We start from the raw sequence: 576,716 nt of genomic DNA on the forward strand, positions 1-576,716 counted from the left end.
TCATGATGACACCATGCATTCCTCTTCTCAGGGATACCTGTATTTAAGGCATAAACCAAAGATACCATTCCTTACCATCTCCTCTACCACCACCCTGGTGCGAGCTCCTCCCACCTTTTCCCCTGGATCACCGCAGTATTCTTAACTAGTCTTCCTGCTTCAACCCTCCAACTTACAGTCTGTTCTCAACAAAGACCTGACCTAAATGAGAGCCCATCATTTCTTAGCCCCAAACTCTCTGACAGCTCCCTCGTTCACTCAGAATAAAAGCCGAAGTACCTCCAGTGCCCTGCAAGGTCACGCATGATCTGAAATAAGGAAAGCTGGAGGGCAGTAAATCGGGAGAAAGAACAAGAGTCCACTTTGGTTCTGTTAAATTTGTTACGAGACAGTCAGATGGAGCTGCCAAAAGGCGTTATCCTTAGACCCTCAGAAGGGAGCTTCAGGCTTGATAAGTGGGTCTTCACTGGGGGTGATTTTGCCCCCCAGGAGATACTCGGCAATGAGTGGTGACACTTCCGGTTGTCACACCGGGGACAGAGGGGGTTCTACTGGCATCTAGTGGGTAGAGGCCAGAGATGCTGCTGAACATCCTGCAATGCACAAGACAGCCCTGCAACAAACTGTCATCCAGCCCCAAATGTCACTAGTGCCGAGGCTGAGAGAGCGTGGGCGAGAGACATAAACACGGGAGACTTACTCAAATAGATCATGTTTAAAATCAAAAGGGTGAGGGGAGAAAAAGAGGACTAAACCTTGAGGAGCTCCTCACTGAGAAGTCAGGCAGAAGTGGAGGAACCAACACAGAAGACTGAAAAGGACCAGCCAGAATGGGAAAAGGAGAGCCAGGAAAGGGTGGTGTGACAAAGGCCAAGAGCAGAGGGTTCCCGAAAGGAAGCAATGGGCAACTGTGGTCAATTGCGTGGAGAACTGCTGAGATGCCAGGTAACACAGGAGGGGTGAGAGGTCTGAAAGCCCGGAGGTGGGATGCTGTGGGGAGTGAGATAAAAGGCACCTGGGGAGGCTACTGGCAATTCTGAGGCTGCAGAGTGTATGTACCATTGACGTGAAACCAACACGCAGGTAGTTGGGCTCACCCAGTCCTGAGTGTTCGCCAGGCAGGAGATCAAAGGGGTGCCAAGGGATGGGGGCAATCTGCAGGAGAGTAACTGGAACTGGGCCAGAAGCCTGGATAAGGAAGGAACTGATGACCACAGGGAACTCATGAATAGAGAGAAATGGGGCGGGGGGTAATGAATTGAAAGTCTCAAGGAGTCATAAACACTTTCCCACATCAATAAACGTAATTCTCTACCATGCTTTTAATTGCTTCATAGTAATATAGCCTATTTCTTGATATTATTAAAGTAAATGTGATTTTACTTTAAGAAGAAATAGCTATTTACCACCTGAATACTGCCAACCATCCTACTTACTCTTCCAGACAAGAATCAAATGGCATTTGTGGAAAAGATCGCGTCACTGTGAAAGATATGCTAAATAACAGACCTGGGTTAAACTATGAGCTCTTTCATTTACTAACGTTGGGACCCTGGACAACTTAGCTAACCTCTCTGGACCTCAATCTCTCTAATTAACAGATTGTAGGAGGCAAAATAATGACACCTCCCCCAAGGATATCCACGTTCTAATCCCTGAAATCTGTGAATATGGTAGGTTACATGACAAGGGGGAATTAAGATTGCAAGTGCCAATCAACTGACCTTAAAATGAGAGTATCCTGGATTACTGAGATGGGTCCTTAACGGGAGAAGAGGGATGAAGAAGAGTCAGAACCAGAGAAACAGCATCCAAAAGACTCACCCTGCCACTGCCGACACTGGAAGGAGGCCACGAGCAAAGGAAGTGTGGGCAGCCTATAGAAGACGGAACAGACAAGAAAACGCATCTCTACTGAAGCTTCCAGAAAGGAATGCAGCCCTACCAGCTCTCAGTAAGACCCATTTTGGGCTTCTGACCTCCAGAACTGTACGATAATAAATTTGTGCTATTTCAAGGCATGCAGTTTTTGTTAATTTGTAACAGCAGCAACAGGAAACTCATACACAGGTAAAACAAATCATCCATAGACTGCTGTGCAGATTAGCCAAGATAACACACATAAAGTACCTAACAGAATGCCAAGTACATAGGAAGCATTTAAATAGCTGCTATTGATACTGTCAGTGCTAATACTACTAGTAGCACTAAAACCAACAGTAATCAACCCAAAGAACACTGACTCAGTTCTAGAGTTTACTCAACTCTGTGACCTAAGATATCATATTTAACCTCTGCAGGACTCCATTTTCTCACTTACAAAACAATATGAGGGAGCCTCAAAGAGATGACTTCTAAAGTTTCTTCCAGCTCTAAAATTTTATGATTCTAAAATCTAACTCCTTAATGACACATTCTACTTATTGCTAATTAACTGATTCAGAAAATCGTATTAAGTAAAAATAGTAAGCCAAGCAGTTTTCATTTTATGTTTCAACATTTTCAATATTTTATACTGCTGAGTTACAGCCTTATAAAGTTGAGTCATGGCATAAAATCACAGGCCTGCAAGCAAGGAAAAATATCTAAGTCATCCTGCTACTATTTAAAAGCCTTACAGTCAAATGATAATATTACTAGGGGGCTTCCCTGGTGGCGCAGTGGTTGAGAATCTGCCTGCCAATGCAGGGGACACAGGTTCGAGCCCTGGTCTGGGAGGATCCCACATGCCGCGGAGCAACTAGGCCCGTGAGCCACAACTACTGAGCCTGCGTGACTGGAGCCTGTGCTCCGCAACAAGAGAGGCCGCGACAGTGAGAGGCCCGCGCACCGCGATGAACAGTGGCCCCCGCTTGCCGCAACTAGAAAAGCCCTCGCACAGAAACGAAGACCCAACACAGCCAAAAATAAATTAATTAATTAATTAAAAAAAAAAATTACTAGGATCTTCTCAAATAGCTCAAAGTATATCCCTACATATCACCTCATATATTCTTTTTTTAACAGCTTTACTGAGATATAACTCACCTACTATACAATTCACCCTTTTAAAGTACACTAGTCATTGATTTTAGTATATTCACAGAGTTGTGCAACCATCACCGCTAGCCATTTTAGACTGTTTGCATCATCCTGAGAAGAAGCTCCCTGCCCATCAGAAGTCACTCCCCATGCCCCCGCCTCCAATGCCCCCAGCCTACTCATCTACTTCTGTCCCTATGGAATGGCCCATTCTGGACATTTCATATAAATGGAATCATACAATATATGATAACGTTTTGAGATTCATCCATGTTGCAGCATATGTCAGCACTGCGTTCCTTTTTTCTTGCTGAATAATATTCCATTGTGTGGATATACTACATTTTGTTTATCTATTCATCACTTGATGGACATCTGGGCTGTCTCTACTTTTTAACTATTAGGAATAATGCTGCGATAAACGTTCATGTACAAGTGTTTGTGTGAATGTATGTTTTAATTTCTTTGGGGTATATACCTAAGAATGGAATTGCTGGGTAACCCATGGTAACTTGATGTTTTTAACCTTTTAAAGAACTGCCAAGCTGTTTTCCAAAGTGGCTGTCCCCTTATACATTCCCAGCAGCAATGTATAAAGGTTCCAACTTCTCCAAATCCTGACTAACACTTGTCATTACCTATTTTTGATTATAGCCAAGCAGTGGCTATGGGTGCCACCTTCTGTGGTTTTGATTTGCACACCCCTATGACGAACGCTGTTGAGCATCGTTTCATGTGCTTACTAGCCATTTGTAAGTCTTCTTTGGAGAAATGTCTATTCAGATCCTTTGCCCATTTTTTAATTGGGTCATTTGTCCTTTTTACTACTGAGCTGTAAGAGTTCTGTATAAATTCTGGATACAAGTACATTATCAGATATATAATTTTTATGTATTTTCTCCCACTCTGTGTATCTCATCTCATCTTAGTGCAGCTACTTGCACTAAATAAACAGATGCTGTGTTGCTATCCCCATTTTACAGATAGAATTGGCATGTCATTAAACAGACTTGACAACTGGCTGACTCAAAAGTAAGCTTACAGCTGTGCTCCTGGTTTTATTCATTTAAAGATGAATGAATATTGATATTCATTCATTGTTATGAATATACACTGTTATCAATGTATGTTGATAACACTGCGGCAGAACGTCCACGAAGTCTCCCCCAGTTCAACCCTGATGCTATTTTGTATCTATAACCAGACAATGTTATTTCCAAGTTATATCAAAGATGGTTCCTTCATTCACTGGAAAAAATAGTTATGAAGTGTTACGTAGCAGGCACTGTTTGACTCCTAGCTCAGGATGCATTCCTGAACATGACCAAATCCTTACCCTCATTAGTCTGATAACTTGGCAGTATTATGCAAAGTCCCTAGCCCTAAAAAAATTTCCTAATAGCAAACAATCCAAAGAAAGAAATTTTTCATCTTAATGCTTAAAGATCCACCCTCAACTCAGAAGAAACACTACAGATTTTAATGTAAGCGATATCCTGTTTTTCAAAAAAATCCAAAGTGCCAAACTTATTTTGTGGCCTAGGACGACCTTGTTTTTGAGTATTGGCCTTAATAGGCCATCCCTTGCTTCTTATAAATCCTTTTTATAATGCAGCAGTGCTTAGTTTAATGACATTTGTCAAAATGAAACTTGACTAGAAGAGGAAAATACTCACAGTTTTACCTTTAATCAGAAAAACCTGAAGGTCCCGACTCTCTATCCTGGCCGGTTCCTACTCCATGCTGAGCAAAAAAAAGTTATACTAGCTCCATTAAACATAAAAACAAAAATACAGAACAAAACTCCACTAACTTACAAAGGCAGCTCTAACCTCGTCTATCAGAGCATCCCTCGTCCAGAGCAGAGGGGCCACATAACCCTCGGAAGACTGAAGGCCCAGCCCTAAGGGGCCCAGGCAAACGTTAAATTCCTTAGACTGCTGTTTTTTCTCTTAAAGAGTCCCACCAATGTTATATTCCAAACTATAATACATCTATGTTCTTTTGTTATAAAAAAACCATTTACCACTCTTAATGAGGGTCAATATACGAATGTGTTGAGAAGGAAAGACAGAACTCACGGCTTATCAGTAACTCATTGCTCATCCATCTTTACCGTGCAAATTTAGTAAATTAAGTAACAGCCAGCAAGTAAAGCTAACGCTAGGGAAGACATGCCTGCCTCCTAGTTTTGAGTGCCCTCAGCACGCCACTTTGTAACTGGAGGCTCCCACACTCCCTTCGGCTAGAGGTGCCTGAGGATTAACGAGGCACAGCTCAGCTGGGGGAGCGTGACCCGAGGTGACCCCAGGCCCGGCCGGCTGCAAGCAGCAGCAGCCCGGTTCAAGGCAGGCCTTTTCCACACTGTGACCTGGGAGGCATCTCGGGGTTGCTCCGCGGGGATCAGAGAAGAGCTGTAAGTGGGCAGAGCTCTGCACTTCACCTGTCTTACGTACTGGGCCTCCACGGACATTTTCTGAAGACTGAAATCAGACTGCAACGAAAAGGTCTGAAAACCTTAAGTCTAGAGGAAGTCTTGGCCAGGCAGACAACAATGTGCATCAGATCTGAAAGACGAGGTGAGGAAGAAAGGGGAGAATGAATAATGAAGCCGGTGGGGAGCAGAGTCAAAAACAGGAAAGGGTGTGGAATAAGCCAGGGGTCAGGGTCAGGCCTTTATCCACTGAAAAGAATGCCTATTGTGGAGTGGGTGCGTCTGCTTAAAGGAGCAGCCTGGGCTCCTTCACCCAGCAGCACTCAACTGCTCAAACCTGCAACTCCAAAGTGCCGCTTGTGGGCCCCAGTCTCGCCTTCTCCTTGCTCCCCAGATCCCCGGCCTCCGCTGCCCATCAGCTCCCCGCAGAGCGGCCAACGTGAACCATCAGAAAGTGGACCAGCGATCCTCTGATTGGTGGGTGTCTTTCCCACGACACCTGACCCAAACCCTAATTCCTCAGGGCAGCCTGGACATACCACGCCTCTCTCCTCTCACTCGTGCGCCGCGCCCTGGCCGGGGCTCTGCCCGGGCTGCGTCCGGACCCACGTGCACTGCTGTGTCCTGATGACGCTCGAGTCTGCTCCGAGGTCGCCTCTTCCTGTTCACGCTACCACTCTCTGACCCTTGACCCTTCTTCATTTCTCTCTTTAACATTTTCTCACTGTCCGAAATTATCCCTGTTTGCCGTCTGCCTCCCCGTAGGAGGAAGCTCTACCAGGGCGGGGACCTTGTTTTGCTCACTGTTTTGGTCTTGGGAGCCAGACCACTGAGAACAGTGCCTGGAAGACAGATGCTCACGGCTTATGGAATGAGTGAATGAGTAAGTCCTGGTGATCTGAAACGCGTTCAGCCTCCAGCTTTCCCCCAACCCCTCTCTTTTCGTACCTGGCCCCTCAGCCCGGCGCCCAGCTTTACCTCCCGTCCGCTGTGCCCTAGGACCTGACCGCCCAGGTCTGCAGTCACGCCTTTGCCTGAACGCTCAGCTCTCTCGCCAGCCTGTCCTTCCCCTCAACCAGCCTAAGGATCGACTTCACTCGCACACCGCAGCCACCCAGAGGTCACTGCTATGAAAAGCCCCAGCCGTGCCCACGGGGGATTCTGCAAATACACGGTCCCCCACCAGGAGCCCATCCATCTTTTTTAGGGCTCTCGCTCCAGTCCCTCTCTCACAGCCGACAGAAACAATTCCAGGCTTCCATCACTTTCTTCACGCTTCCTCCCCTCCCCTCCACTCAGTAAGTGACATCACCTCCACAGGAACAAGAGAGGTCATGAGGTCAGACTCCCTCAGTTTCCTCCGTCCCTCCGATCACCGACCACACGCCCGCTCTCGCCTCCTTCCTGGCAGCGTGGAGGGCGGATGTCCTTCTTCCTGCCCGAAGCTAAGCCCAGCCAGAGCTCTGGAAGGCACGCGAGCCAGCCCACCTCCTCAGGGATCGACCCCGTCACTGGTCCACCCGCCCCCTCCCCATCTTCACCTTCCCCTTCTCATCAGGCTTCTGCCCCACTGCACGCAAAGGCTCAAATCTCTCCCATCACAAAACAAATGAACAAACAAAACTAATATACTGCCCCAGACGTTAGGTCTCTCTCTTGCCTTTGTCCTCTTTTCCCTTTTCTCTTCGCAGCCAAGTGTCTTGTAAGACAGCGTGAACTCACTATTTTTACGGCTCCTCTTCCCCACTCCCAACTCACTGCTCGACCCCCTGAGATCTGGATTTTGCCTGCAAACACAAAAACTGCTCTCTCCAAAATACATGTGACTTCTTAGCTGAAAATCCACTACGAATTTATTAAACCTGTCAATTTAACATCGACATCTTGTCTTGTCTCCTGGCTTCAGTGACATTATTAAAGTGCTTGTCTCCTGGCTTCAGTGACATTATTCTTTCTTGGTGCTTGACTTTTTTGGACCCTTCTTGGCAGTCTGCTTTGCTATCTACTGTGTGATCTGAGAAAAGCCTCTCTATGTGGTGTAGCAGTTACAAGCCCGGGCTTGGGCTTAGTCAGCTTGGGCTGCTGTAACAAAGTACCATGACTAGGTGGCTTCAAGAGCGTAACTTCATTTCCTCACCATTCTGGAGGCTGGCAGCCCAGCACGGTTGGGTCCTGGTGAGAATGCTCTTCCTGGGATCCAGAAAGCCTGCTTCTCACCACGTTCTCATGTGGCAGAGAAAGCTCTCTGGTGTCTCTTCCCTTTCTCGTGGGGACACCAGTTCTGTAGGATCAGGATCCACCCCCAACAATCGCATTTAACCTTAATCGCCTCCTTAAAAGCCCGATCTCCAACACAGTGACACGGCGGGTTAAGGCTTCGACGTGAACCTGGGGGGACACAATTCAGTCCATAGCAGCCAACAATAATTGCACTTTAATTAAAGCATGGTAAAGCTGAATGTTACGTAACAATAACTGTACAAGTACAAGAACTCTAAAGCAACAGAGAAAATGGGTATCACATGAAAATATCAGGCTACAAAATTTTATATCAACATGTAAAACATACGCATATGAAATAAAACGGAATATATCATAATCGTCATCAGAGTGAGGTTCCAGTAAAAGAGCTTATTTCTAAACTCTTGGCCAAGCAGTTTGAAAAATAAATTTTCATAGAAAGACTATATAAATGAAAAACTTCAACTGAACAAAAAAATCACTAAGAACCATTTCAAATCTAACTTTCCCTGTTTGTTTCCTGCTAACCTCACTGCCATCTGTATTAACTAGGATATAGGCCAATCTGCTGTGACAAAACCAAGAATATAGTGGCTCAAATGAAGAGGAGTTTGCTTCTCTCCCATGTAACAGTTCAGGGGCAGACAGGTGGTCCCGGGAAGGTACAGGGACCGAGGTTCCTTCTGCAATGAGCAACTGTGGTCAATTGCGTGGACATTTCTCCTTGTCCCACCACCCCCTGTGGACACTGCCCTGGTCTGCAGGACAGAAGCTGGCTCACAACACCTTGCTCTTGTGGGTGGGGGAGAAGAACAGGACTAACAGCAGATTTGAATACAAATGTGGTTTAGAAGTTGCACACATCATTTCCACTCCCACCCACTGGCCAAAACTTAGACATGTGGCCTCATCTGCCTACAAGGAACCTAAGAAATACAATTTCTCTGTAGGCCGAGCTAAATATCAGAGGTGAGAGGGTATCCTTCTCCCGACTCTGGAAAAGTCTTCTCCTTCCTGAAGGGATACCCATCCAGTCACTGGATTCCACTCACAGTCTACGATCTCTGGGCAACGCACAATCTCTGCAACAGATATCGACGTGGCTCCATCCCAGCCCAGTGACCTACAAACTAACAGACCAGGAACCTTTTGCTCTCCACCACCACCATAGCACCCAAAATACAACGGAACGAAAATAAGATGAATGCAGTTAAGTCTCCCATTCTGAAAAGAAAAGAATGGCAAATACACATTCTTACCAACGACGAGATACGGCTGGACAAGAAAGGAGAAGAATCCCCCCTCCACCAGGGAAGCCAGACCCTTGGTTAAACTGAGTCCTGTTCTCTGGGGGGAAGAGGAGGGATCTCCTTTGTCAGTTTGTCTGCTGGAGCCTGGCTTTGCCTCTGGAAAATTCTTTTTTTTTTTTTTTTTTATTCCCATCGTCCTTTCTAGCCATATGTGAAGTGGATATGGAAAACTATGCGCTCCAAAGACGTGGCAAAGAGCTGGTGCCAATTTGGGGGTCAAGGGTTGCTTTAGGTGTCAATGTCAAACCCACCACAGGCTTTTACAAGCCAAACTTGTGGCATCTTTGCCAATGTAATCCTCTCAAAAATTCAACAGGTCTGTTTGCCTTCAGTCAGTACCACATGAAAGCAACCACAACTAAAGACAGTCCCGTCACAGATACCAAGCTTGTCTTTTCTCCTCCCTCACTTGCTGGCTTCTGTGGCAGATCCATCTTTCCCTCAATTCAAGGTGAGCTACCTTGAGGTCATCTGACTCATGACAGGAGGATTAAACCACCACACCCCAGTGATGTCAGGGCAGGCCACGTGACTTGAGACGGTTCTTCCCCTCTGACTGATTTCAGGCTCAACCATTTAATTTGCTTTGGCCAATAAAATATGAACAAAAGTAACACATGCCACATCCAAGCACCTGATTCTGCCACATCCTTTTCCTTCTGCCACAGAACAGGCAGAAGGAAATAGGCTTCTCCAAAAAGCCTATTCCTTTGGCTTAGTGGAACAGATGATGTGGAACAGAGCCACGGACATGTCATGAGTAAGAAATAAACCTTTGTTGTTGTAGGGAGCTGAGACTTTGTATTTTTAAGTGCAGCTTTACCTGGCCAGGGGGAAATTTTGATGGAATTTAACAAGTAATAACAACAAGTCCCTCAAAATTAAGGACTTGTTATTCAACAAAGGACGTTCTAGACAAAGTTAACAGACAGGCAAAAGACTGGGAGTATGTATTCGCAACATCTAAAAAAAACCCAAGGGATTTAATATCCAGTGTATGCCAAGAACTCTTGAAAAATAACAATAAAAAGACAGGAAGTGCAACTGAAAATTGGATAAGAGACAAGCAGACAATTCACCAAAAATAAAATCAAAGTGGTCAGATAAAATACAGCATGCCCCATTAAGTCTGAATTAAAGATAAATAATGAAAAAAATTCAGTATAAGCATGGCCCAACTACTACATAGTATACACTTATACTAAAAAATTATTTGTTGTTTATTTGAAATTCAAATTTTATAGTGTCCTGTATTTTTACTTTCTAAATCTGGCAAGCGTAGGCGAAATCCATGTGGCTAACAAGTGAATGAAGAGAAGCTGAGCCTCACTAGTAATCAAAGAAATGCGAATTAAACCTACGTGATGCCATTTTATATCCATTATATTAGCAAAGTCCAGAAAACAAGGCTTTTATTGAAGTGCATATAACCCTGTTTTTTTCCATTTTATTACAAAAGAGCACCTAGCCTAAAATTCTTTTTTCATCATACCACTAGGCAATAAAAGCCCGACTATTCACTGCATGTGCACAGAGAAAAACCACACTTCAAATCATAATTTCATACAGTAGGTAGTAAAGGAATAATCCCAGTAACCATGGTCAGGCATCATAGACTTTTTCCTAGAAAACTTAAGTACCTATTTAGAATAAATTTGTAAAAATGAAATGTTGAGGATTGAATATGCTTGAGTATCATTTCGTAATCAACAGCTCTTTCATAAGGAACATCATAACATTAATTTTGCTACTAGATGAAGATTAACCTCTTAAGGTTAACTCTCATAGCAGGTCAGAAACTTGGACTGTAAATAAAAACAAGAATCAGGCTTCACGTTTTCAGAGAGCTTCCACGTAAAAATGCTTTATCTAAATCACAGCTATAGCTTTAGCACTGGATGATATCCATCTGGAAGGCAGAGGTAAGACACAAAAGCTGTAGGTTAAGAAAGGGAATAGGGGGACTTCCCTGGTGGCGCAGTGGTTAAGAATCCTCCTGCCAACGCAGGGGACACGGGTTCAAGCGCTGGTCCAGGAAGATTCCACATGCCGTGGAGCAACGAAGCCCGCACGTCACAACTACAGAGCCCGTGAGCCACAACTACTGAGCCCACGTGCCTAGAGCCCAGGCACCGCAACAAAGAGCAGCCCCCGCTCCGCTCGCCACAACTAGAGAAAGCACGCGCACAGCAACGAAGACCCAACGCAGCCAAACAATAAATAAATTAAATAAATAAATTTATTTTTTTTTTAAAAAGGAAGGGAATAGGAGAAGCCTATAAAAACAACGTATACAGCACCCATTCTTTTGTAAATATTATGAGCTTATTTCGTGTAAATACAGCATGTATGCTATTTTAAATAAAATTTCGATACAAAGTACACCACCAACTCATTTTGCCTTCCTGAACTTCTAGGATAAATAATGCCCTCTGAGTTGATTTTAACATCTCCAGAGGAAAACATTTTTAAAACTAAACTCTTACTGTGAGAGATCAATTTAGAAAAAGACCAACATTTTGGCACAGTTCCGAGAAATAGTCATAAATAGCTCTTTATTTCATTCCGAAGCATAAAAATATTTCAAAATAAATATTAAACCAAAATACTTTATATGAATGGTACTCTGATATAATAGTTGTGGTAAAATGATTTACAGATACTAACGTGACTCAGCCTCCCTTAAATAAAAGACATGCAATATAATCGTGAACCCTTCTAAAATGTTGGCAAGGATAATTGCTAGTTTGCTTTCAAAAGGTGATCACTTCTGGAGGTACCTCTAACAACAGCAAACACAGCAAGCTTTTAGATCTATAATTCAGCCTCCATCAGGACGAATTGTGGCAGGCATCTGACACAACACATCCCCACAAGAGAGAAAGGTAAACATAAAAGTCACACAGCTTTCACCGTAATGTCTAAGGCATTAAAGTATTTCTATAAATCACATATTACCTTTTTAACTACATATAAAAATAATCCTTGAAACAGCCTGGGTCCCAAATATCATAGAATCCTGAGGCTACTAGGTAGGAAACAAATGATATTCACTGCACTCTTTTTTTTTTTCTTTTAAGTTTCAGAAGAAAAGCAAAATTAGAAGTGTTATATTAGCACCACAGCTAACAAAGGTTTGACATAAACGTGGAAAATTTAAAGTACCTATTCTTCAACTTCAAGAAAGGAAAAGATTATTCCTTGGCTCTTGTCCCAAGCTGGGAACAAGTAAACACAGAACCGGTTTTAAATAAGCCCCAATCAATCAATCCTTAAACTCTACTCAATATTTCCACTTAAGTACACAGCTGAGAAAGTAAGCCAATCAGGAACTGCCCCCCCTTCAGTACCCTCACTCCTCATAGCTGGCCAGTCCCTAAACTCTAAGTTTAAAGTCAACCAATCCTTAAATTGTCTCACTTTTGAAAAAACAAAAATCCTAAAACTCCATGCTTCCTCAAAATCCTACCTAAGTACATCTCTGCCTGTTTTGAGGACTATATTCTGCAAGCACAATTCTCCCTTGCTCAGCAAGTATGAAATTCAGCTTTGATTTAGCTACACTTGAGTGGTGGTCTCTTCCTTCAATAATACGATAAATATTATGGTTACTTGGTTATTAGCATTTTTCTTCATGAAGGTAAGAAAAATATTTCTGTTATAATAATTCAATTTTATGGAAAGTTGAGAGTCTTTGCCTTTTAAGTCTAAGTATAATCCTTCTAGCCCAATACATAACTGCACTAACAAAGGGGTCCCTTTCCTTCTCCTCTCAATCCCAGACCCACACCTCACACTATCAGTGGTCCAAACCCAGCCGATGGATGTATCATATGAAACACTAAAATTTCCAATTACTGAAACTTGTATCAAAAATTGAGTATCATCAAATAGTCTTCAAAGAATATGGTAACTGAGCAAATATTTAAGTAGATACTCTTTCTGATCTAATAGAAATGACAGTGTGGCTTGGTTTTTTAAGATCTGAAAACCTAAATTCTAAATCCTATCTTTGAAATTGGTTTACTTGGGTAAACTGATCATCTCTTCTTAAATTTTTCAGTCTAGAAAATAAAGTGACCATCACCAGCTCCTACCACCTCACAAAAATGATGTATGTACTCATTTAGAGTAAGATGAACTCTAAATGTTTCAGAAAGGCAAATAAAACCCAACCATTATGTTATTTTGTTTGTTGCTAAAGTCAAGTCAGTTTGAGGTTTAGGTCAGCATGGAGAAAAAGTAAGAAAAACTGTCTCAATTTGACATAAAAGATGGCTGAAGAGAGTAATATAGGTTCTAATTAGAAAATTAGAATGAATGGGAGTCCTATCCCAAATATAAATCCCTCTATCAGACTGGAAAAGTGAATCATGCGAGAGGGTTGCCTGACCCAAGTACACTCAGATACGACTGAGGGCCATGTTTTGGACAGCTTTTGGACTTAGTGTTCTCAAAAAATAAATTCTAAATGGCAAGTAGTGCTACCTTACAGTTTATCAAAGCTCCGTGAAGTTTCCACTCAAGTCCAGTCAGAGTAGGATTACAAACACTGAATTACAAATTGATTCAAGTTAACATGAACATTTGACTAGGTGTTAAAGGAAACCAGAATGTCACCGCAAGATCTGCCATTTTGGCATATTGGTTATTTTGAATTAAAGGCACTTAAATAGCAGGTGAAAGAAAGACACTCTGAGTCTCCTTTGTCCCTCCTGAAAGCAAGAGATAAAACTCCCATGTGAAAGGTACTTTCCCTGTACCAGGAGGAAGACATTCTTATCAGCAGAGGCGGGGAACTGGGGGCTGAGAAATCTGTACAAACAAACCTTATTTCAGTAACCCTTATCTTGCTGTTGCCTCCTCACCACTCACCACCCCTGGCCCACACCCCTTTGTCTTGTCAACTCTTCACAAAGTTATCGTTTGTCTAAAATGTGCAAAAGCTTCCTGCTCTGGTCACTTCTTCAGGCCTTCATTCTCTTGTGAAGGCTCCCATGCATATGTAAAAGTTTAATAAAATGTGTATGTTTTTCTCCTGTTAATCTGTTTTATGTCAGATTAATTCTCAGGCCCAGCTAGAGACCCAAAGAGGGTAGACGAGAATTTTCCCTCACCTACAGTGCCAAGAGGCCTACTTAGTTAGGTTAGGCATAGATTTGGTGAATTTATCCAGAAACTGTCTAATTTATTTCTAGAGAAGAATCCATGGAGAGGCAGCATAGCTCAGGGGAAACAGTCAAAACTACATTATGAGTTTGGTGACCTTGAATAAGTTACTTAATATCTCTGAACCTGTTTCCTCGTCTATAAAATAGGAATTATTTCACAGGACTGTCAGAAAGATTAAAAGAGATAACGATAACTAGTAACTTTAAAAGTGTCCTCAGCATTCGGACCTTTGAGTTCTAGATTTACTTTTGTCACTAACTTGCTATAATACACATGACAAGCCATTTGATCTAAGTCTGTTTCCTCATCTGTCAAACAGTGGGGTAATGCATACCCTACACATTTCATGGAGTATTTATGACAATCACATATGAAAATTAATGTGAAAAGGATTTTTCAAATATACAGAAACCCATGTAACTGGGAGATAATTAATTCCACACCTACAAAAATGAAGAGGATTCATACTAACAAACTTGTTACAACCCAGGATTATATAATGCCCCAATTAAATTAACTTTACTAAGAAAAAAATTTCACGCCTAAGAACATACCCAACACACTAGACACGTTGGCAACCACTAGGCCATTAGCTACAAGAATTCTTTTCCACGCAATAAACGCACCAAATTGGCTCAGCTCTCCAATGAACTAAAAGCAGTTCAACACAATCTTTTGTTCGAGTCAGGTGTCTGCCACTTAAAACTACCCCTTCAATTTCTAAAGCATCAGGAAAAAAAAGGAAAAGAAGAAAGCTATACATTGCAGGGTTTCTCAACAGCAGCAGTGTTGACACTTGAACCAGATCATGTTTCAATGTCGGGGTTGCTCTGTGCACTGTAGGGTATTTAGGCGCATCCTTGGCCGCCACCAACTGGATGCATGGAGCAGCACCCCTCCCACACAGCTGTGACACCCAAAGATGTCTCCAGGCATTGCCAGATGTCCCCAGGGTGAGTTGGGGAGGGGACAAGATCATCCCCAGTTGAGATCCACTGAGCTACAGCCATAGTACTACCTTCCAGTCGTATTTATCTCACATCTCTCTCTCTCTCCCTATAGACTGGTGGCTTACAATGCAGTCTGAAAAACTAACAGTTTTGCAATATAAGAACTCAAGAAAAGAATGCTGTCTGTAGGACAGTAACATCGTAAAAAGAATTACAGGTACGGTAGGGAGTTACGGTTCAATTATCTCTTCCATCAACATGCTGTTTTTGCTTCATCCTAAGAATTCTCTTCTTGGGAGTTCTTTTGGGTTGACAATTTGGTTAACCTGTCACTAAAGCTTAGTCTCCACCCAGACTTACTAATTCTTATTCGTTAGTGTTTACGTGAAAAAAAAAAAAAAAAAAAATCAAGCCTCGACGTTTTAATTTCTAAGCAACCAAATATGAAATTAATCAAAATTAAGTGTTACATATCTATTTAAATTATTAAAATTAAACATATTCAAACATTTAAAATATTAAGTAAAAGTACATAAATTAGTATTCAGCTATTACTGTAAATATATAATATATATGTTGAAGGTAATGTGCAAAAATAAAAGAAACCATACGAAGTAGAATTTTAAGAATTACATTTAATGCCTACTACATTCCATCACTGGGCTAGGCACATGGTTTTCTACAAGAAACAATTTCCATAATATCAGTACTTACATTGGTACTCTTAACATGGTAGTTTTTAAATTTGCCTAGGTAAATATAAATTTTAAATGCAATTTGGATAAGTTATCTAGGATGCTATATTTCACCTGGTCAGTGTTAGAAAGAGTGGCTTCTGTTGTCTTCAAATAGGACGGCTGACCATCACTCCCCCTCTGCTGGGAGCTACCTGACACAATTAAATAATCATCAACCTGCTCTCCCAGAGCCTGAACTTAAAAAATGACAAAGCCTGAGCCATCAATAGGCCACTTAAGACGCAATTCTACTTTATACCGTATCTAATGTTCTTAAGGAAGCTAACTGCAATTGTGGTTAAAAAAATAATGATAATCACTTCAACTCCATTAAATTTAGGGACGCTACAACAGCAGATTTAAGATTTTGTGAACTGCAAAATGAGACAGCACATCTCCACTTTTATACTTGTGGAGGGTTCCTGTTTTAGAGTTCTGGTGGACTTGGTTATTCAGATTAACTCTCCCACTGAAAGCTACAAAAGCTAAACAAAATATAATTGTATCTGTTGTAGGGGAAAAGCTCTGAAAGTAATCATGAAATCTACAAATGGTATAAATTTATCAATATATAACCTGTAATGGTTCAGATGTGAAATACTCACATTAAGAAGTAATAAAATTGTGATAAATGTATGGAGGTTATAGTATGCCCTGAAAGAGATCCACAGAAATAACATACCTATTTTTGTGTGTATGGTTCAAGTTCCTGTGTTTCCACATTGTTCCACATAATTCCACTCATGACAAATATCACCAGATCCTCCTTCTCTGGCAAGAAATACAGCTCAGTGTTAAAGGGATGATCAGCAGAGAAACTCAAACTCATTCCGATGTGTGGAACTTCGGCCTGATTCACTTAACCGGGCAGAAACCTGCCTAAACACTTCACACAACCCCTCCATCGCCCTCTATTATGCAAGCTGCAACATTTTAAGGCAACTCCCTTATTTCACCAGCTGGCCCTGTCAACACTGATGTAACAGAACTGGAAAAACTCATCACTCCACCATGATATTCAAATATCAAACTGTATTTCACTTGGGAAAAATTATACGGTTGCCAAATAAAACTAATGTAAATATAGTAAACGAGGCAAGGCTCTGAGTCATTCTTTTCTTGAAAAGGACTCTTGGGGAACCTCAAATCCATCCTGCGACCGCTCAGGCCTTCTTTTGCTCCTCTGACCCCTCCCCGCCCCACCCTCAAGCGTGCGGGGCAGAGCAGGGGCGGCAAGGAGGCCAGGATGAACTCATCAGCCTGCGTTTCGTCCACTCTAGTGTTATCCCCACGGGTCCTTCCTCACTCCCTGCTCCTCCAGAAAGAGAGCTATGTTTTATTCCTCTCTGAAACCCCCAAACCTCAGCCAGCATCCTGCATGTAAAGTCATCCCTAACATCTACTGCATGGCAAGCACCAGATTCGGGACTCGAGACAAAGAAGAAGAGATACGGACCTCACCCTCTGAACCTCACGGAGGGGGAATATTGGATGCCGGCTGCCTGAACGCAATCAAGTAATGAAAGGCCAAACGTGTGTCTTCAGCCCTGACCATTCCCCTGAGTTCCACATCCATACATCCAAGGGCCCACTCAACGTGTCGACTTGCAGGGCGTTACAGGGATAAACTGCATGGGCTTGGAAGGCAGACGGCTTGGGGTTTGAATCCCAGCTCCATCACTGCCCAGCTGGGTGCCAGCAGGCGGGTCACTTTGAACCTCTCTGTGCCTCTGTCTTCTCCCGCGTAAAGTGGGGACTCTGATGGCTCCCGGCACACACAGCTGTGATATAAGGATTAAATGAATTAACATGTGTAAACACGCTTAAAACCCCATCGCGCACACACTTCACGCTTACACGGTGCTTACTGTTATTCCTAGCGCCGGTACTGCTGTTACTACGTCTGTCGGGCATCTAAAGCTTGTCCAAAACAGAATGCACGGTTTTCTTCCCACACCCCTTTCTCTCGTCTCGGGAAACACACCACTATCCATCCAGCTGTTCCAGCCTAAAACCTGAGAAGTCATCACTTCTTCCTTTCCCCACCCTCCAACTAGCAAGTCCACACCAGCACTTCTGGCTGCAGAAGCTTTCCACGACTTTGACCCCGTACCATCACCTCGCCAATACCTCCCTAGTGCAGGTGCCCACCGCCTCTCCCCAGGGTGCAGCAAGACTCTCCCACCTCCCCACTCTCAATACTCCCCGCTCCACGACCCTCCGGCTCTCTCTCCGTCCAAGAGCACTGAAGTCAGACGCTATTCCCGTGATGCAAACCTCCCAGTGGTTTTCCGTCACACTTGGAGGAGCATCTTCACTGCCCCATACCGACAAGGGCCCTCCGACGCCACCGGCCACCACCTTCCCCCTCCTCGCTCTGCTCTGAACACTCTCTCCCTGCCACGCCCTGGCCACCCCAGCCTCGCTTCCCCTCAACGCACTGCGCCGGGGTCACTCCCACCGCAAGGCAGTAGCGGTACTGTCCTTCGAAGTCCGGACTCTGAAGTCGCGCTGCCCAAACTCAGATGCTGTCCCTGTCACGTTTCAGCTGCGCCACCCTGAGCAAATTCTTAACCCCTCCGTGTGTCAGGGTCCCCATCGATAAAAATGGAGGTAGTAACACAGACCTGAGAAGGCCGTAAAAACTTCATTGAGCGTTGAGACGAGGGCCTCACACGCAGTAAGCTGCAGGCAAGGTTTACTGCTATGATTATTTCTGCCTGGCAGGCTCTTAGCTCAGGCTCTTCCTCTCACGTCGATCCATTCAACTACCACCCCCTTTGAGAGGTGTCCCCAGACAGACCCCCTGAAACGACCTGCCTGCTCTCCCACTCTTGTCCTTGTCTTTCGTTGCCTCACCGCACTCACCGCCGTCTGAAATGACATCACGTACTTGCTCTGTGCTGCCCGAGGCCCCGCCGGAACGTGAGCTGCACGAGGTTGGAGACGTCGTCTCATTTGCTGCTCTAGTTCCGCTTCCGACTCAGGACCTGACTCGGAAAGCACAACGCACCTCTTCCCCAGGTTAGGGAACCGGCGTGGATTTCTTAATCACGACACCGTACTGGGCCAGCCTCTCGTTTTCAGCTTCATGACCACAGCTGACCCTCAGCAGAGCAACGGTACGCATACCATCATCTCCCATTTTAGGGAGAAAGCGCAAGTTCCAAGTTTGGGTGACACATCTTTGGACGCAAAGGCTAGTAACAAGCAGAACAAAGGTTCGAATCCCTGCGTTCCGAGTCTAAGGCCCTTCAAACTAGGATGGAAGAGTATTAGGCCCTGGAGCTGATCTCTCAGTCTCCTGAATAAATGCACCGGGGGTGCCCGGTCCTCTGCCCTTCGAAGTTCCTGACAAGCACTTGCCCTGAATCTGAGAACGAGTTCGGCACAGCACTAACGCGTGGGCGGCGCACCAAGCCCGGGCGGGCAGGCAGCTACGACGGCGGGGCGTTCCAAAGGGACACGGCAGCACCCCGCGACTCCTCCGGGGCGCTCAGAGTTCTCTCTGCAAACCCGCACGGCGGGGCCTCATAACCGCCCAGAGCGCTGCGGTGACGCTTCCAGCGACTTCTTGGCCCCCGTCCACCACGTTCAGATCGGCCGTCGGGCTCGAGGACGGTCCAGGATCAGAGCGGGCGGAGGAAGGCGGGAGGCAGACCCGCGGCAAGGACCCCGGCCCACGAGACCTCTGTCAGAGGGCTGCGGCTCCCCACGTTCGCAGAGTAGCCCACTGCCTTTGTACGCTTTCTCCTGGCGCGGTCACATGCTAGTGTCACCTCGCGTGCTCTCACGACGCGCCCGGCCCTGGGGCTGCCTCGGAGGGAGGCCGGAGGCCGCTTCGCCTCCAGTGTACGCGGAAAGGACACTGAGGCAGCAAGTGGTCATCCCTGCAAGCGGCTCCGCCTCAGCCACCTGGTCGCTCGCGGGACCCCAGAGGAAGCCCGGGCGGGGGGGGCGGTCTACGCAGGAACCCTGCACCCCTGACTCAGTATGTGCAGAGGGGAACCCAGTCCCCCCATCGGGGAAGAAAGAAAGGGGCCTCTCCCCCCCGGACTCCCCCTTCCCCGGCCTCAATCACGGCCCCAGGGGAGACGCTGCGGTGCTGCCGGGGCGCGGCCTCGCCTGCTCGCACGCCCGTCCCTCCCGCCGCGGAGGGCGCGCTCCCGGCCCGGGCGGGCACCTGTCCCGTCACCGCGTTCAGCGGCTCCCCGGACCGCCCCAGGAGCAGAAGCCACGGCCACCACCGACTCCGGGGGTGCGAGCAGCCGGGCGAGCCCCGCAGGCCCGGGGAACGGCAGGAATCCTCAGAAACTTACAGTTTTCCTACCGCGTGCGCGTCACGGCGAGGTGACGTCACGGGACCAGGCGCCCCGGCAGGTCATGCCGCGGGTCGCCGCCGCCTGCCCCCCCGCGGCCCCGCCCCCAGCGCGCCGGCGGGAGACACGCCCTTCCTCAGCGGCCCCGCCCCGCCGCGGAGCTCCGGGCGCGGGCGCGGGCGCAGGCGCAGACGGCCCGCGTGGCTGCAAAGACCCCGGGAACATAGCAAGCGGGCTGTCGCCCGGGGGCTGGAGCAGGACGCCAGGGTTGTGAGGTAGATTTTCCATAGACATTGCCTTCCCTCCCTCACGTGTTCCTTAAAAGTCCTCCACGTGAGGAAACAGCCATTTGTTCTTCACCAGGTGCCACGGGCCCCTCGGCCGGGAGGGGTCAGCTCTCCCACCGGCCCTCGCTCCTGCCCCGGCCCCTCAAGACTCCGCCCCAACTGGATAGGCCCTGACTCGGCCCCGCCCACTCCGGTTATGCCCCGCCCCAGGCTCCGCCCCAACCGGACCTGCTCCTGCTCGGCCCCGCCCCCTGGGCCCCGCCCTTCCGGCTCCCGCTCGAGGCTAGGCGGGCGCCCGGCGACCCCACCCTGTCCCGGCGGCTCCTCTAGCTTTTTACTTGAGTTTTTAGCTTCTCCCCTTCCTACTGGGTTTCCCGCTTTGGCTCAGTGAGGCGACTTGCAGACTACCGTTCTCCTCTATTAAGCTTAGCAGGCGATGATCTGTACAAACAAGGATGTTCGCTTCTCCGCTCTTGTAAACTTTCCGCCACCTCCTCCTCCTCGCGTGACGACACCTTCCTGCGCCCATCCCACGGGTCTGTGCCCGTTTTTAGGCTCTTTCCTGTGTTCTTACGAATGACGAGTGCTGGTTCAAAGATGGCTCAGTGGAAGCAAAAAGGAAGGCTCGAAGAGCCGACGGCAGTATACTAAACATTTATTTCTGACTTGTAGGATTCTTATATTATTACTCTTATAGGCAGAAAAAAGAAACTTGATGCTTAAAAGTGGCTCAGACAAATATGTCTTGGGGAAAAATAAAGAATGGGAAAAACAGGCCTTGGAAATAGATGCTAAGGAGGAAGTACTGAAGAGAGAAAGGATCACTTTTAAAAACTTACTTGGAATCACGACAAATAGCTAGATGAGGCAGGGAATTTTGCCCGGCAGCTCCAGTGTAAATAAAACCTGAAACAATTGTTTGTTTACACTCTCACTGAAAATACTATTATTTTTATAGGAAAGAGTGATGCGGGGGAATGTTAGCCTTTAACGCCTGATATCTGGGCTGCTTAAAAATAAACGTATTATTCAGGAAAAATCCATGTAGTTAAAGTTTAGATAAGTTTCTGATTTGGATATTATTCGTACATTTTATCTTAATATATCATAAGGTTTTAACGATCATTATCAAATGATGTAAGAAATTTTTAAAGTTTGTAGATAACAATTTTAACAAAAATAAGTTTTTTGTTCTGTGGAGCAGAGTTATAGAAAAATTAGCAATTTTTAAAAGTTCTGCCTATTGAACAAATGACAATATATTTTCCTTGCAAAACAACAATTTTAAGAAACCTTTAAATTGATAATTTCATTATTTACATGCTTATAAAATCCCCAAAATTGGAATTCTTTTTTAAGAAGATTCTAGATACTCCTATGGGAGCGTCCCACACATCGTATATGTCATCGGTCCTTTTATGGAATGGAGATGGTTAAGAAGTATACACCAAATGCATTAAAAGTTCTTCAATACAAAATACTTTTGCCTCTGTAAGATGGTATGACAGAAGACATTCCTTTCTTCTCATCTTATTATTTAGCAATTTTTTTCTCTTGATACCCCAAGATTTTCAAACAAAACAAAACAAAAACAAAAACCTCCTGTCTTGCTAGATGCAGGAAAGAAGGAATGCGGCCAACAGAAGATTGACAGGCAGAAAGCATACCCAAACAAGGAGAGGAACCTCAGGGAATATCAAGTAGAAATTTGGGGGATATACATGATCAGATACTGTCAAGTTTCTGTAACAGACTGGAATCTGATCTAGATAAGTAGCCAGGAGCTGGGGTCAAACGTATGTTGATATTAGAGAGAGGAACTGTTAGGGGAACTGCTTTCTTTAAGAAAAAACAAAAACAAAACAAAACCCTGGACATTCAAGGGTTAGCCCTGGAAGGACTAAGGACCTTCCTTCACTCTGGCCCTTGGGGTTTCAGTCTCCCCTGGTGGTTGTTTCACTTTGGTATCTGCTGCCCCTAGCAAGCTGGGTTCCAGGGCCCTCTACTTCATAACTCTTCCTTTTCTCCTATTGGCAAACTGCGAAAAGCTGAACCTTAACACTAGGGGAAAATAAAAGGTTGAAATATAATGGCTAATATTTGTTGAGTGTTTATATGCACCAGACACTGCATTAATTCATTTAATCCTTGCAACTGGATGAGGAAAGTGCCATTTACACACAGGGCAAGCAGAGTGCGGGAGACCAAGTGTCACACGTCTCACAGCCTCTGAGTAACAGAGTCAAGATACTCTAGAATCTGCAGCCATAACCACTGATCTGCATTGAGTTTCAAGTAACAAGGCAAGAAACAGGGACTTGGAAAGTGCAAGATCTGTAAATTCTAGCTCCTAAAGACTGACCACAGTGTAGGGGTATCTTCTTCCCTATTTCCTGGCCTGTCTCCGCATGGATACTTCTATTTCAATTTTTGAGGTGCTCATCATGACCTACTAAATTGATTTTGTGACCCATTAATGGATTACCACCCTGAAAAACACTAATCAGAATCCAAAATATCAAATATCAAATTGTATCCCATGCAATAAGGGTAATTTTTCCCAAAACACAAGCTTCAGTAAACTACTGTTTCAGTAATGTGTGTGTTTTCTGAGTTGCTATGTTAATGTATTTCTTACCATGGATCTCAATTCAAAAAGTTTCAAAAACACTATTATAACAACCACTTGCCTGACTTCTATGCATATTTCATCATTTAGAATCAAGATCAAGACAAACCAAATCCCATTCCAACCCCCTTGCATCCCTCCCAGCTCCAGGATCTGGTCGAGGTAATCAACACAATAACCAGGTCACTTCTCCATCCAGAAGAGCTCTTGTCTCCAGGACAAAAACCAAGACTGTAATAATGACAACATGATAAACATCCACAAAACAAGAGTTACACCCAAAAAAAGAGAGGTTGTCATGAGAAAGGAGCAGAGATGGGTAGCTTGGTGGAAGGAAGACTGGGGACAGAGATCGGGGGGCTGCAGAGGGATGTACGTTCATAAGCCCACAATCTTACAGCTGCTGTGACACGGTTTGCAAAGTTCTATTTCGTATCTCATTTTATCACCTCTCTTCTCCCATCCCTTTACTTAGCTTATTCTCCCCATCCTTGTGGTCTCTCCTTTGCAGAAGCTTCCTCCGAGAAGCTTTCCCTAAACTGCCTTTGCTCTGGGCCTTGGAAATGATTTTCACCTCCTCCCCTGCTGGACTGTATGCTCTGTGAGAGTAGGGGTAATATTGGTCTTGTTCAACCTCAAAGTTTTACTGGTACCTGAGGACCCTACCCTGAGCAGGTGCTCACTAAAGATGTGTGGAGGAGTGAATGGATGGATACATGACCTCAAATCCACACACTGGCTGGTTTCTTACTCAAGATACTAGTTGCTTTCTAAAAAGGGGGCACTGTGTTAATAGAAATAATACCGAGAAGAAAAATCCTTTAGGAGGAAAAACTGTTTGAAGGATGGTGCAGCATAATATTGCAAAACCCTGAACAGGGTCAGCTTGCCTGGGTACTTCTGTGCCCAGTTATTTGGAGAAATCCAGTAACTCCTCCAAGCTTCAGAGGGGATTAGGATCACTGAATGTTGTTCAGAGTGAATGTCCTAATAGGGTGTTAGCCCTCAGGGAACTTTGGGAAATCAGGGCAGGCCACCTGCACCCTTATTTGCATGAAGTCCCTGGAAAGAAATTGACAGGCACTAGGGAACAGCAGTGAATCCTTTCAGACAAAGGATGTTGGACAAAGGCTTCTCCCAACGGCAAGAGTGGGGTGGGGGAGTGAGGAGGGAAAAGGAAAGCAAGTCACTAGTGGTGTGGCTCTGAGAGGCCAAGTCCATGACTGAGTAAAGGGCCAGGTGCATGCTTTTGAGTGAAAAGCTGGAAGAACCAAGCTACCTTGTGGGTGTGTTGGGATTCGAGGGCAGGGGAAGAAGGCGCAGGAGAAAGAAGAAGGTGTCAGAGAGATCCAGAATTCCTCAAGGAAGAAACCTCACCTACCACAGCACCGCAGTCAAGCAGAATGTTCCAGAAACAGGCTTGAAGTCTTCGTGTATTCTGTTCTTCCTCCGTGGGATCTATTTTCTCCCTTATCTCTTAGAAAACACCTAGTCTTTCTTCAAGTCCTATCATTAACTGCCTCTGCTAAAAATAGCCAACTTTTTTGAGCACTTAAATCTAAATCATTGATCAGCACTCTATGTGACATCTTTAATCTTCAAAACAACTCTTCAGAGTAGCTACTATTTTTACATCTTTTACAGATGAGAGGAAAAGTGATGTTAAGTGACTTGCCCTAGGTCAGGTAGCTTAAAGTTATCTGACTCCCAATTTCGGCCTTAAATTCTTCCCTGGAGCTCATTGCTTTGCCCAGGTGGTCAAACCATCTCTTCCCTCTGCTGCTTGATGAAACTTCTATAGCACATGACATTTAAATGTCTCTCAAATCAGAATGCATCTTAAAATGGAAAGGATAACATAATTTTTTTCTTAGTTTTACAAAAAAATAATGATGTATCTTATCATTGATAGCATCTTTGGTTTAATAGCACACAGTATATTGCTTTATAAATGTGTATACGTCTTTCTCCCTACTAAGCTATGAATTCTTTGAAGACGGAGATTGATTCACTCAACTTTGTGTCCTTAGCACCTAGCACAGTTCCTGGAATGTAAAAGGCATTGGGCAAATTTCTTGAATTCAGTTGAGGAGGGTATGTCATCTCCCTGACAGGTGACAGGTGGGTGCAACCTAGGAGGCAAAAGTCATCACTGTCATCACCCAAACTCTTGATTATCCTCAAAGCCCTGTTGTTCTGGGAAAACAAAGTCACAACTTCTCCGAGTTTTATCCCAGTTAAGTTCTGTTTGGCTCTAAAGGTATGTGATGGTTCCCCTTGGTAATTAATTCGGCATGTCTCTTCTCTACTTGACAAAGTGTCATTTATTGTTTACCCTTTATGTTGGGTTCAGGCAGCTTGTAATCAATTAAAGCAATATAATGAGGCCAAATTAAAGTTAAATTTTAAAATCTGATTTTGCAAGGTCAGATCCAGTTGCACCTGGACTTTAAGCTAGAGATAGTGCTCAGCTCACTGAGGTGTTCTATTTGGTCCACGTTGTGTTTTTAAATTCTTGAATTGAATATCAGAAGATAACATTTAAAAAGCAAGTATTTTGGCTTCTTCCAAAAAATCAGAGGCTCTGATGATGTCAGCCCCCCTCTTCACCCAGGGCATTCATCGTTGGAGTGAAGCTGCCCAGTTCAGAGACACAGATGTTCCCGGTTTTCCCATAACCCCAACTGGGGGCCATTTAACCTACCCACGTGGCACTTGAGTTTATGATGGATCTTGAAACTGAAGGGCTGGATCATTTAAGACTCTAGCTTAAGAAGGATCATAAAACCTGCAAAATAAACATCTTTGCTCAGAAATCCACTAATGCTCTAAGTGAATTAATGATTTTCAATAGTTACATTTTGCCCTATAGATAGATTTTTCACTGTTTTTATGTCTGTCTTCTAGAGAATAAACTTTTTGTGCATTAGAGATTTTTCCAATAAGATATTGCTTTTTGGTATTTAAACAAAAAAGAAAACTACTTAAGAAAACTTGAAGTGCAAAATAGAAGGTTGGCTGCACAGTATGGCCGGGCCTATGTGCGTGTTGTACAGATTGCATTCACAGAACACACAGGCTTACCCAGCAGAAAGTTTCTCTCCTTCCCTTGGCCTCTGTGCTCAGGTAACAACGTGGGAGAAGGAAAGTTAATTATCTTGTTAATTATCACGTTCCCGTTTTGTTCTATACCACAAATGGTAGACTCAGTCACCTTTAAATTATACTTTAAAGTGCGCTCTGAGGCTGTATAGAATGTGGGTATTTAATAAGTCTGTTATTTGGGGGAGATTCTCTTGTCTAGTCATACTTTAGGTACTGCTGTTGACGTTAGTCAAGATAAGGTTTGGGTGCAAGTGACAGAAAACCCCCGAGATAACAGGCTTAAACAAATTTGAAGTTTATTTCTCGATGTGTAAAAATGTCTGGATATACGTGGTCCAGGACAAGTTCGCCCACAGTGGTGCCAGGGATTCAGGCTCTTTCCATCTTGTTGCTCAGTCAGTGCTCGATCTACATTCTCAAAGTCACCTCTCCATCCAAGATGGCAGCCGAACTCCAAGAACCCCCCAGTTTGCAAGAAGAAGAAGATCCAGAATATTCTGTAGCTTGTACTCCTTAAACCCCACTTTTCTCAAGAAGCTTTTCTCAGCTAATTAAGAGACTAGACTGGTAATGTCTCAGTTCACTTAAAACTTCCTTGTAAAAAACTTCATTCATTTAAATACTTTAAAATGTGTTCATGATGGCCATCATCAAAAAATCTACAAACAATAAATGCTGGAGAGGGTGTGGTGAAAAGGGAACCCTCTTGCACTGTTGGTGGGAATGTAAATTGATACAGCCACTATGGAGAACAGTATGGAGGTTCCTTAAAAAACTAAAAATAGAACTACCATACGACCCAGCAATCCCACTACTGGGCATATACCCTGAGAAAACCATAATTCAAAAAGAGTCATGTACCACAATATTCATTGCAGCACTATTTACGATAGCCAGGACATGGAAGCAACCTAAGTGTCCATGAACAGATGAATGGATAAAGAAGCTGTGGCACATTTATACAATGGAATATTACTCAGCCATGAAAAGAAACGAAATTGAGTTATTTGTAGTGAGGTGGATGGACTTAGAGTCTGTCATACAGAGTGAAGTAAGTCAGAAGGAGAAAAACAAATATTGTATGCTAACACATATATATGGAATCTAAAAAAAAAAAAAGGTTCTGATGAACCTAGGGGCAGGACAGGAATAAAGAGAATGGACTTGAGGACACGGGGAGGGGGAAGGGTAAGCTGGGATGAAGTGAGAGAGTGGCATGGACATATACACACTACCAAATGTAAAATAGATAGTTAGTGGGAAGCAGCCACATAGCACAGGGAGATCAGCTCGGTGCTTTGTGACCACCTAGAGGGGTGGGATAGGGAGGGTGGGAGGGAGATGCAAGAGGGAGGGGATATGGGGATATATGTATATGTATAGCTGGTTCACTTTGTTATACATCAGAAACTAACACAACATTGTAAAGCAATTATACTCCAATAAAGATGTTAAAAAAATAAATAAAATAAAATGCATTCACGTTATGTACGTTCTCAACCTTTCTGTTATCGTCATTGATCTAGAATAGTGATTCTCCATCCTGACTACACAGTGAGAGCTGTGTAAACTGTAAAATGTAAAGCAATACTCATATGATGCTGCTGGTCCAAGGATCCATACTTGGAGAACAGTTGCAAAGGTGAAAGAGGGACTGACAGTTGGGGGGTGGGAGGGGAGGGGAGGAGGAGGGGATCCACACCAGTTGTAGGTTCCGTCAGTGGCTCACCTGTACACAGGGCCCCAAGGAGTAAGTGTGCTCAGGGAAGCTAGACGTTAGCATTCTGGACAGATAGTCCTGGGGTCAAACTTGATCCAGAGGCATGAGGCTTTTTATCTGTGAATGGACTACACAGACCCACGGGCAGGGATGACCAGGAGTGGCAGCCACAGTCACTGAGAGGCTCTTCCTCCATTGTTTTGCAGTTTGTGTACAACCCAAGGGAGGGAATAGGAACCAGGAAAGTAGATAGATAGATAGATAGATACATAGATAGATAGATAGATATAGATAGATAGATAGTTGATAGATCGATAGATAGATACATAGACAGATAGATGATTGATAGATGATAGATAGATACACAGATACAAAAGATAGATAGATAGATAGATGATAGATAGATAGATACATAGATAGATGATAGAGAGATGATAGATAGACATAGAGAGATGATAGATAGGTAGATAGACATAGAGAGATAGATAGATAGATAATAGATGATTGATAGATACATAGATACATAGATAGATAGATGATAGATACATAGGTGATAGATGATAGATAGATAGATGATCGATAGATACACAGATGATAGATAATAGATGATTGATAGATACATAGACAGATACATACATAGATAGATAGATGATAGATACATAGATGATAGAGAGATAGATGATAGAGAGATAGATAGAGAGACAGATAGATAGAAGCATTTTCTGCCTCTCTAGGGTGGAAGCTAAATCACACTGGATTTAATTTAGAAAAATTAAAGAAATGTGATAGTTCTTGTGACTTGGGTATCATGGCACTAAGTTATGGATATGACAAAAGCTGATATATGTACAGGAAAATACCTTATATTTGAATAATGCTTTATTGTCATATACAAGTTCTCACACTCTACTTACGATCTGATTGTAACTACAAAACGACCCTTTAGATTGGGTACAAAGCAGAGACAGAGTAATGCCAGCAGAAACTTAGGAAGATACCTAAAGAGCCCCAGACATAGTGACACCCTCACACAGAGAAATGTTTGTGTTTTCTGACTCTTACAGTTGAGAAAAACATTTTCTTATCTAGACATCTGCCTTGTTATCAGTATCTTCTTATTTATAAAAGCAAAAATTGTTTTTGTCACTTTAAAATTTTCATTCCTGTCATATCGATCCAATTAAGTGAGCACATTACATTTTTACTTATACACACACACACACACATACACACAAATCCAGGAAAAGAGATGCCCACTTTATACTAAGTTGCTTTGAATTTTTCTTTAATATATTACTTTTAAGGCTCTTTTCAAATTTAAAATATTATGTTATTCTTGTCAAGTAAAGTTGACCAGTTTCTTAATATTGGCTTGGTAATCAATTCACTAGTAGCTAAAGCATTAAAACTACAGTTGTCTCATTCCTAGATGTCCCTCTCTTTAAATAAATTTGGGCCATTTATTTAAAAGCACAGAGCCTGTTACATGGTCAGTCCTCATTTAATGAATGTATACTGATGGTTATACAAAAGAACTTTTCTAAGAAACAAGAACTGAAGAAAATGAGGGCTCGTGGCCATTTAAGTGTGGCTCATTTATTTTCATGCTGATTTTTTAGAGGTTACATACTCAGAATAAAATTGAGAAATAATAAGTGTACAACTCAATGAGTTTTAACCTATATATATATAGCCATATGCCCACCACACAACAATGATGTATATTATAGAATATCTCTATCACCCAGAAGGCTCCCTTGTACCACATTGTGGTCAGTCCCCCCACTCCCTCCCCAGCTTGGCCCCTGGTACCAGTGGTTCCTTTGCCTTTATAGAAATAGATTCATGTAAATAGAATAACATATTCTTTTGTGTCTGGCGTTTTTATTTAACACAATGTCTTTGAGATTCATCCATATTGTTGGACCAGTAGTTCAAACATTTTTTATTCCTCCGCAGTTTACGTTTTTATGGATAGATCACAATTTATTTGTCTGTTCACCTGTTGACAGACATTTCAGTTGTTTCCAGTTTCTGTTCATTATCAATTAGACAGCTATAAACTTTGGAGCACAACTCTTACGTTTTCATTTATCTTGGATAAATACCTTGTAATGGGGCTGGATTTCATGGTGAGTATATCCTAAACTTTATAAGAAACTGCCAAATTGATTTGCAAAGTGGCTGTACAATTTTACATTCTCATCAGTAATGTACAAGAGTTCTGGTTCCTTTCCATTCTCATCCCCAAATGGTATTGTCCAAATTTCAGCCCTTCTATTGTTTATGTTCTAGTGTCTGATCTAAGGAAGCTTGGACTCACCCAAGGTCACAGAGATTTTTCTCTTTTGATTTCTTCTGGAAGTTTTATAGTTTTAGCTTTCGCATGTAGAACTATGATCCATTTTGAGTGAAATTTTTGTATAGGGTGAGGCAAGAGTTGAAGTTCTTCTTTTTCCATGTAGACAGCCAACTGTTCCAGCACTGTTTGTGCAAAGACTATCTTTCCCCTACTGAGTTACCGTGGTATCTTTGGCATCATCACAACATCATCTTTTTCACGAAGTCCAATCTGATCTCCTTCTAGCCAATCTTTCTCACTGATGACTATCCTTCCCCTACAGTCAGGGTTGGGCTAAAAAAATAACAACAACAACAACAACAAAAGTTAGGAGTTTGGGATTAACATATACACACTACTATATATAAAACAGATAACCAACAAGGACCTACTGTATTGCACAGGGAACTCTACTCAGTATCTTGTAATAACATATAATGGAAAAGAATCTTTAAAAGTTTTATTATATATATTATATATCTGAATATATAATATATGTGTGTATATATATATATGTATATCTGAATCACTTTGTTGTACAACTGAAACTAACACATCTTATATCAACTATATTTCAATAAAACTAAAAAAAAAAAAAAAACCCATAAAACTTCTGTAGTGGATTCCATGACCCATCACTCAGCTCCCTCTTTAGGATGGAGTCTCTTACTCCAGCTGCAGGATGTGTGGTTTGGGGATGGCTCCCAGTTGTGTCCCTCACCAGGAATTGCTCTCACCTATGGGAATCAGTCTGGCCCAAGCCTCGTCTCCTCCCTGGGGACAGCTCCCATCCAATGACTTCTCAGGGCAAGTAAGAAGGTCTGGCCACCTGGTGGGACAACTCAAGATGGGGCAACTCTGAACGGCCGTTTCAGCTCCCAATCCCCCCATGGGATCAGCTGCAGCCTCTGATGCATCTGCATGGCCACCCATATTCCCTCTTCCCATCCCTCCTTCCCTTCACTCTCTTACAGGTACTGTTCCCCAAATTATTCCTCATCTGAATGCTGCATGCAAATCTCAGGGTTTCAGTGACTATATCTTAGGGGAGTCTACTTTTGATCATCTTAAAGCTGATTATGTTATTTCTCTGCTTAAAATCCTTTGCCTACAGACTAAAGTATTCACTCCTGAATTTGGCCTACAAAGGCTTTCATAGGCTGGCTCCAATCCCTCTCTCTGTCCTTGGCTTCCTCTGTCGCCATTGACTCTGTCCTTCAGATAACATATATCTGTATCCCCAAACTCCCCAGACCCACTTCTTTTTTATGTGGTCTTCTCTCTGCCAGGGATAAATTTCCCACCTTCTGCTTATCCTTCTGTTCTGCCTTGGATGGACTGTCAGCTCCTCCGGGAAGTCTTCTCATTGTGTCGCCACAGTACCATGCAACCCTTGATCTGAGAATTTACCATCTAACCTTGAAACTTATTTGTTTACCTATCTAACCCTCCTACTAAATTGTGAGTTCCTCTAGGCAGAGACTGAATTCTGGGTCCATGTGCCGTCTTCAGTGGGTTATAGATTTTCAATACATTTTTGGTGAATGGATGAATAATAAATACAAAGATAAGCCGGGCACTATAAAAAAAAGTACTAAACATTTGGTAATTTTTGCTATACTTCGTTCCTGATATCTTATACCTAGAATATCGTGTATTTTCTTTAGCAGAGTCTATAATTTGTTTAAAATCTTTTCTGCATTCTGGACTACCATGCTGACCAGTAAAACAAATCTAGGCAAACACTTCAAGGTGAAATGAAATCCAAACCTCCGATCTGTACAGTTAGTTATGTCTGTAAACCAGAACTGGGGGAGGAATGGGAGTGAAAATGCCAATAATGTCGAGAGAGAGAGAGAGAAAGTGCTGATTAAAAACTGGATTGGCTGCTGAGAGACTGGAAATTTTCTTCCCATTCCCAAGAGGCTTATTTTTTATCTTTCTTTTTCACATGGTAAAGCGGCAAATTAAATTGCAAAGTTAATTCTCATCACTAAGGAAGGGATTCCAAATGTATTAATTAAGGATTGCTGCACATTTAAATTTTATTCATGAGAATGAAAACTTTTAAATAATTAAACAATTATTTGTTCTCTTTTACAGATTTATGTTATTATAAAATACTACAATTTAACATCGAGTGTTTAGGCTGTAGGTTCCAGAGACTTGGATGACTATTTTAAAATTAGAGCTGTGTTTATTGATATATTTGATTTTATGAATTATGATACTGGAGTTCCCTTGAGAGATGTTCTCTTTTCTTCCAAGATGAAGTCCTTAACAGGATGAGATCTTATCTTGCAGGAAACCATGAATTCACTGTGGAGAAGAATGATTTGGATTTTGCTCTGGTAGAACATAAAGTACATTTTGAATGCTTTACTGTCTCTTTCAGTGATTTATCTTATGCATGAAAATAATCTTTAGCCTCGTTCAAAACAGATGAATCTATCTTTATAGAAATTGAACAGTCGTTCTTCAAGAAAACCTAAGAAAAACAAAATGATTTCTTTTTGGTAAGGTGAACAGCATTGTATCTTTGACTGAAAATCCCGGTATTTAAAGCTTATGTCGAAATTCTTATTTTAAACAGTGAGGCAGTCATTGGAAAAGTTGAAATTATTGTCTTCTTTACAAGGAAATGTTGAGATTATAAATTCTACATTGTGAAAGTGGAATCTGAAAATAAAATTCTAAACAATTGAAAACTAAAGAATATGTTTCTTTTCCCAAATTTGCCTCACCTTTTAAAGTTGAGTTTGGATCCCTCTGCTACTTCCAGTAAATAAGCTACTCTAACTCCCAAATAATATTAAAAATATAACTGCCTAGAAAGGAAACAACTTTGGAAGTTAGGGGGCTTCAAGCAAAACTAAATTATAGTGCTTCATCAAATGACACCAATAATCAGAGGGGTTATTTAATGAAATCATGGGGTTTTTGTTAACAAAATGAAAGCTTTAGCTTTTTACATATGGACAGAGAAAACGTGTATAGCCCCACGTTGTCCTGTCGTCACCTTGACGGACAGAGATCATTATTAACAAGAGTGTAATACAGGCATCCAGAGAGTCTGGAATTCTGTCTCTGTTAAGATTTAGATCCTGCCAGTGGCTAGCAGCTGTTTTAAATTTAAGAGGACAGGAGTGAGTTAGCGACATTTTGTAAGAAATAAATGAGCCCTCAGTGCACACCAATTGCTGGTAAATTCAGAAAATGATAAACATTCTTCCTTGAGCAAGAAAGTTAGATCGGAAACACACCTGCAAAGATTTATTTTCAAAACAGCAAAGATGTTGCTGTGCAACTGAAATATTCTATTTTCACCTTTTCCCCCCAATTTTTCCTTCAGGATGGTCTCCTGACTTCAGTTGCTCTCATAAAATCTGAGAATTTTTGATGAAAATAAAACAAAACTCAGAACTTCACAGCTCAAAAGTGTCCATTTCAGTTTTAAAACCTGTCAATTTCCATTAACATTTGCTCAACATAATTTTCTTATTTTGGTCTATGCTTTTTTTTTCCTGTGAAAATAGTATCAACATTTTAAAAAGAATGAAATAAACAAAAAAAACATTAAAAAGCAATCAAAAACTGTACAGAAAACTGAACAGTTCTTAAGCCACCCAATAAAGGGGCTGCTAACACCAGAAAAAAATAGATAGTATGTCTTATGCTTTATCCTATGACTGGCATTCCAGAGAGTTGGTGAAAAACTTTGAACAAACCTCTTCTTTCAGTCAATTGTGTGAAGTTTTAAACTACCAACTTTCTAGTGTTTCTAAATATCATGTAATTGATGTGAATGAGAAAATTTGTATTTCTTAATAAACCTAATTTATAGAAAAACAAATTCCCCCAGGTTGCCATTTTAATTTCCTGAAATAGATCCTCGTGTCTGTCACTTAACACGCTATAAACTATGTGCATTTCTTATTTCCTTGTCTTTAAATCATAATTCAGGAAAACCTATGAAAAGAAGAATCTATGTTCAGAGGCAAAGTGAAAACTGAGATAAAAATATAGGATAGTAATGGAGACTATACTTAATATAATTAAACTGTAGTTCTATGCCATAATTTGCTTCTAAAATTAGATGATCATCAAAATAGCTCTTTATATTTGTAGTTTTCAAAACTGTGTAGCATTTTTGCCACCATCAGGTGGATGATACACATACACACACACACACACACACACACACACACACACAGAAACCACATAGGCTGAGATAAGTGAATTGAACTGATAAAATGAATTTTAGGTCACTTTAATAAAGTTAGACTTTATTAAAAAGGCTACATAAGGAATTAAAATAGAGTATTTTTTCAAATAAATCCAGCCCAAGCTTTATAAAACTACTGTGTTTCAGTAAAAAGGATATATATGTATATATATATATATATATACACACACACACACACATATATGTCATTCCTACTCATGAAAAGTAGAGTTATAAACTTTAGGGTATTAGGGAAGGTGAAAAAATAAATAATAGTAAAATAATTTCTATTACCATGGTTTATATTACTGCTTCCAAACATGACGAAAGGGTGTGAGAAAAAGATCCTTTGTAATCGTGATCATAAATGGCCAGTCATTACCCCCCAAACTACATAAAATCAGAACCTAGAATTAAAACAACAATAGCAAAAACAAATAAGGAAAAAATCCTCAGGGTACCAATTCAGCGCTGTGCTCCTCTCCTTATGATAGGTTGTTTTTTTTTTTCCTATTGCTTTGGGATTGCAAAAGAAAGTTTGTCCCACAGTGTTATTTCTATATAAAATGTGGGTCTGCATGTGGGTCCTTATGTTGCACAATCCTTGGTGGTAGAAGATAACATCTTTACTTACCCATCTGCCAGTATTTTCCTGTGCACACAGAAGGTCCTTAAAATACAATTGAAAAAAACATACAAATAAATAATAACACACCTTGTCCTTAAACTTAATCTCAATGACATAGCAACAGCTGCTTTGAAGGGAAGGATTCAAGCAAAACGAAACCACAGAAAACAGTTACCAAAACTTTAGCTAGTGCCTTGAAGGGGCCGCACGATAACCTTTGATGTCTAGTTTAAGTCTTAAATCTGTGGGAGCAATGGCTTAGAAGCCCTGAAGCCCTAAACCATGGAAATCCAATTTTGACTTAAATAAAAAACATTTTGTTGAAAATGGTTTCATACATTAAGAATCCTTGATGCATATCTTTTACTAATTTGCCTTTAATCTTCTGGAAAAAGGAATAATTTTGATATAATCTACATCACAAAACATAATGCAGTAACTCAAAAATATACAAAAGTAATTATTGCTATTAACAAAATGTTGGAGAATTTTAAAACTCTATGAAGAGACATTTAAGGAGACAGGATAAGCAACAATTCTTAAAATGTTAGAGTTCTGAGATGCATACATATGCCCAGAAAAGTCTAGTTTAATATTAAATGTATCCATTTTTATGTATTTTGATTACTTACAAATATTTTTAAATGTGTGAAATCAGAATTTATATTACAGAATAAATGCTAATTTTCATAAAGTAGACTTACTTTAGATCTATTAAGTGTGTTTAATCATTCAACAAACATCAATCATATGCTCTTGCATGATACTGATATACTGACTGCATAGTAAGACATTGATTTTCAAGGATCTTTCAGTTCGATAGAGGTGATAAGTTAGCAGGAACAAGTAATAACAAGACAAGAGATAAAACTCTAAATATTGTTCAATTTCAGTTATAAATATAAGTTCTAAATAAACATTTGGCAATGTAATTATGAGCCATGACCAAGTAGGTTTGCTAAGTGAATTTATATATATAAAATGCCTGGAACATATGTAGTAAGTGCTACAAATGTGTTAACTATTAGCTATTTATTCCAGAAATATAAGGATGATTCAACATTATGAAAAATGTCTAGTTTCTTACATTAACAAGAAAGAAAAAATGCATTTGTCAATATATACAAGAAATACACTTGATAAACTTCAATAACAATCAACCAAAAACCAAAACCCAGCAGTTATAGTGCTAAAAGGCAAATGGATAAAGCATCAACATTAAAATCAGAAAATAAATAGGGATAGCTACTTTATCAATCAGGGGTCAGTCAAGAGGCAGACACCACACCAGTTATTTTAGCAGAGAGAATTTAATATAAAGAATTATTACCTAGGTGTCAACTTCACAAGGTAGCTTAAAAACAAAAAGAGAACTTGGGATCACAGAGGTAGCAATTGCAGGAAGCAGCTACCACTATATGATGGAGTGGGATCAAGAAGAGAAGTTGGAGTTATTAAAACTTAGAAGCTTAGAGAAAGGCCTTGTGGAAATGAAACGCAGACGTCATGTATCTGTGAGTTGGGGGTGCAATGAGGTGGTTCCTACACATGTTAGAAAACTGTTCATGGGATTGTCCTGCTGCTATGGGAAGGAACTGCTCTGTCAAGATGAAGCAGTGTTGGTAGGATGACGCTCATAGAACAGGGAGCAAATAAGAAGTGACCAGAAAACAAACAGTAAGGAACAATCCCTGCTTCCTTCTCCTTCCAGGGAGCTCTCTGCCAATGAACTCTTTATCAGCACAGTTTAACAGGGAGCCAACTTGCAAAGCAAAAACACGGTTGGCTAAATTCCAGCCCCAGCATCATAAGCAAAGCATCAAAGGTTAGGTTTGGAATGAAGAGTGGCATGTTTGCTATCACCATTATTATTCAAAAATTAGAAACTTAGGCTAATGCTGAAGGTAAGAAAACAAAATAATAACAATCAACACAAATACTGGGGGAGGGCAGAGAGAATTCACTTTATTTGCAGAAGATGTTGTTATACTTAGAGAACTCAAGAAACTATACTAAATTATTTTTTTAAATAAGAGACTAAGGTATGGTGGCAAGATGTAAGATAAATATACAGATATCAATGGATTTTTCTCTGTACTTGTTGCATCAGTTAACTTTGTTCTGTAGCAAAACAACCCTGATACAATAGCAAACATTTATTTCTCACTGACATTCCATGAGGCCCGAGGGTTGGTGGTGGGAGATACTCTTCCATGAGCCTCTTGTGTCCCTATGTGTCCTGCTGGCTATGCTAAGCCTTTAAAACCCTGATCATTTTTTTACTCAGCCATTCCTCAGCGTTGAGTTTGCAGTGAGCAACCTTGAGGGAGAAGGTAACACCTACCTCTGGGGCAAAGAGCAGGCTTGCTTACTGCTTGCTATGACATGATGGAATTTCAAGTTCACTGTCCCTCTCCTGTGATGCAACCGACTTTGTGTTCAGGCATGTATCCGGGCCCCACCATGGGAATGAAGACTCGGGGAACCAACACAAACGTGCTGACACTCACTCTGGCTGCTGTCTTTTGTCTCTGGTCCAGGAGTTGTGTCTTCTGTCAGCATCCATGCAATGGGCAAATGAACGTCTTAACTTGAAAGTAAAGTAAAATATGACACCCTTCACAGATCTTGATGGTTGGCAGCTACTCTGCTCCAAGCTACGGGTTGGCTGCAGGTCTGCTTCACGAGCATTCTTGTTCCAGGATCTAGGCTGAAGAAGTAGCCCCAACCTGGCCATGTTCATACCAGACAGCAGGAGCTCAAGAGGACAAGTATTATCACACACTTGAATTTCAAGCTTCGGTTTGCTGTGTTTATGTCATATATTCATTGGCCAAAGCAAGTCACATGGCCAACACAAATGGGGATAGGATGGATGTATGTTTCATCTCTAAAAAGGTACTGCAAATGATATCCAACAAGCATACCTCTCTTACCGTGGAGGAAGAAGATAATGACCAATAATGCAATCTACCGTACTAGTGATAACCACTTAAACATAAATGGAAAAGAAAAGCTTTTTCATGACAGTAAGAAAATCTAAAAAAAAAAAAAAAAATTAAACGAAGAATTACAATAGCTACATGAAAACCTTTTTTTCCTCTTGAAAGATGTAAAATAAAACCTCAATAACAGAGTTCCCTGGTGGTCTAGTGGTTAGGATTCTGGGCTTTCACTGCCATGGCCCAGGTTCAATCCCTGGTCAGAGAACTGAGATCCCACAAGCCGTGTAGCCAAAAAACAAACAAACAAAACAAACAAAAAACACCCTAAAAACACCTCCATAAATGAAAACTTATGTTATTAGATGGAAATACAGTATGATTAAAAAAATTCCTTCCCCATTTTAATAAATTTTAATGCAAAGTGAATCAGAATCTTAAGTTTTTGGTGTTCTTTAAAATGAAAATGAATAATTTGTCTGCATGGTCCAGGGGGATTCCCCCATGAGAAGCTGGTAAGTGATAAAGCAAGTTGCACAAAAATGTGCAATATAACCCTATTTTTATAAGGTAAAAACACTATGTATTTGTGTGTTAATATAAATATGTATTTGCAGGAGCATGAAGAAGAGGATGGGTACATAACTTGATTTACCTCAGAAGGATGAATTGGTAAGAGAAGGGGAATCATTCTTTTTTCTTTTTATATCTCTGTATTGTTTGACAATGGAGTTAGCCCAACAGCAAATAAATTCAGAGAATCATAAAACTGTTTTAAATCTTGTCTAAGAAGTCTCCATTAAACAGTGGCATGTTTTAGGCCGACATGGGTAAACACACAAAACGAGCAAATATTTTGCTTCCTGGGCTCAGGTATGAGGGAAACTAGGGGGTCGTCTTCTGCCATCAGTATCACTTTATTCTTCAAAACCAGCTTGGCACTCTTGGAAACACTCCTCATTAAAAAAGAATAATTTTTTCTATAAGGCAACTGAAGATGCCAGCCAAAACACAAATCTGATGAGGCTCACTTGTATATCAAGGTTGGAAGCAGGTTATTACAGGCAACAAGCGTTCAACTTTTTTGTGCCTAAGTACACTGATCAAAGGAACCATGTCGTCCCCACCACGGGTATCATGGCATTTATTTATTTTTTTAATTTAATTTTTATTTTATATTGGAGTATAGTTGATTTACGTTGTGTTAGTTTCAGGTGTGCAGCAAAGTGATTCAGTTATACATATACATATATTCATTCTTCTTCAGATTCTTTTCCCATATAATTTATTACAGAATATTGAGTAGAGTTCCCTGTGCTATACAGTAGGTCCTTGTTGATTATCTATTTCATATATAGTAGTGGGTATATGTTAATCCCAAACTCCTCATTTATCATGGCATTTAAATTGGATTCACACAAACCTTATTTTTATACGGGTAGATCTTATTACTAGAGTGCAATTCTCTGTGGTATATAATATTAAACAATATTAGAACATATTAAGAAAAACTGTAATGGCTGTAAAGATTTTGTATAAAGTATCCCTTTTAATCACTGGAAGACCAAACTTCACAACGCTGGAGAAATTCTCAGGGAACAATGCATTCTGAGTGCTCCCAAAAGTTTCTTTGAGAGGATATTTCAAAGCTATTCCAGAATTTTTTTCTCGAATTCTATAGTCGGGCATTAGAAAGTCTTACCTGCTGATGCCACATTTTTAAGTTTTGCAAAAGATCAAATCCTGGCTTTTTCCTCCCCTTAGTCTGATGCATCTTATGATTGTCCTCAAGAACATTGTGTTACACCATATCTTTAATGCGTGACTTGTGGTTAAAGATGGTGTGGAAGTAAAGAAGCTGTTTCTCAAGCCTTTGGGGCTACAACCAAACCAATAATATCTTTGACGCCCTTTCAAAATTCTTCTGAACAAATGAGCTTAAAAAAATTGATTGGAATGTGCAGGGATGATGCTCCAGTAACATTGGATTCACAGTGAAGAATTCAGCAGGGAAAAAAAATCAGATTTATTCACTGGTGAGCATCTAAAACCCTGCCCAGCAGTCTATGAGAACTACTCATGTCATGATCAAGGTAGTCAACGCCATGAAAAGTGAGAGTACACGCCTTCCTTTGTGAATATTTGAATGTTCACGACAAAGTTCTTATGTTCCATCCTGAAGTTTATTAGCTATCAAAGAGAAGATATTTGGCTAAAGAATGCAGGGGTCCTTATCTTTAGAACATCAAGGAAACTACCATTTCAAACTTTCAAAATGAATAACTTTCATGGGGGTTCGCCATATTTGGCAGATATATTTGGAACTTTGTATGTGGAATCTGAAATTTTAAGCACTAAACGCTAATGTTAATGTGTGTTAAGTATGCTTCAGGCAGTGATAACTAAAATCCAGCTATTGAGAGAACACATTATTGGTACAAAATAATCTCTCTCTTTCTTCTTTTTTTTTAAAAATAAATTTATTTATTTATTTTTATTTGTTTATTTTTGGCTGTGTTGGGTCTTCATTGCTGTGTGCGGGCTTTCTCTAGTTGCGGTGAGCGGGGGCTACTCTTCGTTGCGGTGTGCGGGCTTCTCATTGCAGTGGCTTCTCTTGTTGCGGAGCATGGGCTCTAGGCACGTGGGCTCAGCAGTTGTGGCTCATGGGCTCAGTAGTTGTGGCTCCCGGGCTCTAGAGCGCAGGCTCAGTAGTTGTGGCTCACGGGCTTAGTTGCTCCACGGCATGTGGGATCTTCCCAGACCAGGGCTCGAACGCATGTTCCCCTGCATTGGCAGGCGGATTCTTAACCACTGTGCCACCAGGGAAGCCCTTCTCTTTCTGACTTAATCCTTGAAAGTAATTTCAGGGGGAAAAAAAAAAGGTAAAATAACATCTAGTCTGCCTGCGAGATAAATTCAGGTAATATTTTCCTGATATTATGGCAGAAAACTCCATTTGGAAGGTTGGGAGGAAATTTTTCCTCACTCACATTTCATATTTGCCAAACAATCCCCAGGAGAAGATTTGGGGAATCAAATTTGATTGTGTTGTAACTTCCAAAAATAATTTGGAAAAATTTGGGATAAAACAAGTTTTTATTTTACCCCAAATACGTGAGTTGTCCTTGTACACTCCTATCCAATTTTCATGACTGTATCTGTGAAACTTTTCTCTTTAATTTTTCTATTTGTGCTTGTAAAAACAAAGCAGCATGATAGGCTTGGTGTTAAAAATGGCCTGTATTGTGTTCCTGCTTCCAAAATCCCTTCCAAACTCTTGCTTCCAAAGAAAGCTTGAGAGCGGGCTCCATAGTCACATAAAATCACAGAACTAAGATGAAAAATGTAGGTCTCTTAAGTTAAAAATTAAGTCTTTCTTCTAAAATACAATCACATTTATGTATTTTAACTGTGATCTTTAATCAATTCTACCATTTAAAATGGAGTCAAAGGAAACCATGGATTTGAACAAAGAGTAGGTTAAAATGATTCTTGCCTCATTTTTTGCTGCTTCAGGAAATGTACCCTTATCTGTACCAATATAGAGCTGATTGCAATTCCCTTTATGCTTCTGTGCCTTCTCAGATTATGATTTCCTAAAATTCACTTTCCCTCAATTTATTAGTTAAGCAATTAATTCCTTGTCCTTCAAATCTCTGATCAAGGAAGTCCCTTGCTCTGGAGAACCTGGTCCAGATGGAGGGCCCTTTCCTCACTTCTCCACAACACTCTGTGGACCTTTTATCCTGACACTTTCCACACACCGTGCACCCCATGCTGCCCAGGACCATATTGTGTTTGATTTTATACGTGCAGCCCCTCACTGAGTGCCTATTGCATGCTAGTCTCTCAACAGACGTTTTGGTTGTCCAACATGTGTAGATAAATACATGCAGATGTACATGTCAGAGAGAGTAGCTAGAGAAGAGTCAATGATTAACTAGGTAGTGGGGATAGTGGGCAGTCAGGAAAACCTTTACAGAAGAGGTGACAGCAAATAGGATTCTACAACTGAATAGGCTGTGCCACATAGAGGGGTAAGTTGAAGGAAGCATGAGAGGAGAGACTCTTAGACAGGGAAAGGGTTAGTATAGGAAGGAAGGGAAGGAGGAAGGAAGGAAAGGAAAAAGGAAAGATAGAAGGAAGGATTGATACATGGATGGATGGATGGAAGGAAGGAAGGATGGATGGATGGAAGGATAGAATGAGGGAGGATGGATATTAAGCAAAGAGGCAAAGAAGTATGAGAAGGTCTAAGGCAATGGGGAAGGGTGGGGACCGTGTTAACCTGGAGGGTACATGCTTCATTCAACAGGGGAGCCATTACCAGGCTTTTGTAGATTCTACACACGCAGGAATTTGGAGCCTAATATTAGCATATCTTTTTCTTTAAGAGAAGCTAGAAATCAGATATGAAATCTCCCAATTTTTAGATCTTGGTAAGAAACTTAAAGTCTTAACACAGGCTAGAAACACGCATCCTTGGGCTCAGTTTGTCAACAACTTGTTTTGTGCCCATAACAAGAAGCACGTAGAGTGTGGTGAGCAAGTCGTCTTTCACCCCAGGTCAGTGGCCAGCTGGTGGTATGAGAATTACATAGAAACACCCATGTTGTCTCTGTGGCATTCCCTAGCGAACCAAGTGTCCCCATCGTGAAGGTCCCCATCGCTGGGAGAGCACTGCTGGGTGTGTGGGGCACCCTGAGGAATTCCACACTCCTGAGTGGAATGGAAAGGTCAGGAAAAACCACTCCAGATGGATTCATTTCATGTTACAAATTCACGACCAAAAGAAAAGGTGAAGGGGGAACCACAAAAGGCCCACGGACAGAAATTTGGGGGGAACACCTACATTCAGGGCACTTGAGGAGAAGAAAGGGAAGAAGGTCGTGAGGAAAACAAGGGGTTTGCCAGGAGAGCTGAGGGAGGAAAGCCAACGAGGTCGCTTATCACAGGGAAGCTCAGGTTATTCAGTGCCCTTGTTTTTATTAATAAAATGACATGAAAAGTCATTTTAACGACCATTAAGTGATTTCTTCAGCCTTCTTTTGCGTGCAGGTTCAAGAGTTAACACTCCCTGACAAACAATGCAGCTTAAGAAAGGAGGTGGGAGGCCGTTGCACATCTGCTTTGCTTTAACCTTTCTCCACAGGAAAAACAGTCCTGACGACTTGGACTGGTTTTTAAACTTGGAATTGTCTTACATGGAGCTGAAAAGCCCTCACACGCAACGAGACTAATCTCGTGGCGTTGAAACCTTTGGAAACCTGGCATGGAATTTTCTTCTCAGACTGGAAATGCACCTAAGAAAGGGCTACAAAGAGTAAACAGATATGGGGAAATGTGTAACCTCGTTAGCAACCCAGGAGACACAGATAAAAGCCGCAACGATAACCTTTGGAGCCTGGAATGATGCTGGTTCCGAGAGCTGGCTGCTGTGTTAGTACCTCTGCTCTGAAACATTGTTGGAGGTTAGTACAGTTGGGACAATTTCTCCAAAAAATAATCTGGCAATGCATTTCAAGAGCCACAAAATATTCTGGTTCTGTAGTTTTGGGAGTTGAATTTGGAATCTCTACAATTAGAAAGCAACTACAGTTATAAATGTTTTTGTGTCACCTTTATTTACATGATATTCAGTGTGCTTTATTTACATGATTATTCATTAGTTCAGGAGATTTTCTGAGGTTGGTATCCCTAGAAGCAGAGCCTGAGACGGGGATTGTTTTGCAGTGATTCAGTGAGAGCGTTTGCAGGTAAAACCTGCAAGGGAGCGAGGGGTCCAGGATGGGACTGAGGAAGAAGCCAGGTGAACACGTGGATTCAGCTTGAAGTCCAACCTCAACCTGAGCCCACGGGGAGCTCTGGAGTGTGAACAGTCCCATTGGTTGTCCCACCTTGAACAAGGGGCTGCCCTTTTGCACAGTGCGGGTCGTTGGCTGAGTGTAATGACCTGAGGGGAGGGTGGGATCGTCCCTGCCTTTCCAGGTGAGGCAGCTCCTATCAACTCTGGAGAAGGGTTCAGCTCATAGCACCAGGAAGATGGATACCCCAGCCTGGGGATGGGGGTCTGGACACTGGCAAGCACGTCTCTCCTCTCCAGGTTGGAGATTATAATTGGTGTGTAGAACCCAGCTCAGCTCATCAAGTCTAGTATTCCTTGAGGGCAGATCTCCTGGACCCCACTCAGGTTTCATCACCGAACCCTATTTTGTTTTCTTCTGGGAACAACATACCCCTTTATCTGCAAGTGGTTCTTCCACTGGGAGCTCCTAAACTGTTTCTCCAAAACCCCACCCCCTTCCCTCCACCCCACCTTCTACCCCTGTTCCAGCCATAGGTGAGTAGCTGAAGAAACTGACAAAAACAGGAAGAAGACGTTGGTAGATGTGAGGCAGAAGTGTGGCTCTCACAGGTTCAAAAGTTGGGGACTATGTCTGTTTTTCTTGTTGGTGCCAACCCGATGTATCACAGTAACAGAACGCATGAGTCAGAAGGTTGTCCGGTCCCCTCGGGGAGCATCTGTCCTGTTCTGGTTCAGCCTTTGGAGTGTGTGCCTTTTCATCCAAAAGTGTGCTCCCTTATAAAACCCTCTGAGTGATACCAGGCATGGCGAATCCGGCTGGTCTTTTGTATACAGTCTTCTCAGCTTTAGTTTCCACTGCCAATCTTTTTGTTTATCTTCCACGGAATTTTAAAGAGAAATTGGGAGGATTCTCAAAGCTATCAGGAATGGCCAGTCTTCCGCCAAGTTAATTCAGAAGAGTTTTTAAAAGGAAAAAAAAAAAGTATTTGCACATTTGAGAACTTTTTTGAGAATGCCTTCGAAGTGATGTCTTTTTGCTAAAGACTTCCTGTTTAAACCAGATAGTCTTATTTCTACATACACTTGAGAAATAAATGATAAATATGCAAATTTTAAAGGAATAAATGAAAAGCACTGAGGCTTTTCCACATGAAGTCTTAAAAATATTGAAAAGACAAAGGGATCTAATGGAGGAATAGGAGCCAAAGATTACAGAGAAGCAGAAAAATTCAGGAAGAACTGAAGTGGTCAAGGGCTTAAGTTTTTAGTTCAAATCGCTGTTCTACTCCTGAACATCTGCAACTTTGGACAAGGTTATCTTTCCAAGCCTCAGTTTCTTCAACTGTATAATGGAAATGACATTTCTTTCCTCTCTGGGCCAGCATGGTGACGGCCGGGGATATTTGCCCTGCAGGCTCTGCAGTCAGAATGCCTGGCTTTCAGTTTTGGCTTCACCGCGCCCCAGTTGTTTGACCTTAGGCTCAATAACCATTTTCAGTTTCCTTTCCTGAAAAAGTGAATATAATGAGAGTACTTATCTTCTAGGCGATGATTGGAGAATTAAATGAGTTAAAACCACTGAAATGCTTAGAAGAATACTTGGCATGTAACAAGTCTTAAAACAACATTGGCTGCTTCAATATCCTGTGATAAACCATAATGGGAAAGAATAGGAAAAAGAATATATATGTATAACTGAATCACTCTGCTGTACAGCAGAAATTAATGCAACATTGTAAATCAACTATACTCCAATAAAATAAATTAAGAAAACAACATTGGTTGCAATGCGTTAGATATTATTATGATTTTTAAATTAACTAATGTATATAAAGAAAATGATAAGTGGTCAATAAATGTTAAAACAAGGATTTGATCTGTATGTATTTCATAGCAAGGGGTGTATTATATATGAACACCAACTAAATGTTTCTGATTTGATGTCATCATCACTAAGGACAAATAACTCACACATCACATGACAAGGTAACTGAGGCCTTCTGTGCGAAATATTGACAAATCTAAGTTCAATATTAATATGGTGTATCTTCTTTCTTCATTTCTTTTTCCAAGAATATAAAATATCCCTTATCTTAGCATGATGGATCCTACTGACAAAACCGAAAACGAACCAGTCACTAAGAAACAGGCTTTAATAAAATTAGCCCTCCTCTCCAAGAGTGACAAGGAAAGAAAGAGGGAAAGAGAGAGAGGGAGAGGGAGAGGGAGAGGGAGAGGGAGAGGGAGAGGGAGAGGGAGAGGGAGAGGGAGAGACCGAGAGAGAGAAAGAGAAAGTCAGAGACAGAGGGAGAGAAACTATGAGAGTGAATGAATAGGACACAAAAATAAAATGGTTTCATAAAGATGTCAACATGTAACTTAGAAACTGAAGGCTACATGGTGTCTACACCTGATCTTAGAAACTAGTCAACACTGAATCCAGGCTACCTTGGATGAAAGGGCATTAGAACAGCATCTCATTTCCAGGCAAATGAACCTCTACGTTATCTTTTTGGTAACTTCAAGACTTAAAGTAAGGACTTGCAATCCGTTTACAGAGATCATAGAGACACATCGAAATTAAGTGTTGAAATGTGTCTTCCAGGTAAAGATAAGACAGGTGTTTCGGCTCTAAGGTGATGTGTTTCCTTACAAAGCTTTGTGCTCTGCAAAATGATTTACTGAAGGAACTGAGTTTATGAAGAAATAAGATTACAGCAGGCCATTCTAAACTATGCAACCTTGTAACCAGAGCAGTATCAAAACAAAAATTGGTTCCTGGAATAATAATCTCCAGAGCCCAGTTAGGCAGCTCTCAGGGAGTCTAGAAAATGCCACAGCAAACAAGTGAGTGGCATCCCTGGCGACGTTTACATCAGAACAGAGTTGGCAGGGCTGCGGCAGCACAGATCGGGGAGGCTGTGGGCTGCTGTGAAGGTGGGCGACCCAGGACCTGCTACTGCCCCAAGGCGAGGGCCACAGAGGCTGCGCCTCGCTTCTAGGGGAGGGTCTCCCAGAGGCCCACGATGTCTATTTCCTTAAAGGTACAGGTTATAGGTTCCTAGTGCTAGGGTGGTAATCAGGCTGTTTAATTTTTCCTTCTCTGCTGAAGGTTATCATTCTGTTGCTGTGGTAACAGTGCCCCTTGCCCAGGAAGAGATCATGAACCCATGCCGTTTCCGGGTCCTGCTAACCTCCTTTCCTAGTGATCAATTGCATGGGAGTTAACTTGCACTGTGGGTCATCTAATGTGATCAAGATGGTATTAAATTGGATATGTTTTTAGAAAAATTACAAAGCAACTTGCTAAGAAACAGGTTGCTTCTGGCTATGGGAAAGAGAGCTACAGTTTGAATTAAAGTGCTGGGGATCTTGGAGGGAAACTGAGACATAAGCACAGTGAGTGAGGTAGATGAAGGCCAAATCATCATACTAAGGCTTAATGCTTAGACGATGTCTAATCTTGTCAGCCCTCAGTATCTGTGGGTTCCCCATACACAGAATCAACCAACCACAGATCAAAATTATTCAGAAAAAGAAATTCCAGAAGGTTCCAAAAAGCAAACCTGGAATTTGCTGTGTCAGTAACTATTGACAGAGCACTTACATGGTGATTTAAAATGTACAGGAGGATGTGCGTAGGTTATAGGCAAATACTACCTCATTTTATATAAGGGACTTGAGCATCCATGGATTTTGGTATTGGCGGGGCTCGTGAAACCAATCCCGCAGGGATGATGAGGGATGCCTGTATGAAGGGATCTTTCTGGGGACCTTTGGGAGTCCTAAAATCCATCATTAGCATTTTCCCAATTTCCTTCTCTCCTGGGGAGGTTGGGACTGGGGGGAGCGTGAAATAAGTAAATAACAAACTGAAATAGGAAGGACTGTTGAAGAGAGAGACAGGGAGGACCAGCCCCCGCAATGTGAACATCAAGGGAGGGGCCTCTGAAGAGCCAGGAGCTTTCGGACCATCATCCCGGCCTCGGCTCCGGTTACAAGCCGCGGAGTCTGAGGAACAAAGCGGCTTGGGGGCCTTTGCACTGAACATCTGTGGGTCTCCGTTAGCTCTTTTTACCCTCGGTCTGTTTCCAGCTGTTTCCAACTTCAAAAGGATGAACGGATTGTGGTGGACTTCAGGAGTTGGAAAGCAGGAGGGTATTTATGGCTGATCCCAAGGCTTAGAAGCCAGAGAAGGATGAAAACCTTGACCCCAAGAAACAGGTGGGTGCAGTGAAATCAAAGCAATGGGACAAACCCACGAATTCTTGGAAAACAAAGAATCAGTTGACCTCAGGCAAAGAAGCAGCCCAGGGGACTGCCGTCCGGAGGCCGAGCGCCTACAGAGACCCCACCCCACCTCCAGGGGCAGCCCCTTCCCTTGGAACCGCTCACTGCGTCCTGGGAGTGAGGGGACCCTGTTTCCATTGTCCAGGATGCGAGGGGCGACTGAGGAGCCCCTAGAGTCTTTGCTCTGGGAAAAGAGACTCTGGAATCCCACGTTAGAACTGGCAGGCATTCTTCCAAAGGAAACTTTAGGGTGTATAAGCACAAATAATGTAACAGTAGAAACATGCTGGGTACCACTTTTAGCTCAAGACAGTAAGTGATGAGGCCGAAGGGAAAGATAAAGGATGTAACAGAAAAGACTGGAACTCTTGTTTATGGGAGGTGATTCTCGAGCCACCAGGCATGATGTTTGGCTCTGCGGCCAGAGTGGTGCTCAGGAAGCTCGTGTTCACTAAGCTTGGAGCCTGGAGGAAGGAAGAACCAGCCAAGGTCTAGCGCGGGAGACGGGCCTTCAGGTAACGGGAGCCGGCACAGGGGTGGGCTTTGGGTCGGTATCTCCCCGGGTGAATCTCCTCCGACCACAAGCATTGGGCTCACCTGGTGTACTAGTTGACAAGGCAGAGCCCCAGCCTCTTCCCCAGACCTACTAAGCCAGCACCCCTGGCCGCGAGGCCCAGGAATCAGCATAGTAACAGCCACTCCAAAACTTTCACATTCTTCTGCGTGTTAATAACGGAGAAGCCCTGGTTTAGGTTTTGTTCTCTAGAAATCTGGGTGCCTGGATGATAAATGGGAACAACTCTCCAATTATTTCCCAGAACTCTGAAGACTGAACATCCACGAACAGGCCATGCATAGGGTTATAACTGAATAGATCTCATTCCAGTTACAACGCCCCTAACGCACACAATCGCTATTGTGCTGCTTGGTAATTAGGCGTCATTGTGAATGTTTCCCTAAATGATTGCGATTCACGTGGTTTTAAAACATTTCAAGCCGGCATTTCTGCCATCAGCAGGGGAGAGAAGCAGGAGCTGGAGGGTGCTGTAAGGAGAATATCAACTCTTACGAGCATAGGATCCAGGTTGGGTGTGCCGTTCCTGCAGCTGGGACGCCCACGACAGGAGAGGTCATCGCTTCCTTTCCTGTATGGAAGGTGGAGCCAGCCCCCAGTCTCGGCTTCCTGTGCCGTGTGGGTGTTCTCTGAAGCCCTAGCTCCCTGGGCCCTTCTCAGAAGCCCAGCACACTGACCACTGAACTTCCCAGGGCCTGCTAGCCTCTTCCCTGGGCTACCTGGGCTGGGAAGGAGAGTTGGGTCAGCCATCGTGAGCAGTACAGCGTAAAGACAGATGCGGAAGATTCACCTCCCAGGACAGAAGAGCCACAGGCTGTCCAGTCCAGGCCTCTCATCTTGCTGGAGAGAACGGAGCCTCTGAGGATTAGAGTGACTCACCTGAGGGCACAGGACTCATTCAGGGCAGCTCTGCACCTTGACTTTGGGTCCTAAGTCCTAACGCAGTGCTCCTTCTTTTCCATCTACCCCTGAGCTGGTTTGGCTCTCGCTGGGCAGAAGGCAAGCATCTGACTCACAAGAATTGTATACCGGGCACAGCTGGGCCTGTGAATAGCTTCCTGCTCTTTCACACATCACCAGATGGCTCCTCTTAGGCATCACTCCATTTTATTGGCATATTAAAATCACAACTCAGAATCAGCGTTGGTGGCAGGATCTTAAGCCCTTGGGAAAGCAACATGGCAGATCTCTTACTTTCCGTTGACGGATTATTGAACATCATTTTTTGGACTCCTATTTGTTATTTTCTAGCAAATGTTCTTAGTGCGGCCAAGGGGACCAAAAATAAATTCCAGCATTACTTGTGGTAACTTTGAGAAGCTGAGGTCATGCAGCTTGGAAATACAGTGAGGTCCTGGGGACAGACGTGGCTACACTCAGCCTGGTTACATTTCTCTGTGCTGAGGTCATCAACAGGACTGGGGACTTCCTAAGAGACGAGACAAAGTCCCTGCCCAGAAGGACTGTTCCCAGAGAAGTTTATGTGTTGCACAGAAGCGTCCTCAAGTCTATCAGAACTTTCCACATAAGAATAGCCATGCCCCATAACAGTCTAAAGTTTGGGGAAAAAATAATCAAAGCCCTTCTTATTTCTCCACCTAGTTACCAAATAGCATTGAAAACCAAGCAAGGCTTGTGTTTTAAAAAGGCACTTCTGTTCTTCTTCACAAGTGATCTTCTTTTCAGCCTAAGTGGATGTGAAGATGTCGACCTGGCAGGTGATGCAGGTCCTTTACAAGAGTTTATCCTCAGCCCGAAAAAGCTCCCAGAGGCATCACACAAGTGTGCTTACCTTCCGGCAAGTGATGCTCTATTGTTCTACGGGGAAAAACCTTTCAAGCGCCTGTGGTTTTTAGCCAAGGACGAGCAATTTGGCAAGTTTACCAGGATAGGCTGCTAGATAATTCTTCTGAAAGAGTGGTGGAAATCTTTGACTCTGCAGGTCTTGTCCAAGAAATCCCCAAGGGTCCCACATCACTATGAACTCCCCATTTTTCTTTTTGGAACAAGTAAATGATTCTGTCAAGAATAGATTCCCGTGGTTGCAAGGAGGAGAGAACAAATTTTTTAGTAGAAATTCAGTCATCACTTCACTTCTCTGCAAGAACGAATGGGGGAAAGGTGTTAGTGGCATATAACCAACTATAATAGCTTCAGCTATGTGAACCTCTTTATATGTCTTGGAATTTTTGAAGCTGAGGTTGTCTGTGCCAAGATACACTTGGGCAATACAACCTGAGAAAACAAAGTTTTAAATAAAGCACTCTGACATCTTTTTCTAATGACACATGCAATTTTGTAATACACCGAGCTTACGTGTTTCCTTCCAGCTCGGGAGAAGGCAACATCATCTGAGTCTGGCCCCAAATCAGGAAGAAAGCTGGGTTTGGCTTCACCCCTGGGTTCTCTGTGGCAGCTGGTCCAAGAGGCAGACGGAGAAACCATACATCACCCCCTTAAGCTGAGAGTTTTGGGGAATCTGTTCCCGTTCCCTTGGTTTCTAAATATAAATATGTACGAAGATTTGGGCTGGGAATGGGCAATGCTCTTAGGTCATTCTGGACCCCAAGGAAGGTGGGATGAGTTCTCCTTCATCTGGAGAAGTTACCTGGGAAACTCCAAGTCATCTTTCTGTAGGCTGATCACAGTAAGAGCTCCATTTTCTCCACGAGAGCCAAACTCAAAGTTAATATGATTTTCTACCAGTTTCAACATTCTAATTAAATACCCAGCTTTATTTTTTTGGAAGAAAGAAAGCAGAACCTTCATCTGAGTCATAGAAGTAACCGTATCTTTGGCTTGTATTAAAGGCTGTTGGTCTCCCAAGCTCTGTTTGAAATTCACAACATAGGAATTTTCATAAAAGCAATTGAAGTTACAGTGTCTCCATGAACTCCCAGGGTGTACTTCTATTAACAAAAGATGTTTTGCTTTACTCACACCTGCTCGGTTCTCCATGCGGGCTCAAGCGATACACATTCCAATCGAGCAGCGTCAATAAAATCAAATAAAAATTAAGTTCCAGGGGATGGAATGGAGATACACAACATTACCACACAAAGTCCATTTGAAAAGGAGCTGAATTATTGGAACTGGTTTTCTAAGCAGAAAATGGTTACAGAAAAATAGATTTTTCAACTGTAAATCATATAGTTTTGACTTGGTGGAATTCTCTTTCTGCAATTCTAACACGTCTTCTTTCTGTTTCTCCCTCTGTGTGTGTGTGGGGGGGGGGAATGAGGGAAGGGAAGAGAAGGGAACAGGGATGGAGAACATTTGAAAGAGGTAGAAGAGGGATTTCCCTGGTGGCACAGGGGTTAAGAATCCACCTGCCAACGCAGGGGACACGGGTTCGATCCCTGGTCTGGGAAGATCCCACATGCCCGTATGCCAAAACTACTGAGCCTGTGCTCTAGAGCCCGCGAGCCACAACTACTGAGCCCGTGAGCCACAACTACCGAAGCCCATGCACCTAGAGCCCAGGCTCCGCAACAAGAGAAGCCACCGCAATGAGAAGCCCGCGCACCGCAACGAAGAGTAGCCCCTGCTCGTCACAACTAGAGAAAGCTCGCGCGCAGCAACGAAGACCCAACGCAGCCAAAAATAAATTAATTAATTAAAGAAAAAGAAAAAGAAAGAACGAGGTAGGAGAAAACAGCTAGCAAAATAGGAATTTCTTTTTTCTCTTTGAATGTTACTGGAAAGAATTACAGAGCTGTCACAAAGTCTGCCTAAATGAATGTGTTTATACTCATTAGATTATGGTCTTAAGAAAAGAAAACTTGTGTTTCCTTACTCAAAGTCCATGAAATCCCACTTGTCTTAAGAGGCCTTCTCTCTGCTGGGAAACAAGGTAAGAACTTAATTCCCCTAACTGCCAACACGTTCATTTTCGAACACAGTATTAACATGGCTAAGGTTTGTTCTGAGAATCACAGAACATCCGCAGAGTTTGGCATTAATAGTGCCTCTTCCACACACACACACACACACACTCACTCACGCGGAACACATAGAATTCTAGGTGAAAGGCAAGGGCCCTGCCTTTAAAGAGCTTTCTCCTTTAGGGGAGCAGGAATGTGACAGATATGTGCGTGATGGGAACAGTGTTTTTGTGAGAGGGAAGAGTTCCTTGTTATTCACAATTTTCTGGCTGTTTTTGAAGGAAGGGGGGATCCCGAAGGGACTGTTTAGGGGGAGGTGATGGGTGTGAGGATGCCGGGCTGGGGAAAGAGCTGTAGCTCTGCCTGGGAAGGGGACATATGGGAGTGGGGGAGGGTGCGGGGAGATCCCGGAAGCAGGAGATGCTGGCCCAGAGCTGTGAAGGGCAAGTAAGGAGAGCAAGGTGAGGCCGCCTGTGGCTGAAGAGAAGCTCTGGAAGGGGACCAGAGATGTACGATGGGGACTTTTCTTGATTTTTTTTTAAACTGAAGTATAGTTTATTTGTATCATTTCTTTTAAAGATTCCATATATAAGCGATATTATATGATATCTGTCTTTGTCTGACTTACTTCACTCAGTATGATAATCTCTAGGTCCATCCATGTTGCTGCAACGGCATTATTTCATTCTTTTTTATGGCTGAGACACATTCAGACTGAAAGTGAGGGGATGGAAAAAGTTATTCCATGCAAATGGAAATCAAAAGAAAGCTGGAGTAGCAGTACTCATATCAGACAAAATAGACTTTAAAATAAAGACTGTTACAAGAGACAAAGAAGGACACTACATAATGATCAGGGGACCAATCCAAGAAGAAGATATAACAATTGTAAATGTATATGCACCCAACATAGGAGCACCTCAATATAAGGCAAATGCTACTGATTTTTCATTCTTTCATTCATTCATTCAAACGTCTTTCCTAAGCACTGCTGCGCACCAGGCTCTGTTAGATGCTGGAGACAAGGCAGACACCGGCCCTCAAGAACCTTCCGTGAAGGGTCTCACTGCCTTGTGGAGGGCATTTTCTCCTGAAGAGGGTAGGGAAGGACTCTGAGACGTTGTCAAGGCTGGCACGGGGTCGGGGCACGGAGGTGCCAGGGAGCACGGCCATGCCTGCCCTCCTCACATTTCAGAGGGGTGTCTGCAAAGGATAAACCCAGCGTACTGGCTCTGACTTGTTGTAATTGACTTGATGACCAAGAGTTGAAAGCATCGAAGTGTAGGAAGACCATGCACATCTGTCAGGAATGTGGAGGGAAGGGAAAGTTTGTTTTGGACGGGGTTAGTGACTTCTCAACGTGTTAAGGTGACTTTACCTAATTAGCTTGTTCTTTCACCTTGGTCTGGAACAGTCTTGGGAGTTTAATCCTCCAGAGCAGCTGTTCTCACAGAGGTGTCCCCAATAAATTGGAATGAGTTTGGAGGGGCGCTATAATTTCTTACTAAAATTACCAAAAGTGGGCAAATGAAGCCACCAAAATGTTTAAAGTGAATATAATAAAAACTTGGATACTTAAAAACAGCAAACCCCCCCCCCAAAAAAAAACAACTCAGTCTTCTCTACCACTGTAACATGTGACAGTTTAATGTTTGTGTTTGCATGCATAACCCAATGAGTGTTCCCAGCTTGGTAGCTATAATTCCACTCCTTTCTGTCCCTTTCAAGAAGGAAATGCAAGTGAATACGAGAGAGATTATTGTAGGTATGATTTTCCTTAAGGCTACTTCTGGGCTCAGTGGAAAGAGTGTGTGATTGATTGATAATGTCCGTCTTGGATACAGGAAGGGGGTGTGGCAGTGCATTGCCAGGTATTTGCCTTTTTGAGTTAGATCATTTCTATGAGTTCCATGGTGTTGCAGCTCTTTAGTTTGCTTTGTGTTCTAGTCACCTATATTGTAGTCATCTGGAAAACTCTATCTTACACAGTTTTGATTAACTCATCTCACCTAGCCCAGCCACATCCTGCACCAAAGGGGCTCAGTAGATGTTGTTAGAATTCAGCTGACTTTATATACCATTTAGCTGAGTGCTTCTAACCTGGGTGCTCTCTTAAAATTATGGAACGATTTTACAAAGGCAATGCCCATGGCAACCCCTGTGCATATAACACTCAATATAGACAAGGTACACAAAATATTTTTCTCAGTAACTGTCCTAATAGAAAAGAATACATTTTGATCAATAGTAAAGCTGTATTCAACCAGAAATTTGGGGGAATTGATTTTTTTTCAGAGCCAGTGCTTTTAGGAACCCATCAAGCACACATGGCCACTTTCCTGACTTGGTAAACACGGTCCAAAGGGCCCAATGGAAGCTGTGCAAGCATCTCATAGTCCTCACACTAAAGATTATTTGGATGGGGGAGATTGGGTCAAAATTGTATGAACTCAGGTGGCCACCAAAAGTTGCTCTTAAATAAATAAATAGATACATAAATACACAAATACATAAATAACCAACCAATCTGGGCTCTCAGAGAATTTTGCTGATAGCGACCTCTTTATGAAAAGACCAGGTAAAGAAAAATAAATTCAATAATTAAGCATTCTGGTAAGCCAGGAGCAGATAATTCTAGGTTTTTCTATATCTAGTTGCCCAAACATGGATAAGAAGTTAGAACCCTGAACTACTGAACATCTGATGTAACATTTAGTCTTTCATGGCTTGCAGGTCCCATGCCTGGATTAATTGATTTAAAAATCTCACTTCCTGGTATTTATGGTTCCTTAAAGCTTCATTCTTTCAGCATTTGGAAACAACCAGTAACCACCTTGAAGAAGGCAGCTCCACTTGTTCTATAAACTTACCCCCAGCTTGAAGAATCGTATAAAGCAAGCAACTAAATAAAAATAACTACTACTGCAAGATGTTTGAAGGAAATTCTTCTTTTGAGAGGTAGCCTAATGTCAGGGTTGAGAGCATGGAATCTGGAGCCCAATTACCTAGGTTCAAATCCAGCCCTGACATTTACAAGCTGTGACCTTGGGCATGTCTTTAGCCTCTGTGCTTCCCTTTTCTCACTTGTAAATGAGAATAATCTCAGAAAATATTGCATATTCTGGTATGTGGACAGTATGCCTGGAAAGTCACTATAAGGCATGGCTGGGGCACTGCATCACCTGATGTGAAGTCATTAAAATCATCTTTAAGTTGTCCTTTTCTAATCAACCAATTAAAAGTTCTCCCTGAATACTGGATTGACTGCTGTACATGCAAAGATCTACCATGTGTTACTGTTCTTTAATTATAGATGAATGACATCATCACTAATTATCAGAGAAATGCAAATCAAAACTACAGTGAGGTACCACCTCACACTGGCCAGAATGGCCATCATGAAAAAATCTACAAACAATAAATGCTGGAGAGGGTGTAGAGAAAAGGGAACCCTCTTGCACCATTGGTGGGAATGTAAAGTGGTGCAGTCACTATGGAGAACAGTATGGAGTATCCTCAAAAAACTAAAAATAGAACTACCCTACGACCCAGCAATCCTACTCCTGGCCATATATCTGGACAAAACTATAATTAGAAAAGATACATGCACTCCAATATTCATAGCAGCACTATTCACAATAGCCATGTAAACACATGGAAGCAACCTAAGTGTCCATCAACAGATGAATGGATAAAGAAGATGTGGTATATATATATATATATATATATATATATATATAATGGAATACTACTCAGCCATAAAAAAGAATGAAATAATACCATTTGCATGGATGGACCTAGAGATTATCATACTAAGCAGAGTAAGTCAGAGAAAAACAAATACCATATGGTACCACTTTTATGTGGAATCTAAAATATGACACAAATGGACTTATCTATGAAACAGAAACAGACTCACAGACATAGAGATCAGACTTGTGGTTGCCAAGGGGGAGGGGTGGGGGAGGGATGGATTAGGAGTTTGGGATTAGCAGAGGCAACCTATTATATAGAGAATGGATAAACAACAAGGTCCTACTGTATAGCACAGGGAACTATATTCAATATCCTGTGATAAACCATCATGGAAAAGAATATGAAAAAAGAATGTATATATGTGTATAACCGAATCACTTTTCTGTACAGCAGAAATTAACACACTGTAAATCAACTAGACGTCAAAAAATTTTTTAAAAATTATAGATGAGTGAGGTCTGGTGCTCACCACATCCACACCTAGAGAGTCAATTCTCATATACACATGGCCTTTCCAGGTACACAATCCACAGTTATGTTTCATCGATGACCAAATTCTAAAGTCTGAATGTCAGCCAGTTCTTTAAAGTGACTCCAAAATTCTTTCATACAAAGGTGATGTGGGTCTAGTGTCCATTCCCAGAAGCAGAGTGGACCTGGACGGCGGGCACTCTGGCTTGAGAACTGGCACCAGGGAGAGGCTGGACCCCGGGCCAGAGCAGCCATGAAGCACCGTGACAAAGGGACCAGTGAACAGTGCAGCTAAGGAAGGAAGCCAGAGGTCAGCCTGACGGCAGCAGTATCAGACCACAGGTCAGAGGAGCAGGAAACAGGTCTAGGGCTGTGACCTGGACAATCAGGGCCAGGTGGGGAAGGGAAGTGGCCAGCAAGATGGACCGAGGCAAATATTTCAGGATGCAGCCTGGGAGCACAGGGAGGATGCCGGGCGCCTTTTGGATCAGAGCCAACAGTATGAGGTGGGGATGGGCCTTCCAGTTTAAAGGCTTTTGCAAATGACTTTGCTTAAGGTATTCTGAGGTGCAGTATTTATACTATTTGATAATCTGGGTTGGGAGGGAATTCTCATTTCTTCTGAAACTTCACACAGACCTTTTGAAGTTTGAGATTGAAGTAAACAGGCTCAAAACTTAATCTCCAACCCCTTCCCTGCTCCAGGCTTCCATACATCAATGAAGGATGCCTCTGGGGACAAAACTCCCTTAAAATGAAATTACGTGAACAACAGTCGTGGGCATCACGTAGCTGAATGACCAAAGTTTGCTACGTTCACAAGGGTGCTGTTGTACAAGGTGGAAGTTGCCCATGCTAACCTCCTGCCCATCCAGGATCTTTATTCTCGTCTCCCCCCACCCCGATCCGCTTTGTGGTCAGCAGCGTCCTGCTTTCTAAACCACTCACCTTATGAATAGTAGCAGCAACAGCTATGCCCACGTATTGAGTCGTAGGTTGTGCTAACTCCTTTACTTGTAATAGATGATAGGATCCTTGCAACAATCCCAAGGGTAAATGGTATCATTATCCCCATTTTATGGATGAGGAAACTGAGGCTCATAAAGGTGAAGCAACTTGCACAAGGTCACCGGCAATGGGCAGATCTGTAATTAAATCCAAGTCTGTTTGACGCCAAAGCCCAGGCTTTTGACCTCTCTGCTGAGGTTCTAATGAGAATGGGTTACAGCTGCTGATGGATTAATTACACCCAGGGAATGTAAGTTTTAGGCCCTGCTCTCAGGATTTATATTTCAATACAGATGTAATTTATATTTTTAATTTATAAAACATATATATGTAAAATATTTATATTTAATATATTTTATATTCATATGTTTTATCTTCAGTTGTAGAACAAAAGTTTAGGTCCCAAGTTATTTTTTTAATTTATTTTTTCATTGAAAGTACAGTTGATGTACAACACTGTGTTAATTGCTGTTGTACAGCAAAGTGACTCAGTTATACATACATATATTCTTTTTCATATTCGTTTCCATTATGCTTTATTTCAGGATACTGAACGTAGTTCCCTGTGCTCTACAGTAGGACCTTGTTGTTGATCCATTCTCTATATGATAGTTTGCCTCTGCTAATCCCACACTCCCAGTCTGTCCCTCCCCCCTCCCCCCTCCCCCTTGGCAACCACAAGTCTGTTCTCTGTGTCTGTGAGTCTGTTTCTGTTTTGGGTCCCAAATTAAAAGGATGGGAGGCAGGAGGGAGAGGGCTGGGTGACAGAGGGGGTGAGGCTGCCTAAGACCAGGGGTGCTGCAGGAGGGTTGCTTATCTTTTTAGGGCCACCGGAGTGAGTGCTCTGAAAAGGTTGGGAGGCTCTGATCCACTTCTTCCAGAGTCTGGGAGGAGAAGCAGCTCAGGGCTGCCCGGGCCCCTGCCAAACCTGTTTTCAGAGCCTGCACATATTTGGCCAACGTTCTTATCGACGTGCCCTGTGGCCTGGAGCACCCCCGTCCTCACCACCCCCGAAACCTCAGACAGACTCGTGCCCCACGCTTTGCCTCCTGCTCTCCATCCGCTGTCCTCCCTCTGAACCTTCCCCTTCCTCATCTCGCCCACGCGATGCTGCTGAGAATAAAAACGGCAAACACATTGTATTTACTATCCAAACACGCTACACATCTTAACTCGTTCGATTATATTTCCTGAGCATTCTAGAATTTTTTTCTAAACAATCCTCTTTGCTCTCCTCCCAAAGGACGTTCTTAAGTTCCTTATATCTTTTCTTACTTCTGATCACCATGTTTTTGACAACCTAGCGTGTCACTAGAACGCGTCCTTTCTGTCAACAGAGGTGCAGAGCTGGGCTCCCTCCTAAATCTGCGTCACCCCTGCTTTGCCCCTCTGCCCTCCCACCCACCTCCAAGAGCCCTGCTCTAGGGCATTTGCCGCTCTTTCCAGGCCTCTGAGGTGCTTGCCTGTGAATTTACTTCTATTTTCTTCCACGACCCTTCTTTCCTATCGACCACATATTTGCAGAATTGTGACTGTCCCTCAGAATTGGCTTTAAACGTTGCTTCTCCTACTTATTTATCTTTAAGGCATAAAGTCATCAGCTCTGTAACCCGATGCCGGCCACAAACTCGGCCTCCTCTCCCTTCTCCCTGGCTCAGCTGTGGACCAGCATGTAAATTGGGAAGGACCATAAAATAGCGAGTGACAGCTGCACACCCCACACGCTGTCACTCCTCTCATGCTGAGGAAGGTCTGTGGCTGGTCTTCTCTGCTTCCTTCCATCCCCTTCGAGAAAAAAGAAAAGCACTCGGCAGACTTCCATCGACCTTGCCGGGCCCGAGGACAAAACAAAGAAAATCTCTTTACAACACACCGTTAAGTCACCGTGAAATCTGGGCCCTCATTCTCGTGGTTTTGATAAATATGAGGTGCGCTGAAATTAGAGATCATAAATTTGGGAACCGAGAAGAGATTGCCTGGATTTAATATAACAAGCTGCTACAAGAAATCTGTCTTCTTAAAGTTAATTAAAGGAAGTAGAAATAGTCATGTGTTAGCAGAATCTAGCCCTCCAAGGAATAGTTTGTGAATATAAATGTAGAAATGCATGTACAATTTGTAGGTATTATGTGTATGGATATACAGTGTGTCTGCATTTATATACAACAGCTTCTGGTTCAGAAGACCTAAGTAGACATTTCTCCAAAGAAGGTATACAGATGGTCAACAGGCACATGAAAAGATGCTCAACATCACTAATTTTTAGAGAAATCCAAATCAAAACCGCAATGAGGTACCACCTCACACTGGTCAGAATGACCATCATTACAAAGTCTACAAATAACAAATGCTGGAGAGGGTGTGGAGAAAAAGGAACCCTCCTACATTGTTGGTGGAAATGTAAACTGGTACAGCGACTATGGAGAACACTATGGAGATTCCTCAAAAAAGTAAAAATAGAGTTGCCATATGATCCAGCAATCCCACTCCTGGGCATAAATCTGGACAAAACTCTAATTCAAAAAGTTACATGCACCCCAATATTCATAGCAGCACTATTCAGAATAGCCAAGACATGGAAACAACCTAAATGTCCAACAACAGATGAATGGATAAAGAAGATGTGATACATATATACAATGGAGTATTACTCATCCATAAAAAAGAATGAAATAATGCCATTTGCAGCCACATGGATGGACCTAGATATTATCGTACTAAGTGAAGTAAGTCAGAAAGAGAAAGGCAAATACCATACACTATCATGTATATGTGGAATCTAACATATGACACAAATGAACTTATCTATGAAAGAGAAACAGACTCATAGACATAGAGAACAGACTTGTGGTTGCCAAGGGGGAGGGGGGGGTGGGGGAGGGATGGACTGGGAGTTTGGGATGAGCAGATGCAAACGATTATATATAGAGAATGGATCAACAACAAGGTCCTACTGTAGAGCACAGGGAACTATACTCAGTGTCCTGTGATAAACCACAATGGAAATGCATATGGAAAAGAACATACATGGGACTTCCCTGGTGGTGCAGTGGTTAAGACTCCATACTCCCTATGCAGGGTTCCTGGGTTCGATCCCTGGTCAGGGAACAAAATCCCATGTGCATGCCACAACTAAGAGTTCACATGCCACAACTAAGGAGCCCGCCTGCCGCAACTAAGGAACCCGCCTGCCGCAACTAAGGAACCCGCGAGCCACAACTAAGACCCAGCACAACCAAATAAATAAATAAATATATTTTTTTTTAAAAGGAGAAGAATGAACATATATGTATAACTGGATCACTTTGCTGTACAGCAGAAATTAACACAACATTGTAAGTCAACTATGTTTCAATTAAAACAAAACCAAAAATACCGCAAAAAACAACAACAACAAAAAAATGCAGGCAGCGTAGTAACACCCCAAGCAAAGCTTAAGGCACTTGGTTGTTAAGCCGTTGGCCCCCATCTTGGAACCCCCACTGCTTTGTGCTGCTGGAGCTGGGACTCAGCACACTCAGTTTCTGCTCCGCTGGATGCCTCCCGATTAGACTCCACCCACAGGGGGCACAGAGGGAGATCGGAGGCAGGGGTGGGGAGAAGGAGCAGGCCCCTTCCTGCGTGCTTCCTGGCTTGCCAGTTATGCACCGGGGCCCCTCCCTCTGGACCTGGACGCTGGCAGTTGCGTCCATCAGCAGCTGGTCCCAGTCTCTGGCCCTTTCCCCACACCCAGCAGCAGCCCCAGCAGCCGTCCCCTCAGAGCTTTCAGCCCTGGCCCTGCTGCTGTCCCCTCCAGGAGGTCCCAGTTCTGCAGCCCCTCCCCCAAGCCTCTAGGTCTGATGACACCCACTTCTTCCCTTTGTTCCTCCAGCCCCTGGGGACGGAAGCTGCTTCCTGCACTTATTATTCCTCTCTTATTTCAGGGTCTGCCTTATGCATTTGGAGTTCTCCAATACCTGTTTAACCAATTTCTTATATTAAATTCTCTCTGCTAAATAGTGTTGTTTCTAGTTTCCTGACTAGTTCAGAAAATTAGGAAATCAAATTATATGTATACAGAAACAACCGTATGAAGCTATGTAAAAGCAGATGGGGAACAGGGGAAAGTAGCAGAAGGAAATTTACCGAAATCCTGATAAGTGGCTGTATTAGAGAGTTAGTCTCACGGTGATTTTTTTTTTCTCCCTTCATTCCTACTTTTGAGACTTCTTTTGGTAATGTGGCTACATGACTTTCGTAGTAAAAATATATATCTTTATATATTTTAAAAGAGAGGATTTGATGCCCGATAAAAGACTATGTAGCCTGAAGAGAGATGGGTCTATAAAACCAGGTGAATAATAATCTGGGTAATGAAAAGTGATTGCCAATGTGATCACAATTCCACCGCGGGTATCTTTTGAAAAAGAGAAGTGGTGTCACAGCTCTCCAAGGGGGGGAAAATGGTACAGTTCAGAGATAACAAAATGAGAAGATTGATGTGAGTCTCCAACAAATTCTACAACAGCCTATTGCATAGATGAGAACGCTGGGAGAAAGCTTGGGTTTACAGACACCATATTATGCCAGATTCACCTCATTTCCTTCTTTGTTGGGTTATTATATGGGTTGATCATGTATTCACTTATTTATTTATTCGCTCATTCATCCAACAGACATTAATTACATAAACGTTCCGCGAACTATGCTCCAGGAACTGTCTTGGCAATGAAGACAGAAATACAAGCTTCCCGTAGGAGAGAAAGGTACATGACATTCAGATGCTGTCAACATATGTCCTAGAAAATAAATTGTTCCACTTTAAGCTTTTTATTTTACCTAATAATATGCAAAAGAGATATCTGTATTTTATACCTGGGCCTCACACATCAGTGCCCCCCGGCCCCTACTTCTGGTGGGGGATGGATTTCGGGGCCTGGGCAGGATGCGGGAGAGGGTTTGGGGTAAGGCCGGACTGGCATGGGTGGGGTGAGGGACGGTTCAGGGGTGGGGGGTGTTAAGCGCCATCTGGCCGCCAAAACACATAAAACCAGGCAACATATGTTCTACACACTTGCCCATCACAGCAGGGCCATCAATCATTCTCAATAATGAGAATAATCACTCTCTTGATTTCACATGAAAACTGAATGGTCCATGTATCAAATTCTCTGATTCCCCCTTAAAGCTGCAGTGGTCAAATGCATTTACTTCCTAGTAATAAACAGATTTAGCTGATTAGTAATGGAAGCCATTCCATTCTCGATATAGACACTCCTGCTTTTTTTGGTATTCTTTCTGATCTGATTCTCCTTATTAAGTACACATAGGACATCAGAGGGAGGCAATGACTTGTCCACAGTAGGATCTTCTATTCTCAAATCTAAACTTAAATAAATTTCTAACTGTCCTTTTGGTACTCCCTGCTGTGTACACATGTCTTGGTTAAAATTCTAAAACTCCACTATGATGAGGGTTGGGAAGACAAGACTAAAACATTTTAGGGGTTAACCCAGATATAGATGTTCATATATCTTTATTCTTTTTTCCCTCTGATGATAAAGAGAGTGTACCCATACAAATTACAAGCCGATGGGAATGAATCAAGTAGAAAGTGAAAGTTTCCCACAATTAGCAATGGGGGGTGTTGGAGAAGAAATAAGAGAGGGGATTTGGTTGACCATGATCCTTGGTAATTAACAGTGATTTTACTTTCAGGCTACAGTAATAGGGATGAATCAAAATGCTCTGCTTCAGGGCAGGCAAGGCCCCCAAGCAAATCTTTGTAATAAAATGTGGTAAAGACTCCAGTGGAACAATAGCTAAGACATGGAAGCAACCTAAATGTCCATCAGCAGATAGAATGGATAAAGAAGATGTGGTAGATGCATACCATGGAAGACTACTCAGCCATAAAAAAGAAGGAAATAATCCCATTTGCAGCAACATGGATGCAACTAGAGATTATCTTACTAAGTGAAGTAAGCCAGACAGGGAAAGACAAAAATCATATGATATCGCTTATATGTGGAATCTAAAATATGACACAAAGGAACTTTTCTACGAAACAAAAACAGACTCATAGACATAGAGAACATACTTGTGGTTGCCAAAGGGGAGGGAAGGGCTGGGAGTTTGAGGCTAGCAGATGCAAACTATTATATATAGAATGGATAAACAACAAGGTCCTACTGTAGAGCACAGGGAATTATATTCCATGTCCTGTGATAAACCATCATGGAAAAGAATATGAAAAAGAATATATATACATGTGTATAAATGAATCACTTTGCTGTACAGCCGAAATTAACACAACATTGTAAATCAACTATACTTCAATTTAAAAAAACCAAAAGACTCTCATGGAAGATCAAGAAGAAAACAGTAAGCATCAGGGCAGAGGTGAAGAGGAATGTTTTGGGGATGTGAGGCTAAAGGTTGGTGTTAACTCATAGCTCCAGGCTACCATCCTTAGCCTTAAACAACAACCAATTTATTTATACTCCACCATATTTCAAAACTATAAAGTGATCTATTAAAATGTATATAATATTAGAAGAGAAAATGAAAATAAGTTGTGAGCAAGGGGCAAGAGAATTAGGGTATGAAAAATAAGATTAACCCATGAGTAAGTTTTGGTCCAAAATCAATATTTGTTGAAATAATACACAAAAACCATTTGTAGGCATTCCTATACATTTGCCAAAGATGGACCACAATTTGGTTCCAAGCTTTCAGGTACGCATGCAAAAAAAGAGAACTCTGATCACATTGTCAATCACTTAATTATTGTACTTAATTAATTACTTAAATATACCAATGAATTAGCCATGTAAAACACAACTCTTCATGGTACTGAGAAAGAATTTTTTCCCGTGGATCTTCATAAAGAAGGCACTGAGTAATGCATGATGTGTCCCAGTGGCCTTTAAAAGTTCAAAAGGCTTACTTCACTCTGTATGACAGGCTCTAGGTCTATCTACCTCGCTGTAAATAACTCAATTTTGTTTCTTTTTATGGCTAATATTCCATTGTATATATATGCCACATCTTCTTTATCCATTCATCTGTTGATGGACACTTAGGTTGCTTCCATGTCCTGGCTATTGTAAATAGAGCTGCAGTGAACATTGTGGTACATGTCTCTTTCTGAATTATGGTTCTCTCAATGAGTTTTGTGAAGATGTTTCTTATATCAACTGTCAAGGAGATGAAGTCAAAATACCATCACCCAATTCAGGAAGAGAAACTTTATGGGAAAATAAAAATTATGTGGTTTGAGTATATAACTTATCCTGGGGAAAATTATAGAGCAGTAGTTTTTAACCTCTTCTGAGTTGTGGACGACTTTGGAAAATGTTCTATTCATTTATTTTTTTAGAACAAATATGTGTAGAGACTCTGCCATGTTCCCGGCAATGGCAGCCATGGAAAAGTACTGCTTGGATCATCTGGTGTGCGGGGACCCAGCTGCTTCTCTTCCAGACTCACCACCCCATTTGCACCAAGGCCACTGTCCCCCGAGCTGCTCCCGATCTAATGACAGAGCACAGTAGAGAGGACCAGAGAGAAAGAGTCCCTGCCCTATGGGAGATGACTCTACCGTGTAAGCCATGCTAAGAATTTGGAACTTTATCCCTCAAAATGTTTTTATGTTTCATTTTGTTTTTAAATGCCCACAGCCTTAAAATAGGAGACTTTAAGCAGAGGAGTGTCACCATCAGGTTCATGGAGTTTGTCTGAGTCAAAAGGCTTGACAACTGATAAAGTTGAACAGGTGGCGGGAACGGAGCCAGCCTCGGGGCCCCATCTGTCTGAAGGCAGGGGATCTTCCCTGAGTGTTACGTTTAGTCTAAGCTTTTGAATCACCCACACTGTAGGGGACAAATGCTGCTGAAACAGAGTCAGAAAACAGAGGTGGGAGGGGAGGAGTTCTTCCCTTTTGTTTTTCTGGAATCCATTAAGTTTGGGTGCAGCTGATCTGGATTTGTAAAGGTAGAGCAAGAAGGCTTCCAGACAGCCAGCAGGACGAAGCAGCCGCGGTGTCCCTCCTGTTCATTCCTCGGGCAGCTCAGCCTCACAACCCCTGTCCTCGGTCTTCGGACATTCTGCTCCCTCACCCCGGCAGCTCATCTTCCTTCCGGTCTGGCTAACTGGGCTGATCTTTAAGTCGCAACAGTAATGTCCTTTACCCCAAGAACCCACTTCCTAGGCTGGGTCAGGGGCACAGAATGTCCCCTATCACCGTTCACTTAGCTCACTTTATTTTTTATTCATTTTATTTTTCTTTTCCATGATGGTTTATCACAGGATGTTGAATATAGTTCCCTGTGCTCTACAGTAGGACCTTGTTGTTTATCCATTCTATGTATACTAGTTTGCATCTGCTAACACCAAACTCCCACTCCATCCCTCCTCCACCCCGCCCTCCCTCTTGGCAACCACAGGTCTGTTTTCTATGTCTGTGAGTCTGTTTCTGTTTCATAGATAAGTTCATTTGTGTCATAGTTTAGATTCCACATATAAGTGATATCATATGGTATTTGTCTTTCTCTTTCTGACTTACTTCATTTACTATGATCATCTCTAGGTCCATCCATGTTGCTGCAAATGGCATTATTTCATTCTTTTTTTGTGGCTGAGTAGTATTCCATTGTATATATGTACCACATCTTCTGTATCAATTCATCTGTTGATGGACTTTTAGGTTGTTTCCACGTCTTGACTATTGTCAATAGTGCTGCTATGAACACGGGGTGCATGTATGTTTTTGAATTCTAGTTTTGTCTGGATGTATGCTCAGGAGTGGGATTACTTAGCTCACTTTAGAAAGCTTGCTTGAAGGGTCACCATCTACGGTTGGACAGGTCACACCTTACAGTGGGGGGCCATTTATACCATCGTCCGTGGGAATAATGTCCCCTGAAGTTGGCCAGGGCACACCCTGTGCAGCTGTACATCTTCACCCTGATTGCTTATTTTGTATGCCTTCCCCCATTAGATTGACAACTCCAGAAAGTCCCAGACCACATCTCTTGGCACTATCGCTGGTAACTATTAAGCTAACAGATCTATCCTTGTTAATGCAGATAATGGTGAAATGGAATCTCCCCACTTGGATTTATTATACCTAAATTTTCCCTACGCAATGTGTTTTGTAGTCAGATTTAAATTAGTAAGATCCTCAGTGACATCTTTGCATTTTTGTTTCATGGGCTGTGGCATTAACGCGACCAGATTTCCCACCCCTTCTATTTCCTAACAGCCTTCATCAGATGGCTCCCTGGAAGGGCAAGCCTCACAGTTGCAGGGGTGGATGCGAGCTGAGACGAATTCTAAGGGTTCAGCAATCTGCTGACCGAGGATGAAAGGAGGGAGTTGAGGTCCAGTCAGAAGAAGTTCCACCCCCAACGTCGGCATCCATCTCCGTGCCCCCCCTGCCCTCCCCACCTGCAGGGAGGCTAGCAAATGGAGTTCTGTCATCGGGCGCATTGCTGGTAAGAAGGGAGGGTGGATCTGAAGAGGCACCAGCAGCCCTGACACAGACTCGAAAGGAAGACTCTGCTCAGATGCTGGACTGAAAGCAAATGACCACTTTCTACTCACCCAGCTTGGAATATCTCCATATAAGACGAAGGCTGTTTGCCAGGGGGACCTTCTGTGCTGGTCTCTGGGGTTGAATAAAGGTCAAGTATTCCCGACATCTATTCTGCCAGAGGTTCTGCATACAGTTCGGAGAAATTTTCCCTTTTGGTGAATACAACCATCTCTGAAAACATGACCACAAAGGCATTCGGTCCCCAGAGACCCCCAAAGACCAATGATATATGGAAACAGAAAAGGTAATGTAAGAATTCAGAAAAATCATGTCCTGCTTCCTCCTGTAACTCAAGCAAACTACTTTCATAATTTAAAGCAAAAAACAAAAACAAAAAACAAACCCCACAAAACCCTGTATGAAGAATGCCTTCAGTGAAAAGGAGAGCGTGAGTCAAGAGACCTCAGGTTGGGCTCTCGTTGGTTTGGAGAACGTGGCAAGATGATCGAAGGTCCCGTTTAAATGGCGGTTGGAAATATGGAACTACGATTTGGGGATCGGGGTCCCAGAAAATGGATTTGATGGCTCATAGGGAAGAGGAGGAAGAGTAGTATAGAAAGAAATGACAAATTCCCAGAGGCTTCTGTTCACCTGCCAGGCTGCCTAAAATACCAGCACCAACCCCTTCCAAGTCAACCCATGTCTTCAAGGACCAATCAGTAGATAATATAAAGTGCGCATCCATTTGAAAACAGGGATAATCTGCAACTAAGAAACACACAATGAAGGCGATCTAAAATGATAACTCTTTGGTAGACAATATGCTTAAAGATGTGTGTCTAAATATGTCAGTATTTACCATATAATTTAGGAGTGCTTTCTTCCCTCTGAAATTAAATTTTGCAATTTAAGACAACTCACTCTGATGAAAGGACCATTTATTCACTAAGGAAGTTATTTCTGTGCAACATTCATCATCTTAAGCTCAGGGTTTCTCCAGAGGGATAACCACCACTTTGTTACATGAAAGAAACAACATTACTAGGCTAGTATCCTCACTAACACTGTAAGATGGAATTTAGAAATCTGATGGGCTTTATGACTTCCCTGTGGGCACCATAATCACCCATGGGCACCATTATCACCAGTGGAAAAGATGGCAACAGCTTTGGGTGCAACGAAAACGACATTAATGAAAATGACCAGGCTGATGTGTTCTTGAGTGCTGATGGAATTCAAGGAAAAAGCCTTATTTGTGAGCAGCTTAAACAGTTGAAAGATCCTGACTGACATTCACTGCCTTCATGATGACGGACTTAATTCCAGAATTTCACATAACGGTGTAGCATGTTGAGAAAAGTGAATAATCCTTACTCTTTTAGACACCCAGATATTCATTAAGCATTTTAAATAATGCTCTTACATCTAAAACTGTTTGAGACTATCGATTGAGGCTCGGCTCTGGCAAAAACTGTGCCATCAGAAGAATTCTTTACATATCTCAACAGTCTCTGTTCCCAGGGAAATAGGCATTCATTACGTATTTCAGTATTTTTCCCTTTCTCCCCCCAGCAGAGATGGCAAACATGGTACCAGGATCTCGCTTCTTCCCCGGCAGGCGTCACTAGTCAGTCTCGGCATACTTGCTTGCTAAGCCCAGACCAGCTTTCCAGAGATAACACCTCAGTGATAGGCCACTGGGTTGGTGCTTGGGTGAAACATAGCTGCCCTCCCTGTTCCCCAAGATAGCTCTACAGACCTGGTTTAAAAAGTTAGCTATGTTCCGTATATTCAGCTCTATATGAAATTCCTTTTCATGACTGTCAAAAGTGTTTCTCAATAGGTTATCGGGAAACCAGATGTGATTATACATAATTAAAACACCACCAATCTTTTAAACTCACACATGTAGAAGATAAAATATGATAAAATGAATGGTCCGCCAACTCATGTATAGAAACCTGAGTGATACTTTTTATAAATATATTTTTGTATAATGGAGTAAACCCGTAAGCACAGTTAAGTTTTATTGATCTGTGAAATATTAGTATCTGAGAGGAGATCGATTCATCATACTTTTTAAAATTCAAGCATAGTTGACTTACAATATTATATTATTTTCATGTGTACAGCATAGCGATATGGTATTTTTACAGATTGTACTCCATTAAAAGTTATTACAAGATAATGGTTATAATTCCCTGTGCTGTACAATATATCCCTGTTGCTTATCTATCACACTTTAACACTGCACTTTTTGCCATGGCAGTAGCTATCATAACATCACACAAAAATAATCGTCTTCAAAAAATAATCTTATCTAGGAAGGTTTTTTTTTTATGTTACCATAAACTGCAAAGTAACTTGATTATTAGGTAAATTGTATCAGCAAAAGCTTAGCTCCTAGTGTCACGCTTTGTAGCAGCTTTATCCTCAAGTCCATTCCCAGAAAAGCCTTCCCCAGACGAGGGTAACTTCCCGCTCTAAATGTCAACAGCCTCAAACGTTGTGATCATTATTTCTTTCCATTGGAAGAGTTGAACCATAAGCCCAAGGCTACCAAAAGCTTACACAGGTGGCAGGGAAATAACCCCAACAGGACGGGAAGACTTCTTAGCTTCTTTTCCATCCTTAACCTGGGGACCATCTCCTTCTCGGGATGTGGAAGAAGCTGGCAGGCAAGCAGCCACCAAGAGGCCTCCTGGGGGGCATGTGTGGGGCAGGCTACCTACTGTCTCTCCTGTGTCACTGTCTCCTGTCTCTTCTCTACTGGACCCCAGGAAGCAACGGAAGAGACCTGGGAGGCATGAAGTGTTCACTTAAGGAAAGGATTTGTGTAAAAGGGAAAGCCAAAAATCTATCACACACACTGGATGTAAGCCAACTCTTTTTTTTTTTTTTTTTAATAATTTTATTTATTTATTTTTGGCGGCGTTGGGTCTTCGTTGCTGCACGTGGGCTCTTCTCTAGTTGCGGCGAGCGGGGGCTACTCTTCATTGCGGTGCACAGGCTTGTGCTTGCGGTGGCTTCTCTTGTTGAGGAGCACGGGCTCTAGGCCCGCGGGCTTCAGGAGTTGTGGCACGTGGGCTCTAGAGCGCAGGCTCAGTAGTCGTGGCGCACGGGCTTAGTTGCTCCACAACATGTGGGATCTTCCTGGACCAGGGCTCGAACCCATGTCCCCTGCAATGGCAGGCGGATTCTTAACCACTGCGCCACCAGGGAAGTCCAGCCAACTCTTTAAGGTAAAAGCAAGGCACAGAGCACTTCTCCATTTGCAGTGAACGTGGGAGCTGAGTGTTTGCTGAATTCTCTTTCCTGCTACACGAGCGTTAAGCCACCTGAGGGCAGAGGACTCAGCCCACTCATTAGCACTGTTGGGGGATTCGGCTGATGTGGCCTGTTTTCTTATCTGTAAGATGGGGTGATGATTCTTGCACTGCCTGCTTTGCAGCATCCAGGGAGGGGAGGAGGGGAGAGAAATGACATCATGCATGTGTAAGTGCTCTGTCAGTTAGGGCAAGAGTCCCCAGAGAGCCAGTGCTAGGTATTATTTTATTGTCATCCTTATCATCTTATGTCTATCTGATAAACTTCAGGACATACCGCTCTTTCTTGGATTCAAACAAGATGAAAAAGAGATTTAGATAAAGTGCAATACTGTCAAACTCACCTTCTGGTTTATTTCCAGCCTCCACCTACCCATGGTTTTCAACCCTGACTCAGCAATCAGAATTAATCGTAGGTTTTAGTTTATTAAAAACATACATTTTTGAAGATCCCACTTAAAAGTGATATCATATGGAATTTTTTTAAAAAAAGATACAAATGAACTTACTTACAGAACAGAATAGAGCCACAGACATAGAAAACAAACATGATTGCCAAAGGGGAAAGGCGGGGAGCAGGGGGATAAATTAGCAGGTTGACATTAACATATACACACTACCATATATAAAATAGATAACCAACACGCACCTACTGTATAGCACAGGGAACTATACTCAGTATTTTGCAATAACCTATAAGGGAAAAGAATCTGATAAAGAATATACCTTCTTTATTTACATTTTTTTATTGAAGTATAGTTGATTTACAATGTTGTGTTAATTTCTGCTGTACAGCAAAGTGACTCAGTTATACACATATATGCATTCTTGAAAAAGAATATATATTCTTTTTAGACATATATGTATATATGTATAACTGAATCATCGAAACTAACACAGGAAACTAACATCTGCAACTAACATAACATTGTAAATCAACTATACTTTAAATTTTAAAAAAACTGGAAAAATAAAATGAAATTTTCATTATGTACTGAAAAAACAACAACAAAACCCCAAACATTTTTTAAACAGAGAAGTCATGCACAAGCTTTAGCCCAGGACTGGACAGGACCCAGTGGGTTCTATTTTTAAAAGTTCCACTAGCGATCCTGACACTCAGCCAGGGTTGGGAACCACACACCAGGTGATCCAGGGCCGCTGTATTAACCCTACACGCCATTCAGACCCCAGATCTCTTTTCTTCTGAGCACACGTCTGGGTGCAATGGGCAGTGATGTTGTAACATTCCACTGGCAGTGACTTTGCTTGGCCCTGGCCTCTCCTTCTTTTCCTTACCTTCCCAGGAGAAGCTACCTTCCCAGCATCAATTCTGCTCCCATCCTACCTCCTCTTTCTCTAATTAATTGTTGTTATGATGACTTGGAATAGGAGCCACCTGAAGTAAATGTCGGCTCCATCTCTCAGCAGCTAACATCTAACACAATCACCATGAGTAGTATAATGGCTAATGAAACACAGAATGAAATTTATTATACAAAAAGCTATAAGCGTGCATTTCAAGTAAGTGCCTGGGATGACATTTTGCTGAATTCCAATTTTAAACTCAGCATTGAAATTATGTGTTTCTTTTTCTTTCTTCTTTTTTTGGTTCCAGGTAACAACTTCATTAGCAAGACATGACTATGTTGATTCGTACTAATCTTTTTCTCTTGGGTGAAAATATTTTATTATCTTAAATGGTTTCTCTCCAACTCACCCCATCACTGGCATGCATCATTTTAGCAGGGTTCATTGTAATCAGCTCAATGCTAGAGAAAGATTTTTGTGGCTTTGTAAATCCTTTTTTTTTTTTTCCTGAGCTCATTTCTAGTTAAATTAATCTTTCTGTATGTTTGCTGTTAAAATCTTCTCTGGTGGGTACAGGTAAGACCATCAAACTGCTGACATCTAGAACGCTCCCCTTCTCATTTCCCCTAAGTTTTTCAGCACATTCGTACAGTAATACTTCCCAGCTGGTAATGGACCCCGCTTCTGGAGGAGGAAAAAGCAAGAAACCCAGCCTAGCTCCCCAGCTGCATGTTATTACGTGATTTCCAATTCACAGGAAATGAACAATCATTTAGTCTTGACAGGTACATCCAGAAACTCACTGTCTTCCTTTTCAACCTGAAAAAAAAAAAATCAGGGCCTGCAGAAGTTAAGCATTGAAGTATGCTTCCTATTTTTTTTTCTTTTTGCCAATGTTATGAGGATATCTTGTGAAAGCTTTTGAAAACACTCTGGGAATATGCTGCCAATAGGCTTAGAAACCGAGGAGGAAAAAAATAATCATCCGAAAAAATACTTTGTGTCCATGAAGATATGTAAGTGAGTGGTCCCTTGTGAGCTGGGCAAGTCTAGAAATATGTGATGGTAATTGGGGCATTAACCCAAATGGCCTCGTTAGTAGAGTCTTAGACTGCACAGGAAAGCAAGGTCATCAGCAGCAGACGCAGCCCCAGATCAGCCCCAGGATGAACAAAAAGCAATTACAAATATGCCAGGGAGAGGTTTCCTCTCCTTTACCCTGATGGATTGCTCCCTCGATTGAAAACATTTCTATTTTCTGAATGTAGTTTTCCAAAGTAGGAATAAAGCAACACAAAGTAACACTCCCCCTTCGCCTTGCAGCTTTTCAGAGCCCTACCAGGGACCTGCCTTACTCTCTGCACTGTCCCGATGGCTGGGTGGATGCGGGCCCCCATTGTACAGATGACAAAGGGGGACCCGGGGGGCTTCGCAGGCTGCCTGTCTCCTCGCTGGGGGCGCCTGGCCGGCAGCTGTCCCTGTTGGCTCCTCGGCCAGGGCTGTTTAGTCTATTTAGCTGAGGATTTGAAAACATTGACTTCGGCTTAACTCGCTTTGCCCCCTATTATGGGCCATTTGTGTGTGTCAGTCTTTATCTCTGGACCTGAGTCAAACTTCACTCCTTTCTCCCACCTCCTGTTTCAGAAGAAGAAAAAAAAAAAAAACCAAAGCCTAAATATGGAACACATGTGCTTCTCAGCTGGGCTGTGGGGCGGGACTGGGGAAACGGGAACTGTCACCGGCCCTCTGTCCCCGGGTCTCGGGCTGCCCTCACACCTGGGTCCCCCTGGCACTGCTACTGGCCCCAGCCTGAGCCCGAATCACTCAACATCCACCTTCTGGGGCCTGCCTTTTCTCCAACTTTCATCCTTTTGGGCTTCTCTGCGTGTTTGGAGGTTGGCCTTACTGGCCTATGAACAATCCGATGTGTCTCGATGTAGGATAGCTTTGGAAGTGAGTCGCAGGAGGATGGTAGGCACCTTTGACGTAAAGATCTGGAATCTTCTGCCACCTCTCCGACTGGACCGCCACGCGCAGCGGTGACTCACGGTGAGGTCATGCATTCCCAGGCGAGGTTTATAGTAACTGGGAGACTGAGCTATTTGCAGGTGCCTTCCAAACTGAGCGTCCTCGTTCTAACTCACCTCCACGCTGCCCTGGCATCTTTTGAAGCCGAGCTTTGTGGGGTGAACAGGAAGACTACAACATTTTTATTATCGTTGGCTTCCTTTGCTGAATTAGCGTTTATATTTTCCCAGTAGAAATCCCCAAATTGAAAATAGAGAGGTGTCAGCTAGCACCACTTTAGTTAAGGTTGTGTCAACATTTCCTATAAACCTTGTTTTTCTAGGGTTTATAACTAGACCATAAAAATGTGCTCAGCTCTGAAACTTGGCTTAGAAAGGAAACCTGGGAGTGAATTTGGCAGAATTTGAAGAGGGGGAAAAATAAGTCCAGCTGTTTTTAACATGTGCCTGTCCTAAAACGGAAATGATTGGAAGGTGCATATTCTCTTTGTGTGATTCAAACGGAGTTTCAGATTTAAAAAAAAAAAACTCCTGGAGAGATTATTCCATTAATACGGGCTAATTGCACTTGTCAGTCTTTAGAGGAGATGTTAGTGGCTGAGGTATGGAACTCAACCCACTGACTTCACATCTGCGGGTACCAGTTTTGGCAAAGCCGTTAGCTGCACATCATAACGTGATCTGGCAAATCATCCTCACACCTTTTAGTGCAGGAAACCACCAACGTTTCGAAGGAAGGAATCCTTCCTGATAAGAGGTTAATGGGCCGTTTCAAAATGCACGCTCGCTCAGAATAGCATCCCTTTACTCATCTTTACTTAATCTGCCGTTCACATGTATTGGATGACCCCGGAAAGCAGCTCCCGTAATATCTGTAGGAGGGAAACATCCGATCCTTCTGAAAGTCTACCTTTTCCTGTGGGCGGGGTTAGTCTTCTGCGTCGCCAGCAGATCCCTTTGGCTGTGCTGGCAGGTCATTGGTACTTGGGAGGCAATCAGTCGACGTGCTGCCATGTGCCTGTGATGCCCTGGCCTGCATCTGTCTGTCTGTCTCTGGCCTTGGACTCTGGGAAGATGGCAGCCACCAGGGGCTGGAGCATCGTGGAGGAAAGGAAGAAGGTGCTGGACTCAACACCAGGAGAACCGAGTTCCAGCATCCTCGCTGGCCCTTCCCGACACTTGGCTAAGCTACAGGCTTATGGAGAGGGTCCACTGAAATCACATAAGGCACTGTAAAGCGTCCTCCAAACGGAAGCAGGTAGCGCCTGCCTCAGCATCAGTATCCACGGATGCCCGCTGAGCGCTGTCAGGAGCGTAAGGACACGCCCCCCGTCAGCGGATGCGGGGAAAGGCCTGGGCTCCCCAGCGAAACAAGCCACCTCCGCACGACCCAGCCCGCTTTATTTCTTCTGATTGCATCTTCTGCTTCCACCCCTCCCCCCCATTACTGAACACGGACCTTTCACGTTGTGAAAGGAGGATGATCCGGGGGCTCGGCTGTTCATGGACATCAGCCCTGTCTGGCCCCGGGTGCCACTTTGATGTCACCTGCTCTGCCACCCTCACCCCACCCCCGCCTGCAACGTGACCTCAGGGCCTTTTGCGAGCTGCAGGCATACCGTTTTCTGGTACCTTCAGGTTTTCTCTGAGACTGTCCCCCACTGTCCCCCACTGAACCCTTGGGCTCCCTTCCTCAAGGAGAAGGAGGCTGCACACCTTGGCGCCAGTGACCTACGTTTGCCGAGGGGAGTTTTCCCAGGGAGATCTGTGAAAGGCTGTGAGCGTGGTCAGTCCTCGGAAGGGCCCTGAGCCCAGTTTAATGCTGGGCTGTCGGCATCTTGAAATTCTGAACACATTCTTAACAAGAGGCCAGCCCGTATTTTTATTTTGGACTGATCCCTACGAATTATGTGTAATAACAGGTTCTGGTCCTGATCTCTTCCCAGCTGGCCCTGACGACTGGGAACAATCCGCTGAGCACTCCAGCCACCCGTGGCGAGGGCTGCGACGTCTGCAGTCTCCTCTCCCAAGCAGCGGGGGGGTTAAGAGTGGGTCTGCCGGCCCCACCCTGGGCCGGTATTTGCCTCGCGCCCTGGAGCCCTCTCCCACCCCCGCGCCTGCAGCCTTGGGTCCTTGTGAAACGATAGCCAGACTCTCTGTGTAGCATTTCTGGCCCTTCCTCCAGAAGCCTGGAGGCTGATGTGGCCCCTTGTAGTGTCCAGCAGAGTCCCCTTCCAACATGAGGGGGACACTGGGCACCGAGGGGCAGCCGCATCGGGAACCGAGGACCATCCCTCTGCAGGCAGCCTGCTGGATGCTGTCCGTTTACCCAACCAAGGCTAACTGAATGGCAACCGTGTGGCAGACATGACATGGGCCCCGGGGACACCTCCAAAGGCCAGCAGAGATGCCCCTGCCCCAGGGAGTTCACGTTCCAGAGGGGAGAAGACAGACAACAGCCATCATAAATGGGTGACCCCGTGGGTTGGAAAATGAATGATGCTGTGGAAACACAGACCACAGGTAAGGGATGGGGAGGGCTGCATTAGGAGTTGTGAATTTCAGGGGGGAGGAGCATTCTAGGCAGAGGCTACAGGTAGAGCAAAAGCCCCTCAAAAGGAGAGAGAGGGCTGACGAGGAGGCCACGTGGCTGGAACGGATGAGCGGAGGGGAGGGGTAGGAGACGGGGCCAGAACGGGGCCGGGGCCTGGGGCGGGGGGCGGGCTTGTCACACCAGCTGGAGCAGTGGGGTGCCAGGGCCCGCCTCAAAGGATGCCCCTGGCTGCTGTGTGAGAACAGACTGAGGAAGAGCAAGCACAGGGAGGGGGAAGACCAGCCAGAAACCTGCCCAATCATCCAGAGGGAAGATGTGCGCTCCCAGGGAATTGTTTTTGTTTGAAGAAGATGCAGCGCGTTTCTTTAGTGTCCGTCTGCTAAAATCTACTCGGATTCTGATGTGTGCGCTGAAGCACCAAGTCGTGCTAGTCTGTGTCCCAAAACGTATAGCAAGAAAGAAGCTGTCAGTGATCGTGGACGTGGTCCGAACCAGCCGGCAGGGGAGGATGGAGAGAGCCTCCCCTTTACCTGGGTGACCACGGCCAGAACCCTGCCCGGGGATGAACGGTGGGGCCGCCACCTTCAAGCCAAGCTCGGCTGTGAGAGGTTTAGACAGTGACACGCAGAAGGCAGATGGAGTCACTTCCCCGTCTCACACTCAGGCCCTCAGAGCCCTTCTGCCCGGGCTGGGGCCCCAGCAGTCGCCCCATCTCTTCCCACTTCTTTCTCAGAGCCTCCTGGTGTGAAGGCTTCAGCAGCGTTTGCAGCTAAATCCATCCAACCAAGGCCTGGGAGGGTATCCCCTTAGCTAAAGAGTCTTTTAAAAAAGAGCTAGCTTTAGACCTGGGGGTCCTTTAAATCCACAGTTGGGGGAGGGTTCTTACCTCGGGCCTCCTTAAGGCCCCTCCAGGCCTGGAACGCGTTCTGCAGACCCTCTCTCCTAGCAGCTGCATCTGCACTATTTGACCCACCCATAAGCTTGTTTCAAACAAGCCCCTGTAGATAATAACTCAAGTCAGTAAGTCACCTTTGCAGAGACAGTAACGCACGGCTCCCTCCGAGGTCAGGAAGCCTGCTCAGCAAGAAAGGCAAGCGGGTGGTGCCTATAAGCAGGAAGAACAGCTCTGGGCTCCATGCCCGGCCCATCGGCACACCTGGCCTGCAGGTGCAGGTAAGCAGGGAGGGAGGTGATGTAAAAAGGCCTGCCTCTCTCCCTTTTGTTCACCCCCATCATCTTTTTTCTTTCCAACACGTTGTCAGATCTGTTAATGAAAATGAAACCTTTCGCGCCAATCCCAGATTGCATCTGGAATCGAATAAGAAAATTGCAAAAGTGCTTTGTAAACACGAAAGCACTCTCCGAAATGAAGGCAGCATCATTATCTGGGAAAACGGTCTCCAGCATTCTCCTTTTGCGTTTGGAAATAGCGTGTTGAATACCTTCCAAACAATTAAATCCCATCAAGCTGTTCAAATTGTGTTCTAATAATCTGCCCAGGCTCTCACTGCATCTCTCTCTGGGGGGCTACTGGGGTGCAGGACTGGCTACGTTTTCTGCTGTGCTGGGATGCCGGGTGATGGACCAAAAGTCAGAGCACCCGCTGAGCTCTGTACCTGGGAAGTCACCTGTCCTCTCGGAGGTTCCATTTCTTTATCTGTAGCATCTCCTACCAACTCCACAGGGTTTTGGTACAATCACATGCAATAATGCTCACGAAAATCCTCTCTAAATTGAACAGTACGATGCCAGTCGGCACTTCAAAGGCGGATTCATCAACAAATGGAACCATAACGCTCTGCTCATCAGCATTTTTCTCCTAATAATTCCAAGATCCAAGTGCAGGTTAAGGATAGGTTTTAGGGACCTCCCTGCCTTCTGTTCCTTTTGGTTTGTTTGTTTAGAAAAACAAGAAAGCCAGGTGGCAGGATCCTGTCATCATTAAGGTCTTTGAGTTTCTTAAGTGAGAAACACCACATCACCGGTCACTGCGGTCATTTGCAATAACGAACAGGAATTAATGAATTCCATGTATGAGCAGCAGGTGAGAGAAAGGAGAAGAAAACTCCATCAGGACTTCCCTGGTGGCACAGTGGTTAAGAATCCGCCTGCCAATGCAGGGGACATGGTTCAAGCCCTAGTCCAGGAAGATCCCACAGGCCGCAGAGCAACTAAGCCCGTGCGCCACAACTACTGAGCCTGCGCTCTAGAGCCCGCGAGCCACAACTACTGAGCCCACGAGCCACAACTACTGAGCCCACGTGCCTAGAGCCCGTGCTCAGCAACAAGAGAAGCCACCGCAATGAGAAGCCCGCACACTGCAATGAAGAGTAGCCCCCGCTTGCCGCAACTAGAGAAAGCCCACGCGCAGCAATGAAGACCCAATGCAGCCAAAAATAAATAAGTAAAATATAAATAGAAAGAAAGAAAGAAAAGAAATGAAAACTCCATCATTAAAAGCTGAATAAACAGTGTGACAAAAGGACAACTACGTGAGGTGGGATGGGGTCTTGTTGTATGATATCGGCTGGACGGCTAATTTCGTGTGTTTAGAAACATTGTAGAGAGTAGTTGATGGTTACGCAAACAGCGGTCATGAGATGCTTTCAGGGGCTGGGCGTTTGGAGGGCCCACGCACTGTAGGATCTTGGGGCAGCTCTTCTTTGTCGGTGATCCGTTTATGGGCAAGCCCCCCAGCACGGCATCCCTGAGTCCCCAGAGGCAGGAGTTACTCGGGTAGGTTCCGGCCACCTTGCTGGCTGAGGAGGCCACACAGTAAAAATCCTGCCCCATAAGGGAGTCACGTCTTGTGACTGGGTCAGAAGGCCCTCACTCTCTCAGAATACCACGGGAAGAACAGAGAGGCCTATTGTGGGACCCGCTGGCCATGGAGCCCGCAGCCCTGGGGCCCGCGCTGACTCCAGCGTCTGCTGTAAACACTCCCTTCTTGGCCGCGGGCCCCTGATCCCTCGCCTGTGAAGACGCACTCTGCGGTGGACCGGGGTAAGTCTGACTCAGGACACCGCACAGCCGATGTGTACAGAGAGCTTTGCTGCACCAGGCCCTGGGCTAATCGCCTTTACATGGGCCGCTGTATTTAGTTTTCGATAACTCTATGAGTGCGGTGCTAATCTAGAACCTGCATTTAGAATTATGATGGAAAAGAATGTAAAAAAGAATGTATATATATATATATATGTGTATAACTGTATCACTTTGCTGTACATCAGAAATTAACACAACATTGTAAATCAACTCTACTCAATTAAAAAAAAGAACCTGCATTTAGGACAGTCTAAACAGTCCCTACTTGATATTCTACAACCCTAATCCACCAGAATCCTGTTCCCTGATTAATAATATATGTCCTTTTGGTTCAGAATGCCAAAATATTCTTGGAAATGTCTGTATCTTCCTCAGTGGCTACAACAGATTTCCTCTGCACATGCAGTTTAGGGGGGGCCCCTCTCTCAGCTGTGGGGTATTACGTACTGACTCTGGCAATGAAGGGAGGCCCACTTCACTAATAAGTAGCTGGTTACAAGGTCAGTGCTTTACAGGTGTTATACATTGACCCTTCAAACAACTTTGTGAGATAGACTGTTCTCTTCATTCTCCAGATGAGGAGTCCAGGGCACAGAAAGGTTAAGTGATGGCCCAAAGTCACACAGCCGATTCAGGGCAGGACTGGGTCTCAGTCCTCACCGCTTCCCTAGAAGGCGCTCGCCAGCGAGGGCGTTGCTATTCCCTGCATCCCACCCATCCTCCAAATGGTCCAGGCCTCTGGCTCCACTCCTACCAAAAGACCTCGGGAAACGTGTCGTGCGCACACGTGAAGAGTGCAGGCCAGGCCCAGAATGCACTGGCTCTGGTTGATGGGGAAGAGGGCAGAGGGATCTGAAACAGGCCATCTGCTTGCTTGTGACTCGTTTTGTTTGCTTTGTTTTGTGTTACTGTGGTAAGAATATTCAATATGAGACCTACCCTCTTAACAAGTTTTTAACTGTGCAAAACATTCTTATTGACTACAGACACCGTTCCTTGTGACTTTTTACATAGGAGCAAAAACTGAATTGAAACATTTAATTCTCATCATCCTTTGCCAGAAGCAGCCTGTTTAGGGAAGGTTTCTTTGGGATTTTATTTTGGATTATAATAAGGACTATCTTGACCACAGATTTGGTGTTGAGATATCATTTTATAGGAAGGTCTGTTCAGATAGCCAGAGTCAAGATTTTAGCATCTGGTAGGAAACTGGACCCTCAGCTTCCCCCTACTAAATTGACATCCTTTGTGCCACCCTTTTAACAGTCTCTGAGGGTACCTTCCAGTAGCCTAATAAAATCTTCACTGTGATAATGTGCTACATACTTACGAAATTAGGGTGATCTGATTAAGAGACATTTGGCTTTGTCTAGGGAGTTAGATGGCACAAGTAGTTTCAGATAACAAAGGTCCTCATTTTGTTCCAGGATGAGTTCAGACTGCTGATTCACTTTGGAACCAGTACACGTTGACCAAGGAAAGGAGCAGAGGGCATCTTAACATCACCTGGTGGCTGGGTCCCTCTCCAGTCAACGGGAGTCCTGAGGACAGAGGTGACGCCGCACCATTACGGCGTTAATGGTGTTATTTTCTTGGGCCATTAGCGTGCGTGACCCAAATCACTGCCAAATGCTCATCGCCCCAGCTCTCTGGGGGTCTCCTGCGTGATGGGCCTGTGAAAATTCACCTCCAGCTTCCAAATCAAGTTGTTCCAGGACCCCTGGGGTAAGTGTGTTTCCTCTAATGCTGTCCTGTATGTCAAGAGGTTCTCAGAAAAAGAATGGATACCTAGGAACAGAAGCAAAGAGTGGGGTCGCTTTCTGGAAAGACCCTGCTTGGCTATGCAAAAATCGTACTCAGGGTGTGACCAAGCCAGGGCCGGGGGCCGGGCCAAAGCCGAGGTGGTCCCAGGCCTGGGAGAGGCAGGCAGGAGAGGGTGGCTATTTGAGGGCCGAACCAGGAGGGGTCAGTGGGGTCTGGGTGGAGAGGTCAGGCCGGCAGTAGGTCAGGGACTGACGCTTGGCCCAGGGACTCCACAGAGAGAGGCTCTCAGTGAACTTGAGTTCATACTCTCGTGGGGCACCCTGCTCAGGGGAGGCTCCTAACAAGATCTATCCCAGGCCTGGTGACTGCCCCCCCCAACAATCCCACGGGGTCAGGTCCTTGCACTGAGCAGTACAGCTTTTAGGAAACCATCTGTGAAGCTCTGAAGGCCCTGGCGAGGCTCTCCTCTGCCGGAGGGAGGACCACAGGCCTGGTAAGGAGACCAGAGGAAGCTGGATGTCTCCCTCATCCTTTCCAGAGAGGAGCTAATCTCAGGACAGGAAGACCGTGGGTGGACGGGTGATGCCAGGTGCGTCAGGCCCGACAGGAAGACGCCCCCTTTCCCCGAGCTTTGCTCACCGGGAGCTCCCCAGACCTTCGGGCTCAGGCCCCCCTCCCTCCTGAAGCAATTCTGACCGGTTCAGCAGAACCCCTAGCCCTGGGGTGGTAGGGAGGAAGCTACTGGATGGGTCTGGAGTTGGTCCTGCTGTCATAGCCCAGCTGCCCTGGGCTTCTGTGGACTTACTCACATCAGATTTCCACGCCTCTGACTTTCTGCGGGGTATTCGGAGAGATTCCCTCAGGTCTGCCTTCTGCCTCAGCCAGATAGAAACTCTTGTGTTACCGGTCCATAGAGCTTTTCACTGTAATGATTATGATTCTCATTTTTATCATTTCTATTTGGTTCTTTTTCAAACCTTTGTTGTTGTTATTCATTTCTTCTTTCCTAATGGTTTCAACATCTTATTTTATATTTTTAAAATGCTCACTTTATAGTCTCTTCCAGATTGTTCAGTTGTCTTCAGGTTTTGTTTCTCCCATGGTGGTTCAGTTGTGTGTGTGTGTGTGTGTGTGTGTGTGTGTAATCTTCTTGTACAAGCTCATCCTCAGTGGAGAGCATCGTCCTCTGGGAGGCTGTGTGCCATGGGCTGTGACGTCCGTGTCCTGGTTCTGTGCAGGTATCCACTGGGCATCCAGCATTCTCCAGTCTGGACAATTTTTTCCTCAGCCAGAGATTCCCAATCCATGTGTGTCATGTAAATTCAGATTCCATCCCTGAATATGAAGTGCAAGATTGGCTGTTAATTTTATTCACAGTAGACATTTTTTCCTACTCAGAGCTCTGAACAGGGCACAACGCTTTCTTAATACCTGTCTGGGCCATTGGATGGAGTTTTCTGGACCCCTTCTCATAAACCAGCAGCCCTTCAAGAGTTCTGGCTTTCAGCTGAAACCTCTCTTCCTTCTACTTTTGAGTAGACTCAGGGCCACGTTTCTTATCCATGCACGGGAATTAAATTCTAGCCATGTGGCTTCAGCTCCAGTGGACCATTCTGATTTGAATTCACTTTGCCTCTGGCATATGAGAGTTTCCATTTCTTTTTTTAAAAATTCAACTTGCATTAAACAACAATTTTTTAAAAATTCTATTCCATCCAGGATCTTACTATATCTGCGCCTGAAGGAGTGGATGAGTCAACACACCCCACCATGTTGCCAGAAGTCGAGCCCACGTACCAACCTCGGGGGGTTGAATTTTGCCTTCCGCATGTCAGTCATTGGTGGAGGTCTTGCTCTGAGAGAGCTGCTAACCTGTCTACAGCACCGCCGTCTGCTAACTTTGAGCATCACCGCTCCTGGGACCTCTGATGCTGAATTCACCCCACTGATTATATCGTGCATCCACGTGTGTCGACCGAATCGTGACTACTTTTCCTTTCCCCTCTGGAACACTTTTGGTGGCCAGCTAACTTCCCTCCGGAGAGCCAGCCACTGAGGGCACATGTGAAGAAAGGAACTTGGTTGATTAGAGCTTCTTTATTCTTTCTTCAGGCAGGCTGGCTGGACAAGAATCTTTCACTATCTAGAATCCTGTAACTTGGCGGGGGGGGGGGTCACAAATCCCTTTGGGGACCTGAAGAAAACAGTGCATCCTGTCCTGAGAAAAAAATGTACACGCACAGAAACTAGTGCATGAATATCCGAGCTTCATTAACCCCCTGAATTCCACGTTAAGAACTTCTGCTTTGGAGGCTGATTGTTCTTTGCTGAACGGGAACCTCGAGTTTTCTAGCCTTATTCAAATCAACTCTAGTGAAAAACCTTCTTAAAATGAGACCCTATGACATAATAACAATCTTTCAGTTTTTCACTCCTTTGATGCCATCTTTTTTAAATTACTTAATTAATTTATTTATTTATTTTTATTTTCGGCTGCGTTGGGTCTTCGTTGCTGCCCGCGGGCTTTCTCTAGTTGCGTCGAGCTGGGGCTACTCTTCATGGCGGTGTGCAGGCTTCTCACTGTGGCAGCTTCTCTTGTTGCGGAGCACGGGCTCTAGGCGCGCGGGCTTCAGTAGTTGTGGCACATGGGCTCAGTAGTTGTGGCTCGCGGGCTCTAGAGCGCAGGCTCAGTAGTTGTGGCACATGGGCTCAGTAGTTGTGGCACATGGGCTCAGTAGTTGTGGCTCGCGGGCTCTAGAGTGCAGGCTCAGTAGTTGTGGCGCACGGGCTTAGTTGCTCCGCGGCAGGTGGGATCTTCCCGGACCAGGGCTCGAACCCGTGTCCCCAGCCTTGGCAGGCGGATTCTCAACCCCTGCGCCACCAGGGAAGCCTGATGCTATCTTGAAACATAACAATGGCACACGAGAGTAGTATCAATAATTAGTGACAATCTCCCATAAAAATCTCTCCTTCAAAGTACTTTTTATTAAATAATTGATGTCACCAGAGCATCATTTCCTCAAATACCACTTTCTGATTCAAACCTATGCCATCTACAGGGCAGAAGCAGCTTTATGAAATAAGACAGACTGATACAGCATGGTAGAAATAAAGCTGGATTCTAGATTCAATGTCTAGATTTGGGATCTGGCTTTGCTTTGAACCATCTAGTGACGCTAGGAAATTCCCAATCTTCCCAGGTTTCTTTTTCCTTATCTGTAAAGTGAGGAATCTGGACTAGATCAGAGGTTAACAAACTAGAACCCACCAGCAAATTCTGCCTATTGCCTGTTTTTAGAAATAAAGTTTTGCTGGAACACAGCCATGCTCATTTGTTTCTGTATTATCCGTGGCCGCTTTCCTGCCACAAGGGAAGAGCTGAGTAGTTGTGACAGAGACCAAACGGCCCGCAAAGGTGGAAACAGTTACTCTCTGTCCCTTTACAGAAAAGTTTGCTGGCCCCTGACCAAATGGTCCCCTCCCCCTTTCCACCTCTTGATGATCCTCAGAGGCAGAGAATGCAACCCAGGCACATTCAAGGGCACAGGTGGGACAGAAGCAAAAGATGGACGAGTCAAGACACATCACATTATTTTGCTGACGCAGCTTCCTCAGTCACTGTTGCTTACGGAGGTCTAACACATAGTCAAGTGGAACTACTTAAAACAATCAGACTTCATGCGGGCTCTAAATGGTTTCATCATCCAGACACTGGTGATTCAGAAAGACCTTCTTCCAGCCTATCCAAATCAGTGAGCATTTAAAACATTACTCTGATAATATACATTAATAAACACAATTAGGTTTAGGAATAAGGGACAGGATAGCATATACAATCCCTTTTGCCCGACGCAAATCCTGTTTTGAAATGAGCTAGAGCATAGAACAACCCCTTCTGATGAAGCCCTTCTGATGCGGATGACAAGGGCGGGGTTCCCCTGACCGTGAACTTTCTGGGTGGAATATTCAGGAGACTAATAATATATTTTGATGATCCGTGTGTCCAAACTGTGCTTTCCAAATATCGTGAAGCTGAGAAGTTGCTGTGCCATAGGGCACGGCTGCAGTGGCCCACGGCCCGGAGGCTAGGGTCTCCCACCAAGTCAGACTTCCAACTATCTCATTAGCTTGGGACGCATCAATTTTTTTTTTTAAGATCTTTATTGGAGTATAATTGCTTTACAATGGCGTGTTAGTTTCTGCTACATAACAAAGTGAATCAGCTATATGCACATACATATATCCCCATATCCCCTCCCTCTTGCATCTCCCTCCCACCCTCCCTATCCCACCCCTCTAGGTGGTCACAAAGCACCAAGCTGATCTCCCTGTGCTATGCAGCTGCTTCCCACTAGCTATCTATTTTACATTTGGTGGTGTATATATGTCCATGCCACTCTCTCACTTTGTCCCAGCTTACCCTTCCCCCTCCCCGTGTCCTCAAGTCCATTCTCTACATCTGCGTCTTTATTCCTGTCCTGCCCCTAGGTTCATCAGAACCAATTTTTTTTTTTAGATTCCATATATATGCGTTAGCATACGGTATTTGTTTTTCTCTTTCTAACTTACTTCACTCTGTATGACAGTCTCTAGGTCCATCCACCTCACTACAAATAACTCAATTTCGTTTCTTTTTAAGGTTGAGTAATATTCCATTGTACATATGTGCCACATCTTCTTTATCCATTCATCTGTCGATGGACACTTAGGTTGCTTCCATGTCCTGGATTTTTTAAATTGACTCTCCTGTTCCTTTTCTCTTCGTTCATCTGAGGAGGGATTATTTGAACTAAGTAGCAAGAAGCGTGTTTCTGAAATTAATGTATTTGAAAGCGCTAAACTGAAAAATGAGACAGGGACCAGTCCCACAGATGCTTAAAATTTCAGGTCCAAAGGAGCAGAAAAATCTCCTATCATTGATGCAATTTTACCTTATGCTTTCAATCTACGTGAACCATCAGACTGCTATTTCCCTTTCTCTTCCAACAGCATCTTTGCATACAGCCACTTTTGTGTCTTGGTGCAGTGGAAATAGCATATTATGTGGGCCTTTTCTTAACTGACCCTGAGAAGTGATTTCCAAACAGCTTTGAGTTCAACATTGCTAATTATTAGAGAAATGCAAATCAAAACTACAATGAGGTGCCACCTCACACTAGTCAGAATGGCCATCATTAAAAAGTCTACTGGGCTTCCCTGGTGGCGCAGTGGTTGAGAATCTGCCTGCCAATGCAGGGGACACGGGTTCGAGCCCTGGTCTGGGAAGATCCCACATGCCGCGGAGCAACTAGGCCTGTGAGCCACAACTACTGAGCCTGCGCATCTGGAGCCTGTGCTCCACAACAAGAGAGGCCGCGATAGTGAGAGGCCCGCGATAGTGAGAGGCCCGCGCACCGCGATGAAGAGTGGTCCCCGCTCGCCGCAACTAGAGAAAGCCCTCGCACAGAAACGAAGACCCAACACAGCCATAAATAAATAAATAAATTTATTAAAAAAAAAAAAAGTCTACAAATAACAAATGTTGGAGAGGGTGTGGAGAAAAGGGAACCCTCCTACACTGTTGGTGGGAATGTAAGTTGGTGCAGCCACTATGGGGAACAGTATGGAGGTTCCTCAGAAAATGAAAAATAGAGTTGCCATATGATCCAGCAATCCCACTCCTGGGCATAAATCAGGACAAACCTATAATTCAAAAAGATACATGTACCCCAATGTTCATAGCAGCACTATTTACAATAGCCAAGACATGGAAACAACCTAAATGTCCAACAATAGATGAATGGATAAAGAAGATGTGATACATGTAAAGAAGATGTGATACACCATTGGAATACTACTCAACCATAACAAAAGAATGAAATAATGCCATTTTCAGCAAAATGGATGCAACTAGAGATTATAATACTAAGTGAAGTAGGTCAGAAAGAGAAAGACAAATACCATATGATATCACTTATACGTGGAATCTAAACTGTGACACAAATGAACCTATCTGTGAAACAGAAACAGAATCACAGACATAGAGAACAGACTGGTGGTTGCCAAAGGAGAGGGGGTTGTGGGAGGGATGGAGTGGGAGTGTGGGATTAGCAGATGCAAACTAGTACACATAGGATGGATAAACAACAAGGTCCTACTGTACAGCACAGGGAACTATGTTCAATATCCTGTGATAAACCATAGTGGAAAAGAATATAAAAAAGAATGTGTGTGTGTATAACTGAGTCACTTTGCTGTAAGCAGTAATTAAGACAACATTGTAAATCAACTATACTTCAATTAAAAAAAAAAAACAGCGTTGAAAAAAAATCTCTCTCATCCGCCATTTTGTTCTCTTGGTGGCAGCTGGAATAAATTGCCCCAAATGATAGGACACAGGTGATGTCAAAGGATATAGTGTTTGAATCCCCCTCCACTTCCTCAAAATCATAGAGGATTTGGACCCCAACCCAGCTGGGGTGGTTCCTCGGGGTCATGGCTAGAGCTGGGAGCATAAACTCAAGATCCCAGAGCTGCCCAGACTGGAGGGTGAGTAAGACAGAAGCCAAGTTATTCCCCAGGAGCATGAAGAGACTGCTGTGCACCTTGGTTATGAGGTTAACTGGGCACAAACTCCCAATGATGGCCGTCTGCAGAGTCCTTGGTGAGCCTCACAACGGCTGTCCTGGCTCAGGAATTTACATTCTGCTCCCTCGTAGCTACCACAAGAAATTTGACCTCATCACATATATTTCTCATTTTTGGTGTTCTTTTTCTGGAAGATTCCAAGCATCATTTCATGCACCTCACACAGCTTTCCTCTGCCTTCCCCCTTCCGCTCTGCTTTAACTCCTTTCCCCAGGCTTACGCTCTCTGTCTTCCAAAAGGACTCCTGCCCCTGACAGTCTCTTAACTGACCTTTCTCATGGGTTGTGGCTCCACCTTTTGCTCCCCTCCCCCCAGCCTACCTCACCACTCATTCTCGCTGAAAAAACAATTCTCTATCATGCTTGCCAGGTGGAAGCAAAACCAACTGGGGAATTGTCTAGAAGGAGAGCTTCAGCTGCTCACAGCTTTTTTGGGGTGGGGCAAGTAGCTGGGAAGTGGATCACAGATGGCGACTGGGGTGGTCACGAGACTTCATGACAGCTCAGCCTGCTCAGAACTTATTAACTTCTAGAGTCAACACAGACAGAGACAAAAGAAGAACAGAGTTGGTGTTATCCACATCACAATCCGTCACTTTGCTACCCTTGAATTTCTCTTTTTCCTAGTAAAGAAATGCATGCATTGCCTTGTTGGCCCAGGAACACTGGTCTTGCTTATAGCCCTGCTCTGAAGTTCTTCGTTCCAGGGTCTACCTCTGTTCAAATCTTGGGTCTATATTTTGCTTTACTGTTTATGTTTTCTTATTCAACTTCCTGGTCTAAACTCTGTGAAGTTCAACTCCAGCCAATTACAGTTGTAATACTTTCTAAATTAAGTGCTGGCAATTCCCAAAGTACAAACACCAAATTTATGAATGTCCCTTACACCAAAAGGGCTGCCCCTTCTTGCTTGTGGGTGGCGTTATCAGAACCGCTGGAGAGAATTCCTGTTCTCTGCGAAGTTTTGGCAGCGGGAGGAGAGTTCCTCTCGTCCAGCTTTTTGAGTTGGAATAATTTCCCATAGAAACCATTGCACATGGTGGTCTAGCTCCCAGACCAGCCCACAAAAATGGCCTGCTTAATCCATAACGCAGCTGGAAAAGAGTGAAAAAAAAACACAGCTGATAAAAGATGCTTTTGCTAATGTGTACTTGTTCATTTCCATTAGGGTGACATTTACACAGCCACATTTATGGGAAAATGTTTGCATTCCAAAGACTGATTTACAAACAAACTCTTGGAAGAAAAAATCTCATCTAAATTTAGAACTTCCTAGATTAGCTCTAGTTTTCAGCACGTATTTTTCCTTTTGTTTGCACAAGTCATCTGGGTACGGGTTTACTGAGGCCGTCTCTGCAGGCAAACCAAAGCCATGAGGGGGCACCTGTCTGGAGTCAGACACCCAGGTGTCCAGGGGCCAAGGAAAAAGGAGTCTCTGTAATCAAGAAAGGAGTTTGGTTTCAACTTGGACTGGATTTTTCTGGATTAGTTTAAAATACTGTCATCACTCTGCCTGTGTAGAACTCACGTCAGATAGATTTTGCTAAGTAAATTCTGCCTTTATACCTTCTCAATTATCTGATTTGTTGTGAATATGAGTTTTCCTTTAAAAAAAAAAGCTAAATAGTACAAAACACAACTTCCTAATTGGCCTATCAGAGAGTAGTTCTTCGTAGTCAGGTGGAATTAATGTACACTGGTTGGATTTGCCCAGAATGCTTTGCTCCTGCAGTCAGTGACCATATGAGAATGTGGGCTTGGGACCTTTCTTCTGGTGGGTTCACCTGAAGGACGGAGCTGTTTCTTGAGTCCAGTTAACCGTAACCGAAAAGGTTTCCTAGTGAATGTTGCTCTCAGGACACAGCCGGGCTCCTGGGCCAGGTGCTCTGAGGGTCCTTGCTTTGTACACCAACTCGCTAAACAGTCAAGGTGTGCCTGCCACTGACACTGTAGCTCTTTTGTTCAGGGGGCTTGTAAGTGGCACTTTATTTAAGCCACAATGACTGGTAGAGAGGGCATTTCCTGATACTTAATGACCAACTGGAGGAACTGTGGGCCTGAGGCAATGCATATAATATGTTATTAAACTCTGAAATTTAAGAATGTAAAGAAAAAATAATTACCTTCTTATGCATGTTACCATGGATACTAAGAATTGTTTATAGTTTTAGTCTTTTCCTAGAGGTTAAACTCTAGTTGGGCAACCAATAGGGAAGAAGAACTTCAGGCTCAATTTCCACTCACCTTATAATGTCTGACATTACCTAGTTAGTGTACGTTTCTTCAAGAAGGCGCACATCACCCCCAAAATAGGATATGTAACGAGTGATATGGATTGCCATAATAAGTATTCATATTTTATTGAACAGTTTGGCAATCAGTATATAAAATCAGCTAACCTTGTAGAGAATCACGTTCTGTTTCCCCAGAGTGGCAGTAACTTTCATACCATTCTTCTTCCTCCCAAGAATGAACCATTTTTCAGTCTTCAGACTGCATGCACATATTTTATGCATTAGTTCCAGAATCACTTTTTCAGTCGGATCTATTATTATAGTGCATAACTCAGAGATTAACATCTAAGCATGAAGGAGAAAATAGGCAGAGAAGCACCTGATACTCTATCATTTACACGGCAGCTATTTGTTCTATACTTTTTTGAATCTTGGAACACTTTCTCTTTTCTAAGTCTTAGGGAAAGATAGGACGGAATTAAATCAGTTTCACAACACTGCAGAAGTGCTGGCCCAAATTAATACCACTAACTCCTCGTCTATTCTAGGGATAAAGGAACTCAGGAAAATTTAGAGACTGAGTTTTATCTACAACTCCAAACCTTCTCCCACAAATATTTTCCCCACAGTTCTTAGCACGATTTATCTGCTTTTATTTTTCTTTTTTCTATCATAATCAAATATTTATCAAATATTTAATCCGGGAATATCATTCATTCATTCATTCATTTATTTATCTTATTTATTTATCATGAGCCAGATCACAAAAGCCTGCAAATGAAAAAGCCAAGTTCCCCTTTGGAGAAGTCTGTCTGCTAAGGAGTCAGGCATGTAACGTAAATTACAGTTGACCCTAAAGCAACACAGGTTTGAACTGTGCAGGTTCACTTACCCGAGGATTTTTTTCAATGAATATTAGAGTACTGGAGATTCAGGACAGTTTCTCAGAAGAGGTGACATTTACTTTAGATGTGAACTGTAAAGCCCTATACATAATTATAAAGTTGTTATTATTAGTTTCCTTAACTATTCTCCTATAGGAATGCAAAGATGGATAAGTTCTTAAAGAGACTATAAGTCAGTTGGGAGTCAAATATAAAAATCTGATAGTGGTTACAAAGCCTATTTTAATACACTTCCCCTCCAGACTTCCCCCCAAATATTCGTATCTATAAACAGTGCTAAATTTACATACAGAACTATGTCTTGATGGGAGGGAGGGTGGGAGTCTCTGGAAAAGGAGGTGTTCATTTCCGCATTGAAATGCAATGCACAAGCTCTACATTTCCTGTCTTTATAAAAATACCTGAGGAGAATCCTGACACCTTTCTTTGAACGATTTTTATCTGTAGACATCCAGCTCACACTCAGTGCCGGCGTGATTTATCTGGGTCCCGAGAATCAGACTGTACAAGCCAGAAGCATAAGCTCTGCGTAGGAGGGAAATAAAGGAATCAGAAGAGAGTTCATTAGGGAAGGCTGTCCCCTTGGGTTTGAACAAAACCTTTGGGGATGTAACGAACATAAATGCACAGTGAAAGGCTCGCATGGACGCAAGTGGCCAGACAGTATCCAGGCAGTCCTTGGGGGTCACAGAAAGCAGATCAGCTTCCCTGGCACAGAAGGGCTGGCTGGCTGGAAGTAAGGAGAACTTAGATTAAAAAGATAAGTGCAGGGAGACTTCGCTGGTGGCGCAGTGGTTAAGAATCCGCCTGCCAATGCAGGGGACACGGGTTCGATCCCGGGAAGATCGCACATGCCACGGAGCAACTAAGCCCGTGCACCACAACTACTGAAACCTGAGCACCTAGAGCCCGTGCTCTGCAACAAGAGAAGCCACCGCAATGAGAAGCCCGCGCACCGCAACGAAGAGTAGCCCCCGCTCGCCACAACGAGAGAAAGCCCACGCGCAGCAACGAAGACCCAACGCAGCCAAAAATAAATTAAAGAAAGAAAGAAAGAAATTTATTAAAAAAAAAAAAAAAAAGATAAGTGCAGGAAGGGGAACAGATGTCAAATGGCCCCTGTCGCTAGCTTGAGGAGTGTGGATGGACTGATCAATTCCTACTGTCCTCGGGACTCTGGGTCACTTTCCCTGATCTCCACCCCTAGCCTCATAGCACTTAAAAATGCTGTACTGAAGTGATCTGTTTAAACGTTAGTCTCTCCACTTTCCCCGCATCCCCAACTCTGATCTCTTGCCATCCACGCGGTCACTCCGCCCTATAGTGTGCTCAGAGCCCAGCCTGGAGCCTGCCAGGGTTGCTGCTTGAACCTGAAGCAGACTTCATTTACTCAGCCAAGAGTAGCCGAGGGTCACCTGTGCCAGCACTGTCCTAGCAGCCAAGGCAACAGCGGTGAAAAAGATAAACCATGTCCCTGATCGTCTGGAACATACAGGCCGCAGGGAACCATTCTAGACACGTATGCACAGCAAACCTGGAGAAAGTAAGGAAGACTGTTTTGGATCTGAGTCAAGTCAGAGACTTCAGCTGGAGGCTGCTGCCTTATTCCACCTGTGACTATGTGAGGAGCTAAATCTGCCTTGACAAGAGGGCATAGATGGTCCATCCAATGGCCAATCAGAGCTGGCAATGACAAAGGTGCCAATACTGGAGAAGCCTACTATCATTTTCAACAGCGGCCTTTTCAATGGAAAAGTCCAAGGGAAAGGACAAACACAAGTACAACTGCAAGTATGCTGGCAACCAAATGTACACTGATGAGGCCAACGGGAGGGCTGGGTTCACTATTCCCATAGCCCATCTCCCTGGGAGACGGCCTAACCTCGCTGAGAAAGCACAGGGCCCAGCGGAAGCAAGCTCTGACTCAGGCTCTGACAGCACCTGGGCTAATCACTCCCCTGACCTGCTCTGTTTTCCTGGCCTCTCCTGCCCAGTCCCCCCGCCGCTCCCAGCCTCTGCTGCCCCCGTGACGGCGGGAGTGCAGCGCACACGGCAACCCTCAAAGCTGGGGAGCGTGAGGGGGTCGTTCTTACAGTCCTCGTAACCAGAGACGTTTAGAGCTGACAGCATCGTGCAAACCATGAAGAGCAGAGCTGTGGATGGAGGAAGGTGGGGAGGGAAGATGGGAGGTGGGGCTCACCGGGACCACGTATAAGGTCAGCATCCCTCGATGAATTAGCCCTCATGCCCCTTCCAGTAAAAGATCTGAGAAGCTTGATATCAAGTGGAAAAGCCAGTTCGCTTGCCTCGGAAGGATCGTATGAAAAGGGGAGAAGTTCTCAGTTCTTTATTCAAGTCCAAAGAAGAGGTGAGGACTTCCCTGGTGACACAGTGGCTAAGAATCCGCCTGCCAATGCAGGGGACACGGGTTCGAGCCCTGGTCCGGGCAGATCCCACATGCCACGGAGCAACAAAGCCCGTTTGCCACAACTACTGAGCCTGCGCTCTAGAGCCCGTGAGCCACAACTACTGAGCCCACGTGCCACAACTACTGAAGCCCACACGCCTAGAGCCCGTGCTCCGCAACAAGAGAAGCCCCTGCTCGCCACAACTAGAGAAAGCCCGCGTGGTGGCTTTCTAATGGGTCTTTCTAATGAAGACCCAACGCAGCCAAAAATTAATTAATTAATTAATTTAAGGAAAAAAAAAAAAAAAAAAAGAAGAAGAGGTGAGCCCAGCTTATTCCACGGCATCCTTGTCAGAACCGGCCCGTGAACATGGCCATTCAGGCTCATCACATGTATCAGCAGTGATCGTGTGTGCATTTTCTTTATACTGGTCCCCTCTGTGATGCTGAGGCTGTACAGAAGAATAGGCAGTGGAGTGTGGAATTAGTATAATCAGTGCTGAGTTGTACAAACTTGTCGGAGAAGGTTTCTAAACTACTTCCTCAGATCAATAACTTTCGGTCATGAAAGAACTCAGAGGAACCACCTTGTTCTTCTCCCAAAGGATCCCAAGATGGGATGAGACATTTCTTGCGGATGAGACGAGAGCTGAACTTGAAGGGTCGAGGAAGAAAAACGTGCCTTGCTGATTTGTCCAGGCACTCAGACCTAAGTGGACACGTGTGCAAACAGATGGCAGGTTGGGACAACGATTCTACCTTTCTGATCAACCCTGAGTCCCCCAAAACCTCCACAGAGTTCATAGAGCTGCTATTGGGTGAATACGGAGTCATAACTCAAGAAAATATTCAGAGAGGTTTATAAAAATTAATGTTTTTAAGTTTCCGCAGTTGCCCACTGAATGCGAACCTTGGCATATATCTGAATTATTACACATCTGCCTTATCGGTATGGTTCAGTTTCAAGCACTGATTGAACAAGCCATACATGCAAAGGAGGCACAGAACCTTAGGATTCCGGACATGAATATATGAATCCACGAAGGTCCTAAAGTTTCTGACCATGTATCAAAACTCTAGGGAATGTTTGCATCTACTTAGCTCTGTGAAAATGCATTCTCTTTTATGAAATGGCTAAAATCCAAACTGAGAATTGCAAGCAGAGTTGGAAATCTGGCATCTGAAGTGAGGTGTGTCCAGACTGCAAGTATTTAGGAACTCTCAAAAAGAGTCCCCTTTGCTCCCTATATGTATAGTTTAATCAAAATCAATTGACAGCTAAAAAAAAAAAAAAATCAATTGACAACTAGCAAGATGCCCACAATTACAGTTTGGTATTAATAAGATGGAATACTTTTCATAACCCAAGTTTTGTCGTTCATTGACCTCACCAGCCTATAAATACAAATTATCTCATCTGGTCACGACCCAAGTTTCACGGGCTGTTGTAGGTCGTGTTCCCAGGGAAGTAGCTGATTAAGGGCTGCTCTCAGGATCAATACTTGTGAAGGGAAAGGGGGAAGCAGGATTAGACAAAGGGAGAAGTGGAGATGCGATACAGTCATCAGCCAACCCATGTGGAGCTCTGGACCTGGGGCAGCCTTTTAGCGTTGTCCCAAATTAGGGCAAGAGGGCCTTTCAAAGCAGGTTGTCACTAGAAGGAGGTGTGATCTTCAGATCACCAGGCAGATTCCTTTAGCAGCGGCAAACCCCAGAGGCTAAGAGCTGAGGGCCGTCATCTGACAGCGCTCCCAGCACCTGCAGGACGAAAGGAAAGCACTTACCCATTAGTGCTTATGCTCTATCAGTCAGAGGTTTGCCCCCAAAACTTACTCCCCAGAACTTCTGGCTTAGTCAATGCATGGGCCCCATGTGGCTCAGAGAAGCTCCACGGCAGACACTGGAAGCTTCGGCAGAGATGTGAGGTGTGGGCAAGAGGCAGGGCCCTGTCAGGTGGCCCCTATAGGAAGCTGCTCAGAGCCTGCATCAGTGGCTGTAATAAAGGACAAGAGATGCCCAAAGGCACTGCGGTGGTACCCAAGAGGTACTCCAGGTCTAAAACTGGATGCTGCTTTAAGAGCATCTTCTTAGTAGGAAGACAAGTACCATATTTTATATGTGGAATCTAAAATCTGACACACATGAACCTATTTACGAAGCAGAAACAGACTCAAGGACATAGAGAACAGACATGTAGTTGCCAAGGGGGAGGGGGGTGGGGGAGGGATGGAGTGGGAGTGTGGGATTAGCAGATGCAAACTAGTACATATAGGATGGATCAACAACAAGGTCCTACTGTACAGCACAGGGAACTATATTCAATATCCTGTGATAAACCATAACAGAAAAGAATATGAAAAAGAATATGTGTGTGTGTGTGTGTGTGTATAACTGAGTCACTTTGCTGTACAGCAGAAATTAACACAACATTGTAAATCAGCTAGACTTCAATAACATTTTTTTAAAAAGAGCATCTTAGAGAAAATCTTTTGATCTTTAGCAATCCCTAAGTAGTGACACCCCCGCCCCCCTGCCAGTAAGAGTTATGTGATGTGAGGATATTTGAGCCACGCACCGTTCTGGGCACTGAGATTCTATTTATGTATAGAGCCAACATTTGAAAAGTATGTCCTTTGTTTCCTGTTTCAAAGTATGACGCTTCATGAATGCATCGGAGATTATATCTGAAAACAGATTTACGCCAAACATCTTGTCTAGCAAACTCCGCACAAGTTAATGTCCTTTGCAGAAAATAAACAGTTGAAGGAGTGAAACTGTTCATATTACGCACGTGGGTAAGAAGCCATTTCTACACTCATTTTCAGAGTACCTCTGAATTTCCAGAAGCAGCTTTCTTTTAGGCTGGCTGGTTTAAGTGCAATTTTAAAACAATGTGAATTTTCCCACTGTCCTCTTACCTACAACCCCTGAAAATGTTTCTTCTCTGAGAATCCAGTCCTGATATTTTTCATGGTCAAATTAAGCTGCAACAAACAAGGCAAGATCCTATTTACTTTTCGTTGTAAGTAGGTCTCTGCTGTTTAAAATAGTGTGGTCCTCTGGATCACAACCCTGACGCCGAGGAACTTAGCACTTGGCTACTAATCGGTCCTGGAAAATGGACTGCGGGCAAAATTTTTGAATCTTGATATACAGCTGCTCTGCCCCTCTCTTTGAGAATAACGGGTAATGGAATCACAACTAAATTTACTTAGAGGGAGAGCTCAGCAAACGCTGGTAAAAAATTGGAATTCTACTCTATAGCACAGGGAACTATATTAGTATTTTGCAATAACCTATAAGGGAAAAGAATCTGAAAAAGAATATATATACATATATACATATATGTACATATATAACTGAATCACTTTGCTGTACACCTGAAACTAACAACCTTGTAAATCAACTATACTTCAATTAAAAAATTAAAAATCTCAAAACAATTAAAAAATTAAAAAAAAAAAAAAGAATTAGAATCCTTCTGGCTGGAAGAGCAATGACGAAGGTGCAGAAGGCATCATTTGAGTTCCAAAGGCAATGGTGGAGAAAATCTCATCTCTCAGACCATAGCCCTCTGTGACCTGTCCTACTGACACTTGACTTAAGTAGTTATGTTAACCTACTGGAGGTTGGCTATTCAAAGTTTAATTAATCAGCTACTAGCATTTAAGTCAAATGTATGCTTATCATGAGCATTCTTAATATAGTTGACTCCTGGACTACCCAGGGGGTTAGAGGCCCCGACCTTCCATGAAAATCCGAGTGCAATTTACAGCTGACCTTCCGTATCTGAGGTTCCTCCGTATCCGCAACTCAGCATCCGTGGGTCAAACGACCCGCTGATCGTGCAGTACTGTACTTATTGGGGAAAAAAATCTGCATATAAGTGGACCCTCGCAGTTCAAACTCATGTCGTTCAAGGGACAGCTATACATACAAGAGTTTTAAAACTTATAATAGCACATAAATTCGATACTATTATCTCTCATCGCAAAGTGCCTGAGGCACAGAGAGGCTAAGGAAGGCCTCCAAAGTCACACAGCTAAACAGTGGTAGAGCTGGAGTTTAAGTCAGGCAGCACCAGCCACTGAGGCCTGCCTCTTTACTCCATATCCTCGATTCTCCCCTTATCGTCAAAAAACAAGGGAGGGATTTGTCCCAGGATGTGACAAAGAGGCCAAGATGAGGGAGCCAACCTTGATGGGGGCAAATTAATCCTGTCTGCCTCTCCCATGGCCGGTCCTTCCACCCCCCGGGGCCCAGGAGGAGATGGGGGAACCAGGGTAGCGAAGTTACCATTTCGCTCCATCCACACCCCCAGCTGCAAAGTGTTATTTAGATGCTCCTGGTTGGGACACAGTGCAGCAGGCCAGTCAAGGCTCTAAATTCCTTGCAGTTCAGAAACCTGTTTGTCCCGCCTCAAGCCCTCTCCTCAGACTCACTTCATGATGGCACCCCGACCTCACGATGGTTCTGCAGAAAACAGTTCCGAAATCGCCGAGCTGCCGAAGACCACGAAAATAATACATTCTACACCACGGCTACTCTGTTCCAGGTGGTTCCCCCTGGAGGTACCGGCGTGGAACAGTCACCGCCTGCCCTCACACCCAAAACGGAAACTCTAGCAACGAGTTTCTCATTAACGTAAGGAAAGCCTGATTATTCATCAGCCCAACAAATTATTTAGGGAACACTGGTCTGGGTATGGAGAATCTGTCCATGAACAGAAAGGCCAGTTTCTGCCTCCAGAGCTTACAGTTGAATAGGGGTGATGAACGTTGCCCAACTGGACTGGTCAGGAGTATTAAAAAAAAAAAAAAAGTGCCAGGTGCTACAGGATCACTTAATAGGAAGACCTTCTCTTATGGAGGCACCAGGGAAGTCACATTTCACCCGAGGCCTAGAGAATGAACAGGAGATAAACCGATCTGGGGGGGGGAATCCATGCAGAGGGACCCACGTCAGCAACAGGCCTTCTCCTGGTAAGCTTCCACCCCGGCTTCCCGCCTCTGCTTAGACCCCTTCCCTCCCTAGAAGCTGGCTTTAGGGACCCCCCCCCATTTCCTGTCAATAGCACTCATCACGCAGAGTCCTGGTTAGCTGTTTACTTTTGCACAGCATCCCTGGCAGACGGGCCACACCTTGAGGCCTGTGTGTCCTGTTTCTTTATTTTCCTCGTTCACAGGGACACTCCATAAAATGTCTGTGGAAGGAGGAAAAGCAGGGAAGAAGGAAAGAGGGCGCAAAGCGAAGAAATAACACCTCCCTGCAGCCACAAGTTCATTCTCCACAATGCCCTGGTTTCAGTCAAATGGAAAACGACAGCAGTTGGACCCAGTGGTCACAAGGACCACACCTCGAGCCCTTCACAGGTTAGCCTAGCGTCCAAACATTTGTGTGAGGCGGGGAGACAACGATGAATAAGACGCAGCGTCTGTGTTCAGGGAGGTTATGATCTAGGGGTGGAAACTCAACAGAAACGCAATCCTCTCCTCCTTCCATCGTTTCGCCAAAATATGGAGCAGAAAAGGCAGGACGGGTTTGGGTGCCAGCCGTCCAGGCAGGATTCCGGCCTTGCCCGCTGACAGCTGGCTTTACAACCGCCTGCCGGGGCCCTGCACGAGGAATCCCTGATGGATGCCTCTCTCTGCTCGCTACGAACTTTCCCGCGCCCTCGCCGGTTCTTCCCAGCCGCGGTGGACGAGCCCCGAACCCTTCAGTCCGCGGGGCTGCCCGTCCCCTCCTCCTCGCAGGGCGGGATCCGGGTCCGTCCCGTCTGCAGACGCGGGACGCCTCCGCGCGCCGCGGGCTCGGGGACCCGCGCGCCCACTCGCCCGGCCGCCCCTCCCCCGCACGACGTCACCTGGGTCACGTGGGCGACCCCCCTCCCCCGCCCCGCCGGACTCAGCCGCTCGGCCGCAGATCCGGGGGGGCGGGCGGCGCGTCTGCTCGGCCCCTCGGGGGTCCCCGTCCCCCCCTCCGCGGAGCCCGGGTCGGCGGGGGTGGGGCCCTCTGGTGAAATCGGAACCGGGGCTCCGAATGAAGGGGAGCAGATGTCCCTGTGTTGCTGGGAGGCCCGGGTGGCCTGCTGTTCAGACGGCGGTCGTCGGGGCGCTGACCTTCCGGGGCCGCCGTCAGTCTCTGTGCAGATGGCCCGCCCGCCGCCCTCCCCGCTCCTCCGCGCGGGGACCGCGGCAGCCGGCGGGTCGGCGGCCAGAGGGAGCCGTCTGCGTCGGGGGGGGGCCGGCGGGGGCGCCGGGCGGGAGGGCAGGGCCGGGCCCGCGCACAAAGGAGCCCCGGCGGCGGCCCCTCGGAGGACAATGCAGCCCCGGGGCGCGGGGGGCTGCGCCGCGCTCCAGCTGCCTCTTCACAGCGAGGCCTGCAAACGTGCCCACTTGATTCTAAATCCTCTTAGGCGCTCGCCGTGTGAACCGGGAAGGGGGTGGCCCTCCGAGCCTTTGCAGCCCCAGGCCTGGAGCCCAGGCGCTCGGCGAGCGGTCTGCAGCGCGCATGCAAATAGAGCCGGCGTTTTGGAGACGTGGGCAGAGTCTGCAGGCTAACCAGCAAACGCCCCGATCTGGCCCTTCAGTGCCATGCGGGGTCCTGAAAAATGTGAAGGGTGTTTCCCCTGGAAGGACTTCCTGCTAAGTGTTCAGAAAAGCCAGCTGAGCTGCGCTAAGTCATTAGTCACCCAGGTATTTACACTGTTTTTCCTATTTCCTTTCTCTCTTGGCCTCTGTGGTCAGTGGTATAAAATTCCTAGGAACTCCCACCTAAACACCAGCTTCCTGTTTATGCTCTCAGTGGCTTTAATGTTAAGCTGTTGAAAGCAGTTGACCAAGTCTCTATGAAACGACCAGCAAAGGTTTGCAGGTGAACAGAGAAAAAAAAAGGAGGGGGAACCCTAAACCCAAATGGGTAGGTCATAGGTTCGGGTTCGTTTTTAATCACGTATGTCAGAATCACAGGGGGAAAAGGTAAAAGTGAAGTGTAATTTGATGCCTAAGATTGTGGCTCAGTTTCATTTGGCCCCTGTGTCTACAGGAACCTGTAAAATATGATCTGCTAAACTATGAACGTTTTCGTTTCTAGCAGTTAAAGGCCTTTTTTTCTAATGTGGCATGACATTCTTTTGTCATAGAAGGCTAAAGTTCGCGCGTCAGCACAATCTGTGTGCCCCTGTGTGTGCCTTACACCTCCCGGGGCTGTTCTTCCGTAAGTTCCTGCAGCAAAATGTTGCATTTATGTAGCTACCTGAATTGCAGCCTCCCTGACCTGGAAAGAACCTTAAAGGGCAGCCCTTTTCTGATGCAGAATTCCCTGTAGGACTCCCACGAAGTGAAGGATAGGATCCCTCTGGAATTCCCTACATCAAAAGATAGCATGTTTCCTTGGCAATCTGATTTTTTTTTTAAGGTTTTCGATCCATAAAACTAGAATCTGTCTCCACTTATGGAGCCAGGCAGAATTAATCTAATTTCTCTTCCACATGATATTACCCTTCAGGTATTTGGAGGCAACTCCCATGTCCCCTCAGAGTTTTCTCCCAGTTAAATACCTGCAGATCCTTCACCAGTTTCTGCCGTGGGTCTGAGTCTCCTGCACCATCCGAGTATCTGGAGATGCTCCAGTGCATCTGAGTCCCTTTGAAACTGAAGATGGTGTTTCAATCATGCGGAAACTCAGCCTAGGAGGCAGCACGGGAGGAATATGGCTTAAAACCAACAGGGAAAAGCAAACCATGGCCAAGTTATTCAGACAAAAATAAATTTTGATTTTCCATTTTAGTCTTTTTCTACTCTGTGGCAATCATGCCCGACTCAGTTTTGAAGCCCAGGAAAGAAGGAAAAAGCTGTATTGCTAGCTAGCAGTGAGTCTTTCATGTTCTTGCATTCTATCCTCACAAAACCCCTCTGAGTGGGTACTATTGTTATTCCTCTTCTACAGGCTCCAAGGTCAAAGAATCCACCCAAGATCACACGGCTAATAGGTAGCAGAGTGAGGTCTCTAACCTGTGACTTGCGCTTTCCATTTCCTGAAGCTGCTTGCCCTGGAGCCCATAGTGAAAACGGAGGTCCTGGATTGGATTTGTTTTTCAGCATGTTCTATGACATGCAGCTTTAATTCAAGGCCAGTTCGTATACATCCTATTTATACAGCTACAAAATCTTTTGAAATGCAAGTTAAGAACTTTAGGGGGGAAAGTTCTTTCTGGAAGCAAATGAAACAGAAATTCCAAGTGAAAGCCAAAAGTCATGCCAAACATGGTTTTATTCCAATGGCATTACTTAGCGGTGAAGTGTTATATTACCCTTGACTGTCCTGCCTGGGCTCCGGATAGGCCGGGCCCTTGATGCTATTTCGATTGTCCATGTATCACAGCAACGCCATCGCCCCTAACTCACGCCGGCCCTCCAACATGTCAGTTACTCAAGAAAAAGGGTAGAATGTTTCCCATGCACGCACTGTAATTTTTTTCGTGTTGCTCAGCCTGCCAGAACAAACGTAAAACCACAGAAAGAAGATTTAGATCAGCCTCTTCATTGCCTGGCTGTTATTTTACAGTTTTAGGAGGGGTTGGACATCAAACATTTGAAACTGTCATCCACACGTTCCTTCTCGGAATAAAGCAGCATTGGCGTGGGCCCCTGCTAAATTATTTTCTACCCCCAAATGTTGGAAACTTTTGCCCTCCAGGAAAATACTCTACAGAAGACACACTGAATTAAGGGAGTTAGTTCTGAGAAAGTCTCTTGCGGTCTATAATAAACTGGCACATGTTGACATCTGGCCAGATGGATTCTTCGCCTTAGCAGGGACGTTGCTTGGATGTTTAGTTTTTCTGATTTGTTAGCTATTATAAATAGTGCTTGAGAGAATTTCTTCTTACTGCCCTATCTAAAGCACCCACCCCCCCAAAATCACTGTCACATAAATCTGTTTATTTTCTTCAAAGTATTTATGGCAACTTAATGCTCTATTCCTTACACGTTTGCTCGTGGTCTGCCTTCTCTTGATCATGACTTGTGCGTAAATCAGGTAACCTGGTCTATCTTGTTTATTACCTAGCATACGGTAGGTCCTCAGGAAATGTTTTTTGAATGAATACATCTTTCGTGGATGTATACGTTGCTCTTACACAATTTTCTCCTTAAGATTAATTCTTTGAGTCGTCAAATTCCTAGAGACGGAAAGTAGGACACAGTTGCCAGGGGCTGGGGGGCAGGGGGAATGGGGAGTTCGTGTTTAATGGGTGCAGAGTTTCAACTGAGGAAGAGAAAAAAGTTCTGCAGATGGATGGTGGCGATGGTGGCACAACAATGTGAATACACTTAATGCCACTGAACTGTACATTTTTAAATGGTTAAAATGGTAAATTTTATAGTACCTGTCTTTTACCACAAGAAAAATAAATGAATTCTTTGAATTGAAATTCTTGGGCTAAGGGTAAGTGTGTATATTTTAAATTTGGGTATATGTTACTAAACTTTCCTCCAGATGTTATGTCAATTTACATGCCAACTACCAGTTCATGAGAATAAGCATTTCCCAGCACGCTGGCAACATTCTTTTCTCAGTCTCTTTATTCTTTGTATTTGGTAGGTAAACACACGCACACACGACAGTATAGTTATTTGTGTCACTATACTTATTATGAAGAGTTGAGTATATTTTTATATGTTTGGTATTTCTTCTTTGGTAAGAAGCTTATGTGTTTCCTTTCCCATTTTTATTGGGCTATTTGTTTCCTTTTATTGATTTGTAGAAGATCTGTGATCAGTAAAGATATTAACTCTTAGTCTGTTATATAGTTTGCAAATATTTTTCCCAGTTTATTATTTCTCTTTAAATGTTATTTGTAATTTTCTGCTGTACGAAATTTAAAATTATGTGCTGTATCAATATAATGTTGGGATGAAAAAGTCCCTTCCTCATTCCAAGATTATAAAAATAGTCATCTATGCTTTTATCCAGTACATTTGTGGCTTTGTATTTTTATATTTGATGCATCTATATGTTGATGGTAAGGAGTAAGGTAAAGATCCAACTGAATTTTCTTTTAACAGATAAGTTATTCTGTCATCGTTTATTATAAAGTCCATATTTTCTCTCAGTAATTTGAAATGACATCTTTTTGTTGTAATAAATAGCCATATTCTGAGGCCCATTTCATTGCTCTATCTATCCCAGCACCTAGACGTGCTGTTTTATGGACAGCGAGTTACCAGTATATTTAGATGGTGCTTATTGCCGTAAATCTTATACTAGTGACTAACCTTTAAGAACTGATCCATTATTGGAAAGATTTTAAATTACGTATAATTGTAAATTGGAAAGGTATAGCCAGACAGAGAATTTCCTCTACTGGGAGTCAGCAAGGAAGATGCTTGCAAGGACCAGTGGTAGGAAGGAGAGGGCTTGGCTGGGATGCTGGGCACAGTGTCAGGTCTGCCCTTATAGCCAAATCACATTCCCCAGCGAGATTAACTCAGTTACCATGTGGTGGACAGAAAGCTGGTGGGCTTTGCCCTCTTGGCACTGAGTTCTCTCTCTGCTACTTACTAGCTTTGTGGTCTTGGATAAGTCACTAAAGCAATCTGCTTATCTCAAGGCAAAGAACAGCTCCCAACAGGATCGTTGTATAGGCTAAACTGTACATTTAAATGCACTCTGCAGATAGCATCTAAATATTGATTAGCATCATTACTATTTCTACGACCGCTGTAGGGGAAGATGGTCTCCCTCCCGTGTCTTCCTGCTTCTGCCCGTTCGCCTGCATCCCGGCCCGGCCCCTTCCTGGGAGACACCCTTGTCCTCCAAGGAAGAGCCACCAACGGAATGGCGAGGCTCAGAGGCCGCCATCGTTCGAGGGCGTGTTCCCAGGCAGTGGCCGCACTTCATCCAGGGCACTGCTGGCTGCATGTGTTCCTTCTCTCCCTAAGACAGTCTTAATTCGCTGATCCTATCATTTACATTTCCTGGCGGGGCAGGAGGTCTTGGTGTCTGTGTGGCCTTCGGTCTAGACCACAGGCTCCGATCCAGCTCAACCACCGAGTGCTGTGTTGGGGAGCCTGGGAGATAACAATGCCGTGTGTTTGGGTTGCCATTCTGCCGTTGTTCCTTGCGCGCTATCACAGGTGTTCCGCTGTGACGCACAAACCTCATGGGAGGGGGACTGACTGACAGACTTGGGACACTGCTAGTTCCCTAACGATAATTCCGTCCCGGATGTCAAACCCTCACCTCTCTGACCTCTGAGCCCTGACAATTACCTGTCCCCAGCCTGGGTCGCTCCCTCCCACGGGGCGACTCTGTGGGGCACACAGAGTGATAGTTCAATGGACGTCAGTTACCGTTACTGCTCTCACCACGGGCTCTGCAGGCAGGGAAGTGGGGTCCTGTGACACGGGGAGCTGCCGCGCCCGGGTCTCCACCCCCACGTGCTCAGTCTCTGCTGATTCTTTGCCCTCCACTTGGCCTTGCCCTCCACCTCCAGCGCCTCTGGGCCCCCGGCCTGGCACCTGGCTCTCTCTCGACCTTCTACTCTCTGGATCCAGCCCACCCTTCGCCCCAGCCCCTGCCTTTCCTTCTCCAGTTTGCCAGGGCTCCTTACATTCTGTCTCTGTTTCTCTGGGTGGTGTTTCACCAGGCATCTCGCCAGGGTGGCTAAAAGAAAACCTAATGAGTGTTCAAGGCATCCCACGCCCAAGCAGGACGTGAGGGCTGCCAGCCAGCAGGGGGGGTTCTGTGAAGGACAGGCCCACAGCGAACCGTGGGCACGGCCCACCCTGGAGCCTGCTCTTGTTAGAGGGAGGCTGGGTAGCATCTCTGGCATCTCCGTGCGTTCCTGCAATGCCTGTGCCACTTACTGGGAGTCAGAGGTGGGCAAGACAGACGTGATTCTCAGCCTCCTGGGAACTCAGTCCAACGGGGGAGACAGACAAACACCACCAAACACGTGAATAAACAACCCAGCATGGCGAGTGCTGTCCAGGCACGGCCGGGTGCTGAGGTCAAGGCGAGGGGGCCCGGCCTGTAGGCCCACTCAGACCTGACGCCAGGGAAGCCCTCTCTGAATGCCTTAATTCCACTTTCAACATGAACTCTTTTCTCATCCCATACAGATTTGGAAAGACTTCCATCAGCTCCTCTTACATTCTGTGACTTTTCTAGTGACAAAAACAAAAACAAAAAACGATCACCAGGTGGTAAGTAGCAAAACCTGTAAAAGAGAGCATCCCTGGCCCCAGTCACACTTTCCTCTTTGTTTGCCCTTTGACACCTTTTACTTGATTGCATTGAGGCCTGGATTAATTTTTCCGGGCCCAAGGCCCATGCTAATTTACATGGCTATTCTATATAGGGGTCAGATCCAGGAAGACAGCAGGCCAGCCTGGATTCACAAACAGAGTCACATCCATCAAATAGCTATGAGCTCAATATACTCAGGGAGAAGAATGGAGGGTAATGAGGAATCCTACCGCGGCCTGAAAGCGTGACTCACCAGGGTTGCCCTGTGGTCAGGCTGATGGGTAAAGCACTCCATCATCCTTATGTTCTTGTCAAACACTTGTGGGATTCCATTTTGGGCTTTAGACATGTAATTATGGTTCCCATTGTTTCCAAAGCCAGAATGAAACCTCAGATGATACGATTAATTGTGAGCTAAGTGGAGCGCCCTCTTTCATTGTATGCCCTCTTCTACGATGCTCATACAAATCCTCGTTTCCTGCAGCGATGCTATACACTGCCGAACCACACTCGTCCCTAAAATCCATGTTAATGTTGTCATATTTAGCTGTTGTTCCGAGTGGGGAACTGGTAGACTTACTTACAGCTGGGGCTAAAATCCACTATGGGAAACTCCATTCTTTCGCTGTATTTGTTGGCATCATCAACAATTCTTTTGGTCACTGGCAGTGTTTGTTCACTTATTCACATATTCATTCATTCGTTCGATCAATCAACAAAGACTATTTTAGGTCTGTTACGTGAGAGGAACTGTACTAAGTGCAAGGTGAAAAGGCATGGTCTCTGAACTAAAAATAGAGCTGCCATATGATCCAGCAATCCCACTCCTGGGCATTTACCCAGACAAAACTCTAATTCGGAAAGATACGTGCACCCCTATGTTCGTAGCAGCGCTATTCACAATAGCCAAGACATGGAAACAACCCAAATGTCCATCGACAGACGAATGGATAAAGAAGAGGTGGTACATATATACAATGGAATATTACTCAGACATAAAAAAAGAACGAAATAGTGCCATTTGCAGCAACATGGATGGACCTAGAGATTATCATACTAAGTGAAGTAAGTCAGAGAAAGACAAATATCATATGATATCACTTATATGTGGAATCTAAAATATGACACAAATGAACTTATCTATGAAAAAGAAACAACCTCATAGACATAGAGAACAGACTTGTGGTTGTCAAGGGGGAGGGAAGGTGGGAGAGGGAAGGAGTGGGAGTTTGGGATTAGCAGCTGCAAACTATTATATATAAGATAGATAAACAGCAAGGTCCTACTGTATAGCACAGGGAACTATATTCAATATCCTGTGATAAAGCATAATGGAAAAAAATATGAAAAAGAATATATACATGTGTATAACTGAATCACTTTGCTGTACAGCAGAAATGAACACAACATTGTAAACCAACTATACTTCAATAAATTTTAAAAACCTCGGAAAGGCATGGTCTCTGGCCTCAAAACTGCCCAGCTGGGAAGGTGTCCACCTTGGGGCAGGTGTTGTATCCGAGTCACCTGGGCATCTTCTAAAGTCACATATGTCTGCTCTTCTCACCCCAGACTCGTCCGAGATTCTGATTTGCCAGGTCCAGAGAGAGGCCCTGGCGTGTGGATTTTGAAAAAACAAGACTCCTACAATAGTTCTGATTACACCCTTGGGTGATGAACCACTGGTCTAGTGATCTTTCCAGAACTCTGTACAAATCAGCTCCTTTTCGTGGGGCAGTAGGGCCACAAGCCCCTCTTGGCCCAAGATGTCAGGAGCTGCCCTGGGCCAGGGGTAACACGGGCTCCCGAGGGCCTGTTCTCAGGCACGGGGTCGGGCCTGCACTGGCCACCTGCTCTCATGCCGACTCTGGCTGGGGCATCTCTGCTGTAGTCTGTCCCTGGCCGGGGGCGCCCCTTTGTACTGAGCTTACCTGGTCCCCTGACCTCTCCCCTGGCTCCGAAAGCCCGCCTTCTGGGATTGGCTCTGAGGTTACACCTCATGACTGTCTGAGCCCCCTTCTCAGTGCCGTGGGGACCCAGGGCACCTGGCTCTGTGGGCTGAGGAGCGTGGAGACGCCGAAGCGGTCAGAAAAGTGGCATTTAGGGAAGTGTCAAAGCTCAGAGGAGGAGATGGGCAGACGGGCAGGGAGGCCCCGCCACCGAGGAAGCTAAACAGAGAGGATGAACCGGGCTCTGACAGCAGCTTCCGAGTGCGGGGTGGGAGAGGGAGGCAAGTTCTTTATCAAGTGCCCGCAGGTGGGGAGGGCGGGGCGGGGCAGTTAAAGGCCTGGGAGGAAAGCAGGCCTCGGAAGGGACGCAGCCCCGCCGGGCCCTGCCTCTCGCCGCCGGCTCTGCGACCTGCTCTGCATCAGCTGCTCGCCGGCGCTCCCTGGCCCGGCCCGGGCACCGCCCTCCCGCTCTGCCCCGTGCAGCAGTCAGTGTGACCAAGCTCGGTCCGAACACCGCACGGTCACCGCTGGACTGTCACTTTTGAGTGAACGGCAACGGTTTGTCTCACGCAAGGCCCTTGCCAGCTCGTGAACTGTTTTGCTTTGTTTTTCATTGCTAGTGTCACGCCTGATTATTTTGGACATGACGTTCTGGCCTGAATACGGCTGAGACTGGGGACAAGTCAGAGATGGTGTATTCACCGTTTTACAGTGTAAGGCTGCGTATGTAAAGACTGGGCCAGCCAGCCAGGGTTTAGGGTCCGTAAGTCTCCTGAATGGATGAACGCAGTCAATCCAGAAAGTCTTACTTAAACTAAAATAAGCTGGAAAAGTACAAGTAAAACCAGAATTAGCTGGTGTAGGTTTGCTAACTGTGGCGATTTGCTGGTTTTTGACCTTCAATCATCACATCCTCTCGCAGCGCGTCATCCGTCGGTTCATTTGCTCGGCTTTCCCTACTGGGGGGCGGGGGGTGTCACCGGCGGTGCCTCGGAAGCTCACCCCAAACCACGCCTCCTTCCGCATGGCCACACCCCCTCCCCTCATACATGGACCGCCGCGCACACGTGCAGATAAAGTGAACAGACGCGGTCCCTGTCCCTCAAGTCGCCCCGTCGGGTGAGGGCGACAGCCACAGAGCAACCGTTCCAAGGTGATGGAGCCTGTGGTGGCATCTGAGCGGGGGCTGCGGCCGGCGTGGCTCGGGGGGTCTGGGCGGAGGGCAGGCCGAAGCCAGACCCGTTGCTCCGTGAGTGGCTGTCCTGCGCGTGCCATTCCGGCCCCTCTGCCTCTTCGGCGTGACCACGGTCCACCCGCGGCCGCCCTCCAGGGCCTCAGCTCAGCCGGAAGAGAAAACTCGGCCCCTTGTTCTCGGGAGACAGGCGGGGGCCGGTGGAGGGCGTTTATTTCTCTTCCTTTGCACGTTGAAACAAACCACATCGAACTGCTGCCGGGATCCCCGTGCAGGTGTCCCGCAGACCTGGCGGCACACGGGTCTCCTCCCGGGTGCGGCCCCGATGGAAACATGTCCTGAGCCCTCACGGAGGTCTGTGGCGCGAGGCTAAGAATAGGCGAGCAAAGCAGCCCAGGCTCAGGGATCCATGTGCTTTGCAGGCCCCGGGAAAGGCAGCTGTAGCAAGCTCAGGCCAAGCCTCAGGGTCGTGAGAGACTTCCCAGCTTGGCTCCTGGAGCTGGGAAAGAGGGGGAGGAAGCGGCACGGCAGGATGTGGTGCAGTGGCCGTGTGCGGTCTGCAGGGCCAGCGCTCCCAGCAAAAACCCTCCTACAGACGCTTTGAACAGTGCTAGCCAGTCTAAAAAAACAAAAGAGCGCGCGTGCGTGCACACACACACACACACACACACACAGCCCCTGAACAGCTCTTTGCTTTAATCTCCTTCAGTGGAAACTGGGATTTGGGGCAGTTCTCATAGCTGGCGGTCTTCTGAGTATGTATAGCCATCAGCAAGGCCGTGAAAAACACAACGTGCACCCTGATAAAGCCACACGTGTCCCAGGTTGACGGACGTGAGTGATGGCCAAAACCTGGAGCAACAACTTCTCGGTGCTGATCTGCAAAGGACCTGGCCAAGCCCGGTGTGTGACGGGGCAGGAGTCCCTTTTCTAACCCCTCCCCGCCAACATCTCTCCCCTCCGCCCTTCCAGCCGTGGAGCCCGTCCGCTGATCGTTGGCATAGTTTCATTCAGGGGACATGGGTCTGAGGCACTGGAATGATAATAGGTTTCAGTCCTGATTCAGTGTGTTCCAAGGCAGAAGAGACACTTCCTCTTTGCTTCTGAACTCCTTCCTGAAGAGAAAAGCAAAAAGCCACTCCCAGGAAGGCAGAGCAGCGCAGTCACCCCTGCATCCCCAGGGAACCACTTCGGGGGGCTTCTGTTAGCAGGTGGGTGAGCTCTTTGCCAACCAAGTGTATCAAACCTGAGAAGCTCTGAGCACATTGCTGGTGAGTCACACTGAGGGGGATGACTCAGTTTTTTAGAGTCTGATAAGGATCGTTACCGAAATACCTAAGGCAGCTACCATCAACATTTTGGAACGCAAACATTTTAAAAACATGGAAAGGCTCTACCTTTTTACTTTTCATTTCTTTATTTTTTTGATTTACCTTAAGCCAGGCACTTCATCTTCTCCCCAGCTTTGTGGAGATGTAATTGACAAGGCTCTACTCTTTAAATCGTCACTTAGAGGAAAAGATCTTCTTAAACAGATTGTTCTCTTACTCTTTCCCGACCCGGAGAAGAGTCTTTCTTCCAAATACGTCCTCCTTGACGGCTGTAAGAGAGCATTGACGGGGAAGGACGGGAGAGGGAATTAGTATTTCCTGAGCGACCGCTGGATTCCGGGGCGATGAATAGCCAGTGAGCAGAATTCTAACGTGGGCAGGTCTCCTCCGTCAGACTAGCTGAAGAAGCCTGGAGACAGGTAGCGTGTGTGAAGGCTGGAGCCTGAGGTCACACGGTCCAGGTTCGTGGAGACGCCGAGTTACCTGCTCCGCGGGTTGGTGTGGATTTCATGAGCTGACCCTCGAGCAATCAGCACGGTATCCAGCACAGAGGACGTGCTCGGGAAAAGCGAGCTCCTTCTCCAGTTATATCATTCCCAACCCATAGCTCTGAAACCACCTTATGTTCACTGAACACCGATTCACTTGGAAAGACAGACCTGGCATTAACCACAACTGCGGTACAAGAACGATGACTTGTGTTGATGCATATTTCGGGGGGAAAAGGCACAAAGTGACGAGCCAATAGTTTGCCTTCTGATGGCCTAGAAACGTGTCACTAGTCTGTGCTCTCCAGTGCTCTGCACCAGCAGAGTTAAAGCTTGCCAAGTAGGAAAAGACGGCACTCCCGGGGGGTCATTAACTCACTGCGTGGATCAAGCGCTCACTTGATCCTTCTCCCTTTTATTCCAAAGAGATTTTTTGCAGTTATTCCATTTAGTTCTAAAGACCTGAAGTGTTATGGGTTAAATTTGCTTATGGTGATGGATGGGCATTTGGACAACCCAGGGCTTTGCTTCGAGGGCACTTTTATGAGCGCTGAATATCACCCAACAGGGAAAGAGCCCAGCACCCCCACCGAGAAGTGTGCGTTCCTCTCACGCTGCAGAGAGACCAGGTGACTTGTTTAAAAGTGCCCAACAGATTGGTGACAGGCAAAGTGGGCTGCCATCGGCCACACTCTCACACGGAGGGAAAATGAAGGAGAGGTCATCCGCTGCCCATCTGCCTTTAATTAGAAACAAAGGAAGTCAGGGCTTTTTATCCACTGGAGAAAAACACTGAAACTTGACTAGCTAAACACTGAAAATCCCTGTCATCAAAAGTCTATGGGATTGAGCTTCTGGAAGGCCAGCCCAGCGGTGAACGTTGGTGACGTGGCTGTCCAGCTGGAGTGGCTGCAGAGAGAGAGAGTCATGGGATGGCGCGTCACAAGCAGCTGGTACCGGAGTGGGGGGCGGGCCCTGGAGCCCTCAGGTCCAGTCATGGGCCCTTTTGCTCTGACCTCCTGAGGAGAGAATGGCACCAGATATTTTTCCCGTTCCAGATGCAAAACCAAAACCTTGAGTCCAAATGTTCTCAGTCCAGGGAAAACGTTCCGAGACCTCAGAAAACTCATTCCCCCGGAGACCATTTTCCTGACTTGTAATTGGGTCGGTGATCACCCGTTTTAGAAAGGTTTGGGGTGGTCCAGTGTCCTCTGGGAACCCTGGAGGTTTCATGGTTTCAGTTTCCGGCGTTTTCTGCTGGCCTCGGAGTCCCAGGGAAAACTGAACTTGCTGAGGAAGCGAGAGCCAGCTGTTTGGCCGTCCTCTAATTTGAAGTATGCAAACTAGGTTTTCTCCCTTCGGAAAGATGATCCCATACAATTTGGTTGAGGAGCTATGCACATTTCACAGTGAGGGGATAGGGGCCATCCAAAAGGATGGAAATTGCTCAAATGAACAATTCGCATTTCCTCTCCTTCCCGGGGGGAAAATAAATGCAAAAACATCTGTTGTGAAAGTTAAAGTCTACTCTTCAACTCCTCCGACTTTCTCAGTCCTTGTTTTGTACAGCAGAACACTAACAGAAGGCAAGGTGGCTTTTTTTTTTTTTTTTTTTTAATGCACGCACAGAGAATCTGAGCTACAACAAATGGTCCAGGGCACCAGTGTGGAGACTGAGAATATCAAGTCAGGACAGTCAGCTTCCAGAACAAGTTGGTGGAGGGTCCCTGTGACAACAGAACTAGTTGAGGAGTGTCAGCAAGCATCCCTGGGCAGCCTGGGTGGTCCTCCAGCCCGAGGGGTCATTACCCTGCTCTCTGTAACAATAAATGTCAGAAAGCACAGCCCATCTCCCTAAATGAGCAGAAACCTTTCCCCACTTTTCCAGCCCCATCAAATATTTCTCCTTCCAAAGGCAGGACGGTCATGTGTTTCTTGAAGCTAATCAAGTAGAGACAGTTTGAGGTGCAGGTGGAGAGTCACCTCTCTGAGGTCACTAGATTCAAGCCTTCACCATCTGTTCTGGGGGAGCCCAAGGAGCCCCCGTGGGCATCAGATGGGAATTTCCACCTCCCAGCTACAGAGCCATTGTGGGAAGATCCGGCAACACCAGGTCCGGAGCTCCGTATCCAATTAGGGCAGGTGTTTCATCAAATGCCAAACACAAGTTGGTTTTCCTCTTTCCCTTCAGAGTTGCTTTGGCTAATTTCATTAGGTCCCTGAGCTTGGCATCAAGACCAATTAGAAGAGAATAACGATAAAGTCCGGGAGTGTGCAGGGCTAAATAGATAAAAAAGCTGTCGCTCACTGTCGATCCCAGTGGAGCTTTCTGGCAGGAGCCACTTTCCAGCATCAAAGCCATTTGGAGCTTATCTATAAGATGTTTGACCTTTTAGCTGATATAGCTGCTTTGGCCTGATTTGCAAAATACCCGAAGTTTTTCAGCCATGACCTTGGCTTCCCTCTTCTTTTTATTTCTTCTTTTGTCTCTTGAACCAGACTATTCTCTGAGTATAGTTTGGTTCCATTGGCCAAAGATGTTAGAAGCAAGGGCTGGGTTCAGATATGTCACTCAGTCTAGCCTCTCTGCCCCTCACGATGAAGGAATTCTGTGCAAAGACCTTATCATTGCTGATCTTGGCACATTCCGACAGCCCGCCTGTGTGGGCCCCAGACAAGCCCCCACTGTGGCCAGCTGGATGGATGTCACCGGGGAACCCTCTCATCTCAGAGGGTCACTTCCTTTCTCAGGCTACAGCCACAAGAGCGGTGTCAACTGGGGCTGGGAAAGTAGGCCAAGCCAGAACTGGAGGAAAACCAGGCAGAGTGTGTTTGGAGGCGTCTGTGACCCACAGAGACAGATACCTTCTCTCTGTTGAGAGTGACTTTGGGATTATCTCCATTTGCCTTCAATTCCTAAAGGTCATGCACTCTGGTCCAAACCATGTAATTCACCGAAATCTGCACAGATGAACTAGATTTTTGCATCCAAATTTCTTTGCTAAGAATCAGCGTATTTCTATCTTGTGATCTTGTGTCTCCAAATATTGCCAAGCGTGTGCGTGCAGGGTGTGGATACACTGGGGCCAAACCTGGGTTGCCATCTGTGTGAAGACGTGTTCCTCATATGTCCTCCTCTGCCAGTTTGCTGCCTGAAACCTCAAACAGGAAACGAAATCTTTAATTCTACCATCTGAGCCAAGGACTCTGCCAAGAGGAAAAGATGCTTGTGGAAAATGTCCCACGAGATTTTCAATGATGTGCGGATTCTTGCCTGAGGTTAAGCTCTGAAGGAAGTTGGTGGCGGGGATGGGGAAGGGGTGGTCAAGAACAGGCGGTCCGTGGGTCCCGGAAAAAAGAAAAGTGTGTCTGGAAGGGCATCAGAAGGGACACGCAGGGAAAGGAAGACAACTTCACCTACGCCACACCTTGCCTGGTCATCGGTGGGTTCTTCTCTTGGCATCAGCAGAGCAGGCCTGCTGGTGAGGGCTCTCAGTGGATGGGAAGCTACTTTTCTCCACACCAAGGTCAACAGCAAACAAAGCTGCCTTTGTGTCCGGTTCAGCCTGAACTTTGCTGACCACTCTGCCCCCAGCAGAGCCAGAGGAGCTGACTCGATCGTGAGATCCAGCTCCCATTCACCTGGTTATAGACACGGGGACGCAGCCATGGGTTTCCAAACCTTTGCTCCTGATGTGCCTTCAAGGGCAGGTATCCACAGGCCCATGGGTCTCCATATTGGAAGAATTAATATTAAAGCAGCATCTGCTCTAGATCCAATCTCCAACCACCTGGCCCTTTCCATCAGGTCCTCCAAAAGGCTGAAATAACCTTTAACACGGTCCAGGAAGAGGATCTTATCAGAAAGAGGGCTGCAAGAAGACCAAACTAACTCCCCCCCTTCCCTTCCCTGACTTAGCCAGGCAAGCTCCTCCACTAGTCTGTTCTCCTCCTTGATGGCCCTGGTGGGAAGGAAACATAAAGGACCCACATGTAACTTTTTCTCATAATCACTTCTTAACTCTTTTGCCAACAAGTACAGGCAGAGCCCATGGTGTGTAAGTACAATGGAAACTCAACTGTTGAAATGACTGGGGATGTACTTGGTCTAGACCACCTGGGACCAAGTTGAAGAGACTGGATCCCAGCTGGTTGACTCTCCACCTTGAAAAAACTGCAAGAGTTGCCCAAAGGCCTGGAATCACCAGTTGTATTTTACAGTATTGTGTCTATTCTATTTACAGTAGCCTATTTATAATATTCTATTTACAGTTTATTTACACAGAAGCAACCTAAATGTCCATCAACAGATGAATGGATAAAGAAGAGGTGGTACATATATACAATGGAATACTACTCAGCCATCAAAAAGAATGAAATAACGCCGTTTGCAGCAACATGGATGCACCTAGAGATGATCATACTAAGCAAAGTATTGATAAGTCAGAAAGGGAAAGAGAAATACCATATGATATCACTTATATGTGGAACCTAAAATATGACACAAATGAACTTACCTACAAAACAGAAACGGACTCACAGACATAGAGAACAGACTGGTGGTTGCCAAAGGGGAGGGGGTGTGGGGGAGGGATGGAGTGGGAGGTTGGGGTCAGCAGATGCAAACTAGTGTATATAGGATGGATAAACAACAAGGTCCTACTGTACAGCATAGGGAACTATATTCAATATCCTGGGATAAACCATAATGGAAAAGAATATAAAAAAGAATGCATATATATATATATATATATACACATATAGATATATATATAAAATCACTTTGCCATACAGCAGAAATTAACACATTGTAAATCAACTATACTTCAATAAAATAAATTTTAAAAATAACATAAATATTGTGCCTATGAATACAATGAACAGTATTTGGTTTCACTGTCAACATTTGTTTCAGCATAATTAAAGCCATTTCATTCCTTGAAAAAATGTACACTCTTATCTTCATATTTAGGGTCTGAGTTCCAGAGTGCCTTTTAGTTCTTTACCATTTCATCTTTTTAAGAAATCGTATAACATATGGAAAGAAAATGGAAAGATTACTCACTTGACTGGAATCAGATTTGAAATCACTCTGAATATATTTCCTAACACTTCCTCATTGATTACCTCGGAAATAAATAACCCCAAGCGGTAGCATCATAAGATTTCTCTTATTACTCTGCTTCTAAAATAAATTCCCAAGAAAGTGCACAAAGTATCAAAATAGCATTTTCAATATCTGCCAATCTCACGCTCGCATCTCAGCAAGAAAGCATGCAACGAGTAAACTGCCTCTTTGTCAAACATAAATGTGGCAAATTCTAAGGCGGCTCCTTTTCAACTAAATTGTCTCAGCACGCAGAGCAGCGGGGAGAGGATTCGCTATAGGACCCAGGCAAAAACCCAACCTTCAGATGATTTTTCCAGAAGGGTATTATATTACGTTCCTGGGAGAAATGACGAGATATTCGCGGTGAAAGGGCACATTTTCTTTCAGAATCCCCTGCTCTCTTTAAATGCGTTCGAGTCTCCAGAATGTGTGCCTGATGGGCCACTGGGTCGCACACAGAGTCCCCGGGATGCTAAGGAATTCTGTAACCTGACTGGCTGCTGCGATTTCCACGAGGCCTGACCTCCTCTGGACTCACCCTGACCCCGCATCCATGCTTTCCGAGAGACACAGCCTTGTCTAGTCTGGAGCGCCGTGTGATTGGAAAGCAGCCGGGCCCACCCACCCAGCAGCCACGGTCACTCGGCACGGCCTCCGCCCGCCTCGGGCGGGGCGGCAATGGCTCTGCCTTGGCTGTCCTCAGAGGTGTCCAGTGGCCCAGCGATCCAGGGCGTGGCTCACCCGGAGCCCAGGCTTGGCCAGACCCATGGAGCGCCAGGCGCTGTCTGCTCGGAGCCTTGGGGGTGACACGGGGGTCCGTGGCAGCCGTGTCCCACGTGGCCTTGGGCGGCAGGAAGGAGCCTCGTCACCTGGCACCAGCTGCCCAACCACTCCACCCAGAGTGCAGAGCCCATCCAGGGGCCTATCCAACCCCAAAGCCCCTCATCGCTCACAAGCTTCCCCTGCAGACCCCCTAAATCCCAGTCCCCCAGGCCCCGTTTTTAATCCAGCTCTCTCTCCATTTCTCTCTACACCCAAAAAGATCCCCTGCCCTACCAAACTGGCCTTCTAGCTCCTGTTTTCAATGCCCCAATCCCAGCCTCTGACCCCAGACACTCTAAAAGCCTCTCAGCAATTATTTCCACACTCAATTCCACATCCTCCAACTCAAGGATTACCCTATAACCAAATTTCTTTTCCAAATACACACCTTTGGTCGTGTTACAATGTCATCCTCCTGCTCACAGACTTCCAGTGGCTTCTCACGGCCTGGAGTTTCCTTAGCTGGGTGCCCTGGCCCGCTGCCTGTTTGTGTAAATAAAGTTTTATTGGCACGCAGCCACACCCATCATTTACATATTGTTTATAGCTGCGTCCATGCTCTGACGGCAGAGCTGAGTCATTGTGACGGAGATCACGTGGCTTGAAACGCCTAAAATACAATTTATCCCTTCATAGAGAACATTGGCTGACCCCTGCTCTAAAACGTGATCCCAAATTTCTTTTGCAGTTTCATGTCTTTAGAGCCTGGGCGTTCCTGCCTTTAGGGCCTTGATTTCCACTAGTCCACTCTCTGCTGGGGGAAAGGTACCCTCCAGGTCCATCCCAAGTGGACCCACTCACAAACGCTTTCAATGCCATCTCTCCCTGCGTTGGACCCATCGCACGCTGTTATGGCATTTTGCAAGTTCTGACTTTTATTGTAAATGTTAATGTGTGTTTCCCATCCCCGCTGAGTCTGGAAGCTCCCGGAGGGCAGGAGCCAGGTCTCAACCATCTTAAGCTCTTAACCCAGCTCCCTGCAGTGTCATTCAATAGCTATTTGGAGACTTACTTGACTCAAAAACTGGGAGTCTTTTCTTCCAGTGGCTTCCAGAATAAATCATCAACATTCCCAATACAAGGGGGAGTTAGAGTGAAAAGAGACAGTGGTCTTAACGGATTTTGCTTCAAATCTCTTACTTCTGCAAATTAAAAAAAAAAAATTACCATATGGTAAGGGCCCTTCCCAGGGCTTTGGAAGGAGTCAGGGCAAGTGAGGGGCTCTGAAGCTCAGCTTTATCAGCTTCTCGGCAATTTACCTCTGTATAGAGGAGTCACTCAGGTGTGAAGGCTTTAATGCGATTGCCTAGAGAGAGCTGGGCCGAGAGGTACGTGCTCTGTGCTAATGAGGACTCCAGACGCAGCTGGCACTCATCACGCAGGCATCCCCATGGCATAACAAGAGCCTTCTTCTACATTTTTTCTTTAATCTGGGTTTTTTAAATCTTGCAGGTTTGCTATGCAAAACAGTTTGGTAGTTTCTCAAAAAGCTAAGTGTAGAATTACTGTATGACCCAGCAATTCCGCTCCTAGGTATATACCCTAAAGAATTGAAAGTAGGAACTGGAAAAGATACTTATACACCCATCTTCATAGCAGCATTACTCACAATAGCCAAAAGGTGGAAGCAACCCAATGTGCATCAACAAATGAATGGATAAGTAAGGTGTATGTATACGATGGAAAATTATGCAGCTGTAAAAAGGAATGATGTTCTGATGCATGATACAACATGGATAGACCTTGAAAATATTATGCTAAGTAACATAAGACACAAGAGGACACATATTTTGTGATTCCACTTACATGAAATATCTAGAACAGGAAAATTTAGAGACAGAAAATAGATCAGAGTTTACTAGGGGCTGGAGAAAGGGGGGAAGGGGAAATTATTACTTAATTGTTTTGAGAGGTTCTATTTGGGATGATGAGAAAGTTTGAGAAATATACAGTGATAATGGCTGTACAACACTGTGAATGTAATGAATGCCACTGAATTGTACACTTAAGAATTGGTAAAATGGTAAATTTATGCTATGTATATTTTGCCACAATAAAAATACCAAAATAAGTGAGGTAATATCTGAGGATCAGAAATAAATTTGTTCAGATCAGGTTATTCATGCATAAAAAATATCTGGCAGAATCTTTTGCATGAAAATATTTATCTAAAATGATTGCCATCTCTGGAATAAGGACACTGTAGAGCTCATATAGAAAAAAATCTCACAGGTTAATTACCAAGCCAATGAAAATTGATATTAACCTGCTGTACATTCACCAACCGTCCCTACACTTGTCAACCATCCACCATGGATGCATTCAAGGGCAGTGAACACACAGGTTTCGAGAGATGGTGTGGCTTGTGTTTGCCAATGTTGTCTTCTAAAAAAGAAAAATTTACTCGGTGGCGATTTGCCTGGGCTAATTTCTTTCAGATACTGAACTCCCTGAGGTCTGTTTAATATGCCTCCTTGGCTGTCTGTATAGATCCTGACAGCCAGCCGGAGGGGAGGGGCACCCAGGCAGCCTCACAGAGGTTCATCCAGAGCATAAAAGCATTGATAAGGGAGGATCATTGAGTGAGCGGCAGACCACATGCCACCTGGACATTGTGAGCCATCTCTCTAAATGTATTTGCTACCCCTGGCTCCCCACCCCTGCCCCAGGTTCCAGTCACCCTCTCAGCTGCTTTCTCTGGGACACATTCCGAGCCTGCATTAAGCAGGGTAAACAACGCTTGATAGGACAACAAACTCTGAGATGGTTTAGCACAATCAGAGCTTTATTTTGCATTCCAGCACAATCTGAGACCGCTAGGCAGGTGGCCTCCTGTGAAGCTGATCAGGGATCTGAGCTCCTGCCATCGAGTGGGCCCCCATCCCCTTCAGCTGGGGGTTTGTCTGCTGTATCCTATGCACGTGACCAGAAGCCCGTGGAGTGGGATTGTGAGATGGCCCAGGTGTGTTTTCTGGGCCAGGCTCAGAAGTGATGCACGTCACTTCCACCTACATCCCATTGGCCAAGACTCGGTCACATGACCCTAGCTAGCTGCCAAGGAGTCTGAGAAATAGGTTTGGGTGAGTTCACAACAGTGTTTTCTGCCACGGGGATTTTATAAGCCACACAATCAGTGCTCTTCCCACCCCCTGTCCCATTTTATCCTCACTCCACCAGGCAACAGGAATTGCCTTGCCTTCCAAGGGTAGGAAATGGGAGAAACCTTGAACTCAAGGCTCCAGCCTGGATAAAGACGTGACCAGGAGCTGCACTTCCACTTCCCTGGCCGGGGCAAGACTACTTTCTCTCGTGACCTGCTCTGAGCTCCAGGGCAGACTAGGCCAGCCTCTGCCCAGAGGGAGATCTGCTCGGAACATCTGGGCTCCAGATGCTGCTGGCTTCCTTAATGGCTCCGAGGGCAGGGGAAGGTATTGGTCTTAAGCCGTAAAGTCCTGCGAGGTCTGCTTTTTGTCTCTGAGAGCTCTTCTCTCCCCTTTGCACTCCTCGAGGGCTGAATTCAACGGAGCCAGCCTTCTTTGACAGCTGACAGGGAATTCTCCGAGGAGGACAGTTGATTTTGGAACAATTCCTGCTGTCAGTCCTGTAAAGCCCAATCTTCCTGACCTATAGGGCATGATGACAATCCCACCTGTGTTTGCAGTTAGTCACATGAGGGGCTTCACTGTTAAAAAGTTTGTCAGAGGTTACGCTGGATGGCACAGAAAAGGATGCATTCACCGGGCTGATTCTCGCACTCTCTGCCCTCTTCCTCGTGACTTTGCTCACAGGCCCACGAACGTGTGTTGCCAAGCTGTGAAGACGCAGTCGGCGGGAGATACCTTTTGCCTCCTCTAAGTGTAGGTTTCCACCCATACAGCTGTCTTGGCATTTTATTTCCCATGAAAGCGGTCCTTGGGATGGGGTGTGCGTCCACTGCGTGACCTCTTAATTCATAGTAGGACTTACAACATGGAGAGCTGAGAAGATTCATAAATGGTCATTCGTAACGGGATGTGGGGGAAATGAAAGTGCACTGTGTGCAACTTTAACTTTCCAAGGTTGCGATCAAGAACGATCACACCTTCAAACTTTCCTCCCAGTGTATCTTTCAGTCACACAGCCCTGAACTGGATGGATGGTGTGCTGACCCCAGGAGGGATTTTTTATGTTTGCACATAGCTCTGTTACTAAAGACGCTTTACAGATAACTATGAGAAAAGTAAATATTTGTTATACTAATACAGTATATAAGAGCAGAGAGGCTCAAAAATACACCTGCTTTAAGGTTAGGGAATGTAGCTCTCTCGTGTTCAGGTGAGAGGGCTGAGATCTGGGTTGTTTTGGTTTTTTTTCACTATTTCTGAACATTTACCTCTTCAGGTTTGCTTCCTCTGTACCACAGTGGAGAAGAAAGGGATGTGCTTTTGGGGGGATGCTTTCAGATGCAAGGAATAGCATATCTGACCAAAAGTGAGGTTTGTTTTCTCACATAGCCAGACATCCTGGATGTCGAGTCATGGGAAGGTTGGCTAATTCAGTGGCACAAAAACATGATCTTTTTGCTCTGTGGTCCTCAGCCATGCCTCCTCGTAGCCACAAGATGGATGCTGAAGCTCCAGACATCACATCTTCACAGAACTAAGGCCAAAGGCTGCAATGTCTTTCCTCTTTTCATCCGAGAGAAATACCTTTCTTAAAATCCTCCAGCAGACTTTCACTTGTATCTCAATGACCTGAAGGCAGTTCATTCTTATCCTTAATGTAATCATTGGCAAAGGGGAATGGGATTATCACAACTGGTTTAGACCAGTGGTTCTCAAACTTCAGCATGAATCAGAATCTCCTGGGGGGCTTATAAAAATCCAGATTGCTGTGTTCCTCCACCAAAATTTCTGATTTAGTGTATTGGGGATGGGGCCTAATAAATGTGCATTTCTAATAAGTTGCCAGGTCATCCCACCACTGCCAGTCTGGGGATCATACTTCGGGGACTATTGCTTTAGACAGATGTTGATTCATTTTCTGGGGCTGAGGGTAACAGGAGGAACACATCAGGACCAAGTCAGCAGAAGAGAGCTTGTTAGGTCGGCACCCAGTCCCAACCACCTCATGTTTTCCTGTATTTTCCCCTGCATTTTCTGAGTACATACCTAGACTCTTTCGGCCTTTTTTTCAGGACCACTGCAGATTAGATAGCTTTACTGAAATGTTTTTATTAATGTGATTCCTACAGCAAGTCTTTTCCTTTTGAAACTAACATAAATTCCAAGTCCATCGGTGTGTACTGCTTAAATTCTGTAGAGCTTAAATTATTTCTTTCAATATCTATTACCTTTTGGCCTTCTCCGTAAAACGTTACCAGTCTTCATGTTTGTTCCGTCATCCGGTTTATTAGAGCCATCTTAAGGTCCTCACAACCCTCCTAGCTCGTACCAACCTAAATGCTTTTGCGTCATCATCAAATTCTTTCACACTGCCATTCACTTCATCCTCTAGATCACTGACAAGTATATCGAGCTAAATTACTGGAACTACCAACTTGAACTTCAGCCACTAGCAGCATCTGAAACACTGTGACAGCAGCCTTCAATCAGTGTATCAGTTTCTTACATTAAAAAAAATCCATATTTGATTCCATTATTTCCTGTGCAGAGTTTGTAGCAGATATATAGAAATAGATATAAACATGATTATACAGAAAGAAACTCATCTTGTTGAAAAGTCAGCGTAAATGGCTTAACATTTTGGAGATCGTTTTGGAGATTTGGCGGCACTAAATGTGGAGATTTGTTTCGAGAGACACCCCTTCAATCCCATGCCCAAAGAGCTAGCTACTTGATATCAAATTCCACCATTAGAAAGTCATTCTTTGGAGTAAATGAGCATCTCATTTAAAATAAGTGTCTGTTGAAAGGTTAAGGTTAAGAGAGCTAGCCCTAGTCGTATATACCAACCTGAGCGTGAATCCATTTAGTAAGCCTCATTCCTCCCAACTGTGACCTACACACTGAAAGGATGGAAAGATGGAAGCAAGGAATGGATTGACTTGGGAATTCAGGGTAGCAAACCTCTCTGGGAAGGAATTCCCAGTGGGCCCTGGGCCGCTGAGGGGGTGACAGGGGGAACTGGGTGTGATGCTTGTATGGAAAAAGGCCCCAGAAGGTAGCAGTGGGGACAGAAGTGGGAACACGTCTCTCACAGTTTGATCCAAGACAGCCCTGTTTAGTAGCTTAATGCGCATCTTAATAAAGATTAATAAAGAGCCCGGGGATGTTCCTATCATTAGGGGAATGTTAATACCTGAACTCCAGACCAGCCTTTCTCCCCTCACCTCTGGTCAGAACAGGTTGATGGGGCCCATGCCTGTTTTTAAAGCCTAACCATAGTCCTTATCTCAACCAAGCCCCACAGGGCCAGAATCCAAGATGAAGAAGCTAAGGTATGAGGACTTTTAGGTGATTCACCAAAGGCCATACGGTTAATGGCAGAGCCAAGATTTGGTGGTCAGTGCTGTTTCTATCACACCACGTGGTCTATAGGATCAGGGCTGCTGTGGATGGCTGTGCGGCCTGTGCACTGCACAAAGGCACCCAGGTGACGGGTGACAGGGCAGCAGGAACCAGGGGTCCTTCTGTAAGGAGCACCAAAGCCCCAAATGTACTGGCTTAGGCTTTGCTTACTCATTACTAGCTCTTATTTTCCTACAAATGAATTCACCCCTAACAGACCAGAATTCTTATGTTTATATTAGAGTTATTTATGTAAAATTGGTTCCTGTAAGGCGGGTTCTAGGTGTAAGGACGATGTGGATTTCTCAGCGTCTTCCTGAGCGGTCTTCCTGCCTCAGTCTTGCCTCTTCCGATCACAGGGCCAACGCCACGTTGCTTCAGGTACAATGAACAAACAGTATACCGTGTGTTTTAAAAGTGTACAATTTGAAATGCTGACATATGTGTGCATCCACGAAACCGCCCCACAAAGTGATCAACATGCCCAACCCCCCAAACTTTCCACCTGACCCTTTGCAATCACTCTCCCACCCCCTCCTCCCAATCCAGGGAACCATCCATCTGCTTTCTGTCCCCAGAGGTCAGTTTACATTTTCTAGTACGGTATGAATGGAATCATACAGTCTGTGCTGATTTTTGTTTGGCTTCTTCACCAGCATGATTATTTTGAGCTTTATCCATGTCCTTCCATGTATCAACAGTTCGTTCCTTTTTTATTGCTAAGTACTATTCCATTGTATGGATGTGCCACAATTTGTTTATCCATTCACCTGACGATAACCATTTGGATTGTTCTTGGTTTTGTTTTAATTATTTAGTTAATTAATTAATTAATTAAGGCTATTACAAACAAGTCTGCTATAAATATTTGTATACAAATCTTTGTATGGACAAAGGCATTTATTTCACCTGGACAAATATCCAGAAGGAGAAAGCCTGGATCTTATGGAAAGTGTATGTTTATAACTATTTAAGAAAGTGTCAAACTGTTTTCCAGGTATTTGTGCCATTTTACATTGTGTGTCAGAGGTCTAGTTCATTCGCATCCTAACCAGCAATTCACAGGGTCAGTCTTTTTAACTATAGACGTACAAATAGGCACACAACAGTATCTCACTATGGTTTTAATGTACATTTCCATAGTGCATAATGATGTTGAGTATCTTTTCATGTGTTTATTTGCAGTCTGTATATCTTCTCTGATGAATTGTATGTTCAAATCTTTTGCTCATTTAAAAAATACAGTTGTTTGTTTTCTTATTGCTGAGTTTTGGGAGTTATTAATATATTGTGGATACCAGTTCTTTATCAGATATGTGATTTATAAGCATTTTCTTCTACTCTCTGGCTTATCTTTTCATTTTTTAACAGTGCCCTTTGAACAACATTTCTTCATTTTGATGCAGTCCAATTTATCAATTTTGTATGTGTGTGTATTATTCTTTTGCTGTTGAATGTAAAAAAATCTTTGCCTAACCTGAGGCCACAAAGATTTTCTCCTGTGTTTTCTTCTAGAAATTTTGTAATTTTAGTTTTTACAGCTAGGTCTCCAATCCATTTTGACTTACTTTTCGTATAAGTGCCAGGATTGGACTGGAATTATTTTTTGCATAAGAATATCCAACTGTTTCATCTGCGTTAGTTGAAAACATTATATTTTCTTCTGAATTATCTTTACACCTGTGTAAAGAGACATACTAGAGAAGTTGACCATTGAGAACTGCTGACACCTGTCTCTGGTGTATCCCACAGGACACCTACCAAAAGAAAGAAAACCAGAAAGAGAGAGCCAGGATAGCAAGACATAGGCATTGCAACACCCCGGCACGGGTTCCTGCCAATGCCAGCTGCGTTCCTTGCCACTGTTACCATTTGTACCGGCCTCGCCACTCTGCCCCTTACCTGCAGCCCTGAACTTTAAACCCAAGGATTAGGCCAAAAAAAAAAAAAAAAAAATTGACCTTATCAATGTGAGTCTATTTCTGGACTCTCCATTTTTTTCTATTGATCTTATTGTCTGTCTTGACACCAATATCATGCTATTTTAATTACTCTATTCTGTTCCATTCTGTTCCATTGATCTATTTATCTATCTTGATGCCAATACCACAGTATCTTAATTACTGTAGTTTTATAATAAATATCAAAGTAAAGTAGTATGAAAGCTTTCCTCCTATTTTTCAAAGTCGTTTTGATTTCCCTAGGTTCTTTATATTTCCAAATGAATTTCAGAATCAGCTTGTCCCTTTATACAAAAAGGATTCTGATTGGGAATGCATTTTTTTCTACAGATTAATTTGGGGGAAATTTGACATATTCGGTATATTGAGTTATCTGACCCATGAAACTGGTAAATCACTCCATTTATTTAGGTATTTCATTTCTCTCAGCAATGTTTTATAGTTTTAAATGTGCAGACCTTAATCATGTTTTGCCAGATTTATCCCTAGGAATATAACACTTTTTAATGCTATTGTAAATGGAATTTTTAAAAGTGTCAATAGTGGACTGTTCATTAGTAGTATTTGGAAATAACAGATCTTTGTATATTGATTTTACATCCTGCAACCTTCCTAAAGCCACTTATTGGTTCTTTTGGCTTTTTTTGCAGATTCTATAAGATTTTCTATAAAGATGATAATGTAATCAATGCATAAAAATGGTTTTACTTCTTTTCCAATTAAGATGGCTTTTCTTTCTTTTTCTTGCCTTATCGATGGATCTGGTTAGAACCTCCAGTACGATATTGAATACAGGTGGTGAGTGAACATCCTTGTCTTGTTTCTAATCTTCAGGGGAAGGTGTTCGGTCCTTCACCATACATAGGAGGCTAGCTATACATTTTCCTTTGATAACCTTTATCGAGTAGAATTCCCTTCAATGCCTAGTTTGCCGAGACTAGGACCTCCAAGTACACATACATTAGACCACTTGAAGCTGTCCCAGAGTGCACAGATAGTTTACTGTTTCCAGTCTTTCTCTCCATGTTTCATTGTATTTACTTTCTATTGCTAAGTCTTCCAATTCACTAATCTTTTTCTCTGCCATGTCTAATCTATTTTGATCCCATTCAGTGTGTTTCTAGTCTCAGATACTGTAGTTTTCATAGAATTTCAGTTTGTATCTTATATTTTCCATGTCTCTGCTAATCATGCATGATCTTTCCTCCAATTTCTTGAACACACTGAATACAGATATAATAACTATTAAATATCTTTGTCCACTAATTCCATCACCTATGTCATCTGTGTATCAGTTTCCATGAGCTTATATCTTCCTCTGATTATGGGTCAAAATTTTCTGTTGCTCTGCATGCCTAGTAATCTAGATTGGATGCCAGACACTGTGAATTTTACCTTGTTGGGTACTACCTATTTTTGTATTCCTCGAACTATTCTTGAACTCTACTCCAGAGCACAGTTAAATTACTTGGAAATGGTTCAATCCTTTCAAGTTTGCTTTTAAGGTGTGTTGGGCAGAACCAGAGAGAATGTAGTCCAGGTCTAATTTTGCCTCACCACCAAGGCAAATGCTTGGATCTCCATGAATTATGCCTCTTTTGCTCTGGCCCTGTGTTATCTCCGGAGAGTATTTACTTTTATCTCTTGGGTGGTTCTTTCCCCAGCCTCGGGAGTTTCCTCACACACGCTTGCTGATAGGTTGTCAGCTGAAGCCTCAGGGGAGACCCTCTGGATATTTCTGGAGGCTTTCTCCACATGGCCCCCTCTTCTCCCACTAACTCTAGTCACCTTGGCCTCCCCAGACTCTCGGCTGTCTCCTCAACACAGGGAGATCACAGGGCTCTGCCTGGGTGTCCCCCTCTGCCCCACTGCTTGGAAACCCTCCTTTAGGGCTGGGGCAACTGGATGCCCCCCACCCCAACCCCGGTTTGCTTCTCGTCTCTCAAGGATCGCTATCCTTTACTACCCGATACCCAGGGTCTTTCAAACTCTTGTTTCATATACATTATCTCTGTTTCCAGTTATTTCAGGCAAGAGGGTAAATCTGGTCCTTGTTACTCTATCTTGTCTGCCCTGTGTTTCAAACCCTTGCCTTAAATCAAAACCTACCAGGTTCAAGTGCCTCTCTTTTAGAGCTTCTTCCGTAATTTAGCAATTAATCTAAGCAGGCAGCCAGGGTTTGTGGTTAAGAGCACAAGCATTGAGGTTGCACAGGACAAAGTTTGATATTACTTCATTCTCATGGTTTGACCTCGAGCGAGTTACTTACCTTCTTCAAGCCCCAGTCTCCTCCTTTATAATTGGGGGAAATACTGCGAGGGTTAATTTTATGTGTCAGCCTGGCTATGGGGCTCAGTTGTTTGGTCAAACATTAGTATAGATGTTGCTGTGAAGATATTTTGTCAATATGATCAACACTTACAATCAGCTGACTTTGGAGGGAGATTACCCTTGATGATGCGGGTGAGCTTCATCCGATCAGTTGAAGCAGACACTGAGGGTTCTGGAAGAAGAAGGAATTTGCCTCAAGACTCCACACACAAGTCCTGCCAGCCTGCCCCGTGGGTTCTGGACTCAAGATCGCAACTTAACTCTTGCCTGAGTCCCAGCCTAACCTACCCGCTGCTGCCCTGTAAATGCTGTACTTGCCCATCTCCACAATCACATGGGCCAATTCCTTAAATGAACCTCTCTAAGCAGGACACCTGTTACTGATCAGTTCTTTTGTTCTCTGTCTCTTTCCCACATTCCCCCTACCATGTATTTGTTTTAAAAATACACGTTGGGCTTCCCTGGTGGCGCAGTGGTTGAGAATTTGCCTGCCAATGCAGGGGACACGGGTTCGAGCCCTGGTCTGGGAAGATCCCACATGCCGCGGAGCAACTAGGCCCGTGAGCCACAACTACTGAGCCTGCGCGTCTGGAGCCTGTGCTCCGCAACAAGAGAGGCCGCGATAGTGAGAGGCCCGCGCACCGCGATGAAGAGTGGCCCCCGCTCGCCGCAACTAGAGAAAGCCCTCGCACATAAACGAAGACCCAACACAGCCAAAAAAAAAAAAAAAAATACACGTTGCCAACAGCTCAGGTGTGTGTGTGCTTTCACTTTACCATTACAGAGGGCTATCGTCCATGAGCTGCTATGTACAAGGCAGTATTTCAGAAGAGAATACATCTTCTCTTAAAGTATGTCAATTCATCTATGAAACAAATACACGAATGCAGGTTCAGCTGTGGAGGTCTATGGGGCAAGTGCCTGACCCTACTTTCCCGCAAACTTCACGTTTTCCCCCTGACTTCCTGTCCGGGGCTGCCCTGAAATTCTCTTCCACTTCACGTCCTCCCTTCACAGAGGCAGCCACTGGGGCCAGTGTAAAACCTGGGGGTCAGAGCCAGGAAACTGAAGTTGGGGGAACCCAAGCAGTGGCAGAGTGAAGTTGGACTGATAACTTGAAGGAAAGCTCAAACTCCAAGTTTTTATACTGAAAAATCCAGGGCAATCGATATACATCAGCCTGATCTATACTCAGCAAAGCAGAATGTAACAGCTGTGACATCCTGCTCTGTGCCCTGGAGAATTAAGAGAGTAAGAGAGGCATCTTTTAAACTAGGAGAACATCCTTTTAAATGTTGAAAATATTTGAGGGTTTCTTCCTCTTACAGTATCATTTACGCCATCATCATAGCACTAAAACCTGGTATTTCTGGCAACGTGCTTTCACTATTACGTATCCATACAGAGATCAAGTGGGACTTCAAGCGGAACCTCTGTGCGGACCTTCACTCTGTCAACCTCTTTGCTCGGGTAGATGTATGTATTAATTCAGTTATAGAAATAGTAACTTAAATAATGGATGAGCTCTTTCTACTTTTCGTAGACAAAGAGATTTAAGCAACCGAAGAAAAGGCAATTGTATTTATCCGAGTAAACACGTATAATGTACGCAAAGAGGAATAAATGGCGACTAATGATAGGAAAACATCAGCTATTTTAATTTATCCAGTGTTCTTTTTCTTTTTGCAGTGGAGTTAGGAAATTGAAATGTGTAAGCCAAAACATTTGGAGTTTTAAGCCCTCTGGTATTCTGACATGTGACGATTTTAGTCACATAAAAATTGAAATGTCTTGCTTTGGAAAGAGATAAGACAATGGAATAAGAGAAGAGACACGCCTATGCTCCAAGGATGAATTTTAAAATGGCGTTTGATTTGCTCATTGAACCTTCGTGATCTGATTCCTGCTATGAAACTGGCAAAAATAAACACTAAATGAGGCATTTTCGAATAAATTTAACATTGAAAGCTCTGGTCGAGGGACCTATACTGTATATCATTTGGTAAATCTCATTTCTCTGAAACTCTGGACTTTATGCTTTTATTGGCTTTTTCTTGCCAAGTTTTAGTTTCCATCTTTGAGTCATTATGACTGTTCAAAAGAAAGCCAGAATTCATGCAAAAGCACATAAAAGAAGACTTGATTAATTTTGAAATTATAGACACTCCAGGAAACAGTAAAGTTAACACACCTGGTATAAAATGTACTTGGAGCACTTTCATATTTAATGGAAAATATATTCCACTGAGTGTTAACCCTGAACAACATGACCTAGAAATCCATTAATAGTTTTGCAGCTTATTGGAAGATTGAGATTTTACTATCCCCACTCTAGCCGAGCATTATATGAAAATGATTATAAATTTCAACAACTCACCCTGAAGTCCTGCCAATCAGGACTTTTGCCCCCAATCAGTGGAATGTACATGAAAATATAAAAATTTCAGCAATGTCTACAGAGACGCTCCAAATTACTAAGGTATTAAATCATCTAATATGAGATGGATCTATGACCACAATGGGAAGAGTCCCCGAAGAGGACGAAATATTTATCTAAAGGGCCAATGGATCATGGGACACAGAGTGGGTTTGTAATATGTTCAGTTATGTTCTCACTTCAGGGAGAGAGAATGCTGTGATTCCCTCTAAACTGAATTTTGGTTGTTCAACAAAACCAGATTATTACCCTGTACGAAAAAATAAGCCCATAAATAGCGATACAGACCTTGGGTTTTCCCCTCCTCCCTGTGAAACTTCTCTGGAATTTCCTGCTTCTCTTTTATGCAAGAGATTTCTTTTTTCCATCGTTCTTCTAAGGCTGATTGGTTTGTATCATTTTGGAACATGGATTTTTCTTTCAAAATATCAGATTAAAAAATTCTCAGCCTTGCGTTGTCTCATAAAGATTATGCTCTGATTAAAACCAGACCTGGCTTGTGGATCTGCTTTCATTTTTTTTCTGAAACGCAAACAAGAGAAATTTTAATAAAAACATTCCACTTCCCACCAGGGATGCTGGCGATGGTAATCCAGGTATTACCCTATCTGCAAATATGCATCCAACACGCAGGGCCTGCATGGAAGTATTTCAAAGGCTTAACCCAAGATTTTCATATTAAGAATGGAACGTAGTATTTTTTGATTCCTTAAATCCCTAATTTTGGAGAAAGGCACCTTTTAAAATGACCTGGGTAATGATCTGGGACTGCTAACAGATATCCGGTAAGATAATGAGCTCACCTGTTTCCCTTTCTCAGTGCTTTTTAAAAGTGGGGAAATGGCACCCAAAGACACATGAGAAAAGATGTTCACTGCAGCATTGTTTATAGCAGCTGCCAGCTGCCTGTAGTCTGACTGCCCATCAAGAGGGGGCTTGGGGAGGGGGCTAGTGGAGGGGTTAAAAGCAGAAGCACTGGAGACCAGCTGCCTGGTTATGGATTCTGGTGCCACTACTTACTAATCCTGTGATCTTGGGCAAGTTACTTAAACTTTAGTTTTCTCCTCTGTAAAATCGGGATAATCACAGTAGCTAATTTTTAAGGCTGAAGTGAAGCCTGAGATAATAGTTGCTAGTATCCATAGCACCTAGAACAGTGCCTGGTACATAATAGGCTCTCCATAAATATGTGTTGAATAAATACAAAGAGGGTGCAAGAGTGTCCAGCAAACAGTCGGCACTCAAATGGTGGCTATCACATGGTGTGTCCATACAATGGCATAGTAGGCAGTAATTTTAAAACTTTATGTATCACTATGCAAAAATAAATTTTAAGATTTTAAAATATGATATAAATAAAAAAGCATAAGATGCTACAATTTTTCTAAGAAAATGGCCAACACATATATACATACACACATTTTTAAAAAATATTTATTTGGTTGCACTGGGTCTTGGTTGCGGCAGGCGGGCTCGTTAGTTGTGGCACGTGGGCTCCTTAGTTGCAGCACGTGGGCTCCTTAGTTGTGGCATGCAAACTCTCAGTTGCGGCATGCCTGTGGGATCTAGTTCCCTGACCAGGGATCAAACCTGGGCCTCCTGTATTGGGAGTGCGGAGTCTTAACCACTGCGCCACCAGGGAAGTCCCAAAACACGTATTTTTTTTTTATACGTACACATTCACACACTCAGGACCATCTCTGGATGCATCCGCAAGCACAGGTGTGCTTATTTTCCTTTGCACACTGTTTTGGCTTGTTTGACTTCCCTATGTGGCAGGTGGGTTTTCTGGGAAGCAGATTCTGAGCTGAGACTCGTGGGCAGAACATCTGTTAGGGGGTGCTCCTGTGGAGGGGAGGGGGGAAGCAGGATTGGATGGAGGGAGAAGTTGGTCTGCGATGGATTCCCAGCAAAGCCAACACCTGGGGAGTCAGAAGCTGGATGGCCCCTCAGAGGTGCTCCAAGATGGGAGGAGGGGCCAGGCCTTCATGCCCCATGGATCGAGCACTGGATGCTGGCTGGTCCTGGGAGGAGGTGGGCCTGGGGTGAGGCAGTTTTCTTCAGCTGAGGCAATCCCCAAAGGGGGGTCGATGGTAAGGGCCTTCTAGCACATCCCCAGCAGCTGGGGGAGAAGTCGCTCCTTCTTGAAGGGGGATCAGGCAGCACAGAATAGTATCCACAACATTATCTGTTCCTTCAATAAGTGAATGACATAGCTATCGAGGATTCAATTTCCAGCCACACGAGTTTGTGGTGTGACTGACACGGTGCCCCAGAGCTATCGGCCCTCACCCCCGAAGGTTTTCCCTACACCACCCTGCCAAAAGTACCAGAAGTTTTAACAATTTGTTGAGGGATGGTCTAAGAGGTGCTTCCTGGAGAAATTTATTTGGGTGTACTCACTGCCTTAATAGGTTACTCAATAATTGTTTATTATAGACCATAATTCAGGCACATGTCAGAACAAGACACTGAAATTGTCCAGTTTTCCTAGTTTAGCCCTTGTTAATATGAGCAGGGGTTTAGGGCTGATTCTCTGGACCACCAAAGGAGCACGAATATAATATAGGGCAGTGTTCCCCGAAATGGGATGTGGGTGCCCCAGGGGGTACAAAAGACCCTGGCCCTCTCTTTATAGCAGGGTCATTTGCTATAGAAAGGAAATTTGAGAATTTTTACAGACACAAATTTTTGTCTTTAAAAAGGAAAGGCAAGGAAGAAGTAAAGTTTCCCCAACATTTAATAAACATATTAAGACTGGCCCCTTATTTGGCCCACAAGCTAGACCAACCTTATTTCCGGTCCAGTGGAAAACAGAGTCCTAATTCCACAGCAGGAAAGAAAGGGACAAAGCCACCCCTGCTTTCAGCATCTTGTAACACTTGCAGTGAGCTCTTCTTGGTGACCTGGAATGCCAAATAATATCATCTAGTTTTAACTAAACAAATCTTCACAAAATTATTATGCGGCATTGGCTGCTGACTCTTTTGGTGACATGGTATCCTGGAACAGAAAAAAAGGGCAATAATGGAAGAACTGGAGAAATTCAAATAAAGTCTATAGTTAATAATACTTTATTAATGCTAATTTTTTAGCTTTGATGGATTTACTATGGTTATATCAGACGTCCACATTAAAGGAAGCTGCAATGAAGGGTATATGGGAATTCTTCGTTCTATCTTAGCAATTCTTCTGTAAATCTAAAATTCTCTCAAATTAAAAAGTTCTTACAAAAAGTCTATTTGAAATATAGCTTTTTACGTCTATTATTGTTAACAAGGAACACTGACCTAAGTGTATAGCGTTCCTTTGCTATGTTAGAAGACGACAGAACAAAATTATCATGGTTAGCAAGCAATTTAAAAATAAAATTCCAAAACAAAAATTAAAATTAAAATTCCAGAATATAAAAAACTAAGCCTCTTGTTTTGTTTGAAGTGTATGGTTGTGTGATTCTCCATCCAGGATTTTAAAATAATTTACTAAATTTTTGTAATATTTAGAAGCTACTTTTGAGATTTCTTATCTAATAGCAAATACACCGTTAGAGAAACTGCAGCAGAGAAATAATTTACATAAAGCCATAATGAAAAACGAAAACGCTCTCTTTAGTTAGAGACCCTTTAGAAGACACAAGCAAAGTGTTAGAAAAAATTACAAACTATGGGCTGATTGCCGGAAGAATGAAAGTTGAGAGCCTTCTAACACGACTCCATAACTGAGCGGCTGGATTGTTTCAATAATAAAGTACCTGCAGGAATGCTTGCATATGGGCTGCCAAAGAATAGACGTGCCAGACAAAGATATATGCTCATCAAAGTATGGCTTCTTTAATTAGATGAAGGTGGTCAAAAAGTACAAACGCCCAGTTATAAGATAAATAAGTTCTAGGGATGCAACGTACAACATGATAAGTAGAATCAACACTGCTGTGTGTTATATATGAAATTTGTTTAGAGACTCAATCCTCACACAAGTTCTCATCACCAGGAAAAGAAAATATTTTTTCTATTTCTTTGATTTTTTATCTATAGGATATGACGGATGTTTACTAAACTTATTGCGATTATCCTTTCATGATGTATTTAAGTCACATGATGATGCCGTACACCTTAAACTTACACAGTGATGTATGTCAAGTATATCTCAATAAAATTGGAAGGAGAAGATAAAGATAGAAAGAAAAAAAAAAGAAGTGGGAGTGGGGTGGTATCCATGTAAGTATAACCACCCATGGAGTGGCAGCTTTGGCAGAATTAAAAAAAAGAAAGGGACTTCCCTGGCGGCGCAGTGGTTGAGAATCTGCCTGCCAATGCAGGGGACACGGGTTCCAGCCCTGGTCTGGGAAGATCCCACATGCCGCGGAGCAACTGGGCCCGTGAGCCACAACTACTGAGCCTGTGCGTCTGGAGCCTGTGCTCCGCAACAAGAGAGGCCGCGACAGTGAGAGGCCCGCGCACCGCGATGAAGAGTGGCCCCTGCTCGCCACAACTGGAGAAAGCCCTGGCACAGAAATGAAGACCCAACACAGCCATAAATAAATAAATAAATTTAAAAAAAAAAAAAAAAAGAAAGGACACCGAGGAAAACGCCCAGACCTGGTCCCTCCCATGACGTTCGTTGACAGTACCAGTCACAAGGATGTCACTACAGCAAAAACACTGAACCAGAGATCCCCCAAATGCTACTGGATGTCATAAAAAAAAGAAATAGGGGAATGACCATGAAAATCTCTTGTGCCCTCGGATGGTTATAAGTTATCTGATGGCAAAGCACTTAAAAACGTGATTAAATTTGAAATGGTCATTATTCTTTTACAAATACAAATGTTCCAAATATGCTGGCTTTTTTGGGGCGTGGTTATAAGGGGCTGACACACAGTCTGGCAGACATTTCCAAAAAGTAAATATGCTTAATCTGTCCATTTGCGAGAATGATGTTAAAATGAGTGAGGAAGGAGTAACTTTTGAAAGAAATTCATGCTACGGAAAGAGCATTTTGAAACTGGATGTTTGAGAATGTTTCTGATTTACGTGGCTTTTACTGTCACAAACAATGTAAAAACTCATATCTGCAAACATAAAAATTCTGGAAACAGAATTTTTGAACCTGCCCCCAGTTTTTCCAAACGAAGAATTTTATCACATTTTAAATATGTTTGTTAGAAATGTAAAAAAGTGCCACACTTTCTAATTTTCAACAACATCAATTTGACATTCAGAAAAAATGGAAATTTACTAGCCCATAAGGAACCTTGGGATAATTAGTGGAGGGAATTAAAAAATCAGTATCATAATTTAGTAAGTACAGAAAAAAAGGGCACTTCTTCCACTTAAATCTATGTATCTTTGTGAAGCACGTTTTCATTATAACTAAGTAATAAAAGATAGCGAATTCAAAACCAACATCAGAAATTTGTTTCTTGTTTGTTTTATTGAAGTTGATTTACAATATTGTGTTAGTTTCAGGTGTACAGCCAAGTGATTCGGTTATACATACATATATATACATATATGTATCTATATTCTTCTTTTTCTATTCTTTTCCATTATAATTTATTACAAGATATTGAATATAGTTCCCTGTGCTATATAGTAAATCTTTGCTGTTTACAAATTGGTTTTGATCTCGCTATATCACAAAGTACTAAACCAAAATTTTCACTAATCAAAATCTTAAATCTTATTTCAACCTTTTTCCTTTAAAAACATTTTTTTAATATTAGGAACATATTCATAATATGTTCCTACTAAAGCACAATATAGTATATAAATAGATATTAATATTCAATATTTTTAAAGTGCCAATATTGGAAACACATGCTCGAAAGTGTTTTCCTGATAGGGGTGCATGATTTACAGTCTGTTATAGAGGACAGTTAATCAGAAACAGCAAAGAAAATGGGTTGGTTTAGTCCTTTCTAAAATCTATTAGAGAAAAACGTGCTCCCCACCATATACACAACATGCCAATTCTAAGTGTGCGCTGGCCCTCTTTATGCCAAGTAAACACATTAGAAAGCTAGTTACCTAAGCACTTTTACAATTGTTCAGCAATGTCATCTATTTGCCTTTGGTTGAAAGTCACGTTTGTGGAGCACAGCCCCAGAGATTCTGATGCAGCAGGAGAACGGGTGTCAGCCCAGGAATCTGGACGGTTAGCGAGTACCCGGCGCTGTCAAGAAGTAACTGTCCACGCGTGGAGATGAGGGCAGTGAGATCTAGAGAGTTAAGTGACTTGCCGGTGGTACACAGGTGGTTCCCGAACCAGAGCCAGGACTGGGCCGGTCCGGACTCACCTCTTTGGGTACGTCCTGCTCTTGAAGCAACAATCTGGTGCTGGTCCAGTTTGGTATTTGCAGATTGGAGGAAAGCAACCGATTCAAAGCTTCAGCTGGAAATCGCTCTTCTCTTGCAAAATATCCTTTGAATTTCCTGGTGAGACTCATGCCACAGGCTTTATAGAGCTAACGACAAAAGGTCATTGTTGGGTTTGCTGGCATCGCCATGTTGCTAGGAGAGCCTCTGCGATGGAATGTCTCAGGCCACACGAGCTTAGAGCCTCCACTCAGCCCCGCCGTGTGCAAAGGACGCCGCCTCTGTGCACAGGGAGTGAGACCGCGCATCCCAAGGCCAAGGCCAGGGCACCCAGTCCTCCCGGACTCCGTGGGAGAAGGATCGAAGACTAACACAAAAGTTCCCAAATCACAATAGGGTGCTTACAATATTAAGAAATAAGCATAGGTTAAAATCTCAAATATTATTTTGCCTTGTGGTACCCAAACCTGCTCGTTTCTCCTTGGCAATAGTTATAACAAAGAGCAGTAAGATGGGCCTAAATGGATAGGAACTCATTTTGCTGGAAACAGGCGATGACCTGGCCGCAACATTTGACTTGCCGGCCTTGGGAACTCTCCAAGCACGTGGTGCGAGCGCGGGACGTCAGCCCAGCCGCCTCGGGTCAGGTCAGCGAGCGCAGCGGAAGACGGGGGTGCACGTGAAGGGAACAGAGGCTCCGTACGTAACAATGCGCTAAACGCTGTGCTGGGATGCAGAGCACAGACCCATCTCTTCCAAGCAGCAGGATTCCAACCGCCACACTCTCCTTTGTTATTTACATCCTAGAAGATACGCCTCCAAGTGTGACGTGTGCTTATGTATACATATGTATGTATTTTCAGAGCGAGAGAAAACAGAAAGAGTAAAAGGAGATTTTTGACTCACCAGCTAAAGTTTTTGAAATGTCTGAAAACTGCTTTTGGGAAAGCAATGTAGCTCTTGCTTAGAAAATATAACCCATTTGAATTTTAAAATATCCCTGCAATTTTGGGGGGCAGGATGTGTTTTGTAAACCCCCCAAAGCCGAGCGTGGTTGTCAGTTCTGGGGTCTTCCTGCGGCGTGCTAACGGAGGCCGTGTCCCCCGCGACCTGCGGCTAAGGGCACAGCCACGGGCTCCCACACCTGCTTCTGAGTTCCCAGCACAGGGCCAGAGAAGGGGGAGGGCATGATGCTGGCTGGGGCCAACTCTACCCTTGGGTGAAACAGGAGAAAAAGAAAAGCGGCCAGGGAGGATTCTGGGGTGGTTAGAATAATGGGGGAACCTTCCACTTCAAAAGCTCGGTGGGGCCCACAGGGCTCAGGTCCACCCGGCGCCCCGGGGATGGAGCAGAGCCCCCAGCCCTGCACCCGGCCGCCCCTCTGGTGGGTAGTGATGCTCTGGCTAAAAAGCTGAGGGGCGGAGATGCCTCTGGCAGAACTCGGGCCCATCCTCACCAGGATCTCCTCACTAGGACGATCTGCTGTCATTTAGACTGTCTGCATGTCATGGCTGTCACAGGGAATGGTACTATTTGTACCATCACAGGGACCATGGAGAGGGATGAGGAGGGAGGCTCCAGGCCCTGCCGAGGTGCCCGACACCCGAGGAGACCAGTTTGTCAACACACTGACAACTGGCACAGAGGTTGGGAAGCTCTGGTTCGCACTGCAGCCCCATCTCTGCTGGAGGAATGAAAGCCTTTGTCCCCCATTGAAGGATCTGGAAGGGCAGGCATCTTCTGCGTGGCCCTGAGGTCATGGTGCCGAGGTCTTCTCCTGTTGGGGGAAAGCAGAGACCATGCGAGGCCTGAAGAAGGAGAAGACTGTAGTCCTGTGGGGAATTGGGAATCCCTGGCGGGTACCCCAAGTGGAAGAGGGCACCCCGGTGCCTGCCCTGTGCCAGGGCAGAAGCTAAGGGGAGCGCCCGTAGCCCTCGGTTTCTCAATTCCGCACCTGTCCTCCCTCTGAGAGGGGAGAGGGCCACAGGCAGAGCCCCTGTGCTGCCTGGCCTGGATCCCGGAACTGGGATGCGGAGAAAGTGGGCTGGAGGTTCCTGCCTCTCCTGTGGTCCTGCCTTCGGCTGGACCATCCTCTGCCCGCCTCCGAGGAACGATGCCACAGGTGAGGAGTGGTTGGCAAGGTGTGTGACAGGGTTTGTATTCGATAGAGGAAGTGAAGGGATAGCGGTGGGCCCATCCACAGAGGGGGACACAGCAAATACTCCATAAGGGGGGTAATCTCCTTTCCTCGTGTATTCTCTGGCCAAGAGGAAATCATTCCGTTCACATACTGCAAGTAATCACCCGGTTACCAAACCCTATGGACTTAAGAGCGTTTCGTGTACATAGCTCAAAGAATCAGGCGGCACTGTTTTCATTTATGACTGTTTTAGTAATTTCTGCCAGACTAAACAATAAAATTCTATTCTTGCTTCCAGAGCCTTATCAACGTGAAGCACACTTTATTAGACATTTTTAGTCTTGCCTGAGTCTCCAAATAATGGTGCAGGCGGTCACGACCATGTGTCACAGCTGCAGACAGACAACCCAAGCCCGAAGACTGCCTGCCACGTTTTCTGACCAAGTTCCTCAGAAACACCTTCTTTCCAGTTCAGCTCAGGTGCTTTTTGGCATCAGACAATTTTTCTCACTTCCTAACTCTGTCCCCATCATTTATTTTAACTGGCTTTTATTGAAATAGAGTTGATTTACAATGTTGCGTTAGTTTCAGGTACTCAGCAAAATGATTTAGCTGTTGCCCCGTGGCGAAATCGAGTCCCACCTTGGAGGCTGACTGGCCCTGGAGCTCGGCCGTCCCCAGCGTCTGGAGCGACATGGGGACGACGCACGTGGCAGTGGTTCAGAGGAAGCCAGGTGGCAGTTCTTGCATCCTCATTCCGCGTGATGCCTGTAACACAGGCGTAGTGACGTAGACAAAGTGACGCCTGTCTCACAGACGTAGTGACGTAGCTGTAGGGACACCTGTATCACCACGTGTGTGGAATTCTAAGTGAACGAAGATGGAGAAGAAGGGATGTCAAATGCAACTCACGCAGGTAAGAAAGAGGTGACGCTCCTTAAGGTGACAGGGGGGTGTCCGCTGGGGGTGAGGCTGGAAAAAACTATTTCGAGCAGGGAGGTGGGAGGGATGGCGCTGGGATGAAGGGGTGCTCGCAGGTGAAGGGAACTGGTGTTGGCTGTCAGCCCCGCCGGACTCACCTGGGGGCCCCCCGAGCTGCGCCGGGGCCATGTGGGTGACCACTCTCTCCCCACACACACCTGCAACTCCTTCCAGGCACAGAGGCGAGGAGCTCCAACTGAGAAAACTGGGGAGAAAGAAACAGAAATGAAGCGCGACGGGATGGCATTTGGGTCCGTCCCCCAAACTCCACGGTGCCCCCTGTGCGCCCAGCGCTGCCCCAAATCCTAGGAGCCGACAGGCGTGAGTGTGGCTCCTGCCCTCAAGGAGCGGATGCAGAGGGGGGAGAGGATGCGGTCAGAGGCGCACCTGTGAGGACGGACAAGCCAGGACCGCAGCGGGCAGCGAGTAGGGAAGTCCATTCTACCTGCAGCCTCTCCTTAGAGCTTTCGGGGGGGGGCGCGAAAATCAGGGGCCCGTGACTTTCCTGATCACATTTAGACATGAGAAACGTCCCAGTCATTTAAATCTCAGAACACCAGCTCGTTTCAGTGATTTATATGGCCAGGCAAGTGTGATAATCAAAAGCTTCACACTTCATTGCACAGGAAAACTTGGCCCGCCCCTCCCCCTGGCACGGACCGCGGGCTGAGGGCAGCAGGGGCAAGGTGCCCCCAGCCAGCCCACCCCCAGCTGTGGTTCGGATTCCTGCCTACCGCGGAGAGGGGGGAGGCAGGGGAGGTGAGGGGGAAAGTCAGGGAGCCGGGAGCCGCTCCTGGACCACCAGCAGCAGTGCATCGGCCTCTCTCTCTCGGCCCCACTCATGTTCCAGCAGCTTCCTTCTCGTGCGACGCCTTCAGTGGTTCTCCCAGACCCTCCAGCTCCCCGTCCCCAGCTCGGCCACAGTCCCGCCAGCGTCTCACCGCAGCCCCTTCTGCTGAGCGCATCCCCTCTGGCTGTCCACTCTCCACTCTTTCCTCGGCTCCTGGACTCTAAGGTCGCGTCCTACTAGGGTCGCCTCACTCTCTACCTGGGCCCCCTGCTCCCTCTTTCTGCTGAATGGGCCTCATCCCGCCATCTGCAAACGCTGTGAGCCCGCTGCCCACCAACTCTGAGTGCAGGCTGGTCCCCAGGCGGCCGCCTCTCCTTGCTCGGCCGTCAGGGTGGCTGACCCAGCAGGCTCTCCCTCCAGACCCAGCCAGACTCCAGCCCACTGTGTTCCGCCAGCTTCAGGGACATAGGTTAAGCCTCCAAATACTTCCTCAAAGCCCCTGTGTACTGTTTTGAGGGAGTCACCCCATTCTTTTGGGTGGGACCCACCGCTTAGCTTTCTCCCCAGAAATTCTCGCCTGTGAACTGCAGTTCTTTCCTCGGCCTCTGTGTCACCCTGTATAGTCTGGAGGTGGGTGGTGGGCTGAAAATAGAAAACTGGTCTTCATAAGCATTCCTTGCAAATCTTGCAGCTCATTTTGGAATATTTTATCTATTGCTTGTGGCCTCAGTTGAAACGGAGACTAAAGTTTCCAATTTAGCACGCTTAGCGCATCCATCTTCCCCCCAGAGCGTCGCATGTACAGAAACTGGTAACATTTGTGTGGTCCTCTAGGGTCAATGGATGTGCTGTTGGCAGCTGGAGGTGACTGGCCAGGAGCTCCAGCTACTCTAGGCCCAACTGGACACCTCAAGGCCCAAGGGCACGCCTGTGATCTATTTGCATACCCGATGTGCTACTTCACATTGGTTGGGAAGCTGTGCACTAGACTGTGCACGAGGCCCAGAGTGATGCAGAAGAGCAAACGATTCATTTGAGCTGTAGCATTAAGCCACCCAGAGGTGGTGATGCCTGAGCTGGGTTTTGAAGGATGAAGAGGAGTTCCTAGGCAGCCAAGTAGGGCAAAGGCATTTTGGATAACTCAGTAACTTGGTGCAGCTGGAGAATTCAAGTGTGTGTTAGGTAGAAGGGGATCTGGTTGGGCAAGAGGCTGGAGACTCTGATTGCGCAAGGGCTCCTGAGAGCCCTTTCCCTCAAGACTTACTCACAGCTGTTATTTTCAGCAGTCTCAGTGTCACCTCAGCCTCACTCTTGGCTTTTTTTTTGTTTTAGTTCTCCTTCATAATTCACATCTAATGAATTACCAGGTTCTGCTGCTTTCACCTTTCAACTCTTTTTCACGTGACCCCCTCCACTCCTTCCCCGCACTCACTGCCATGGTCATACCCAGGGTCTTCCTTCTCCCACCTGTAAAGGAGGACCTCCTCCCATCTCCCTTGCCCACCTGGCCCTCTCCCCGTCCACTGTCTGAACAGCAACCACAGTGATGTTAAGACATCCAGGCCGCTTAACCAGCCCCGCCCCCTGCAATCACATCACATCTCACTCGGCGAACCCCCTGCCTTGCCGTGAGCCTGCCCACACCCACACGCTCCAGAGCCTGCTGCCTGTGGGACCGGCCCCCCCTCCCCTGTCCCCTCTGCTCCAGCCACGTCAGCCTCCTGGCTCTTCCTCAAACTGGCCAAGCACACCTACCTCAGGGCCTTTGCACTCACTCTTCCCTATTTTCGAAGAGCTGATACCTCAAATATTCTCCTCTTCTTCAAAGTTTCAAACACCACTTTATAAGGGACCATCTGTAAACAACAGCAACCCTGCCCACGACTCTCCCCTCCCCCCCCACCCCCCCACCCCCCGCTTCATCTTCCTCCAGAGCATTGATACCTCGTGGCCTGTTGCACATTTATTTGATTGTTGCCTGCCTGGCAGAATGTGAGTTCACGAGGGTGGGACTTGGTCCTCTTCCCTAAATAATCCCCCACGCCTGGCTGGTAGGAGGCTCGCAAATGATGGACCAGTCAACAGGTGTGGGAGGACATGAAGAACGTCTGACTCACTTTACACCCAAGGGCTCTTCAGGCTGGAAAAGCCATCTCTTTTGATACCAATTATTTATTGAAGATTGACTGCATGTGGTTCTCTGTGCTAGACATTTTACATGTATCACCTCAGCTAGTCTCTGCAGTAATCTATGAAACATACATGATTTCTAGCCCCCCTTTCAATACAATGTGGGTTTTACAGTAAATTAAAGCATATAATAAGACATTCAAACATACAACAACATATACTTTAAATTGCATTTACTCCTGGGACTTGTTTATCTTTCCTGATCTTTTTCTGTGTACACATAAGTGCACATATATTGGACTGGGAGTTTGTGTGTGTTTTCACCTGCTTGTTTTGTTTTTTCCTTTACAAAAATGACACCCTGCTATGGACATCGTTATACAGTGTAACGTGTCTCAGAGATTTTTGTCATGAAAGCTAACAAGATACACCTTACCCTTTCTCTTGGCTTCTTACATAGGATACACCACGATGTGTTCGATTCATCACCTACTGGTTCACATTCACGTTGGATTTTTTGCTTTGGTTCCACTGTATTAAAAACAATTCTGTCTACAAATAACAAGTGCTGGAGGGGGTGTGGAGAAAAGGGAACCCTCCTGCACTGTTGGTGGGAATGTAAGTTGGTGCAGCCACTATGGAGAACAGTATGGAGGCTCCTCAGAAAACTAAAAATAGAATTACCACATGACCCAGCAATCCCACTCTGGGGCATATATCTAGACAAAACTCTAATTCAGAAAAATACATGCACCCCCATGTTCACAGCAGCACTATTCACAACAGCCAAGACATGGAAACAACCTAAATGTCCATCGACAGATGGATGGATAAAGAAGATGTGGTACACATATATGATGGAATACTACTCAGCCATGAAAAAGAATGAAATAATGCCATTTGTAGCAACATGGATGGGCCCAGAGATTATTATCACTAAGCAAAGTAAGTCAGAAAGAGAAAGACAAATACCACATGATATCACTTATATGTGGAATCTGAAATATGACACAAATGGACCTATCTACAGAACAGAAACAGACTCACAGACACAGAGAACAGACTTGTGGTCTCCAAGGTGGGGTGGGGGAGGGATGGAGTGGGAGGTTGGGGTGAGCAGATGCAAACTAGTACACATAGGATGGATAAACAACAAGGTCCTACTGTATAGCACAGGGAACTATAGTCAATAACCTGTGATAAACCGTCATGGAAAAGAAGATGAAAAAGAATGTGTGTGTGTATATATATATATTACTGAATCGCTTTGCTGTACAGCAGAAATTAACACAACACTGTAAATCAATTATATTTCAATTAAAAAAATCAAAAACAATTCTGTAATAAAACCTGTCTTCCTACATATATTGTTGATCAGGGCCCAGGTAGGTTAGTATATATCAGGAGGGAGATTCCTAGACTTGATTCCTAAGTCAGCAAATACGCACATATCATTGGTTTATTAGAATCTGGTACGACGGCTGTGGTCTCTGTAGCAGATGTGGCCAGTGCCTCACCTACATCCCTCCACCCACCATCGCCAGGCAGGTTGTCCTGACTCTTTGCCTGAGGCTTCCCAGGGCCACCAGAGCTTGCTCTGTCTGTGTGTGAGCCATGGAATGAACGCCCCAGAGCAGACTTCAATCAGTGACCCACAGGAGCTAATGGACACGCACCCGTTGGAGGGTTAACTGTGTTTTGAGTCTTTCACTGGATCTCAGCGTTCCTTTGCTCTCAGTGGTAACCTGATTGACAGACACTCTTGATGGACAGCCTTCCCTTTCCTACTAGCTCTCCTCCTCCATTCCCTACTCATGTTTCTCAAGTTCACCCCCAAAATGAACCCTCACACTCAAATCTCTGTCCTGGTGTCTGCTTCTGGGGAGCCAAAACTAAGACACCCTGATTTATTTCTGGGGAAAAAAAAGAGTTTCTTCTCTAAATAAAGGTGATGCACGAACCTGGTATTTTTTAAGTATAAAAAGATAGAAAATGAAAGGTAAACATCTTTCACCTCCCAACCTCTAGTCTCTCTACCCAACAGTAATGCCTATTCACAGTGTCCTTTATTTCTTTCCAGAAAAAGACATGACTACACAAATATATACACATATCCTTTTAAATTTACATAAGTGGAATAATTCTAAACACTGTGCCTGGAACCTTTTTTCCACGTAATGATATAGTCTTGGAGACCATTTTTATTTGCACATACAAGATCTTTAAGTAACAGTTTAACTGCCTTATATTTTGTGGCTACCCCATAGGTTTCCAACCAGTCTCCTATAAGAGAACATTTATTGTATCTAATATTACACAGGTACAACCATGCTGTGACAAACGTTTTTTTACACAGACGTTAGCTCATTTTTTAAAAAATTTTATTTATTTATTCATTTTTGGCTGCATTGGGTATTCACTGCTGCGTGCGGACTTTCTCTAGTCGGGGCGAGCGGGGGCTACTCTTTGCTGCAGTGTGTGGGCTTCTCACTGCGGTGGCTTCTCTTGTTGCGGAGCACGGGTTCTAGGTGCGCAGGCTTCAGTAGTTGTGGCTCGCGGGCTCTAGAGCGCAGGCTCAGTAGTTGTGGCGCACGGGCTTAGTTGCTCCATCGCATGTGGGATCTTCCCGGACCAGGGATCAAACCCATGTCCCCTGCATTGGCAGGTGGATTCTTACCCACTGCGCCACCAGGGAAGTCCCTCAGTTTAAAAATTTTAAATAAATTCATAACAGAACTGCTGGGTCAAGGGGTATATGCGTTTTAACTTATTTTTCTATTTTAGATATTACTGTTTTTCTCTCTTCAAGTTGATTGCTTTGATTTATACTCTTATCAACAGTGTGTGAATGCCTGTTTCCCATGGCTTCCCCGACACTGGGGTTATCAAACATTTTAACGTTTACTAATCTGTTAGGTGAAAAGGTATCATATCATTTTGCTGTGGTTTCTACTTGTTCATATCCTTGACCCATTTTTCAATTGGATTTTTTGTCTTCTTTTTGATTTCTAAGAGCTTTTAATTAAATATTTTTTTTGAGGTAACACTGGTTTCTAATGTTATGTAAGTTTCACGTGTACAACATTATATTTCTACTTCTGTGTACCCTACAGCGAGCTCACCACCAAAATTTTAGTTTCCAGCCATGACTATACGGTTGACCCCCTTTATCTATTTTGCCATCCACCCCCTCCCCCGACCCCTTCCTCTCTGGTAACCACTACTCTGTTCTCTGTATCGACCTGTTTGTTTTTGTTTGGTTTGATTTGTTCACTTATTTTGTTTGTTTGTCTTCCACATTCCACCTATGAGTGAAATCATATGGTATTTATCTTACTTTGTCTGACTTATTTCACTTAGCATAATAGCATCAAGGTTCATCCAGGTTTTTTACAAATGCCAAGATTTTATCTTTTTTATGGCGGAGTAGTATTCTGTTGTATATATACACCACATCTTCTTTATCCATTCATCCACTGATGAGCACTTAGGTTGTTTCCATATCTTGGCTATTGTAAATAATGATGTGATTTAACACAGGGGTGAATATACCTTTTCTAATTAGTTTCTAAGAGCTTTTTTATTGAGTATGGCTACTAACTTGATAGATACAGCACTTATATTTTCTCCCATTCTATGAATTCCCTTGAACTTTTTTCTAATGAAATATTTTCTTATACGAAGGTCTTAAATTATTAAATCAAGTCTGCTCATGCTTCTTTTTTTTCTTCCCATAGTTTCTGGATTCTATATCATGCTTAAGTCTCTCCTGCCCCAAGTTTATAAAAATATCCATCTATGTATCTCCTAGTTCTTTAAGATTTTACTTTTGTATTTAGGTCACTAATCCAGCTGGAGTTTATTTTTGTGGATGGTGTTTGTTGTTGGAAGAAACTACAGAGAAGTGGGAGTGGGGCAGAGAGAACAGGCCAAGAAGACAGTGCTTGGGTGGTGTCTCCACTGATCAGAACCAGCTGACGGCCTTCCTAGGGAGGGTGAACTCAGTCCTTTTCTAGGGCTCTCGTCAGTGGTGTGATGGAGCCAGCCTGGCCAAATTATTACATACAGCCATTATTATAAGTTGAATCCTACAACATCATTATATTAAATTATACTTCTATAAAAAGGTAAAAAATATTCCAAATTCATCACTTTCTAATTATTTTACTGTGTTTTACTATTACCTATGCTCCTAAGGTTATTTACTTGTATCGGATGTAACACGGTGGAAATACAACATAAGGAGATGTCTTGTTGGAAGCTCGAATAGGCCATGGAGGGAGTATTTACGCCATGGAAATGGGCAAATGCTACCAGTCAGAGTCTTTCTTTTTTCTTTGGGGGTCCAGTTGTTAAGCATTTACCAGCACACCGCTGAGTTCGCCCGTCTCCAGATACGTCTATTCAGAGAGGAGCTGCCGTGCTGGAGAGGAACCCCAAGCATCAATTATGGAGTCAGACCCGAGGACACTGAGATCCCTTCCAGTCCTAACATTCTATGATTCTGCGATGCTCATAATTACTCTCGATGGCTATGCTGCCAGGGGGAATTTAGCTCAGAAAAATCTGCTTTTAGGGAATTTCTCCACGGTCTCCACATAGCTAACGTGGATCGCATTGTGGTGTAATTCAGTCCCTTGATGAGTCCTGCACAGGATTTTTCCCTGTGATACCTCAGATCTGGATTCCAGTGCAGCAACTCAGAGCTCCAGATAGAATTATTAATCATCATCCCTCTGTTTTTCATTTGATATTGTGTTCTTCAAAGATTTGACTCCTCTTTAAATGCTATTAAAGTAGCCACAGTGTACCAACCACTTTACTTCCTCCCTGCCACATGGCGGCTCATATTCTGTAGAAAGTAAAAGAAAGTTGGAGGAAAGAGAAGCAGAGGATGAGCTTGGGACCTTACACCAACTCTTGGAGCAATGGAAGCCTTATTTTTCCCAGTTATAAACAAGGGCTTTTGTTTGGTCATCATAAATCACTTTTTCAGAAGAAGCTAAGAACACTTAAAAGGTACATAAAAGTCACAGGAAAAAATGTAATATTCAAGGAGCTCTTATATGATCTTATGAGAACCTTCTCACTTGGAATAGGAGAAAGTTACTTTTTTCTGCTTCAATATTTTCTTTTAAAGATAGAGAGACCTTTTAAAAGTGTTTACCACACATTTAGAAATCCCTACGGAATCAATTACAATAATAACTTTATGCGCTGTTCATCCTGAATCAAATCCATCTACCGTATTAATAATGTTTGGGGGGGGTGGAGGATGCTTTCACCAAGAGTTTTCTCTTTCACAAATATTCCTTAGAAGTCATTTTGCCCACATTTCACAGATGGTCAGACTGGTCTATTGACTGTCTCCCGAACATTCCAAGCTAATTTCCAATTTCTCTTCTCTCCCTCTTCCTGCCTGAAATTCTGTCTCTTTTCATGCAACCATCTCAATTCTTTGAGATCCTATGCAGTCTTTCCGTAATTATCCCCCAGTTCAGTGATGCTTTATTCTTCAGGACTCAGAACTCCTATTTTCTGTACCACTCATTGGTGCCTAATCATACCTTCCCTTGTGACCTAATGTTGTTAAGTCCATTTCTACTGCGTATGGTTTTACCCCAGCATTTAGACAAGAGGTTTCTATCCTGGGATACGCGGACCCCTTGAGACTTCAGGGAAACTGGGGATGTCATGAACTTATAAGTAAAATTTTGTGTGTATGTGCCTTTTTAGGGGCAAAATTTCTTATCTTTCATCAGATTCTCCAGGGGATTTTTGACCCAACAGTTTCATCTCCTGGAGAACAGAAACTAGATGCTATTCTTTGTTGTATTTTCCACAGTATCTTCAATAACTCAGCTCAGTAACTGAATGGGCACACGGTCGATCTAACGTTTCCACTTATTTGCTACCAGTGGATCCCTTATTTTCCAAACTAAGAAAGAGGGACAACATGGCTTGTCTGTTTCCATCTCACAGTTGAGCATATATGGAGATAATAGATGTTTAAATGTTTGGAAAAATATAAAACAATACCGTACAAGTATGAGAGCTCACCTTGAGACATGGAATAAAGGAATTCTGCACTGATGAAATTCTCTGTCATTTGATTACCTTTTAAGAATCTTCTAGAGAAGCAGAGCTTGGAAAATGTCTTCTCCCTTGACACCAACTTCAGCTGCATCTGTTTTATCAATACCTCCTCTCACCCAACAGCTTGTCAATGAAAATTGCTTCATCCCCTGGTCATTACTCTCCATTCATTGGTGATTTTTATTTCCTGATTGACTCTCATTCTCTCCAATACTATTCCCGCTCTAATGCTTGGTGATTTCAGTACTCTCTCAGATACCCCTTGCAATACCGAGCCTCTCATCCCCCAAACCTTCTCTCCTCCAGTGATTTGTCCTCTACCCCACTTAAGCCATTCACTCCCGCGGTCATACCTAGACCTTGTCTTTACCAGTAACTACACTCCTTCTGTGTAGGTAATGATCCTGCCACCCAAAGAGGTCTACACTCTAATCCCTAGAACCTGTGAATATGTTGCATTACATGGCAAAGGGGAATAAAGGTTGCAGACAGAATTAAGGTTGTTAATCAGCTGACCTTAAACAGAGAGAGTATACTGCAGTACCCAGGTGGACCTAATGTAACCACAAGCGTTCTCAAATGTGGAAGAGGGAAGAGAAGAGAACGGCGGAACGATGCTATGTGAGAACATGGCTTTGAAGACGGAGGAAGACAACCATGAGCCAAGGAATGTGGGTGACCTCTGTGGGCTGGAAAGAGCCGGGAAGTGGCTTCTTCCCGGGAGCCTCCAGAAAGGAACACAGTTGGGCCCCACCGTGATTTCAGCCCAGTGAGACCCATTTCAGAATGCTGACCTCTCATAATGACAAAATAATACATCTGTATTGTTTTAAGCCAATAAATTTTGATAACCTGTTACAGCAGCAAGAGGAAGCCAATACACCTTCCTTCCATTAGCAAATGAGGTCATGCTGCCTCCGAGCAACCCACTCTCCTAACTTTACAGTTTACTCTCTCTACTACCCAGTTCCAGCAATGCTTTGACCCCACTAAGACCTACAATCCACTGACCCTATAGCCCGTGACCTCACTCCCTGTGTCCTGCTCCCCTGAGCAAAATCCTAACTCTAGTTGAATCCAGCCCTCCACCGATTTTGTACTTGAACCTGCAGGCTGAATGTAGTTGGAAAAAAATGCACAACCAACCTGACTGGTTTCACTTCAAACTCGAGAAGGACCTTTGTGTCCCTACGAGGATTCTGTGGTCCCTGCACCCTCTCGCTCTCCTAGGAGACTATGTCACCATTTCTCTTCTCTCTGGAAATCTCCAAATCCTCTTTCTCCAAATCACCAAATTCACCCTCTACTGATCTTGTGTGAACGTGACCTTACTTCCTATCCCACTGAGAGAGAAGACGGTCAGAGGAGTGCTTCCTCACACCCCGCCATCTCGTCTGCCCCCGCCTGTCTACACTGCCTTCTCTTCCATAACTGCGAACCATCTCTGATGGCGTCTAAGCTCTGCCCCTCCAGTGGGACAGAGGACCCCGTCCCCTTACACCTCTCCAGCATCTGTCTCCTTTTGTGCCCGTGAAGTCACCTTTCCGTTCTCCACTAGATCCTCTCCTGAATAGCATCCAAACACCATGCTGTTCCCCATTCTAAAAGCAAACTCTTTTGTCCCTGTGTCCCCACTGCTGTTATTTCCTCCTCTTCTCCATCTTCTCCTGGACTACTCCAGTCAGCCTTGCATCCTCACCTCGCCCCTGAAACTGCCCTTGACCACGTCACCAGGGCTTCCCCACAGCTAAACCCAGGGGTCAGTTCTCGGTCACATCGTACTTGGCCCATTGGCAGCATCTGGTATCATCTCTGGCCTGAACGATCGCCAAACATTCCTAAACGGCCTCCCAGCTCCCCTTGCTGCCCTGGGTCTATTTTCTACTCGGAAGTCCGAGCACTCCTGTGTTGTTCTGTCTTCAGTAGATCGGGTCCTGTCTCGCCTCGGGTAATAACCCTCCAAAGCATCTCAGCTCATTCAGGGTAAAAGCCAGGATTCTGACACTGGTCCACGACGTGCCTACGGTGGCCCCGTCACCTCCCTGCCCTCACCTGCTGACACCTCTCTCCCGCGCCCTCTGCCCCAGCCTTGGGGCCTCCTCCTGGCCCCTCAGACACACACGTCGTCTGTTCCTGCCTCAGGGATTCTGCCCCTGGAGCCTCTGCCTGGAGAGTTCTTCCCCCAGATCAGCACTGCCCTCTCCTCCTTCCTTCAGGTCTCTGCTCAAATGTCACCTTATCCCAGTGGCTTCCTGGACACCGTCCATCCTGAAACAGTAATACCGCTGTTTGCCCCGCTGCTTTATTCTGTGGTAAAATACAGGAGGCATTTATAGTGGGGCTATTACACTTGCCACTTACACTGACCAGCATTTATCACTATCTGAGATTTCATATATATGAAACATAGATATAATTTAATATTTGCATTAAATTTAGATTCGATATTTCATATTTAATAAACATATTCAATACTATTAAATTATATAGAATAATGTATACTATGATACATTAATGTCACATATACTAATCATATTGTATGTTATATAGTATATATGTAGGTAAGTGTATTATATATATGTATCTTTTTTTTCTCACCCACTAAAATATAAATGCCATCAGGGCAGGGACTTTGTTTTGCCCCTCGCTACACCTCCAGCACTTAAAAAGTGCCTCATGTGTAGCTGAATAAGCCTCCTGAAGGAGGGTAGGAATGGATGGGCGGATTTAAGGAAAGCTGAGCCCCTGTCTGGGCGTATCCAGCTTGGCCGTGGCCCTCTGTGCTGTTTCAGTAGCGGGTGGGCGAGGTGAGCTTTTCCTCGCTTCACACGCCTCAGCTTTAGCTCTTACCAAATACTGATCGTGTGATCCTGGAGCTGGTCTACGTGACTAATGTCTTTTCGGCCTCCAGGGGCACCTCCTCCAGGGAGGTCCCGGACTCCTGTAATGTCACCACCACCCAGCTCTCTTTGTTGTCTTTTGACGATCTTCCCTTAAAAGCACCCTCCTTGGGGGATGACAGTAAGGAACAGAAGTTAATTATTGATGCTGTTGGTGAACGTTTTCTTTGATTTCTGTGGAAACCACCGCCTTTTTTCAGGAGGAGCTTTGTACCAAGGTAGAGCAGCACTGCCTTTCCCGCTGTGGGAGGGAGCAGCTCAGGTCCAAAGCCCCACCTGAGAACGGCACTCACCCGACAGTCAGCGCATAACGACTGCACTGACCCAGTGCCATTCTGTTCGTTAACTAGCACGTAGAAATGTACGCCCCTAGAAAAATGGAGGCAGGTACATTTCCTCTCTCATCTTCACCTTTTCTTTAAAGGTGGTAACAGATGCCCCCATGGAGCCCCCTGCCAGCGGGGCTGTGAGCAGAGCATTTGTCTACACCGCCCTCCAGCCCAGTTCCAGAAGCAGAGAGCTTCTCAGCAGCTCCGGAGGCTGGACAAGCAGAGGCTCTTTCAAGTTCCTGCCACGGCAAACCCTCTGCTTTAAACCACCACCATCAACAATCCAAACAGGACCTGGTTTCTGAACACGGCATCGAGAGAACCGGATCCGCCTTCACCCTTGACCTCGAGGCGTGACCTGCCACGTCCACAGCGGACCAACAAGTGTGAGTGGTTAGACCACGACGCCGGGGCCCCAGCTCGCCCCGGCGGCTTGCACGCTTGGGCGAGTTACTTAGACTCTGTGCCTCAGGCTGCCTGCCTGTAAAATGGGGAGAAACGGTGCGGAGTGCACTGAGCGGCTGGAGCTGAGTGAGTGTGTGAACGTACGAGGACCGGGCCCAGCACCTCCCTGTACCTCCCGAGCGTTAACTCAGGGGTAGCAGGACCTGGAGGCTTGCATCCCGTGGTACCACTTTGGGACCCAGGGCCACGGTATTTAAGCACGCCTCGGCTTCTTCACTGTAAATGGGGATGATTATATTACTGAAACCACAGGGTTGTTCAAAGGACTAATCTGAAGAAGGTGCTTATACCTCGCTGAGCTTTGTGACGGGGAGCTTGGTCAGTGATGCTGCCCTTACCATTGCCTTCATCATCTTTCTACCTGGGAACCAACCCCCGCCCCTGCCGCGTGGGAATCGTCCTCGGGTACCACGACCCGTACAGGGACGCGTGAGGGGAACACCCATCCCTTTCCTGTTAATACGTGACAGCAGTTTTAAGCGGCTGTTTCTCTGGGAGACTTTGGCGGGGGCCCTGGAGTAAAACAGGAAGAGCCCTGGGATTGGAGACAAAAGCCCCGACTCTGAATCTCATCTCTTCCACTTGCCAGCTGCGTGTCCCTCGCCGACTTGCAACCTCTCTGTGCCTCACTGCCTTCCCTGATGGAACCAGCCCCAGGGCTTCCGTGAGGACCAGTGAGAGGATGCCTGTCTGAATACGAATGTGAAGGCGGAAGCAAGGCAGGAGAGGTTCGGAGATGGACAATACCAAGGCCACAGAGGCCAGCAGAGGCGGGGAGAGTCCAGCCCAGGCCCCGGGGCGTCGGGCGGCTGCCTGGAGGGGAGGCGCCTCCTGAGGCCCCGAGCCACGGCCCACGTCTGATGCACACCGGCGGGCATCGCTGGGCCAGCCCCATCGGGGAACCCATTCTGTGCCCAGAGTTGCGGGGAAGGAGTAGAGTGTTTCCTTCCGGGCCCCCTGGACACAGAGCTCCAAAGGCAGGCGGGAGATCCCTGGGCAGAGCTTCCCAGAGCATCCCTGAAGAGAAGGACAAAACTGCGGCTCTGCCCTCCTCCTCGATTAAGTAAATGGTCCCAATTACTGACTCATTCACAGGATTCCCAACCAGGATTATAAAGGGTCCCTTTAAAGGTTAGAGGGGGAACTAAACTCTATGGCAACTGCCCCGAGACAACTGAAACGTGCCGGTGCCCCCGCCCCGGAGCAGCTGTTGAAATGCCTCAGCCTCACACACCTCAGGCCTGGCTGGCCGCCCCCAAAGCCGCATTCCTGGCAGGTCCAGGAATCAAGAAAAATCCGCCAGAACAAGAAGTGCCTCCGCGTTCTCCAGTTACCAGCAGGTGGAAGGGGGGCTGCTCCGGATGGAAACGGTTTTGACGGACCTCCAGAGTTCAAGGGCGTTTCCCACTCAGCACGCAGGGCTGAGTGCTGGCCTGTCTTCCTTTGGAGACACGGTCCCCGCTCTCATGAAGTCCGAGCTTCTGCCTCCAGGGTCTGCCGGCCAGGACACTGAGAGCCGCGTGCAGACCCCTTTCCTCGCCTCTGTGCTGAGATTCCCACAGGACGCGAGGGGCCGCGGCTGCTTCCCTTCAGGCACTGAGCTGCCCGGGGCCTTGTGATCTTGCTTGCCATCTTCTCGAAAACGGACAGTCAGCCAGGAGACATGTGGGTTTTCCTTTACCTTTGTATCTGGAAATTATGGAATTGAATTTGAATACTAATTACAAGTGCCACTGCCCTTGTGAATGAATTGGGGGGTGACTGGTGCTTCCTTTCTTCGCTCCACGCTCAGTCACCACGGGGGAGAATGCCTGTTCAAGGCTCCATGATGCTGGTCCTGATTTACAGAGTCTTTAGCTGGAAGGATGGTCGAGTCCCCTCTGTCTGCCTTACTGGATGGGCCAGCTCTTTCCGTGTCTTTATAAAGTACCAGGGACCAGGTTTCACAGGAGTTCTAAACTGGGCAAGGCACTGCGGTGATGCAAGGAGAATTCTCACTCCCCTCTATGGGATCCACAGCGTACACACCTCCTTACTGTGAAACGCGTGGGCTGCACGAGCGCCGATGCTCCGGTGCCGCGTCCGGCCTCTAGGTCCCTGCTGCTCCTCTGGGCCCCCCGTCACCTGCAGCTCTCTGAGCTGCGGCCGTCTCTCGGGCCGGGGGTGCCGGGGGAGATGATGCTCCCACGTCCCAGCAGAGAACCCTCGGAGCCTCGTCTCCTGCAGGCTGGGCCCCCGGCCGCAGTGGTGCCCCGTGGTACCCTGCTCGGGTGGCACTAGCACCAGCTTCCTCCTCCCGCCTGGCTCACTTCTCCTGGGGTGGCTCCCAGGAACGCGGCACCAGCCTCACTTCGGTCGCAGGTGTGCTCCCAGGAGAGGCACACTAAGGAGGACCCCGGCCCAGGACAGCAGGCTGGGCCGAGCTGGGGGGAGCGTGAAGGGCCCTGGGAGCCGCAATCCCTCCGCAGCCTGGCCTGACCCACACTCTGCCACCCGGCGCCTGTGTTCCCGTGGCCTCCCTCACCACGGGCTCCGGAAGAAGCACCTCAGCATCTCTCCTTGGGTCTGGGGTGTCACTCTCCCTGCCTCTCCCCCAAAGCAGCCAGCTTACCCAGTCTAGAACGCCGGCCCTGGGACGCTCCCTTCCTGGAGCCCGGCTTACACGGGCACAGGGACCAAGCACTTAACACCCGATGCCTCGCTGACGCTAGTCTGTACCCGCTTCACTTCTCCAACGGAAATGCCAGGTTCTGGAGAGCTGGAGACCGCGGCAAATGGGTTTTGTTTAGTTCCGTTCAGGCGTTCTTCTTGTGTACCCCATGCTACGCCGAGCACAGTGCTGGTGACGCACGGTAGGTACGCCACCGCTCAACGTTTCAGCAAGTGTGGGTTAAGTGTCCACTGTGTCCTGGGTTCCGGGGAGGTATTTCTCCCAGCTCAAATGCTAGTGTAGGAAACCGTTGGCAAAAGTACATAACCAATCACACGGTGTGTCAGAAAGCGTTAGCAGATGCACAGCAGGGGGGACTGCCCAGGGTGGGCAGCGGGGAAGCTGCCATTTTAAACAGTGTCCACGGAAAGCGGTGTCGACAGAGGTTTGGGCTGAGCCACGCCTTGGAGGAGCGAGGGAGCAGGCTCGACAGGTACCTGGGGGAAGACCATCGCAGGAGCAGCAGCCCCAGGGCCGCAACCCGGAGATACGGACGCACCTGATGCACCCAAGGCAGCGGCAGTGGGAGGCTGGAAACACAGCGCCCGACCCTCATCCACTGTGAGGACCTGGGCTTCGGCTGCGAGTGAGATGAGGGCGAGCAGGTTTGTTCAGACGAGTGAGGCCATCTGACTCCCATTTTCACAGGACCCCTCGGGCTGCCGTGCTGACAGTGGCCTCTGGGTGCACGGGGGGATGGGGCAGGGCAGGGGGCAGGGACACAAGTGATGAGGGGATTGGCGATCCCTCAGCGGGGGATGACGGTGGTTTGCCGGGATACGGTTTGAAGGATTTTCTACTGGGTTGGAGGCAGAGTGTGTTAACTCCGGTGCCTTGGTTAAAGTGCAGCCCATCAGGTTTTCCCCTGGGAAGATGTTACTTTTCCGTTTTGTAATTAATAAGGAATCTGGGGGGAGATACATTTAGATGCTGTAAGTATCCTCTGCCTCATCAAGCTTTCATAGATGATCCTTGCTTGAATCAATCATTACTAGGATCCTTGGCAAATGGTGATTTTCCTAAACCCATCATTCATTCTGCATGTATGAATCAGCACTTTCTTCTAAGGAGGGCTTTCCCCTGTGCCTTGATTATTTACTCATGTGAGTGGACTCACACATTCTTGTTTTACTCACTGAGTTATAATCTGTTAATATCATCATATATTTTGATGATCAAAATATCCCAGATTTGGCCAGTGGGAGCCACTGCAGGTTGGCCCCTGGGTCATTTTGACATTTCTCCATCATTCTTTGAGCGCCTCTCACTTCCAGGCTCTGGGGACCTCACCTGGGTCCGTGTGCTGGGGGCCTCATCAGGGCTCCACTCTTTCTCAGACGGTGCCCAGAGGATTGTTTACTTTGCTGGGGGGGTGGGGGACTGGGGAGCCCATTGCTCCTGTGACTGGTGTTCTTTCCTCTGTGACGATTTGCCTGATCTCCTGCCCCTACCGCTGCCAGTTTCAACAGCCGAAGCTCCCAGTCAAAGCCCCTGCAACCGCGGCTGGGAGAAGCTCAGGCAGCAGCTCGACGTAGCACAAGCCCCTACCCCGAGCCAGACTGGCCCCTCCGCGTCCTGGAGAGGAAGTGTGCTCACTGCTCCTCCTGGGCCCCTTTCTCGATGTACTCACTCCTCGGGCATCCCGCATCAAATCGTCCTCCCCCGGCGATGCCCATTCCCCAGCCCAAGTTTCCCTCGTGCCTGCATCTCTGTCCTGGAACCCGTCCAAGTGTCCCTGCTCATCCGGGATTGCGGCCCTGCCCCACCCCCCCCACTCCAGTCCTCAGGATCTGGATGGAGCCTGGCTCACGGGGCGGCCCCCCTAACGATCCAGGCTTCTTTCTCCTCGTGACATGCTCCCTGCGGCCCAGGCTGCTCTGCTGCTTCCCCCTGCAGCCTTTCTTCCCCTGGGAGCCCTGGATACCTGCCCTCCTCCAATGGTCAGCCCAGGCTCTGACTCTGGCCCCGTTTCCTGGAATGGCTTACATACCACATCCTGTTCTTGGCGCTTATAAAATCTACCATGATTGATCGCTTTTCTCCAAACTTCCCCAAATGTCTCCCTCATCAAATAATTATTCCTTGCTGGTCACCCTTAAGCTCTGCGCAATCACTCACTTCGCTGCCAGCCCACTCCGCAGTTCCCCTCGTGTGCCAAGAAAGCTGCTTTTTACAAGCTCCTCAAATGTTTCCTGATTTCATCAACGAATGGGTGCGTGATCTCTGGCACACTTTTGCTATGTCTGGAACTCCAATTCTTTGAAAATTGGTTCGGAGGGTTATATGCCTAATTTATTTTCCAGCGCACTCAATTAGTTCAACAATTTCTATCAGCCATACCTTAGCCATTGCTTGTTGGCATACTCCTGTGTTATTATCTTCAGCAAAGAGTTTACAGATTAGAGGATCCCAGAGGAGAAACTCTGGCACCTCTTCCAAGGTGGAAGGTAGAGGTAACACCTGGAGCGGCGTCACGTACAGACAGACCTAATAAACCTCGGATGATGACGCCAGTAAACCAAAAGGGAAAGCCCTACAGAACTCCTGGCTTCTGCACTTACCGGCTGCAGGGTCTTGCTCAGCTGTAAAAGCACCTTCCTATGGCCGCAACGTCAAGTGTACGTTTCCGAGGGAACTAGCGCTCGGTGCCAGAAGCAGTAAAACTGACAGAGTCAGAATGTTGCATCCTGTAAGGTAAACCAGTTAGAAACTGGAGACCCCGGCCTCCCGGCCGCCGGTTGCTATAGGAAATCTTATTCGCAGTGGAAAATGACAATACCTAAAAGACGAATAGAAAGAAGGAAAGCGGGGGAGTTTCTCCGTGCCTTTCATCCAGGAAAGGTTCATTTTCTCCCTTGCGATTACGGCCTTGCGGTAAATCTGCTTAGTGCTAAGTAAGCCCTCAAGATGACACAGCATGTTTGAGAGCAAGTGGCTGACAGCGAATCGAACGTCAGGATGACGGCAGCTCCTGGGCAGGTGCTTACGTGGCCGTTATTCAGCCTCCGTGCAGGGCCCCTGGATTTACGCCTTTGCGGGGAGGCTCAGCCAGGAGCGGCGGGGCGCAGGGTGGCCGGGCACCGCTCCTCAGGCCGCCAGGCTGATGAGGCTGGGAGTGGGCGGGGGAAAGGCCCGGGCAGCGAGGGCTTCAGAAACTGTTACAGCCAATCAGCGCCGGTACCAAGCTGATTCGTGTTACCGTTTCCTCCCAGCCCAGTCATTACCTGCTCTCCTGGGATACGCTTGCAAGGCCCTGAGTTCTTTAGGGCCTGGTTGAAAAAAGGTTTAAAAAAATTTTTTTAATTAAAAAAACACTTGGTCACTGACCCTCTTTTCACCTTCCAGAGGGTGCAGAAGGGTGAGGCTGGGGAGTCTGGAGTCCGTCCCACGACGAGCGGTCCACTGGCATCGGATAACCGGCCCGCGGCAGCATCCCGCCGCTATGCCATCCCTCGGCCACCCCCCTGAGATGCTGCCAAAGCTCCTGGCCCTGCTGTTCCGCTCGCAGGCTGAGTCCAACTGCGATTAACTGTTGGGGGAGTGTCAATGGTTTCCCTCAGGGGACATAAGGTGGGAGTAGGGGGTCCTTCCTGCCTTAAGACGACAAAGTGCTTGACCTTGACCTTGACCTCTCCCTTTGTAGGATGAGGATAAATACAGCTGCCTCATATGGTTGCTGTGAAGACAGAAAGACTGAATACTCATGAATACAGGTAAACGCTCAATAAATGTTTACTATTGGCAGAGGCTGTAGCAGGGGGTGATTCTTGCTCAGGAGGAAGTCAGTCATCTCTGCGTACCTCTGACCATTGGTGAATTAAGTCAAATATGGAAAGTTCACTGATGCCCAAGCTAGTCGAGGAGCATCACCTTTTATCCTCAAGGTAAGTGCCAAGAAGACATTTCCTACAGAATAACGCAGTGATCTTTCCAAAGAGAGAACTCTAAGGCTCCTGCTTGCCAGCCCCAGTCTCAGGCAGCATCTTACCTCACTGGAGTGCACACATGCCCGTATATGATGGGGGGACGCCGGAGCCTGGAGTTGTCACATTTGTCACCTGTGGATGTGCCACCATCAGGATGTTAAATGAGACTTTTTCAACGAGAGAATTTTCAGCAAACATTGAAACAGTACTCAGAGTATTGGGTTGAATTTATCTAAGGGTATTTGTTTTCTTTGAACACTGCCCGTGATGCATGGCAAAGAATCGGACCTCATTGTAAGATAGCTCATGATTTTCCTGGGGGAGCTAGAAGGCAGAATAAGGTCCTTGACATGAGAACACCACGCCAAGGAAAGGCCTGTGATGGCACCATGAGACAATGTGGGCCATGGAAGCCACTTAAATGTCCATCAACAGAGGAATGGATAAAGAAGATGTGGTACATATATACAATGGAATACTACTCAGCCATAAAAAAGAATGAAATAATGCCATTTGCAGCAACATGGATGGACCTAGAGATTATCATACTAAGTGAAGTAAGTCAGAAAGAGAAAGACAGATACCATATGATATTGCTTATGATACAAACAAACTTATTTACAAAACAGAAACAGACTCACAGACTTAGAGAACAAACTTACGGTTACCTGGGGGAAGGGTGGGAGGTGAGGGATAGACTGGGAGTTTGGGATTGACATGTACACACGGCTACGTTTAAAATAGATAACTAATAAGAACCTGCTGTATAGCACAGGGAACTCTGCTCAATACTCTGTAATAACCTAAATGGGAAAAGAATTTGAAAAACAATAGATAACAAGTATATGTGTAACTGAATCACTCTGCTGTACACCTGAAACTAACACAACATTGTTAATCAACTATACTCTAAAATAAAATAAAATGGGGGCTTCCCTGGGGGCGCAGTGGTTGAGAATCTGCCTGCCAATGCAGGGGACACGGGTTCGAGCCCTGGTCTGGGAAGATCCCACATGCCGCGGAGCAACTAGGCCCGTGAGCCACAACTACTGAGCCTGCGCGTCTGGAGCCTGTGCTCCGCAACAAGAGAGGCCGCGATGGTGAGAGGCCCGCGCACTGTGATGAGGGGTGGCCCCCGCTTGCTGCAATTGGAGAAAGCCCTCGCACGGAAACGAAGACCCAACACAGCCATACATAAATAAATAAATAAATAAATAAATAAATAAATAATTCCAATTTAAAATAAAATAAAATAAAAAATAAAATAAGGGGCTTCCCTGGTGGTGCAGTGGTTGGGAGTCTGCCTGCCAATGCAGGGGACACGGGTTCGAGCCCTGGTCTGGGAGGATCCCACGTGCCGCGGAGCGGCTAGGCCCGTGAGCCACAATTGCTGAGCCTGCACGTCTGTAGCCTGTGCTCCGCAACAAGAGAGGCCGCGATAGTGAGAGGCCCGCGCACTGTGATGAAGAGTGGCCCCCGCTTGCCGCAACTAGAGAAAGCCCTTGCACAGAAACGAAGATCCAACACAGCCATAAATAAATAAATAAATAATTCCAATTTAAAATAAAATAAAATAAAAAATAAAATAAAACACACACACATACACACACACACACACACACACACACAGAGACAATGAGGGCTAGTCCTGCCCCCTTCACCAAAGTCAGCAAAAGCCTCTGGTTTGTCCATCAGGAAGGCAGGGCTGAGAGTCCCAAACTCCATTTATAGAGACAAAAACTGAAATAGTTTTGCAAGTTCCCACAGATTGTTGGATGGTGAAGTCAAAAGTGGACCTCCCCAAAGTCAGCTCCACACAAGGGAGGTCCTGGTCTGCTGTGCTCCCAGCAACATCCCTGGGACCCGGAGCAGCAGTTGGCACAAAATGAATGTTTGCTGTTTGTTGAATGGATGTTTCACATTTTGGGGGGCGAGGGACTTGTTTTTTGCTCACTGAAGATTATTACTTAAAAGAAACGAAAAGACAAACTACAATCTAAGAGACTGTATTTGCCACACATAACAGATAAAGGTTTCTTATGAAGACTGTATTAAAAGTCTTCTACAAAGCAATAAAAAATAATACTGAAAAGACAAACAAATCAATAGAAAACTGAGCAAAAGATGTGAACAGGCACAGCACAAAATGCATAAGGCCAATAAGCATATGAAGTGATGCTCAACTTTCAAGAGTCAGAGAAACACAAATCAAGACCATAAAGGATATATTGCTTTTACCCATTCCGCTGGCAAAAATAATTAAGTGTAACACCACCAAATACTGAAGAGTATGCAGATGAATTGGATCGCTTACACACCAAGGATTAGGACAGAAACTGGCGCAATCATTTTGAAACACAATTTGGCATTATTTTGTAAAGTTGAATATTTACACATTTTACGATTCAACAATTCCGCTTCTAGATAAGAACTCCCCAAAATCTTTCGACATGCGTCCAGAGACAGATATAAGAATGTACTTAGCAGCACTGTTCAAAATAGCAAAAAATAATTAGAAGCAACACCAATGACCATTGGCAAGGGAATAGTATTTTCAAACAGCAGGATATTCTACAGCAGTGACAACGAATGATACACACAACATGATTGATCTTTGCAACCACTGGAGAGCACGTCTCAGAATGTTACATACCCTTTTTATAAAGTTCAAGGACGGATGAAACGAAACACTACATTGTTCAAACATACAAAGGTACTTGATAAAACTACAAACTAAAAACGTCAAGAGAAGAATAAACACAAAATCCAGGATAGTGGTGATTTGGGCGAGTGGGGAAGTACGGGGACGAGATGGGAGAGTAGAACACAGGTAAGTTATAAATAATGGGTTGGCAGTGAATTCACAGGTGTCCCAAAGAATTAAAAAGAAAACATATCGTAACAGAATGCTATTAACATTAACTATGTCTTACGCATTTCCCATTTAAAGAGAATTATTATGAAACACTTATTTTTCCTTTTTCTTAATCTGAATGCCTTCCAGGCTTACAATCATAGAATAATTGTTTAGAAACAGATTCCTTATAAAAGAGAAGATTCTAATTCTGGAAAATAGCTAAGTGGGATGTACTGTTTCATCTTGCTTGACTTATGAATGCTGTTATTGATCTCTAAATGGAATTTCGAAACCAGTGACTTTTATAAAAATATGATGTACTGTGGGAAGAAGGAGGAAATGAAGAGCAGGAGGGAGAGAAAGAAAAGACAATGTACAGAACAAACTCAAACAACAACTTTCATGGACTTTATCCTTCCCTGTAAACCAACCAATCATTTTCCCGCCAGCCAGACAGTTGCAGTAGAATCTGGATTCATTCTGTTCATTCTGGAGACGGTTACAAGTGCTCGGACTGGTGCCATGTTATGCATTTGGAAGAATGATTGCATTATAAACCCCATTCCAAGCTTCCCACTGTTCCAACAATGGAAACAGTGAAGAATGTTTGGGCTGACTTAAGATGTGAAGATGTAGCTCCCGTATTACTGAGGCTTCCTGCCACTCAAACATTCCCCCCAAATAAGTCTCGACCACCTGCCTAATTAAGGTCTGAGGTTAGGTAAGAAAGAATCATTTTTTCTAGTGGTAACTTGTATGCTGCTTGTAGGACGATGCACGCATGAAATTGGAGCCCTGTTGAAACCCCAGGCTTAGCACCTAGCAGGAAATAATCAACCTCGATAGAACAGGCTTTGGGGCTTCTGTTTCCAGAGGTGTGATTGATAAGATACCCCGAAGGACCTTCCTCACTAAAAACTGAAATACTAGATTAAACGTTGAAAGACACACCCCATTCATTTAGGTGCACTGCTGATCTGGCACTGAATTAAGGAACGCACAGAATCCCACAGAAAGTGAGAACGGGCATCCTGGGAGGTAGGCCAACACCAAATTCCACTTATGCCCTGACGGGGTGTGGCCAAACCCTAGAGATGCCGAGTCGCTGCTCTGATGGTCTCTGCTATCAGAGGACAGAAGGTAAAGCAGAGGGCTGCCCGAGGGGGATCTAATAGGAGACCCCTAGTTATCTGGAAGCCTCTAGGCCACAGTCCTAAGGTAAGGACGAGTGAGAAGGAAACTCTGATATTCAGAAGGGAACAGAAGGGAAACTTGGCTCCACTTTGAATTGAAGGTAGGGAAAAATAAATGCCCCTCCTCCCCCCTGAGAATTCATACCCACAAGCCAGCAGTCTAAATTCACCCTACCCGGGAGGTACAGAAAACTCAGGTTGAAATTTTAATTTAAAATGGGCCAGGACTGGTGACTCTGAGGAGTGAGGGCTAATCTGCTCCAGAGGAACTCAGCTTCCAATCCAGCCTGGGAAAGTTTCTGCACAGATCACTTTCCCAAACCATCAGGCGGCATTCACGAAACACTCAAGGAAAGAAGCCATCACAGGTGAAATTCACCAGAAACAACACAACACAGAAACAAGTCCCCAAATTCTTCAGATGTTGAAAATAACTGGCCCAGAATAACTCATTTAATAGGCTTAAAGTGAATATAATAAACTCAATGAACTGCCTTTGTAGCAGATTAGATGCAGTTGATTCGGAGAGGAAAAAGTGAATGGCAGATAAACCCAAAGAAATGAAAAAAATCTGGAGAGGAGAGGGATGGGAAATGGGAAAGAGAGTTTAAGGGGGAAAGGGAGAGAGTTGGAAGCTTTAACATATGTCTAATTTGAGGTCCAGAGGGAGAAAACAGGGTGTGGAAGAGGCACTGTCCAAACAGAGAAAGTTTCAGAGTTGTTGAAAGACGTCCATCCTTAGATGCAGTAAGCCCTGTGAATTCCAACCGGGATGAATTTCTGAAAAATCACAGGAAAACCTAAGAAAAACAGAAGATCCTAAAAGCAGCCAGAGAAAAAAAGGTCACTTACAAAAGAACTACAATTAGGCTTGTGCTGATTTCTAAACAGAGATGACTGAAAAGCCAGGGGGAGCCCACCTGACCATCATCAGTAGAGAGAGCTTTCGCCTGAACTTGAACTTCATAAACGGGATCACACTTCCTCTCTCTTTCCTGCCCTCTTCTTGGCTTTCTGTATGAGGCCAGGGCTTGATGTGCTCGCAGTGGTAGCGTTTCACCAGCCTTCAGTCCTTCTCTGCACACGTACCAACTCCCGACCTAGTGTGTAAATGTCTAGATTGATCCCCTCAGGTACCCTCCCAGTGTACCTGTCAGTTCTCACTTAAAATGACCAGGTAATCAACATTGTAATGAGGTAAGAATTAAAGGAAAGTTGATACGAGTCAGACATTTCCAGGCTGCAGCATAATCCATATGATTAAGTGAAAATCTCAAGAAACTGGTAAACGTCCAGAAGAAAGAGGTTCTACTTCATATGCTGTAGATAGTAGAAATCTAAAGGTCATAGTCTAAATGATCACCTATACTTAGAAAAGATGCCCATGGATGGCACGTTTTAGGGGAAGTTCCTGCCAAGCATGCAGTTTTATATTAGCTGTTTGAGAAACTCTTGAAAATTACAGTTTATGTGTTAAGTCCGACAGTATTGGCCGCACTACACAAAGAATAGCGCCATAAGTAAAAGTAGCCTGGAAACTGTCAATGATATATTCATGCTATTAAAGATCGGCACATCTCCTTACTTTTATTTAGGAGGCTAAAACTGGAGATTTTTAGCATTAATAAAAGAAGAAGAGTAACCATAGAAACAGAGCATTTATCTTATTTCCATGGGAAGGAAAGCAACTCCTTCCATGGAATACTTTGAGGTGCTCTGGCAGCGCTTCTACCTGAGAAGATTCCTCTCCTAAAGCTCTCGCTGAACTATTTAAAGTAATGGGAATTCTCTAAAAATAATAGGCAAGCCATTTAATAATAAAGGCAATTTTCATTGAAAGTTAAAATATTCTTACTATACAGAACTGCAAAAATGTGATGGCAACAGACCAAACCATCCAATAGGAAAGAGGGAGAACAGCAAAGGACCAAATCAATGTTCAGACTGCAATGAAAAGGAAAAACTGACATGCACTGAAAGCCGGCTCTTTGCCAAGCACTTGTTATATACGTCATTGCACTGAAGACTCATGACCATCCTATAAGTATATATACATATATATTTAGTCGTATCTTTTTCTCAACTGCTAAAGCCGTCCAGTCCTCCCTCGGTATCTGTAGGGGATTGGTTCTAGGACCGCTGTGGGTACCAAAATTCGAGGATGCTCAAATCCCTTATAGAAAATGATGCAGTATTTGCATAACCTACGCACAGCCTGCCAGTATACTTTAAATCATCTCTAGATTACTTATAAGATCTAATACAATGTAAATGCTATGTAAATATTTGTGAATGCTACGTAAATAGTTGCCAGAGGGCAGCAAATTCAAGTGCATTTTTACTATTTTATCTCCTTTCCCTCCTCTCTCAGTATTTGACAGTTTTACCATTAATTTTCCCCTCTCTTTTGGTCACCTTTGTAAATTAAAATGCTACATCTAAACTTCCCTTTCCTGTTCCATCAACCTGCAATAGTGTATCTTGATTCCTTACTTTGCAATATGAGGATATTACTGTCTCTATCCTTTCCTACAAATTTTAAACTTTTTTTTTTTTTTTTTTTTTTTTTGGCCCGCGCAGCGCGGCATGCGGGATCTTAGTTCCCCGACCGGTGATCGAACCCACGCCCCCTGCAGTGGAAGCGTGGAGTCTCAACCACTGGACCGCCAGGGAAGTCCCTGAAACTTCCACTTTTGATAGATCCTATTTTACACGGTCAAGGCTGATGTTATGTACATTTTGCCTCTACTGATAGAATAGTTAAATATTTCGAGGTTTGCCTATAGATTGATTCTAATACTGGAAATCAATAAACAGTGTTTATTTATCATGGTTGTATAGTTTTTTTCTTCTAGGGCCAAATTCCTTCTCCTTTGTTCCAAGATCACAGTGCCATTCGCCTTAAAAGACAATACGCTAGCATCATGTAAGATCAAATGGATTTTTTCTTAATTCTATCTGTTGCTCAAAATAATAATAAATGTTTGGTAGAATTCACTTGGGATGCCATATGGACATCGTGTGGCATAGAGTTTTGTTTGTGGGAAAGTTTTAAATTACAGATTTAATATCTTTAGTAATTACAGGACTACTCTGATTTTTTATTTCTTCTTAATACGAGTTTTGAAAAGCTGTGTTTTTATAGAAAATTGTCCATTTTACCTCAATTTTCATTTTTTTGGCATAAATTTTTTTCACAATATCCTGAAGTACTAATTTCAATTTCTGAAATATCGTTAGTGATGTCTCCTTTTTTTAAAATAAATTTATTTATTTTACTTATTTTTCTTTTAAATTTATTTTTGCCTGCGTTGAGTCCCCGTTGCTGCGCGCGGGCTTTCTCTATTTGCGGTGAGCAGGGGCCACTCTGTTGCGGTGCTCAGGTTTCTCACTGCGGTGGCTTCTCTTGTTGCAGAGCACGGGCTCTAGGCACGCGGGCTTCAGTAGCTGTGGCACGCGGGCTCAGTAGTTGTGGCCCACGGGCTCTAGAGCACAGGCTCAGTAGTTGTGGCACACGGGCTTAGTTGCTCTGTGGACTGCGGGAATCTTCCCGGACCAGGGTTCGAACCTGTGTCCCCTGCATGGGCAGGCGGATTCTTAACCATTGCGCCACCAGGGAAGCCTGATGTCTCCTTTTTGATTGTAATAATGGTTAGTGTCTACTTCCTTAATCAGCCTTGCTAGGTATTTATCAATTTGATTAATACTTTAAGAAGCGACATTGCTGGCCCCTAGGGTATAAGTCTAGTCTACTTTTATTGATATGCTAAACAGTTTTCCAAAGTGGTTTTTACCAAGTTACACACCTACCAGCAGTATATGAGAGTTCCGGTTGGTCCACATCCTTGCCAAAACCTGGTATTGTCTGTCCTTTTTATTTTAGCCCTGCAGGTGGGTGTGCAGTGGTATCTTATGATTTGAATTTGCATTTATCTGATAACTAATGATTTTGTGCACCTCTTCATATGTTTGTTTGCCATTTGGATATCTTCTTCTGTGAAGTACCTGTCTATATATTTTGTCCATTTCTCTATCATCTTTCTTTCTAAGAGGTTTTATACTTATATATTTTTTCATATATTTTTTCCACATTTATATATGTGTCCTTTCCAGGTTGCATGTATTACAAAAATCATATCCCAACTTCTTAGCTTGCCTTTTCACTCTCCTAATGTTGTTAGATCAACAGTTTCTTAACTTTATGTAGCCCTATTTATCAATTATTATGTATTATTTACTTGTTTATTATGTCCAATTTATCCATTATGTTTAGTGCCTTTTAAAAGTCTTTCCCTACCTCAAAAGCATGAAGATATTCTCCTGTGATTTATTCCAGAAGTTTATTGGTTTTGCCTTCCTTATTTACATATATAATCCATCTAGAAATGATTTTGAGTATGATTTCTTTTCTTCAGTATGGATATTCAATTGGTCTAGCACCACTAAATGAAAAGACCATGTTTTTCTCATTGCACGTCAGTATCGTCTTTGTCATTTAATCAAATGACTATATATTTGGGTCTGTTTCTGTACTTTCTGTTATGTTTCATTTCTCAATTTGTCTCTCCTTGTGTGAATGGCACACTGACTTTATTATGATAACCTCAAAATTAGTTTTAATGTATCAGAGTATAAGTTCAAATTAGCTTTTCTTCGAAATTACTTTGGTTATTTCTAGACTTTCATATTTTCACACCAATTTTAGAATTAGCTTGTTGATTTCCACATGAAAAAATATCTGCTGAAATTCTGATTGAGTTTGCAGTTACTCTATAAATCAACTTGTGGAGACTTGTTATCTTAACAATTTTAGTCTTCCAATCCACGACCATGGTGTAAATCTCCATTTATTTAGGTATTTTTAATTTATTTCCACGATGTTTTATAATTTTCTACATAGAACTCTTGAATATTTTCATGAGTTACATCCTAGATATTTGATATTTTTGATGTTATTACAAACAGTAGGTTTAATTTTTTCACCTTTAATTCTTTATTGCTAATATACAGAAATAAAGATTTTTGTATTGTTCTCTTGTGTCTTTACTAAATAAACTTATAAATAGCTTGTAGATTACTTTGAATATTCTATGTATAATGACTGCTTCATTTCTTCCTTTCTAATCATTCTACTTTTTTATTGCCTTATTGTACTGTCTAGGATCTCTATTACAACATTAAATTAAAATGGTGATATTAGGACTTCCCTGGTGGCGCGGTGGTTAAGACTCTGCCTGCCAATGCAGGGGACACGGGTTCGAGCCCTGGTCCGGGAAGATCCCACATGCCGCGGAGCAGCTAAGTCCGTGCGCCACAACTACTGAGCCTGTGCTCTAGAGCCCGCGAGCCACAAGTACTGAGCCTGCGCGCCTAGAGCCTGTGCTCCGCAACAAAGAGAAGCCACCGCCGTGAGAAGCCTGTGCGCAGCAACGAAGACCCAACGCAGCCCCATAAATAAATAAATAAATAAATAACACTGTATAAAGAATAATTATTATTTTAAAAAATGGTGATATTAGGCATCTTTGTCTTATTCCTGATTTAAGGAGGAAAACTTCTGACATACCAAAATTAAGTATGAAGCTTACTCTAAGTTTTTTGTATATACTTGTTCATCCCATTAAGGAACTTCCCTTCTATATCCACTTTGGTAAATTCTTTCCTTTTTAATCATTATTGGAATTTGAATTTTATCAGATGCTTTTTCTGCATCTGACATGATAATTAATTTTTCTCCTTTATTCAGTTAATCTGGTGAATTGCATTTCATTGATTTTTATAGTGTTAATAAATCAACCTTGCATTCCTGGAATAAATCCAACTTCTCATGACGTGTTTTTGGTTTTGTTTTTAAACACTGCAGGATTCAATTTGCTAATATTTTGTTTAGGATCATGCCTCGATTGTTCATGAGAAGAACCAGCTTATAATTCTCTTTCCTTGTACTATTCTTGCCAGGCTTTGATATCAATATTATGCTGGCCTCATAAAAATAAATTGGGATTTATTTCCTCTTTTTCTATTCTTGGGAAGTGTTTTTTTAAGAGTGGTGTTATATATTCCTTGAGGTTTGGAAATGTTCACAAATGAAGTTTATCTGTGCCTTGAGATTTCTTAGTGGCAAGGTATTTAATTACAAATTTAAGTTTTAATTACACATTTAAGTTTTAAATGGATATTCAGATTTTCCATTTTTCTTTTTGTAACTGTTGTGGTAAATTGTACTTTCTTAGGAATTTGTCCATTTCATCAAAAGTTGTAAATTTCTTGCCTAAATTTAGTTCCAGTATCTCTTCTTATCTTTTAAATGTCCCTATGATCTGTAGTGATGTCTTTTTTTTTTTTTTTTTTTATTCCTGATATTGATTATAAGGGCTCTCTTTTTTCCTTCTTCAGTCTTCAAAAAACTAACTTAGTCTTTCAGAGAACCAAATTTCAGCTTTGTTGATATTTCTCTATTGTACTTAGGGTTTCTATTTCATTAATTTCTGCTCTTATCTTTATTATTTCCTTCCACCTACATTCTTGGGTTTAATTGGCTGGGAGTTTGTTTTTTTTTTTTTTTCCCTTAGGTTTTTTAGCTGGATAGTGAGATCATTGTTTTTTAAACTTTCTTCTTTAACATATGGATTTGATGGTTGTACAGTTTTCCATAAGCACAACATTTGTGGCATTCAACATATTTTGATATGCCATATTTTCATTTTCATTCAGTGCAAAATATCATTTGCCTCCACTGGGGTTTCTTTTTTGACCCAAGGTTTATTTTTAAATGAATTGCTTAACTTCCATGTATTTGAGAATTTTCTAGTGATTATTTCTGTTTGCTTATTTTTAGTTTAATTTCGCTGTGTAAGAGAATGTGATTTCAATCCTTTGAAATTTGTTGAGACTTACGACCTAGCAAATTATCAATTTTGATAAAATTTGGCATGTATAACTTGAGAAAAAGTATATTCTGGGGCTTCCCTGGTGGCGCAGTGGTAAAGAATCTGCCTGCCAATGCAGGGGACACGGGTTCAAGCCCTGGTCTGGGAAGATCCCGCATGCCGCGGAGCAACTAAGCCCGTGCACCACAACTACTGAGCCTGTGCTCTAGAGCCCGCGAGCCACAACTACTGAGTCCGTGCACCACAACTACTAAAGCCCGTGCGCCTAGAGCCCATGCTCTGCCACAAGAGAAGCCACTGCAATGAGAAGCCCGTGCAACTGCAACGAAGAGTAGCCCCCGGAGCAGCTGCAACTAGAGAAAGCCTGCGCGCAGCAACAAAGACCTAACCCAGACGAAAATAAATAAATAAAATAAATAAATTTTTAAAAAATTGACTTTTCTAAAAAAAAAGTATATTCCATCAGTTAGGTGCATTGTTAAGTAGGTTAGTTTTGTTTATCACATCATTCACATTTCCTAGTCCTCTCTTTGATTGTATATAATTAATTATAAAATACATCTATTTACAGTTTAATTTACATTATTATATTTTTCAGTTTTTGAATTTCCATTTGATATTTTTTAAAGATCTAGTACTCTGGAAAATTCTCTATCTTGATTTAAATGTTTTTTCACATAATAACATTCATTATTTTTAAGTATGTGTCTGACCAATAGCTGAGTCACAAATGAGTCCACCTGGTATTTTATTTAATGTTAGACATTGTGATTTTAAAAATTTATGGCCTTGGATGCTATTATTTTTCTTCAAAGAGGCTTTCCCCTACCCTCTGTGAGGCATCCAGAATGGAATCAGATGAGTTCAATCCAACCAGGACTGAGGTGACGTGAGGTGGAGTTGTGGTCTTTATAAGGCTTGGTTTACCCACAGGCTTAGTGTAAATCCCAGGGATTCCAGGGGAAGATCACTAGGGCCCCCTTCCCTTCTGGCAGATTCTGAAATCCAACTTTTGTTTCCCAAGGACCATGAGCCTGTTGAAAATTCCACACTGTGTTTCAGTGTTTTCTGCTTAGCTTCCTAGACTTTGCCCTGTACAGCTTAAGCTTCAATAGGGTCAGAGAAAAATGATGCCAAATGTGGAGCTTTCCTCAATATCCCTTTTCTCTGGGATATTGGTCCTTCAAGTCCCAGACACTTTGGTAGGATCATTGGTCAGTGACAGAAGCCAAATTTACTCCGTGGTTTGAAAAGAAAATCCAATACTTTTAGGATTATTTTCCATTTACTAATGCTGTTCCACCATTACAAAGATCAGCAAACTCAAGCTCTTTTTATTTAACATCGCATTTTCTAGAATATAGTTGGTTTAGTGTTTCTTTCAGAACGCTTATTTAGTGGAGATTTATATCTTTGCCACTGTGAATCTCCCTGGACTATCCCTTGTCAGGCAAACTGTGAACTTGGATTTAAAATCATTGTACTAAGTTGCTTTCTTTTAATTGATTATTTATGGTCGACTCACTCCCTATTAATCCCCACCAAGTTATATGGCCTTAGGGGCTTGATCATAAGTTTTGTTTCCATAAGTCTTTTGGAAACAAAAGACTTGGAGCGGCCATAGATTCTCCTATAGTCAATTATTTCATGAGTCTCATTCCATCCAAATTTATTTTGGAAAAAAGTGCCTTTTTAAAGTAAGCTTTAAAATAATCACAGGGAAAAAAATAGTTCATTTTTCAGCAATCCGTTCTGGTGAATTAAAAACTCAAACCTTGGAGATCAATCAGAGACTGTGATTTTCCACCTGAAGATTTGATAATATCTAAAAATCAGAATATATACAAGATTCAGGATTTTTCAAAAATCAACACATTCTGAAAAGTTGCTCTGCACGGAAAGAACACACAAGAATCTAAGATTTTTTAGACCTTTCACCATATGAATTGTCAAGTTTATCATGAAGCTCCTTTTTTAAAATACAAAGATTTCATCAACACTCTTTTAGTGAATTTCAGTGTATTATTTGTCGACTGATAAGTTGTGGACTGTTTTTTTCTTCTGTGTCCTAGCCTATAGAATTGTTTTGGAGAGAAATTTGATAGAAATCACATGTGGCTGGGTAACAAACGAATTCATTGCACTGAAGGTGAACACATGCTTTTATTTTAGAATAGATAATTTAAACCAAACATGACACTATGAAAATTAACATTTGGTTTTCCTCAATCCTGCAACACAGAGCAGTATTCTCCCATCTTACTTCCCAGTTACAATAACATGAGAAGATATTGATATTGAGCCTATTATCTCAGCAATAATGCATATTACTACAAGTGATTACTTATTAGCAGTAAAATTTTCCTCCAGGGCTTAATTTAGAATGCCTGCAATGAGATAAAAAAATCTCAGTCTTGGAAGTGATCCTCTGTACGGTTAATGTTTAGGGAAATTTGTATTGCTTCATGGCAGTTTAAGATCCTTAATTGGCTGGTTCTTTGAAATGAAGGCACAAGGTAAGGACCCAAACCTTGGAAGGCTGACGTGAATGACATATGCAGAATTAGAAGCCAGGCTTCCTGGAACGGTTGGTAGGATTTAGTTCAGAAGTGTTCATTTTTTTTCATGCTCCGTGATATCCTCGGGACTCCTGGATGTCCTGCTGCTTTAGCAGCTTCCACCCACGCCCCAGGATTCTACGTGCAGATAGAGAAGTTGGGCGTGGATGGGTTAATCCACCCAACTGTACTCTTTCATGATCAGAGTGCAGTCAAACATCAGGTTTGGTCACATGGAGTTGTGATGGGGTCGTGATGCAAAACTTGGCTGATCCAATGGGTTAGAGCGGGTTGTCCTGGAAGATTTGAGCTCCGAGTGAGCTAAATCTACTTTAGGCTTGACAAGCCAACAGAGGAGTCTAATTCCTGCAAATTCTTGAGATAGCAAGGCAACTTCCAGTCCTGAAAATGCCGAGGCAGGTAGGAGCTCAGGTATGCAAGGGTAAGATAAGGGTGCAGGGCTGGAACTTCTGACTCACAGGTGTGCCTGATCAAAAAGCATAAGGTGAGAATCCACTTCCCAGACTCAGGACTGCAAGTCAGGGCAGGCAAGAGAGCAAGGCTGACCTGATGCTGAACCCCCAAACTGATACCTAAATGGTTCCTCCATTCTCCCTGACCTGATCACAGAGCCTGAGGCAGAGTGGAGTCTCCAGGTAATCACTAAGAGGTCCCAGCTGTGGGATATGAGGGCTTCAAGAGCAGGGAATTCCTTGGTCACCGCATCCTTCTTTAGCGACTATTTTTGTGGATTTCTTTATTCCTTTCCGAATTCTTGGAGAATTGGAGATTAATGAATGTTGGAGATTAATCAAGTTCCAGAGGCAGTTTTTGCCTTGACCAGGTATCAATCTTGCGACCCCGAACAGATGCTCAACAGAGGACCAGGTATCCCCTCCCTGGCGTGGCTGCAGGTGTGCCTGGGTCCTACAGATGGCCCAGGGCCCTGGGTTTTCCCCTCTGAGCCGCCTTTGAATCTGCTGACTGAGGACAGTGGTGACTGGACGTCTCCATGACTGAACTAAAATCTTCAGGTTTCCAAAACACTGATAAATTTCCTTAATGGAACTGTTGGCTAGAGAAGGAAGCATCTACAGAAGCCTTGCTTGTACTTCTATCCAAAGCTCTTCCCTCTGATTCTAAGCGCCAGGCTCTCGGCAGATTGCTTAATTATTTGGAAAGGTGCTGAGCTAGCAGGTGGTCTGGCTCAGCCCAGTCGAAGCATCGAGTGCCGCCTGCATCCACACCAGTCTGCGTCTTAGGAGACCTGCCCCTGCGGGACCACTCGCTCAGCTAAACACATCCTCTCTGGTCCAGCCTCCTTAGTCCAGAATATCAGGATGGCCACTTGGAAAGAAAAGGTACAGGCAAGCTAGAAGAGCCTCCGACCCGGCAATGAGGCACGTGCAAAACAGCGAAGCATGTTCTCGTGAACTGGTGAGGATGCGCAAGGAGGTTCAGCTGCAAGTGAAGAGAAATCCAGCAAGAGAGCAGATCTGACGTTCCGATCATAGGCCCAAGAGGAGCCCAGTGCAGGCGGAAAAGGATGGTCTTCAGGCTCTTGCAAACCCTAAATGCTTCCACTGACTATCCATTAATTCATCCATCCAACATTTATTACAACCTACTACATACTCTGACGCTGGACGAGGCGTGTGCCAAGCCCAGATTCTGTCAGCAGAGCTCGTTTTCCAGGCAGAAGTCAGGTTAGGGTGAAGGAAGGAAATTGTTATTTTAGTATTTACCACGTGGCAGGCACTTTCATAGTGAGGATTTCATTTAATCCTCAAAACAATCCTGTAGATATTATTCTCCCCAGTTCTGACGAATGGCAAAGAAAGCACATTTCATGAAAGTAGGATAAAGAGGAATAAAGCCAGAGTGAAAATGATCATCCATGGGACCCACGCAAGGTACCACCTCTGAGTCTCTGCTCACTTACCGGTAAAATGGATAGTTGTACCCGTCTTGCAGGACAGTTGCAAAGAAGGAAATTGCATTACGTGGCAAATACAAAAGTCCCAACTCTAAGGTTTCACGCCCGGCCAGTGGTTGCTAAGTGTGAGTCTTCTGCATTCCCATCGGAGGACGATGCCCTAGAGGCTGGCGGAGTACTAGGATGACGCCTGGCCCGGGTGACACACACAACAACCCTGATCTGGCCAGAGCTGGCGTGGGACAGCCAGAGCCCAGTCCCCAGTCCCGGGGGGGCCTGGGAAAGCAAGGCAGTCACTAGCATTAGCACAGCACGACCAGGTTTCCTCTGGCTGGATGACAAGAGCGCTGCTGCATTTCAGCAGGACCCACGGCCTCAGCCCCTGAAGCAAGGAAGTCCCGGCCCCAAGTCATTGCTCCCAGAGCCCCATCTCCAGGCGTCGCAGCTCTCAGCTCTTCCTCCTGTGACTCAACAACTACTCAGCGGTTTCCACCTGCCTCTAGCCTCGTTTCCCAGATCCCAGGGGCTGACCCTCTGTGTCTCTGATGCTGTCTTTCCCCGCTGATGTCAGCTAGGTTCACGGTGAGCTCGCTCGGGGCTGAGTCACGCAAAGTCCAGGGCCCCTGGAGGTGCTCGGCGAGTCACCGGACCTGTGAAGGCTGAGCTGCCGGCGGGAGAAGTGGCCCTTCCTTCAGGGTCCCCGAGCCTGCGCAGGACACAGTTGGTCTCAGGCTCTGTCTCTCTGTGTCTCTTCCTTTCTCACACACACATGCACAAGCACGACCGTAACAAGTCAAGGATGTGGTGTCACGGTATCCAGGCCACACTGCCCCATGCGAAAACGCTTCTTCCCCTTGGCTTCTGAATATCACTATTGCTTCCTTCTCATGAAGGAAGGTGACTCCGGCCTAGAGCCTAAAAAAAGGACTTTTCTGTTTCTGACTCCTGTTCACGAATTGTACCACAGTTGAAAAGCAGGGAGAAAGTCTGCTTTGTTTCCGCATCATTCATGTCATAGGGCCTGGGTGGCACTGCAGAACTGTCACCAACTTCTCGGTTTGAACTCCTACCCAGAATCCATCCTGGGAAAGTCTCTTCCTTCACACCCACCAAGTTCACACTAGTTTGTTACTTGAAGCCATGAGCACAAAACATCAGCGGAAAGGTTTTGGGATGTGGAATCGGAAAGGATGTGAAGGTAGAGAAGATATGTCAATAACAAACTGAGAATATCCGAGTGGGTAGTTCTGGGGATAGACATTATCTAAAAGCTATGAAGAATTCCCTTCTTCATTTAGAACCCCATTCGCCATGTTTCTGAATTCAAAGTTTTCCACTCAATCATAGCTTAGCTGAAACTCTTCCTCGATCATCTGTCATTAATAACTTCTTCCTTTTCAATACCCCGCCCCCCCAGCCCCTCTTATCTTTTTCTCTTATCACACTCATTAATTTGTCCTGGGGTAGATCCAGGTTCTGTAGGGCCTAAAGTTTAAACAATTGCGGGGTGCACCTCTTTGGGGAAAATAATTATAAGTGATTAGTTAAAAATCACTAAATCACAGTAATTAGTAAAACTTAGATGTGAAAATGATTATTTGTTTAAAATAAAGAAATCATAACAAAATCAAGTTTTAACAAGTCAATGAATATAACAAACATTACAAAATCTAGAAAAAAATAACATTTTCATGAAGTAAGTACCTGTCGGAGTTAATTAACTACATTTTATAGAGAAAATGGAAAGATAATTCAGAGTTTCTTCTATAAGGTTGGTCACAATTTTATTATTGTTGATAACTGGAATAGATAAAACATACAACTTCACATACAGGCGTAGTACCCACTCTTTGTCCTACGGCCACCAGGTTGTACCTAGATACCTACACATGCTCTTATTTTGTGCATTATCAACAACAAAAAAATGTATGATGCGTGTATAATTGTATAACTATTTATGCTGTGTTATCGAGAGCATTCCTGACTTCAGAAAGTTCTGTTTTGATCAGGCACTGCTGTGAACTGAATCTTCTGTTTACAGTTTTACATGTCTGATTAGAAGAATTTCCCACCAACTAGCTTTGGGCTCCATTTACTTTACAGCTGGTGTCTCCTCCATGCCCACCCACTTCCTTTGCTGAGTGCCATGGGGCCTGCTCCTGTCGCGATAAAGCCACTGCTCGGCACCTGCATCAACGCCCGGTGAGTCAGCACCGGGGGTGGTGAGACGTTTCTAGAAATCACTCCTGCACCGGTGCAAGTGGGAAGCGGTTCATTCCACAATGCAGTGTCCGGGAGCCCCACTCATACATTTCAAAAAACCCAACTAGATGTGTCCTCAGCACAACTTCTCCTTTGCTGGATCTCAAAAATATCCTTGACCTTTTCAGCAATGGGGAAAAGCAAGAAGGGAGACACAGGTGGGGAAAAAAAAAAAAACAACTCAACTTTTTCAAATTTTACCAAAATGTATGGCCACGTAAGTGAATTGACAGGGTCTCTCCCTGGGGTTGGAAAGGAGTGAGGGGCACTGACACATGGGTGTCATACACTTCATGCTAAATCTGCCGCTGCTTGAACTTGGTCTTACAGTAATTTACATCCTCATCTAATTATGCCTTCTATCTTTGAGAGCACTTTCACATTTCCAGTTCCTGATACAGTTCTTTTCACACAGAAGCGACTCAGTAAATTTTGTTGAATTAATTAATTCATATATATCAATGGGCAAGTTAGAGTAACCTGATCTCTGCTCTGACGTGATTAAGTGTGCAGAGAATCTGGGCTGTCCACCTCAAGGCTGTGCCTTCTTCGTGGAGAGGACACCTATCGGTAGCTTTGGTCCTGAGTTTCTCTGGAGCGCCAGGGTTTCTTCCACTGGTCAAGTCAAGAAGGTCAGAGACTGCTTGGTGAGGATTTCTGTAAGGACTGTAATTTATTAGTTTAAATAATCAACTTGTTACTATGATTTACAGTAAGAGATTGGTTAAGTAAATTATGACACATCTATACAATGAAATGCTCTGTTAAAATGCACATGATAGAACTATGACTTCTGAAACGGAAAAACATCCATGGTGTATGCAGGGGGGCAGGTAATGCTCCCCTCCAATATCATCGCCAGTTCAAACCTCTCCAAGCAGTATTTTGTCCTTCCTGCTGGCCTGCGCAAGAAACCCTACAAACACCCGATCCCCTGTAGCCTCAGTGAGACTTCCATCCACTGACCTCTCCACTTTCTCCTTTTCATGACATCCCTCCCATCCAGCTTGGAGTCCATGGCCCATTATTTCAACTACTCTCCTGCAGGTACACTAAATTCCCTTGGCCCTTGTACTTTTGCTTGTTTTTCACCATTAAAAAAAAATTTATTTATTTTTGGCTGCATTGGGTCTTCGTTGCTGCACACGGGCTTTCTCTAGTTGCGGCGAGGGGGGGCTGCTCTTCGTTGCGGTGCGTGGGCTTCTCATTGCAGTGGCTTCTCTTGTTGCAGAGCATGGGCTCTAGACACGCGGGCTTCAGTAGTTGCGGCACATGGGCTTCAGTACTTGTGGCTCGTGGGCTCTAGAGCGCAGGCTCAGTACTTGTGGCGCACGGGCTTAGTTGCTCCGTGGCATGTGGGATCTTCCCAGACCAGGGCTTGAACCCGTGTCCCCTCCATTGGCAGGCGGATTCTTAACCACTGCGCCACCAGGGAAGCCCTCGCCATTTATTTTATTGTGGTAACATACACAAAACATAAAACTCACCATCTTATTTATTTTTAAGTGTACAATTCAGTGGCATTAAGTACATTCACAATGATGCAACCATCACCACCATCCAGCGCCAGAACTCTTTTCATCTTGCAAAACTGAAACTCTGTACCCATTAAACACATACACACACACACACACACACACACCCATTCCCCTTTCCTGACAGTCCCTGGAAATGACTGTTCTCCTTCGTCTCTATGATTTTGAGTACTCTAGGTATTTCACATAAGCGGAATCGTACAGCATTGTCTTTTTGTGACTGGCGTATTTCATTATAATAATTATTTTCCAGTTATCTTGAAGTTTATTTAAACTAAGGGGAAAAAAATCACACGTTTTCATGCAACACATACTTGGTTCTTTAAATAACAGTTGTGACAAATAACATAAAGAATTTCAGGAATGCTGTACAATGTCTCAAACACGTTTTGAAATACCATAGTAGCCAATACATACATAGAGGCATGCCTTAGGTGGGAATAGGAATGCAGCTTAGAAAAGAAAGAAAAAAAATCACACTGGAACTACTCAATTTCTTTAAAATCACTGAGCAAGAGAGGCAACATTGGACTTCCAGACTGACATAACATCGTTTAGCAAGGTTCATCCATGTTGTAGCATCTGTCAGAACTTCCTTTCTTTTTAAGGCTAAATAACACTCCATGGTATCATTTACACCACACACATATATACACCACACTTTGCTTATCTGGACACTTGTTTTGCTTCCACATGTTAGCTAGATTTCTCTCTCTCCCTCTTTTTACATTTTATATATTTTTATTGATATCTCCATTTTGTTCATACATCATTTTCTTGACTTTCTCATCTTCCTTTAGTTCTTTCAGCATCTTTAAGGCAGCTACTTTAAATTTTTGCCCAGTAAGTCTACCATCTGGTGTTTCTCTGGGCCAGTTTCTGTTGGTTTATTTATTTTTTTCCTTTGAATGGGCCATACTTTGCTGTTCCTTAGTATTGCTTGTGATTTTTTGTTTAAAGCTGGGCATTGCATCTAATGATGTGCTAACTCTGGAAATCAGATTCTCCGCCTTCCCCAAGGTTTGCTGATTTCTCTCTCTCTCTCTCTCTCTCTCTCTCTCTCTCTGTTGTTATAGGCTGTTTCCATGCTAAGGATCAGCTTGAGGTGTAAACTCAGGGTCTTCTCAGGTCCTTTCTGAGTCTGTACCTTTCCCGTTCCCTGGATACGTGTGGTAACTTTCTAATTGTCCCATATGTGCAGGTGCTTTTGAACATTCTAGTCTTCAGTGTCCAGCTCCCAAAAGGGTACAAAGGGAAAAATGAAGGCAGGAGGGACCAGCCCTTTGAATGCCCTGGAAGTCACTACAGCCAGAGGAGGAGGGCTTGCGACAGTGCCTGCTCACCTCTTCATCTGCACATTTATGATCAGAAGCAGTAACCAGCAGTCAGAGCACAGACCCTCTGGCTCCCGAAAGCTACACAAGCTGCTGCAGGAACACATGCAAGGCTGCTTGCCGGGGGTGGGGGCGGGATGGGGGAGGGATGGAGGGATGGAGGATGGATAGCTGCTACCATGCTGGGCGCTGAAATTGATTTGAATTGAACCACAATTTACCAGGAAGCCTTCCGCTAGAAGGTGCTGGACTCCAGAGTTCCAAAATAGTTTCACTGGACGGATTCTGCCAGTGCAATTGCTGTCTAGGTGCAGAGACAGATTCCTGATGCTCCCTCCTCTGTCACCTTCCCAGAACCCTCTCTGAACCTCGGCCCATTAATTACACTTCCCTACCTGGCAAAACCTTTGAACTAACCCAACTGCTCTTCTTCTACCTGCCTGCAATCAGGCAGTGGAATCCCACTGGAGAAAATCACGTTACTGAACAGATTGCTAACCACCGTAGACTACAGACTGATGATCACCAAGCACAACTGAATCTATACAATTCCAACCAATCTTTCTCAAAAAACTTGTCTTCCCTTCTTCATTTTTCTCTTGCTCTGTTTTTCCCTTTAAAAAATAGGAAATATCTTAAACACTCCTGAATATAAGGTCTACGAGGCTGATGGGTTCTGCTCTATCCCTAGCTCTTAAAACAGTGTTTGGCACGTGCGAGATACTCACTTTGAATGAATGGGCACCAAGAAGTACACAAATCAAAATAGAAAGCACAGTGGTACCCCCATGCTTTATCAAATGTTGACATACTGCCATATTTGCTCCACATTTTTTCTTTTATGAAATTAAATACTGCAGATAAAGCAGAAACCCCTATGTATCCTTTCTGGATCCTGTTCCCCTCTCTCCATCCCTAATGACAGTTGCTGTCAGTCACTTGGCGTTTATCTTTCTCATGTAAGTTTTTGCACTTTACTACTACCTATTTAGGGAGTTCCATAATACTATATAGCATTGTTGTGAAGGATTATAGCTTTACATAAGTGGCACCATACTCTACGTATCATTCTACAACTTTTTTTCCTTCTACATTATGTTTTTCAGATGTTGATACCCGTGGTTCCAGTTCTTTCATTTAAAGTTGTGTAGGGTTCCTTTTCGCTTGCTTGTATCACAGTTTGTTTATTCATGCTCCTATTGATGGACATTCAAACGATTTCCAGATTGTTACCATTACTGGCACCGCTACAATGAACATTCCTGTACAAGTGCCTCTGTGCAACAATCTGCAAGAATTCCTCCAGGAATTGTCTGGAATGCTGGGACACAGGGAATGCCGAGTTTCATCTCTGAGAGACATGGTCAAATTATTCTCCAAATATTTTGTACTAACATTTCCAACAGAAATATTTGAAAGTTCTCCTTGCTCCACATTCAAGTCACCATGTGGTATTGTCAGGCTTGAAATATTTTTCTAACCTCATGATGTGAAACAGCAACTTACTTTTTTATTTTACATGTCTCTGATTACCAGTAAAAATGAAACAATTTTTCATGTTTATTGGTCATTAGGCAATCCTCTTTTATAAACTGCAACCTCATATAACTTTGCCTATTTTTTTTTTTTAAGTAAGACTTTTTTTTTTTTTTTGGAGCAGTTTAAGGTTCACGGCAAAATGATAGGGGAAGGTACAGAGATTTCCTACATGTCCCCTGCCCTCAAGCATTCATTATCAACATCCCCACCAAAGAGGTACATTTGTTACAATTGATGAACCTACACTGACACATCATTATCACCCAAAGTTCATAGTTTACAGTAGGGTTCTCTCTTGGTGTTGTACGTTCTATGGGTTCGGACAAATGTATGACAACATGTATCCGTCATGATGGTGTCAGACAGTATTTTCACTGTCCTAAAAGTCCTCTGTGCTCTGTTTATTCATCTCTCCCCACTCCAAAAAAAGAAACCTTGCCTATTTTTTTTATCAAGTCAGTTCTTTCTCTCTTTAATTTGCAGGCAATCATTATATACTCTGACAACTAATCCTTTGTCAACTACGTGCATTGTAAATGTCTTCTTTTGGTCTGTGTTTTATGTTAACTTTATTTATAGCATTAAAAAAAATATATTTTAAAGGAGTTTAACATTTTAAAGGAGTCAAATTTATCAATTCTTTCCTTGACTGCTATTGTATATTGTTTAAGAACGCTCTCTCTCCATCCTCAGGTCTTAAGGATATTGTTTTATGCTATCTTCTAAATTTTTAAAATACTGCTCCACACACTGAGTTTTTAATCCAGCCAGGGGAATGAGGTAAGAATTAAATTTTATCTTTTTCCATACAGATAACTAATGTTCCCACCACCATTTTATTAACCCACTGATCAGTAATGCCACTCCTGACAAATATTCTATTTGTGTATTCTATTCCACTGGGCACCTTTGCTATATCTGTGCCAAAATCACATTGTATTAATCACTATAATTTTACAAAAAGTATTGATCTCTTCTCTACCTTGCTCTTCTTTAAAGATTTTTTTGGGCTATTCTTGTCCTTTTCTCTACATATAAATGTTAAGGACGCTTATCAAGTTCTATATAAAACTCTGATGATATGTTAAATGGAATTACATTTTAAACTGATTTTATAAATTAATTTGGAGCAAACTGCTCTTTACTATAGTAAAACTTCCAATCCAAAAACACGGTTTTTATTTAGGACTTCTCTATTTATTTGAGACTTCCGTTACTTCAATAATGCTGTATTTTCTTTTTGATTATCAAATACATCTTTATTGGATTTAGCTTTAGGTAAATTATAGTTTTTGTTGTCATTGCAAAAAGTATGTTTTGTGTATTGCTTTTCTAATGGATTATTAGGAATGTTGTTAGGCTCAGCTTGTATCCAAAAATATGCACCAGCTTTCAAATTAGTTTTAGAATTTTATATTGGTTCATTACTAGGAAAAATACTAATTCTTAGGTTTTGTAGTATATAAACATGCCTCATGTCTTTCTTTCCAATGCTTGTATCTCTTATGTTTTTATTCATCTGTTGGGTTGTCTAGAACTTTCAGTACATTACTGAATGGAGCGGTGACATGAAATATCCTTTTTGTTTTTGGGGGGGGTCCCTGACTTTAATGAGAATGCTTCTAAAGTTTCATCAATACACGATTACTGTAGGTTTTGGATATTAGGTATAGAAAGTTGTCTTCTATTTCTAGTTTGCTAAGATTTATTTATTTTTTTTTAGTTTGCTAAGATTTTTAAAAATCATGATGAATGTTGATTTTTTAAATCAAATGCTTATCATGGAATTACTGAGATGATCAGAGAGATTTTTTTGGGCTATTTTTTAAATCTCTTAATGCAGCATATTACATCAAAAGATTTTGGAATCCCTTCTGAAATCACCCCTCTGCTCCTGAAATGAACCCAACCTGAACATAAACACTGCTGAATTTAATTTGCTACTATTTTATTTAGAATAAATAAAATGGTTTCCTTTTCCTATGTTTTCCCTGATCTCAAGAGTACACTAATGCGTCTCTTTGTCTCTAAGTATACATTTTGCAAAAGTTGACATAGCTTGTGTGGTAGACAGAATGGTGACCCTCCCAAAGAAGTCCACGTGCTAATCCTGGAATCTGTGAATATGGCACCTTACATGGCCAAAGGGACTTGTCCGATAGGATAAAGTAATCACAAGGGTCCTTAAAAGTGAAAAAGAAAGGCAAGGGAGTCAGCACCTTTTGGAAGGTGTTAGCAGCTGGCTTTGACGATGGAGGAAGGGGCTCGCACGTGACCTCTGGACGCTGGAAAAGGCAAAGCAGTGGGTATCCCCCACCGAGCCTCCTGAAGGAATGCAGCCCTACCCACACCTGGGTGTTAGCCCAGTGGAACCCATTTGACTCAGAATTTGTTCCCCCATTTTCATTCTTAGTATGAGTTATCACAATTTACTATTTCCCACAATATCTTCTGCTTTCTTTACTCATTTTGGTTTGCTTGGTCTATTAATTTTTAATAGAGTTTGTTTAAAATCTGCAGCTCTGACTGTGCACTTATCAATTTATCCGTGTAATTCTGTCAATTTTTGCATTGCATACTTTGATGCTAGGTCCTGAGCTAACTCATGACTGGTTTGGCTTTTTGGTGGATTATTCCTCTATTCTCAGGTCATTTCCCGTTTTATCCCTAGTAGTGCCCTTTGCCCTAAATTCAGTCTTGACTCATACTGACGCTGTTGTACTGGTGTAGCTGAAGGCGCTCCCTGCCCCACTCAGAGTCCCTCAGCTGCACCTCTGTGTGCAAAGGCTGCTTCACTTCTGGCCACGGGAGGACACTCTACTTACCCACAGGGCAAGCCAGGAGAGTCGGAGAACCAGTGTCCCCAGAGCCAGCGCTCGTGCTCCTTTGCGCCTCAGGTGGAAGCTCGGAGCCACACCCTGCGCTGACTCTCAGAGCCCTCGGGGGGCGGAGCTCCAGTGGTCATGGTGCTAAGTGGCCGATAACATCTCGGGATTGGCTTCCTTCTCTTCCCTTCTCCCTACCTGTGTTTCCCGGAATCACCTCCCAAACAACCTGCACTTGGAACCTTGCTTCCAGGTCTGTCAACGAGCTTTCTTTTGCTTAATACAGTTGACTCTTGAGTGATGCCAGGGTGAACCTGATTGTGCAGAGGGTCGGTGCACAATCACGGCATTTAACTTATAGTTGGGTTCTCCTATTCCCTATTCCTCCTTATCTGTGGTTCCACATCCTCAGTTCAACCAACCAGGGATCGTGCGGTGCTGTACTATTTACCGTTGAAGAAAATTCACATATAAGTGGACCTGCACAGTCCAAACCCGTGTTGTTCAAGGGTCAGCTGTATATGCATAAGAGTATCTTCACCACCCTTTATTATAAATCTTTTATGTGTTTTTAAAGGCTCTTATCTTGTGAGAAACATACAGCCAGCTTTAAAAAATCCCATCTGAAAACTTCTGTCTGTGCAGGATACAAAATTAATACATAGAAATACACTGCATTTCTGTATACTAATGATGAAAGATCAGAAAGGGAAATTAAGGAAACAATCCCATTTACCATCACATCAAAAAGAATAAAATACCTAGGAATAAACCTACCTAAGGAGACAAAAGACCTATACTCTGAAATCTATAAGATGCTGATGAAAGAAATCGAAGATGACATAAACAGATGGAGAGATATACCATGTTCTTGGATTGGAAGAATCAATATTGTCAAAATGACTACACTACCCAAGGTAATCTTGGGTAGTGCAGTCATTGCAATCCCTATCAATGCAATCCCTATCAAATTACCAATGGCATTTTTCATAGAACTAGAACAAAGAATTTTAAAATTTGAATGGAAACACACAAGATCCCGAATAGCCAAAGCAATCTTGAGAAAGAAAAACAGAGCTGAAGGAATCAGCTGCCCTGATTTCAGACTATACTACAAAGCTATAGTCATCAAAAGAGTATGGTAATGGCACAAAAACAGACATATACATCAATGGAACAGGACAGAAAGCCCAGAAATAAATCCATGCACCTATGGTTAATTAATCTATAACAAAGGAGGCAAGAATATACAATGAAGGAAAGACAGTCTCTTCAATGAGCGGGGCTGGGAAAACTGGACAGCTACATGTAAAAGAATGAAACTAGAACATTCTCTAACATCATACACAAAAATAAACTCAAAATGGATTAAAGACCTAGATGTAAGACTAGATACTATAAAACTCCTAGAGGAAAACATAGGGAGGACATTCTTTGACATAAACTGCAGCAAGGTCTTTTTGGACCCATTTCCCAGAGTAATGAAAATAAAAACAAAAATAAGTAAATGGGACCTAATTAAACTCAAAAGCTTTTGCACAGCAAAGGAAACCATAAACAAAATGAAGACAACCTATAGAATGGGAGAAAACATTTGCAAATGATGCAACCAAGAAGGGATTAATCTCCAAAATATACAAACAGCTCATACAGCTCAATATCACAAAAACAGACAATCCAAATCAAAAAATGGGCAGAAGATCTAAATAGACATTTCTCCAAAGACATACAGATGGCCAAAAGGCACAGGAAAAGATGCCTAAACACTGCTAATTATTAGAGAAATGCAAATCAAAACTAAAGTGAGGTACCACCTTACACCAGTCAGAATGGCCATCATCAAAGAGTCTATAAATAATAAATGCTGGAGAGGGTGTGGAGAAAAGGGACCCCTCCTACACTACTGGTGCAGCCACTATGGAGAACAGTACAAAGGTTACTTTAAAAACTAAAAACAGAGCTACCATATGATCCTGCAATCCATCTCCTGGGCCTATATCCAGAGAAAACCATAATTTGAAGAGACACATGCACCCCAATGTTCACTGCAGCACTATTTACAATAGTCAAGATATGGAAGCAACCTAAATGTCCACTGACAAATGAATGTATAAAGAAGATGTGGTACATATAAACAATGGAATACTACTCAGCCATAAGAACAAAATAATGCCATTTGTAGCAACATGGATGCAACTAGAGATTATCATACTAAGTGAAGCAATTCAGACAGAGCAAGACAGATATCATATGATATCACTTATATGAGGAATCTAAAAAAATGATACAAATGAACTTATTCACAAAACAGAAACAGACTCAAAGACACAGAAAACAAACTTATGATTACCAAAGGGGAAAGGTGGGGGGGAGAGATAAATTAGGAATTTGGGAGTAACATATACACACTGCTATATATAAAGTAGATAACCAACAAGGACCTACTGTATAGCACAGGGAACTATACTCAATATTTTGTAATAATCTATATGGGAAAAGAATCTGGAAAATAATATATATATATATGTCTGAATCACTTTGCTATACACCTGAAACTAACATAATATTGTAAATCAACTATACTTCAATATTAAATAAATAAATAAATATAAATGGAAAAACTTTTATTGTCCGATAAAAATTTAATCCACAAGTTGACCAACTACTCCCAAGGGGCAAATCTGGCCTGAAATATGTTTTTGTATGGCTTGCAAGCCATACACAAGCTACGAATGGTTTTAAGGTTTTTAAAGAATTGCAGAAATTGTATGTGACCCACAGCACCTAAATATTATCTGGTCCTTTACAGAAAAGAAGTTTGCCAACTCCTGGCTTAATCCACTCATATTTATTGTGATTGCTGTTTCATTGCATATATTCATAACATTTGTACTTTTAATTTACTATCATGTTCCTTTGCAATTTTCTCCTTTTCTTTCTTCTGCTGGATTGATAAAAGTTTTCGGTCTTCCTGTTTCTCCCTGCTACTTTTTTGGAAGCTATAGAGTCTATTCTTTTGGTGACTACTGTTAAAATTTTTAAATATATTCTTCCCTATTTTTTAAAAAAATTATTTTTATTTATTTATTTTTGGCAGCGTTGGGTCTTTATTGTTGCACGCGGGCTTACTCTAGTTGTGGCGGGAGGGGGCTACTCTTCGTTGCAGTGCGCGGGCTTCTCATTGCGGTGGCTTCTCTTGTTGCCAAGCACGGGCTCTAGGCACACAGGCCTCAGCAGTTGTGGCACGTGGGCTCAGCAGTTGTGGCTTGCGGGCTCTAGAGTGCAGGCTCAGCAGTTGTGGCACACGAGCTTAGTTGCTTCGTGGCATGTGGGATCTTCCCAGACCAAGGCTCAAATCCGTGTCCCCTGCACCGGAAGGCGGACTCCCAACCACTGCGCCCCCAGGGAAGTCTCTTCCCTATGTTTTTAATGCCAAGTCTAAAGTTGGTCAGCATTTAACCTTCTCCCACTAAATACTTCATACTGTTATTTAGAACTTCAGATTTATCTAATACAACACCAATAACTTTTCTAATAATCATATTATACTATTAAAGACTAAAAGATAGTTAAACTTTAGACTAAAAATAGTTGATATACTATCTTTTATTTCTATCAACATCTGTGTTTCCTGTTATCTTGTGGTCCATACTTCCTGGGTTCTTTTTTTTTTAAGTATATCCTATAATGAGGGTCTATGATTTGTTAACTTTCTAAATCTTTCTAATTATGTAAATGTCTATTTTTGCATTTTTAATAGTTTTGTAGAGTCTAAAATGCTAGATGGAGGGTTAATTTCTCTCAGGTGATGAGGACATTACTGTCTCCCCACATCTGTTGTAATAATGACACGTCTACTGTCAGTCTGTTGAGTGCTCCTTTGCGTGGAATCTGCTTTTTATCTCTGGTAGTTTTAAAGTTTTTGTTACTGAACCCAAGTTTGTGTGCCCGACGCACAGTGAGGCCAAACCAAGCAAAACGTCACAGTTGGAGCAGAGAAAGGTTTATCGCAGGGCCGTGCAAGAAGACAGGTGGCTTGTGCCCCCCAAACCCCGAGCTCTCGGAAGGGTTTCAGCTAAGCATATTAAAGGCCAGGTGAGGGAGGGGCGTGGTTAGCGGCTGCAAACTTCCTGGTGCCGGAATCCCTTGTTCTTGCTGCCGTCCACGTAGGTCAGTTCACGATGTTCCTGTAAACCTCCAGCAACACACATGTGATTCTCTGTTCTACAACTTTTTCTCTCTCTATGAACGGAAAGGTGTTACACCTTTAAAGGTCAGAGCCTTGAGAATGGAATGTATTTCAGGCTACAGGCAACGTTCTTTTTAAAATGGCACAGAGCCAGCAGGACTAAGCACAGGCAATAGAGCACGGAGATTAAAGTAAAAGAAACAGATCTAATATGGAGTCAGATTTGTTCTTCTCTGTTACAGTTTTTCTCTCTATTTTTGGTGTTCTTCAACCTCACTAGGTTGTACTTATTTTTCTTCCTTCTGCTTGCTACTGGTTGTCCCTTTAATCTGAGGATTCATGCTGGAAAATTTCAGCTCTTCTTTCTTCAAATCTTGCTTCTCCAGTCCTCTTTCCTGTCACCCCTACTGGGCATATATTGGAGGACTTGTGTCCCTCCCTATCAAAGTCCCTACTATCGCCCACAAGGTTGTACCACTAATGTTTCTCCATCGTTCCAAGTGGACAATTAAGATACAAGATAAACAGTGAAGTGCATAACTATTATTTGCTTAAAGCAAAATCCTAATTCAGAAATGCATTGAGTCACAGTATTTAAACCAGGGACATTTAGACCATAAGATTATGGCAAAATCCTGTTTATGCCACTACAAGGCTAAAATTATAATCATACATTGAATTTAATAAACTTAAAATCAGAAAGATTCTTAAACACTGAAATTGATAAGCGACAATAACACTACTATCCAAATCTATGATTTGTAACTAGTTACGTGAACTCTCTGATTTTTGAATCCTGAGGTCATTAAAAAACTTATTGATACAGGCTTACAGTAATGGTAGCCTGTGTCTTTTCTATTGTGTGTATATGTTACAATCCTACAGTAAAATAGCATCGTCCAGCAACCCTTGCTGCTTAAGTTTTCTACAGAACAAGCATTATCTCGTAACGATTTTCTCCGTAATATCTGTCACTCTCTGCTATCTTGTTTGTCTGTCTTCAGCCCCGTGAAGCTGGAGGCTGAGTCTTTTTCAGTCATTACTGTATCTCCTAGAACATTCTCTTGCACATAGTAGTTACTCTAATATTTGTGGAATGAATGGTAAGCTCCTATATTTTTACAAGTTTCAGATTTAAACTGGAGCTAAAATTAAGCAAGAGAGACATTTTGATGAAAGTGCATAAAATAGGAGCACTGTAGGTGTGTTGTGGGCCCAGATGGAGCACAGAGTGTGTGACCATAGGAGGTACAACAAAGTGGGCGAGGCCACCAGTCAGGGGACGCAAACAGTGGGCGAGCTGCGGTCACAGCCTTGGTTAACTGTGGAAAGACAGGCGGGCATGAAAGCCAGCCAGATGGCTAGAGTCCACTAACCTGTTCAGGATAAAGCCTGGATGCTTAGATACGAGCTTACGACAAATCTGGAAACGGCTGCTCTGATGGAAACACGGTCCATGGGGTTCATCCCCTGACTGATCCCAATTACATCCAACACCTTAACGTGGCAGACGCGGCCCTTCACGTCTGGTTCCCCCGGACCGTCGTCTCCTCTGTCATCTCTCTGCTAATTGTTCTACTTTCTGCTCCCCACCCCCCACCCCCCCCGCACTGTGAACTCTTCACACTTCTCTGACATGGATCTGCCTGGCCCTCACAGGCTCTGGCTTGTCCCTTTCCTTCCCCGTAGAATACTGTACCTTCTCTCCTTATCTTCGCTACCCCTTAGGTCTGCTGCCCGTCTTCTACTCTTCCTTCACAGCTTGGCTTAAACGTGGGCTCTCATGGGAAGTGCTTTCGGCTCCCCAAGATCAGGTAGAACACCTTTCTGATGTGTCCCCATAGCACCCACTCACCCCTACGTAGCAGTTATCATACAGTTTTGAAGTTGCCACTTTTCATGGCTATCTCCCCAGCCAGGCAGTACGATCCTCAAAGACAGGGGCTGGGTTTTGCTCACAGGTACATTCCAGGACCCAGCACGACTGACACACAGAGGGGAGACAGTAAATCATTATTGAATGAATGATGAGTAAACGAGTGAAGAATGAGTGGATGAATGAATGAATGAATGAATGTGAACAGGTCCAAGAAGGCAGCTGAGCCATAGGCAGCCCGAGGAGGCTGGTTATAGAGCTGGTTGAGTCTCAAACCCACCAAAGAAGTGTGTCTGGCTCAGGAGTCAGGGGAGCTTTAGGGGAGACTGGGAGGCCTTGGTATCACAGCTGAGGTGTGCTAAGCAAGGTTAAGTCAAACGCAGGTGAAGCTAGGGCAGAGTAAAACCACGACGTGGCCAGAGCTGGCCTTTGTCCGTTGTATAATAAGTTGACTTCAGACACCAAATCCCCTCCTACTCTTTCTCCTTCGTACAATACCAGCTCTGGCTGGTGAGGTCTTCCTCCTAAGTCATGGGTATTCGAACTGCAGGATGTTCTCAGAAACTCTAGCATTGTGGCCACAAGAAGCTTCCCATTCTGCTGGGGGTCAGATGGGCGTGGGCTTCATCAGTCTCTCAGTGGAGAGTCAGAGAGCCTCCCAGGAGGACACAGACTCAGCCAGCACGAGGCACTGAGGTGTTAAGGAGGGAAGTGCCTGCCATAATGACAGTGGGTTGGAGCTGATCTTTAATGATGCACGAATCATACGTATACACTTTCCACCAACTGGAATCTATTATTTCTCTTTTGAGCCAGCTGTTTCCTCGGCTTTGTTCCCTATAATGGAAGGGAGACCTTGAGATATTACATCTTTCCAATCCTACATCCTCAGAAATCTATACTGATACTTTAATAAAGGGACTCGCTTCTCCTCCAAGAACCCCTCTGTGACAAAAGTCTGTTTGGGTACAGCCTAATGCACGCATAATAAAGATATACGGCCATAAAACCGAGCAAAATTCCTGGCAGCCTGTTATTTACAGTGATTGTAGATTGTGAATGGACATTTTAAAGAGAAGCTTACAAGTTAGCTGTACCTTCTGGTACAATTACCTCGTACAAACATGACTCACTTCGGCAGTTTAAATGCAAGAGTTGGGTGTCCCCAAATCAACAGTCCTATAAATAAATCTCTGAATCACGAACTGAACGCGTAAATGTTACAAATATTTCTCTTGATCTCAAACACAGTTTTAGATTTAAGATCTGATGCGTTAAAATACCTTCGGGAAAACGCGAGAAACAGAAGCAGAGATCATGGCCATCCCTGTGCACTGGGGCGAAGCTTTCTGCACTCGAGAAGCCACCATCCTTTCGGGAAGACAGAAACTCCAGCAGTCAGAGTGTGGAGGGTACGTTTCCTTCAGTCCAGGAGGGGAGGCTGCTTTTATGTGCTGATGCAGCCCATTTGCTTTGTTTCTTACATAGCACTCACAGGGCGGACTTTTATGGTAATAGAGCAACGCTAATGCTTTTGGGTGGGACGGGCCAGGAGTCTCGAGGGTAACAGAACATGTAACTGGAGGAATGCGGTTGTGTCAGCTGGGAACGCCGAGGAGAGGACCATCCAGGCCAGAAGGATGTATACATTTTTTTGGAACGCTCGCTCAAAGGCACATGTATCTCAATAAGCGCTGGCTTTCCAATCAGTGGAACATTTTTTGTTGTTGTTAAACATTAAAAAAAAGCCCACTTTGAAAGCATTGAGAGAAATTTAGGTGCTGACATCATCCACCCACTAGATTCATTTTTTTGTGTGAAATCCTAAAGTTTTATTTGTGTCTGATTAAAAATATATTAGAAGTTTCTCAGACTCACAGACATAGAGAACAGACTGGTGGTTGCCAAGGGGGAGAAGGGGTGGGGGAGGGATGGAGTGGGAGTTTGGGGTTAGCAGCTGCCAACTATTATATATAGGATGGATAAACAACAAGGTCCTACTGTATAGCACGGGGAACCATATTCAATATCCTGTGATAAACCATCATGGAAAAGAATATGAAAAAGAATACATATATATGTATAGCTGAGTCACTTTGCTGTACAGCAGAAATGAACACAACATTTATATCAACTATACTTCAATAGAATTAAAAATATATATATATTAGAAGTTTCTGTTAGATTCTCATTATTTCATGGATTTCAGCATATAATGGTAGTCACCCACATGGGCCTAAGAGTCAAATCTATAGTCAGAACTCTATCATCTGTGTTTAAAATATGAAATCACATGTCAGGACACAGGCAGTTGTTTTTCTCCTGTTTAAAACTGCTGTGTGACAGCCAACCTACCAATGAATCCTACAGAATGTTTGGCATCAAAAGAGAACTACTTCAGCTGACCGTTCTTCCCCAGTACTTTTCTGAATTTGTGTCTATGTTGTTCCTAGTCATTTTCATATCTTTAGCTGCTGCTGTTGCATTCCCATCTCTTGGAAGGATGCAGGGAAATACAGGGTTCCTCTGTGGCCAAGGGGAAAGATGCCTGCCAAGAACTCTGAACTTCTGGTGAAGGTCACCAAATACTACAAAATGGACTCAGCACAGTAAAATCATCTTGTTGCTGTGCACAAATGAATAGCCAATGGCAACGGCATTTTGTGGAGAAATGTGATATCATATAATAACACTAGTACAGCTAGGCTCGGGGGAGCATAGTAAAATACCTCTGAAGGGTATGCAGCAATTCTGTGGTCACACAAGGGCCAACCCAAAGCTCAGAACACCCCAGAATAATCATCACGACAAAGAACGGGTATGGGCTGCACATATTAGACCCCCGTGTACAGCTCAGCATCACAGGCCAGAAACTTTCCACCTGGCTCTCATTAAGTCCTTTGAAGAAGAAGGAAAACCAGACCTGTACAGTCTATTCTCTTGAACGTGAAATGATCACCCCAGATGCTCAGGCTCACGGTGTGACAAAAGACGGGGAGATTCCCTCTACAGATCCACTGGAGATGCTTGCAGTGCCCAGGGTATTAATTCTGGTCCAACAAGAGCTTAAGTTTTGGGGGTTGGCAGGACAGAGTGGGAGCGGGGTAGTTTGGAGGACATCCATTGCCCACTCTCAAACCACTTTTTCAACAAGAGTAACTTACTGCTAAGGATGGGGCCCTGAGGGACCTTCACAAGCATCTGGGGAGAAGGGAAGTTGCCCGGAGGCAGCTCAGAAGGGACTGGGGTGAAGGCAGAGGATGCTAACCGACCCTCCAGTCCGAGGCCCCTTTGCAGGGCACAAGTGAGGTCTCTTCCCCAAAGGCAGCAGCAAACCCTTTTGACTTTAAAAACAGTACCAGATAACAAGCTTTTTCACAGCGAAGGAAACCATAAACAAAACAAAAAGACAACCTACGAAATGGGAGAAAATATTTGCAAACAATGGGACTGACAGGGCTTAATTTCCAAAATATACAAATAGCTCATACAACTCCACAACAAAACAACAAACAACCCAATTGAAAAAATGGGCAGAAGACCTAAATAGACACTTCTCCAAAGAAGATGTACAGATGGCCAAGAGGCACATGAAAAGATGCTCAACATCGCTAATTATTAGAGAAATGCAAATCAAAACTACAATGAGGTATCACCTGATGCTGGTCAGAATAGCCATCATTAAAAAGTCTACAAATAACAAATGCTGGAGGGGATGTGGAGAAAAGGAAACCCTCCTACACTGTTGGTGGGAATGTAAGTTGGTGCAGCCACTATGGAAAACAGTATGGAGGTTCCTCAAAAAACTGAAAATAGAATTACCATATGATCCAGCAATCCCACTCCTGGGCATATATCCAGACAAAACTATACTTCAAAAAGATACATACACCCCTATGTTTATAGCAGCACTATTCACAATAGCCAAGACATGGAAACAACCTAAATGTCCATCAATAGATGAATGGATAAAGAAGATGTGGTAAATATATACAATGGAATACTACTCAGCCATAACAAAGAATGAAATAATGCCATTTGCAGTAACGTGGATGGACCTAGAGATTATCATACGAAGTGAAGTAAGTCAGAAAGAGAAAGACAAATACCACCATATGATATCACTTATATGTAGAATCTAAAATACGACACAAATGAACATATCTATGAAATGGAAACAGACTCACAGACATAGAGAACAGACTTGTGGTTACCAAGGGGGAGGGGGGGCGGGGGAGGGATGGAGTGGGAGTGTGGGATTAGCAGATGCAAACTATTATCTATAGGATGGATAAACAACAAGGTCCTACTGTAGAGCACAGGGAACTATAGTCAGTATCCCGAGATAAACCATAATGGAAAGGAATATAAAAAAAGAATGTGTGTATATATATATATATATATATATACACATACACATATATAAAAAGGGAATCATTTTGCTGTACAACAGAAATTAACACAACATTGTAAATCAACTCGACTTCAATTAACAAAGATATTTTGACCCCTTAATTACTGAATCCCCTTCAGTGACGGAGTTCCCTAAGTTCTAGCTGGGTTCCCACTGCCAAGTAGAGACTACATTCCTCAGGTGTGGCCGCAAAACTAAATTCACTCCAGTGACAGAAGTGGGAAGAAGTAATATATGTGATTTCCAGGCCACCCCCTTAATGGCAAGTTGCTTGTCCTGAATGTCTCCTTCCTGCTGGCTGGAAGATTTGGTGGCTGGATGCACCCTGGAGGCCACACGTTCAGGGCGGCAGAACACCTCCATCGCCCTGGACACACTCACCTATGGGTTGCTACGGGGGAATAAATACAGCTCTATCCTATTTAAGCCACTGTATTTTGGATCTCTTTGCTACAGCAGCTACGTAATAAGCCTAACGGACACTCCCCATGCAGCAGGGGCTATATTTTATTCCTCTTTGTAACCTCATCATGACTCAGCTCAGTGGTTTATATTGAATAAGCTTTCAGTAGCTTATTGCTCATTGGGATGAATGTTGAATAAATGAAATCCATATATGTGTAATGTTAGCCCCAAGAGAAGTATTTAAAAGCTTAAAATCCTACATACTTTTAATTTTTAAATGACATCAGACAAAATTATGTTCTGCCAGGTTTGTCCTTCACACGTCATAATAGGCCTACAATTAAAGTTGGTAAAATGTAGAAAGTACAGAAAATGAAATGACTCTTAAAGATGGTACCTATATAATAATGTTTTGGGTTTTTTTTTTTCCCCGGTTTTTAAAGTATCATAGAATTGTAAAATAATACACTCAAGGATAAATTATGGATGAATGATTTAAACTAATTTTACATTCAAAATTATCCTTTCTTCTTCCCAAGAAAAGTTATCAACTTCCAAATCAGCTAAAATATTGCTATAACAATTAACTGCAAATATGTGTTCCCTAAAAGGTAATCAACATGCATCGAAGAGCTTGATCCTCCATTGAAACAAACCTGATTCTTTGCTGACAAAACCTGGTCAAAACAATTTGTACATCTATCCTGCATTCCTTGGAAAAATTAGCTGTGTGAAAAAACAGATTTACTTTAAAAATGTTATTTAATTCATCTCTAGTCACTGCAGGTAACTTAAAGACTTCAGCCAAATTTTTTTTTACGGGAGAAGAGTCAACAGAATTTCATGTTGTTTCACAAATAATGATTTTTCAAAGGTTGCACTGCTGCTTGCTGAAGGCTAAACTACTTCTGCTTTGATGTCACTACTTCTAATAGTAAAGCTTTGTGAAGAGCCTTTTTTAAAAATGCAAAACCAAAGAAATATAGTGTAGAGCCTAGATGTCAATATACAAACACTGATTTTCAGGGCTGATGCTTTCATGAGTGTCTTATTTATGCCAGAGGAGAGAAGAAATTGCCAGTCCGTCTGCTAGGAAATCCTACAAAGACTTCCCCCCCCAGATCTCACTCCACTCAGCTCTAAGGGTACAGTAATTTCTTAAGGTGAAACTAATAATCCTTAGCAAATATAATTGTGTATTCTCGTTGCCAATTTACTTATTAAAGTTAAGTCCTTGTTAGAGTTCATTCTAACTCTAAAAAATAATTTTTTATCCTAGCAAATCAATCTCCTTCCCCAATGGGTGTTGTTTTAAATATACAGACTGATTAGCATCCTTTTAGTTTAATCAACTATAAATGGTTTGCCTGCATCATACTCACATTGGTATCTCGAGCTACTTACCATCCTTTCATTTAGGATGATGAAAAATCACTTACGGCCATTTACATCGCTGGCATGTAAATTTAAAGTAGCTATCCATCACTAAAACATATTATGAAATTATTAAAATGGCATTTCATTGTACGTAAAACAGTTGCTCTGATGTGAATTTTAAGTAGAAAGTGAGTTAAACACATTTCCCAAATAATTTCTCCTCAAAAGCCTTAACGAACTGTTACTCGCAGAAGAATTTCGACAAATAATGATTATTTGTCCTATTATTAAGACTAGGATGGCTGTGTGGCATTTAGAATTTGAAATGGAAAGCTCTTTTCATCCCCCTGCCTACCTTCAGGATTGCATTTTTCTTCATCTGATATTTTCCCATGACAGACTCAGCTAGTATTCTGACTTTGGGTTGCAGATCCTTGGAAAACTACACACGAGACTAATCCCAGCTCTTCCTCTAGATGCTTTGGGCAAGTTCTAAGTGACTCAGTTTCCTCACGTATAATATGAGAACAGAAATGACCACCTCACCGAGCTGAGGAATTAAGGAGGAAGTGTGGGGAAAGGGTCCAGGCGGGCATGACCCCCGCTGGTGCCCCTTCTCTTCCCTCTGGTTACTCAGGCTGATTGGCCCGTCCGTTTTCACCAATGTAAACCTTGAGGCCAGAAATGATGTCCTTCCTCTCAGCCTGATTCTTTGGCTTCCAGACTCTTGGGTGTTTCATTAGTGTCAAAACCATGAAAGCAGTCCTGAGGAACTGGATTTGCAATGAGAAAAGGATGGGGTAGGATAAGGAAATGGATTGACCAGTATTTTGAATGTTGTTGTGTGTTCTTGTTTCTTGTATTTCCAGCATCTTTAATTTTTTGTCCTGGGAATTTTCCTTTCTAGGACACATGCTCAGGATCACAACAATAACACAGCCCATCACCTCCTTCGATGCTGGTTCTTTTTTCCATTTGTTAAAACTTTTAAGAGGTTTTGAATGGGGAGAGAGGCAAGGGTACTTTTCATCTCATACTAATTTACATTATTTCTAGTTCAAAAATTGCCTAGTGCAATGGGCCTGTCCAAAAGTGGGTCCACGTTTATCAAAAAGAACATTGTCCAGTTCCAAAATTAGAAGGAAACCCACAGCAGCCAGCCGTGCTGAGCACACAGGATGCCCCTGGGCCCGGGGCGGAGCTGGCTCTCCAGGGCGAGGTCTGAGGACGAGCAGGCGGTTCAGCCCCCAGAGCTCTTGGCCACAACGTGGGGATATTTCAGGTGAGGTTCGAGGGACTGACTCTGTGTGCCTGACAGGGAAAATGTGGTCACTGCCTGTATAGTCACACATGGAACCTTTTCTTTTGGTAAAGTGTCATAAAGAACATGGATGGCCAGTCCGTTTATTCTCCTGGAGAGGATGCCGTGTTTTGCTTGTTTAACACGTGCTGCAGGTATCCGTTATCAGTACTCCCTGTGCACCAACCGGAAAATCCTCACAGTCTTAACTGAGACACACCCTAGGCTTTCCGTGATGTCACGGAACAGCACGTGTGGAGAACGTGTGTTCCAGGCCTTGCCTCCACACAGCGGGTATTGGACGTATTTGGGGCAAAGTTCTCTATGTGCTTCTTGAGTGTCTTCAAGAAAGTCTACTGGCTCTAGCGTTTGGTGATCCAATGCTGACCTTGCACACTGTTGGGTTTTAGGATGGGCAGGAGTAGGAAAAAGGACATGGATGCAAAGACAAGAAGGCCTCCCCACTGGTAACACAGCAAAATGGGAAGAGCCCTTGCTAGCTGTGTCACCTTGTACGAGTGATTTAACCTCTCTGAGCCTCAGCTTCCTCCTCTGTAAAATGGGGATAACACCAGCCTTACAGAAACTGGATCATAAATAGTGATAAAAATAGGTTAACTACTACTTATTGAGCACTTACTGTGTTCAGTATTTGGCCCAAGCACTTTATATGTGAAACTCCCTTCATATTCACAACAGTATTAAGGGACAGCAGATTCTGTTGTGATCCTGATTTTACAGCGAGGAACCTGAGTCATAATGATAGCCATAACTGGAGCCGGTACCATTAATCATCACAATGTCATTATTACTGTTAGAAGTATTAACGTCTAACGAGGAAAGGAAGTAAAACAATAGGAATTTCTTCACTTTAAAAAATTATAAAAGCAAGATTTATATAGGAAAAAACTGAGTAAGGGAAATAAGAAATATAAGAAAAACTGAGTAAGAAAAAAATTGAATAAACTAAACATTCTTTAGATTTATGCTTGATTTCTTCCCCCTATGCCTCATTCTCCAAAGTAATAGGTAGTCATGAAAACTATTTGCCATAAATGAGCCTTATGGTCTGAACAGTTCCATAAAGATGTGATTAGAAACTGAAATTATTTGCTAGTCCCAGAGAGAACAGAGAAAATGGACAGGGGAAAGTATAAACAAATAATTCCCCCCAAATTAAAAGATAAGAGTTTCCACATTTGGGGCTTCCCTGGTGGCGCAGTGGTTAAGAATCAGCCTGCTAGTGCAGGGGACACGGGTTCGAGCCCTGGTCCGGGAAGATCCCACATGCCGCGGAGCAACTAAGCCCGTGCGTCACAACTACTGAGCTTGCGCTCTAGAGCCCACGAGCCACAACTACTGAGCCCTCCTGCCACAACTGCTGAAGCCCGTGCACCCTAGAGCCTGTGCTCTGCAACAAGAGAAGCCACCGCAATGAGAAGCCCGTGCACTGCAACGAAGACCCAATGCAGCCATAAATAAATGAATTAAAAAAAAAAAAGTTTCCACATTTGAAGGGGCCAGCCCAACAAACAAGAAAAGACCCACACCAAGTCACAGCATCAGTGAAATTTAGGAAAATCAGAAAGAAGAGAAGATCCTAAAATCTAACCCCAAAGGACAAGCAAGCAAACACCATTTGCAAAGAGTCAGGTGTCAAATAGCATCCAACTCCCAACACAGGACAAACTAGAGGACAATGGAGGAGATTCTTCAAAGGTTTGAGGCAAAATTCTTTCCCACCTAAAACATTACTCCCAGACAAACTGTCAATTATTTCCAATATTTTATGATGTTTAGAGGCTCAAAAATTTTACCTCCTATATATACTCTTTCTCAGGAAACTACTAGAGCATCTGCTCCACAAAAAAAAGAGGAAGTAAATGAAGAAAAAGGAAGACGTGCGATACAGGAAACGGAGGATTTAGGAGACTATGGAAATTCCCAGGGGGCAGTGAAACAATGTTCCGGAATGACAGCTGTGCGGCAGCCCTGGACAGCAGGTCCATGTTCGAGCAAGATGGAAAGCCATGGGAGAGAAATCTCCAGAGAGGGGAAAAGGGAAATGATTGATTTGCTATGTTTGGCATTTGGAAAAGTTAGTTTTTAGTTGTTTGACAGGTATGTTACAGCATTAGAAAAAAAAATATACAGCGACAGATACACAGAAACTAAGCAAATAAAAATATAAACAGGGCAATCATGAACTCTAGGAAGAATAAAAACTTGTACAAAGAAGGAAACAATCAAAGTACACTACCTGTATGGGCAACAGACAAGATTTCTGTAGTCCTGTAAACGTAAACCATGACTGCTGATTTAGCCACAAATTGAAATTTCACTCTATTGGGAAGATGGCGGCGGTGGGGGGGGGGTGATGGAGGGAGGGTGAGACTGTAACTATAGCCTCACCTACAAAATAGCAGGTTGACGCTGCCTAGAATTCACAAACCAAGGAACTGTATTCTAAGTATATGACTTACAAGGTGGAGAAGCAGGTAAAAGGACTGAACTTGGCTGCCCTGGGATCCTCAGTCTGGGAGGTGAAGAGGGACAGTGAGGGCGATTGTTTTCAACAAGACTTTCAGGGCTTGTTTTTTGTTTTGTTTTTTTAATTGTGGTATAACTGACATATAAAGATATATTATTTCCAGGTGCTTGAATTTTGAGGCTTTTTAATTTCAAAAGATGTAAATATGTTCATGTATAAAGATAAACACATAAAATAATACATTTAAAAAGGGCTCATCCTGAGTAGGCAACTTCATCAGAGATGCTACAAACTTTAAGAAGCTGCTTTCAGAGCCATACTAGGTGATTCCGATCTGATGGTTAAAGATTACAGTTTTCTGCTCTTTAAAAAAAAAATCTGAATTTAGGAAGTTGATTCGAATGCCCCAGACTGATAGAAAAGGAGCAGAAACTTTAAGGATGAGAGATAATTCAATAAGAGAAAGAGAAGTAAAGAGTGAAAAGCAAAAGAATAGCAAGTAAGTTAGAAAAAAGAACTTGAGAAAGAAGTAAACGTTGAAGGCTGAGGGACTGTGGACAGGCTCATTGCTCAGCAGGAGCTGGGAAAGGAGAGAGACTCACGGACACATGTGCTGGTCGTCCCCTCCTGGGTGGTGCACAGACGGGAAGTAATGGGAAGGAAAAGATGTAATGCAGGCAAATAAAGCATTTTTAAGACTACTGGTAATTGATTTGAAACTAGTTGCTGATTTTTTTTTTTTCTTCTGAGCCTTAAAAAGGAGGCTCATGAAAACATATACCTAAAAGAGCGAAGAAAACTAACACATTTTGAGAGGGAAAAAGAGCATTTCCAAAGAGGCTGAAAGCTCTCCCCCGTGTGTGTGTGAGTAGCAGGATTCCAAGGCAGGAGACGGGTCTTCTTTGGGGCACAGGAGGATGCAGGGCATATGAAGATCTGGGACAAAGGCTACTCGGAAACGTAGGGTTCTTCTTTTTTTCCCCTAATTGGCAACAGGTTTTGACTCTGAATTAAATTTCCTTTCCTTCTTCTATACTTTAATAAATATCTGTGCTACATCAATTTCCCAATGTTCTGAGTTTCTGGGTAAAATGGTATTTCAAGCCTCGTTTCCATTCATCCAATGCATTGTGAAGTTTGAAAGCTTGTGCAACACTGTGGAAATTCTAAGTCACAGGTAGGTAGTTCTAAAGCAAAGGTTGCCATTTTGACGCCACCATTATTTATAGTTCCAGAAGTCTGAAGCCCTTTCAACTGTGTTAAAAGAAGAAGAAAAATGCATTACCTTTTCTATAAGGCAAGCATATACACAGACTGCTTATTCCACAATTTACACAGTCATTTTTTAATCATTTCTAATTATATTCACGAGAATTCTAGAAGTATAAGTAGCCCTGGTTACCAAAGGGGAAAGGTGGGGGGGGGAGGGATTAATTAGGAGTTTGGGATGAACAGACACACATGACCGCATATAAAATAGATAACAACAAGGACCTGCTGTACAGCACAGGGAACTCTACTCAGTGTTCTGTAATAACCTATATGGGAAAAGAATCTGAAAAAGAATATATATATATATATATATATATATATATATATATATATATATATATATACACACACACACACACACACACACATATATATGAGTATATATAACTGAATCTCTTTGCTGTACACCTGAGACTAACACAACATTGTAAATCAACTATACTTCAATAAAAAATAAATACATAAATTAAAAAAAAAGATGCAGAAAAGGGAGGGGCATATGGTTGGCAGAATTCTAAAATGGCCCCCATTATCTTTGTGCCCCTCCCCTTGAGTACAGATGGAACCTGGAAATATGATGAGATATCACTGCCATGGTTAAGTAATAATAAGTTGACTCTGACAGAGGAATGGATAAGGAAGATGTGGTACATATATACAATGGAATATGACTAAGCCATAAAAAAAAGAATGAAATAATGCCACTTGCAGCAACGTGGATGGACCTAGAGATTTTCATACTGAGTGAAGTGAGTCAGATAGAGAAAGAGAAATATCGTATGATATCACTTATATGCGGAATATAAAAAGAAATGATACAAATGAACGTATTTACAAAACAGGCACAGACTCACGGACTTAGAGAATGAACTTATGGTTACCAGGCGGGAAGGGTGGAGGGAAGGGATATATATATTTAAAACGGATAACCAACAGGGACCTACTGCATAGCACAGGGAACTCTGCTCAATGCTATGTGGCAGCCTGGATGAGAGCGGAGTCTGGGGGAGAATGGATACATGGATACGGATGGCTGAGTCGCTCTGCTGTGCACCTGAAACTATCACAACATTGTTAATCGGCTATACTCCAATATAAAATAAAAGGTTTAAAAAAAAAAAGTCGACTCTGAGTAATCAGAAGAGAGATTATCCTGGGTGGGTCTTACCTAATCAGGTGAGTCTTTAAAGGCCTGTGAGGAGTTAGAGAAGCGTGCTTCAGCTGGCCTGGAAGAAGGCAATATCCTACTGTGTGAGCTGGCTGTGGGGACCACATGTCACCTATATTTAATTGGACAAATATTTGTCAATGACTAGTATTTGTAACAATCTAGTGGGCCCTTCTATGGATTGAAAAAAAAAAAATCACAGTTCTGTTCTTCAAAGGGCTGACTGGCTAATAAGAAGGAAAACACAAGAACACAAAGTTTTTCTTCAAGGCAGATAGTAAAAAAAAAAGTCCCAAGAGACACATGAGCAAAGTGTTACAGCAGTTTAAAGGTAGAACAGGTCACATCTGGCTGGGAATAGAAATATTTAATAGAGAAAGAGTCATGGGAGAGGGTACTAAAAAATAAGTCGGATTACCACAAACAGAGAGATTGGAAAAAGGAAAGCAAAGGGGCTGGACGAAACGAGAGGCTATTTTCGAAGAAGACAGACCAAATAAACAAAGGCTTAGAGGTGTAACGAATCCAGGGCGTATTTGCAGAACGCAAGCGGTCCAATGTGGCTGGAGTATACGGACCAGCAGTGCAGCAGGGGAAGGTAAGGCCGGAAACGTAGGTTGGAAAGGCTTCTAAACGTCAAAGAAGGATCAGTAACAGGGAGAAGCAGGCGGGAGTCCGGATATCACTGCAGAATTGACTGACTGGACGTTATTAAGTTGATGATTTAACAACCTCAGATCCCTTCCTTTCTGCTAACAGGTCCAGGGTGGTTCCAGAAATGTATATTACCTTGACTTTAAATATAAATGTGTGTTTGGGGATATTAAGAATAGGGGTAACGTGAGGGACAGGATTCCTTTAGACTCAGAAAGATAACCTTCACGGCAAATTGGAAACCTCTACTATATTTATCTCTCTAGCTGCTCACATATACTAGCAACAGCTTGTCCTAACCTTTATTACTGACCCTTAACTCTAGATCGGTATTGTAGCCCAGTAGCGTATCCTTCATTGCCAATTTGGTCTTTGGAGGAATTCTTTCTTCTTGGCTCTTTCTTTCTAATGACAGAAAATTCTCAGTGTGCTTTTCTGATACTGGTCATTAGACCAATTCCTGTGAGTCAGCAGAATTCCTGTCTTTCTGATATGGGTCAGATGTTTCCCTGTCCCTAATCCTAGGGGGTATCACAGGGAAGAAAAGAGATAACGCAGTTTCTGTATGTTGTTGACTAGCACCTCCTTCCCAAAACGTACAGAGATTTCTCTTAAATTATTTGTAATTTCGAAAACATTTTTTGAAATGCCCTGTTTGGATTACAAACACTAAAAATATTGTAATATTTCCTTTAAGTAAGAACTACTTCCAGACTCCTTCTAAAGTACGTGTAACTCATCTGAAATAAAGTGCTTAGTACTTAAGTAATGGTGTTAGTTGACCTCACTCAGCAACACAAAGAAAGCTTGGATCCCTTAAAACACGGTTCAGTTATAAAGATTAATGTGAAAAAAAAAATCAACTTCCATTTTAGGATGTGATGGGGTACCTTAGAGTATATCAATGTTCCCACTAAGAAAAAACAGAAAAATAGAGAAAAATGAGATGCACAAAACATGCATCTATTTAAATGCATCAGTGACCAATGGAAGGAACCAGGAAGAAGGGAGGCCGAGACTCTGAAGCTTTTGGAAAAGGGACAACCAGGGAAAGAGCAGCTGAGAGTCTGTAGCTGCTTCTTCCCCGGGAAAGTTTGCCGATGCTGGAGCCTAGAGTCTGAGGGCTGCCTGGACAGAGGGCTACTGGGGAGAGACACCAGCAGAGCTCTGGGCAGACGTGCAGCACTGGGACACAAGATTAGAGACTTGAAGGGCCAGTACTCGCTTGAAAAGGGGCCGCTGAGAGTGTAGCTTAGCTGCTCCACGGTATCACTGCCCCCGTGGACATTTGGTTTGACCAAGGGGCCTGCAGGGGCCTTACACTGACACTAGCCCCTCGTGCAAGTGCATACCCTAGATAACAGCCCCAGAGTCACAAGCAACCTAAGTTCCTGATATGACTTCCCCACCAGCAGTCTCCCTGCCTCTCAAGGCCTTCTTTGTGTGCCCCTTGGAGTTTAACCAAACCTTACTCTTTTTGGTTTAAATTGACCAATCTGATCTCAGCCCAGGAACCCCAAAGCACTCCGCCCACAGACCCTAATAAAGGCATGTGCCCAGGTCCTGCCTCTTTCTCTGCCTGCCCCCTGCCTTGACCTCCCCGTGTAACCCCCCGAAGCGTACCATGAACTTCCTCCAGGACCTGTCAGTGATAAACTTCCCTATTTCGATTTCTTGTGGCTTTTTGTTGAACCATGCTAGCACCCTGTGGGCAGCTTAACAAAAGTTAACTTAACAAGTCAGAGCAGGGGCACATGAAGCACTAGGGTTGGCACATGGTCGGTTTTCCCCAGGACATCTGCTGAATTCTGAAGCTGCAAGAGGTGGGAAACTAAGAACCTAAGAACAAAAAAGACCGCAAAAATCAGATCTGAGTTTCTGATTGAGGAGAAAAAAAGAAAAGAAAGTTAGGGACTAGATGGAAGGAGAGGCTCTGGTGAACACAGAAGGCCTCCATCTGGAAGCTGTGGAGATGTGACCTCCTGTGAACACCGCACAGTCCTTGATTGGATTTAGATGGTCAGTCTTCACTCTCTCTGCCCAGCAGAGGAAAAGGTAGAACTGCTCTGGAGAAAGATTACATAATCTGGAGCCTCTATGATTTCTTACCACACAATGTCCAGAATTAATACAAAATTACTTAGCATGCCAAGAAAAAGATCATACAACCCAAACTCAAGAGATAAAAAAGACCTCTGAGATTTGGTGACTAGACTTAGCAGACAAGAGCTCTGAAATTATTATAATTAACATGTTCAATGAAATATAAGAAAAAAGACAAAAATATACTAAAATACTGAAAAAGACAAGAATTGAAATTAAGAACTCAACATGTGGGTTTAACAACAGATTACAGAGATTAAAAGGAAAAGTAAACTCAAAGACAAGTCAGTGTAGAACATCAGTACTAAAGAACAGAGGAAAAAATGAGTAGGACAACAAGAATAAGAAACAAGAATATGAAAGGCACGTGAAGCGTAGTGAAAAGGTTCAACAGTCATGTAAGTGGAGTCTCATTAGGAGCTGGAAGAGAGAATGAAACAAAACAGGAAGAGATAAAGAAGAAGATCCCAAAGGATGAAAGATATCAAAATGCAGATCAATAGGCCTTTAAACCTCAAAAAGGAAAAATACAAAGGATAAATATTACTGGCACACCAGAATAAAACTGCCTTTAAAAAGACAAAAAGAAAATATTTAAAGCAGCCAGAGAAAAATTTTACCTTAAAAGGATCCACAGATTGTTTGGTAACTTCTCAACAGAAATAATGGAAACCAAAAAACAATAGTGTAGTATGACATAAATAAGACTGGTGAAAAATCATAACTGCCAATCTAGAATTGTACTCTGCAAAGTCCTTCAAAAATGATGGTGATATAAAGACTTTTCAGAAAACAAAAACTGACATTGAGATAATTTGTTGTCAGTAGCCCAAGAGAAGGAAAATTATCACGGATGAAAACACCAAATATCATGAAGTCATGAAGAGTTAGAGAAAGGGTAAACATTTTGGATAAATACAACTGAATATTGACTGTACAAAACGATGATGGTGATAATGTCTTACAGAGTTTAAACTATATAGAGAACTAAAATGCATGTAAGAATAATACGAAAGGCAGGAGGGGGATAAATGGATTACCTGGAAAGTATTAAAAGTAATACTTTATATTATCTTGTAATAAAACAAGGATATAAATTGTAGTCTCTAGGGTAGTTACAAAAGAAGAGTTAAAGGATAACTACCTAACAAATGAACACATAGAAACAAAATAATAAAAAACTGATTAGTACAATAATAGGCAAGAAAGGAGAGAAAAAAGAATATGAAACAAGTGAGTCAAAGAGAGAAAATAGGAAGCAGATAGATTTAAAGCCAACAGTGTCAGCAATTACAGTAAACGTAAGCGGGCTAAACATTCCAAGTAAAAGACTAACGGGGCAAAAACAAAGACAATTCAATTACATTCTGATTACAAAAGATACATTTTAAATATAAAGACATAGGTTGAAAGTAAAAGTATGGAAAAAGCTGCTTTAGTAATACTAGTATCAGATGAATAGACTTTAAGACAAGAAGCATTATCAGAGATTAAGAGGGACTTTTCATAATGATAAAGGGATCAATCCACCAGGAAATATAAAGTTCTAAGTCTGTATGCACACAAAGACAAAGATTCAAAATATATACAGCAGAAATTAACAGCACTAAAAGACAAAAATGGTCAAATTATAATAAAAGGGGTAGATTTTAATACCCTCATCTAAGTAGCTGACAGGGCAAGCAAATCTTAGGAAGACTACAGAAAAATCTGAACAACATAATTAACAAAGTTGGTTTAGTTAATATACCAAGAAGGAGAGAATTCACATTCTTTTTAAATGTACATGAAATATTTACCAAATTCAACCATATTCTGGGTCACACAAAATGTCTCAATAAATTTTACAAGACAGAAATCACTTAGATGTGTTTTGACCTCAATGGAATTCAGCTGGAAATTGATCCTAACCCAAACTCTCTGCAAACAAATAAACAACAACAAAGATACGTTATGAAATAGTTCATGGAAAAAAAGAAAATTAAAATAAATATAAAATATTTTGCACTGAATTATAATGAAGAAATAATATATCAAAAGTCATGGGATGCAGCTAAAGCTTTACTTTGGAAACTATGTCCTTAAACGCACTTATCAGCAAAGAAAAAAGGCTGAAAAACAATGTTTTAAGTTTCAATATCAAGAAGGTAGAAAAAGAAAAGTATTTAAAGCCTAAGAAAAATAAAAGAATGGAAATAATAAACACAAGGTTAGAAATCCCCTAAATAAAACTGATGAAAACCTATCAAGACCAATCATTAAAAAATAAGCACACAATTACAACACCAGGAATAAAAAAATGAACATCACTACAGATCTTACAGACATAAAGAATGTATTAAGGTATTAATCTGTACAACTTTATGCCATGAAATTTGGCAGTTTGGATGAAATAACAAATTCTTTAAAAATAGAATTTACTACAGCTGATAAGGGAATAAATATAAAATCTGAATAGTCATACACACACACACACACATGTATATATGTTATATAATTAACTATGTTATTAAAAACCTTCCCATGAAGAAAACTCCAAGGCCAGAAGGCTTGACTGGTAAAGTTTTCCAAAAACTGTAAGGAAGAAATGTCGCAAATAAACAAATTCTAGAGAACAGAAAAAGACAGAATGAATCACAACTTTTCTATGAGGCCAGAATAATCTTGATATCAAAATTTGCAAGGATATTACATGAAAATCACAAACCAATCTCTCTCTTGAACACAGATGCAAAATTCCTAAACCACATAACAGCAAGTCAAATCCAGCTATGTATAAAAACAGCATTAGATTATGACTAAGTGGAGTTTATTACAGAAATGTAAGGGTAGTATAACGTTTGAAAATCAGTTCATGTAATTTACCTCACTAACAGAGAAAAAAGGAGAAAAAAATATGATATGGTCATTTCGGTAGATGCAGAAAAAGCATCTGATAATGTTGAGCAGGAAGATGCAGCTTCCAATCCCCAGAGAGGATTCCCACCAAGTGGAGGACAGCAAAGATCATAACAACGCCGACCACCAGAAGTAGGAGCCCACAAACCTCAGCCTACTCCACCTTCGATGGGTTGGAAGCCGCCAAGAAGGACTCAGCATATAAGGCAGTGGTTGGAACAATGTTTTACTCACAGAAAGGAGAATATACGCAGCAAAATCAGTATCTGCAGAGTGTGCTGGTCTCCCATGGCCAGGATGTCCCTCTTGAGAGCCAGTGTGGGGCTATGGACTTCAGGCACCTCTCTCATGCTGCAGGTGGAGACCTCATTCCCTTCCCAAGGAGAAGGGGCAGATACACTGGTGGGGTTGTCCACGTGCCATGTGACACACATTTAAGAAATAAAAGGAAGTTCACTGTGTACCCAGAACAGGGGAATGGTTTCTTTAATAAGGAAGAAGAATTGAGGGCCAAGTGACAACTTGGAACCCTGCCTCCAGATAAGAGAATGTTCTAGGCCCAGAGCACTGTTGGGCAATCCAGGAGAGGGGCAGCAGGTCCAGCAATGACTGCTGCTTCAACAGATAAAATTCAACATTCATTCATGATATAAACTCTTAGCAGCAAGAAATAAAAGGGAATTTTGTTAATCTGATGAGTATTTACAAAAACAAAACAAGATGTACAGCAAGTATAATACTTAGTGAATTATTGAAAGCTCTCTCCCTGAGACTGAGAATGAGACAATGATGTCCAATACTACCATTTATACTCAACATTGTACCAGAGATCCTAGTTAGTGCAATAAGGCAAGAAAAATTAAATGAAAAGAACTAGCAGGCTTCACGCAGGGCTTGATCCAGGGGCTCAAGAATGTTACCAAGGACCCAGTTTCTTTCAGTTTCTCCACTCTATCTTATGCAGTGTCAACTTCATTCAAACTTGGCTCTCACTGCAGTCTGAAGATGGTTGTCAATAGCTCCAACGGCTACATGCTTTCTCAGCCAAAGACAGAGTGAGAGAGAGAGAGAGAGAGAGAGAGAGAGAGAGAGAGAGAGAGACAGGGAGATTGAGATGGAGATTGTACGAGACTTGAGATTTACTGTGACTGGGCTGATTTGGGACACATATTCACCTCTTCAGAAGGCCTAGAAGGTAGACTGCACTGATTAATTTAGCTTGATCATGCCGTCCATCCCTCAAATCTGGTGGTGCATCCAATGTCTCAGATTCACATGGATCCCCAAAGAGTTGTTGAGAAGAAGGTAATGCCGAGGTGCTAAACTTCCTCTGTTCACAGTGCCCTTAGTGCCTCAGTAATTTTCTCATGGTGCCTCTAGGTTCAAAAGAAATAATCTACAGATCCTTTTTTATTGCTTTTATTATTAAGTAGTCAGGTCCAAACAACTTAATAATTGTAGTTCATGCAGCATTCAACAAATGTTACAGTGCTTCCCTTGAAAGTGTCAAATATCTCACGGTGCTCCTGTGAGTTCTCTGTGGTGCCCCAGAGCACATCAGTGCAATTTGGGAACTATGGTAATAATGGCTGATGGGGAGGCAACCACACATAGCCACTGACTTCCTAAGTCAACAATCATGAAAAACAAAACAAAACACACAATTATTTCAGAACAAACGACAGAAACTTTCCTAAAGGGAAAATTAAGGAAGCATAGTTGCAAACATCATTTACTGACATCACATTTTCAACATCCATTACCTTTAACAAGGCCACAGAATATTGAGCCTGGATGGAGTTTAGGGAAGGGGCAGAAAAAAAGATAAATAAAAATTCAGCCTGTCCTGCTCCCCACTGAGCCAAGAGCTTTGAAAGAGGATGAGACTTCCTGTGCTTGCATTTGAAGCTCCAAGTCCTGGAGGCATGTCCTTGGCTGCCTTCTGCATGGGCTTCTAGTGCAGATCTAAGCTCTGAACCAAGACAATTAAACTATCTACTCTGCAGGTTTGCAGTCACATCAAAGAACTGGATTAATGGCAAATAAGGATTTTCAGAGAGCAAAAACAGACAAAAATAAGAGAATGTTTAAGAGTTCTTGTTTTATGGTTTTTAATACTAACGTTAAAAATTTACCTATAGCTAACCAGGGCAATCCTGCTTTCGGTGGATCTTTCTGTCACTTGCTAATACAACATCCTAGGTCTCTGCAAATCTGCCTGAAGGGGTTCTGGAAGTTCACAAGGGCTGTCTCACACGAGCTCCTTAACAAGTCTGGTCAGTTTTCACCATGAGGTTAGAGTCGATGAAGAGAGTTAGTCATCGTGTATGGCTTTAGCCCCTTCTTGCTCCCTATGGCCCCCTGACTAGTTGGCACCTCACCTCCTGGGCACTGCCGGGTCCACTGGGCACAGCCAGGCATGCCAGGCCTACCAGGTACCACCACAGCTTATGTGTGTGACTGGACATTGCCGTCACCTCCTTCAGATACCATCAGGTCTACAGTATACAGCTATGCAATTTTCCATGAGAAGTGGCAGAGACTTAATCGTTAAGATTATAGCACACTTCCCCTCCCCCATAGCTAACCACCATGTCAACAAGGCTCCAGTGTAATATCAGTGGATTACAATCAAGGGAGCTGCAAGACACAGACTCTATTTAAGAAGGAGCCCTTAGGGAAACCTAAAGACATCAGGGGAGGGAAAAATAACATCAGAAACAAAACAAACAAAACAAAACACTGTACACAAAACCAAAAAACCCTAGAGGAGATAGAAGCCCCTGGCCCAGCTCCTGGCCAGATTGACACCTCACACTAAAAACCTGATTAACCCAGTTCCTATTACCAGTTGGATCATATCTGGCTTTCCGCAAAAAATAACAAGGCACGCTAAAAGGCAAGGCAAGGTGAAGACACCCATCTTACAAACGACACACACACACACACACACACACACACACACACACACACACACACAGAGAAACCTCTGCCCTTGTCCAGCTCCTCTTCCCAATGGCAGGGGGAAATCTCATGACCACTCAGGCTGTGTGCTGTGAAGGCAGAAAAGATGTGGAGCCTTGGGCTTCACAAGTTTGGGACCAGATGGGACTCCACCTCTGGTGAAACGGTTAGGGGGAGGGGCTCTGAGTCTGAACACCGGCTCGGCTACTCAGCAGTTTTCTGCCCGGCTTAGCATTTCTACACTTCCTATTCCCAACCTGCAAAACGGTGCTTATCGTTAACACCCAACTCACAGGGCTGTCACGACAGGTACATGGAATGATACAAATGGGCACTTATAAGTGCACCAAGCACCAAGCACAGCATAAGCACTCAAATATTAGCTGTGATTGTCCACAAAGGCTAACACCACCCAGGTATATAGGTGTCCTCCTTGTCCCCTGTTCTCTTACAATTAACAATCTTTTACTTCATTTTGATGCATAGTGTAGGTAAATAACACAGAGCCGGGGAACTAACTTTCTAGCTGTGAAGAAGAAATGTTATTTATTCTTTTCTAAATCCAACAATTTTCAGAGCACATTAATACATATAGTGTCTGCTGCTTCATTTCTAACAGGTTCTGATGCCTTCATTTCCTGGTGTTAAACTAAGAACCACTATCAGCAGTAGGTACAGACTTAAATGATCAACAGTTCTCCATTAGAAGAAAAACTCAATTCTTAGAACAGCATGACTCAAAACTGATGGCTTTTTAGAGCAAATGTAGCCTGATCCTGAGAAGACAATATCTAAATTTAAGGAATCTAAGTGAAATATCCTACTTGACTATTAGGTACTATAAATTGATGATTTAATTATGTTGTATTATAATTTCCATTTGTGAGTACTGGCTGTAGATTTGTGTTAAATTGTTTGACATTCTACAGTTGACATTCAAATGGGGCCTGTGGCTGTGACTTTGGGGCAGGGAACACTACCTGCCATATGTCTTCCTTTCCGCTAAAACTTCGTACCACTAACATTTAACATGTCTTACCTGCCTTAAATGACTCTCATTGGTTCCCATTTTGGTGCCTTTAATTCTTGATGAAATTAATTTCTTGCTATGCTGCTGTATCCAATTCTCAAAGACTACTCACAAAAGTGTGGTTCTGGTTATTTTGAATGTCAAAAAATATTTATACTCTTGACCTAGGAATTCCTATACATATATTCTCTCAGACACATAAAGACACACATACACACAAACACATTTGTTGTAACACTTCTGTAATAACAAAAAACTAGAAGTGATATCAATACCTATTAGTAGGAGAAAAGCTAAATACATTATGAAATTTCCCAATGTTGGAATATTATGCAACCATTAAAAATATGATATAGACATTATCTACACTTAAAACAAGATATATTTAAAAGCAGATTTTTTATGCACTGATATGCAAACATAAATATGCTAAAACTATACTGATGAAAAAATTAAGTTGCAGAAGAGCATGGTCTCAAACTCTGTTAAAAGAAAAAACAAAACCAAAAAAAACTGCACTGGCATACACATAGAGAATTTACGGAAAGATGCAAAAAACAAAGGTGTTAACAAGATTAATTCTGGGAAGCAGGGAAGGGTGAGGGGAGGGGTAAAGAGGGATTTACTTTTCATTCTTATAGCTTTTTGAGTTTGAATAACAACATTTACTTTATAAAAATAAATAAATGAACAGAATGATTTCACATGTATATTTCAGGTACACAGATAAACCACAAAATGGTATGTAAGTTATGATCACATTTCGTTTTTTAAAAACCGTATGTATTTTACATGTATTGATAAACACAGGCATGGCCTAATTGTGGAGCCATAGAACAATGTATTACTTTGGAATTAAAATATTATTTGAAAAAGTGTTAACTTAATAAGTGCCTCTTAAAATTTTATTTGTAACCATGCTTGCTAACACAAAATATCCAGTAAAATAACCCAGTCATTTCTCGGGCCAAGGGTATAATTTCCTGAGGTGCTATTATATTTATTAGTTCACATAATGCCATTCCTGAGAACTGTAGGACATCATTAACAGAAATAAATCAATTGACGAAATAGGTAAAAATGGTACCTAATAAGTAATAGTTGCTATATTGCAGTGGGAATTTTAAAAAATCTTTTAAAAATTACTGAAGTTTAACAGACATATATTAAAGTGAAAACTCACTTTAATATATGTCAATGAATTATCCCAAAGTGAACACCTTTATGACTGCCACCTACGTCAAGAAATAGAACATTACCACCACCCTAAAATCCCCCTCTTGGTCCCTCTCCATTTCTAAATCCTCCCTCCTCCTGAAAGATAATCAATATTCTGATTTTTATCACCATAGATTAGTTTTACCTATTTTTAACATTATATGGATGGAATAACAATGGTTAGTTCATTTGCATTGCTTGAATGGACATCTTACAATGTTACTTACGTATATGCTGCTATGAACATTCTTATACATGTCTTTTGGTGCATGTGCACATGTATATGCATTTCCACCAAGGAGTGGAATTAACTGGGTCATAAGGTATGACTCTGCTCAGTTTTAGTAGATAATACAAAATAGTTTTCTAATTTACCGGTATCAATTTACGCTCCTACCAGCAATATAGGGGTACCTATCGCTTCACATCCTCCCCACACCGTACTGCCAGGCTTTTCTATTTTAGCCATTCTGGTAGATTTGAAGTAACATTTCTTCATGGTTTTAATGTCCATTCTCCTGAAGGGTAGTGGTGTCAGCTTTTCATATCTTTATTGGCCATTTGGATATCCTCTTTTGTGAAGTTCAAGTCTCTTGCCCACTTTTATTTTGGTTATCTATCTTTTTCTTATTGATCTGTAAGAGTTCTTCACATATTCTGGATATGAGCTCTTTGTTGGTTATACAGGTTGCAAATATTGCCTTTTACTCTGTGGCTTTCATTTTTACTCTCTATTTCTCTGAGTGTTAGTAAGTTCTTAATTTGAATGTAGTCTATTTAATGTGATGCATCAATCACTCTCTTTTTAGATAGTGCTTTTTGTGTTCTGTTTAAGGAAACTTTGCCTATCCTAATACCCTAACGATAATCCTCTGTTTCATTTCCTGCAGGATTTAATGTTTAACACTCCGTATTTATATCTACGATCTACTTGTAATGGATTTTTGTGTATGGTATGAAGCAAGGGTGTGGTTTCATCTTTTACCATATGGGTAGCCAACTGACTCAATACCATTTATCAAAGATGCCACCTGTCATAACACAAGAGTCTATATATGTATATGTATTAGTTGTGAAATATCTTCTCTGGTCTATAGGTCTTTTTACAATCCTTTTGCCAGGTCACACGCTTAATTACTTTGTTTTAAAATAAATCATGGTTCCTCCATACTTCTTTTTCTTCTTTAAGATTCTTTGCTATTCTCGGCCCTTTGCATTTCCATATAAAGTTTACAATCAGCTTGTCAGTTTCATAAAAACCTGCTGGAATTTTTATTGGGTTTGTTTGAATATGTTCATTACATGAAACTCATTGAATTTAGGGAGAACTAACATCTTTACAACACTGAGTTTTCCAATGCACACACATTTATTAGGGTCTTCTATGCTTTTAAGAATGTTTTATGGTTTTTCTATGTAGAGGTGTACATCTTTTATTAACCTTACTCCTAGGCATTCGATGCTTTTAAAACTATGTTATATGGTATCTTTAATTTTTTTCCTTTTTTCTAGGCCCTACTTACTGCTGGGTATGGAGAAATACAACTGATTTTTGTATACTGATTGTATACTCAGCCTTCTTGCTAATACTCTAATTAATTCTAAAAATTTACCTGAAGATCTTTTTGGATTTTCTTTGACCCAATCATATCACCTGTGCACAATGTCCTTTACTTTTTACTTTCCTATCCTTCTGTGTTTCATGTCTTTTTCTTGCCTTACTGGCAAGAACCTTCATCAAAATATTGATTGGACATTGACACTGGGCATGGTTATCTCACCCCGATCTTAGTGAGAAGGTTTTCATCAATAAATACAACGTTCGATATAAGTGTTTTTTATAGGTCCTCTTTGTCAGATTAAGTAAATTTCCTTCTATTTCTAGTTTCCTGAGTTTGTTTTTTTTTTTGAAATCACAAATGAATGCTGAATTTTATCAAATGCTTTTTTTTGCATTTACTGAGTATCTTACAATTTTTATCTTTCAACCTGTTAATATGATGAATTCATTAACTGATAATATAATATTGAATAAGACTTGCATTCCCAGATTCTTTTAACAGTCATATGTCCTATTCCCTTTTGGACAAAGGCACCTGACAGTCCCTTTTGCAAAATCACCTGGGCCTCTCCAGTTCCTCTCCCTCCTTCTCTGTCTCTGTCTGTTTCTCTCATTCACCATTGCATCCCCCCCAAGATGGGGCTTAATACCCATGGTGGCATCGTAGGTGCTAGCACTTAATAGATACTAAACATTTGTTGATAGCATTTAGATGCTTTTATATTAATTAGACTGTATATATCATACATCACAGAACTCTGTTAGATCTTTTTCTTTTCAGTCCCATAACTGTTTATATCACATGTTAGGAAACAGCCCGGCACAATGAAGCGTATGTTTAGAATTCCTTTTAACAAAAGCATTTAAAATTAGTATATAAGTTAGGTACTATGTCTCTATGAGAACATTCTGCTTAGGATTTCTGGAGATTCTCTATTAAATTTTTTAGATTTAGGAATAGGCTTTGGAATCTGAGAGACCTTGGTTCTACCCCTGCTCTAGGGCAGGAACACGCCTGGCACATACAAGGGACACTGAGGAGGCCGGTGTGGTGGAAAGGAGTGAAGATGGGGCTGCAGGGGTAAGGCTGGAGAGCTGGGTGTAGGCGGAACTTGCAGACCTTGAAGCCCACTGTACGGAATTTGGATTGAATTTACTGAGAGGGGCAGCCATTGGAGGGCTTGAGCAAAGACCGTGAGCTGACTTGTCTTAACAGGGTAACTCTGACTGCTCCTACTGAAACAGGCCAGAGGGCGACAAAGGCAGAAGCAGGGGAAACCCCATGAGGGACAATGGTGACTTCAATGGTCCAGGCGAGTGATAATGGTAGCTCGGCCCAGATGGCAGCGGGGGAACTGATGCAAAGTGGTCAAATTCTGGATGTACTTTGAAAGGAGAACATGTGAATTTTCTGAAAAATTGAACAAGGGGTTTAAGAATGAGGGGAGTCCAGATGAACTCCAAGGTTAACTCAAGCTTAACTCAGGCCTGAGCCTTTTAGAAGGATGGGATTATTGTTGTGTGAAATAAGAGATTAAGACCGCAGAAGGAGCAGGCTGGGGGAGGGGGATTGATACCAGAGGCTCAGTTTGGGGCAGTTTAAGGGTGCAGCAGTGTCTACTGGCCATCCAGAGGGAGAGGCCAAGTAAGCCCAGAGTTCACGGATTAGGGCCAGGCTGGAAATATTTATTTGGGAGCCACTGGCCAAGAGATCAGAACTAAAGCCAAGGACACAGAGGAGATCACTTCGGGAAGGCATGCAGACTGAGAAGGAAAGATGTCCGTGGACTGACCCCTGGCACTTTAATATTCAGACACTGGAGAGAGGAAGATGAACAAGTCGGAGAGACTGAGAAGGAGTCGCTTGAAAAGTAGGAGGGAAACCAGCCCAGTGTGCCATCGTAAAGGCCAAGTGCAGGAGGTCTTCCAGGGAGGACAGAGGATCAGCCGTGAGCTCTGCTGTCACAAGGACTGAGAACTAACCTCCGGCTCTCGCGATGCTGCAGCAGCTGTGTTGCTGAAGGGGATACTGATGCAGAGGAGAGGGGGTAATTTCCGTCCCTGGGTGAAGGAGAGGCTGCGAGGTTCAGTATACACGTAGTGGGGCCGGTTAAGGAGAAAACCAGAAGAAAAGGCAAAAACACAAAGCAGTAAGCAATACGGAAGAATATCCTAATAAACCTGTAGAAGTCTGGAATGAGGGCCTAAGTCTCCTTCCCCGGGGAGTTACTTCAATCTTTAGAGACGCTCCATAAATAATAGAATGCTTTGCACCTGGGAGTGGGGTAGGGCACTCCTGCTGGATAATGTTAAATTTCATCCCGTTATCCAATGTGCAATTAAACTTGTTTACCAATCCCTCAGCAGAGTACACACACACACACACACACACACACACACACACACACACACACACCTCTGAGAACATTTTTGAACAGCACGGGAAAAAAACTTTAGATTTCAAGGAGAGTTTTTTTTCACTGTTTCATAAACAAAATGGGATAGGATATTCTCTTGCAAGCTTCATGACCAAGTTGGAAATAGAGACCTGAGGCAAAGCCTATGGCAGTGAATGTTCCAGACGTGTATTAATACACAGTAAAGGACTAAAATGACCCAGGGTTTAGCAGGTCTGCTTCTGTACTAACACGAGTATTGAGACTGGAACATTCCACAAATTTAAATTCTAAAATTTTAGCTTGATCCATAAATTACATACAAAGCAGCAAAACACTGACTTGCAAAGATTAATTTTTTACAATATCCAGTTTGAAATTTTTTTTCAATCTTAAAAAAATCATGAATTGTTAAGAATGACTGTACAAGAGATGTTGTTTCATTCTTTAAAAAATTCTAGGGGAATTCCCCGGCGGTCCAGTGGTTAAGGACTCCGTGCTCTCCCTGCTGAGGGCATGGGTTCAATCCCTGGTCGGGGAACTAAGATCCCGCAAGCCCCACAGTGCGGCCAAGTTAAAAAAAAAAAAAAATTCTAGAGTTTGTATCCTAGGTGAGCATAACATTGAAAGAAGCCAACTAAAGTTCTCGTGCATACTTGGTTGCTTCCTTTATTAGAGATCATAACAGTCCTGGTCCTACCCGTACCCTGCTCCCCGGGGATGAAAAGGAGGGGTGGGGTGAGGTAAGCTGAGCTGCTGAGAAACAGGAACCAACTATGGACAAAGGGGGAAAGGTGCTTAGTCATTCAAGGACGAGGCTCACCTAGGCGTCGCAGCACCCAGATTTGGTAAGCTCTGTTAAATACTGCTCCAGTTTTCACAACAAAACCAAATCTCTTAACCCTAAATAACTTAACGGGTTTCTTTTTCTTAAGATCAGTGTAGTATTCATCTGGGCCTCACACACCGTGCTCTCCACGTCCACCCCGCTAGGTGAGGGATCTTGGTAAAACAACATCTCTGAGCCTCAGTTTCCCAAAGAATGTTCCTGACATCATGATGTTATTATGAGGATCAAGTGAGATTTTCAGTGGTCAAGAGCCTAAAGCTCTTTGAACTATGAGGACTGTAGTTTAAGAATAATCCATCAGCTTCCTAATTCTAATGATCTTTCAAGGGCTGAGAAAGGAGGCAGAAGTCCCCACATCGATGTGGTTTGGACTTCAGTGTCACGGATAACGTACTTGGATAACATTAGAAGAGCCACGCAAAGGTACATGAAGCCTACGGCCCCTGGCCTAAGCCAGCAAACCCCTCCATATTCTTCAGGGCCCTGTGCAAACGGATGAGGCTCTACATGTTCCCTCTGGGTAATTAAAGACATTAGCCCTATTTTCTTCAACATACAAACACAGGCAACTATATCATCATTAACACTGATGGAAAGAATGTAAATGTTTTACGATGAAAACTGCACATATGTTCACTTACTTTGTTTTAAAACAGTAGTGAAATGGTATCTAACATAATGAAAAACAAAAGTAAAGTAAACAAAGAGAACAGGTGTTAGGGAGTCAATTAATGGGAGACACCACAGGTTTCATTATAGCATTTGTAACAAACGATATATTCTTATGAGAATTCCGCACCTTACACGTTCTGCTCTGACACCTGCTTTGAACCAAACGAGACTTACCGAGCAGTTAAAATCAAACAATCACGGACTGAACACACCCTACCTGCCTGGCTCTCCCGACACCCTCCTGGCCATACCAGCCCGCACCTTTCTGAGAACGTGTTACCAGCGCACTGGAATTCTGTTCAGTAATTTACCAGAGGGAATCATGACCCCTCTGCGTCTCCAATTGCTCTTACCCCGTTCTCCTTTTCCATACCATTTCATCCTCTTCTAACACGTTATACAATTTGCTTATTGTATTCGTTGCTTATTATTTGTCTCATTCCACTAGCGCTTAAGTTCTGCTGGGCAAGGATTTTTGTCTGTCTGGTTCCTTGGTGTCTCCAGCAACTTAGAACAGTGCCTGGCACGCAGAAGCAGATCAATAAATATTTGTCGAATGAATGAAAAAAAAATGAATTCTTCGTAAGTGTCCCTCTTTAAAAAGATTAGACGCTCTCCCTTGGTTCCAAGGTAGGTATATAAGGTTAAATGGCATGTTTTGACATCTTTGGCTTAATATTTGATCTGTTTTATCTTACTTGGCGCACGGCACTGTCCAGTTTTCTAAAAACAATCCAGCAATATTTCCTGTACTGACCTTACCACACTGACCTTCTTGATACTGAAAGAACAATAATTCTTACGCCTTAAACCAATAGTTGGCTCCACCCAGAAATCTTTCTATTTCACTATGATTTCTTTTGTTCTAAGACCTTTGTTAATGACTTGGATGACTTTTAAAAGGCATTCTTTCTCTGCTGACATTTCTTTGCGGAAAATTATTAGCACCTGTATCTATATTCTTTCCAAATTTTTTTTCTTGGATAGTGTGACTAGACCCTTATCTTTCTATCATTATTCTTAGACATCCAGTTAATACATTGTTTATCTCATTTTACTCTTTCAAATTCTTAATCATTACATCTTACGTGTATGTGCATCTATATAAAACTATCTTTATTCTTGTAGTAACGTCTTAGTTGAGACACAATTACTTCAAAACATTTTTACTTTTACCTTTAAAGCCATTTTTGGGTAGGCTTTTGAGATTTCTTCCTACTCTGCAGTCATTTGTTTTTGCCTACAGATAGCCCTGGTTTGAAAAAGTAGGTTACAGGATGCTGCGAGTGGTGCATGTTTTTGAGATCTGGCCCTGCTGCTGGAGTTGCCTTCCATGACAACTGAAGCATCTTGTGCTACCTGAAAAAACGTTTCCTCCCCGACATCTGTATTTCTGCCAGTTCTTAATTTTTCTATTGGCTACTTTAAAATGTACACATTGAAGGCACAGTACCTTGACAGTCCCACCAATTAATTCTGTATCGGGTTGGCAATTTCTTTTGGTCCAAAAGGAGCTACCATAGTTATGAACTCTTGGCTCCATGTATTATATTAACATAAAAACTTTAAAATTATGTTTCAAAAGAATCTTTGTATTATGTTTGTGGGTTATGTTAGCAACAATAGGATGTTAGATTTTTTTCCCCCAACTCTTAGTTTTGCCCGTTAGAAGTATTCACTCTAGAAGATATATTCTTGACTTTTTCTGTCTCCGTAACTCCCAAGCTGTATTGTCATGTGTCCCCACTTTCATGGACAATCTAGATCCCTTTCTATTCCAGGGCTCCTAAATTCTAATTCAGAATTTAAGTTGTTTTCGGTGATGGACATCTTTCAGCTTTTGACTGCTGTTTTCCTCCTTTTGGTCTAGTCATGTCAAAGACGTCTGCTCCCCAAATTAATCTTTTCCTCCTTGGCTCTCAGAATTCAGATGTACTAATACCACATGTAATGGTATAAAATGTGATAGCTCATCCCTGGTAGCTCATTTTAAAAGGGCTGCCCCTTTTCCAGATTTTTGCTTCCTATCGGGTTAAGTTCAGGTCAATTACTCTGAGACAAATTGTGCTCTCCTTCCATATCAGCTTCCAATCAGGACCCTCTTCTTATACCAGCCATCAATGGTAGTTATCTATCACAGAAGATATTTAAAAATATATATACGTTCCAGACATAGTCATCAACTATAACAGGAGTTATCAGCCATGGTCTCTATCATAAAAGAGTTTATAATGGAGCATGAGAGAGAAGACAGGGAACAATTGATTATGAAATAAAGATGATTATAAACTTCGTTGTTGGAGACTAGAGAAATCAATGAAGCAGATTAGGAGGGACGGGGATGGGGAGAAAAAGGATCTTCTGAAACATGAGAGAAGGAGAGAATGTCTCATGTTCATGGAACTGCTCAAGTAGAGAAGAAGGGATAGAGAAAGAATTACAAGTCATTCAAAATTTTGTACATCATGAGAAAACTTACAGAAATGCTGAATGTATAACAAAATGTTCACTAAAATATTTCTGCTCATAATTATTTTTCTGAATGTTAACATTTCCTTTATGCTTTAGAACTTTGTCTTGGCAAAGCCCTGGATATGCTTTTATGTTTATCGAGTACAAGAGAATTTGAACGTGGGATTTGTAGTTACAATCTGGGTTGGAATCCCAGTCTAGACTATCATCAACTAGGTGACGGTAGCCTCTCTGATTCTGTTTCCACACATATGAGATGGAAATAATATCTATTAGTGCTGTAACAAAACTCAAATAAAACCATCGTGATAGGTTACAAAGGCTCTACAAATTGTACATTCTCTATTATGTTGGTAAGTGTGCATCAGCATACGTAGGATATTTCCCTCCTTCCTTTTCCTTCCTTTTTGCTCTCGAATCTAGACACAGTGGATACATGATTCGCCATTTTATTGTGGAAAGAAGCTTTCATTCTTCATCTGGAACGCGACAGCAATCATTCTCCAGTTAGATCTAAATGACTGAATTGCAAGGTGAACTGTGTTGGTGACTAACTCATTTTCCCTCACCTCCAGCACCCTCTTTTCCCAAGATCAAGCAATTTTCCTGCGTAATGAACTGTATCTGCTACCAAGTGGCCTGGAAATTAAGAGGTTAAGCTCGTTCCCTATTTGGTATCACGATGTCTTTTGCTGCTACACCACTGATCTATGTTTTCCAAGGCTGTGCAAAGGAAAACTGCAACAATGAATGGAACTACAGCACAAGTTTGTATGTGGGGAAGAGCTTCAATAGATTTTGAATTATCCAGGGGATGGTTTTCTAGCTAATGGGTTGTCCAACTCTTTGCATCTAGCGCTTTTGTCTGGTTGATAACATTTTGGTCAGTTTGATGCTGACCAGCAATGGAAGGGGAGTGGATGCAAACGAGGACAGGCTTTACAACCAACACTAACCCCCAAAGTGGATTGTAGTGGTTTGATTTACGTCCATAACATACCCAAAGTCTGGAGAAAATAAGTTCGAGGGAGGACAAAAATGTAAGTAAACTAGGGAATAAGGAAAACAAAAATTCAGGCCATATGTTCTCTTGATTCACTATGACTTCTATAGGTACAGAAAATAAAATAAAACAGGGAAGAACTAATCAGTTTATTCGATCATCCCATGAGACTAATTATATTTTTCTCACATAGTCCATGTTTTTTTATCTTTTTCTGTTAGCAAACAATTTCTGAGTGATTTCTTCTATTCACCATTTCTGCTATTTATAAGGTTTCTGCTGAGCACTGGATGTTTTATATTCATATATTATTTTTTGGCATTTACTAAATATGTCACTGGTTAGCTAATAAAAATATCTGCCAGAAAATCTTTCATATCATTATAACAGTATTTGAAAGACCATAACAGATACGTCAGTGACTTTACCAATCAAAAGCACATATCAGAAGGGCAGAATCAGGAAATTAGTTGAGCCACTAAAGAGAAAAGACACTTATTTAATGACTAATTAATTCAATGTATATAAAATGACTAAATTCCACAACTGCTTACATTAAAATGGTATTAATTGTTAGTTGTAAGTAACAGCAAAACGTGTTGAATAACGTTGATTCCAAATGTGCATGCGTTCCATACTATTTTAAATAGGAATGACTTTACCTATAACTAAAAATTGCTACTGAAGGTAAAACAACATAATTCTCTGAAGTTATACAGCAAAAATGTAAAACAATATCAAAGTTAGGAGTAAATAATAATTTTGTCATTTGTGGGCATTTTTAAAATGGTCTGTAGGAACACTTTATAAAGTAACCTAGAAGGAAAAATGTGACTAAATTCAATTGCATTTGACAGTTGGCTGAAATCCTGGCAGATAATTTCAGAGACAAAACTGGTCGTAAAACCAAAGCCAGCCCTTTGCGAAAACCTTCAGAAATAAAAAGCAAATATTTTTCAAAAGTTTATCAGGGTGGTTTTGACATAATAGTCAAGTATTTGATATACCTTTTTAGTTCAGACCTCTTTTTACTTTGTCTTCTGCATCTATTTTGTTTTTGACATTTTCGTTGTTTAAAGGCACTTCCATCAGAGGGTGAGCAAGAGAAAGGAAAGGAATTAAAAATAATCAACTCAGTATATGTTACTGAAATGAGTTAATACTACAGAGGTTCAAATAAAATACAAAGGAGCTAATTATTCAAAACTCATTAATACTTGGCTTTAGGAAGAATTTTTTATAATGATATAGGTTTGTACAGTAAAACTTCAAAATTCGATGTCTTAACAGTTTTCAAAATAACGTCCACACACATGATCTCACGTCATACTCACCAAGACCCTGTGAATATGTAGGGAATTTTGGTTTACGTAGGGAAATTAGGCTTAATCCTACAGAGAAGGAACCCGGGCTCGAGGAAGTGAGGTGACTTGCCCAAGGTTATGCTTACAGTAAACTACTGAGTGTGGACTCTCAAATCTCATTCATTTATTCATTCACTCGTTCATCCATCTTTTGCTAACTGTTCTTCCTTCCCTAAGTTCCCTTTGCCGGATGAAGGCAATCTTGACAGAGAAAGAAAAACCACCTGAGTTAAGAATTCGCCATAGAAATTCAGCAAAATGGGAAACTGGCCAGAGTTGTACAGTCTGGATGTGGATCAAAAGTAAAAATATTGGCTAAGAGTGATTTGCAGTTCTGTCAGACCATGCTATGCCTATGGCTAAGAGCTGGCTGTATCTCTACCCTACAGCTTTTAATGGAATCACTTTATCATGATTTTGAGTATCGTCATCTTTCTAGCTTACACACAGCCGTGCGTGTGTATAATTGTGTGTATAAAATAAATGGTAGCTAACTACTCACGCTGTCCTTTATCATGCCATTTTATCTGACTTTAATTTTACTTTTTATCTTTGAGAGTTTTTCAGATCGGCTGCTTCATTCTTTTTAAGTGATGGCATAGTATTCCTAGGAATTCCTTTGGACTACGCTCTAATTTATTTGATAGCCAAGTATACTTTTTCAAGTATTCCAAAATTGCTAACCTTTGCTAGCACAGAAAAGGGATACTTGCAGTTAACTGATTATTTCATAAGAGCAAGTGAGAATGTGAAACTCACAAAAATTCTAAATACTGTTATTTTACATTTATTTAAAAATCCAGTGATAAGCTTAATTAGAATCTAAAATACAAACTGTTCTTTCACTAATAAGTGAATTTTAAATAAACAAATGAATAAACATACACATATTTTAAAAACACTAGGTATGAAAGGGCTTGAATAGGTCTCAAGGTCCAGGGCTGGAATTATTAATGGTTTAATCCAGTATGGAATTTACTATATAGTCAAATATGTTCTTCCTTAGTCCATTTAAGTGTCTTCCTATATACATATTCTAAAACACAGAGTGATTCGTATGTTTCCAATCAGTGTGAATAAGCTACCAATTTTCAAAAATTTTTAGTCTTGGTGAGACAAATTCTTATATATTTCTAGTGGCATCATATGTTCGTACAACCCTTTTCAAAAGCATGCTGTCAACAGGTTTAAAAAGATACAACCGTGTTCATTCCCATTGACTAAATAATTCCAGTTTTGAGAATATTTCCCTAGGAAATGATCAAAAAACATACAATAGTGTCCATTCTTCACAAAACAAAAAAACTGGAAATAATGTAAATGTTCAACAATATATAACTGGTTTAGTAAGTTATAGTGTATCAATTTGAGGAATGTTATGGTTAAGTAAAAAAAAAAAAAAAAATTCAAGCATAAAGGTTCTGTGCCTACCTGGGAAAATGCGTTTGTTAAGTGAAAACAGTATAATACTACTAAATTATACACGGTTCTTATATATGAATATGGCAAAAACTAGGCATTATTATAACTGTATAAACTACATGCGAAAAGTGAATAATCCCAACATTGGGGCAGGAGTAGGGATGACTGCTTTCACCCTAAGCCTTGCGTAACAGACCTCCCCTGTGTCCATCCCACCCTTGTGCACAGCAGGAGGTCTGCAAAGAAAATGAATCAGATGCGAGAGAGATGCAGAGGTGAGAAAGGGAGGGACACTGCCTGCAGATCTACAGGTGCTCCAGCTCCTCCCTCCTGAGACCTGGCTGCTCCCCTACTCTCGGACTCCATGGCAAAAACCCCACACACTTACAGCCTTATTAAAAATCCCTCTCTTTTTTGCTTGGGCCACTTTGAATTGGTGCCTGCCACAGACAAACCAGAAAACGAAACAAAGAGAGTTTTTATATTCCTTTCGTAATTTTTAACCTGTATTTTTAAAAAGCGCCACACGTCATCTAACTGCATTGCAAACAGTGTTACTCATACTAGGGAAGTAAGTTCACTTACTGTGTGGATAGATTTTTCCATAGATAATACAGCTAATGTGAGCCAACAGTATCTCTAGACAATATAACAAATATTCCAGCTAACGTTAAACAAACAACATGTTAATATCATCTCCTCTTTCTGCCTTTTAATTAGAATCATTCCACCTACACCTGAAGTGACATTTTCAGGGATAAAAATCATCTTATCTTTTAGCCTGAACAGAAAGGCACCCTGTAGGAATGCTAGTGGATTATGCTCTTAATATCTGACTCTGATCTTTGCCCAAGAATTTGCTTTTGTTGTATTATCATTTACTGTTTGCCATGTGCCAGGCACCATGTAAAACTTCACATACAGTATCTCATTTGCTCTTCACAAAACCCCTCCACCAGAATGATTCACAAATGGCAGGAACTTTCACTCTTTTCCATAATTAACTGAGTGGACTTCCCTTTAGACAGGCATTGCTTTAGGTATCAGAAATACAAAGATGAAAAGCTCAGGCTAGGAGGAGAGAGATGTCAATCACCCCGTAAAGGTAGTAAATGCTACAACAGTGGTAGGTAGGAAGTGCTCTGAAGGGTGTGAGGGAATTACTAGCTATGTGGGGCTGGTTGCCCAATTCCCACAAATTCTGATACAACTGGAAAATTGCTGAGAGAATGTGCAATCTAGGGAAAGAAAACTATCCTGCCTCCCTGGAAACATGTAAGGTAATCCGGAAGACAGCAGAATCTGAACGGGGAGGATGTTAGCTTTTGTGCATTAGGCTGTAGTAAACATAATACTGGGGAAAAAAAGCAAGTGTTAAAAGACACATTGCAGACCCTTTTTTAAAATATTCATTCATTTAGTATACAATTTTGAGGGCCTGCCATATACTAATGCAGTACTAGGAGCTAGTAAGAGCACTGTAAGAATGTATAAACTGAAACAACTCTATTAATAATGTAAATACTCAATACTAATTATGCTTTACATTGCTTTTCACAGCAGTATTACACTACCTGCTAATAAAGTCTGGAATGTTATCTTTCACCTGCGCTTCACTTGGATCGTCACAGCTCGTATTCGTATTGCTTTTACTTGCTGAGTTATTCCTTAGTGAACGATCATTCCAGAGGAAAACACCTTTAAAGCTCCCTTGACGCTTGCTGTTCTGCTCACCGGCTCCCCATCCCTCACCCCCAGAACACTAATCAACACATATAACGTGGACACTCTTGATTTTACAAAAACCTTTCCATGGCTTACAATTCGTCAGTATAAGGTCCCCAAACCTTAGCATCTTCGCGGGACCTGGTTCCTGCCTACCCACCTCTGCAGCCTCTTCTGGAATATGTGGGTTTTTATTTGCTGCAGTTCTTCTATCGGATTTGCCACCTCCTCACACCCCGTACCGCCCCCCCCCCATCCCCTGCCCCAAAGCACAAGACCTTCATCTGGAGACTTCTGTTGTGACTTCTGCCTTTAACACTCTTCCCTCCTCCTCCCGACACATTCCATCACTTCTTCAAGAAAGACTTCCTTGACTCCAGGTTACTTCAGATGTCTCTCCTATGTGTACTATACCAACCTGACACTTGTGTAACAGGCTCTTTGTCAGTTTGTTTCTTCCACAGACCTGTGAGCTGCTTGAGGTTAGGGACCGTATTAGGCATTTCTAGCCCCACACAGTGCCTGTCACATTAGAATGCTAGAATATTAGGTGAATAAATGAACCAATGAATTATTATTAGAACTTCTATGTGGCACAAGGTTAAATGTTATATAAAAAGTAATGACCACTTAGCAAAAGGCTTTAAAGCTGCTTATCAATTAAAGATGAACAAATTAATCGATACAAACATGTTTCTCAATCACGAAACTTAGAGCTTGCATACTCTGGTAGGCAGAATAGTGGCCCCCAAAGATGTCTATGCCCTAATCCCTGAGGCATAGACTGTGTGTTATGTTAGGTCATATGGCAAAGGGAAATTAAGGCTGCCGATGGGATTAAGCTCACTAATCATTATCAGCTGACATTGAAATGGAAGATACCTTGAATGATCCAGGTGGACCTAATTTAACCACAAAAGCCCTCAGACGTGGAAGAGCCAGGCAGAAATACAGCTAGCAAGCTGGCAGCATGGGATGGGCTCTGCCCGGTGCTGCTGGCCTAGAAGATGGAGGAGGCCCAGGAGTCAAGGATGTGGGCGGCCTCAGAAGCTGGAAAAGGCCGGGAAACGGATTCTCCCCTCGAGCCTTCTGAAGAAACCCAATCCTGCCAAAACCTTCATTCCAGCTCAGCGAGACCCACTTTGGACTTCTGACATCCAGAACTGTAAGATAATACATCTGTGTTGGTTTAAGCCACCAAGTTGGTGGTAATTTTTTTATAGCAGCAACAGGAAACTAACACAATACCTACAACACATCGGACAAGGTTAACCTTGGCTCCATATGACAGAAAACCTAAGACAATGACGGCTGAAAGAAGATCGAAGTTTACTTGTCTCTCTGTAACAGAGCTCTGGAGGCAGAAGCCGAGGGCTGGTTATGCTCTGCCACACCGTCAAGGACTCGGGCTCCTTCAGTCTTGCTGCTGTGCCTTCCTTAACCTGAAGGCGCTCTCGTCAGCTGGTCTGATCCCAGCCAGCAGGAAGAGGAGTTCTAAGGAACGGTGAACCGCTCCCTCCGGAGGGACCTCATCAGCCAGGGCACCACTCACATCTCACGGGCCAGGACTGAGAGCACAGCAGCAGCGAGGTGCGCGCAACGGCCGTTCCAGGGGCCACGTGACAAGTGTGGCGGGTTCCATTACTAAAAGGGGAAGAAACCTATGGGGACAACCAGCCACCTCCACCTTAACACTGTAGTGCTGTGATGCCCTCCCACTCACGGTTTTAAGTATATAAAAGTAGTCTCTCCTACTTTTAGATCAACCAAGGCAGGGGCCCTCATTACAAAAACAGTAACAATAATTACGACGTCATAGACTCTGGCACATTCCTAAGCTTTGCCAGATTTTGCATGTACACTATTAGAACATGAGTATATGCCTGTCAGTGATGACATGACATTCAAACTCTAGTGTTGTAATCGATGGAAACAGACTTCTTGACTAATAAGAAATAAGGCACAGGGGTTAAGAATCCGCCTGCTAACGCAGGGGACACAGGTTCGATCCCTGGTCCTGGAAGATCCCACATGCCATGGAGCAACTAAGCCCATGTGCCACAACTACTGAGCCTGCGCTCTAGAGCCCGTGCGCCACAACTACTGAGCCCATGTGCCACAACTACTGAGCCCTGTGCCACAACTACTGAGCCCACGCGCCTAGAGCCCGTGCTCCGCAACAGGAGAAGCCACCGCAGTGAGAAGCCCGCGCACCGCAACAAAGAGTAGCCCCCCGTCTCGACTAGAGAAAGCCCGCGTGCAGCAACGAAGACCCAATGCAGCCAAAAATAAATAAAAATTTGAAAAATGCTTAATCATAAAAAAAAAGAAGGCTAAAAACGTATTTTATTTCTAGATGTGTGCTACTCAGGGGCCTGACAGGAAGCAGATGGCATGCCCCGAGGGTAAATCGCAGAGAGTTTGATGAAGAGACTACTTACATGGACGTGGGCAGGCTTCAGGGGAACCAATAAGGGATAAAGTACCCAAGGACCCACAGCAGGAGGAAACCATTACCCTCTCTAGGCCTGAAAGGACAAAGGGAAGGCGCAGTTTCTGGAACTTGCCAAGACCTGTAGCCATGGGACAGGACTGTCTGACCCGAGCCACGGCCTTAGGTAGAGGAGCCAGGCGCCTGCCAAAAGCCACAGACAGGCAGGAGGGAGTGTGGGGGAAGGTGAAATTAATATCCTGACCTCTCTCTCTTTCTTTCCTCTGATCATCTGCCAATGCCTCCAAATGGGCTGAAATCAAATAGAAACCAAAGGGCAAAGGAGCCTGGGTGATGTGGTCCACAGGAATCAGCCTTTCAGAGCACAGAAAGGCAGAGACTGGACTTTGAGGGACAAAGGATAACCAGCATAATACGGAAAAGTACTGATACTTCACAGGGTGGGGATGATTCAAAAGGCCTTGAGCAAAAAGAAAAAGGGAATCGATCCAAACCGATCTGGGCAAGACCTGGGACAAAGAAAGATGGAGGAAGAGAACGATTAAAACATGAGAGAGCAGAGAGGGGCCCGGGTGTGATCTACTTATGTAAGTGGGATAAAGAGAGGGAGCGAAGAAAAACTGAGGCGTAAGACGAAAGCACTTCTGAAGGGCCCGACCAGGCGCCTTAAAGTTGTGGCTGTGTCTGAACACAGTGTGTTTCTCATCGCCAACTTTTCCACGTGAGTTTAACACCGTGGTGGGACATCTAAAACCTGTTATTGACTGCAAATATTTTTAACACGAACACTCAAAGGATTGAATAGTGGCAGTGATTATAACTGAAGGTCTGTGGAATACAGAAGGCTAGGACTGTAGGTCAAAGAAATAGCAATACTCTGCAGCAGAACCAGTCAGCTGCTAAAAATAAGCCAAGATGCCAGAGAAAAGAAATGCATCGAGACAAAGGGGAAAAAACAGCAAAACAGAATATCAGAAACCTGATATCAGACCCCGATACCACGGCAGAGTCTTAAAATTCCCTCAAATCCAAAATACGCATGTTGCTTTCCTTCTCTCTAGTACAAATCACCTACCTATAGTTGTTAAGTATAAGAAAAAAAAAAATGCTACTAATGTTCACAAGTGATTTCAATAACAGAAACTGTAATCTATCTTCTGTAGAGGCAGCCTTTGAATGCAATCGTTTTAATCACTGTGATTTTAAGGAAAAGATCAGCTTTACTTTTTGGAGGTTCATTAACAGCCTTCACACATCTCTCTCTCTACGTTTATTTATATTTAACATCTCTCTATGTTAGACAGGTTCCTGAAAAACTGTTCCCCAGATTAGAAGCTCCATGGGTTAACATTTCACAGACTTATATTAAAAATAGGGGCCTTATTCCCCAGAGAGGGAAAAACAGTTTTGTGGTGCAATATATAATAAAATCACAGGGAGGTTTGGGGAAAACACCTGTCCCTATTATTACCTCCTGGGAGGCATCATTGAAAAGCGTGTGTGGGTCCTCAGGACAACTGTTGGTTCTGTGCCACCCCGTAGCCTTGTTTCCTTCCTGATCTGGTGACACAGAATTTGGTGAACTGCCCTCTTGCAATGCATGGCGACCCATGTACACCCAGAGTCACTACGGAGCACGGACTGCGGGGCCGCTCTCCAGGGGCTTCTCCATGCTGTCCTTTGATGGACAACATGTCTCAAGACTTTAAGATTAAAGCCTGACACGTTAGCGAAGTCAACTTATTTCATGAAATACATATATTAACTTGCCGTGAAAATAACTGATTTCTTATTTTAACAAAGATTATAGAATCACATTATGCTCTACTTCTCAAGTGTGTTCAGGAAGTGAGGTACGTGGAAATCATACGCTCCATGTGGAACACTGTGCAGTACGTACAGGTTAAACTTAAAATAATTTTATGTCAAATTTTATCCTAGCTTGTACATGAATCTTACATGAAACGCAAACAGCAGGTGCAAGGGGTTTATGAAAAAGCTATAGGAAAAAACTCAGTATTGAAAATACTCTACCCATTTACATTTTCCCTGTAAATTTAGAAAAGATGACAGTAATTCATTTTTAGCCGTCTACCTCTCCTTCAGCACGTGCAATCTCAGTGCTCCCTAGAAGCAGTGTTACCATTTCAGTGACATGAGAGCTAGGAGCACATACTGGATACATATTGTACAATGACACTACGATTACTAAAAACCAGCAACAATACAGGACACATGCTAAACTCTAACTAGTATCCCCACCATGTTTGAATAAAGTAAGCCTAATTTTTAAAAAATTGAGGTATAATTGACTAAATAAACCTAAAGTTTAACACATTTATTTAGAAATCCCTTTTCTAAAGTTATTCTAAAGATTTTTTCCAATTCTTTAGTTACATGTAAGAGATAAGCAACCATCACATACGCATCAGGTTTAAAGCAGCAATCTATTTTGAGATTTACTTTTGCCTGCTTTCTTTCCAGTCTAGCGTTCAATAATTTTGGGAACACTACAGTAAATAAAGCGCATTAACCACATATTAAATTTGTAATCTATGTCTAATTACTGTAGGATTTTACAAAATTGAAATTCTGTATTAGAAAATTTGGAACATCAATACTTCCTGTGCATATTTAAAAACCAGAAGTGATCGGGATTAATCATTTGGGAAAAATGACTATGGAGAATCTAAAATCAAGAGCAATTAGTCTCAAAATAAGGCAGAATATAAACGACAGAAAACGGCTTTCACATTCATGATTTCAACTGCTCCTAAGAACTAATGTGATGAAGGCAGATAAACAACCCTTACTTTATAGCCGAGAAGAGATTCAGAAAAAGTCAATGATACTAACTTTTAAAAGAAATATTTACCTATCAAGCATCTGCTATGTGACTAGGTACTCTGCTAGGTGCTGAAGGCACAGAAATGAACAAGCAAAAACAAAACACAAAAAAGGTACCTGTCCTCAAGAAGTTGAATAGTCTGGCCCAAACTAACTAAACCAGTAACCACTAAAGTAAGGAAGATGACTTCCACTTGGCTTATGCCTTGACTTTGTCTCTCTGATTTCAAGGTAAGGATGAACACTGAAGAAACCTAGTCGGGGGATCAGGACAGGCACCTCAGAATGACGTGTGACACTTCCTAAGTTTAGGAAGAGAAATGTGCACTAGAGTTAGAAAGTTTTGTTTTGTTTTTTCCTTTCTGACTGGAAATTAGGGTAGCTGTAAAAAAGCTGTGCGTGTGTGTGTGTGTGCCTGTGTGCTGGGGCGGGGGGAGCGGGGAGATGCCAGCAAAGGATAAAGTCTATAAGCTGATCCAGAAGGAAACTGAAGAACATCACATAGCTCTTAAGAGGGCAGGGAAAAAGCACCACTTGAACCAAGCAAAGCACGACCATGGCTCTGGTTCTCACATGTACAAGGTCAATTAACATGGTACTGAGGAAAAGGCAGGGCTGCCTGTACTTAAGATGATCATTAAGACGGATGATTCTAGTTGTGGCCTTGAGGAAGGGAGCAGACATATAGACATAATGTATAGCAAAGGATATTTACAGTCACATTTCATGCACCAATAAATAATGCATTCACTTCTCAAAATGCCAAAGCAAACGTGGGAGAGAAAATTTTCATCTATATTCAGGATTAAACTTTCTAATTTTAAATTACCAGACTTCAGCCGTAAATTTATTTCAGTTGAAAGGTTTGAAGAGATTATTAACGAATCGTCTAAAAGTCTGGAGAGTGTTTAGAAGATTAACATAATAAAAAAGTCCTGCCATAGGCACGGCAGAAATTATAGGCATGAATTTATTGAGCACCTACTGTGACAGCACTGTGCTAGGTGACTGGGTTATTTCTCATACTTCGTCACGCTCCGGTCTCCTCAATTTCTCTGTCATCTCTTACCGTGTTCACTTGGAACTGCACGATTCGAAGTGCAGCCCGGCTCATTTATTCCGTAAGGTTGGTCCCAAAGACATTTCCTCATTTGAAGGCGGGGAGGAGGGGAAAGCTAAGTCCCTACCGAGCACTTAAGACCTGACTTTCTTGGTATTTGTGGTGTTATCTACGTGGCCCTTCGTAAGTCCCCGAACTTGTACAAAGACCTCAGAGAAGACCGCCCCCGCCGGCCCTCGTTTCTTGCCGGAAGGTCATTCGCAGCCACAGCTGCCCGTCTAGGTACTAAATCGCGGCCTGTTGATAACCTCAGCTCTAAGTCTGGAGGCCTCGGATCTGGCCGGCCGGGGCCGGGGGCGGGGGCGGCCGAGGTGACAGCAGGTGAGCGCCCGGCGCGGAGGAGGAAGTGAGACAGGCCGGCGTGGGCATTACTCAGGCCGCGTTACCGCCGAGGTGGCTCGCAAGCGGAACTCCTCGCCCCTCCGTCGCTCCAGCTGGACTTCTATCTCGTTGAAGTCACTTCCCATCCCAGGTCGCGCGGGGGAAAACCGTGCGTCCGAGGAGGGGCAGAGAGTCAGACGTGCGGGGTCAGGTGGCCTCTCCCCGGGCACCGCGTGTCCCGAAGCAGCCCCTCGCCGCTCCCCGGACCTGCCTGCCCCCGATCCCGGGGCGTCCCCGGGCGGCCCGGGGTGCGTGAGCCCCCCGTGAGGAGGAGGGAGGACAGGTCGCTCCGGCCACTCCGGGGGCAGCTCCGAGGACACCGGATCCCGGGGAGAATCAGCCAGACCCGATCGTGCCCCTGGCGGCCGCGGCGGGTGTGGCCGGTTCAGAGCCTCCTACTTTACCTTTCTCACTCCGACGGCCAGTCGCCCTTCGGACCACGTCCGCATCGCTCCCCAGCGCCCCCGCCCCCAGCCCGCGACACCTGGGGGAAACTTCTCCCTCGCCCCTCAATGCAAACTCGGCCGCTCCCCCAGCGGCCGCAAACCGTCCTCTCCCTAGCAACAAGGTTCCGGCCGTAGAGCGAGCGGCTCTAGGTGTAAGGAAGGTGATGTCGTAAAGCCGCGAGTGTCGTAAACCAGGTGCGGTGGGGAGGGGGAGGGGTGGAGGCGGAGGGGCGGGGGGGAAGGGGGAGGGAGGGAGGGGGAGGAGGTGACTCGAGCATTTAGACACAAGCGAGAGGATCATGGCGGATGGCCCCAGGTGTAAGCGCAGAAAGCAGGCGAACCCGCGGCGCAATAACGGTGAGTGGCGGAGGGGACCGGGGAGCGGCGGAGTCAGGGGGAGCCGGGCGGCCGGGGCGCCCCCGGGGGCGAGGGGGGCGAGCCGGGCTGGGGGCGGCCGGGCAGGGACGGGCCAAGTGGAGTGGGAAAGTAGAAAGTAGTGCTCTCTGCCCCCCTCCGGGCCGCCGCCTCGGGAGCCGCGCCGCGGCCGCCCGCTCTCCCTGAACCGTTATGTCTCTTACCTGGTCTCTCCGCCTAGCGGCTCCCGCCGCCCCTGCCGCCTCGCTGGACCGTTAGCCGCCGCCGCCGCCGCATCCCCGGCGCAGGCGGGCGGCCGGGACGCGGCGTCCACTTTTCTGGGCTCCGGGGGAGCGGCTGTTGCTTCTTTTCGCACTTTTCCCCACTCTTGTGCCCCTCGGCGCCCCCCTCCCCTCCTCCTCGGCGCCCTCGGCGTTTCGTCCCCGCGGCGCCGAGGCCCTGGAGCCGAGGAACTAACTTGTGCCCGGCGCTGCCTGTGTAGAGTGGCTTCCGCGCGCCGCAGCCCCGCCGGCGCCGGTGCTCGGGCCCCGCGGCTCGGGCGGGCGGGCGGGCCGGGCTGCAGGCGGGACGCGGCGGCCGCGGGCTGCGTGTCGTCCGTGCGCGCGTGTGCGCGGGCGGCGCGGAGCGCGCGGCGGGCGGACGGGCCGGGCCGGCGGCGGTAAAGTTGGGACCGGCCGGCCAGGCGCGCTCGGCGCGGGACGGGGCTTCGCGGCGCGGGGCGCGGATGCCTAAGCGCCCTTCCTCTCCCGCGGCCGCGGCCGCTGCCGCGCCCCGAGCGCGGTCCGCGTCCCGCGGGGAGCCGGCGGGGGCGCGGGCGGGCGGGCTGGGCGGGCGCAGAGCTGCGGCCGCGGGAGCCGCGGGGGGCGGCGGGTTTGCGGAGTTGTTACCTGGTCTCGGGACCGGGAAGCACCGCAGACAGGTCCCCGCCCGGGAGGACGCCTCCTCCGCGCCGGGATGGGGTGCCGAGCGTGCGCCTCCCTTGTGCTCTTTCGGTTTGGGGAAGTTGTTACCTGGGCCGGACGCGCGGGGCGTGAAGCCGGCGAACGGAGCTTGGACGGCGCTCCGGATCGCGGGTGGAAGGAGGGTGGGGGAGGGGCGGCCGGACCGACGGACGCGGGGCGCCGCTGCCTGCGCTGCGGGCCGCGGTGTTTACTGATGAGTGCCGTTGCGCTGGGGACGCACACACGCCCTGCCTGGCGTGAGAGTTTAGAAAAATAACAATAATGACGAGAGAGCGAACGCGAGCTCCGAACATGTGGTGGTGGTTTGCACAGTCGCCTTTTGCAGTTGGGAGAAACGGTGTAAGTTGACTGCATGTCTTTTTATCTCGGGCGCCGCTGTGCCCGCCCGCTCGCCCACCGGTCGGCAGCGAACGTCTGCTGGTGGGTATTGTCTGGACAGTTCCTGCGGCGACAGGGCCGAGGCTGGAGCGCGGCCCCCGCCCGCCCGGTACCTGTTTGGAGAATAATGGGCGGCAACGGCCCTGCCGCCGGCTGCGGCCGAGTCTATATAAGGAATTGCACGGACCTAGCGGACCGAGGGGCTCGTGTGGGTTCCTGCGTTATTTTTAAAACGAGTTTCTGAGAGTCGGGAAATAAAGGCGCCTGAAATGGGATCGCCGTGTCCGCCAGAAAATGAGGAAATGCGGGTTTAAGTCAGAACTCCCCGGCGCTCGCCCCACCCCCACGCCCGGGCCCCCTTTCTCCCTCCCCTCTGGGATGCGAAACGCGAGGTTTTGTAACCTTTCCTGGCAATTTCAGATTTTGTGTGGGATTTCCTGTCTCGAAGCAGATACGAAGGTTTTAGGCGGTTTCAAGATGTTTCCTTCCAATCGTAAACGTAATTTCAATATATATTCGAGTCGACATTAGAATCACCGCTTTCATGAACGGTGTTAGTTATCCAAATACACATTTGCATTTTAAAGACCTCCGTTAGCTATGATCGATAACTAATATTGGGCGTCCTCACTGGGGAGAGATGACTTGTTACGGCCGCAGCGGAGCACAGGCTATTGCAATTTTAATTTCCTGTTTTAGCGTCAAATTGTGTGTGCTATATCGAGCTGTTGCTGCTGTGGCTTTATGAAAGGTAAGTTGGTTTGGAAAGGGCTGTTCGCGTTTTACCTTATTTAAAATGTTCGTCGCCAGAGAAAGGGGCTTTTCTTGTTGCTGACGACATGTGTGTGACATGTGAGTCTGAACCACCCAGCGTCTGTGCAGCTGCTGTAAACATGTTTACCTGAGCAGGAAAGGATGGATTTTCCTCCTAAAGATCCTGTGATACGAATATTACACCCATAAGGCATATCAACAGCTGACTTAGGGGGAAAAAGCGATCCCGAAAGGTACTTGAAATCAGCAGGAAAGAGAGCTGCTGGACGGCTGCAGCAAATGGCAACTTGCGCAGGTAGAAAAAGATGGTGTTTAGTTTTCCCCTGCGCGTGTCAGCCCCTCCAGTCTGCTGCTTTCATTCTCAAGGGAGCGATTTATTTACCGCGCTTGCTGTCAGTGTTTTTCCTTTGTGTTTACTATTAGAGAAACAGATTTGGGGCTGTTTAGCACAAAATGTCTCGTCTGCAGTGTGCATCACTCTCAGAAAACAAAAGGTGTTTCAGATAGCGCTGTGCTACTACAGGTATCTTCCATTTTCATCAGTGTTGGCTCTGTCCTTGTATTTCTTTTTGTTCTCAGATGCATTTCATCCATTGCTGATTATTACAGCCACGCTATTTGATTAAGCCTCATGATTTGCAAATTAAAAATGAAGTTGTATGCCATTGTGTTGTGAAACCTCAGGATAGGTGCTGGTTAAGATTTCTTAGCAACGCAGTCATATTTAAGTTGCAGTTGTTTATTGGAGAGAATCGCTTGGAAAATGTTAACTCTTAAATCTTTTTAATGAAGGAATAAGTGATGTATACAGTGGGAGATGGTCATAGAGATACTTTATGCTGTAATTTATATGTAAATAATTTTTCATTTTAAAATAAGGCATGCAGATTTTCTGCTAAGCCTTCAGTAAAACGTTTAAATTTCCTTTCCGGAATATATCTGCAGAGTAGGATGTTAATGGGAGCACCAGGTAATGTAACTTGACAGGGGTAAAACAGTTGAGCAAGGTTTGGCCAAAGCCTGAAACCTTATGTAGTAACTCTATGGTGATGATGTTAGTGGCTTAAATTGATTTTTTTTTTCTTACCGTTTATAATGTAATGCTTTGTTTGCTGTATTTTAAAAATCTGCCTTCTCATTTTCCACTTCTACTCTTTGTGGTTACTTATTTATTTGTCTGTTTGAGAAATGTACTGTAGCTGCTGATGACCACATACTGATTAATTCACTCTAGATGGACTAACAGGTACATATCTTCTGTCATTTGCATTTCTACTTGCTGTCTTTGGAAACCACCAGTAGAGGATGCTAACAAAAATGATTATTGGTGTAGGATACCATGAATCTGTCTATCTCCTGTTGATTTGGGACCTCTGCTTTGATAGGGACCTTCAGTATAATTCCGGGTCTTACCCTTATTTAAAACTAGCCCTGGGTAAGTTAGGCATAAGCATTTTCTAGTCTGCTAGGACTGGAAAGAAGTAGGATTGTTTTAGCTTGAACAGTTGTATAAATTTGGTCTTTTTAAATCTTGCAACTGAGATTGCTGTCAATTTAGTCTTGCTTTAGACCAGTTGTATTACTGCTTTTTTAAAGAAAGTTTTGTTTTATGTTGTTAGGTTTGGAGAAGAATATGTAATGATTGGTCCATATTTATTTTGCATTCTTACTATATTTTTTAATCTCCTTTTTCATTCACGGTAAGATCCCTGGAAATATATATTTTTAGACATTAAAAAATGTAAATGGTTGAATATGGTAAGAAAATTGGAAATTAACTGATCGGTGATATTGTGTAATTATTTTTTCATAACTTACATAGACTTAAAACTATACATGGGTTGGCAGACAACTACTGAAGAAGGTATTTACCAGCGGTCACTCAGATGTTAGCGATTTTTATCTTTTCCTTCCCCTTCTAATTAAGATTTAGAATCAGGTAGTATATAAATTTTAAATTTACCAATTGTAAATTAAGGAATGTAAATTTGTTTTGAAGTTTTAAATGCATTTAAGAGTCTCTGTAGTTTACTAATTATTGTATGCTTGTATTCAAAGAATTCTTACTTTCCAACAAATATAAATTGGTATTGTAACTTATATTGCATGAGATTTAATGTATTTAGTTATGTCTTTTTGGCCTGTGTCTATATAATTATGTTAATGTTACTGTAAACTTTTAGAAGCCTTTCATTAGGTCAAATGTTAGAAGTATTTACTTCCCTAATTTTTTTTAATGGTATTTCTGTAAATGCACCAACACCAGTACCATAATGCAACAGTAATACTCTTTATCTTGAAATAAGTAGGAATTATGTGAATTATCAGGTAAGCCTGTGTGAATTTCTCATTTTAGGGTGTCATAGTTCTTCGAGAGAGAGAGAGAGTGTGTGTGTGTGTGTGTGTGTGTGTGTGTAAATATAGTTTTACATTTCCTGACACAGTTCTTGAGAGTGGTTTTCTAATTCCTAGAGCTCAGTAGTGAATAGGTTTGGTTACTATCAACTTATTTTTTTATGAACTGAGGAACTTTACCACAAAGCCATGACATATACAGTTGTACCATGGAGCAAAACTCAAACTATCTTATAAATTGAAAGCACCAATCACTTGTTAAAATGACTCTAGTATAAAAGCATATGAAATATTTGGTTAGTACTTTTTTTTCTTTCTTATATCCAGTGTTTTTGAAATGCCATACCCTATGTTTGCAATTTCAGTGACTTTGAAGTGTGTGGTGAGAAAGTTATATCAAGTTGGGAATGATACATTTAAAATAACTTAATTGTTTCTCATAGTTGTGTTTTTTTTTTCCTCCTTTTTTGGTTTCCCCTGTATAAATCACTTCTAAGCATGTGATTAGAGCCAGATGTAAACACAGATGCAATATCATGTGGAATTATATTGTTAGCTACTCTTAACTACCTGTAGTGAATTGCAATGGAGGAGAAGAAAAGTCATGCAGATGTTGGAAGAAGATACGCATTGGTGTGCAGAAGTGCAATGAGAGGTTAGAAGACTTGGTGAAATGGTAGAAATAGTATTTAGGACTGAAAAAGGTTTCTTAATCCTTGCAGTATGATCACTAATTTATGGGGAAATGTATGTTCATCTCTAATAGAGCTATAAGCTAAATAAAACAAAAGTTCATTGTTGAAAGAAAAGTAAAAATTTTTAAATTAGAAAGATACTCTGATTAGGAAATATAATAAAATGTATTTTTAAAAATACTTTTAAAAAGGCTGTATGTTGTGCTTATAACTAGCTAAATGATCATTAAACTAGTTATATTAAGAGTAGAAAATAAATGGATATACACATAGTAGGAAAAGTTCTGTAGCAACCCTGGTTAAAATTAAATGTGATCTGTTATACAAGCATTGCTATAGGAAATAATCTTTCCTTTGGATGGGACAGTGGCTTTTTTTCTAAGTTTTTCCAGCTTTATTGAGATGTAATAGGCGTACAACATTGTGTAAGTTTAAGGTGTACAGTGTGATGATTTGATACATGTATATATTGCACATGTTTGCTATGATAAGGTTAGTCAACACACCCTTCACCTCACATAATTACACTCTGTTGTCGCCATGGTGAGAACATTAAAACTACTCTCATAGCAGCTTTCACGTACAGCATACAGTTCTGTTAACTAGTGTCCTCATGCTGTGCATCAGTTCCCCGGAGTTTATTCGTGTTATAATTGGAAGTTTGTACCCTTTGACAGACATCTCTTTGGGACAGCGTTTGAAGAATTGTGTCTGCAAAGGAAACATTCTTAGGACATCGATTTTACCAAATACAGTTTTTCAGTATGCTGTGCACGTGATGGGGTGGGTTATGCTGCTTGTTAACCTGAAACGGAGTTTCTTGGAAGTATGGCAACATACTTAAATAGCACGGTGCTCTCTAATGAGTAAAGTTTGCCTGTGGATTGTGTTCAGAGAAAAAAATTTAATGTTTTCAACTCACTTCATTAATTTTATTAAAACGTATTTTGGAGTATATCATTTAGGTGTAGATAAATCCAAAGATTCCAGAAGGAACAGCCAAAAAAGCGGAATTCAAGTCCATGCTTGTGTTACAGCTATGAAACGTTTTATTAGATTCTTATTTTTCATTCTCTAAGAGGTTGTTTTCCTCTCGTTTATTTCGTCAAACGTTTCCTTGTTATTTAATACAGGTGCTCGGTAGACATAGGGAATGCAGTTAATTGTCCATGTACACATTTTTTCTCCTACAGTCAACTCTATTCCTGGGACTTGATGTGCAGGGTTTGGGGTCTGCACTGTAGCTGTTGGTGGAAGACCTCATAGCAGGGCAGCCTGGAGGACCTTCATCCTCGCTTTTGCTGAAACAACTGCATCTGTGCTGGAATTATTAGGAACAGATGTTTCGTGACCTCTTAATTCCCACTCCCCTTCCCCCGCCCCTTCCCCATCCATATTTAAACTTCAGTGTGAATGAAGATAAATATGGGAATGATGTCAGTTTCTCATGTTTATTATTGTATTCTAAAAATATTGCAAGACATTTCTTTTCTCTTTTAAAATGTTCCAGTTTCAAAATTTTAGGTACATTCTAATTCCAGCTTTTAAGATATTTTAAATATTGTGATATCAATTTTCTTTTTATAAAATGTGACACCACTATTCTTTAGATACCTCAGTTACTCTTCATGGTCACCAAGCCACAATATAGTCTAATTTCCCTTATTTTTAATGTTTTTATATCCATTTAATCTACAGATCTAATTGAATGCTTGGTTTTTTATTAAATGCTCAGGGTGACCAGTTTGTTGATTAAAAAATTCGTCATTCTCTTGGAATCTTACATTTTTAATATGGAAGGGACTTTTAGGGAATCATCATTTTTAATCTGAAAATTGATACAGATAAGCTGCAATTTAGGGCCTTCAAGTAGAAACTCTATACGAGACTATAATGTGTGTTTTGAGAAGGGGCAGTGGTGACGCGTGGAATAGTGGGTAGTAAAATCCTTAACGGAATACAGTGTCTGAACCTGGGCTCAAGTTAATGTCACTCTGACTTAGATACTTGCAAAGGCTCTCTGGACATCACTGTATCTCTAATGTTTTCTCCTTTCTACCCTAAAAAGCTAAGTTGCTATTCATTCCTATTGCTACATCACTTTTCTAAATCTCTTTTGATACTCTTGTTTTTTATTTATTTTTTTTTGGTTGCGGGGGAGGGAATAGTTGGAGCAGAGAGAAAATAATTTCATATGAATAAAAATTAAGAAAATAGAAATTGTGGAGCTGGAGGGATTCTGGACAATCATCCAAATCCAGTTTTTTCAGATAAGCAAACAGATTCAAAGAGGTAAAAGGACTTTGCCAAGTTCCTATTACTAGTTTGCTTGGACCAGGTTACAGCTTCCCAGGCTAGTAGCTTGGTATTCCGTTATTAGACCGTTTTATCTATGATGATAACAAGGAAGAACTAGAAGCTGCGAATTTTCAAATTTGTCATAGTAAAAACCAAATGTATTGTGTAGAATACTCAATCATCTCATAAGAATGGATTTCTAATCTATTCCCATAAATCTATCAAATTTAACAGTTGATGTGCCGATATCACTTAAAACATTTCGGGTGCAGAGAGTTGGTTTGGTCTGCTTAGAGGCATACTCCCATTATTTGGATTGTAATTTTCCCTCTTCATTCCCTACCTCAACTCCCATTCACCCTGTCCTTCCCAACCCTCACTGCCACCCAATGTAATGTGTCTTATAAATGTCCTTGGCTATGTCTCTGTCCTTGTAAAATTATCTAGTTCTTTGTGTGTTTTGCATCTGTATACCTGATATTTTGCTGTATATTTTACTTTTGCCACCCCGTGTTGTCCGAGATCTGTTCATGTTCCTGTAAGTACATCTAGTTCATTGCTTCCAGCTGTGCAGTATTTCATGGTTTGTGTCAACACTTATCAATTACTCATCAGTTCCCCTAATGATGGATGCCTAGGTTGACTCCAACTCTTGGGTACAAATAACTCTGTAAAAATCATCTTTTTACATGTTGCCAATGGCTGTGGAAGAGTTTCTCTGGGAACATACATCCAGGCATAGTATTGCTGAGTTATAGGTTAGTCACATATTTAATATCACTAAATTCTGCCAGATTATTTCTAAAACGGCTACACCAAATTTTACCTTCACCAGTGTTACATAAAAATTCCTATTTTCTCACATTTTTGTCAGCTTTTGGTATTGTACAACATCTGCATTTGGCTAGTTTGACAGTTGTGAAATAGAATATTGTAGTTGCTTTAATATGTATTTTCTTGTTTACTAGTGAGGTTGATTATTCATATCCTTGCTAGCCATTTGAGTTTCCCTTTCCATGTCTGGCTTATTCATACTCTTTGCCCTTCTTTTTGGTTCGGTTTCTACTTGTTGATTTCCTAGAATTCCTTGTGTGTTTGAGATAGTAATCCCAGTCACCTGTTGACTTTGACTACGGTATGGAAATCCCTAATTTTAATATATTTACATCTGTCAAATTTTTGACTTTGTGGGTAGTAAGAAGTCCTTCCTAATCCATGAATTGCAAAGATATTTTCTTAGATTTTCTTCTGATTGTTTTGTAGTTCTACCTTTCATATTTAGGTCTCTGGTGAATCTGGAGTTCAATTTTTGAATATAGTGTTTCTTTCTGAAGGGGAGCAAACATAGTGGTTAAGGGTTTGAGTTGATCCTGTAATTTACTAGATGAGTCACCTTGGCCAAGTTACTTAGTCTCCGTATGCTTGAATTCTCCCATATGTAAAATGGGGATGGTAACCTTAGAGTTTATGAAGCACTGCGCTTAGCCCAGTTTTAAGCATTCAATAAATGTTTGTTTAAAGTTTTATTTATATTATTAGATTATGTTTGTTTTAAATGCATCTTGCATCAACTGACGCTTAATTCCTTATTCTCTTGTCCACAATTAACTTTAACTGACATAACTGCCATCTAAAAGGATGTTGTTATAAAATTTGTCCATTGCTTCTATAGCTTTGACCTTAAACATTGTTTAGTTGTTCTGGCCTTAAGAACAAGGCTGTCTGTTAAATCAGTAATAGAATAGTAATATACACTGAAACTTCATCTTATAGCTATTAGTATATGTTTTTTAGCTTGAGGAAGGCTGCCTTGAACTCTTTTTTAAAGAGCATTATATTGAGAGAGACCTCACCATATTACTGTATGTATAATATTGACCTGAACTTCAAGGGTAATGTCCCAGCGTTATTCTATTGCATAAAACAAAGAACCTTGACCTGGGGAGGGTAGCTAGGGAGGGTTAGAGGGAGGCTCAAGAGGGAGGGGATAAGGGGATATATGTATACGTATAGCTGATTCACTTTGTTTACAGCAGAAACTAACACAACATTGTAAAGCAATTATACTCCAAAAAAAGATGAAAAAAAAAATTGAGTAGCTTAATGAATGTGGCATCCACAACTTTTCATGGTTTCATTCATTTAGTTTGGAATATATCGAAGAAGACAGTTGTATGTCTTCCTAAGACATAGTATGTTCTTGTGCTCATGGATCAAGGCAATCCTAAGACAAAAGTTAAAACGCTACCCTGTTTTGTGTGTGTGTTAATAAACTTTATTGAGGTATAATTTGCATTATACACTGAAGCTTCATTTTATAGCTATTTGTATATGTTTTTTAGCTTGAGGAAGGCTGTATGTACACACTAGTATGCATGTAACATTTTGGTGAGTGTTGACATGCCTGTGGCTACCAGTGTAACCACCACCACAGTCAAGATACAGAACGTTTCCTGCTTGTACCTCATCTCAGTCAGTCCTCCCTGCCTCTGCCCAAGCAACCACTGATCTGGTTTTGATCCCTAAAGGTGAGATTTACCGTTTTAGGGTTTCATATAAGCAGAACCATACAGTATGTGCTGTCTGTGCTCTTCTGCTCAGCGTAACGTTTCCATCGTGTTGCTGCGTGTGTCAGTAGTGCATTCCTTCTACGTTGCTCAGTAGTCGTCCGTTGTGTGATGGGATGGGTTTCTCTCTTCATCTACAATGGGCTTACTACAGGCAGACCTTGGACTTTGGTGCCAGACCCCCACAATAAAATGAATATCACAGTAAAGTGTGTCACATGAATTTTTTGGTTTCCCAGTGCATATAAAATGTTTACACTGTCCTGTACTCTGTTAAGTGTGCAATAGCATTGTCTTAAAAAACAGTGTGCATACCTTAATTAAAATACTTAGTTGCTGAAACATGCTAACCATCATCTGATAACAGAAGGTTGCTCCAAACCTTCAATTTGTTAAAAAAACAAACAAACAAAAAACAACAAAAAAAACCGCAGTGTCTGCGAAGTGCTGTAAAGTGAAGTGCCATAAAACGAGGTATGCCTGCATTTGAGTTGTTTCTGGTTCTTTGCTGTAGAATAAAGCAGATATGAGTGTTCACATCCAATTTTTCTTGCGAATATATGCTTACATTTCTTTTGGGTAGAATTGCTGGATCATGTAGTAAGTGTTCGTTTAACTTTGCAAGAAACTGCAAACTAGTTTCTAAAGTGCTTGTTAACATTTCACCTTTTACAGTGTATGAAAGTTCTAGTTGCTCCAATCCTTGCAAACGTTTGTCCACGTTTTAAATTAGGCTATTCCATGGATGAAGAAGATGTGACACATAGATACAATGGAATATTACTCAGCCATAAAAAGAAACGAAATTGAGTTATCTGTAGTGAGGGGGATGGACCTAGAGTCTGTCCTACAGAGTGAAGTAAGCCAGAAAGAGAAAAACAAATACTGTATGCTAACGCATATATATGGAATCTAAAAGAAAAACGGTACTGATGAACCTAGGGGCAGGACAGGAATAACTACGCAGGTGTTAGAGAGTGGACTTAAGGACATGGGGAGGGGGAGGGGTAAGCTGGGATGAAGTGAGAGAGTGGCATGGACTTATATACACTACCAAACATAAAATAGATAGCTGGTGGGAAGCAGCCGCATAGCACAGGGAGATCTGCTCGGTGCTTTGTGACCACCTAGAGGGGTGGGATAAGGGAGGGTGGGAGGGAGGCTCAAGAGGGAGGGGATATGGGGATATACGTATGCATATAGCTGATTCACTTTGTTATACAGCAAAAACTAACATACCATTGTAAAACAATTATACTCCAATAAAGATGTTAAAAAAAATAAATAGGCAATTCCAGTAGGTGTGTAGTAGTATCCTTTTGGTTTTCATTTGGATTTCACTGATAACTAATAATGTTGGAGTATCTTTTGATGTACTTAACGGCCATTTCTGTATTTTCTTTTGTGAAATATCTGTTCTAACCATTTATCTACTTTTAATTGGGTTGCTTGTGTTTTTATTATTGAGTTGCAAGAGTTCTTTTTATATTCTGGATCCAAGTTCTTTGTTGTATATAGATATTGAAAATATTTTCTCCCTTTCTGTGGCTTGTACCACATTTGATGAAGTCCAGTTTATAATTTTATTCTTTTAGGCTTTGTGCTTTTTGTATTCTAGGAAATTTTTGCCCAGTTGAGGAAGATTTGCTGCTATGTTTTGTTTTGTTTTAAGTTTATAGCTTTAACATTCAGGTCTGTGATCCATTTCAGGTTAATTTTTGTCTCTACCTTGTTTTGATCTTCATCTGCAATCCTGCCTGAGATAGCCTTGAATAGTTTGCAAGAGACAAAAACTTGATCTTACTCATCAAAATTCAGCATGAGAATTTCTATTTGAGGTTTTTAAGAATATTTTTCAGAACCTGACTAAGAACCAAAGCTCTTGATTGTAGAGGAACACAAATCCTGCTTTCCTGGTTTTATACATTTTTAAACTGAGCGCAGTTTCATTGTGTCTAGTCAACGTTTTCAAGTTTTCTATGTCCTCAACACACTTTGACTTCATGGAGACATTCAAGGCTAAAGTTTCCGGGAAAGATGCTTGAGAGAGAGTAGCCAGAGTTGAGCTGAGTGTGGATGTTCTCTTGGTGGTCTCTTACTCCTGTGTGGTGTCAGTGAGCTTAGCAGTTCACTCTTACACTAGCCAGTTAACTTCTCCTTACTCTGGTCTGTCATGCAGGCTGCTGCCAAAATTATCTCTGTGGAAAAAGTCTGATTCAGTCACTACCCCAATTAAACCCCTTCCTTGGATCTTTATTAACTTACAGGACAAAACCAAGATCCTTCGCATGAGATCCCAGGCCCTGGTTTATGGTCCTGCCCTGCTGTTTCTTTCCTCTCTCTGGTGGCCCCTCTGACCTACAGATTTCTGGGTTTTTCTCCGTGTCTTTGGAGGTACTTCTGTTCCCTCTACCTGGTACACACTTTTTTCCCACTACCCCATACGTTTTGGTATGTTTTGAAAGGTGGACAGGAGTTCATCTCAGGTATTTCTTTGTCTAAAATGCTTTCCGTGATCCCTTTCCCATTTGTCAGAGAAAGTTAATTCTCTTCTGTTACACCTGTGGATCCATCTTTTATACTTGTATTATTGTGCTTTTTCTGCTGTGTTATGGTGTGTTTCTGTGTCATCCTCCCTACCTGACCCTGGTTTCCTTTAGGATGGAGACTGTCTTCCTCACCCTGGCATGCCAGGGGGTGGTCGAGTGGTAGTAATGACGTGGCAGGTACAGCACCTACTGCTCTCCGCCTGCCAGGTGCTGTTCTGAGTGCTTTACATTTGACTAGCTCATTTGATTCTCACAGTGATCCTGTTACGGTTTTTAGACCCTTTTTGTAGGTGAGCAAACAGGCAAAGAGATTAAGTGATTTACCCAAGTTCACACAGCTGATAGGCAGTAGAAGCGGGATTTGAATCCATTTAGAGTCTATACTCCTAGCCACTGCCCTTTCTTGCCTCTCAGTGAGCTGGCACATGGTGGGCATTCAGTGCTTGTTGAATGAAGGTGAACCCTGGGAGAAGAATTTTATTGCCCTGCTCCCCTCTGCCCCAAGGGTAACTTGAAAGACTATTTAAAATTTTTATATATTTTATAATATTTAAAAGTGTATATGCATCTGAGTTGGTTAATATTATTTTTACTCAATTGAGAGCTTTTTTCAGTTCATTCTTCTTGGACTGGTGTTTTTTGTTTTTTTTAAAAATTATTTATTTTTGGCTGTGTTGGGTCTTCGTTTCTGTGTGAGGGCTTTCTCTAGTTGCGGCAAGCGGGGACCACTCTCCAGGCAGTGCGCGGGCCTTTCACTGTCATGGCCTCTCTTGTTGCGGCGTGCAGGCTCCAGACGCGCAGGCTCAGTAGTTGTGGCTCACGGGCCCAGTTGCTCCGCGGCATGTGGGATCTTCCCAGACCAGGGCTCGAACCCATGTCCCCTGCATTGGCAGGCAGACTCTCAACCACTGCGCCACCAGGGAAGCCCTTAATTTTTTATTTAAGTTAAAATCTTGCTTCCTATAAGTTTTTTCCCATAAAAGGTAACTTATACACCAAATAAGGCTACTTTCCTTTTACCGTGGCATAAATGCTTGATCTTGTTGATTTTTAGCTACATACTTTACCCCTTATATTGTTTAAGGAAAAAAATGTTTAGTTACTTTGAAGTTGATTACAGATATATTTATTTACTTATTATTTATCTTTTTCATGTCCTAAAAAGTTTATATGTCACTGGACTAACTCCTATGTGATTCTTATTTTTAAGATAGTATTTTTCTATCTAACTTTTCTATTTATTTTTATCACCTATTCTTATTCCTTGAAAATTCTTTATAACTAACTTGTATCTTATTTTTGTTTGTAAAGCTCTCATTTTTTATACTCCATTTAGCTCTGTGTCTGGCTTGAACATTATAGATATTAATGCATAATTCCTTCTGATCTGGTATCCTTAGGTGCACTTATAGAAAGAGCATTGAACTGGAAGATAGAAGTCTTAGATTCTAATATTAAATCTGCCATTAATTGGCCTATGAAATTGGGAAAATAATTCAATTTATTTGGGCCCAAGTGTGTTCATCTGTAGAATGAACATGATGGATTACTGCGTGCAAGGCAGTGAGACTCTTAGGATGAAAGATACGGTATGTTGCCCTGAAGAGCTTCCAGTGTACTAGGGAAAAAACATAGGAAAACAAACCTTAAGAATTTAGTTTGGTAACTGATGTGATATTCTGTCCCACACGCATGGAGGGGATGGCCACGTCTTAAAAGATGTGTGTCGGTTGTCTTAGTAAAGATGTGGAAAATAATATTCCAGACAGGGTATTGTATGTGCAAAAGCATCTCTCTCTCTCTCTCTCTCTCTCTCTCTCTCTCTCTCTCTCTCTCTCTCTCTCTCTCTCTCTCTCTCTCTCTCTCACACACACACACACACACACACACACACACACACACTGTGGGACCTGCAAGTCATGTTTGGGCAAACTCTGTAGGGTGAGTGGAGGAATGGCTAGAGATGAGGCTAGAGAATTAGATGGGAAGCAAATGAAAAGAAAGCTTTGTATTGCCATGATCATTTTTTATCTTGGAAGTGATGGGGAATTGCCAAAGGTCTTGAAGCAGAGAGTGACAACGATGATATAATTCATCATCTTCTTTATGTATTAAATGTTAAATGATTAAAAATTCAAGAAGATGTATGCTTGCTTTACTAGAAGTGGGAAAAGTATAAAAGTAAACACTGATTTTTCCTGTGTTCCCGAGTTTTTGCTTGTATGCTATAACGCTAAGAGAGTCACATAGTAATTGCTCTGATGGTGTGGCCACCATCATGACTGTCACCACTACCGCTTCGTCATCTATGAATAAAATGCTTACTTCACTAGAAGCAGAAGTGGCCTTGGTTGGAGGTGATTGCTAAAATCTGTGCACCAAGTTGGCTACTTTTGAGCTCTGCACTATTTTGAGGAATTTTGTATTTTTATTTTTTTCCTCTTTTCAAATCAGTAAATCACAACCCATGCAAATGTGTTGTGGACTTACGGTCCTATGGAATAAGTTGGTTTTACTGCCGTTAATTATGGTTCTCCAAAGATGTAAAATCCTCTGCGTTTATTATTATGAGACAGTTTTCTAGATTATTTCTGGCACTTCTTAATGGTCTGGGTAGAGCTCTATCTCGTGAACCTGTTATATGTACTTTGTCATCAGTTCTCTACCATAGATATTTAATAAAATAAGGTAGATGATGCTTGCCATTCTTTTGGCTGGCATGATCCAGTACCTGCTTGCCTATGGTAGACGAGGGTGATAAGTGAGCTGGCTTTTTTACTGTCTACATGGAAATAACTAGGCATCTACAAAACTTTCATATTCCAAATAAAATGACACTTTGTTTACCTGAATGTTTCTGATTCAAAATAGCTGTAGGACTGGTGTGTGTTTTTCTTATTAAACAAACAGAAAAAAAATTCAAGCTTCTTTGGGAAATTACACTGTATGCTACAGGATAGATGAAAACTAGTGCCTTTCTCTAGACCTAGTGCTGAGAAAGCACACTTTTATCATGTTTCAACCGCTAAGGTAATAATTCTTATGTAAAAAATACCATCTTATTTATATATGTTCTCTAAGTATTTCACATTGGATCTAATTTTATGTTAATTAAGGGGCTTTTGTGCTCTGTATGTTATAAACTGTATTTTTAAATCAAAACTTAAAAACTTAACTAATCTCATCTTACTAGTATTCATTTGTACCTTTTGTACCTTATTTATATGTTTAACTTACCATGTGTGACATAATAAAACTTAATGCCACGTGTGACACTAGTAAACCTGAAATGTTATAAGATGCTTTGTAACTTTAGCTCTTACCGTGTCAAGCTGGTTTCTTGAGTGAGGAGCATCCTCCTTTGCATCCATAGTAGACGAGTGTGGAGTTTTACTGTACTAACTTCAAAAATGGTTTATGGCAGGAAGGCAGACTTTGACAGTCTGTTCTTCGGAAGTACCTTAGGCATGTGGGGAGGGAAGCAAGGTGTTAGCTATTTTCAGGGTTCAGGGCCACACTAACCCCCACCTGTTCATGGTCACCTGCATTGTGCAGAGCCTGGGGTTACCACCTGTCCTTAGTGTATTGGGTTGAGGCAGCAGTCAGTTATCAGTCGTGGTCATACTTCCACCGCTATGTTCTCTGAGTTCTGATCACTGTAGTCTCACAGGTAAGGAAGGTGGTTGCAGATGGAAGGTCTGAGATGTAAGGATAGAAAACCCAGGAAATAATAAATAAGGGTAGGTTTAGACAAACACTGTAAAACTTGGGAGGAGGGTAAAATTATTGATAAGCTGTAGACCCTGGTAAGTTATGTATTCATGTTAAAATTTCTGAGATAGGAATAAAAATCTAGAAATAGTATGTGTATCTTCCAAACTAGTAGAGGAGGGAAATAGAATGAGAAAAAATACTCAATTTTTTAAAAAAAGACAAGGAAGAAGAAACATAGAAAAGGGGATACAAGTAGAAAGCACAAAATAAGGTAGTAGTAATAAATGCAAATATATCAAAAATTAAATGCATATAAATTGGAAAAATGCTCCTGTTAACAGAAACTGATTGTCAGATTGGCTAAAATAACAAAATCTAGTTATATGCTCTTTATAAGAAACATACCTTTAAAAAGGATATAAAAACTTGAAAATAAAAAGGATAAACATAAGACATGCCTGATAATACTTACTAAAGAAAGGTTGTGTTATGTGGCTATGTTAATATTGTGTAAAGTTGACTTTGGGAGAAAAAAACTATCCTAGAGAGTGAGGGTCACCAAATAATGATAAAAAGATAAAAGGAACGGTAATTTAAAATTGCTGTGTACCTGATAATATGCTTTCAAAATATATTAAGCAAACAATAGATAGGACCACAGAAAAAACAGGCAAATCCATCAGCATTGTAAGTTATTAAAAACAGTCTCCCTTACTAAAGAGAGATTTAAATTGATTTTTAATAAATTTAAAATAATTTCTCTGCTTATTAGTGTTGGAATAAGCAGAGAAAAATCAACAAAAATATAGAAGATTTTAATAATAGTATTTACAAGCACATGGGGAACATTTTAAAAAACTGGTAATATTCTGGTCAAATACAGCCAGTTTTAACAAATTTCAGTATATTGGCATCACTGCATTCTCTGTTTACAATGCCATTAACTATAAGTACATAACAATATATATAACAATAACTATAACATAATTTCCCTGTATGTTTGGGAATTCAGGTGTATTATTTACAGAATAACTCTTGGGCCAAAGAAAAACTCAAAAAGAACATTAGAAAATATTTATAATTTAATAGTATAAAATACTATATATCAGAAGTTGTGTGATATAGCTAAAGTGGTACTTTATGGAAACTTGTAGACTTTAATGCTTATTTACAGGACTAAAGGCTGAAAAATAATAACTGAATTCTTAAGAATTAGAAGAAGAATAAAAGAGTACTCCTTCAAGTAACATAAAAAGGAAATAAATGCAAGTTAATGAAATAGAAAACAAAAGTAAATCAGAGAGGAAAACAGTGCAACTAAAAACAGATTATTTGAAAAGACTAACAGAATTGAAAACTGCCGGCAACATTAGTCAAGGGAAGGGAGAAGTCACAAAGCAGTATGCTTCCGGAATGAAGAAGGGAGTGTGCTCTCATAGCTGTCTTGGGAGTGGTCAGCTTTATGCTCCTGTAGTTGAAAGTTTAGATCAAATGGACAAATCCCTAGACAAACATAGCTCATATTGATTGGCTCAAGAAGGGATAGAAAATTGAATGGTCTTCAAACATAAAGGAAAAATACTCTCTCAAAAATACCAGCTCCACACAGGCTACTAGAAAATTCTACAAAATATCCAAGGGATAATAGTAAGATACTCATTAAGGAAACGTGATCATCAGTAACAGCATTGGTATTGCCAGTCAGTGGAGACAGGATGGCTCTTTGAGAAATTGGGGTAGTTGGTTGATTAAGTGGAAGAAAGTTGAGTTGGAGCAGCACCTCATAATATTTAGAGAAACCAACTGGGCTGGATTATAGATCTAAATCTGTAGGTAAGATAAAGGCATAGTTAAAGTAGAACCATACCACTTTCTAAAGATAACAAAGTAGAGTGTTTTAATGACTTTGAATAAATAAGGTAAAAATGCATACGTAGAGCAAAACATGAGCAAACGTGACTACATCAAAATTAACAATTTCTTTTCACTAATAGATATCTAAAGACAATAGGGATTAGTATTCACAAATAAAGATCTGCCACACAGTGGAATAAAGACAACAGAAAACTGGGCAAGGGATTTAAATGTGTACTTCATAAAAGAATGAAGTCATTTGGCCAGTAAGCATATTATAAGATATTCAACCTCATGAGTAATCAGGGAAGTGCATATTAAAACCATATTATTAACCAAATGCCGCAATGAGAAGGCATTTCATTTCTCCTAGATTCTCAAAGATTAAAAGCCAAATGATATTTCTGTTCATGTAAATATGGAGCGACTGGAACACTTGCTAGAAAAAATACCCACTAGAAAAAATTTGGTGATATTAAATAAAGGTGCAGACGCACATACATTATGATCCAGTGTCTCCATTCCTAAGTATGTCTTAGGGAAACCTCTCTACAGACATGTCAGGTGATGTGTCTAGTCCATACAGCACTGTTCATAACAACAAAACAAAACAAAAACCCCTCAAATCCACAGTAGGATGCAAAGTGGTATATTCATACAATGGAATGCTGTTCATGACTGAAAATGGATGAGTTATAGCTGTGCTCAACAACTCAGATCATCTGAGGAATGTACTGTTGGTACAAAACAAATCATAGAAAAATATGCAGCATGGTTGCATTCATATAAAATTCAAGAACATGCAAAGTGAAGTAATATACTGTTTAAGGATACCAGTATACTACAACTCTAAAGGGAATGATAAATACAAAATTTTGGGATAAGTGAATAACATTACTTTGGGGAAGGACACAGAGTAAATATAAGAGGTAAGGGTAATTTTTTTTTTTCCCCAAACTGGATGGTGAATACTCATATGTATTGTATTATTCTTTATACCTTAAACTTATTTTATGGAAATGTTTTTTAGTATTTCCCATTAATAATTACTTATAAAATTAATCACTGATAATCAATATTTAATTGAAAATAGTAACTGGAAACAGAAAAGTGAATCCTTTTGGATATCTTGAGTTTTTAATATGATCTTTGTATCTAATAGAGCATGATAGTTTCTAATGCTGGTTGTGAGGTACTCCAACATGTAGTCATTTATTTCAAGGGGTACAGATAACTTTAATTCTTTTACACTTTTCTAAGCACTGAATTTACATAGTTTTCTACTTTCATATGTTTTCCACTTATTGACTGCATTTTAAGAAGTTTGAGAAAGGCCTTGCCTTACCTTATATTTTTCTAACTTAAAACATGTATGATGTCTTTTATTCCTGCGGTGGCATTTGTGGGTGCAAATTGCATTTGCATTCAGAATATTACCGTTTTGTTTTATTTATTTATAAAACACTTAATAGTTTTATGTGTCAGGCACTATTCTAAGCACTTAGAAAATATTAACTCATTTAATCTGTATTAAAATCCTGTGAGGAGGAGATTGTTATCCTCATTTTATAGCCAAGGACACAGAGACACAGAGAGGCTGTTGCCTACGGTCACACAGCTAGTAAGTGGAGCCTGAAAGCCGGGCAGCTTGGCTCCAGACCACTGAGCTGCGAAAGATCATGTGAAGTAGATCTCCAAGGGGAACAGGCCATCATTTTCAACATTGTTTAATAAATAGGGTATTGTTGCTGAAGGTTGCCACCATGTTATCAGACTATGAGACTATGTAATTCCCTTTCTTTTATCTAGAATGTGAAAAGTAACATGAGTAAATGATATATTTCCAGCCATTGCTTAAATTTACTCCTAAATGAAACTCGTGTCCATGTATTCATGAGATGAGAAGAGTGGATGGGTCAAAGTACCCGGTAGTCTAACTGCAGGTCTGACCACATGCACAAATGGTGGTAGTGACCTTTCTTTCTTTTTCTGAAGATGAGTGGATGGAGTCATAATCTAAAATAAGAAAGTTTAATGGTAGCATGTATAAATTTGGGACAGCAATATTTGATTCAGGGATGTTGACATGATACTTTTGGGAAATTCTTATAATCAGATAGAGTTAGGCTGTGAATAGAGAGAATTGGGCAATTGTAAGTAATTTGTGAAGAAGCTAGTAGTAATATTTGGAAATAAGGCACCAGAGGTAAAGAGAGAAGAATCAGACAGATCCTTTAGAGCGATAGTTCTTTACCCACTGAGGGTCACACCCTTTTGAGAATCTGATATTAGCTTATAGAAATTCAAGGGTTTTATAACTCCATGTTCTTACTCTCTTCCCCTACCAAGCACATCCTGCTTTGGGCACAAGATCTCTTTCTTTCAGACGTCAAAACACTTAGGGATACATTTTATGAATTGTAAACTTTTTCCTTTGGTACAGACTTGAAACCATTTGGAGGATAAACTATAGCAAAAGTCTGATTTTTTTTTAATTAGAGTAAAAAGTCTGATTTTTTGTTGAATGGAGCTGCAGCTAATCTTTAAGCCTTGTTCATAACATTTTAGTAATAGCACTTAACATTCAGAAAGGAAAAATCACCTAACTTCTCGTTTTCAGTTTTATATAATTTTACAGTCTGGCACTGGATGACTTACTTACTGTTCTTGATATGAGACTAGACAGTATAACGTAACCAACGTTTAATGATTGCCATCTGTGTTGTAGGCACTGTGCTAATTGCTAGGGATACAATGATGGATAGAGCTGTGGTCCTGCAGTTAAGAGAACTCACAGTCGACAATGGATAGAGTCACAAAAACAGATATTTGTGATACAGTACAGTCACTGTAATAAAGAGAAATGGAAAGAATGGCCAAAGAAAGCATTACTGGAAGAGATAATGTCTGAACTGAATATTAAAGGATCAGAGAGAGAGAATTAGCATTTGTGCATGTGTCTGTGTGTGTATGAGAACGGAGGTGGGGGGGAGGGGAATGGGAGAAAAGGAGTGAAGGCATGTTGGTGAGAAGTAGCAGCTGTGTTCTGGAAGTGCACGCAGGTGTGTGTGTTGGTAGGAGTATAAGTAAGGGACCGAGAAGGTGGAGAGCTATGGAACCAGATCACGGAAAGCTTTTTTATGCCATTTTTAGGAGCTTGAACTTCATCTCTCATTCTGTGCTTTGGGAAGCCGTCAAAGAGTTTTAAGCAGGGGCTGATTTGATTGCAGCCAAGCTGAATGGGTTACTCTGGTAGCTGTTACGGATGGTAAATTTGAAGAGAAAAAGCTTGGAGGCGGGGAGGCCAGGTAGTTGGCTTACTCAGAGCTGATGAGGACTTTAGGGCTGTGTTAACAGAAATGGGGAAGAGGGAACAGATTTCAGACTCTGTACGTTTGTTGTTGGTTAATAGTAAATTCAGTAGGACTTGATGCTTGGAAATGGCGGGGCAGGTGGTGGGCAGGAGTAGATAAGATTGACTCCAAAGTTTCTCGCCGGGTGCTTGCGTGGATGGTGATGACACCGAACAGAGAGCGAACACGTGATGAGTAAGGACCAGTTTAGAAGCTAAGGGAGCCGGTTTGGGGCATTCTGAGTTTGGGGTCTGACAAGGCAGTCGGCGTTTTGAATCTGACGCTGTGGGACGTGGCTGAGGACCCTGGGCTGGAAGAACCAGCGTGTCAGAGGCCGTTGAAATCACGAGCCCCTGCGCGGAGCGCCTGTGCGCAGAGAACGTAGAAGAGGGCAGGAGACGGGCTCTTGGGGAATCTCAGTGTTTCAGAGTCAAGCAGGGAAAGAGGAGCCCCCCAAAGGAGAGAAGGAATCAACCGAGAACAAATGAAGTAATCAGTGAGCCCGCCTGAGGGTCCAACTGAGACTGCAAATGTGAGCCACATTTTCAATAGAACAGATCGATATAGCTGTGATGCCCTCTCTAGCCTAAACCAGTGATGGCGATCAGAATGTAGCATGAATCCAGGACTGAGCTTTCACCAGGCTGGCACAGTGGAAAGCTGTGAGTTTGGGGAAACAATTGTGCTGGAGTTAGAGCAGTTGAGATGATCAGCTGTGGCAAATATCGCATGTTATGTGCTGTGCGTTGTTCTTTATGTGTATCAACTCATTTAACCCTCACAACAACCATCGTTGTCCCAGGAGAGTCTATAACGTCAGTTCCATGAGGACAGGAGTTGTATTCTCGGTGCCTGACCTGCAGAACGTGCTCAGATACTCGTGGAATAAATGAGTGAACATGAAGTACATATCATCTTTCCCGTTTTACGGAGGTGGGAGCTGGGCGAGGAGAGGTTCAGAAGCTCATGCTCCTTAGGGACAGAGCTGGGAGGGAAGGAAGTGAGCCGGGACACGGAGCTGGTAGAGAGTGGAGGCGTTCTGGGACTGTCCAGGACGTGTGGTGGGGACCAAGTCCTGAGAGGCAGAGAGGAGGGATGGTCGGGGAGTTAGGTGTTGCAGGTGAAGGTGGGTGGTTCTGGGTGGTGACCAAGGGGCAGGTCTCTGGGGCGGAGTGGGGTGGAGTGGAGGATGTTCTCTGCAGGCGTGTGGCTGGCGAGGAAGAGAGTGACCCCGTCCTCAGTGGGTGAGGCGCCCTTCTGTGCAGATGAGGGGCCGCAGGGGCTGGGGAGGTGAGTGCCGTTTTCTTTCTTTGACTCCCAGCTTTTGGACATAGGGGTGCGAGCTGGTTTGCTGAAGAGAGAGGGAGAGATTGGCTTCACTCCCTCCTGCATGTGGACAGTCCTGTTGGAAAGCTGCAAAAGTACTCAGAATAAAAATACAAAAGTTGTCAATTTTGCCTCATATTCCAGCCATACTTAAGGTATGAATTCTAAATGTTGCGTTTCTCCCCTGCAAAAAAAACCCTACCTCGCTTTTTATAGTCGTAGGGCAAGTTTTTTGTGTTTGTAGCATCAGGGATTTTTGTTCGGTAGCTGTTGAGTCCACATCCCAAGAATGGCAGGAACAAAACACACTTGCTCTTCGAATCCTCAGTCACTGCCCAGTGGATGGCCATTTGTTCCCAGTTCCCTGCTGGCCCTTTACCCTGCCCCTCCCCCAAGGCCCTTTTGAATGCTTCTGTTTCAAAAAGCTCTTGAGAGCTTTCTACATTACATGGTGGCACAGAAGAAAGTAAAATTTATTTTAGCACTGAATTATAGTTAACATTTTCAGTTGAATGTTTTCAGCATGTTTCAATAAACCTAAGCAATCAATTCTGGTTCATTTTTAAAAGATTATTCAACCTGATATTTCATCTGCTTTAAAAGGCTTTAAATTTATTTTCATAGCATTGTTATTTCTGTCCTGAATATTTCCCTTTAGAAAAATACAAAAACCCAGTAATTTATTATAGGATTGTGTTAAACCTAAATTTTTGTTATTTATTACATAATTTAAATCATAGCTTTTGATTTATAGGCTTTTTTTCATTTTGTGGTTGGACAGTTATGCCCGCCTATCCTTTTGTTTATTTATGTATGTGTGTGTCTTTCGACAGATGAGTAATAGCTCTTAGGAAATTCAGAGTTAATCAAATATGCTATACAATATGTTTGTATAACGAAAAGGTTGGAACGCATGATTTCCAAAGGTGCCTTTTGGAGCAGATGTACCATGATTTTGTGGTTCTCTATGCTCGACCTACTTTGGGTCTTAGTAAGCAGCAGCTGAAATACTGCTAAGCGACCTTTGACACAGAAGCCATGAGTGCCCCACGTATGATTTCACTTTCACCTCCTCTGTAAGCTTAAGTGCTTGTCAGACCAGATGTGTGCTCCGGTCTTTTACTGAACGTGTCTTGAGGAGGAGAACAGAGCTTGGAGCCAACTTGCCATAATTCCACCCCATTTATCTTCTTCTGTTAGGGAGGCTTGCTGGGGGATGGGGTGATGGTCCTTTCGGAGGAGGAAGTGCAAGCCAAGTGTAGGTGGGCTTGCTGTCCTCTCCTCTATACTTTCCATACACTAATGGAGAGCAGACCAGGGCTGCTGGTTGGTATTTGTGGTTCCCATTTGACCTAGGTACTTCTGTTTTATCATAAACACATTAAGGATACTGTATCAAGGCACTGTATTTGGGGGCATCTCCCTTTTCCCTTATCAGTAAACTAGATTAGATTGCCTCACAGTAGTTAATAGCATAAGAGGTTTTTCATGTGTTCAAGTATGTGTATAGTATATATAATAAAAGATTATATGTGTGTTTTTCTGTGAGGATTTTTGTAAGCTTGGTAATTATGCCAGTTTGTCAAGTCTTAAGTGTCAAATGCTTAAATATAAGTATTTAATTAGTATTTTAATTTTACAATAATGAAATTGAAAATTCTTGAATCTTATTCTTTTAAACTTTCTGATTTAGGTTCTGATAATCTGTTTGAAAATTAAGAATATGCTTAGGCTCACAAGACTTTCAGTAGCAGAAGCTATTACATCGTTATTGGTGATAGTTGATTAGAAGCTACGAACAGTCACTAATCCTTAAAATATAAGAAGGTTGTAGGGGGACCATATGACAAAAGAACTAGTTACCTTTACAGTTTGTTCGCTGTACCTTGTACACTTTGTTTCAGAAGAAAAGCTCTATTCAGTGCCTTGGGTGAAAAGACTCTTCCTCCTTTTAGACAAGAATTGTGGGAGATTTCTTGCTAACTTGGACATTTCAGCTTGTTCAGGGCTATTTTGAACATATTGAACCGTAGTCTCAGAATGGTTCAGAACTTAACTCATTTTTTCTTGTTTTGCTGAATCAGTTGTTTAGTGATTAAAGCTCTTTTAACAGAATTAATAAATATCGATTTGAAACTTAATGAAAACTATTAACATAAAAGATCTCTAATAATTTTGATATGAGAGAACATAGAAAATCAAAATATTTAATGATTTGTCTAGATAATAAGATTGGATTAGAAGAAAGCGTTTTCTACCAGAAGAGGTTTTTTTTGATTTTAACATTTTGGAGTAGGGGAAGGAAGCTGAAGAGGTGGTTAAGCCCAGATTAACCACTGACGTGCTCAATATCCAAGTCTGTAGCATCTCACTAAGCCATTTGTGTTTGCAGCATCTTTGTTGACGAGTCTCTTCATTCACAGGGCTCTGAAGTCGCTTCATTTAGTTAAGTCCGTTTAGCTGAAGATTAAAGCATACATTACGATAGATGAAAACAGCTGTGGGGGGAATTGTGTTATTATTAAAGCTGCTTAAAACAGGAGCACTAATTTCCCTCGTCAGAATTGTGTGGTGGCAGGAAGGTAGACTAGCAACCTAGAATTAATTCTTTTTCTCTAAGTTCATCCAGTTCTTTGGCCAGTATGGTGAATATAGACCCTACATGCTCTAAGTTGTCCAGCTGCACAAAACTACTTTCCAGAAGCCTTGATGTTTCCCATAAAGCTGTAAAGACAAAAAACCCCAAATCCTAACACCTATTATGGGAGAGAAACCCTGATGGGGGTTATGTGACTCGTCTTGACTAAGCAGAACACCGAGAGGACCAGTAGTCTAAAGGGAGGGAGATCAAAAAAGGAGGCTGTTAGCAGAGAAGCCTCATTCGTTTATGAGAATCATTATCTTGTAAGGAAATCAGCTTCTCTAGATCTTAAGGAGGGTTTTGAAGATGCTGGGAGATCCTAGAAAACTTTTCTGTGCAGACTCACAGAAAAAGGTGAGAACATTTTCTTTTACTATCACTTTTGAAAAGGATTTGAAAAAGAGTGAGAGAAATGAAATACAGATTTTTAAATTGGAAAGGTCCTTAAAGAAATCCAGCTGATTTGGTCATTTTATAGATAGGAATTTGTCTACCTATCTTTTTGAGAACCTCAGAAAGCTAGGTGGTTTGGTGTGTAGATCATAGAGCTAGTTTGAAGCCAAAACTACAATTTCCTCATTGGGTTTGGTTGGTAAAAAAGTGTGAACAGTCATTGTTAAAATGTGAGGAGGTTATAGGGGATCATATGACAAAAGGACTACTAGTTATCTTTACAGCTTGTTCACTGTTCCTTATACACTGTTTCAGAAGTAAAACTCTGTTCATTGACTTGTGTGAAAGACTGACCTTTGTACAAACATGAATTATGGGAAATGTCTTGCTAACTTGAGTACTTCAACTCCATTAGGGTTATTTCTAGGAACTGGATAGTTGTTTTTAGGGAGACAAAAGCATATAAGAGTTGTTGGTATATGGAAACCCTAGACCCAAAATAAAGGCAGAATTATTTGAGTTTAGTACTTAAAATTTGAATGAAACAGCAACTTTTTGAGATGTTTTAACAGTTGCCCTTAACAATTTATCTTGAATTAGATGGATTTGGGACTAATAATATTTCTTTTAACAAAAAGTAAATATATAAACAGAACTTTCATGTATCCCTTTTCTTTTCTCTTTTGGAGGTGGATAAAGCATTTTAATGTTACTATTATGTCTTGATTAGTCAAGGACAGACCACTTGTTGAAGAGAGGCATGAAATAGTAACTAACATAGAAAAAATCCTGTCAGATAAAAGATAAATTTTTTCACTGTCTGTTACTCTGGTTATTCTTTATTGTGTAAAAGGAACTTAATAAATCTTGTCAACTTACACATAAGTCCTATTTTCTGTCTTTCAGGTATAACCATACATGTTTAATGATGTCAATTATCAGGTCTGTCTTTCAGTATAGGTTACAGAATAAATAAATGTGTTATTAGACCTTTGAGTCTTAAATAATGTGAATATTCTTTGCACATTTTTCTGCACTGCCCATTTAATAGATGAGCAAAATATTTTTCTACCCTAACACTGTACTTTTGCTCATTCAGCCCTTTCCTTGGAGTTAAGATCAGACAATATTTACAGAATTTTAAGAGTGTGATTTTTGAAAGGCCTCTAACTACTGAGGATTGTTTGAAGCTTTGATAAGTGAGATTTGGTGCTTTAAAAGAGAACTTTAAAAATTCTCAAAACACTTGGAGGGTATTTATTCCAGTCCTAAGTAAAATGCAGTTCAGCTTTAGATAAGGAAGTTTTTGAGGTTTTAGTCGGGGTTTAGGAAACTCATTTTATTTCTACTCTAAAGTGATTATGAGGGCAGGTTTTTATTCCTTATAAAGTGCTAGAGAAAGAAAATGAATTGTGAAATGCCGATTTTAAAAAGGCAGATGTACTTCTTAGAGGAAGATCTCTCGCTCCCTCCCTCCCCTCCCCCCCATAACCTCCTCTTATTAAAATAAGATTCTTCTCTCATTTCTGTCAGTCTTAATGTAATAGAATCTCACTCATGAAGAGCGGAGGGTTCATTTGATTGAAAACATTCATGAGTTTTTTAACTTGTCCCGTCCACAGGCATACACCACTTAACATAGGAAAGCGCCTTTTATAAAGTTTATAAAACTTTCATAAACAATTCAGATTACTCCATGATAGGTCTTTTAGTGGATATACCGGCTCCTCTTATTGGACATACGTTATGAAAATTGTTTTCCTTATTATAAGTACCTGACATGAATGTTTGTATATAAAGTTGGTTTGACAGTGTATCCTGGGATAGAGTCCCAGGAGTGAAATTATTGGGCAAACCCTTTTAAGCCTCCTCATACATACTGCTAATGCTCTCTGCAAAAGGCTTCATCAGTTCATCCTGTCCAGTGTGAGTTCCGGGATCCGCTTGAGAGGCTGGTGAGGACGCGTAGCACAGGGCACCAGGTGGTGTCTGGAAGCGTGGTTCCTAGTCTCTGTCCCGCCACGTGCTTATGTAGGTGTCTGGGTTAGTTACCTGAGCTGTGTGGGCCTCAGTTTCCTCACCGTAAACTTCGATGAATTCTAAGTGCTCTCCCAGCTCTAATTCTCATTCTATCACAAAACGGGTTTGAACACAGAGGACGAGTGCTGGCATCTGACCAGGTGATCTGTCTGGAAGGAAGGCAGGAGGAGTAGGGAGAATCAGATGTACCTGGAGGAGGGAGGGCACCGGGCCGAAGGAACAAGACGTGTGGTTCACTCTTCAGGTGGTTTAGCGGGAGAAGAAAAATAGGATCCAGTCTAATTACATCATGTAGACAACTTCTCTTGAGACAGAAGGATTTTCAAATAATTTTAAGTAGAGAATGAAAGTATAAGGAGACATGTACATAACTTTTCAAAGGAAGTTGTGTCCTGTGTAGGTTGTAGGTTACAAAATGACTCAGTCGAAGCCAAAGAAAAAAGAGAGAATTTGTGAAAGATTCAGATACTCACCCAAAGGCCAACTATTTTCATATTTTTAGAGTAAATTATTCATTCTGTGATGAGAAAGGGGGCAAAAGTTGTGTGTGATCTCAAATATGTAGGAAAAGGGGACCTGGGCATAGAATAAGCCCGGTTATTTCTCTTTTCAAGAAGCAACTACCTTAACTCTGCCTATATTCAAAGAAGACTTAAGCTCTATTAATAATTTAGGCAACCAGACATCATTAATGGTGGTGAGAGAAACCCGACCCGTAGTCTGGCTGTGCTCATCCAGAGCCAGGACTCCCTAGCAGAGACTTCTGTAAACTGAATCTCGATGGCGCCGTCACCAGTGGAGAAGGGTTTTCTTGAACCAGTTTAAGACATTTAATTATTAAATGGGCACAAATAATGATAAAAATTAAAAGATTGATGAATGAGCATTTTGTAATTAGCTTCCTCAATTAAGAATAACAAAAAATAGTTTGGTTTCTAATATCCCGTGATGAAAATTATTAGCTGATTTACTGGTCTGTTTTTAAATTGACACTTTTGGTCTGATTTATAAAATTTATAAATTAGAAAAATATAATTTACAGTGTTAAAAGTGTTTTCAAGTAGAAAAAAAAGCAGAAGTTCACTGAATAGTGATAGTTTTTAAACTTTGTTAGTCTTTGAGTTCACTATTTAGAGTTCCCTGATGGATTGTTAGCGGTAGAAATAGTGAGTTCATTGCTTGACTGAATAAATAATTCATATGGCACAAAAGCGGCTTTTTCTTTCTCCCCAGTTCCTTTCTCCCCCATTATTCACTTTCTCTCTTTTAAAAGGATCCTTTACAGCCAAAGAGTAACTTTGTGTGAATGTGCAAGGGCTCGGGCACGGCTGCGGCCCCAGTGTTAGCCGCATAGCCGGGGTCACCAGAGAAAGGGAAGAATCTGTCTTAAATGTATACTCTCTAGTAGCGGCTAGAAAGGTGCAGAGTAGTTACGCCTTGTCGGAGCTACACATTGTCAGACCAGACCCGAGGTGGAGCTGCCTGGGGAATTTTCTTTAGCAAAACACGTTCTTCTTTCTGGCTTTAGTATCTTTCATAGTGTCTGCCTCAGGACAAAGTTGAATTTTAAAATTGAGTAAATCATTGCATTTCTTCTAGTTTTTCCGAAACCTTTTCGTTATGACTGTGACATTGTCAGAGTGAGTCTGGTAGAGCATGAGCAGTTTTAATTCTTGACATGCCGTTTGAGAATTTTTTATTTTCTAAGAATTATGAAGATAATATTAAATATTTATGTGAAGTTCCATTTTTCTACCTTTTATTACAGTGCCAAAGTAGGAATTATGCCAGATTATTTTCTCTGCTATTTAAGTCATAAGGGACTCAATGTTTTATTGGATCAAAGCAGTTTCTCCCAGCCCGATAATCTCTTGGTCGGTGACACCACTGGAGATGGTGGTTATCTTTCATAAATCAACTGCATACTTATTTTTTGTAATAAATTAGTATCTGGATATCTTAAGAGATTATCTAAAAATATTTCTTCAAACTTGTGTGTATTCAGCACATTTCATGATGTAATAATACTTTTTTTACATTTATGTGACAAATTTAAAGTAAGATATTAGACTGTAATCCAAACTTCCATCAACTGGAAATGTTTATCAGTTGATATTTTGCTGCTTCTGTAGCGTACTGATACTTCACCAATGTTTATCCTTGAATAAGTTTTTAAGTAAGATAAAATACGTTTAGCGTAATTCAGTGTTATATATTTTATTGTGTGCTCTTCTTCATATGACAATAATCCATAATGTGTAGGCTAATAAATCTGATTTAGATGCTGTATTTTGATATAACCAAACTTTGCCGTGTTACCTATTTGCCTTTTCAAACTTCAAGCGATACCTTCTTATTTGCTTATTTTAGGACTTGGAGATTCGGTCAGTATTAACTTCACTCGTAAATAGTCATTGTGATAGTCACACATTGTGATTTGAAGTGCTGAACCATGTTGGGTTCTTTTGATCTAAATCAGGTGTGATCCTTAGTAACTCTTAAAGCTTAGGCCTTCCTGGGGTGTTTCACAATTCTGCTGCCCTGGTCCCAGAGGCCAAACGCTTTGGGGTTTCGCTGGCCTGCTGCGTGCTGACGCTGGGTCGCTGAAGCGCGCTTCGGAGGAGGACGGAGCGCATCTCCCTGATCCGCTGCTGCGCACGTAGCAAACCCCCCTGAGGCTGCGGCTTAACGCGCAGTGACCGCTCGTCCCTCGTGCCCTTGAGGGCTGCCTGGCCGAGGCTTCTGCCTCTCGGGGTCGTGGCCGGGTGCTCGCAGGACGGCCGGGACGCAGGCTGCGGCGGGGGCGGCTTCTCTGGGGGGCTGCTCGGGCTTCTCCCGGGTCGTTAGCTGGCTGTCAGGGAGGAGGCCCCGGAAGCTGAAGGCCCAGATTCCGGAGCGACCCGGAGCCACTCCTGCGCGTCCCGTCGGCCAGAAGAGGTCGCGAGGCCAGCTCAGGTCAGGGGGGGCGGGGTGGTCGCACTGCCGGACGGGGCGACGATGCTGTGGAGGCGCGGCGGGGCAGCCCGTGCTCTCGCGGCCGTCTTCGGGAGCCTGAACTACCGCAGGGGCGTTGAGCGTTTCGCGGGACGCAGGCGGTCGTTGTTACCACGTGCCCCAAGCTGGCGTCCCCGGCCCGTGAGGAGCGTGTGCTGGCCGCGCACGGGCACCACGTAGGAGCTGGTGGCGGCCATTTTCTCGGCGGGGCGGTCGTGGTGTCAGCCCTGCAGGGTGACCCGACGGTGAAGTGAGGTGACCGTGTGGCAGCGCGCGGCGTCGTGCTGGGGCGTCGCCGCGCCCGCCCCGTCCCTTTCCCCTGTCCTGCGTGTCTGATAAATATGCGTACTTGTGATGAGAGTACTTGGAAGTATGTTCTTTAAATGACAAGCGATAATTCATCTAAAGTCTTATCCGTCTTATCGAGGTGCTTTGCTAGTTCTAATCTGAATAACGTTTACAGTAGTCATCTAATTGATAGCGCTAATTTAAGCATCTGCCTCGTGCAGAAGTTCTTCATAACTGCTTTGTACAGACTGTTCACAGTGCTGGTTGGTCGGAGTGTTTACACAAATCGGCTGTTTCCGTTTGCCGCCGTTCTGCATTCCATCCGCCTTCCGGTTTGCAGAGAAGTCGTGTGACTTTCCCACGACGTCTTTTCGGGTCACCAGAATTTGTTTATGATCTGATTGACAAGTCCCTTGCTGTAGGGCTTACCAGACCGAATCAGAGGAAGAAGTCTGAAGAGATACGTCATTTTCCACTGGCCATTTATATGTAGGCTGTGAATACCGGCTACTGTGGTTGATTAACAGCCATGGTGCTGACAATCAAAGGTTGATTCAGTTTGAGTCGGCTGTTTGTTCTAGTCTTGGGAGTCACCAGTGCCACCAACCTGTCATGTTGTCATTACAGAGTTTTGGTCACCAGGTAAGAGAGTCATAGAAAATCAGTGCTGCTTATAAAAAAACAAGTGAAAGCACAAGTCCTGCTTTGCTCTTCAGGATCAGGTTGAAGAGGATATTGATTTGGCTTTAAACAGTATCTACAAAGATAAAACCAAATAAAATATTATATTAAATATAATAGACAATTGGAAGAATGGAGATAGATGTAAGGAAGAACTTTTGGACAGTAATAATGATTAGACGTTAGAATAGGTTTCCCAGGAGAATATTTTAAAGAATTGAACGTATGATAGGGTTATGGATTATGTGGAAAGTGCTGAAAGTGCGAACAGGGCTAAAGAAGTGGACTTAGTTTTGTCAAGTGTATTTGTCTTTTGAAAGTTAGAGGGAACGTTTCATTTCCTCTAAAACAAAATCAGTAACATTGGAATCTTGTTCACCTTCTTATTTTTAAACATTGACTTTGTAAGTGACTTATGGGAGAAGCTTTTAAGTTTTATGGAAAGCACTGCTTTTTGTACACAGCACACAATGGGTACCTTTAAAATTACCTATTTGTGGCACTTAATTTGCAGAGCATGTTCATGCATGTTACTGTGTTTTCTGGATGCTGAGAGATGACGGTTGTAAGACATATCCTTTGATTTTAGTGCATTTTTACTCTCTTTTTGGAAAAAATCAAGCACTTATTCTGGAGGGGGGAGGAGCGTTCTATCTAAGGATTATTCTGAATTTCTTTTCAGCCGTAGGGGTGCCGCTCTTGACCTCGAGCACTTTTCAGGTCGATAGCATAATTCTGAGGCACATCCAGGAATTACTTTGGTTTCGCTTCCATTTCCTATTTAATTAAGCTTGTAGCTTTGTTTTTTTTTTACTAGTTATATTACATATCACTAGAAGTTAAGTAACTTCTCTTGAAAGTCATCCAGGAGAATTTCACAGAAAGGTATTTGGTACCTGCTCAGAATTATCACTTAGTAAATCTTCACTAAACATAAATTAGCCACATGTTACAGGCAGCTCTGCATGTACAATAACTTTTTGTTTCAGTGCTACATTATAGCGATCTTCATAAAGACATTTTAAGAGGTAGTTAGGGATTTAACATTAAGTTAAAACTCAACTGTATGTGGTTCTATCAATGCAGATAATTGAGGTGATAGATAAAAGGTATATTCTTAATCACGTCCAAGTTCACACATGGATAGGCAGTGACAAGGTGTTATAACATGTGTTAACAACTGGCAAGTTTCTTTTGATGTCTACTGTAAGACTCCTCTTGATTTGAAAAGTGTTAAAGTGAAAAATACATGCGTTGTAGAATTTCGAAAACAGACCATTTCTTTTTTCCCTCCCCACAACTACGTAAGGAAGACAGAGAGGGCGTTGGACACTGCTCTTATTGAGGTAAAGAATCTGAGGGTTTGAGACTTAGTGACATAATAAGCGGTAGATCTGGGATTACATACCGGGTCTTCAGGACGTCCAGATATGTGTACTGTCTACTGTACTATGCCACCTTTTCAACTTCAATTTAGTGAGATGCATTTATTCAACACATATTTACTAAATGCTCTTATTGTGTGCCAGGCATTCTGTTAAATGATATCGTAAGACAGTAAATAAGAAGTTAAGGTCTGTGTCCTCGTGAAACCAGCAACTTTGGAAAAGACCAAAGTCGCCACAACTCAGATGAGCATTAAGGGAGGAGTAAGTCACAAGGCGGTAGGAGAGTGTGTAGCAGGCAGACCTAACCCGGCCTGGACTGCTGCGCAAGTCAGGGAAGGACGAGGCCAGTTACCTCTAGGCTGAGGTTGTGAGGAATCAGCAGGAGTCAAAGAGCACTGCAGGCTGCAGAAACAGCCTCTGCAAAAGCAAGAGGAAGAACTGAAAGGATTCCAGTGCGGCTGCGCATCAGCAGGAGGAGCGGTAAAGGTGGAGAGGAATTCAGGAAGCAGATTATGCGACCTTGTTCAGGATTTTGGCCTTTTTCCTAAAGGATATTGGAAGGCGTGGAAAGGTTGTAAGCAGAGGGGTGACCTGATGAGGTTTTCATTTGAAAACCACTGAGTCTGATCTCAGTGCAAGTAGAAGCCTGTTGTTAGAAGCTGCTGCTGTAGACCGGGCTGGAGATGATGGGTCCAGCAGCTGAGCTGGAGGGAGAGGGGCAGCTTTGAACTGTGGGAGGTTAGACCAGGCCTAGGGATTTGCCGGGGCTGGAGCACTAGTCCTGTCGCTGTCCCGTCTGTAGGTCGCTTCCGGAACCCTCTGAGTGGCCTGCGCTCAATGCCAGGGAGGGACTGTGACGCAGAATGTCATTGAGAAAGGGCTGCTCCTTAAAGATGACTTGTGTATTGAGCGAGCTCCTGTTATTGTTTGTTAGATTCCGTTAAGTAGTCTAGGGAGAACTCCGTTTAAAAGAGAATTTTACATCTTATTTATATGGTGAAGCATGTAAGCAGTTCTGTACGTACACGATGTGGACCCATAGAGTGCATGTTACTTGGGTCACACACCACTTATCAACATCAGATTTGAAAGGTGACTGAACATTTAGGATTTTATTATTCCTGATTGGTTGCTTGAAACTTAGATTTAAACCATTTTGTTTCAAATAGCATTTTATTAAGAAACACTTTTTCCTTTGTAATGATCAGAATTTATGGTTGGCTCATTGGTTCTAGAAATAGCCTCCTAGTTAAGTTAGAAGATTCAGAAGGGAAAAGTTTTAAAAGCATGCTTGCCTGAATGCCTTATGAACTGCTCTATTTTCTTAGCCAGCAGTATTTTTTTGTGTACTTATGGCTTCTGTCAGTCTGTTGTATCGGGGTTGTATAGACAAATACCTGTAAGAGCTTTGACAGGAAGAATTAGAGCATTTAGGGAAATGATCTGGAGCCTGGGGTTCTCGGGAGTTTATGCTCCTCTAAGTGGGTGGGGGAGCGGCTAGTACTCTGTTCCACCTGATTGTGGCCATGCGAGTGTTCAGGCTGAGTGTTCCCACATTTTTCAAATTTTCGAAAGTATCCTGAAATACAGATTTCTATGTAAATTAGTTGGTAACTAATTCAAATTTTTTTATTTTTATTTATTTTATTTACTTTATTTTTGGCTGCGTTGGGTCTTCATTGCGGTGTGCGGTCTTCTCACTGCAGTGGCTTCTCTTGTTGCGGAGCACGGGCTCTAGGCGCGCGGGCTTCAGTAGTAGTGGTTCGCGGGCTCTAGAGCGCAGTCTCAGTAGTTGTGGCGCATGGGCTTAGTTGCTCCGTGGCATGTGGGACCTTCCCGGACCAGGGCTCGAACCCGTGTCCCCTGCATTGGCAGGCAGATTCTTAACCACTGCGCCACCAGGGAAGCCCTCAAATGTTTTTTAAAACCATCACTACAGGGAAAAATGTGACGGTAGAATATATTTGGCCCTCAGGCCTCCATTTTACAGCCTCTGCTTTATAGAGGTCTGCAATCACAATACAAAGATAAAAGATCAGAATTATTTCTCGGTAAAGTAAATGCCAAGAGAAGGAAGGAAAGAAAGAAGAAAAGGAAAGAGGAAATGAGGAATTTTTTTTAATAAAAACTACAAAACTATCTAGGTGTGATTTTTAGTTTAAGTTCAAAAAGAGATTCACTGTCACCAGAATAATTTGTCTGTGCTTCAGAGCATGCTTCTTGCAGCTTCAGCTGTCTGAATGTGCTTAACCGGGAAATCAAGAGCGGGATGGGAGTGTGTGGGGAGCAGGGGGCCAGTGAGCTATATAGATGGGCGTCTGGTGGTTCTCTCTCTCTCTTTTTTTGTTTTTGTTTTTGTTTTTGTTTTTAGTGGTTCTCTCTTAACCAGTTCCCAGCAAAGTACAGCAGAAACAAGACACAGTTGATGTCAGAGAAAACTCAGAGTACAAGAAAAGAGCAGTCTGAGTAGGTCATGGACCCTTGAAAGCATTACTGTATTGAAAGCATTATTTAACTTTTATATTAATGATCAGGAAAATGTCAAATTGTTTGGTACATTCCTATGTTTTAAATCCTCTCCTGTCAGTAACACATGTAACACACAGTCATAGTAGGCAATTAAGAAAATATAGAAAAATATATATAGCACTTTTCTTTAAAAGCCAGGGATAGGTAAAAATAATTTTATAATTTTCTAAAAGTATTTAAATAGAGCTGGGCACTTGTTAGTTTCCTAATTGCCAGGGCTCAAACCCGTGTCCCCTGCATTGGCAGGCAGATTCTTAACCACTGTGCCACCAGGGAAGTCCCCTAGTGCCATTGAGTTTTGATAGACAAAACCCCAAAAAGCACGGCCTTTGCTTTTAAGGAGCCGTCTCAGTGATGTGACCTGCTTGACTGAGAAGATCCAAACATGTGATATCATGGATGTCTACGAACCTTGCCTATGAACAACTTTCCAAAAAAGGCCAGGGGGCGGAGGGTGGAGTGAGGCAGGGTTTAAATGAGAATCAAATATGAGTTACATTTTTCTTAAGTTCAGGAATAATGATATGAAATTTAAAGGTGAGTCCAGTCTAACAAAGCAAAAATTCTCACTTCCAATGAAATAAATGAGCTTTGTTTATTATTGAGGTTTGTTCACAAGTACTTGATACGTTTATTTGTACTGAATAAAGCAGAGTTTTATTGTTGATCCTTTTTTCTTGGGCAGGCTGAATTTGTGAATATGTCATAAACTGTATTAAAATGCATTTGTATGCCCTGCTAAATATGGGGAACATAATCTTTAGACCAGATGATTGACATTTTTAGGCATTCCGTGTCTTAAACTGTTGTGCCTTTTCTTTCTTCGTCAGTCACACCCTTAAGGCCTTTTGAAGTGTCATCAAGAAAAAGCAGCTGTGAGCGTTTGGCTCCGGCGAACTGGAGCAAACTTCCAAGTCTTTGCTGGAGCTGCTCTCTGCCTTTGCTGCCGCGGGGTAGTCCTCACCGCCTGACTCTAAGACCACCCCAAGTCCACTTTCGACGGCTTCTGCTGTCTACCATTTCCTTCATCCTGAGCTGACAGGGCGGAATAGAGAGTTGCTGGAAAAACCCGACTTAAAACTTAAATCATCTTTGGTACCTGTTTTGTTCCTCACCGTCGATTGATGGATTAAAATAATCCTTTCGATTCCCATCTCTGTCCCTTTTCAAAACCAGGGTTGGACTGTCATAACATACCCCGTTATGCACACCGTTGCCAAAACAAGCTTTCTGAAGGACTGACTGGGTTTCTGAGCAGAGAAAGTGAGATAGATGATCAGTCTTTGCGGGATGCAGTGTAGGTGCTTTGCGGTATGTGTGCTCTCCTGGGATAGCGGTAGTTTTCCAAGTTTCTGCTTCCTGCTCACACTTCTTCGACCTGAAATGGAGTTTATCTCTACCTATAAGAATCTTGTTTGTTATAAGGTCTAGCAAAGATCTTTTCTGTGAAGCCTTCCCCATCAACCCTAATTAAAATCCCTTCTCTGAGCTCCGAGCACATACTACTCATGAGCTGGAGCAGGACTTCTGTGATGAGAGGTGATTTTCCTGCTGAGGTTCCAGTGACGTTTCCTATCTCGTGCTTCTGTCCCCCTCAGTACCTAGCAGAGAATACCACCTCACGTGAGCACGCAAATGTCTGATAACTGCCTTACTCACAGGAAGTTTTTGTAAAATTGCTTGCTACTTTGTACCCAAGAAGGAATGAAGTATTTAAGCTTCTTTAACTGTTTGTTGAACCCAGGACCCCTTACTTACTTCTGCATTCCTGTCTACCCTGTAGAGCAGTTGGCTCATTAGAAAATAACTCTTGGCTTTGGGGATAGGTTGTGTGTGTTTTAGAGAAGGAAGTAAAACTATTATTGGACTTTTAAAGCTGTAGCCTTTTCTGTTTTAAAGTATTTTGCTTCTTGATACTGTATTCATAATGTCATATCGGTACCAGCAGTGTTTTGCATATGTATTTGCTTTCTCTTCAATACAGTATTTTCAAACTTTGGTGTGATACTGAATTAGAATCTCTGGGAGTGTGGCCTAGTCTGCATTCTTACTAAGACTCCTTGGAGGTGCTTCCAGAGGTTGTGATGGTGGTGGTCGTGGTGGTGACCATGGCTGTGACAGCTTTGAAAGCTGATGTGTGCCTGGCGCACTTCTCCAGCCAGTGGACAGCTGTTAACTTACCTCATGTTCACAGCAAGCCTGCGAGCTGAGATGCTGTTGTTAGCTTCATTTTTCAGGTGGAGATAATTCAAATAACTTGCCCCCCAGATGACTTTCTTATAAACATGGTAAATTTATGAAAAGGATGAGGCATATTTCTTTGGTTGATTTAAAAAATCCTGTTCTCTCAAGGATTGCTGTGAATAATGCGAATGATATAAAGAAGCTGTTTCTTCTTACGTGTATTGGCATATCGATATGCTAACCCTATATAGAATACTTCAACAGCTAGACCTAAACATAGATAACCCTATATTGCTTTAAGGAGGCCAGTCACAATTCTTGGTGAAAAAGTAGACACACACACACACACACACACACACACACACAAACTTAGCACGTTGAGGAAAACTTAAAAAAATTACACATTCTAATAAACTTGCATGAATTTTTTTTTTTTTTTTGGCTGCGTTGGGTCTTAGTTGCGACACAACTCAACCGCTCTTTACTATAAATATAGACATACATATACACACACATATATATTGATACATATAATATATTGAGATGTTACTTTGTGACCAAATGGAATATAAGTAAAACTCCTTAAGCACATATTTTTTGCTTAAATAGCATAAGATAGATCTGGATTTTATATCCTAGAATATTTTATTCTATTTTTAATAATAAATGGTAAGAGTATTTCATGCTCTTTGGCTGTCTCCCAGACTCTGGTCAGGGGAAGTGTGTCATGGTGGTGGGTGGAACTAATTTGTTGGTGTCGTTACCTGTTCTAAGAGTTTCGGTGATTGATTTTACGTATTGCCTAATGAACGCTATGACTTTGGATACCAGTTGTACTAAAAAAAAGTGTGTTGTGTTTTACAAAGCTGAATTGAGTTAGTGGCCAACTTTTATCCTTACAACTAAATCTAAGCAGTTTTTGACTATTTCTTTCTATATTTCCCATTTACACATTTTCTGAACTTCTCTTACTGCCGATTTATATATAGTTGGGATGAGTTATATCAAGCAGTCAAGATAAGACTTTTAAATGCTAATGCTATCCATGTGGTGTGCCTAAATTGCTAGACAATCCTAAGAAAAACTGGATAAATAGGGTGCCAGGAAGTAAAATAAAAATAGATGTGATGCCAGGGAAAAATCTACCAAATTGTCTTTTGTATAGAAACTTTTGATAAAATTTTATGTATTCCTTAGACTCATGTTCTGAGTCTGTAAGAGTTGGATGTAAGACTAATTGCCTGCCTTAAAGCTTATAAAGAGGGAGTACCAGGTTTAAATTAATCATCCACTGTTCTTCCCCTAATTTTATGAATTGATTCTTTGCATTTTTCTGGGGCTAATGATGTGTATGTTTGAGATTTAGTATTGAGGTTAAAAGGTTTAAATCTTACTAATAAAATTGTATTTCCTTCTGAGGCGTAACTGTTTCTTTCCTTGATTATAATAAAAGAAGTAAGTCAGAAAGAGAAAAAGAAATACAGTATGCTAACACATATATATGGAATCTAAGGAAAAAAAAAAAAAAAAAAGGTCATGAAGAACCTAGTGGCAAGACGGGAATAAAGACACAGACCTACTAGAGAATGGACTTGAGGATATGGGGAGGGGGAGGGGTGAGATGTGACAGGGTGAGAGAGTGTCATGGACATATATACACTACCAAATGCAAAATAGCTAGTGGGAAGCAGCCACATAGCACAGGGAGATCAGCTGGGTGCTTTGTGACCACCTGAGTGGTGGGATAGGGTGGGATAGGGAGGGTGGGAGGGAGGGAGATGCAAGAGGGAAGAGATATGGGAACATATGTATATGTATAACTGATTCACTTTGTTATAAAGCAGAAACTAACACACCATTGTAAAGCAATTATACTTCAATAAAGATTTTTTAAAAATAAATAAATAAAAGAAGCATTTGTTCTTAAGGGGTCTTGATTTTGCTGCAGACTAGCTCTGTGACTTTGGGCAAATAATGTCCTCTTATTGCTGGACCTGTTTCTTCGTTAAAATAAAGGATGGTGTCACATGTTGAAACTTATAAGTGGACTAGTTGAATATATTTAAGATTATATGCAAGCACATAAACACACTGGCAAGTCGTCATTGCTAGAATGTGAAACTAGCTTTGTTGTGTAGGTGTGTTATCGATAATGTTATTCACACCAAGAGAGTCGCATCCTCTGCTTTTTGGTTCATGAGTTTGTTACTCTGATCGTAACTTTTCAGAATTATGTCTTGTACTGAAAATTAAATTACTGCCATGATGATCGGAATCATTAGGATGAGTGACACGAACAAATTTAGAATTGCTTCTCTTATCCTGAATGCATGATTTTTAAAGTATTTTCGTGCTCTGTAATTTCATTTGGCTAAGGAATTTATCCTTGATCTTTTTCCAGAGTGAGGACATGAATACTTCCATAGTCGTAGTCTATATTTAATTAAATTTTGCTTTGTGGGCTTCATCAGGCTAAATAAGGATAAAGTGGTTGTATATTTTCTGTTTTTAAAAATGCTTCTTGATACAAAGTCTTCTCAGATCAGCCCCCCATGTGACAAGTCTCTTCAAACAATGTAAGCTGCCACTGTGTGCTTGTTTCCTTCCTGCAAGTCTAGCCATTCACATGTCTTCATGAGCTGTTTTCTCCTCCCTAACCCCCATGTTCAGCTGTGTATATAAAGCTCCTTGAGAAAGGAGTTTAGCCTTTCCTCTGTATCTCGTAGTACCCAGGAAAGAACTCTGTTAGTCTCTGAATAGTTCATAAGTGTTATTGCTCCTGAGGATTTGGGATTAAAATTATTGGATAGAATGAAGTAAGCCTGTTTCTAGGATATCAGACTGTTTGGGGTCGGTGCTGTTTCGTTAAGCTCTAGGCTTTGTGTTCTGAAGTCAGTTTCTCCTTGTTTAACCGTAAATTGATTATTCACCTTATATTCTCTTGTATGTAATACCTCAGTATCAGGTTACTGATGGGGAGAGTCTGTCAGGGTGTAGGAGGGATAGATGTGCGTGTGCACATGTCCTTATGTGCGTGTGAGAGGAGGACGGGTTTGGAATGCGGATGGGGGACTTGTCATGGTCAGCGTTAACGATCTGAGTCCTGCATGACTGTCTAGTTATGTGCACTGAGTTTCGGACCTGTTACAGTTGACATTCAGAAACAATTTTTAATCAGTAGTCAACACAATACTTTAGGAAAATAAGACCGTGTTTTCCTTTTCTTTCCTGTCCTCATTTTAGCTTTACTCTGTTGTGTATTTGCTGAAGCTGTAAATAGTCAGGAAAAAATAATTATTGAAATGGGCCAACTTCTAGCTGGGCAGAAATGCTGTTGGGACTCTGGGGTATACCTCAACAACATCTGGGAGCAATGTAATATGCCGAATACTTGAGAAGTATCAAAACAGAGACTGTAAAACCTAATCAGAAAGCCTACTGGTTGAAGATCATATGTAACTGACAGGCACTGCAAAGATTAGCTATAATAACTAAGAAAAAAGGAGCCTAAGCTGGTGCAGAAAAGGGGCCGAGTTGTTTGTGCACTGTACTTGGAAGTGGTAGCCAGACATTTTTTCTTCTCAGTACAGAGGACGATGCTTGCAGGCAGGGCACGTAACCTTTAACTTCTCATCATGTGGACTGCAAGTAGTTGATGATTTAATAAATGCTTTATAACTATAGATGATACTGTCAGAGCGTTTCCCAACATTATGGATAGTTTTCAGGTAGAGTCACTGTTTGACAGAATTTAAGTTTGTGACTCTATAGTTTATAGATAAATCATTGAATAAATACCATCTTTATCGTGTGTTAACTTGGGTTACAGAGTAATTGAGGGAACTTTTTTGGAAGCAAATGAAGTTTACTTAAAACTGCTCTCTGAAGATATTTTTTTTTCTTTGCCCTAGCATTACTTCTTAAACGTGTTAAGACTACTTGGAAGGAGGTGAATCAAACTCAGCTCACTTAATTTTCCAGCTTAGAGTCTTTGTTCATTATCAGCTGGTGGGTGTGGAAACAACTTAATAAAGTTTGGGTAATTTAGTTTCAGTTTAAATTCTCACCTGGCAATTGGCCGAAAACTCCCATCTGAAGACAGGAGCATCCAAAAGGCATGCTGTGATTTCGCTACTGTCCGCTCAACAGAGGAAGGCCTGTAAAGAAAGCTGTGGAGGGACTAGCTACCAAAAGAAAACCCATGGTAAGAGTTTCCCGTTAACTTAGCATGTGTGCGCGTGAGTGCGTGTGTGTAAAGCTTACCGACCCATTGTATCTGAATTAAAATTCTATAGCTTTTAAATCTAGGATATAATTAATGCCAAGTGTTTGAATTTGTATGTCTATTGCTTATTGATGCACTTATAGTGAAATAAATGCAAGGAGTCGCTTTATCAAAGATTTTATATGCTTAATGTTGATAAGAAAACAGTATTAAGTGTGAAAATCAGTTTAACAGGTTCAGTTTTTTGTGGTTCGACTGTAGTTAATCGTCTTTTAAAAACAGCATATTTTCAGTGTTGCTTCAGTAAAGTTTTCACCAAAGTGAATTTATCTGTTAGTTTCATAGCTGTTTCTCATTTACAGTAAATGTCATAAATTTTGCAAAAATGTAGTCTGTTGATTCCTGTTTCGTTTTTTACTTCCATTATAAAGAGATAGGGAAGAAGAAAGAATGTATAATATTTAATAATAAAATAGACTTAGTTTAACATTAGGCCTTTAAAATGTATCATTACATTTTAATGGAAAATATTAAATTCTTAAGATAAGATGTTTGTGTAGCCAAAATAGAGTAGCTATTCACAATATAGCACAGTATCAAATTGTACTGATAAAATCAGGCATCTCTCCCTTGCCGTACACACATTTGCACTGAGAAAAAAGTTCAAATGTAGCTATATTTTTATATCTTTCAGGTGACCTTAAACTTAATATTTTTATCCTCCTTGTGTTTGGTTCCTGTATATCCCTTTATCTGGACGTCTGTGTCTTATCAGATCCATGATTAGTTATATTAACTTTGGACAAGAGTGGAATTAGTATCTTATAAAGGTTGAAATCTGAAAGCACTGTTTATCCGAGCTTACTCTAATGTCTGTGGACATAGTAGCTGTGTGATAACTGGATAATGGTGATGAAGGCCAGATATTAATAAAAGATTGTGATTCTGTTGTCAAACTTATAATTTTTGAGATTGACATAGTTTGAATAATTTTTTTTTTTTTGCAATTAGAGGTGTCAAAATGATGTTAGTTGAATGTGACCGTATTCTTAACTGTTCTAGAGCTTAATAACAGGCATGTCAGGAATAGCACGTGTGACAAGCACCTCTGCAGAGCAGCTGTCGTCATGTAACCATTCACACACTGACAGTGAACTAAGTACTCTGGATGGCAGCATCTGTCCTTTAATCCGCCTACCTAGTAATTCAGGTTCATGTAGACTCTCTGCTCCGTGCCAGCCATTCAGCCAGGTGCCGAGAAGAAAATGGTGCGATTCAAAACAGAGGTGCTTCCTAACTGCTCTTGAACTTGCAGTGTAGACGGTGATTACACTCTAGATAAAATTACACAGATGAATGTAAAATTGCAACTGGAACCAACACTCTGGAAAGGTGTAAGTAGCTGTGAGAGTAGAAGCAGTATGGCTGGCATGTGAGTAAAGCAGGGAGCTCACATTTATTTATTAAGACGAACTGATGACTTGTCTTCTGAACTTTTAAAATTTATCATTTATTGAATGAATATCTTCTAATCGAAACACGCAGAAAGACTAAATTCCAGCCATGGAGAGAGAAATTTTTTTATGCTACTATTCTATTTTCTTAGATTTCTTAAGAATTTACAACAAAGTCTTGTCAAAGTAGTGTTTTTATGTGAGAATTTCATTTTTTGGGGAGAATTCTTATAGGATCCTGTAACATTGTAGGATTGCATGCAGTGAATGAAGACCCTGATTTCTTCAACCGAATTTAAGTTTATTAAAGGATGACAATCATAAAATAACCACTGTCCCCTCCTTAGCACCTCTTCCATTCTGGTGTCAGGCCAGCACAGGGGTTTATCCATCACTCACTTTATATCATTGAGTTGTTACATGCAGACATTTTTTAATGATAGCATGACTTCCTTAATCAACTTTTATTCCTTTTTGAAAGAAAAGAATGTAAAATTTACGTTTCTTTTATAATTTATTCTAAAACATTTATTACATTTTTGAAAATACGTATGATAGACCATTCGGATGCCTAAATGTTTACGCTTTTTCTGTAGGACACAGAGAATCTTGTCTAAGGGAAGTGATGTTTGAAAATTGATGAAGTTAGTTGTTTTCTGTGTTCGCTCTATCAACATTTTCAAAAAACTCTCATGGAAGACTAGCTTTTCTTTATTCAGCTGATAGCATAAACAGATTGAATCAGAGCATACAATTTAGTATGAACCTAAAATCAAAAAAGCTTACTTTTATAATAGAAATGATCTTTCCCTAATTTACTACTAAAATATGTAAGCTATGTAAAATATTAAATAAATGTAAGTATTTTTCAAGTGGCAAAAATCCAAATTGTCTGTTGTTAATTTTTTCCTCCAGATTATTACATTGAATTCAGTCTCTGCAATGACTTCTAAATTAAGTTTTTCCTAGATATACTCAAAAGAAGGATGCCAACCTCCCTTTCAAGTTGTGACATTAAAAAAAACAAAGCAGTCCGTTCTTAAGGATACCTTGAGAATTGATCATGTTTGCTCATCATTCAGTCGGTTTACTTTCCTCATGAAATGAGGTTATTCATTTTGACATAAAATTGGACAGAAACTCTTTGAGGATGGATCTCAGAAATTAGTGGGGACTGATACATAGTCTTGGCTTTTATACAGCTTATTTAAAGCAAGAATCTACTGTGGAAAAATCTTCAAGTTTCTAAGGTACCAAGAAATGTGAATATGAGCAGAGCAAACTCATAAAGCCTATCCTGTATCTTGTACATTACACAGATCATTTAATACAATTATATGAAGCAGTTTTACATTAAAAATTTCCAAGCTGCAGTTGTTAAGAGGTTGGGCTCTAGAGTCAGACTGGTTGGGCTTGAGTATTAATTGAGATACTTACAAGCTTTGCAGCCTTAGGGAAGTTGTATAGCTCCTCTGTGCTTCAGTTTCCTCATCTGCAAAATGGAGATAAAAAGAGTGCAAAGAAAATTTTTGTGTTTGTGGATTAATTCAATTTAATTATTATAATAAGTGCAAGTACTTCATTGAATCATTTTCAGGTGAAGTATGTGAATTAAATCTAAAATAGGAATTTCATAACCTAGTGTCTTTATTTTTTTTACAATACAGAAATATTTCTTCCATTGTAAGATCTCAATGAGAGAAAATTATTTCACTACTACAAGTATCGTTTCCAGTGACCACAATTAGTTAAATAGAATTAATCAACAAGTAATAGAATAGAGCAGAATAGAATTAATCAACTTAGCAAGTTACTGAAAACTTGCTAGTAGTAGTGTCACGGCAGCCAAAAGGACTGTGCTGTCCCTGTGCTTAGGCCTTAGGAAGACTAAACCGTGGAAAGAACTTAGACATCAAGCAGAAGATTTGAGACGTAGTTCCTGCTCTGCCACTAATAAATAGAGGGATCTCAGATGTATGAACCTATTAAAATTATGCGGCTGTCTTAGCTCTCAGTCTCCTCATTTTATACGTGTGTGTTACATATTTGTGTGTGCACGCGTGCACGTGCCTGTGCATATATATACACACACAATAGGTATCTATCCAGTCCATATTATTGCTCCCAATTGAAATGAAAAGCTAAGAATTCATTAAGTTTTTTAATGTTTAAATATACTGAGTAAAGAATTCTGTTCTACAAAGTATTTTACATGATGCCTTCAAGTAAAAATACATTATTGATTTTTACATATACTATTTTAGGGCCTCTCAGATATTCCCATATAAATTATGTACTGTTCCATAACCTCACAAGGGAAATGTAAAATTCCTGTAGTCTGCCTAATTTCAAACTCATTTCCTTGTTACGTGATTAAAACTTTTTTCTAGTAAATGTTTCAAACAGGTAGCAAATTATTTTTTTACACATCTGGACTTTTTATAAACCAGTTTTAAATAGTTACAGCAGTTCTAACCGACTCTGCCCTTTGCAACAATATAGGGCATTTATAGTTGTGTAAATGGTGTCACGAGTTTTCAGAGTAATTTACCAATTCAAGTAGACTATAGCATTTTAAGGGAGAAGACATAAGCAAGCATGATCTATATATGCTTTATATATATGCACTTCCTTGCTTTACCAGATGATCTCACTGAATCCTATAAAAGACCACCTACTCCTACTAAAGGAGAGTGGAGTGGCTAGGAGCTGCTAACTGAAGGCCCCTGTATCGCCCAGCTCTGCTTTAGTGTGGCAGGCGTCTGGGCCCCGATGGGTTCCGAGCCAAGTGAACATAGGAAGTTGGTTGGTACGCCTAGTGAACTACTAGATGCTACTGTAGTCATAATTAGATAATTCTTCATATTAAAAACATCAAAGAGTTAAAATAGCTGCCTTCTATAGACTTTAATAGAAGATTTAAGAATGCCTATATTGTCAGCTACTATATTTAAAATGTTAAAATCTTACAAGGGCATTAAATGCAAACATTTTTTGGACAAGGATAGTACTTAAATTTACAAGTTATCTAGAGGCAATATCAACACGCAATCATATGAAAGAAGACTGAAGTTTATAAGAATATAAAATTAACAAAGAAAACTTTTTTTTGGAGGATTTGCTTACTGTGGTATCAAGTGGAAAAAAGTTTTATCCATCACTAAGCAATCATTAATAGTAAAAGTGCAGCCAAAAACTTTAAAAAAAAGTCCTAATTGCTGTGAAAACAAGATAAGTAGATAATTCTCTCTTACGCTGTAGAACACTTTTTATGTGGGGACAGATAAATGATGACTGAGGTTCTGTGGTGGAGGTGACGTGGTGGAACATATGAGGGGCAGGTTTCAGGGGATCTCTGCCACATACTTTACCCTTAGAGAGTCATTTAAGTGTTTAAGAGGAGCATATAAATCCAGATGTCTGTGTGGGTGTTAAACTTATATCTGTCTTTCACTTGAATACCTGAGTACCTGCTGTGTGTAAAATATTATGCTATTTTATACTTAGCACAGTGAGGCTGTAACACACAACCTCCTGTCACTTAGGTGAGACCAATCAGCCTCATTCAGAGAAGAGAATATCAGTTGGTTAAAGGGGGGGGGCATTTGAATCAGGGGATAGTTTTTGAAAATACAGACCTAAGTAATATGTACCATTAAAATCAGAAGGCAGCAGGAGTTTATTGAGATATGAAGGAGGTAAGATATCAGAATAATTTACTTTGCATTGATTGGTTCAGTGTACCCTACAAACCATAGTATCTTTTATTTGTTTTGAGGGTACAAATTATTTTGTTTCGATATTTTGTTTCCTAAAGTATTGTTGGACTAGAATTTACAGTTTTTTCCTCAACAAATACACATACACACGGTAACAATATATGCAAGTCAAATTTAATTTTAAAATGAATCTTTTACAATGTGGGCACATCCATGCCAACCACGGGGCAGTCTGTCATATCTTTTGCGCCCTTGCTTTGTACAGGGTGAGAAGGTTTGATGTCTGGCAGGGTAGTAGATAATAGTTCTATTTTTACTCATACCGTGTTTGGCTTAATAGATGATGTTCTGGGGGCCTGAATTGTTTTAATTATGAAAAATTTCAAACATGTAAAGGAAGAGAGACTGGTGTAATAAACTCCCTCTATCTGTGGCCCAGATTTAACAATTAGCAAATTTTTGCCGCAGTTGCTTCATCTACTTCCTGTTTTCTCAACTATTTTAAAGCAGATCCCAGACCTCAAGTCTTTTTATTCCTGCCTTCTTCAGTAGTCATCTCTTTTTAAAAAAAAGACTTTAAAAGATGTATTTTAGTGAAGTATAGTTGATTTACAATGTTGTGTTCATTTCTACCGTACAGCAAAGTGCTTCAGTTACATATATATGTATATATACACATTCTTTCTCATATTCTCTTCCATTATGGTTTATCACAGGATATTGAATATAGTTCCCTGTGCTCTACTGTAGGGAAAGAAAGACTTTTTAAATATAACCATAGCACCTCTATCACATCAAACAAAATTAACAGAACTTATTTATCACCTGATACTATCTCCCTATTCAGTCCCCCCTGCTTTTGATTCAGAATTGTCATGTCACATCTGGGTGGTTTGTTCAGAATCCAAACAAAATCCATGTAGTGTTTGGTTGTTTGGACTGCTGCATAATTTGAAATGTCTCCTCTTCCCCACTACCTGCTTACCTCCCTCCTTCCCTTCTTCTCTTCATCTTTCTTTCCTTCCTGTTCATGACTTATTAAAGAAGCTGAGTAAGCTGTCCCATAGAATAGCCCCCATTCTGGATTTTTTTGGTGGCTTCCCAGTCATTTATTCCATTGACCTCTAAGTTTCCCGCCAATTAGAAGTTAGCGCAAAAGACCTAGTTAGATCCAGGCTCCGCTTTGATTTTGGGGTTGCGGTGGGGTGGACAGGCATACTTCGAACGAGAGGCTGTGCCTTCACGCTGGGTCACGTCATGTAGCGTGTGATGTCTGCTTGTCACACCCTTTGCGATGCTAGAATTGGTCAGTGCTGACTGTCCAGTCTCTCCAGGGAGACTTTCCCCCCTTTCCTCTTGTGGTTTCATCCACTGCTGATTGTTTCTGAATCAGTTGTATCATCAGGGTTTGCAAGAATATGAATATTTTAATCTGCTACCCCATCTACATTTATTACTGAAAGTAATAAATAATATTATTTACTACTGAAATTTCTATAAAGAAGAAATTTCTCTCATATACTGTGGCTTTTTGATTTCCCTGAAGTATTTCATCCTAGAAAGAAACCTGGTACTTTCAATACCATCTCTTAAATACCTAGTTTACTATCCAAGAGTAACTTTAGGTACGAAGAGCACACAACACTGAAGTGCCCATGTAATTATAGGATTTTTATAGAATAAAGACATTTCTTATTTGATTGTCATGAACATTGTCAGTATTAGGACAACTTTATATAGTCAGCATGTACAGTGTTGATCATTTAGGAGTTGGGAACCTTTTCTACCAAGTTCTACTTGGTTAATTGCTTTCCACTGAGTAATGAGTGACGAGTTGAACTTCAAGGAATAAGATGCTTCATTAAGTCAGCAAGCTGAACAGTATCACGGAGCAGAGTAGTAGCATATAGGTGGGTAGCATATAGGGGATGATTTAATATTGCTAGATTAATAAACTTAAATTCAGGAGCAAAACAGTTACCATTTTTATTATTAGTTTATTCAGCAACCACCACTAACTCCATTTTTATTTAATACTGTTAATGAACAAAATAAGAAAAAATAAAACAAATATTTCATTTTTAGATGACATCATTGATTAAGAAAATCTATGGCAGTCAGCTTTAGAGCCATTTTTAGAAACAATAAAAATAAAGTTCTGGATATACTATATCTTTATACCAGCTGAAAACATAATGGAGAAAGACCCCACTCAGAATTGTAACAAAGTATAATACTTAACAATAAATTTGAGAAAGATGTTAGGCCTTTAGAAAGAAATTATTAAAACATTTGAGAACATTTTAAGATTCAAATAAATGAAGAGAAACTGTTTCTGAATCTTGAGAATATTGGCAAATTATTTGACTCTACGCAATTTATAGATTTCTAAGTTTACTTCTAACTTTCAAAATTTCTAGTGATTTATTTTATAGTGATTCTACACTGAGGGGAAGTCTCACCCTACTACATACCAGAAACTTTTCTAAAGCAGCAACAGTGGTAATGATGCGGGAATAGGTGGGTAACCCAGATAGTAGAGGAGACTTTTCTGCTCCTTGGAGATGTAGACAGAAAGTTTCCTTGAACCCCTGACTTCCTGGTCAGTGAGAGTTAAGAGGGATTCCCTTCATCCTGTGACTTATGCAGACCCTGTCCCTCACTTAACGACCGCATGTTTCTTGCTTCTGTGGCCACCCTGGTTTTTGCCAGTGTCGATACAGATATGAAATCAGCCCCTTCTACTAGTTTTTAAAAATTTAGCATTTTGTCGGTTTAGAAGCTGAGTAGGTGCTGTAACCAGCATCACCATCCACACCCTCACCCCACTTCTGTTCACACACTTTACTAAATTAATACAATTGCCTTCTTCAGAGGAATTCCGAAAAGTAAACTTTTTTCCTGTCTTGTAAAACATGGATTACTGGCGTGTTATGAGGAGTCCAAAATTAGTCCCATCTGCTTACAAAAGCTTAATATTCTTCCCTATAGGAGAGGCCACTTAAACGATATTCATTCAACGTTATTAGATAGTGGTACAACTGCAGAAGTGATAAGACCAAAAAAGGCTTTCATCCATATTTCATACCACCATAGGAATTTTTTAAAAAGTAGCATAGAAAATGCTTTTATATCTCATATTTGAAGCATTAGTAGAACTCAGCAAGGTAAAGATACACCTGAATATTAAAAATGTTTGTCAGACTAAAATATTGTAATTCAAAGGATCACTGAAGATTGTGGAAATATCTAAATCAGAAGTTACAAAGGAAGTGATAATAGCTGTGGCAGTTTTATATTATTGCAGAATATGCAAATTTAGACTTCAGGATTCTAACGTATGAGAAAGAGTATGACAGATTAAGAATATGAAAATAAAGAAATATGAGTAATAAAGAAATATGAGGGGAAATATTTACCCATGCACTTATCAAAAAACTTTGATAAGTTGAGCAATAAATTTGAGCCAATTATGACTTAGAGATACAGGTTTTTCATTGTATTAAAGGGGCTAAATTTCCTTAAAAGAAATCTAATCTTGGCAAGGTAAGCGGTGATACCAGACTCTTCTGGGAAGTGATACAGGCATATATGCTCAGAGTCACAGTAATGTTTAGATATTTCACTAGTAGGAATTCAGGAAATATATATTGTGCTAATTATATATAGAGAAAGGTACCCAATTTAGAGACTAATTATAGAACACCAGTGTAAATATTATGTTGTCTTTAAATGGTTAATTTTGAAGACTCCAGAACGACTGTCCATTAGAACTTTTTGTGTGGATGAAAACATCCTGTCATTTGCACTAATATCATAGCCGTTAGCTACACATGGCTACTGAGCACTTGAAGTGTAGCTGGGGCACCTGAGGAACTGAATTTTTAATTTTATTTAACAGCATTTAAATTTAAATACTCATGTGGGGCTAGTGGCCACATTACTGGGCATTGGAGTTCTAGAAATGTGGAGAAATGTTAGGTGTAAGTGGAAATAAACTAGTAAGTTTATGTGCCATGATTACAAGTGTGTATGTACCTATATGTACATATGGAAAGTGATATCCACAGTTAAAATATTTGTGCTAGGTTTGAAGGAAATGGGTGATTTTTTAAAATGCTAATTAAAAGATAAGTGAAAATAATGCAGCACTCCGCACTGTGCTGTTCAGTATGGTGGCCACCAGCCCGATGTGGCAGTTTAAATACAAATGAATTTAAATTAAGTAAAATAAAAAATGCAGTCGCTCGGTCACACTGGTGCATTTCAGGTAGCCACACGTGGCTAATGCTTCCGTTTGGACAGCGGCCACTGCAGAACGTTCTGTTGTAAGTGCTGCAGAGGGAACTGACGGGAGGGATACACTGGAACCAGCCCTTGATAACTGATCAGTCGATTTCGAAGGGCACAAATGAGTGAGAGCTGGAAATTTGAGCCAGTAAAAAAGTATAAGGGATAGTATCAGAAGACACTACTTTTTAACCCAGATCAGCATTCCATGAAGTGTGGGCAGTGGACTAGTGATGGCTATGCTGTCCACGACTAACTACGTCCTCTCAATTTCAGTACTTGCTTAGAACCTTTTACAGCAGTGTCATGCTTCTGTGTCATCCGAGCACATCACCTGTTTTATCTCACTGGAGGAAGCTGCCTGGAAAGCCCCATGTGGTCTGAGCTGAGTAATAGCTATGAGCCGTAGGCCGTGAGCATGGGTCCAAAAACCGTCCTCCACTATGTAAAACGCTGGTCAGGATGAAAAAGAGAAAGCAGATTGCTTAGGGCAATTGTGTAAGAAACTTAAATCACTTGTTACTATAGCTTAATGATCTGTACTTGCAAGTGAAATCAGAATTGGAACACTAAATCTCTGAATGTGGTCAACTTAGACTTCATCCCTCCTGCCAGTGGAAATGAGGCAAAGGATCCATTACCCACTAATGGGAACCAGGGTTTTAAAGGAGTTCCTAGTCAGTCCGTCTGTCTGGGGAACTCATTTCCTCTTTTCACCCTCCTGGGCCTGGGGATTCAACCAGGTAGCGGAATCTTTTTCTTTCAGCAAAATTTCCAACTTTGTATTTTCCTCTACCCCTTTTAAGCTCTTTTTGACATATTACACTTAGTTCTTTGTAACTGTTTTCACCCCTCTCCTCCAAAGTTAGTTTCAAAGGTTTCTCAAGGTGCCTAAATAGGAAAATTGTTCTAAATTAAGTGAGCTTCTAAAGTTTTGTTCTAAAATTTCTTCCTATTTTCACATTTAATCCTGATTCCCTGATATGAGATATTAAATTGAATTCTTTGTGAAATACGAAAAGCTCTTTACTGCTATAATTAAGGCATAATCTGTCAGCTAAAACATTGTCTTACTGATATGGGGTCAGCATCAATCCTAGATTTCCTGCCTGTCTTCTGACTGTGGTTTTGGCTGTACATTAAATGGTTGCCTGTGCTCAGAGATGAGATGCCCATGTGCACCGTCCGGTGTGTTTTGAGGACCGTTTCTACATTTGTGGAATTTGGGGTCAAATGAAATCAAGCATTTTGTAATAGTTTGTTCTTCTAGTGGCCTTGCATTTTGGACTTAAAAAACATATACATGTTATTCCTTTATCAATAGGATTGTTGTATCTGTTACTGATTTCAGCATTTCTTCTTTTTCTCCCTAATTTATCAAATTTGGAAAGAGTCGTTAAAACTACCTGAAGGAAATCAATCTCTGTTCTTAGTAATAGTCTATAAGTTAAAGGAAAGCAAATAAACGAATAATATTCAGCACTTCCTGTTTAAATTTTCTTTTTTGAGATTGAAGAAAATGTACATATTTACTTGAAATATATATGAAAATCATACTGATAGAATGGCATCTTCTGATTTCAGTTTTAAAATTACAGTAATGATTTACTTAAGCATAATTATGCATATAGATAACCGTATTATCACTTGGTTTATGTAGACCTACTCTTCAGAAGATGAAAAATAATTAATACTAAAGTATTAAAAAGGCATGTTTCTTTTTCTCTATATTAATATTCTTATGTTTGATATTTAGTAATATATTTTGAAGGTGTACAGTGTGTGATTTCCTGACCTTAACAAGGTATTCCATTCCTTTTCAGGAATTTGGGTTGAAATAATATATTTATAGCATTGTCTCATAAATATTTTAAGGTATAGCATTTTAAAAACATTATATTCTCAAGTTATTTGATGTGTGATTAGGGGTTGATATTGTTAATATTATTTTTAAGTAACAAGTTTTCAAATTCTTTGGAACATTTGTAGGCTTCTAATTGTTTCATTCTGTGTAAGTTTCGACCTTGAGAATATTGACTAATTGGTTCATATTCTTTCTACTTAATCAGATTTTTTTTTAGTGCTTAGTATGTGCCAGGAGCTGTTTAAGGCTCTGCAGATAATCTGTGTAAGAAAGAAAACGCACCCAGAATTCCTTTCCCCCAGGAGCTTACACTTAGTAGATTGCTTCGTATATGATTATGTGGCATTTAACTCAGAGGGCTACTTTTCTGTTAATTGTCAGGAAATGCATGTCATTAAAGAGAGATAGAGGCAGGACAAAATTTCTATTTGTTCTTTTTAACTCATTGCTTTTCAGTGAGTTTAGCTTTCCTAATTTTTTTAATGGCATTTACAACTATAATCATTTGGCAACCCAGAGTCTTTCTGTATTTTCCTCAGCTTCCAACTATTAGTTCAGTGCAAAGGTAGAAGTTGAACTAGTCACTCAAGGTTTGGAGTTTAAAGAGGAATGTTTGAAGCAGGCAGTATTCTTTAGGGAAGATACTTTTTGTGAAAGAAGAGAATATGGCTTTTGGAAGACTCATGATTTTATCTAATTTATTTCTTCAGAGCCTACCATTTGTGTTCTAGATACGTAAACCTGAACCACATGGCATGGTCTCAGTGTAATATTTGACTCTTCTCTCCTCTTCAGGAAAATCTTAAACTTCCATCACCAGAAGACTAAAAAGAGGTCCCTCCTGCACCAGGAGAGCGCTGCGGGTCTTTTTCAGTGTTCTTGGAGGTGTGGGCTGTGAGCCCTTGGTCACTTTCTGTCAGCCTCCTTGTTCTCTAAAGGTAAGCTCCGAGTAGCGAGCGCACGCTCAGGGCCAGGCTCCACGCAGGACTGGGTTTGGAATGCTCCATGGTGGCTTGGAGACCATTACTTCTCTCGTAGAAGAGCGCGTAGGCAGCACCTGTGGGCAGGACACCCACACCCATCAAGAAGAGATGCTTCTCCTTGTTGAGAAGTCCACATGTCCTAGAGATGTGCGGGTCTTTTTTGTTTTGTTTTGTTTTTTAAAAATTCCAGTTGTAGTAAAACTTGTCTTCCACTTCAGTCTGCATTTAAATCAGTTTAATAACTACCACAGTTGATCCTTCATCAAAAACTCTTCTTGGACGTATTAAGATTTGCATTCAAGAATTTTGACATGAGGACAGCATTTAAGCAGTCTGGTGACTTAATAGCTTAAATTGATATAACCAGCTTTGAAGAATTGCTTTTCATGATCTTCTTGAAGCTTACCTTTACTTCAGAGAAAGTCCCTCAAACCATTTTTTAAATCTCTGTTAAGCTTCAGAAAGTATGAAGGTGAACGTCTTCTTAATCTTTAATAGGTATGTGGTCATAAAATTTATGTCAGATCCTAATTGACCACCAGGAGACCAAATGTCTATGGAACATTTCAGATTATAATCACCAGGACACTTGTATTGTCAGTGAGGACTTAAAGTGCTGATGAAGAAATTAAGTCCGTCCATATCCAATTTTATTCATCTTTTATTAAAACTCTTAAAGTGATCTTGGAAACTTTAAAAGATGCGAAATTTTTATGAACTATTAAACTTGGGAGAAATCTGATTTTTGTCTGGTAGCCCTGTCTTTGGTTTATGATAATTTTACTTTCTTTTCAAAGCAGTTGTTTTTCCTATATTTGTATAATAAAAGATATTAAGAAGGAAAAGTACACTTGTGTTTGCTGTTAGAATGAGTAAAAATACCACTGAGACCTTTTATGGAAAAACCTTGAGAACCAGTTTTTTTGTATGTTACACAGTTGAGGAGTTGGAACCAGTCTTGCTTATTATAACTGCAGGCAACTTTAAAAGATTTCAATCTCCAAAGTAGATATGATATAGGTTATATTAGTGAAAAATGGAGATTACTAAGTATTTGGAAATAATCTCTCTGTATAATTTTCTTTGAATTTTTAATTTGTGAGAGCATGTTGAATATTTTTAACCTTTGTAACAGCGTGGAACAGAATAGAAAAATGTATTAACTCTTTGGGCCAGTTGAGAAAAAAATTTGAATTGAAAGTCAAACCTACTGAAAATGTAAGGTGGGGTATAAAAAGAACTAAACAGGTTATTATTTCTTACCTAAGCTAAAGCTTTTTTATAACTGAAACTTTTTTAATCTAAAAAGGCCCCCTCCCCCATCCCGTCTTTCTTAAAATGAGCTTTATCTTACTATAGTTTTGGCAACATACTTTTTAAATAGAAAAATTTATTTCATCGTTCTAGAACCAGTGGTCTAATATCACATCATTTACATAGCATGAATATAAAAAATGGGGACCTTTGGGTCTTGCCTTCAGTATCTAGAGCATCATAAATAAGATCTTTTCCCAATAATTCTTATTAATAACTATATCATCTCAATTTGTATTAGACAACAAAATAAATTATTGTTCTATGATTCTGATAATATATAGGCGTGAAAACCCAACATGAGACTACTGAGAGATTCTTCCACTGGAACTGGGATCCGGGAGATTTTATTTTTATACATACCCGCACATACTTAATCATACACACACACACATACGAGGGTTTATTTCTTCTTTTGACTTACGTAAGACCTCATCAAAGACCAAGTTTCTGATTTGTCTCTCACTAGTATTTGTATGCCATGTTTTGTTTTTGTTTTTAAAGCATAACAGCCAATCCCTGGGAACAGCCCCTGCTAGAAGTTTTGTTTCCTTGGTATGATCACGTGCCCTACCTACTCTAAGAGCAGGACAGAAGCGAGAGAGGCAGCCCTGTGTTTACCAATATGGACTTTTTTAGAGAAAGAACAGCAAGGAAGTTCTAGACCAGTCCTCTCCTTGGAGCCATGTAGCCCAGCAGTGTCCAGTAAAAATGTAATGCAAGCCACAAATACAAGCTACATGTGTAATTTTAAGGGTTTCTTTTTTCTTTGTAGCCACATGAAACAGGTAAAAAGAAACAGGCAAAATTACTTTTAATTACATTTTATTTAACCTAATATATCTAAAATATTTCAACATATAATTAGTACAGAAATTTATGAGATGTTTTACCTTTTTCAATACTAAGCGTTCAAAATCTGGTGTGAATTTTACAGTTACAGAACATTCCATGTTGGACTAGCCACAGTTCGAGTGCTCCATAGCCACACGTGGCTTGCGGCCACCGTGTTGGTACAGATCTAGACTGAGAGTGGAGGGCCCATTCTAGCTTCATCCATGCTGATGTCCATGGTAACCCTGTGAGCTCCCCTGGGTTAAGAGTGTCCAGATTTAGCAGAAGACAGAAAAAAAAAAAAAAGAAATTCAGGATGCCCAGCTTAATTTGAATTTCAGATAAATAAAAAATAATTTAGTGTAATTATGTCCCGTGCTATATTTAGTATATACTAAGAAAAAAATATTTATCTGAAATGCACATTTAAGTGGGTGTCATGTATTTTATCTGGCAATCCTACCCTGGTTTCACTGAGTGGAAGACATCAGGCTGCCTATAAACGTGCAGGACTAGAGGATAGACAATCTTTTCCTCTGTGGAGAAGTTTTACAGCCCTCCGAAAATCAGTATGCAACCCGGAATTATTTGTAGCCCATTTCTTCCTAATTCTCTTAAGATGGTTAAGAGACAAAAGAGGGGCGTATATGACAGGGACTCAGTCCTTATATAGTTAAACATTTAAAATCTAAATTATGACATTAAGCTGTAAGGTTTATTAAATTTTATAAATTGAATGATTAGTTGCTTGAGTTTATAAAAGAGAACTTGTCTAACAGCACATTACTAATATCAGACCGTATGAAAAACAGTTCACCCTTGGTGATGATCTCAGCAGTTTTTAGGGTCCTGGCTGTTTTGAGTTACTTTCTTACCGTTGGTTTCCACTGCAGCTGTCACATAACTCTCAAGTTGGCAAGCGTTAACACACAATTCTAGGTTGCTAAATGCCAAGGTGAAAGTATTGAAGTGCCTGTGATGCTGTGCTCTGGCGTTGACCAGTAGATCCCAACCTGCTCAACAACAAGTCAGTTCCTATACCAGTTTCATTCGCTCCCCCTCAGGGCTTCTTTTACATAGGAACAGCTTTCCATTCTTCCTCTTTACCAATTTTTAGTGTTCATGTTTTAGTGCCATTTTTGAAGCATGTAACAACTTCTCTAGTAGTGGCTCCATCCCCCTTAAGCTGTAGAGAAGAAACCATTCATAATTCGTGTTCTCTAAGGACAGTAATTACACCAGCTCCACACTCCCTCTAGGGGGGGCACCTGCCTCCCAGGGTGAATGACTAGGTGACATCTCCACTTCATTCCCAGCCAGGCAGGGAGAGCCACTGCCCGTGCAGTCTGGCAGTTTAGCGGTTGGGTGTAAGCCATGGCGCATTCCAAATCCATTCACGCTTAGGAGAATGTACCCAAGAGTGTGGATGTGTTTATAATTACTGCATTTCCTTCAGAGAACAAGAATTACAGGTAAGTTTTCTTCTTTTTTCTGGCAGTGATCCAACAATTATTTTTAAATAAGAAATTTAAGGATCTGAAAGTATTCCCTTTCCCTCAAATCAGTCACCTAAACGATCTCAAATATAGCCTACGTTATGTAATATTTTTCTTCCTCACTCTAAGGAGTTGAATGTGGTGATGGGGAGGGTTGGAAGGAGACAGCTTGTTGTCATTTGAAAGCTGTGAATGTCACACATTTCCATGTCTAGAAATACCCTAGCTTTACATAAGAATCTTACTTCACCTAACTTCTAATGTCTAACGTATGAATTATTTTGTCAAATTAGCACCTGCATCTATATATAGATAAGGTGTTCAGCCTTTCCAAGCTAATATCTTTAACAGCAGTGAGTAAATTAATGAATTGTATTTGGGTTTTCACATTCTCAAGACTGACTATCTTTTGTTTAAAGACTTTAACCTTATTTCTGAAACCTAAATTTAAAGCTACAAAATACCTTAAATATAACCTAGCTCCCTTTTTACCAAGTGGTATTTGGATGAGCTTCAGAGAGGCTGTGAACACCCTGAAATTATAATCAAATTTTGTATGTATGCGTTTTTTGCTGGGAAGAATGTCCGTATTTTTCATCATATTCTTGAAGGGTTTTTGTAACAAAAAATTTGGTTAACAAACACTGATCTGGACTAACATTGTCACTCCACTGATAAACGGGGGTTCAAAAAATATATTACTTGCCTTCATTCATTTGAAACTTAATACACATAAAAACTAAAGTTTATTTCTAAGAAACACTGTACTTATTTTTAGAAGGAAAAAGCTTTAACTTGAATTAATTAAACTTGAGAAATACCAGCCTAAATGGGAGCATTTAGCTTGCTAATAGTTTCTTCTGTTCCCCGCTTTGACTGCAGTCTGTACCAGTCGTCACATGAAAATGACTCCTCAATAAAGTACATATGAGACTGTGTGGTAGATTCCTGAAGATTGAGTAAAGAAAAAATGAATTATCTATTAGCATTTAAATCCTGTTTTTCTCTTTTCAAATCCTCCCTTCAAAAAGAGTTAAAACTCAAGAAAATAGATGAATGTTATTTTTGTTATTTTCAGATTATTTTAAAAAGCAGTTAATTGCCTTAATAAACATCACACTGAGCATTGTTGGGACCCCTTCTGGTTCTGAACCCTGGTTAAAGAAATTCTGTAGTAGGCTGTGTGTGCTTCAAGTTGTGGTTCAGTGATAGAGTATTTTAAGGTTATTCTTTTTATTGTAAGATGCTTTTAACTAACACAACATTGTAAATCAACCATACTCCAATAAAATAAAATAAAAAATTACAGTAGTACTTTAGAAATGATAAGTAAGGCGTATATTAATTAAGGAAACTAATACTTCTTTCTCAAAATAAAGGAAGTATCATTTTCTTTTTCTTTTACTGGTACTAGCCAGTAAAGTCTGCCTAATTCGAGATTTAATGAATTTAATGAATTTTAATGAACTGAATATTAGAATAAAAAGAAACTTGAGGGATGATACACAGAAAGCAATTATTTCCCAAAAGGAATAGAAAAAAAGTAAGACAACTTAGGATATTACCTGTATTTTTTATTTAAATTTAATTATACTTAAAGATTCTAAAATTTGTAGCATAAAGCTCATTATAGAAAATGGCATTGATTTCCAAAATAGATGACCGTTTTGTTTTGTTTTGTTTTGTTCTCTCCTTTGGGCATTAGCACTCAAGGCGATTATCACTTATGCTCTCGGCCTTTATAGCCAGTAACCTTTTCAGAGAGCCAGAATTTGTTTTTTTCCAGGAAGAACAGTTTGTGAATCAGTAGGCCACCTATGTTACTTGCCATGGGTAATTATAACAAATAAGGAGTTAAGTTTTAATTTTCATTCAACAAATCATTTTGTGTTTAAAATAGAAAAGCTCAAATTCTTCTTAGGAACAATTGCAAATATTTATAGTTTTTTTTTAAGTTGAGATAGACAGATATTAAATATTCTCTTTGCATTCAAAGAAACTGAAACAGTTGACCTACTCAGTCAATTCACTCAGCGGTGGAGACTCGGTTTTCATAGCAGGTTAAAAATAATCAGCATCTGAATGCAGACAGTAAAAGCTTATTTATGATCAGTTCTATTCCAGAAGTTTATTACCATAGATTGTATTTAAAATAGAACTTGTGAATAAACTTAAGAACTGTATTAAAAGTGGCTTCTCTCTGTGTGCCCACGTGCATGGCTTACATCTTTGCTGTATATAAACAATTCAGCATTTAACTCTTACTTCATTTAAGTTCCTGTATCGAAAACTCTTTTAGCAATTTCACTGTTTATACTTCAGTTCATGGACTGAAACTTTGCCACCACTACCTACCATGTTCTTGTATAGGAAATAAATGTATTCAACCAGTTATCACATATATAAAGAACTAATTGAATAGAGTGGGAAATAAAACACATTCCCTGCCCTCAGAGAATTTACAGTCTCCTACAGATTTGTGGTGGAGCAGTGCAGAGGGAAGCAGTGCATCTCGGGTCAGAGAAGACTTACTGGCAAAAATGAAATTCTAGCTGAATCTGAGCATTATTAGGAGTTAGTCAAACAAAATGCGAAGGCAGAATAAGCATATGTGAAAGCCGTGAAGGAAGAAAGAGAGCCAACACATTTAAGACAGAGACTTACGGAGAGAGGGGTAGGTGAAATATATTTCAGGTCATTATTAGGTATTAGATATTAGATTTGGGGCTTTAGCTAAGAGCAGCCGGAAGACATTGAACATCATGTTAGTATTTTTTTCTAAAACTTTTAATTAAAGCCTAATACACATCTAGAAGAGTGAACCTATCCTAAGTATATAGATCCATGAATCGTCACAAACTGATACACATATGTGACCATCGCCTGGGTGAAGAAACAGAAGTCCCCTCTCACCTTTCCTTTCTGGTCAGTGTTGCCCCCCCCCCCCTCGCGCCCCCAAGGAGACCTCTGGCCAATCTTCTTTAAAGTATTTTTTTTTCAATTTATTTATTTATTTATTTGTGGCTGCGTTGGGTCTTCGTTGCTGCGCGCGGGCTTTCTCTAGTTGTGGTGAGTGGGGGCTCTTACTTGAGGTGCGCAGGCTTCTCATTGCGGTGGCTTCTCTAGTTGCGGAGCACGGGCTCTAGGTGCGCGGGCTTCAGTAGTTGTGGCACACGGGCTCAATAGTTGTGGCTCACGGGTTCTAGAGCACAGGCTCAGTAGTTGTGGCGCATGGGCTTAGTTGCTCCGCAGCATGTGGGATCTTCCAGGACCAGGGCTCGAACCCGTGTCCCCTGCATTGGCAGGCGGATTCTTAACCACTGTGCCACCAGGGAAGTCCCCCACCTTCTTCTTCTTATGTTATAGAAATGGGAGCATCCCCTATCCGCTCATTTCAAGGAAAGAAGCCAGACACAGCATTATGATTACGAGAGTCATCCGTGTTGTTGAGTGTAGTTGCTGGTCATTCTCACGGCCCTGTAATGTTCCGTCATATGGATTACGGATGTACCACAGGATTTGCGCTTTTCTGAGACTGCCACATCTGCCCTATGAAGGATAGAAACATGTGAAGTTGTAAGCTTCACAGTCAGTTTGGGTTTGCACTAGTGTGGTGACAGTGAGGATGAAGAGAAGTGGGCGTATTAGAGATTTAAGAGTCAGAATTTATAGGGCATGGGGCTTAATTAGATGAGGAGATGAAGAATACAGAGACACGAAGGGTAACTCATGGGTTTCTGACTTGGGCAGAAACGGATGGTGGTCCCTTTATTAAGCCCTAACACTTGAGGGGAATGGATCGTTGTTTGAGTTTTAGTGATAGAGGGGGATAATTAATTCAGTATCTGATCTGTGTGAGGTACTGTGGACAGGTCTGCTTTATACAACAAAATACCGGTTGATTAACTGAATGAATGCATGACTTTACATTCATTCATAACAGTGTGGTAACAAGGAGCTCTTCTGCATAGGGAATGTTGTAAATCTTGTCCTTCTTCACTTCTAAATCTCATCAAATACTCTTTCTAAGTGTTTGTAGGAGTGATTTTGTCACATCTTATAAAACTCCCCCCCTAAAATAGTGCTATTTTCATATGCAAGCAGACTTACACTTTCTTATATACATGATATGAAAGGCATTGTAATGCCTTCATGCTGTGTGTGTGTGTGTGTGTGTGTGTGTGTGTTAGGATTTTTTAAATTTTTATTGAATATAGTTGATTTACAATGTTGTATTAGTTTCAGGTGTACAGCAAAGTGATTCAGTTATACATACATATATATATATATATTCTTTTTTTTACATTCTCTTCCATTATAGGTTATTATAAGATATTGAGTAGAGTTCCCTGTGCTATACAGTAGGTCCTTGTTGGTTATCTGTTTTATGTATAGTAGTGTGTATATGTTAATCCCAAACTCCTAATTCATCCCTCCCCATCATGTTTCCCCTTTGGTAACCATAAGTTTGTTTTTGAAATCTGTGAGTCTGTTTCTGTTTTGTAAATAAGTTCATTTATATCATTTTTTAAATTAGATTCCACATATGAGTGATATCATATGATATTTGTCTTTCTCTGTCTGACTTACTTCACTTAGTCTGATAATCTGTAGGTCCATCCATGTTGCTACAAATGGCATTATTTCATCCTTTTTTATGGCTGAGTAGTATTCTATTGTGTGTATGTGCCACATCGTATCCATTCATCTGTTGATGGACACTTAGGTTGCTTCCATGTCCTGGCTATTGTAAATAGTGCTGCAATGAACATCGGGGTTCATGTATCTTTTCAAACTATGATTTTCTCTGGATATGTGCCCAGGAGATGGATTGCTGGGTCATATGGCAGCTCTATTTTTAGTTTTTCAGGGAACCTCCATACAGTTCTCCATAGTGGCTGCATCAGTTTACATTCCCACCAGCAGTGCAGGAGGGTTCCCTTTTCTCTGTACCCTCTCCAGCATTTATTATTTGTAGACTGACTGGTGTGAGGTGATACCTCATTGTAGTTTTGGTTTGCATTTCTCTAATAATTCTCATCACATCAATAGTGATGTTGAGCGTCTTTTCATGTGCCTTTTGGCCATCTGTACTGTTCGTTGGAAAATTGTCTTTTTAGGTCTTCTGCCCATTTTTGGATTGGGTTGTTGGTTTCTGGTGTTGAGCTGCATGAGCTGCTTGTGTATTTTGGAGCTTAAATTAGGTTCTGTCATTGTAATGTTTTTTAATTAGCACAATAAGCACCCCTTAAAGTGCGTTTATTTCTGTGAAATGATTAACCTGTTTACTTGGCAGGACTTAACGTGACTGAAATAAATGTTCATTAAATTTTGGGAGGGCAAAGGAAAGAAAGATGAGAATGAGGTGAAAGCTGCAGCCTGAGCTCAAGCCACGGCAGGTGCCACGGGGAGGACACTGGGTGTCAGAGCACGGGACGAAAGAACCTGATTTTAACAGTGTGGAACGCCAAAGGGTGGGATGGGAATTGTGAGCAAGGAACTCTGCCTACTTTACAGTGCTGCCGGGACTGGGTGTACCCTTGGGAGATTTTACCGGAAGAGGAATAATAGATGTAGCGCTGACAGTGGAATCCCAAATAGACGTGGCCATTTATCCCTGTTACACCAATCAGGATTCACTGCTATATCTAGACCATAAAGTTTGAACTAAAATCAAGGCAGTTTATCATGTCAGTGAAAAAAAAACCTAAGCAATCATGATTATGATTTTCAGTTAATAGAGTTTTACCCAACTTTGGGCTCTATCATTTAGTAGATGGTACTGTTTTTAAAATTAACACTCCATTTCATTTCATGAGGTTTTTTTTTTCCTTCACATTTTTGCCTGTAATCGACACTGACATAGTGAAATCAGACCAGTACTTTCAGAAGCCGTTGAAGTTAACTAGTTTGTTTAACATATACTTATGAAATATATATCATGTTTTACAGCAGTGTTATAGCTGAAGGCGATGATGCCAGGAAGTATTTCTGCCTTTGTTACTAGTGCTCTAGTTGGGAAACTCAGAACATACAGAAACAGTGAGTTGATGCAAATTATTATAGGATTAACTGATTGAATGGTGTTGAAGAAGCAGTGAATCCAGGGGAAAAAAATTAGGGGCTATAATATCAGAAGAAATGATGGATGTGGTAGAATTCATTTTGAGTCTTGATGGATAAGTAGGATTTGAATTGCTCAATAAGTCAGCAGACATAACAACACGGATTATTGATTTTTAGATTATCTGTAAGTATAATTTTACTTTACTTGTCATCAATTAATTACTTAGGTTTTACTTGTTATCATATGTAATTATTTAGATTTTATCTGTGAAATTACCTGCAGGAACAAAGTGATTACACTTTTTAGGTTCAGAGGATCTTCCCCTGGGATCTGTGGATTGGCTTCAGTGAGTCTGGATCTCTCTGAAGTGGAAGCAGAAGTTAAGATGTATATCTTTTCTGGAGGAAAAGACTCGCTGACTTTCTCAGAGTCTTAAAGGGTCTGACAATCCAGAAGACGTTAATAAAAACAGCTCTCCCTCTCCTGACTTCCATCTCCTGCATCGTTAGTTTTTCCTTCACTACTAGATATTTTCCATCAACATACAAATAATGCTGTTTTTTTCTCCCACCTTAAAAATAATTCCTGTTCCCAGTATTGCCTTTGGTCACTGCCCAGGGTCCTTTCATTTGCAGCTAACCTCGCTGAAAGAGTTGCCCGCGCTTTGGGAATTCAGCTTGCGTAGCCTCCGCCACCCCATCAGAACCGTCCTTCTCACTGACCCCCGTGGTGGGCCTCGCGGCCCTCAGCTCCCGTGACCTGGCAGCAGCCTTGACCGCGGTCTTCATCTGGCTTCCAGATGCTACGCTCACCTCTCTGGCCTCTGTTTCAGTCTCCTTTGCTGGGTCCTTCTCTCCTCTCCAACCTCTAAACTGGGAATGCATCAACACTTGGGATTTGGACCTCTTTTCTCTTCACACTTAGGCCCTTGGTGACCTCGCCCAGCCCCATGGTTTTAGATGACCATCGATTTGCTCACGAGCAGAAGTCATTTTCTGAGCTCAGAATGTACGGCAGTAAACCAGACTCCCTATCTTCGCCCCCCCTCACCACGTCCTCCTGAGCTTTCCGAGTCTCAGTAAATAGCAGCGTCGTTCTTCCGGCCAGCCTTGGTGCCATCTCTGATTCCTAGCTTGCTTTCATCCCACGTCTGATCATTCCCCAAATGTCTGTCACCAGTCTGTCGTCCGTACCCTTAAAAATATCCAGGATCCAGTCACAGATCACCATTTCCACTGCTGCATCTCTGATCCAGGCCCCCTTCACGTCTTGCCTGTATTATTGCAGAAGCCTCCTACAGTGGGTCTACCTGTTTCTGCCTGTGGTTTACTTCAGTCTGTTCTTAATACAGCACGTAGAGTAGTTATGTTAAAATATAGGTCATATTATGTCACCACCTGGATGAGAATCCTCCACTGACTTCTCATCTCAATCAGAAGAAAAGCTAGAACCCGATAAATCGCCTACCAGGCTCCTCCTCTAGGCGCCTGCTTATTCCCAGACCTCAGCTCCTGTTCTCCCTCCCTCACTCTGCTCTAGTCATACTGGTTCTTTGCTCGTCTTGGAACGTGTAGGCAAGTTCTTGCTTCAGAGGATTTGCACTGGCTCTTCTCTCTGCCTGCAGATTTCTTTCCCTGTTACCTGTGGCTCATTCCCTCATCAATTGGCGATTTGTACTGAAATGTCAACTTAGGCTTTCTTTAGCCGCTCGGCGTAAAACTGCAAATCCTCTCCATGCCCATTCTTCTTCCTCCTTCATGGTTCTTTCCTTGTGAGCCCTGCTACCGTCTGCCATCCTGCAGATTTTACTTTTCCTGTTTATTTTCTGCCTTTTCCACATAGAATGTAAAGGCAAGGATTTTGTTTGCTTTGTTCGCTGCTTTGTCCTCAGCGCATAGATGTTCAGGGCCTGGTTCATGTTATACGCTGCTCGGTTAATATTTGCTAAACGAATGAATGCCGTTTAAAAAACAGCCCCCAAATTAAAAGTAGTTCAGAGATGACGTAATAAACACTCAAGTATTTCAGTAAACAGCATGCATGGAACTAAGGTATTAGAAATATGACTGTATATACTGATATTATAACATATGTAGAGCTTGCTTCTTTGAACAAATTCTTGGTTTTGACCATTATTCAATTTTATAAGTGTAGAATACTGAAAAAAATATTATTTGAAATTACATATGATCATTATTTGAGTATGCCACAACGTGGAAATTTTTTTAAATAATCTTTTTGTCTTTAAAAGTGTTGGTCATTTAGTACAATACTAAGAATTTTCTTTTTTTGTTTTTAAAACTTTATTTTGAAATAATTTAGATTTACAGAAGAGTTATAAAGATAGTACATACTGTACTCTTCAGGATCCTTACTTTATGTTTTTTAAGTTTACAAGCTTCAAAAAGCATAACATGGATACTAAGTCGGCCTACTAATATAGCTTTTGTTAAAGTTATTGCTTTTTTAAATAACGATTTTTAATAACCATCATGAAACCACCAAATAACTACTGTTTTCCAATTTCCATATTTATTGTCCATTTTGACTACATGCATAACAATTTTAAATAATTGTAGTCATAATGTGCATTTCATTTTGTTTCTAAATTATGGTATCCATTTTTGCATGTTTCATTATAGTCTCCATCATTATCTTTTTAGATGACTAATAATAGGCCATATTGCTGATGTTCATTTTTTTTTTTGGAGGGTTTTGTTGCTTATTTTTTATTGAAGTATAGTTGATTTACAATGCTGTGTTAATTACTGCTGTACAGCAAAGTGACTCAGTTATACATATATATATATTCTTTTTCATATTCTTTTCCATTATGGTTTATCACAGGATATTGAATATAGCTCCCTGTGCTATATAGTAGGACATTATTGTTTATCCATTCTATATATACCAGTTTGCATCTGCTAATCCCAAATTCCCAATCCATCCCTCTCTCACCTGCCTCCGCCTTGGCAACCACAAGTCTATTCTTTATGTCCCTGATTCTGTTTGTGTTTCATAGATAGGTTCATTTGTGTCATATTTTAGATTCCACATATAAGTGATACATGGTATTTGTCTTTCTCTTTATGACTTACTTCACTTAGTATGGTAATCTCTAGTTACATCCATGTTGCTTGCTGCAAATGACATTATTTCATTCTTTTTTATGGCTGAGTAGTATTCCATTGTATATATGTAGCACATCTTTATCCATTCATCTGTTGATGGACATGTAGGTTGTTTCCATGTCTTGGCTATCGTGAATAGTGCTGCTGTAAACATTGGGGTGCATGTATCTTTTTGAATTATAGTTTTCTCCAGATATATGCCCAGGAGTGGGATTGCTGGATCATATGCTAATTCTATCTTTAGTTTTCTGAGGAACCGCCATACTGTTTTCCACAGTGGCTGCACCAACTTCCATTCCCACCAGCAGTGTAGGAGGGTTCCCTTTTCTCCACACCCTCTCCAGCATTTGTTATTTGTAGACTTTTTAATGATGGGCATTCTGACCAGTGTGAGGTGGTACCTCATTGCGGTTTTGATTTGCATTTCTCTAATAATTAGTGATGTTGAGCATCTTTTCACATGCCTGTTGGTCATCTATATGTCTTCTTTGGAGAAATGTCTCTTTAGATCTTCTGCCCAGTTTTCGGTTGTTTTTTGTTGTTGTTGAGTTGTATGAGCTGTTAGTACATTTTGGAAATTAAGCCCTTGTCAGTCGTATCATTTGCAAATATTTTCTCCCATTCCATAGGTGGTTGTTTCGTTTTGTTTATGGTTTCCTTTGCTGTGCAAAAGCTTGTAAGTTTGATTATGTCCCATTCATTTATTTTCATTTTTATTTCTATTGCCTTGGGAGACTGACCTAAGAAAACATTGGTACGATTTATGTCAGAGAATGTTTTGCCTATGATCTCTTCTAGGAGTTTTATGGTGTCACGTCTTATGTTTAAGTCTTTAAGCCATTTTGAGTGTATTTTTGTATATGGCGTGATGATGGTGTGTTCCAACTTCATTGATTTACATGCAGCTGTCCCAACTTTTCCAACACCACTTGCTGAGAGACTTTCTTTTTCCCGTTGTATATTCTTGTCTCCTTTGTCGAAGATTATTGACCATAGGTGTGTGGGGTAATTTCTGGGCTCTGTGTTCTCTTCCATTGATCCATATGTCTCTTTTTGTGCCAATACCACGCTGTTTTGATTACTGCAGCTTTGTAATATTGTCTGAAGTCTGGGAAGGTTATGCCTCCTGCTTTGTTCTTTTTCTTCAGGATTGCTTTGGCAATTCTGGATCTTTTATGGTTCCATATGAATTTTAGGATTATTCTAGTTTTGCGAAAAATGTCATGGGAAAAATTTGACAGGGATCGTATTACATCTGTAGATTTCTTTGAGTAGTATGGTCATTTTAACATTAATTCTTCCAGTCCAAGAGCATGGAAAATCTTTCAGTTTTTTTGAACGCTGATGTTCATTAGTAACAAAGTATTCTCCTCCTGTTAGAGGTTGCTGTCCAGTGAGGGGGCAGTAAGAATGGAAAAGAAAGTACAAATATAAGCAGTAGGATTTATCTTCCCATAAATATAGGATAAAAAGGATATAAAATAAATATTCGTCCAAGATTGCTCCAAAGTATTATCCTTAGTGGCTAAGGAGTAGTGATCCAAGGACAAGAATAGAGCATCAGGAAGAAGAACTTTCTGAGCTGAAGGAGAGGGTCCTCCTGAAACGATGAGCTCAGTTTACGAGGAAGCCTCACTGTGAGTAGACCCAGCACTGGCTTGTGTCCTGAGACAGGCCAGTGTCACAGTGTTTGATTAATCGCATGGGGACCGTGGACAGCCGGTCACTCCTCTGGCTCTGAGCTTTCTCACTTGTGAAGCAAGTGTTGGGCCACTGCTAGGTGGTGGCTGAAGTCTCTCCCAACTTTGGAACGATTGCTGTGTCTTTTGTTTCATTTGAACTCTGTTACTGTTTCTTCTGATTGGTTTCTAGTGCCCTTTCGTAAAAAGTTTGGCTTACAAGAAATGAAAAAGCGTAAAATGCCCAGTCCTGAGTCTGTTGGAGATGAAACTTTCCGTAATACTCAAAGCACTTCAACACAGGAAGTACAGAGCTGCCACTGCATTTTGTCTTTCTCTGCCAGGAGCAACTTCTTATGGATCAAAATTTAGAACAGAGAAGATTGGATTTAAGGCCAAACTTTGAAAAAACATTCTGGAGTTTTCTTTAATACATACTTTTGGGGTTCTTATTTTTCTTAGCCACCATAAATCCCAATAAATTATTTGGAAAAAAGTAATGCAATACAAATATAATAATATCATATAAGTATATACATAAAGTATATGTGACAAATACAGTCTAGCCTATAGAGAAAGCAGTAGCCTGTAGAGAAAAGAGCAGGCTTTGGAATTAGTCATTTCAGGTTCAGTTATCAGTTTTACTACTTTATTAGCTATGTAACTTAGGCAAATTGCAATGAAAAGCTTGATTTTAGAGGGTGACTTAGTTTCTTTCTATGTAAAATTGGAATAGCATTACTGAGTTTGCAGACTTGTCATCAGGATCAGAGAGAATGTTTGTAAAGTACTAAATATATAGCCTGATATTCAGTGAACACTAACCTTTATCAATTATCAGTAACAGTTATTGCCATTGCTATTATAATATACACTTAGTTAATACTTTTTCAAAATCTTGCCTGTATTAAGTACTTATTCTGTATTCCTGTCCTGTAATTAGGATCGTGTGTGTGTGTGTGTGTGTGAGAGAGAGAGAGAGACAGAGTCCGAGACAGACAGACAGAGAGAGAGAGAGAGGGAGGGAGAAAGACACCATGGGTTTCTAATATTCAATTTTTTGGCAGCTTAAATGATTTGGTAGAACTAAAGAATTATTTTTTAAATTCTTATTCTAGAGCTTAAGCATATTCAAGTCTCAGATGGAATAATGTTAATTTTAAAGAAATGTTTCTTCCCTATAAATTTCTGTCTTTTGCTGCTTTTGTGAAAACATTTGTTAGATTCAGACGGTAGTCCAATAAAATTACTAGAAGTGCACTTTTTAGGGAGTTTAGGTCGTATAATGTAAAATGTTTTGTTTTGGGAATCAGAAGAGCTAATTTTCTTCTCCTTAAAAATTATCGATTGTATTTTATAATGTTATAACAGTGAATTGTCATACTGTATACAAATTTATTATTTTCTGACGCCAGAGCCAGAAGAACTGCCCTAGGTGTTTAATTGGAGGAGGGTTCCTGTGGTTCTCAGTGGCCTCTTTTGGGAACTTTTTTTTTGTTCAGGGATCTAAAAAAAGTAGATGTGCTTCACTGACTTGATTTATACTAGAAAGTTCTTTATTCAGATACATATGGAGGAAGGAAGAGTAATAAGTGAGGGAACAGTGACCATATAGACATATCATGAGCTTCAAAACTAAGAAGAAAATATGGATGAAATGACTTTTTGGTTTATCAAGAAAGATGTTAATCAGGAAGACAAAATAGGAAAAGATGAAAAATCAGAAGGAAATTTTAAAAAGACCCTGATGCTTTGAATATGTATTTTGTAAGTGAAGCAGAAAGATTTGTTTGTATTCAAGAGAAAATACATTTTGAATAATTTAAAACATGGAAATATTATTTATGCCAATTGATGTGATCAGAGGACATATTTTATGCAGGAATTGATTCCAAACCGAAGTAAGATAACTATGTGTTCAGACGGATGCCTTTCATCCCAGGGTCCTTAAGGGACAGGCACATTGCCTTCTTTTTCCTCTGTTGCACTTTGTACCTGGTGCCAGCTCAGCAGTATTGTGCATTTAGTGCTTCTCATTTCATAAGATACATTATACAGCTGTTACATAAAGCATTTTTGGTGGCTTTTTAAAAATTTCCTACCTGTTATTAACCAAGACATTGCATTCAGTTATAATTGCTCTCTCTTACAGTTTGATTACATCATTGCTGAAAAAAGTAAATTTAATGTACTTGTAAAATTGATTTCTTGTTTCTTCTAAGTTGCACTTAAACTATTCATGTGGTCTAGGGACACTTCATCCATAAACCGTACATGAAATTTGGACAGTTTTTTTTTCCCCACCAAAATAACATTTTTTAATGTTATGCACTAATTTAGTTAGAGCTGCCAAAACAAAGTACTGTACCAGAGACTGGGTGGCTTAAACAACAGAAAATTTTCTCACAGTTCTAGAGACAAGAAGTTGGGAGGTCACGGTGTGGGCAGGGTTGTTTACTCTGAGGCCTTTCTCCTTGGCTTAAAGATGACCATCTCCTGTCTTCACGTCATCTTTCCTCCGAGATTTGGACAGTTTTATCTCAAATACCTTATAATCCGTTTTGAAAACATTCAACCACTGGTTCTTAAACTTCAGCTGTATCAGAATCACCCAGAGGACTTGTTTAAACAAAGATTGAGGGACCCTTCCCCTATCGTTTCTGACTTAGTAGGTCTGGGGTGGGGCCCCAGAATTTCCAAGAAACTTCTCACAGGTTCCCAGGCAGTGCTGATGCTCTTGTTCCAGGGACCAGACCTTGAGAACCACTACACTTAACTAATAACAGAATAGCTTTACTTTACCCCCCAAAGAGTTAAAAATTAGTGATGTTTGAATTGCATGCATTAAGGGTAATTTCATGACTTTTTTTAAAATTTATTTTTGGCTGTGTCAGGTCTTAGTTGCGACATGACACGCGGGGTCTTCTTTGTGGGTTTGTTCGTTGCAGTGCACAGGCTCAGTAGTTGTGGCGCGTGGGCATAGTTGCCCCGCAGTATGTGAGATCTTAGTTCCCCAACCAGGGATCGAACCCGTGTCCCCTCATTGGAAGGCAGATTCTTTACCACTGGACCACCAGGGAAGTCCCTCATGACTCTTTCTTTACCAGGTTATACCATAGTGACAAATAATGACTTTGTTCCAAGGAGTTGGAACTAATTTCTTCTGCTATTTTAAACACCAAAATTACTCTTCTGTAAATTAGAGAGGAATTATTTGTGTAAAATTAGGATGACTTTCCTTTCTGTTTTTTGCATTTAAAATGGCGTTATTTCTGAGACTAATATAAAAAATCATTTTTGAAAGTAAGAGTAGACTAGTAATCTGCTAGATCTGACAAAATAACAGAAACAGCATGCTATAGAATCTTTCTTGCACTACTTCCTGTAAAAGATAACCAGTATTGTGGGTATTAAAGATTGTTTGCTGGCATAGTATTTATATTACATATTCAGCTTTGCTTTCATGAAATTTATTTTAAAATTTCAAAAAAATACTTTAGATACTTCTTAACAGCTTTTATGCTTTGCTTTAATTAGGAACAGATTGATAATGCTGATGATATGGTAATGGTTAAAACTCATGTTTTTGCAGAAGTCTTCTTTTCTGAAATAATAAAAGTACCTTTTAAAATAGATGGAGAAAATATGAAAGGCAAAAATTACTGCTGAAAATTCACAAAGTCTTTAAGGGATAAAATATGGAAGTGTTGACTATGGAAAGATTGGTCTGTATTTACTATATTAAATTTCCACCTAAGTTATGAAAGATCCAGTATATTTTCCTTTTGGACACTTGAAAATAGTAAAACTCATTCTTTTTCAGAACAGAAACAATGTGTTTGAGGTAACAAATTCATTTTATGATTGCGGTTATAGTTGAAGACTGTATCTTAATACAATGAATCATTGCCTCTCTGATTGCTGTGTGTACCCTTTTCCACAACCGTTTTATTTTTCACTCTTCTTAAAGTCTGTTTCATTATAGTGATTCTCTTTCTTCTTTCAGAAGGGATGAACGGTTATTTTTTGTTAATAATAAATGTAGGCTTCTGTTTATCTGCCTTTATACATTTTTTTACTTGTCTGTATAGAGCACTTATCTATGCAAGTATTAATTTACTAAAAGTGTTACCAACTTTGTGGCCTTGAGAATATTTTTTTAAATGCTGTTAACTGATTAATACTCTGGTTAAAAGCAAAATACATACCTCAACCTGAGCGGTTTACCTTCGTAGGGGAAAAAATATATATTCGATCACATTTTAAGTTTACATCTGCTTGCTTTCATGTATTACTTTGCACTCTGTATAGTTTGTCTAGCGAGTTGATCTTTTTATGCATCTATTATATCCTGTTCTTATCCAAATAAAGTGTAGGTTACAATTAAAATCACTCACAGACCGTTTGACCTTAAACCGTGGACCTTGCCCTTTGCCTCTCTCCTTTTGTGATTTCGGTCTGAAGGCGGAAGCAGCACAGAGAGAGAATGTGGTCTCTGCCAGTCAGCCACGTGGTGGCGAGAAGAGGTGAGGGCGGAGGGGCTGACTGGAGAGGAGGTGAGTCTTCAGCAGTAGACTGGGTGAGGGTGCGAAGCGAGGGCAAGGTCGCAGGGGCCAAGCACGCCGAGGGGCCGTGCCCTGGGCTGAATGCTCCCCTGTCGCCGTCTTAAATACTTTGCAAACAGGGGTCCCTGCATTTTCATTGCACTGGATCTCCCAAATTCTGTAGCTGATCCTGCAACAGAAAATAACAAGAGAAAAAAGCAGAGATTTCTGCTGCGTCCTTGGCTCTTCATTCCTTTTCCCAGTGCCAGGATAGGGATTGTTTTCAAAAGGGTGACTTACAGACATTGAAAAGTTGTGCAAGATGAGCCTAATTTGAAAGTGATTGTGTGTGCGCACCTGTGTACTCCAGCCGCTTAACAAAGAATTGGGTAGAGGGAGATAGGAGCTTGTTAGAACGATTGTATAGACGTATCAAAGATGGCCAGACTTCCAGTAGAGACTTTAGCAAGTAAATACATAATATACACAGTTTGAGAAGTACAAATGATCGGAACTACAGAATTTTATTCCTGAATTAACCTACTGCACGTTTATGCAAACCATAATAGTCTTTTCCTTCACCCGTAAAGCCTGATATTTTGTAGTCAGTGCAGTACTTTATTACTTGGTAATTTTTTCCTTTGAATATTGTTATTATGTCTAACATGGTGATGGTTTCTTGCCTTTATAGTGCTTGTAAAGTTTATTTTTAAAAGATTTTGGAAATTAAAATTTAGAAATTCAAAATCCCAAATATTATGGTTTTTAGGGAGCTCTGTCAGTGTCTTTCTTTTATTTGGTAATGACATAGTACTTGCCTATTTAAGATGGAAGCTATTGCTTTGTATCACACCTGCACTCGTTTTCCAGATCTCTTCCTTGTTCAAGTTTGCTAATTTCATTTAACTGCATAACCAAGCTAAAACATAAAATCAACCTTTTTTTACATTCTTTCAGTTGAGCGTTCTGTTATTCTGTGGCGTAATGGGGGAGGGAGGGGATTGCCTAAATTCATAAGGATCCTTGCAGACTGAGTGAACCAATATAAGATTTCCTGAAATCTGAATTACCCTTCACAGACCTCAGCCAGAATTCATTATATTTAAAACCACATGACTTAGAATAAGATTGTACTTTCTTTTAGGAGCAAAATTGTGAAAAAGCTAGGAGTGGGGAGAAATAACACTGCAGTTTCTCTGCAGATGTAGAAAAAGTATGTGCTCACTTTTATAAAGTGTCTAATAACATAGTTAAGAACTAACTTTTTAAAACTAGAGGAGGGAATACCAAAATTTTCATTGTAAGGTGACTCCACTTGTGGAATTTTTATTTTAAAATTGATAAAATACATTTCTTTAAGACTCCTTCTTATATAATTTTAAGGATTCATTGGGTCGATTTTAGATCTCCTTGGCTTCTGTCGAAAATGTATTAGTCCTCAGGAAAGTCTTTCCTGGGTTTGTAAAGTATCCTGAAACAGCTGTCAGGAAGCGTCAAGCTGAAGGTTTAAGCATGGGTACTGCCCTCAGCCTAGTGAAGGTGTTGAAACTCTTCTACATCCTGGAAGTATAACTAAGAGAGAGAAACTAACTTAAAGTCAGCTGACTTGCCGTAAGTTGGAAGAGAAGATTTTTAAAGAGTCATATAGCTAATAATTTTTTAAAGTTACAGAGTCTAAATTATGGACAAGAATTCTTTTATTTCACTTATTTTTATCCAGAATTACAAGATTACATATTTAGATTATATAGAAGATAAACTACATTAGAAGCATTATTTTTTCATGACATTGTACAGGGTAATACCTGTAAAAATGAAGTTAAATACATGTCTGCCCATCATAAGCCTAAAACATCCAGCATCAACATAGGCATATAGAAGATAGGCAAGCAACTAAACCAGTGGCATAAATCAAAGAATAGAGTGGTAAGTGCATTTTGGGCTTCACAGGTAATAAACCCTTGTTTCTGCTGGAATGGTCTAGCAAAAATTGCATCTTTTGCTTTAGCCTCGGAAAACTTTACATAGGAGGTGGAATTGTAGATGGTTGGTGTATAGATGATGGGAAAAGTGCTTTTGACAAGTGCGGTGGAAAAGGACAGGGTTTGTGCTTACAGGTGTAGAGGGTGGGAAGTGCTGGCTTTAGGAATCAGAGGCCATGGGCTTGTGCTGGTGTAGAAATAAAAAACAAAACTTACTGGGACAAACAGACACAGCTGAGGAGGAAGCGGAAGCAGAAGCAGGCTGGTGGGCTCAGCGACAGTGTCGCTCACCAGCAGGCACCTCTGTGGGTTTTCCTTCAGGACAGAGTTTGAAGGAGACGAAATACAGCCTCTAATTCAGGCTACCTGTAAAATTTTTGACTGCTGTTAAGAATACAGAGATGGTTTGTATCTTTAAAATGAGATTTGTTTACAGTTTAACTTTGTTTGTAGACTGAACATCTTTATAATTTTATAGTCGTTAGGCTTGATATTCATAAACGTGAACAGGCAAAATGTCTCGGTCTCTGTGCCAGTCCGCGTTTCCAGCTGCCCCTAAAACAGCTCCACTGGTCGCCTGCTCTGCGTCAGTGTGTCCACTGCTGCAGGCTCGTCCCCTGGCCCCTCCCAGACTCCCTTTTCCTCCTAGTGCTGTATCCAAGGACTAGCAAACTGTGAGTCATTTTTTATTTTCTCTCTTCCCTTTACCCTTTTCAGTCCTAGATATGATTTCTGCAGGTGACTTGATCTCTCTGCACGTCAGTTTTTTGATATGTCACATGGAGATAGTAAAACTTTATTGGCTCTTTCAGAAGTAAATGAGCTAGTGTTTGAAAGCACCCAGCATAGTTCATGGCACACAGTCATTGAGCTTCGGTCAGCGGATGTTATTTGTTTTTCCTCTCTTATCGACCGGTAATCATAACTCTACTGAAAATGTGAGAATTTAGAGAAAAAATTTTAAATGAATTGTGTTTGCCAAAATTTTGGTTCGTATTTATACAGTGGATTATGTGTAAATTTGTTCTCATTAGATAGATTATCAAGTGTTTTGTCTTTACCTTACTTGTTGTTTTAAAAGGTTAATCGGGGCATAACAAAATATAGCATCACTGTCCTACAGTGGACCCATAAAATCATAATTATCTTAAAATAAGTTTGAAAATTAGTGAGAGGGGTTGTTACATGAGACAGGGTATACTTAATTATAATTTTAGTTATGAAATTATTTGCTTCTCAGACTAAGGCAACATCTCTAATTCCATATCCCCATCGATGACTCAGTGATTTTCGAGGTTGTGAAAGAATGTTTACACGTCCCTGCCTGTAATACAGATTATCTGAATCATGATACCCCTGTCATCTTGACATCATATTGGGCTTCATCACATTTATACCAAGGCTTTACCTGTCACAACTATCTCCCTTCTGTCTTTCAAGATCCCTCAGCAAAGAAAAATTCAGTCCTCACTTGGTTATAAATAGTAGCAGCATTGTCAACTAGAGTTTTTGATATAGTGACTGAGCACACATCTCAAAGAATGATAAAAGCACTGTTCATACTTTATAACATTTAACCATTGATGAAAGATTGGAACTGAACCTTAACATGAGTGCATCAGCTTTATTCAAACAAGATTATTGAGAAACAGAGTCATAGGTTTTAGCCAGTACAGTTTTATAAGTTGTGTATTGTTTTTCATTCAGAATCATTTTACTGTTCTCTCCGCCTGCCCCCATCATCCTTACAAAGAACTTTGACTTGGTCGGCATTGCTGAAGTGTCAGCAATGGAATACAAAGTCTGTGTTTCCAATATAATTACTATTCAAGAGAGAGAACATGATTTCTGTGAAAAGACAGCATGGTCCTATAAAGAGAGATTTGTTTTACCTTGCTCACTTAATTCTAGAAACCTAAATAGCAAAAAAATTCTTAAGAACAGCTGGTATGATACATGTGTATAAAAAAATTACATTTCTGGGAAGTAGTGCTAGGAGTATTTAGCCCCATGTATATTATATAAATTAGACAAGGATACCTTAATAATCCTGGCTGCTGCTGACACTACTAGGACTAGTAGAGCTACACTAATAGTGTAGAAAAAGGTCTCTGTTCACGGGGTTGGGGAGCAGAAAGTCATGATGGGTGGTGAGATCACATCTCTTTAAACGTCTTTTTCCTTACCTTTAATTTTTCTCAAGTGGAAGTTAGATTCTCTTGTGCTTTAAAAAATTTTTTATTTTAAAAAGTGACAGTCCCGTCTTATTGGACTTCATTAAATCATCAGTTATTTTCCATTTATGGTTTCATTTCTGACATTAATAGAGAGCCCTTTACCATTTACTCAATACTTTGACACTTTAACAGTTTTGTAGATACAGTTTGAGGGATTCTGAATATAGAAAAGTGAAGTTGATATTTGAATGTAAAACCTGTATTTGGGATATTTGTTGCCTTTTTTGCCTTCTCAAAGATAATCTAGAATCACTAATATTGATTGCTTATTTTGTTTCATAACCCTTTGTGAATGATTATTGGCAACAAGTGTTAATTTCTCTTCAATTGTGAACACTAACGAAAAAGTTAACTTACAATTACCTGGTGTTTTAAGGGCTACCCAAGCTGACACTCAAAAATATAAGAGGGCTTCAGAGCATGAGATACCTAATTGTTAATCAAGGCCGGACTTATTTGTAATAATCTTAGATATAAATGCTAATGTCTTATTGGCTTTCTGCTTCACCTTACCATTGCTGGTATAAAAATGTGTTGAAATGTTTGAAGTTATTTCCTCTGTTATAGTTTGTGTCCTATGTAGAGGTGTGATTATCCGAGGACTGATTTTTTTCCCCCAGATTTTAAATATGGTGTGCTGTTTACTACTAACACATAGTTCTAAAGACTATCTTGACTAAATATTTTTGTTCCTTTTGATTGGTTATAATTGAATATTTCATATATTTGGAAAAGAAGAAAGATAATTTAGTTTTAGGTATACTTATCGGTAGGCTCTTAATCTTTTTCTCCTTTGTGATGTAGGTTTCTAAGCCAAAATTGGAATAACTAAACATGCTGAGCGCCCTCATTATTATATTTTACTACTGTGACACACGCAAAGCTAGCTCCCGGCTTCCATTGCCAAGCATGGTCAGCCCAGCTCCCGCTTCCAGCCTCAGTGTTCACTGCCACGTGTGCACCAGTGGTCGGTCCTCACAGCTGCAAACACACTCTGCAGCTCCGTCCCCACACAGGTGCTTTCAGCTGGCCATCACCACTACACACACCCCCACGACCTCGTCTGGCACCTGCCACCATCCTGGCTACCACTACTGAGCGTGTGTCTGTGGATGACCCCTACAGCAGAACAACTGCACACAGCTGGCCTTGGCCCCTGCTGCCACATGCATGCCTGCAGCTGACCCCAATGGTTATGCATACATTCATAGCCAACCCTAGCCCCTGCCTAGCCAGGGACACTCACTACTGGACGTGGAATCACTGTTGAGGACCCCAGCCCTCACAGCCACTGATGACCTCAGCTGCTGCACCCCTGGGTCCCTCCCCCAAACCTGGAGCTGCCATACACCCGTGCACTCGATGTCCTGTGTACAACTAGACCTGGTGCAGCCATGCACTCTTGCACGCCCTTCCAGTGGCACTCACACACCTACTCTTCAGACCTTCTTGCAGGTGAAGGCCTTTCTTTACGGAAGCCTCTTTATGAAAACTGGAAAACGTGACTGCTTCTTCAAATCACAGACTCCAGTGCAAGGAAACAAGGAACACCAAAAATCGGGGAAACATGACACCACCAAAGGAACTGAATAAACTTCCAATTAACCTACCCCCAAAGAATGCAGATCCACAGAATGCCTAAAAAAATGCAAAATAATTGTCCTAAAGAAGCTCAGTGAGCCCACACACCACAACTACAGAGCCCACGTGCTCTGGAGCCCGCACGCCACAACTAGAGAGGAGGCCACGCGCTGCAACTGAGACCCGACGCAGCCATTAAAAAAATAATAATAATAAATTAAAAATTAAAAAAACAAAGAAGAGAGATCTCAGGTAAACATTCTACCTTTACAGCTCAAGGACCTAGATAAAGAAGAACAATCTACACCCAAAATTAGCAGAAGGAATGAAATAATAAATATTAGGGCAGAAATAAATGAAGTAGAGAATATAAAAACATTACCCCAAAAATCAATGAAAGTAAGAGTTGGTTTTTTGAAAAGATAAACAAAATTGACACACCCTTAGCTAGTTTAAGGAAAGAAAAGAGAATATTCAAATAAAATCAGAAATGAAAGAGGAGACATTACAGAGAAATAAAAAGAATCGTGAGAGACTGTTAGGCACAATTATATGCCAACAACTGGATGACCTAGAAGAAATTAGAGACATACAACCTACCAAAACTGAATCAAGAAGAAATAGAAAGCTTGAACAGACCAATAAAAAAGAGATTGAATCAGTAATAACCTGCCAACAGAGAAAAACTGTGGACCAGATGGCTTCACGGAGGGCATGCTACCAAACATTCAAAGAAGAACTAATACCAACCCTTCTTAAGCTCTTCCAGAAAAAATAGAAGTAGAGAGAATATTCCTAAACTCATTTTACAAGGCCAGCATCACCCTGATTCCAAAGCCAGACAAAGATACCACGAGAAAAGAAAACTATAGGCCAGTATCTCTGATGATCATAGATGCAAACTCCTCAAGATACTAGCAGATTGAATTCAACAGCACATTAAAAGGACCATACACCATGGCTGAATAAGATTTATCCCTGGGATGCAAGGATTATTCAACATATGAAAATCAATCAGTGTGGTACACCACATTAGTAGAATGAAAGACAAAAACCACATGATCAATCTCAGTAGATGCAGAAAAAAATTTTGACAAAATTCAAATCCTTTTATGATTAAAAATTCTCAGCAAAATATAGAAGGAATGTACTTCAATACAACAAAGGCTATGTATGAAGAAGGAAAAAAAAAGAACTAACATCAAAATCAATGGGGAAGAAACAAAGTTTTTCCCCTAAGTCTCAGAACAATATAGCTAACAATATAGTAATAGAAGTTCTAACCAGAGTAATCAGGCAAGAAAAAGAAATAAAAGACATCCAAATCAGAAGAGAAGTAAAATTACCTGTTTGCACTGACATGATCATACATGTAGAAAACCTTAAAGGCTCCACAAAAAATCCTGTTAAAACCAATAAATTCTGCAAAGTTGCAGGATGCAGAATCAGCATTAAAAAAATCAGTTGCATTTCTGTACACTAACGACAAACTATCTGAAAAAGTAACTACCAAAAAAATTCCATTCACATTAGCTATGCAAAGAATAAAATACCTAGGTATTAACTTAACCAAAGAGGTTAAAGATATACACTGAAAATTATAAAGCATAGATGGAGGAAATTTTAAAAGATGCAAATAAGTGAAAAGACATTCAACATTCATGGACTGGAAAAACTAATATTGTTAAAATGTTTATACTACCCAAAGTGACCTACAAATTTAATGCAATCCCTATCAAAATCCCAATGATTTTGTTTTTATACAGATAGAAAAAACAACCGGAAAATTCATATAGAACCACAAAAGACCCCAAATAGCCAAAGCAGTCTCAAACAAGAAGAACGAAGCTGGAGACGTCACAGTGCCTGACTTCAAATTACGTTACGAAATTAGTAATCAGAATAGTACGGGACTGACATAAAACCAGACATCTAGACCAGTGGAAGAGAATAGAGAACCCAGAAATACACCTATGCATTTACAGTCAACTGATCTTTGATAAAGTTTCCAAGAACACACAATGGGGAAAGGGGACAGTCTCTTCAACACATGGTACTGGGAAAACTGGATATCTACATGCAAAAGAATTAAATTGGACCCCTATCTTACACCATTCACAAAAATCAACTCAAAATGGATTAAAACTTAAATGTAAGGCCTGAAACTATAAAACTCCTAGAAGAAATATAGGAGAAATGCTTCTTTTACATTAGTCTTGGCACTAATTATTTCGGCTATGACACCAAAAGTACAGGCAACAAAAACAAAATATAGACAAGGGGAATTACATCAAACTAAAAAGCTTCTGCACAGCAAAGGAAAAATTCCTTATTAATTTTCTGCTGGATGTTCTACCCATTATTGAAAGTGGGAAAATAATCAACAAAATGAAAAGGCAAACTACAGAATGGGAAAAATATTTGCAAACCACATATCCAGTACAGAGTTAATATTCAAAATATGTGAGGAATTCATACAACTCGATACCAAAAGTACAAATAACCCAATTTAAAAAGATACTTTTCAAAAGAAGTAACCCAGACAGCTAAGAGGTATATGTAAAGATGCTCATCATCTCTGATCATCAGGGAAATGCAGGTCAGAACCAAGAGATACCGCTTCACGCTTGTCAAGATGGCAGTTACCACAAAGAGAAGACACAAGTGTTGGCGAGGGTGTAGGAAAAGGAAACCCTTGTGCACTGTTGGTGGGAACATAAATTGATACAACCACTATGGAAAAGCGTATGGAGGTTGCTTAAACATTTGAAAATAGAACTACCATGTGATCTAGCAGTCTCGCTTCTGGATATATACCCAAAGGAATGAAATCAGGATCTCAAAGAGATCCCGTACATTCCCATGTTGAACACAGCACTATTCACAATAGCTGAAATATGGGAGCAACCTAAATGTTCTTCAACATATGAATGGATAAAGAAAATGTGATATACACACAACGGAATGTTTACATATATAAATGGAATGTAATTGGAATATATAAATGGAATATTATTTATGGAATATTATTCAGGTTTTAGAAAATAAGGAAATACCACATCTATGTGGAATCTAAAATCATCAAACTCCTCGAAGCAGAGAGTAGAATGGTGTTTGCCAGGAGCTGAGGGTAGGGGGAAGTGGGGTGATGGAGGTCTAAGGGTACAAAGTTTCAGTTATGCAAGATGAATAAGTTCTAGAGATCTAATGTACGGTATGGGTATGATAGTTAACAGTACTATATTGTATACTTGAGATTCGCAGAGAAGTTAGATCTTAAATTAAATCTTACCACACACAGGCACAAGATTGTAACTGTGTAGAGATGTTGGATACTTTAGCTTGAATGTGGTGATCTTCTCATATATCAAAACATCAGGGGCTTCCCTGGTGGTGCAGTGGTTACGAATCTGCCTGCCAATGCAGGGGACACGGGTTCGAGCCCTGGTCTGGGAAGATCCCGCACGCTGCGGAGCAACTAAGCCCGTGCGCCACAACTACTGAGCCTGCACGCTAGAGCCCACGTGCCACAACTACTGAAGCCCACATGCCTAGAGCCCGTGCTCCGCAACAAGAGAAGCCACTGCAATGAGAAGCCCGCGCACCGCAACAAAGAGCAGCCCCCGCTCGCCGCAACTAGAGAAAGCCCGCGCGTGGCAACGAAGATCCAACGCAGCCAAAAATAAATAAAACAAAAAACATCAAGTTGTACAGCTTAACTACATGTAACTTTTATATGTCAACGATACCTCAGTAAAGCTGTTAAAATATAAAAACAAATTTCAAGGAAAAATATTCAAGAAATAAAATATTATTTCTTACTCTCAGGTGATGATGTGGTGACGTATATTTTCTAGTCTTGCTGTAAGCTTAGAGTTATCTGTATGATGGTAACGCACCAGTCTGCTTAAAATGGAAAACAAGAAATTAAAAATGTTGAATTTGAATTCTCAATGAACTGTTCAGTCATTTTTCCTAGAGGATATTGAACCAAATTTTAAAATATATTATTTGACTAAAGATTCAAAGCCCCTTACAAACTGGGAGATGTTACAGGTGTATCTAAATTTTATTTTTAGAGTATCAGAAACACAGGAGTACATAGAAAGAATGAATTCAGTTACGTATTTTACAGTTAATCCAAGGACTCAGCAACACGGGCACATACTTGCCAAATAACATGATTCTAGGAAGCAAGTATTTTCTTGATTGTACCATAAGAGCCTAGAAATTTCTATTTGTGGCATTACTCTGATCAATGAAATCAGTTCCAGGGCAAACGTTTGGGCTGTTAGAAAATTTACAAAACCATTATTGTCCAGTTCCGCAGCTGTTGCCATAGCCCTGACTCTCATCTTTTCACACCTAGTTTACTGTATCTTCCGTGCTGGGATCCGTGCCTCAGTCTCGCCCTGCTCAAACGTTGATACATTCAATTTATTTGTTCCATATACATTTGAGAACCTACCATGTGCCACGCATTTATTTAAGCGATGTTTTTATATCTTCCATTCCCAAGTTAGGAGTGTTAATAGTCCTTAATTGACTACCAAATCAAAACTAAACTCAACCTAGGATTCAGAGTTTTCCGAGTCTCACTTATTCTTGCTGTTCAGCACATGTCTCTTCGTGGTCACATTTCTTCTCAGCACAGTCTGTGTCTGTTTCCGCTTCTTGGTGTTTCATCCTTCCTCTTCAAGGCCATACTCCTCCTCTCTTACAATTTTTAAAAACACAGCCAACAGTACCTGGTGAGGTTTGAGGTTTAGGTTGGGTTTAGTCATCCATCTGGATCATCCTTTTATTCTGGATCCTGAAAGCAATATCAGGAAATTGAGTATTATAGTTAATTAGTGGGTTATCACATTTTCTTCGTAGGTTAACAGTGCACAGCACTCTTCAGTCAAATTCACATCATAACAAAATATACTGTACTGCAATGTCTTTAATGCTTCTTTGATGATATAGCAGGTGTTTCACTTAGAAATTTAGATGTATGGGAATACTGGTTAATAGAAATTTCTAGTTTTTACCATCTATTTCATATTTGCTGGTAGTTTGTTTATTTGAAGCTATTGTAAATATTTTATGTTTCATATTTTTAACCAGGCAGTATCTCTGTTCCCCACTCTGAACACCTAGTATGGTACTTTGTGGGAACAGGTTTTCATAAAACACTTGATTCATTCTGTCAAAAAAAAAAAAAATTTTTTTTTTTTTATTGAGCATCTACTATGTGCCAAGACATAGGACTTCAGTACTAGAGCCATGAAAAGATAGTCTGTGCTCTTACCTGCAGGTACATAAGCTAGCAGAAGAGACGCGTGGACAGACAACCCTAATGCAGTGTAAGTTCTCTGATCGAGGGAAATACACAGTGGTGTGTAGTACCCGGGCAGGGCTGGGCTGCCCAGCAAACTTTTCCGGTAGAAGCAGTGTCAGCACCAAGAAGAGGATGAAGACATTTTAGTCCCCGAGACTCTCCTTCAGACCCCAAAACTATACCACCTGAACCTGACCATCAAAGTACAGTGTGTTTTGTTTTGCAAACACAGCTGTAAGACAAGTCTCCAGGGTTCTCTCCCTCCAGAGTGCCGCCCCTAAACCTACCCGGGTAGAAGTTCTGGAGCTCCTTTGAAGGGAAGGGCTGGCTAAGCCGAGGTGAGTAGAGGGCATCCAGCAGGACAGAGGAGCAAGAGCGTTCCTGGGGAGGGAGCGTGGTGAACAGAGAGCCTCACGGGGGAAGTAGGTCTCCGAGGCCAGAGCCTGGAGGTGGTGAGGGCGTGGTCCTGATAGGGGCCAGGTTGTGAAGGGAACAGCCTTTGCGGGCCTTGGTGAGAGCCGGGATTCTATCGGGAGGGCAGTGGGGAGTCACTGACAGGTTTTAAGCTAAAGAAGGATGACGTGATCCTGTTTAATTACCAGCATTGTTCTAAGCCCAATTTAGATTCTTCTTCACATTTATACTAATCAGATTTTTTAAAATGTTATTCTATACCTTCTTACTCTTAAAAACATCTTTTGAAAAAAGCATTTTAGATCCCTTAAATCAGTGATTTTAAAACTTTTGTTTTCCTAGCAGTGGAATTCTTAAAAACTTAAAACTTGTAGCTCAGTACGTTACAGACAGACAGAAGGAGAAGCTCTCTGTTGTAGGTGTGGTGCCTGCAGCCTCGTTCTGCTGTGCCTGCCGGAGCGCCGGGCTATTCGGCGTTGTCTCCGTTGCTTGCCTCTGCCCCACACTGAGGTTCGGAGTCGCGTTCTCCAGTGACGCTATGGGTACCAGGTAGGGCTCTGGGCTTCTGACTGGTGGTGGCAGTAGCCTTCGTGATTTGTGGTTGCTAGTCTCCTAGGCCTTTACTCTTAAGTACTCAACAATATGTGTACTAAATATGCTTAGTACTGGTGGTACTTCTCTGAGCAAAGCAGACACAGTCCCTGACCTAATGGAGCTTCCAGTGTTGTGGAGGGGATCACACGAGCTGTGTGATAACTGATGTGTAGAAGAGGGAATTTATATCGGGAGCGCTTTGAAGACGTGACATTTAAGTAGAGACTTAAGCTAGGGTCTGAAGGATGAGAAGGAGGTGGGCAAAGGCAGAAGGTTCCAGGCAGGGGTGTAGCATGCATGGGTGGTGTGAGGTGATGGCAAGGGAAGAAGCTGGAGTGGGAGACAGAGGCCAGATGATGGAAAGCCACACTGAGGACTTGGGCTTCTATCCTCAGTGTAATGAGAAGCCGTTAAAAGGTTTTGAACAGGGAAGTGAAACAAGATGATTTGTCTTAAAAAGATTGCTCTGGGTGATGTGTAGAAATTGGCTGAGAGAACAGCTAGGATGAACACAGAGACATCACTTAGGAGTCTTATCCCAGCATCAGGCACAGCAGATGTGTGTGGATTTACTGCATGATGACTAGATCACTGTCTGTTGTAACATCTCAAATTATTCATACTTTGACCATGAGTTAAATTGAATATTTTTAAGAAGTCACAAAGAGTGGTGCTGTCTTGTACTAATTTTTCCTCATAAAACTTCAGATATTTTGACTTGCTTCTTCATCTTGGCCAGTGTGAAAGTCATTCATTCATTCAACAAATATTTGAGTGTTTGAAATGTGCCGGGTACTGGCCGGGAGCTGAATATACAGAATCGTGAATAAGATAGGCATGAAATCTGCCGTCAGGTGACTGCCGGTCTGCTAGCCAGACCCGAGCAAAGTGAGCAGTAGATTGGCCTCGTGCCTGTCAAATGATGCGACGCGGAATTAGCCTGGCTGCCCCAGCCTCAGGATCTGGAAGGTCCTGGGTGAACCAGGAGACCCTCCTGGTTCTAACCTGTGCTACTAGTTTGTACTTAGAATATTTTTGCTGAAAATACAGCCCCTCATAAGTCCTAACGTGTCAGGGACCTGACAACCTAAAGATTGAATTCCAGTTCTCCTTCACTTTTAGAAAAGCTGGGACCCTGCTTAATGGATTACCCTTCCATTGCTGCATAAATTGCCACAAATTTCGTGGCTTAAACAGCACATATTTATTATCTCACAGTTTCTGTGGGTCGGGAGTCCAGGCACAGCCTCTCTGGGCCAGGCCACGTTCCCACGTGGAGTTTAGGGTCGTCTTCCAAGCTCTTTCAGATTATTGACGGAATTCCTTTCCTTGCCCTTGTAGGAAGGCTGCTCCTTTCCATGGGCAGTTAAAACATGGCTTTTTGCTTCTTCAAGGACAACAGAAGAGAGAAAGTCTCCACTGCTTTGAATCTCTGAGCTCAGCAGAGGCCTAAGCCCTCTTTTAAAGGTTTCACCTGATTAAGTCAGGCCCACTCAGGATAATCTCTTGATAAACACAAAGTCAACTGATTAGAGACCTTCATTATATCTGCAAAACCCCTTCACATTCGTCATGTAACTTCGTATTATAATGGGAGTGATATCTCCGTCCACACGAACACGACGGGGTTTACACAGGGGAGTCACTCATAGAATCCTGCCTGCCTCACTTGCCCCTCTGTGAATTCCTCCCATCTCTTGGCCGCCCACAAGGCATGGTCTTCTTAGTCTCTCCACATCTTTGATGGTTCCTTCTCCATTCTCTTCGTCCATTCCATAAATGTTCACATTCTCCAGAACATCCTGTTAGCCAGCCAGCCTGTTTCTTGACCCTGTATCTATTGTTTTCCACTGGACGAGGACCATTTTCCTTCTCCTAAAAACAAAACTAAGAGCAGGTTCTTTTCTTTCCAATCACTTGCTGAAGGACACAGACTTATCAGATAACGAATAAAACAAAAGCTGTCTATTAGACTACTTCCTGCCATTCTTGGATCCATTTGGGAGGAAAGGGGAAGATCCCTAACTTGTCATGATTGGTTACAGCTCCAGCCACTCAAGGTAGGGTAAGCTGTGCATGGAAGGTGGCGAGAACCCTGAGGATGGTTGGGAAAGCTTGACCAGCCCAGGGGCGAGGCAGTTGTGCAGGGGGTCTAGAAGATGGAGCCATGGAGGAGTATTGTCCTGGAGTGCCCGGGCACCTTCAAAGAATGTGGGTACACTCATGGCTTTTGTTGAGAGGGGCCAGACATGAGTGGGTTGGGGCAACCGTGTGTTATTATTAACCCACAATGATTTCAAATTATATTGCTGGAAACACATTCTTACATTTTAAGTGTAGCATTTGCACCTGAATTCAACCTTCCATCCTCTAGCAAAACTGGGTATACTGTATATAACTTAAGGCCTTCAGTCTTCTGCAGTTTCCCTAATTTAGGAATAGCTTGGTGGAATTTGTCTGAAAGAAGCAGTTCCTTTTGCCTCTTTCTGAAATGACCTTCATCTCTCTTTTTTTATCTATTTGGTTTATCCATTTAAGAACCAGCTTAGCAAAGAAAGCTTAGACATTATTATCTCCTTGCTAAAGCATTTTCATTTCTAGAAACCTGCCCCAGTGTCCATCCTTCTTCTTCTCTCTTTGCTTTCTACCAGGTCGTACATGTTTGTATCAAGTACGCCCATCGTGATGTATTATAACTTATTTATTTAAGATGTTAGTCTACCCTACTAGTGAGATCCTCGGTGATACAAATTGATTTATTTATTTTCTTAACTGAGGTGTCAGACCTATGACAAATGCTCAATAAATGTTTTAAATAAATGAATGAATCAGTCATTGCCCCAACCCAGGTCATAATATTTCCACCCATATGACTTCAAGTGACCACATCTGGTTCCCTCAGATACAGACACTGACCCTGATAACCCTATTTTTACTTTGCGCCATGGGTATGTATTTGAACTACATACTAGCCATCCTTTCTGTAGCTAGTTTGGTTACTCTAGCTTAGAGTTCTCTGCTTTTTCCCCTCCCCCTCCCCGCTACTGACCAGCATGTTTTAAAGTCGTAAGACCAGTCTTCCAGAAAGATGTTATGGATGGGCAAAGCCTGTTGTCTTGAAGCCCTCAGTCACTCCAGAAAGTGTGGGAACTAAAGTGCTTGGCACAGGGTGAAGCACTAGCCAAGGGTTTTCATTATAATTCTTCACACTTGAGTGAACTTCTGAAGATATGAAATAGAAGAATAGGGACGATAATGCCAGCATCCGTAGGTTTGGGGGATAGACTAACGGTTATCTTTGGAAATCCCCAAATTTTGAAATATACACTATATTTTTAAGGTTGTAAATGCAGAAGAATTTTAGGGTTGAATAGTATTTGGACTACTAAGGAAACTAATTTTATATTCATACTTAACAGAGAGCTAAGTAACAGTATCTTTAGATTATTGTCTCTACTGAAGATCCTTATATATTTTACTGTTGAAAAGCAGCATTAAAGATGGTGCAGTAGCATCATTAGAAATATGGCCTTGGAAGAACATCACCTCCATATCAGAAGTGTACTTTATAATATGAGAATTAATTCTATCAAATGTTGATGGCTGTAGCATAGGAGTATAGAGTTAAGAGAATTTGATATGGATAACAATGCCAAGTTGATTTCAGAAAGCTCTATGTAGCTCTTCTTCTGGAATATTGGCAGAAAGCGGTCTCCCGGTTTTCTCTGTGGTCAGCCATTTTCTCTGGGTACTTACCTTGTCAGAGGTAAGGTATCTAACTGACTGCAATTAACTAAAAGTTTTGTTTAAAAATGAATCTATTTTGGACGGAAAACAGAGTCTGGGAGGTGAATGACTTTATATTAGGCAAGAAATAATGTTTTTAAGCTAGCATGTCTAAAACCAGGTGAAGGAAATTAATGATTCAGTAGAAATTGGGACATGCATGGAATTTTTTAAGATTGTAAAAAGTTTTTCTAACTTCTTTCTTGTTTTCAGATTATTCTGATAACAAGAGTTTATACAGTAGGTATACTCCAAAAAGGTTGTGTTACTGCATAATGTAAATGCATAAGGATCAGTGTTCAGGAACTAAGTAGTCACAAACCTCCAATTTATCTCTTCCCCAAATGTAATTTTTATCTATAAGCAGGCACACTTGTAGGAAGAAATGGAAAAATGGCGGGCGGGGGGGGAGTTGTTCATCAGAAAACTTTAGGATTTTTAGTCTGAAAACTTCATGGGAAATCTTAAAATAGTCAATTAAAGGCAAATCTGATTGTATCAATAGTTACTTGGAATCAAATGTTCTTCAGGCCCAATCTTTTGATTCTGTTAGTCTTTGAAATTCTCAAATGCAGGGTTTTAATAGCGTCCTCCTGTCATTTCAGCAGGTGCCATGATGGTAGAAAACCATTCTGGAATAATGGGGATACTGTAGATTTTACTTAGTAATTCTGTAATGACCAGTTGTTATGAAGGACACTTGATACAATTCCAAATTGTTACTTTTGTTTTTCTTGTTTCTGTTGTCTTTCTTTTTAGTTATTGGTTTCAGCTTATCATTTTAGATCCTTGCCTTCTAAGTGGTACTTTATCTCCTTATTCTCAATTTTAATTTAATTTTTTTCTGAAAAGTATTCTGCCACTCTGTTAAAATATTTTATACCTTCTCTAACACGTTTAGATAAATTCACACTGAAGAAATACATTCAGGTTATCAGTTGTGTGGAGTAATTAATAGCCAGCAGTGTCATCAATGAAACTATACATTTTCCTTGTAGACTTCTCATCATGAGTTTGCATAGCATTGTTTCAGGTAGATCAACAAATTGTTTATTATATTTTACTTTTATTATACCATGAATAATGCCTGCGGTCTCAATAATGAAATTTGCTGGGGAGGGTTTTTTTTAAGCTTCTGGGTTTAAATGGTGCTGCAATTTAGTTATTCCACTGAATCTGCACAGAGCTCACAGTTGACATAGTTAATAAAAGGTGTGGTTAAGCTTTCTCTAGATTGAACATTGAGCAATACACAGTTCTGTGGTGCATTAGAATTTGGGTTCCTTATGTACAAGAATATTTACTACCTTCTTTGTTTCATTTCAGAATGACCTTATTTTAAAATGTATGAGGCTATTTATAATCGACTCTGTGGCAGTGATTAAAGAGGTGTGAATAATAGGTTATTGGAACTTGACAGCTAAACTCGTGTTAGAACGTTTATGCTGCTCACGTGGACTTTATTTTTCTAAGGTGGGAATTTCTTTTTTGACGTGTGGGTTATTGGCATAATATATTCTGTAGGTTTTTCTCTTTAAAGTGGTTTACCAAATCATAGTATTTTATTGATTTGTTTTATGTTCTAAATCTTCTTCAGCCTATGAGTCAACATTTTATGTTTCATAACAATAACCTTAGTGTAGGTTATCAATCACACAGTCAGTACAGACAGAGGATTGTGCCTTAAGCACGGCCTTGGCCTTCTACCTGCAGCTTTCCTATACAATAAATGCAACCAATGTTTAATTTTTTTTAATGGGAAAAAAAACCTTTTATTACAGAAAATTTGAAAACATTTGGAAGGTTGATATTCAGCAGTTGTTAGTTTGGGAGGAATGTCAGTACTCCTGAAGAAATTTGAGATAGCACAATGTATCCGAAAAAGAAGAGTTGTGTACCTGGTGTTTCAGTAAACCTTTATTAATTGTAAATACAGAGACCAGAAAACATGAATTTGAATTAATCAGATTTAGATTAGACAGTATTTTTATTTAAGAATAAAAGGAAATGTAGGAAAGTATTTTAAAATTTTGAATAAATTTTGAGTAAGCCAATAATTAACCGAATGATTTTCCCACCATCATCACGGACTCAGAGCACTTTGTCATTTGGTAACACTGAGGTACATTCAAGACTGAGCACGGAGATATACTTTAATGGTACGACTCAGTGATCCCTACCAGCCAGGAGGTGAGGTTTCTAGAAAGAGTGGGGTTGACAGAAGTGCAGCAGGGACCATCAGGCCTCATAGAAAACAGAGTCTAGGGAAATCATAAGAAAAATTGCTACGTATGTATTCCTCAGTAAACCTGAGAAATTCTTTAATTTTAAAAAAATCCAAAAAACCCCGCATTTCTCAGCATGACAAACTTCCTCCACTAAATAACCCTTCACCTGACCCACTTTCCTCAGTTGTGATCTATAGCATCAGAGTCTCACACAAATTTTGAATTATATAAATAGTGCCTATTTGAAAGTTTCTAAACTATCTGGCTTGAAGCTTACTTTTCACTTGATTTTCCCCTTGTTTCATTTTTGCAAGTCTCAAAAATTATTGTAGCAGCTTGCATTTTCATGGCACTTAAGGGTATATTTTTCTAGAGCTGAACATCTACCCACATATTGAGAAATTGGAATACAAATGCTTACCAAGGGATGGAATAATTGTTTGCAGGTATCAAACAGAATTGTAGATGCATGCATATAAACAGCACAGAGGTTTTGTGAAAAATTAAACGTGAAATTCAAAGCACCTAGCAAGAGACTTCTATTTATTCCTGGAATACCATGGTACTTTGGAGAGAACTCCAGAGACCTGCTTTTACTCCTTACTTTCCTACTTAACTCTCTGTGTGAATTTAAGTAGTTTGCTTTTAACCTCACTATACTTCCTACGCCTTTTCCTTAAAAAGTGATGAGAATACCAGCTCTGCAGCCTCACTGTTTTGTTCTGAGGATGCTGTGGTTGCAGTGCTTTGTCGTTTATAAATCGCAGGATAGAGTTGTAAGGTTTGGAGACGTTGTGGGTTGTTTTACTCCTTGTCAATCTGAAGATTCTAGTTGAAATGCAAAGCATGTGACCTAGAGAAAACATGAGTCTCTACTCTCTGTTCCCCAGAGTGACTCAGGGTGACAGCTGTTCTTAGTTAAGAGATACTTGGGAAAAACAGAACAGTTTGGGGAGCTCTCTATGGATATTCACTGACTTCTAGTTCGTTTTGGCCTTCTGAAGCACTTCTCTTGAAAGACAGTTTTATGTCTGTAACTCATTCCAGAATCTTTAGACTACCAAGATATTCTGATTATAGAGTCAGTCTAACTTTATAACCCGGGAGTAGTACAGAGAACCCTCGTGTTGTTGAAGTTTTACAACTGGGACGTCCTGTGATCTGACTGTTCCTGGTGCACTAGCTAATCCCACCCATATCCTGTTTGTGAATAATTGGATGGATGCCTGGAAATTCTAAAGCCAGATTGTATAGCACCTTCTACAACAGAAATCTCTAGTTTGCGTGTTTATTTACCTTCTCCCTATACAAACATCTTTTGTAGGTGAGTCTCTTAGCTCAGAAAGGCAAGATTATATAATAGGATAATCCTTAGCTCGGTCTGCAGTCACACTTTGCAGAGCTTCCCGTTGATCTGGATGGGAGACATATTTAAAGTACAAACACAGGGCTGTAGTCTTTCTGTATAACTGAGAAAATAGGTTTTGAATTGTACACCTCTTGCTATGAATGTAGCAGAAATCTCTGGAAAAAGAAAGAATTTCTTAATTATCTTCTTGTCTAAATTGCTGAGAATAGGAAAATACCATTTGCATCTTTGTATTCTCTGTTGCTGTTTGATTTTCTTTACGAACTGTCAAAGTGTATGGCTACAAAACAGATGCATATAGGTGTGTGCAACCTTGTCTTATTTAATTCAGAAAGGAATTCCATTGTTACATCTCAGGGATATATGTAACAGTGCTGCCATTTACTCCAGCAATGTGATTAAGGGCACAAGCTCTGGAATCAGTATCTTAGTATAAATATGCTAAATCCATCATTTACTAAAGAATTCTAATGGATATTGTGGAAATAAAACCTCCATTTTTCTACCTGCTGTATTCTCACCTATAATTAGTGTATTAATAAAGACTGTTTGGGTTGTAAGTTTTAGATATCTGACTCAATCAGTAGGCAAAAGCAAAAAGAGGGGAGGGGGCAGGGAATGGATTTTATTGGCTTGTATAACTTTAAAGTACAAGAGGTGATGACTTCAGGTATTGAGCCATCCAGGGGCTCAAACTATATTACCAGGACTTAATCTCAGTCTCCTCCTTTCTCATTCTCTCTCTCTTTCCTCTAGAGGGATGTCTCTCTCCCCTCCCCCCTCCCCCCCTTATCCCCTATCTACAATATAAAAAACTTGAACTAGTTGCTTTAAAAGTCAACGAATCTGGGACTTCCCTGGTGGCGCAGTGGTTGAGAGTCCGCCTGCCAATGCAGGGGACACGGGTTCGAGCCCTGGTCTAGGAAGGTCCCACATGCCGCGGAGCAACTGGGCCCGCGTGCCACAACTACTGAGGTCCACGCGCCTAGAGCCCGTGCTCTGCAGCGGGAGAAGCCACCGCGATGAGAAGCCCTCGTACAGCAACGAAGACCCAATGCAGCCAAAAATAAATAAATTTAAAAAAAAAAAAGTCAATGAATCTGTCAGGAATACCGTAGACAGAATTCTTACTTGAGGGAAGGAGTCTCATAGGATTCTGAGAGTCTGTTTTTGATACTCTTATTAGGCAATTGCATATGATTTTTAAATCTAAATCTCTTAATTTTCTTATTTGAACTTCTCAGTGATATTTGACAAAGTAAAAAAATTTAAATAGCATATTATGTCAGGTATGGATTACTAAAATGAATCAAAGTGAAATGCTTGTGAATATATTTGTGTCCTCGGGAAACTGTGTGTGTGGTGTGTAGGATCATTTATTAATCACTTACTGTGCATCTTTTACTGTGTGAAGCAGTTTACAGAAATCGCCTAATTCAGTCCTTAAAACAATCTTATAAGTGGTTATTATTGTGTTACATGTAAGGAAACCAAGACTTAAGAAGGAAACTTATCCAAGAACAACCAGCCATTGAGTGTTTGACCCATGATTTGAACTGAAATCAGCTGGACCCCAAAGCCTCTATTACATTGTTAGATTATACTTTTGTGGCTTTTATTAATGAATTGCCTCCTTATGTGAACCAAATACTACCCTTTAGTATAGTATGTTAGATTGCTACTATTTAGTGGCATGATTTGAATTTACTAAAAATTGTCTCTTTTTTCAGTTTAATAATTATTTAAGTAGTCATATGACTTTTATCTAAATTTCCTAATTTTTCCATGTTAAAATTTAACAAGCCAATTTGAACCATAAAATCTGATTTTACTTTTTAAAAAATTTCTACCACTGCCAATATAGTGTCAAATTTTTACCCTTAGCTATAAAGTTCCTTGGAAAATAATTTGCTACACAAACACTTTATATGGAAAATAAAGCAGTTTATGAAAATATGTTAACTCTTACTTAGATCGTAACCCTTTCTAATTACAGGAACATCATTTAGAATGAACTTACATAGCAAGACAAAACTGAAAACAGAGGCTTTAGAAGCTAGCATAGTATAAAGTTTACAGTTTACAAAAATTACTTCATTTAATAGCAATTATTTTTATTTGCTTTTATTGAAAAAATAAATTCCTGTGGTTCAACTTAATGGTACACATTCTTTTGCATGGGGGAGGGGTGATTTTGTAAGGCCCAAATCAGTACCCACTCCACGCTGTACAAAGAGTATATTAGTTTTATGGATCGTGTTTTTGCTTCTCACCCAAAAAGCAGATTTAAGAAAAAATATTGTCTTCTTTTTCCCAAAAGAATCTTTCAGGGGGTGTATGGAGGGGATGATGCATAGTCCTAAATTGGCAGAGGGCTTTTGTATAGATGCAAGCAGCTAACCTCTCACCTAGCTCCAGGTACAGATCTTGGTTGTTGACCAGAGAAGTACCTACCCGCCAGAAGCCTATGTATCTCTCCTGTTCTTCTCCTTCCTATAAATGTGGTCTTGCCTGCCAGGGAGCATTGCTTTAAACTAAACAGGAAAGAGGAAGCAATGTTCACTACACTATAAATCTGTTAACTACTAAGTGAGGAGTAACAGAGGGCAAATACAGGCCAGCTCTAGCCTTTTGGTATCCCTAAGTACTTTGCAATTATCTTGGTATGTAAAAATCTCAGAAGTGTATTTAAACAAAATTTATTTTAAATTTTAACTTTAATATGCTTCCACAAATTCCATTCCCTGCTTTTAGTAGGATATAAGGATTGTCAAATCAAAATAATTAGACGCTAAAATTTTAAAAAGTTAGGAATCCTACAAGGCTATACAGGAAATAAAAGCATTCTGTAAACCCCAGGTGATACTAATTTATTCAAAACAAGTTTAATCATTTTATTGTTTATTATAACTTTTAATGTAACTTTAAAAACATTGCTTTTTTTCACCCACATGTACAGAAGTCTTTGGAAAACTTGAAAGTCATAATTAGTAGTTCATGATTATGAACTGCAAGACCTGTATAGTATAAGCAATAGATAATAAGAGGAAAGGACTGTCTTTAAATACTTATTTATGCAAATGAAGTGAAACAACATAACTTGACCCTTGACAAAGTAGTATATTGTAAACCCATAAGAAGGGAAAAAGTGGAGACCCAATGCTTATAAATTTGGGCAGGAATATATTAAAATATGAAAGATGATAAACATAATCACGTGGGTCTGTCTTATGTAAAACCCTCAATAAATACTTACTGAGTAAATATTCAGTTCAGCAGGTATCTTATTCAGCATATTTATTTCTAGTAATGTATATTTAAGGCATTATGGGCTATCATATAATATATATATATATGTATAAAACATTATCATGTCGTATAGATATTAGTGTTTTAGTGCCTGCCCTCAAAAGGCATATATTCTTTTTAGAGAGTTAAAAACAGGTATGAAAATACTGAAAGAATTATACCAGTGATGTTTAGTAAGATGCTGATTAACTGCCTCCCAAATGTAGTTATAGATCAGCACTGTCCAATAGAACTTTCTGTGATGATAGAAATGTTCTATATTCTGTCTAATAGCCACTAGCCACATGTAGTTATTGAGCACTTGAGCTGTGTCTAGTATGAATGAGGTTGAACTTTATATTTTATTTATAATTTTAATTAACTTTAATGTGAAAAATAATATATGACTAGTGGCTACCTTATTAAACAGCACACTTTTCAAAGCTTTTTTGATCTCAGGATCCCTTTACACTCTTCAGAATACTTTAAGACCTCAAAGTGCTTTTGATTATCTGGGTTATGTTTATTAATATTTATTCTTTTCAAAATTAAAACTGAAAACACTTAAAATATTTATTAATTGATTCTTAATAACAGTAAAGGCAGCTGGGTTCACGTATCTGCTCTGTCTTCAATCTGTTGTAATTTGTTTTGGTTGAAGTATGTTAAAATGTAGCCTCACACAGTTATGTAGTTGGAATTAGCTTTTTCAGATAATTGTGGGTATTCTTTGATTACTACCCCAAAACTCATCAAGTAGCAACTCATTAGTTGCAATGTGAGTGGAATATGAAACCATATAATGATTTCGTAGTCTGTTACATTAAAATCCATTGGTCTATCTTGAACTTTAAATGGATCTTTTATACGCTCATGAGTCTATAACATCATGCATTACTCATTTGGAATATATTGGTTCACTGAGTTGTATAGATCTTCCAAATGTTGACCCTTTTCATTTTACCATGTCAAAAAAATCAGTATTAGCACTAGTCCCTTCAGAAGAGTCTTTAAAATTGGGAAGCTGTGAAACTCACATGTTTTCCAAAATTCTAACTTATAACTGAAAGCTCAAATTTTATCATTGGAAACAAATTTGGGCTTTTGTTTTCCTTTAAGTGACAGGCTTACTTTTTTTTTTTTTTTTTAATGTTTCTCAAATTCTTACGTCTGAAAAAACATAATTAGTTGTTCTTTCAAGTAAAATTGGTGTACCATGAACAAAGCAGCTAGTTTAGCTGGCAACTCAAAACAGTTGCATGCTTTGATATCCAGCAGAAATGTTTTATGTGTACATCCCATTTTGTCACACAGAATATTTAAAAGACATGTTCTAAAGGATAAAGATTTAATAAAATAATTTTTACTACTTCATCAAGGCATTCTTAAGTGAAATGGCAATTATTTTTAAGCTGGAAATGAGTGGCAGTAAAGGTTACAAGGATACAGTTTGTTGCCACTGCTTTGAATTGTGCTACAAAACCAACAGTTTTACCCACCACTGCCTTTGCATCAGTGCAGAATGTCAAAAGAGTAAATAAGGCAAATAATGTAGCATCTTAGTAGTATTATAGAAATACTTTTGACCTTGCTGGTATAGACGATGAGGGAGGAGGGAAAGTGCCTTTAACAAGGACAGGTTGGGGAAGGCATCATGACAGAGGTCAGTGTGATATGCATGCTCTGCTTCTCTTTTACCTGCCTTTTCCCATTAAAAAAAAAAAAGTGAGTAGGAAAGCATTTAACATGTAAAAAACTGCTTAACCATGTTCATTTGTATTTTACATTTTAATCATTCATTAACTCAAGTATTCATTGAATATCTACTTTGCATAAGTTATTTTTATTGTTGAGAAATTGGAAATATATAGTGTTTATGATAATGATCATGCCAATAAGAGCATCTACTGACCCTACTATTTATAGAGCACTTGCTCTGTGCGAGGTACTGCATTTATGTGCTTTTTTCTTCTTAGTAAATTTATTTATTTTTGGCTGCATTGGGTCTTTGTTGCGGTGCGCAGGCTTCTCACTGCAGTGGCTTCTCTTGTTGTGGAGCACGGGCTCTAGGCGCGCGGGCTTCAGTAGTTGTGGCGCACGGGCTCTAGCGCACAGGCTCAGTAGTTGTGGGGCACGGGCTTCGGTGCTCCGCGCCATGTGGGACCTTCCCGGACCAGGGATCGAACCCATGTCCCCTGCATTGGCAGGCGGATTCTTAACCACTGCAGCACCAGGGAAGTCCCTGTGTGCTTTTAAATGTATTTATTTAATCTTCATGGCAACCTCAGGAGGTGGATTTTTATAGAAGGTCCACTGGATCTTTTGCCAGGTTCACAATTTTTTTTGTGTAACTAGGCAAATTACTTAGCTTCTTTGGGTTTTAAGTGTAAAATATGGGACTGAAACTTAATCTTCAAATCCTTTCCAGGTTTAAAATTTATTAATTTAACATACATTTCACAGCAGGGTGATCCTTTATTGACACATTATTAGAATATTCCACACTTTATTAGGAAACCGTAAAAACAGTTACAGAATCATTAACAAACTTTTTGAAACCTTTTAAAGTCTCTTTCACTTTAAAATTCATTGATTGTAGACATCTTTCACAGCACTTAATCCTTTGACATATTGTCAGAACACTTCACACTTGACCAAAGACCTAATATAAGCATGTGAACATGATGAGAACATAATGGGATATGCACACTATTGCAGAGAATGTAAAATTTTATAAAGGAGCACAAAGATTAAAACAGGAGTCATGAAAAGTCAAGAAGAACTTCACCAAAGCAGTAGCATTTTAATTAATTCAACAAATCTCTTAAGTGCCTTCAACAGGCCCTGTAATGCTTGGAACTAAACTCTTGGAGTGAACAAGACAATGTCTTTGCCCTCGTGGAGCTTACATTTTTAGTGGGAAAGTATAGTAGGTAGAATTTATGAGTACGTTACATTACACGACAAAGGAAAATTAAAGTAGCAGAAAAAACTCAGGTTGCTAATCAGCTGACCTTAAAATAGGGAGATTATTTTGGGTTATCCAGTTGGGCCCAGTGGTAAGCGTCCTTAAAAGTGGAGGTGAGAGGGAGACAAAAGGAGGGTCAGTGTCAGTGATGTGACGTGAGAGAGTCTCAGCTGGCCATTGCTGGCTGTGAAGGGGGAAGGGGGTCACCTGCCGGGAGTGCGGGAAGCCCCTAGAAGTTGGAAGAGACAAGAAAATAGGCTCCCCCAGAGCCTCCAGAAAGACCACAGCTCTGCCAACACCCTAATTTTAGCCCAGTGAGACCCGTCTTGGACTTCTGACCTCAGAACTGTAAAATAACAAATGTGTGTTATTTTAAACCTCTTAAGTTTGTGGTAATTTGTTACAGCAGCAACAGAAAACTAATATAAAGGAAAGAAAATAAACAAGTAACTAAACAGTTTAGACATTTACAGATTGGATGCTGTGAAGGAAATAGGATGATGTGAGAGAACCCCGGTGGAGCAGGTTAGGTTGAGTGGCCATGGAAGGATCATTTGACACTGTGACCTTGGGGTGGAGATGTGGAGAAAAGAGCCAGTGAGGAAGGAGCTGGGAGCAGAGCATCACTCCAGGCAGAGGGGAGGGCGGGGACAAGGGCTTGGGGCTCAGGAAGCCTGGACACATGCCAAGAACAAGATCATCCAGTGAGAATGTGTAAGAAGAGTGGAAAAGAAGGTGTGGGCCCGAACTTGCAGAACCTGCAGGCCATGACAGAACACTGCAAAGCCATTGAAAGATTTCAAGAAGGAGAGTGGCATATTCTGCTTTATGTTTTGAAAAGATCATTCTAGCTGCCACTGGTAAATACAGACAGGGATACCGATGAGGTAGGTCTTACAGGATCCAGAGGAGGGCATGGAGAGGTATGACCAACAGGATCTGTTGATGGCTTGGATGTGAGTTCTGAAAGATGAGTATGAATTTGGCAGTAGAGGATAAGGGGCGAAGGGGAACGTGAACATACAGAGTTGTCTAGGGAATAGAATACCTTGGGCAGAATGGTAGGGGTAAAGATAAAGAGGTAATTGAGGCCGTAATGTTCACAGTCTAGAGACCCTTATTTGCTGCATGTAGGATTTTGGAATTCATGGCATATGCAGTGGAAATTTAAATCGAGAATAAAACAATCTCTGAACTGAGATTTTGTAGTTATTTGTGTCTTCCAATGTCATTCTGATGTAAAGACGAATAATAAGGATATTTTAAGTTTTATTTTCTTAGATTCTGAGGTCAGAAAGATTTGATTAAGTGCTTGTCAATGAAGTGTCTAATAATTCATCGTGACCCTCTCTCTTTTCCTGGTTGGTTTGTGAGGGCGTGTGGCTCGTTTGCTGGCCCTGGCATTCTGCTCTGGGGAGGGCGCAGTAGGCGTAGGCTCAGGCAGGACCTCGGGAGCCACGTGGGCTTGGGTTGGGGTCCTGGCTCCAGTGTAACTGGTCTCCTTTGGCAGGTCCATAACCTAAGTCTCAGTTTCCTTATCTATAAAATAAGCATTTTAATAGCTCTTCATGTGGTTCTTGTAAGGATTAACTGATTCAGTGCTTATAAAACACTGTAAGATAGATAGCTAGTGGGAAGCAGCCGCATAGCACAGGGAGATCAGCTCGGTGCTCTGTGACCACCTAGAGGGGTGGGATAGGGAGGGTGGGAGGGAGGCTCAAGAGGGAGGAGATATGGAGATATACGTATACCTGTAGCTGATTCACTTTGTTATACAGCAGAAACTAACACACCATTGTAAAGCAATTATACTCCAGTAAAGATGTTAAAAAAATAAATAAAAAATAAAAAAATAAAACACTGAATACTTAGTACTTCTTGGGGCAGGGTGCAAAACTATGTAAGCGGCATTGATTGGTTTAACTTTCCTTTTCACCAGCAGTAGAAATTCAGTAGGTCATAATGTCTTTTTAAATACTTTTAAAATACCCCTTTCTCTGTCTGTTTCAGTATATGGTATTAAAGTTTCCATTTATGTGTGTTTTTCCAAGAATCTCCACTTCGTTCACCGCTAAGGCCATTTACTCGCTAAGATAAAGTTTATATGAAAACTTAGGTGTGCTGAGTTCACATGATCTTCTTGTTCACTGGATATTGTTTATTTTCTGAATAGGGTCTGTCCAAAGGTGGTTACCATTCCAACTGCTTCTCAGATAAATCAGGTACAACAAAATGCTAGAAATTCTTTGGTACAAAATTCAAATACATTTAACTTCTCAACAACGTATTTCAAATTAAAAACCCAAAGTATTCAAAATTTTATTTCTGTAGCATATTAGCAAGGCATAAAAGATTAGACACAGTGAGGTAGGGAATCCTATAGTATTTATTTGCTACATCACTCTTCGCATTTATTTACTGTCACATTCTCATCATAATATTCAACGTATATCATTCATATTTTGTAAGTATTGCATGTATCTCGGAAGCAGAGACTGTAGACCACATATGTCTTCATCCTCCCACCTTCTGGAGCACTTAGGTCAGAACCAAAGTCTTCATTCTACTTTGATAACTCACAAGCTTGTAACATGTAATGTTTAGAAGATCTCAGTAAAACTAATATGCAGTTACCTATAAATTGTTTTTAATGCTTCATTAAGAATAAATTCCAGTTCAGGTCTTACTGCTGTGATCCTTGTTCCTCTGTGATGAGTCCATAACGGAGTGAAGAGAGCTCCTTTATGAGGCTAGACTCGGGGGATGAGTACCTGCAGTGCCCTCAGGAAAGCTTCAAAGACGAGGTCCCCCAGTGGTGCTTTGAGCCCTGCTTGATTACTGTGTGCTGCCCACCCTGGAAGCAAGGGACCACCCATCCTTGGGGTTACAATCTGTTTCATTCCATTTCTCCTGATTTCCTTTCCAATTGTGAGCAGCGGTGTCCAGCACATGGCCAGAAGTTTTCAGTTAAACCCACTGTATTACTAGTTGAAGGGAACGTGAAAAACTCACATGAAAAGATTTAGAATAAAATTCTTGTCCTCTGCCTTCATCTTATTTTCCATAACCAGTTCAGCCACAAATCGGTGAGCCTCAAAACCAGTCAGGGAAAAAGTGCCTTCTGGGATTCGTAAATGACAAGATACGTCTTAAAACTTTTTTGTAAATCGAGGAAAACTTAGAATCATGCCAACTCCTGCAGTAGAAGCTACTAAACATATGACTGTGTGGATGGGTGTGTGTGTTGCTGTAACGTGTGCTTTGGGAGTATTAGTTGCCTTTGACAAGGGGAAGCAAGTGCTCTCCACAGGCCTCCCTGGGCGCCTGTGGAGTACGAGAGCAGCTGCCCTCGGCACCGGCGGGGAGGGCAGGAGGCACAGGCCTGGGTGGTCACTTACGTCTCTCTGCAAGTGTCACTTTCCTTTTTCATTTTGCGTGATGTCACACTTTTAGGTAGCTATGGATAGAAAAGGTGAATGTTATTCATACTGTAAAACAGACAGCTGTCTTTCACATAAGTAAGACAAATAGAGCTGTTATTTTCTAATAAGAACTTAAGTTGTTTTATTTCAAAATCTGCAGGATGTATATTTACAACTTATTATTTATTTTCTTCCTAAATGTTATTTTTAACCTTTATTTTTAAGATTTCACTTCATGTTGTTTCTAATCATACCCTCCTATCTACTGTTATTAAAATTCAAGTAACAAAAATATTAAGAAAATGTTTCCCCTGATCCCAGTTCAGTTTTCTGATGTTCACCACTAGCAACAGTATGCTGATATTATTTCAGACTTTCTCCCTGCACATTTAAAACTTATCTTTTAAAAAAATTTAAGTAGGGCTTCCCTGGTGGTGCAGTGGTTAAGAATCCGCCTGCCAATGCAGGGGACACGGGTTCGAGCCCTGGTTCGGGAAGATCCCACATGCCACGGAGCAGCTAAGCCCATGCGCCACAACTACTGAGCCCTCATGCCACAACTACTGAAGCCCGTGCGCCTAGAGCCCGTGCTCCACAACAAGAGAAGCCACCGCAGTGAGAAGCCCGCGCGCAGCGACAAAGAGCAGCCCCTGCTCGCCGCAACTAGAGAAAAGCCCGCGCGCAGCAACGAAGACCCAACACAGCCAAAAAAAAAAAAAGAAAAAGTTTAAGTAATACAAATATTTAAATAGTCTTATAGAAGGAATAAAATAGAAAAAAAACAGATCACTCTTTCTTACTCCATTTCTTCATTTGTATGTCCTTCTGGACATTATCATGCATTATTTAGGTGCATGTATATGTACTCTATGTCTTTATTTTCTACAAGAATGGGATCAGACTATTTTGGAGGACTCCTCTATATTAGTACAAATGGATATACCTTGGGTGGCTATTTAGGTTTTTTGTAATTAAAAACAAGTTTGCAGAGAAACATATGTATACGTATTTGCACACCTGTGTAAGTTCATTTAAAGGGTAAATTCCAAGAAATTGCTGGATCAGCAGGTAAACATTTTAAATTTTGGAAAACACTGCCAAATTGACACAACAACATGAAAGTGTGTATTTGTTTCCTCAACCCCTGCGTATACCATGAGTTAATGAACAGTTAGTACTGATGGGCAGTATTGTACATGCATGGGGGCACAGCAGTGAACAAAACAAAAAATCTTGCCCACGTGGATTTTACATTCTAGTGAGAGGAGACAATTAAAAAATAGTAAAATATTATGGCAGTTGGCAATAAGTACTTTAAAAAGAAAGAAATCGCAGGAGTGGGGTGTGCCCTCGTGGTGGAGGAGGTCTGTAACTGTAATTAGGGCAGTCTGCAGAAGCCTTGACCGGTGCATCCGGAGGGCAGGGAGCGGGCGGAAGGGCGCAGGTGGAGTCCACTCGGCGGCAGAGGAGGGCACAGCTCCTGAAGGGCCTTTGGATTGCAGTGGATGAGGCGGGAACCCACTGGCTGGTTTGGGAGAAGGGAGACAGGGTTCCCCTGATGAGGTGGAAGGGTTGCTTGGCTGCTGTCCTGAGGACTGACTGTAAGAAAGCAAAGGAAGCAGTAAGAAGGCCTCAGAGGAGCCCCTTACGACAGTCGGGGGGGGGGGCGCGGGGGGGGGCAGAAACTGGTCAGATGCCAGATGGATTTTAAGACACATCCCCTCTAGGCCAGATGTGGAATATAAGAGAGAATAGGGAGTCAAAACTGACACCAAGACTTTTGGCCTGAGCAACTAGAAGAACAGAATTGCCATTTACTGAAGCAAGGGGGACTGGGAGAGGCCCAAGAGCCGGCTTTGGGATACGGTGAGTTTGCACATTGGTCATCCGCGTGGAGGTGTCAGGTAGGCAGTGGATGTCCAGGTCTGGAGTTCCGAGGGGAAACGGGACTCGGGTATGAAGCAGGTTTAGAGCCGTGAGACAGATTGAGCCCCGGAGGTGGAGGAAAGAAACAGAAAAGCAGCAAGGGGTTATTAGGAGGAAAACCAAGAGAGTCAAAAGAAGAGATGGCTTTGACAAGGAGAGAGTGATGCATTATGTCAGATGCTGCTAGTAGGTCATGTAACATGAGGCCTGATGATTGTCGTTGGATTTAACAATGTAAACATCCTTCACAGTCACGACCAGATAAGAGCAAATCAGAAGAAACGTTGGAGGCAAGTGTAGGCAGTGTTTTCAGGAGGCTTTGCAGGGAACAGGGACTGAGGTATAGTCTAGAAAAGTGAGATTTAATCAGAATAGGGGCTTTGAAGTCGGAGAAAGGCAGGAGAGTTAAAGGTGTGTATAAGAAGTAATGATATTATAACAATGTAGGATTAAAGTAGGTATGTCTTTAATTGGCAAGGTTGAGTGTCTTTTTACATGCTTATTGGCCATTGTTGTGTGTGTGAATTACCTTTGCATATTCTTATTGGGTGGTTCATCTTTTTCTCATGGATATTTAAAAATTCTTTGTATAATAAAGAAGTCAGCCTTTGATAACATGTATTGCAGATATTTTTCAGTTTGTCATTTGTCTTTTGACTTGAATTTTTTCTATATATAATCATGGGTTTCACGTCATGTTTGTAACAGCCTTCCTTATTCCAAGTCTGTAGAAGGATTTGCTTGTGCTTTCTTCTGTTATATCTGTGGTTTCATTAGTGTTAATTAAAATCTTTGATTCATGCAGATTCCATTTTGGTTAAAGTTGTGAGGTGGGAATCTGATTAGCAAGACTACCATATGTTTGGGTGTCTGTTTCTGGATTCTATTCAAGTCCATTGATCGTTTGCCTGTCCCTGTGCCTGTAAAAATCTCTTTCCATTTCTATAGCTTTGAGATACTTTCCGTATCTGGTATGACTAGTCCATGTTCTCCTACCACCACCGTTACTATTAGTTTTCTGAATTTCCCTGAATATTTTTGTGTTTATTTTCCCAGAAGATAATACTACTAACATCATGTACTGAGCACTTACATGCATGCAGTACTACATTAAGTTTTTTGCATATATAATTATTTTTATCATTATGCCAACCCTATTAGGGACATACTGTTATCATTCCCATCTTAGAGATGAGGAAACCGAGGCATGAGAAGGTTGAGTAACGTGGCCGGTAAGTGGGGAAGCTGTGATTTGAACCACGCAGTCTGGCTCCAGAGACTGAGCTCCTAGCTCTCCTTGTAAACTTTAGAATCATTTGGTCTAAATCATCTAGATTTAGAATCTAAAATATCATGTTAGTATTTGGACCAGAATTACATTGAGTTTGTAGATTATTTTAGGTAGAATTGAATCTTTACAGTATGAAATCGTTCCGCCCCAAAGAGGGTTGTCTTCATTCATCCACATCTTCGCACACGCAGTGGGGTGTGCGAGCTCCCCACTCTCCTCCAGGCTTCTTTTTTTCCTTCAGGTGTTATCCTTTGAGTAGCTATTATTAATAGAATTTTTATTTTCTTACGTCTTTAGCAGGTTATTGTTGGTTTATTGGAAAGCTATTGATTTTTTTCTGTTAAATTCATAATTAGTCATTTACCAAATTTTCTAATTACTAATAGTTTTTTAGTGATTTTTTTCTTGCATTCTCCAGAAACATATCACCTGTAAATAATAATTTTGCTTTATCTTTTCCAGTATTTGTGCTTTTTCTTTTGTTCTTTTAAAAAATTAGCTTGTTCTTTTAGAATACTGCTAACTTCTAATGACATTAAACATCTTTATCTTAAAATTGCCTCCAATACATAATAGTTTATCATGATACTGACTTCAGTTTTATTTTTATGAAAAAGCATTTATCAGCAAGGAATAGTGAATTTTTTCAAAAGCGTTTCAGTTTCTATACAAGTCATATTGTGTCTCCTTTACTGTGTTAATGTAGTGAACTCTCATATATTTCTTAATGTTGAGTATATTTTATTTGGAATTTTTACATCAGTGATTACCAGTGAGACTGATTTTATGAGTGTGTGTGAGACTGATTTTATGAGTGGGCATGTGTGTACTCTTCCTCAGACATTTATTGATTGATTGATTGATTGCTGCGTTGGGTCTTCGTTGCTGCGCACGGACTTTCTCTAGTTGCGGTGAGCGGGGGCTACTCTGTTGAGGTGTGCGGGCTTCTCATTGCGGTGGCTTCTCTTGTTGCATAGGATGCAACAGGCTCTAGGTGCACGGGCTTCAGTAGTTGTGGCTCACGGGCCCTAGAGCTCAGGCTCAGTAGTTGTGGCACAGGGCTTGGTTGCTCCGCGGCATGTGGGATCTTCCCGGACCAGGGCTCGAACCCGTGTCCACTGCATTGGCAGGCGGAGTCTTAACCGCTGTGCCACCAGGGAAGTCCCTGTTGCTCAGATTCTAGTTGACTGTTACTATGCTGGCTTCATAGAAAGAATTTGGACTCTTTTCATTTTCCTCTCTCTTTTTAAAAGGCAACAGAATTACCAGTCCTTTGAAGATCTGAAGTTCACCTGGGAAAACATCTGGCACTTTTTGGTTAACTATTTGATAGCTTCCTAAATTTATTCTATGGTCTGTCTACCATTGCTCTCTCTTCCATAATTTTATAAATTCTATCAAATGGAGCTATAATCATTTACAGTGTCCAGAAAAGTTAGTTCATCCATGTTTACAAATTTACCTGCTTAGATTTGTGCAAAATATTTATAAAGTAAGTAGCTTAAATTACTTTTAGTTGGAGTTACTTCTCTATTTGCATTTTAAAATCGAATATTTGTGCCTCTCAATTTTTTTCTAGTGTTAAGTGGGCTAGTGACTTGTCTATTTTACTGATACTTTAAAGATCTGGCTTTTGGATTGATTTATCAATTATATGGCTTCTCTACTTTTTGACTCAATAATTTCCATGTTTATATTTTTAATTTCTTTTTCACACTTTACTTGCATTTTGTCATACTGCCTGTATTCCAGAAGTAACAAGTAATATAAATTAAAAAGCATCCTTTTATAAATGTAGAATTAACCTATAAAGGAAATATTAGTTATTAATAATTTAGTGTGAGTTATTTTAGTCCATATATTTTCCTCACCTGTTCGTGAGACTGAATTTAGTTTAATCTGCTGAGAACTTTGCTGTTTAACCGTTCCACCAACCTTTTTGTGAATTGTACTAACACTGGCTGAGATAAGCTCCCTGGATGAGTGGGAGTTTTGATACGGCAGGACAAGGGGAAGGTCACTTGGGATGGCTCTTGTTGGGGGCCATAGACAGCGGACCCATGGAGAATGGGGGAAGGGCCAGAGTAAGGACCGAGAGAGGACCAAAGACGGATCCCACGGAAACCTAGTACTTTTTGTGTGATGAGAGAGGGGAGAAAACAAGTCAGCTTTCAGTCTATTAATAGCTGGTATCTGGAGGCATTGAAAACCACCAGCCCTTTTGCAGGGGTAAACTTCAGAATCATTGACTTTCACTGAAGTTATGTTTTTCAAATTATTTTGAAAATGTAAAAGGAGTCTATGATTATTGTTCATTAGGTACCCTAAGTTAAGAAAGATTTTACCTAGAGAGGAATTGAAATAACTTCCCGGAAAATTGGCTGAACCATTAGTGTTTATTAAAACCTCACGTGTTCATAGGGCTTGGAGCACTCTGCAATCACTGTGATGCCTATTTTTAAGGGACTTAAATATAAAATTAGATAATATACACATTGTACATTATTTACTAGATTACTTGTACGTTATATTAAATATGCATATTATATCATAACTTTATGCAGTAAATAATATAGATAGTAAGTTAATATTATCTATAAATTAGGTCAGAAGCCAGATTAACAAATGCTGATGGTGTATACTGAGTGTAGTATTTATGGGCAGCATGGGCTCCTCTTTCTTGGAGTAATATTCGCAGAAGTCTTCTATAACCTTATGAATTGTCAAATAACCTCTCCTTTCTATTTCATGTGTTAATTTACAAGTTTCTTTATATGGTTATCACTGCAGCTTTGTCTTCATTTTCCTGAATTATCAGTAACACTTAAATATACTCACTGACTTCACTGAGAAAAAAAGCAGTGTGGCCTCAGATTCGGTTCAGCAAATAATTCTGTACCTACCATGTGGAAGGCAGTGAGTGTGCCAGGGACTCTGCTCAGGACAAGAAAAATAGATGACCTGACATTATTTTCGTCCCAGTGATGTTAAGGAGTAGCGGAAGCGCTTGTGCTGGTCCCCACCTTTCTCTCCGCATTTCATGCGCTCATGCCTGAACCACGTTGTTCTCAGCCTAGTGCAGACACGTGTAAAATACTCTGCTGCTCAGTCCGACTGTAATCTTGAGCAGACTCGCAGTGTACCTCTTTTTCTAGGTCTTTCTTAAATTATGCCAGTAGGTTAGACTGATGTATAGGGAAGAGTTTGTTAGAAGGAGTCTGTTAGTTTTGAAGGACCAGTCTTAGGTCTTTTCCTAAGAGAGGTTTTATCTTTCTTTTCTGCCATGCGGATGTGTGTGTGTTTGGGGTTAGGTAGGAATGAGTGGGGCGTAATTAAGCACGATATACTCCTCCTCTGGAAGGAAAAACGCCTTTGTACATCCGAAAATACGTCGAAACGTGGCCTTACCTGTGGCTTTAACCGACACATGCCACCGCTGTCACCTGACAGGAACCGAAAACCTGTGAGTCAGACCTGACCACCGCCCACTCCCCTACCCGCCCCTAGTCTCCCGCTTACGTGCAGGAACCTAACCTGCTATTCAGAGCAACTGTAGACGGTGTCTGGTGGGGTTTCTATTTGTAAAGCCTTCAGATATCTTCGTGATGGAAGTTGAGATTGTATTGCTCTCTTCTTGAACTGTCTTCATCTAATTTAGCTAGTTCTTTTATTATTGTACGTTACTCAAGAAACAGATACATAGGAGTTTAGCGCAGTTGATATGGTGCTACATGCAATCAATACTAAAAATAATATGCTATGTGCTAGTCTTTTAAAGTTTATTGATTATAATGATGATATTACCCCATGGTATACTGTTTGTTATATTATTTTGAGATTCTAATGGTTAAAATTCTTTAGTCATTTGCAAATGTTTTTAGTGCCAAATTGTTAAGTATGGGATTACAGGGCCCCAGAATAGGCTAGACACAAAAATACAAGTTTAAAAATATTTATCATTAGTGCAACCATCTTCTGTCAGCAGGCTTTATATATAGCAGTAAAAGTATATGGGTTGTGGAATCAGGCAGACCAGGTTTGGAGTCCAGCTTTTCAACTTAGTAGCTACATAACCTCAGACACGTTACTCAGCTACGTTTTTTGTCTATAAAAGGAAGCTATAATAGTACCTACTTGTTAGGAATTGTTGTAAAGCTTTGGTGAGCTGCTGCTGCTGCTGGTAACAGCAGACACTTCTGTAGTCTTCACTGCCTATGAGATGCTGGTGTGATAAGCGCGGTGCATTTCTGAGTCACTAGCTCCTCACAGCCACCTTGTGCAGGAGATCCCGTTACATCTGCATTAATGTTAGCGAATGACACACACAGGAGCCACCACCAAGAGTCAGCGTGTCCTTATCCCATTCTAGAATGCATTGAAAATGTTACTATTTGTGTATTATAAATTATATTTAAAGATTTTAAAAAGCTGTTTACCTTTTCTGTTCCTTTGTCTTTTCTTTCTTAAAATGTTATTATTTCAGTGAAAACTCAGAAGCAAGAGGTGATGATCACCTGTGATGGTTAATAATATTCCTCTCTTTAGATAAACTATATTATTTTTTTAGCCAAAGGGTGCAGCAGTGTAGAGATATGGAGATAGATGGGCACAGTTGAGATCACTGACACTCTCATTGGCTATCAGAATTTATAAAGGTCCTGTATTATTCTCTATGCTTTTTAGTGCTGGGGCTGTACTTTTGAGATTGGCTCTGTAGATCCACAAAAGGATAGATCCAGACACACAGGGAGGCTTGCCTGTTATCTGAGTTATGATAATTAATGTAAGTGATTTGCACTACTTTTTCTCTCCAGTAAGTGACTTTGAAGCAGAAGACAGTGTGAAGTCTTGGAAAATAGTTATTGGTCTTTTTTCCATCTTAGCCAGCAAAATGTATTGCTCTTCTGGATTTTTCAAGTTTTATACCACTTATTCAAAACATGCTTTAGGAAAATTCACAGGATAATAGTAAAATATATGCCGTCTCTGTGTTTTGGTTATTTGGCTTATAATCTTCCATACCACAATGGCGGCTTGTACTGGGGGGCAGGAAGGAGTTTTGCTAGAGTCCTAGAACAGTGACAGGTATTCTCAGAGGACTTCAGGCTACAGTTGACTCAGACAGAATAAAATAGCTGAGTAAAAAGAACTCAATGAAAACTATGAAGCATGCAAGTAAATATTTGAACCATAATGCATACATGTCTTAAAGCCCAATTTTTGGAAAATTTTCAAGCCTAGAATAAGTGTGCATGTAAATATCGAGGGTTAACCAAAAAAACCTACAGCTAACAAAATTGATAATGATAAAGCTAAACTGGAGTATACTTCATTAAAAGGCAAGAACAGCACCAATATAAACCCATGGTCAACTCAAGACACTGAAGAAGCACTGAAACCTCCCTTCAGAAAATAGTAGGAATTTCAGCTGTCTGTGAACGTCCAAGCGCGATGAGAGCTTTGCAGTGAGCCAAACCTTCCCTGGCATCCAGGTCTAGTGGAATACAGAATCGATTAACCCTGAGGAAACACTAGCTGTGTTCTAATTTTAGCTTGTGGCATAGAAATGCCTTTATATACTGTCCCAACTTTCAGTGACTTTAATAAGTCATTCAGTAGGCTACTAATAAGGAGCCCTTGACAGTAAAAATAAAGCCAATAGCATTGTGCATCATTTGCCAGTAAGATCCCTCATTCAAATACACACACACACTTGTATCTTACTCTCAGTTAAAGGTTCATTGGGAAACCCTTTTCCAACTGCAGACTGTCCTTTGAGAATCACGCTCTTTACCCACACACACAGTTTCACAATTTACATTGCTCCTGGTGTGGCTGGAGTGCAAGGAATTCCCTGTGTTTCCATATCTACTTAATAAGTTTTCCTTTGACTCAGCAATTCCACCCCTACTAATGTATCTGACAAATGTATTTAAGGAATGTCCAAAGATATATTTACAAGAAAATTTATTATGACGTTGTTGACAATGCTTAAACACTGGAAACAAACTAAATTTTGTCCACAGGTGATTGGTTAGGTTATATCTGTTACAGTGAAATGCTCTGTAGTCATCCAGAGGAAAATGGGAAAGCTCCACAGATGCTCACATGGAAAAGTTTCCAGGATATGTAATTAGGTGGCAAAAAACTAAGTGGCAGAACAGTATAATGTGATCCCATATGTGTGTACTTTAAGTATGCACCCATACACTTATGTATAGGATTGATATTAAATACGTGGTATGTGTGTGTAAGGTGAGGTCCGTGTTACAGTTAAATAGGATAAGGTATATAAATGCTTAGTGTCATGCCTGCCTGTGCATGAATTAATTAATAGACCTTGCTGTTATTGTTACCTTGAAAGAGTGAGTTGAGGAAGGAAAAATTGGGAGAGGGGGATTTTACTAATTTTACATGTTTTGTATTGTCTGAATTTTTTTACAGTGACATGTATTACTTTTACATTAAAACTAGAGAGAAAACTATTTGCTCTTGGGGCAAGATCTGGGAGACTGTGTTCACACTGACGTATTAAGGACACAACAATACTTGACACTTTTCTTCAGATACGGAAGAATTCCCAGCGTGGGCAGAAGAGTAGCTCCGGTGCTCTTTTGGACAGAGGGGTTTTCCCAGGGTCTGTCAGAGCAGTTTTGGAGACGTGGTTATTCGTTCTCGCCTTGACATACACATCCATGCTTTTCATTGTGTTTCTTCTTTTGTGTTCTTGGGGGTGTGTGTGTGTTTGTATGGGAAGGGGTATATATATATATATATATATGCATATCGTTTAAGCGTTTAGGTGATTATCTTCTTTCAAGAATGCTTGGAAAATTTAAGGAAGAAATGGAAAGAATAACTGGAAGTGATTGTTGCTTAGCTACGTAAACAAAGCTTTCTTTTTCTCCCTTCCTCTCACACTTATCTTAGCAAGTAAGAATCACCCGGCTAATTGTTGAAAAGAGGTATTCCAGTGATCATACCCCATGAGGTTCTAAATGATTTATCGCATTAGAGTGACTATTACAAGGACTCTGAAGAAAAAATATTGACTAGACTATATAATTTGTTTTGGTTCTGTGAGCTGTAGTTATTCAGAATTATTATATGTCTTTATAATGCTGGTGTGTGAAAGTTTATTGAAGCTCATTAAAAATGTGGAAAGGGTGCCGGTTTGAAAACTGAATGTCAGGGGTTTTTTTCCTTCAGAATGACGGACTTATGTATAAACGTTACTTAAATCATGTCTTAATTATGTGGGAATTTGGTTAAATTGGTTGATTCTTTCTAAAGTCAGTGTGGAATTAATAGGACATGCATGGGCCTAATTGACAATTTGAAAATACCTTCATTGTGTTAAACTTGATGATACATTGCTATTTTATTAGGAGAGATGAACTCTTTTCTTAAATTGTAATGCTTTAAAGATTTGAAGCCCTTGTTCTACATAAGCAGCGTCGTGTCATATAAGCTTATTACGATTGGAGGGGATGTTTGATGTAGTGGTTAAGGACACAGAATATGGAACCAGACTCCTAGGGCTCAAATCCCCACCCTGCCACTTCCTAGATGTGTGGTCTTGGACAAGATACTTACCTTCCCTGTGCCTCGGTTTCCGCTTCTGTAGAACAGGGATATAAGCAGTAGGCGGTAGGTAGATCCTGTGGTCATAGGGCTACTAAAAGGTTGTTGTAAGAATCAGCGAGTTACTCTCCATAAAACGCCCATGCGCATAGCTAAGCATTTAATAAGCGTGGCTACTGTTACTTGCCTTTTTGTCCACCTAGTATCTAGTAAGTGCTGTGTGCGTGCATGTTATCAGATAAATTAGTTGCTTACATTTTACAGTCTAAAACTGTTATTGAACGCCAATGTTTTAGGTACTTCTTAAAATTTCTTTGTACTAAGGTGTGAAAACCAGCTTTTATACTAGTTGGTTTTGATTATTTGTTTCTTGTTTGTATTACAGTTACAAACTATAATACTGTGGTAGAAACAAATTCAGATTCAGACGATGAAGACAAACTCCACATTGTGGAAGAAGAAAGTATCACGGATGCAGCAGATTGTGAAGGTGGCGTGCCAGAAGATGACCTGCCAACAGACCAGACAGTGGCACCCGGAAGCAGCGCAAGAGAAGGGAACGTGAAGAGCTGCTGGGAAGACGACGGTGAGTTTAGTTTTTCTGGTAATGTTCTATTCTCTGGATTTTTTTTTTTAAACATCTTTATTGGAGTATAATTGCTTTACAGTGGTGTGTTAGTTTCTGCTTTATAACAAAGTGAATCAGTTATACATATACATATGCTCCCATATCTCTTCCCTCTTCTTTTAAAAAATATATTAACTGAAACGATAAATTGGATGAAAAGTTTGAAATGAACTGTAATTTATTTGCCGTTAATCAGTAGAAGGTCTCCTTCTACTTACCAAAAAGTAGATTCTAAAGTCAGTGTGGGATTAATAGGAAATGCATGGGCCTAATTGACAATCTGAAAATACCTTCATTGTGTTAAACTTGATGATGCATTGCTATTTTATTAGGAGAGATGAAAGTTATTTTGACCATAACTTGCATGTAATATATTGATATTGAATTTTGGTAGTTTTTTAAAAACCAGAACCAAGCTTTCCCTATACTGTTGATGTAATTGAACCTATCTTTAATTTCATATTGTGACCTCAAATGAAGAATCTACTTAGAAACCAACAAAGTATATTTTGGTATAGTAACATTATAAGATAATTCAGTGTGCAGAAATCCGGAACGCAGGTAAATCATGGGAATATTTTTAGTGTTTGTAAGCATCTCCATCCCTCTCTCTCTCTCTCTCTCTCTCTCTCTCTCTCTCTCTCTCTTTCTCTCTCTGACTTGCTTTAAATTTCTCCTCGAGTAAATCCTTTACAAAAGTAAAGCATGGTTGAGTGGAAGGAGCAATGAAAGTAAGGAGCCCTCCACTAGTGCCCTTTCAGTGAGCAAACATTATGTCTAACCTTCCTCCTCATCTGTCAAATGAACGTATTTTTTCTTCCAGCTCTAAAATGTCTCCTTTCTACTTTTCCCAATAAACTATTTAGCCTATCTTGTGAGAATTTAAGCAACAGTGGGATAAAAACAGAAGGATGTGGACGTGGCAGCTGTTGTGAATTAGAGGGATCGGGGATCGGGCCCAGGGGCATCAGCAGAGGCAAAGAGGAGCAGGTAAAGGGACCAAGTTCAAGGTCAGGCAGAGAGAAGCTGCCCAGCAAGATTCAAATTCAGGGAAGTCATCTCAACAGGATGTCAAAACTCAGGCTAGACAGTCGGGGGAAATAGGTCAGGTATGCAGGTCCAAGAATCTGGGTAACCAAATGTGGAAGCTGAGATAAGAGTCCAAAGAGTAGACACAGGGTGACAGGAGTTAACAAATTTTATAGCTAACAGAGGACCTCTGGAATCACGTAATCAGCCCCTCGTTTTATGGCATTACTCATCTCTCCATTCAGCAGCTCTGCAGGAATGGGGTTGCAAACTGGAATAAGACTGTCTCTGTGTGAAAAGTGCTTACAGTTTAATGCGGGAGAGGGAAATAAGTCACAAAGTCATTATAGTTCGATGTAGGTGTAAATTTAAGAGTTATGTGGAAACACGAGGAAGGAACACCTACACCTGAGAGACGAGAAGTCCTAGAAGAATTTCCGAGTGAAACAGTGCTGGGCTTGAGTCACAAAGGACCAGTAGAGGTTCAGTAGGCAAAGGAGAGGCAGAGGAGGTGCTTGCAGCGGAAGGCGCGACGTGCATGAAACCACAGAGATTTGAACAAATGGGGTTGGCAGAAAATGAGCTCAGAGAGGTAAACAAGGGAGAGACTATGAAGGGCATCATGTGCTAAGTCAAGGAATTTGAACTTTATCCTGGAAGCTATGAGAATAACAGCACTGATATGTACTTTAGAAATAAGTCTGGTAGCAATATGGAAAAAGAATCCTAGGAGCAGGGGTGTCTAGAGGCAGGAGGTAGTGTCCTCAGTAAAGAGGCTTAATAGTTCAGGCAGTGATGAGGGTTTTTGAACTAAAGAAGCGGGCCTTGGGATGGGAATAAAAGGGAGAGATTTGACAGAAATGTAGAGGGTAAGATATATTAAATTTGGTTGATTCCATGTAATTCTGTGTAATTGAGAAAGAAAGGCTGACATAACTCCCAGGTTTCTGGAAAGTAGAACCCAGAGAAGTTAACTTGCTTGTTTATTATCACAGTTGGTTAACAGTAGGGCTGATAACCTGTTAAATTGTAATACTGAGCTCAGAACTTCGGGGAGCAACTGTTTCTTAAGTATTTACTGTTGGTAGCCAGAACTGATCCATTGGTGTCATTGATCCGAAGTCCTAATACAGAAGCAAGAAGGAAATGATTTCTCTGGAAAAGGGGGAGATCAGGAGAATGAGATAGAGGTAAAAAAAAGATGAAAAAATCAATGAAGAGGTTCTGTTTCTGAAAATACGTTAGGATAGATTATTTGGACCAGTGTTCTCACTGAAAATAACTAATGATATTACATTTTTAAAAAAAGAAAGAATTCTTCTTGAAAGATTTAAAGAGCTAGCTAGATAGTAAGACATTAACAGATTATAAATCTAAGTGGATACAGGAAGCCATAGAGGTCAGCAGAGCACAGCATAGAAGACTCTTTGGCCTCGAGGACATTTGCCTCACAAGGGTAACCTAAGATGTGGTTTTCAGGCCTCTGAGAAGAAACAAAGCCTTGGACCACCAAAGAGTTAGTAGCAGATCCTCCCCTAGTATGGACTACATCCTGACTATGATGAACTAAAAGCAAACCCTCTACCACCCCTACCATCCTCAGGAGTTAGCAAACAAAATTGCCTTGACTAGGGATTGGGGGAATGGAGGATTGTCTCTGAGAAACAGTAACCACAAGCTGTCATGCATTGCTTTATAGCTCAGATTCACATTACTGGGCAGCCTGATAAAGTTCAAGCCATAATTGAGTCTAAAGTGGACCTGCTGCCCTACCCATAGACACCAAGCAGAACCAAAGCCAAATATTTTGGAGGAACATACCTTCATCTTAGCACTGTAGAAGTTTCCCAAATAATTCAGCAGGAAGACAGCAACATGAGTGAGAATTACCAGAAACAAAAGGAAGCAGAAACTGACCCATAAGGACTTTAACTATCTGGTACAGATTATAAAATGACTGTCATGTTTAAAGAAAACATATGCAAACTTGAAATTACCTGCTGTGGTAGAATAAAATACAGTAGAACCAACAGATTTTAAGAACCAAATATAACTTCTAAAAATTAAAAAAATAGAATAATAGAAATTCAAATTCAAAGGATAGGTTTAACACTAAAGTAAACAGAGCTGAAGAAAGAATTAATGAATTGGAATATAGGGGAAAATTTATACTGAATGCAACTCAGAGAGACAGATAGAAAAATCCTGATAAGAGACATGAAGGATAGAATAGAAGTTTCTTCTACTCTTAATTCTAGGAGAAGAGAGAACAGGGAAGCAGCAGTATTTGAAGAGATAATGGCTGAGATTTTTTTTGGTCTTGATGAAGGACACCGGACCACAGATTCATGAAGTTCAGTGGATCTCAAGAAGGATAAATAAATCTATCCCCAGTCACATTATGGTGAAATTACAGATTATCCAGGACAAAAATAAAACTCTTAAAAGTAAACCCCCCAAATTCAGATTATGTTTGAGAGGGTGGCAGTTGGACCGACAGCTGAATTCTCTGTAAAAACAGTGGAAGCCAGACATAGTGAAAAGATGCCTGCCAATACAGAATTCTGTACTTCACAAAATATCTTTTAAGAAAGGAGGTGACGATTTCAGACAAGTTTCAGGCAATGAAAACAGAAAATGTGTTCTCAGTAGACCCTTATTAAAGCAAGTCTTAAAGAATATATTTTAGGCATGAAGAGAGAAATCCTTGATAGAGGTCTGAGGTGTAAGAAGAACAGAGAAAATGACAAGTACATGGTAAAGACAGATAAACAGATAGTATTTCCCATGAAAATACTCACAAAAAAAGTGGGTGTAGCTAAATTTATTTCAGATGATGTTGACTTGAAGGCTAAAAGCATTATTATGGATAACAGGATCATTTTATAATGATGAAAGATTAAATTCACTGATCAGATATTATTTTAAATGTGTTTGTACCTAATAACAAGGCCTCAAAAATATATGAAGAGAAAATAGACAATCTACAAAGAGAAAAAGACAAATATACAGTCATTGCTGAGGATTTAACATACCTTGGTTAGTCATTGATGGAATAATCACACAAAACCAATGAGGATACAGAAGATTTGAAAAGATATACGGACAGTGTACTTAGTAATTGCAAAATAAGTATTTTTTCAAGCTATTTGGAATATTTGTAAAAATTGAACATATACGGGGTCATAAAGCAAATCTTGACAAATTTCAAAGGATAAAATTATACAGGGCTTCCCTGGTGGTGCAGTGGTTGAGAATCTGCCTGCTAATGCAGGGGACACGGGTTCGAGCCCTGGTCTGGGAAGATCCCACATGCCGCGGAGCAACTAGGCCCGTGAGCCGCAACTACTGAGCCTGCGCATCTGGAGCCTGTGCTCCGCAACAAGAGAGGCCGCGATAGTGAGAGGCCCGCGCACCGCGATGAAGAGTGGCCCCCGCTCGCCGCAACTAGAGAAAGCCCTTGCACAGAAACGAAGACCCAACACAGCCAAAAATAAATAAATTAATTAATTAATTAAAATCATACAGAGCATATTCCTTGAACACAATACAATTAAGCTATAAAATAAGATAAATAGAATATTATGTTTGGGAGTTTTAAGGAACACACTTTTGAATGTATGTTCATGGATCAATAAAGAGATCATAATGAAAATGAGGAGGTATTTTGAACTGAATGGTAAAAATATTCTATATCAGAATTTGTAGGATGTGGTTAAAGCAGTTTCTAGAGGAAAATTTAGAGCTTTAAGTACATATTTTAGGAAAGTTTCTGGCTAAAAGTTAATGAACTAAGCATCTAAAGAACTTAGAAAAAGAACAGCAAACTGAGTTGTTTGAAAGTAAAAGAAAACAAAACAAAATAAGTACACTTAAGTCTTGAACAACGTGAGGGTCAGGGTGCCGACCCTCCTTGCAGCCTAGTCAGCCCTCCGTGCTTGCAGTTCCCCCCCAACCACGTGTGTGGTCCCCACCGTGTGTACTGTCCCCCCATGCCTGCAGTCCCTCAGTGCGTGCGGGTCCCCCCGTTCGTGCAGTTCCTCATCCATGGATTCAGTCAACTGCAAATAGCTTAGTATTGTAGTATTTACTATTGAAAAATGTCAGCGTGTAAGTGGACCTGCGCAGTTCAAATCTGTGTTGTTCAAGGATCAATTGTAATATAAAATTGAAAATAAACCTGCAGGGGACTTCCCTGGCAGTTCAGTGGTTAAGAGTTTGCCTTCCAGTGCCGGGGGTGCAGGTTCGATCCCTGGTTCGGGGAGCTAAGGATCCCACATGCCTTGCGGCCAAAAAACCAAAGCATAAAACAGAAGCAATATTGTAACAAATTCAATAAAGACTTTAAAAATGGTCCACATCAAAAAAAAACAATCTTTGAAAAAAAATAAATAAACCTACAGTACAAAAAATCAACATAAGCAAAACTTTATTCTTCGAAAACATTAATATTTACAAACCTTTGATGAGATTGATCAAGGAAAAAAGAAAATATAAATAGCTAAAATCAAGAATGAAAGAGTGGACATAACTGCAGATACTACAGACATTAACAAGTTTACAGGGGAAATGTGGGACAGGATATTAGAAATTCTTAGCCAAAACTGGCTCAGGAAGAATTGGAAAACAGGAATAGTTCTATAACCTCACCACAAAGGAGTGGTGAAGATATGGAGCAGCTGAGACTCTTAGGATTGCAAATGCTATGCCACTCTGGGAAGCAGTTTGGCAGTTTATTATAAAGTTAAATATACACTTAGCATATGACCCAGCAATCCCACTCCTGGGTATTTTCCCTAGGAAAATGAAAACTTAGGTTCACACGAAAACTTGTACACTGATGTTAGAATTAGAAGCTCTATTCATAAGTTCCAAAAATTGGAAGCAACCCATTGTCCTTCAACAGGTGAAAGTGTAAGGAAACTGTAGTACATCCATGAAATGGGATACTACTCAGTGATGAAAAGGGACATACTACTGATACAAGCAACAACTTGGATGAATCTCAAAGGCCTTATGCTAAATGAAAGAAGCCAATCTCAAAAGGTTATATACTGTTTGAGTCCACGTACCTTACATTTTCAAAAAAGACAGACTGTATGCTGGATAACAGATCAGTAGTTGCCAAGGGCTAAAGGGAAAGTGTGACCATAAAGGGATAGATAGCACCAGGGAGTGTCGGGGATAATGGGACTGTTCCGTGTCCTGTTTTTGGTGGTGGTTACATGAATCTACATGTGTTAAAATTCATAGAACTGTACACCAAAAGAAAAAACAGTAAATTTTTCTACATGATAATTTGATATGTGTACGTATGTGTGTGTGTATATATATATATAAATTTTTTCCTCCTCTACAAAGAAAACTAGCCCAAATGACATCACTGGTAAATTCTTCTAAATATTCAAGGAGATAATAATTAGAATTTTAGACAGTGCTTCCAAAGACTAGTGTGAGAGAGAAGATTCCCGAACTCTTTAAATGAGGCTAGCATAATCTTGATACCAAACCAGGTAAGTATAAGAAAGGAAAATTACAGACTTGCTCAGAACACAGACACAGAAATCCCAAACAAGATATTAGCCATACAGTATACATGCATGTACGTGTATGAAATGCAAGGTCAGAATAACATTTAAAACAATTTAGGGACTTCCCTGGTGGTCCAGTGGTTAAGACTTCACCTTCCAATGCAGGGGGTGCAGGTTCCATCCCTGGTCGGGGAGCTAAGATCCCACGTGCCTTGTGGCCAAAAAACCAAAAAATATAAAACAGAAGCAATATTGTAACAAACTCAATAAAGACTTTAAAAATGGTCCACATCAAAAAAAATCTTTACAAAAATAAAAATTAAAAAAAAAAAATTAAAAATACCACTTTAACCCAGACTTAAGGCGAACACTCAAAATTCACTTCAACAGACACAGAAAAAAAATGTTTATTAAAACTCAGTACCTGTGAATGGATATCATAAAAACTAATGAATTAGGTACTTCCTTGATCTAAGGAAGTATGTCTGTGTAAAATCTATCACAGACATCATGCTTAATGACAAAATGATGAGAACATTTCCTTGGTGATTAGGACGTTTACCACTCTCCTCAGCCGCCTTCTGGAGGTGCTGCCAGTGCAGTAAGACAGAACAGACCCAGAAAGATAGCAGTTAAAAAGGAAAGAACAACTCTCATTATCTACAGACGATACAACTGTATATATAAAAAAGAATCTACAGATAAATTATTAGTACTAGTAAGAGAATTTGACAAATTTGCTGACTACAAATGATATACTGAATTTAAAGTCATCCTTATACATCAGCAAGAGTTAAAAAATGAAAATAGATGTGGAAGACCACATGAACAAATTATAAACCCTTATTAGAGGCATTAGCAAGTACCTCAGTAAATGTAGAAATATATCATGTTCATGGATTAGAAGACTCCATCTTTTCTTACCTAGACTCCAGGCGTTATGTGGACCTCACAGCTTTTCCCACTCACGCCCTCCTGTTCCGGGGTCCAGTCCAGGGCACACGTTGCATTTGGTTTGGTCTCCTTAGTCTCCTCCGGTCTGTGACGGTTTCTCATCTTTCCTTGTTTCTCGTGACCTGACAGTTTGAGGAGTACTGGTCAGGTACTTGTAGAACATCCTTCAGTTTGGGTTTGTCTGATGTTTTTCCATAATTAGACTGAGGGTGTGGGATTTTGCAAAGAATAACGTGGTAAAGTACCCTTCTCGTCACTTCATATCAGGGGGCACACAAAAGCCACAGGACATCACTGTCGTTTCTCTTTTTTTATTGGAGTCTAGTTGATTTACAATGTTGTGTTACTTGCAGGTGTACAGCAAAGTGAATCAGTTATACATCTACATATATCCACTCTTCTTTGTTTTAGATTCTGTTCCCATATAGGCCATTACGGGGTATTGAGTAGAGTCCCCTGTGCTACACAGCAGGTCCTTATTAGTTATCTATTTTACATTTAGTAGTGTGTCTGTGTCCCGGAATCACTGTGATTTTTAACCTGGCGTCTGAGGAGCCTGGCCAGCAGGCTCGTGGGCAGAGGGAGGGAGGGAGGGATCCGCAGACATGAAGCCAGAGAGGCAGTGAGATGCCAGAGCACTGAGAGGTCTTAGAAGCTACTGGACACACTTTTACTCTTGTTAAAATGCGGAGACATTAGAAGAATTTGAATGGAGACGTGGTGTGGTTTGATTTTCATTTTACAAGGAGCACTCTGGCTGCTGTATTGAGAATAAACCCTAGAGGTCAAGGGTAGGGATTGTGAGAGGAAGAGGGGTTTAAAATGATCCCATGGTTTCTTCCATTTTACAGTTAGGTTTGGAGGGAGCTGATCATGACACATTTATTACTCATAATCTTGTTGGAACCAGTCCCACTTGTATCTGTTTTTGAGTCTGATTCTGTCTTTTGTCATGTCCATTTCCCTCTGTCATCCAGAAGTGTGATGAGTAGGGCCAACGACAGACCTAGTGGCACTAGCTTTCTTCTGTTGTCGTCATTCTCTAAACCACCACTTTTTAATAAATTTATTCAACCACTTTTTAATCCATCCATGTCTTCAAAAATAAATATCATATGAGATCATGCCTCCTAGTAATACTTTAAAAAATGGATATGAGGCCAGTTTATATGACTTTTTTTCTTTGAACCCATCCCGAATGCTAGTGGTCAATGTTTTCTTTTTCTTCTTAAGTGCAGACAACATAGTACCTTTATAATCTATTCTAGAAAACATTCTCAGGATGGAAGTTAAATATCTCTGATCTGTAGTTTACAAAAGGAAGTCAAAGGTAGACTATGCAAATTGAATGACTTTGTCCATATCTCCTAATCTCCACTGTTACTCAAAGATCATAACCAGTGATCAGGTCAGTGATTTATCTTCAAAGTCTGTTATATTTTCTGAAAATAATTTTGTATGACCCAGGAGACCAAGTGTTCCTGTACAGTGATGTATCTATCATGAGTTTGATTCTCTTTTGCTTCTTGAACTTCATACTTCCTGGAAGAGAAGATCAAAACTAATTCTTTTAGTTCCTGGCTGCCTGTGGGATTTGAATCCAGACTCTGCAACATGACAGACCAGGGCCTGTACGGTCCAGCTCCACCGCGTCTTCCCAGGCTCGGTGTGGTACCACGCCCTGTGTCCAACCCGTTCCTCTAGGCTTCCGCATCCTGCCCCCTCTCCTGGGCGTCCTTCTGTCCTGTCTGTCTCCTCCTCTGTGGCCCATTGTCTGAGCCCCGCAGACACAGTGAGTAAGTGTCAGCAAAGCTGCGTCTGTCTGTCACTCTTCCACATCGTGCTGTGACTGGCTGATCGCTCTGTTCCACCACATGTTCCTGAGGCCACACACTGTATCGTATTGAGCTCTGTCTGTGACCACCAACGCCTAACACGTATTAGATGCTTAAGAAATCTCCTGCAAATGAGTGAATGAGTTAAGACATACGACGTTTTCCTTTTTTTATTTTTAACCTTCATCAGTTATGCCATCAGTTTCAAGAAAATGTTTTTCCCTTCCGTGCTTTCCTTAACATTTTGAGAGCTTTAGTTCTTCTTCATTTTTTATCTTCCTGACACTATTTGGACCTTACATTGTCCAAACTCCTGTATTCATCCTTGGTTATGTGACATTCTTTCTGCTCTTTGTAAATTTACTTTTGAAATCTGAGCAACCTGGAAGCTCCATCTGGGTGGCACTTTGCCTTCTTTCTTTTCTTAAACTTTTCTTATATAAAATATGAATAGAGATTAAGGAGTTTTCTTGGCTGGCCCATGTATAAGGCATCTAGGAAGTAGTGAAATAAGATAATCACTTAATCCTTTATCAACTGTTTTAAAAAGAACTATAGAGACTTCTTCTGGTAAGATGGAATAGATATACTTTTCCCTATTTCTTCTGCTAAGTACAGCCGAAACCTCTGGATACTACATGTAAACAAGGAGACTCTGGAAGGTGGAGCGAAGAAGGCAGGCTAGTTGCCTCAGGACCCGAGGAACAACCCAGCAGTGAGTCCCCTGGGTGTTCTCTTAGCCACTGTGTCCCTCGCGGATCAGAACCTCAGCACCTGGCTGCAAGGAACCTCCCCCCATGGTCATGTCAGAGCTGCAGCCCCGCTGCCCATCCTCACCAGCAAAGGCTAGTGGGGAGCCTAGCCCTCCACCCTGGCTGCAAGGAACCTCCCCCATGGTCATGTCAGAGCTGCAGCCCCGCTGCCCATCCTCACCAGCAAAGGCCAGTGGGGAGCCCAGCCTTCCACCCTGGCTGCAAGGAACCTCCCCCCATGGTCATGTCAGAGCTGCAGCCCCGCTGCCCATCCTCACCAGCAAAGGCTAGTGGGGAGCCCAGCCCTCCACCCTCGCTGCAAGGAACCTCCCCCATGGTCATGTCAGAGACCAAGTAGGGAGCTGGGGCTTTGGTCCCCACTCAGCAGCAGTGACCATGGAAACACCGTGGAAACTATGTGGGAGCCTGGCCTTCCATCCCACCTCCCCCAGTGGTGACAGGCATCCCACCCCAGCCTGCTAGGAAGCCTGGTGGAGACTGAAGGCTTTCACCCCCACCCGCAGGGTCAGTGGAAGCCACATGGAGCGGTGATGAGGCGCCTCGCCCGTCTCAGCCAGAGTGGGATCAGGAGAGCCTGGCGGGGCCTGGACCCCACCCGCTCAGCCATAACGAGCGGCGCCTCTCCCCAGGCGGGGGCAGAGGCTGAGAGAGGGGCCCGCACCTCCCCCGCCACGGCCCAGAACGGGAGCGTGCCTGCCTTCCCACGGGGGATCCAGGGCCTCTGTCTCCCTACAGAAGAGCTGAATGTCTAGGTGTCATTCAGAACTCATTTGTCACACTGAGAGCCAGGAAAGTTCCAACTGAAGTAGAAAAGACAATCAACAGACACCAACACCGACGTGACAAAGATGCTAGAATTATCTGACGTGGGTGGTCATACGATAAAAGTGCTTCAACTCCCAATTGTGAGCATGCTTCAAACTAAAAGATACAGTCTTCACAAAGAAATAGAAAATACAGCGAAGCACCAGATGGAAAATTTAGAACTGGAAAATACAATAACTGAAACTCAGAACCTCAGCACACAGACTCTGTAGCCGCGTGGAAGGATGGAAGGAGAATCAGCGAGGTTGCAGCTGGAACAGGAGAATCATCCAGCGTGAACAACAGCAGGAGACAGACCGCAAAAAGAACAGAGCCTAAGCGACTCCTTTGGATCTGATGTGCCTGGCATCAGAATTCCAGGAGAGAAGTAAGAGGACGGGCCTGAAAAAGTATTCAAAGAATTAATGGCTGAAATTTTCCAAAATGTGGCAAAAGACACGCACCCACACCCCAAACAGGGTAAATCCAAAGAGACCCAGGCCAAGATGCATCATAGGCTAACTCCAGAAAACTAAAGCCAAAGAAAGAATCCTGAAGGTAGAGAGAGGAGATGCCTTTACCTTTAGGGGAAAACAGTTTAAGTGACAGAGACTTCTCGTAGGAAACCATGGAGCCAGCCAGAAACGGGACACCTCAGATGCTAAACAAAAGAATTGTCAACCTGGAACTCTGTATCCTGAAAAGAGATCCTTCAAGGATGCAGAAGAAATCAGGACACTTTCAAATGAAGAAACACTAAGAGGGCTTGTCCCCAGCACACTTAGGCTAAATGAATGGCTAAAAGAAGCTCTCTGAACAGAAAGGAAGTGATGGAAAAGAAATCTTGGGACATCAGGAAGGAAGAAAGCACAATGGCAAGCGTGAACATATGACTACATGCAGTAGAATATCCTTCTCTTCTGGATTTTCCAATTACGTGTGATGACAAAGCAAAAAACATGAGTGTGGGTAGGTAAAATTAACGAAACGGAGTAAATATCAATACTTTCTAATTTGTATTGTGTACAAGCTACCTCAAGTTCTGTTTGACCAAATCTTATGGTAAATTTGATACTCAAGTCATAGGGTATTGAGAATTACACACTAATTCCTACTTGAACATAACTATTTTCATTTGAGCCATTATTGTTCAATATGCATTGTTTAGAGAACATATGTTAAAGAGACACTGAAAACTACTTAAAACTCCTCTAAAGAAAAAACCCTCAATTTGAAGATACATTCCTTTCATAAATAAACTATATTTCTAAACCAACATAAAGGGCTAATTCTAGGCTTTACCTCACCTGATTAAATAAGTAAATAAATGTTTATGTGTGTCACACCATGTTCAAAACAATCTTTCCTGACCAAGTAGGACAAACCAATAAACATAAAACCGTTCTTTTGATAAACAGTTTTGACCAAAGTGAAAAATCAGTATCAGCCACTGAAAACCACAAGTCTGGATAATTCTGGCATTCCTCCACTTAAAAATATCCTTTCCCACTGCTAGAGTTTAGAATTTCATCTGTGAAAAGGGGCACAGTAGATTTGCAACACTGCCCGGGAATGCAAGGCAACCAAGACTTTATGCTGGAATATTGGTTCAGAATCCTCAATAAATTAATTTAACTTCATGAATATCCAGGTTAGTAACTGTTACTGGTTTATTCAGTTGGCTGCCATTAAGTGGCCCTTAATCATTCATTCAAATGAAAGTTTATGTAATGAGGCCTCACGTCCAGAGCACTTCTACCCTTGAATTGTTTTATGGCTCCTCACGATGGTCCTTGTGGCTGAATTTGAAAAATTATCTGTCAGATTGGACCTGGTTGACCAGAGCAGCCTGATCCTGGTGCAGAAGCTGAACACTTGAGTCACGGCCAGTGGAGCTCGCTCCCGGAGGCAGACAGCCCCCCCGGCCTGGCTACCGTCTCTCCGGAGGCCCCGCTCCACTGCTGGTCTGTGCATCCTGTTAATAAACTGCTACCCAGTGTGACACAACAAACAACAGAAACAAGGAAGGAAAGCTACAGGAGCCACAGCGTCTATGCCAATTAGTTACTTTAAAGACTTTTAAGAAAAAGGGGAGACAGTAAAGAAGAAAGCAGTCAGTGACGTTTCGCTGTGCCAGAGACCAGCACATGAAACTGGTACACAGCTGCGGCAGAGTGCAAATCAGGGGTCTAAATATATTGGAAAGTATTATGTGCTATCGAGATGTTAATTATGCAGTAAGCACCTTTAAAAATCTATTCGTATCTGGGAGTGAAATCTCAAGTTAGGATCAAGTTCTTAGATTATAGAGAAGACACAATAGTTTCATCGTAGATAATAAATTAACTAGGACATGTTCACTTCTAAAAATGAAATTTCTAGATTCTTTAAGCCCTGTTGTTTTAAAATACTATAAACTTGACATTTTTTTGTAGGGAAGGTAATGTAACTTGGCAGAGTTCCAACATGTCCTACTTATCTGACAAGAGTTTCTTGTGGTTCAGCCAAAAATTCTCATGCTTGTGTCAGTTAAACGTTCTTAAATATATACACTCTTAACTTTTGAGACACCTGTTTTATAGGCCCCTCATTTTTTTAGCTTTTAAAAAGTATATGAAACTAATCCAATAGTATAAAATATTATTTAATAGATTGGCTATTTCTTAATGCTTTAAAATTGCTGAGTTTAAAAAGTGATCCCAAGTAATAGTGACGTAACCATTTTTCTACTTGAAGTTTTTTAAACTCTGTAGAAATGTACGTGTTTACAAAAATGCCAAGTCAATGAAAACTTCTCTAAAATAAAAACATCTAAAATTCTGATCTTATAGTCCATAGCAATAAGGCTTTCTTGAATACAAGTTATAATAAAATAGTATAAGTAATCTATGCAAACAGTGCACCAATCACTATATAACTCGTTATCGAGCCAAATTATCCTCATGTCTCAAGATTCAGCCTGACCTACTCTTTGGAAACTTTTCAACCAAGGATGGTGTGTGATGTGGAAAAAGCTCACCACGCGGCTTCTTGTCTTCACTGTACTGCTGTGCCTCTTGAGCGCCTCTTTTGCGTCTGTAAAATGAAAAGACTGGGCCAGATGACCACAGAGGTATTTTTTAGCTCTACTTATAAGGGGATCCAACTCCATGTGCGCTAATATGCAACAGTAATATTTAAGTGCCTCTAAATACCTAAGTGTTAAGAGACAGCCCTGGTGGAGGAGCCTGGGCTGTGCCCGCAGTGTGAGCCTCAGCCGTGCCCTCTGCCCTCCTGCAAATCCCAGCCAAACAAACGAGCTGCCGGGAGAGCAGTGTGTGCAGCTCCTTCGTCATCAGCTCTACTGCGCGTGTTCCAAGTACTGCTTTCCAAGTTACTTAGGTTCTTTCTTGTCTTCCCCACCCCCTTCAGTGTGTGATGTAATTCATTTATAATACAGCTAGGTTCCTTTGTTGATGTTTGTATTTCTTTTTTTTATTCTGTCTGCTGAGTGATTTATTTTGTGGGGGGGGGGGAACAGGGACATTGTCATGGCTGTAAAGGTGTACTGTGCAGAAAGATACACTCAGACAAGTGTCACACTGCCCCCCAGTCCCTATTTTCCCTCTAGTTAATAAAAATGCTACTCACAGAGGTATGCATTATTCTGAAACTATTTTATGTGTAAAGTGTACACTGGAATTGAACAAATAAGTTTGTTGAGGATAATGAGACCCAGATTTCTCGCTGTCAGAAAGAAATTACAAACAACGGGAAGAAAGGAGGCTAGAATAAACCCTGTGGTGTCCATTTGGAATCAGAGGTATCAGAGTGAACTCATGGCTCTTTATGTCTATAAAGATAAATACAAAATTACACATGGGTATATGCAGGTGTTAGGGTACATATGTGTATCTCCCAGCTCTGTCTGCTGAGAAGGCATGGCAGCAATGAGAGCCAGTAGCAGTGAGTGTATCTAGTGCACAGATCTGGAATTCACATACCATCTCCTATAGAATGACTGTACCAAGGCGCCTTGCATAAATGACTGATTCTAGAACTGAGGGGGGGAAACATGAGATAAGCCTGGAACATAAGTAAGAAAGTGCTAAAAAAATTTATGAAGGCATATCAAAGGACACAAGAGCTAACTTGAAGGAGCTCCCCATGGCCAAATCTGGAACAGTTTTGGCAGCAAAATAATGATGATAGTATTGGATTTTAATCTATAAAATAAAATATGCATTCATCCATATTGATATACTTAATACAAATGGGGGAGAAGGGAAAGCTCCTCCTTATAGTGTAATTCCAGTTGTAAATTAAGAAGTAATTAGGGGAATGGAAAATCGCCGTTTGGCAAACACCTTGGTAATAATTGTTGCAGGCAAGAACCATCAATGGATGCTAAAATTAGTGGGTGCAAGTAAAATGAGAAAGAAGTGTATTTGCATAATCGCAAAGTATTTCCCCACCAGACAATTATAAAGAAAGGCATAATAACTAGTATAAAGAAACCTGACAGCATCTTAACCAGGCGATCAAGGTTAATGTCACCAGTAGTAGGACACGCTGACACCACACACCACTGGTGAGAGGCACTAACAAAGGCACATCGCTTCAGAGACAGTTTTGCTCAAAATGTATTTCCTCAATCCAATCATTAGAAATTGTCAGAGAAATCAAATTGAGGGCATCTTACAAAATAAGTGACCAGTACTCTTCAAAATTGTCAGTGTCAGGGTCATAAAAAACAAAGACTTGTCGGAGACTGACTGGATTGTCAAATTTTGGAGGAGATGAGGAGACATTACAACTGAATGCACTGTGGGATCCAGAACTGATTTCTGAACCAGAAAAGAAAAGGACCTTAGGGGGGAGACTGGCAAAAGTCAAATAAGATCTGTACGTGAGTTAATAGTATGGCATTAATGTTATTATAATGGTTCTCGTAATAGTATGGTGATTATGTAAGAAGCTGGTTGAAAGGTATACAGGAACTCAGTGCTATTTTTCTTTTCTATAAGCCTAAAATTATTTTAAATCAAAAAGGTTTTTTTAGTCCTGGTCAAAATGAAGCAAAACCCCCTTTTCTTTGAGTTTCATTAGTATATCTGAAAAAAAAGTTGGAGTTTTCAAAAAGATTTTTCTTAATTAACAATAATAGAACAAAAGGAGGAACACTGAAACATAGTAATAATTCAGCTTACAGAGTGCATATGCTGTCGAATCTCTGGCCAGATCTCTGGCCTTCATCCCTGCCTTAGCCTGTCTGGTAGAACGTCTGATGTCCCCTCCCTGAAGGCCTCGGGCACGGCCTTCACTGTCCTCCCGGTCTGCTCCAAGTTGCCGGCAGCCTTATCCCAGAGCTGGTCTCCATACCTGGAACTTTGGGGGCAAGGATGAGTCAGGCTCATTCTACCTTTCATTCGGGCTTTTGTATTCGGGTCTAGTTTGGGTTTTGAGAGATATGCCTCTTTTCTGAAAAACACTGGAGGGCTGGGAAGGCTGGCACAATAATGAACATTCAGCTGTAAAGCCAACTTTCACACATCAGCACAGAGAAGTAGTAACACCGAGTGGATGCGCCTGTGCAGGCCTGCTGCTGACTGCTTTCCCAAGCGTCATTCTCTTTAATTTTTATAACAACTCTGTGAGATAGGGTATTAGCTCCATTTTACACGTAAGGAAACTGAGCCTCAGAAAGGTAAGGTATCTTGTTAAGATGACACATTAAATATGGAAAGCCAAGATTTAAATCCGAATCTATTTGACTGAAAAGTATGCTATTTTCTTTTCCTTATAGACCAACAGAAAAATATATATATACATTGAATATAACATTATTACGTGACATACATGTATAGAGGAACATGATGTAATTTCATCATAGGATACATTCATAGAGATCTCTTCTGTGGTGCTTCTGTCAGCACTGAACTCTTCTCTGTTTCATGCTCCCCTTTCTAATTGACTTAATGACCTCCAAATCTTAATTTTATTTTAAATTTCTATCTTTATGTTTTATGTTTCCTTCATATATCTGTTTGTATTTCATTTTTATATTTTAAATGTAAAAGCCTTCATTCCCTTCTTCTTATAGGCAAGTTACATTGAGTTGGCCAGAACGTTCGGTTTTTTCCATAAGATGGCTCTAGGAGTGCATAGTTGTCTTTAACTTCATTCGAAACAATTTTGTTAGATTGTATTGTGACAGCTGTCATATCAGCATGCATTTAAAAAAAAAAACTTATCAAAATTGGTGAATTTTTGTGTAGCCATTTTAATATTGAAGATGGAAGAAAACAACATTTTCTGCGGATTATGCTTTATTATATGCAACTGAAATGCAAAAAAAAGATTTGTACAGTATATGGAGAAGGTGCTGTGACTGATCGAACGTGTCAGAAGTGGTTTGCAAAGTTTCGTGCTGGAGATTTCTCGCTGGACGGTGCTCCAGGGTAGACCAGTTGAAGTTGATAGCGATCAAATGGAAACAATAATTGAGAACGGTCAACGTTATACCACGCGGGAGATAGCCGACATACTCAAAATATCCAAATAAAGCGTTGAAAATCATTTGCACCAGCTTGGTTATGTGAATTGCTCTGATGTTTGGATTCCACGTAAGTTAAGCGAAAAAAAACCTTCTTGACCGTATTTCCGCATGTGATTCTCTACTGAAACATGATGAAAACGTTACGTTTTTAAAACAAATTGTGACGGGCAATGGAAAGGGGATACTGTACAACAGTGTGGAACGGAAGAGGTCGTGGGGCAAGCGAAATGAACCACCACCAACCACACCAAAGGCCAGTCTTCATCCAAAGAAGGTGATGTTGTGTGTATGGTGGGATTGGAAGGGAGTCCTCTATTTTGAGCTCCTTCCAGGAAACCAAATGATTAATTCCAGCAAGTACTGCTCCCGATTAGACCAACTGAAAGCAGCACTCAACAAAAAGTGTCCAGAATTAGTCAACAGAAAACGCAGTCTTCCATGAGGATAACGCAAGACCGCATGTTTCTTTGATGACCAGGCAAAAACTGTTACAGCTTGGCTGGGAAGTTCTGATTCATCCACCAGATTCACCAGACATTGCACTTTCGGATTTCCATTTATTTCGGTCTTCACAAAATTCTCTTAATGGAAAAAATTTCAATTCCCTGGAAGACCGTAAAAGGCACCTGGAACAGTTCTTTGCTCAAGAGAAAGTTTTGGGAAGATGGAATTATGAAGTTGCCTGAAAAATGGCAGAAGATAGTGGAACAAAAAGGTGAATATGTTGTTCAACAAAGTTCTTGGTGAAAATGAAAAATGTGTCTTTTATTTTTACTTAAAATCTGAAGGAACCTTTTGGCCCACCCAGTATATCCCTCTAGACTATAAACATTCCCATGGCCTCCAGCAAGGCCAGGACCTAGTAATTCCTAGATGATTCTTGGTTTTCAGACCTATGGTATCTGATATTGAACCCTACATCACAGTCTTCTTCTTGGCTAGCCAGCAAACAGCTGTTATCCTCTTTCTTCTCCTTGCTCTAAGACTATTTAACCACTTGATTGGTTTTCTGTTGCTGCCATAACAAATTACCAGAACACTCAATGGCTTAAACAACACAAATGTATGGTTTTACAGCGCTGTTGGTCATAAGCCCATGACAGATCTCACTGGGCTAAAACCTGAGTGTTGACAGAGCTGCATATTTTTCTGGAGATCCTAGGAGAGGATCAGTTTCCTCACTCATTTGGAGATTGGCGGAATCAGTTCCTTTTGGTTGTAGGACCATGGAACCCACAGGACAGTTCCATCAGCAAAGAACTCCTCACTGTACCCTTTTTTAGTCACACCTTCCTCCTACTGCAAACCCTGGCAGCCACGGCCTCTTCTCTGTCACTGTGGTTTTGGTTTTTTGAGAAGGTGATATAGATGAAATCACAGCATAAAACATTTTGTGTCTGGCTTCCTTCATGCCGCATGCCTTTAAGATTCATTCATCTTGTTGCAAGTATAAATACTGTACTCTTCATTGATGAGTAGTATTCCATTATATGGGTGCACCACAGTTTATCCATTTACCCATTGAAGGACATTTGGCTGTTTCCCGTTTGTGGCGATTATTAATAAAGCTGCTGTAAACATTGGTGTATATGTGGGGTTTTGTGAAAAGTTTTCATTTCTCTAAGGCTAACTTGTAGCGGTATTGGTGAATAAAATGTTAAGTGTATGTTTAATGTTTTAAGAAAATGTCAAATTGTTCTCCAGAGTGGCTGTACCATCCCACCAGTGGTGCAGAAAGATCTAGTTTCTCCACATCCTCACCACTGTTTGATTTTATCAGTTATTTTTTACTTCAGCCATTGTAATAAGTGTGTTTTTATAATGTGTCGTTCTCCTGTGCATTCCCCTAATGGCTAGTGAAGTTGAACATCTTTTCATGTGTTTGTTTGCCATCTGGATATCCCCTTCAGCAAAGTGTCTGTTCATGTCTTTTGTGCATTTATATAAACAGGGTTTTAGTTTAAGTTTTGAGTGTTCCTTTTAGTTGTAGTAAATATTTTCTCCCAGCCTGTAGCTTTTCATTCTCTTATCCTAGCCTTTCACAGAGCAAAAGTTTTAGATTTATTGAGGTCCTTTCTAACAATTTTTCCTTTTATGGATCATGTTTTGGTGTCATGTCCAAGAACTCTTTGCTTACCCCAAGATTACTGGAATTTTCTCCTTTGTGTCCTTCACTTTTTTTATCAGATCTATGATCCATTTTCAGTTAATTTTTTTATAAGATACAAGGTTGAGGTGTGAGGTTCATTTTTTTGGATATGGATGTCCATTTGTTCTGATATTGTTTGTTGAAAAGACTGTCCTTTCTCTGTTGAATTGCATTTGCACTTGTGTCAAAACTTAATGTCCATATTGTGAGGATCTGTTTCTGGACTCTGTTCTGGTGGTCTGTGGGTCTGTCCCTTTGCCAGTACCACATCATGTGATTACTATGACTTTATCCTAAGTCTTAAAATTAGGCAATGACATTCCTCCACCTTTAATTTTCTTTTTAAAAATTGTTTTGACTATTATAGTTTCTTTGCCTTTCCATGTGAATTTTAGCATAATCTTATATATATAAAAAAATCCTGCTGGTATTTTTATTTAAATTGTGTTAAATCTGTAGATCAGTTTTGAGAGAACTGACATCTTTATTATGTTGAGGAGTCCCTATCTTTATTTTTTACAGCTTTATTGAGATATATTTGCTAGGTAACATTGTTTAAGATATACAGTATGACTTGATATATGTTTTTATTATGAAATGATTGCCATAATAAGGTTAGTTAACACATCCCTTACCTCACATAGTTACCGCTGTGTGTATGGCGGGAACATTTAAGATCTATTCTCTTATTAGAGAGAATACTTTCGAACTGTAATACAGTATTGTTAACTACATTCATCATGCCATTCATTAGGTTCCCAGAACTTACTCATAACTGGGAGTTTGTACCCTTTGACCACCATCTGCCATTTTCCCCAGCCCCGGGCAGCCGCCAATCTGCATTCTGTTTCTATGCGTTATGTTTTTAAGATTCTGCCTGTAAGTGAGATCATGCAGTATTTGTCTTTCTTTGACTTACTTCACTCAGCATAATGCCCTCAAGTTTCATCCATGTTGCTGCATAGGGCAGGATTTGCTTCTTTTTTGCTGCTGAATAATATTTCATTGTGTGTGTGTATGTGTATACATACCACATTTTCTTTATTCATCCGTTGATGTACATTTTGTTTGCATGTCTTGGCTATTGTAAATAATGCTTCAGTGAACATGGAAGTACAGATATTTCTTGAGACAGTAATTTCTTTTCCTTCAGATATATACCTAGAAGTAAGATTCTTGGATCACGTGGTAGTTCTATTTTTAATTTTCTTGAGGAACCTCCATACTGTTTTTCATAGTGGCTGCACCAGTTTACATTCCCAACAGTACACAAGGGTTCCCTTTTCTCCACACCCTCTCCAGCATTTATTATTTGTAGACTTTCGAATGATGGCCACTCTGACCCGTGTGAGGTGGTACCTCATTGTAGTTTTGATTTGCATTTCCCCGATGGTAAGTGATACTGAACACCTTTTCATGTACCTCTTGGCCATCTGTAGATCTGCTTTGAAAAAAATTTCTATTCAGGTCCTTTGCCCATTTTTAAATCATTATTTGTTTTTTTACTGTGAAGTGGTATAAGTTCCTTGTATATTTTGAATATTAGCCCCTTTTCAGATGTACGGTTTGCAGATATTTTCTCCCACCCCATAGGTTGCCTTTTCACTTTGTTGATCATTTCGTTTGCTATGCAGAAGCTTTTTTAGTTTGATGTATTTCTTCCTACTTGTTTATTTTTTATTTTGTTGCTTGTGCTTTGGTGTCATATCTAGAAAATCACTGCCAAGACCAGTGTCAAGGAGTTTCTTTCCTATGTTTTCTTCCAGGATTTTTATGGTTTCATGTCTCACATTGAAGTCTTTAATCCATTTCCAGTTAATTTTTGAGAGTGATACAAGATAGGAGTCCAGTTTCACTTTTACATGTGACTGTCCAGTTTTCCCAACACCATTTATTGAAGAGACCATCTCTTGCCCATTGAGTATTCTTGGCTCCCTTGTCAAATATTAGTTGACCGTATACACGTGGGTTTATTTCTGGGCCTTTGATTCTTTTCCATTAGTCTGTGTTTTTAATGCCAGTACCATACTGTTTTTATTACTATAGCTTTGTAGTATAGTTTGAAATCAGGAAGTGTGATGCCTCCAGCTTTGTTCTTATTTCTCAAGATTGTTTTGGCTATTCAAGGTCTTTTGTGATTCTGTATAAATTTTAGGATTTTTTTTCTATTTCTGTAAAAAATGCCATTGGGATTTTGATAGGGATTGTATTGAATCTACAGATAGCTCTGGGTAGTATGGACATTTTAACAATATTAATTCTTCTAGTTCATGAACAGAAGATATCTTTCCACATATTTGTGTCTTCTTCAATTTCTTTCATCAGTGTTTTACTGTACAGATCTTTTACCTCCTTGGTTAAATTTATTCCTAAGTATTTGATTGGTTTTGACACTGTTGTAAATGAGATTGTTTTCTTTATTTCTCCTTCAGGTAGTTCACTGTTAGTATATAAAAATGCAACTGATTTTTTGTATGTTGATTTTTTTTCTTGTCCTGCATAGGTATTGTTTGATTTCTTACATCAGTGTTTTGTAGTTTCAAAATGCAGGTCATTAACATGTTTTGAGAGACTTAAAACCTATGTCTTTCATTTTTGAAGGGAGAAACTATTGTGAATGTTTTGTTTTAAATTAAGTTTCCATTTGTTCATTGCTGTTATATAGCAAGCAATATGATTGATTTTTGTGTGTTGCCCTTGTATCCTGCAGACTTGCTAGTTCTAGAAATTTTTTGTAGATTCCTTGAGATTTCTATGTAGACAGTCTTCTCTTCAAATTGGGACAGTTTTTCTTCCTTTCTAATCTGTATAACTTTTATTTCTTTTTATTAAAAGATGTCAGGAGTGGTGAGAGTGGACATTTTTCTTTTCCCCAATCTTGGGGAAGTATTTGATCTTTTACTTTTAAATATAATGTTAACTGTAGCTTTGTTGTAGATGCTCTTTATCAAACTGAGTAAGTTTTCATTTCTAGTTTGCTGAGTTTTCATCATGAATAGATGTGAAATTTTTTCAAATGCTTTTTCTGCATCAGTTGATATGATCATGCAGTTTTGCTTCTTTAGCCTGTTAACACAGTAGAATGCATTACTGGACTTTCCAGTATTGAACCAGCCTTAGATTGATTCCCTGGAAAGCCCCTCTTAGTCATTGTGTTTTCATATATTGCTGAATATGACTTGGTAATTTTTTGTTGAAGATTTTTGTGCCAATGTACATGAGAGATATATAGGTGGTTTTTTTTTTTTTTTTTTGCAATATTGTTACATGATTTTGGTATCAGGGTAATGTGGACCTCATAAAATTAGTAGGAAAGTCTTCCTTTCTCTTCTATTTTCTTGAAAATATTATTTAAATTTAGTGCAATTCATTAAATGGTAAAATTTAAAGTAAAACCACCTGGACCTAGAATTTTATATTGTTTGGGGGGAAGGTTTTAAACTCCAAATTCAGTTTTTAAAACAGTTATAGGAATATTCAGGTTAACCATCTCATCTTGGATGACTTGTAGTAGTTTCTAGTTTTTGAGGAAATGGTCCATTTCAAAGTTTTCAAATTCATGTGTGTTAGAGATGTTACCCTTACAGGACTGCTTTAAGGAAAATAGCTCACAGTTACATAGCACTTACTATGTGCCTGGTACAGTACTAAGCATATACTATATTGATTTAATCTTCACAACTACCCTAAGAGGTACGGTGACTATCCTCCAAATTTATATTTTGTAAACTGATTATGTACTGCCTAACAGATTTCATAATGGACATATAAAATTTTTCATTTTAGGTGTAAGTAATTACAAACAATCTAATTTCTAGCACATTAAAAATGACATTTTTAACATCATTCTTATGTGTGAAATCCATAGCAATTTAATACCTTCATTTAATACTTTCACTCATTTTTTAAAAATATGAAGAAGCTCTTCTTTAAGAGTCAGAAATGTATATCTTAATGTTTACTCCTTGGACTCATAGTGGTCCCTTATAACCCTTTTAATATTTTCTGGCTCCTCAGTGATATCCCCTTTTCATTCCTGATATTAGAAATTTGTGGCTTCCCTCTTTTTTTGTCAGTCTTACTTAAGGTTTGTCAATTTTATTGATCTTTTCAAAGAACCTTTTATTGTTTTCTTCTCTGTTATTCTTTTTTGAATTTTATTGATTTCTGTTCTTAATACTTCTTCCTTTCTGTTTGCCCTGGGTTTATTTTTCTCCTCTTTTCCCATTTCTAACATGGAAGCATAGAATTTTGATTTGAGTCCTTATTTTATAACATAAGCATTTAATAATGTAAATTACCCTTTAAGCAGTGTTTTAGGTACATTCCACAAATTTTGATACATTGTTTTTCATTTTTCTATTTGACCCATGTATTCTTTAGAAGTGTGTTAATTTCCCAAGTGTTTAGAGATTTTCTCCTCTTTCTTCTACTGATATCTAGTTTATATTCATTATGGTAAGAGAACATACTTTGTATTATATATTTTTTTTAATTTGTTAAGTTTTGTTGTATGATCCTGGATGTGATCTGTCTTCATGAATGTTTTGTGTGCATTTGAAAAAGATTGGGTTGAATGTTTTATAAATGTCAATTGGATCTCGTAGTTGTTAATGTTGCCTAGTTCTTTAATATCCTTGCTGACTTTTTCTGTCTGCTTGTTCTGTCAATTAATGTGAGGGACTATTGAAGTCTCCAGTTACAATCATGGATTTGCCTCTGCTTTCTGTTCTCTCATTCACCTATTTTGAAGCTCTGTTTCTAGATTCATACAAATTTAAGATTGTTGTGTCTTCTTGGTGAATTGACCTCTTATCATTATAATGTTTCTCTATATCTCTGGTAATTTTCTTAGCTCCAAAGCCTACTTTGATATTACAATAATCACCCTAGCTTTCTTTTCATTAGTGTTTGTATGGTATATCTTTTTCTATCCTTTTACTTTTAACATACCTGTATCACTACATTTGAAATAACTTATTTGTAGAGAGCTATAGATGGAGCTTGCTTTTTAAAATCTATTCTGACAATCTCTGTCCCTTAATTGGCTTGCTTAGACCATTTATATTTAATGTAACTTTTGGTGTTTGGGTTTAGGTTTATAATTGTATATTATTTGTTTTCAGTTTTTTCATTCTTCTGTTTCTTCTTTTCCTGTCTTTTTTGGACCATTTGAATATGTTTTAGTATTACATTTTCACTTATTTATTTCATTTTTGACTATCTCTTTGTATAGATTTTTTTAGTAGTTGCTCTATTTTTTAAAATTTTTTATTGGAGTATAGTTGCTTTACAATATTGTGTTAGTTTATGCTGTACAGCAAAGTGAATCAGCTATATGTATACATATATCCCCTCTTTTTTTGGATTTCCTTCTCATTTAGGTCACCACAGAGCATTGAGTAGAGTTCCCTGTGCTATACAGTAGGTTCTCATTAGTTATCTATTTTATACATAGTACCAGTAGTGTATATATGTCAATCCCAATCTCCCACTTCATCCCAAACCCCCCCTTTCCCCCTTGGTATCCATACATTTGTTCTCTACATCTGTGTCTCTATTTCTGCTTTGTAAATAAGACCGTCTATACCAATTTGTTCAGATTCCATATATGAGTTAATATATGATATTTGTTTTTCTCTTTCTGACTTGCTCTATAGATTTGAATGTTACATGCTTTTCACAGTCTACTTAGAATCAGTATTTTACCACTCCAAGTGAAATATAGAAACCTTGCACCCACTGGGTCCCTTTACCCTCCTTCCTTTATGTTGTAGTTGTCATATGTAGTTGTCATTTCTCATGTTCTCCTTCATTCCTGACATTTCAAGTTTCCCTCTAATATCATTTCTCCTTCTTTGTGAAGATCTCCTTCTAGCAGTTCTTTTAGATGAGGTCTCCTGTCAACGAACTCTGCTAGATTTCTTTTATCTAAGAATCTCTTTATTTTACCTCCAGTTCTGAAGTATATTTTCACTGGATATAGAATTTAGGGTTGAGAGGCTTTTCTTTCTTTTAGCACTTTAAAAATGTTCCACTTCCTTATGGAATCCTTAACTTCTAATGATAAATTTGCTGCCTTTTGAATCATTCTTCCCTTTATAGTCATGTTACATTTTCTCTCTTTTCAAGATTTTTTTAAATTTTAGTTTTCAGAGTTTGACTCATGATCTGGGCCTGGATTTTGGGGGTTTTACCCTATTTGAGATTCAGTTAACCTCTTGAATCTATTAATTTGTGTCTTTTGTTAAATTTGGGATTTTTTAGACATTATTTTTTCAAATATTTTTTTCTGTCATTCTCTTTCTGGGACTTAAGCGACATGAAAGATATTTTATTATTATCCTACACATCTCAAGACTCTTTATTTTTTAATCATTTACTCTGTTTTTCAGATTAGATAATTTTTTTTCATTGATCTATCATCAAGTTCACTGATCTTTCCTCTTTCATCTCCATTTTGCTATTGAGCCTATCGAGTGATTTTTTTTTTTACATTTTTGTCACTGTAATTTTAGTTCTAAAGTTTCCTTTTGATTCTTTTTTATGTCTTCTATTTGCTGATGAGAGTTTGCTGAGACTTTCTATCTTTCCACTCTTTTCAGGAGTGTTCACCCTTCTTGGAACACCTTTACAGTAGCTGGCTTACAGTCTTTGTCCTATAATTTCAACATCTGTGTCATCTCAGTGTTGCCATTTTTGATCACCTTTTCCCACAGGCACTGCGATTTTCCTGGTTCTTTGTATGCCAGGTAATTTTGGATTGTATCCTGGACATTTTGAGTATTGTCGTATGAGACTCTTGTTGTTATTTAAATCCTGTGGAGAATTTTTGTATTTTTGGTTTAGCAGGCAATTCAGTGTATCAGGCTGTAAGTTCCAAGCAGCTTTCTGTGGGTTGTGGTCCCAACATCAGTTCAGTTTTCAAGCCTTTGCAGTGCTTTTCAGATCTGTGCCATGCAGTGGCCAGTCTGGGACATGAGTAGTGATCTTATCCCACACTTCCGTTCTCAGAGTCTGTGGTCAGATCCACATGTGAGAAGCTTGGGATGCACCCTGGAGCTCACAGACAGCTTTGTGCGGTCTCTCCCCCACGCCCCTCCCTCTCCCCGGTCTCCTCAGTATTTCCAGTTCCTTGGGACTCCCCTGTTCTGTCTTCTGTCCAAAAACCTGGGACTTTGTTGCCGTACCTGATGCATACTTCCTGCAACTATGACTGCGAGAAGACGGGCTGCGAGAAGACGGGTAGGAGGAACTCAGTGGACATTTGTGCACCCTCTTCAGGCTCTGGTCCTCTGACTGGAGAAGAAGGTCCCTTTCCCTTGGAGTTTTAGGTACCCTTAGGCCCCTGCTATCACCATGGCCTCTCCCACCACCGTGGAATGACCTGGGGGCTGGGACACAAGACAAAAGAGGGAAAAATGCATATTTCTCCCTTCTTTGAGCCCCTTCCTGCTCCCTGAGCCTAAAGTAGAGGGCTTTCTTAGCACGCTCTTCCATGCCTCAGTGTTGACGTCCAGCTTTTGGGCCTCCCTGAACCCAGGCTGGGGCGGGAGGGGTCACTTCCAGCTCAGTGGCCCAGTCTTCCTCCCCTGCCTGCCTTCCTGCTGTGGTTCACCTTCCAGAGGCTTCACACTGCCCCTGCCTGCATTCCCCCAGGTGCTTTAGCTGCATCCAGTGGGACACACAGGTGGTTTATCTCCATCTTAACCAAAGCTGACCCCAGGTATATTTTTTTTTTACCATTGTCTAAGTTAACAGGTATTCATGGAAGTTGTGAATTATATTTACTGTGACATTGATGGGCAGTTATACCAAAAATATATTAATACATATGTAGAACCTAAAGGATATTAGAAGGGAAGATGGCGCTGTCTGGAAACATTCTGAAAAAGTACATAATGAAACAAATGTTTCACCCCTAAATAACGTTTGAATACTAATACTATACTATACTATACTATACTATACTATACTATACTATACTATACTATACTATACTATACTATATTATTGGTGTTTGCTTTTTGGATAGTATTCCTGTAATAGGAACAGCGGGGTGGGGATAGCAGAGAGCAGGGTCAGGGAAGAGTTAAAAAATGAGAGACATATGAACTGATCTTTAAAGAATCAGATTAGTAGAAGTTACTCAGATGAATAGGTAACAGCATTCTCGCAGAGAAAACAGCTTGAGAAGAGGCAGGTATAAATGTGCATGGCATATGTGGATGTGTGTCATCAAGGAAGAGACAAAAGCAGGAAAGGAAAATCTGATTCAGTTAGCCACTTACTGTGCCTTATTAGCCATTGCTACAAAGTGTTCCCACAGAAACATGTGAAATGGTTAGAAACACCCTGGTATGAATTTCAGAAATGCAAGGTTTAGGATTTAGAACATGTGTTAAATAATCAGTCCTGTACTTTGAACTAGTCTATCTTGCCATTGATAGTAAGCTTCTGGATTTTTAATTAAAATCAATTGCATTTGTCATTCTTATTTTTAATTGCTAGGAATTTCATCCTTTGGCAAAATGAACAAGTGCTGTCTATTTTGATCTATTTGCCTTTGACTTTTTTTAAACTAAGCTTTCAATTTTGAAATAATTATAGATTCACAAATAATTCACAGTTTTAGATTTACAAATAATACAGAGAGCCTTTGTACCTTTTACCCAGTTTCCCCCAATGGTAACATCTTGTAAAACTGTAGCACAGTATCATAACCAGGATATTAACGTTGACATAGGCGAGATACAGAGCGTTCCATCACCACAGGGCTCCCTACTTGCCTTCAAACAACCCACCCTCTCCTCCCCTCCTCCCCATCCTTAACCCCTGGTAAACACTAAGCTGTTCTCCATTTTTGTAATTTTGTCATTTCAATAATGTTATGTAAGTGGAATCATACAGTAAGTAACCTTTTGGATTGGCTTTTTTCACTCTCCGTAATTTCTTGGAGATTCATTGAAGTTGTATGTATCAGTAGTTTGTTCCTTTTTGTTGCTGAGTAGTATTTTATGACTTATTGCAGCTATATTTTACCATTATTTAAAAAACTAAAGTCTTGTTACTCAGGAGTTTTTCCTTTATATATCTGCTTTGGAATTTAGACTAAAAGCCAAAGCCTCAGGAGCATTTTAGTTTTCCTTCCTAAGTTGCATTTAGGTGGGTCAATCATAATGTGTTGACATTATTAAGTCTTACAGGAGAGAAAGTCTTATATACAAGTAGATTCAACTACTTTACCCCTCCTATATTTCTTAAAACTAGAAGTAAGATCAGAACACGTGAGGGAGAACGCTGCTTGAGAAATATTTAGAACAGCCCCTGTTCCAAGACACCCTCGTGCTGGTCCCTGGACGGAGCGGGGAGGGGCTGCCCCAGGTAGCAGTCTGCAGCGAGAGGAGTGTGCCCACCTTACAGCCCAGCATCAGCACCGTTTCTGTTTTCATTAGTTGACATGGTTTTAGTTATTGAACCGAAATTCCAGCCCCAGTAATGAGGGAAAGAATGGACACTTCCAGGTTTCAAATTGTGGTAAGTGAGTGTGGGACCAGATTCTGACATATGCTGCATGCTCATCCAAGCAGCCTAGATTTTATTCCAGCAGAAGGAATGAAGAAGTGAATAATTTAACTGAATCGCACACAGTGTTTAAATTAGCTATAATAATAACTGTAAGTAGTAAAATTAATAAGGTCCAAAATATCATTTTAAACTTTAATATCAGTGTTATCTTCCACCTTAGCAAGTCATAACTCTGCCTGCTTTGATTTTCATTTGAGGAGAAATAGAGAATGCACATATGCAATAATAAGTACCTGTATTACTATCATATAATTGCCCACTTGGCACACTGTTTTAGTTTAAGTAGATGCTTTGGAGGAAGAGGAAAAAAAGACATTAGAGATTTTCAGACACTTAGCAAATACTAGTGTTTATCCTACAGTATTGTTAACACTTGACCAGGGATTTTTAAATTGTCATTTTGCTGATGGCAAATACAAAATGAGAATTCTTCGGCAGAAGTTAATCTCATCATTATCCACTTTAGACAGTGTTTTTTTATGCTGATCTAGAGAGGTTTGTGCATATTTTAACTATTTTTCACATAATGATCATCTTTAAGTAGTAACATAAAAGTTAATGAGTATAGAAAATCCGCTGAAAAAATCCACCCGATAATCCAAGACACTTAAGGAAATACATGCTTTAATGTGAGCACAGATTTTACTTGATTAGTGCTCTATTTCTCAATTCAATTATCAAACTTAGGGGAAATCTAAATCAAGAGTTTTGACTGACATATTCAGTGGGATTGATTGCAGTGCAGGTAACTACACAATGTTTTAATATGACTAAGTCTTCTGATCATAATTATGATATATACTCTGAAAGCAGTTTTTAACTTATCTTTTGTATGTGCACAGGTTCTTAATAAACTATTTATTTAATGAATAAAATGTACCTAAGTATATAAAGCATACTTTCTGCTTGCCTAAATAATGTGCATATTTACTCTGATCTTATGAGTTCATTACAAACATATATAGGTGGCAGAGACAGATAATAGACAACTAAAATGTTTATTAGTACCACTATTATCATTTATTACTACTTATCAGTAGTTAGAATAATAAATACAGTGAAAGAAAAAGTATAGTCCATAGGTGTTTGCTCTGGGCACACTGCAGTTTGGTCCAGACTGCTTTCTGGTTGTCCAGGACTCCGTCTAGTGAGAGGAGCCAAGGTGGAATAGAAAGTAGGCTTTAGAGCCATTCAGACCTGCATTCAAGTTCCGCTTCCACCACCCAATAACCGTGTGTCCTTAGGCAGGTGGTTTAACCTCTTAAAGCCTCATGTTTTCGTGGGATTTTTTTAATTTATAAAAAGGTAGTTATGAAGATTAAAGGAAATGAGTTGATAAGGCATCTAGTACAGTGCCCAGTACGTAGCAATTTGTGCTTCGGGAAGGAGATGCAAAAAGGAATCCTACTGCCTGTAGGTAGGGCTCCTCTCCTTAAAAAAAAAATGCTAAAATCCTAGTATGCTTATAATTCTAAGACATGTATGCGTTCAGAATTACATATACCTCTTCACTTACTTTGCTTCACTAAAATATCTCTCTGAGTTTTGTAAAACTATCTGCTTAATTTCTTTAAAAAGCTTTTCCTTACTAGGAGATATTACTATAATTATAAAAGGGAAAAAATCCAAATCAAATATAATCTGAAAGTTTCCTTTTCAGATTTCTAGAAGTTAAAATGTTGGTGAGAGGTGGATCTAGTTTAATGCTTTGTTCTTTGATTTTAGCAGGAAAGGAAGGACAAGAAATCCTGGGGCCTGAAGCTCGGGCAGATGAAGTGGGAGGTACAGGTAACTCTTGTCTTTTTCACGCACACTGTCGTCCTTGAACAGGCCTTTTGTGTCACTGGTTTCTGCATCTGTGAGTCCTGAATTTAGTCTGTTTCCTACTCTTTATCTTGCCCCCTTTAAATGTTTAAGTACCTAGGCGTGTGGGACACTGTATGAAAAGTTAGCTGTTTATATTCTTTAAATACAGTGTAAGCTTACAGATTCATGTAATACAGCAGATTTCCATCCATAAGGATGACAAGTATAATCTACAGATAATCCCCAAAATAAGTATTTGAATGATAATTTAAACTTCTATCAAATTTTTTTACCATAGGTATAGAAATACAGATCTAAATATTTTGAGTTTCATTATTAGTTACCAGGATCTACATTGAATTGCCCACAAGACAAAAAGCAAAGAGAAAAATAAGCAGATATAATCGGTTGTCTAGAAACCAGATGAGAATCATGAATATTGATGAGTGAACATGTCACAGCAAACAAGAGAATAAACATTTTTCTTGTAATTACTGTGTCTGAAAAAGGCCAAAATGAAGTTGAATTATAGTAAACAAGGAAATTTGCTTCTAGGTGACTAAAAGTACATACTCCCTGAGACTTAAGGCTATTCCTCTGTAATGGATTCAAATCAGATTTAAGAAGCAAAAGACTAAGTGCAAATCTTAAATCCAGATCTTATATATGATAAGAGTGGGCACTTATTATTGTGTCTCATAAATCAGTCTTAGAATGTAAACTTCAAAAATAAATTCCAAATTATTAAAACATTTCCTCAAAATTCTGTACTTAAAAGTAGCATAACTGTATTCTGTATATACAACCATAGATTAGATATTTCTATCATATAGTTTTAATTAAATTTTGGTTTCTTTCTTTGGTTTAACGTTTACAGTTTTTTTCTTTGCAGTACATGTTAGGAGTGTCCCACAGAGCCTTATAAATTACCTCGTGTTGTGTAAGACGGGTGTGTTTTATAGTAATGCATCAAAATAGATTCACGTCTATAATATAAGCGTCAGCCCTCCCGTCCTTGTCAGTTCTGTAAAACAAAGAGCAGGCCTTTGTACTGTTACTGAAGGTGCAGTCCAAATTAACTAAATAATACTGGAATGTGTGATAATTTACGGTACCTACAGCCAAAGATTTTGTATTCTGCCTTGAATATGGTTATGTTGAACTTGCATGAATAATGTATTCAGGTATGCTTGTTATCAAATATTTGTCAGGCTAACTTACACATTATATAAAATATTTAAACGAGGTATTTGTTATTAGTAAAATAGTGTTAATGAACACAAAAGAATGCTGTTCATTACTCTTTGATTTAGTGTTAAAATTTGATGCCTTACATTACCAGAGTAATATGTTATTCTGTAAAAGATCGTTTGACCTTTTAGGCAAAATGCCAGCAAAAAAGACATTTCCAGTTACAAGTTTACAGTACTGTACCTCACAATTTGCTCTTCACTATGAAAATGAATGAATTCTTTCAGTTAGAAGTACTTAGTAATACATAATTTCCCTCCCCCCCGCCAAAACAGTCACATCTGGAAGATACAGTCACTGTGTATCAGCCAGAGCTGCCACTGAAACACAGGACCCTCTGCCACAAGACGATGAGTCCTGTGCACTATTTCCTTGGAACATGGGGAGTTAGGAGTAGACAGACATTTAGTGAAACCCCAATAAGTGCAGTTTTCAGCAAAGAAGGATGGAAATTAGACGTTTGAGACTTTTGAGCAGTTAAACTTTATGTTTCGCCTTTGCTTTTGTTACTTCCTTGACTTCTAGGGAATAATGTGCTGACAGAGTCAACAAAAACCTGGCACAAAGGTCACCATCATTAGTTTAGAACTTTGTCAGCTTCTTTCTATAGCTGACTTCCTTCTGCAGTTCACGAAGTGAAGAGAACTGTGGTCTCAGCTTAGTATTCAGAGAGTGAAAAATGCACCCCAAACATCCTTCGTTCTTCTAAGCATCCCTTTTTTGTTTATATAGCTGATACTTGTGCAGAGTTTTAAAATTGGAGGATAAAGATAGGATACTTTATTCTGATGGGAATGAAATACTGATGGCCACGTTAAAAATGTTATTTAGTCTTTACACTAAACACTTGTCTCTCTATCCTTGCTTTCTCTAATTTGCGATGATAACCCTGTAATTCTGCACTTCGTCAAATGATTATAGTCCTATAATTCTATACTTCGACAATTAGCTCTGAGTTTTGTCACACCTGAAAGAAAACCAAATTATCATTATGTGTTTCTCTGTGTTTGCTCATCTCTTTAATGTTTAAACACATATGTTTATCAGTCTTAGGACGAGGAATTTTGCTTTATAATTGACCTTTTCACAACATGCACTTCCCAACACTTTAAATTTTATGGGTAAAACTGTGGAATGTCTGGTCTTAGCTTGAAATTGGCTTGGTAAATGCAGGTTCGTGGAGACAGTGTACTTTAGTTGGAAAGAGGCCAGAATTTGAAAGCAGACCCCTAATACTGAATCGTCTGCTCCAATTTAGTGTTCACCTTGCCAGGACTGCTTTGAGGAAAATAGATAACAATTACGTAGCACTTAACTGCGTGCCTGGTACAATACTAAGCACATACTGTAGTAATTCATTTAATCCTCACAACTACCCTAAGAGGTACTGTTATTATTCTCCAGATGTTATATTATACAAATGGATCATGTATTACTTCCCAAGTTTCTGATGGACATATAAAATTCTTCATTTTAAGTGTTGACCCTTGAACAACACGGGTTTGAACAGTGCAGGTCCACTTACATGCAGATTTTTTCCGATAGTAAATACTGTGGTGCCGCACAGTCTGGGGTTGGCTGAGTCCGAGGATGCAGAACCATGTATACAGAGGGCCGACTCTAAGTTACACGTGGACTTTGGACTGCATGGAGGGTCGGCAGCCGTAACCCGCCCCGAGTTGTTCAAGGGTCAGCTGTACTTACAGCCTAATCTCTGGCATATTAAAAATGACATTTCTAACATCACTCTTATATTTGAAATCCATAGAAATCTAATACCATTCATTTTTAAAATATGAATAAGCCCTTCTTTAAGAGTCAGAAATGTTATATCATAATGTTTACCCCTTGAACTCATATTTCCATTCTACATAGCCCATAGAATTTGATGCTAACATAGTGTATATTTCCTGTTCGAAGATATTTTTGATCAACTCTCATTTCTTTGCAAGAAAAACATGTATAGAAATTGAAATCTAAGTTTCTCTTAAGTTCCCAGGAACGATACGGCTCTTAAGATTAAAAAAAAATTATGGATTGATTTATCCTATGATTATTAGTACTGCACAGTTGATCACAACGTACATGACAAATTGTAATAAATACGGTTGACCCTTGAACAACGTGGGGACTGGGGCGCCGACCCTCTGCCCAGTCCGAGTCCACACATAACTGGGAGTTAGCACTCCCGTGACGCAGCCCCTCCGTACACAGGACCCCTCCGTGGCCGTGGTTCCATACCCGTGGCCGCAACCGACCATGGATGGTGTAGAACTGTAGTATTTACTGTATTGAAAAAACCCAGTATAAGTGGACCTGTGCAGTTCAAACCTGTGTTGTTCAAGGGTCAACTACTTACTAAAGAAAAATGTTACTGGAAATGAGATTAAAGGAGATGAAGTATTCTTCAATTGGCCCATATATCAGTAGTTTAATGTTGCTTATTCTAGAAGAAAAAGTGTTCAGCATTAATTCTGTTTCCTTTTTTTCTTTAGCACTGAGATAACCTTATTCTCATAAATAAAAAGGTGAAATACATTTTTGTTATAAATGATTTATTAGATTCTTTACATATTCAGAATTATTTGCAAAGAATTATGGTTATCTATCAATAAAAATATTTTAATGTCTTGTCAACTGACAGTTCTATTAAATGCTCCTTCAGTTTTGTTGAAAGCAAAAATGGAAAGCCACCTAATTTGCTAAAGGATTTGTTTCCCAGTCACCAGAATCATTCACTCCCTCATTTCCTGGGACATATGCCAAAAGGCTTTACCAATACTTACTTGTCAAACAACTAATGATATCTGTTTTGGCTCTTGTTACTTTTTCCCCCTCACTTTGAGGCACCTTGTTTAATATATTCAGAAATGGTTGGAGATATTGAAATATTGCTAATTTTAGTACCTTCTGTCAGTACATTTTTTAATAAAATCCTTTTATCTTAACATGTGAATTAACTATATTTTGATCAATACCTTAGAGCTATAAACTTAGTTCATTCAATTTCTGGAAAATTTGTACCTAATAATCTTACTAGTAAAACCAGTTATCACTGTTAGACCAATCAGCCAAATCAGACTTTCTGTCAGAAAAAAAAGGGTGTCTTCATTTTTCTAATTAAAATAAATGTGTCAATACACATTTTGAGGGATTTTATAAAATATTTTCTATATTATATGAAAAACATATTATATGAAAAATGTTATAAATAATGAGGAATATATAAAGTATAAATACATCTTTAAAATAGATTATTCAATAATGAGATAAAGATTATTTAGATCTAATTAATCGTTATGCTTTATAAAAATCTTGGTCTCCAAATGGGTACCTTTACAACCAGTGTATAGATAAACTTATAACTTATTGAAGATGCAAGGTTTGTGTATAAAATACAGATTACGTATATAATTCTGAAAAACATATACTATTTAAAACCCCATCATACCATCATCTAGCATATATATAGTTACTAGGCTATAGAAAATATAAACATTTTAAAAGTGGAGACTATTTAACTGAAATAAATATTTTGTAATATAATCTGATAAAAATATTTTTAAGTAACTTGTCAAATTTATATTTCTGTATAGGAAATCACATAAAATATAAAAAAATCACATAAAAATTCACATAAAAATTTCATTCATGAGTTTAATCTAGTTTAACTTGAAAATTTGAAGTTACATTGAAAAGACCTAATAACACAGATTTGTACTGCTTTAGTTATTCAGAAGTGCTTATTGTTCTAGCTAATGACAGATCTTAGGAAGGGTTTTCGAGAATACTCTGCTCTCACCAGCCTCCTGAAGAGCAGTGAATTTTTTAATAGGGAATGAAACAGGTGAGATCATTAAAGGAAAATTACTCTCACTCCCTCTGGATATATTATATAGCTGAGTTCAGAGCTTTGTAACTAGGGCCAAAATAATCCCCATTTCAATTGCCATACTTTACCCCTGATAGAAATCCATGTAAACAGGAAAGGCTGGATGCCTAGAGCGCTCTTATGTTGCCCTGATTGATCAACAAAGAAGGTTTTCCCCAATCGGTATTTTGAATCGTTTTCCTTCGGCAACCTGGAGGTTTTTACACTCCGAGGCAACGCACTGTATTAACGTAAGGGATGGAGGGGGAGGGATCTGCCTCTTTGAAGTGAGAGCAAAGGACTGTGAAAAGCAGGGGTAGAAAGAAGAACCTTCAGGATTCTAGGAAGGACCGTGCATGGAAGCTGAGGATCTGGAAGTAGATTCCGTTTAAACCAACAGTACCGGCTTCCCTTTGAAAGAGCCTTTTCCTCCCCCCTGGATCCAGTAACCCTGGTTTGGTGACTACAGGCATCAACTAAAAACTACAGTTCTCACAGTACAGTTACCATTGAACAACACAGGGCTTAGAGGCACCTGACCCTCTCCGCAGTGGAAAATCTGTATGTAATTTACAGCCAGCCCTTCCAACACGAGGTTCCTCTGTGTCCACAGTTCCACATCCACGGATTCAACCAACCACACTCATGTAGTACTACAGTATTTACTACTGAAAAAATCCGAGTATAAGTGGACCCACACAGTTCAAACCCATGTTGTTCAGGGGTCAGCTGTGTATAGCAGATACTAAATAATTGATAGCTATTGGCTGCATTTAAGAGGAGGAAAAAATGACTAGTCATCATGATTACTATGTCATCGGCTCTAAGTTTGTAAATAGCAGCCACCCTGAGGAGTTGGGTTACTACTCCTGTGCAAGATTGCCTTGGTAACTGTCGAACAAAAGGATGCCCTTACGTCACCATTTTAATTTTTTTTTTCATTAATTTATTTAATTTATTCATTTTTGGCTGTGCTGTGTCTTCGTTGCTGCGCACGGGCTTTCTCTAGTTGAGGCGAGCGGGGGCTACTCTTTGTTGCGGTGCGCGGGCTTCTCACTGCGGTGGCTTCTCTTGTTGTGGAGCACGGGCTCTAGAGCACGGGCTCAGTAGTTGTGGCTTGCGGGCTGTAGAGCGCGGGCTCAGTAGTTGTGGCTTGCGGGCTGTAGAGCGCGGGCTCAGTAGTTGTGGCTTGCGGGCTGTAGAGCGCGGGCTCCGTGGTTGTGGCTTGCGGGCTGTAGAGCGCAGGCTCTGTAGTTGTGGCGCGCGGGCTTAGTTGCTCCACAGCATGTGGGATCTTCCCGGACCAGGGCTCGAACCCGTGTCCCCTGCATTGGCAGGCGGATTCTTAACCACTGCGCCACCAGGGAAGTCCCACCATTTTAAGCACCAGTTGAGTCTGCTGCTTTATAAATTTAGAACTGAGTTCAGTCTGAAGTGTGTGAAGAGGTCAGCCGCGAGACACCCGGGGGCCACCCTGACCCAGGACAGTTAGCAGCAGCGTGGAGCAGACCCTCCTCCGGGAGGAAAAGGACGGGAACCCCAGGATACCAGTCCTGCTCTGCAAACGCGGCAACACTCTGGGCTGCCTTCTCCAAGTGAAGACATGCTGTTATGCTCGGAACCTTCTGACTCGGGGAAAATGCCTCTACTTCACCCCACAGTTACACATTTACTGAGGCAGAAACACAGAAAGAATAGCCCTGCCTGTATCTGAATACGAGGGTAGATAGGAAGCAATTTTATCAATTTGATACTCTTTGACTCTTATTAGAGTCTTTCCAACTGTAGGGAACTATTAAAGCTATTTTCTGAGAAATCACATAACTGAACTGAACTTCAGAGCAGTTTGTTATTCAGAGAATGGTTCAAATTTCAAGCACAACTCCAACTAAATATGAACAGTAGGTTGCTAGGAAGGACTGAGGTTTGAGAACTACATTTTTCTCTTTTCCTGTTTTCCTTGCTTTATCATTGATTCAGAAACTAAGGATTCAGCCAACCTTCTCTGTCTTGTTCATCAGTAAAATGGAATAGAAGTACAACCCTAAAGCTTAAAAGGGATATTGTGACAATGTCAAGACTTTTATAACATCTTAAACTTATGAAAATGGACTTCTTGATAGATTATAACAGAACGAGTAAATTTTTAATGTTCCGTAAATACTTCCTGCAAATTCAAGAACAATCATTTATTCTCTCAAGATAAACAATTTCTTATTTAGGAAAACTATATAACAACTTGGTGGTGAAATTGGTTTTTATAGAGTATGCATTTCTTTTAGTAAAAGATGATGAATGCGACTCAGATGCAGAAAATGAACAAAACCATGATCCTAACGTTGAAGAGTTCCTGCAGCAACAAGACACTGCAGTCATCTACCCCGAGGCGCCCGAGGAGGACCAGAGGCAGGGCACGCCGGAGGCCAGCGGGCATGATGAAAACGGTAACAAGCTTCACGGCCGCTTTGTTCTCATCTCCAAAGGATTATTGCTTCCATTACTCTATGTGGGAACCCGCTCTACTAGAGGGAACATTTTTGAAAACCAGAATTTATTGCAGGTGGCCGTAGAGAGTGCTCTCTTTAGTCAGTGGCACACTGTCCATGGTAACAGTATAGCATTAGATCAGTGGCCTCTCGTGTGTATCGTGTGACGCCACCACATGTGAAATGCTTAGGGCAGTGCCTGGACACCGATTTCCATCCGCTTACATGGTAGCAAGTAGTAGAAATGGGAACGAGATGACCCTTACTGCCCTGTGATTATTCTCCACTGTTCTGGCAAGAAAAGCGTGGTTGTCTGGTTCAGAACATACTAATTTGGAGACAGATGGTTTTCCTGTATCTACTTTGGTCCTCTCTGATATGAACAGCCAGTATATAAAGAGTGGTAAAATACAATAATAATGCGTTCATACTCTCCTGAAAAGAAATATGCTGTCATTCTGCCTTCCATGCACTAGAAACAGATGAAAATATTCCTGTAAGAAATTTTACACAGTATCTGTACCAAGAACTAGGAAGATACTTAGAATATTTGAGGATATTTGAAGTATTAAGATCCTAAATCTGGTTTGGTTTTTCCAGGGTTCCCAGTTTAATGGATAGATTTAGCTTAATAGCCCAATAATCAACTTTTTAAAAGACTTTTTAGAACAAAATTGTACAGAGGTGCAGAGATTTCCCATATTCCCCCTGCCCCACACATGCATAGCCTCCCCATTATCAACATCACTCACCAGAGCGGTACTTTTTTTTTTTAACCAAGGATGAACCTACATTGACACATCATAATCACTCAAAGACCCTAATTTGCATTAGGGTTCACTCTTGGTGTTGAACATTGTGTGGGTTTGGACAAATGTACAATGACATGTATCCATCATTATAATATCATACAGAGTATTTTCACTGCCCTAAAAGTCCTCTGTGCTCTGCCTATTCATCCTCCCCTCCTCCTTGCCCTGACAACCACTGATGTTTTTATGTCTCCATAGTTTTGCCTTATCCAGAATGTCTTATAGTTGGAGTCATATAGTATATAGTCATATAGCCTTTTCAAATTGGCTTCTTTCACTTAGTTATGCATTTAACTTTCCTCTATGTCTTTTCATGGATTGATAACTCATTTCTTATAAATGTTGAATGATATTCCATAGTCTGGATATACTGCATTTTATTTATCCATTCACCTACTGAAGGACACTTTGGTTGCTTCCAAGTTTTGGCAGTTATGAATAAAGCTGCTATAAACATTCATGCACAGATTTTCGTCTGGAAATAAGTTTTCAGCTCCTTTGGGTAAATACCAAGGTGCACAATTGCTGGATTATATGATAAGAGTATGTTTAGTTCTAGAGGAAACTGCCAAACTATCATCCAGAGTGGCTGTACCATTTTTCATTCCACCAGCAATGAATGAGAGTTCCTATTGCTCCACATCATGGCCAATATTTCATGTTCTCAGTGTTCCCGATTTTGGCCATTCTAATAGTGTTTAGTGGTATCTTGCTGTTTTAATTTGTATTTCCCTAATGAAATATTATGTGCAGCATCTTTTCACACTTATTTGTCATCTGTATATCTTCTTTGATGAGGTGACAAAGTCCTTGGCCCATTTTTTAAATTTTTTAATTTTATATTGGAGTTAGTTGATTTACAATGTTGTGTTAGCTTCAGGTGTACAGCAAAGTTATTTAGTTATACATATACATATCTATTCTTTTTCAGATTCTTTTCCCATATAGGTCATTGCAGAGTATTGAGCAGAGTCTGCTGTGCTATGCAGTAGGTCCTTGTTGGTTGCTATTTTATATATAGTAGTGTGCACATGTGAATCCCAATCTCCTTATTTATCCCGCCCCCGCCTTTCCCCTTTGGTAACTGTAAGTTTGTTTTCAAAGTCTGTGAGTCTGTTTCTGTTTTGTAAATAAGTTCATTTGTACTATTTTTTAGATTCCACATATAAATGATATCCTTTGATATTTATCTTTCTCTAACTTACTTAGTATGATAATCTCTAGATCCATCCATGTTGCCGCACATGGCATTATTGCATTCTTTTTTATGGCTGAGTAATATTCCATTGCGTATATATACCTATATATATACACCACATCATCTTTATCCATTCCTCTGTCGATGGACACTTAGGTTGCGTCCATGTCCTGGCTATTGTAAATAGTGCTGCAGTGAACATTGGGGTGCATGTACCTTTTTGAAGTATGATTTTCTCTGGATATATGCCCAGGTGATGGATTGCTGAATCATATGGTAGCTCTATTTTTAGTTTTTTAAGGGACCTCCATACTGTTCTCCATAGTGGCTGTATCAGTTTACATTCCCACCAACAGTGCAAGAGGGTTCCCTTTTCTCCACATCCTCTCCAGCATTTATTGTTTGTAGACTTTTTGATGATGGCCATTCTGACCGGTGATACCTCACTGTAGTTTTGATTCTCATTTCTCTAATAATTAGTGATGTGGAGCATCTTTTCATGTGCTTTTTGGCCATCTGTATGTCTTCTTTGGAGAAATGTATATTTAGACCTACTGCCCATTTTTTTGATTGGGTTGTTTTTTCGATATCGAGCTGCATGAGCTGTTTGTATGTTCTGGAGATTAAACCCTTGTCATTCGCTTCATTTGCAAATATTTTCTCCCATTCTGTCGGTTGTCTTCATTTTGTTTATGGTTTCCTTTGCTGTGCAAAAGCTTTTAAGTTTAATTAGGTCCCATTTGTTTATTTTTGTTTTTATTTTCATTACTCTAGGAGGTGGATCCAAAAAGGTATTACTGCAATTTATGTCAAACAGTGTTCTGCCTATGTTTTCCTCCAAGAGATTTATAGTATCCAGTCTTACGTTTAGGTCTTTAATCAATTTCGAGTTTATTTTTGTGTATGCTGTTAGAGAATGTTCTAATTTCATGCTTTTACATGTAGCTCTCCACTTTTCCCAGCACCATTTATTAAAGAGACTGTCTTTTCTCCATTGTATATTCTTGCCTCCTTTGTCATAGATTAATTGACCACAGGTGTGTGGGTTTATTTCTGGGCTTTCTATCCTGTTCCATTGATCTGTATTTCTGTCTTTGTGCCAGTACCATACTGTTTTGATGACTGTAGCTTTATATTATAGTCTGAAGTCAGTCAGCCTGATTCCTCCAGCAGCTCTGTTTTTCTTTCCCAAGATTGCTTTGGCTATTTAGGGTCTTTTGTGTTACCATACAGATTTTAAGGTTTTTGTTCTAGATCTGCAGAAAATGCCATTAGTTATTTGATCGGGATTGCATTGAATCTGTAGATTGCCTTGGGTAGTATAGTCATTTTGACAATATTGATTCTTCCAATCCAAGAATATGGTATATCTTTCCATCTGTTTGTGTCATCTTCGATTTCTTTCATCAGCATCTTATAGTTTTCAGAGTACAGGTCTTTTGCCTCCTTAGGTAGGTTTATTCCTAGGTATTTTATTCTTTTTTGATGCAGTGATAAATGGTATTGTTTCCTTAATTTCTCTTTCTGATCTTTCGCTGTTAGTGTATAGGAATGCAACAGATTTCTCTGTATTAATTTTGTGTCCTGCAACTTTACTGAATCCATTGACGAGCTCCAGTAGTTTTCTGGTAGCATCTTTAGGATTTTCTATGTATAGTATCATGTCATCTGCAAACAGTGACAGTTTTACTTCTTCCTTTCCAATTTGGATTCCTGCTATTTTTTTCCTTCTCTGATTGCTATGGCTAAGACTTCCAAAACTATGCTGAATAGAAGTGGTGAGAGTGGACGTCCTTGTCTTGTTCCTGATCTTAGAGGAAATGCTTTCAGCTTTTCACCACTGAGTATAATGTTGGCTGTGGGTTTGTCATATGTGGCCTTTATTATGTTGAGGTATATTCCCTCTATGCCCACTTTCTGGAGAGTTTTTATCTTAAATGGGTGTTGAAATTTTGTCAAAAGATTTTTCTATTGAGATGATCATATGGTTGTTTTTCTTCAATTTGTTAATGTGGTGTATCACACTGAATGATTGTGGGTACTGAAAAATCCTTGCATCCCTGGGATAAATCCCACTTGATCATGGTGCATGATGCTTTTAATGTATTGTTGGATTCTGTTTGCCAATATTCTGTTGAGGATTTTTGCATCTGTGTTCATCTATGAGATTGGCCTGTAATTTTCTTTTCTTGTGGTATCTTTGTCTGGTTTTGGTATCACGATGATGGTGACCTCACAGAATGAATTTTGGAGTGTTCCTTCGTTTGTAATTTTTTGAAATAGTTTCAGAAGGATAGGTGTTAACTCTTCTCTAAATGTTTGATAGAATTCCCGTGTGAAGCTATCTGATCCTGGACTTTTGTTTATTGGGAATTTTTTAATCACAGTTTCAGTTTCAGTGCTTGTGATTATTGTTCATATTTTCAGTTTCTTCCTTGTTCATTTTTGGGAGATTGTACCTTTCTAAGAATTTGTCCATTTCTTCTAGGTTTTCCATTTTATTGGCATACAGTTGCTTGTAAGTAGTCTCTTAAGATCCTCTGTATTTCTGTGGTGTCCATTGTAACTTCTCCTTTTTCATTTCTAATTTCATTGATTTGAGCCCTCTCCCTTTTTTTCTCGATGAGTCTGTCTAAAGGTTTATCTATTTTGTTTATCTTTTCAAAGAGCCAGCTTTTAGTTTCATTGATCTTTTCTAATGTTTTCTTCGTCTCTATTTCATTTATTTCTGCTCTGATCTTTATGATTTCTTTCCTCCTGCTAACTTTGGGTTTTGTTTGTTCTTATTTCTCTAGTTGCTTTAGGTGTAAGGTTAGGTTGTTTATTTGGGATTTTTCTTGTTTCCTGAGATGAGACTACATTGCTATAAACTTCCCTCTTTAGAACTGCTTTTGCTGCACCCCATAGGTTTTGGATCATCATGTTTTGACTGTCATTTGTCTCTAGGTATTTTTTTATTTTCTCTTTGCTTTCTTTAGTGACTCATTGGTTGTTAGTAGTGTATTGTTTAGCCTCCACGTTTGTGTTTTTTTCAGTTTTTTTCGTTGTTGATTTCTAATCTCCTAGCGTTGTGGTCAGAAAATATGCTTGATAAGATTTCAGTTTTCTTAAATTTATCAAGGGTTGCTTTATGGCCCAGAATGTGATCTATCCTGGAGAATGTTCCATGTGCACTTGAAAAGAATGTGTATTCTGCCGCTTTTGGACAGAATGCTATATGAATATCAATCAAGTCCATCTGACCTAATGTGTCTCTGTCTCGATGATCTGTCCATTGATGTAAGTGGGATGTTAAAGTCCCCCATTATTATTGTGTTACTGTTGATTTCTCCTTTTATGGCTGTTAGCATTTGCCTTATATATTGAGGTGCTCCTATGTTGGGTGCATAAATATTTACAATTGTTATATCTTCTTCTTGGATTGATCCCTTGATCATCATGTAGTGTCCTTCTTTGTCTTTTGTAACAGTCGTTATTTTAAAGTCTATTTGGTCTGATATGAGTACTGCTACTCCAGCTTTCTTTTGATTTACATTTGCATGGAATACCTTTTTCCATCCCCTCACTTTCAGTCTGTATGTGTCCCTAGGTCTGAAGTGGGTCTTTTGTAGACAGCATATATATGGGTCTTGTCTTTGTATCCATTCAGCCAGTCTTTTGGTTGGAGCATTTTAATCCATTTACATTTAAGGTAATTACTGATATGTATGTTCTTATTGCTGTTTTGTTAATTTGGGGGGTGGTTGTTTTTGTAGATTTGGGCACTTATTGTTTGCAGATTTTTTGATGACAGCCATTCTGACTGGTGTGAGGTGATACCTCATTGTAGTTTTGATTTGCATTTCTCTAATAATTGGTGATGTTGAGCATCTTTTCATGTGCTTTTTAGCCATCTTTATGTCTTCTTTGGAGAAATGTCTATTTAGATCTTCCACCCATTTTTTGATTGAGTTGTTTGTTTTTTGATATTGAGCTGCATGAGCTGTTTGTTGGGTGGGTTATTTTTGTAGGTCTTTTTTCTTCCCTTCCTCTTTTGTCCTTTTGTGATTTGATGACTATGTTTAGTGTTGTGTTTGGATTCCTTTTTCTTTTCTGTGTGTGTATCTATAAGTAGATTCTTGGTTTGCCGTTACCATGAGGTTTTGATACAGCAGTCTATATATGTATATACAAGATTGTTTTAAGTTGCTGGTCTCTTAATTTCAAATGCATTTCCAATATCCTGCATTGTACTCTCCTCTTCTCATGATTGCTGGTTTTGATAGCATGTTTGTGAGTGGATGATTTCCTACCTTTACTGTATGTTTGCCTTGACCAGTCAGCTTTCACATTCATAATTTTCTTGTTTTCTCTCATGGGCTTTTCTCTTCTGCCTAGAGCAGTTTCTTTAGCATTTGTTGTAAAGCTGGTTTGGTGGTGCCGTATTCTCTTAGCTTTTGCTTGTCTATAAAGCTTTTGATTTCTCCATCGAATCTGAACAAGAGCCTTGCTGAGTATTCTTGGTTGTAGGTTTTTCAATTTCACCACTTAAATATATCCTGCCACTCCATTCTGGCCTGCAGAGTTTCTGCAGAAATACCAGCTGATAACCTTATGGGGATTCCCTTGTATGTTATTTGTTGCTTTTCCCTTGTTGCTTTTGACATTTTCTCTTTATCTTTCATTTTTATCAAGTTCATTAATATGTCTCAGCATATTCCTCCTTGGCTTTATCCTTTATGGGACTCTCTGCACTTCCTGGACTTAGGTGACTGTTTCCTTTCCCATGTTAAGGAAGTTTTCAGCTATTATCTCTTCAAATACTTTCTCAGGCCCTTTGTCTCTCTCTTCTCCTTCTAGGACCCCTATAATGCAAATGTTGGTGCGTTTAATGTTGTCCCAGAGGTCTCTTAGGCTGTCTTCATTTCTTTTCATTCTTTTTTCTTTATTCTGTTCTGCAGCAGTGATTTCCACCATTCTGTCTTCAGTTCACTTATCCATCCTTCTGCATCATTTATTCTGCTATTGATTCTTTCTGGTGTATTTTTCATTTCAGTTATTGTATTGTTCAACTCTGTTTGTTTTTTAAATCTTCTACCTCTTTGTTAAACATTTCTTGTATCTTCTTGGTCTGCACATCCATTCTTTTTCCGAGATCTTGGATCATCTTTACTATCATTACTGTGAATTCGTTTTCAGGTATATTGTCTATCACTTCATGTAATTGTTGTTTTGAGGTTTTATATTTTTCCTTCATCTGGAATGTATTCCTCTGCCATCTCATTTTGTCTCACTTTCTGTGTTTGAGGTCCCACAGACTGCAGGATTATAGTTCCTCTTGGTTCTGGTGTCTGCCCCCTGATGGGTGAGGCTGGTCATGGGGCTTGTGCAGGCTTCCTGGTAGGAGGGACTGGTGCCTGCCCACTGGTGGGTGGAGCTGGGTCTTGTCCCTCTGGTGGGCAGGACCGTGTCAAGGAGTGTGTTTAGAGGTGGCTGTGGCTCAGGATGACTTTAGGCAGCCTGTCTGCTTATGGGTGGGGCTGTGTTCCCACCCTGCGGGTTGTTTGGCCTGAGGCGTGCCAGCACTGGAACCTAAGGGCTGTTGGGTGGGACCAGGTCTTGGTGTCAAAATGGCGGCCTCCAGGACAGCTCATGCCAATGAGTACCCCCCAGTACCTCTGCCACCAGTGTCCTTTTACCCACAGTGAGCCACAGCCACCCCTCACCTCCCCAGCAGACCCCTCCAAGACCAGCAGGTAGGTCTCGCCCAGGGTCCTGTGAAGTCGCTGCTCTTTCCCATGTCCCAGCTCACACGGGACCTTATTTGTGCCCACCAAGAGTGGTGCTTCGGTTTCCCCCAGTCCTGTGGAGTTCCTGCAGTCAAGCCCCACTGGCCTTCAAAGCCAAATGCTCTGGGGGCTTCTCCTACCAATGCAAGACCTCCAGACTGGGGAGCCTGATGTGGGGCTCAGAACTGTCACTCCTGTGAGAGAACCTCTGTGATATAATTATTTTCTAGTTTGTGGGTCAAACTAGAAAATGATTAGTATGGGATTTGATTGTATCGCGAATGTGCCCCTTCTACCATCTCGTTGTGGCTTTGTCTTTGGAAGTAGAATTATCTTTTTTGGTAGGTTCCAGCCCTTTTTTGTTGATGGTCGTTCAGCAGTTAGTTGTGATTTTGGTGTCTTCATGAGAGGAGGTGAGCTCAGGTCCTTCTACGCCACCATCTTGTCCTCCAGGTTTACTTTAATCTCAGGTATGTATTCTTGAACTCAGTAGTTCCAGTGGTGATTTCCTGATTCTCCGTCATGAAGTTGGAGGAGGAAGGGGGCTATGATTTGGCCCATTTTTTTAATTAAATTATTTGATTTCTTAGCAGTGAGTTTTAAGAATTCTTTGTATATTTTGGATACTAGTCCTTTTTCAGATGTGTCGTTTGCAAAGAGTTTTCCCAGTCCATGGCTTATCTTCTAATTCTCTTCTAGTTCTCTTGTTATTGTCTTTCATGGAACAGAACTTTTTCATTTAATGAAGTCCAGCTTATCAAGTATCTCTTTCATGGCTCATGCCTTTGGTATCTAAACTGGCATTACCATACCCAAGGTCACATAGGTTTTCTTCTATTGTCGTCTGTGATCCATTTTGAGTTTTGTAAAGGGTGTACCGTCTGTGTTTACATTTTTTTTTTTTTTTGTATGTGGATGTCCAGTTGCCTTTGCTCTTTGGGCTGTCTATTCTGTTCCACTGATCCATTTGTCTGTTCTCTCCCCAGCACCACACTTTCTTGATTATTATAGCTATATAGTAAGCCTTGAAGTCAGATAGTGTTGGTCTCCCAACGTTATTCTTCACCTTCAATGTTATGTTGCCTCTTCTGGGTCTCTTGCCTCTCCGTATAAATTTAGAATGTCTGTCATTATCCATAAAATAACTTGATTGGGATTACATTGACTCTGTAGATCTAGTTGGGGAGAACTGACATCTTGACAATATTGAGTCAATATTGAGTATCCATGACTGTGGAATCTCTCTCCATTTATTTAGTTCTTTGATTTTATTCATCAGACTTTCGTAGTTTTCCTCAAATATTTTTGTAGTTTTCCTCAAATAAATCTTATACATAATTTGTTAGATTTGTGCCTAAGTATTTTTAGTGCTAGTGTAAATGGTGTTGTATCAATCAACTTTTAAATTTTTGAAGGAAATCGAGAAGGATGGTACAGAAAACAAAACAGATTCCATTGTGAAGAGTCAACTGTATCTTCCTTAAATCAGGAATCAGCTATGCAAAAGAGCAGAAAGAGAAGTTTCACTCCAGAACAGATAGGATTTCTGTAACTAATTTGGTGACAAAGGAAAAAGAAGTATAGGGTACTCTAGGAATTGTTTCCTGCAGTGTGGCAAAAGGACACGTTTCTGAAAACTATAAGTAATTACCCCTGGGGACACTGCATTTCAGCTTAATGATATGCGTTCTGTTGATCTGTTTGCATATTTGCAGAGTCCGTAGTTATTGGCATTATAATCCTGTAGGGCCTTAGTTTTCTACTTTTGTTTCTTGGTATTTTTTTCTCTTAAAGAAAATGTGTTAACATTTCACCTGAAAAAGCAGTAGCTTACAATAAATATGAAAGGGAAATAGAACATTTTAAATGCAGATGTGTATAACTATGTAAAATTTTTATGTAACAAAGAGGATTTCAGAAAGTATCAGTGAAAGAAAATAATGAAAACTAAAGAAACATTCCATTGCATAGATCAAATAAGGTTAAACTTTGTAAAGTCCATTGTTACAAATCAACGCAGTAAAATCCCATAAAAATTGAGGCCTTAACTGTTCTGAATTAGTAAAACATTTTTTGTTTTCTTTGTCTAATTATTATTCAATATGTTTTTAATTCAGGAATTCATTACTTTTAGGTATATAATGTAATTTAACTCCTAATACAGTATTTCACAATAGATTTTGTCACACCAGCAACATCTGTTTACATAGAAAAAGTGATTATCTTCAGAAGCACTTAGGTTTTTAGTGTTTTAATAGATTAAACGTACCGTCCTGCACGTCATAAGTTGTAAACAGGGAAACTTTACTCCAACAGATGGATTTATCACAAATTCTGGTTCAGTGGGGAACAAATCAAGGAAATTTTTCACAGGTTTTATATCAGTCTGCCTACTAAAGGAAGTTTAAGATACAGAAATTTAAAATGTTTTTTAAATAAGTATATTCATGGTCACAGATACATAAAGAAATTATGGTTCAAAAAATGGTCAGATACAGGTTGGATTTTTTAGTAGTACTGAATTGCTACCATAAGTTTATTATAGGAATTCTAAAATGAAACATTTTTTTCCTTACATGACAAGTCTTCATTGCTAAAAAGTGAGTTTTTAAAAAATAATAATCCAGTATTTTTTAAAACAGAAACAAAAATTCTAACTTTTAAACCTGTCCATTCTATAACTTATGATGTCAAATATTTAGACTTTTTTCATTGTTTTATGCAGTTGGCCTAAAAGAATAAATTCATATCTCATACGTGTGAGAACATCCAATAGATACTGATTTATGAGTATGAACATTCAATAGATACTGATTTATGAAAAGAACTTGCTAGTTAAATATGAGAAACTTGTCATTTTACGGAATTATTAGTATTTTGTTTACTGACTGGAAGGATTAATCATGAAGGTAAAGAAGAAAACAGAATGTAATGCAAGCAGACCGCTTATGACGCAGGAGTACAAGGAGCTTGAATCATGGAATCACACTGTGACTGTGGTACTGATGACCAAACACCTGTAACGGTGGACTCTAACGTTAGCCGCTGAGAACAGTAGGATAAACAGACAGTCTGGCAAGGAGAGTGTCCCAAATGTTGATTTCCCACTTGTCTGTACAAATAGGAAATTGATACTAGACAAAATATAACTTGATTTCCCCCCCAAAATGTCCTCATGTGGCTACTCTAGTCCCCAAAGACGGGGGTCATGCCAGAGTCATCACCAAGAGAAAACTCTGGTTCCAGGTGCCTTGCTAGCTGATAACAAAAAAAAAAAAAAAACAGCATAAACCATGGGGGTCTTGGTTGTTTGATTTTATTTGTATATTTGATACATATTTCAGTGTATTTAGCTGTATAGAGTCAGGTGCTCAGCTTATTATTTGCAGGCCTGCCCTTAAGCAAGACATTTAATTTACATAGACTTGAATTTCAATAATGGGGACACATGTTTATGAAGCATTTGAAGAATGTTACGAAATTTTCTTTGGTGGTCTTTTTCTGTAAGAAATTCAAAATGAAGGTAAGATGATATTTACAATAAGATGTCACTTAGGAACTTATTTCTTTGAAGAAATACATCAAATATGGAAATCTACTCTTAGTTAAATATTAATTGGCCAAAGTAGTATTACATTTTTAGGATTGGCAGGCTTAGATGGTTCCATATATAAAAAATATCTAGTTCACTTCGCAAACTACAATTCATCCATAATGCCCTTATTTTCTGAAAGCTATCGTAATAGTCATCCAGATAAAACTGTACAGAAAGTGTGTCGGTGTGTTTCAGGAGGAAAAAGAACATGAAGAGCCATGCAGGGGCGTCTCAGTGGGCCGGGCCCGCTCTGGCCCCCACTGCTCCTCACAGTACACACTCTTTTGGTCTGAACTCGGGCACAGGGCCACACCTCCCTGCAAGGGCATCTTAGAAACACAGTCCGTGCGCTGCTTACTCTCCGAGGACTGTAACTAGAGTGCCATTTTTCTCTAATTCACCGCGCAAACGAGGAGAAATATGTTGTAGTGAGAAAGTCACACAGCACGCGTTTCACTTCTGACTTCATCATTTACTGGCTGTGTGATTTGGAAGTTATTTAGCCTTTTCTGGGCCTCACGTTCTCTCTTTATAAAATAGAGGGGGAGATCAGTGTGTTGTTTTCAGGATCAAATACAAAGCATAATGTCTGGTACATAGCAGAGGGCCTTGGTGGTAGCTTTGGTAATTTTTTTTTTTTTATAACATCTTTGTTGGAGTATAATTGCTTTACAATGGTGTGTTAGTTTCTGCTTTATAACAGAGTGAATCAGCTATACGTATACATATATCCCCTTATATCCTCCGTCTTGCGTCTCCCTCCCACCCTCCCTATCCCAAACCTCTAGCTGGACCCAAAGCACCAAGCTGATCTCCCTGTGCTATGCGGCTGATTCCCACTAGCTATCTATTTTACATTTGGTAGTGTGTATATGTCCGTGCCACTCTCTCACTTCGTCCCAGCTTACCCTTCCCCCCTCCCTGTGTCCTCAAGTCCCTTCTCTGTGTCTGCGTCTTTATTCCTGTCCTGCCCCTACGATCTTCAGAACCTTATATGTGTTAGCATACGGTATTTGTTTTTCTCTTTCTTACTTCACTCTGTTTGACAGACGCTAGGTCCATCCACCTCACTACAAATAACTTTCGTTTCTTTTTGTGGCTGAGTAATATTCCATTGTATATATGTGCCACATCTTCTTTATCCATTCATCTGTCGATGGACACTTAGATTGCTTCCATATCCTGGTTATTGTAAATAGTGCTGCAATGAACATTGTAGTACATGACTCTTTTTGAATTATGGTTTTCTCAGGGTATATGCCCAGTAGTGGGATTGCTGGGTCATATGGTAGTTCTATTTTTAGTCTTTTAAGGAACCTCCATAATGTTCTCCATAGTGGCTGTATCAATTTCCATTCCCACCAACAGTGCAAGAGCGTTCCCTTTTCTCCACACTCTCTCCAGCATTTATTATTGGTAGATTTTTTGATGATGGCCATTCTGACTGGTGTGAGGTGATACCTCATTGTAGTTTTGGTTTGCATTTTTCTAATAATTAGTGATGTTGAGCATCCTTTCATGTGTTTGTTGGCAATCTGTATATCTTCTTTGGAGAAATGTCTGTTTAGGTCTTCTGCCCATTTTTGGATTGCATTGTTTGTTTTTTTGAAATTGAGCTGCATGAGCTGCTTGTAAATTTTGGAGATTAATCCTTTGTCAGTTGCTTCATTTACAAGTATTTTCTCCCATTCTGAGGGTTGTCTTTTCGTCTTATATTTTCCTTTGCTGTGCAAATTTTAAGTTTCATTAGGTCCCATTTGTTTATTTTTGTTTTAATTTCCACTTCTCCAGGAGAGGTGTGTCAAAAAGGATCTTGCTGCAATTTATGTCATACAGCGTTCTATGTTTTCCTCTAAGAGTTTTATAGTGTCTGGCCTTACATTTAGGTCATTAATCCACTTTGAGTTTATTTTTGTGTATGGTGTTAGGGAGTGTTCTAATTTCATTCTTTTACATGTAGCTGTCCAGTTTTCCCAGCACCACTTATTGAAGAGGCTGTCTTTTCTCCATTGTATTCTTGCCTCCTTTTATGAAAAATAAGGGGACCATATGTGCATGGGTTCATCTCTGCTCTTTCTTTCCATTGATCTATATTTCTGTTTTTGTGCCAGTACCATACTGTCTTGATTACTGTAGCTTTGTAGTGTAAGTCTGTAGTATAAATCTGAAGTCCGGGAGCCTGATTCCTCCAGCTCCATTTTTCTTTCTCAAGATTGCTTTGGATATTCAGGGTCTTCTGTGTTTCCATACAAGTTCTGTGAAAAATGCCACTGGTAGTTTGATAGGGATTGCATTGAATCTGTAGATTGCTTTAGGTAGTATAGTCATTTTCACTATGTTGATTCTTCCAATCCAAGAACATGGCATGTCTCTCCATCAGTTTGTATCATCTTTAATTTCTTTCATCAGTGTCTTATAGTTTTATGCATACAGTTTTTTTGCCTCCTTAGGTAAGTTTATTCTTAGGTATTTTATTCTTTTTGTTGCAATGGTAAATGGGAGTGTTTCCTTAATTTCTCTTTCAGATTTTTCATCATTAGTGTTAAGGAATGCAAGAGACTTCTGTGCATTAATTTTGTATCCTGCTACTTTACCAAATTCATTGATTAGCTCTAGTAGTTTTCTGGGAGCATCTTTAGGATTCTCTATGTATAGTATCATGTCATCTGCAAACAGTGACAGTTTTACTTTTTCTTTTCTGATTTGGATTCCTTTTATTTCTTTTTCTTCTCTGATTGCTGTGGCTAAAACTTACAAAACTATATTGAATAATAGTGATGAGAGTGGACAACCTTGTCTTGTTCCTGATCTTAGAGGAAATGGTTTTAGTTTTTCACCATTGAGAACGATGTTGGCTTTGGGTTTGTCATATATGGCCTTCATTATGTTGAGGTAAGTTCCCTCTATGCCTACTTTCTGGAGGGTTTTTATCATAAATGGGTGTTGAATTTTGTCGAAAGCTTTTTCTGCATCTATTGAGATGATCATATGGTTTTTCTCCTTCAGTTTGTTAATAGGGTGTATCACACTGACTGATTTGTGTATATTGAAGAATCCTTGCATTCCTGGGAAAAACCCCAACTGATCATGGTGTATGATCCTTTTAATGTGCTGTTGGATTCTGTTTGCTAGGATTTTTGCACCTATGTTCATCAGTGGAGTTGGCCTGTATTTGTGACATCTTTGTCTGGTTTTGGTATCAGGGTGAGGGTGGCCTCATAGAATGAGTTTTGGGAATGTTCCTCCCTCGGAAGAGTTTAACAAGGATAGGTGTTAGCTCTTCTCTAAATGTGTGATAGAATTTGCCTGTAAAGCCATCTGGTCTTGGGCTTTTGTTTGTTGGAAGATTTTTAATCAGAGTCTCAATTTCAGTGCTTGTGATTGGTCTGTTTATATTTTCTATTTCTTCCTGGTTCAGTCTGGGAAGGTTGTGCTTTTCTAAGAATTTGTCCATTTTTTCCAGGTTGTCCATTTTATTGGCATATAGTTGCTTGTAGTAATCTCTCATGACCCTTTGTATTTCAGCAGTGTCACTTGTCTCCTTTTTCATTTCTGATTCTATTGATTTGAGTCTTCTCCCTTTTTTTTCTTGATGAATCTGGCTAATGGTGTATCAATTTTGTTTATCTTCTCAAAGAACCAACTTTTAATTTTATTGATCTTTGCTACTGTTTCCTTCATCTCTTTTTCATTTATATCTGATCTGATGTTTATGAGTTGTTTCCTTCTGCTAACTTTGGGCTTTTTTTGTTCTTCTTTCTCTAATTGCTTTAGGTGTAAGGTTAGGTTGTTTATTTGAGATGTTTCTTGTTTTCTTGAGGTAGGATTGTATTGCTATAAACTTCCCTCTTAGAACTGCTTTTGCTGCATCCCATAGGTTTTGGGTCATTGTGTTTTCACTGTCATTGTTTCTAGGTATTTTTTGATTTACTCTTTGATTTCTTTAGTGATCTCTTGGTTATTTAGTAGTGTATTGTTTAGCCTCCATGTTTTTTTTCTAGTCTCATAGCGTTGTGGTCGGAAAAGATACTTGATATGATTTCAGTTTTCTTAAACTTACCGAGGCTTGATTTGTGACCCAAGATATGATCTATCCTGGAGAATGTTCCACGAGCACTTGAGAAGAAAGTGTATTCTGTTGTTTTTGGATGGAATATCCTATAGATATCAATGGATGGAATGTCCTATAAATATCAATTAAGTCCATCGTGTTTAATGTATCATTTAAAGCTTGTGTTTATTTATTTTCATTCTGGATGATCTGTCCATTGGTGAAAGTGGGGTGTTAAAGTCCCCTACTACAATTCTGTTACTGTCGATTTCCCCTTTATGGTTGTTAGCATTTGCCTTATGTATTGAGGTGCTCCTATGTTGGGTGCATAAATATTTATAATTCTTATATCTTCTTCTCCCTTGATCATTATGTAGTGTCCTTCTTTGTCTCTTTGTCTCTTGTGTCTATTTGATAGGAGAATTGCTACTCCAGCTTTCTTCTGATTTCCATTTGCATGGAATATCTTTTTCCATCCCCTCACTTTCAGTCTGTATGTGTTCCTAGGTCTGAAGTGGGTCTCTTGTAGACAGCAAATATATGGGTCTTGTTTTTGTATCCATTCAGCGAGCCTGTGTCTTTTGGTAGGAGCATTTAATCCATTCACGTTTAAGGTAATTATTGAGAGGTATGTTCCTTATTACCATTTTCTTAATTGTTTTGGGTTTGTTTTTGTAGGTCCTTTTGTTCTCTTGTGTTTCCCACTTAGAGAAGTTCCTTTAGCATTTGTTGTACAGCCGGTTTGGTGGTGCTGAATTCTGTTAGCTTTTGCTTGTCTGTAGAGGTTTTAATTTCTCCACTGAATTTGAATGAGATCCTTGCTGGGTAGAGTAGTCTTGGCTGTAGGTTCTTCCCTTTCATCACTTTAAATATGTCCTGCCACTCCCTTCTGGCTTGCAGAGTTTCTGCTGAAAGATCAGCTGTTAACCTTATGGGGATTCCCTTGTATGTTATTTGTTGTTTTTCCCTTGCTGCTTTTAATATATTTTCTTTGTATTTAATTTTTGCTAGTTTAATTAATGTGTGTCTTGGCATGTTTCTCCTTGGATTTATCCTGTATGGGACTCTCTGCACTTCCTAGACTTGATTGACTATTTATTTCCTTTCCCATATTAGGGAAGTTTTCAACTATAATCTCTTCAAGTATTTTCTTGGACATCCCTTTCTTTTTCTCTTCTTCTTCTTCTTCTGGGACCCCTATAATTCGAATGTTGGTGCGTTTAATGTTGTCCCAGAGGTCTCTGAGACTGTCCTCAATTCTTTTCATTCTTTTTTCTTTATTCTGCTCTACGGTAGTTATTTATCTTCCAGGTCACTTACCTGTTCTTCTGCCTCAGTTATTCTGCTATTGATTCCTTTTAGAGTTTTTAATTTCATTTATTGTGTTGTTCATCATTGTCTGCTTGCTCTTTAGTTCTTCTAGGTCCTTGTTAAACGTTTCTTGTATTTCCTCCATTTTATTTCCAAGATTTTGGATCATTAACTATCACTACTCTGAATTCTTTTTCAGGTAGACTGCCTATTTCCTCTTCACTTGTTTGGTCTGGTGGGTTTTTACCTTGCTCCTTCATCTGCTGTGTGTTTCTGTCTTCTCATTTTGCTTAACTTGCTGTTTTGGGGGTCTCCTTTTCACAGGCTGCAGGTTCGTAGTTCCCGTTGTTTTTGGTGTCTGCCCCCAGTGGGTAAGGTTGATTCAGTGGGTTGTGTAGGCTTCATGGTGGAGGAGACTGGTGCCTGTGTTCTGGTGGATGAGGCTGGATCTTGTCTTTCTGGTGGGCAGGACCACGGCCAGTGGTGTGTGTTTTGGGGTGTCTGTCACCTTATTATGATTTTAGGCAGCATCTCTGCTAATGGATGGGGTTGTGTTCCTGTCTTGCTAGTTGTTTGGCATAGGGGTGTCCAGCACTGGAGCTTGCTGGTCGTTGAGTGGAGCTGGGTCTTAGCATTGAGATGGAGATCTCTGGGAGAGCTTTCGCTGTTTGATATTACGTGGAGCCGGGAGGTCTCTGGTGGAGCAGTGTCCTGAACTCAGCTCTCCCACCTCAGAGGCACAGGCCTGACACCCGGCCGGAGCACCAAGACCCTGTCAGCCACACAGCTCAGAAGAAAAGGGAGAAAAAAAGAAAGAAAGAAAATAAAGTTATTAAAATAAAACTTTTTTAATTATTAAAAATAAAAAGAATTAAAAAGTAATTTAAAAAAAGGGGAAAGAAAGAAAGAAGAGAGCAACCAAACCAAAAAACAAATCCCCCAATTATAACAAGTGCTCAAAACTATACTGGACAGACAGAACCGTAGGACAAATGGTAGAAGCAAAGCTATACAGACAAAATCTGTATAGAAGCATACAAAAAGAAGCATACAAAAGAAGCATACACATACACACTCACAAAAAGAAAAAAAGGAAATGTATTTTTTAAAAAAAGGAAGAGAGCAACCAAATCAATAAAAATCTACCAGTGATAATAAGCTCTAAATACTAAACTAAGAATAAAAGCAGACCCAAGTCTACAGTTGCTCCCAAAGTCCCCCTCCTCAATTTGGGATGATTCGTTGTCTATTCAGGTATTCCACAGATGCAGCTACATCACGTTGATTGATGAGATTTAATCCGCTGCTCCTGAGGCTGCTGGGAGAAATTTCCCTTTCTCTTCTTTGTTCGTACAGCTCCCGGGGTTCAGCTTTGGATTTGGCCCCGCCTCTGCGTGTAGGTCGCCTGAGGGCGTCTGTTCTTCGCTCACACACGACGGGGTTAAAGGAGCCGCTGCTTCGGGGGCTCTGGCTCAGTCAGGCCGGGGGGAGGGAGCGGTACGGAGGAGGCGGGGCGCGCCTGCGGCGGCAGAGGCCGGCGTGACGTTGCAGCAGCCTGAGGCGCGCCGCGCGTTCTCCCGGGGAAGTTGTCCCTGGATCACAGGAGCCTGGCGGTGGCGGGCTGCACAGGCTCCCGGGAGGGCAGGTGTGGATAGTGACCTGTGCTTGCACACAGGCTTCTTGGTGGCGGCAGCAGCAGCCTTAGCGTCTCATGCCCGTCTCTGGAGCTCGTTTAGGCGGCGCTCTGAATCCCCTCTCCTCGCGCACCAGGAAACAATGGTCTCTTGCCTCTTCGGCAGCTCCAGACCTTTTCCCGGACTCCCTCCCGGCTAGCCGTGGCGCACTAGCCCCCTTCAGGCTGTGTTCACACCGCCAACCCCAGTCCTCTCCCTGCGATCCGACCGAAGCCCGAGCCTCAGCTCCCAGCCCCCGCCCGCCCCGGCGGGGGAGCAGACAAGCCTCTCGGGCTGGTGAGTGCTGCTCGGCACCGAGCCTCTGTGCGGGAGTCTCTCCGCTGTGCCCTCCGCACCCCTGTGGCTGCGCTCTCCTCCGTGGCTCCGAAGCTTACCCCCTCCGCCACCCACAGTCTCCGCCCGCGAAGGGCCTTCCTAGTGTGTGGAAACCTTTCCTCCTTCACAGCTCCCTCCCACTGGTGCAGGACCCGTTCCTATCCTTTTGTCTGTTTTTTCTTTTTTCTTTTGCCCTACCCAGGGACGTGGGGAGTTTCTTGCCTTTTGGGAGGTCTGACGTCTTCTGCCAGCGTTCAGTAGGTGTTCTGTAGGAGTTCCACATGTAGATGTATTTCTGATGTATTTGTAGGGAGGAAGGTGATCTCCATGTCTCACTCCTCCGCCATCTTGAAGGTCTGTCCTGGTAATATTTTTTTAACGTTTTAAATTTAAAATATACGATCCTTCTTTTACAGGAACACCAGATGCATTTTCCCAGTTACTCACCTGCCCGTATTGTGACAGAGGATATAAACGCTTTACCTCTCTGAAAGAGCACATTAAATATCGCCATGAAAAGAATGAAGATAACTTCAGTTGCTCCCTGTGCAGTTACACCTTTGCATACAGAACCCAGCTCGAACGTCACATGACCTCCCATAAATCAGGAAGAGATCAAGTAAGTGGAATGACTGCATTCACGAACTTTCCACACTGAGAACTCACCCTTCCACAGAAGGCGAGGGTTTTAATATACTGAAAAATTTAGGGGATGTACTGGACAGTGTCTGGTCTACAGCCTTATGAAAAGGAAAGTGATTATTCATTTGGATTATCTGGTCATTTCTGAGTTTAAAAGCACATATGAACACTATTTTAGAGGTAACTATGTTTTTTTTCTTTTTCAGGTAGGTCCCTTTCATTTCAATTGTTTTGCTTATACCATAACAAATATTTCTTACGTTTAGGATTTCAAAATACATACTACTGGAATGTTCAGTGTAGGGAAAATAACTGATTACATAAACTGCATGCCTCTAAAAAATCTGAAGTTTAGACTCTAAACCATTTTTAATCTGAAGATTCAATTCTCATATGGTTTATTCTACTGCTGTTTCACTTTGCCTCAATTTCTAGAAGCATAAACCAAGACTATCCGTAGGTTACATTTAAATTGTTGGCTCTATACTTAAGTACAGATTAAAGTTAAAGAAGCTTTTGCTAGTTGTCCTTTTATAAGATACTGATAACTATCAACTACAAGTAATGAAATTTAGCTACTTAATTCTAGATTTAAAAATCAAGTAAATATTCAGCTGCACAGGGTGTGTTGAGGCTATGTCCAGTTTCTTATATCCAAGGATGTGAACATCTGTCTACCTGAGTGCATGAGAGTCTGCTCTGTGTGCGCCTAAGTCACAGATCCCCTAGAGGACAAGTTACCCCAAACCAGAAAACTGCAACAGAATGATAAGGGTCAAGCCTGTCTTCTCAGGACTCTGGGGACAACACTCACGAACTAAGATAAGGGGTGTGGGAGGGTGGCCGGCAGGGAGCAAGGACCAAGCTTCTCCTTAGGTGGGTTAGTGGTTCAGTCCACGCAGGGCACTTGGGGTGGAGCAAGTGCCAGGAGGGGAGAAAACTGACACACGGAAGACAAAGCCCATCTGTTCGCATCTGCCCCGCACGAGTCTTGTAAGGGACAATACAGACGCGCGCTCTTGTCACCCTGGTGTCCCGACATGACCACGCTATAGACAAGCCCTGGGGAAAGGGCCTGCCAGGTGACGTTTGGGGAGCAGCCCCGTCCTGCCACTGCTGCCCCACATCCTCTACCCTGAGGGCCCTTGTCAAAGGAGGGGACCTTCAGAGGACAGATGGAACGGGTGGGCAAAGCAGGAGATGCTGCTATAAAATCGTAAGATCTCTGATGAGCGTGAAGGCCACTTTCTTGAGGATTTGTCTGATGGGTGCAAAGGTAGTCGGTTTTATATGTGACGTATGTAGTCAGACCAACGTCAGAAAGGAGCTGTGATGAATGTAATAATGTGAGGGAAACAGAATTGGGAACAATTTAGGTTAGGAGGCAGGAAACCAAAGGGCAGACCATCTGCCTTGCGGGCCTTTGAAATCATGCCGTGACCTACAGATATGCATTTCCATGTCTTATTAATTTATTCATTCAACAAGTATCTCAGTTTCGATTCTGTATCAGGCCTGTTGTAGGTGTTAAAGGCACAATAGTGAAAAAGATGAGCAAAGTCCCTGACAGTAGAAGGCGTGTATTAGTAGGTGATAGAAATGTAAGATATAAAAGCAGGTAGAATGAAGATAAGGCAAGAGTAAGAGGATAGAAAGTGGCGGAAGCTTTTTTTTTTTTTTTTTTTTTTTTTTACAGGGTAGGGAGACATTCTGAGAATAAGTGTGATAGGGAAGCCACTGAAAGATACTGCATTTTGTCTTTATAGTTTTAAGGCAGCACGGGCTCTTGGGTGGAAAGTAGACTGAGAGAGAGAAGAAGGAAGCAGGGAGGCCACTTAGAGGCTGTGGCTGTGATGCAGGCCAGAGGTGGTCGGTGTGGCAGACATGACATCGTTAGGGACCGTGGGTGCACGATGGCTTGCTGAGGGATTGAACAAGGGTCTAAGGGAAAGAGAGGGATCAGGGATTCCTCCAAAGTTCAGGGCTTAAGTGATGATCAAATAAATGAGGGGGTTATTCTCAAAGGTAAGAGACACGAGAGGAGGAGCCGACTTCCAGGAGAGAAATGAAGAGGTCATCGTAGGCCTGTTGACAGCTAGCTGCCTGTTGCTTCCCAGTGGGGAACATCGAGGAAGCAGCTGGCTGTGAGAGTCTGGCATTGAGGGGAGGGGAGACGTCTAGCGAGAGAAATTTGGGAGTTGTCACCATATGTTCAGTTTCAAAGCCAGGGGTTTGGGTGAAGTAGAGCCTGACACATGGTACGTGCTCATTCTCTGTCCTTCCTGTACAAAGGACAGAAGAAGGGAGATTCCAGTGAGGGAGAGCACGGAGCAAGCAGAACTTAAGCCTTTGACAGATGGGTAGAATCTTAACTGTCATAATTCAGGGGAAACATAGACAAGAAGTAAGGGATAGTATAAATCAGAGCAAGGAAGTGAAGAGCAGGACATGTGCAGAAGATTGGTACTCACTGGACGACTGGGGCATAGGCTCCTTAGAGGGGTCGGTGAAGAAGCAGCCTGGAAACTCAGGGCTATGAACCTGGCGTCCGTAGTATCAGAATCTGGGTTCAGGGGTGGAGAGGAATCCTCTAGAAATCTATGAGCAGAATTGATTGAATAATTCAATTCCAGCAGTGCTTCTGTAAGATTAATAAAGGGTACAGAATATATTTGAAGTATATAAAAGTGGGGATTTGATAAACCAGGCAGAAAGCTGTAACAATCCGTATTTGGCTGAAAATGGAAGTACTTTTTAAATCATCAGATTAACGTACATTTTGGAAATATCAAACTTACTAGAGACAGGCTAAAGTGCTGAAAAAGCCCAGCCTTTTCTTCTGTTCAGGAGACCTTGTTCTTCTGTGTAGTAATTGTGCTGGAGACAGACGACTGGATGTTCTCGACTGCAGTTCCTTTATCTGTGAATCAGAGTGCGGGCGAGACGGTCTCTAGTTCCTAGCAAAGTATGCATTATTTGTGCTAAATGCTGTGTTGCTTCATAAAGTGATTCTGATACTTTAGGAAGTGGAAATTTTCCTTTATGTCAAAATTCTGTTGCCATGATCAACCTCCTTTTTGGTAATATTGCAAGTGTTAGATTTTTGTGACTGTTAAAATTTGAGGCCTTTAAGAAACAAAAGAATCACCAAAACATTACTTTCAGCAGATTGGATGTTCTTTATGTCTAAAGCCTTTTTGCTTTATAAATAAAACACCAATTCTTTCTTACAGAGACATGTGACGCAGTCTGGGGGTAATCGTAAATTCAAGTGCACTGAATGTGGAAAAGCTTTCAAATACAAACACCATCTAAAAGAGCACTTAAGAATCCACAGTGGTAAATATTTGTTTTCTTTGTCTATGGTGAATATCATAGCAATTATGATAATAAATTAGTATCACATGCGATCTACACACATGATTAGAAACGCTTTTCTTTTAGGATAAAGACTAATCTGGAGAAATCTTCTGCTTGTAAATGGTATTTTACTGGAATCTTAATCTTTGACTGAAGTATATAGCAAGTCAATAGGACATACTCCAAATTTCCTCATCAGAATATAGCATGCGTTAACCAGACATACAACCTGAAAACACTTCAGCTTTCTGGTGAATGTTAATTTCATCACCTCCTCTTAACAAGGGAATGATAAAGGGTATAGGGGTACCGTGTGCACAAGGAAAGGAGGAGATGAAGACACTCTTCTTTACATGAGAGAAGTAGAAATGGAACTCGAGGCAGGAAGTGGCATGGGTGCTGGGGAGTCAGCAGGAGAGGGCAGCACAGCGGGGCGCGGACTGAGGCATGAAGGGGGACTTAGAGGAAAATGTGCTCTGCCCTCATCTCACCCTTCTCTTCTACACTATTCATTGTCTGCAGCTTTACGTACAAAATGAACATTACTATATGGTAAAAATGTTATGTCTGTTTCAGAAACTTGTTTCCACAAAAGCTATCAAAACCTAGAAAGTATCCCACATTTGCATTCTGAACTCTGTTCGTCTCCTGATTAATTCTGATATGTTACTTAAGACTTAAATAATTTTAATGAAAAACAGCTGTTTGTTAGCTAATGAGTGGGAAATTATGTGTCTGCACATGCTTATTTTGTGAAGATTTTACAAATATCCTGCAAAAAAGAGTACAGTTGGGTGGCTTTGTGAGGGCTGGTTGGTGATATCTGTGTTTTATTTTGGAACTGCATTTCTAGAAGTTGTGCTGAATTGGTTGTTGAGGGCTAAATAATGTTAAAGTTACCACTTAAAAATTCTCAAACCAAGATTCATACAAATACATTTTTAAATTTTTACACATTAATGTGTCTGTCTGGAAAGTAAAGAAAGATTGTCTTTTAGAGCCTGCAACAGGATCCTGTTTTTCAGCTCCTGTGCCATTGAACAGTTTTCATCAATTTTATACATATATATTAATATTAATTAACATATATTTATATATATAAAATGGATCTTTTTCCTCTTATACCACTGTCCTTTTTTCTTCCGGCTTTATTGAGATATAATTGACATATAGCACTGTATAAGTTTAAGGTGTACAGCGTGATCTGACTTACATCATGAAATGATTATCACAATAAGTTTACCAACTCATACAGACGCAAAATTACAGAAAAAAATATTTTCCTTGTGATGAGATCTCTTAGGATTTACTCTCAACTTTCATATATAACATGCTGCAGTGTTAATTATACTTATCATGTTATACATTGCATTCCTAGTACTTATTTATCTTATAACTGGAAGTTTGTACCTTTCGACCACCTTCATCCAATTCCCCCTCCCCACCCCGGTAATCACAGGTCTGATCTCTTTTTCTATGAGTTTGTTTGTAAATTTTTATAAAGTGTCTTTGTCTGGTTTTGGTATCAGGCTGATGCTGGCCTTGTAGAATGAGTTCAGAAGCGTCCCTTCCTCTGCAAACTTATTTTTGAAACAGTTTAAGAAAAATAGGTGTTACATCAATAATATATTTTTAATAATCTCCTGTCTTATCAGAAATGATTTGAAGTTGTTGATAGAGAGATAGCTAATTCAAGGGAGTTTTTTAAATATTAAAATTGGGGTAATAAAGCTTAAAGTAAGAAAGATTCACATACAAAATGAATGTCATATGGTCCTATTGCAGTCATACAAGAGGACTTATCAGATCTATAGATGATACACAGTTGGGATGCACAGATCACACCAAACATTAAAAGTCTAGAAACAAGAAGTTAATAATCACAGAATCCTACATTGATATTCAAAAATCAACCTCAAGTAGGGACCTAGTATCTGTAGTACCTACAGAAAAACTTTAGGAGTTTCGATGGTGAAGAGCTTTGTATAAGCTAACAGTATGCTGCTGCTTTAAAAGATAAGGCAAATTTAGGCCACATCATAGAACACAAAATTCCCACTGTGCTCTGCTCTCCATTCATTATGTATTTATGTCTCTTATTCTTAAAATTATTTACTATGAGGCTTGTACACCTTTAATACAGCAAAACTTTTAAAAACATTTAAGAAAAATAAAGAAAGTAAGACAGGGATGAAGTAAACATGAGAAAAAAAGGAATATATAAAATTCTTTGCACATGCTAGAAGTGACCACAAATTAGACCCTAAGGTTTAGGAAATATAAGAAAACTACAGTTAGTAACCAAGACCCAGAGTGACTGTAAGTAAAAAGAATCAGTTGCTGGAAAAAGCACAACCCTTCCTGATACTAAGTCCATAGAGAAAGTTATTCCTTGAAGCATCATTAAGAATAAAGAACAGGGAGGACCTTCAAGATGGCAGAGGAGTAAGACGTGGAGATCACCTTCCTCCCCACAAATACATCAGAAATACATCTACATGTGGAACAACTCCTACAGAACACCTACTGAATGATGGCAGAAGACAACAGACTTCCCAATAGGCAAGACTCTCCCCACGTACCTGGCCGTGTGGCTGACAGGGTCTTGGTGCTCCAGCCGGGTGTCAGGCCTGAGTCTCTGAGGTGGGAGAGCCGAGTTCAGGACACTGGACCACCGGACACGTCCCAGCCCCATGTAATATCAATTGGCGAGAGCTCTCCCAGAGATCTCCGTCTCAACACTAAGACTCAGCTAAACTCAACGACCAGCAAGCTCCAGTGCTGGACACCCCATGCCAAACAACTAGCAAGACAGGAACACAAGCCCACCCATTAGCAAAGAAGCTGCCTAAAATCATAATAAGGTCACAGACACCCCAAAACACACCACTGGACATGGTCCTGCCGACCAGAAATACAAGATCCAGCCTCATCCACCAGAACACAGGCACCAGTCTCTTCCACCAGGAAGCCTACACAACCCACTGAACCAACCTTAGCCACTGGGAGCAGACACCAAAAACAGAACCTGCAACCTGTGAAAAGGAGACCCCAAACGCAGTAACTTTAGGCAATGAGAAGACAGAAAAATACGCAGCAGATGAAGAAGCAAGGTAAAAACCCACCAGACCGAACAAATGAAGAGGAAATAGGCAGTCTGAGAAACAATTCAGAGTGATGATAGTAAAGATGATCCAAAATCTTGGAAATAAAATGGAGGAAATACAAGAAACATTTAACAAGGACCTAGAAGAACTAAAGAACAAGCAGACAATGATGAACACCACAATAAATGAAATTAAAAATCCTCTAGAAGGAATCAATAGCAGAATAACTGAGGCAGAAGAACGGATAAGTGACCTGGAAGATAAAATAGTGGAAATAACTACCGCAGAGCAGAATAAAGGAAAAAGAATGAAATGAATTGAGGACAGTCTCAGAGACCCCTGGGACAACACTCTACCCAGCAAGGATCTCATTCAGATTTGAAGGAGAAATTAAAACCTTTACAGACAAGCAAAAGCTAACAGAATTCAGCACCACCAAACCAGCTTGACAACAAATGCTGAAGGAACTTCTCTAGGCAGGAAACACAAGAGAAAGAAAAGACCTACATTAACAAACCCAAAACAATTAAGAAAATGGTAATTAGAACATAACATATCCATAATTACCTTAAATGTAAATGTATTAAATGCTCCAACCAAAAGACATAGACTGGCTGAATGGATACAAAAACATATGCTGTCTACAAGAGATGCACTTCAGACCTAGGGACACATACAGACTGAAAATGAGGGGCTGGAAAAAGATATTCCATGCAAATGGAAATAAAGCTGGAGTAGCAATTCTCCTATCAGACAAAATAGACTTTAAAATAAAGACTATTACAAGAGACAAAGAAGGACACTACATAATGATCAAGGGATCAATCCAAGAAGAAGATGTAACAATTGTAAATATTTATGCACCCAACTTAGGAGCACCTCAATACATAAGGCATAATGCTAACAGCCATAAAAGGGGATATCAACAGTAACACAATAATAGTAGGGGACTTTAACACCCCACTTTCACCAATGGACAGATCAACCAAAATGAAAATAAATAAGGAAACACAAGCTTTAAATGACACATTAAACAAGATGGACTTAATTGATATTTATAGGACATTCCATCCAAAAACAATACACTTTCTTCTCAAGTGCTCGTGGAACATTCTCCAGGATAGATCATATCTTGGGTCACAAATCAAGCCTTGGTAAGTTTAAGAAAATTGAAACCGTATCAAGTATCTTTTCTGACCACAACACTATGAGACTAGATGTCAATTACAGGAAAAACTGTAAAAAATACAAACACATGGAGGTTAAACAATATGCTACTAAATAACCAAGAGATCACTGAAGAAATCAAAAAGGAAATCAAAAAATACCTAGAAACAAATGACAGTGAAAACACAATGACCCAAAACCTGTGGGATGTGGCAAAAGCAGTTCTAAGAGGGAAGTTCATAGCAACACAATCCTACCTCAAGAAACAAGAAACATCTCAAATAAACAACCTAACCTTACACTTAAAGCAATTAGAGAAAGAAGAACCAAAAAAGCCCCAAGTTAGCAGAAGGAAAGAAATCATAAAGATCAGAAATAAATGAAAAAGAGATGAAGGAAACAATAGCAAAGATCAATAAAACTAAAAGCTGGTTCTTTGAGAAGATACACAAAATTGATACACCATTAGCTAGACTCATCAAGAAAAAAAGGGAGAAAACTCAATAGAATTAGGAAAGAAAAAGGAGAAGTAACAACTGACACTGCTGAAATACAAAGGATCATGAGAGATTACTACAAGAAACTATATGACAATAAAATGGACAACTTGGAGAAATGGACAAATTCTTAGAAAAGTACAACCTTCTGAGACTGAACCAGGAAAAAATAGAAAACATAAACAGACTAATCACAAGCACTGAAATTGAGACTGTGATTAAAAATCTTCCAACAAACAAAAGCCCAGGACCAGATGGCTTCACAGGTGAATTCTATCAAACATTTAGAGAAGAGCTAACACCTATCCTTCTCAAACTCTTCCAAAATATAGCAGAGGGAGGCACACTCCCAAACTCATTCTACGAGGCCACCATCACCCTGATACCAAAACCAGACAAAGATGTCACAAAAAAAGAAAACTACAGGCCAATATCACTGATGAACATAGATGCAAAAATCCTCAACAAAATACTAGCAAACAGAATCCAACAGCACATTAAAAGGATCATACACCATGATCAAGTGGGATTTATCCCATGAATGCAAGGATTCTTCAATATATGCAAATCATTCAATGTGATACACCATGTTAACTGAAGGATAAAAACCATATGATAATCTCAATAGATGCAGAAAAAGCTTTCGACAAAATTCAACACCCGTTTATGATAAAAACTCTCCAGAAAGTAGGCATAGAGGGAACTTACCTCAGCATAATAAAGGCCATATATGACAAACCCACAGCCAACATCATTCTCAATGGTGAAAAACTGAAACCATTTCCACTAAGATCAGGAACAAGACAAGGTTGCCCACTCTCACCACTGTTATTCAACATAGTTTTGGAAGTTTTAGCCACAGCAGTCAGAGAAGAAAAAGAAGTAAAAGGAATCCAAATCAGAAAAGAAGTAAAACTGTCACTGTTTGCAGATGCCATGATACTGTACTAGAGAGTCCTAAATATGCTACCAGAAGACTACTAGAGCTAATCAATGAATTTGGTAAAGTAGCAGGACACAAAATTAATGTACAGAAATCTCTTGCTTTCCTATACACTAATGATGAAAAATCTGAAAGAGAAATTAAGGAAACACTCCCATTTACCATTGCAACAAAAAGAATAAAATACCTAGGAATAAACCTACCTAAGGAGACAAAAGACCTGTATGCAGAAAACTATAAGACACTGATGAAAGAAATTAAAGATGATACAAACAGATGGAGAGATATACTATGTTCTTTGATTGGAAGAATCAACATAGTGAAAATGACTATACTACCTAAAGCAATCTACAGGTTCAGTGCAATCCCTGTCAAACTACCAATGGCATTTTTCACAGAACTAGAACAAAAAAATTGCACAATTTGTATGGAAACACAAAAGACCCCGAATAGCCAAAGCAATCTTGAGAAAGAAAAGCAGAGCTGGAGGAATCAGGCTCCCTGACTTCAGACTATACTACAAAGCTACAGCCATCAAGACAGTATGGTACTGGCACAAAAACAGAAATATAGATCAATGGAACAGGCTAGAAAGCCCAGAGAAAAACCCACGCACATATGGTCACCTTATCTTTGATAAAGGAGGCAAAAATATATAATGGAGAATTGAGCCTCTTCAATAAGTGGTGCTGGGAAAACTGGACAGCTACAGGTAAAAGAATGAAATTAGAAAACTTCCTAACACCATACACAAAAATAAACTCAAAATGGATTAAAGACCTAAATGTAAGGCCAGACACATAAAACTCTTAGAGGAAAACATAGGCAGAACACTCCATGACATAAATCACAGCAAAATCCTTTTTGACCCACCTCCTAGAGAAATGGAAATAAAAACAAAAATAAACAAGTGAGATCTAATGAAACTTGAAAGCTTTTGCACAGCAAAGGAAACTATTAACAAGATGAAAAAACAACCCTCAGAATAGGAGAAAATATTTGCAAATGAAGCAACTGACAAAGGATTAATCTCCAAAATTTACAAGCAGCTCATGCAGCTCAATACCATAAAAACAAACAACCCAATCCAAAAATGGGCAGAAGACCTAAATAGACATTTCTCCAAAGAAGATATACAGATTGCCAACAAACACATGAAAGGATGCTCAACATCACCAATCATTAGAGAAATGCAAATCAAAACTACAACAAGGTATCACCTCACACCAGTCAGAATGGCCATCATCAAAAAATCTACAAACAGTAAACGCTAGAGAGGGTGTGGAGAAGCGGGAACCCTCTTGCACTGTTGGTGGGAATGTAAATTGATGCAGCCACTATGGAGAACAGTATGGAGGTTCCTTAAAAAACTAAAAATAGAACTACCATACAACCCAGCAATCCCACTACTGGGCATATACCCTGAGAAAACCATAATTCAAAAAGAGTCATGTACCAAAATGTTCATTGCAGCTTTATTTACAATAGCCAGGACATGGAAGCAACCTAAGCGTCCATCAACAGATGAATGGATAAAGAAGATGTGGCACGTATATACAATGGAATATTACTCAGCCATAAAAAGAAACAAAATTGAGTTATTTGTAGTGAGGTGGATGGACCTAGAGTCTGTCATACAGAGTGAAGTAAGTCAGAAAGAGAAAAACAAATACCGTATGCTAACACATATATATGGAATCTAAGAAAGAAAAAAAAAGTCATGAAGAACCTAGGGGTAAGATGGGAATAAAGACGCAGACCTACTAGAGAATGGACTTGAGGATAGGGGGAGGGGGAAGGGTAAGCTGTGACAGTGAGAGAGTGGCATGGACATATATGCACTACCAAACGTAAAATAGATAGCTAGTGGGAAGCAGCCGCATAGCACAGGGAGATCAGCTCGGTGGTTTGTGACCACCTAGAGGGGTGGGATAGGGAGGGTGGGAAGAGGGAGGGGATATGGGGATATATGTATACATATAGCTGATTCACTTTGTTATTACAGCAGAAACTGACACACCATTGCAAAGCAATTATACTCCAATAAAGATGTTAAAAAATTAAGTTAAAAAATAAAGAACAAAATATTTATATCATCCTGAGAAATATCCTTAAAATAATACAGCAGAGAATTTGATAGTGTTTTCTCTCTAAAATAAGATTCTTCAATAGAGGCCAATGATAGTTCACCAAAGTGCAATTCAGCAAAAGCATTGTCCCAGGGTGGCCGATGGATGCCGTCCCAGTCTACGGCTCCCTGATGGTTTATTCCAAGGGGAGAGTTCAAGCAGGGCTACTCAGTGTCGTCCCAGATACATTGAGAAACTAGTATACCAAGACAGTGCTGTGACAATTTCATTATATTTTATACAATATTGTTCCATAGGAGATTGGAAAATTTTTTTAATGAAAAAACAAATGACCCTTCACCACAGATAGTTTTGAAAGCACTGTTTAGAGTATCTAATAATGAATGAACTGCATATCCTTCAGGAAACCTCTAATTTTTTTTCTCAGCTGAGTTTTTAAAAGGCATTGAGGGTCAGGGTCCTCAATTATATGCCCTAAAATTGCCAGGATAGTTGGTCTCTTCTGATACCCATGAAATGAACCCTATGCAGAGACGTGTGTCACCTGTCATGTGAACTTCGCACGTGGTGGGAACTGAGCTGTGAGGAGAAGGCCACCACACCTGCACACACAGGGGGTGCAAAGGAGCCCCTTCACCTGGGCTGGGATCCTCCCCAGCAAGTAACCTGGGTTTGTTCCACGGCCTTATAGTCGTTTTAGCCTGGAAAACTTCTACATCAGGTGCAACCAAACACCCACCTCAGCCATTAAAAAAAAAAGTCAGTGTTCATAGTACATCTAACTTTGAGCAGCACACCTTCCTGATATAACCTCCAGGGTTTAGTCGTTACAAACACTGACCTAGATCGACCGGTAGGGGAGGTGATGTACTTTAGCTATCATCCATAAAGCTATGAAGTTAGAGTTAGAAACAAGGGTTTTTCTAACAAACATAGTGACTTTGGCTCTAGAATAATTGTTCTGCAGACTTTCTTTGCAGGAGTGGTAAAATATCAGGGTGATTCCCAATAAGCATAATGATAACTAGCACTTACCGAACACTTAACTCTGTACAGCCACATTCTAGTTATTTGTATGCATTAAGTCATATAGTTCTCACAATAACCCTGTGAGGTAGATGCTACTATTTCCTCTCTTTTTTACTGATGAGAAAATGGAGGTTCAGCAAGCTTAGCTTGTCCCCAGTCACTCAGCTGGGACATGGCAGAGCCAGGGCCCTGACACAGGCATCCTGTCTCCAAAGCCACTGCCGCACCCACTGTGCTCTTTCCACCTCCCTGTTTGTAAAGACAGAAATAATCTGTGTTACATATGCTTATTTTCCTAGTGAGCAGGAGAACACGCGTGGCTCATCTAAGAATGCCATCGAATAATTAAGAATGTTAAAGTAAGAGAGATACTAGGACATATCCCTTGTTTTACCCCCACTGGAAATTTTTATCTGATGCATTTTGAGTACTGAATATTTCAGGCATCCCATTGGAAAGATATTGATTAAACTGGAGAATTTCCAGAGGTGAGTTAACAAGCAAGTAAGGGTTCTAAAAACCATGTCCCATGAGGAATGCGTGAAAGAACTGGATATGTTCAGCCTACACAAGGGAAATGGAAGAATACACGTGGCAGCTCTTCATCAATTTGGAAGTCTGGCTCGTGGAAGAACAGTTAATAAACCAATTCTGTGTGGCATCAGAAGTACAGGGAAGTAGGCATTCTGACAAGCTGCCTTTGGCTTAGTACTGAGCCTCTGTCTCATTGCTTTTGTAAGGAATCACTAACAGTTCTTGAGAGCACACTGAGTTTTGCTATATAATCTCATATAACTGCTACAACAATCCAGTGAGGATGTACTACATTTATTTATGCACCAAAACACTGAGGCTTAAAAAGGTTAAGGAAATAGCCTGTGACAGCCAGAATCTGAACCCAGATCCATGGTCCTCAGCAGAGCCAGACTAGACTGTCTTCCACAGAGCTGTCCCGCGGCAGCAGACTCCTTTTAATAAAGGAGGGTAAGCAGAGATGAGCGAGTGCCAAGGATGATACAAACTGAACTCGTCATTGAGAAGGAGGCTGTAGAGAGGGCTTATTAGGCCTTCCAGTTCTGATTTCTTAGGTATAAATTTCTGTGAAAATATAATGCACTTGTTTTAAAGTTTACAACATTGAAGTTACATTACTAGCAGAGCTTACATTGACTTTCTTGCTTTTAATTATTAAAAAGAAAGGGGGAATGTGTTGGGGGGTGGTGGTGGTGGGATGAACTGGGAGATTGGGACTGACATGAATAGATACCTAATAAGAACCTGCTGTATAAAAAATAAATAAAATTCAAAAATTCAAAAAAAAAAAAAAGAATAAAGCTGAATATACCAGAAACTAACACAGCATTGCAAATCAACTACACATCAATTTAAAAAAAAAAGAATAAAGTGGCTATAAACATCAAAAAAAAGGGGGGGGGAGATAAAGAGCTTTAATTTTGCTACTGAGTAGATAATCAGCATCGTCACATTTCATAATTTTCATAATTAGTCGTTCATTCATCTAAAGAAGGTTTAAAGGGCATCTCTGTGAGCTGCTGAGCACTGTAACAGGTGCAGGTAAACGGCCCACAACACCTGGAGTTCCCTCCCTCCCTGAAAATGGGCATCAGTAACCTTTAAATTATAAATGATGAACTAGAAGTTAAAGCAAAAGTAAAAAAGAAATAGGTTGTATGTAAATATTTCATGTAGCTCAGTGCTTCTCAAAATTTTCTGTCAAAGTGTCCCTAGTGGCCAAGAAGAATAAATGCCTTGTACCCTGGAAGGTCTAGGGAAGCAACTTAAAGGAGGCCTCTGTAAGCGGGAAGCTTCTTTGTTTTTTTCCTAACATTTCACAGAAACGTTGCATTTGTGCAACATAGTCTAATCTGTGTCTTAATATTTAAATTTTTAAACTATCATAACCACTATCGCTAAAATTGAAACTCTAAGATGCTTTTCATACCCAGTAAACATTGCCTGATATATCCAGAAGCACATACATCCCAGTTTAATAAGCCAAGGTTTATAACAATACCTTGTATTTAAAGTTTTCTTCCCATTGAAAAAGATCTTTTCAAGGAAACCTGTGGATATGGGAAGGATAGATATTCATGACTCATACAGTTAAGGCGAGATGTTCATACATGTTAAGCCTTATGGGAGATTTACTTTTCTTTCCTCTAATATTAATTTCTCCTACAGATGGTTAAGTAGAATAAAATATAGAAAATTACATAAATTGGTGAAACAGGATAAGAAAAAAATTACTTCCAAGAGTAGGATATAATTTTTTGGTATTTGAGAATGATTTGAACTTTTAAAAGTTTGCAGAAATACTGTACACATATGCTGAGAAGATTCTTTTATTGGTTAGCACGTAGTTCAGACTAACGTTTTAACTGGTGTTTATGACATTTACGTAGGTTTTGAACGTAAAGTGATGATTCTAAATAAAATTATATTACAAACATACATGGTAACCCCTTTTTAAATTGATACTGCTTGTTTTAGGGAAAACATGGATACGTAAAAATTTATGAATGTAATTTTTTGTTGTTGTTTAGGAGAGAAGCCATATGAATGCCCAAACTGCAAGAAACGTTTTTCCCATTCCGGTTCCTATAGCTCACACATAAGCAGTAAGAAATGTATCAGCCTGATGCCTGTGAACGGGCGACCACGAACAGGGCTCAAGACCTCGCAGTGTCCCTCACCATCTCTCTCGGCATCACCAGGCAGTCCCACGCGACCACAGATACGGCAGAAGATAGAGAATAAGCCCTTCCAAGAACAACTTTCCGTAAACCAAATCAAAACTGAGCCTGTGGATTATGAGTTCAAGCCCATAGTGGTTGCTTCAGGAATCAACTGTTCAACCCCTTTACAGAATGGGGTTTTCAGTGGTGGTGGCCCCTTACAGGCAACCAGTGCTCCTCAGGGTGTGGTGCAAGCCGTTGTTCTGCCAACGGTGGGTTTGGTGTCCCCCATCAGTATCAATTTAAGTGATATTCAGAATGTACTTAAAGTGGCAGTAGATGGTAATGTAATCAGGCAAGTTTTGGAGAATAATCAAGCCAATCTTGCATCCAAAGAACAAGAAACAATCAACGCTTCATCCATCCAGCAAGGTGGCCATTCTGTTATTTCAGCCATCAGTCTTCCTCTGGTTGATCAAGATGGAACAACCAAAATCATCATTAACTACAGTCTTGAACAACCTAGCCAACTTCAAGTTGTTCCTCAGAACTTAAAAAAAGAAAATCCAGTCCCCACCAACAGTTGCAAAAGTGAAAAGTTACCAGAAGATCTTACTGTTAAATCTGAGAAGGACAAAAGCTTTGAAGGAGGGGGGAATGACAGCACTTGCCTCCTGTGTGACGACTGTCCAGGGGACATCAGCGCACTTCCGGAGCTAAAGCACTATGACCTGAAGCAGCCCGCTCAGCCCCATCTGCCCCCCACACCAGAAGCTGCCAAGCCCGAGGCCTCTGCCCCCTCGGGGTCCGGAGATGGCAGTCTGTCTCCCAGTCAGCCACCTTTAAAGAACCTCCTGTCTCTTCTGAAAGCATATTATGCCTTGAATGCACAGCCAAGTGCAGAAGAGCTCTCAAAAATTGCTGACTCAGTGAACCTACCGCCAGATGTAGTGAAAAAGTGGTTTGAAAAGATGCAGACGGGGCAGACTTCAGTGCAGTCTTCTGAAGCATCTCCTCCCGAGCCAGGCAAAGCCAACACCCCTGCAAAGAACGATGATCAGCCTCAACCTACAAACGCAGATGACTCCCAGGACGGCACAAGGAATCTCCAGAGCCCTCTGAAGATAACTAGCTCCCCCGTCTTACCAGTGGGCTCGGCCGTCAATGGTTCCAGAAGCAGCGCTTCATCCCCATCCCCCCTCAACCTCTCCTCCTCCGGAAACCCACAGGGTTACTCGTACCCGGCAGAAGGGGCACAGGAAGAGCCACAAGTCGAACCTCTTGATCTTTCACTACCAAAGCAACAGGGAGAGTTATTGGAAAGGTCAACTATCACTAGTGTTTACCAGAACAGTGTTTATTCTGTCCAGGAAGAACCCTTGAACTTGTCTTGTGCAAAAAAGGAGCCACAAAAGGACAGTTGTGTCACAGACTCAGAACCAGTTGTAAATGTAATCCCACCAAGTGCCAACCCCATAAATATTGCTATACCTACAGTCACTGCCCAGTTACCCACGATTGTGGCCATCACTGACCAGAACAGCGTTCCGTGCTTGCGAGCGCTGGCGGCCAACAAGCAGACCATCCTGATCCCCCAGGTCGCGTACACGTACTCGACTGCGGTCAGCCCCGCGGTCCAGGAAGCATCCCTGAAGGTGACCCAGCCCAACGGAAATCAGGTAAAGAATGCTCGCACCCTCAACCTATTGGTCAAGTGCTCGTTTGACTTATTTCAGTGAATTTTTCTAATAAAAATCAGTCACGAGAGAGCCAAGCAGCTTGTTAAGCTGTCATTTTTGAAAGGAAATAGATGAATGTGTGCCTTAGTACTTTTCAACGGCAGTTTTGTTATTCTGCTGAGAAAAGGGTCGATGAGTCTCAGCTAAATATTGACTGTCTGAAACTAGAGACAGAAGAGGAAAGTAAAACTGGAATGCTCACTAATCAGACTTCTGTTTTTATAGTTAGATTCCCAAAATTCGTTAAGTTTCTGCGTTGATTATGATCATTAGTAAATGAGAATTTGTTCACAGACATTTCACACCAGGCAAACTTAGCTATCACTTTTTATGTGTTAACACCTCTGTTTATAAAAAGACTTTAATTAAACAAACAAAAATTAAGTATATAAAGAATTCATCTAGTGAATTTACTAATGATTTTATAAGCTGTAAACTAAATAGTGTTCAATCGTAATGATATATGAGGAAATACACTTGTGAATCTATGTTTGCATTTTCCTCTTTAACTCCCCCCAAATCCATGACAGTTTTGATAGAACCATTTTGTGTGATTGTTGTGTGTCTCACTGTCCGGGCTTTTTCTATGTCACTGACCTTGATGTCTCTCCATTTTTTTCCATCACTTTCTGATTTATCTCTAGTATTCATTTGATTAAATCTTTTTTCCAAATATTTGCTATAAGTAGGGGCAGCTAAAATAATTACAGTATCCTGTTCAAGTGCGTTTTGCTGCTTTTTTCTCCTTAACTATTGCTACCAATGGGCTCCCCGTAATTGTGGTAACTCTTGAAAAAGTTTTCACATGGCTAAATTTCTCACTAAGTCTAAATTTTGGGTGTATAAAACACTCTTCACGCCTTTGACTAATAAACAGGGAACCACAAACATTTCAGTTAATCATCCAACTAGATCAAATAACGTTGAAAATAGAGTCCCTCTAGCACCATTAGCAGCTCGCAAATGCCAGAAAAAGGTCGGCACCTCTCCCGCCTTACAAAGCCGTGAGAAATGTGGAAAACCTTTGAACGTGTAGAAAATTTGTGAGTTTAGAATGCAAGACTTCAGAAAAGACACAGGATCTTAGGGGCCCCATCCCACTACAGGCTCCCTGAAGAATTATTCTACCGACAGGAGGCCCAAGTTACCTCCCCAACCCTATCCCTAACCCGAAACTCTGAAGATTCATTGTCTAGCAAGTGTTCTTGTTTAAAAATGTAGACCCTCCTACATTGTTTTTCCATCTTGCTCCTTAGAAAAGTGATAGAGAGACAATGGAGTTTAGTTCACAAAACTCTAAGGTTCTGGAAGATACAATTTAAAGACCACTTTTAAAAAACAGAATCTTAATTTTTGCTTAGTGAAACCCAGAATGAAAAAGTGAAGGTAAGTGATGCAGTCAGAAATCTGTGATTGTTTAGCAAACTCGTAAGTTAAAACTTTCTGCCAGTTTCTCATAAATTAACGATTCACATGGAACTGGGTGGACCATGTTAGTACTGCGTTTTGTGTTCTTTCTTTTTGGTGCCCTTCCTTCTCGGCGCCAGCTGGCCCGGGGTTTGCTGCGGTTGTGGCTGTAGCGCCCCTCCCTTTTGTCTGTGTCAGCCCCACCTGTCACCTGGCCCTCCCCTTGGAGCCTGCTTTGGTCAAGCTGTTGAAAGTGTAAATCACAGTAGTTCTTTAATCTGTGCTTTTATTTATGTCTCTTGTTTATCTTGTAATTTTAAATGAAATTTTCCTACTTGTTTTTCTCCTTTAGGATGAAAGGCAAGACACTAGCTCAGAAGGAGTATCAAATGTAGAAGATCAGAATGACTCTGATTCCACGCCACCCAAAAAGAAAATGCGAAAGACAGAAAATGGAATGTATGCTTGTGATTTGTGTGATAAGATATTCCAGAAGAGTAGCTCGTTGTTGAGACATAAATATGAACACACAGGTATGTATGCTCATGAACCTGGCAGTTTTGGAAAAACAAATTTATAACCATTTCCATAACCTGAAGTGCCCCGAAGCCTGTCGGCTTAATGCCATCTTATTTCATAGCTGTGCCCTTATTTTCAGGTAAAAGACCTCACGAGTGCGGCATTTGCAAAAAGGCATTTAAACACAAGCATCACCTGATCGAGCACACGCGCTTGCATTCCGGGGAGAAGCCCTACCAGTGCGACAAGTGCGGGAAGCGCTTCTCCCACTCGGGCTCCTATTCCCAGCACATGAACCACCGCTACTCCTACTGCAAGAGGGAGGCCGAGGGGCCGGAGCCGGGGGCCTCGGGCCCGGGGGGCCCGCCCGCGCACCACGCGGGGGCCCGCGCCTCCCCCTCGCAGGGCGACTCGGACGAGAGGGAGAGCTCCACGCGGGAGGAGGACGAGGACAGTGACAAGGAGGAGGAGGAGGAGGAGGAGGAGAGGGAGACGGAGGAGCTGCAGGCGGAAAAGGAAAGTGGAGAACCGCGAGGGGGGGAGGGGGAGGGGGAGGAGGGGGAGGGGGAGGAGGAGATGGAGGGGGAGGGGGAGGGGGAGGAGGAGATGGAGGGGGAGGGGCACGAGGGGGAGGGGGCGAACTCCGAAGGTGCGAGGGAGGGCGCGGGAGCTGGAAGCCCAGCCCGCAGCTTAGAACACAAAGTCGGCCAGGGCGGTGAGCAGGTGTCTGAAGAGAAAACAAACGAAGCCTGATCGTTTTTCTAGAAAGAAAGAAAATTCTAATTGGTAATGAAGTTTGTTCTATATTATACATGCTTTTCACAGAAACACAGTAACCTGTATACTGTGATTTCTGTTCACTACTGTGTAAAGTAAAAATTTAAAAAAATACAAAATACCAAAAAAAAAAAAAAACCACACAAAAAAAAATCCGGGTGTGCCTGAACCTCAGACCTAGTAATTTTTCATGCATTTTTCAAAGTTAGGAACAAGTTTGTTAACATGAAGCAGATTAGAAAACTTGATGACTCAGAAAGCAAAGATGCAACAGGTTTAAAGGAAACTGATTACTTAGATAAGCATCTGGCATTGTTTCATTTTATCAGTATTAATTATCACTCTTATGTTGGTTTATTCTTAAGCTGTACAATTGGGAGAAATTTTATAATTTTTTATTGGTAAACATATGCTAAATCCGCTTCAGTATTTTATTATGTTTTTTAAAATGTGAGAACTTCTGCACTACAAAATTCCCTTCACGGAGAAGTATAATGCAGTTCCAAACCGTGCTAACTACCATTTCTAAATTCAATCTAGAAGGTAGTAACTTCTAATATTTAGATGTCATAGTAGAGCGTATTCTCATTTAAAGTGTATCGTTAGCCTTAAGAAAGCAGCCGATAGAAGAGCTGAAGTTTCTTACTCATGTGGTTTAAATGGAGTTGAAAAGATTGCCGTTGAGTTCTGACTGCAGGGACTAACAGTGTTGATACTGGTGAGGACAGCAGAGTCGTCAGAATCAGTGTTCGTAATTGTGTTTGAGTACGTGGTAAACAAATATGAAGGATGTGATATGAAGCTTTGTATCTCCTTTGGCCTTAAGCAAGACCTGTGTGCTGTAAGTGCCATTTATCAGTATTTTCAAGGCTCTGACCAGCCTCCGTTCATGCGTGGCCTACAATAACTAGCATTTGTTGATTTGTTTCTTGTATCAAATTCTAAAATAAAACTTAAAACCACTGACTCTGTCAGAGAAGCCAAACACTGGGACATTTCACCCTTTAATAATTCCTCAGTATTCATTTTGCGTTAATTGACTTTCAGAATTTCTCTACAGAAATGAAAGGGAAATTTTCTAATCTGCTTTATCCATGTACTTGCGTTTCAAACATGGACCTGCCATTGTTATTTGGCTCATAATTGTTTCCAAATGTTAGTTATTATGGACCCAGTTTATTAACAACATTAGCTGATTCTTACCTATCAGTATTATTTTATTTCTTTTAGTTTATAGATCTGTGCAACATTTTTGTACTGTATGTCTTCAAACCTGGCAGTATTAATACCCTTCTTAACTGACATATGTACTTTTAGTTTTAGAAAACTTTTATATTTATGTGTCTTATTTTTATATTTCTTTATTTATTACACAGTGTAGTGTATAATACTGTAGTTTGTATTAATACAATAATATATTTTAGTATGAAAATTTGGAAAGTTGATAAGATTTAAAGTAGAGATGCAATTGGTTCTCTTGCATTGAGATTTGATTTAACAGTGTTATGTTAACATTTATACTTGCCTTGGACTGTAGAACAGAATTTAAATGGGAATGTATTAGTTTTACAACTACAATCAAGTCATTTTACCTTTACCCAGTTTTTAATATCAAACTCTTAAATTCTGAAATTCACTGTGTGACTAACAGCATGATGCTCTGCGGTTTTATTAAGAGATTAGTCTAACCATGAAGTCTCATTTCCTTATAAGCCAAGCTAGGGCAACCTTATATAAACAGTGTTGGGAACAACGTTTAACATTTTGTGCCAATTTGTTCCTGTATTCATGTATGTAAGTTACAAATCTGACTCTTCATTTTTAAGTTCCTTGTTACACCATGGTCATTTTCTAGTTTTTTACCAGACTCCCCCATCTCACAATAAAATGCATCAACAAGCCTGACTGACTTGCTGTCATTCTTTTAAACATTATCAAGATTTTCTTTGGAAAACTCTGTGACATACATGGGGGTGTTATACCGTCATCCTGTGCTTGGTTTATCTTGGGCTGGGTCTGGGTAGACTAAATGGTGTAGACATTCCCTGCTAAATCATGGATTTTCCTGCGGCTGGGTGTTTCTGGGAAGGTCAGAGGTGACAACTAAACGGCCTCCCCGGAGCTTGCTTCCTCTTCCCGAAACCCTTAGCCCCTCACTCCTGATCCCGTGGCCTCTCAGCCTTCGGGGAGCCTGGGTTAGGTGCCTTTCCTCTGGGCTCCCACAGCCCCTGTACCTGCCTCATCATCTCAGCCCTTATGCTGTGGCTCGCACCCCGCCCACCGGGACGGGCCGTGTCGGCTGCCGGGTCACCCGCCCCAGTGCCCGCCCGGCAGAGTGCCCGGCCCAAGTACATGCGGCCACATTGGTTGAACGAGAATATAATTTGCACATTAACAGAGCTCAGCTGTGTCTCTCTTTACTACTCTTTTGCTTCTATATATGTTCAGTGATTTCAGCAATTTAATAATTTTTTTATTCAGGCCCTACTAAACACTAGACAGACATAACAAATAGTAAACTATACCTTTCCTGTTGCCTTTCTATTCTGATTTGCGAGCTTATTTCCAGGTGTCGTCTTTCTCGTGCTTAACCTAGTGGTACATGACACAGGCATTCAAGGCCTCTGGTAGGAATTGATGGGACCCCTCCCCCTCTTCCGGCCTCACGTTCCTAGGTGATCGTTAGCAGCATGGTGCGTCATTTCTTCTGTCACTGAGAAGAGCTACCCAATAAACAAATTCATTGTATAGGGTTAGAAAATAAGAAGAAATCACCGTCCTCAGGAGACGTTCGTACTAGAATCGCTCTGAGGAGCACCTCAGAGGGCAAGTGCTCGACACGTGTGGGGGCGTGGCTAACAAAGGCCTCCGGGTTCAGCAGACACGCTCTGACAGTGAAACCGCGTGAATGCTTCCCACGACTCCCCCAAGTCCCGTAACAGCAGGAGTGTCATTTGTCCCTGACTTGTACCATGCACACGTGCTTCACTGCTGTTGTCAAAGCTGATTTCACAAAAGCCTTGCAAGATTGAAAGACCATGTGCCCATGAACACAGACATATTAAGTAGCAGCATAAAGACTGGAACATGGGTCCACCCGACTCTAAGAGCCATGCCCTTAACTAGCCTGCCTCACGTCTCACTTACACCATCTACATTTAAACTCAATCCTGGCCTTAAGTAACAGGAGTAGAAAATGTCAGCAAGACCAATATACAGTTTATAACATGGTGAAAAAGAAAAGCAAGGGCAAGGGTTTTTCAAATCTGTGTGCAAACTTAAAATTAGCCTTGAAAACATGAAAATGTAAACTCAGAACAGATCTCTTAAGATCAATTAGAACAACCACAATATGGTCTTTGTCTTCTGAACCTAAAAAAAAGCATAAATTCCTCTGTTCTAGTTAACAAATACATTCCACTCAACAATACACATTTTTTCCCAACAACACATGGGACATTCATGAAGAGAAACCATCTTACGGGCCATAAAACAACCCTCAAATTCAAAAGAATTGCAAACAAAGTGGTTTTTCTCTGACTACAAAATAATTAAACTAGAAATCAGTAACAGATACATCTGGAAAATCCACCCCCCTCCGCAAAACTACTAGAAATTAGACAACACATTTCTAAGTAAAATATGACCGTTATAAATTATGAAGAACTAAGTAAAAATGAAAATGCAACATCAGAAGTTGCAGTGTGCAGTAAAAGCAGTGCATGTAAGAAAATTTATAACAAACACTTTTATTAGAAAAGAATAGAAGGTGCAGTCATCGAAGCTTCCACCTTAAGAAATTAGAAAAAGAATAAAATTAAACCCAAACCAAGCAGAAAGGAGGCAATAATAAATGACAGAAGTCGATGGCATAGAAAACAAAAACAATTGAGTAAATCAATGAAATCAGAATCTGATTCTTTGAAAAAATTAATACAATTGATAAACCTCTAACCAGACAGATCAAAGAATAAAAAAATGGAGACAAATCACCAAGAACGAGAGAGAAGATCTTCTTGCAGATGCTACAGGGTAAAAGGATGAAAAGGAAGTATTATGAACTTTATGTCAATGAATTTGTCAACTTTGATGACAATGTCACGTGCAAAATACCAAAACTCACTAAAGGAGAAATAGATAACCTGATTAGTCCAATCACAAAGAAATTAAATTTCTAGTTAAAAATCTTCCCACAAAGAAGACTCCAAGCCCAGATGGCTTCACTGGTGAATTCTCCCAAAAATTTACAGAAGTTATTGTACCAATTCTACACAAACTCATCCAGAAAATAAAAGAGGAAAACACTTCCCGCCTTAGTCTGTGAAGCAGCATTAACCTGATAGGAAAACCAGACAATGATATTACAAGAAACAAAAACTACACACTAATAGCTCCCTGGATGTAAATGCAAAAATCCTTGACAAGATACTAGGAAATCATTTTGAATAGTTTATCAAAAGGAAAGTACATTACAACCAAGTGGAATTTATCCCAGGACTGCAAGGTTGTTTTTGCATTCAAAAACCACCTTGTAAACCAAAAATTTACATAGTTTTTACATATTTACATCATATTTACAGAGCAAAAAGAAAAACTATATATCATCTTAATAGGTGTACAAGAAGCATCTGACTAAATTCTACACCAAGTCATACAAGTTCTCGGCAATCTAGGAATAGAAGGGGGTTTCCTCAACCTGATAGAGGGCACCTGCAAAAAAAACCCCATAGTTAATATAATAATTTTGAAAAATTAAATGCTTTCCTCCTAAAATTATGAATAAGGCAATAATGTCTGCTCTCACCCTTTTATTAAGCATTGTACGGGAGGTCCCACCAGGTGCAACATGACAAGAAAAATGAAAGGCATACAGATCGGGGGAAAAAAAGAAGTAAAACTTTTTATTTGCAGACAGCTTGGTTGTCTATGTCGAAAAAAAGGAATTTACAAAAAAGCAACTAGAAAAGGTGAGAGCAAGGTTACAGGATATAAGGTCATTATGCAAAAATCTACCATATTCTTATAGTAGGGGTAAAACAGAAATTTAATTTTTTAATGTATGAAATATTTAGGGATAATTTAGCAAAATACGGGCAAAACCTAGGCACTGAACAATACAAAACACAGCTGAAAGAAATTAAAGGTGCAATGAAAATGAAAAGATATTCCATGTTTATTGATCAGAAGATTCAATGTCATTGCTGTGTCAATCCTCCCCAAATTTATCTATTTTTAAAAATTTTTTTTTAATTTATTTATTTTATTTATTTATTTTTGCCTGTTGGGTCTTCGTTGCTGTGTGTGGGCTTTCTCTAGTTGTAACGAGTGCGGGCTACTCTTCATTGCAGTGCATGGGCTTCTCATTGTTGTGGCTTCTCTTGTTGCGGAGCACGGGCTCTAGGCACGTGGGTTTCAGTAGTTGTGGCACACGGGCTCAGTAGTTGTGGCTCACGGGCTTAGCTGCTCCGCGGCATGTGGAATCTTCCCAGACCAGGGATCAAACTCGTGTCCCCTGCATTGGCAGGCAGATTCTTAACCACTGCGCCACCAGGGAAGTCCCTATCCTCCCCAAATTTATCTATTGATTCAACACAATTCCAGTGAAAATTGCAGCCACGTACTTGTAGAAACTGACAGGCTTATTCAACATTTATATGGAAATGCAAAAGACTTCAAGTAAGCAAAAGAATTTTGGAAAAGAATAAAGTTGGAGGACTTAGACTACCTGATTTCTAGTGTTACTATAAACCTACAGTAGTCAATACAGGGTTGTATTGAATGGACAATAAAGGGTTGTATAAGAATGGACATAGAGATCAAGAATACAGAATTAAGAGTTAGGAGGGGATCCACATATTCATAGTCAACTGATTTTTGCCAAAGGTGCCAAGATAATCCAATGGTTAAATGATCATCTTTTAAAATGTACTGCTGATAGATATCCATATGCAGGAAAATGAACTCGATCCTTACGTCACACCATACATAGAGATTGTTTCAAAATGGATTGCATACTTAAATATAAGAGCTAAAATTATAAATCTTTTGGAAGAAAACAAATTCTTTGTGACCTTCGATTAGGCAAAGATTTCCTAGATAAGATACAAAAAGGATGAATGAGTCATAGAGGAAAAGAATTGAGGAATTGAAATTTATGAAAACTTTAAAATTTTGCTCTCCAAAAGATACTGTCAAGAAAATCAAGAGGGAAGACATAGACTTCTTCAAGAGGGAGAAAATATTTGCACACATATATCTATATACCCGAGAAATGAAAATGTGTCTACACAAAAACCTGTACACAATGTTCACAGCAGCATGACTTATAATAGCTGGAAAGTGGAAACAGTCCTAATGTCAATCAACTAACGAACAGATAAATGTGGTATATCCATACAATGGAATATTATTTCATAGTAAAAAGGAATGAAGTACTGACGCATGCTACAACATGGATGGACCTTGAAGACCTTACACTAAGTGAAAGAAGCTAGTCACAAAAGATAAAATATTTCTGTTACTCCATCATATGAAATATCCAAAATAGGCAAATCTAAAGAGACAGGAAGTAGATTAGGGCTGGGGGTGGGGGGAGAATGGATACTGACTGCTAACAGGTATGGGTTTCTTTTGGGGACAGTCGAAGTTCCAAATTAGATTGTGGTGATATTTGCATAACTCTGTGAATATACAAAAACCATAAAATTGTACATTTTAAGTGGGTTGCTTTATGGCGTGTGAATTATATCTCAACAAAACTATTAAAATATATGTATATACATTAATAAGACAGCCCAATTTTTTTTTATTGGACAAAAGATTTGAACAGATACTTTACCAAAGAAGACATACGAATGGGAAGTGAGCACATGGAAAGATGATCAACATCATCAGGCATTAGGGGAGGCAAAGTGAAGCCACAGTGTGCTACCACTACACACCCAAGAGAATGGCCAAAATTTAAGACTATCAGTAATACCAAATACTGCGCAGGCTATAGAGCAACTGGAACTCTCACACATTGCTGGTGGGAATTTAAAACAGTACAACCACTTTAGAAAATAGTTTGTCGGTGTCTTATAAAGTTAAACACATTCTTAATATACAACCTTGAAAGCCCACTCCTTGGTATTTACCCAAGATAAATGAAAACATATGTCCACTCAAAAACTGTATTAAAATGTTCATAGCAGTTTTAGTCATAATAGCCAAACTGGAGACAACCCAAATATCTATCAACCAGGGAACAAATAAACAAACTGCAGAATTTCCATACACGGGAATAAGTAACACATAAGCAATAAGTAACATATAACAACATGGATGAATCTGAAAAGCAGATATGCAAAGTATAACATGAAGCGTGGTGGCCACACAGGTATTCACCTTTGTAAAAACTGTAAAAATTATCCTTTTTGATGCCAATCTCATACAACCTCCATTTCCTTTATTAATTAAAAGATCAAAACAACAGGTAGTAAGTGCTGTCCTTGTGTCCTAAGTAAATATTTGAGTTGTGTTGCAGTAACTCAGTATTTCTATTATTGGATTAGGTTTCTTCTTTCAGTCTTAGAGTACTAGAAGGTGGGAAGGGGACTATCTCTTAAATGCAGACATTTCAAGGCAAATTTCAAGTTAGAATTTTTTAAAAATCATCTGGAGCTTCAGAAAACGCTATGTTCTATTATTATTACTTTGGGGCTTGTATATTCTTTTTTATTGTGGTAAAATATATACAATATAAAGTTTACCATTTTAACCATATTTAAGTGTACAATTCACTGGCATTAAGTACATTCACAATGTTGTACAACCACCACCACTATCCATTTTTCATCATCGCAAACAGAAACTCTGTACCCAAAACTCCTCATCCCTCCCTGTCCCCAGTCTCTTTAACCTCTATTATACTCTGTTATATTTTCCATCTCTATGAACTGGTCTACATACTTCATATGAGTGGAATCACACAGTGTTTGTCCTTTTGTGTCTGGCTTGTTTCACTTAGCATAAAGCCCTCGAGGTTCATCTATGCTGTAGTATGTATCAGAACTGCATTCCTTTTCAAGACTAAATAATAGTCCATTGTATGTATATGTTACATCTTGTTTATCCACTCATCTATTGATAGACATCTAGTTGTTTCCGCCTTCTGGCTATTGTGAATAATGCCCCTGTGAACACTGACTTGCAAGTATCTCTTTGAGCTCCTGCTTTCAATTCTTTTGGGTGTATACCTAGAAGTGGAATTGCTGGATCAAATGGCAATTCTAAGCTAAACTTTTTGAGTAGCTACCAAACTGTCTTCCACAGTGGTACACCATTTTATATTCCACCAGCAAAGCACAAGCATTTCAATTTCTCCATGTCCTTGCCAACACCTGTTATTTTGTTTTGTGTTTGATAATACTTATTCCGATAAATAATACTTATTTCTTCCAGTCAGATAGACCTAGGTTTAAATCTCAGAATGTTAGGAATCACTTCTCAGATTCTTCGTTTATAAAATGTATTTAATATGCTCCCTCGTGAGGATTAAATGAGAAAATGTGTACAAATGTTTCAAGCATATGCACACATAGTAGGTGCTTAATAAATAGAAGAGTCTCTCTCCTAACTATTCGTCTTCACATACTGCCCATTAACCTTCCGTAAGTACAGCTCTGATTATAGGTCCCTGTTCATGTGTGACCACTGCCTATGGAGTAAAAGCCAAATTCCTTAGCAGTTACACCTTAATTTCCCCTAATATAATTAGTAGCTCATATTTACTGAGCACTTACTTTATGTCAGACACTGGGATACTTGTAATCTACTTACAAACTGTTTAATCCTCATAATGACACTATGAGGTAGGCCCTGTGGTATAATAAAAATGTACATATTGGGGAAGGATTGTGGGAAGATGGTTGAGTAGGCAGCACCAGGCTCTGTCTCCCCACCTAGACAACAATTACCTAGGCAGAATATGTCTGATGTAACTATTTTGGTACCCTGGACACTAGTGTCCAAGGGAAAACTTGGACAGTAAATTGAAGCTAATTTTGGTCCATCGCCAAAGTTAACTTTTGGTCACCAGGAGCAGCTACCTATCCCCCAACCCCAGCGTGTGAAAGGCATCTGCACACATGTTGCTGGAGTACCTTGCACACAGTGTGCAGGATCCAGGGTGGGCACAAAGGACCCTGTGCTCCAAACAGCAGACACCTGTGCTCTGTTCGCTGATTCCTGCTTCTGATCACAGAGGCGGCAGCCATTGTTGTTACTTCTCCCCCAACTGTCACAAGCCCCTCTCCTTCCGGATGAAGTGACTTCCATCCCCCATTCATTTTTCACTTTAGGAGCCAGACATTAGGACATTCAAAAACAACTAATATATGGGGAAAATTAGAAAGTGACTGCACATGCCCAGGACAAGGCTCAGAAAAGACTTGAGAAAAACCTTAAGTTTGGGCTTCCCTGGTGGCGCAGTGGTTGAGAGTCTGCCTGCTAATGCAGGGGACGTGGGTTCGAGCCCTGGTCTGGGAAGATCCCACATGCCGCGGAGCAACTGGGCCCGTGAGCCACAACTGCTGAGCCTGCGCGTCTGGAGCCTGTGCTCCGCAACAAGAGAGGCCATGATAGTAAGAGGCCCGTGCACCGCGATGAAGAGTGGCCCCCACTTGCCACAACTAGAGAAAGCCCTAGCGCAGAAATGAAGACCCAACATAGCAATCAATCAATCAATAAATCTTTAAAAAAAAAAAAAAAACAACCTTAAGTTTACACCTCAGACCAATCCCTGGCTCAGAGACAGATTATAAAAATAAAACAATAACAAAGAGCAAACCCTGGGGAAAGGGGAGAAGCTGATTTCCAGAGTTACTACATCATTAGATTCAAATGTCTAGTATTCGACAACAATGACAACAGCAAAAAATCACAAGGCATAGAAACAGGAACGTGTGGCTCATTCCAAAGAAAAAATAAATCAACATAACCGTCCCTGAAAAAGACCTGATGGCAAATCTACTAGACAGAGATGTTAAAACAACTGTCTTAAAGATGCTCAAAGAATTAAAGGATGATGTGGAGAAAGCCAAGAAAATAAACTGTGAACAAAACGGAAATATTAATAAAGATATAGAAAACCTAAAAAGAAACCAAAAAGAAATTCTGGAGCTGAAAAGAACAATAACAAATTTAAAAATTCACTAGGGGCACTCAAAAACAGATTTGAGCAGGCAGAAGAAAGAATTAGCAAACTTGAAGATAGGGCAACAGAAATTTTCAAGTCTGTAGAACAGAAAGAAACAAGATTGAAGAAAGGTGAACAGAGCCTAAGGGACCTGTGGGATACCACCAAGTGGACCAACATAATATGCATCATGGGAATCCCAGAAGGAGAAGAGAGGGAAGGGGCAGAGAGAATAGTTGAAGAAATAATGGCTGAAAACTTCCCAAACTTGATGAAAGACATGAGTATAAACATCCAAGATGGTCAGTAATCTCCAAGTAAGATGAACTCAAAGAGACCTACACCAAGACACATTATAATCAATCTATCAAAAAACAAAGACAAAGAAAGAATCTTGAAAGCATGTAGAAAGAAGCAAATCATCACATACAAGGGACCCTCAATAAGATTTTCAGGAGATTTCTCATCAGAAGCTTAACAGGACAGAAGACAGTGGGCTGATATATTCAAAGTGCTAAAAGAAAAAACTGTCAACCAAGAATCCTACACCCTGAAAAACTGTCTTTAAAAATGAAGAAGACATTAAGACATCCCCAGATAAACAAAAGCTGAGGGAGTTCTTCACCATTAGACCTGCCCTGCAATAAATGCTCAAGGGAGTCCTGCAAGGTGAAATGAAAGGACACTACGTGGTAACTTGAAGCTGCATGGAGAAATGAATATCTCAATAAAAGTAACAGATGAGAAATTATAAAAGCTAGTATTAATGTAACAATGATTTGTTACTGCACTTTTCATTTTCTACATGGTTTAAGAAATTAACACATTCAAAGAAAAAGTTATTAGTGTAAAAGCTAATATTACTGCAACTTTGGTTTGTAACTCCAAATCTTGTTTTCTACATAATATAAAGGACTAATGCATTTAAAATAATTATCAGTTTATGTTTGGGGGCATACAATGTATAAAGATGTAATTCTGTGACATCAACAACCAAAAAAGGTGGGGACAGAGCTGTAAAGGAGCAGTGTTTGTATGTTAATAAAGTTAAGTTGGTACAACTTTAGAATGTTAAATGTAATCCCCATGGTAACCACAAAGAAAATAGCTATAGAATATACATAAAAGGAAATGAGAAAGGAATTTAAACATTTCACTACAAAAAATCAACTAAACACGGAAGATAACAAGAATGTAGCAAATTGGGCGGGGAAGCTATAAAGCATATAGAAAACAATGACAGAAGTAAGCCCCTCCTCATAAGTAATTATTTTAAATGTAAATGGATTAAATTCACAAATCAAGAAACAGATATTGGCATATGTATAAAAACACATGCTCCAACTATATGCTGTCTACAAGATAATCATTTGAGATCCAAAGACACAAACAGGTTGAAAGTGAAAAGATGGAAAAGGATATTATGTGCAAACAGTAACCCAAAGGGAGCAGGGGATAGGGCTATAGTAATATCAGACAAAATAGACTTTAAATCATAAAAGCTTATGAGAGACAAAGAAGGACATTACATATTATAAAACGTTTAATACAGCAAGAAGGTATAGCAATTATCAACATTTATATACCAAATGATAGCCCATCAAAATAAATGAAGCAAAAACTGACAGAACTGAGGAAGAAATAGAGAGCTCCATAATAATAGTTGGACACTTCAATACTCTACTCTCAATAGTGGATAAAATAACCAGACAGAACATAAGTAAGGAAATAGAAGACAACACAATAAACCAACTAGTCTAAGAGACATATACAGAACACTCTACCCAACAACAAAATACATATTTTTCTCAGGTGCACATAGGACATTCTCCAGGATACACCATATGTTAGGCCACAAGTTAAGTCTCAATACATTTTAAAATATAGATATTATACAAAGGATCTTCTCTAACCACAACAGGATGAAAGTTAGAAATCAGTAACAAAAAAATTGGAAAACTCACAAAATTTTAGAAATTAAGCAATATACTCTTAAACAATTAATGGATCAAAAAAAAGAAATCACAAAGGAAATTAGAAAATACTCAGAGATGAGTAAAAATGAGAACACGATGGAGGTGTGGCCAAGATGGTGGAGTAGGAAGACCCTGAGCTCACCTCCTCCCATGAGCATGTGAAAATTACAACTATTTACAGAGCAACTATCTATGAGAACCACCTGAAGACCAGCAGAAAAGATTTTCCACAACTAAAGATACAAAGAAGGAACCACAATGAGATGGTTAGGGATGGCAGAGATACACGATGATCTGACCCACACCCCCCAGGTAGGCAACCCACAAATGGGAGGATAATCACAACTGCAGAGGTTCTTCCCAAAGAGTGAGGGGTCTGAGCCCCACATCAGGCTTCCCAGCCTGGAGGTCCTGCACCGGGAAAACAAGATTCCAGAATGTGTGGCTTTGAAAGGCAACAGGGCTTGTGCATGGGAGAGCCAGAAAAATCTAGGAAACAGAGACTCTTAAAGGGCACACAGTAAATCTCACACAATGCAAGTCCCAGCACAGAGGCAGTAATCTGAAGGGAGTCTGGGTCAAACCCACTTGTTGATCATGGAGAGGCAGGAGACAACTGATGCCCCTTGGGGACACAGACACTGGCAGCAGCCATTTTGGGGGGCTCGTTCTACCACCAGGACACTGGTGCTAACAAGCACCATTTTGGAATCCTCCTTCTAGCCTATTAGCAGCAGGGGCTTACCCACCCACCAGCAGACTGACATCAGCCCCAGGACACCCACCCGTGGGCTGGCATCCATCCCAGGACCCCTCAGGACTGGCAGCCAGCCGCCCAAGGATTAGGCTCCACCAACCAGCAGGCCAGCACCGACTCTGCCCCCACCATGCCATGCAACCAGCTGTGCCAGGACCCCACCCCACCTAACAGCAGGCCAAAAGCCTCCACATGAGCTAGGGCCATGCAGCCAACTGGGCCAGGGATCAGGCCCACCGACCAGTGTGCCCACAGTAGTCAAACCAACCACAACATAACAGTCTACACAGCCTACGTGAGGTGACCAGAGGGGAGTGTGCTGCTGGGCCCCACAGAACGTCTTCTACATAAGGCAATTTCTTCTAGATTAGGAAATGTAACTGAGTTACAAATACACAGAAATAAACACAGAATTAGGCAAAATGAGGAGACAGAGGAGTATGTTCCAAATGAAGGAACAAGACAAAAATGAGAAGAAGAACTAAGTGAAGAGGAAATAAGCAATCTACCGGACAAAGAGTTCAAGGTAACGATCACAAAGATACTCAATGAACTCAGGAGAAGAATGGATGAACACAGTGAGCAGTTTAAAAAAGAAAGTATAAAGAAGAACCAAACAGAGCTAAAGAACACAATAATTGAAATAAAAAAGTACAACAGAAGGAATCAATAGTAGATTAGATGACACAGGGGAACGGACCAGTGAACTGGAAGATAGTAGTGGGAATCACCCAAGCTGAACAGAAAAAAGAAAAAAAGAATTTTTAAAAATGAGGATAGTTTCTATGACAAAGTAGGATACAATGGAGAAAAGACAGCCTCTTCAGTAAGTGGTGCTGGGAAAACTGGACAGCTACATGTAACAGAATGAAATTAGAACACTCCCTAACACCAGACACAAAAATAAACTCAAAATGGATTAAAGACCTAAATGTAAGGCCAGACACTATAAAACTCTTAGAAGAAAACATAGGCAGAACACTCCATGACATAAACCACAGCAAGATCTCTTTTGACCCACCTCCTAGAGTAACAGAAATAAAAATATAAACAAACAAATGGGAATTAATTAAACTTACTTTTGCACAGCAAAGGAAACCATAAGCAAGACAAAAAGACAACCCTCAGAATGGGAGAAAATATTTGCAAATGAAGCAACTGACAAAGGATTAATCTCCAAAATTTACAAGCAGGTCATGCAGCTGAATATCAAAAAAACAAACAACCCAATCCAAAAATGGGCAGACCTAAATATACATTTCTCCAAAGAAGATATACAGATTGCCAACAAACACATGAAAGAATGCTCAACATCACTAATCATTAGAGAAATTCAAATCAAAACTACAATGAGGTATCACCTCACACCAGTCAGAATTACCATCATCAAAAAATCTACAAACAATAAATGCTGGAGAGGGTGTGGAGAAAGGAACCCTCTTGCACAGTTGATGGGAACGTAAACTGGTACAACCACTATGGAGAACAGTATGGTGGTTCCTTAAAAGACTAAAAATAGAACTACCATATGATCCAGCAATCCCATTCCTGGGCATATATCTGGAGAAAACCATACTTCAAAAGGATACACACACCCCAATGTTCATTGCAGCACCATTTACAACAGCCAAGACATGGAAGCAACCTAAATGTCCATCGACAGATGAATGGATAAAGAAGATGTGGTACATATATACAATGGAATGTTACTCAGCCATTAAAATGAATGAAATAATGCCATTTGCAGCAACATGGGTGGACCTAGAGATTATCATACTAAGTGAAGTCAGACAAAAACAAATATCATATGACATCATTTATATGGAATCTAATTTTTAAAAATTATACAAATGAACTTATTTACAAAACAGAAACAGACTCACAGATTTCAAAAACAAACCAAACAAACCAAAGGGGAAACATGGTGCGGAGGGACAAATTAGGAGCTTGTGATTAACATACACACACTAATATATATAAAATAGATAACCAACAAGGACTTACTGTATAGCACAGGGAACTCTACTCAATATTCTGTAATAACCTATATGGGTAAAGAATATGAAAAAGAATGAATATATATATAATGTAACACTGAATCACTTTGCTGTATACCTGAAACTAACACAACATTGTAAATCAACTATACTCCAATAAAATTTTTTTTAAATGAGAATAATTTAAGAGCCCTCTGTGACAAAATCCAGCATACTAACATTGACATTATAGGGGTCTCAGAAGGAGAAGAGACAGAGAAAGAGGCAGAGAACGTATTTAAAGAAACAACAGCTGAAAAATTCCCTAATCTGGGAAAGGAAACAGGTTCAGGAAGCAAAGAGAATGCCCAACAAGATAACCAAAGAAGTCCACACCAAGACATATTATAATTAAAATGGCAAAATTAAAGAAAAAGAGAAAACCTTAAAAGCAGCAAGAGAGAAGGAAATAGTTATGTACAAAGGAACTCCCATAGACTATAAGCTGACTTTTCAGGACAGAAAGGAGTGGCATGATAAGTTCAAGTGATGTAAGGAGAAAACCTACAACGAAGAATACATTACCTGGCAAGGCTATCATTCTGGTTTGAAGGAGAGATCAAGAGTTTTACAGACAAGCAAAAGCTAGAAGAGTTCAGCACCACTAAAACTGGCTTCACTAGAAACATTAAAAGGACTTCTCTAAGCAAAAAAGAAAGACCACAACTAGAATGTGAAAATTATAAAAACAAAAACCTCACTGGAAAAGGCAAACATAAAGTAAAGGTAGTAAATCAACCACTTATAAAGATAGCAGGAGGTTTAAAGACAAAACTAGTAAAATCACCTATATTCACAATAAGTAGTTAAGGGGTCCACAAAACAAAAAGTTGTAAAATATGATGTTAAAAACATTAAACATGGTGAGAGGAGAGTAAAAAATGCAGAGTTGTTGGAATGCATTCAAACTTAAGAGATCAGCAACTTATTACATATATATATAAAGTAAGCAATATATATAATAATCATATATGCTATATATAATATATAGCGAAACCATACTATACATGTAAATGTATGAACTTAATATGAACTTTAAACAAATGATCTATAATAAATACACAAAAATAAAGTTGAGAAAGGAATCCAAACATAACACTGATGACAGTCATCAAATCACAAGGAAAGAGAACAAAATTAAAACACAGGAACGAAAAAGAACTACAAAAACAACCTGAAAACAGTTCACAAACTGGCAATAAGTACCTGCCCATCAATAATTACTTTAAATGTAAATGGGCTAAATGCTCCAATCAAAACACATGGAGTGGCTGAATGGACAAAAAACAAAAACACAAGACCCAAATAATACGCTGCACTCAGGAAACTCATATTAAATCTAAAGAAACACACAGACTGAACATGAGAGGATGGAAATACATATTCCACACATGAGGAAATGAAAAGAAAGCTGGGGTAGCAATACTTATATCAGATAAGATAGACTTTAAAACATAGGCTGTAACAAGAGACAAAGAAGGACATTACATAATGATCAGGGGATCAATCCAACAAGAAGACATAACAATTTTAAATATACATGCAGCCGACGTAGGAGCACCTAAATACATAAAGCAAATATTAACAAATATAAAGGGAGAAATTGACAGTAACACAATAATAATAATAATAACTTTAACAGCCCACTTAAATCAATGGACAGATTATCCAGACAGAAAATTGATAAGGGAACACTGGCCTTAAATGACACATTAAATCAGACAAACATAATAGGTATATAGACAACATTCCATCCAAAAGCAGCAGAATACACTTTTCAAGTACATATGGAACATTCTCCAGGATAGATCTCATGCTAGGCCACAAAACAACTCTCAATCAATTTAAGAAGACTGAAATCATATCAAGCATCTTTTCAGATCAGAAAAGTATAAGACTAGAAATCAACTACAAACAACAACAATCAAAACACACACATACACACACACACACTGAGGCTAAACAATATGCTACTAAACAACCAATGGGTCACTGAAGAAATCAAAAAGAATATCAAAAATACCTGGATACAAATGAGAAGAGAAACAATTCAAAATCTATGTGATGCAGCAAAAGCAGTTCTGAGAGGGAATTTTTTAGCAATAAAAGCTTACCTCAGGGAACAAGAAAAATCTCAAATAAACAATCTAACCTTATATCTAACAGGAACTAGAAAAAGAAGAACAAACAAAACCCAAAGTTAGTAAGAGGAAAGAAATTATAAAGACCAGAGCAGAAATAAATGAAATAGAGACTTAAAAAACAATAGAAAAGCAGGGAGAATTAAGAGAAATGTGTTTCATGTTTTGCACACAAATGAAGAATTTGTATAATCACGACTTCACAGCTGTGATCTCAAAAAAGAAGGAATTTCTCTCTTTCTATTTTTCTTGCAATTAACGTAAGAACACTCTGAATCTCTAAGCTTCTGAAGTGTTAGTAGAGATGGTCTAGTAAAGATGTAGTTGTAATGCTTTACCCATTTAGCATGTGTTTATTTTGCCTTATGTACTCCAAGGTGACATATTTGTTCAGCTCAGTGATATTACAGCTAAAAAAATCATTCATTAGTAAAAGGAGAAGCAATCTCAACCTAACAAATCAGAAGTGTTTCTTATTATTTTATATTGAGTTGAATATTTGACTCTTAACACTTTTTGCTACATACAAAACACAAGGCTCTTGAAGGGTTCTTCATAAGTGCATTATACAAGAATTGAGTATGTCATAAGCACTTAAAGATTTGACATTCAACTGTAGTAGTATCCATGTTGCTTACTTTTCTTACGAGCCCCATGATGAGTTTGAGAAACACTGAAAGAATTAGAGTATCAGGTTCTATTAAATTGTTACATGTAAAAAAAAAAAAAAAAAAATAGAAAAGATCAATGAGACTAAGAGCTGGTTCTTTGAAAAATAAAGAAAATTGATAAACCTTTAGCCAGACTCATCAAGAAAAAAAGAGAGGGCCCAAATCAATAAAATAAGAAATGAAAAAGAAGAAATTACAACTGAAATAATGTCATATGCTGACAGATGAAAACTAGGCTTATCACAGTGTTCATTTTGTAATGTACAAAAATATTGAATCACTACATTGTACACCTGAAACTAATATAATATTGTAAGTCAATTATACTTCAATAACACCCCCAAAAAGAAAAATGTGCCAAAATGCTAATAATTGGTAAAAATATGTTAAAAGAATATATGGAAGCACTGCAACTTTTCTGTAAGTCTTAATTTTGTTTAAATTATTTTTATAAACCCACAATATACCAAAACTTACAGAATGCAGCGAAAAATGGTGCTAAGAGGGAAACTGATAGCTATAAACATATTAAAAACAAGAAAGATGTCAAATCAACAAACTAACTTTATAACTTAAGAAACTAGAAAAATAACACCTAAACCCAAAGCTAAGAGTAACAAGGAAACAATAAAGAATAGAGAAGAGATAAATGACATAAAGAATAGGAGAACAATAGAGAAAAATCAATGAAATTAAAAGTTAGTTCTTTGTAAAAATAGAGTTACCATATGATCCAGCAATCCCACTCCTGGGCATATATATGGAGAAAACTATAATATGAAAAGATACATGCATCACAATGTTCACAGCAGCACAATTTACAATTGCCAAGACATGGAAGCAACCTAAATGTCCATCGTCAGATGAATGGATAAAGAAGATGTGGTACATATACACAATGGAATATTACTCAGCCATAAAAAAGAATGAAACAATGTCATTTGTAGCAAGAGATTATCATACTAAGTGAACTAAGTCATACAGAGAAAGACAAATATCACATGACATCACTTATATGTGGAATCTTAAAAAATAATACAAATGAACTTATTCACAAAACAGAAAAAGACTCACAGACATAGAAAACAAAATTATGGTTACCAAAGAGAAAAGGTGGAGAGGGATAAGTTAGGAGTTTGGGATTTAAATATACACACTACTATATATAAAATAGACAACCAACAAGGACCTATGGTATGGCACAGGGAACTATACTCAATATCTTGTACTAACCTATAATGGAAAAGAATATACACAGACACACACACACACACATATATATAGAATCACTTTGCTGTACACCTGAAGCTAACACAACACTGGAAATCAACTATATTTCAATAAAAAAAATTTTTAAGTTGGTTCTTTGAAAAGATCAACAAAATTGATAAACCATTAGATGAACCAAGAAAAAAATTACTAAAACCAGAATTGAAAGTGTGGACATTATTACCAATTCTACAGAAATAAAAATGATTATAAGAGTAGTATGAGCAATTGTACCCCCAACAAATTGGATAATTTAGATGAACTGGAAAATTTCCTAGAAACACAAATCCTACCAAGAGTAAATCATGAATAAAGAGAAAAACTGAACAGACCTGTAACTAGTAAGGAGATTGAGTGAGTAGTCAAAAGTCTCCCAAAAAAGAAAAGCTCTCAACCTGATGGCTTCACATAGTGAATTCTATAATACCTTTTAAATAATAATTTCATACCAATTCTCCTCAAACTTTTCCAAAAAAATTGTAGAAGAGGGAACACTTTCTAACTCATTCTATGAGGCCAGTTTAACCCTGATACCAAAGACAAACGAAGATACTACAAGAAAACTACAAACCAATATCCCTATGAACATTAATGCAAAAATCCTCAATAAAATACTAGCAAACAGAATTTAGTAGCATACTAAAAGGATTATACACCATGACCAAATAGGATTTATTGCATCTGGAATGCAAAGATGGTTCAACATATGAAAATTGATCAGTGTAATATGCCATATCACCAACATGAAGGAAGAAACCACATAATCATCTCAATTGATGTAGAAAAAGCATGTGGCAAAATAAAACACCCTTTCATGATAAAAAAAAAACAGCTATGAATAGAAGGAAATTATCTCAACATAATAAAAGCAGTTTATGAAAAGCTCACAGTAAATATAATACTCAACAGTGAAAAACTGAAAGCTTTTCCTCTAAGATCAGGAACAAGGTAATGATGCCCATTTTCACCACTTCTATTCAACATGATACTGGAAGTTATAGCCAGGTCAATTAGGCAAGAAAAAGAAATAAAAAACAGCTAAATTGGAAAGGAAGAAGTAAAATGATCTGTTTGCAAATGATATGATCTTATATATAGAAAACTCTGAAAATTCCACAAAAAAACCATTAGAGGTAACAAATGAATTCAGCAAAGTAGCACCATACAAAGTCAACACACGAAAATCAGTTGCATTTTTACACACGAACAATAAACAATCTAAAAAGGAAATTGCAAAACAATTCCATTTACAATAGTATCAAAAAGAATAAGATACTTAGGAATTAACTTAACCAAAGAGGTGAGAGACGTGTACAATGAAAACTACAAAACATTGCTGAAAGAAACTGCAGAAGACATAAATAAGTGGAAACACATTTCATGTTCATGGATTGGAAGACTTGATATTGTTAGAATGTCCATATTACCCAAAGAAATCTACAGATTCAAAGAAATTCCTATCAAAATCCCAATGGCATTTTTTTTACAAAAATAGAAAAACCCAATCTAAAATTCACATGGAATCTCAAGGGACCCCAAATAGCCATAATAGTCTTGAAAAAGAAGAACAAAACTGGAGGACTCACACCTTCTGATTTCAAAACTTACTATATAGAGCTAGAGTAATCAAGAGAGTGTGGTACAGGCAGACAGATGTATAGACTAATGGAATAAAATAGAGAGCCTAGAAATAAACTCTCACATATACAGTGAAATGATTTTTGACAAGGGTGCCAAGACCATTCAATGTTGCCTTTTCAACAAATGATGCTAGGAAACCTGGATAAACACATGCAAAAGAATGAAATTGGACCCATACATAACACCATATACAAAATCAACTACAAATGAATCAAGGACCTAACTGTAAGACCTAAAACAATAAAAATTTCAGAGGAAAACACAGGACAAAACTTCACGACATTGGACTTGGCAACAATTTCTTCCATATGATACCAAAAGCACAGGTAACAACAGAAAAACAGACTAATTGGACTTTGTGAAAATTTTAAATTTCATGCATCAAAAGACACAATCAACAGAGTAAAAAGGCAAACCACATAATGGTAAAAAAATATTTGCAAATATATACCTGATAAGGGATTAATATCCAGAATACATAGACAACTCCTAAAACTCAACAACAACAAACAACCCAATTCAAAAATTAGCAAAGAACTTGAATAGACATTTCTCCAAAGAAGATATGTGAATGGCCAATTAGCACACGAAAAGATGTTCAACATCACTAATCATTAGGGAAATGCAAATCAAAACTATAACGAGGTATCGCCTCACACCCAATAGGATGGCTACTATTTTTTTTAAGAATACCAAGTCTGGTGAGGATGTGGAAAAACTGCAACCCTTGTGCACTCTTTGTGGAAATGTAAAATGGTATAGCCGCTATGAAAAACAGTATATTGGTTCCTCAAAAAATTATACATAGAATTACCATTAGTTCCAGCAATTCCATTTCTGGGCATATACCCAAAAGAATTGAAAGCAAAGTCTCAAAGAGATATCTGCACACCCACGTCCATAGCAGTATTATTCACAACAGCTAAAACATGGAAGCAACCCAAGTGTCCACCGACAGATGAATGGATAAGCAAAATGTGGTCGATACATATGAAATATTACTTAGCCTTAAAAAGTAAATAAATTTTGCAATATACCATGTCAGAGATGAACCTGAGGACATTATGCTAAGTCACAAAAAAGACAAATGCTGTATGATCCCACTGATAGGAATTACTTAATCAAAATCACAAGGACAGAACATATAACGGTGGTTGGCAGGGTCTGGGAAAGAGGAGAGAGAGGAGTTGCTCCACGGGTGGAGAGTTCCAGTTCTATGAGCTGCAGAGAGTTACCGGGATGCCTGCACAGCAAGGTGCATGTGTTTAACACCACCGAACTGTACAGCTAACAATGGTTAAGATGGAACAGTTCATGTTATGTGTATTTTACATCAACATTACATTACTCCTGAGTGACCGGAGTGTCTTTTGCTATTCACAACAATCCCCTTTCACCCACACCTGTGCTTATACTAACAAGGTGATTTAAGGTGGGCCCTCAGGTAGTTCCAAGGGCAAGGCTGGCCACGCCAGAACCACCATGCACACTATTAGAGGGTTAGAACGTCCACCCCGTGCCCTGACCTCCAGTGGGGGAGTTGGTCTGGAAGTTGAGTTTAGTCACCAACGTTCAACGATGTCATCAATCCTGCCTACGTAACGAAGCCTCAATGACAGTGAACGACGAGGTTTGGGGAGCATCTAGGTTGGTAAACGTATTGATCATGTTGGGAGAGTAGCCGAGCCTGGAGAAAGGATGGAAGCCCTGTACCCCACCCTACCCCCAAACCTTGCCCGATGCATCTCTCCCATTTGACTGTCCCTAAGTTGCATCCTTTGTTTAAAAAAAAAAAAAAAAAAAAAAAAAAGTGGTCATTGTAAGTAAAGCTTCGTTCTGAGTTCTGTGAGTTATTCTAGTGACTTATCAAAGCTAAGTGCGGAGTGTGGAAAGCCTTGAATTTACAGCCAGCTGGGCAGACACACAAGTAGCCTGGGGACCTCATGGCAGCTGCTAAGTGCGGGCAGTCACTTAAGTGGTACTGAGCCCTCACCTTTGGGGTCTGTGCTCACTCGGGGTCATCACCGTCAGAATCGAACTGAACTGCAGGGTACCTCGTTGGTCTCGAAGGATCAGAGAACTGGTTGTTGTTGGAATGACACAAGCGCCCCATCACTATTCCCACGTTTGGAAGAAAGAGATGTTAAGGGGCTTATCCAACTTCAGGGAGCAGCTGAGATTCCAGCGAGGCTGCCTGACCCCAGAATCCACGCTGATAACTTTTAACAGCTGTCCCAGACCTTAGGTTCTAATCATAAATGAAATGCTCTCAGTCTTCCACGGGCAGTTCCATACTTTCCTGCTTCTTACCTGGGACACTCTTCTCTCCCATCCCCACGTTCTAAATCTACATCAAGGTCAAGCACCGGTGCCACCCTGTGAACAAAGCCCCCCCCCCAACACACACACACACACCCCGCCCTGATTCCCAGCTGCAGCCGTGGGAACACACCTCGCGCACCTGCCGTGACAGGGTTGACCTCCAGACCCGTGGCTTCACTCTGGACCTCACTGCCATCCCCGTGTGGAGGCCACGTGGCCCCTGGGTTGCTCCCGGCCATGACTGAGTGTGACGGGAGCCTCAGGACAGCTCTGAGGCTGGCGCTGGGTAGAGGACTCCTGATGGCCGGGCCAAAACCTCCTTGGGCTGCCCTCTCTTCCTCTCAACCCTCAATTCCTCTTTCCTTCACTCAGGGGTCAGGCTGCAGGGGGGCTTGGTGGCTCTCCCAGGTTCTCTCTGCTCCCTCCCCGTTTTCTCAGAGCTGATACCCCCTAATCAATCCTTGCACAATTAGTCCTGTCTTGGAATCTGCTTCTTGAAGAACCCAGACTGACATATTCCCTGGGGTGAAAGAATACCTTCCATCCCCCGAGACTCCATGGCATCTCATCAGTGCCTGTCTCAGCACATGTGACACAGCTGACCTTGGACGGCCATTACTGTCTTAGTTCCCCTACTACACTTTAAGCTTCCCTCAAGGCTCTAAGCCTGAGTCATTATTTTATCCTTCTCTACACTTAGTAGATTGTCAATAAATATTTGTTGACTAAGTGAATGAATAAATAAGGACCTGAGAACTGGGAACTCAGTCTAGCAGGGGAACATTTCTCAAAGTCAGCTCTCTGGGATGTTAATGAATGCCACTTGGGGAGAAAAAAAATTCCATGGGCAAATAAGTTTAGGAACTGCTGAGCTGGACAAAAATTAACAGATGTCTTTACTGTACAACTTCTCAGAGCATTTAAGATGCTGCTTTTGTTTTGTGACTCTCCAGGAAGCAGCCTCCTTATATGATCACAGAATTGTGTTCTGAAAAACCCAGTTTGGGAGGCATATTATAATTAGGAAGACCAGGTAAATCTTCCAGAATGCACGGTGCATCTGAGATCATTCTGAAAGAATTGCAAGGATTTCAGCAGGCCAAGATGGAAGAAAGAAAGAGAAGAACTTTCCAGGAAGCATTTCACAAACTACAGAGGTAGGAAGGTACAAGTTACATTCAGGGAAAGCATACAGACTGTTTATCTATTAGGGTCCTACAAGAGCCTGAAGGGTGGCAAGACCAGGAAGGAAAGTCGTGGAGGAGCTATATTTTAGACGATGATGTTTGGCCTTTATCCTAGGATGCTATGAAGCTTTCTGCACCAGGAAATGATAGAATAAATGGTGACAAAGGGAATCATTAGTTTTAATTAGAAAGGCATGGTGCATGTGTAGTGGTTTGCCGAGAAGAATTCCATATGTTGCAAAACCAAATGAAGCAATCTCAGGTTTTATAACCAAGGCAATTTGTCTGTCACATTACTAAATCCACAGTCATAATAAGGCTTTTGCAGTGTTTAATGTTCTGGTTTGCAATATGTGTCACGGGAAAGAATCTATTAAAATGCCATTAAGATGAACAAATTATCTTGCATCAACTTCTTTGGAAAAGAAGCTGTAAATTACGTCACCTCAATTTCTTGCCTCTTTTTTTGGTTCAGATTTGTAGCCGACACTCACATATTTGGGGCAACTGAAGTTTGTATCCTTTAGGCAAACCTGAAGCTTATTCATGTCAAGAGATATTTAGTGTTTGTGGATATTATCTTTCAACCAAAAAGCTGGTATATGGCGCGATGCAGACAGAAGTGCCAGTGCATGCACAGCACTGAGCTTGTGCTCTTGGGGAAGGCTGGTTGTTGCATTTTGAAATTTAACTAATCAGTTCTTCTTTACTCAAATTAAATGGAAATCAAATACTATTTTATAAGTTGAAAATATATTCATCTTCAATATGCAACGATGGGAAAGCTGAACAAATTTTACTCTGGATCTAACATGTTACCTTGGGTGAAATCATCCCAAAGAATCATTTTAACTTATTTTTAATTTTAACCTGCAACATTTTGAGTTTTGATTATTTCAAATCAATGTAGGAACAATTTCTAACCCTTCCAAAGACATTTTTGTGATGGCACTTGTAGTGAGTGAAAGAGGAGAGTTTCCTGAGGGCATGATAGATACGTGTATATGTATAACTGAATCACTTTGCTGTCCACCTGAAACTAACACAACACTGTAAATCAACTATACTCCAATATGAAATACAAATTTAAAAAATAAACAAATGATTTTTTTTCTCCAAAAAAAAAAAAATATTTCTTTGCAGTTATTTTTCTCAGGATGCAAATAAGATTTTTTATCTTCCAAATTGTCTTTTGGTTTTTTCCAACTCTAATACATATCCCTTTTAGTTTATAACATAGGACTTTTTCTCAACACTTCTCTGTCTAAATATACAACCAACATCACTGTTTCAGACTTGACTGCAGGAATCCTGGAATGTATTTATTTAGTCCTTCTCCTCATTCATTGGCTCCTGGCCTCAGGACCTTTGTTCATGCTGTTCCTTCTATAGGAAATGCTGTTCCTTGCCCTGCTCACCAGATTAACTCCTATCACTTACTCAGAGGATCTTTCCTTGACTGTCGTGATTGACTCAGTGCTTCCTGTATCACCTCTCATAGCCTTTCCCCACTCCTTAAATCTTACCACTGTTGTAATTTTCATATCTGTGTGATTATTTGATAGTAACCTAATTTTCCCCGGATCCTAATCTCCCTGAATTATGGGGATGGATGGTGAGATAAGGAATTTGGTATATCTTTTCTATCATACAGTATATTAAATCACATTTAATTTATATAGTTCAAACCCTTTAATGTGATGCCCAAGAAATTATCTGGTTTGGAAAGTTGCCCAAAACTTAAAAGTTTTTTTGGAAAATTCCCCAAAACTGAAAACTGAAAAGAGAACAAGAACTACCAGTAGGTGGGAAAGGTCTGGCTAATTTTTAAGGAACATTGGATCTGCTTTGGCTATTAGGAACAAATCAAAATATAAATATGTCTAATCAGGTATATATACCTCTGGCACAACTGTTCAAGAAAAAAAGAGATAATGCAAATCAAATAAACGCTGAAATAAAAAGATGATCAACTACGAAACAACAGAGATATAACAACAGTAAAAATATTAAGTACTCAGCTTTAACAAATGTAGAAAATCTAGACAAAATACATTTCTGGAAAAATATAAGATTAAAAAAATGGAAGGTGGGCAAGATGGATGAAGGGGGTCAAAAGGCACAAACTTCTTGCTATAAAATAAATAAATCATTGGTGATGGAATAACGTACAGCACGGTGACTATGGTTAATAATCCTGTGTTGCATATTTGCAAGCTGCTAAGAGAGTAGGTCTTAAAAGTCCTCATCACAAGAAAAATTTGTAACTACGTGGTGACAGATGTTAACTAGACTTATCATGATCATTTTGCAATAGATACAAATATCAAATCATACTGTTGTACACCAGAAAATAATATAATGTTGTATGTCCATTTTAACTTAATAAAAATTCTTTTGAAATGGCACAAGAAAAAAGAGAAATATTGAATAGACCAATAATTATTAGTGAAATTGAATTAAACATTCCAAAATGTACCCAGACCCAAAGGGTATTGCTATAGACTGAATGTTTGTGTCCTCCCAGAATTCATATGTTGAAGCTAACCCTTAATGTGAAGGTATTAGGAGGTGGGGCTTTGGGAGGTGATTAGGTCATGAGGATGGAGCCCTCATGAATGGGATTAGTGCCCTTACAAAACAGACCCCAGAGAGCTCCCTCACTCACTTTCAGCCATTTGAGGGTAAAGCAAGAAGACAGTGGTCTATGAACCAGGAAGCAGGTCCTCACCAGACACTGAATCCACTGGCACCTTGATCTTAGACTTCCCACCTTCCAGAACTATGAGAAATAAATGTTGTTCAAGCCATTCAGTCTATGGTATTTTTGTTACAGCAGCCCAGACTGACTAAGACAGGTATTGTGGGTGCAATCTACCAAACTTCCAAGGAATAGATAATCCCCATCATATGCTTGATTCTGAAACTGGATAAGGAGAGTACAAGAAAAGTTAACAGTTTATACTTATGAACCCTAACAAAATATTAGACAACCAAATCCAATAGGTACTGATAATGCAACAGCAACAAGAAAAGTTTATCCTAGAAATTTAAGCATAAGTTAGGATCAGAAAAGCAGTAACATTAAGGGCTAAGGTACTAAGAATTAAAGGCAAAAAAAAAAATCAGCTTATTATGATAATAAATGCAGAAAAGTACCAGATGACATTCAACACCTATTGATGATTTTTATTTTTTTTTAATCTCAAAAAGCTAGGAATATAAAAGTACTTTCTTATTTTAACAAAATCTAAATACCAAAATATCAACATATTTAGTCAACAAAAACATTACACTTAATAGAAAAACCTAAATATTCCCTTAAAGTTTAGAAATGCCTACCATCATCATGACTACTTAATATAAATCTGGAGATCCTGGCAATCACTGAGACAGGAAAAGGAAATAAGAGCTAAAAGAATTTGAAGAGAAGAGATAAAACTGTCTTTATTTGCAGATGGTTAATCTACCTAGAAAATTCACCAGGAATTATAACTAATATGAGAGTTCATCAATATTGCAAGATAAAATATTAACTCACAAAATTTAACACAGTGTTCTTCATCTATGATAGCCAATTTAAAAATAAAATAGAAAATCATTCATAACAGTTACAAAAACTATTGTGTACCTGTAGGGAGGGTGTGATGAAATGTTCTTGATTGTGATGATGGTTACACAACTGTATACATTACATCAAAACTCACAGAACTGTCCACTGAAAGGGTTCATTTTATGCTGGAGAGGGTAACCTCCTACACAACAATGGGAATGTAAATTGGTGCAGCCACTATGGAGAACAGTATGGAGGTTCCTCAGAAAACTAAAAATAGTTACCATATGATCCAGCAATCTCACTCCTGGGCATATATCTGGAGAAAACTATAATTCAAAAAAAAAAAAAATGCACCCCTATGTTCACAGCAGCACTACTCACAATAGCCAAGACATGGAAGCAACCTAAATGTCCCTCAACAGATGAATGGATAAGGATGTGGTACATATCTATTGATATGATGGAAAACTACTTAGCCGTAAAAAAGAACAAAATAATGCCATTTGCAGCAACATGGATGGACCTAGAGATTATCACACTAAGTGAAGTAAGTCAGAAAGAGAAAGACAAATACCATATAATATCACTTATATGTGGAATCTAAAATATGACACAAATGAACCTATCTACGAAACAGAATCACAGACATACAGAACAGACTTGTGGTTGCCAAGGTGGTTGGGGGATGGGATGGGGGAGGGATGGAGTGGGAGATTGGGGTTAGCAGATGTAAGCTATTATACAGAGAATGGATAAACAACAAGGTCCTACTGTATAGCACAGAAAAATATATTCAGTATCCTATGATAAACCATAATGGAAAAGAATATTAAAAAAAGAATGTATATATGTATAACTGAATCACTTTGCTCTACAGCAGAAATTAACAAAACATTGTAAACCTGCTATACTTCAATTTTTTAAAAGTTTCATTTTACTGTACGTGAATTATAACTTTTTTTTTTAAGTAGGAAAAAAAATCACCAGATTTAAAGGGACACCAAATCCTGACGCACTGAAGGGCACAGGCCTCCAGCAGACCTGGGAGCTGCCCTGTACCTTCTGGTGAGTGTCCACCTCTGATCCTGCCAAATTCTGTCCCTGGAGCAGCCCCAAGCACCTGCTGTGAGACTGGCTTCCCCCAACCCCGTACCCCAGCCAACACACACACACACCCTGCCCTTTCTTTCCCCTTCTCCCTCCGCTCCGTTGCCCAAGCTCTCCCCAGGAAGGGCCCTGCTCCTGGCCCTATGGAGCTGAGCTCCTGAGGAAAGCTCGGGGCCCAAGACCACTGTCAAAACTGTACCGGACACCTCATGGATCAGTCAAGCCTTTGCGGGCGGACCCAAGATCCCAGATCACCCCCGAGCAGAGCACTGCTTCTATAGGGAAGTAACCACATTAACAAACAGCGTTCAGAGCACACCTCGGCCCTAAGCTGAGGACGGTCTGTACCTCGGTCTCCTTGGAACAACTTACCTTTCGGGGTTTCAAGTGGGGCTGGAGGTGTAGGCAGGTCTAGCAGAAGGCCCAGGGTCATGCCATCCCACCTCTGCTGGGCCTAAGGAGAGACATGGCAAGGCCCAGGTCAGCCCAGACAGACTGTGAGGCCGATGGAGATTAGACGGACATCACGTGGAGGCTGTGGCCTTTCTCTGCTCCCCGAGCCCCTCGGCGTACCGCCACCTCTTCCCCGGAGCATCCAGCCCCCTGGCGCCTTCACCGTACAGAAGCTCACCTGGAAAGTTTCGTACCAGCTCTTCCAAGCTGCGAAGGCCCGTGAGAGGGAATAAAGGACTTCCAGCGTCCCCAGCCAGGTCTGTTCGTCCGAGGCACAGCACGCCTGGCTGCTGAGACGCTGAAGTGTGCAGCAGAGACTTTGCGCGGGAGCGGGGAAAGCGTGATTAGGAAAAGGTGTGACACGGCCGCTCTGCGCAGGCGTAACTCCGCTCCCGGCCTCAGACGGTAACAGAGCGGCTGCGCGCGCATGCCCAGTTGGGAGGTCGGTGGTCCCACCCGGTCTTAACCAGCTCAGCTGCAACTAGACTGAGCTGGTTGAGTCAGCTGACTCCAGGTTCCTGGGAAACAACTCGGGCAAACATCTTACTCTTTAGGCTACGTGCTTCTTGGAGGACAAGGGAGCTTTAAAACGACCTTGATTAGTGAAGGCAGGTGAAATGGATCTAACCCACGGTCTCGCTGGGACCTTACTATCAGCGAAAGAAGGCTTAGCCCAAACCAGAACCTCTCAGGTCGCAAGTGCAGGAGTGGATTTAAGGGGAGGAGGTGGGAAGCCGGGAGGGGGGGGGGGGAGGGGGGTGGTTCTTCTGCATCTGAAACCTTGAAATAGGTATTCCGTGGAGCCCCAGGCCCCCCTCCCCCCAGCCTCAGCTTCCTTCTGGTTCCAAAGTCCATCCGCAAAGCTGCGAACACAGGGGCCACTGGTGACGGCCAGAGTTCCAACCCTGCTGTTGCAACCCATTAAGAAGAGCTGAATCTCTTCATCAGCACACGATTAAAAAGGGTCTCCTGTCTCAATAACCCCTAGAAGCATCCCAGCCTCCCACAAGTTGGCTAAGTTTTGTAGACCAGAGCATCTGGCTCCATAACGACACCACCTTCTCATGTGTGGGGAGAAGGCCAGCTTGAGTCTCTTGGCTCTGGGCAAAGAAGTCTTGCGCTGGAGGAGCAACGATGTCTCCTCTCATATGTTTTAAATCGAGGGCTGAGGGTTGGGCGTCAGCACTCTGCCCGAGATCTGCAACCGGACCCTCCTCACCATCCTGCCAATCAGCAGCTCAGCGTGGTGTTGGAACGGCCGGGATGTCCCCGCCCAACTTAAAACTGCTCACGGGTTCCCTTCGAGCCACGTCTGAGGCCCCTGCTGGCCCCCCGGCTGGCCCCTCCTCGCTCTCTGCAGCCAGAGAGGCACACCCCACTGCCCCACCCCTTCCCAGGCTGGCAGAAGCGCCTCACTCCTCAACTGCCTCTCTCCCCCAGCTCGCTTAGCTGCCCCCCCGGGAATTTAACACCCCCAAGCTGGCCCTAGTCACCGTCCACCACCCGACGGCCCACTCCCACTGGCGTCAGGAAGCAGCACCACAAACCAGTGTCCTTCATCTGCGACCTCCTGGCTGACCAGGTCTTCAAAAACAGGTTGGGCTCTGCCCTTCCTGCCACCATTTATCTGGCCTCCCAGGGGGCGGGGGACAGCAGAGGTGACTTCCTGAGGTTGAACTAAATCCCTAGCAGACCACGAGGAGCAGATGGTCAGTGATGACATGGCCTGGGGGAACAAGGGGCCTTCCTTTCATCTTGAGTTTGTGAACACCCACAGTGGAGAGTCCCAAGACACAGCCTTTCCCCTTGCCGGATCCTGGGCATTTCATCCTCACACTGGAAAACTGTCCAAGGAGGGTGTCCCAAGCACGCACCTCACTGAGCCGAGGTCCGTGGGAGAGTCTGCCTGTGTGAGAAGGCTGGTGAGAGTCCCGGGCATCTGGGCCATCGGACACGTGCGCCAAAGAGTGACTGAGGATTTCGAAATGAAATCATTAGCCGCACTTGGTGTTAACAACCAGGGCTTCACGTGTGCTTAGCCAGTTTCAGGCTCGCCAAGGATGACCCGTGACCAAAGACGATCCCAGACGGTCTGCGTTTGGGCTGCGCCTGCCCTGGACCCCATGGTGGGGCATTTATGCAAAGGCCTCCAGACTTCCCAGCCGGGACGGGGCTCATGAGAACCAGCTGCTGCTACTCAAACTCCCGTCCAAGTCAGGAGGCTTCGAGCCAGACTGCTGCGCCCGCAGCCCCGTCCAGGGACGGCCGAGGCTGGACCGAGGTGTGATGAGGCATTTAACACCGGAGGCTGGAGCTGATCCAAGGAGGGAGAGGATGAGGAGGCCCAGGGGTGTGCAACTCCAAGGAGGGCATGGAGTGGAGCCAGCATGACCTTCAAGTCGCTGATGCTCCCCAGACCTTGGTGTCAGTGTCCGTGTCCGTGCTGTCCACGGGGTGGACGACAGTCTTTATAAGGAAATGAGAAAAGGTGCGTGAAGGCAACGTAAAACTAGCAGCATGACAGACATACCAACTACTTCCCGAGATCCCTCCCAGTCCTAAGCCATGTGCATATGTTTCTGTGAAATCCAGACTAGGAGAGGACAGAGGCTTGATGACCTGGCAGGGGGGCATGGGCAGCACAGTGGAGGACGGAGCTGGACGGCCACAGGCCATCTTCCTGATGATACAAGCACGTGGCCGTCACAGGGGCCAGTGTCGTCACGTGGAGAAACGCCAGCACATCACGGAATGACGTGTGTGGTCCTCAGTATCCGAGACACGGGGACACCTCCTCGGGAAGCTGGGGGCATTTCCTATTGGCCTGTTCACTCCTAACATCTGAACCCATCATCGATCTTTCTAGCACAGCAAACTGCAGCACCTTCAGAAACCTAGATGTGGGAGAGGACTGTGGGGGGCCGCTGTGCTCGGAGCCCAACCTGCAGGCGTCCCACGGTCACTGCGAGAGCCAAAGGGCAGACGGGCAAGAACAGAGGCTCCGAGGGGCCATCACAGCGTCCAGCCGTCGGGGGAAGGGCTGGGCTCCGGCCGAGGTGGCACGGCCATCAGTCCCTCCAGCCAGGCCGCTCTTCTAGGGAGCCAGGCAAACACTGCCCTGGGGGTGCTCGAGCATCTACAACAGCTGGTCCCCCTGAAGACAGCAGCTGGACAGCTGGAGAGGAGAGACTGCTGGAGGGTGAGGCCAGGCCTGCAGGAGCCAGGAGGGTGGGGAGGCTACCGCTGCCTGCCCGGGGGTCCAGAATATGGTCTTTGTGCCATATTCTTATCTTGAAAAGAAGAGAGGACGCGGGGAGGGGGAAGCGTAAGGTGGAACGAAGTGAGAGAGTGGCATGGACATACATACACTACCAAATGTAAAACAGATAGCTAGTGGGAGGCAGCCGCATAGCACAGGGAGATCAGCTCGGTGCTTTGTGACCACCTAGAGGGGTGGGATAGGGAGGGTGGGAGGGAGACGCAAGAGGGAGGAGATATGGGGACATATGTATATGTATAGCTGATTCACTTTGTTATAAAGCAGAAACTAACACACCATTGTAAAGCAATTATACTCCAATAAAGATGTAAAAAATAAAGTGCACAGTCATTCTCTTTTGTTCCTCAACATTTATCAGCCCCGGTCTCGGAGGGCTGCCTACTTTCACAGAGTCACTCAAGGACCGTGACTCAAAGTGGAACTCGGGGGCTTCCCTGGTGGTGCAGTTGTTAAGAATCCGCCTGCCAACGCAGGGGACACGGGTTCGAGCCCTGGTGCGGGAGGATCCCACATGCGGTGGAGCAACTAAGCCCGTGCGCCACAACTACTGAGCCTGCGCTCCAGAGCCCGCGAGCCACAACTACTGAGCCCGCACGCCACAACTGCTGAAGCCCACACGCCACAACTGCTGAAGCCCGCGCACCTAGAGTCCGTGCTCCGCAACAAGAGAAGCCACCGCAATGAGAAGCCCGCGCACCGCCACGAAGACCCTACACAGCCAAAAATGAATAAATAAATAAATAAACTAAAATAAATGCTAAAATATATAATAATAATGATCAATTTTTTTTAAAAAAAAAAGTGGAACTCGGCTGCCATGGGTTTATTTCTCCGTTTCTGTCATTTCCCCTCTGGGACAAACCTAGATCAGTGACTGTGGCAGTTTCCTGAGCAGAGATGCTGGGGCCCCGGGGGCTCCCTCATCTGAGCTCTCAGCCTCCCTCACTCAGGTGTTAGATTTATCCACAAAAATCGCCTTCCTCTGCGTCTGTGGACTGATTACGTAAATGCAGCGTCACCTCTGCATGGGCTCCTGGAGACCCTTGCATTAGACTGACTTTAACGACGAAGAAAAGGAACACAATCCGTATAGGGGACCAGGAACATCTCAAAAATGTTCTTTCTTCCCAGGGCAGCCGTGCCATGATGACATTTACGCAAAATGAGGCAACGTTTTTTGAGAAGCTTGAGTCTCCGGCTCTGTGTCACAGAAGGAAATTAGCTCAATCTAATTACACGTAACAAGTGGCTGCGTGAATCTCTGCGTGTACAGCCACCCCAAGGGTCCTTTGTCGGCTCCCTGCCTCTACCCATCCCCATGAGACCACCCTTTGGGGGCCGACACACCTCCTTCAGGGCCATCCCCAAAAGGGAGCCAGCTATGATCCAGGCTTCCTCTGCTGTTTGCTTATCTTGGTGACTGTTGTGAGCCCCACCAGTGGATTTCAGGCCCTGGAGCAGAACTGGTGCTGCAGAAATAAACAGCCCAGACAGCTTCTCAGGAGGAGGGCTCCCTGCCCACCGCCCCAGAGCACACGGGGCCTCCGTGGGCACAGCTGCTCACCTGGCACAACCTGCAGCCTCCCCGTCCAGGGAGGCCCAGCCTGGGAAGCCAGGGTACAAACACGCCGCTGATGCCCCAGTTCCCCCAAAAGTCTGCTCCAGGGCTGTGGTGCCATGGGGTCCCCCCCAGCTTGGGCTGCAGCCGCCCTTGGATCCCCGAACCCCCAAGACACTGGGTTCCTGGGCCCAGTCATTCCTGGCCTGGCACCTGCCTGTGAGCTCAGCTTCTGTCTGCATTTGCCCAGTCCTACTTCTCAAGCACTTTCTGGGCCAAGCCCTGCACGGTGCTGGGGATTCAGCAATAAGACACAGCCACTGCCCTTCAGGGAGCTCACAATCTCGTTACTTCAAAGGAGAAGATAGGCCCCTGCTCTTGCCTTGCCCCGACCGACAATCCAGGGCTATCCTGCAGAGTCTTGTTCCCCTCCTTTTCCAAACTCAGAAACATCCTTAGATGCGACAGCTTTCGAACTGCTGAGCCAAACATACGAGATGCTTCAGGCCTCTGTCTTCACCCTGAAAAGCACCAAGTCAGCACTTCCCAAAATGTGAGAAAAGCAACAGCTAAATATAAGCTCCTGAGGAACAAATGGTAGGTTGGTGGGAACGAGGTGTCCTATAGTCCTATCCGAAAGCCACTTGCGGATAAAAGGTGAGGGAGCAGTGGCGCTGGCCCCCGTCCTGGCTCTGCGGGCCGGGCTGGGCCGAGCGCTAAGCCCAGGCTGAGAAAAGCTTAGAATCTTCAGGTAGCCAGGTAGAGCTGACAGGCCTGGGTGAGAAAGGCTGTTTCTTGAACTGGCCTTATTCAGACTTAATAACTTTGATTTGTCCGTGGGCAATGATGACACTTATTTTGCTAGAAAACACAAGATGCACAGACTCCCTGGAGACGGAAGACCCTGCCCTCCTCCCGCCAACCGTGCGGCTCGTTTTCTCTCGTTGGCCGCTGACAACGGTCAGTGTCTGTTACAGGTCCGGGACAGTCTGTTACAGGTCCGGGGCACGATCGGTCAGTGTCTGTTACAGGTCCGGGGCACGATCGGTCAGTGTCTGTTACAGGTTCGGGGCACGATCGGTCAGTGTCTGTTACAGGTCCGGGGCACGATCGTGCGCATCCTCAGGTGGGGGTGGGGTGCGAGGGGGGATCCCAGGAATCCAGGAGGCATTGGGTGGTTTTGAAGGGGCGCGGCTGCCTCTCTGACCTAAGGTCACCCGTCCTCACCAACGGGGGTGTTCACACCCCAACAGGAGAACAGGACGCCCGCAAAGTGCCCACGCGGCTACAGAATTAGCCCGCCGTCCCCGGCGCCCCTCCCCTTTCCGCGGAGAGGCAGGAGCCGCCAGCGGGCGAGAGGAAGCAAGGGTGAGGATTGCGGGGTGGCCAGTTCCTGAGCTCAGGGTCCCACTTCGTCACTCACTAGCTAGCGGTGTACAGCTCAGTCCCCCGTCTGTGAAATGGGGCTGAAGGGTGGGACACGGCCCCTCCCTGCCTTGGCCGGCGGGGGGTGGGGGACATTGGCCCTCCCCACCCCCCAGCCCCTCCCCACCCCCCAGCCCCTCTCTCCAGGCCCCGCCCCCCAGCGCCGGGGCCTCCCGCCCGCAGGGAAGGCCCGGCGGCGCGGAGAAGCCGCCGGAGCCTCGCCCCGCCCCCGCCCCCGCCCCACCGCGGCCCCGCCCCACCTCGGCCCCGCCTCCTCCTCGACCCCGCCCCCCGTCCCCCGCCCCCCATCAGTCACGGGCCTGTGTGGCCGCCCCTCGGCCTTCGACTGGACCGAGCAAAGGACACCCCCGAACAAAGGGCCGAGGTGCTGGCCCAGGGCAGGACTACGAGGGGCAGGAACGCTGTGGGTGCTGGGCCGTGGGCGCGGGTCCCCAGACCCTGCCCCCGTGAACCTGGCCTGGTCCCGCGGCCCCCCGAGCCTGGGTCTCCTTGTCTGGCCGGGGGCAAGGGGGCGTTTGGGCGGGTCCCAGGAAGGATGGGCGAAGCCCGACCCTCCCCCGAGCCCCCGGCTCTGTGCGCCCCGGGCTGGGAAGGTCCCCGTGCCTCCGTGGGGCACCCAGGCCGTTCTCCTCACGCCGTGAAGCTTCATTTCAGCCTCCCCAGGGCAGGGGGCTTTGCCCGTGGGGCGGGCACCGTGACTTCATCTGCTTCTCAGGCAGCGAGAGGGACGGTGCCTCGTTGTTTCCTCCCCAAGAGCAGACAGAATGAAGCACGTTCTGGGCACCGGACCAGGAAACGGGTTCCCAGAAATCGTGCTGTCTTCTCTGCCCCCCCCCCCCCTTCGCCTTTCTCCTCTTCCTTCCAGCAGCGAGGGGCGTGGTGCAGGGGTCGCAGATCGGCCTGCGAATCATGAGTCTTCAGGAAGTGACCACGTGGAACCGACTGCGGTTTCCATTGTACAGCCCCTTTGATCAAGCATCTTACAGAAAGACATACCTGAGGTATGTGTACAAGGTTGTTTCTTGCAACGTTATTTACAGTGACAATAAAAGGAAATAACCTACATATTCTGTTGGGGAATGGTAGAAGAAATTACAGTGCATTCAACTATGAAATCCATACTTTGAGCTGTTATGCAGTTATCACAAAGAACAGGTTAGAGCCACATACAGTTACCGGTAAGCAGATTCGTTATGTATTGGAAACAAGCAAATTGCAGAAAAAATATTTCATCTCTAAAATGTAGTTCTGTTGAAAAAAAAATTAAAAGTGGGTGGGGGAGACAGAAAGGTTTGTATATTTTTCGTGTCTCTCAAGAAAGACATGAAAGAATACACATCAAACCGTCCAGTTTCCTTGGAGGCCTAGAGCTTTTCTCTATATATCTTTGTACTGCCTGATGTGTTGTAAGCAAGTATTTTGAAATTTTAAAAAATCAATATGGAAAAGGAGAACAGAAAAAACCATGTCGGAGGCCGAGTGCCGTTCCCTCTGTAATCATTTATTGCTTCTTGCGCAATAATAGATCCGCAGATATTTAGCTGGGTTTGAGGCCACGTTTCTCTGCCTTCCTGCAGCCCGCTGACGGCCGGCCTACAGAGAGTGAGGAAGGGACGTGTGTAGTTTCTGGGACAAGATCCCTTAAAGGTGGGGGTCGTGCATCTCCTTCCCGCATCCTCCATCCTGCTCTGGGGGCGTGGACGAGCCAGCAGAAGCTCACCTTGGACCCTGAGCCTCAAAACCACACCCTCTGGACAGCTGAGCAGGCGGCGCGGAGAGCCCAGTTTAGGGAGGCCCGGGAGCCATCACACTGCCCTGAAGCGCCTTCCTCCAGGCTTTGACATCAAAGGGAAAGAAGCTTTGGTCTTGTTCAAGCTACTATTATTTGGAGTCTTTTACATGCAGCCAAATAAACCCTCCTTCGTGTAAGACACAGAAAAAGTAGACTTCTTCCTGGTCATGAGATTCTGCTGTGATGCCACACCCAGGGCCACACGGGAACAGACCGTGTTCTACAGGAGGGAGAGAAGCCCAAAGCCCAGAGCCGCTCAGAGACTCACGGAGGTGAGTCAGTCACACAGCAGGTGACGGGCGCACCAGGCCCGGATTGCAGGAGCTGACCTCCGGACTGGAACCCGGCCCTGAGCGGTGCTGAACTCGGCTCTGGCCGCAGGACCTCCACGGCAGAGAGGCCTGGCTGCAAGAGAGACAGCTCGGGGTATGAGCAGCCTGTCCTCCTCCCAGGGCCGTCTAGGTTGGACAGAGGGGCTGCCACCTGCTCCCGCCCGCAGGACCTCCACGGCAGAGAGGCCTGGCTGCAAGAGAGACAGCTCGGGGTATGAGCAGCCTGTCCTCCTCCCAGGGCCGTCTAGGTTGGACAGAGGGGCTGCCACCTGCTCCCGCCTGCCTTTGCCTTTCTTCTCTGGGCAGACCTAAGCATTTCACCAGCAGCTCAGCACCTGGAGCCCTGAGGTCAAGTTTCTGGAAGGAAAGGCAGTCCTGGGGTGAGTTTTAGCAACACCTGAGTTTTCGCTCTTTCACGTCAAGCCCCTCGGCTGCCATTCTGGCCGCCGGTGTTAAGGCCTGGCGCCCTCTCCAGTGGAAGGAACTGCCTTGGGTGCTGGAGAGAAAAGCCTTGCTCCCTCCTTGCAGTGGCTTTTTGGGGTGCCCCCCATCGGCTCAGGTTTCTGGAGTGACAGTGAAAGAAGGAAGGAAACAAAGGCCCAGAATCCAGAACCGCCCCTGCTTGTCTGTCTTCATCAAGTAATGCAACCTCGTAATTCTGCCAACATTCCTGACTTGGGTTTTGCATCACACTTTGAAATTCTCTGGAAAGAATCTGGTTAACCGGTGCCATTTGGTGCCCCAGGATCCCACATCCTACGGGGACTGTGGGCTGTTCTTCGAGGGCCTTCCGAGGGGAGAAGGCAAAACATTAAACCCCACCACTGCAGGCAGCCCAGCGGAGTCATAGGAGAAGCACTGTTCCCGTGGCTTCAGTGGACAGACACGATCGTGCCCTCCTCATCTGTCACTTGGGTGGCAAAATCAGCTTCAGGTCTGCCATTTGAGCATAGAGTAAAAACTCGATCATCTGTATCCAGCTCATTTGACGTTTGTGACTTTTTAAACAGGGGCTATGCTGTTTACCCTTGCACCATCTCTCTTTCTCAAACCACAAACTGCTAATATAAAGAAGATTGTGATAATATTAATCTATTTTTTTAAACTGAAATCTTCAAGCTCTCATATGAGTATCAGCAATTAATATGCTAATTACAAAGGGTGCTTCCCTAATCATAAAAGCAAGTCTAACAAGAATTCGTTAACCATTGCATCTTCTTTTAATTGCTTGCAAGTGACAAGACAACTTATTTTGAAATCTTTTTTTATTTGGTTTTATCACAAATTTGAGACCAGCTTCTCTTCCTCTCGTGCCTTCCAGGTTACTGGGATTAAGACTGTATCCCAGTCACATCACCCCTAGAGATTCCATTGGAAACTGGGTCTGAGTGCATTTGTGGGTGGGAAGGGAGGACCAGTCTGGACCTCATAACATCCCATTCTACAGGGAATGGCCATGCTGGGCTCCATCCATCAATACGATCTGTCTTTCTATGTGTTCCCACTCTAGAATTTTAGGTAGGTCAGTTCACGTGAGAAAGCCAGTACCAGGTAAACATGGTCCATCGCAACTCACCTGCTGAGGGCTCTGGGTTCCCCGGTAAAGCTGGAAGGAACCATCAGACTCCTTTAAGGACACTCCATTTCTCAGCTACTGCTTATCAGCTGAACCCAGGCTGCATTCATTTTCTGTGCTGCATGACAGATTACCACAAACTTAATGGCTTAAGATAACATGGGTTTATTATCTCAGACTTTCCGTGTGCAGGAGTCTGGACTGAGTCCTCACCTGGAGGCTTGGCTGGGGAAGAATCTGCCCCCAGGCTCATTCAGGGTCTTGGCAGACTTCCTTTGCTCGGCTGTACTGAGGGCCCAGCTCCGTGCTGGCTGTTGGCTGGGGGCACCCCCGGGTGCTAGAGGCTGCCCACAGTTGTTTGACATGTGAGCTTCTCCAACACGGCTGCATCTTTCATTAAGCTCATGAGGAGAGTCTCTAGCCCCTGTCTGCTAAGAGGGAGTCTTGTGTAATGTAACCTAATCATAGGAGTGATGTTTTGTTACCTTTATCATATTCTGTAGATAGAAGCACAGGTCCTGCTCACCCTCAGAGGGGGATCATACGAGGTCATGGACACCAGGAGGCAGGGGTCCCAGCAGCCACCCTGAAGTCTCTCCACCACACAGCCTTTAGCATTTTCCCCATCCCTTGAATCTGGGCTTGCCCTGTGACCTGCTTTGGCCAGTAGAAGGTGGCAGATGTGACCAACTTTCAGTTGCCAGCCTAGGCCTTGGGAGGCCTTGTCCTCTCTTTCTCTCTGAAAGTTTCTAGGCTAGCACGAAAGCAAGCCCAGTTTAGCCTGCTGGAAGGTGAGAGATGCATGGAGCAGATTAGTCATCCTAGCACATGCAAAGGCCCTGAGGCCCAAGGATGTTTGACATGTGTGAAGATCAGACAGGAGGCCAGACTGAGGGAACAGTGGTAAGAAATGAGGCTGGAGAAGCAGCTAGGAGCCTGAAAAGCCGTGATGAGGACTTTGAGTTTTATTCTAAATTCATGATAGCAACAAATGAACAAATGAGTAAACAAACAAACACAGGCATGAACGGTCAACCAGGGAGAAGGAAAGTGTGCATGGTTCCTAACAGGTAAAACAAGCAGCCATTGCCATGGACAGCTTGTCTGGGATTTGAAACTCAGAGAAGAGCACATCCCATACTTCTCTGTGACAGGCTCAGCTCACAGTGGACGGAGCCCTGGGCACCACTTAACCTGATCTCTGTTGCTTTCTTTCCTGGCTCTGGATCCCCAGTGGGCATCAGATTAGCTCTGATATTGATTATTGACTTTATTATTATATATGTTGTGTCCCCAGTAACAGATTTATAATTATTTTTAGTGTTTGTCTTTTAAATATTATAGAAAATAAAAAATGGAGTTACAAACCAAAATTGCAATAATGATGAAGTTTATGTTTGCCCATATATTTACCTTTATTGCGGATCTCATATCACTTTGCGCTACTGTCTAAAGTCCTTTCATTTCAACTTGAGGGACTCTCTTCAGAATTTCTTGTAGAGCAGGTCTAGTGGCAATGAACTCCTTCAGCTTTTGTTTATCTGAGAATGTCTTAATTTCTCCCTCATTTTTGAAGAACAGCTTAGCCAGATATATAATTCTTGGTTGACAATTTTTTTTCTTTCAGCATTTTAAACAAATTATACTATTGCCTTCTGACCTCCATGACTTCTAATGATAAATCAGCTAAAAATCTTATTGAGGATCCCTTGTATGTGACAAGTTACTTTTCTCTTGCTGTTTTCAAGATTCTGTCTTTGGCTGTCGACAGTTTGATTATGTCTCTCAGTATGGATCTCTCTGGGTTCTTCCTACTTAGAGTTTATGGAGCTTCTTGAATTCATGTCTTTTTTCAAATTTGGGAAGTTTTCAACCACTATTTCTCCATATAATCATTCTGCCTCTTTCTCTGTCTCTTCTTCTGAAACTCCCATAAGGCATAAGTTGTTCCACTTAATGGCATTCCACAAATCCCTTATGGTCCGTGCATTTTTTTTTTAATTAATTAATTTATTTTTGGCTGTGTTGGGTCTTCGTTTCTGTGTGAGGGCCTTCTCTAGTTGCGGCAAGTGGGGGCCACTCTTCATTGCAGTGCGCGGGCCTCTCACTGTCGTGGCCTCTCTTGTTGCGGAGCACAGGCTCCAGACGCGCAGGCTCAGTAGTTGTGGCTCATGGGCCCAGCTGCTCCGCGGCATGTGGGATCTTCCCAGACCAGGGCTCGAACTCGTGTCCCCTGCATTAGCAGGCAGAGTCTCAACCACTGCGCCACCAGGGAAGCCCCTGTGCATTTTTATTCATTCTTTTTCCCTGCTTCTCAGACTCAATACTTTTATTTTTTTATTTATTTTTTTAATAAATTTATTTATTTATTTGTTTTTATTTTTGGCTGTGTTGGGTCTTCGTTTCTAGTTGCGTGGAGCAGGGGCTACTCTTCGTTGCAGTGCGTGGGCTTCTCATTGCAGTGGCTTCTCTTGTTGCGGAGCACGGGCTCTAGGCACACGGGCTTCAGTAGTTGTGGCTCGCAGGCTCTAGAGCGCAGGCTCAGTAGTTGTGGCACATGGGCTTAGTTGCTCTGCGGCATGTGGGATCTTCCTGGGCCAGGGATTGAACCTGTGTCCCCTTCATTGGCAGGCAGATTCTTAACCACTGCACCACCAGGGAAGCCCTCAGACTCAATACTTTTAATCGTTCTATCTTCAAGTTCACTGATTATTTTTTCTGTTTGTTCCAATTTGTTGCTGAACCCCACTACTGAATTTTTTATATAAATTATTGTACTTTTCAGCTCAAAAATTTTTGTTTGGTTCCTTTTATTTATTTATTTATTTATTTTTGGCTGTGTTGGGTCTTCGTTTCTGTGCGAGGACTTTCTCTAGTTGTGGCAAGCGGGGGCCACTCTTCATCGCGGTGCGCGGGCCTCTCACTGTCACGGCCTCTCTTGTTGCGGAGCACAGGCTCCAGACATGCAGGCTCAGTAGTTGTGGCTCACAGGCCCAGCTGCTCCACGGCATGTGGGATCTTCCCAGACCAGGGCTCGAACCCGTGTCCCCTGCATTGGCAGGCAGATTCTCAACCACTGCACCACCAGGGAAGCCCCCTGGTTCCTTTTTATAATTTCTATCTCTTTGTTAATATTCTCATTTTGTTCACATATGGATTTCCTAATTTCCTTTTGTTCTTTGTCCATGTTTTCCCTAGAGAGTTGGTTTAAAGTCTTTATCTAGTAATTCTGATGCCCGGGTTTCTTCAGGGACAGCTTCCGTCAATTAATTTTGCTCCTTTGAATGGGCCATGTGTTCTTGACTCTTTTTATGCCTTGTGATTTCTTTTGTTGTTGTTGAAAATTGTGCATTTGACTACTATAATGTGGTAACTCTGGAAATCAGATTCTACTTCTTCCCCTTCCTCAGGGTTTGCTGGTTTTCTCTCTCCTTTCTCTTCCTTCCTTCCTCCCTCTCTTCCTATGGTTATTGTTGAAGGCTATAGCAGTACATTTATGATACTTTTCCAAAATATTTTTGCAAAGATTATATGCCTTATCACGTGTAATCACTGAAGTTTCTATTTCTTTTGCTTGTGTTCAGCTAGGATCTTGACAGAGATTTCCTGAAATGCCAGGAGCTCAAACAAACAAACAAAAACAACAAAAGAAGACTCCAAAATGAGAGAACAGCCACCTTTCTTAGACTTTGCAGACTGGCTCTGTTCTAGGGACACTCCTTCACCACTTACCTAGGCTTCCTTTGAGCCTAAGGATCAGCCCAATGTAAACGCTTCAGTTCTTCTCAGGATTCTTCTGAGCATGTATCTTCCCTGAATATGCACATGTGTTTCTAAATTCTCCTGAATACAAGCTACTTTTAAATGTCCTAATTTCCAAAAGCATCTAACTTCAGCTTCTCCTCCTGACCTTACATGGTCTACTGTATGTCTCCACCCAGATATCTTTCAGTTTGTAGTTGCCTTGTAGCTTTTACAAGCAATACCCACCTGCATTTCAAGTTGTGTGGAACAGGGACTAGTGGCTTGCATCATTCCTCCAGGTACGCCCTTTCCGGCTTGAGGGAGAAAACTGGAAACAGGTCTGCCACCTTCTCAAGACCAAAATCACCATTGTGCTGGGAGGGGTGAGGTGGGCTGGAGCTAGGGTGAGTAAAAATATCACATAATTTTCCCACCATTTTGAAAATGGATTTTTTTGGAGGACATTTTCTTGGTTGCTGTAAACATTTGACTATCTGACTATTTTCTAGAGCTCCTACAAAGTTGTTTAAGACAGCTTCCATTTCTTTTTGCTGTTGTTTGGGTGTGTGTGTGTGTGTGTTTCTGTGGGGAAATGAGAACTTGGAACTTCCTGGTCTACAATTTGCTGATGTCACTCTCTGCTACATGACTCTGGACACAGGTGCTGAGGACCTGAATCAGGCAGAACAGCTGTCCTACAAATGGAAAGGAAAAAGCTAAGCTCACTACTGAATTCAACAAATATTTATTAAGTACTTACTATCTGCAAGGCACAGTTGCAGGTGCTGGCATCTAGAGCAGCAGTTGAAAAGGAGATGAGATACTTTTATTCATTTATTATTTTACATAACAAACACTTACTGAGCTCCATCCATACACCAAGCACTGATGACACAGCAGTAAGTAATGTAAGCATCATCCCTGCTGCCACAGAGCTTGGGATTTAAGTAGACATGAGTTCATGCTAAACCATTAAAGAGTAGAAATTGGATGTATTACTGCCAAACTACTAGAGAAAAGAAAAATGGAAGGAAACTTGTCTTTAAAAATTCAGGAAAGGGGTGCTAGAGGAAAAGCACTGTAGTGAGGAGATATAGGCCACTGCAGTGCCACATGATGCAGGGTATGATAGTGGAGTACAAGGTGTTTGGGGGCTTCTCAGGGGCAAGTATAACTTGGCAGAGTCTTAAAGATGCACATGAGGTAATCAGGTGAGAGGTAGCAAAGGTGTTCTAGGCAGATGAAAAAATATGTGCAAAGACACAGAGTAAAGACAGTGTGCGGCATATTTGAATATAACTAAAAGAAGTCCATTTGGGTCAGCTTTTTGAGATTTTAAGTAGTGAGAGCTGAGCCAGGAAAGGAGAGTAGAACCGAGGTCATGCAGGATATTTTAAGCCACATAAAGCAGTTTAAAATTATCATAAGAGTGATGGGAGCCACTGAAGGGTTAATAAAGGAAGTGACATGAAAAGACGGGGATTTTAGAAAGCTGAACTTGGCTGTCTTGCAGATAATAAACCAGAGGCCAGTTAGGGGCTGTTGCAGGAATATACGCAATGGATGGTGGTGATGTCGACTTGGGTCGTGACGGTGAGAATAGAAAAAAGTGCCTGGGATGATTAGGAAATTAAAGACATATCTTGGAGATTGACTGGACTGAGAATTGAAGAAAAGGAAGAAGACAAAAATAAGTCCCAGGTTTCTGGCTTGAGCAACTGATGGACTGGGTGTTATTTACTGAAATCGTCTTAGGAGTTGTTGATGTCCTGCCCGGATCACTTTACGGGCCAGCGAACCTAACTGCGAACTACCAGAAAATTGTCTTCAGCCAAACGGGAGCCAGGAGCCACCTCACCCAGGGAGTCACACTCCCCACCCCACTGCAGAAATCTGCAGCTAATGACCAACTGACATGAGGGTACAAAAGCCTGGCTCCTTTGCTTCAAGGTGGGATTGGTTCTGTGGTGCAGGCCATGCTCCAGGGCTACCCAAGAGATCAAGCTGTATCTGGGTTCCACGTGAGACCCCCTCCATGCCTTGGTCCGTTCCCGGCTCACCCTACTTCCCTTACACTCCCTTTCTCCTAAGAGTGCTCCCTCAGTAAATCCCAGTAACCCAAATCCCTGTCTCAGACTCTGCTTGAAGGATGCTTACCCTAAGACCATTGGTACCAAGAATACTCTCCAGAGGAAATTCTAAAGATGCGATACCGGAGTTGATCACTTGCCACCTAGCTGGCAGTGAGGACCCTCATCTCTGGTGGTCGAGTGGGAGTACTGAAAGACCTTGGCCTGATGTAGCAGTGTAATTGCTGAGACCTTCACTGGGGGGTGAGCTGAAAGGGAATACAGGTTGAAAGAGATGTACTTTATTGCAATATCTCTGGCACATGGGAGGTACAGGGCAAAGAGTAATTAAAGGACGGTGGGGTTGGTGGCCATTGCTGACCATCATTTGAGGCACTGAAAAGAGAAAATGACAGGCTTGAGGGAAATCAATGACTAATCCAAAGCAAACTGTGAGAGACAGAGGCTTCCTTGGCACTGTTAAACAAACAAACAAAAAACATCTCCTGGAGCCAGAAGGTAGACCAAGCTGAGAACCAAACTCAAGACTTTCAGAAAAGCGACTCTCTTCCATCCACGTCAGGGCCTGATACAGACTGGGAGGGACTGAGGGACTGAAATGGGGGAGTGGGTATTTCTGGGTGGATGCATTTGAGAACCCTGAAGCTCCCAGATTCCCCTGAACCTCCTGAGTTTGCAGAAGCGGCCCCTCCACCTCGTTAAAGGAGAGCAGCCTTTCCTTGTACGTTCTGCACAAGCCTCCGACGAGGCAAAAGCCGCCACAGTGACGACTGCTCTCTGAGGATCTCCCCTCTCCCCTTCTTGCTGGCCACCAGACCAATGACTAGGGTCAGGTTCAGGATAACCCATGTGAAGGCTCCTTCGCTGGGCCTGAGAAGTGGGAAGAATTCTATGCCAGAGGAGCCGCAGGAGTGGGTGAATGTGAATGGGCAGGAGCTGCAAGTGTGTGCCGGGGGTGCATCTGAAGAATGCCGGATCACGGAGGGAAGCCTCCGAGTCAGGGCATGTTTATTAATATGGAACCATTCTCCTGGAACAAGGATTTCACATCATGGGCAAGGGCCTAGGGGCGGGATGAGAGAGGGAAGTCCTGATGGCTCTTACAAGCTTGGAAAAAGCAGTACCAGGATCACTGTGCTCAACCATGGAAGGAGGGATCAAAAGGCTGTAGACACGGATGCACTAGGACTAGCCTAGCGTGAGACCAGACACACCAGCTGACTTTCCCTCAGAAGGGCCTGGAGGACAAACATCTGCCCAGGTGTTGAGGAGAGCACTGGGAGAGCTGAACCACCATCATTAAGATGCTTCAGTCAGTGGCGACCCCTCTGTAGTCTGGGGCTGATGATAAGAGACGCGGTTTAGTCTGGGCTTTTTGGTGGTAATGAGGATGATACTGGACCCTAGAATATCAAAGGCCAGGGGCAGCACTTAACCGTGAGAAACAGGATAGGCACAATTATTGTAACAGGCAGCAAAGGCAGAATGGCAACCGAGGACCCGGACCTGTGGTGAGCTGTGGGCACGACTATTAGAACATGGTTCTCCCAGACGCAAGACGGATGGGCAAGCAGCAAAGTCACTGCCTGGTACATACGGGTGAGCAAAAGAGGCCGAGAATAATAAGCACCAGGATGTCAGGAGCCCCAGTGGAAAGTCACAGCCCTTTTCCCAGTTTCCAGATCTGAGCCAGTCTTCAGACCCACATCCATCAACTAAAGGAAAGGTTGGGTCACTCGTGACACCTCACTCTTTCCTCCAAAGGGACTTACGACCATTTACCCAGATACCCATACAGTGGGGAAAGGAGACTGCCCAGATCTTCTGAGGACTGTTGGATACAGGGTTTGCAATGATGGGGACCCAAAGTACCATTATGGTCCCTGTTAGATGAGTATCATATGATGATCTAGTAATAAAGGGCTCCTGATCCATGTACGCCTCACTGTGGTCCACAAACCCACCTGTGGTCATTTTCCTGCTTCCCAAATGTACAATGGGAATGGATATTAGAAGTTGACAGAAACTCACTGGTTCCTTGATCTATAGAGTAAACCCTAGGATAGTAAGAAAACTCAAGTACTAATAGGAGATATATCTATTTATATCTATCTATCATCTATCTATCTATTATATATATCTAAAAGATTTATTATAAGGAATTGGCTTACCAATTTTGGGGGCTGAGAAGTCCCAAGACCTGCAGTCAACAAGCTGGAGTGGGGGGACTTCCCTGGTGGTCCAGTGATTAAGACTTCGCCTTCCAACGCAGGGGGTGCAGGTTTGATCCCTGGTCAGGGAGCTAAGATCCCACATGCCGCGTGGCCAAAAACCCAAAACATAAAACAGTAGCAATATTGTCACAAATTCAATAAAGGCTTTAAAAAATGGTCCACATCAAAAAAAAAAATCTTTGAACAACAGCAACAAAAGCAAGCTGGAGTCCTAAGAGATGTGATGGCACCGTTCTGGGCTGAGTCCGAAGTTCCGACACCCAGAAGAGCCAATGGTGTTAAGTTCCAACCCAACAGACTCTAGACGAGCCACTGTTTCAGTTCAAGCCCAAAAGCAGAAAAAGACCGATGTCCCCGCTCCTCGGTCAGCAGGAGGAGCCCCCGGTCACTCACAGAGGGGTAGCCCTTTTGTTCTCTTCAGGTCTCCCTTGGATCGGATGAGGCCCACCCATGTTAGGAAGGGCCATCTGCTTTGCTCAGTGTATTCAAATGCTGATCTCATCCAGAAACACCCTCACAGACACACCTGGAATCATGTTTGACCCAATATCTGGGCACCCTGTCAAGCTGACACATAAAATTAACCATCACAGTCACCCAGCTGGTAAGTGGTGGTTTCAGGATCACTCCATGTTCAGAGGGATATGAAGATCTCAAGCTACAGGGAAATATTTGAGCTAGAGAGAGAGGTTGGGGAGTTGTCGACATGGTGGTGGTCACTGAAGCCACATGAGGAAATGAGCCAACCAAGGAGAACATGGGGTTTGTAAAGAGAAGATGGCCTGGACCCAAAACCTGGGGATTCGCAGCATCCAGGTGATGGGCTGAGCCAAGGGCACTAGGGCAGGATGGCCAGAGAGGTAGAAAGAAATCCAGGAGAGAAGCTAAGGGGAGGCATGTTGGGAGGAAGAAGGGTTGTGATGGGGTTAAACAGGACTCGGGTATGGCGAGGGCCACAGAGTGTCCTGGGGACAGAGGGAACTTGGCGGGGGCCATTCCAGGGAGGCGGACACTAGCTTGCAGTGACTGAGGAACCCAAGAGCGTAAGGCAGGCTTGCGGGTATGTACAGGGGGAAGCAGGAGAAGGCTAAGAGCTGGAGACAGGCACTGGCAAAGGTTTATCAGTTTGTCTTTAAGATGGAGAGGCCTCAGCATTTTGAGTTAGTGGGATGTGAGACCAGCCAGGCTACCAGTCACGCCGGGGAGGGAACCTCCGAGAAATGGGATAAGCCCAGGCTTGGAGTCGAGTCCTGCTCTCCTATTCACTCCTCTGGCAGATGATTTTGCGTCTCCAGGCCTCATTTCTGTAACAGCCGACATCAAAATCCTGTTGAGATGAAGTCACAAATGCATGTGAAGTCACTGGACCAATAATCATCGCGATTTCCAAATATGAAAGGCCAAAGAGATGGCTGAATGAAAGATACTCCCAAGCTTTTTGATCCCAAGAGTCTGGGAAATAGCTGCGTGGACGGCTGAATCAGGGAAAACCCAGCAGGAAGAGCTCTGGAGAAAAAAGAATGACAAGGTTGGTTTATGCAGGCTACCACTCGGGTCATGACAGGATGTCAAAAGTGGAAACACCTACAGATAGGCGGAGTTGGGGACCAGATGTGGGAGAGAATTCAGGGCTGGAGAGAGAGTGTTGGCTCCCCCAGGTGAGAGGCGAGAGGCAAGTCAACAGGGGCCTGTGTAATGCCTGACAGAGTCGCAGAGAACACCCACAGCTGCCCTGCATTTAGCCACGACTTTGTGTCAGGCCCTTTACCTACAATACCTTCAACCCTCGGGATTAATCTGTACTTTACAGTTGAGAAAATGGAGGCTCAGAGAGATCACCCAACTAATAGATGACACAGCCCAGAATCAGGCAGTCACTCTGGCTCCCAAACCTGCATCCTTTCCACTATCTCACGCCGCTCCAGAGGCTGGAGTCTCAGGGGAGAACTATGTTTAGGAGACGAAGGACAACAGCCCACCAGACAGAAGGATGGGGAGCGGGTGTGCTGTTACTACCGAGGCCAAGGAAGGATCGTTTCAAGATGGTGGAGGTGGGAAACAGCGCCAGACACTGCAAAGGGAGGAGAGAGAGTGAGAAGAGGAAACCTACTCGATGTGGTGAGCGGAGGGTTCCTAGGGACTGTGGACCGTAGGAGGGGGCTAGTCGGTAAAAACAAAGGTGCTGCATAGGAAGGCACTGGACCCCATCCTTCCCAGGTCCCCACAACGGTGCTGGTGGGGAGGGGAAAGAAGCGAGCCGCCAAGGCAAGCAAGCCGGGGGGGGGGGGTGGAGGAGGAGGGGGAAGAGAGGAAGGGGGAGGGGAGGAAGGGGAGGGGAGGGGAAGAAGGGGGAGGGGGAGGGGAGGGGGAGGGGGAGAGGGAGGGGAGGGGGAGGAGGAGGAGGAGGAGGAGGAGAAGAGGACTGAGCAGGTGAAGAGGATGAGGACACATCTCCACTGGCTGTGGGTGCGATGAGGCACTTGAAAGAGGAACTCGTGGCCACGGTCTACACCTTCCCTTCCTCCGGTGTGTGTCTGCCCGCCTTCCTCTCTGGCTCCTCCTTCTCTGTGTCCCTTAGAGGGTCTGCTTTCTTCTGCCTGTCCCTACAGGCTACACCTACAGAGGGCCGTTCCACCGTGGGCACTGCAGGAGGCTAATCAGGGAAGTCAAAGCCAAGGCCCTTGTCCTCACGCAGCTCACAACTCCACTGGGGACACGAGCTCTCGAATGTGACAACCAGAGACCACACACCAAAGGGAGTACGTGTCTGGCCCAAGATTCCTCCCACCGCCCCGAATGCTGTCAACTTCTGGACAGTCGGGACCTGAGCTCCCGACGAGCTGGGCCAGCATCTGTGCGCGTCTGCATGCAGTGGCGGCAGCAGAAGCCACAAAGGGATGCTGACCGCCCAGACTGCGTGTGCAACTGGAGAAGAAAAGGGGTACAGGACAGAACGCTAGGTAGCATCAGCCTGTAGGGGGCAGGCAGAAGAAAGCGGACCCCCTGATGGACACGAGGAGGAGGAGCCAGGGAGGAAGGAGGGCAGACACACCGGAGGAAGGGAAGGTGTGGACCGTGGCCACGAGCTCCTCATTCAAGTGCCTCATCGCACCCACAGCCCGTGGAGATGCGTCTTCACTCTCTTCACCTGCTCAGTCCTCTTCTTAACAACGGTCTCACCCCGCTTGCCTTGGCGGCTCACTTATTTCCCCTCCCCTCCAGCAACACAGCCAGCCTGATTTCCTCTTTCCTGCCTCATTTTCTAAAATCCACAGGCCAGGGAGTTCCCCGGCGGTCCAGTGGTTAAGACTCCACCTTCCAATGCAGGGGGCAGGGGTTCGATCCCTGGCTGGGGAACTAAGGTACCGTGTACCCCATGGTGTGGCCAAAAATTATTTTTAAAAATTAAAAAATTAAAAAAAAATTAAATCCACACACCAGGGAGTGTCATCCATGTGGGCAAAGCAAGGCTCTGGACTCCTCCCTCCCTCCCCCCACACCTCCACTTCTGCCTTCCTGCTGCCTCTCACCTGCCGTAGGTCAGGAGAGGACGGGCAGAATTCCTGTGCTGGACCGGCCTCAGGCTGGGTGCCCCGCCAGAAAAGGCTTCAGCTGCCACCGTGCCTGAAATGCCAACATTATCACCAATTCCTTCGGTGAAGAGTTCTTGGTGCCTGTCTTCAAATGTAAACATGCTTGGAAGGGTAACTAACAGCCTTTGTCTCTAACACTGTGGAGAAAATCATGAGAAGACCTCTTTGATGTGTCTTGGAGAATCAAATACCTCGGAAGCCTGGGGCAGGGGCGGGGGTTGACACCAAGAGATGGTTTAGGGAGCAGAGAGGGAAGGTGGAGGGGCTGATGAAATCTTAACCCATTTTGCAGTTTTGTCCTGGATTAACCTCGTCCCTTGGTTTGGATTCGGGGCAAGGGGCAATCATTCATTTGTAACTGAGGCTGTAGGTGCTCCAGCCATATCCCCTGAGCCTTCCTCGGAATTTACCCGCAGACGTTTTCCAAATAACAGCGGGGAAAGTCAAACGATCTGGAGAGTTGATGCCCTGCAGAAACGAATGGGGGTCAAGTCTGGGGTGTTCTGCGTGGTCGCCCAGAGGGTCCCCGGCGGCATTGGACCCCACGGCCCCCAGCAGTTACCCGTGCATTACTGACCCTTTGATTGCTGACCCACAGAGCGCTTCCTGGATGGCCCCTGGAAGGAACTATTCACACCCAAACTCTGTTTCAGGTCTTGCTTTGGGGGGGAATACAGACTGTATAAGGAATTTTCCTCTGTTATTCCTAAAACCGACTGGGGCGGGGCGGGGGGCAGGAATAAAGTCCACCGGCTCTCAAAAACAAAAACAAAACACCCACGACCCATAATTTAGAAATATGCATCAAAATTTTAAATGCTCATATGTTTTGACCCAGTAATCCTACTTCTAGAAGTTTACCTTAAGGAAACTAACAGACTGGGTGCAAAAATGTATGCAGAAGGACGTTTATCATCATGCCAAAGAGTAAAAATGGGGAAGCAATTTAAATTTCCAGCAATAGCAAATTGGCTAATAAGTTATAGTAACCCTATGTTGCCATTAGAAATAACAGTGCAGATTTTTCTATATCTATGTCTTTGGTAAGTTAAGTGAAAACGCAGGCGACAAAACATCATGGAATCTACTTTTGTCACTAGTACATCCCTAGGTGACCGTCTGGGCGTACCTGGAGGATGACAGCAGAATGTTAACAGTGGTTGGTCATCTTTGGGTGGAAAGATGGGGATTGTGGCTCATGTTCATTTCCTTCTTTACACCTTTCTGAACTAAAAATATGAATTATGCTTTTTTAGTGATTGATACAACTTTTAAAACTGAAAAAAAAAATTTTGTCCAGAGAAGCCAATGGCCTCAGCCACGTAGAACTGAATTCCACAGCCAACCCCGCCTGTCCTCCCAACAGGAGCTACTGGTCTCATCGGCTAGGGGACTGAGGCAGACCCCCAGAAGGGAGGCATCCTCCTCAGCCGGCCGACGCTGGGCGGGGCCGCTCTAAGCCAGTCAGCCGACCCGGAGCCCGCGGGGCGGGGGGGGGGCGGGGGGGGGGCGGGGGGGGCCTGCAGCGCGCGTCACGTGTCCGGCGTGTGTGGCCCCAGTTGACTCCGAGGAAACGCGCCCCGCCTCCCTGCAGACACCGCCCTGCCCCCGCCCGCCTGGAGCCCCAGCTGGCACTCAGCGGGTCCCTTTCCAATTTGCGGCACATTCAGGAGTTCGGTATTCCCACGGGAAGAGCTCGTTGCCATGGCGATGCGAGCCTCCCAACCCCGGGACCGCCCAGGAGGCCGAGTCCTCCCCCAGCACGGCCCGCCCCCGCTCTCTGGAGAGGGTCGCGGCGTGGGGGAGGGCGCGTCAATGACGGACCCAGGTGAGAGGGAAGGGGAGGACGGCCTGCTTGCGAGCCCCCTGGCCGCTCTGCCCTTTCCAGCCCCCTCGGGTCCAGGGGCAGATGCCACCTCTGGTTCTGGAGCGTCTGGGTGGGGATGTCGGACGCTCCGATTTCCTCTCAACGTCTTCCAAGAACGCCGGGGCATCTGTAAAAGTTTCTGGAACGCAGCACTCAGGAATGAAGCTTTAACCTCCGGCCCCCGCAGTCCGGACTGAAAAGTCGGGAGGGGCGAGGAGAGGGAGGAGGGGGAGGCGACCGGCCGGTCCCGCGAAGGCGGGGGGCAGGCAGGCGGGGCCTCCTGCGCGCGGTGCTGCGCGGCCCTGGAGGGGCCGGGGTCACGGGCGAGGCCCGGCCGGGGGACGGCGCAGCCACGCCCGGCGGCGACGCGGGGGGGGGGAGGGGCGGTCACGTGCGCCTGCTCGCCGGGGCCCCGCCCCCGCCCAGGCCCCGCCCACCTCCCAACCTCCGCTGGGCTCCTGGATGCCTCCCTCCCCGGGCAGCCGGGGGCTCTGGACTCCCCGGCCTCAGCGCCGGAAGGAGCCGTGTCTCCTGTTACTCACCGCAGGTGGCTGCCCAGGGGAAACCTGCAAGCGCATCACCGACTGGCCTGGAAAGCCTTTCATCTCTGCTCTAGCAGCAGCAGCTCTTTGATGAATTGTGTCTCGTGGCTTTGGGGCCTCCAGCCATACCGTGCTGTAAATCCCCGGGTGCCTGCTGGCTCCGATCTGGGGCTCCCCCTTCCCTCCTCCTGCTGCCCCAAGACTCAGGGACTTGCAGTCGCAATAAACCTTGATTTTTCCAATAGTGTTTTTCCCCCCTCCAGCCTCTCCGTGCACCCACCCACTCCTACACCTGACGTTTTCCTTCAACTACACCCTGTCCCCCTTCAGGTCCACAGACACACAGGCCTCGTGCCTTCCCCTCCATCACCAGTCCAGTGAGAAGTCAGCTCACCCAAGAGGCAGGAGCACAGACGCCCCCGGCCAGCTGTCCACTCAGCCCAGGAGAGAGAGGCCACACCCAGCAGCAGGCCCCTGTGCAAAGAGCGCTTTTGCCGACCGCAGGCATCGTATTTCCCGAGTGAGCCACATGTAGAAAGGATTAGCTGTTTCACCCAATAAGCCCACATCTGTAGTTACATTCTAACAGGGATAAAACTACCCTGGTTATTAATCCTCCTGCTTTAGGATATAAGCTGATCACCAGCTGGGGTCAGGAAAAAAACCCTGCCCCACCGCTGCCAGTCTTCCCCCCTCCCATCCTCACCTGCCCCATCTCCTGTGGTGCAGTGTTGCACTTCTGTCTGCAAACCAAGTTCAAGGCCACCAACGGAGGCACCTCTGAGACAGGACAGCTCCAGTCTGTTCTGGAGAGGACATCCATTCAGTCACGTGAGTACGTGTGAAGAATCTACTTCGGGCAAGACGTCAGTCCCCACTGTGGCAGAAACAAAGATGATTCCTGCACGGCCCTTGTCATTTCTATGCCAAGAAACGCTGAAGTGGGTGGCCACAAACTGTACGTGGTTTCTGGGACTTCTTGCCCTGAGGCGCCCGGGGTGTATCAGGTGGCCTCGGGGAAACCAGCTGGGGTTTGGGTGGTATTTCCAAGCCTGCTGCCAGCAAGGAAGGGAGCTGTTTCCTCTGGCCTCCGCTGATGGGGCCTCTCCCTCCCATGAGCAGCCAGAGAGACCGGGGCAGCTGTGTTTCCTTCTCTGATTCATTCTCTTCAGACCTCATAACTGCAGGCACTGGACACTTCCAGAAGTCTCCATTTCCCTGGGTGGGACCCACAGGAGTGATGCAGGTTGAGAGCCAGGACTTACTCTTTCCAAATCACCAGGCCTGGAAGCCACAGTGAAGTGACTTCCCCAGGAGGCCATAATCCCCAGTCACTCAGACCTGGCCGAGGATGGGCTGACCACGTGATCCAGCATCCAAATCGGGACCTGTCCGTAATGAGAAGAGGTGCTGTGGATAATTACATGGGACTTTCCTGAGCAAACCAGGATGCGTTCACCTAACCTGAGGGGTCACCTCCGCTGGGAAGGGCCATGACCAGGACCCCACTGAGACTCGACAGTGTCAGCCCCTCCCTGATGATGTCCCTGTGTCCCCTTCTGTGGACAGGTCTCCACCTGCCCCAGCCCTTCCCCCCTCCTCTGCTCCTCTGCCCCTCTGCCCCCTGTACCTGAAGCACCTGCATTTCCACTCTCCAGCGTTGGATCAGCCCAACCATCTGTTTTTATTGGTGCTGGGTCCAGGATGCTGGGAGATTAAATAGAGATTGTGATCAATAATGTTCGTCAAGTGAATAAATCTGGGTTGACCCCATTGCACAGTTAGGCTTTCTACCCTTGACTGCTTCTCCACGTCGCTCTGTGGTCCTGCTGGCTTTCTCATTTCTCACGGTAGTGTTCCAAACCTTCTCTAGCCCGAATCCCCATCCACCCCCGATTCTTGCCAGATGCCCAACTTCCCTGAGAACAAAAATCAAAAACAAAACAAACTTGAGATGCGAACCTGTCAGACTTTCTAAACTCCCCTCCACCTCTGAACTACACAGATCGACGGACGCCCCTCTTCAGGGAAGACTGCCCCTCCTTCCCCCCATCTGCGTGGTCCCCACAGGGGCACGTGCTCACGTCCGGCCACCTCTGCACAGCCTCGCACAACCTATTGACCCTGGTTGGACTCCTACAGACTCAGGATGGACCAGTGAGAAACTTTCCCTAGAATTCTGGGTTTGGGGCCAAGAGGGTCAGTCTAGTGCCTCTCCTGTGGCTGCAGCCTCAGCCTTGTTTCCCACCAAGACTAAAGAAGCCTGAAGAACCTGCAGGGGCCAAGAGAAGAATGAGGAGGATTCGGAGGGGGCCTGAGAGCCAAGTAGGGAGAGTCTGGAACATTCCGGAAGCTCCTGAGGCCCAGCCATGCTTCTGTTGTTGTTTTGTTTTTGTTTTTGTTTTTTAACTTAACTGATTTAAGTTGGTTTCTCTTAAACAGACTCACAGACTTAGAAAACAAACTTATGGTTACCGAAGGGGAAAGCTGGGGAAGGGGAAGGATAAATTAGGAGGTTGGGATTAACATATACGCACAACTATATACAAAATAGATAATCAACAAGGACCTACTGTATAGCACAGGGAACTCTACTCAATATTCTGTAATAACCTATAATGGAAAAGACTCTGAAAAAGAATAGGTGTATGTATGTATAACTGAATCACTTTGCTGTACACCTGAAACTAACAACATTGTACATCAACTCCAATATAAAATTTTTTAAAATAAAAATAAAGAATACCTTGGTTTCTCTCACTTATAATCAAAGGCCTCTTATGTAACGCAAGCTGCTTCTCTCACTTATCATCAAAGGCCTCTTATATAACGCAAGCTGCTTTTCCCTCCTGTCTCTGGCTGATTTCCTCCTCAATTCAGTCCCCACGCTGGCCATGCTTGTTTTATCACTCGTATCACTTCTCTTGAACCTTCAGTCGTGTTAGTTACAAATATGCTCATCTCCCTATCCCAAAACTAAATAAATAAGCAAAGGGTCCGGAAGCTTCTGTCCCCTTCCCCTCTCCTCTCGCCAATTCCATTTTCTCACCTCCTGCTTCGCACCCAATCTACTGCGTGCTCTGGCTCCCTCCCTCCTTCCCCCTTTCCCAATGAGCCCTGCAAACCATGTCCACCTGCTAGCCTCGTGCTGCTTGTCTGCAGCCCTGGCGTCAGCAGCCACCTTGTCTTGAAACTCACACTTCTCTTGAGGCTTTTCCTCCTGGTTCTTCTTGCTCTTAACACAGAGAAGCTTGACCTGCAGAAGTGGTACCAGGATCTAAAGCTCTAGACTTTTTCAACCTTCCTCTCATCCCATAAACATGCAACTGCCCTGTGCCCGCTCTTCTGGTGCCCTGCAAAGTGAGGCTGACTCATCTCAGGAAACAGCTGGAGTTGAGGTGGTAATGGGCGAGTCATTTCACTCTTGTGATAACACTCTCAAATGTGGATTACAGTGGAAGGGGATGGGGGGCAGGAATGGGGTGGAAGGGGGGCTAAAGATGTGTTACTGAGATTCTAAACATTTTTATGACATTCAAGGTTTTATTTTCACTTTCATGTTAATCTGTGCTTGATGGTGTGTTTCAATTTACCATCCCATTGGCACCAAGTAATCACCAACCTTTAGTGAGGTATTTCATAAGTGAAATGTATGCTCAGTGTTTCAGAAAATTTCTGCTTCTAAAGTGAGTCCCTTTCTCCCTCAGATTGGAAAGGACTGACTCAAGGGATAAGCATCTTTGAAATGTGAAAGCTGTCTCTGTTCCTAGCGGCACCAGATGGAAAAGAAGACCTCAGTCCTGCCCTCAAAGATTCATAGGTTCATTAGTAAAACAACACACGCACACTTGAAAAGTTAATTATAAGCATAAAGCAAGAATGTGAGACATGTCACACGTGGTGTATTATAGGGTGATGCAGACTACACTTTCCACGGGAGATCAGAGGTGGGAGAGCTTTCCCTGTGTGGGAATAACCAACCTAGGCTTCCTCGGTTGGTGGCACTACTGGTCTGGGAAGTGAGTGAGAGCCTTAGATGAAAAGTAAGAATAATGGAGGAAAAGAAAGAGAGAGGGATGCTTGGTGCAAAGAAGTCCAAGAGCCTGCAAGGTCTTGAGCCTGGGGTCAAGATCAGGCTGGACTGAATGGAGGGTTCTTATGGGGACACAACAGACAACGCTTGCTTACCTTCCATCAAACTGAGCACATACCCAGGCCATCAACACGGCCAGGACGCCCACCATTTTTGTTTAAGAATTTCTTATTTGATATTTTTAAAACAGCATCAAGAAGACATTATGGGAAAAATCGGAACAGAGTTGGACTTCCTTATACTTGTGTTATGGTTTTTAATAGCGTTGTACATTTGCCTTCTTTGGAGGGTAGAGGTGGACACTACCAGTGGCTAGGTCCTCCAAAGGTCTAATGCAGCCTTTCAGGAGAAAATTAAGTTGAGGCCATGTTTTGGGCGACTTGAATTCCAAGTGCGGCAGCTAGACTCTGCATGTCTTGATGTGCAGAAGGTCCAAGGGCAATGACTGCCTCAGATTCTCTGGGGCTCTGAGTTACTCACCAAGACTAATTCGGGGTTTCAGATCCTTTGTTGCATGGTGCACATTTCCAGGGCTACACACGTGAGAGGTTTCTTCATGGCAGTGATTATACCTCTTCGTTTCATTGCCATTGTTGATTGGCATTGGCTGGAAGACAGAATGTCCCCTCGAATGCAAAGCCTTTCTTGCAGAATATTCCCTAAAACAACCAAGGAGGTTTATTGCTTTTATTAACTTGACAGTCTGGAGACAACGGTTATTCAACTTTCTCATCCTTCTGGGTTAGTCGGACATTACCTTGCTGTTGTCACCTGTACCCACCCCGTGCTTGGAACAGTGAAGATCTGGTCATAGGATGCCGTGAGTCACAGATATTGTGAAATGAGTGACTGAATGAATAAATGAACAATTAAGGAGGATTCATGCTAAGAGAAGGTATCCCAAACGTGGCACTGAGAGGGAGGTTGGGATAGATGATTGCTAGGTCTCTTCCAAGTGCAAGAACTCTCCTTAGACTGGGGAGGGGCTGAGGGAGGACATTCAATTCTCTAATAGATCTCAAGAGAGGTCCACCCTCAGTCCCTTCCCTAGAGCTCTCTTGGAAAGATCCCATCACCCTTGTCAGTAGTCTATTTCAGTTTCTCCGAGTCTCAGGGAAGAAAGTTCTTCCTAGTGGCCAACTAGAAGTGCCCGGCCTCACGTGTGGCCCAGGGCTGGGGCCTTAAAGGGAGCCCCAGACCAGAGACAGCGGGTCTCACAGGCAAAAGGAAGGGGATGCCATAAACTGGGGTGAGGAAAGGAGATGAGAAGTAGTGAAAGCAGCCTCCTGAAGGCTTCTGGAGGAGGACAGAGCGGGGTGCCACTCCCAGCCTGTCCCAGAAGTTCAACAGTCCTCACCACGAGTGGAATCTCCGTCCCTCGCTGCCCCTGGATCACTGTGTGGGGTGGAGTGCAGTGGGTGGGTGTGCGCGCGTGCTCGCATTTAAATACGGAGATTTCTTTTTCCTTGAGAAATGTCTGTGTATGTCCAGCATTTAACATGCAGTATTTCATAAATGTGTGTTAAATGAATAGAGCGAACATTCATTGCACTTCTACTGCTTCTCAGTGTTTTATAGGAATGATTTCATTTAATCCACCTAATCATCCTGTGACTTTTTAAAATCCCTCTTTCATGGATGAAAAGGAAAAAACCCACTGAGGCTCAAATAAACGAAGTAACGTGTTCAGCTACTAAGGGACATATGTGTGGAGCGGAAGGAAAGAAGGGCCAGAGAGAAGAAAGGAACAAGAGAGGGAGGGAGGAAGATCTTAGAAACGGGCTGTCAGAAGGCTCAGAGAATTTCTTTTGAAAATCACTTTGACTCAGCAAAAATGTGCCCAGCACACAGATCCCCTTTCAGGCCTCTTTACCGCCGGGTGTTGAGTCCTGTGAAGAGCTGTGAAAACGAGCCCAGCCCCACGTGGGACTGAAAGGGAATAAACGACAGGGCAGGATTTTATTATTTATTTATTTATGGCTGTGTTGGGTCTTCGTTTCTGTGCGAGGGCTTCCTCTAGTTGCGGCGAGCGGGGGCCACTCTTCATTGCGGTGCGCGGGCCTCTCATTATCGCGGCCTCTCTTGTTGCGGAGCACAGGCTCCAGACGCGCAGGCTCAGTAGTTGTGGCTCACGGGCCCAGTTGCTCCGCGGCATGTGGGATCTTCCCAGACCAGGGCTCGAACCCATGTCCCCTGCATTGGCAGGCAGACTCTCAACCACCGCGCCACCAGGGAAGCCCCCAGGGCAGGATTTTAAATGAACGTCAATACGCCGCGAGTAGCCCTAGCGCTTTGGGCTGCAGACAGTGGGAAGGACAGACGCTGGGGCACTCGTCGTCCAGGTTGCTGATTGTCGAGAAGTGATCCTGTGAACCTCATACCAACCGGTTTTATCTGGAATAATAGCCATCGAAACCTTTGAGGGACTGAAGAGGAACACGAACGGGAAAATAAAGGTTAGATGACCTCCCAGCAGGGCACACTAAATGTCCTGCCTCGGGTGCAGGGAAGCAGGACACAGTTTTGGCTGTGAGCTCCCCAGCAGCTTACGCAAGGAGTGAAAGCATCAGTTACAGGAGCCGTGGTGTTCGGTTTAGAGGAAGCACGGCGCGTTCTCTTTGCTGAAACCTCAGATAGTTTGCCTTGCAAACATCCTCACCAGCGTCCCGCGACGTCACAGTCTGTAGAGTTCATGTTTATGTCGCCGGACTCCATGCCGGTCGGTTCAGAGCCGCAGCCGCAGGCAGCAGCATCCTCCGCGGGCAGCAACCCAAAGGCATCACGAGACGCCGCTGGTCAGAAAGGGCCTTTGTTGCTGCGACCGTTCCTACCGCTTCCTCGGAGCCGAAGCCCAGGGCGAGAGGAGCCGTCGTGGGCTTCAAAAAAGAACGAAATTGAGTTATTTGCAGTGAGGTGGATGGACCTAGAGACTGTCATACCGAGTGAAGTAAGTCAGAAAGAGAAAAACAAATACCGTATGCTAACGCATATATATGGAATCTAAAAACAAAAAACAAAAAATGCTCATGAAGAACCTAGGGGCAAGTGGGAATAAAGATGCAGACCTACTAGAGAATGGACTTGAGGACACGCGGAGGGGGAAGGGTAAGCTGGGACGAAGTGAGAGAGTGGCATGGACATATATACACTACCAAATGTAAAATAGCTAGCTAGTGGGAAGCAGCCGCATAGCACAGGGAGATCAGCTCGTGCTTTGTGACCACCTAGAGGGGTGGGATAGGGAGGGTAGAAGGGAGAAGCAAGAGGGAGGAGATGTGGGTATATATGTATATGTATAGCTGATTCACTTTGTTATAAAGCAGAAACTAACACACCATTGTAAAGCAATTATACTCCAATAAAGATGTTTAAAAAAAAAAAAAAAAAACCCCTGCCATCCAGGGAGTCCACACCCGAGGTCTCGTTCCCAATGGCCTGAGGCAGCCGGCCCCAGGAACAGGAAGGATCCAGTCACCTGGAGACAGCCCTGAACTGACCCAGGCAGAAAATGGCAAAGTGCTTCAGAGGTATTAGAAGGTGCAGATCAAAGGAAAGCAGCCTGCTCGAAGGGCTGTCTCCCACAGCTCCTTCCTGGACGGCACTGGGAACAGAAGTGCAAGGCCTCAGCAACCGGTCCGTGGTCGCATCACGGCCCATTGTTCACGGCTGCTGGCGGGGGTCCTACAGATGTTAAAGATCAGATTTTGACTTTGGTTCCATTCAGATGGGCTGGACCTTTTGTACGTGCCCAGGATTTCTGAGTGAACGACACGGAGCAGCTCAGTTCATCCGCACTGACAGCCCCGAGGTGGGCGATTTTATTATTCACATTTTCACATTAGGAAATTGAGGCTCCAAGAGGGAGAGGCCCGAGAAACGTACCTTTGTTGGGGATGGTATTCGCTGGGATTCCTGCCGCCGCGAGGCTAAGTGCAGAGGTCCTCCAGTCTCTCCATTTCCCAGGTTGGTGAAGACAGGCTTGTCTGTGACTGCTTTTTATATCACTCTTCCAATTCAAAAGAAAAAAGACTTGGCAAGCTATAAACAGAGCTCCCCACCACCCCCAAAAACTCGATCACTCGATCATGAAAATGTCCTTGATCACCATGCCAGAGGAAGTGACTGTCCCACCTCCCCTCCACCCTCCTTCCTTCCAGCCCAGGTATTTGTGAAGAATTTAGCACGTCCTAGCTATTATAAACACCGCTGCAATGAACACTGGGCTACATGTATCCTTTCGGACCACGGTTTTCTCTGGGTATGTGCCCAGGAGTGAGATTGCAGGATCATATGGTAGTTCCATTTTTAGTTTTTTAAGGACCCTCCATACTGTTCTCCATAGTGGCTGTATCAATTTGATCAATGTATCAATACAACTGTTGTTGTATCCCACCAACAGTGCAGGGGGGTTCCCTTTTCTCCACAACCTCTCCAGCATTTGTTGTTTGCAGATTTTTTTGAATATGGCCATTCTGACTGGTGTGAGGTGATACCTCACTGTAGTTTTGATTTGCATTTCTCTAGCAATTAGAGATATTGAGCATCTTTTCATGTGCCTCTTGGTCATCTGTATGTCTTCTTTGGAGAAATGTCTGTTTAGGTCTTCTGCCCATTTTTGGATTCGGTTGTTTGTTTTTATGATATTAAGCTGCATGAGCTGTTTGTAAAGTTTGGAGACTAATCCCTTGTCGGTTGCATCGTTTGCAAATATTTTCTCCCATTCTCTGGGTTGTCTTTTTGTTTTGTTTATGGTTTGTACACACGGCTATATTTAAAATGGATAACCAACAAGGACCTACTGTATAGCACAGGGAACTCTGCTCAATACTATGTAACAACCTAAATGGGAAAAGAATTTGAAAAAGAATAGATACATATATAGGTATAACTGAATCACTTTGCTGTACACCTGAAACTAACACGACGTTGTTAATCAACTATACTCCAGTATAAAATAAAAAGTTAAAAAAAAAAAAAGAATTTACCATGTCCTGTTCCCAGGCATGAGGGGTTCGAAGATTAGCATAACGTAGTCCCCGCACTCAAGGGCTCACGCTCTATCGCGGAGACAGACAAACAGCTGAAGGCACCCATGCCGGCAGGAAGGGCTAGCTCAAGGACCACAGAGAGGGGGCTCCCAGGTGGGGGAGTACAGAGAGAAAGTGTCCCCTGCCCAAGATGGCACAATAATCTCTAACGTCCCTCCCAGGAGGTGGCTGAGCTGACCCAGCAGGGGTGCTGGGCTTGCACTGACTCACCCCCACTCTCAGCCCAGGGATGAAAGACGGTGGCCCCTCGTCTGCGGTGCTGGACTCATACAAGAAACGTGAAGCTTGTGGTTCATCTCTCCCAGAGACCAGTTTAAAATGTGGTCCAAGCTTGGAGCAGCAAAAAAACAGAACTCACTTAAATGTCCAACACAACATGTGGACCATTATCCATTGTACATCCATTTCCTGGAATATTAATCTCTCATTTTAAGTGATACCTGTTAAGACTCTACATCTGAAATTCTTCCGACAGGGACTTCCCTGGCAGTCCAGTGATTAAGACTCTGCGCTTCCACTGCAGGGGACATGGGTTTGATCCCTGGTCCGGGAAGATCCCACGAGCGACTAAGCCCATGTGCCACAACTACTGAGCCCACGTGCCGCAACTACTGAAGCCTATGAGCTCTAGGCCCACATGCCACAACTACTGAGCCCAAGTGCTGCAACTACTGAAGCCCGCGTGCCTAGAGCCCGTGCTCTGCAACAAGAGAAGCCACTGCAATGAGAAGCCCGCGCACCGCAACAAAGAGTAGCCCCCGCTCGCTGCAACTAGAGAAAGCCCTCATGCAGCAATGAAGACCCAATGCAGCCAAAAAAAACCAAAAACAAAACAGTAAAGCTTCTGCAGTCATCCCCCTCCCCTTATCCAAAGAGGATACGTCCCAAGACCCCAGTGGATGCCTGCGAGAGTACCCAGCCCTGTATATACTATGTTTTTCCCTTACATACCTATGATAATGTTCAATTTATAAGTTAGGCAGAGTAAAAGATTAACAATAATAATAATAATATAGAACAGTTATAACAATACGCTGTGGTAAAGGTTATGTGAATCTGGTCTCTCTCTCTCAAAGCATCTTATTGTACAAATGTAATGCCTTTGCCACCTTAAGAAAGCATTTACCACACACTGTGGCTGTAACTTTTGCAGTCTGAGGTGCGACAGCAAAACTAGCAGGAAATTTTTTTCCTTTTCACAATTTCACAGGTAGAAGATTCGTTCTCACCATACATCTTAGCAACCTCAGCATACGATTTTTTTGCTTTCCTTATTAAGTGGAGAACTTTCACCTTTTCACTTAAGGAAGCACCTTACAGCTGCTCATTGGCACATCTGAATTGCCGGCATCACTCCTCTTGTGCTTTGGGGCCAATATTAAGTACAATTAGGGTCACTTAAACACAAGCACTGCGGTACCACAATGGTGTATTTGACAACCGAGTGGCTATGAGGTGACCAACAGGCGGGATGTGTTGGACAAAGGGGTGATGCATGTCCTGGGCAGATTTCATCCCGCTACTGAGAACGGCATGCAATTTAAAACTTATTATTTCTGGAATTTTCCATTTAATATTTTCAGACTGTGATTGACTGCAGGTAATTGAAACCACGGATCAGGGGAAGAATAACTGAACTGTGTTTTAGTATTTGCATATTAAATTAGTATTTGCATATTAAAAAGGGTAAGTAGAATTTGAAAAGATACATGCACCCCAATGTTCATAGCAGCACTATTCACAATAGCCAAGACATGGAAACGACCTAAATGTCCATCGACAGAGGAATGGATAAAAAAGATGTGGTTCATATATACAATGGAATACTACTCAGCCATAAAAAAGAACGAAATCATGCCATTTGCAGCAACATGGATGGACCTAGAGATTATCGTACTAAGCGAAGTCAGTCAGAAAGAGAAAGAAAGAAAAACCCCATATGATATCACTTGTATGTGAAATCTAAAATACGACACAAATGAACTTATCTACAAAACAGAAACAGACTCACAGACATAGAGAACAGACTTGTGGTTGCCAAAGGGGAGGGGGGTAGGCGAGGGATGGATTGGGAGTTTGGGATTAGCAGATGCAAACTACAGAATGCATAAACAACAAGGTCCTACTGTATAGCACCTGTGCGATTCAATATCCTGTGATAAACCATAATGGAAAAGAATACAAAAAGAATATATATATATATATACATATATATACGTATAACTGAGTCACTTTGCCGTACAGAATAAATTAGCACAATATTGTAAATCAACTATACGTCAATAAAATTTTTTTAAAGGGTAAGTAGAAAAATAAAAAAACAAAAAGAAAAAAAGGGTAAGTAGAAATACTTTTTTGACACTTAAAATTTTTTTCATTTTTAGTGACCTGTGCTGTTTTCTTTAGAAATACTCTTGATATTGGTCAGCAGCTCTTAGGTGAGATCCTGGCAGCACTGGGGGTGTTTCCTCCTTCTGTTTCCTAAGTGCTCTGTAGTGTGGTTACGTTCAGTCAGGGACATGACTGCACACACATGTGCATGTGAGCACATGTGTCGAGCAGCATCCTCATGTTCTGCGTCCCCTCCTCACACACCGTCGGGGAGAGGAACTGGGAGGGGAAGGGAGGGGAAGGGAGGGGAAGGGAGGGGAAGGGAGGGCAGCATCTGGACTTAGCGAAGGCTGGTCGCTCCTTTGGGAGGGTCGTCCGGGGAGCCACAGTCACGGGCACCTGTGTCCCCAGGTAGCCTCCTTGTGCCCCTTGGGAATCCTGCCTGGGCTGACGTCCCCTAGACTGGAATTTTCTCCCTGTAGAAACAGCTTTGAGGCCGACACAGTACTTAACCCCCCAGTAGGAAGCACTCCAAGTCCACAGACACTGCTGGGACCATGGCAGGCAAGTCCCGATCTCCTGTGGCCCTCGAGGGTCCAGTAGAGGCTCCTGCGGGCCCTGACTGGGCAGGGAGAAGCGGGGTCTTCTGAGGGCGGCGCTCTGCGTGCTGGCTGACCCCGCTGGCTGAGTCTCTGGGCTCCGGAATTTTCCTACTCACTTGGACACACTGCCTGGGAGGCCCCGGAGGCTGAGCCAGCTCCCAGAGGCTCCCTGGGTGCAGGCGGTCCCGGAGGCACAGGGTGGGTGGGGAGAGCTCTCACCCCATCGCCTCTGCATGGGCTGGCAGTTCTGGAAGGGACCAAGGGGATTCCAGCCTCTAGGTCCTGCCTCGAGGTCCAGCCCCATCACGGAGCCGAGGGTTTGGCTCAGCGGTACTGGGCCTGAGGCCCTGGGGCCCTGGCTACCTCCCCTCCCCCTCCCCTTCCCCTCCCCTCCCCCTCCCCCCTCCCGCGGGGACTCTCGGTGGCTCCCACACGGGGTCCCTGCCCTTGCTTCCACTGCCATGTCTGCCTCCCGCTCGGGCCCTTGTGTCTGGCTGATTATCAGCCCCCGACACCCTGTCTTCTTCCCGCACTTGCGTTTTTTGTACCAACACCGTGGGCTGGGGTCCCTACTCCAGACCCGAGTTCATCCCTCCTCAGGGCAAGGCCTCCCTGGGGCGAGAAAGCATAAAATGGGGAAGAGGGAGGACATGGGATGAGGGACAGAGAGAGGGCAGAGGAAGAGAGGAAAACGATGTCGCATCTGCGGAGAGAAACACCCTTCCCGGCTCCAGACATGGCTCCACGCACCGCTGCCCCCGGGAGTTGGACCGAAGTGAGGTCGCGGGGAGAGGGGCAGCGGGGGAAAACGGCCTCCACGGCGCGTGCCCTGGGTCCGAGGCCCACGGTGGCCCACGCGGGCGCGAGCACTTGGCGCGGGAGGGCGAGGAGGGACCGGCCGCCACGCCCGTGCCCGCGGCTGCGGAGGCCGGATCCTGGAGCCCCGCGGTGCGGCGTCTCCCCGCGCACCGGAACTGCGCTCCCGTTCCAGATGGGTGGCTGCGCAGCTGCTTGAAACCCCCTGGTGCTTGGGGACAAACGACGCCCGCGGGGCTGGGCTAAGGGCCCGCTGGAGCCAGGCGCGAGCTGTGCGTGATCCGCGGGCCCGGCCGGCCGTCACCGCAGCCCGACTCCCGAGGGGCCGCCGGCTCTCCCACGAGAGTGTTTTCATTGGAACGTGGCTGTGAAATTTCCAGAAAAAAGAGGGGTGGCAGGACTCACGCCATTGGGCAGCTGGGCCGCCGGGCCCGGGGAAGAGGCGCCCGGCCGCGAGCTGAGCCAGGAGGAGATGCCCCCCCGAGGAGGGGCACCCCGAGGAGATGCCGGGGACAGGGGACAGTCCCCGAGGCCGGAGCAGTCCGCCCTCCGTGGGGAGAGAGGACGACAGTCACCGAAACGGCTCCATGGGCCTATACCAGTGGGTGTCCGCGGGGCCTCACCCTCCCACCCCCGGAAGTCACGTGAATTCAGCCAAAGGCACCTGCTGACAGCGACCTGTTTTCTCATTTGTGCCTCACAGCTGAGATGCCTTTGCCCAGCCTGGGCCAGGCCGGCGGGGGAGTCACGGGAAGGCCCCGAACAGAGAGAGGAGCATTTGGGGGGCCCCAAAGCCACGCAGGCCCCCGTAGCCCTCAGCTGCCGCAGCTGACGAGCTTGGCTAAAGAAGGCCCGAGCACCTGTTTAATCTCGAGAGGAAGACTGCAAGTGGGGCTGTTGGCTCTAACACGCCCCATTAAATATTCCTGGAATCCAAATGCAAAAGGAAAAAAATAAACCACTTTGAAGTTCCAGGCGATGGGTGAGTTGGGATGGGGGAGGGTCCAGGTACGGCTGGATGGGCTGGGCTGCTTGGGACGGCCGGGCGAGGCTCCACGGCCGGGTGGGAGTGCCACGCCGCCCCTGCCCCGCCTGCTGACTGGGTGTATCTGGGCATCAGTTGGTCCTTGGATCTGCAGGAAGTGGGGGGAGAAAGGTGGTGTCTCGGGGCGCAGCTGCGCCTACCTGGGCGGGGAAGAAGAGCCGGGAGCCAGGGTCGGTCTGGGTGGGTTGACCTCCTGAGAGCTCAGGCCTCAGGAGGGTCTCTGGAAAAGCAAATGGGCACCTGGGCACGGTGCTCCCTGCTCTGAACGCTCCTCACAACAAACCTGCGATGTGGGCATCATCATCGCCCCCCTATTACAGATGAGAAAACCGAGGCACAGAGAGAGAGGTGGCTTTCCCAAGATACCCGGCAAGGAAGTGGTGAGGCCAGGATCTGAACCCACAGTCTAGCTCCACAGCCCCGGCTCTGAACCAGGACTCTCCATGGTCTCTCTAACTGCATTTGAAAACCAACTATTCTGCCCAGGAGGCATCTGGCACATCACGCCCTGCCCACCCTGGCTCTCCCCGCCTGGAAGTCTCCCCACAGTCTGTGACTGGCTGTCTCTTGGGGTCGGAGCCCTTCTGCCCACCTGGACACCCGTGCCCAGCCCGGGGCCTGCTTCCTGTGTTTCTCCCCACCTCCGGAGGCAACAGAGTTTCACAAAGCTTGATGGCCATTAAAAATGAACGCAGGGAAGGGATCCAGGGCCTGCCACTGGCCCCGGCCAGGATTTACTGTGATTCATGAATGCCCGAGGCCTTCATTTCTTTGAGGGACTGTGAAGGCAGTGTCAGGGCCCTGTCGCCCCCGAGAGGGAGGAAGAGGGGCTGGGGGCTGAGGTGGCGGTGACGGCCCCTCTTACCTCCCTGGGAACCTGCCGACATCCCCACACGTCCTTGAAGCTGTCTTTCTCTCCCTGAGGCCCGAGCTGATCTCCTCTCATTGGAACCCCGGGACAAAGCCTGCTTGATCCAAACTCACTCTCAGCATCTGCTGAAAACACCCAGATTACCGAACTCTTTGCAATACGGCCTCCCTTTCTCCAAGTGACTCATCCAGCCTCCTCGTTGTTACCAAGAATATCTTTCCAGAACACAAGTCAGATTAAGTCTCTCTCCTGATTAAAACGATTTAGAATCTGATGGGGGCAGCTGCCCATGGGATACAACCCCGGTGGCTTAGGATGTCACATGAGGCTCTCTGCAGTCTGGCCCAGCCTACTGGCCTCTGCCTACTTGAGCCAGCTGGGGCAGAGGCCATTATTGCGTCCAGGCATTGGGTAAGCTGCTTTCCCAGCCCAGTGACCCCTCAGACTGGTATACAGCTCCTATTCATCCCTCAAAGCCCCACTCAATTATCTCCTTCCAGGGCTATCCTCAACCACCTCTCTCCAGGGGCAAAAACCAAAAAACAACAACAAGAACAAGAACAACAAAGCAACATAACCTTTGGCACGTACCTCTATCACATCCCCTCGTACCCATGTCCTCCCCACTATATGTGTCATGTCTCCCCACTGTAATGAGCTGCTTAAGAGGAGGTGGCTTCATCTTTGTATTTCCAGCACCCAGTCCCAACAATGCTGCTCCAGTGCAAGTATCTGGGAGAGGGAAGCTTACTGAGCCAGTAATATCCATTAACCCAACAGTGTGTGAGCACCTCCTTAGTTAACTCTAGCGGAGAAAAAGCCTTTTGACAGACTGACCACCACACGTGACACCGAGTTCTGACGTGACAGGAAGGAGACCTACACTGTGGGAGAGGCTCACCCAAGGAGGCCAGAGAGGCAGGCATGGGGTTTGGGGCCCCTGACGGGCCTTCAGGGACTGGGAAAGCTCAAGGGCTTTGCAGATGGGTGAAAACCAAGCTTTCTCAGCCCCGTGGCTTTCCCCAGGCCAACCCTGCCCAGAGGAACTCATTCTGCCTCTTGACTCACCTACCCTAGACTCTCCCCCTGAGGCTCAGTTCTGGTCCCTGGCGGCCCCCTCCTGCTGAGCAGAAAGCAGCCTCTGGGTGCCCGCTCGGTCCATCACAGGTAAGTGTAGACCATCCCCACCTCCATCCTCCTCCGGGGACAGCGTCTTCCCCTCCCCGCCGCCTTCACCCCAGATCCCGCTGGTCTGCCCAGCTGGACGCACTGTGGGACCCCAGGAAATACAGGTGCTGGAGCCAAATCAATCTGAGTCTAAATTCTGACACAGCCAAGTCTCAGTGTCCTCATCTGCAAAGAGGTGGGAACCAACTCTCCCTCAGGGTAAGTCTGGGAGACAGAGATAACGCATGCACAGTCTCCGTGAGCAAACAGTAGGCACTTAATACATGGTAGCTCTGGGGTGCAATGGCCCCCTTGCTTTTTCCTTCATGTTGATAAACACAGTTGACTATGATGGGTTCATGGACCCTTGCACAGTAGCAGCTCATAAGTAGTAGCTCGTGACAGGTACATCGGGTCACCTGTAAGCTGCAGTACCTACGGTGTGACATGCAGGACGGGGAGCAGGGCAGGGTCCAACACCATTTTTGTAAGAAACAATAAAGTTCCATTGTGGAGAACAGTATGGAGGTTCCTTTAAAAACTAAAAGTAGAGCTACTATATGATCCTGCAGTCCCACTCCTGGGCATATATCCAGAGAAAACCATAATTCGAAGAGATACGTGCACCCCTATGTTCATAACAGCACTATGCACAATAGCCAAGACATGGGAGTAACCTAAGTGTCCATCGACAGATGAATGGATAAAGAAGATGTGGTGCATATATACAATGGAATATTACTCAGCCGTAAAAAAGAATGCAATAATGCCATTTGCAGCAACATGGATGGACTTAGAGATTATCATACTAAGTGAAGTAACTCAGACAGGGAAAGACAAATATCATATGATATCACTTATTTGTGGAATCTAAAAAAATGATACAAATAAACTTATTTACGAAACAGAAACAGATTCACAGACTTCAAAAACTTATGGTTACCAAAGGGGAAACTTGGAGAGATAAATTAGGAGTTTGGGATTAACATATACACACTACTATATATAAAATAGAAAACCAACAAGGATCTACTGTGTAGCACAGGGAACTCTACTCAGTACTCTGTAATAACCTATATGGGAAAAGAATCTGAAAAAGAATGGATATATGTATATGCATAACTGAATCACTTTGCTGTACACCTGAAACTAACACAACATTGTAAATCAACTATACTCTAATATAAAGTAAAAATTCAATTAAAAAAAGAAAAAATAAAGTTATACATATAAATGAATATACGTAGAAAACCTCTAGAAGGATCAGTTTCAAAATATTAACTGTCATAGGGCTATGAGAGTTTTCTCTTTTTGTTACATATTTATCTACTTTTCTTCCCCCCCAACGAGCAAGCATTGAGCAACAATGCGGAAAAAAATTAAACCACATGTGGTGGAAATCTGCAGGCAATATGGGCCTTAAATTCAAAGCACCATCTGAGATTTGCGTGTCAAAGAATCATGGTTTACAACTGCAGATGCCGGAGCCTCCATGTGGAAGGAATTAGGGTAGCTGAGCAGGTCCCCACCCTAGGAAAGTGCCCCGTGGGGAAGCGCAAGTGCCACTCCCAAAATAGAGGCTTCCCCACATCTACCACTTAATAGGGGGGTTCTGTAAATCTGACAGCACGATCACCTAAAACAAATGCTCCATTAGATAGGCGGCATTTGGGATTTTTATTTTCGAAATGAAGTTCCATTTTTAATCCATTTAGTGAGCTCTGTGTTTTAAAGAACCTTCTAGGAAACCTTTTGCAAAACCAAGTCATTTCTGCAGTTCAAACTCTCACTTCCCTGAATCTTTCCATGTTATCAGTTTGCACATGAGCTGGTTTTCTTGCAACAAGAAATGCTTCCACATGCTAAGACTAACAACTGGTCCTATTAGGACAAATGCCACCCCATTTCTTTCACGATAAAACTCTAAAACCGTGCCTCTTTCTTTGGCATCAACGCACTGGAAGGCACCACAGCAAAGGGAGGTGATGACATTTCTGTGTCTATGAAAAGCATATGAAGCAATTTTATGGGGTAGTTTCTCATGAGACCTGCTTAGAGTCAGGGCAGCAGACTAAATTAACTCTCGACAGCCTCTTCAGTTCTGCAAGTCTATCAAATTTATTGTATGGATGCTTTACTTTTTTTTTTTTTTAAGTTCCTTATCCCTCCATGAAGAAGAGATCGGAGAAACATTAGGCCTGAGGTGCCTAATGTTTAACACAAAAATCAGCCATGTTGAGGTGCCAATGATTCAAAATAAGAGTTATGAATAGTAATAAATCTGATCTCTTCAAGAGGCAAAGTGATCCTCAAACTAAGACACAGTCTAAAATCTATTTACAAATAAAAATCTGACCATGTAAAGTACAGTTGACTCTTGAACAACACGGGTTTGAACTGTGTGGGCCCACTTATACTTGGATTGTTTTCGTTAAGTAATATTACAGTACGGTAAGATCTGCGGTTGGCTGAATCCCCAGATGTGGAACCTCGGATACGGGAGGCCCGACTGTAAAGTTATACATGGATTCTCCACTGCATGGGGTTGGGGTCGGTGCTCCTAACCACTGGGTTGTTCAAGCATCAACTTAGATAGTTTTAGGGTTGGTTAATTCAATTGTGTGATTACATCATCGATAACTCAGATTCTTTTAGTCTTTCTATTCTGCTGTCTCTGATATTCTGTTCTCCTCATGGTCACAGGATGGCTGCAACAATTTAGAATCATCAAATCCTCCAGCAGAGACATTCAAAAGCCTATTACTAAATCAATTTCTGATGTGAAGAATGGATTTATCATGATTGGTTTAAATAAATCATGAGTCCCTCCCTGGGGTTGGGGAAGAAGGCAAAACAATGGTATTGACACTTGAACAAAATCAGGGTTTGGTAAGAAGGAAATAGGAAAGATTGGATGGTGAGTAGTCTACTACCAAGAGCTGCTACAAAGACAGATATGAGATTTATAACTGACAACACTAAATGCTAGAAGACAACAGAGAAATTCAGTTATGATTCTAGGAGAGATATATTTCAGACCTGAGAATCTATACCTAGCCAAACTATCAATCAAAGAGGAGATAAAATAGTTTCAGGTGGGAAGAAATCAGAAAGTTTATCTTCCATAAACCTCAAAAATAAAAAAAAACAAAAAAGTATTTGAAGATGCATGCCATCACAGCAAATAGGAATCCAAGAAAGAGGAATATCTGTGATCCACGAAAAAGTGAAATTAACTCAGGAGTGCAACCGAAATAAATCTTATCTTGAAACTCTGCAACAGGCCTGAAAAACAGTATGTCAAAATTAAAATGAGAAGTTCCAAAGTTCTCCACCATGTAAGTTTTAAAAATGCAAGTGAGTTCCATTACATAATTCTATGATTAGGAACCTAGAAATTTTTAATCAGATGAACGCATATATGTTTCTTTTTTCAACACAACAACAAATAAAACAGCTAGAAATTCCAGGGAAAATAGCCATACAACATCATAGTACAAACACGAATCAGAATAAAAAGTGACATTAAGCATGACATTAAGCAATTGACTATAATTATAAAAAGAATCCATTCAGCCATGAAGTTTGCAAAGATTTCATTCCAGAGCTCCAGGGTGGTGGAATAGGAACACATTTTCCTTTGTGATAGATCTAATCATACTGTTTTGAGGTTCATCAGTAGATGATATTTACGTAATTATAATTTTGCAAATGCTGGGTTTTGGCTTCCAGTTTTTATAATCTGTCTACAGACAAAGTAAGGAAGATTAATTATAGTCTCAGAGCCAAATGTCAAGGCTACAAGACTTGAAGATGTGTAAAAGTCATTTTATAACTGACAGAAATGGACAAGGTTGAAGAAAAAAAGTAGGTCCCTTGGGAATGAGGCTCTGGGGAAGGGAGTTAACAAATATGGTCTGGATTTTATGGATTTAGAAATAAAGACTTAACAACAACCAAACTAGTAGCAATGAGCACTCAAATGCCCAAACTGTGATCTCTAAATACTATTTTCTACTAAAAGAGAAATGGTTAATCCAGGCCTGGGGCAGCAAATGTATCACAGGAGCCTGGGACATCTACTCGTACTAGAAAATGAGGAAGTTACCAAAGACCCTTAGAATCAGGCCAAGAAGACTCAGGACCAAAGCTGAAGAGGCTCTCATGGGCCAAAGACAGGACAATTTGAACATCAGTAAGAACTGAAATGCAATGGCTTGAAACAAATCCAATATGGGTTCTTCGTGATCCTGAAAGAAAAAGGAACTCAAAGGTAACCATTAGAGGATGCTCGAGAATCCACTCAACATTTTCAAAACTGGTAATTAAAAAAGTTTTTCGGTAATTAAAAGAGTCAAGCAATTATTTCTGCTTTTCCTGTGTTTTAGGATAACCAAATAGTAAAAGGGGAAATTTCTTCTTATAGAAGCATTCCTACTACCAAGTGAATAAGGACCGAGAGATCAATACGACCCCTAAGGAATCAAAGGATCTAGGCAATGGTCATCGGTGGCTGCGGGAATCATTTACAAAGATACAACCAGATATGACGTACCACCTGGTGGAAGTTAACAAAACTATATATATTCTTGCAATAAAATCAAATCTCAGTCTGAGCAAGTCTGTAATCACCAAATTACAGGAAATAAAAGGGAATACAAGGGACTTCCCTGGTGGCGCAGCAGTTAAGAATCCACCTGCCAATGCAGGGGACACGGGTTCGAGCCCTGGTCCGGGAAGATCCCACATGCCGCGGAGCAACTAAGCTCAGGCGCCACAACTACTGAGCCTGCACTCTAGAGCCCGTGAGCCACAACTACTGAAGCCTGCGTGCCACAACTACTGAGCCCGCGGGCCGAGAGCCCATGCTCCACAACAAGAGAAGCCACTGCAATGAGAAGCCCGCGCACTGCAACGAAGAGTAGCCCCTGCTCGCGGCAACTAGAGAAAGCCCGTGTGCAGCAATGAAGACCCAATGCAGCCAAAAATAAATAAATAAAATAAAAACCAATAAAAAGCCAATTCTTTAAAAAAAAAAAAGGGGGGGAATACAAGGGAAAAACAACTTAAACGACACCACTGAGATGCAATCATCAAAAGCCAGACTTGTGGAAACTCTACAGATCAAACAACACAGTTTCTTCAACAAATTACGTTGCAAGAGGACGCAAAAGAGGAGTAAGGAACCTACAGATTAAAAGAGTCTAGAGAGACATGTCCAGCAATTGCAATGTAAGAGCCTTATTTGGATCCTGATTTGAACAAACTGAAAAAAACTGAGACTAAAATATCAACAGTAACTGGCTATTAAGGAATTATTCCTTTTTTTTTTTTTTAGGTGCGGTAATGGCATTGCAGTTATGTTGTATCTTTTTGACTTTTAAGAAATACATACTGAAATATTTACAGGTAAAATGATACAGTGTCTTAAGATTTGTTTCAAAATAATTGGTAGAGGGAAGTGAGTGAGGATATGGAAAAAATAAGATTGATTATGGGTTCCAAGTAGAAGCTATGTCCCAGATACACAGGACTTACTACACTCTTCTGTTTTTGCATATGTTTGAAAATTTCCATAATAAAGTTTTAGAAGATAAAGTTTTAAGTGTGTTATTTAAAGCTAAAAATTAACCACTAGAATATCCAAAAGTATAGTGTAAATATCCACAATCAGGTGATAGAGGCAGAGGGTTGATGGGAGTTAACGGAAGTACTCTCAGTCCCTCATCCATCCTTGAGAGGAGGCCCAGACACCATCTACACTGGGAGAATCAAGGCACAGAGATATACATGGGTGATTCAGAGTTACAGAGATAACCACGAGAGACATGTGAAAGGAGGGGAGAGAGGAAGGGAGGCAAGGTGTTCCCTTCTCATTTGATATTATTTTGTATTGTGTGATGGTTTTAACTCGAGCACATATTACTTTTTTTTATTGTGGTAAAATAAAAACAACCTAAAATTTACCATTTTACCCATTTTAAGTGTACAGTTCAGTGACATTAAGTATATTCACAATGTTGTGCAACCATCTCCACTATTCTTTTCCAGAACTTTTTCATCATCCCAAACAGAAACCCATTAAACAATAACTTCCCAGTACCCCTTCTCCCCACAGCCCTTGGTAACTGCTATGCTACTTTCTGTCTCTATGAATCTGCCTGTCCTCAGTGCCTCATGTTAGTGGAATCATACAATATCTGTCCTTTTGTATATGCATCTTTAAGCCGATGGCATCTTAGGCAATGAAATACAGTATCTGGATGGCCCGTGTGTCATTTATGCCCCAACTGTGTGTGTTGTAGGACACCATGGGCTCTTTTCTTTCTTTTTTTTTTTTTGGCTGCACCACATGCCATGTGGGATCTTAGTTCCCCGACCAGGGATTGAACCCGCGCCCCCTGCATTGGAAGCGTAGAGTCTTAACCCCACTGGACCTCCAGGGAAGTCCCTGTCCGGATTATTTCATTTAGCATGCTTTCAAGGTTCATCCATATTGCATCATGTATATCAGAATTTCATCTCTTTTTGTGTTAAAATATACATAACATAGTATACATAGCATGAGTGTGTTTTGTGTTTGGTAATTGCAATCATTGTTGCTTTTGTTGTAGTCATCCATTTACAATGCTTGGTGTCAGTCTATCTCTTGTAAAAATAAAATACAGTAGGTGCGTGTGGAAAACATATATATATACATAACATAAAATTTACCATTTTAACAACTTTTAGATATACAGTTCAGTGGTACATTCACACTGTGGTGCAACCATCACCACCATCATCTCCGGAACGTTTTCATCTTCTCAAACAGAAATTCTGTACCGCTTGAACACTAATTCCCCATCTCTCTGATCCCAGCCCTTGGAAACCACCATTTCATTTTCCATCCCTAGGAGTCTGACTACTCCAGGTACCTCAGACCACTAGAATCATACAATACTTGTCTCTTTGTGTCTGCCTTACTTCACTTCGTGTAATGTCTTTAAGGTACGTTCATGTTGCAGAATGTGTCAAAATTTCATTTCTTTTTAGGGCTGGATAACGTTCCATTGAATATATATACCACATGTTTTTTTATCCATTCATCTGTTGATGGACATTTGCGTTGTTTCCACCTTTTGGTTACTGTAAATAATGTTGCTATTAACGTTGGTGTGCAAGTATCTGTTTAAGTCTTTGCTTTCAATTCTTTTGGGTATATTATCTGGAGTGAAATTGCTGGATTATATGGTAATTCCATTTTTAACTTTTTGAGGAACTTCCAAACTGTTTTCCACAGCATTTCACACTTTGACCGGCAAAGCACAAGGGTTCCAATTTCTTCATTCCTTGTCAACACTTGCTATCTTCTGGCTTTTTGATAATAGCCATTCCTAATGGGTGTGAAGTGGTATCTCGTGATTTTGATTTGCATTTCCCTAATGACTCATGATGTCGAACATCTTTTCATGTGCCTATTGGTTATTTTATGTCTTCTTTGAATATCTTCTTTGGGGAAATGTCTATTCAAGTCCTTTCTCTCAAGTCCATTTTTGGATCAAATTGTTTTTTTGTTGTTGAGTTGTAGGAGTTCTTTATATAGTCTAGATATTAATCCTTTATCAGATATATAATTTGCAAATATTTTCCCCATTCCATGGGTTGCCTTTTCACTCTGTTGATTGTGTCCTTTGATACACAAAAGTTTTAATTTTGTGGAAGTCCAGTTTGTCTATTTTTTGTTGTTGTTGTTGTTATTGCCTGTGCTTTTGGTGTCAGCCAAAAAACTGTTGCCAACTCCAATGTCATGAAGCTTTCCCCCTATGTTTTATCCTAAAAGAAAGAAGTTTTAGCTCTTATCTTTAGGTCTGATCCATTTTGAGTTAATTTTTGCATATGGTAAGAGTGCATACACTGTTTTTAAAGTTTAAAAATAAACATTTATGCAAATAAGAAAAAATTCAATAGGATGATGCTTATCTTTGAAAAATTACCCTTGAATTGTTACTTTTTTTAATTCTCAGAAACTCACAGCTTTGAAAATCACATTGTTCTACCTTTTCCTCCTGAAGTTTTGCAATGACCTTTGGTTAAGTTGTATTGGAAAGTCACAAATAGCCACTGACTTTATGATCAACAATGACTCTTTTCTACAGTGCTCTGGACAACCTCAGCCCTGGACAGAAGCAGGTAGTTTCTAGCCTGTTTGCTTCCAGGACAGTTCAGCTTCTCATTTGGTTCATGAGGAGGGACAAGAATAGACTCTGTAAGCCTAGTGCACTGTACACAGTAGGTGATCAGTAATGTCTGTCCAGTGTTGACTATCAAATTCCTAGAACTGAGCACATCCCATTAACTGTGGTGCGAGCTGGGCACCAGCCAACCTCTGTCCCAGGATGCACACAGGGAACACAGAAATGAGATCAGCATCTGCTGGGCCTCCCCTGGCAGATCTCCCAGCTCCGGGAAGGAGTGATTCCGCGAGTCGGTCCAAATTTGCAATTCTCTCCCCCGCCTTGAAGTCTCCAAGCCTGGGCATTTAAGGTGATCTGGCCCTGGGCAGATACCAGCCACGCTCACATCAACATCAAACGTTCAAGACCTTTTCTGTGAAACTATCACTTCCCTGTAGATGTGCCCAAGAAATGCAACAACAGCTTCCTTTTGGTGAGCACTTAATTGATCCTGTGTTACTATGTCATCTAATTCTGAAAATAAGGGGGGAAGGTGGGTGTTGTAAGTCCCATTATACAGATGCACATTCCGAGGCTTAGTCAGCATACTTAAGGTTATACGAGTAGAATTCAAACCCAAGTCTGACTGGTGTGAGGACTCCTCTCTGAGCCATCACAGTATATAGACAGTCCCTGGTTTCTAGCTTGCACTTCCCTGCTCTCATCCTCCGCCACTCAGATCATCTCATAGAACAGCAGTTCCCCAAAGCCTACAGTCATTCCTTGGTTTAACCTGCAGGGCCTCGTGCACTCGGGCAGCAATGAGGGGAAGAAAGGTCACAAGAGAAGGTCTTCAATCCCTAAGACCTTTGCTTCTGCTGCCTCCCCTTCACTCTCACCCTTCAGGCTGCCCTTGCTAGTGGAAGATAGTAAAGCACTGAAACAACATGAAAAAGATTCCAGAGACCCTGTTCTTCAAGCCCTCCCAGCTGAAGTCCCATAGCAATGCCTTCAAAAACTTGGAAGATGCAAGAACTGCCTTTGAGAAGATTCACTGGTGGGACAGTTCTGGAAGCTTCTGCTTGCTGCAGGGCAACTTACTACAAGAAAAAGAGGGCCTCCATTCACCTCTCCATGAAACAGCTTTATTTTATTTTATTTTCCAAATGTTAAATTTTTTTTAAAGAAAACATTTTTAATCTTACAGTACAGTACCTTGAAAAGTACAGTAGTACAGTATTACAGCTGGCATACACAAATGTTAAATTTTTTACTGTGCAACTGTTAGAGGGAAACATACAGGATAAATCTTTATGACCCTGGATTAGGCGATGGTTTCTTAAATATGACAACAAAAGTCCAAGCAATAAATTAAAATTGATAATTGGACTTCATCAAAATTAAAAACTCTTACGCATCAAAGGACACTAACAAGAATCCGAAACAGCTTTTAAAAAGAAACATAGGAATCATCCCTAAAAACCTCTTAAATTCTGAAAAAGCAAATACAGTTATGAAGGAAATACACATTTTATTTTGTGATAGCCTGAAGGAATGGTTTCGAGAGATCAAATTTACGATACGATAGAGTTGTATTTCTTTGGCTGTGTGTATTCTTTAGATATGCCAGCTCCTTGTTCACCAACAGGGCAAGTACTCTGAGTCCCAAAGGAAGGCAGCAACAAATAAAAGTTGAGTGACAGAGGGTTTCAGTTTTTGACTGTTGCCTGGCTGGGTGACTTTGGGCAAGCCACTTAAGATCTGTGGACATTATTTTTAATCCATCCATTCACTCTTTCATTCATTTAGACAGTCGAGTATTTATTAGGCACCTTCTGTTCTGAAATGTACTGTGGGGTTTTAATTTATGGAGGAGACACAGAGAGGCCAATGCCATTGAGAGAAGAATTTATTACATACCTTTCCCAAGAGAAAGGAACACACCACTCCAAGCAGGGCTACAGGGGAAACTTAGGACGCTCAGGAGGCAGAAGACGGGAGTGAGGGAAAGCCGAGTCAGAGCCTGTATTGGGGCTTCTGCAGGAAGCAGTGTAGGGTAAAGAGCTCAGGATTGACTAGACTGAATAATTCCAGTGGGCTTTGGGCAATATGGGTGGTCTCTAGTTGCCTGGTACCTGGCCCCAGGATGGTTTAGGGCAGAGAAAATATTGACCTGGTATGTGAGAGTTAGATAAAGCACTGGTTGAGGATAGACTTGGGATTGTTTGATTTGCATGGTAAAGGTGTGCCCCCGGCCAAGCCCTTTGCTAGCTCTAAGAACTGGCTAGTTCTGGGAAGGGCAGTCTTGCCCAGGGTCTATAAGACCCCCAAATGCCAGAGTATCAAGAATGCATAAAATAGGGGCTTCCCTGGTGGCGCAGAGGTTAAGAATCCGCCTGCCAATGCAGGGGACACAGGTTTGAGCCCTGGTCCGGGAGGATCCCACATGCTGCGGAGCAACTAAGCCCGTGCGCCACAACTACTGAGCCTGCGCTCTAGAACCTGCAAGCCACAACTCCCGCATGCCACAACTACTGAAGCCCACGCGGCTAGAGCCTGTGCTCCACAACAAGAGAAGCCACCACAATGAGAAGCCTGCGCACCGCAACGAAGAGTAGCCCCCGCTCTCTGCAACTAGAGAAAAGTCCACATGCAGCAACAAAGACCCACCACAGCCAAAACTAAAATAAATAAATTTTTTAAAAATTAAAAAAAAAAAGAATGCATAAAGTAGGAAAATATACTTACTAGGAGTGATATCAGCGAGATGGCAAAATCGTTTCCAGCCCTTGTCCCTCAAAAAACATCAATTTGAACAACCATCCACACATGGAAATACCTTCACAAGGGCTAAGGAATCCAGGTGAGAGTTTACAGCACCTGAGTAGAGCAGAGAAATAAGAAGAGATGCAACGAAGACAGTAGGAAGGACAGTTTCACATCACCTATGTACTATGGTCTGAATGTCTGTGTTCTCCCAAAATTCATATGTTGAAACCTAATGTCCCCTGTGATGGTACTAGGTGGTAGGGCCTTTGGGAGATGTTTGGGAGGTAGAGCGCTCATGCATGAGATTAGTGTCCTTATAAAAGATGGCCAGGAGAGCTCCCTTGCCCTTTCCAACACGTGAGGACACAGGGAGAGGTCAGCATTCTGCAGTGCACCAGAACCCAACCATGCTGGCACCCTGATTTTGGTGTGCAGCCTCCAGGACCATGAGAAATAAATGTCTGTGTCTATAAACCACTCAGTCTGTAGTTTTGTTGGAGCAGAGCCTGAATGGTCTAAGGCTCTGCGCCACCCCTCCCCCACCTCCTTACAGTGCAGCACGGAGAAAGATACACACTTCATGGAGGAAGGAGAGTGAAACGAGCACCCATCTTTGCTGTGGACCACAGCATCAGGCCTGTCCCAGTGAACCCTGGTGCTGGGCCAGCATGTATGGCCCGAGGCTCCAGGACTTCCACTATGGCCCCAGGCCCCAGGTCAACCCCCACAGACTCAGGCTCCAGACCAGTCACCATGATCTCAGGCTCCAGGCTAACCCAGTACCAGGCCAACCTCCATGGATCCAGGCTCCATGCCTGTTCCTGTGGACCCTGGTACCAAGCCAGCCCCCAAAGACTCAGGACCAGGTCCGTCCCTGTAGACTCAGGCATCAGGCCCATCCCAAAGCCAAACTGGCCTGAGGACTTGGGCTCAAAGCCCACCCCAGCACCAGGCTGGTCCCCACAGACCCAGGTTCCCGGACCATCCCTGCAGACCCAGTCTCCAAGCCTGACCCTGTGGACCCCAGCAACCAGGCCAGTTCCATGGACCCAGCATCCCAGCCCACACCTGTGGACCAGTCTCCAGGCCCATCCCAGTATACTCATGTTCCAGGTACACCCCTGCAGACCCAGGCACCAGGCTGGCCCCAATGGACCCAGGTGCCAGGCCCACCCACCCAGTGGCCTAGGCAAAAGGCCAGCCCCTTAAGGACTCCAGCAGCAAGCCAGCCTATGGAACCCATCAGCTGGCCTGCCCAGAATCTCTGGACAGACTGACTGGTGAAGAGTTTTCCCTGCAAAAGCCAGTGTGTAAAGCCTGGGAGAAGTGACTGCTTCTTCAAATACACAGAAGGCAATAAGGGACTCATGATACCACCAAAGGCACAAAATAAAGCACTAATAACTGATCCTAAATTAATAGAAATCTATGAACTGCCTAACAAAGAATTCAAAATAATCATCTTAAAGGAGCTCAGTGAGCTACAAGAGAACACAGATAAACTAAACAAAATCGGAAAAACAATACATGAACAAAATGAGAAGCTTAACCAAGAGAAACAATAAAAAATAACCAAACAATTTTTGTAGCTGAAGAACGCAGTGACTGAACTGAAAAATTTGACAGAGAACTTCAACATGAGACTCAATCAAGCAGAAGAAAGAATCAGCAAGCTCAAAGACAAGTCACTTGAAATTACTAAGTCAGAGGAACAAAAATGAAATGAAGCGGGAAAAAAAGAAAGCCTATAAGAATTTGCTGATGGGACACCATCAGCAAACCAATTTACTGATACTATTAAAGTCCCAGAAGGAGCAGAGAAAGAGAAAGGGATAGAGATTGCCTGGAAGATGGCAGAAGAGTAAGATGCGGAGATCACCTTCCTCCCCACAGATACATCAGAAATACATCTACACGTGGAACTGCTCCTATAGAGAAAGGGACAGAAAGCTTATTTTTAAAAATTGGAGAAAACCTCCCAAATCTGGAAAGGTACATGAACATCCAGATCCATGAAGCCCAAAGAACCCCAAATAGACTAAACATAAAGAGATCATCACCAAAACATATCATAATCAAATTCTCATAAGTTAAAGACAAAGAGAGAACTTTGAAAGAAGCAAGAGAAAAGTGACTTGTCACATACAAGGAAACTCCTATAAGGCTATCAGTGGATTTCTCATCAGAAATCTTACAGGCCAGGAGAGAGTGGGATGATACATTCAAAGTGTCACAAGAAAAAACTGCCAACCAAAATTACTATACCCAGCAGAGCTGTCCTTCAGAAATTAAAAAGAGATAAAGACTTTCCCAGACCAAAAAAATTTAAAAATTAAAAAGCTGAAGTCCATCACCAACAGACCTGCCTTATAAAAAGCTGTAAAGGGGGTTCTTCAGGTTAAAATGAAAGAACACTAGCCAACAACATGAAAACATATGGAAGTATAAAACTCACTGTAAAGGTAAGAATATAGTCAAATTCAAATACTCTAGTACTGTAATGGTGGTACATACATCACTTTTAACTCTAGTATAAAAGTTAAGAGACAAAGCATTTTTTAAACTATAGCTACAATAATTTGTTAATGGATATACAATATTAGAAGATGTAAACTGTGACATCAAACATAAAACGTAGGATAAGGAGAGGAAAGAATGTAGAGTTTCTGTATGTGGTTGTAAGTTAAGTTGTTATCAGCATAAAGTGGACTATAATAAATGTTATAAGAAGCTTTATGTAAGCCTCATGGTAATCATAAAGAAAAAAACCAACAAGGAAACTACAAAGCAATTTTTAAAAATTAACAAAATGGCTATAGTAGGTCCTTACCTATTAATAATTACTTTAAATATAAATGGATTAAACTTCCCAATCAGAAGACACAGAGTGGATGAATAGATTTAAAAACTCAGTTTAACTCTATGCTGCTTACAAGAGACTCACTTTAGCTTTAGGTCCACACATAGGGTGAAAGTGAAGGTATAGAAGAAGATGTTCCATGTAAATGGAAACCAAAACAGAGCAGACCAGACAAATCTACATCAAGACAAAATAGACTTTAAGTAAAAAACTGTCACAAGAGACAGAAGGCCATTATACAATGAAAAAGGGGTCAATTCACTAAGAGGATATAACAATTGTAAATGTGTATGTACTCAACATTGAACGACCTGAATATACAAAACAAATATTAATAAACTGAAAGGATAAATAGACAGCAATATAAATAAAAGGGGACTTAAATGTCTCACTTCAGCAATGCATAGATGGCCCAAACAGAAAATCAATAAGGAAACATTGGACTTGAACTACACTTTAGACCAAATGGAATTAACAGACATAAACAGAACATTCCATCCAACAGCAGCAGAATAGACATTCTTTTCAAGTGCACACTGAGCACTCTCCAGGATAGATCATATGCTAAGCCACAAAACACATCTTAACACATTTTAGAAGTATGAAATCATATCAGGTATCATTTCCAATCACAGTGGTATAAAAGTAGAAATGAATAATAGGAGGAAAATTGGAAAATTCACAGTCATGGAAAATTGATAGCATGCATCTGAATAATCAATGAGTCAAAGAATAAATTTAAAAAGAAATCAAAATTACCTTGAAACAAATGAAAATGGAACACAACATACAAAAACTATGGGAAGCAGCAAAAGCAGCTCCAAAAGGAAAGTTTATAGAAATAAATTCTTACAATAAGAAAATAGAAAGATTTCAAATAAACAACCTAACTTTAATACCTCAAGGAACTAGAAAAGGAAGAACAAACTAAGCCCAAAGTTAGGAGAAGGATGGAACTAATAAAGATCAGAGAAGAAATAAATAGAGACTAGAAAAACAATTTAAAAGATCAATAAAACAAAGAGTGGTTCTTTAAAATGAAAAAAAAATTTGACCACTATTTAGCTAGACAAGAAAAAAGAGAGAAGCCTCAAATCAATAAAATTGTAAATGAAATAGGAGATATTACAACTAATACCACAGAAATACTAAGGATTAAAAGACTACTATGAACAATTATATGCCAACAAATTGCTTAACCTAGAGAAATGGATCAACATTTAGAAACCTACAACCTATCAAGACTTAATCATGAAAAAATAGAAAATCTGAATAGACCAATTATGAGTAAGGAGATTGAATTATTAACCAAAAACCTCCCAACAAAAAAAGTCCACGACCTGATGGCTTCACTGGTGAATTCTAGCAAATATTTAAAGAAGAATTAATGCCAATCCTTCTCAAACTCTTCCAAAAAACTGAAGAGGACGGAACACTTCCAAACTCATTTTATGAGGCTAGCATTACTCTCATACCAAAGGCAGACAAGGACATTATGAGAAAAGAAAATTACAGGCCAATAACCCTGATGAAGATAGATGCAAAAATCCTCAACAAAATACTAGCAAACCAAATTCAACATCATATTTAAAACATCATATGCCATGATCAAGTGGCATTTATCCCTGGGATTCAAGAATGTTTCAACATACGCAAATCAATCAATGTGACAATACAACATATTAACAGAAGAAAGGATAAAAATCATAATCATTTCAATAGGTGGTGAAACGGCATTTGATAAAATTCAACATGCTTTCATGATAAAAAAAAAACTCTCAACAAATTAGGTATAGTAAGAATGTACCTCAACATAATAAAGGCCACATATGACAAGCCCACAGTTAACATCATTGTAAGTAGTGAAAAGCTGAAAGCTTTCCCTCTAAGATTAGGAACAAGATAAGGATGCTCTCCTATTCAACATAGTACTGGAAGTCCTACCCAGAGCAATCAGGCAAGAAAAATAAATACAAGGCATTCAAATTGGAAAGGAAGAAGTCAAACTGTCTCTGTTTGCAGATGACGTGATACTGTATATAGAAAACCCTAAAGACTCCACCAAAAAACTGTTGGAACTAATAAATACAGTAAAGTTATAAGATACAAAATCAACATACAAAACTCAGTTCTGTTTCTATATGCTAACAATGAACTATTTGAAAAAGAAATTAAGAAAATTCCATTTACAGTAGTATCAAAAAATTAACACACTTAGGAATAAATGTAATCACAGAGGTGAAATATCTGTACAATGAAAACTATAAAACACAGATAGAATGAACTGAAGAAGACACAAATAAATGGAAAAATATCCCATGTTAGAGAATTAATCAAAATGTTTAAATATTCACATTACCCAAAGTGATCTACATATTCAAGGCAATCCCTATCAAAATTCCAATGACATTTTTCACAGAAATAAAAAAAAGAACAATCCTAAAATTTGTATAGAACCACAAAAGATCATGAATAGTCACAGCAATCTTTAGCAGGAAAATATACTATAAAGCTATAATAACTAAAGCAGCATGATACTAACAAAAACTAATACATAGACCAATGGAAAAGAATAGAGAGCCCAGAAATAAATCCACATATTATGGTCAATTGACCTTCAGCAAAGGTGCCAATAACACACAATGGGGGAAAAGACAGTCTCTTCAACAGATAGTGCTGGGAAAACTGGATATCAACAGCAGAAGAATGCAATTAGACCCTTGCCTCCCACCATATACAACAATCAACTCAAAATGGATTACAGACGTAAACGTAAGACCTGAAACTATAAAACTACTGGAAGAAAAAATAGAGAAAAAGCTTATTGACATTGGTGTAGATAATGATATTTTGAATATGAAAACAGAGCACAGGCAACAAAAGCAAAAATAAACAAATGGGATTGTAACAAACTAGAAAGTTTGTGCACAGCAAAGGAAACAATCAACAGAGTGAAGATACAATCTATGGAATAAAAGAAAATATTCGCAAGCCATATCTGATAAGGAGTTAATATCCAAAATACACAAGGAACTCAAACAACTCAATAGCAAGAAAAAAATGACCTGTTTAAAAAATGGACAAAGGACCTGAATGGATATTTCTCAAAAGAAGATATACAAATGGCCAAAAGGCACATGAAAAATGCTCATCATTACTAATCATCAGGGAAATACACATCAAAACCAAAAAAAAAAAAAAAAGATATCACCTTATATCTGTTAGAATGGCTATTATCAAAAGACAAAAGATGACAAGTGTGGGCAAGGATGTGGAGAAAGGGGACCCTTGTGCACTGTTGGTGGGAATGTAAACTGGTGCAGCCACTGTGAAAAACAGTATGGAGGTTCCTGAAGAAATTAAAAATAGAACTACCATATGATCCAGCAATCCAACATCTGGGTATATATCTGAAGAAAACGAAATCACTTTCTTGAAAAGATATCTGCACTCCCATGTTCATTGCAGCGCTATTCACAACAGCCAAGATATGCAACCATCCCAAGTATCCATCAACAGATAAATGGATAAAAGATATGACACACACAGACACACACACACACACACACACACACACACACACACACTGGAATATTACTCAGCCATACAAACAAAAGGAAATCCTTTTATCTGCAACAACCTGGATGAACCTGGAGGATGTTAGGCTTAGTGAAACAAACCAGGCATGGAAAGACAAATACTGCATGATCTCATATATATGTGGGGCTAAAAAAGTCAAACTCACAGAAGTAGAGAGTAGAATGTTGGTTGCTATGGGCTGGCAGGTGGGTGGTGGGGGAAATGGGGAGATGTTGGTCAAAGAGCACAAAGTTTCAGTTATGCTAGAGGAATAAGCTCTGGAGATCTAATGCACCATATGGTGACTAAAATACTCTATTGTATACTTGAAACTTGCTCAAAGTAAATCTTAAATGTTTTCACCACACACATAAAAAGTAACTACATGAAGTGATGGATATGTTAGTTAGCTTGATCATTTCCCAAGGTATATCAAAATCTCACACTGTATACCTTAAATATGTACAGTTTTTATTTGTTAATCATACCTCAATAAAGCTGGGGGGAGAAAATATATTTAACATAACTGGCCCAGTGATGAATGGATGCCAAGCAGACAAAGACAGAACCTAAGAAAACACAATTAGAACACCTATATCTTATTCTTTGTGCTAGTCCTGAAAATATAGTGGTGAGCAAAGCCGGCATGGTTATCTTTATGGAACATTTAGTATAATTGTAAATTAAGGAGGTTGGATTAGGTGATCTCTGAATTCTATAACCATTGCATTAATATTTACATGCTGGGGGCATCAGGTCTATGAGTTATTTGCTGCTAAGTCCTTGGTCAGGATGTGACCTTAATTATAACACTGTTTCATCAGGTTTCCAGGAAAGCACCATGGGGATGAGTGGAGCTCGTGTCCCTCAGCTATGCACACCAGATTTCCCGGACTCAGAGCTGTGGGAAAGGTACAGATGCCTGTGCAGAGCAGGGCAGGGGGAGGGAGAGATCTAGGCTGTGCCCAGTGCCTCCAGACACTGAGCTGGAGATGCTGGAGATGCCAGGGGACCAGCATCTCCCCAGGCCTGACCGAGATGCCACAGAAAATCAGAAGGAGATACCATGCTTTAGTCAGGAAGATGGGAGAGAGCCACAGTGCGCTTTCTTTCTACCAATGTTACCTCCTCAACAAATCACAAATCCATTTTTCTTTCATCCATGGCCATTTTAACCCAAGCCAACTGCTCCCGTGGACCCCTCGCCTGTCTCCCTGCCTCTTCTCTCCCTCCTATTTCTCTTTTCCAAGTGATTTCTTCTTTGATCATGAATTATTTAGAAGTGCTTTAACATTTCCAAATACATGGAAAATTTGGGGATTCTTTCCTCCCATCTTGTTTTCTCATTTCATTGCACTGTATTGAGAGAACATGGCTGGGATGGTACAGAAGTGTTGGTATTTATCAGGGTGGGTGGGTGGCCTTGTGTGTGATTACCTTTTGAAAATGCTCCACGGAGAAAAGGGAACCCTCCTACACTGTTGGTGGAAGTGTAAGTTGGTGTAGCCACTATGGAAAACAGTATGGAGGTTCCTCAGGAAACTAAAAATAGAACTACCATATGATCCAACAATCCCACTCCTGGGCATATATCCAGACAAAACCATAATTCAGAAAGATACATGCCCCCCTATGTTCATAGCAGCACTGTTCACAAGAGCCAAAACACAGAAACAACCTAAATGTCCATCGACAGATGTATAAAGAAGATGTGGTACATATATACAATGGAATACTACTCAGCCATAAAAAAGAATGAAATAATGTCATTTGCAGCAACATGGATGCAACTAGAGATTAGCATACTAAATGAAGTAAGTCAGAAAGAGAAAGACAAATACTATATGATATCACTTATATGTGGAATCTAAAATATGACACAAATGAACCTATCTAAGAAACAGAAACAGATTCACAGACATAGAGAACAGACTCGTGGGGGAGGGGGCTGGGGGAGGGATGGATTGGGAGTTTGAGATTAGCAGATGTAAGCTGTTATATATAGAATGGATAAACAACAAGGTCCTACTGTATTGCACAAAGAACTATATGCAATAGCCTATGATGAACCATAATGGAAAAGAATATAAAAAAGAATGCATATAATGTGTGTAACTGAATCACTTTGCTATATAGCAGAAATTAACACAACACTGTAAATCAAGTGTACTTCAATTTAAAAATATTAAAACTGAAAAAAATATAATTAAATTAATGAAATAAAAAAAGAACTCAAAAAAAAAAAAAGAAAATGCTCCATGTATACTTGAAGAAAAAAGTTTATTTTTAAAGTATTGGGTAAATGGTTCTCTCTATATATCTACTAATGGTGTTGTTCGGATCTTCTATTGTTACCAATTATCTGTTACCATTTTGATCTGCCGTTTTGTGAGGGAAATATTTTGAATTCTCCCATTATGAATGTGGATCTGTCGACTTTTCCTTATGACTGTCAGTTTTTGCTTTAGGTATCTGAAGGTGATGTTGGTAGGTGAAAACAGACATATAAAGATTCCAAGTTGTTATACTTTCCTGGTAAACTGATCCTCTCTGACGATCTCTCCTTGAAAAATGAGCTACAGAAGGGCTGCCAGCTGCTCACCTGCTCTGCCTCTGTCCCAGCACTTTGCTCTCATCCCCTAATGCTTCCAACTATCGGTGACCCAGAATGCCTCCGAGGCGGGGACTACCTCTGCTTTGGGGTCTGTCATCCCAGGAAGGTTAGACGAATACACTGACAAACGAACCAACCCAAACAAGTATACACAAGCAGTATTAGTAGTGTGGATTGTGAGATGCTTTAAAACATAGTGTATTGATAACGATGTGTCAGTGTAGCTCCTCAGCTGTAACAAGCGTACCGCTCTGGTCGGGGTGTTGATAATGGGGGAGGCCATGCACGTGTGGGGGAAGGCGGTATATGGGCGACCTCCACCTCCTACTTGATTTCGCTGTGGTCCTAAAATTGCTCTAAAAAATAAAGTCTAATAAAGTAGTGTATTGATAGAAAATTTGAAGTACGATAAGGCCAATAGATCAGGAGGGGTTGCCGGTGAAACGACAGTTTGTCACAGTTCTCAAGAAGAGGATGCATACGTGCCGTGGGGGGCCACGGGGTCACACAGGGAAGCACCTGTCAGGAGACAGAGCCAGGGAGGGGAAATGTGGGAGGAGCCCTTACTGTGGTTCCCCTGGGAAGGAGGGTGAGGGAAGCCAAGCAGCTTAGGATTGGCTGGCTTGCATCACTTCCGCAGGCTGAGCCATAGGGCCTGCCCCAGTTGCCTGGTACCTGGCCTCGGGGTGATCAGGGCAGGTAGAGAGCAGCCCCAAGTGCAGGCGCCGATTAAGGAAGGGGTTGGGCGTGTGGCTCTGGACTGGCTTGTCTGTATTTGAAGACTGCACTTGCAGCCAGGTTGTTTACTGTCTCTAGGAATTGGCTAAGCGTGGGAGGGGCAGTCCCTCCGGGTCAGCAAGACCCCAGATGTCAAAGCATCAGAATACAACGGGGGGAGGGGAGGAAGGCAGCACATGGTTCATGCAGGACACTTGCTCTATGCCAGGCATGCACTGGGGCTATATGTCGCCTAAGCCCCAACTCCTCCAGGAGGTGAGTGATACTGTCACCCTCCCGTTAGAGACGAGGAAACAGCCCAGGGCTATGCAACAACTTTCCCAAGGTCACAGAGCTAGTAAAGAGTGACTTCTGGCCTGATTCCAAAAGCAGTTTTCTAAGTCGTTTCCAAAGAAGCTCCAACGTTAATTCTACCCAAGGAGGGGGCTGAAACTCATTCCTCAATTCTTGACCTTTGACCTTGAAGGCCTGGGCGCTCCCTCCCCCTTCCTGATCTCTGGACACTCCCTAGTCTCCCTGGAGCCCCTGTGACTCAGGTCCTGGTTTCTTACCAGGGGCGCCTGACCTCCACCCAAGAGCCTGCCAAGCAAGATTCTACCCACAAAGCCAATGAGCGATGAGGCTGTGGTCCCTTTGGTCAAGAGGAACCAACTGGTCAAGGTCATAGGCTTCTAGGCCACCATCCGCAAGTGCCAGGCCCCTCGAGATGCCCCAACCACACCCACCCCAGGGCTCTACCCGTGCAACTCAGAGCAACGCCGACCGGCTCACCAGGACTGCGTCCTGGGCGCTGCTGAGCTCTCGGTGCCACCAGCCCTGGGCGCTCTGGATCTCACAGCCATCGCTTCCCCCTCCCGTCTCCTCGCTCCCTTCTTCCCACCGCTCCCGCCCACGCACCTGCAGAGACGGCCCAGAGCAGGGCTCCAGCCTTGCCTCCACCCCTGCCTGGCCCGGCCCAGCATTCGCTCTCAGATGCCGCCTCTGAGGCTCAGAAACATGCGTCAGACCGGCTCCCGGGCCCCTCAGAGACTCAGCAGCGGCCCCTCAGCCCGGCTGCACTACGGTCCTTCCCTGGAGTCCGGAGAGGCTGGGCAAGGTGAGAAAGGAAGGGAGCCTGACAACGTGGGCTTCACCTGCCACTCCCACTCCTTCAGAGGCCCGGGGCCTCTGCTCCGCCCACCCTCAGCACCTGCACACCCCCTCCACTCTCCGCCCTTCAGTGTCCAGCTCACACACCCTCCCGGCAGGAGCAAATGCCAAACCAAAGTTGCCCGATTTTCACCAACGGACCTGGAAGAGACCTCAGACACAGTAAAACTGACCTCTTTGGTTTTATAAACAATGGAACTGAAGTGCGGAGAGCTGAAGGCTGGCTGGTGAAGGTAGAAGGGGGGTGCAAGTGGTCTACACACACATAGATGCGCCCAGACACACACAGGCACACACGCAGAATGCTGGCAGAACCGGTGAAATCTGCATACACTCTGTGCGTTGTACTAGTGTTAGTTTCCTGGTTTTGACAGTCTACTGTAGTTGCACAAAATGTTACCCCTGGGGAGGCTGGGTTAAGAGGAAACAGCACCTCTCTGGACTTTTTTTTTTTGTAACTTCCTATGCATCTATAATTATTTCAAAATAAAGTTGGGGTTTTTTTTTAGCCTCGCTGCCGGCTTACAGGGTCTTAGTTCCCCGACCAGGGATCGAACCCGAGGCCTCGGCGGTGAAAGCGCAGAGTCCTAACTACTGGACCGCCAGGGAAGTCCCAAAATAAAGTCTTTTTTTTAAGTCACCTGAAGAACTTTTAAAACACGGCAATTCCTGTGCCTCAAAGCAGGACATGTGAGTTAAAATCTACAGGGGTGTGACCCAGGCAAATACATATTTTCTAAAAGCCCCTCGGTGAGAATACTGGGCAGGCCGAGCTGAGAACCACTGTGCCGGGTTCCGTAGGAAAACATGCGGATGGCAATGTGGACCTGGAGCTTCGGGCCTCCCACCTTCCTGCTCGGAGCACCCCCCTGGAGTTGGCATCTGGGGCTCCCCGCCTCCCTCTAGCCCTGCACGGGAGAAGCACCATGGAGGCCATCTGGCTGGAGCGGGGAGGGTTGGCTGTGCTAGACCCTGATGGACCCACGGGGCAATGCTGCCTTGAGACTCTGGCTGGGACATCACTCAGACCTTGGCTGGAAAGACGCTGATGTTGCAGGTGGCGCGTTAGGTCACAAGGCCAGCAGGTGCCCGGCGCATCCCAGGTGATGGGATGTGCAGCGCTGCCGCCTGCGGTGTGCCACAGACCTGCTGGACAGTCGGAGCCAGACACAGTCACTGACCTGCCCTCTCTGTCTGCCCAGCATTACGTTCCCAGACAGCGGGTCTGCTGGGCTCCTCTGTCAGCATAATCACACAGTCTGGAGCACCGTCCACTTCTGAAGTGTCCAACCTGTGCCATCACTGCCTCTGAGTCAGTCACCAACCCCTGGTCTGTGCCCTGCGGAGAGGGTGACAGCGATGCTGTCCCTTACTATGAGTAGCACAAACCATAGCAGCATGTCCCGGGAAGGGCTGATTTTTCACTACTTTCCTTAAAAGGCAGCTGAAACCCAGGGGCTCTTCCTGCAGCCTGCCCGCAGGTTTGCCCTTCTCTGCCCCAAAGACAGGCAGTCTTGGTCCCAGGCAGGTGAGAGAGCGGCCCTCATCCTATTCCACGAGGGCCTGCATCTTGGGCTGGGTTCAGCACAGGCAGACCCTGAAACAGGGGTGCGAGTGTGTGGGGGGCATATCTCAGGAGGTACCAACAGGAAGTGGGCCCGCGGGGCTGGAAGGGAGAGAGCCAGCACCCGGCGCAGTTACCCAACGGGCCCCCGAGGCTCGGCTCCCGTTCATCCCTGGCCGAGGGCTGCTTCCTGGCAATAATGCCTCACAAGGCCCCCCAAATTCCTGACCTACAGAAACAGTGAGATAATAAACAATAACTGTCATTTTAAGCCACTTAGTGTTGGGTGATTTGTGACACAACAGGTAACTGATACATTTGAGACTGATGGATCCGAAAGCCCTCAAAAACTCTGACTGATCCCTTCTCCCAGTGTGTGCCTTCTGGAATAGCCATCGGCTCCTCTGGGGACAGATTAGAGGAACATCCACGCTGCACGCTTGGCTGGTGCTGCAGGGTCTTTCCTCTGGAAGCCCGGCCTCCCCTTCCACTGGCTTCTGGGTCTGAGAACAGGCTCAGTCCCGGACGCTGGGCAAGGGATGGCCATGGTCGCCATCACCTTCTGCTTAGCACCCCACGATCTCATTTACTGCTATAGGGCAAGCAACACCCGCTGGTTTCCTGTCTCTCCTGCCCCTGGGAACTCCATGGCTATTCGCCATTGCCACAGACCTCTGTGGGTCCGTGTCCCCCGGGGCCAATCTGTCCTTGCTCAGCTACAGTGATGACTGGCCTCTGATGCGTAAGTCCTCTGTGTTCTCAGAAGTGTGGCCTCTGTCCTATGTGTCAATTCCGGGGAGCCCAGTTCCCTAAGAGCATCGCACCCACCAACCATGACCCAGAGGACAGTCACCGGTGAGCCCCTGGGTGGTTCTCGTGCCGACACAGACAGGCACTGGGGTAAAGGCATCAGCTGAAGATCACTCACTGTCAGGTAGCAGAGAGCACGATCTCCAAGGAAATAAGGACCAGCACAGGTAAACCGATGGAGAAGCAATACTGAAAATGCAGAGCAATGTCCTAGGCCGAGGCGGGGCCATGGTGGTGGCCCTGAGCGTGTGGGCACTTTATGTGTGAGGAAGAATGTCAGGGAATGCCCAGAGGAGAGGGGAGAGTGTGGACAGGCGTTATCCATCTCCTAGCACTGCCGAGGACCAGCCTTGGAGGGAAGAAGACGGTCAAGCTGATAAATTAGCTTTTATGAGCAGGCACCAGGCTTAGTCACACCAGCTGAGCCTATGACTTGGCGAGATCCCACCAGAAAAGAAACCAACCCTATACAACAAAAACCAACAGCTGTCCCCACGCAACGTGGAAAACAACTGTTCATTTCAGGCATTTCACTGAAAAATCAGCTGAGTCATTAGGAAAATAAACAAAAACAATAGCTAAACTCCCTTGGCAATATACCAAACAGCCAGCGCTTATGCCTAAGGAGAGGATTTTTCACTTTTCAACCAGCTACTCTGACGCCGGCCGACTCTGGCGGTGTCGCTGGCATCTGCTCCAGGCCACCTCCCAGCACAGGGAGGAGCCCCAGAAGAGCTGGCATGGAAGACGTCACCCGGTAAGCAGTTGCCATGAATGAAGCACCAAACAGAAGTCAAGGCCAAGGAGAGAGAGCCCTGGGTCATCCTCCTTTGCTGTCAGCTTCTGTCTTTGATCCTCAAGGTAGAGCATTAGAAAGTCGTGGTTCTGGGACACAGTCCTCCAAGGAGACACGAGGAATCCTTGAATCATCCCCACAAAGGTCCTGGCAGGACAGGCCATATGATTTGTGGGCCCCAGAGGAAAATGAAAAGGTGAGGCCCCTTTTTTGAAAGTTATTAAAAATTTCAAGACAGGCATAGCAGATTATTAAACCAAGCATTGGGCCCTGGGTGAACGCACAGGTCACGTGTCCAGGAAGCTGGCCTGGGTCCTGGGCAACAAGGTAGGATGCAAGGAGCACTGAGCCGGGAGTCAGCAGCCCGGGTTTGGTCCTCACCCTGCCATGTGCTTACTGTGTGACTATGCGTGAGGCGCTTAGCGTCTCTGGGTCATCTGAAAACCCGAGACAAAGAGCAAAGATATGAGGGAAATAAAGGTTTCAAATCTTGTTTGCTATTTATAAAAATCTTTTAAGAATCAATATTTCTATAAATATGTACATACTTAGCCTTGAAAAAGCTTTATTTTCAACCAACATCTGTTCTTTACCTGTCTCCTGCCAGCTGCCGTGCCAGGTTCTGGGGGCAAGGGTTAGGGACGGTCACTGCCTTAGGGGACCCACACTCTCCAAAGCCCCATACTCGGACATGGGGCTACAATGTTAACAAGCAGAGCATGTCCACCAATGGTGTCTTTCAAAGGTGTTGCCCTGGGGACTTCCCTGGCAGTCCAATGGTTAAGACTCTGTGCTCCCAAGGCAGGGACCAGTTCCCTGGTCGGGGAACTAAGATTCCTGCATGCCGCATGCTGCGGCCAAAAAAAAAAAAAAAAAAAAAGGTGTTGCCTTGTAGCATTATTCTAATCTTGAAAGCTATCCTTCTGGAATTGCGTTCAGAGTCAAGGTTAAACCACCAAGAAAGTCAACCCCATTGCATTAGTCACTCCTAGTTTTGGACCACTTACGACACTTCCTAGTTTGATTATCCATCTAGTTTAATAGTTTTCATTCACAATGATTTGGAGCCATTTAAAAATTCTAATCCACCCTCAGAGAATTTTTTAAAACATAAGATTTGTTTAGTGTTTTACACTTTGCCAAGTAAATCCTACATAGCTTTCCTTTGTTCATCAGGACAATAGAAGTATTATTTTTATCTCCATTTTATGAATGAGATTCTGTCTCTAGTTAAAAAAAAGAAAAAAGAAAAAAAAGCCAAAGGAATATACAAATTAGCCCTGGAATCAATTCTTTAAAAATGCCAAAATGCTTTGAGAAATGGCAATATCATAGGGATACGTCTATAGTGTCTTAATGTGATAATTTCAAAGGGGAACCACTTAAATCAGGTATGAGTTCTGGTTGATAAACTAGTTACACCCTTTTAATCACACTCATACATTAGGTGTGACCACACATAAAATGCAGTGGAATAGCTGTTTTGGAATAGTAGAATTCTTCCTTCAAGCAAATCCTTACACAGAAGTCCAATATGTTATATAAAACTCGGGCTGATTGGATTAAAACAAGGTAGGGCAACCTCGCTAACCCTGGCCACTCCCCACCTCCTTCGCCTCCCCACTCACCCTGGTCCTTGGACCTCTGGGGCCCTCGGAGGACAATCAGAAAATCATTAGAGGATTTGAGCCAATCTGTAGAAAAATTAGTTCTAAAAGGTTAGGTTTGACTAGGGAAAGTAGCTTGTTGATTCAAAGAGGGAAAAAAGTAGGCAATGCAGAGAAGCAATAATTAGTTAATGGAAAAAAACGCCACCGATTAAAATAAGATTAATCCTATTTTGAAGATTAACCATATTTACATTCCTGGAACACAAACAGTCTAGCTATAATGTGCTTGAAAATAGGCACAAATACTCCCGCCCTCGCTTCCATTACAGCAGGAGTCATATCAGAGGCAATTCTGTGATTCTCCTCAACAAACACGGTTCACTTTGAAAACAGAGGCACACGGCCCTTTGCAGTTTGCGGAGAGAACAATTTCTCACCTCCCATGTAGCTCCTCAAGGGTGGAGGCTGTGGAGCGGGCAGCCCTGGCAGCACAGGACCCACAGGTCCAAGTGGTCACCGGTGCTTCCTTTGGACGGTGTCTTTTCCCAGTGGGCTGAGGGTAGGGGTGGGAGTGTGATGAGATTTGGGTTCACCCCGGGCTCAGGGCCTTCATGGCCGCCGCCCAAGCAGGCTTTTGAGTCCCTGGGGAGACGTGTTCTTTCATTGACTTTTATGGAAACAGTGGCATTTCAGATAGACTGGGAACAGGAATCAAGACCCAATAAACCTTAAGAGACACAGACATGCAATTAGAATTACAAGATTAATTTGAAAGAGCATCCCGGTTGGGACTGGGGTGGGGACTGGGGGGAGGGAGAGTTTAGTGCTTGGAACTTGGCCCAGGAACAAAAATGTTGGCTTTCTAATTTGCCTGCCATGCCTTTCTGAGCCCGGATGATAAAATGATGCAAATCAGAGCAATTTACCTTATGCTAAGTGCTTACTATGCACTCTTTCCTTTAATCTTCACAAGAGGCTTCCCTTGAGCCAGATACTTAGCCCCATTTTACCATCAGCCAAGGGGCCTGAGATCCAGGGAGACTGAGCAGCCAGCGTCACAGCTCAGTGAGTGGCCAGGCTGCGATGCTGACCTAGTTCTCCCGACTCCTAGGTCTGTGCTCTTGAACTCTGCGCCATGCTGCCTGAAGATTCAGATATTTGTCTGTTTTATTGTGGAAAGTGGAGGGCAGCCAAGTATGAAGACAGTCTCCCCAGCTTCTCAACCCTGAGACCCTTTAAAATCCAGACACCAGGATGCAGGCGTCAGGCCTAGAGCAGGCCACCAACCCATCCTGGCTCACAAATCCAGACACCAGGATGCAGGCGTCAGGCCTAGAGCAGGCCACCAACCCATCCTGGCTCACAAATCCAGACACCAGGATGCAGGCGTCAGGCCTAGAGCAGGCCACCAACCCATCCTGGCTCACAAATCCAGACACCAGGATGCAGGCGTCAGGCCTAGAGCAGGCCACCAACCCATCCTGGCTCACAAATCCAGACACAAGGATGCAGGCGTCAGGCCTAGAGCAGGCCACCAACCCATCCTGGCTCACAAATGTCACTCTGCATCCACAGGGACCCAGGAGAAGCTGGAGAGGGGTGACCCGGCACGGTGGCCGCAGGAGGAGCTACTGTGGGCCCCTCTAGGCCCCCAGGCCACCTCCCTTCTGGCTATTCACCTCTTGGTTCTTTCCAAAACCCACTGCAGAGCAAATAGCCCCGGAATTTCCTATGAACACACGGGTTTTACTACTCTCTTCCTGCTTGAGGGGTTTTGAATACATTTATATGGTTCTTGTAAATGCTAAAGATAAGGCGTGGAATGTAGCTCTCATCCCCTCCCTCCCTTCCTCCAATTTTTAGCCCTCTTAATACAGGAATGGGCCAGACTCCACCCCTTACAGCTGAATATGCTACCATAAAACTCTGGAAACAATCCACACCGTCCTGCCAGTACCCTCAGAGATCGAGACTTCCCACAGCGAGTGGAGTGTGTGCTGCACTCTCCTTTTAGGTGAAATAAAAACAAAAGGAGACAGGAAAACAGTTAAACAAAACATTCACTCCTGTTCAAAAAATAAAAAAGAAATTAATAGCAGCTTTGGGGCTGCAGGTCAAAGCGATATTGTGAGTCTACCCTTGGAGTCCCCTCTGTTCTCCAAGCAGGACACTTAGAGATGAATTTTTCTTTATATAAAAAAGACAGGGTCATGATTAGAACCAAAAGAAACAAGGACTAGAAATTGAACAGACACACAGTGGTGTGTGATGTCACAGGTCTGTGGGGCTCCAGGCAGAGGAGGCCAAACTCAATCCTGCAGGGAAATGGGTTTGAAGGCCTCCCTTTCCTGGTGGGAAACCAGAGCTGGCTCCGGGGAGTAAGGCAGGAAGGGCAGAGCGTGGCTGGTACCATAAAGCATCCTCACAGCTGAGGAAGGATCAGAGAGAGCTTCACCTGGGTTCCTACCACCAAGGAACAGAGCCCCAAGTCAGGGACACGGGCCATCTCAGGTGGACGGTGGAGGCAACCATAAAACCAGGGAGAGAGAAATCAGAAACAATTTCCAGTCCAGGCCACCCTACAAACAAAGTTCTAAAGAATGTCAGAAATGTAGCCCCAAGGAAGGGCTCCCACAAGCAATGATCAACAGAGAAACCTCCACTGTGTGAATGCATGTAATAGAAGCAATCTCTCCAAAGGAATTTACAATGAGCACGTTTAGCTCTTGAAGACATAAAGGAGGGCCAGGCAAGAATATTAACAAGACTTTCTGAAACAAAACTAGGAAGCAATGAAACAAGAAAAGATGGACAGGATCGTGATGAGTTGCGGCAGGGATAGGGGAGGATGGGGATGTCAGCTGCTTCTTCTAGACGTTAGGGAATGCAGCTGGACCTGGATCCAAAGCAGGCTCTCCATATCGCCCAGGCCCGGAGGACGACACCTGGCTGGAGGACCGAGAGGAGCTCAGAAGACTTGCCACCCTGTACCTTTGGATTGGAGAATTTAACCCATTTACATGTAAGCCGTGTGGCTGACAGGGTCTTAGTGCTCCAGCCAGGTATCAGGCCTGAGCCTCTGAGGTGGGAGAGCTGAGTTCAGGACACTGGACCACCAGAGACCTCCCGGCTCCACATAATATAAATCGGCTAGAGCTCTCCCAGATATCTCCGTCTCAACGCTAAGACCCAGCTCCACTCAATGACCAGCAATCTCTAGTGCTGGACAGGCCATGCCAAACAACTAACAAGACAGGAACACAACCCCACCCATTAGCAGAGAGGCTGCCTAAAATTATAATAAGTTCACAGACACCACAAAATGCACCACCGGACGTGGTCCTGCCAACCAGAAAGACAAGATGCAGCCTCATCCACCAGAACACAGGCACCAGTCCCCTCCACCAGGAAGCCTACACAACCCACTAAACCAACATTACCCACTGGGGCAGACACCAAATACAACAGCAACTACCAACCTGCAGGCTGCAAAAAGGAGACCCCCAAACACAGTAAGTTAAGCAAAATGAGAAGACAGAGAAACATGCAGCAGATGAAGGAGCAAAGTAAAAACCCACCAGACCAAACAAATGAAGAGGAAATAGGCAGCCTACCTGAAAAAGAATTCAGAGCAATGATAGTAAAGACGATCCCAAATCTTGGAAATAGAATGGAGAAAATACAAGAAACGTTTAACAAGGACCTAGAAGAACTAAAGAGCAAACAGACAATGATGAACAACACAATAAATGAAATTAAAAATTCTCTAGAAGGAATCAATAGCAGAATAACTGAAGCAGAAGAACGGATAAATGACCTGGAAGATAAAATAGTGGAAATAATTACTGCAGAGCAGAATAAAGAAAAAAGAATGAAAAGAATTGAGGACAGACTCAGAGACCTCTGGGACAACATTAAACTCACCAACATTCGAATTATAGGGGTCCCAGAAGAAGAAGAGAAAAAGAAAGGGACTGTGAAAATATATGAAGAGATTATAGTTGAAAACTTCCCTAATACGGGAAAGGAAATAGTCAAGTCCAGGAAGCACAGAAAGTCCCATACAGGATAAATCCACAGAGAAACACACTAAGACACATATTAATCAAACTGTCAAAAATTAAATACAAAGAAAAAATATTAAAACCAGCAAGGGAAAAGCAACAAATAACATACAAGGGAATCAGCTGATCAGCTGATCTTTCAGCAGAAACTCTGCAAGCCAGAAGGGAGTGGCAGGACATATTTAAGTGATGAAAGGGAAAAACCTACAACCAAGATTACTCTACCCAGCAAGGATCTCATTCAGATTCGATGAAGAAATTAAAACCTTTACAGACAAGCAAAAGCTAAGAGAATTCAGCACCACCAAACCAACTTTACAACAAAGGCTAAAGGAACTTCTCTAGGCAGGAAACATAAGAGAAGGAAAAGACCCACAATAACAAACCCAAAACAATTAAGAAAATGGTAATAGGAACATACATATCCATAATTATCTTAAATGTAAATGGATTAAATGCTCCAACCAAAAGACATAGACTGGCTGAATGGATACAAAAACAAGACCCATATATATGCTGTCTACAAGAGACACACTTCAGACCTAGGGACACATAGTCTGTAGACTGAAAGTGAGGGGATGGAAAAAGATATTCCATGCAAATGGAAATCAAAAGGAAGCTGAAGTAGCAATTCTCCTATCAGACAAAATAGACTTTAAAATAAAGACTATTACAAGAGACAAAGAAGGACACTACATAACGATCAGGGATCAATCCAAGAAGAAGATATAACAGTTGCAAATATTTATGCACCCAACATAGGAGCACCTCAGTACATAAGGCAAATGTTAACAGCCATAAAAGGGGAAATTGACAGTAACACAATCATAGTAGGGGACTTTAACACCCCACTTTCACCAACGGACAGATCAACCAAAATGAAAATAAATAAGGAAACACAAACTTTAAATGATACATTAAACAAGATGGACTTAATTGATATTTATAGGACATTCCAGCCAAAAACAACAGAATGCACTTTCTTCTCAAGTGCTCCTGGAACACTCTCCAGGATAGATCATATCTTGGGTCACAAATCAAGCCTTGGAAAATTTAAGAAAATTGAAATCGTATCAAGTATCTTTTCCAACCACAACACTAGGAGACTAGATATCAATTACAGGAAAAAAAAAACTAAAAAATACAAACACATGGAGGCTAAACAATCCACTACTAAATTACCAAGAGATCACTGAAAAAATCAAAGAGGAAATCAAAAAATTCCTAGAAACAAGTGACAGTGAAAACACGACGGCCCAAAACCTATGCGATGGAGCAAAAGCAGTTCTAAGAGGGAAGCTTATAGCAATACAATCCTACCTCAAAAAACAAGAAACATCTCAAATAAACAACCTAACCTTACACCTAAAGCAATTAGAGAAAGAAAAACAAAAAAAGCCCAAAGTTAGCAGAAGGAAAGAAATCATAAAGATCAGATCAGAAATAAATGAAAAAGAAATGAAGAAAACAATAGCAAAGATCAATAAAACTAAAAGCTGGTTGTTTGAGAAGATAAACAAAATTGATACACCATTAGCCAGACTCATCAAGAAAAAAAGGGAGAAGACTCAAATCAACAGAATTAGAAATGAAAAAGGAGAAGTAACAACTGACACTGAAGAAATACAAAGGATCTGGACTTCCCTGGTGGCACAGTGGTTAAGAATCCACCTGCCAATGCAGGGGACACGGGCTCGAGCCCTGGTCCGGGAAGATCCCACATGCCGCAGAGCAACTAAGTCCGTGTGCCACAACTACTGAGCCTGCGCTCTAGAGTCCGTGAGCCACAACTACTGAGCCCTCGTGCCACAACTACTGAAGCCTGTGCACCTAGAGCCCGTGCTCTGCAACAAGAAAAGCCACGGCAATGATAAACCCGCGCACTGCAATGAAGGATAGCTCCCGCTCGCCACAACTAGAGAAAGCCCGTGCACAGCAACGAAGACCCAATGCAGCCAAAAATAAATAATAAAATAAAAATTAAAAAAAAAAAAAAGAAATACAAAGGATCATGAGAGATTACTACAAGCAACTATATGCCAATAAAATGGACAACCTGGAAGAAATGGACAAATTCTTAGAAAAGCACAACTTTCCGAGACTGACCCAGGAAGAAATAGAAAATATAAACAGACCAATCACAAGCACTGAAATTGAAACTGTGATTTAAAATCTTCCAACAAACAAAAGCCCAGGACCAGATGGTTTCACAGGCGAATTCTATCAAACATTTGCAGAAGAGCTAACACCTATCCTTCTCAAACTCTTCCAAAATATAGCAGAGGGAGGAACACTCCCCAACTCATTCTACGAGGCCACCATCACTCTGATACCAAAACCAGACAAAGATGTCACAAAGAAAGAAAACTACAGGCCAATATCACTGATGAACATAGATGCAAAACTCCTCAACAAAATACTAGCAAACAGAATCCAACAGCACATTAAAAGGATCATACACCATGATCAAGTGGGGTTTATCCCAGGAATGCAAGGATTCTTCAATATATGCAAATCAATCAATGTGATAACCCTATTAACAAACTGAAGGATAAAAACCATATGATCATCTCAATAGATGCAGAAAAAGCTTTCGACAAAATTCAACACCCGTTTATGATAAAAACTCTCCAGAAAGTAGGCATAGAGGGAACTTACCTCAACAGAATAAAGGCCATATATGACAAACCCACAGCCAACATCATTCTCAATGGTGAAAAACTGAAACCATTTCTACTAAGATCAGGAACAAGACAAGGTTGTCCATTCTCACCACTATTATTCAACATAGTTTTGGAAGTTTTAGCCACAGCAATCAGAGAAGAAAAAGAAATAAAAGGAATCCAAATCGGAAAAGAAGAAGTAAAGCTGTCACTCTTTGCAGATGACATGATACTATACATAGAGAATCCTAAAGATGCTACGAGAAGACTACTAGAGCTAATCAATGAATTTGGTAGAATAGCAGGATACAAAATTAATGCACAGAAATCTCTTGCATTCCTATACACTAATGATGAAAAATCTGAACGAGAAATTAAGGAAACACTCCCATTTACCATTGCAACAAAAAGAATAAAATACCTAGGAATAAACCTACCCAAGGAGACAAAAGACCTGTATGCAGAAAACTATAAGACACTGATAAAGAAATTAAAGATGATACAAACAGATGGAGAGATATACCATGTTCTTGGATTGGAAGAATCAACATTGTGAAAATGACTCTACTACCGAAAGCAATCTACAGATTCAACGCAATCCCTATCAAACTACCAATGGCATTTTTCACAGAACTAGAACAAAACATTTCACAATTTGTATGGAAACACAAAAGACCATGAATAGCCAAAGCAATCTTGAGAAAGAAAAACGGAGCTGAGGAATCAGGCTCCCTGACTTCAGACTATACTACAAAGCTACAGTCATTAAAACTGTATGATATTGGCATAAAGACAGACTTATAGACCAAAGGAACAGGATAGAAAGCCCAGAAAAAAACCCATACACATATGGTCACCTTATCTTTGATAAAGGAGGTAAGAATATACAATGGAGAGAAGACATCCTCTTCAATAAATGGTGCTGGGAAAACTGGACAGCTACATGTAAAAGAATGAAATTAGAACACTCCCTAACACCATACACAAAAATAAACTCAAAATGGATTAAAGACCTAAATGTAAGGCCAGACACTATAAAACTCTTAGAGGAAAACATAGGCAGAACATTCTACGACATAAATCACAGCAACATCCTTTTTGACCCACCTCCTAGAGAAATGGAAATAACAACAAAAATAAACAAATGGGACGTAATGAAACTTAAAAGCTTTTGCACATGAAAGGAAACCATAAACAAGATGAAAAGACAACCCTCAGAATGGGAGAAAATATTTGCAAACAAAGCAACTGACAAAGGATTAATCTCCAAAATATACAAGCAGCTCATGCAGCTCAATATCAAAAAAACAAACAATGCAATCCAAAAATGGGCAGAAGACCTAAATAGACGTTTCTCCAAAGAAGATATACAGATTGCCAACAAACACATCAAAGGATGCTCAACATCACTAATCATTAAAGAAATGCAAATCAAAACTACAATGAGGTATGACCTCATACCAGTCAGAATGGACATCATCAAAAAATCTATGAACAATAAATGCTGGAAAGGGTGTGGAGAAAAGGGAATCCTCTTGTACTGTTGGTGGGAGTGTGAATTGATACAGCCACTATGGAGAACAGTATGGAGGTTCCTTAAAAAACTAAAAATAGAACTACCATGCGACCCAGCAATCCCACTACTGGGCATATACCCTGAGAAAACCATAATTCAAAAAGAGACATGTACCACAATGTTCACTGCAGCATATTTACAATAGCCAGGACATGGAAGCAACCTAAGTGTCCATCGACAGATGAATGGGTAAGGAAGATGTGGCACATATGTACAATGGAATATTACTCAGCCACAAAAAGAAACGAAATTGAGTTATTTGTGGCGAGGTGGAGAGACCTAGAGTCTGTCATACAGAGTGAAGTAAGTCAGAAAGAGAAAAACAGATACCATATGCTAACACATATATATGGAATCTAAAAAAAAAAAAAGGTTCTGAAGAACCTAGGGGCAGGACAGGAATAAAGATACAGATGTAGAGAACAGACTTGAGGACACAGGGAGGGGGAAGGGTAAGCTGAGACGAAGTGAGAGAGTGGCCTGGACATATATACACTACCTAACGTAAAATAGGTAGCTAGTGGGAAGCAGACACACAGCACAGGGAGATCAGCTCGGTGCTTTGTGACCACCTAGAGGGATGGGATAGGGAGGGTGGGAGGGAGAAGCAAGAGGGAGGAGATATGGGGATATATGTATACGTATAGCTGATTCACTTTGTTATACAGCAGAAACTAACGCACCACTGTAAAGCAATTATACTCCAATAAAGATGTTAAAAAAAAAAAAACCAGTGTAATGTGTAAACCTTGCTTGGGCCCTGGACTAAATAAATAACCAGGTCTATAAGCCAAAAAAAAAAAAAAAAAAAAAGATGGACAGGGAAAAAGAACCAATTAGAAATCTTGGAAAAGAGAAATGATCATTGGAATAGCAGTTTATACAGTATTATCTCAGTTCAGTACACGTTCAACCATCCCTCACACACAATTTCATGTTCAGAATGTGAGCCGAAGATGCCTCTTTGATGAAAGAGTGGCAGATCTGTGTTGTGTCGTGTCGGGGCGGGGCGGGGAGGGGAGGCGGGCGGGGGGAGGAGGAGAAGCAGCCGAGAGAGGTAAAAGTACTGGCACCTGGAGTGCCGCCCCTGCCCCATGACCAGCAGTACTTAACCTCCCTGGAGCTTCACGCCTTTCTGTGCAATGAGGATAATAATGACCATGACAGGGTTGAAGATGGTGGACACTTGATGTAACATCGTCTAACCTTATTGACAGAAACTGATCAAGGAAGGAAAGTACATCGACACTTCTAATTGTGTCTTTAATAATTAAAAAAATCCTGGTACCTTACATGTCACCCTCCTCTGGAATCAGAGTAGTGTATTCTCTGGATATTCTGGTCACTGCACTGTCCTGTAGGTAGATGATCTCTGACGCTCACCAACAGAGGCTTTTCCTGGAAACTGCCTTTCCTTCGCCGCCGTTGGCTGCCATGCCACGCACTTGAGTGGGTCGGAATCAGAGTCCGAATCAGATGGCCACGAGGATGCTTCACTAGCCCCCGTGACAGGAGAACAATGTTTCAAGATGACTTAATCCTTTTACTCTCTAGAGTCTGCCTTCTAAGTGCTCCCTCTTAATGCAATAAAAACTTATCTGTGTTAATAAACGTCTGTGTCTGCTCCAGCCTTGGAGTTTGTTTCGCTGGCAGACACCCATCATCTGATCAACGAGGTGACTGTGTCTGCTCTTCCACCCCAGGGAGGGGGACAGGCCGCTGGGGCCGACTGCGGAGAAGGGCTCATTTCCGGTTACTTGATGCCCTCTCCTCACAGGAAAAGAGAGCCCTGATTAAATAAGACACGGCGGAATTAGATCTTCTAACATGAAGAGAAACAGAAACACCTGTTCGTGATGGCCTAGGGTGGCGTCTGTGACCTTCAGGAGAGTGGGGTTGATGTGAAAAATTCCATCCACCCAAGGCGGCCTTAGCGTCAGAACCCCAGGAACAACCTTAATATAAGGAGGTAAGCTGACAACCTTTCTCTTCTTTCTTTATTTACCTGCAACTTTAAAAAAATATATAAAATGCTTCACACACCGGAGATGACAGAAGTTCACATTTTGCCACATTTGTATCAGGTCACTGGACTCGCTAAGAAATGCAATGTTATAGATGGGACCAAAGTCCCACTCCAAAGCCTCCCCAACATGCTCTCCCCAGAGAGAGCTACTATCTTGAAGTAAACATGCATGTTTTAATTCTTTTTAATACATACACATTAGGTAGCCACAAACTTTGTGCTATTATGTGTTTTCAAATTTACGTGTGTGGTATCCACACCATTTTGTATCTTTGTTTTTTTACTCAATATTACGTTTTTGCAATTTCACTTATTTATTTTTGCTACAGATAGTTATAGGGTGCCTACAATAAACCAGCCAACTTTTGGGGTACTGAAATTGAAAAAAAAAGGGACAGAGACAAAACCCCTATTCTATGAGACGAACAATAAAAAAGATAAGTAAAATATATACTCTGATTTATATGAAGTATTGTATATATGAAAAATATACTAAGGCAGTGGTAAATGCTAAGGAGAACATTTAAGGAAGACAAGGGGATAAGAAGTGTGTATTTGGGGGTGGGGAGCATGGTTGGTAATTTAGACCACGTGTTTCAGGTTAAACACTGCGTGGTATTATCCTTGGTGAAATGACTCTGCCACACAGAGGGCTGACTGCCATGCACAGCCTTGTTCATGGCTCCTTTAAGAATTGCCAAGTCGTAGCATATGCGCATCTTCAAACACAAGAGCACCCCACTTCCCTCTGGGATTGTATTAATGTATACTCCTACCAGCAGGCTATTGGGATTTCCATTTCCCCACATCCTTGCCAGTTTTTATCAGACTTCTAAACTTTGCCTTTCTGAAGGGTATAAATGATAACTTGTTGCCATTTTAATTTTTTTCTCAGATTATTACTATGGCTGAGATCTCCACATTGACCACTCTGGTTTCCTTTCTGGAGTGGTCTGGTCACATCCTTTGCTCATTTTTCTGTGGAGGTGTTTGTCTTAACTGTACTCATTTATACAATATGATTCCTTTATACAGTGTGGATTCATCCTTTGTCACTCACAGGGATTGCAGATATGTTATCCCTCTCTGTGGCTTGTCTTTTTGTCTAGGGTCTCATTTGTGATGCAGGATTAACACTAATTTGATCAAATGATCAAGCTTCTCCTGTGTCATTTGTGCTTTTTTTAATCCTAAGAACAGCTTCCCTGCCCTGATGTCATAAAAGCATTCTGGCAGGTTTTCTTCTAAAAGTTTTATAGCTTTTCATACAAGTCTGTCATCTGGGACTGAAGTAGCATAAAAATGTACTTTTCTTTTTCTCTAGAGAGCCAGTTGTCCCAGCACTATTTATTGAAGAGTCCATGTCTTCTCTGTTAATGGGTAATGAGACTTCTGTCAAGTGCCAAGTTACTTACCAAATATGGGATCTTTTTCTGTCCCCCTGGTCTGTTCATCCATCCCTCACCAGTTCTACTGTCTTTATTGTCATAGCTTCACAATGTCTTGGTATCTACAACAATCCCCCACCTTGGCCCACCATTAATCTTGCACAAAACTACCTTTGCTATTCATGGCCTTTTCCACTCTACCATCATAATTTTAGGATCAATTTGGAAAATTCCCAGTCAGGAGTGGAATTGCATTGCATATATAAATTAATTTAGGAAAACTATTAACTTTATAATATTGAGCCTTTCCATCATGACAGTATCTCTTCACTTATTTAGGTCTTGTTTGATATTTTTTGATACATTTTATAATTTTTTATAAAGACCTATTATTTTGTCACATCATAGCCTACTGCTATTTTTTGTTGCTATAGAAAATATTGTCTGTAATTGCATTTCCTAATAGTTTATTGCAGGTGTATAGAAGAACTATTATGTTTTGTACGTAAGCCTTACATAGCAACCTTGCTGAATTCTCCCATTAGTTTGTCCGCAGTTTAGTTAATAGTCTAAACAGCTTAGATACTCGTACTCAACTAATAGTTTATCTGCAAATAAATATATTATCTTGAAATATTACTAGTTAGGATTTTTTTCTTTTCCAATCAATACAGTTCTTTTTTCTTATTGCTAGAACTTCAAGATTAATATTAAATACAAGTTGTGATGGCAGATAGCCTCATCTTGATCCTGGTTTAAAAAGGAATGTTTCTGATATTTTACCAGTAAGTATAATGTTTACCGTAGGGTTTTGATAGATTATTAGGTTAAGAAAGTTCACTTCTATTCACAGTGTACTAAGGATTTTCGTTAGGAATGGGTTTTAAATTACATAAAATTTATTTTTGGCATCTACTGAAATGATTAATTTATTAAAGTGGGTGACTCTTGTGTTCTCAGAAAACCCAAGAATTTGGTAATAATGTATTTTGTATATTGATGGGTTTATTTTACTAATATTTTATGTAGAATTTTGTATCAATATTCATAATTGAGGTTGTCAATGATTTACTTATTACTCCTCTCTGAGTTTTGGTATCAAGGTTACACTAATCTCATAAAATGAGTTTGAGGGAGACTTTCCCTTTATTTTAATATGCTGTGAACAATTGGTATAACATAGAAAGTATCTGTCCTTTGGAGTGTTGCCAGAACTCAGTGGATTTTGTTTTTACAAAGGATAGGAATCAAGCAGATACTTAATTTCAAATTCATTTTCTTTATGAGTTATAGACCCAGGTAGGTTTTCTATTACTGAGTAGATTTTTATAAGTTAAATTTTCCCAAGAAACTGTCTATTTAATTTCAGTTGTCATGTTTTTGTTCACAGAATTTGCTTATATATGTTTTGTATATATTGTATATATGATTATGTATATGTATATACTTAATCATATATATGTTAAGTATCCTTATTTTTTTTCCTAGCTAAACCTTGCTAGAGATTTGTTTATCCCTGTAGTCTTTTCAAAGAACCAGCTGTTCGATTTGTTAATCTTTTCAATTCTATCTTTGTTTTCTATTTTGTTCATTTCTGTTCTCATCTTGATTATTTCTTTTCTTACACTTTCTACTTAATCTGTTGCTCTTTTATTAATAATTATCCTTCTCCACTTCTATTATATTCATTTAAAGGTATAGATTTATTTTTAAAAACTGTTTTAGCTGTATCCCACAAGTTTAATTTAAAAAATTTTATTATGATTCTTTCTTTGACCATTAGTTATTTAGAATTGGGTTTTTAATTTTACCAGTGTTGGTTTTTGTTTTCTCGTGGTATTTATTTTTTTTCTTTTTTTCCTTTGTTGTAAAGAACATGGGGGATATTAAATGTTTAACATTTTTAAAGTTTTCTCCATTTTTATAAATCTTATAAATTTTATAAACTACATGAATGAAAGAATGTATATTTTCTAATTGCTGGATCTGAGGTTCTCTCTACATATAGACAGATATATAGATATAGATTTATATTCAATATATAAGCCTTGTCATTGCACTATTCAAATCCTTATATCATTTAAATTTTTTGCCTATTTCATCTATCAATGACTAGGGAAAGGGTGTTAAAATCTCCTACCAAACTGTAGATTTGTGAATGTGTCCTTATAATTTTGTCCATTTTTTATTTATAAGATCTGAAGCTAAATTATTAGGTACTTAAAAGTTCAGATTTATGTCTTGTGCTGAATTTTTCTTTGATCATTACGTAACAAACCTCTTTATTCCTAATAGTGCTTTTTGCCTTAAAGTGTATTTTATCTGTTATTAATGTAGCTTCATAAGTTTAATTAGTATCTATCTTTACTGAGAACATTTCTGTGTCATTATGTTTTAGGTATGTTTCTTGTAAAAAGCACAGAACACGATTTTTAAAAATCCAGTCTGGGGACTTCCCTGGTGGTCCAGTGGTTAAGACTTGGCCTTCCAATGCAGGGGGTGCGGGTTTGATCCCTGGTAGGGGAGCGAAGATCCCACATGCCTCGTGGCCAAAAAGCCAAAAAAAAAAAAAAAAAACAGAAGCAATATTGTAACAAATTCAATAAAGACTTTAAAAATGGTCCACATCGAAAAAAAAAAAAAAATCCAGTCTGATACAAAATGCATCAGAATGATATTAAAATGTATCACAATTAGTAAAATATTTAGGTTTACATTTATCCCTCTCATTCTTCCTTACATTCATTCTTATTTGAGACAAATAAAAGCTGAGAGAATTGTCATCATAACTACACTACAAGAAGTATCAACACAAGTTCTTCAGGCAGAAGGAAATGACACTAGATGGCAGATGGTTATACAAAAGGAATGAAGCAGGCCATAATAGGGGAAAATGGGTAAATTTTGAAGGATTTTCTCATGTTTAACATTTCTTTAATTGATAGTTGACTGACTGAATAAAAGAAATAACAGTATATTGTTTGGTTTATGACCTATGTAGGATAATTAAGAACAGCAACAGCATAAAGGATGGGCAAGGGAAACCTGACTGTAATGTTATAAATGTCCTAAACCAGACTTGAAGTGATTTAATATTATTTGAAGATAGACAGTTATAAGTTAACAATGTACATTTTAAACCCTAGATCAACCACACAAAAAAAGAGGCATACGTAATAAGCCACAAGTGGAGATAAGATGGAATCATTAAAAATACCTAATCCAAAAGAAGACAGATAAGGAGAAAAAAGAAACATAGGAAAGATGGAATGAACAGAAAAGAGATAGTAAGATGATAGATTTAAATCCAATGACATAATCAAATACATTAAAAGCATATGTTCCAAACACCACAGTTAAAAGGCAGAGACTGTCATATTGGGGGGGAAAAAAGCAAGACCCAACCATATGTTGTCTACAAGAAATCCACTTTGTGTGTAAAGACACAGAGAGAGGGACTTCCCTGGTGGCGCAGTGGTTAAGAATCTGCCTGCCAATGCAGGGGACGCAGGTTCGAGCCCTGGTCTGGGAAGATCCCACATGCCATGGAGCAACTAAGCCCGTGTGCCACAACTACTGTGCCTGCACTCTAAAGCCTGCAAGCCACAACTACTGAGCCCACGTGCCACAACTACTGAAGCCCGTGCGCCTAGACCCCATGCTCTGCAACAAGAGAAGCCACTGCAATGAGAAGCCCACGCACCACAACGAAGAGTAGCCCCCGCTCGCCACAACTAGAGAAAGCCCACGCTCAGCAACGAAGACCCAATGCAGCCAAAAATAAGTAAATTAATTAATTAATTTTTAGAAAGACACAGACAGATTAAAAATAAAAGGATGCAAAAGATACTCCATGCAAACAGTAATCAAAAGTAAGCTGGCTAATAATAGTAAACATACACTTACTATAAAAAAAAAGTTATTGTGAGGCAAACATTGATAAACAGCAGAAGAGGAGGACCACATTCTATAAATAATAGTATGCCATTTCCCTTTTGGACTAAATGATAAACTCAATAACAGATACAGCTGATTAATCTTGTGGCTGTTTTGAAGTATAAAGATGAGTGAACTGGTGATGAATGAACTGGTTTTGACTATTAAAAGGGTGACATTTATTACAAAACTAATATATGTTTATTGTAGGAAATCTGGAAAATACAGAAAAGATATTTAAAAAATCACTCCTGGTTCCACACTCAAATTCAGTAACAAATATATAGTTAAAACAAAAGTCCCTTTTTTGTCTCCTTTCCCCCCAAATGTACCATATTAATGATTTGGTTTACCAATTTCACATGGATGAGATCCTATTTAATACATTGTTCTCTCACTTGAAAAAAAAAATAAAAGTAAGCTGGAGTGGCTATGTTATTATAAAACAGATTTCAGAGAAAGAAATACTATCAGAGATTATATGAGATAAAGAAGGACATCTCATAATGATAAAGAGGTCAATTTACCATGGAGATATAATAAATCTTAATATGAATGTACCTAATAGCAGAGCTTCAAAATACATGAAGCAAAAATTAGTAGAAGTGAGAGGAAATGTAGACAAGTACACAATCATAGTTGGAGATTTCAACACTCCTTTCTCAGTATTGTTAGAACAAACAGAAAATCAGTAATTATCTAGAATACTTGATAACGCTATTGACCAACTTGACCTAATTGATCAGTTAGAGAATACTCCTCCCAACAACAGCAGGATCACACATTATTTTAAAGGGTATGCAGATCATTCTCCAAGATAAACCAAATTCTGAGCCATAACATAAGTCTCAATAAATTTAGAAGGATTGGAATCATGCAAAGCACTTCATCTGAACACAGTGTAATTCCACACAACTAGAAATCAATTATAGAAATATATTTGGAGTATGATCAAATACTCAAGATTTTAAGAACACACTTCCAAGTAACTTACAAGTCAGAGAAAAAGTATTTTGAACTGAATGAAAATGGAAACACAGCATAACAAAACTTACGAGGTGTAGCCAGGGCAGCAGTCAGAGGAAGTCTGCAGCACTGAATGTTCACATGAGGGAGAAAAGTTTCAAGTCAGCTAAGTAAGTATCTACCTTAAGAAAGCAAAAAAAAAAAAAAAAAAAAAAGAGCAAATTAAGCCCGACATAAGCAAAAGGAAAGAAGTAATAAAAAAGCAGACATCAATGAAATAGAAATAAAAAGGAAACTTAAAAACAATTAAGAAAAACAATAAAGTCAAAAGCTGGTCATTTTAAAAGCTCAATAAATTGGCAATCATTTAGCCAAAGTGGTCAGAAAAAAAAGATAAATTACCAATATCATGAATGAAAGAGAAGCCATTGCTATAGATCCAGCAGCATTAAATGGACAATAAGGAAACATTATGAACAATTTTATGCCAATATATTAGACAACTTAAATTAAATAGACAAAATCCTTGGAATATACAAACTTCCAAAGCCCACTCAAAAACTGAGATAAGCAGAACAGCCCAGTATTTGCTTGTTTTTAAATAAAGTTGCAGTTATAACCCTTCTCACAAAGAAAATTCCAGGCCCAGATGGCTTCACTGGTGAACTGTAATACACTTTAAAGGAAGAAACAGTACCCATTCTACACAAACTTTATCCACCTGATAAAGGACATATATGAAAACCTACAACTGATATCACTTTTAATGACTGAATGCTTTATCCCTAAGATTGGGAACAAGACAATAATATTCACTCTTACTACTTCTATTCAACTTAATATTGGAGTACCTAGCCAAAGAAACTAAGCAACAAAAAGAAATAAAATGCATAGAGACAATATTATCATCTACGGAGAAAAACCTAAAGAATCTACAAAAAAGCTGGTGGAAATAAAGGTCAACGTACAAAATATTGGAACTAACAGCTGGAAACTGAAATTGAAAAACAATACCATTTATAATGGCATAAAAATGTATAAAGTTATATGGGAAAGATTTAACAACAAAAAAATGTTCAAGACCAATGCACCCAAAATTACAAAACACTGCCAAGAGAAATTAAAGATAACCTAAAAAAATGGAGAGATATACCATGTTCATGGATCAGAAGACTCAATACTGTTAAGCTGTCAGTACTCATTGAATTTAATCTGTGAATTCAAGGAAATGCCAATAAAATCCCAGAAGAGTTTGTTTTGGTAGAAATTTATAAGCTGATTTGAATATTTATATGGACATGCAAAGGATCTAGAGTAGCCACAATTTTGAGAAAGAACTAGTTGGAAGAATTATACTATTTTGATTTAGAGACTTACTAATGAAGTCTAGTAAATAAGACAGTGTGGTATCGACAATGAAATGAATAGGGACTCCCAAAATAGACCACACGTACATGGTCAATTAATTTAAGACAAAAGTACCAAAATAATTGAATGGAAAAAGACAGTCTTTTCAACAAATTGTGCTGGAATAATTGGATATCCATATGCAAGAAAATGAAACTCAACCCTTACCTTACACCTTATACAAAAATTAACTTCAAATGGATCACAGACCTAAATGTAGACCCAAAACTATAAAACTTTTAGAAGAAAACATATGGCAAAATGTTTATGACTCTGAGTTAAGCTAAAACCTTTTAGGTAGGCTAAACTAAGCAGAACCATTAAAGAAATACTTGAAAAATTAGACTTCATCAAAATTTAAAGCTTTTGCTTTTCAAAAGACAGTGTTCAAAAATTCAAAAGCAAGCCACAGACTGGGGAAAATATTTATAAAACTTTTATTTTTTCTGGACTTAAATCCAGAATATATAAAGAAAACTTAAAACTCACTAATAAAAAGATAATAAGCCAATAAAAATGGGAAACAAGTTGATCAGACTCTTTGCAAAAGAAAATATATAAATGGCAAATAAACAAATGAAAATATGCTCAACATCATTAGTCACTAGGGAAAAGCAAATTAAAACCATAAGGAGATACCACCGGTGACATGCCCACTGGGATGCTGAAAGTAAAAGTACCAAGCACACTATGATAGGCAGACTAGTGGCCTCCAAAGATGTCCATTCTAATCACTGAAACATGTGAATCAATCCATCTGTTGTAACAGTCCCCAAATAAGTCTTCATTATTGTTCTTTTACCCAGTAAATTCTTGTCCTTCCTTCCATCTATTTCCTTCTTAGACACATTTTTTGATCATTCTTCTAATGAAGGTCTGTGAGTGGCAAATTCTCTATACTATTTTTAGCTAAAACGGTCTTCATTTTTTCCCCTTACTCTTGATTAATAGTATAACTCTAAGAAGGTATCATTCTATTCTCTTCTGATCTCTGTTGTTGGTATTGGGAAATCTGCTGTCATTCTAATCACTGGTACTTTGTATGTGATCTCTTATCTCTCTTTGCTTTGCAGATTTTCTCCTTTTATTTAGTGTTTGATGGTTATACAAGGAAGTCTCTAGGTGTGGGATTACCCAGCTTGGGATTCCTTGGAATTCTTCCATTGAGGGTTCATGTCTTTAATCAGTTCCGAGTCATCTATTTTCTCCTCAAATATTTCCTCTCATTCTTTCTCTCTGTTTAGGTCTTATTAGCTAAGAGATACCACCAGTGAGTACACACCAGCACTCTTATTAGCTTTGTATTGGACATTTTCATTATCGTAAACTCCGTTTCACGTTTTCCATCTTATGTCTGTGCTGTGTTCTAGGTAATAGCCTCTAATCTTTAGTTTAACAATTCTCTCCTCCAGTGAGCTAATTCAGGGTCCCATCCATCCACTGAGACTTTCATTCAATGAATATGTTTCACATTTCTAGAAGGCCTATTTCATTATTTTGCAAACCTTCCTTATTTACAGCATCTTGATCTTCCCTCCAGGACTTGATTCCATCTATTATGTTTTTAAGCATTTTTACCATACATTTCCCCCCTCTGATTGTGCCTTTATTAGCTCAAGTTCATGGGACTGGAATCTTGCTGTTTGTTGTGTCTGCTGTCTCTTGCTCACAGCGAATTATTTCACTGTATGTTTCCTAATTTTTTAAACTCATGAGCTCACCGTTAATGAGGCTTATTTTCTGAAAAAGCACAGTGAGGCCAGTGCTGTCACAGTACCTCTGCTGGGTGACTTAGGACGGCAGACATTCCAGGGGTGTCCACTCTGGGACAGATTGGCATGTTTATTTCTCTGCTCGCAGTTTTCCTGAGCCTTGCAGAGATATCTGCAGGTTTTCTGAGTGGAGTAAAGACATGTTTTGGACCCAAAACCCAAGGGCAAGCCCAGGGCTTAATTTTCTCTAGGGAGACTGTTTCCTTCAACTCAAGCTGAGACAGCTTCCTTGTCTCCTCCCTGTGCCAAGAGCCAGGTTTCTCCTAATCCCCTTTCCACTGAGAGTTCAGCTCTTCAAACGTCCTGACTTAGACCTTTCTCAGGATTCCAAGACCTTGTCTCCTGTCCTCAAATGCGTGTTAAAGCCCAAGCCCCCAGGTTTACTAGGACCGAAAACAAACTCCCAGGTCAGTTCATGGGCCCACATTGCTCTCATTTTCAGTCTCCTTGTTTCAGAGACTCATGATCTCAGCTGTGCAGTTTTCAAGGGTCACACCTACCCAGAACATCTGTGTGTTTGGGACAGGAGGGATTTCAGGTCTCTTAGTCCATCATCTTTCTGGAAAGAGAACTCTCCTTCTCCACTTATTCACGTGGCCACCTCCCAAGAAACATAATTTCAGAGTCATTCTGTGACTGTTTACACAGCTCCAAAACACATTAGTTATGTTGAAGTGTTCGGCCAATCATCCAGATGTTTTTGTCTACACAATGCCAAATATCCAGATGTGCGTCCAATTCATCTGCTATTTCCAAACATAATAAACTTACATTATTAAGCACATTGCTATTTCACAAACTCAGGGACCCTGTGGGTATAATCCTGTCCCTCATTTGCCAAGACTAATTACATTAGAGCCCATGACTTTCATTCGATCACACAGATTTCTAACGCTGTAATTCTTTTCCTTGTTCATGTTGTTGTTACTCTTGTGTCTTGGTTTTTTTTTTTTCACAATACAGTATTGAGGTCAATAAGTATTTATTAAACTCTTGGCTGAGGGCGAAAAGAATGAAAAACCACTCTGTCCCTGGGGGATATTAAAATTTAGTTGTATTTATTTATTCATTCCTTCATTCAATACTTTTTTATTGCGCAGACACCGTGTTCCTGGGGAAACAGGGTAAACAAGACCGACCCCCTGCCTTCGTGAAGCGGGGCATTTAGTGGGACACACAAGTAATATATAATAAAACAATCACACAAGTAACGTAGAATAAAAAGTCATTAATGCTACATAGGAAAGGAGAAGTACTGTGACAGAGAATCATACATAGTCTCAGCTTAGTTTGGGGAAGGGAGGGAACGACCTCTCTTAGGAGTGACCTAAACTGTGACCTGAGAGATGCAGGCAAAGAGTGAGGAAAGAAAGTTCCAGACTGAGGAACCATAGGAGAGGCCGTAGGAGGGGCCGGGGGCCGAAGGGGCTGGGAGGCTGAAGGAACACAAAGATCGTCGGTGTAGCTGGGAGTGTCGGCAGGAGGCTGGTGTGGAAATAAAGCTGGAGAAGGAGGTTGGCATCTCATCAGCTCTGAATAGGACAGGGTTTGGATTTGGGATTTTCTTCTGAGAGCAATAACTCTCCCACTGGAGCAGAGAGATGATGGGAAGAGATCCCTGGCTGCTGGATGGCAAGGGAGACTAGGAAGAAAACAGGTGAGTTAGAGTTTAGTAAGAGGATGGTGGTGAAGAATGAGAGGTGGCAGTGGCGACAGAGAGAAAGAGGCAAGAGGGATGCAGTTCAGAGCTGGGATCTGGTGATGGATTTGGGTAGCACAGGGGAGGACCGTGTCAAGCCGGGCTCTGGCACGAGCGGCTGGGGATACAGAGGCACCATTACTCAGATAGGGAAGCCTGGAGGAGAGCCAAATTTCTGGGGAATTAGTTCATTTTTAGACATCTGAACTTGGAGATTAGCACATTAATCAGTTGGTTACCTTTAGCACACGATCTTATTTATCACGCTAACCCTTCGTGAGACACACAAGTTGAGCTGTCAACTGGACAGCAGCGTATATATGGCTGGAGCTCAGGAGAGGCAGGTGAGGTACAAATCTGGGAGTCAAGGGCACGTAATTGGTACGTCAAACCACGGAACTGGTGACGGTGATGCGGGGAGAGACAGAAAGAGAGCAGGAGCCTTGGTCATAGAAGACAAGGAATCTATTTTTTTTTAAAGAAGACTGAGTTAGTCATATGATATCACACATATGTGGAATTTAATTTTTAAAAAGTGATACAAATGAACTTATTTACAAAACAGAAACAGACTCACAGACATAGAAAACAAACTTTTGGTTACCAAGGGGAAGTGTCGGGGGGAGGGATAAATTAGGAGCTTGAGAGGAACATACACACACTACTATGTATAAGATAGATAACCAACAAGGACCTGCTGTAGAGCACAGGGAACTCTACTCAATATTCTGTGATAACCGATGTGAGAAAAGAATCTAAAAAAGAATGAAGAGATGTATATGTACAACTGAATCACTTTGCCGTCCACCTGAAACGAACACGACATTGTAAATCAACTAGACTCCAATAAAATTTTTTTACAAATTAAAAAGACTGAGTTAGGAGTATCTGAAGTGGGGAGAAACAAGAGAGCTTGGTGTCATGAAATCCCAGAGAAGAGAGTGTTTAAGGCAGAAAGAGTGGTTAGCTTCTCATTGAAAACTTGAACTTCTGAAAGGTCGAGTGAGATAAAAACTAAGAGGTGGCCGCTGGGGAGGATGGATGCCAGGGGCGAGTCTGTGGGTGAAGAGGAAGAGCTCCCAGAGTGAGACGGGCTAAAGTTGTCGTGGAAACGAGGAAGCAGAGCTAGAAAGGGGTCAGCTCTCCCTGCAAGGGGCCAAGCGAGGGCCGTGGAGATGAGACGGACTCGGGAAACAGGAGAAGGAGCAGAACGCAAGGCAGTTTGTCACTCCACGTGGGGAAGGGAGACACACAGAGGCTGCGAGAGGTGGGGGAGAACTAACTGCCTGCTGAGCTGGAGCCCTCGGGTACCGGGCGGGACTTGGATAAGCGGGGAGGGGCGGAGGCGTTGGGGCCTGGGAACCAGTGTAGGCAACAGCAGGTGAGCAGAGGTGGTCAGAGGAGGAAGGCGACCCAGGAGAGACCAGTGTGAGGATGGCTTTTGTCTCACAGAGCTGAAAACTACAGCTGGATGGGAAGGCTTGAGTCTATCTCCTTTTTTATCTGCCCACTTCTGAGAAAGGGTCACTGCCTTTCGGTGACCCTCCCCTGCATTCCATCCATGAGGTGGTAGAGGGGCTGCTGTCACGGTACCCGGGCCCACCCGCCAGGGGTGTGGGACCCCAACCAGGCCAGCCGGACACCCCCCCCCCCAGCCCCGAGGGCCCTGTTGGCAGAAGCTACAGAGATGCTCTCGTGGAGAGAATGAAGTGGGCCCTCGGGGAACAGGAGAGGCAGGAGGCGGGCGGCGGGCCCCCCAGCCCCGAGGCCACCTGGGTTCTGCCCACACCACCGTCCTTCCCGGGGCTCCAGTGCACGAAGCCCCCAGTATATTCTTTCCTCCTTAGGCCTCAGCGGGTTCTGCCGAGCATCACTTGCCACCGAGAGCCCTGAGCACACGGCCAGGTGGCAGCAGGGAACAGCACCGCCCACTGCTGGGGCTCAGCGGCAGGCTGAGAGGCAGCCCCCCGCCCCACCCCAGGGGAGGCTGGAGGGACCCCTGCAAGGAACCAGGAAAACAGCCCACACCTCAGAAACAGTCCACCCTTACCTGTTGGCGAGAACTTCTGAAATCTCTAGCCTTTGCTGGTTGATAACTTGTGGTTGATTCCATCCATTTCATTTTGAAATGACATCAGAGCCCTCTTCTACTGAACCTCAAGGATTAGCTCGTGTCAGAATCAAGGCACCAAGACTCACTGGTCTGACCTGGCACGAAAACCCTCGAGAGCAGTGGAATTCACATCAGAAAGTCTACAGATAACAAGCACTGGAGAGGCTGTGGAGAAAAGGGAACCCTGCTACACCGTCGGGGGGAATGTAAATGGGTGCAGCCACTATGGAGAACGGTATGGAGGTTCCTCAAAAAACTAAAACTGGAACTACCATATGATCCAGTAATCCCACTCCTGGGCACATATCCGGAGAAACCCATAATTTGAAAAGATACATGTACCCCAATGTTCACTGCAGCACTATTTACAATAGGCAAGACATGGAAGCAACCTAAATGTCCATCGACAGATGAATGGGTAAAGAAGATGTGGTGTATATATACAATGGAATACTACTCAGCCATAAAAAGGAATGAAATAGTGCCATTTGCAGCAACATGGATGGACCTAGAGAATATTATGCTTAGTGAAATAAGCCAGACAAATACTGTATGACATTACTACATATGAAATCTAAAAAACAATACAAATGAATGTATATGCAAAACAGAAATAATCTGATAGGTATAGAAAACAAACTTGTGGCTACCGGTGGGGAGAGGGAAAGGGGGAGGGGCAGGATGGGGTAGGGGATTAAGAGGCACAAACTACTATGTATAAAATAAATAAGCTATAGGGATATATTTACAGCACAGGGAATTATACCCATTATCTTGTAATAATCTATAATGGAGTATAATCTGCAAAAATACTGAATCACTATGTTGTACACCTGACACGAATATAATATTGTAAATCAACTATACTTCAATTAAAAGAGCAAAGGAATACAGAGGTTGCTAGTAAGTGGCACTCGAGTTGGGTCCACAGGCTGGAGGTTTCCCGCAGAGGGAAAAGAACTGCAGGTTTGTGGTAGGTCGGAGGTAAGAAGACCGGGTCCCTTGCCAAAGAAGTGACAAGGAAGCATTTCCCAGCCTCGGAGGCTATGTCGCCCATTCTCTACTCAGGGTTTGATGCCTTATTTGGATTGCAAATGTGCACATGTGGCCCAGGGTGCCTGCAGGCTGAGCTGACTGGTCCACTTTTAGGAGGCAGCCACCAGAGCCCTGGTTCTGATTCGGTGTCTGTGGAAGCTGACTTCTTGCATATGGGGCTCCAATAGCCAACGCAAGCTCCCTGAATTCACACTCCACCCAAAGGGTAGACTCGGGGGCCGGGAAGGCTACGCTCTGTAGGGACACGATCGATGTCTAATGTTGGAGGGAGCTCCCCTTATAAAGAGACACAGGACCCCAAAGACTTCCTAACTCGGGAAACATCCATGAGACAGTATGTGAAGCATTCAGCTTATAAACCGTGTGTGTGGAGCAACCGCATTCCGATAAATAAACATACGCACATGGCTCTCCATGTGCTGTGTATGTGTGCACATACATTTAAAAGATCCTAAAGTGACACACACCAAAATGTTAGCCATGGCTACCTTGCAGGGAAGGGAAGGGGGCTTGAAGGTGACTATTATTTTATTTCCTTTTCTTAACCGTATTTTCCCATTTTTCTATAATAAACACATATAACTTACGTAATTTTTTAATATTCTTTTTTAAAAGAGCACCTGGCAGGTTTTCTTATAAACAGGTATTTAAAACCCACAGTTTAGGGGTTTTGTTGGCAGGCGTGTGGGTCATGGCTTAGGGAAGACGTGTATGTTGTTTGTGGTTGTTTATTGCTATGTCGCTTTATTGCAGTGTAGCCGAGGGATGGGAGGTGCCCATGTGGTTTCGGATCACACCACACTGCTCACATAAAATCACATCCAGGGTGGCTCTCTGTGTTGTCATTCTCACTTGACTAACCATAAATAAACCCACTAGATAATAGCTGGCTGGAACCAGGCCACATAATCCCTCCATAATCAGGCTTTTATACTCAGTCCAGATCACTATATGCTCACCGCTTGCTGCCTGAGGTTGGGTAGAAACCACTTAGTCACAAAACTCCAAAAGACCACCTCTCTCTCAGCCCTACTAAGTGGAATCCTCATTGAAGCCAAGATGCTGTCTTGTACACGAAATACTTATTAGCAGTTCTTAACAACCCTTATACACCCACATGCAGCCTCCTGGCTTTATCCTCGGACCCTCAGAATTGAGAGAACTTCGATGGATTTCGTTCTCAGCTGAGCTCACCGTCATAGAAACCCACGCGCACACAGGGTCATCTATCTAATACACTTACGCGAAATCATTCGTATCCGTCTAGTGCCTAAGAGCGTGGATTTTGGAGTCAAATGGTCTTCAGCTGATTAGCTTTAGGAGCGTGATTTTATTTATCACACTAACCCTACGAGGGTATTCATACCACGCTCCATTTTACAGATGGGGAAGCTGAGGCTCACAGGAACTTGCTCAGGGTCACACAGAGGGTAAGCGGAAGTCGGAAACTGAGGCCACAGTTCCCTGACCCCAGACCCTGTGCTTTTTGTCTCCTGCCAGGTTAGCCCCACCACTCCTACAAGGATCTGGCCCAGTGGGGATGTGTCCATCCTAAGGACCAATGTCACCATGTTTGAGATGACCATGGTTTTGTTTCCCAACAAACTTTCCAAGGAACAGACCACACTGTCTTTCCCCTTTTCTTGCACCTTACCTCCCACTTTACACAAACACACACACACACACACACACACACACACGCAGTCTTCATGAAATAACCACTTGCAAAGAGACTAACAGGGGCTTCAGACACTGCTGGGGCCACAGGACAGCACACCCCCAGGCAGTGGCTCACTCACTGCTATGAGGATCAAGGTCCCCTCGAGGGAGTCTGAGGTGGGACCACTCCCTTGTGCGTTAGGATGGTGGAGGGCTCAGCCATCTTTCCTAAACCTCCTTGCAAGCCACAGCTGGAGGATCCCATGGAGAGGCTGGGGCAGCAGCCATTCTAAGGAGGCTCCAAGAAGCTCAAGTGATGTGGCTTCCCTGCCCTTAGTCTACTTCACAGGGTGGCTGTGAAGCTCTCAGAAGGTGTCCTGGGAGGATGGATTTTGACAGAACATAGTGTGTGACTCCTGTGAAGGTATCATCACCTCTGAGTAGAAGCCGGTCACCATGGTGACCATCTCGTAGGGTGTCTGTCAAAGCTCCTGAAAGGGCAGTATCATCAAGAGCCCACAAACATGGGGGAAACCTTGAGGGGCAGAAAAGCTGGAAGGGAATCCTTGGAACATAGATCTCTTCCTCTGAAAAATGGGGCTAATCGTATGTGAGTGTGTGGATACAACCAGCACAGGGCCTAGATGTATAGCGAGCCTTCCAAGAATCTCTAGTAGAGCAGATCTAACCTGATTTTTAAAACTTAATATCACAAATGGACTTGTTTACAAAACAGAAATTGACTCACAGATATAGAACACAAACTTATGGTTACCAAAGGGGATAGCGAGGGGGTGAGGGAGGAGATAAATTAGGAGTTCAGGATGAACAGATACACACAACTATACATAAAATAGATAAACAACAAGGACCTACTGTATCACACAAGGAACTCTATTTACTGTCTTGTAATAACCTATAACGAAGAGAATGTGAAAAAAGAACATTTATTTATATACGTGTGTGTAACTGAATCACTTTGCTGTACACCTGAAACTAACACAACATTGTAAATTAACTATACCTCAATAAAATTTTTTTTAAAAATAAAACTTCAGGACTACAGAGCAGAGGTATTAAAGCCATCTAGCACATGCATGGAAGAGTCGGAACCTAAGCCCCAGCCCCCAGACACCATGCAACTGACCACGTTATTCCCAACAGGAACGCAAGCAGTGAGCATCGCATGACTGGATGGCCGAATATAGTTCTGATGTAAACTCACCTTCCCAAACTCAGCCCTGAATTCAAATGCTTTCTTAAAAAAAAAAAGAAAAAAAATTTAATATCAACCTCAAGACCCAAATATTAGCCCAGCCAGCTGCCCCTCCCGCCAGCAGGTTCACTTGTACAAACTAATCCTGTCCCCTAGTAAGGAGAAGCACGCTGAAACATGCCATTGTTCACAAGGCAATTATCGTAATGAGGCAAAGCAAACTGAATGCGGGGCTAATCCAGCTGCTGTGTTGATAAAGCATAACAAGGGTGGCCGATCCAGAGCACAACCGCAGAGTTAATTTGCGCTTTTCTCCACCAGCCTGATGCTGCCTACACCACAACTGCCCTCATAACTAAACAGGAGCTAATTACACATGTTAATTACCCAGCCCTGGGTCAGATCCCAGCAGTTACAGACAGCCAAAGGCTAAGCCCACGGATTCTTCCTTCGAGCTCTGCACAGAAGCTAAGTTGGGATGCCCAAATCTTTGCAGTGGGTTCTCACCTCCTTGAAGACACATTCTTTGCACAGATGAAGATAATTCTGTGGATGAGGCTGGTGGCCACTTCCCCACTTCCTCGTTCTTGTCTTCCAAGATTCCCCCAGCCCCCCAAATATTTTTCCCACTTTTCCTCTCTCTGCACAGAACATTATATCTGGGAGAACTTTAGCAAAAGTAAGTTAATAAATTAAGTTACTAACAAATGAAAAGGCTATACGCTGTATGATTCCATTTATATAATGTTCTGGAAAAGGCAAAACTATAAAGGCAGAGGACAGATCACTGTTGGCAGGGGTAGGGATGGAGGGAAGGGCTACTCCTCCAAAGGGAATTTGGGACTGGTAGAACTCTTCCTATATGATTATGCTCATGGAAACACAATACGTGGGCATATGCAGTTGTCAAAACCCACACAACTGTACACCACAAAGGGCAAATTTTACTGTATTGTACTTTACGTAAATTAAAAATAAATGTAAAAAGAGAATAAAACGTGTTCTCTCTCAGACAGTTTTTCCTTTCAGTGTGTCTTTATCATTAGAAATTTCCAAGCCATCTTTTCCTGACAGAGGAAATCTTTGAAATTCTAGCAAAAAATGGGGAGAGGGGAAACAACCGCTTTTTTCACTAATTTGTAATAAATGCCCTCTATCTATTGTGTTTGAAATGATTAAGCAGGTGTGGATTTTTTTTCCCTGGGAATGCGAAATGAGTATCTACGAAAACAGAGCATGGCAAAGGTTTGAACAATTGTCCAGTGAGATCAGTAAAATCTTAATCTCTATGACGCCAAGAGACTAGGCTACCAAGTGGAAAGTTCGTTCAGTTCCCCAGCTGTTCTGTCTCTGTGTGTCCCCCATCGTTGTGGCTGTTCAGGTTTCAGATTGTTCGGCTGGTGCCAGGGAGACGCCACCATAGTTGGCAGCTTTCCCCAGTGACACACTGCCTTTACCCTTCCTCAGCTCCCTTCACTGGGGCAGCTACAGCCTGAAGTTCTTTGTCATCTCATTTCGACAGCAGTTGCTTAAAGAAGACAAATCAGCGACTTTATGATGAGTTATAATACGCATCATTCTTTTCTTCTCCCTGGAACCCGCACGGCAACTCCACAGAAAAGGTGATGCAACATGGCAGCCTGAAATATCCCAAAGGTCATTCATTGTCACGGCAACCTAAACACTTACACCATTTCCAAAATAATCACACCAGAACTGACAGACAGTTTTGCATTCATTTGTAATGTTAAGTACTTAATCAACAAGTTAAATGTTCTTCAGGTTCACAAGAATGATGACAACCTCGGAATAGTTTTCTATCACTTAAGCAGGGTTTGTCTGATTAGGGCTGACAGATGTATATAAGAAAACAAGCAGCTTTACCTACATGCTTTTTTTTCTTGTTGGGAATATGATAATGCAATAAAATTAGATCTTAAGATGCTTGCATGTTTATGCCTTGAAAATCGTATGCATACCTTTGTTGCAGACGCAAAAGGAGAGGAAGTAGACAAATGCCATATGATATCACTTATATGTGGAATCTAAAATATGATACAAATGAACCTATCTACGAAACAGAAACAGACTCATGGACATAGACAACAGCCTTGTGGCTGCCAAGGGGGAGGGGGTGTGGGGGAGGGATGGAGTGGGAGTTTGGGGATTAGCAGACGCAAACTATTACATATAGGATGGATAAACAACAAGGTCCTACTGTACAGCACAGGGAACTATGTTCAGTATCCTGAGATAAACCATAACGGAAAATAATATAAAAAAGAATGTACATATATGTATAACTGAATCACTTTGCTGTACAGCAGAAATTAACACAACATTGTAAATCAACTATATTTCAATTTAAAAAAAAAGTCAACTTGAAAACAAAGGAGAGGAAGAAGTCTCAGAGGTTGATTCATAACGCATCTGCTGTCTGTCCACCGCGTGTTATGTGCCTACAGTGTGGGGGGCATACCATGGAGGTAAACCCTTAAACTCAATTTGTAGAACCACAGACTCTCCAGTTAGCAGAGGTCTGAACAGTGGCTCTGATGAGCTTATCCTGAGTGCAGGGCATAGGAGCTTATTATAGAAAAACACATCAACTGGGTCTGAAGCTGAAAAACTCTAAGGAACCAAGACAGCTCTGGGGACCAGTGACTAGACTTGCCTCTCAGGCCACACACTCCCTCCCATCCCTCCCAAAACCAACCCCTTCTTCCCACCGCCTCCCACTTTCAGCTTACTCGTGGCCCTCTGTGACTTCTCTGGCCTCTCCCTGACATCAAACCATTGCCAACTTTCCGGTTCACACTGTACTTCTCAGTTTTTAAAGCTGAGAGGGAAAGTTTGATTGGCTCAGCACATTTTCCCACGCCAGGCCCAATGATGGACGTAGTTACGTGTCACTATCAGTCAGTGAATTGACAGCCCTGGGATCCGGTGTCAACCCAAACTGCTCAGTCCAAAGTGGTGGAACATAACACAAAACACAGCCATCTTGGCCGCAGGGGCTCTGGGTGGGCAGTTCCCATTAGAAAGCAGGGCTAGTAAGGCTGAGCGGGTGCTGTGCCCATGGCTAACAGTTGAGCTTCCTCTACAGCAGGGGTGTCAACTCCAAGGCCTACACTAGCCAGGCAGGCTATGGAAATGAGCTAAACCGACCTGGTCAAGAGGATGCACTGCAGGAGTGGAAAGACTTTGAGGAATTAGAGAATGCAGCCTGGGGTCAAGGGAAAGAGACCACTAGCTCTGGCTGATTGGTCAGCATGCAGAAAAGAGGGCTTCGTGTTGGCAGATCTTCTAATTTTTCAGCAGACACCAGAAATCTGATATTTTATGTGTAATCTCCCAAACTTTAATGCTGGCTCAAACTTTTTAAACCACGTGGGTCAACCAAAACATCCCATCAACCAAAACATTCCCTCACTGCCTCCACTTTCTGACCAACTGATGACCCTCAGCCTCCAGCACCTCCCAAACACACAGCCATGAGGGACACATCGCCATCTTTGAAGGAAGCCCATGCTGTTCTCCAACAGTTCTGGGGTCGTTTAAAATTCCTTCATATATTTAGAATTAACATTGTTTAAATGGCCATACTACCCAAAGCAATCTACAGATTTAATGCAATCCTTAACAAAATACCCATGATATTTTTCACAGAACCAGAACACATAATCCTAAAATTTATATGGAACCACAAAAGACTCAGAATTGCCAAAGCAATCTTGAGGAAAAAGAACAAAGTTGGAGGCATAACCCTCCCAGACTTCAGACAATACTACAAAGCCACAGTCATCAAAACAGTGTGGTACTGGCACAGAAAGAGCCATATGGATCAATGGAACAGAATAGAGAGCCCAGAAATAAACCCACACACCTACAGTCAATTAATCTTCAACAAAGGAGGCAAGAATATACAACAGAGGAAAGACAGTCTCTTCAGCAAGGGGTGCTGGGAAAGCAGGACAGCTGCATGTAAATCAATGAAGTTAGAACACTCCCTCACACCACATACACAAATAAACTCAAAATGATTTAAAGACCTAAATATAAGACATGACACCATAAAACTCCTAAAAGAGAACACAGGCAAAACATTCTCAGACATAAACTGTAGCAATATTTTCTCAGATCAGTCTCCCAAGGCAACAGAAATAAAAGCAGAAACAAACAAATGGGACCTAATCAAACTTAAAAGCTTTTGCACAGCAAAGGAAACCATAAACAAAACGAAAAGACAACCTAGAGAATGGGAGAAAATATTTACAAATGATGCAACCGACAAGGGATTAATTTCCAAAATATACAAACAGCTCATACAAGTCAATTTCAAAAAAAAAAAAAAAAAAAAACCCAATCAAAAAATGGGCAGAAGACCTAAATAGACATCTCTCCAAAGAAGACATACAGATGGTCAACAGCCACATGAAAAGATGGTCAACATCACTAATTATGAGAGAAATGCAAATCAAAACCACACTGAAGTATCACCTCACTCTAGTCAGAGTGGCCATCATGAAAAAGTCTATAAACAATAAATGCTGGAGAGGGTGTGGAGAAAAGGGAACCCTCTTGCACTGTTGTTGGGAATGTAAATTGGTGCAGCCACTATGGAGAACAGTATGGAGGTTCCTTAAAAAACTAAAAATAGATCTACCCTATGATCCAGCAATCCCACTCCTGGGCACATATCCGGAAAAGGTGAAAACTCTAATTTGGAAAAATATGTGCATTCCAATGTTCATAGCTGCACTATTTACAGTAACCAATACAAGGGACCAACCTAAGTGTCCATCAACAGACAATTGGTTCGGGCTTCCCTGGTGGTGCAGTGGTTAAGAATCCACCTGCCAATACAAGGGACACGGGTTTGAGCCCTGGTCCAGGAAGATCCCACATGCCGTGGAGCAACTAAGCCCGTGCGCCACAACTACTGAGCCTGTGCTCTAGAACCCGTGAGCCACAACTACTGAGCCCACGTGCTACAACTACTGAAGCCCGCACGCCTAGAGCCTGTGCTCCGCAACAAGAGAAGCCACCGCAATGAGAAGCCCGCACACTGCAACCAAGAGTAGACCCCGCTTGCCCCAACTAGAGAAGGCCCAGGCACAGCAACGAAGATCCAATGCAGCTAAAAATAAAATAAATTTTTAAAAAATTATTAAAAAAAAAACAACAGACAATTGGTTTAAGAAGATGTGGTATATTTATACAATGGAATGTTACTCAGCCATAAAAGAGAATGAAATAATGCCATTTGCAGCAACGAGGATGAAGCTCGAGATTATTATGCTAAGTGAACTAAATCAGACAAAGACAATTATATGAAGTCACTTACATGTGGAATCTAAAAAATAATACAAATGAATCTACATACAAAACAGAAACAGACGCATAGACATAGAAAATGAACTGATGGTTACCCAAGGGGAAGGGAAGGTAGGGAGGGATAAATTAGGAGTAGGGATTAACAGATACAAGGTAAATATTATACATCAAATACATAAACAACAAGGATTTACTGTATAGCACAGGGAACTATATTCAATATCTGGTAATAACCTATAATGGAAAATAATCTGGAAAAAATATATACACATACTTTGTTGTACACCTGAAACTAACACAATATTGTAAATCAACTATACTTCAATTTTAAAAAAAACAATAAACTTCCTTCAGATATTTGAATCTAAATCTGTCTCCCCCCGAGTCTGTCCGTTACGACGTAAAGGGAAAAAAATCGAAAAGCCCCTTCAACGCGGTTGCCAAAGGCCTGCTTGAAGACAACTCCCCACAGCTTCTCATTTCATTTCTTCAGAAGCACCTCCTGTGTCAAACCTGGCCCGGGGCCGCGGAGGGTAACAGAAAATGGGAAGCCGATCCAGGAGAGATGGAAGCACTTCCATCCACCCCTTCCAGTGTTTTGGGGTTTTTTCTGACAGCTGCTCTTGCGCTGAGGCAGAAGCAACTCTTTTCCGCTCCCCGTCCTGGTGCCCCGGCACCCAGAGCCCCGCTACGGCCCCGCTCAGCCGCCTTATGGGTTGTTAGGCCTTTAGAAGTTCACCCGGGGGCCCACCCTCCATCCCAACAGCTTCTACGGGAACACGCGCTCTGACTCCAGCGGCCCACTTCCAGGTGACCTGAGAGCACAGCTCGCCCCTGACTGGAATCTGCCTGCACACGGGGAGCCAAGTCACCGCAACGTGGACCCGGTTCACTACCAAAGGAGCATGGGAAGCACAGGGCACCGAGCCTGACGACACAGAGCGTCCTGCGGATGGCAGGGGTAGGGGTTTCCCTGGAGGCCCAGGAAGTGTGGGTTCAGCTGTCAAAGGGAAGCGGGGTCCGGACAGAGCCCTCAAAGGAGGGTGAAGAGTGTCAGATACAGGACGAGTGGCCGGGGTGGGGGGGGGCCGGCGTCTGACTCTCCCCTGGGGCAGCTTACCACGGCCTCGGGCCACAGGGTAGCGTCTTCCCGGCTTCTGATCAGAGGTTGGGGGGTCCTGACTGTGCCTGGAGTTCCGTGGGGCTGCCCGAGAGCCTGCCTCCTCCTGCCGGCTCTCCGCAGCCAAGCCTCGCCTTCAGGTCCGTCGGGCTCCAGAAACATCTCCGAGGCCCGGGCAGGCGCCAGGCCCCGCCCAGCACGCCGAGGAGCCGGAGGGGAGAGGCAGCTCGGCCTTCCAGCCTCGTGGGAGGTGCTGGCAGGTGTGCGGCCAGGTGGGCGGGGCCCCTGCTCCGGGGGCGGGGCCGGGAGCAAGGACCCGTGAGGAGAGCGTCCCGAGCGCTCCTCCCCCACCTGGCCCTTCCCATCACAGGGATGCTCAGCACCTGGGGGCGGGGGAGGGCCACAGGGCCAGAGTCTAGCTTCTCAGCCAGGAATTTGAGTTGGGGTCCTACGTTTACCAGCGTGGACCAGCCTCTTCTGAATCTCACTTTCCTCAACTTTAAAGTGGAGATAAGGGTACAGTCGGTTCTGCCACAATCGACAGGGGCGTTCCTGAAAAATCACCGCTCTACGCAAGATCGCACCATTAAAACTACAGGGCTTACGGGGAAAATGGGGTTAGGGACACACCCAAAAGCTAATAAAAATGGCAGCACTGGTTTACACATGTTCCGTGGTTTAGAAATTCCTAACTACTACGAATACGTCTGGCGCTTTACCTTGAATAAGACCTGAAGTTGCTTGGGAAGTGGGTGTCGGTGAGTGAGTTGTGAGGTGGAGGAGGATTACCTGAAATCGGACGGAAAGTGGTAGCACCTGGTGTGCATGGGCGTGGCTCGCTGTTCGCCGTGAACCGAGGTGGCTGGAGGTGTTGGCTGGGGTCTATGTGTGTTTGTGTCTTGTATCCCCGTGCAGCTCAGGGCAGCTGGGTGCAGTCTTCTGCATTCACCTAGTTTTGTGTGCATGTGGACAAAATCATACGGAAGCAAACGCAAAATTCACATCATGCTCAAGTTGTTCCCTAGTATATTAATTACGTCGAAACAAGCTCTCATTTTTAAAACGAGTGTTATAGCAGAACTGGCTATACTAACTACCTCATGGGGGGATGTCCTGAGGATTAAATTAGATAATTCACGTAAGTGTTGAACCCAGGGCCTGACAAGTGGTTAATACCTGTTTTTAATGTAATGAATAGACATCAAACTATTATATTCCAAACAAATCAAAGGATGAATCAGTGAAGGCAGGAATGCCTAACTGTGGAGTAGGGAGGGTGGTGACGCATGTGAGGACAGGCTGGAGAGCCCAGGCGCAGGCTGTGCTAGTCCTGCGATCGGGGGACAAGAGGAACTCCCTCCCTGCCCCTGTTACGTGAATACGATCACAGGGATACCAGCCACCACTGGGCAGGCCCCAAGGCCTCATACTTGCACGTTACATGTTGCCAATCAGGAATTTGGGCTGGGCTCAGCTGAGCGATTCTTCTATTCCTCTGGTATCGGTGATATCACTCAGTGTTACTCAGCCAGCAGATGGGCTGGTCTGGAGAGACGAGGATGGCTTCACTCACATGTCTGGTGCCTTGGCTGGGAGGCCGGGCCCAGCGAGGACTGCCAGTCAGAGGCCCTACATGTCACCTCCCCAGCACGGTCAGACTGCTTACAAGTTCCAAAAGCCTGGAAGTAAATGCTGCAAAGGCTTTTTCTCACCTAGCCCTGGGAGTTCCGGCACATCACTTCTGCTGCATCCAACTGGTCAAGCGAATTAGCCCACTGAAGATTCTAGGACAGAGAGTCTACGTCTCGGTGGGGGAAGTGCAAAGACCCTGGGGCCACCTCTGATCTACCACACTGCCCTTGAAAACTCCACTCCAGCATCATGTCCAGAATTCTGGACGGAGTTTTCTGTGGCAGATGACCCCTGGGTGCCCCCCTCCCCCGTCCACTGTGCACATTTCTGCCATTGTGTGTGGTGCCCTGGGCTGTATGCATTGCTGAATCTAATGTTGCCCACGGGCTGCAAGCTCCTGCGGGGTAGGGACTAGTTTCATTCCATGTCGGACCTGGAGCGTCCTCGTGTTGAACCTGGTACCTGAAAGGCCCTTAGTAAAGCTGGAATGAATAACAAACAAATGTAAAGGACCAGCTCTACCTCTTCTGTTCAAAGCCTCCAACGCCTCAGGAGCAGGAGCCGTGGCTCTTCCCTCGTGTCCCCAGCACATAACACACTGCCTGACACTTAGCTGACACTGAATCAGTGTTTGTTGAAAACCCAAGTACAGCCGTGCACACGGGGCCCCCGCTACCCCGCCGTGGCTGACAGGCCCAGTGCTGTGGCCCCAGCAGAGTGGGGAGGTTGACCTGAAACCAAGTCCTCAGTGTTGGGACTTCTGGTTACGGTGGGTAGACCCACGGGTTAGAGCAGGTCGTGACTGTGAACCCCGAGGGACAGGGAAGGGCCCGGGGAGCCGGGGAGGGACAAACAGGAATAGACGGCAGCTCTCCTGCCTCCGGGGCCACTCAGCGGGGAGATGCAGGCTTACACACAAGGTGCCAACAGTTCCCAAACTGTTCTGCACGAGGCCTGCCTACTAGCGCATGACGACAACCGGCCCCAAAGAAAAACAGCTGTGGGTTTGATTCAAGCACGAGAGCTTTGGAAAGAGGGGACCTGGCCACAGAAAATGAGCATTTAGCAATGAGGGGGCTGTTAGTTACCAGGAGCAGTAAACCAGGTGTTGCCTCTGTGGCTATTTTAAGCCTAATCTAATTTAGTGCTTGGACTAGGTAAGTGCTGTTTATAAGGGGTGACATGGACGGAGGCTTTGGTCTTGGGGCGGGTGGGTGTCCACTAGGCCCGTGGATGCCCAACTCTGCAGGTGGTCAGCCAGCCCTGAGGACAAAAGCCACCGGCCCGCAGATCACGGCTCGGCCCAGGCTCCCTGCATCCAGCCTCAGGCCCCACGTGGCTGGGGCCTCTGGGTGCTCACCAGGCACAGAATGTGCTGGAAGATCCAGGGCTTGCTCCTGCCTGGCCTAACCCTCCAGGAAGACGAGATGAAATGGTTTGTCCCAGCTGGGCGGCCCCCTTCCTCACACAGGCCTTCGGTCTCTTCCACCGGACACAAAGAACCGGCGTCCACGCCTCCCAGTAGTGGCGCAGAGACCGAGCTGAGCTTTGTGACAGACGCCAGCCATCCTGGAAACCCGGGCTTTGGCTTCCCAGGCAGGCCCAGATTGCCTGTGGGGACTTTTTCCGGAACAGATGGGAGAGACGCACCCTGATTGGAGAGGCAGCCTCCGTGAGCAGAGCCCTGGGCCTGGCTGGGGGCGTGCAGGCGGCTGCAGAATCCCCCCTGCCCTGGCCCAGCAGAAGCCTCAGTGGAGGATGGGCTCCTCCATCAGAACCAAATGACACAAATCAGGGCAGAGCGTGCGAACCAGCCAGCTCGCTGGAGGCGCCAGGGTGACTGGGCCAGCTCCAGGGGGGCCTGGCTGCAGCACATGCTGTGAGATGCGGTGAGGGTCCAGTCTGAGGTCCTCTGCAAGCCCTCGTGAGAGCAGCAGTAAACCCAGAGGTAGCTGGGAGCTCATCTTCACCCCCGCGCTGCAGTGAGAGACCTGGCAGCCTGCTGGGGAGTGCCTCCAGAGGCCCCTGGGCACCACAGCAGGGTCTGGGCTGTGACGCGGCGGCATGGCAGCGTCTGGAGAGCTCTGAGCCTCCCCGGCCTGGGCACGGAGGCGGTGACCCACTGTCAACTGGGCATGTCCCTCTTCTGCTGGTGAGATATCAGGTGCTCACAGGGGACCCACCCTTGCGTTCTGTTTGGCGGCAGGGTGATGAGCATCTGCCCGACTTCCAGGCCCAGGTGGCCAGGCATTGCTGAGGGTCAGGGGCGCTGTGCTTGTCCTGGGGACAGGGTAAAAGGAAGAGGAAACCTCCCGTGCACAGCGATTCCACCTGAAGCTTCCCTCTTGCCTGGAGAAAGGCCAGCCACCGAAGTGTGTATTTCCTTCGTCATCTTTAATTCGTAAGCTGGTGACAATGGAAGTGGAAGCATCCATGGGGGGGGGGGGGGGTGGGAGCGTTTGTCATGAAATCGGCGCAGGTGGCCGGCGTCCCGAGTGCGCACAGACAAGGGCGCCTTGCCCTGCAGCCCGGTTCCCCAGGCTGCTCCTTGGCTCCCCCAGTTCTTTCTCTCTGACGGTCACGGACACGCCTTTTCTGTTTGGAAATTTCGCCCTGGCCTCCTGGGCTTCCCCCCTCCTCCCATTCCGCAAAGAGGCTGTGACTTTCCCAGAAATGTTCTTTAGCCGGTGACAGGCGGAAGGCCCACCATTCTGCGGTGCTTTCACGGGGGAAAGCCAGCCTCTCGACTTCTGGTAAAGGGGGCGGCGGGGAAGGGTGGGAGCTCCGAGCACTTCCAAAATTGCCCTTTCCTCTCCTCCGGAGGCAGGGAGCCCGGCCTTCCCCAGCCTTCACCTCCAGGGAGAAGGTCCTTCCCGAGCTTACATCCTTTTCCCTCCTGTGTGTGAGGCAGTATTTTCTAAAAGGCGACGCACACACCTTATTCTCCAGACATTGAGGGGGACCAGGGGCTTCTTCCCCTAGGTGGGCAGGGCTGGCCCAGAGCTCGCTGAGCTGGTCCCGTAAAACTGTCGCGCCCTTCCCTGAACCACAGTCCTGCACAGTGGCAGGCCCCGCCCCTTCCCCCTCTGTATCTTCCGCAAAGAGCCTCTTTTCTTGCTTTCGCTCATCTTTTGAGTTCATACCTCAGCGGGTCTGTCACTGGGCTCCCAGGCCTGAGAAACAGATCAACGGGAGTCGGTGAATTCAGAGTAAAAGAGTGTGTGTGGGTGTGTGTGTATAAAGAGACAGACAGACAGACAGAGACGGGGAGTTTGCCCACATCCTCCAGTCATGTCTTGCTGCTTTGGACTATTTGACCATTTATGCAAAAAAAAAAAAAAACAGTACTAGAGCCACGCTAACATCACAGAATAATAGAATACTAATAATAATAATAACAGCCAGGAGCTGTTCCGAGCACGCTTCCTGCGTGAACATGTGTTAGGCAACCTCCACAATCCTGGGAGCCTAGTACTGGCACCATTTACCCCACTTTCCATTGAGGAAGGTCTGAGGGAGGATGGCGGATAGAGCCTTCCAAGTTTCTGAGCAACTGGAAGCTCTTCAGGATTTGGGGGGACAATTAAGCAGAGCGGGGCTGTGACCTCTGGGTGAGTGACTTGCTACGTACTTAACTGAGATCCTCATTTTTTTCAAGGGGCCCGCGCTGATGGAAGCCCTTGGACATCAACGCGAGAGGGCAGCCGTATTTGTAGGACCAGAGAAAGACAGGGTAGGCGGAGAGGCCCTTGTTAAAGGCCTCACCCCAAACTGGGTGGAGAAAGAGCCCCAGGGTCAGCGGCGAGCAGGAAATGCTCAGTTAAATACACTGAGTTCCTTTACTGCAGGACTTCTCGGACCTTCGATGTGCTCACGTGTACTGCGTCGCTTCTAGAAAGAAATGGAGAATGAAGCATTTCCTCACTCGTTAGACCTCTCTGTGAGGAGACACTTGTGGGACCAGAATTCCATGGGACACACCTGGGGAAACGCTGAGTGTCTGACCAAATCATTCTTTCCACTTTTGAGGTCACTGTGGGCCTGAGCTGGCCTGGAACCTGAGGTCTTTCTCAGGTTGTCCGAAAAGACCCAGATGTTCTGAAGAAGGATTTGGACCTACCACCTGGGAGACACGGCAGCACAGGGCAATCTCGGCACCTGCTGTGTCTCATGTGTTCCCCTCCCCCAACCCTGACGTTCAGGCCACGGTACCTGCAAGAGAGGGTCTGGTTATCGGTGATCCCCGGAAGCAAGGTGCCAAGCCCCTCTTTTGCTCTGCACAGCACCGCCCACCAGCAAATGGATGACAAATGTACTGATTTCCTGAAATGAGGGCCCCCATAGGGTTCAAGAACTTCCTGTGTGTTTACGGTAGAGCCTGGCTGTGCGAACCCAGCTGTGCTTCCCCACACAGGAGTATTGTTGGGGGAATTACTGGCCATGAACTTCAAGATGCTCAAGATATTCAAGACGTGAGGGTCCTTAATGGGGGCAAGCAGTATAAGAGGGTAGGGCCAAAAGGGCCCCATTGGAAGCTACATAATTTCTGGGATGGCAAGAAGAAAACTTAGGGCCGGGGGGTGTCTCACTGTCAATAACTCCAAAAAACAACAGTACTTAGAAGCCGCCCCCCCAATAACCCATCATCAACCAAAGCTTCCTTGGGGACGCTCTCCCATCCAAGCTACCATTGCTTCTCCCAGGCATACAATATTCCCTTCTGACTAAAGTGATTGGTCTTCTCCCGTCTATTCCAGCTCACCTCCTGGACCCACTGCCAGCTTAATCTTCCTCAAAGATTCATGTTCACTTATCTCCTCAAAAGCTTCAAATGCCAGTTTGGACATGGCCCCAAGCTATCCATCCTGCCTTATTCCCACTATCCTGCTGCCTGGGGCCCCTGAGCCAGCCAAATATTTCTCCCCTCTCACAGTTGCATAACCATGGAAAACTCTGGGTGTATCCTGCTCAGTCAACTTCGTTTATGTCAATTTCCAGCCTCAAGTGTCCCTTCTAGAGTAGTGTTGGCGGGAAGGATGGCGTAAAGACCTCTGAACAACCTCTCTGAGAACCGTGGCAAAAATCATCACCATCAACTTTTGCAGAATTCAGAAAATTAACCAAAGGCTTGCAGCAATCGGGGAGTGTTTACTAGGAAAAGAAAAAGGCAGCATCTCAGTAAGAACCGTGAGCTTTATGGTCTTGTAACTTGCCTCACTCTCGTCCCCCCTCTCCCCAGTTCCCCAGTAGCCTTGAAAACCAACAGCCTTCAATCCCAGCGAAAAGCAGCAGCCTGGCAGAAGAGGGTCAAAACCCTATTCCCGTAGCTGTCTGGTGGTTCCCTGGAGGACCCCACTTTGCAAGACTCGTCTTTATTTGACCTGACTAGGACTTCACTCAGTGCAGACAGTCTTTTCCTTTGCCTCCTTGGTGTCCCTTGGAAAGACCAGGAGCCCTCCCAGCTCAAGGCCATTACCACTGCCCCGCTGTCCTTGCCGTGGAATCCAGACGTCTCACTCCCCACCCACTCCAAGTCCTTGTTTGAACGACGCCTTCTCCATGAGGATTTCCCTCGTTGTAAATCCTCCCCCACCCGCAGGTACTTCTTATTTCCCTCCCCAGCTTCATTCACCTCCAGAGCCCTTATCACCCTCTTACATACCGTCTATTCCATTAATACTAGGCTTATCATATGTTTCTCCCGCTAGAATGCAAGCTACCATGAAGGCGAGATTTTGTCTGTTTTCTTCAATGCTGTATCTCCAGCACCTAGAAAAGTGCCTGGCACAAAATAAGTGCCCAGTATATATCTGTCGAATGAGTAAATGAATGAAGGTTTGGAAAGGAAAATGTTAGCAGAAATGCGGCACTTCTTGTTAAACATAGCCCGTAGGTGCCTGGTAATTAATTGTCATACTGACAAGAGATGGGAACTTATTTGCAGGAGAAACTGGTCATTGAGTCCTGAAACTCTTCCAGGGATAAAGCCAATGCTCTGCTTCCATCAGCACCTCCATGCTGGGCGCACAACACATTTTTGTTGATTTATTTGAGACCAAAGTCTGGCCTTTCTCCAGGAAGTCATAAGAATACAGAACCCCCCGGAGTCCCCATGACCCACTGAAGATAGACGGGAGAGATTAAGTCTAAAGGAAGTTGACTTATTTTTGTTTGGTTTTGTTTGACAAACAATCTCTTCAGAAGTGATATTCCAAATAAACAAGTTCTCTTGGAGGACAGCATGCATTTCAGCAACAATGCTATAAGTTTGCTCCTAGAAACATCTTCATGGTCAGTAAGATTTCTTTTTAATTGTACATAATAGCAAATTTTCACTTTTGCAACATGGGCTTACTTTTGCAAGTGACCCAAAGTCTCTTAAAACAAAATCATTCCTAATTTCCCTGGTTAGAAACTCCAGTAAAATGTTGAATAGAAGTTGTGAAGGCAGGTATCTTTCTCTTATTTCTGATCTTTAGAAAAGGAAAGGATTTAGCCTTTCACCATTCATTATGTTAGCTATACATTTTTTTTTTTTGTAGCTGCCTCTTATTCGGCCGAGAAAGTTCCCTTCTACTACTAAAGTTTTGTTTTTTAATCAGGAACAAATGTTGGACTTTATTACATGCTTTTTCTATGGCTACTGAGATAATCATATAATTTCTTCTTTGACTCATTGGTTAGTTATAAATGTATTATTCCATTTGCAATTATTTGGAGATTTTCCAAATATCTGTTACTGATTTGTGATTTACTTCCACCATGGTCAGAGAACATACTTTGTATGACTTGAATCTTTTTAGATGTGTTGAGACTTGTTTTATGGACTGGAGTATTATGCATCTTGGTAAATCTTCGTGTGCACTAACAAGGAATGTGTATTCTGCTGTCGTTGGGTGATGTGATCTATAAACGTCAATCAGGCTAAGTTGGTGGAGGGCGTTGCTCAGGTTGTCTACATCCTTGCTGATCTTCTGTCCACTTGTTCTACTAATTATTGACAGAGTGGTGTTGAAATCTCTGATGGTAATTGTGGGTTTGTCTGTTTCTTCTTGCAATTCTATTCATTTCTCCTTCATGTATTTTGAAGCCTTGTTATTCAGTGCATAACATTTAGAATTGTTATGTCCCCTGGATTAATCGATCCCTTTATCATTATGAAATGACTTTTTAATTCCTGATATTTTATTTGTTCTGTAATCTGCTTTGTCTGATACTAATATTCTCTCTCCAGCTTTCTTCTGATTACTGATTAGCATAGCATATCTTTTTTCATCCTTTTACTCTTAACCTACTTGTGTCTTAATAACATTGCATTTCTTGGAGGCAGATATGATCTTCTCTCCGTTACAGTCCTCAGCTTCCTCATATACACAACAATGAACAGGGGCCTGTCAATCTCTCATGCCCAAGTTTCTCCCTTGACCTTGGTGGGGATTAAGTGGGATTGGGGCCGAGTGTTCAGAGAGAAGCTTTGGTTCACCCTGCCACAAATACTACCTTATAACTTAGGTTGAATCCCGTCACATATCAGCTGTGTGACCTTGGGCAAGTTCCTTAACCACTCTGAGCCTCAGTTTCTCCATCAATAAAATGAACCGAGTAATGTTGGCTTCGTGGGGTTACAGATAATCTGTGTAGTTATCCTTCCCCAGGGTCCGGAGCTCATTTAGTGATAGATACTATCATCGTTATTATTACTTTTATATTAATGTATATACCATACAAATGCACATATTTACATTGCAAATCAACCTCTTAAGTGAACACGAAGCAGCAATCATACTTTTTTTTTTAAATTAACTTGCTCTGCCAGGGAGGTAATAAAAGGAATGAGATCAGCATGTTTTTTTCAACGTGCCTGCCATAAGTTAAGCATCTCGGTAGGTGCCTCTTTCCAAGGCTGTGGGTGAGCGGGGCCAGGTGGAGGGGGGCAGCGCGTAACTTCTCTGCTGCTCTGCCTGGTGCTGGCCGAGGGTGCTTGCTCCTCCGTCGTGTGATTATGACTCTAACCTCGAAGAACCTTGACAAGGAACCAGGGTCCTGGGTTTTCATCAGGTGCTGCCAGTGGGTCTTTTCCATCTGACATATTAATCCTCGCCTCTTCCTGTAAAGATAATTCACGCTCCTGGCAGCACTGTGCAATGTACAATGCCGGGTGCCAGGAATCTCCTGTAAAACTTCAGCAGGGCTGTATTGTAATGTGCCTCTAGATTAATCCGGCCACCTAAAATGCATTTTTTAAAAGCCAAAGGTCTTTCCCGTGAATAACCTGGTGAGTATTTGAGCTTCATTATAATTTCCCTCTAATGGAGTTTGGGGAAATGAAATGGGAGTTATTGGCCAGATTTATAAGACTGTCTCCTGAGAAAACAGGGGATGAAAAGGGCATGACTTAGCAGATGAGATGCACTGGTTAACTCCCTGGCCCAGGAGAAAGACCCGGCCTCCAGTTTGCAAAACAAAAATATCCTCACCTCCAACCAGTTTCCTGTGCTCCCAGCGCAGGGCTAGCGGTGCCTTTGTAACCCGAGGAAGCACTGCAGGCACAGCTCCAGGGATCTCCTCTCTGTGTCTTCAGAATCCTACCCTGCAATCCCACCAATGGGTATTTATCCAAATGAATTGAAATCAGGATCTCAAAGAGGTTTTAGCACTCCTGTATTCATTATGACATCACTCACAATAGTCAAGATCTGGAAATGACCTAAATGTCCATCGATAGGTGAACAGATAAAGAAATGTGATAGAGGCATACGATGGAACACCATTCAGACTTTAAAAAGAAAGAAATTCTGCAAAATGGGACAACATGGGTGAACCTTGAGGACATTACACTCAGTGAATAAGCCAGTCACAGAAAGACACGGTTCCACTTACATGAGGTATCTGAAATTAAAAGGTCACATTCATAGAATCAGAGTGCAATGCTGGTTGCCAGGGACGGGAAAGAGGGGGCAATTGGGAATCACTGATCGACAGGCATAAAGTTTCAGTCAAGTGAGATGAACAAGCTCTAAGTATCTGCCGTACGACACTGTACCAATAGTCAGCAGTCGTGGGTTACAACCAGATGATGTCACTTACATGATACATGATACGTATCGACACCAATGACTTTATTTACAAAACAGAGACAGACTCACAGACATAGAGAACAGACTTGTGGTTGCCAAGGAGGAAAGGGGTGGAGGAGGGGTAAATTAGGAGTTTGAGATTAACAGACAGAAACTACTATATATAAAAATAGATAAACAACAACAAGGACCTATTGTATAGCACAGGGAACTATATCCGATATCCTATAACAAACCATAATGGAAAAGAATATATATATATAACTGAAGCACTTTGTTGTACAGCAGAAAGTAACACAGCATTGTAAATCAACTATACATCAATAAAAATGAAAATAAATTAAAAAAAACAATGATGGATTATAGACTTAAAATTTTGCTGGGAATTCTCTGGTGGTCCAGCGGTTAGGACTCAGAGCTTTCACTGCCGGGGCCCGAGTTCAATCCCTGGTCAGGGAACTAAGATCCCACAAGCCGTGCGGTGCAGCCAAAGAAACAAAATCAAAAACAAAAACAAAATTTTGTTAAGTGGGTAGATCTCATGTTAAGTGTTCTTACCACACCAAACATTTTCAAAGTTAAGAATAAATAAATAAATAAATAAAGTTAAACATTAAAAAAAAAAACCCACCCTAAGAGACCATCGCGCTGGTGATCCCAGTGGAGGCTTGAACACAGTCTCCTGTTGGTATTTGGAGAGTTTTAAATCCACCTCATTGAAGGGCAGATGTGCCCTCGAGAGGGGCATCTTGGGCGGGAAACAGCAGAGTGAGGCTCCCGAAGGGGGAAGGAGCAAGTTCCCTCCAGGGGCGTCGAGAGCCATCGCCTGGGAGAGACAGTCCTGGGAAGCAGGAGCGCAGGGCCCCTGGGAAGAAGAGGGGCTCCAGGAGTGGGAAGGGGGACGGGGCCATGTCCTGCTCAGATGAGCTCTCCCAGCGGCGTGCTTAGATGGTAAGGACCTCAGGGTGGAGATTCAGACCATGAACAACGGTGACACTGATATTCCCATTAAGGACCTGTGGTCAGTTCACGTGGGTGGCCATAACAGAGGACCAAGGGCTGGAGGCTCAAACAACAGAATTTATTTTCTCACCGTTCGGAGGCTGGAAGTCCAAGGTCAGGGTGTCAGCAGGGATGGTTTCTTTGGAGGCCTCCCTCCTTGGCTTGGAGATGCTGTCTTCTCCCTGTGTCCTCAGGTGGTCTTCCCTCCGTGTGCATCTGCATTCTAATCAACTCTTCTTTTAAGGACACCAGTCACATGGGATTAGGGTCCACCCTAGGGACCTCATTTTCATGTAATTACCCTTGTAAAGACCCCTGTCTCCAAATACTTTCACATTCTGAGCTCCTATGGGTTAGGACGTCAACAGACGAATGTTTTGAGGACATAATTCAGCCTATAATCCTCTAACTTCTAGAATTTGTATGATTATACTGTAAAGCCACAATGGTTCCCATCCCTGGGCCTTCACTGGGCTTCTTAGGCATCATTTCACCTACACCTGACCTTCAGAATGTACCTGTGAGGTAGGTAGCATCAGCGTTCACCCTTTAGAGGTGAGGAAATTGAGGCCCAGGGCGGCCAAGAAACTCACCTGGTCTGGAGGCAGGACTGAGCTTGCACCGCGGATCACATCACCTGCCTCTACTCTCAGGTTTGTTACAGAAAAATGTGCAAACTCTAGAAGAGAAAGAAGATAATGATAATAGAATAAAGGTCACCCACAATCCTACCCGTTCAGCTCTACATACAAACACGGATTATGTTGTGCAGTTTCCCTGTCCTCCTTCCTCCTTAACGTGGGCTAACGTCTCGGATGTTGCTTTGCTGGTGGCAGAGCCAAAGGAGAGCCACAGAGGCTTGCAAACTGCACCCACAAGACTTCGAGGGCAGGGGACATCGCTAATGCTACAGTGCAGGGTGTGAAAAGCCCGTTCCTTTACACTGTGTGCAGGATGAGCCCAATTAAAATAAAAAAGAAACCAACGCCAGATTGCCAAGTGTAGATCTCTGGCTGGCGTGGAGCTACAGGTGGTACTAATTTTCCTCCTATATCACCTATATTTATTTCCTCTATTTCTCCAATGCGCTACCATGAGCATGTGGACAAAATGACCTCTGTGAGCAGAAATGAAAACAATAAATGTCATGAGAGAAGCATTACCCTGTGCCACTCACTGCACCACAGGTGCAAGTCGCTGACGGGGCCTCAGTTCTGGAAGAGTTCTCCATACGCATCTGGAAAGGAAAACAAAGGCAGCAGACAGCGTCTGTGAGGAAATCTATTGGTAACAACATCCTGAGGGAGAAAAGTGACAAAAGAACCACCTTCCTAAAAGCAGCCCAAAGAGGCCATTCAAATAGTAAAAAATGACGCAGGGGGTTGAAAACAAAGTCCCAGCTTTCAGCCAGAGTTTCCGGAGCCAGTGCAAACAGCCAGTGAGGAAGAGGAAGCCCGCGCTCCCAGTGGCCCCGGGGGCCCTGTGCTGTCTGTCACCCGGGCCCCGAGACGCCTGAGGGCCCAGACCACTCCATCGTGTGGAGGATGGCACGGCCCAGGTGCCCTTGGGGAACCAGACCACGGCTCTACCTCCTTCCCGGTACCTCGGGGGCCACTGCCAGGCTTCTCGGCCAGGGGGCAGGGTGGCACTGGGATGGGGACCCACGGCGGCCACGTCCCACCCTGGGCCACCTGCTTCCTGCCAGGCTGCACTGCCAGGCAGACACAATGGGCAGAACCCACGTCCGATTCTTAGGGAAGAAAATCACTCCTTGTGGACCGAGAGATCAGGACAGGATATCTATAACGGTTAAAAAAAAAGCCCTAGTCCGCAACCCCTCCCTCCCCAAGCACTTCCGAAATGTCGTGCCACACACCCAGCTCTTTAAATATCCAAACCCAGAATAAATGTGCCGACAGCATTTCCCCCGGCAACCGGGCCCTACGGCTGCCAGCTGAGTCAGTCTCCGAGTGACAGAGCTGGAGCGAGCCTCCCAGATCCACAGGCTCGGCGGAGGCCGGGGCGCCCAGCACTTGGCACTCCTGCCCTGGTGCGCCTCTCCCAGCGGCCCCTGCCCCCATCAGGCTCACCCGGGGCGCCCCTAACCACCGTGCCGCCTTGCCTTCCCAAGGGGGACCACTCCGCACTTGCACTTGTAAATGAGCTGCAGCGTCTAGGGAGGGAAAGCACTTGGTGTAAGTTACACGACGTGCTCATGGCAGAGCCGAGCTAAAGCCTGGCACTGATTCCCAACCTCCTGCTCTTTCCCTGGACAAAGGGGCCATTTAGACCCGATGACTCTTTGCGGGGGGCTGGCCCGTGGCAGTGTGGGTGACTGCTCTGGATTGGATACTGTGGGATGTGCTTTAAGGGCCTTACAAATACGTTTAGACAGGCATTTCTTGTAAGATGTCTACCCAGTTGAACTACACATATATATTTTTTAGTTTCTGTTTTTCATAAAAAAATTTTTTTTGGCCTCGGGTTGAATAGAGCTTCTACCAGACCTCAAGGTGTGACACAGAAACAAGCAGAGCTGACCTGGTTGAAGTGGGGCAGGGGCCCAACGCTCCCTCATCCACAGCCCTCTGCCCCCCAGACCCCCGTGCCCTGGAGATATATCCTGGGGCCCAGCGTTCTGAGCGATGGTTTGCAAAGCACTGGACCGGTTAGTATTTTGTGGACTCATGTACCTGAGAATCGCTGCCTCGCCATTAAGTGAGTCTGTATAATGGAGGGACCATCCTTAGGGTTCGACTCATTCCTTCTCTGCTTCTAGTAGTAAATAAGGATGAGGAGAGGCCGTGTACCTGAATTTAATGCAACCAGAGGTTAACAGTGAGATGTGGTGGAGCCAAGCCCAACATAAGTCATTCATTCTTTCATTCGTCCAACAAAAACTTATGGAGCACTTACTATGTGCCAGCCCCAGCGCCAGGCACAGCAAATGATATACAGGAAAGTCATCAACACTCTTTATGGAGGTTTGTGTTCTAAGCAAAATCTGAAATACAAAGAAAATTATAAGCATCAGGTACAATTTTTTTCAGAGATCCGTGAATATGAGCTACCCTTTCAAGCAATGATGATCACCGAAGGCTTCATGGAAGAAGTGACATTTGAAGAATTGTTTGGCTTTCACAGGCAGCTGGGGGAGGACGGCCCTCCAGAACAAGGAAGCAGCTTGTGCAAAGGCCCGGAGGCCCTCTTGTCGCACAGGCCCTACAACTCCAGGAAGTGCGTTCATGGAGTCTGTCAAGGGAGGGGCAGCCCCTGGAATCAGCCCTGCTGGAAAGCACAGATGTGAGCTTGACAAGACAGGGGGAGGGAGCAGGACGGAGCAAAAGAGGGAGATCAGGTGAGGTTGGAACCAGAGTGCTGAGGGCCTGGGACAGCAGACAAGGTCCTGTCACTCCAAGCTGCACACAGCGGGCAGGGGCTAAGTGACAACAGAGGGCAGCGTTAGGAAGCCGAGCCTAGCAGCGGCGGGAGGGTGCAGTTGAAGAGGAGGAAAGACGGCTGGGACAGTGATGGAAAGTTCCTGCCACGGTGAAAGGGACTGGTGACGGGGCACCTGTGGGCAGAGGCAGTGGAGATGGGAAAGAAGAGATAGAGGCAGAGGATAAAAACGCCCCAGGAAAATCAGCCGGGCTTGGCAAACCCCTGACCTTGGAGGTCAAGGGACAGGAAAGCCATGGGGACAGCAAGCGTGGTGTGGGTGCGTGGGGAGCAGGGGATGCCGTCTGCACGCTGAGGGAAGAGGGTAGGGGTGCTAGGGCTGGGGGGGGGCGCGTGGGAAGTTTGCTTTTAGGCCTGGAAGGTTTGGGGCATTGGAGGGAGAGTTGGAAGGACAAGCTCAACCTCTGAGCCAGGCCTTCCCTCCAGCCCTGCACAAGCGGGGACACAAAGTCCCAGTACTGATGGTGAAACGGTCTGATTTGGGGTGAGGGTCACCGATGCCAAGAACACCCATGTTCCGGAAGCTTCCATCAGATTCCTGCCCCTCGTCGTCTCCCCGGGGAACACAGGGCTCCCAGGGGAGGAAAGCGGAAAAGGAGGCTTCCTTACGGCCAATCTGGGCGGCAATCACAAGAACAAGAAAGGGGACCCCCAACCCAGGCCCATATTTTCCAGCTCAGCCATGCTGGTCAGGGTAAACAGCAACCAAAATAATCCCAGTTGGTTGCCACTTGGAATATGATTATCTGAACAGCTGGTGGATAGGAACTGTTTTTCAAACAAGCTATCAAAACAAACCCAGGGAGCACATCTGCGAGGCTGCGGGCCTGTGAGTCGCTGAGGAAGGAAACTGGTAACCCAGTGGCCTCCCCCGTCAGATGTCCTCCCACCAAGGGGCAGGTCCCCAAGATCGCCCGGGGCCCAGAGAGGGAGGGGCTGGCGCGCCTACAGTCTCTGAGAGAGATGCAGAAAACAACCTCTGAAAACAGGGAGGCTTAGGTGACCAGGCGGCGAGCCAGCAGGGCAGGACCGGGTGGCCACTTGTCCCAGGCCATCACCTGAGAGCCTGAAACTGTTGAGTGCAAACATCAGATGTTATTTATAGCTGTCTGTTGAAATCCGTGTTATTTATTATGATGTTTATAAGAATGAATCTTAGGTAGCTTTCCTTCCTAGCCTCCCCAGCCCGGCCTAGAGACGTTCTTATGCGCAGACTTCTCTTTCTCGAGCTCATTTTTCTTTAAGAAAAAAAAAAAAGAACTAATGAGGGCAAGGACAACAAATCTTTCTTATCTGAAACCCTGATGAGGCCGAGGCACCTGAACTCCCAGGAGGCAAGGGCGGCAGGAGGAGGCAGGCCCCTGCATCTGCAGCCTGGGAGCAGCCTTCGAAACAAAACTGCAGGCTGTCTTACAGGGAGGGGTTTGTCTGTGGTCCTGGCGCGGGGGAGTTTCTTAGAGGGAGGGGAAAATGCCCACGGGTAGAGCTGCTTCCCTCATTCTGTTCTACCCCGTCATCCCCTAAATAAAACTTGTAAAGGCCCCCCTGACTCTCTCCTTGCGTCTCCCCCTTTGGGTTGTGACCCGTATTCTCAAATCACAGGCTGTAGTTCTTTCTCACACAGGCCGGTTGGAAGTTTGCGGGGAGTCAGTTCAAAGAAAAGAGGGAGTGAGGCGGATCTAGAAAACAAACTAGCGGTTACAGTGGGGAGGGGGAGGGGCAACACGGGGTGGGAGAGGGGAGGGCACAGACTACCGGGTGTAAGACAGGTTCGGGGACTATTGTATCAATACAACACGGGGAAGACAGCCAATATTTTGTCATAACTGTAAATGGAAAGTAACCTTTAAAAATTGAATTAAAAGTTTAAAAATATTTTCTAAAAAATTCAAAATAGGAGTTCCCTGGTGGCCTAGTGGTTAGGATTCCAGGCTTTCACTGCTGTGACCTGGGTTCAATCCCTGATCAGGGAACTGAGATGCCACAAGCCGCGCGGTGCAGCCAGAAAATAAATAAATAAAAATAGACTCTTGTCAGTGCTGGCCAAAAAAAAAAAAGTGCTTGAGAAAACACCAGAAATAATGTAAAATTCTCTACGGCAACAGCTTTAAAACTGGATTTCTTTTAGGAGTTTGGGATTATCAGAAATACACTACTATATATAAAATAGATAAACAACAAGGACCAACTGTATAGCACAGGGAACTATATTCAATATCCTGTAACAACCTATAATGGAAAAGACTCTGAAAAAGAATAGGTATATATATGTATGTATAACTGAATTACTTTGCTGTACACCTGAAACTAACACAACATTGCAAATCAAGTACACTTCAATAAAAAATGGTTTAAAACTGGATTTCGCGTCTGGAAAAAATAAAAAGAAATAAATAAGCTTAAAACAAAACAAAATAAAATAAACACATTACTACATATAAAATAGATAACCAACAAGGACCTACTGTAGAGCACAGGGAAGTCTACTCAATATTCTGTAATAGCCTATTTGGGAAAAGAATCTGAAAAAGAGTGGATACATGTATGTGTATAACTGATTCACTTTGCCGTACACCTGAAACTGACACAACATGTAAATCAACTGTACTCCAAAACAAAATAAAAATTAAACAATAAAATAAACTAGGGAGTGAGGGATACTGGCAACCCTCTTGACTGCAGATAGAAGGCCGAATTCACCAATCAGCTTTATTAGTAATGAATAGGATATTTTGATCTTAAAAACAAAAGCAGCGAATTGCCAGCGGGCGAGGGTGCCGCCCGGAGGCTGAGGCTGTCCGGCAGGAGGCCCGTCACCCTGGACTCCGGGCCCAGGCCCTGCGGCTCCTGAAACGTCTTCTTCCGCTGTCCCGCCAACCAACCCCCAGCCCGGCCACACTGAGTCGCTCTGGCAACCGGAAACCCCAGGCTGGGGGGCCCATGGCCCAGCGAGGACCCTCTCCAGGCAGAGCCGAGGCCAGAGGGGACCCTGAGGGGGCGCGAGGGGGCAGGAAGGGCCAGCGAGGAATCCCCCCCACCCACCCCGTGAGGCTTCCCTGGCTGTATACAATGAAGATGTCACCTCGCAGAGTGAGGGACCCTCTGGGTGGATCCTTGGAAAGGCCAGGGTGACTGTTGCCTTAAAGAAATGTTGCGAAAGTGGGGAGGGACTAGGGGGCTCCCTGTGGAGGGCTCAGATCGAGGTAGATGGAAATGCAGAGAGAGGAGGAGACAGAGAGGAGGGGACAGAGTACAGGGGACAAAGTGGAAGGGACAGAGGAGGGGACAGAGTGCAGGTGACAGAGAGGAGGGGAGAGTGCAGGGGACAGAGAGGAGGGGACAGAGTGCAGGGGACAGAGTGCAGGGTGGTTCCGGGGGGTTGGGTAGAGTTACCCTACATGAAAGGTCAGAGGCGGCAGGAAGGACAGAGAAGATAAAAGGTCCCCAGGACCTTCTGGTGCTGAAGACAATCTTCACCACAAAAAGCTCAAGCAATGGTGTCAGGAGGGGTCCTGGAGGGAGACAAACCCAAGTTCAGATAGCCATCCCTGTGGCCGCTGAGCAAGGCCCTGGCCTCTGGGAGGAGGAACAAGGACGAGATCTGAGGGCTGGAGTCCATTTCAGGGCAGCCATGAAACTGGGGGAGTAGAGGACAGTGTCTCTATTTCCACCTTTGTCTGGGGGCATGGTTGCAAGAATTTCCTGGGGGGCTGGCGTAAATTAGGAGTTGGGGATTAACATATACACACTCCTGTGTATGAAACAGAGAACCAACACGGACCTACTGTGTAGCACAGGGAACTCTACTCAGTATTCTGTAATAACCTGTAAGGGAAAACAATCTGAAAAAAATAGATATATATGTATGTATAACTTAATCACTGTGCTGTACACCTAAAACACTACATTGTAAATCAACCATACTTCAATATAAATGAATAAATAAATAAATAAAAATAATTTCCTACCAAGCTGATAAAAGGACTAAACTGAACAAAGATCCACCTCGCAGATGCAACGCTGAGTGAAAGAAGCAGACAGTACGTAAGGCACGATTCCACCTATTTACCAGCAGGCGAACTGATAGCGAATCCACGGGGACAGAGGTCAGAAGAGGGGTCCCACGGGGCTGCTGCCTGGGAGGGACCCTGAGGGAGGCTTCTGGGAGCTGGGCTGCTCCGTATCTTGGTCCCGGGGTGGCTACACAGAGTAGAAAGTGTAAAAAGTCACTCAGCTTGTGAGTAAGACCATGGCCCTTCACGCACACAGGGCACCTCCCCAAAATGTCTTGAAGTGGGATGATGTGTCTTACATAAGCGTATTTGCTTCCTGCTGCTGTGATAAATTACCACAAACATAGTGGCTTAAAATGACCCAAAGAGGTCGGAAGCCTATCAACGTGAAGCCTATCAAGCCAACGTGTCAGCAGGGCTGAGTTCCTTCTGGAGCCTTCAGGGAGGCCTGCACAGCCTCCAGAAGCCACCTGCGTCCCTTGACTCGTGGCCTCTTCTCACATCACTCCAACCTCTTGCTTCTGTCATCACATCCCCACTCCTGTCCAGTTTCCTTCTTTTTTATTTTTTTGTTGGCCACACCACACGGCTTGCAGGATCCCTAGTTCCCTGACCAGGGATTATTGAACCCAGAGAGTCCTAAGCACTGGACCACCAGGAGGGGGATCCCTGGTCTCCTTCTTATAAGGACCCTTGTGATAACTTTGGGCCCATCTGGATAATCCAGAATAATCTCTCCATCTCAAAATCCTTAATTTAATCACAGCTGCAAAGTCTCTTGTGCCATATAAGGTCACATCCTCATAATTCTGGGCATGAGGACATGGGCATTTTGGGGGGCATTATTCAGCCTTCACAATAAGATGATGTGAAGGTCAAGTTCCTTGTATAGGGATGGTGCCCCATCCAGGCCAAATAAGAACAACGAATGTGTTAGGATAATTAATGCTACCGCTGCTGTTGGAACATATGAACCCCCAAATCTCCATGGCTTTATATGATAAACAGAGGCTCTTAACAGAGGCCCAGCATCCCCAGAGGAGCCTTAGATAGAATTCAAGAGAACTGTGAACCTGAATGGGAAAAGAATTTACATCTTTATTTTCTCTAAACTTAGCACTTTCTTCAATAATAAATGTAGTCAATAAGTCACATCAGTACTGGCAGTATTTGTAATAGAAATCAGATATTTTCACATCATAATACAGTTATTTTGCCTATATGAAAATATCACTTATACTCATCACTACTTCAAAAGGATGGTGGTTATGAAACCTCCCCCTATATCTTATTAAATAATGGGTTAATTAAGAGGTGTGCATATTAAATTATCACGATTTTTATACTTTAATAACTGTATTTGAGTATGAATTTTAATCTAGTATTCTATTTTATCCATTTAAAAATAACATACACACACAAAAGATGCCTTTTGATCTAAAAAAAACACACACACATTTCTGGGAAGAAATCTGTAGGCTTCACCAAATCGACAAAGTGGTCCAATGGTCCACACATACACACACAAAACGGCTTAGAAGGCCCTGAAATGTGGGCGCCCTTTTCGCTCCTGTACGTGTGAAGCAGTCTGGGTGGCCTCCTCAGTGCTGGTTCCTTACTGGGTGCCGGCACCTGGGGCGGGAGGCTCCCCCAGCCTCTCTGAAGGGATCCAGGGTTTCTCCTTCAGACCACAAGCTTGGGGCAGAGGTTCCCCCAGTTGTGCAGGGAATTCTTTAGGGAGGACATACCCAGTGAGGCCTGTAGGCGACTAAGCTACTTTCATCAGAGAGTGAGGACGCACCAGGGTCTCCGAGAGGCACCAGCCTAATGGCTTGACCAGCTTCGTTGCTCTTTTGAGCTCATTCTAACTCCACCCTTATTCATCCCCCAGACCAAGCTAGAGCTCCTTGCTCTTTTCTCCCTGACCACGAAGGAGACCAGAGTCTCC

At 42.4% G+C, this 576,716-nt stretch overlaps 2 protein-coding genes and 2 long non-coding RNA genes across 27 annotated transcripts in view; 1 reads left to right on the plus strand and 3 right to left on the minus strand.

Annotated features, from left to right (window-relative positions):
• ZNF438 (zinc finger protein 438) overlaps positions 1-20,284 on the minus strand; it is a 215,847-nt gene extending 195,563 nt beyond the window's left edge. For 5 of the 14 annotated variants that reach the window (XM_061177843.1, XM_061177789.1, XM_061177861.1 and 2 more), the window contains exons 1-4: positions 18,759-19,843; positions 17,322-17,646; positions 16,548-16,636; positions 7,593-7,843 (exon numbers count right to left, since the gene is read on the minus strand). The gene's annotated coding sequence lies outside the window, so the exon portion shown is untranslated. Of the gene's footprint in view, positions 1-1,824; positions 1,970-4,705; positions 4,763-7,592; positions 7,844-16,547; positions 16,637-17,321; positions 17,647-18,733; positions 19,844-20,184 lie in introns of those variants that run through there. The other 9 variants (XM_061177852.1, XM_061177817.1, XM_061177762.1 and 6 more) reach the window with 6 other exon arrangements.
• Positions 20,285-135,659: 115,375 nt separating this feature from the next.
• Positions 135,660-235,115, minus strand: LOC133081659 (uncharacterized). Of its 3 annotated transcripts, none has more exons than XR_009698892.1 (3): positions 234,994-235,115; positions 139,485-139,591; positions 135,660-139,271 (listed from the first exon to the last, which is right to left on the minus strand). It is a non-coding gene; the product is annotated as an uncharacterized LOC133081659 (long non-coding RNA). The 3 variants fall into 3 exon arrangements; XR_009698891.1 differs by lacking the exon at positions 234,994-235,115 and adding an exon at positions 234,310-234,555; XR_009698890.1 differs by lacking the exon at positions 234,994-235,115 and adding an exon at positions 157,368-157,450.
• ZEB1 (zinc finger E-box binding homeobox 1) lies at positions 234,005-426,991 on the plus strand. Of its 7 annotated transcripts, none has more exons than XM_061177919.1 (9): positions 234,005-234,088; positions 348,048-348,248; positions 379,217-379,279; positions 386,702-386,863; positions 406,066-406,268; positions 409,525-409,630; positions 421,049-422,859; positions 424,679-424,859; positions 424,985-426,991. In XM_061177919.1, the coding sequence occupies exons 1-9, from the start codon at positions 234,031-234,033 to the stop codon at positions 425,596-425,598; spliced, it is 3,399 nt and encodes a 1,132-aa protein (XP_061033902.1). In that variant the 5' UTR covers positions 234,005-234,030; the 3' UTR covers positions 425,599-426,991. The 7 variants fall into 7 exon arrangements, with proteins under 7 accessions (XP_061033902.1, XP_061033919.1, XP_061033912.1 ...); XM_061177936.1 differs by having other exon boundaries at positions 379,217-379,273; XM_061177929.1 differs by having other exon boundaries at positions 379,220-379,279.
• A 138,743-nt stretch (positions 426,992-565,734) lies between these two features.
• On the minus strand, positions 565,735-570,081 carry LOC133084783 (uncharacterized). 3 transcript variants are annotated; one of them, XR_009699465.1, is made up of 5 exons: positions 569,990-570,081; positions 568,460-568,533; positions 567,890-567,975; positions 567,388-567,519; positions 565,735-565,807 (listed from the first exon to the last, which is right to left on the minus strand). It is a non-coding gene; the product is annotated as an uncharacterized LOC133084783 (long non-coding RNA). The 3 variants fall into 3 exon arrangements; XR_009699466.1 differs by lacking the exon at positions 565,735-565,807 and adding an exon at positions 566,572-566,753; XR_009699464.1 differs by lacking the exon at positions 565,735-565,807 and having other exon boundaries at positions 567,334-567,519.
• Between the last annotated feature and the right edge of the window lie 6,635 nt (positions 570,082-576,716).

The sequence above is a fragment of the Eubalaena glacialis genome, chromosome 2 (assembly GCF_028564815.1).
Source record: "Eubalaena glacialis isolate mEubGla1 chromosome 2, mEubGla1.1.hap2.+ XY, whole genome shotgun sequence".
NCBI classification, from domain to species: domain Eukaryota; kingdom Metazoa; phylum Chordata; class Mammalia; order Artiodactyla; family Balaenidae; genus Eubalaena; species Eubalaena glacialis.

Bases quoted from the DNA above. Each gene is read 5' to 3' on its own strand.
- ZEB1 (XM_061177919.1), top strand. From the start codon at position 234,031: ATGGCGGATGGCCCCAGGTGTAAGCGCAGAAAGCAGGCGAACCCGCGG. The intron at 379,280-386,701 runs GTAACTCTTGTC...CATTTCTTTTAG, and splicing joins AGATGAAGTGGGAGGTACAG to TAAAAGATGATGAATGCGAC. The intron at 386,864-406,065 runs GTAACAAGCTTC...CTTCTTTTACAG, and splicing joins CAGCGGGCATGATGAAAACG to GAACACCAGATGCATTTTCC.